Genomic DNA, 576,716 nt, shown 5'->3' with positions numbered 1-576,716 from the left:
TGTAAGATAAGAGTCAGTACAGTTCTTTTATGATGCAGTATGAAATATAATCATTAATTTATTATCCATATATAGGTCATTTTCAAAGTAATGGAAAAGCATTTAGAATTTGTACTTTTTTTAAAAAAAAAATGTATTGGAATGTTTCTTGTTCATGAAGCAGCTCACTTTCGATTTTGAACATTAAACAAAAAAAAAATTTACTTGCATCTGCATTATGCCCCCAATCTAGTCAAACATACACTGTAAATCACTAAAATTGCTTTTTTTTAATTAAATTTTATAGAGGAATAAAGCTGACCCCCGGTGGCTGAGTGGTAGCGCTTCGCGCTCTCGGGGTTCGATCCTCGGACCGGGCAAGATTGACTCAACCTTTCATCCCTTCAGTGGGTCGATAAATGAGTACCAAGCATGATTGGGAACTAAACACTGGCGGTTCCGCGTTCGGCTGACCACCTAACCGGAACATCTGCTCTTGCACCCCAGAGCCCAAGGTCAAGAAAACTGAAATGGGCGCAGTTGGCCTTGACCCTCTATGGGCTGTCGCGTCACTGGGCTTAGTAGTAGTTGGGGAATAAAGCTTAATAAAAGGTGAATAACACAGTGGGAAAAGGTAACAGAAGAAAAGGTTGAAAGTAGAGTTGAATTTTAAATGCATTGCAAAGCGCTGGTATTTGGTCAAACAAACATTGATATCTAACTGAATTTCCTTTAATAAACTTAATATTTAACGAAACACTGGAAAAATGTTAATAAATAAATGCTCCCCGTGTAGTAAATGGTGACTGATGCACGTTAAATCTGTCGAGTCTCAAAGTCCTCCATGTTCCCACAACAAATCAATACCTCTGGGGGTACTGATCCAGGAGTTTCCTTGTCTTCTGGATTGGTTCAAAATTACAAGGCTGCGGAGTTGAACGTAAGTAGTCGTAAACCCATGAAATTGGGTCGGCTGTTCAACGACGGTTATAAAATAAAATAAAATAAATAAATGCCAATAAATAAAGTTACCGTGAACGTGGTTACGAAGTGGACGAGTAAATGAAGAGAAAAAAGAAACCAAAACCCAAAAACAAACTCACAGCAACTCGTACTGATTTTTCGATTAAACAAACTCATACTCCTACTGTATTTTTCATGAACCACTAATTTTCTTTAAATAAATTAATATTTTATACATTAATTACCACCACCCTTTATATCACTATTTTACTATTTTAAATAAAATGAAATATTGGACCAGTGAAATTAAATATTTGTAAATTTCTTCTATTTTTATTCAATTTGTTAAAAAAATTCTTATTAACTTACTGATGTATGTAATTCACCTCGGATAATTTTTGAAATTTATTTTTAAAAAAAATATGAACGTGAAAAACTAGTGGTTATTTTTTTATAACTAAATTGAATGAAAGGTATTGAAATGTCTAGTTCGCGAACGTGAAGAACGTGCTTTTCGAAATTTTATTTTATTTAAAATACACAACAGCAATCATATCTAATGTAATAATATTTACACTTTAAGAAACATGCTTGCAAATGTACACATTTTCAAGCCATGTGAAGCTTTTTACACATTTAATTTAAAAAAAAAAACATAAACATATTTTTTAGAATGTGCTTTTTCTTAAGACAGAAACTGAACTCATGGTTACTGGTTTATTTTAATTTCTTAAACAACGAAACTTAACTACTATTTTTTAAGTCTTACTCTTTTTTTAAAATTATATAAAGTAAGTCACTTAATAAAGCTAAACACGAATATTCTAAAAATAGAAAAATATCATGAATATTCCTTTAAATGTACAAACAGGGATACTTAGCGTTTTATTTTTATGAAAACTAAAGATTCATGGAAAAAAACAGCTTTATTCAAATCATCTCATTTGATATTCCAGTTTTTCTTCAGATATTTCTTCATTGGATTTTAAAAAAAAAAAAAATTTTTTTTTTCTTCCTGAATATAGTTATCTTTATGTTTTCTTTTCCTTTTCAAGAAATATTCCCGTTGATTGATTTTTTCCCGTTATGACTAGAAAAAATTGAACATGTCTATGTTGTAAAGTCGCATAGTAATGATAAATAAACTTAACAATATTTGTGAATGAATTAGGTGGAAAAAGTTCGAATCTTTGATTATTGAATTTAAAGAACTTTTAGAAAGATATTGTCGAACCATATAATGTAAAATTTTTTAATCCACTAATACAAAGTATTTTACAGCTATAGGTTGAAATGCACGAGGAAGACATGAGAGAAATACTTAGTTTTTTTATAAATTTAACATTTTTGCATCGAATAATTGTTAATTATTGTCTCTTTGCATGTATTTAATAATGTTCAAATATCTATTAGATTGTATTACGATAGACAGTGTTGAATTAATAGATAGTATTTTACTACAATAAGTGGAAATGTATATGAAAAACTTGAGAGAAATAAGAAGATTAATTGCAGATTTTGTTAAATTTTAAATTATTATATCAAATACCTTATTTTGTTTTGCTATTTGTTATTTTTTGTTGCTTTTTTTGCTATTTTTGATTATGCTTGCTACCTTATTTTTGCTTCTTGATATGCACTTTGCTATGTTCCAAAATCTAATAAATAGCATAATAATATATGATATGATAATAGATAGTCTAGACATAGCTAGTATTTAATCACGATAAGTTGAAATACATATCTAATTGAAAAATGTGTATGTTAGCTACATTTTTTTATTTTTAACTTTGATATTTTTACATCAAATTGTTCCGCAATATTAATTCTAGATATGTATTTTACAATGTTCCAAATCTAGTTGATAGTATATTAATGGGCATTAGTGTACTAATAGAGAATATACTACCGCGATAATTTGAAAAGCATAGCAAAGGCTTGAGGGTAACACAGTGATTAGCAACGTTTTTTCGTCTAAATTTGAAATGTAATATCAAATTATTGTTTCTTGATATGTATTTAAAAAATTTTCAAACTATTTACTTCATTACTGCACACTGTAAAAATTCCTAATTATGGTAAACATCATAAGTTTCATAGTGCCAGCACTATTATTTTACAGTAAAATTTCATTTTTTCCGAAAATTTTTATTTAACAAAAATCAGATGTACCGTATTTTTATAGTAATATTTACTATAAAATCATTTTATCACTATAATTAAATAAATATAACTGTTAAAATTACGGTATAAAATGTTACTGTAAAAATGAATTGCAAGATATAAATAGATTTTACGGTATAAATAGCTTTTTTGGTAAAATATAGTTTAAGGGTGCTGCTGTCAAGTTACAGTGCGTTTTATCGTAACTTAATCCAAAATTTTTTGCAGTACAGATCTCAGAAAAATTATATTGACTACAGAAATCGCAAGTAAAGATGGTCTCTGAACCAATTTTAAAATTATTCTTAACATTATGTTGTTCATGTTCCAACCCTTTCATTATTTACGTGCGAAATACTAATTAAAACGAGTTAAGTATTAATTACTTTAACGCCTAAAAAAATCAGTTTCTGATAGATTGAGATTTAAAAGTATTGTACCAATAGTGGTAGTCAAAATTTAATAAAATACTGCTCCAATTAACTAGTCCAGAGATATAACTAACGTGTAAACCACGTTAATATTATTTTTTACGAATTTGCTGCTATATTCGCAATTAGTTATGTGAATCAAAAAATGTTATGTGTAAAGATTTGATTAATTTCTATTATTAGTAACAAAAAATTTAAAATTTATTTTATAAAATAATTCTTTTATAAAATATAGTTCTTTGCGTTAAAATTGATATAGATTAAAAACAATATATAAAAATTGCAGATACTAAAATGTATTAAAGCTATAAAAGTGTTTCAATGTCACGTCGGTAGGGGAGAGTGTGATCAATTGTAACATTTTTTACTTAGCTATTTTTAACTAACAAAAAATCCATTATATTATTAGTATTAATTGACAGACGAGTAAAGTAGACTATCCTCTACTAGAAAAAAAATACCTGATTTCAAATATTATTATATTAGTTATTAACAATTTTTGACAGTCGTGCAGTTGTTACAATTGTCCCCACTTACGGGGTCAATTGTAACAGTTCATAAATTCAACTAAAACATAGTTAATTATACATATTATCATAGTTGTGATATATTTTTTTATTGATCGAAATAGTAGTGATATTTTAGGAGTAAAAATAATAATGAGCAGAAACCTAAAGGGTTAAACTTTTAACTTTCAGGGGTTAAAAATTTTAATTTATGCTGTGAAAGGTGACAAATAAAATAATGCACATGCAACATAATATAAATGATATAGAAAACTATTGGTGGTTCCTAAAGAGTTAAGTAATGGTTTGTAAACATAAGATTATTTATTTTCAGCTGTTGCAATCGTCCCTTTACTTATTGTTACAATTGTCCCCAAGACGCCATTTCAGCTTCATTTGTTAAAAACAATGCTAGTTAATTAGCAAAACTAATCTTTTATTTTATTGAAATGTTAATTAAAGTGTCCACTTACGTATTCGGTTACTAATTTTTATTTGTTTTAACAAAATTACTTTGTTACAATATAATATTCTAATACCAAAAAGAGTACTTGCGTGGCGTGAAAATATCTTTTGTGATGTAACTCTTTCAAAAGTACACAAAAATGGCTGCCAGCAGGGGTGTACATGTAGATTTAGTAAATACACCTTGTGCGCCGCCTAGGAACCAAATCTGGAACCCGACACTCGACATTTTTGCTCTGTTACAATCGTACCCTGTTACAATTGACCCCACTCTCCCCTACCCTTTCATCAGTATTACAATTGATAAAAAGGGCAAATGGATGACATAATATCTGTATTTGTCACATTGTCGTATTTAAGTTTTATTAAAAATTTACTGTTCATTATTTGCAAAAATTGCCTTTAATTTATTTCAAATATTTTTATTGTATTAAATATTTATATTATTTACATTCTAGAAAATTTTTGAATATTATATAATAAAAAATTATGGGGTATTCAAAATTATGCACTTTGGTAAATCAAAAAATTAGTCTGAAAACTTATTTTCTTTAAATTACTGATCGTAAAATTACAAGGTTACAGAGTTGAACACTGGTAGTCGTAAACTAAAAATTTACTGGTTGTTCAATAATAGTTATATATATATATATATATATATATATATATATATATATATGAAAATGTTACTCATTGGGAATTTGCATGACTCCTCTATCCAATTGTAAAATTGCAACTTTTAGCAACACACAAAACCATTTTTATTGGAAATAGAATTCATTAATTCAATTCGTTAAGAATGAACTAAATGTTATGCTTAAACTGAATACTTTTACGAACAAAAAAGCAAACAAAACAAAGAGTACTGTTGACAAATTACTCGATATTTCTGTAGTTCTCGTTATTACAACCGAAATTGCTTTCTTCCTATTAAAAACGGAAGCCTGGAATATTTATTGCCTCCGTTATGGCCGCAATTTAAAATTTTACAATTGCCTTCAACGAACAACACTTTGAACTAATTTCTCTCGGATGTCTTAAAAATGTCATAAATATTCCCATTCTTCTTGTTAGATTTTTAAACTTCTATGTATTGTTAAAATCGCTATTTGCAAAATGAAAACATAACGATGCTTTCAGCATTTAAAATGGAAGCGGAATTTTAATTAATTGTTGCGTGGAACAAGTAGTATTCTTCTTACTATGAAGGGGAAAAAAGTTTCGAAAATTTAATTTAGAAAAACTTGAATAATTGTATGCACATGAAAAGCATTGATGTATATTTTGAAAACATTAATTTTGTCTTAAATTAAAAATAACATTGCCTTTATAAATTAAAAATAACACTCAACGTTTGGTAATAAAACAGTTCAAATTTCAAAACATCCAATTTATACATTAAGTTACGTGTAAACTGCATGACAATGTTAGTTTGATACTAATTGTTCAGATTATTAAAAAAAAACTGGTCTTTTAGTATATTTTGAATTTATGAATTTATTGTTTCTAATTTTTTCTTTAAACTAATAATTTCCGAACGATTTGAAGAATAGCATTTCGAATTCATAATTTCTAAACATTTTAACTGGGGTTTCTTAAACTTAATATTTTTAAAGTTTTAATAAATTAATAAATTGTAGTACTTAAAAACTTTTCAATTTTGAAATTTTTGACTACACTACAGTTCTTTTAATATATTTAGTCTATAGCTGAAAACTGATAAATGTTTATATATATATATATATATATATATATATATATATATATATATATATATATATATATATATATATATATATATATATATATATATATATATATATATATATATATAGATAGATAGATAGATATAGATATATATACACTGGTTATCATAAATTAAGGAAAAATCACAAAAATAGCGATAACTCTTTCAAAAGTAAGCCAAACCGTGCAAAATTTGCATATGTTGTCCACTAAGAGTAGCTGAGTAAAATTGCAATATGCAAATTAGTGGCGCTGCACTCGGCTTACGTCATCTGCCTGGAGCATAAAAGTCCAAGTTTGAGAGAAAGCACACAAATTTTACTGTGATTGCGACATTGAAAATCTGAGATAGCCAATTCGTAATAATGACCTCTAGGCATCATTTGCCTGAAGAACTACGATGGAGAGCCATCGGGAGACTAGAGGCAGGGCAGAGTCAATCAGAAGTGGCCAGATGGCTAAATGTGAGTCCATCTGTGGTTCATAGACTTTGGAGGCAATTTCAAACCACAGATTCGGCATCTAGGAGGTTCAGTCAAGGACGGCCAACTGTTACGACCAGTGCCGATGACCGATATTTGACATTAAGTGCACGCAGGAATAGAACCGCTACTCCGACACATCTTAGATCCTCTCTTGCTGCAGCCACCGGAAGGTTGGTGTCAACGTCAACTGTGCGCAGAAGGCTCCACGAAGGTGGTCTGTATGCGAGACGACCAGCCATTTGCGTGCCGCTCACATCACGCCATAGGAGAGACCGTTTGCAGTGGGCCCGACAACATGTCCACTGGACGTCAGATCAATGGAGGCCTGTTCTCTTTACGGATGAGTCCAGGTTTAGTCTAGAAATTGACAGTAGACGTTATTTGATATGGAGAGAACCTGGGACCCGTTATCATCCATCAAACATCCGTGAAAGAGATGCATACGGAAGAGGCAGTGTCTGTGTTTGGGGAGGCATATCCTTAGGAGGGCGCACATACCTCCATGTCTTTCCAAGGGGAACCGTGAATGCTCAGGTTTATCGAGACAACATCCTTGATGCTTATGTGCGCCCATATGGCGGGGCAATTGGTGATTGCTTCCTGTTACAGGACGATAATGCAAGACCACACAGAGCTCGCATTGTTGATGATTATCTTCAACAGGAAACAATTACTCGCATGGAGTGGCCAGCTCGATCCCCGGACTTGAATCCTATCGAGCACGTTTGGGATGCTCTAGGGAGGCGTGTATCTGCCATCAATCCGCCCCCTCAGACCCTTGCCACGCTTGCAACTGCTTTACAAGAGCAATGGCTCTCACTTCCTATTGAACTGATAGACCGCATAATTGAAAGCATCACACATCGCTGTTTGTGCTGTATTGCTTCTAGAGGCAATCATATTCCATATTAAAGGTACTTTTTCTATTGCAAACCGATACTTCCAATTTGTTTATTTTATACATGTGCTAATTTCTATACTACTATTAATGTCTGATAATTTCTTTTTATGTTGTTTAATACCTTACTATGTGTTGTATATTGTGGGTAAGTTTCATAAAATTCCATGTGTAATTTCTTGAGTTATTGCGATTTTTGTGAATTTTCCTTAATTTATGATAACCAGTGTATATATATATATTAAATTTGGATATTTTAGTAAAAGTAATTTGATACACAGGTGGTTATAGCTTGGTTCTGATAGTTATAATGTGAATTATTTGTTCTTTTACTCAAATCAATCTTTCAGCAAAAAATTCATAAATTATTTTTTAAACGTTTAATTTTAATTATTTTTTATGCATTTATCCTTTTAAGTCATGCAATATTTTATAATCATATTTTATGTAAAATTGCTAAATTAAATTAGGAATTTTATAAAGTTTAGTCCTTAATATTAATAATCGAAGAGTCATTTTTTCCTATATTTTGAATATGCATGTTATTAGCATTCTAGTTTTAAAGACAGCAATTTATGGTGACAGTGATAACAGCCTTAGTTTACTGATGTTCCGAGCACTGCCTTATGTTTCTCAGTTTAAGGGATCACCCAGCTCCAAAATGCTAAACTTTTTCATTTAGTGTTACACTTTAAACCTCTCTCAATGAATGAGTGGCAGTAAGCAAATTGTGTGGTCATTAATGGTCGCACCATTAAGAAAGCAGTTTTAGTTCATAAAAGTTACAGATAGCAGATATATACCAAACATCATAAAAGTTTTGTGTTAAAGATAGCAGATTAGCTGGAAAATGTTAAGTGCTGTCATCCAGTGAGAGAGATGAATTGTGAAGTTGTCATATTTGGGATTCAAATCGGAGAACATGGCATTCACTTGAGATGCAATTTTAAATTTTTTTGAAGTGATAAAAGTCTGAAAATCTGCGGTGACCAATTTGTAGACTTTTAAAGTGCATATGTTAAAATCAAGGTTATTATCTCTAAATTCGTAATCTACAGAGCATTGAGTTTGTTTATCAGCTAAAGGTCCCGATTCAGCTTTAAATGACAGTTACTTTATGAATAAAATCAACACAAAACGTTTTCTTATTCTACAAATACCTATTTTTATGTGTTTTAAAAACTAGTCATTATAAGAATTAACACGAGGCATTTCTTAGAAATAAGCAGTTAATGTTTAAAGTATTTCTCAAAATATAAATATAATTTTAAAATACGATTTAAAAGTTACATTCTTTATTACCAAATGTAAATACTATTGTCGTCGAGGTTATCGCTCAAACTTTAAAAGCCATTTCAGTAGTCTCTTTTCTAAATTTTGTTACCAACAATCATAAGATTTGTGTTACAAACATAGGAAATCATAACATGTTTCGAAATGAAAGGCTATATGCTTCGCACGTTTGAAGAATAAATCACCACCACAAAGCAGTTGCCACTAAGTATCAACGTATTTTTGTGGCAAGGCTTTATTTCATATAATTTATCTTCAGAAGTATACTTTTAACTTATACCATTTACTGATCACCATATAAGATAAGTTATCAAAATCTTTGAGGTATTTTATATTTGTTTCAAATACCGTTGGCTTTATGCCAAGAAATATGATGCGATATATGTTTATTTTGAAGATGGTATTTTTGGAAGAAAAATCTAGAATTTTTCTTTAAATAAAAAATACCAGGCTGTCTCGAGAGATGAATAGAAAAGATTTACTTTTTTTGATCTACTTTTTTTTAAGATTATTTCAACAGCGCAGTATTGCTATTATTTTGAAAGTCACCATTGAGCTGTTTTATATCAGATGAAAAGCATACTTCTGAAAATAGAGAAAAAAATTTTAACACATAAAGCTAAAAAGGGAATACCGAGTACCTTAGAAAACTGAAAGGGTATATTTTAGGAGTTGAAATGTTTTTCGCCTATGCTTCCTAGTGAAATCATTTTATTTCAATTGTTAAGCGGATTTAAAACAGTCTTCAATTCTTTCTAAAGGATTTCTTCATCAATGTTGTTATTGTTAGGGCTTTATGAAATCTATAAAGATGCAGGAAACGCCTAATTTGCAATTTTACCAATTACTAAATTTACCTTACTATTTTTCGGTGACATGGCTAAATTTACCACACTGAGGAAAAAGTATGGTAAAAACTAGCAGAATGTGGTTAAGTTTACTGTGTTTAGGGATCTATGAAAACACTAAAATGCTCTGTAATTTTTAACAAAGCACCTTGGCAATGATTTTGATTAAATTATACAGTGTTAAAATATATATAAATAATATTTCTTAAAATGAAATTGTTTTGTTAATCAAACATACACATACATAAATATGAATTCGAAGAAAATTGAAGAGAATAGAAGTTAATTAAATTATTATATATAATTGAAAGATTTATGTAAATCTTATCAAAACATAAATATCTTTCTAATACAACTAAAAACATACATGCACTTCATCACTTGCAACTTTATATGAATAGTTTGTCAAATCATTCCGACTAGAAGATTAAAATTGCTTGGCAGATAATCGACCACAATCAATATTTTTAATCATTCAGTACAGATTGAAATGTACTTTGTTAAATAAGCTATGATCAGTTTCTCAATTAAATTTGACAAGAAGGAACAACATAACACTTTATGTAAACAAATCGCCATATTGTCAATATTTTGAAACAGCATAGTTATCCATATTTAAACCTACAATAATGGTTCAAATGCGTTTTACGTTTAAAACAAACCCTACAATAATTCCAGCCAAGAATTTAGTTAAATGATTTAAATATACAACAATTTTTTGAAAAACTAATGGTGCTCTCAAAAACACAACTTTTTTCACCAACAGCTGTAGATTGGTATAAACTTTATCAATTATCGGCTGTCAGATTTAACTACCCCCTTTGAAGTGTGAAAAAACACTCGACTCGGTATCAATTTGAAATAAAGCAATCATTTACACAATCTTTACAGTTTTTAAGCACCAAATTTGGATAGGTATTAACATCTCAGTTTGTACAGTTTTCTTTTATCAACATTATATAAGTAAAATAAGGTTTAATATCTTACAAACCATACTTTTTGATAATTATAATTCAAATTATGAACTATAAAAAATTTAACTTAAAAACTAATAATTACAAAGTTTACAGAATATATCGTGGCTTAACCAGATGCTCTTCAGATTGAACATTAATGATCACATTTTGGAAGATAATTAGTTTTTTTACATCCATTGCTGGATAATATGGGAAAAATCAAATACATAATTAAAATGATTTGATTGAAAAATTCTCTGATTCATAAGTTAAAACCAGAAACAAATTATTTTAGACCGAGGAAATTATAGAAGTACGTAGCAGTCTTCTTTTTTATTGATCTGAAACAAATTAAGGTTTTAGATTAATTTAACGAAATGATCTTCAAAAAAAATACTAAACTTTAATAAAAATACTTAAAAATATTTAACTTTACTAAAAAAAATTAAAAGTACTTAACTTTATTAAGAATACTTAACCAGATGCTCCGCTGACTAAACATTAATCATCACATTCAGGAAGATAATTAGTTTTTTTACATCCATTGCTGGATATTATGGGAAAAATCAGGTATATAATTAAAATGATTTGCTTGAAAAATTTTCTGTTGCATAAGTTGCATAAGTTAAAACCAGAAACAAATTATTTTAGACCGAGGAAATTATAGAAATACGTAACAGTCTTTTTTTTATTTATCTGAAGCAAATTAAGGTTTCAAATTAATTTAAAGAAATGATCTTTTGAAAAAAATATTTAACTTTTTTAAAATCATTCTCTAAAGTGTTAAGTTTCTTCCGAATTTTATCATAGTTTGAAAAAAAAATTGTTTCTAAGGAGTAATGGAGTAAAAAAAGAAGTTTCTCTTAAATCAGCCATAAATTCTCTGAAAGAATTTGTATCAGATTTAAGTCACATGACAAGAGGTAATTACGTAATTGCTTCAACGCTTCCTGAATAAAATATGCCCGTTATAAAACAAGTGAAACTGAAAGTAAAAACTTCGTATTTCTTTTAACAAATTCATTTTAATGATGTTTTCTTAAACACTTTATGCCTGAAAAATACTTTTTATTTCTTTACCTTTAGGTTTGTATTTTAAATTTTTTTAAGAAAAAGAAAAGTGTGTGCGGTTATAATTAGGTTACAAAGTTTTCATTAGTTTAAAAGCTTTTTTTAATGATTTTTTGAAAATATTTTTAACAAACAATCGATTAACCTGAATTCTCATGTTTGTTTTGTTAATATTTTGAAAGTTATTCAGTTTAATAGGATGGGTTTAATTTTTAAAAATATTGAAATGTGGCTTAAAAATATTGCAATTTTTATGGCTAAACCATAGTGTAGCCAGTTTTAATCCTATTATCGTGATCCATGTTTTTTTTAACTTGATTCCACAATATTAGGATTCAACTTAATCGAAGAAAAAGAGCAACTGCCCGGTGTATTACTATATAGTTTCGAAAGTATACTTCAACTGTGAACCGATTTTTCTGAGATTGTATGGTTTAAGTCACAAATATTATGGTTTAAGGTTGATATTTAATCGGTACCATAATATCGGTACCATATGGCTACGGAAATTTAAAAGATGGAGCATTTTCGGAGGGATTCCATATATAAGAATAATAACCAATATGCATGTATAAGCATACTAACCAAAAAAAGGATACTAATTGTTTTGATAATATTTAATTCTAAGAATGATTTTTTTTAACAATCGCATCATAAATAAAACTCTTAAAATAACAGGTTTCATGTAAAACAGTTGAATTTGCAGACCTTGAGTGGTATCGAGTCTAGTTTTGATTCCGTTTTTGCTGCATACATTTGCAGAATGTGTATAAAATAAGCTAAACTATAGTTTTGAAAAAAGAATTTTCATAAACGTTTAGAAAAGTTATCAGGGATCATAATTCGTTAATCTGGAATTTGGGGATTTTATTTTCAATTAAAAAGTTCGACTAGAATTACCAATACATTGTTTTTATAAGTTTTGCCATTTGCTTTCTACTTGCATTTTACTTATATTATTTTATAAAAATAATAAAAATATCGTATAAATTATGGTTCATTGTTTATATATAAGGATAATTTGAGGCTTAAAATCTTTACTGCTTTAAAGAAATTCAAACTTTCAGATCCGCTGTGATTCTTCCAGAGAACCCTATGGTTTTGCAGAACAGCATTTGGGAACCACTGATTTAAGCCGTAATGCGCGTCAAATTTGAAGCAACTTTAAGGTAAAAAACATTGTAAAATATCCTAGATCAAGGTGAACGACAATCTGAAAAATTTAATATGGTCAAAACTACCAGATTATAGCAAAATTTAACGTGTTTCTGACTATCTATAGGAATAACAAAAAAATCTCGGAATTTTTACGAAAGTGCTTTGGTAATGACTTAAGGTAAATTTAACGATGAAATAATATGTGGTATAATCTGTGGTAAAATTTGGTGAATATAGTAAAATTTTGTTATTTTATCATGATACTTTAGTGCACGGCATAAAAACCACTCATTTTGTTAAATTTACTTTTCAGTTTTGTTTTCTTTTACTAAATGTATGGTAACAAGAACAATAAATAATATTGAAAACCAAAATTTCCAGTAAACCGTTGCCATATGTATATAAAAATTACTAAATAAATGCTCTAAATATCATGTATATATATATATATATATATATATATATATATATATATATATATATATATATATATATATATATATATATATATATATATATATATATATATATATGTATATATATATATATATATATATATATATATATATATATATATATATATATATATATATATATATATATATATATATGTATATATATATATATATATATATATATATATATATATATATATATATATATATATATATATATATATATATATATATATATATATATATGTATATATATATGTATATATATATATATATATATATATATATATATATATATATATATATATATATATATATATATATATATATATATATTTTTTTTTTTTTTTTTTTTTTTTTTATTATTATTTTTTTTTTTTAAACCAGAATTTTGCTCTCCGTGTGCTATCATGTATTCAAGTTTCCAAAAATATGTTTCAACTGAGCGCGCTCTTTGAAAAAATTGAAAAATATTACGGTTCAAAACAATGTACAAACCGACAAATCTGAAGAAGTATGTTGGTTATATTTATAGTTGATGATTGCTATTGTTAAAACACATGTTATTTTTTAAACCATGTTTCACCTTAACATCGATAATTACTAATTTTAAAAAAAAACACATATTTTTTAACTTAGCTAGATTGAGTTCATTTGTTTTTGTAAATTGATTTCCGAAATTAGTAAAAATAAATTGTAATTTTAGATCGAAAATATTCACAAATCACTTGCAATGCATTAGTATACCATACTTAAAATGTTATTTATAGGTAAAGTCGCTTTACCGTTTATGCTTTATTCAATGTTTTCCCTCTAAGCTTCTCTTCTTTGCAGTTTTCTTTATTCTCTGTCTTTAAACACAATGAAATACATGAATTTATCTTGATATTTTATATCTAAGTGCTGAGCCATCACTTTAAAAATTCAACCGTCGCGAAAAATACTTTTTTTTATTATAAATGATACAGATATTTTGGAGTTACTCACAGCTTTCGAAGTGTCCAAGATTTTCACATAAACTCCACAGACACCTCAAGGCACTGCAAGGAAAAGTACTCTCGAAGACGGTCACTCCAGTTGAGTCAGAAAAGGAAGAAAAAAAAAGATGATTTACTGGGGCCGGGAAATTTAATAAAAGCTTGAAGGCTTTTTTGCTCTTACTCCCGAAAGAAAAGAGTTGCGAATACTAAGATTGGATGCGAGCGTGATTTTATTTATCTTTTTATTGATGTTAGAATATTTTTATGGTACTGAGATAAGATGCAGGGTAAGCCAGGAAGTTGAATGAATTTATATTTTATATCAAATTTAAATAGAAGATATGAAGTCGGTAGGGCTTTATATTTGTAACTCTAAAATCAAAAGTTTCATAAAATATAATCCTTTAGTTTGTTTGTTTTCATTGTTTAATAAAAACACCTAAATTGATGCAAGTGATATTTGATATGGCAATAAATATTGTTTAAAACGCAAACTAACTGTCATGTTTCAAAAATATTTAATGCATTTTCGTTTTATTCTGCCGCTTAAAACAGCGTCGATTAATGGTATCTATTAATAGCATATTTAATTTTATTTCAGATTTTCCATACGCCATATTTTAAAGCAAGTTCCTTAGTTAACATTCCCCTCTTTCCCATTCATATCAATCCAAGTTTTTAATTTTTTTAAAATTTAATTTCAAATTTAAAAATCTCCTTCTGTTATCTCTATTCGTTTTTTTTTTTATTTTCCTCAATTTTTAAAGTTAGAGGCAGCCCAGCAAGATATTGTCAAGTAAATTTTAAGTTCAAATAATGCTAACATTTCCTTTTGTTTCCCCGATTGATTATTGCCATCAATCAAATAAAAAGAATCATCGTATATATATATATATATATATATATATATATATATATATATATATATATATATATATATATATATATATATATATATATATATATATATATATATATATATATATATATATATATATATATATATATATATATATATATATATATATATATATATATATATATATATATATATATATATATATATATATATATATATATATATATATATATATAAATAATAATAATAATAATAATAATAATAAATAAATAATTCTTTCATTTTCTGTTTTTACATGTTATTTTTACTTTTTGTGTTCTATTTTATTTGTTGCAATTTTTATAAAATTTTTTTTTGAGTGCTCCTCACACTATTGTATGAATATATTTTGCTTTGGCTTTATTGATACAATATCAGAAAGCACTTTGTTTTGCGGATATAATCGTGTGGGCTGATGAAAAGATTATATCTTTTTTTTTCCGGTTTTTTTACCCGGTTTTTTAAATAAAATTTCATCCTTTTTTTTTTTTTTTTTTTAAATGTTGTTTGTTATTTTTTTACTTATTATTTCCCCCTTTTTCATATGTCTTTAATTTTTCTTTGTTTTATTCTTCATTTTGAACATATATATATATATATATAACCATTTGATATACATGCATTAAAGTGTATTTTTGTCCCTTTACTGTCTTGCAAGTATAATGTTTAATTTTCTATTTGATTTACATATTTCGTAGTATACCAAGAGGTTTTGTTTTTCAATTGGAAATGTGTTATGTGAAAATGCTTCTGATTATCAAAATATGAGTAAAATACTTAAAAAAAATTATTTTATTCAGCCTTCATGATACACTCTACAAAATTTGTTATTTAATCCAAAATACCGGTGTCTTGGAAGCAGTATACTTTTCCAAATCTAGTGCGACGATAATGCGGCGTTAAATTGAATTATGATTCCATTCAAGTTAAACAGTAAGAAAGTATAATAAATTTATTGCGTTAACATAGTTCTCCCTAGCACCATTTTAAGTTTGCAACAAATTTGAACATTGACAATTCAAAATTTTTAATAGCCTAAAACTTATTCGATACAACAGCTTTATTAAACTACGCACCGCGAGAAAAAATTTTACTCCAAAGAATGTACTGCGAAATAGAGTCTTCTACTTTCAAATTAAAAGATGCCAAAATAGAAACTTCAATCAAAGCCTACGCCCCTTCATACAATCTAAGAGGCATCGGTGCAATTAAGGACATCGTGTTTTAAATATCGATCAGGTGCTGTTACTACTCAAAAGGGTCTATTTTCTCCATCCTTGGTCGACCTCATTGTTTTCCCAACAACGAATTGCTGACTCTACATTCTTTTCTAAATCGCAATAGTCTAAGAGAGAATGATTAAAAGAAAGAAAGATAGAAAAAAAAGAGAATCATTTCTCGTCAAAGAAAAGGTCACTGTAATCACTGATTTTTTGCTTCACTTGAAGTAGGAAAACTTCAATGTTTGGGTAAAGACAAAATGAAGACGGAACAAATGACACCACTCTATTTATATGCGCAATGTTGATTGAACTTTTGATTGAGATGCTTTGTTTTATATTGTCACATGGCGTATTTAGTATAAAAAAATTATTCTCTATAGTAATATATTAATTTATTCAACGCCCACTTAGTGAAACAAATTTTTTCAACGATACCTTAAAAATGCTTTTTACAAACATATATTACATATTTATGGTTTTAAAAAATTACATTTGTTGTTTTCCGCATGCTACACTTTTAATCATTCTACTGACCAACAATTTTGGAAAAAAATTTTTTTTTAACAATTTCTTTTTAAACCAGCCCTTCAGAGAAAAAATTAAAGTAGAAAGCAAAATCACTCTTAAACAAATTCTTTTGAAAAAAAATCCAAATTATTGCTACATTGTTTTCATTATAAATAAAAAAAACAATATTAAAACCTTTTATTAAAAAAATTCAAAACGAATAGTTTGAATATCAAATCGAAAAAAATGCCACCTCAAACTCCCTTGTGTGAAATTTTATTCAGAACAACAAGAAAAAAAATCTTTTTTATTGCACAAAAAGGTAGTAATTTTGTCTTAATAAATTGCTGAATCTGCAACTTCTATATCTTAATAACATATAGACCTTGAAATTTTAAATATGTATTGGCGGGTTTTCATCACAAAATAAAATATTAATTCTAATGTGTATTTGATACTTAAAAATCTTTTCTTAAGTACATAAGTTTTTGAAGATATTTTAGAAGATCCCAACGCTCCCCAAGAAGTTTTCAACGCTCATTTGGAGCACTATAGTGCAAACGTTGGAAACCTATGGTCTATATGGTAAATTCTATAACATTATTCTTATACTATATTTCTAGTATATGAATAATAGAATTTATGGTATAGGAGAAATGAGAGAAACATCTCTCGTCATAGAAAAGGCCATTTTAATGAATCTTTTTTTCTTCGCCTGAAGTAGAAAAACTTTTATGTTTAAATAAAGGAAAAATGAAGACGGATCAATGACACAGCTATTTATTTATTATCAGCTATTATTTATTACACTGTTGGAAATTTCGCGGAAAAAATGGTTAATTAAAAATTTATTTTTTTGCTTGACCATGTTCAAGCAAAACAGAGAAATAACTATAAATATGATGGTATTCAATCTGTTAACAGTGAGAGTAACCGTTTATTAACTGCTTCGCTTTTAAAACGGTTAAACAACCAGACTTTTGTTGCACAAACTAAACCAACCTAATGAACCTGTCGGTTTTATGGCTGATAGAATGGAGATTCGACTTCCAGCGTTGACATCACAATATTTCTTCCATTGCCTTCCATACATTAAGAAATTCTATTGCAATCCCCATTTTGTGTCCTGCGCTATCCAATGCATGTTACCTGACGAAAAACCTTGATTCTTGCACTATCCAACCTTGCACTATCTAACCTTGCACTATCCAACCTTGATGTCCAGTTAAATTTCGATTTTACTGTTTTGAAACTATACTAGTTGTAAATGGTTAAAAAATCGTATAGTTTTGTATTAATGGCTTTATAACGATACAAGTTTTAAGCAGTTTCAAAACCGAAAAAGTAAGAAAAAATCTTATTTACCATAAACTTTACGGTTAATTGGATGAACTGACTTCTGTTGGTTATTTTACCATAAATGAAGAGTAAAAATTCTTACAATGTAACGTAGATTAAACTTCTGATTGAGGTGTTTCGGCTACCTGATGAAAAACCTTGATTAAATGTCCAGTTAAATTTCTATTTTACTGTTTTGAAACCATACTAGATTTAAACAGTTTCAAAACAATAAAAGTAAGAAAATTTTTTATTTACCATAAACTTTACTGTTAATTGGAAGAACTGACTTCTGTTGGTCTTCATATCTTCATTAGGAATGAACCACAGACCGTCGCCAATAGCTCGTTAATGTAGCCAATAGTCTATCCAAACTAATAACATATCCTTTCTAAACAATTTCCTTTAATCTAAAAACGTTTATGAATCGATGGGGAAGCAAAAATTGTGTTGCTCTTGTATTAATTTATACCTATAATTTTAGAGATTATATTTAATATTGTAACCTGAACTACGATACGGGATAAATTTACGTCAACATTCCTGCTGAAAATTGCTGCAAGGTGTCAGATTGAGGAATGTTCATTTAGCTAGTAAAGTTATATCATTGTATTGTTTTGTCAAATTTATTTTATTTTATAACCGACGTTGAACAACCGACCCAATTCTTAGTTTACGACTATAAATGTTCAACTCCGTAGCCTTGTAATTTTGAACTTAATACAGAAGACAAGGCAACTCTTGGAGCAAGCATTTGGACTCACTAGTTTTCGTGGAAGACTTTTTGATAGAATTCATCAGCATTTCCATTACATGGAGAGAAAAACCATAAAAATCCCCCACGGTTAGCCCGATGAGAAAGGAATTATAACCCATCATCTCTCTACCACTGAGGATATTTTATGTCAGCAATACGGTCGGTGCGAGCCAGGAGCAGAAATCTTATCAACTTGCCACCATTTGGATTCGAACCTGGATCACCTTATTGGGACTTCGCCCAGATGTTGCATCAAAATTTAGCATACTTTGAACACACTCATAATTCAACACACTCTGAAATTCCAAACTGTGAAGTAGATAATTCTGCACTCGTTATTGTTGTATTTTGCGAACTTTATTCCTTTAGGATTATGCCAGTGATATAGTACGACCCCTTTTAGGTCTTAAATTTTCTTCTTAGGAACCAAATAAATGAAAATTATATGATCCCTTTAAATAAAATTTCGAAAACTAGGATTTGTGCTAAATTCCTGACTTCTTGAAAGTAATAATTTTTCTGGGAAACTATTATTGTGACATACAAAATTGAACATTTTCTAGGATTAGGCAAATTTGAAAAGCCTTTGAAAAGCATTACACTTTGATTAAGTTGAGGCTACTAAGAAAAGGGGATTTCTTCGGATAATACACTCCTCAAAAGTGAAATTGCAACACCAAGAAATAATGCACGTAGCGTCATGCAAATTTCAGGAGCGATAGTAGTCAGATGGATATGCAAATGATTAAATTTGCGCATGCATCTGATCACGTGGTACGCATATTCGGGCTATAAAGGTCAGCAACTGTCCCTCCTCATAAACGGCATCTGAGGTTTTGCGTAGCATTTGCGACTTTCGAAAAAGCGTAGAAAATGCCTCTGAGACGTCGGCGAGCTCAATACCATCAGTTAACGACCGGGGAACGTGACCGTATTATCGAACGCCATGAACTTGGTTTGTCGCTGCGCGCAATAGCAACTCGTGTTGGGCACACCGTGAGTACCATCCAACGTTGTGTCGCACGATGGATTCAGGAAGGTCTACGTGCACGCCGAAGAGGAAGTGGTGCGCATAGGTGCACGTCAGAGCGCACAGACCGGCGTATTCGCCAGTGGACTATTCGAGACCCTTTCTCCACGGCACGTGCCATCCGAAGCCGGTTGCCTTCAGGAGCAGGTGGATCTGTGTCCACCCAAACCATACGCAACAGATTGTATGAAGTACAGTTACGTGCACGGGTACCAGCAACAGGGGTACCGTTGACCTCTTTTCACAGGGCTAGACGCCTGGCGTGGTGTCATCGTCATCGTACCTGGACCATCCAATGGCATCGGGTATTGTTCACGGATGAATCTCGTTTCTGTCCGTGGAGAAATGACGACCGTCGTCGGGTATGGCGGCGACCCGGAGAACGCTACGAACCAGCCCATTATGCCGAGCGTCACAACGGTCCTACACCGGGCATCATGGTTTGGGGTGGCATAATGCTTGATCGCAGAACGCCCCTGGTACACATTCACGGCAGTTTGACAGCGGACCGCTGCGTCACACAAGTTGTGTATCCCGTTGTTCTGCCCTTGTTGCAGGGCGCACCCAACACGGTATTCCAGCAAGACAATGCCAGGCAGCATGTCGCACGGCAAACTCTTAACAGCCTGACTGGATTTGACATCCCTCCCCGGCCGGCAGCCTCTCCAGATCTGAATCCCATAGAACACCTATGGGATCTCATTGGACGTGGCATGAACAGAGGACCAATGGCGCAAACCATCGATGATCTGCGAACAGCAGTGGATGCGGCTTGGTAAAGGTTACCTCAGGCAACCATCAATGGAGTCATTGATAGCATGCCTCGCCGGATTGAGGCCTGTATAGCTGCCCGAGATGGCCACATTAGATATTGAATAAATTGCTTTATAATGATTTTATTAGTCTGTTTTTTTAATCATTTGCATATCCATCTCATTACTATCGCTCCTGAAATTTGCATGACGCTACGTGCATTATTTCTTGGTGTTGCAATTTCACTTTTGAGGAGTGTATATAAATAAAATAATTATATATATTAAATTTAAATTGTAGTTATATAATCTTAAAAAAATATGCATTTGCATTAAATAGCATAAAATTTATATTAATTTGTTATTTATTATCACTGGCCAAAATTTTCATTCCTTAAAAGAAAATCGTTTATTAGTTTGAAGTAGTAATGTATATATATCATGCTTCCGATTTAAAACTAACCAGGTTGCCGATTCTTTGTTTAGCTTATTATATTTTATTATCTTATTCCTTTTTTTAATGAAATATTTATATTGCTGCTAATTCTGTAAAAATATGACATTTTTAACCTTGTTTTTTAATTTAAAACTGCAATAAACTGTATTTTTAACTACCTTTTGCGTTTCGTAAAAAAACTTTGTTCGTTCCTCAAAGTAGACTAAAAAGCTGAAATTTTATGTATATTATAAAAAAATAGTAAACCACTTTCAACAAAATATTCTTTAAAAGCATTTCCTTTAACTTATTCATTAAACAACGAAAACTGAATAAATTTCTCAAGGCCATTTGATTTTTTTGTGCCCAAAATAAATGAAAAATTCGATTCAAGACGGTGAAGTAACCTTATAAATATTTTGAAAAAGATTTAGACAAAAAAATATATATACTTTCCTTTTGAAAACAAAAGTTATGAAAGTTTCATGGCTTCTATTTTTCTATTTTTTTCCAAATAAGCGATCTTTATTCGCAGACGGATTATGCATATACTTTAGGAGCAAAAGGAAAATATAGTTTTTTTTTCAAGGAAAATATTCTTTTAAACTGATTTATTTATAATAATTTTTGCATCAAATTCAGAAATAAAATCGGATTTTTGGTGTGTTATAAACATTCTATTTCAAGATGAAATAGTAGATTTTTAATAAAAGTTTTCAATAATTAGCAGTTGCATGAGCAATACAACTGCACTTCAATTAATAGAAAAATATCCAGAGTTTTTTTTTAAAAGTAATTTAATTATTTTATGTAACCAACGTGACCACCATTTTTTATGCAATGGACTGTAAAAGATTAATAACTTGATCTTGTTTCGCTCCAATAGTTTCCAATATCACCAGATCTTACATTTACCTATTTTAACGTAGCTCGTACATAACAGACAACGCGTATACGTTTTATACATCTTTTGGTCGAGATCTGTTGAATCACAGAGAATTCAATAAGCAAGGAAATAGATAGGTTAAATAGAACAAGTATTTCTTCACCAATAAAAACGTTCATTACATATTCATCATCATAGTTGACCAGACGGCCCAATGTGAGCCAATGCCTTCCCCTGAAGATTTCTCCATGATGACTTCCGATTTATCTTTGATCTCCAATTCTTTTCATATTATAACCATTAAAATTAATGCATACCTATATAAATAAACCTAATAAAATTTTAATACTCATAGAAACAATTCTAATAAAATTACCATATTCTATAATAACAACATCTCTGGTAAAAAAATATAATAATTCTGGCTAAAAAAGCAAATACGGTGTTTGAATCATTTATTTGATAATTTTTTGTTCATATAGTAGCGGTTTACCGAAATTTCAGTTTTTCAAAATTATAATTCTTATTACTAAACATTTAGTAAAAAACCCAAAACTGAAAAGTAACGTTTTTTATTTTATTCCATGCTCTAAGGTAATATTATCTCATGATAAAATAATAAAATTTTATCACATATTATACTGTTCCTAATTTTACCAAAGGTAAATTCTATCATATACAGGTAGTTTTGATCGTACTTTACTTCTTAGAGTAGACAAAAATATGATGCATGTTGACAAAAATAGGCACCTATTGGTTATAGGTACCATGCTGTCAAGTTCGCCAAGCCGTAAGAACACCCCCAGTTTCGTGTTTACACAGTTCATTGGCTTCTAATAATACTTATAGGTACATCAGATAAGACAAAACTATGATTATTAACTATAACTAAAGATTATGAATGTGATTTCATTATTGATAACTGTAATTATCGATTTTTTTTGTCGTATGCCTGTTTAAGAAGTAGAATTTGACTTCTGCAGAGCCACTCACACAACCCGTTTATAGGGCGGGTCACATTCACGCACATAAGGAGAAAGGACATAGAACACACAGAAAGAGAAAGAAACATCCATGTCTTGTCCGGGATTCGAACCCAGGACCTTTTTGATGCAAGGACAGTTCCCTGCCCTCTACACAGGCCGATCGGCATCGATTTTTATTGATAACTATAATTATCCAACATGGTAGTATAATATAGGGTATCAAAGAGATAATATAGTAATTATTACACAGAACAATAATTGAAGTACTCAATGCTAAAAGGGGTTACGTTTACAAATCTGCACTCTAGAGAAAAACCAAAAAAAAACTTTGTCAATTGCTTAAAGATTGTTTTGATAGCTTCCAAATTATTGGATTCTCTTCATTAGGCAATCTATTGTAATCTGTGATTGATACGGGGATTGTCCCAGTGCTTGAATGCTTATTCTAGAATTTGGGGAACTGAGCATTGATTGTCGTAAACTCAGAATTGGGTTCGCTGTTCAACACCGGTTTCAAAATTATAAAATAAAATAAAAGAATTAGTCAGTCTGAACACAATATTTGAAATCGTGGATAGTGAATTTACGATTTTAATTATATCAAAATTTGTGAACAAGGCAGACAGTAAAAGAAAGACGTGAACATTCCAAAAGGTCTATGGCCTCTCATCATTGCTCTATAACTGAATAAGTAAGACAGTGGGAAAGAAACAGATGGTCATTGCCACCTCTTCTGTAAGACTTCAGAGACAGCAAACAAGATTAGGAACATCACTGAATTCGATGAAAGTGCCCTTAATAAAAGAAAAAACACTGGCTTTTGGTCAATGTTATTGAGTCTATCATGAAGAAATGATATTTACTTTAGTAAACAGTTCGTTCTACTTTCTTTTCCGATTTTATACTTACAAGAGAATTTCAATTTTATAATTATAGAAATTTATAATTATGGAAATTTATATAATTATTAATTATAATTATTAGTTATGGAAATTTATATAGAATTTTATAATTATAGAATAATTGAGAGAAAACCATTATATATGTTAATTCATATCGAAAAATTACACTTATTTTTCTATTACATTCTGGCACTTTTTACTTGATATTTAATACTTACTTTTTGACATTTAATACTTACTACTGAAATACTTCTTTTAAAAAAATATTAAAAGGCATTTCGAAATGCACAGTTAATAAGCTATATAAAATATACGAGGAATATACTCAGATTCTTAGGATCGAGCCTATGAGTTAGTGTTCGTTGAATGGAAATTTTATGTAGTTCAAAAATAGTTTTAAGACTTAGTTAATAGTTCAGTTAATTGTTTATAGTTTAGTTAGTTAGTTAATAGTTTAAAACTCTAGAAGATCAAAATATTTTTTAAAAGCTAGTAAGAAATAACAACTTACTCATGAATATATCAGGCATTGTAAGATATATCAATTTCATGCTAGTCTTAAAGGTAAGGAAAACGGTCTCGCCGCACTAGATCTGCACAAAGGGCTCTTAGCGACGATCTGGGAAATATCCTTGATGATGTTCAGGAAGCAACATGCATACATCACATCCCTTTTTACAGGAAAGACGCATTCACGCACAATCCATCAATCCGCAGATCGTAATTTTGACCTGCACTAGAGCGCGACCCATCTCCGATCCTCAATCAATGCCTCCAGATTTGCTGTGGGAACTTTGTGAATCCGACAGATTTAGCATGCACCAGTCCCCATTTTGTACATGGAGAGTTTTTGGCCGAAGGGGATGGAACTCACAATCGAACAAGGCCATACCAGTCAGGCTATACCTGCCCCTTAACTTGTTGACCTAATTTGTTTAAGAATATATTATGGGATTCACTAATTGTAACACCTCTGAACAAATGATTTAATGATCTTAGATGTTAGTAGTTACTGATGGCAGATAAACGCAAATGCGTTTCTTTTTGGAATAATGCTAATATATTTTATGTTCCCTATTTATACGTAATTTAATTGTGATTAATATTTTATGCTAGTTGAAACTTTATCATCTAACATCGTCAATTCATATTTTTTTTCAAAATCTGAATTGAGGTTACTTCCTATTATCAATATCACCTACTTATTACATTAAAAGAGGTAATGTGTATGATTTAGTGATGGGGTTGAAAATATATAGATACTATGCAAGATTGTAGAGGCAACAAGTTAAAAAGGTAGCGATTTATTTATTGTCATATGAGGCTGCTTAAGAGGACTACTCTTTGGTGAAAAACCATTGCAAGCTCAATCAGTTGGGAAAAAAATTAAAAGATATACGGGTAACGATTTTAATATGGGAAAGACGCGGGAAAATATAATGACACATTAAGTCACATTTTTAAACTCTTCAAGACATGACTTTTGGCAGCCTCTCCCCACGATATCCAAGTAAGCAACGAGAGTTTTCGGGTGTTATACTGCATTTTTTTCATAATTCCAATAAACTGTTGAATAACTATCTGAAAATAATAGTAAAAGAGTTTGATGTAAGAAATGTCACACGTTAGAAAACTGTAACCTATCACAATATTGACTCAAGAACCCTGTATTGATTTTATTATTATTAAACTTAAATTTTTTAAAATTATTATTAGATTAGAGCGTGAAAATTTTAATTTTTCATAACTTGAAGAAAAAAAAACTGTTCATAATTATTCGGAACTTTTGAAGCAACTGTACATCGACTATAAATACGTTGTTATTTCATTTATATTTTCTAGTTGTTTCTTTTTTAACTTTTCTTTGTCAACTTCAAGTACGAATATTAAAAAAAAACACATGGGAAATATAAACTACGAAATAAATCTCAAATTCATTCATAGGTATTCATAGATGCATCATTAATAGGATAACATAGTAATTTATACATGCTTTTATTCAAGTTGAACCAACTATATTAAAACCAAGGGATAAATTTGACATCAGCTGATATAGTGTTTTAAAATACATAAAACATTTCTTTCAAAAATATACGAAAAACCATAAGCAATGCATTGCACGTCAAAATATATTTATTAATGCATAGTAAATAGCCGTACAGTTCTCAAATAAATAAATAAATAAACGAAATACCCTAAGTAATTGTAAGTCTAGTGATCGGATTTTCACTCAATTTAAGGGTTCTAGGGGGTGATCACTAATATGTTAATTAACATAGACCAGGCTATATTTTAAGTTGCGAAATCAGACCAAAAAACGTAATTTCTTTGTTTTTGAGACAGATTAGGATTCTTGACCCCAATACATAGGAATTAATCACAAACTGGAAAATATGGTCCCAAATGTTTGAACAGGAAAGCACTCGAGAGGTTAGGACACTTTTATGTTAATTTCACAGTTTTGCGTAGTTCGCCATATTTTGAGAATATTATAAGCAAAATGCAAATTTTTTCACAAAATTATGAGATTCGTTTATCTAACGAAAATTCCATGCCGAAAATAATTTTTAATAATTATTTATTATTTTATAAGGAAAGAACAAATTTTGAATCAAAAGGCATACAATGTTTACAACCTTTTGAAAAATTAATTTTATGTAGCAAAACACAAAATTTGAATAAACTCGGTCGAACAGTTCCTGAGAAATTGAATTTTAAATATCTAACTTTCTTAAAATTTGATATTTCGGCAACTATTCGACCGATTTTGCTCAAATTTTTTATTTTGCCGTATAAAATTACATTATTTGAAATGATGCGAAAGTTGTACACCTTACAATTTAAAATTTTTTTGACTGTCATAAAATTAAAAAAATATTATAAATGATTATTAAAAATTAATATTTACCTGAAATTATCTTTGGAAAAACAAATTTTATAATTGTGTGCAAACATTTTTCTATTCACTTAAAAAGTCCTCGAGAAATAGTGAAATGAGCACAAAGGGGTAAAATTAACCTTAAGTATTTAACTTCTCTGAAACTCACGTTATCGTAATCACCATAAGTGGATCTATGCCACCCTATCAACCTAAGAAGGACAAATAGAACAGTGAGATGAATTGCACTCATGCCCAATGCGAAATTCGATCGCGTGATCTTCATAGTTCGAAGTTAACTTCTTAACCACCATACCGACCAGGCAACTTCAACGTCACTTAATTTTGTTCGTCTGGTCTTCGTTCTATTTTCGTCTTTCTAGTTAATCTCCCACAACACCCTGGGAGGATTTTCGTCATGTATTTGTGTGTATGTGTTTCGTCACAAATCGTGAAGAAATTATTCTTAAAATTAACAAACTATAGTTTAAAGATTGCTGAATCGTCAAAAATGAGAGTTTTATTTCCGAAAGTGAGGACATAAGGGCTATTAAATGCTTAAAAAATACAAATGTTTACTTTGTAATATATGGTGAATCATTAAAAATACAATTTTAATCCAACATAGGCATTTTTATCATTTAAATAATACGGATATTTCGAATAAAAGATCATTTTATTTGTTACATTGTTTAGGAAAACTACATGTGAAAATACTCTACAGTAGCTTGCAAATAAAATTCGACAACAGATTTTGCTTTTCAGAAAACCTTCCCACGTTCTTAAAGTAGATATCTTCACGAACTGTAATGGAAAAAAGGGCTTTATTTCAACATTTTTGCAGTTTTCCACTGAACAGAACGGGATTTAAAATAAATTCTTAGATAAATAGTTTATCTTGGCTTTTCCCCGATGTGCTCTTTAGCTGGAAATTTTGAGAAAATCCTTTCCAAATTTGAAACATAAATCAAAGTGTGAAAATATATTATTTTTTGAACTCGCAGAAGTTAACTCCTGTCTTAGTGTGGTAAAGTGTTTGGGTAATGGCCGAACTTTTAAAATTACTTTCTAAACTATCTTACTTGAATGTATGATTTAAGATCTAAATTCAAATATTTATTTTGATATCATAATTTATTTTGGACCATAAAATACTGCCCGATGAAATAAATTATTTATATTTGAAATAACTATTGAAAAACATTTTAGAGTTATTTAAAAAAAATTGCCTTTTTATAATTATTTTTAAAAATCTCGCTAAGCTTTTTTTTTTAAATTTTAAAGTGTTTTTTGCAAAAATGGACAGACATAAAATATAAAAAACTCAAGGTTTTTTTATCCACACTCTCGGTAATAAAATTCTCACTTTTGACGCGATTCAGCAATCCTCGAGTTATTTTTAATTAATTTTGAGTATCATTTCGTCTCGAAATCACGAGATTTGTAACGAAACGCAAATTCTCAAACGTAAGTCGAAAATGTTATTTCAACCCGAAACCTCATCGCAGAGCATTGTGGGAAATTGATAACTAGAATGAAGACCAGATGAGCAAAAATAAAATGACGAAACAAGCCGATTGGCCTCTATGGTGGTCAAGGAGTTGGCCTCTTACCAGGAAGAACACTGGTTCGAAACTCAATTTCGGGCATTCGTTATTGTGTAATTATCTACAGGGAAATAACCAGAAAAAAATTGTTCTGTAAGTCATGTGATTAGGTTTTTTACTTATTGACAGAAACTCATTTGATGCTAATGGCGTCAAACAAACATCAGAAAAATAATAACTACAAAACAGCAAAAATTTTATTTTAAGATATGTATTTAAGATATGTATATGTTGAATATATGAATATATTTCGTATGTTGAAAAATCCCTAAAATATAGTTGTTTTAAAAATTTATTCTTGGATGACCTTCATGCAAATACTATATGAGAAAGTTGTTCTATTATCTACAAATTTGTTTTTTTTTTTTTTTCACTACTGTAAAAATAAAAGAAATGGAAAATTATTAATATTTATATAAAATACTTTTTCAATTGTACAAAATAATGAAGTTTATAATATGAACTCATAAGAACAAATATGTATTTAAGTCCGATAATAGCCTTCATTAATTTGATAACAGTAAACAGAAATGTTTAAGAGAATTATATTTTTAAAAATTAGATAAAATATAATGAATTCATTAATTGCTATTGGTACAAAAAGAGCCATATTACTACAAAACTAAGGATATCTATTGTTAGTTATTATTATAATTATTACCAAATGTTATTTCGAAATTTTAAAATTATTATCACAGAGCTTGCTAAACTCTTTGATTTATCAATAACATTTTGAGAGTGCCACAAAATAAAATAATTATAATGTAAGTAAAAATTCCACTTCAACATGAATTTTTATCCTCTAAAGAAAGTTTTATTCATATCTATGCTAAATGTAGAACTTGTTATTTTATTAAATGTTTTTTCCTTCATTCGTAAAACGGTACATTTCTGTCAAAATCTTTGACAAACGTCTGTTATTTTCTTAGTTCAGATAGTCGCTTCTTTTTCTTTTTTTTAATCTGCGTTATGGAACCCGAAACCAACTTGGAGTTATAAAAAATGTCAAAATTTCAGGCAAAAATTCCTTTTCAAGAGTGTATTTCTTAGAGAGAAAACTAAAAACCAAATATGGTAAAGCATATTTCAGGAAACTTGTTTTGGAAAAGTTGACTTTGACATTCTCGAGAAAAGGAAATTCTATTTGGAAGATAATTTTTGAATTTATCCGAGAAGAGTAGCATTCGTTGTTATTAAAAAACATAAATTAAACATCTTAATGGAAAACTAAATTAGTTTTTCCTTTATTTCTTCTGATCTATATAGCCAAAAATGTTGATTATCTCTTAGACATTTACAATGAAAATAATGAAGAAATACAGTCTATGAAATTTATACTGTTCAAAATGCATGAAATAAGTTATATAAATGTAAAAAAATAATGCTTAAGAAAATATAGTTGAGCTTAATTTATTTTATACTATGCGTACTGGATTTTTACTTATCATTCTCAGAAATAAAACTCTTACTTTTGACGATTCAGCAGTTCTTGAGCAGTATTTCCTTAATTTTGAGCATCATTTCGTCACAAATATCATGAGATTTGTGACGAAACGCAAACTCTCAAACATATGACAAAAATGTTTCCTCAATTCGAAACTTCATCGTAGTGCATTGTGGGAGATTGTTAACTAGAATGACGAAACTAGAATAAATATTAGACGATCGAAAATAGAATAGGCTGACGGATCTCTGTGGTGGTCAAGGAGTAAGTCTCGTTCCAAAAGAATCCGATTTTCGAATCCCGCTTCAGGCATGTGTGTAAAGTGATTGTTAAGAAAAATACATTAGTTACTACGAGGTTTTTTTTTTTTTTTTTTTTTTTTGGAAAAAATAGAATAACGAAATGTTTATTAATTTTGACGAAATTGTTTTCCTCAAAGAAGTGACGCGGTAGTTATTTCGTCACTTTGACGAAATTTTTGCTCGGATCATATACCAGAAAGCGGTTTTGTCAAAAATGAAGAAAGTTTCGTGTTAATTGAGTATCATTTTTTGCAATTATAAACTCTTTAAAAGATTACTTCAATTTAAAAAACACGTTTTTTGTTTTCATACAATTTAGATATAGTGGATTTGAACTCCGAAAAAATTTAAAGGAAAAAAAATCGAAAGATACATTCTAGCAAAGCATCTTGAATTTATTTAAAGTAAAGCCATCTTTGGTACCAAATTGATTTACTTTACTGATGTTATTGCTGTTTGGGCTCTGTAGTATTGCTTTTAGTATATCTGTATTAATTTATTAAGTGCATAAAAGTGCTTAAGTGCTTATCAGCTCCCGACCACTAATTAATTTTCTGTACGAAATTCCATAATGCATTTATGTTCTATTATCTAAGAAATAAAAGTCTTAAATTTTTCCGCTAAGCTGAGGAGTGCCAAACAGCCCACGATATTTTTGTGCCACTTTACTAGCATAATTGTTACACAATTAAGGAAATAAAAAAAATTGATTTAAATTTTAACAGTGTCCTAAATGTTTACTATATTAGAATGCATTTTTAGTTAAAAAGAAAAGCAATGATTTTCGAAATCCAAGAATCGATCAACGTCAATCCTAGAGGATTATTTAAAAATAATAAACAGAAAAAATCTTCTCTCTATCCAAAAAAATCCAATTTTCGAATGACGCTTCAGGCATGTGTGTAAAGTGATTGTTAGGAAAAATACATTAGTTACTACGATTTTTTTTTCTTTTTTGGAAAAAATAGAATAACGAAATATTTAATTAATTTAACGAAATTTTGTTCCTCGAAGACGTGAGGGTAGTTATTTCGTCACTTTGACGAAATTTTAGCTCCGATCATATACGAGGAAGCGGTTTTGTCAAAAAGGAAGATAGTTTAGTGATATTCAAGGATCCATCTTTTATAGTGTATTAATTATTTTCATTCTTACTTCCGAATATCTAGTAAAGTCGGAAAAGCTTACGAATGAGAAGTTACTGTTATTAATTTGGGGAAATATTGGACAGTTATTAACTTTTTATCAAACAATTCAAATTTCTACTTCCTATTCCCTAATCCCCATAATTGCGTTTCTTTCCTCATTGTTGTTATAAAAATAACTTTTTTCGTTTAGTTTCATTACTACTTAAATACCTTTTACGGGGTGAACAAAAGAAAATAATCAATAAATCAGTACCGAAAGGAATCATGCACTAAGCTGAAAGTTATGTACCAACACAACTAATTAAGCTGAAATAATTCTTTTCTTTCTTTCGTTGCTATTATTATTTGTTGCCCTTCAGGTTGCCTAACGTTATTAGAATAAGCAGAGTAAGATTTTGGTAGTTCATTTCATCAAAATAAAAATTTCATGTATTCAGTATTATTTGGCATAATGCTGTTGTTCCACTCCAATTCATGGTAGTCAAAATTTACCGCAATCAATCGATTTTCTCTGGTACATCTAATCGATTTAACTTACAACAAAACATCGATTTAACTTACATCAAAAAACTAACATATTTTCCAAGTATCTATGTTAATTTGATAGAGTTCTAATGCAGTGTAAATGCGTATAATATGCTCTAACATAATACTATTACGGTATTAGGGTGTTTGGATTATGTTGTAAGGTATTAGGGTATTTAAAACAAGTTAAAAGTGCAGCAATCACTATTACTAAAATTAATTAAACATCATTGGCGATAATAAAAGCTTGGCGATTTACGTTTTTACCAAAACGCTATTTCGCTATTTATACTATTCGCTGTTTATACTATACGCTATTTATACAATTTTGCTATTAGTTTCGTTTTTTTTTAACATAGATTACTTTTTATTTCCTTTATTAACCATAACCAAAACAATTTAAGCAACAATTGCATCAAAAATAGTTTACAGCCTTTTTACTTTTCTCCTAAATGAATTAGTACCATATCTCGATGATGTTTTCTTAGAACATAACTTATTTTTTGCTTTAATTATTACAAAAATTTATTAAGCGCCATTAGTGGCAACAATAGTATGAAAATTTTTTACGCTTCTTCTAAACGAAATAGTAACACTTCTCTATTAATATGCTTTTTTGCACATTCCTTACTTTTTATTTCAATAAGTACCAGTTACCAAAATTAATTCATCATTGGCGTCAATAATAATGCCGCACTTTCTTACTGCTTCATTAGCTTCAAGTATCTAAATTAATTTTTGTTTAACAATCCAACTTATCAGGAAAGGAATTTTTAAATTGATAAACTGATCAGAAATTTTTGTCTCTAAAAGGAGGTGACATGAAAAAGACTCAGGTCAGCCTCTAGCGGTAATGATATTCCGAAATTTAGTTCGAAATTTCACTGAGGATGGATTTGCACGGTATTTTCATCCATGCAAATTATTTTAGTAATGGTATCAAAAATTTCTGTAGCAATAAGGAAAAAATTCTAATACGCTCTTCAAGAAATAATGCATATGTTCTGTGTTGTCAAGTATTCTTTTTCATAGTTACATTCTATTTTATACTATTTTTATATATTGGCATTAATTTTTCTTATAACTTTCCGTCGGATAAATATAAGTCACAAACTTTGAGATAATTGAGAGATTTAATGCGAAAAACAAACTTCGTCACGTATTAATTAAGCATTTGGTAGAAGAATGGTTTAGAATTTTATCTTTGTTAAAAAAATAATTTCTTTGAATAAAAAAATTTTTATAAGTAACGCTTATTACTCATACTGATTGTAAGATTTTTTTCAAACGAAGAATTACACTGTAAAAAATTCCGAATCAAATTTCGGTAAAAAGTACTGGCATGCTTAGAGCAGAATTCGTAAAATCCATTTTACAGTAAAATTCATTTTTCCCACGTAATTTTATACCATAATTTTTACAGTAGTATTTATTAAATTACAGTAATTCAGTAAATTTACAATACCTAAATAATACTGTAAAAATTACAGTATATTAGTTTTTTAGCTTCGTAAAATATTATGGTAAAGAGTATTGGCACCCGGAGTAAGGATACTTTTTACCGTAATTTGATCCGGAATTTTATACGGTGTACCGGGTAGGTATGAAATTTGAAAGAATGGTATAAAATTTCACATACATGTAATAAAAGTTACATACTTCACGAATAGTGTTAAAAACGATTATACATCTCATGCAGTTACGGTTACAATGACAAAATTTTCAAATACTTAAGTAGGATCTCTAACTTTAATCTATAAAATGAAAAATTAAACAGGTAATATTCTAAAAACTTAATATTTTAAGAATGCAAAAACTTAAGGGTTTGAAAGAGATGTAAATAAGAATACTTTAAAAAATTTCGGCGTGTTGGTGAATAAGTTCCATTACGATGATACTGTTACATTATTTTACACCAATAAATTTAACAGAATTAGACATCCTCGGTTTCTACACTGACAGTATAACGATGAAGCATATAGTACTGGTACCTATAATATTAAGGAAACGAGCATTTTAAAAAAATATTAAATTTAAATACATTTTTTTCAAGATGAATGACAAAATTGCGTAGTTGCGATATTAGAGAGGTTTTGCCAATTGTTACGGTTATCTCCAGAACAACCGCTAACGCAATTTGAGCTTCGCAGCGTATGAGCAAAACTTTCATTTCAAATCGAAGTATTGCGAAGAGGTTAAAATATAGGCTAGAGTTTCGGACAAAAGCAATGCAAAAACTCTCAACGAATTTGTGCCATATTATTTTTCAACAATTTCCGAGATTTCGAATGAGTAGAAGTATTTATTTTATATGCAACCGAAATAGTTTATTTTATTTACAACTGCAAAATAAATAAACGAATAAAAAATTAATGCCAAAAATCCTTTTTTCATTTACAGTCTTTGAATAGCGCATAATCACTTTATCAAATAAGTACAATTTATCATGAAATGCTTCAGAATAAAAACCAAACTCTCCAATAACTCCGTTGAATTGAGAAAACTCATTTGAAATCTGTCAAAAACCTCATTACATTTTGTGCATATAATAACATTAATGTGAAAATTTGCTGAAATTCTTTTTTGAAAAGTATTAAATTTAAATATTTTTTTCTTTCAAGATGAATAATTGAATAGTACAATTATGATATAAGAGAGGTTTTGCAAAGAGTTGCCGTTCTCATCAAAGTATTGAGCTTCATAGGGCATGAGCAAAACTTTCCTTAAAAATCAAAGTATTTCTAACGGGTTAAAAATACGGTTCGGGGTACGATTAAGTAAGACAAATGCTATGCAAAATCTCTCTACTATCATGCAACTATTTAACCACATTAACTGAAAGCGTTAAATTTACAATATATAGTATATAAACAATATATTAGTGCAACTATTTTCGAGATTTCGAAACAGTAGAAATATTTTATTTTATGTGAACCCACACTATTTAATTTTATATATAACTACAAAAATATAGATAGTGTCGAAAATCCTTTTTCATTTAGAGTCTTTGAATAGCACGTACTTTATTCAAATAAGTAGCATTTATCTTGAAATGCTTCAGAATAAAAAAAAAAAAGAAAATCTCCAATAACTCCGTTGAAATGATGAAACTCTTCTGGCAAAAATCTCATTACATTTTGGTGTGTTGCAGAGAGGGTTCTTTAAGGCAACTATTTTCCTTAGATATCGGCTACCAGTGAAAATAATGATTGCCGTAATGGAGAGGATATCATCTCATAAAAGAAACAGTAAGCAGAAGTGAAGGACAAGATGCAATTTATTGCCCTCTCATTGATCTGGTGCTGATGGTAAACACAAAGCACCCCCACCTTATGGATTTTCCTTTAAATAAAGAAAAGAAAATATTTTCTTATTTTGTTTGAAGAAAGTAAAACATGAGACAATGATAAAGATAATTAGAAAAAAAAAACGTTAAAATGTTAACTATTTTGCGAATATTTTTTTTCAGATGTTTATGGTGTATTTAACTTTTTTATTCTTTAGTTGTCTATGCTAAAAAAGATTATTTTCTTTTTTTACTTTTTTATTGAATATGTATTTTACTTGTTTATGGAGTTATTTGTTTCAACTACATCATGAAGTAAATATAAAATTTGTTATTGGTATTCTTAAAAAAAATCAATCAAAAAAATAAACATGTTAATTATAATTAAATAAAAGGTAACTGTTGTTTTTAGTGATTACGTTATACAAATACTGCAGGACTATTAATATGGCAAATAATTTGTATATTTATCGTATTTTACGTCAGCAAAAAAAAAATTAAAAAAATATTTATTGTAATAAAGTAATTTTGTTTAGGTTTTAAATTTTTTTTGTTAGAATTATGTTTAATTGAACAAACTATAATATTAGAATTAGAATAGATTTTTGTTAAAATTATAACTAAACTAACTACAGAAATTTGATTTTTTCGACACAGCTTACAGTTTCTAAATCACTAAATTCGTGTAATTTGTTAGTTTTTGATCATTTTTCTGCTGAAAATATTTGTTTACTTGATTTTTAGACAAATTTCTTCCAAGAGTAAAAATTATTTAGCATTTAAAAATCCGTGTAAAAACCAAGGGTCTATAAGTAAAATATTATGTGCGACAAATATAATATTTTTATTCATATTTTGCTGTTTCTTTCTCTTTTTTATTTTTCAAAGGATTGAACATGATTAGAAATACTTGTGCACAATAATCAAAAAGTGCTTTATTTTTATTTTTATTTTAATGATGAATTAATTACAATTTTTCAATAAGATGCAACGTACATGCTGAATTACAATATCTGTTAAATTATTAATAGTACCAAATAAAACAAAATTGCGTAAATTATGGAAAATTGTTAATTTGTAAAATTCTTGATAAACGTAGTAACGTGAAACTTAAGCTGTATCGCTGCAAAAAAGTAACATTTTTCTATGTGATCGATCGAAAAATTCTACTTTTTCATTTACTAACAGCATAGTAGTGGATAATTGTTATTGTAGTTACAAAATAAAATAGTTATGCAGTTAACGTAAAAAAATTATCTAATTTTAAATATTTTAAGGATAATATTTTTAATGGTAACTCGCCTTCTCTCAAACGTTTTAACCTAATCTTAACCTACTCAATGTAAATTTTGTTCCCATGGGTGTAATATTTTTTTCTTTTGTAATTTTGCTTCATTATATTTTTATTGTCTAGTCATAAACAAAATTTTTTAATTTTGTTGGAATTTATATTTATGGTGCTGCCATCTGTTGAGTACAGAACCTTATATATTTGATTGCTCAAAACGGGATTTGACATATGTTTGCCAAAAATATGAGTATGTAAGTTAACATCTAGAAAAAAAAACTTTATGCTTTTGTGTTTTATCAGAGAAAAATATGTAAAAAGGATTTAGTTAATCAAACACTGAATATATTGTTGCATACAAACATATTTATAAACTTCAGTGTAGTTAAAATTATAGTTAAAAATTTGGAGCCCTAAATGCTTTCGCATTCTAAAAATCATCTTGAACTTATGCTTTGGTGGGAATCAAGGAAATATTTTTATTCAAATTCAAAATTTCAATTCCATAAAATGTTGTCATCATTGTCACAAATTTTCCAAAAAATTGTTTGCTTAAATTGAAGATTATGCAGGTTTTCAGGAATAAAGTTTAAAAAAAAATAATAATAAATTTTTGGGGGGACGAAAACAAACATTTAAAATTTTTTTAAAAGTATAAATGCAAAACAAATTCCAATTTCCAAGCTCAATAATGTATAGTTTTTAGAATGTGAAGTCAGAGTAAAAATTATACATGAAATATAATATTCCGGTTTTCGGGAAGTTGCCAATCAAAACTGAGTCTAACTCGGAATCTACATAATAATCTAGCTTAAAGATTTAATGGAAAATTCGAAATATTTAAATATTTAAGAAATATATTCCGGTTTCTGTGTGCAAACCTAAATGATACATTTCAAAACATAGCTTATTTCATTTTTACTATTACTTTATTTACTAAACTTCATATTTTTTAACTATATTTGAATATGAACAAATCTAAAAATTTTGGTTTTTATTTTGCTTAAAAAAATTAAAATTCATCGTTTTTAAGCAAAAGAAAATTTTTTAAGCTAACTTAAGAAATTCAAAAATTCAAATCCAAATCCAGACATTGACAACTCTTTACCGATAATTCGAAATTTTTGAGATATGTTCTATAATTTACATGGTCATTGAATGTTTAATAATAAATAATTGTTTCAATAGAAAATAAATAACAATAAAAAATAAATAATATTTCAATATAATATAAAATAAAGTGAAATTGATTGCTAACATAATGCTGATTCTTGCATACAGATAATAATGTTGATGTTTTTCAAGAAGTAGTTATTCTCGGTTATTTGTTGAAATAATTTGTTTACTTTTGCTTTTATGCAGAGCAAAGCAAAAAGTAAATCTGAAAGTGACCAAAATTAAAAAATCATCTAGATATTTAGATGATTTTTTCATAGAATTTCAAGGTAATTTTGAGTTAAATTCAATGTATCAAAACAGTTTTTAAAGGTTCGATTTAAATGGCTAGCTTGAGATTTCTTTGATATGTGTGAATTTTTTTCCAACTAAATCAATGGTTGTTAGCAAATTTCAAAAATCAATATCTGGCCGCAGACTCTTAAAATTCATTAAAATCCAAAAAATTTATGATGACTCATTATGATACTTTTTCGTTTCAAAGTATTTGTTGCAAAAAGGATTTGAATTTTTTTTCATGCGCTTTCAAATATTAAGGACAAACAGAAAAACTCTAATTTCTGGAAACCAATCTGAATTGAATAAATTGTAACTTGTTGCAGTGGTAGAAGGTCTGTGCACTCCCGAATGCCATGAGTTCGAATTACTCCATCCATCGAATACGGAGAGGCACGAGCCAAGTGGTACCGCGAGCATATGAATTGGACTGTGTCTGATCAACTTTTAGAAGAGAGAAGACCTCCGCACCGATCAATTTAGTAGTCTGGCATAACGAATATAAACTGCGCTGTTGGGAAGGATTCGTTCGACCTTCTAAAAGATCGAATTTTTCGTATATGATAACTCGTGCGTAGGCCTTCTTTCATCTAGAATGTGTTGATCTGATTGGGACAATGATCTGGCAATTCGATGACAAACGTTATATATATATATATATATATATATATATATATATATATATATATATATATATATATATATATATATATATATATATATATATATATATATATAAGTTGGACCCCGATTTAACGAATTCATAGGGACCGGAAATTTTATTCGTAAAATCGGGGTTCAAAAAAATTGTTTTTTGTACATATGTATTATTATAAATTACTAGTTATAAACGACTATCTAAGATAAGAAAGGAATTTCCTGTTTGACTCATAGTCCACGTGACAAACCCCCGGAAAATGACCTTGCAAGTGTAATGTCTTATTGGCTCTGCCCACCTACCCACCACGAATTTTTTTTCCCTGTTGCCGGCTTTTCTTTTGTTTGAGACGAATATGCACTTTTTCTATTTTATTCCTCAGAGGAAAGTTTTTTTTCCCTTTAGAATCTGCCAATTACAAAAAAATGCAATATTTTTCTGATCAAAATTAATGAAAAATATTTTTTCCGGATGCTGAAATAATTCGTTAATTCGGGGTTTTTGACACTGTTTTTGCTGGGGTGGGAAAAAAATTCGTTAAATCGCAGAATTCGTTAAATAGAGGTTCGTTAAAACGGGGCCCGACTATATATATATATATATATATATATATATATATATATATATATATATATATATATATATATATATATATATATATATATATATATATATTGCAGAACATTTTAATAGCAGATTCAAAACGATACCCATTTTAGTCAAATCTGAAAAATACCCGGAAACGCCCAATAGTTGAAAATGCGAATAAGAGGCGAAAATTGAATCCACACATATTTTTGCAATACGAGTTTGTTTACATATTCTCTTGATTTTTGATCACGCGATTTTCCGTCTAGAAATACTTTAAATTTTTTATTTTATTTAAAAAGGTGAACTGCTTGTCGGAAGCTGCTAGTATTTTATAAATAATCCACTCATCATCTAACCTTCAATAGAAAATCTCATCTTGATAACATTCAAATATTCTTCAAAAAAATCCAAAATTTGTTTTAAAAAACGAAGGATTATCTTTAAGAATTAAATAATATATTTTCGAATTGAAAATTATTTAAAACAAACATGGTTTACAAAGACTCTTAACAATAAAACACACACAAAAAAAACATGTGGCCACTAAATAAACTTGCGTCATAAAATATCGCCAGGATATTGGCGCTTTTGTTATTGTATGGCGCAAAGGAAGGACGGCAAATAAAGACTATTAGATTTTTCTTTCTTCCTCACATCTGTTGTTGAGCTATTGAATAGGATGCCATAATCTTAGTCTTCAGCGAATAAATCAATTCCGTTGTTGTATGTATTTGCCCTAACGCCCATTACAATATGTTAATGGCAAAATATAATTATATTCCTTTTCATTGTGCTAACTACCTCTGAGCTTTATCGAAAGATTTTGGAGTTGAAGTATTTCATTTTAGAATCTAATGATGATAACGTTATTGTGAATAATGATTTCATTTTATTTATGTTTTGAGAATATAATAGGAGGATACCTTTTAAATTCTAAATTCCCTTTAATTATTATAATGTGAGGAATTATTTAACCTTATGAAAATGTTATTAATGAATAAGTAATGTGAAATGTTGATTTGCGTAAAAGTCATAAAATGTTTTCTTATTTTTATTTTTTACTTTTAGATGGCGGTTAATTTTTGTTAACACAAAAAAAATATAAACCAATTAATAAATAAAGGAATTTATGAAATTGAAAAATCCCCCCCCCCTAAAAAAATCAATATAGCAAAATGTCATATATCGTTCTAAGCTCGATCAAGCACTCGAACTACAACTCGAAACATTTTTTAATAAAAATTTGCTCTGAGCTCAGTTTTGTTGAAACATGATTGTTACGTTTCAGATTAATTCCCACAAAATATTGCTACAGGTAAAAACTTTGTAGTATCACAATTAATAGAAAATAAGATTTGAGTTCTCTTTAAAGATACTCTTAACTAAAAAGAAATCTCTTTTCTTTAGAAAAAAAAAGTCAGATAAACAAAACATTATATATCGTGCATTGCTCGATTAAAAATTCGAACTGCAGATTGAAACATTTTTAATAAAATTTCTCTGAGCTCAGTTTTGTTAAAATATGCTTGTTACGTTACAAATTAATTCCCTCATTTGTTATAAGTAAAAATTTTATCTCATTACAGCTAACAGAAAATAAGATTTGAGTTCTCTTTAAATACATGCTCTCAACTAAGGAGATTTCTTAAAAAAAAATCAGGGAAACAAAATACCATATATCATGCCTAGCTCGATGAAAAAATTCGAACTAAGGCTCAAAACGTTTCTAATTAAATTTGCTCTAAGCTTAGTTTTGTTAAAATAAGCTTGTTACTTCACAGACTAAATTACACCGAGTCATCAATAAACTTCAATTTCAACCTTATTTACACCTCATAAAGTCAGTCTCATACAAAGCTCAGCAATATTTTAAATAGAAATTTATATTCACACTTCAAATATACATATTTGCTTGAAGTGCAGAAAAATAACCTGTATATCCCAAAAAACACCTCTCTAAGCTTGTTGCTCTGAGGTAGTTTCCAATCCACCTCAAGTGTGAACAAAACAACTTCATGCATTATTAACCTTAGCATGCATTATTAACCAACATTATAAACCTTAGAAGGTTGATTTTTGAAGGTTGTGTTTTGAAGTCAACTTCAAATAAATCTCAAATCTATGTTATCACTTCAAAACAACCTCAAATAAACCTCAAAAACACCTTAAAGTTTTATAAGGAGTGTTATATTATCCAGGAGATATTTGGCGTATGAAATTTGCTGATTATTGATGCGTCCTTCTCCCTCAAATGGTTGATGACCTGTTATTTAGAAAATTTATCTTGCTTCTTTCCTTAATTAATCTTCTATAGTGATTAGTTAGTGTTTTAAAATATTTCTGGTCTCTCTCCCGAAAATAATTATTTTTGATTTAACGATTTCATTTTTTAACTAAGATTTTTAATTCGTTAGAAAAGTTTCTCTTTACGGAGTGCTGTTAAAAGTGTTGAAGAAGAAGTAATTAGGTTTATAAACTCCTCTGAAAAAGTGTTATTAAAAAAGTCTGAAAAAGTCTTATTAGGTCCTTTGAAAAACATTATAATAATTATATTTAATTTTTGAGGAATTTTTTGTGACAAATGAATCTGAACAAATGTGAGTTACAATTTAGGTTCTATACCTATACTGTTAGAATTTTTATTCTGAAATTGTGATAAAGTAACCGGCAGCAGTCTGTTCATCTGATTAACCATGAATTTTATGGTTAGGAACCTTTTTTTTTACCTTTGCGCTTTTGAAACCACATACAACTGTTACGTTTAAAAAAACCGTCAACACAAAACTATAAAGTTTTGTAACCACTTACAACTGGCATAATTTTTAAACGATAAAAATATTACTCAAACGGACCATGCAGCTCTGTGGGTGCTGAGCCATTTATGCGCGAATGATAGCTTCGTAATATCGTAGTTCATGGTCACCAATTGACGTGTGCAGATGACTGAAATCTCTTCATGCATTGAAAGAATGGAAGAAATATTGCAGTATCAAAGCTGGGATTCGAACCACTGTTCAGCTGGTCATGAGTTTGATCTCTTAGACTTTTCAGCTACTGTATGTATCCAGCTCCATGTAACAAAATGACTTCGTAAGGTAGACCTAGTTGCCGTGGATAGAATTCTAGTTGTAAGACCGTATCAGGCGAATACAACCAATTAGTGCTTTTTCTTGCACTTAACAGTTTAAATATAATTTTTTTTTTATGAATATTTGAGTGTTTCGGTTGAATAAGACAAGACAACAATTAAATGAATTGCTATTTGATTATCTCTATTGTGAAATTTTTATCAGTATATCATGTTTAATTTACAAATAACAAAGTAAGTAAAACATTAAAACACACCATCTAATTAAAATTTTCATGTATACAGAAGTTCAATTTAGTGAGTTAAATTTCATTCCCTTAAATTCAAAGGATTAAATATATATAACCGAAGTGGGTTTGTCATCATGGAGGTAGAAAGATAAATACACGGAAACTTTAAAAATGATGCTCAAAGGGAGAAATTAAAATGAAATAAATAGGAAACAGGAATAGATTCTTTCCAGATCATTTTAAAGATCTAGAATGTTTGGGATTAAAGTTTTAGTTGATGTTTGGGATTTAGAGATCTGGAATGTCTTTTAAAATATTTCTTTCCTTTCAAAGATCATTTTATTGATCTTTGAGAAGATATGTCCGGCAAGTACAATTTCAAAAAAAATAAACAAATAAATAAATAAATTTTGTGCACCGCAATTGAATTTGCCAAATTTATTTAATTAGTTTACATTTCCAAAATGTCCTTTAAATATACACCACTCATTATTTAAATTCCTCATTACTTTAAAAGTCTTATAACTGGCACTCCAAAATAAAAAAATAGCAAAAGATCCATTTTATTAAAAATATTTAAAAAAAATCATCATATTATAACTTCATTTTAACCAAATCATGTTCTATGATTTAGGAAATTTTATTATAATTTGTTTAAAAAAATTATGCAAGAAATGATATTTTCAAATAAAGAATAGTTATAATTACTTTGAAGCAAGAAAAATTGTATTACTGATTAATAAAAAAATTTTAAGTGGTGTACCTCATATTTTTTTCTTTTTCTAAGACATTAAATTTCCTTTAAGTTTAATTTTTAGAAAGAGTTTTTTAGAGAAACTTTCAAATAGTCCCCTTACGGAAAATGTTTTAATTTTTTTTTTTGCTTTAATTTTTTATCTGCCTGTTTCTGCATATCAAAAAATAGTCGAAACTTTGTTTGATTGTCAAAAAAAAATTTCAGGAAACGAATTCAAAATTAATGATTTGCTTGATAACAAACAAAATCAAACGGGATGTAAGTGGAAAATAAAATAATTAAAAAAGAATATGGCTATATTATTGTTGTTCGAACTTGAACACTGTTAATAATCGGATTGCAACTTGTATTTACTAAAGATCTACTCAAGCAGTCCCTGAAATACACTAGTGGACAAAATTAAGAGATGGAAGACATTTTCCCAAATATCTCAAAAAATACTGAATATAAATAAATGAAATTTGGTATGGACATAGCTTATTCCATGATAATAAAGTATGCAAAACAAAAATGAAAGTGCCATTCACTGGCAAGACCTATTGCCAATAAATCCAATGTAGTCTGAACTTAAGGATAAAAGATGGCGATAAAAGAGAGACTTGTACAGTGTGTGTTGCCTCTAGTATGGTGTAAGGTCACCCCTGACAGACAGACAGCATGCACAACGAGTATGCATGCTGTTAATAATGGAGCTAAGGAGGACTTGTGGAAGGCCCTCCCATTCTTCCACCAGAGTAATTTTAAACTCCAGAATGGCTCAAGGGGGAGGTTTGCGCATCGCAATAGCTCTCCCAAGAGCATCCCAAGCATGTTCAATAGGATTGAGGTCAGGGGATTTGGCTGGACAATCCATTCGTTGAATATCCTAGCTTTCCAGATACTCATCAACCATGAGAGCCCTATGTGGTCGCGCATTGTCGTCCATAAAAATGAACTCAGGTCCAACAGCGCCCCTGAAAAGACGCACATAGGGCTCTAGGACCTCCTGCCTGTACCTCTGGGCATTCACGGAGCCATTGTCAAACACATGGAGCGGTGTGCGGGTATCTTGGATGTACGAATGAATATGCGAAAATGCTTTCCATCTCTTAATTTTGTCCACCAGTGTATTTAGGATGTCAAAGTAATGTGGCTGTCCCAAAAATATTTTGGGTGTCTGAAAATTGATCGACAATTTGTAAAATCAAGTGATGAAAAGTAAAAAAGGATAAATATGCGTATCAGCAAAATATTTATTTTTTCCTGGTTTCGCATTCAATTACATAATTGGACAACAATTGGCAATGCTACCCGAGAAAAATTGCAAAACTATTGTTTTCAAATTTAAGACCATTTTTGGTAACAGGGTGGTGTAGCTTTAAGACAAAACTAATTAATGCTTGTGCAAATATCTTACTTAGAATTATCTGACGTGCACGCTATAATTATAGTTTTACGGTTTTTCAAATAAAGCAGTGCCATCCGTTGATGAACTTAATAACTTATTTTGCAACTAGGTGGGGGAAAACTGAATTCCTAAGCAGAATGCAATAAACTATATTTTTATGTCCTCTATTCTTCTTTATTCGATTTATCATTAATTGAAATAAAGTTTTCCTCTCAGCATTTTTTTTTTAAATTCAAGCATTTTCCTATTGATGATTATGCAAATCCCCTTCACCGTTTTTTCCGCTTGATGCATTTGCCTGATTGCTTTTATAAATATTAGTTTCGGGTACTAATAAAATGATAGCGAGTTCAATTATTTTGTCCAGATTTGATTCTTTTGCCTTCTCTAGTTTCCAGATTGTTGTTTGATTGATGGCTGATGGTAAAGAAAATAGTAAGGAACTCAATACTCATTCTGACACTTTCATTACCAAAGCAGATAAAAGTGGACAGACTGTTATTCTCAACAAATCTGAATATTATTAGCACGTTGAAAACACTGTTAAAATTTTGCTTTTAAAATTATGGTAAAATAACTGGCAGCTGTCTGTCCATCCGATAAGCCGTTAAGTTTACGGTAAGGAACATTTTTGTCCATCATGGTTTTGAAACCATTTACAAAAAGTATGAGTATAAAACAATGAATACGAAATTATACGGTTTTTCAACCATTTGCAACTAGCATTTTTCAAAAATGTTAAAAAAAAAAAAAAAATTAATAATTATGTAAATAGACATAGGAGCTCGGCTTTTCGTAAGGTAATAGGCATTGGAAAGTGCCGGACGCTGGAAATTCTTCATGTGTTGAAGGTAATGGAGGAAATATTGTGGTGTCAACACTAGGACTCGAACTCAAGTTCTGCCGGTCATGAGATTGACAGATAAGCCCGCTCGGCTATGATATGTACGCTTATGCAAACAACTAAGTAACTTCATTAGGTCGTTCTAGTTGGTGCGTCAAAATTATGGTTGTTTAACAGTATTAGGTGAAAGCAGTTAATAAACAGTTTGTCTCAAATTTAACAGTTTGACTTCATTTGACTGTTTTTATTAAATATGGTAAAATAACCATTCTATAAATTGTTATTTACCCATTTTTTCCGAGAAATTTCTATCCTTTTCTCATTCTACTGCAATCAAGAAAAAAGTTCACAAATCTTGCTTTTAGACCTAGTGTATCGAACATTGATATCTTCTGCTATAAACTTTCTCGCTATCTAATTTCGAACAACATCCATACTTTTGAAAATTCCCATGATTTTGTTTTCCAACTCGCACATCTTGCCTCTTCCAACAAGACTATACTCTTTTTTTATGTTGTTTCTCTTTTCACTTATGTCCCCATTTCTAGTGCTATTGATTGCTTCAGACTACGGTTGCAAGAATTTCACAACTCTTTAATTGAAGTTGAAGATATTTTCTCCGTTTTGAATTCCCGCTCTCAGCAAACTGCTTTTCAATTCTATGGTAATTTCTATAAACAAACTGAGGGATTAGCCATGGGCTACCTCCTCTAGCTCATTCTTTGTGACATTTTCACTCGCTATTTTAAGGAAAAGGTTTTTAAGTTGTTCAAATTCTCATGGTGGAAAGATATGGTGACGATACATTTGTCTCAGTACAGTGATACTGATTTTCAAGAGTTGCTTTCTATTGTCAATTCGGTTGACCCCAACATTCATTTTACTTTAGACACAGAAAATCATTTTACTTTACCATTTTTATACGTCCTTGTAGCTAGACACACTGATCAGTTTTCCACCTCTGTTTATCGTAAATATTTTGCCGTTTCTTTGCTCCTCCATGCTAGTTCGAATCTCCCTAATTGTCAGAAATGTTTGCAAGACATTCTCTGACTTTCATTTTCCATGCACCTAACCTTTGCTCTAACTCTTCTTCTTTAAACTCTGAACTTAACTTCCTCTGCTCTCTTGCTGCTAACCCTGGATTTTATGGCCGTAAGAAGGCCTATTTAAACATACAGTCTTCTCCGCATAGCAAAACCGATTTTCGCATAACAAAACTGGTATTAGATAGATAAATAGTGTATTGGAAAGAAACAATCTCCCGTAATTTTTCCCATTTGCTTAACCGCCAGTGAGTTAAAGATCCGATTAGTTTTGATAATGCATTCAATGATAATGCATTCAATAGCTGGGGCATTTACCACATACCGTGTCATTGCGACCTTAGCTATATCGGGCACACAGAACACTCTTTGAAATGTAGACTTAAGGAACATGATATGTCCGATATCAAGTATTCGAAAAATTTTAAATTAATTCGCATTATTGGAATCTTAGGCATAAATTCAATTTTGACAATGTTAAAACTATTTCTGCCGTAGTAACATCAGCTCATCTTGATACCCAGGAATCTTATTTTTTTCATTTGAATGATGATTCTCTTTTTAACTATATTATTTCCTCCCCACCTCTCCTCAGCGCATGTCTCGGCAACTGTGATTTTTCGTATTCTGTTTTTAATCTTTGTTTGATCTCGGCTTCTGTGGTCTTTCAAATTTTTGTTTCTTACCTTTAATTTTTTTCATTTTTCGCTGATTTCGTTTTTTTCCAAATTATATTTCTTTCGTCGAACTCAGGTCCGTCAAGTCTTGAAAACGGGCGCCAATTTTTGATACGCTTGAAACATGTCGACTGTAATTTTATTTTTGCATATTTTTGAAGCGTATGAAGTTTTCAACCAGATAATATTTTATCGTATAACCTTCTTGGGATTATTCACTTAATTTACACAATTTTTGTTAATAAATAAATTTATACCTGGAGAAAATACTGTTGGAAGGAGAGTCTTATGTCACAGTATTTCGAAGCAATCGAAGTGAGAAAATTTGAGTTACGTTTTTTTTTATTTTTATTTTATAACCGTCGTTGAACAGCCGACCCAATTTCATGGGTTTACGACTACTTACGTTCAACTCCGTAGCCTTGTAATTTTGAACCAATCCAGAAGACAAGGAAACTCCTGGATCAGTACCCCCAGAGGTATTGATTTGTTGTGGGAACATGGAGGACTATGAGACTCGACAGATTTAACGTGCATCAGTCACCATTTACTCCACGGGGAGTCTTCGGCCGGCGAGGATCGAACCTACGACCTCTTGGATATGGGCCCAGCTCCCTACCGACCAGGCTATCCCGGCCCCTGAGTTACCTTTTGAAAAAATTTGGATCCAAAAATAAAAATTAACGTTTGCACAGAGATTACTTGCTTTTACACCATACGTTAAACATTTTCGCTTCCGCTACTCCCATTGTTGGCGCGGTTTGCTTTTGTCTGTAATTGTCAACCATCGATAACAAGTTGGCGAGTATTTGTGGCTGTCTTCTATACTGTTTTTCAACTGCACGAACTAAAGTTCACCATTAAAATTATTTACGTATATTTTTAGCTGTGTAATAAGGTAATTTATATTTCAATTTTCAATTCTCTGTGAAGTGTAATAAATAATTTTACATAGCATAATTTCTCCAGTTCTGTTAAGCCTAATTCGAATTCGTTTTAATATTCTCTCTGCTTTGCGTATATTTGATTTAGAAACTCATTTTATTTTAAAAGTAACTGTTTGTATCTAATTTAGCTTATTTATTATTTTTATTTATTCCGACCTTATATTGTCTCCTAATAATAGCCTTCTTATGTGTATCCTATCTTACTGTAATTATAAATTTTAGGGTTGCTAAATAACAGTATGGTGGCTTATGGCAGCTACTTTATACCAAGTAGTGTAAAATAACATTTTAGGAGATTCACAACATTATTCTTGGGTTTTACAGTAGTAGAAAATCATTTTGGAGTAAAGTAGTTGCCACTATTTTTGGTGTTTAGATGCATGAAAATTTTCACAGCGTATGTATAGAAAACCTACAATTTTTCTTAAAACGTTTGTAAATTAATTTTGTGCTGTTTAAAAAATTTCTTATCAATGCATTTTTTGAGCTCATAAAAATGTGCAAGACTTAAAAATTATTTATTAATTTTCATGTTTTTCATGTAGGTTAAAAATCCTTGAAAATATTCGTGCAAATCTGCAAATTCAATTTTTAAGTTATTATTTCGTTTTTTAAGTCTAACTAATTCTTTTCCGAAATTATGCTTACATTTATATTAAAATTTTACTTCTGGTTCAAGCTCTCGAACTACGACCTTTTTATACATCTTAAAGAAAGGAAAAAATAACAAAAAATTTTTTTTAAATAAATTTTTTTAATTTCTTCAGTTTAATTAACAAGGCTTAATTTATTCCAAGAACGCTGAGAGTTTTATTTCATGCTTTTTTAATGTTTTACTTTGATATCAAGAGAGCATTCAATATTTTTTAAAAAAAAGCTATCTCTATGAAAAAAAAAGAAGTTATGTTAATTTATACAGCTTATAATTTTTTTTGTTTCTAAATTAAGTGGTACTTAGTAAACATATAATTCTCGTTGTTCACCCCAAAAAAAACCATGTTGTTTTTACGATCCATGCCTTTATACTTATTTAAATTCTCAGAAAATAATTTTTAGTTTTTATTCGTCACGTTAACAAGTTCATAAAAAAAAACTATAAATTGAATTACCAACTTTAAAATATGTCTGCATAAAATTAGTCTTATGAGAACACTTACTGCCACAAAAAAACTTCTTTCAGAAAGGTTAACTCTTTAATTCTCTTACCTTTGATATATAGCTCCATGGGAAACATAAATGTCAGATAGATTTAAGATTCGCATCCTTTATTGCACATTTTTTACTGCTTTCGACTTCTAGAGTATTCTTATTTTTATTTTGGGAGAAAATTTATTACGAAGAAAATCAAATAGCACTATATTTTTTCTCAATGCACTCTGAAGAGAAACTTCATGCATGCTTTCTTTGAAAATTCAATTGAAGATGAAAGCAGAATTAGTTTCTTCGGATTGTTTCAAATTGTTATTTGGAATATCCCAATGCACACATTCCTTGAAATCGAAATATATTCCCCGTTAGATTTACTCAACTGTTCCATCTAGGTCGTAATTAGAAAAAAGAGCAGCTCTTAAACGAATTAGAGTTCATAAATATTTAACTTGTCTGACTTGTTTTAAATCCAGTTATTGCAGCTTCAAAGATACCAAATGTTTCTCCTTATGTTTCTTAAAAAAGTACCAGCGAATATAAAAATATATGGAATTCTTAATTTGATGCTCTATTTTGAAAAAAAAATTATTTATAAGAAGTTAAGCAGTATAATTTTTTCATTATAAGAGTTGTAATTATGATTATTTTTGAAAATAAGTACAAGGAAAAACAATTCTGGTAAAATTACATTGCATGCATGCTAAATATACTTCTGATGAAAAAAAGGATAATTCTGGTAATAAAACCAAAATATACGGTATTTAAACTATTCATATGGAAATTCTTTAATTTGTATGGTAATGGTATACAGGAAATTCCGGTTTTGAAAAATCATATCCTATTACCACACATTTATTAAAAATATCAAATTGAAAGGTAAATTTAACAGAATATTAGGCTTTCTTGGCATGCTTCATGATAAAATTACCAATTTATACCATATTTACTTTCAGACAGCATAGTGACAAAGCCATATTTTAATGTTAATTTTACCATGAGTCATTAATGAAGCGTTTCGTTAAAAATTGACGTGTTTTTGGTGCTTCCATAGAACCTGAAATACAATAATTGTTTCCAAATTCTGATAGTTTTGACCATATTTTATCAAAAGAAACATGAAGCATGCAAAAAGAGTGTGTATGTTACTTGTAATGTAGGATACGAGGGCACAGTATACAGTACCCGTACTTTTTAGGAAAACGAATAAAAGATGAAAATTATTATGTACTTTATCTTAAAATCATTGTATGCAATAAAAAATGCACTTTAGCCAAAGTAGGGTAGTATGATTGTTAAATGCTAATCACTCAGTGTGAAACAACACCTTTTGTTTTCACCTTTTTTAAACAATGTTATTGAGTTGGCAACCAAAGAAAAATAGCAATTTTTTGAAATAGTTAATCAAATTAATAAATTAAGTTATCAAATCAAATTGAAAAAAACAAGATCAATTTATTTAGTTATTATAAACAATATTCAATTGGAAAAAATATTTTAGAAAATGGCTATCAGTGTAGGGAATAATGGGCAACTTCTCTTTTTCTAAGCTATAATATAAAATATTAATTTAAGAAAGTGTATATTTTAAAATCTATATGTTTGTATGAAAATAACTGGATAGTATTAATGAAATAATTTAGATTTTAATTATTATGTGCTAAGCGAAATAAAAAATGTAATCAGAGGTACGCGTTTCTATTTCAACTGAACCGTATTTTCGCCCATTCTACGAGTTCGTATAAAGTACCGGTACTTTGAGTGCATCACCGGTGAAATTTATTTTACTGCAAAATACTATACCGTAATTTTCAAGCGCATTATTGTTATCGATAATACAAGCAATAATCAATGTTTATATTTGCTGATAATGATCTTGATAATCTTGTATTTTACAATCGTCGTTATCGATAATATTTGCAACATTGTCCTATACAATATGTGTTGTCTATAACAACCATGACTTTTACCTAAACCAATTACTTACTGGACACGGGGTGTTTGGAGAATACCAAAATAGACTTTTCAATAAAAACCCAAATTGTACCTACTGTGGGGACAATCAGACAATCGAACACTTGATCATGAACTGCCCACACTTCCAGACACTCCGTGGAAACCATTTTGCAGGACAAAATTTGCATCAATGCTTTGCTAAGTTGGTCTGTAGAAACATTGTTAAAAAAATTATAAAGGTAACATTGGAGGATATTCTGAACCACATTTAACTATGCTCGGAGCCTGCGAACACTATTGCTGGTGTCTTGTGTTTCTATCTAATTTCATTTTAAACTTCTCTACGTTTTAACTTGTATTGTTTTTATAAATTTTTAATTTAACAAGTATTGTTTTGATCAACTTTTAACTGATTGTTTTGATTCTTAACTTGTTCTGCCTTTTAACCTCTTTATCGAATTTTAACTTCTATATTTTATCACTGTTTTGCATGTTCCTGTAAAGTTTTAACATTTATTGGTGTTTGGGTGATTTTGTTTTTTTAACCTTTTTACTACTTTATCATTTTAATTGGTTTAAACTTGTTTTATAGAATTGTATTGAACATTATTTTAGATATTCTGATTTTTATATTCACTGTTGATGTAACTTTTAGAGATTTACGTATTTTTAATGTATGATTTGTGTATGTATCAACTCTCGTATGCCCTAAAATAGGGCGGGGCGAGATAAGAATAAACTCATAACAACCATGATATTATCGTTCCCAACATTCAATGTGGATTCCGTACATTCCTCGAATAACATGGATTTGGTTTATCTCGTATAACGTACATATTTATATCGATATATATCGACATTAACGCACACATTTATATCGATAACTTACATATTTGTATCGATATTTATTCGCATTTATTGCATTTGCTTTCGCTTAAAAATACTTTTTAAAATATATCCTAATTACGATGTCTAAATAGAATTGATATTTTCCGATATACCGACTAAATATAAAGCTCTAACTACATTATTGCATTTTCTAATCTAAGTATCATAAAAAAATACACACTTTAAATGAATATACAATTCAGTAGAATTTCCACATTTTTGAAAGAAAAAAAACATGCCTAAAAATTCTAAAAAGTCGTTTCATCCATTTCTAAAAAATCAATTTATAGCCATGTAGAATAAACGATTTTAAAAGTTATTCACGCACTTTGATATCACCTTAATGTTTTAAGCTTTCCAACTTTCCTTCTATACAATATTTCATTCTTTAATGAAAAATGAAAACACCTGTTTTATATCTCCAAAGTAATAATTCTCTGCGGTAGGAGTTGGCTGAATTTACTTCAAATCGTCGGCAGATGTAAGTTCTTCGCTTTAAATAAAATAAAATGGTTTGCCAGAAATACCTTTCAACGCAAATCAATCTTACTTTAAAGCTTAAAACAAAGGAAAAAAGTCAGGAGAAATTCCACCCGTGTGGAAAATTATTTTGTCGTTCTTAGCATTTCTGAAAACTTTTACACGTGTTTCCTTTTTAAACTGCGTCAAATTCCATTTAGGACATTTTATTACATTTATTGTTGATGTATACAACAAGTATGATTTTATTTATTATTTTGCATTTTCTTTTACTACTGTAACGTTTTCAATGTTAATCTTGATGCTGTTTGAAAGCATGAAACTTTGCACCTCTATAATAGTCATAAGAACGAATATTTATTGTCAGTGTAATAATATAATAAAAGTTTAAGATACTCTATAAGCTTTCTTATATAAAAAATTAGTTATGAGTTTTAAATATGTATTAATGTATTCAAAAGTTTAATACATGTATACTTTCTTTCAAATGTTTAGATTTTATGCCATTTCGAACTAGTTTGCCGTGAATAGAAATTTCAGTAATCACCCCCCTTCCTACGTGATTTCTGAATTTTTATCAAAATTGCTGTTACAAAATTATACATTTAGATATCACAAAGTATTTTAATACCGAAAAATCAAAATTGTAGAGATCAATCATTTGAGGAAAGTGAGGTTAAAATGATTAAAAACAGCTTGATTGCTAGAGGAGATTTGAAGATGTTTTTATAAATTTCTTTTACATCCTTACAGTTTCTTAATGCATAGGAGTATAAAACTTTAAAATGTAAGATATATATATATCAATGTATGTATATCATATAATCATCACTGAAGAAAAATTTATAAGTTTCAAAATAATTTTCTCAAAAAAAGAAACTGCAACCAAAATTCATCTTTGTAAAGTCGAGATGTTGTTGCTTTAAACTTAAAAATCCATGGATTTAAATAATGTTTAGTCATAAGCTATGGATGAAACAAATCTGAAAGTTTTTATATAAAATGGATACGTGTGTGTTCACTTTGGTGCTTTATATTCGTAAATTGTTATCAGACAATGCATTTTTAAAAAATTCCGGATAAAATTACGATAAAATGTTCCGGCACTTTGGGTGATAGTAAGTTTAAATAGCCTTGTAATTTTGAACACAATTTAGAAGACAAGGGAGCTCCTGGATCAAGCATTTTGAGAAATATGCCTTTGTGAGGACGTTTAGTTGGAACCAACCCTCATTTGCGTTACATGGAGGAAAAAACTGCGAAAATCTCCCACGGTTAGCCTGATGGCAAGTGGACTCTAACCCATGATCCGTCTACCTAATAGGATATATTTACGTCAGTACTGTGGTCGGTGAAAGCCGAATGCAGAATTCGAACGTCTGGGCTCGCCTCATAGAAAGACGAACGCTCTATCCCCTGATTCATCTCTGCGATCTGTAAAAATTATTTTATTTAATTTTATAACCGTCGTTGAACAGCCGACCCAATTTCATGGGTTTACGACTACTTACGTTCAACTCCGTAGCCTTTTTAATTTTGAACCAATCCAGAAGACAAGGAAACTCCTGGATCAGGAGTATTGATTTGTTGTGGGAACATGGAGGACTTTAAGACTTGACAGATTTAACGTGCATCAGTCACCATTTACTACACGGGGAGTCTTCGGCCGGCGAGGATCGAACCCACGACCTCTTGGATATGGGCCCAGCACCCTACCGACCAGGCTATCCCGGCCCTGTAAAAATTATTGCTCTGTTTGGTGTTTTAATAAAGCCAGAAGCAAGGTAAATTTTACCATATTCTGGTAGTTTTGAACAAATTGTTTTGAAAGTGCGCCAATAGTATTGGTAATAAATTTGGAACATTTTCAACAATCATCATGATTACAGTTAGAAATAAAATTTGGAAAAAGTCATGAATTGAATTGAATGAATTAATATTAAGGCTTAGTATCACTGAGAGCAATTTAGAAAACAAATAAATAAATATATTTATAAATAATATTATAGCAAATAATATTTTATGAATAATACTATTATTGATGTATTGTAAGTTTTTGTGAATATTTAGATTATAGGCAAACCATTGAACGAAACTGAAATATAGGATTTTAGGATAAACTAAATTTAACAATTTGATTTAAGCGCATTCATTATTTTACTACTATGATTCATGATTCTAACTGGTATATTATGATGATAGAAAGGACCTCATAAAAAAACAGAAAATATATTTCATCAGAAGTATGATTTTTTGAAATTTTAAAACAATATTTGACATAACTGTAGCATAGTTATTTGTTGTTTATATGAAAGCTAACTTTATTATTCTAGACTCTACCTTTAACTAAAATAAATTGTAAGTTATAACAGTAGTTGAAAACAATGGTGACTTTTAACTTAACTTTAACATAACATTTTAAGAGAATGCTAATTTTATTAATCCCGTGGTTTATCTTTTACTAAAATAAATTGTATTTTATAACAAAAGTTGAAAACAATGCCAACTTTTAACAAAACTTTAGCATAGTATTTCAGAAGAAAATTAACTAAATCTATTTTGCAGTCTCTCTTTAACTGGGATAGATAGTAAATCACGATAACAACTGAAAACAATGCTAATTTTAAGTTCGAATATATTGTTTTAAGACATGCAATATGCATGATGCCTTCTCCATTGTCAAACCACTTCCTCTAATGAGAATTCGAAACAGAATACTTCAAATTACAATATTACAATCCGTTGTTTACTTAGAAGGTATTGTGAAAATCCATAATGAATCTAGATCTAACTTGAATAATTAAATCCCTTATCGGTAAACATTAAAGAGAAAGAATTCTGATTCCTGTTAACAATAAATTTTAAAATTAATGAATGTTTGTAGATATTTGGACATTTAAATATCATTTATTATATCGAAGCTGTTGCAATCAAGGTCTTAGAAATAAATGAACTGCTTCACTTGTAATAATGATTTGATAAATGCGATTTTTTGAGTTGAAATTGGTCACTATTAATAGAACGCATTTCTGTAAATGTCAAAAATGAAAATCCTTTTAAATTATGTCAGTATTATCATGGTAGATGAAATATACGCCATTGTCCACGATACGTGACTGTTTGTTTTAAGTAATTCATTTTATTTTGTACTTGAAACTTGAAAATAAAAGCGATACTTACTTTGATTCATAGCTGAATGTGTAATTAACAAACGATAGTGATTTTATTTTGAAATGAAATTTATAAAAACCTCAGAACTGAGAAATATAATATTATTATTCTATTATTTTTTCTATTGTTTTCCATTTAACTATTATTATTTCCATAAACGCATATCTGCAAATAAGAACAATTTTAGTCCTTTTTTCCCGGTATGGTATCATTATAAGAGAATTAATAAAAACAATCTAAAGTAATATTAAGAAATATTTAATTAGCTATAGAGTTTGAAGTTGGAATGCGATAAGTACTAGGTAAAAGGGAATGAATATTGTAATCAAAGCATTTTAATAATATTTTTATCTTAAATTTTAAGTGAAGAAAAGATATGAAAAAGGGGGTAATTTGATCGATTAAACTGCTTGATCCTATTTGTTTAAATGAGGACAGTGCATTGAATGCAGTCAACATAATGGCGCAATTTTCTCAATGAAATTTGAAATCACATGATGAATAGATGTGTCTGTACATCTCCTTATGTTATTCGAGATGCTTTAAGATCGCATGATAAATCGAAGCGTTTATTCCGATTCTTGTATTGTTCACGATGTTTAAAGCTCACTTGATAAATAGAAGAAGATATATTCTTCCACTTATTACGTGATCTTAAGACATCTTGAATAATATAAGAATAGATATATGTCTATTCTTATATTATTCGAGGTGCTTTAAGATCACGTAATAAATAGAAGCTCATATACATTTTCTTATATTATTTAAAATGCTTTGGACTAAATTTTAACTGTAAAAGGAGCTGTCCCAGAAAATCTTTTTTAATTTTTTTTATTTTAATGGAGGGCACCTGGGGGTTGTCCCATTGGTCACAGGAATGCCAGAGCTGCTACTGTCTTCTCGTTACCCAGTGGGCACCTGTGACGAAGCCGCGGCTGTGGAGCAGCGTCGCCCACGTCACATAACCACAAACCCGTTTATAGGGCGGGTCACATTCACACAATCACACACAAGGAAGAAAGGACATGGAACACAGAGAGAAAGAAACACTCTTGCCTTGAGCAGGATTCGAACCCGCGACCAGCGGCTCCGCTGTCAGGCACGCTAACCACTCGGCCACCAGGTCGGCAGTCCCAGAAAATCTGAAAAGCAGAATATTATTTTTAAATAAAAATCTATTTTGCTTCATAGTTAAAATGGCTTAATGGCTGACGTGTTCAGAATTTCCGAACACAATTAACGTCATCAGGATGATAATATGAGTTCATTACGCAATACAAATAAATAAATAAATGAATTAATAAAAGTCATAAATAATATCAGTTCTGCCTTAGTCCTGTATTTTCATAGCGCACTTAAATGAATTCTACTCTGTTATATCTGGCCTAGTTACAGATATATATGTGTATCTTCATCTTTTTATCAAAAGAATAATCAAAATAATTAGCTTTATGAATGCAAAACCAAACCAATATAAGCTGAACATGACGGCGGTTCTGCCCTATTTCTGCATTGTTAACATAAATGAATTCTACCCTGATTTTAATCTTTTAGTCTCAGATTTAATTTTCTTCCCCCTATCATCCAGAGAAACATAATAACCCATTCCACTACAATTGTAAAAATTGAAAACAAAGTGAGTTATTCAGCAAATATACTAATCCACAATATTGATGTAAAATGATTCTAAATTCCCGTATCGACCAGAAATTTATACTTGCTAAATAATTTCCATTCTCCACACAAATATTCCCCCTATTGGTGAATCATCTAGAATTCAATAGTTTATCTATATATAATATAATAATTCCCCTATATGTTAAAATAGAATATTTATCCTGGATTGCATATTGTTAATGATAAATATGTGAAAATGACATTCATTTATCAGTTTATATATTTAAATATATCTTTTTTTCTAAAATAAATATTTGAATGAGAAAACCGTCCTATATTTTATCAATACCTTTATATGGTCAACATAATATAAACCATGATCATCTTATTCACAAAGAATTCTGAAAAGACATAGCTCAAAGCGTCTTTATATCCTATTTCTCCTGCCTATAAAAAGAAAAAAAAAAGGAAGACATCATAACGATGGCCCATTCTTACACCGTTATGACTGCCCGACTTCTGAATAGGGCAGAGTTGGATATTGGTGGAAAATTAGATGTGGCCTTTGAACGGCCTACCCCTTTGTCACCTGATAGACATTCCATCACTTCTCCTTTTATTTCACGGGGTGTGGAAAGGGATTATCTCCCCTTCTTGAGCGTCTGCGCACTGGTGAGACCGAAGAAGAAATAGTGGTTGGGTGTGGTGAGGATGCGAGATTGTCACCATGGTTACAGGACGTTGTCTTCCGCTCTCGAGCCTCAGCGGGACACATTTTCTACCACCATCTCTGGATGGAAAGATGATACCCTCCATTCAACCGGTAATTGATTCATTTCGGTACCTTTGAATGTGAAGGACCCCACGTTTCTCTTAAAGATGAAAGTTTCCAGCGAATTCAGACTCCTTGATTTATTGCGACTCTAAAGTCTGACATTCATCAAGTGGTTGGAAGATGTTGAACGTGAAAGAGATGCGGCGTTACTAAATTTTTTTTTTCCATCTCAAATACACCTGCCATGAATTATTCAAGTGTATTTATTGATTTTTTATTGATATTTGTTGAGTTGAAGACAATTGTTGATTCAAAATATCAATTTCGAGCTTGTGTTAGTTAATAATTTCGTTCCATGAATGTACAACTCATACAATTTTTTGCTTGGGCAAATATTGCGGATATTTTAATATATAGCTAACAATGAAAATAAACAGAAACGAAAAACGAATTATCATCAATTTTCAGAATATATTATATTGATATATTAAGAAAAGAGCCGAGCTATGTATATGCCTTAATGTTTCAAAATATAGTATGTGTATGAGGTATTTAAAGTTTAAAATATTACTGGATATTTTTCTAGTTTTTGTTCAAGGAAAATATGGAAAAGTGAAGTTTCATTATATTTTTCAAATATATTAAATTTTGTAAAAATAAATAGTGTTTGAACGAGTTATTCCTAAAATTAAACATAAAATAGAATCAAAGCTGACTAATAGTTTTCTTGAGGAAGTGCTGTTTTTAACCGATGAGCTTGCCGTTTAGTAGGGAAAATATCCAAAGTAACAGAATTATGCACCTGTTGCATTGCTGAGGTTTCTGGTCCAAAAAGATATGCTTGCGGTGACTGAATATGCCTTGGCTGATTATTTTAGGTGAGTTTGATCGATGTATTTTTTTAATTATGCTAATTTAATTTTAAAAAATTTTTAAATTTAAATAATGAAATAATTTTTCTCAGTTAAATATATAAGCATTTAATAAGGCATAAATTAAATTCATTAATGTTTTGTTTATTTTTATTTGTTTGGTTTCAGCAAACTATTTTTTATAGTTACATGCAGTAACATAAAAATTAAAATTTATACGCTATAAAACAATAAGATTAGTAGGAAACAATTTTATCTGAATTTAATTTTTAATTATTCAATGCTGGTAATAAACATAAACTATTTGGTTTAAAGATAAACCTCACCATTGACATATTTCTCTGAAACCAAACTCTGCGCGTGAGAATTTTGAACACATATTTAAAAAAGTGATTTGTCATCTTTATCTCTAAAAATTTAGATGACAAGTTTCGTGACAAGTGATAAAAAATAAATTATTTAAATGTTGCAATAAATACGAGATTCCTTATATAAGTATTTTGCTTTAAGAAAGTACTTTTGTTAAGCCGAGTCTGTATGTTCGCAGTTATTTAGATTTAACTATTAATTTTGTGTTATTATAATAATATGGGAATAGAGTATTATGTCTGAAAACTATTTTATAATTTATTATTCAAATATATATTTATATATATTATAAAATATATTCTTATATATTGAACTGTATAATAATCAGCGTGATTTAACATTTATTTGGCCAGTCCAAGTATAACATGGAACAAAAGTATAGATAGATTAATGGATGTAATGTATAAGACAAAATGTATTAACGAGTTGTCTGAAAGTTAAAATACCGGTGAATGAAATTATCCCCTTAAATTGAAGACTCAAACAATTTTTTTATCGCTTAGCATTTAAGCATTTTTTTATATAATACTTTGTTAGTTATTTGCTATTTAATAATAGTTTGACATTTCAAAAATAGATGGCACCACAAAAATGTTTACTTCAAACTGCTTTAAATGATTTTATTAGTGACTGAAATGTATTTGAAATTCAATGAAGCATTTTTTAATGTCTTAGATATATAAATTTACTTATCTCGTGTTGTTTAGAATAAAACGAAAATGACGGATATGACGCACTTAAAAAACGCTTTTAATTTTAAAAAAATTCGTAAAAACAACCCGAAATTCTTAATAGAATTTTAGGACCTAATTTCTTATATTAGTAAAAAAAGAAAACAATTAAACATCACCGTCTAGCATGTATATTACTAGGCTGAAATCGGTTGATGCCATAAAAACTAATATAGTTAAGAGGAATTACTTAACATTCACTTTATTCATACTTTATTGACTTTTAAAGCATAAATTCTGAGCACTGGTGTTGAACTACGTTGAATCACAATTCAGGCACGTGATTCTAAACTGTGAGAATGGCAATTATTCGAGAAAGATTCGATGTACGTATCTCTGCATTTATCAACAAACAAAAAAAAAAGAATGTTAAAAAAATAAAAGTTTTTCTGTTGGAAAAGTGTGAAGTGGAGATTAACTGCTCATAAATCATAAGTTAATGATAGCCAAATTAGTTTACAGTAAAGTATAGTTTTTCAACTGTTTTTTTTTTGTTAAATACAGAGAGATTCGAAATTTCTTAAACAGTAAATTTTTATAATCAAATATAAAGTATAATAGTTTATGCTAGTACTGTTTAGCTTTCCAAAAGAAAGCATATTTATATGGATTGCAAGTCTGATTGCAAGATTTATCTGTCTGATTGCTAGATCTAGACTGCAAGATTTACATAGATTGCAAGTTTGCTATTAGATAAGTTATTAAATTACAGTCGATGACAGTACAATTCTAATAATTCAAACAGTGATCTTTCTCGTCTAAAGAAGTTTTTGGAGTTGAATTTTTATTTGAAGATAGCATTAAGTTGAATTTTAATAATCTAAATTGTTTGACTTATGTTTCGCACAAGAAAATCTTTTCAAACTTGTAAAGATCATAAGAACTGACAGAACAATTGCAGTAATTTAGAAATGAGACAAATATTATAGCATTGTTTCGAAATATTTTGTTTAAATGTCAAAGCCAAAATAGCTCAAATACGTTAAGATTTTAAGTGCTATTAACTATGTTGTACGATAGCCATTATAAAAAATAATTTTTTTGTTGATTCATATATTTTATTAAAACAAAAAGGTATTGGTATTAGAATCCTATTGATGAGTGGTTTTGTTAACGTTGCATCAGAGCAGGACAAATTGTATATTGGGGATTGATTGGGATTTATCGCTTATGGTTAAAAATTATGGTCAAAACTACCAGAATATGATAAAATCAACCGTGTTTCTGGCTCACTAAAATACTAAAAAAGCTAGGTAATTTTGTCCGATGCTCCTTGGTAATATTTTAGTAAAATTAACAAAAAAATATGGTTTTATAATATGTTATCATACGAATGGAAAAATCGCCAGATGAATGGTGGTTTTATTAACCAGAATTATGATCTTTTTTAACCAAAAATGTCATTTTCATACAGTACGATCATTTTAACAGAATTTTTTTCATCGTGTAAAACGCCAAGTTGTCAGGTTTGCATATGACAGTAAGGATTTGTATTATTCTTGTAATTTAATAAAAGGTATCTAACATGTATTATAAGATAATTTTTTCTAATTAGTTGTTTTCATTGCTAATAATTCATATGTTTTTCAAATTTAGATACTATCAGAAAAATATTTGAAATTAGTTGAAAACTATTTATTACTCCCTTTAGAGTGCCTATAAATCAAATCGATTATACCAGGAAAAATGCATTAATGGTATGCCTTATTGGAAAATTCAGATTAAATGACAGACTTGTAAGCAGACGGGCTAACTGAAATGAACAATGCATGAAAATGCAATTTAACCGTTTCTCGGATTTTCTAAATTCCAGGAGATGAACGCCTCCAATACCGGATGATTAATCTGTTTCAAAGCTAAATGTTACTCCAGTTTAGTTCCGAGTAATCAAATCACTTGAATGTTTCTTTAAATTAAAAAAAGATTATAACGAACTGGTTTATTTCGTATAATGAAACAAATTGTATCACGTTTGGCAGTGTGTAAATGCAATGACAGGAGAATAAAATTTTAGATTTAGGCAAAATTGAGGGACAATTTTAATTTAATCATGAAAGATGGATCGATTTATTAGGTTTAATTTTTTTCACATTTTTTTGACACGATGTTACAACATTGATAAATCCCGTGACATAAACTGTAAACTATCATAAGGAGAGAAATTATTAGTAAAATATATTATAGCAAATCTAAATACTGTAAGTTTTTAAAAATAGAAATTTTTCACTATTATTATTTATAATTAAAATTGTGAAGAGAATAACTACCCTAATATAAGAGAATAATACTATAAAATTGTTAAAGTTGTATTAAAATTAGTACTTTTTTGGCAATAACTTTACAAATTTAGTAATGAAATTAATATTCTTTTAACAGTACATACTTATACACCACAAATGTTGAAAAATAAATTCATAAATATATAAGAAATAAACGTTTTTGATTAAATTAATCCTGAAAAATTATATATTGTAAAATTTGGAGGAAAAGAAGTTTGTTTGAGAAATTATTCCAGTTTATAGGTATTGAGCGATTAATTTAGGAAACCCATGCCATAAGGCTCATATTCAACCAGTTTGAAGACTCGTCGGAACAACAGCAACCATCGTTGTGGTCTTTGAAATTCGTGAACTCATTGGCACAAGGACTCGAGACATGCATGAATTATAGCTCCATAATTGAGCTGATAGACAGAGAAAGCCCTTAAGTTTATGCATATTAAAGAAAGTATTTTAGAACACATATGTTAAAAGTTTAGAATTCTTTCAAATCTAATACATTGTAAAACTAATTAGGATTAATAGAATAGAAGAAAAATGGAATGTGATTAATGAATTATTTTTATCTATGAATCACGGTGATATGTAAAACAAAATATAAGAAATGATTCAGAGACTTCAGTCAGAAAATCATCTTTAATTATTACCCCTGAATGGAGTGAATTAAAAAATAATAAATTACAATTTTTCTCTAATCTGAATATAAGATTAATTAAAATAATGATTACATAATGATAATAAATACTTAATTAAAACGAATCTATCAGAAATCTAAGTTACAGAGCTTCTATTATAACTAGTCAAAAAATTCGAATTGAGCGAACAGACTATAAACTATCAATGGGAATAAAATACATAAGCTAAAATGCATTGAAAATTTTGACTTATTATCTAATGCAATAGTTTTTAAGGAATAAGTAATTAAAACGGAAATGTGAGCAAATATTAGCTCAGATAATTAGTAATTTATTTAATGTAATATATTCATGTCGTATACAGGTTTCCTGATTAATTTCTTCTCTCTTGAGCTCTCTGAAACCCAATATGACCTTATTCATTTTTGTTTTGTTTCTATTAAGATATCAGAAAATAGTTATTCAAGCAATTTTTTATATTAAAATATTTTTTGTGTTCCTCATAAAGCTTTTCATAACACTTTACATAATGGATTTATACAGCAAAAACTTGCACTTAATTAAAAGTTTTAAAAAATATATATTTTGGCTAGCTGAGAAAAATAATTGTCCTGTTTTATTTAACATAATATGAGAATTATGTTCAGTTAGCTCAAGTATTACGAAGAACTATGGAAAGCAATGAGATCTAATTTTAGTTTTGTACCTGTCTAACTATAATCTTAACCTTTTAGTATAATGAATTTTTTTATATCAATTACATTATTGAAATAATAACCAGAGATAGCTTTCAAACATTCACATATTTATAATTAAAGTAAAAAAGCTAAATTTCAGTAAAAGACAGTATTCGATTAGTTAATCAAACATTTGCAGGGAAATATTTTAAATAATAAATTATTGTTTCGAAATATGTGAAAGTAATTAAATTATTTTCATTAATTCAGTTCAAGAATGTAAAGCTTTTAAATAATTAAGCTCTACTCCTTTTTTTTATTTATTTATTTTTGTGACAAGAATGAAGTTATAAGATTTTTTTCCTTACCTTTTCAAGGTAAGATTAAGAGGGGAATATTTTCATTTAAAATTAGCTTCGTAATTTGTTTCTGAAGAACGTAGTGTTGTGTATTTCAAATAGTAATGAGGAAAAAACGAAACTTTTTCTTACTTAGAGATAAAAAAAAATGTTTTATTTTTAATGAAATAATGTATTATATAATTTGTTTTAATGAAATAAAGTATTATATAATTTAACGTTTTTTTCCAAATTGTAAGTAACATATAGTTAATAATATAACATAAATATTATTTTATAATGAAAAATTTTAATAATAATTATCAGATGAAAAAACTAATGTCAATAGTTTTTAAGATTATTTTTATTGCTTTTTTTAAAAAAAAGAAAGATGTGATGCTTATCAACAAAAAAGCCTCGTCTGTAGAAAATATAAGTTTTTAATTTTAATTCGAAGTAGTAAAAGATTAATATTATACAGATTTGTTAGATTATTACTATTCTGCGTGCATTTCAAAATATTTTAAATATTTAATGAGGGAACACTTTTAACACTAACATGCTTGTTTAAAATTAAAATTATTATTTTGCGCTGTTTGAAATTTATAGAAAAAAATAGCTCAATAATAATTTATTTTATTGTTATTTTATTGTAACAAAACAGTTAAACTACCATAAATAGGATGGTATTAAGACTGTTAACTGCGAAAAAAAACTTTTATTAGCTGCTTTTACCTAATACTGTTAAACAATTCGAATTTTATAGCACCAGCTAGAATCATCTAATGAAGCCACTTAGTTCTTTGCGGGTGGGTACTACATAGTCGGGAGACTAATCTGTCAACGACAGAATGGGGGGTTTGAATCTCAGCATTGAACCCCCAATATTTTCTTCATTCTTTTCAACACACGATGACTTTCCTGTGTTTTGCATTCTCCAAGTTATGATCCTGAACTATTAGAAGATGATTCTCTCATTCACGCATAGATGGCAGTACCATACGGCTGCTTAACGTAGAGTAGTGTAGTATTTCCCATCTCTTATGATAGGTGAAGCAACCAGATAAACTAATTAAACCATATCATGATTTATTCATGGTTATAAACCATATCATGGTTTGAACCCAACTCAACCACGACCGAACTCCAATGCCCATTATCTAATGTCCAGTTAAATTTCTTTTTTCATGATTTTAAAACCATGATAGTTGCAAATGGTTAAAAACGGTATAGTTTTGAATTTATGTTTTATTAACTATACTATTTATAAACTGGTGGCTGGGTGGCGCATTTGGTTTGTCGTCGGCTGTTTGAGCCCAAGTCTGTGGGTTCGATTCCCGGTCCAGACACCGGATTTTCGGGATGCAGAAAATCTCAGCAATGTCGTATGATTATGCGGCATGTAAAAGATCCCTGGAGTGCCTTATTGGCTCTTGGCATTTCCAGCAAAATTAAATTCCTAGTGCACTTTTGCATCCAAATAGAGTCTCGGTGCTGCCATCTAGTGTGGCAAAAACTAGACGTCCAAAATAACATGGCCAACGGTATCTCACCCATTGTGGTGGGCCTGAAAGAGTGGATACCACTTCTGGAGAACGCACTAGGTCTGCTCATCGGGAAGACTGATTGTGCAGCTCATTGGAAACAAAATAAAAAAATATTTTGAAGCGGTTTCAAATCCGTTAAGGTAAAAAGTGTTCTTTAGGGAGGACAGATTTCTGCCGTTTATTTTATCGTAATTTTAGAATGGGAATTCTATCAGTGTGAGAAAATTATTTTTAAGGAGGTATTATCCTAACACAGTAAAGAACGTAAAAAAAGAAAAGAAGAAAATGCGTCACTTCTTTCGCGTATTATTATTACACACACGTTATTATTCACGTTTAACCAAGCATTCAAAAATTAAAACATAATGCTCGTAATTATGTATTCAGACACTTCCATAACAAAATTTTCTCTTAAATGTTATGAGTATTAACATACCTATAAAGTGTCGTACCATAAAATATTGACCCTTTTACATGAGACACAAACATGATTTTTATTATTTAAAACAACTTCTAATTCTTTATCTACCCATTTTACTTAGTATATTAAGATATGCCTACAATACTTATAACTTATAAAATTTTCTAAAAATTTTGAAAGTAATAAATAGTAAAAATAAAAGTAATTATAAAGCACCGAAATCATAGCTTGTAAGACATAACTGCATTTAGAATGTAAAGGTCACTTTCTTTATAAATGAGTTGCGATGAGCCAATCATTCGTGAAATGTCCTTTGCTTATAATTAGCCGATTCAAAAGTTATTCACATCAAATACGCCATCTTATCTGTGTTTTGCGAATTCTAATTCCGGCATTTATGGCCTTCTCTTTAAATTTAAATCAAGTTCCTTTTCATACATTTGATTACTTCGGAACTCTGGGACTTCATTAATCTACTTTGATAGGTTGTTTGAAAGACAGGCAGGAATTCTTTGAGCATTTAATTTAAAACGTATTTTATTAAGATTGATAGTGTTACTGGAAATTATAAAATTAGTCTATTGAATATGTTTCCAACGAAATTTAGTTACCGAGATTTTGTTTTACCACCGCCTACAATGTAAAAAAAAAGTATGGTAAAAACTACCAAATGATGATAAAATTTACCGAGTTTTGTGGCTCTATGGGAGTACAAAAAAGCTCTGTGATTTTTACCGAAGCGCTTTGGTAATGATTTTGGCAAAATTAACAATAAAGTATGGCTTTATAGTATGGGATAAAACTAGGTTATTTTATCCCGATACCTTAGGGCATGGCGTAAAAATTATTTATTCGGTTAAATTTATTTTTTAATTCTGCATATTTTACCAAATGTGTGGTGATAAGAACTAGAATTTTGAAAATCAGAATTTCCAAAAAGCAGGAAAAGAACAATGGACGGAAAAAGAAAATTTGCCAAATGTTTGGCTTAAATACCGTGTATTTTAGTTTCGATAACTAGAGTTATTTTTTTAAAATCTGAAATGTCATTGCCATACAGTACGGTAGCTTATATAGAATTTTCTTTTACACTGTATAAACCTATATAAAAACCTTAATTTCATATGAATTTTTTTGTGTGTGTTAATCTGCAAGGCTACTCCGGAAAGTAAGAAATAACATCTCATGTTTATGATAAATAACGATTTATTAAACATTTTGGGTACATTGGATTTTAGTTTAATCCGTTTGAAAAGATATCAGCAAGAAAAACAGAGCTTTTTCCCAGATCTACATGCTTTAAGAGTAGACGCACTAAAGACTAAGTATACTAATTAAGTATACGAGAGTACCAAGTTTAGACGATGACCGTGTGATTATAGGCCGCTGTAGCCTGGAAAGCTATTCTCATATATGATGCCGTGTGATTTAAAGGGAGAATTGCAGGATTAGGGCCCTAGACGTGTTATTCCTAAAACTGTTTTTAACTCCACCAAAGGGAAGTAAATATCATAATATGTTTTCTCAAAGCTAAAGTTTAGAAAACGAGAGAATATACAAAAAAATAATGAAGAGATTTTGCACTTTCACGTACAATCGAGCAAGCTTACATACAATAAAAATATTAAGCGCAGGTATCCCAAAACCAACATCGCATTTATACGGAGTTTGCGCAGAAATTGCGCCCAGGAACGGGCACTTTGAGCATCAAAAAGGGGCCAAAATAGCTCAGAAACAAATTATAGTTGAATTAGAAAGTACCGTGTCTTCATAATTGAAACAGTATTCCTTCATTTTTGTGTAAAATGCATACAGAGGGAAATGTGTGAGAAAGGTGTTCGTTGACTACCAGCTGGACAAGAACCAATATCCTCCTAGCCGTAGCAGGATACTTAAATCACTATAATTGTTCACCTCAGCCCAGAACGAATTGGAAAGCTTTATATAGTGGTAGCAACAATGATGCACCTCTTTTGTATAAAGAATAAAGAGATTTACACATGCAAATTTCCCAAAATTAGGTATATGCTATTGGGTTGAATAGGCTTATATTTTTTTCTCTTTTAGCTGTATTCGAGTTTAAGATCAAGTATTTAAGGGGAAAGGTATTGTTGATAAAAATTTGTCACATTGACATCCCAAGTAAAATTGAACTTTATATTCGACTCAAGTTTACCAAGGGTGAATCAAATCTTTTGATCCTTTTCCTTAACAAGAATATTTCATTTCAATAAGTGTGCTTAGAGCTTTAATTTTCTTTTACAGAATTATTTAAATTTCACAATGCCCAATTTTTCAAAGAATAATTTCAATTTTGAGAATAGGAATGAAACTAATCCATACCTGTGTTTTATGGAGGTAAATGTCATAAAGCCCTTCCCCACAACTTTTTTTTATCCCGATGTGAACTAGCGATGCATTGCATTTAAGATATTTTTATAACCATTGTTGAACAGCCAGTTCATTTTTTTGGGTTTACGACTACTTATATTCAGTTCCGTAGCCTTGTAACTTTGAACCCAATCCAGAAGACAAGGGAACTCCTGGATCAGGTATTGGGAGAATTTTCCTTCATGCAAGACTTTTTGATGGAACTTACCCGCATTTGCGTTACATGGAGAGGAAAATCACGAAAATCTCCCACGGTTATCCCGATGGCGAGGAGACTCTAACCCCTGACTCGTCTAAAACTGAGAATATTTTACGTCATATTGGTTGGTGCGATATCCGGGTGCGGAAATCGTTTCATCCAACCATCTTTGGGATTTGAACCCGGTTCACCTCATTGAAGACAAACGCTCGATCCCCTGAGGCTCCACTTTTACTTTTAGATTGATTTGTGGTCAACGTCTATCAAGTGTAGTTTACGAACACTTTTTCTTTATCCAAGATTTGTAGTTCTTTATGTCTACGCCCGAATTTCTTACGCGTTAAGAGTAATTCAAAAACATTTTTATAGTTTTTTTTAGTACAAATTAAATACAAATTTGGTTTAGTTAACATCAGCCTGCATATTTTAAACTAGATTTTATCCCCACATCAAATGAAAATAAAACATCTACCGTTATGATTTAAAATGAAGTGAATTTTTATTAAGAAAATAAGTTTTATACCCTGAATCAAATTTCCGTAAAAAGATCCAAACGGAGCAAAAAATATGTTATACCTAACAGATCTAATTTTTACAGGAATAACTACTGTAAAATTACTGATTCACTCTAATTAAATAAATATTACTATAACCATTACAGTATAATATCTTACGGCGGAAATGGATTTTACAGTAAAATAAATTTAACGAATGAAGAAATTTTACCAACTTTATACCGTGATTTAATCCGGAATTTTACACAGTGTAATAAAAATAACTAAATTATCGCAACAATTAGGTAATAGTCATTTAATGTATTATTTTGAATGATCTAGATTTGTGATAAATACAAAATTTGGTGTGTATATTAAAATGAATGCGTTTATACATATTATATTATATTATTGTTCTATATATAGAATATAAATATACTATGTAATATATTTTATACATTTCTGAAAAAGACAGCTCTTTTTATCTTTGAATAGCATAACCCTTTTTGTCGTTATGTTACGTACAGCGATTTTATGTGTAGTTTTCATTTGATTCTTGATCGATTATAGGTTTGCTTTCATTTGAGATGAATTGTATTACATTCTTACAAAATTTTGGCATATAAAATGGTTCTTAATCTATTCTCTTTTCAGACATGTAATGCGTATTGAAAAGTCAACAAAAAGTTTAAAACTGAAAAAGAAAATAAATAAATAAAAAAATTAGAACCAGAAAAGAAGCATCGTATAAATATATATCATAAATAACTTTTACAAGTCTTATTAGGTATAATGCTTTACGTATCGCATTTTTATTTGGAACTTGCAAGCTGGTAATGATTGTTTTAACAAAAGAAATATTTATTTGGTAAAAGGAAAACAATAACTGAGTAGATGTTACATAAATATTTATCAAAGAATTGAAGCAATTAGATAATCAGTCATAAGGAGGCTATCTTAAGAAAAGACATTCTAAAAAATTATATCCTAAATGTCGTTTTCAGATAAAATTAAATTTTTAAGTACAGTGTGAAAAATAAAAAAAATGAGCATTCAAAATAAATTTTGATTTAATGATCAAACTTTTGTGTACAGTGTAAAAAATAAAAAACGGAAAAAGTTTCAATATTATGAACGGACCTTCGCATTCTAGGTTTCAATCTTAAAGATTCAAAGGGTGCCTTCCTCAAGTATGCTTATTAATTAGTGCCGTTATTTTAATTTACGAAATCAGACCCAAAAACGAACTTTCTCTAAATAAATATACCTTTTTTTTGACGAATTAGGATTTCTGACAATCAAAATGCGGGAGGTAGCTGGAATTCGGAAAATATGGTCCCAATAGTTTGGTCAGGAGAGCTGTCCAAACTTTGGACCTCTTAATGCTTACTTTACTTTTCTGCGTATTTAGCCATTATCTTGGAAACTTTTTAAGCAAATTGAAAACTTTTTGCATACAATTATAAAATTCGATTATCCAAAGATAATTCCATGCAAAATATAACTTTTAAAAAATATTTATCATTTTTATTATTTTATTTAATGACATCCAACAAATTTTTTAACTGTTAGTAATAAATTTTTACATCAATGTAATGAATGCAATTTTAAATAGAAAAATACAAAATTTGAGTGAAATCTGTCGAATAGTTTCCCAAAAAAATCGGACATTTAGAATTCGATTTTTCAAGCCTTGTGAGTGTCAAAACGTGTTTAATGCAATTTTGTTCTTAATATAGTTTTAACTGGGAATATTTACTCCAATTACACTTAAGGATTTAAAGGCCGCTATGTGTCAGTAAATCATGGAGTTAAAATGAATATTCATAAAATATTACAGAAAATACTGCAATTTGATCTAACTCAATAATTATAATCTTAAAGCAGCAAGCTTTATCAGTTTAAAAATAAAGTTTTCATAAAATTTTTTGAATGGTTTTAACAATTGAACCCATCAAGCTTAATTTGAAAACTTTATTTTAAAAGATTAAAACTATAAAATGCCTCAAGTCTATTTATGAACGGTATCAGAAAATGATTTTAAGTTTGGTAAGTGTATCAATATTGATCCAATTAATGTGGGAGTAAAATTTTTAAAATACTATCTTTCTATATAAACTGATTTAATCCTGTTTTAAAAACTATACTAAATTAACCTTGGTAACAAATTTAAGAAATAAGGTAAAATTAGGCCTAGCAGCATCAAACAATATTGTTTAATAAGCTTCTCGTAAATATTTACAAACATTCGATATAAGATATTGACTTCAATATTTATTTATACTGGTTTTTTCTGTCAAATATACCTATCAAATAGTCTTTTTTATTCAAATTAAAATTTAAAGAGGTAAAAATGCTCTTCTTTCTGAAGACATAATAAGTGTTATAATTTGAAATCGCAATATTTTTGTTCATTTTTATATTTTATGGTGGTTAGCGCGCCTGACTGCGAAGCCAATGGCCGCGGGTTCGAATCCCGCTCTGAGCGTGGATGTTTCTCTCTCTTGTGTTGTCCTATTTTGTGTGTGATGAGTGAATGTGGCCCACCCTATGAACGGGTTTGTGGCAGTGTGGCGTGGGCAGTGTTACTCACCTCCGTGACTTTGGTTCACAGGTGCCCACTGGGTAACGTGAAATGAGTAACAGCTCTGGCATCTTCTAAGGCGAAACGAATAAAGTTCAGTGCCTGCCATTCGAAAAATAAAATCTATTTTGAATACTACATTTGCATACAACTCTTAAACTACTTTTTTAGTTAAATTTAATAGTTGAAAATACTTTTTCTGTAAATTTATTTCTAATTAAATATAAAAATGCAATGATGATGTTCCAGTTTTCCATTGTAGTCGCCACTCTTTTCTGGCTGGATGTTCACATAATAGGATCCAATATTCACACATTAATTTTCATATTTTTTTGGTTGTCATAAGCATAAAATTAATAATCATAAAGAAAATAATGTTAGTAAGAATAATTTGTAAAATAATTTAAATATTCCAAATTTACCTGCATCCTTTATCTTCCTTATTTCACTCTTCTATTATTACGTTTTTGATTTGAATTATTTTCTAAATTAAGAGTTAAATACTAGGAATTGTTTCTTTATTATAATGAAGTTCTATAATATTATCTTACTACGATACATTTTTAGGATAAACTTTTCCTTCATTGGTATTGAAACCTATTAATCGTTTTACAATTATTATTTTTTGTTGTAAATTACATTAAAACGCTATTAAAAATCGTCGTTGAAGTGATATATTCGCTTTAGAACTTAAAGCTACCTGGACTTCAGTTTCTAACGCTTCACCTTCATGTACTGTAAAATATCCGAGATTAAATTACTTTAAAGCATACCGGCACTCAAGATGCCAATTCTTATGAAGCAAAAATATTTGATATACCGTAATTTTTATACAATTATATTTAATGTAAAATCACTGGAACACAGTAATTAAACAAATATTACTGTAAAAGTTACATATAAAATTGTATGGTAAAATGGATTTTACGATGAAGATATTACAGATGTTGCACTCAGAGTGCCTGTACTTTTTACCGCAATTTTATCATGAGTTTGTTACAGTGTGCCCAACGTAATGCATGCACAAATTATATTTAATATATCCGATTGTTCGGAAAGCGAAAATACTACATTATGGTTTGAGCTCCCCAAATTTGCAATATTGATATTGTTTAATTTCAAATATTACTTAAATGATGATTAATAAGCAAAATTATTCATGTTTACTGATAAATCTTAATATAAATAATAAAAAAAGAATCATACGATATCTTTCATACTATTAACATTCGAATTTGACTCGAAATAAACATTTAATTTTATGAAATGAATATTGAACGTAGGAAGGGAAAATATGCAAAAAACCGAATTTTTCGAACGTATATTCTAAGTGAATAATTTTAACTTAAGTGAATAACTAAAACAATTATTGAGAAGTGACAATCAGGGTAAGCGAGCAGCAGCAAACAGGGGGCGTAGCATCCTAAATAGAAAAAAATACGTATCGATCTGCAGATTATATTATCACGAATATATTTTCAATTAATCTTTTTATTTTCAGTTATAAATTTCATTTCTAAATAAAATATAATATGAAAAATAATATGTCATGAGTTAATTATTTTTCTGATAAGGTTTAGTGAAACGTAAAAATTCTCTTGAAATTTTTGATCAGATTTCAGATAGCCATTAAAGCAGAATTTCTAAAAACTCTTTTTATCGTGGAAATTCGCTTGAAATAGAATTCTTTTGAAAACAACATGCACTTTTGATTATTATATTTCTTTATTAGTTATTTAGAAAGAGAAAAACATATTAAATTTTGCAGAAATTCTTCGAATTTAAAAAAGCGACTCAAATATTTGAATCTGTAGAATATGAAATTTTATTTAAAGCCAGTTGTTTATGCTAACATTGTATTTAATTTTATTTCTGTTATGAATAAATTATATGGAAAAAATTCATATTTTTTTAGGAATTTTTTTAATTTTTTTTTTAATTTTACATCAAGCACCACGTTTTTAATAGCTAGACAAAAAAATAAATACAAAAAACAACAACACTCAATTCCAAAAGGAAGGTTTTATCCAGGCTATAAGGAAATGATTTCTTATAATTTTTTTAAATATAATACACAAAATTTTAATATTATAGGTAATAATTTTCAACAACAAGGAAAACTTACAAACTTTTATTGCACACGTCATTAGAAGAAAATAAAAATAAATCTAAGCAAACTTAGAGAGTCAAGCTTTAACACTAACCATACCATAACCGGTCAAATGACCGTTTAAGAACTTTTGCATCGAAAATGAGCTTATCATCTTATTGTTTTAGCACATTTGACTTCATGACTTTTTCTAACAATTATATACAGTTAATATTCTATTATTATTTCTTTTTTATATTTTGCTTATTCCGAATAATACTTGTCGTATACCTATTTTTACCGCAACCGGTCATTCGACCGGGAGAACAATTTATTGCTATATAAAATTGTTGCAGCCGGCCAGGTGGCCGAGCGGTTAGCGTGCCTGACTGCGAAGCCATAGGCTGCGGGTTCGAATCCCGCTCTGGGCATGGATGTTTCTCTTTCTCTCTTTGTGCTGTCCTCTGTTGTGTGTGTGTATGATGCGTAAGTATGGCCCACCGTATAAACGGGTTTGTGACAGTGTGACGTGGGCAATGTTGCCCGCCTCCGTGACTTTGGTTCACAGGTGCCCACTGGGTAACTCGAAATGAGCAACAATTCTGGCATAGTATAGGCAAAAGATTCAACATCAGTGCCTGCCATTGGGAAAAAAAAAAAAAAAAAAGATTGTTGTATCTGAAATGACGATGTCTTGCGTGTTCAACGTATTGCATTCGATGAGTTGCACATTTCTGCAAAGACTGTTGCGTAGTGAGTTCAATCAGAATAACTGTAAACTCAAATATCAAGAAAGGAGCTAACTAAAAACTAACCAAAACTAAAAGTTTTGGTAATTAGCTTGTATTTTATTTGGATAGCTTTACTGCATTTCTAAATAACTGTTAGTTTTTACCCTGAAAAATGACGAAACAAACAAGGCAGCACAAGTTTTTAGAAGAAATAATATTAATTATAAGAATAATTACAATTCTTATATATTCTTATGATTATAAGAATAATGATAAGAATTATAGAAATAATAATAATTAGAAGAAATATGTTTGCGGAAAATGTACAATGGAAACACCCTGTATATGTAAAAAATGCGCTGAGCAATATATTAAAAATTCTTATTCTTTGTGTTTGTAATACATAAAAATTGGCAATATACAATTTTGTTTCATTATAAAAAAGTTTTTTTAAGTTTATTTCCTTCCAAACATCCATATTTCATACATTCAATCAAGAAACATAAGGTCCTGTCATTTCACAAGCTATGGTAGAAATAGGTATAGGTTAAGTGTTGGTATGTTTAGCGTTAATATTAATTAATATTCACATTGGCTATTAAAATTTTAATTTGGCTTTAAGTATCATATTTTTTTTGTTAAGAGCAGAGACTGAGTCATGAATTGCTATACATAGCTTAAATTAGTTGTAAAGATAATTTGCTTAATTCTATAATCACTAACCTGTTCAGTTTTGTATTTAAAAGCAAAATTCAAGCATGTTTTCCAAAGCAAATGCAATTTTTTTGTGTGCCCAGTTTCACTCTTTTCACATAATAGTTCAAAATTTAATAAAGTAATAAATTATTAAAATAAAAATACTTAAGTATTAAAGGGGTGTGAGGAACGAAAATCTTAAGAATCGTAAATATTTTATATTACTTAGAAATTCTACAATTGATTAACTTTTAAATATAGAAAAAAATATGCTTTACCTACATAAAAATCTAGTTGCTCTGAAACTTTGAAGGCTCTTTTCATGACTATTTTTTTATATATTTAACTATTTAACTTTATTTCAAAATCTTTGAAAGATAACTTCAAATTATTAAAATGTATATAATAATAATTTTAGTTTATTTTGTTTTAAAATAATTCATAATGCATTCTTAGCCTTTCTTTTTATGTTTATTTTGAAAATATAATAAAAATTAAAAGCGTACAACTATACTTTTAGAAAATTTAAACTCATTTTTTTCCCTAATATTTAATATATTATAATTTTCGGAGCTGTAAACATATTAACATAAATTAATTTAAAAATTAATAACTTTTGAAGTATAAAACTTTAAAGAGCATCATTGTTAAAATTGTTTTATATTTAATTTTTTAAAAGTTTATGGTTAATTATCTTTATAGTTTACAGTTAATTTTTTTAAAAATAATTTTAAAAATTTAAAAAAATTAATTCTTAATGGTTTTTCTTGAAAAATTAAAATTACATGTTACTTATAAGAATGGAGTTGATATAATATTAGTCAATTTTTCAGGTATTATGTTCACTTGATATAATTTTTTTCTTACTGTGTGTTTTCAGAACTGTTAATTCTGAAAAATTTTGAATTCTGAACGGATGAAAATTCTGAGATTTATTTCATCTTATTATTGATATTAAAAACCGACTTTTGATACTTTTCAGACTTTCACTTGAGATGTATTTATATTGCTGACAACTAGAGAGAGAAACTTATAAAAATCTAATTATCTGCAATAGATCTCTTATCGACACAGATGTATGTCTAAAGATAGAGGACTTTTGGGATCGGGATAAAATTGTCCCTTTAAAATAAAGTGTAAAATTTTTTATTCTGAAATTATGTTAAAATAACCAGCAGTAGTCTGCTCATCCAATTAACTGTAAAGTTTACCGTAAAAAACATTTTTTACCTTTAAAGTGTTGAAGCCGTTCACAACCTGTATGACTATAAGACCACGAGTAAGAAACTATGTAACTAGAATGGTTTCAAACCCGTAAAAATATTTAACAATATATAGGAGGTAGGCTTTGGAGAGTGCAGTAATTTCTTCATGTATTGAAGAGAATGGAGGAAATATTGTGTTGTCAACTCTGGAACTCGAACCCCTGTTTTGCGGTCATAAGACAGTCAAATTAGCCCTCTTGGCAATAATATGTACGCTGTTGCAAGAAACTAAGTAACTGCATTTGATGGGTTAAGTTGGGAAATAAAATTCTGGTTGTTTTACCGTATTATGATCCCACAGTCGACTGATTGTTAAGACACGGTTTCCAAGGCATCACTGGTTGTAGTGAGGGGGTGGCCCCTTTGATCAGCCTGCGATGGGTCCGAGAGAGTGCGGTATTGGTCCTCGTTAAACAACCGCCGTCGAGCTACCAAAGCGTTGGGCCATTCCCTCTGCAGAGGATTAAAGTTGTAATGGCATGTGATCATCCTCAGGAATGCTTCCCAGACCTTTGCCAATTGAGCTTTCAGCAGTTCTAGTACGACGTACAAATATTACAACTACAGTGATAGTATTTGGTAAAAGCAGTAAATACACGGTTTTTCTGACAGTTAAGTTTTTATTACCATCCTATTTATCTTTATTTGAATGTCCAAATATGTCCTTTATTTGATGATGTCCTTTATTTGAATGTCAAAAATGTCCTTTATTTGAATGTCCAAATTTCAAAACCCTCACACAAACTGTTCTAGGGTTGTAATAGAATCGACAAAGCATTCTGTGACAAGAACAGACGAAAATACTGAGTAAACTCAAAAGCAAAATTTAAAAGATTACTTATTACAGAATTTTGTATTTTGTAAGTTCAACAACCCACAAAGTTGAAGCAATACATGCATTTTTTAAAAAATTTCTAATATTTTTCTTGATTCCTTGAAAATTAAATTATATAAGATTGCTTAGTCTTGGTCTTTTGTAATTCTTAAGGAAATCTTTTATTGATCTGCTAAGGGAAAGGAACTTATTTCGCAAATTCGAAAATTAGTTTGGTAGGTAGACACTAATTAGCACTTCTGCTCCGTATTTTAATAATTTACATCTAAATGCACGTTTAGTTTAATAAATCATTAGCCTGAAGAAATTTTATGTGAAACACTCTTAACGGGAGTTAAATTACGAACTAATTAGGAGAAAAGCAAAATGAAAAAGCATGATAAAAATGGAATGATTAAGACATTTTGAGTGCATTCAGTTTAATGAAAAATGGTGTAGTCATCATAACTCTAGTTTTTACTTGAAAAAAATATTAACCATACTTGTAAAATATTTACCATGAATGAAAATTACAAATGTTTAGTTATTTTGTTTTTAAAGTTTGTTATTTAAAAAAATCTTGTAACATGCTCAAAATTTTAAAATGTAACACACAACTTTTAATCATTTCCGTTTAAGCAGTGGCATTACGCTTATGAGAAAAATATTTACTACTTTTGAAATTTTTCTAAATTAAAATTAAAGATAAATGTTATTTTTCCAAGTGTATTGTATCAGCATTAGAAAATTTATGATTTTTCCAGTAAAATTCGCTTACAATCAACATGCAATGGAAATTGTAAAATATAATTTTCTTTCTGTTGTTGTGTTATTTTTGGTATTTTTTAAAATATCTTTTTTAAACAACCAAGCTCATTTTAAACTTTTTTCCAAGCTTATTTTTTACTTTAAATTACTGTACTCTACGGTAATGACATTTCAGGTAAAAGAAAATATATAATTCTGGTAATAAAATCAGAATATACGATGTGTAATATTCATTTGGTAATTTTTCCACTTACATGGTATTGGTTAACCAGAAATTAAAGTTTTCAAAATTTCAATTCTTATTACCACACATTTAGTAAAAAATACAACACAGAGAAGTAAATTTAACCGGTTTTTATGCCACGGACAAAGTTATCGTAATAAATATACCAAATTCTATAGCAACTGGGTACTTGTACTTAAAGAAGAAAAAGATCATGGATGCCCACACATGTGACCTATGACTTCAGAGCTAGCTTATCGTTTATAAGCAAGTTGGGGTGTTAAATTTGAGCTAAGTTTCTCCTCATAAGTCAGAATAAAATCAAACATCAAACAATAAAATCAAAAATCAATTAATTAACATGAAGTTAATAAATATGGAATTTGCTAAAATATAATTCTTTCTCTTTTACTTCGTTTACTTAACTTAGATTTATTATTTGTTTATGCATTTTATTGTAGCCGTGATATATCTTTGTTTTGTGTACCAGGCAACTTCGATACATAATTATTTATGTTCTACATGAATTCGCGCTTGTCTTTGCGTAAAGTAAGAAGCAGATAGTGAAAGAAAGGAAATCTTTGTGAAATAATCTTTGTGTACGAATATAGGAGGTGTCACTTAAGTGAATTGGTACTTGACGTGGTTGGTTTACTTGATATATAATGGAAAGAACAGTTCCTAAAGTAAATAAATGTCACGTTTTAACAACCAATCAGGATTGAGATAACCACACTACGTCACATGCAGATATCTGTTAATCACACATTATCAAACCATGTTTTAGTGTAAAATTTAAAATCATTACCAAAGCGCTTTAGTGAAAACTACCGAGTTTTTTGTCTTTCTCATAGAGCCAAAAAACATGGTAAGATTTACCATATATCGGGTAGTTTTGATTTTACTTGTTTTCGCAAAGAACTTTCTCATCAGAAATTACTTTCTAATGAAATCATTTCTGCTCGTATAAATTGAATCAAATAGAAACCCCTGTAAAAGTAGTTTTGGAAAATAAAAAAATGTAAAATTTTTTTAAATGAATATAAAAGTTAAGCTTTTCAGTTTAAAATCTTAAAAGCGTACCGCAGCATGATGAGTTAGTTCGCTTGATGTCAGATCCTCTCATATCCGCAAAACATAATTTATTCAATGACATAATTACCTTACTAATCACTTTCTGAGAACCTCGATTTTTCAAGATAAATTAGAACTATACAGAAGCACATGTCAGTGCGATTGGAAATAAATTTGAAAAATAAACAAATCTTGGAGTTACTAATCAAACAAATGTAAAAGTTTAATATATATTTTTACCAAAAATACGTACTTTATTATGATTATCTTGATAATTTTTCTTGATTTTTGTAGATCTTCACTTGGATTGAAATTAATTAAAAATGAATTTATTAAATACCAACAATATTTTGTCTATAATATATATAATCTATAATAATATCTATAACCTTTTGATAAAATAAGCAAGAACTGCAAGTCCCATAAAAACAAATGTAAAACAAAAGATTGAAAAAATTAACTAATAAGCAAATGTAATGGTCTTCTTCGTATTCAAACCTAAAATGTCCTACATGATTAGCTTGAGTGTTCGTTATCAGATTATTAAATTTAACTGTCAGATCATCAGAACATTTTTAGTCAGAACATTTAACTGTCAGATCATCAATTACTGTTAAAATTACGGACGATCAAATCTTTTGCTGCGTAAAATTTTCCGCTAAACAAATAGATTTAACAGTAAAAACTACCGGGAATCAGGGTACTAGTATTTTTTACAGTAGTTTGATCCTGAATTTTCTATAGTGTATCATTTTCTGATGGTATCGAATTTTCAAAAACAAAGTAATTTCTACAGCTGCAAATTTATAATTTACATAAAAAAGTAATAACTTTTTAAGCAGCGTGTAAAAGCGAAAAATTATATAGTAACAATAAATAAAGTTACTAACAAACATCTCCTGAAAAAATGTACAAGTTATGTTTTTCGTATTCAAGCTTGAAAAATGACACAGCACCCTGACTTCCTCTATTGTCTATCCAAGATGAAAAAATAATTAAATTCTATCAAAAAAACTTAATTAAATTCTCAAATCGTTTTACTGATTGCATTGAGTCTTAAAAAGGAAATAGAACTCTACGGAAACAAATTTAAAAGTTATTTCAAGCAAATTATTATTTGACAATAAGCAAACTTAAAAGTTAAATGAATAATATCAAGAAACTGAATTAGATTTGTTTACTTAATGATACAAAAAACTTCCTCTGCTTTGGTAATAAAAACTTACATGTTTTTAGCTCTCAAAAATAGAAGGCCATTCTTAAGACTCAACAAACGTGAATGAGAAAAACAAAAGTGATTACAGAAAACGTAAAGTTTCCAATGAAGGGGTTACTATTTTTTCATTCAAACCTATTTTCTATGTTCTCCCGTAACGAGTCTAAAAATTGAGCTCTTCGTACGAAAACTTGAAAAATTCTGACTTATCCTGATAACGACGATCGTTTGATGTCAGATCATATTTTTTCCACAAAAGTGAATTAATTAAATGCCAGCATTATCTTACCTATCACTTCCTGATGACATCTAGACTGCAAGGATAAATGGAACCCAACGGAAATGCTGGGAAGTACATCACTTTGATATATGACGCAATAACCATTAATTCTACTTCGACATGACATTTACGATTTTTGGATTACAACTATAAAAAAAGCCTCATACTTAGATATCTTCATTCGAGTTTTACTTTAAGAAGAGAGAATGGGTTTATTGCTTGTTATATGCGACTCTGATTTAATTACTGGCATTGGTTCCATTCCGTAAGAAAGTTAAATTTATGTTCGGATTTAAACATTCTGTTAACGGGATTATTGTGTAAATAATTTACTCGGGCGTTTGTTTAAGAACCGAAAATACACTACCTTAGTTGCTTAAAAATGAGCAATGTTTGGTTTTGCTATGGGGTACAGAAAATTTAAGTTTATCCTCTACATGATATATTAGTTTGGTTTTAATTACAATATTAGTGTTTTTTATGTATATACAGGGTATTTTACAATTAGAATAGAACTACTTCCAAAATTTAAGACAAAACAGTATGTCCAATAGAGGTTGCAAATTGAAAACAAAGCGAGGAGAAATAAGTTTGCATTTAACTCTAGAGAAGGATCACTTTTGAAGAAATTTGACAGGAGACGTAGAAACCGGTTTGTTTATTGGAAACATTTCAATATTTGCCAGACAATTAAACATGTTTTGATGTTTTTATCAGTTTTGCCTGACTTGAGATAAGGCAAATTAAATTTTTTGTTATATTCCGCTTCAATATCAGTTTGTGGCTCCTGATGCACATAGTTTTTTATTAAACTTTTCAAGGATTCTAAAATTATGTATTAAGGGCAGTTAATATGGAACACCTCTAAATATGAATGAACTCTTAATAGAACTTTTAATATAACGATAAAAAACATTGAATTTTGAACAAGGCAGGCTCTAAAAATATTTTTGCTATAATTGAATAAATAAGAAACTAGACCTGTTATCTTTGCATTTATTATTTAATATTTAATTATTTTTTTAATCTTTTTTCTGTTATCTTTATTACTATTTTATCAAGTATCATTTATTATTATCAAGTATCATTTATTATTAATCAATCCAAGAAAAATTATCACTATTATTTTGTTTCAAACATATTATTTCGTTTTTACTGTTTCTATTATATTGCTTGAAAAAGTTTCAGAAAGAATGTATAACCTGTTAATTCATGAAGATATGCTTCTTTAAGTTTGGTTTCTATTAAAATATTTGCAACTTCCTGTTTAGATTTTATAACCGTGAAGTTGTATATGAAGTCACTGTAATTATTTTTATAGCATCCCCAAAATTTTATCTGTTATGAAACATTTTTTTACCTTATAACAATGAAGTTAAGAGTCCTTTACACTAGCCATCTATATTTTTAGGTTAAGTGTTACTTCACAAACTTTTGAAGATATAGTATTATTAGACATCGCAATATCTTTCAGTAAAGGTTAAAAATTAAGGAGTGGTTTTATTATATCAAGAGAAATAACTTTTGATAATTCTTAGAATTCTATTTGTGGTTTTGAGTACGTCACTTAAAATTATACGTTTCTCAGTTTTTTTTTAGTTTTTTAAGTCTGAATTTGTTATAGTTTAAATTGATAAAATCCGATTTAGATAATGCTAAAAAATTCTTTCAACGTTAATTGCATAAAAATAAAGATATTTAGTAAAATCTTAAGACAGGCAACTGTATTCTAATTAACTACTAATTGATAAATTTTGATTACAGAATTGTATTTGCATAATTGTGTCAGAAAAAAATTTAATACAGATCTGAAATACCACTTGCTTTTTATCTCAAATCGCAATTGTTTTACGGCCTTGTATTTTACATGTATTGAAAGATAGTAACAAATAGAGTAAATATCCACCATCAATTTATTTGTGAGAATTAAATAAAGAGGATTAAAAGCATGTTTAGGATTTTGCCTCCCCGTCTCCACCCTTTCGTAAGTTTAGTTTTGTCGAGAGAAGAAGTGCCTCTTATAATTTAAGTTTTCAAAATGATTTACAAAAACAAGCGAAACATTTATCAATTTCAAGAAATTCTCATATATTTTTATAGAAGTTATAACACAGTAACCTCCTCTTTAAACTTAATTTATACACTCTAGGAAAAAATGGGTAAACGACAATTTATTTAATTGTTATTTTACCATATTCAAACAAAACAATCAAGTAACCATAAATAAGATGATAATCAAGCAGTTAACTGTGAGAAAAATTGTTTATTAACTGTTTTCACCAAATACGGTTAAACAACCAGAATTTTATAGCAACAACTAAGCCCACCTAATGAAGCCAGTTTAGTTTCTTGCAACTGAGGACATATTATAACCGAAAAAGCTAATCTGCCAATCTCATGACCCACTGAACTGGTGTTCGAATTACAGCATTGACAACAATATTTCCTCCATTCCCTTCACATGGAACTGCAGGATTCCGGAATCCTGCAGTTATACCCGTATACCCGTAATATAATATACCCGTAAAATAGCGAGTATTATACCCGTAATATAACATTATACCCGTAAAATAACGAAAAGTTCAGCTCCCATTTTAATTTTATTTTATTTTTACAGTTTTGAAACCATACTAGTTGTAAATTTTTAAGAACTGTACAGTTTTGTATTCATGATTCTATAACAAAACTAGTTGTAAACGGTTTCAAAACCGCAACTGTAAAAAATGCTCTTTATCGTAAACTTTACGGTTAATCGGAAGGAAAGACTGCCGCCTGCTAATTTAACATAATTTTAAAAATGAAAATTTTAGCAGTGTATTCATATTTATATTTATCTAGTTTTGTTCGATCAAATTAATAGCGTTTAATATGTGTTGCCTGGTGATGACAATTAAAAGCATTCAAGATAAGTGATAATGAGAAATAGCTTCTAACCTTTCAACCTTGGAAAGATTAATTATTTCCAAGGGATCCACCTTAATTATAACATAGGGTGTGAAAATAACGGGCTTGATTAATTGCTCTGACTTTATACAATACAAATCATAGTTATAAATAGTTACATTTTAAATGCCGGTACTTTTTGTTTCTGTCATTAACTGAAACAAGAATTGAGAATTTTAAGTTTGATTAGTTACTTTTGAGTTTTGCCATATTTTAATAAAGGTGAAAAATTTACTTGAAAGTTTATATAGTCACAATAGTAATGTCTTGAATTTATGTTGATTGTTAGATAATCTAAACATTAACTAGCTTAGGAAGTAAAAGCTATTCCTGTGAACTAATTATACATTTCCTTTGCTTAAACTTTTTGTTAAATACGGCTTTACTGTGTACTGTTTAATTTTTAATAATATTTTAAAATACTTGGTTCCACATTTTGCTTTTTATCGAGCTTATTTTTGAAATGATTTTCTATCAGAAAATATGAATGACTTAGAGAGATAGAATAAATGAATAACTGAGAGAAAGAAATTTTCTTACACCTACATTGAATTTTAAGTAAATGTACTACTGCAATGTTTTGTTCTAATCTTCGACGTAAAATAACTTTATTCTTAAAATTGGAAACTTCAAGAAATTTTGATTGGGTATATCGTCTTTCTTTCATATCTTTCTTTTACTCTTTCCCCTCCCTCATCCCTCTTTTTCATTTTCCTCGAAGTCATTACAGATTTTTTTGAAAGAATATCTTCTTCATAGTCTTAAAACACCAAAAGAATATGGAAATTTTTTACAAAGGGGATAGAATGAAAATGAAAACGCTTTTTTTCCTTCTCAAAAGTGAAATATACTATTTATATTTTAAAGCATATGCACACATTTCTCATAATTTTCATTGAAACATTTTTCACATTGCACGACAATGAGTGATACAAAATTTTAAATGCAATATCTTTTCAAAACTAGAGGAGAGTGGAGTCAATTGTAACATTTTTTACTTAACTATTTTTAACTAACAAAAAATCCAATATATTATTAGTATTAATTGACAGACGAGTAAAGTAGACTATCCTCTACTAGAAAAAAAATACCTTATTTTAAATGTTATTATATGAGTTATTAACAATTTTTGACAGTCGTGCACTTGTTACAATTGTCCCACCTTACAGGGTCAATTGTAACAGTTCATAAATTCAACTAAAACATAGTTAATTATACATATTATAGTTGTGATATATTTTTTTACTGATCAAAATAGTAGTGATGCTTCAGGAGTAAAAATAATAATGAACAGAGACCTAAAGGGTTAAACTTTTTAATTTTAAATTTTAATTTATGCTGTGAAAGGTGACAAATAAAATAATGCACATGCAACATAATATAAATGATATAGGAAACTATTGGTGGTTCTTAAAGAGTTAAGTCATGGTTTGTAAACATAAGATTATTTATTTTCAGCTGTTACAATCGTCCCTTTACTTATTGTTACAATCGTCCCCAAGACTTCAGCTTCATTTGTTAAAAACAATTCCAGTTAATTAACAAAACTAATATTTTTTTTTGAAATGTTAATTAATGTGTTCACTTACATATTCGGTTATTAATTTTTACTTGTTTAAACAAAATTACTTTGTTACAATATAATATTTTAATACCAAAAACAGTACTTACGTAACGTGAAAATATCTTTTGTGATGTAACACTTTCAAAAGTACACAAAAAGGGTTGCCAGCAGGGGTGTACATGTAGATTTATTAAATACACCTTGTGCGCCGCCTAGGAACCAAATCTGGAACCCGACACTCGAAATTTTTGCTCTGTTACAATCGTACCTTGTCGCAATTGACCCCACTCTCCCCTACTAATACGATTCTTAATATTCGCTCTCGATATTAAATGCAGATTTATTCAATGTAGTAGTTATATTTTATTTCAATTAGATATAGATTAGGAAAAAAATCGAAATTGCAACATATTGACACATGAGCGGTTAGCCTGTCTGACTGCGAAGCCAATGGCTGCGGGTTCGAATCTCGCTCAGGGCATGGATGTTTCTCTCTGTGTGTTGTTCTCTATTGTGGGATGTGTGAATGTGGCCCACCCTGTAAACTGGTATCTGTGGTAGTGTGGAGTGGTTAATGTTGCTTGCCTCCGAGACTTAGGTTCCCAGGTGCCCACTGGGTAGCGTTAAATGAGAAGTACTTCTAGGCAACGGATGTAAAAGTTCAGTGCCTGCCATTAGGAGAAAAAAAAATTATTGACACATAAGAGTTATTTAGCCCCAGAGGTTGTGGGAATTTTAATAACGTCATGTTATAATGATAACATGCTGATATTTCTAAGATACATCTGCAGATATTGATCTAGATAAAAAAAATATTGATATTGTCATGCATGTTCTGAAGATATCGTTATTTCACTATACTTTTAATTTCGCACATGCGATTTTAATTTCACTAATTCATATTATTTTCAAATTTCACTAATTCATATTTAATTTCACTAATTCATATTATTTTCACAATAATAAATTTCTTGTAGCTCAACTAAAATTTATCGATTGTATTCGATTTACAGAATTCAATTATTACACTGGGGAATAAATGTTTGTTGCATTTATACTTATACTTAATCTTGCCTGATTCGAATCTGATATTACGAACTATCTTAGGAAATCTGATATTAGTTTAGTTCCTAAAATTACATTTTTTAAATGATATATTTAGTCTATTTTTTGTTGAAATGTAGAAGTTTTAGAAACGTTATCTACAACTGGGGCTCACGTTAATATGGCCACAAATTTTTAGGTTTAAAATTGCATAAGAAATCATGTGTCGACATTTACGAGCATGGATTCCTTGTGCAGTTTTAATCCTGTTGATGTCCTCCCCTATAAGTTTGTCTCAACATTTACATGACTCTCAGTTATATATAACTTTTAAAATTTCTACATTTCGTAAAACAGATTAAAAATACCATTATAAATTGTAACTTGGTATGAGAAACCAATCGCAGATTTGATATCAGCGATACAAAAGTATCTTAGGCCTTTAAAAAAAAAATCTCATGCAACAAAAATTAAAATAAATAAATAAAAAATGTTTCTTAGTGAAACAATAGTGGTGATATTTCATTTATCATTTTCAAAAGGTTTAATATATATGCTTTTAGATATTGAGTTATCACCATTCTAACAAAATAATGATTTCTTACGTTACGCCCACAATATATATATATATATATATATATATATATATATATATATATATATATATATATATATATATATATATATATATATATATATATATATATATATATATATATATATATATATATATATATATATATATATATATAAAAGTAAATGACAGTGTGTTGATGAAAAATAATTTTAGTTTTGTAATATTAAAGTTAAATATTTTTTTTTCTAAATAAAATATCAATGCTCTAAGCTGAATAATAATGGATGAGAGTTAATAGCTTTATATATCCTTCTAATTCATTTAAAAATATTCATCATAAAGAAACGAAAGTCTTAGAGAGAAAAAAATAACAGAGATTATAACAGAGAGAAAAAAAATAACTGGATTAAAAACAATTCTTTTTTGTATAAGAATACAAAATGTTTTAGTGCTGCCATCTCTTATTCTAAGCAATACTTAATTGCTAGGATAAAGCATTTTTCTTAATCAATTAATGCATTAACATGGTGTTATAATGGACTGGCCAATACTTTAAAATTGTGTTGCTAATGTGCATTGAAATTTCTTGAATTCTGTTTCATTTTAGTGGTGGTCATCGCCGTAGGTTCCATGGTCTGTAAGTACCAACGTTTTTTTTTTCAATATAATATATTTTAATTAAATAAAAAGAAAAAGAATTAACGAATCTTAATTCGTTCCAATCTAAATCTTCTTAATCTAAAAGAATTAAAAGAATCTTAAAGAATCAGCACAATGTGTACTACTTACTTAAATTTCTATTATTTTTGAACATAAGTAAATGATTAAAGTGCTTCACTATCTGTTCATTATAAATGTTGCATAAGTTGCTTATGGAATAGAAAGTAATTTTTTTAGACATTTTGCTCCAATACTTTCATTTGAGTTTGATAAAATAACTAACTAACCGGAAACTTCACTGGAAGTAAATAAATAAACTACTTTAATAATTGTTGCAATAAATAACTTTACCGGACATAAATTACTTTATCAGTCATAATATACTTATTGGCGATTATATTTTACAATTACAGTCACAATACTGATTTAAATTAAAGGTTGTAAAGGCAAGAATAGATTCGATGTGTGTGTCTACTGATCTTAACGATTTGTGTGCCTAAAATTGTTGTTATGAGTGCATCAAAAACTGCATCTACAACACACGAGCGGCAATTAAAATTTCCTTCTCATAAACTTATTGCAAAGTCTCTAACAATTAATTTTCTCTTATAATCTGATAATATTGATTGAATTATAATTGTGTTGCGTATTTGGCTAAATCTATTTAGATACCAAAAGTTTCATAAAAAAATAAAACTACTACATCCGCTATTTAACAAAATTGTGAAAAAAATATTACAATTTATAATCATTTACAATGCCCTAATAAAAAAGTTGACCACTCAGAATTATTTTTGAACATTTAAGAGAAATCGGTTGAAACAAGTAAAGTCAAGTTTTAAATATAAACTTTTTTTAAAATTCAGTTGCTCTAGAACAGGGGTTTCCAACTGGCGGGCAGCATCCAGCCCTCAAAGCCTTTTTTTGTGGCCCGCGAACTTAAATATATTAGTTTTCATAGCGGACAATTTTCGTAAAAAATCTATAAGGGCTTAAAATACTTTTCACGTTTAAAAAAAAATTGAAAAAAGAAAAAAATAATAATTTTTTTGTCATCTGTGAAATGTAACATACCAACGGTGCAAAAAAATTTATTTCTCAGGTTTTGCATCCAAGAAAATATTTATTCAAATACAAAAATAATCGTGTATGTTGCTATTTTATTTCTGTTTTTTTTTACTTTTTTTATTTTGTGAATATAATTTAGCATGTGCGTATCAGAAATTCTCCAATTTAGCTTTTTGAAACCACTCATTTTGAAAGGAAATTATTTACATTTGTAAATTTTCAAGTGCATAAGAGAGGAAATGAATATCATGTTTTATCTAAATTCCTTGAATTAAATATCGCAAGAGCGGAAAAGAAAGAAAATATTAATTTCAGAAGCTCGAGAATTTTTTAGTTGTTGCTATAATTCCTAATAAATCGAAAAAATTTTAATTTATCACAGAATTAAATTTGAAAGTAAAAAAAATCTTGTCACTAAGTTTCAGATTAAAAGAAGATTCAAAAGGATACGTAACAAGCATTATTTGTAATGCTTGTTATTTTTTTTTTTAATATTAAAAAAACTTTCATAAAAATCTGGCAGCAATATTTAATGTTCCTTCAAACATAATAGAGTCCTATGTAAAATTTTGATAAAGTTGTGGCCCGCCATTTGACTGGTGTTTTTAATTGCAGCCCCCGGCCTCATGTAAGTTAGAAACCCCTGCTCTAGAACAATTCATCAGATTTCGCTTAAATTTTTTAGTTTTCCATGCAAAATTAGATATTTTAAAATGATGTAAAAAATTATAGACCTTACAGTTAAGAAAAAAATTTTATTATTAAATAAAGTAATAAAAAATAATAAATATTTATTAACATTTATTATTTTTTAATTGATAAATTAATTTTATAATTGCGTTTTTAAATTATCTTAAAAAAGTTCGTGAGACATGGCGAAATACGTAAAAAGTAAAATTATCATGAAGTGGTTAAAAGTTTGAACTGCTCTCCTGACCATATTATTAGAACCACATTTCTCAGATTGCGGCTACCCCCTATATTTTGGGGGTCAGAAATCTGAATTCGTCGAAAAAAATGTATGTTTATTCAGAGAAAGTACGATTTTGTATTTGACATTAAGACTGAGTCCTTGAACGAAAATCCGATCATTAGAAGAAATGTTATTAAAGGTGGTCCTTTTTTCAGCAATGTACTTTGTCTTGAAATTCTAACCTTCACTTTTGTCAAACTTATAAAAGTAAATTATAAAAATCGCAATTTATTTTACAATTCTATTACCGGAAATATTTCTTAAATATTTATTTACTGAGCGTACTTTTATCTGAAACGTTTGATAAAAACTGCATCACGCACTTAAAACATAATAGTTTCGTGGAAAAAAGTGAAACAATCACATTTATAATTTTACTATAACCCCTAAAGAATATAAAATTATCTGCTACATATGATATGTATCATATAAATTTCTTTTATTTTTTTATTATTATAATCAGTTCGCGATTTTGTTATCTTGTAGAGAAAATGCTCGTGCTAAAAAATTATAAAAACGCTTTAATTAGACAATCTCGATAATATATTTTCGAACAAAGATTTCTGAGATTATTTAAACATCGTAATGTTTTTAATAATTAACAATATAAACCTACATAATTTGAACTCAACTATGCTAATGATTTAGATAATATTATAGAAGTTTTTTACAAACTTGAAACAGCGGTATCGAAGATGGCAATGCAAATAAAAATTGAAACATTTTAGTGTATAATCGTTTGCTTTTTGCAGGTATTTCAGCATATATTTTGATTTTTGCGGAAATTTGTTTATTACTCTGACTATTATATTAAATTTCAAAAAGTTACATGTACAATGATTAAAAGGGGGGTGGGAAAGGATATACTCTGACTAAATTTTGATCTAATGATTAAACTTAAGCATAGTACATTGAAATATAAATTGTTCAATGAGTAAAAGATCTAATTATGTAAATTAAGCTGAGTGTATTAATTTTTAAATTAGTAAATTATAAAATTAGATACAGGAATAGATTCAGAATATCAGCTGTCGACTTAGAGTTATTGCAATAAGTACATTTAGCAAAGTATAATTCCAAGTTATGAATTGCATGGTAAATACATTTGAAGCAAAGTAAATTTAAATGATAAAATTGAAAGATATTCGGTAAATAGAATTCCTGAACATTAAAACTCCAGATAAATTTTCATGTAATGAGAACTGTTTTGAAACATGCATAATTTTTTTCTTTTAAAATTATTTAGGAAAAAAACAAATATATCTCATAAAGGAAATGTCGTCTTTCCTTATTATTCATAATTTAAATCTATCCCTCAAACAATTAAGGTAGTTTGGAACGTAGAAATGCGATTATCTAGTCATTTGTTATACAAAACCATAAGTAGTTTTTTTTTAAATCTTGTTTAAATACATTAAAAAGTACAGTTTGTGAAATAAAAAACAGAGCATCTCAATATTATTAGGTCTAATTATTGTATTTTCTCAAGAACTCTAAAAATTCCTGGATCAAATAACGATAAAACCTATGGGTACTCGGATTGCTAGTAAATTTTACAGTAAAATCCATTTTTCCGTAACTTTTCACAAAACAATAAATCTCATACATACCGCAATTTTATAAACCGCAATTTTTATAGTGATGTTTATTGTAAAATCCCAGAAATTCTTTAATCAAATGAATACTACTGAAAAATTACAGTAAAAATGGATTTTACGATAAAGTGGCTTATCTGATTGCTAAACTCACAATTCCCGTACTTTTTACCGTAATTTAATCGTTGTTTTTTAGAATGTACCAAAATTTCTGCCTTAATGATTCGAAGATCTGAATTTAAGGATGGTAAAATATTTTTGCAATCAACTTTACGGCGCCAGACTAAAAACGTACTTTCTCTTTATAAACATAATATTTTTTTCAAATATTTGGATTCTTGACCATCGAAATAAGAATCGAAAATGTAGTTGCAGAAAATGTGTTCTAAAAAATGTAGTCTTAATAGTTAATGCAGGAGAACGTTCGAGAGTTTGGGCTTTCTAATGTTAATTTTACTTCTTGCGCATTTTCCTATATATTTGTAACTACTTTTAGTAATTAAATCTCACACAATCTGGTTTTTCTCACAAAGATATTAAAATCATTTATCCGAACCATATTTAATACTACATAATATTATTTTTTTACATTCATTTATTATTTTGCATGGTATTTATTTCAATAATAATTAAAAAAAATGCAATATCTGGTGGACTAAAAAATCCTAATTCTGGTGTTAAAACCAAAATATATATATATTTAAACCATTCATTCGGTTTTTTTTTGTTCATATAGTAACGGTTTTCCAGAAACTCTGATTTTCAAAATTATAGTTTTTTTTCTACCAGATATTTAATAAATAATGTAAAACTGAAAAGTAAATTTACCTGAATAAATATATCATGATGAAATTACCAAATTTTAAAACTATTACCAAATTTTATAACATACTTATGAAACCAGATTTTATGGTTCAATAACAAAAATAAATATCAAAGCACTTCGGTAAAAATTACCAAGCCTTTTGGTGTTCCCTGGGAGTCAGAAACAGTGTAAATTTTACCATACTCTGGTAGATTTGAGCATATTTTTTCTTCAGTATATTGTAACCATCATATTTTCAGGACTGTGGCTGTTCTTATATTTTGAAGGTCAAGAATTAAAATCCATTGATAAAAATTGATATATTTACTTAGAGAAAGTACGTAGTTGTGTCTTCTACTTTTGTATCCTTAATTATCGTCTATCCAAATTAATTAGAAATCTTATAAGTCTCTCGTATCATTAAGATTATATTACAGTACGTGAAAATATAATTATAAATATAAAAAGTCATAAAAGTGTTCTCTTTTATATTTTGCGCATTGTTCTCAAAGAAGATAACTGTTATTTTTTATTATATGTTTCTTAATATTGTTTTAAGAAAGATCAAGGTTAGTTTTTTTTATAATGTAGTCCCAACAGTCTATAAGACTTAAAGCAGTATAACTGCTTCGTAAAAAACTTTCTGAACGAAATCTTGAATTATTTACATAACTAAAAAGAAAATAGAAATACTCATGTATACGCATTATATTTATTAATAATGTTTCGTTTTATATGCGGCTTCCCCAAATAAAATAGGAGAAAACACGGAATGTCCATTTTATGTCATTGTTATTGTTACCATAACTTATATGAAAAAATATGTATGCATAGATATATTTTTTCCCTGATTTACTGGAATTTTATGAGATTGATGAAAGTTCTGCACTTGTCAAAGTAAATATATTGTTTTCATAAATATTGTGAATGCATTCTGTAAGTCAGTTTATGCTGCTTTAGTTCAATGCTAAAATATTGGAAAACTTTACATCATTTTTTGATAAAAATTTTTTTTTTAAATAAAGTTAAAAACTTTACAAAAATCAACCCTCTAATTCTTCAGATGATTTGTCGCACAGTGAATATTTTAAAATTCTTATTCAGAGTTACAAGAAAAGTCTCAATTAAAATATAAATAATGATTTTAAAAAACTAAGTTAGTTTTTCAAAAAAAATTAAGTGTTTTCGCTCGTTTAATGTTAATATATTTAAAAAAAGAATAATCGTATCAAAATAAATTCAAAACAAAATTAAAAATTATTTTCCTGAAATCTGAATACACGATAATCTGACTGATGCAGCGTAAAATGAATTTATTACATATTCTGAAGCAGTAGCTTTCCTAATGGAAATTCATTTAAAAAAAACACAAATGTTTAAGTTTTCTTTCTCATTTTAATGTTATTATTTTCACCCCCATCATACTCTAATTAAACAATCTTTCAGCCTGATATTAAACAATTTTGTTTAAAAGTAAACTTCAGTATTATTTTTTACCGCATTTTGTCATTTTTCTAAAAAAGAATTACTTCAGTTAGTAATTAAAAAAAATATTTATTTCGAATCGGTACACTACAAATCATACATTTTACTTTAGGCAAAATCAGTAAAATTAATTAATTATTTTTATGGTAACGAATTTTGGTAAGAAGCATAATTTTCAAATATGTACTACAAATAATTTATTCTGCAATATTTTTTACGAGCAAGTACATTTTTCTCAAATAAATTAGCTTAAACTGAAGTATTTTGCAAACAAAATTACTAACTTTTCCTCAATTACAATTTTTTTAATGATTTTTTTCATACAGTTTTAATAACTAGTTTAGAGTTATTTTCGATATTATCAAAAAGAAATTTTTTACACATGACCTTGGCTTTTCCATTGTTATATATAAATGACATAGTTTAATCACTGAATATTTTGGAGGCTAGGAGTTTAAATAAAAAGTTGATACAAAAATAAATAGTCATTAACAAAATGCTTAAAAATGTTTTTTTCTATTTATTAAATCCACAAGTTGGACTAAGTTACAAATATGTTGTATTTTTTTATTTTTTATTAATGGAATAAACGTAAAGCATTCGCGCAACAGCCCATTATAGGCCAAGAGGGTCATGGAGTCTAAAGTTCCATAAATTTGTGACTAACGGCCTGATTTAGACACCGTGGTTAGCACTGCTCACAGGCCTCTTTTTCTTCACTGATTAGCAGGCTCTCATCAATATGAAGCAAGACGGGCCTCAAGCCGACACTGAGTGTTGAACCTCAGTTCATCACAATAAGAGTTCAGTGCATTAACCACTGAACCATCGAGGCTCTGTTATTAATGTGATTATAAGTGTTCTACGAAACAATATCTTTACTCAAAAACATGAAATTAAATTAAATGTGAAGTCATTTTAATATTTTTTTTTATAAATTTTAAATACTGAGAATTTTAATTTAATTCACTTGTATTCGAAACATATTAATACACTTGCATTTCAAGCAATATTTTACTGCTATATTTAAAAACCTATACACCTCTTCAAATGCCGACCGCGACATCAATCACAATCTTCACCAGAAACATTATGATAAATTTGACTTTCTAAAAACAAAATACTCATATAACTTTTTTTTTCCATTGTCCATATTCAGTAATAAGTCTTTTATCTTTCAATCTATCGAACTAAAACTGAATTAATTTTTTTCTCTGCCAAATCGAAGATTCATTAAGTGCAAAGATATTTCCAGTACGATATTTCCTTGGGCAATGCTCCAAAAGAAAGTGATCGAGATCTGAGAGAGGAGAAGAACCACCCAAGTTAAAAAAGGAAATTTTCGGAAAAAGAAAATTGAAGAATAGCACGAATGCTTTGTTAGATCGATTACTTTATCAAAATTTAGGTGAATAGGTTTTGTAACAATTTTGCAAGGACATAAAAGGCGCAAAGGAAACACATTCGGTCAGTCGCATTTAGTAACAGATAAGTACTAGTCTGGTCAAGGTCTACAACCGTAATGTGTAATTTTAATGCATAAGAAGGGTAGTTTTATGGGTAACGGTAGTTTATACTTAACTAGAATTAAATTCAATTTTAATTAAATTATAATATTTAGTAAATTATAATATTTAGTAAAGTATAATATTTAGTAAATTATAATATTTAGTAAATTAAAATATTTAGTAAATTATAATTTTTAGTTATTTCACCTATTTATGCTAGTATTTACACATATCATGCGTTAATAAGCTATTGCAAATCAGTTTATTACTGTTGAGTCACAATAATATTATCGACTTGTTTAATTGAATTTAACTTTAAGCCTTACTCTTTAAAAAAATTTTAAAAATCTCACTAGGTTCAATAGGTATAATATTCCAATTTTCTACTAGATGTTCAATTTTCAGTAATTTTAAAGTTAGCACGTGTTACAATTAATTTTTTAATGGAGCATTTCTTAATGTAAGCAAATTGTTGTTTTTATTATTAGTAATTAAAGTAACACAATACTAAAAAAGACTGTAACAAATATAAATAATGATATAATCTGATATGTTATTACTAAATTTTAAAGAATATTTATATTAATTAGGATCACATTATTATTAATTACAAATTTATTACTTATTATTAATTATCACAATAATTAAAGTAAACCAATATTGTGATAAACCATTTCAAACTGGTTCTATTCTTTAATTTCACTGCTATAGCACACTTTATTAAGACCTCTTTTTCTTATAAGTATTTCGTCACATTCAAATAAAGGAGTGCTAACTTTGTGCTACAATAAAAATAGAACTAAAACAACATGAAAAAACACAAAAATGTCACATAATAGGGTTTATGGTAGTTCCGGTACTGCAATGAACATATAATTGATTGTTCATTGCAGCACCGGAACGTTACTTTTTAAAAATAACTAGTAAAAGTGCAAGTACTTAGAAGAAAAGTGACGAGTGAAAAGTAAAAAGTTTTGATTTTAAAAAGTAATCAGTAAAAGGTGTAAATAAAATTACAACTACAAAACAAAAAAAGCAACGATTTTAAAGTACATTTCGAGAAAATCAAAAATTTTAAGTAGCCTTATGATTCATTAAAAAATGTAAAAAAAAAGATAATTTTAATTTAAAAAGCATCAAATTTAAATTATACTTAATAACATTTTAAAATGCATGAAAATGCTACAAAATTCATTGAAATACTGAAAGCTAAAATTATTTAGGAATCAAAATTCAGTGCATGCATATAAAAGGAGTTTTATTTATTTTAAAACAACTAAATCTTTAGAAATTTTTGTTTTCATTTTCGAAATTTGTTGTTATAAAGTAATTTGTTGAGCAAATTTGAAAAATATTATATTTTTTGCTTTGAGATAAGTAAAAAAATAAAAAAATACAGGTAATCCTTTGAAATCCATTAAATCAAAAATTCTATCTCGTTCCAATAAAAGTTTTAAAAAAATGATTTTAGAATAATAAATAATGAAGATTTCTTAATTTGCGATATAGATATTCCGCAATGAATCCCTTCAACAAAAATTGAACATTTTTTTTTTGGATGGAAACAGAAATGATCAAGCAAGTCGGATGGTTGTTAGTTGAAATTTGCAGGCTGTTACACTGTGACTCTTTGCAGCCACATTCAAGCCAGATCTAAGAAAAGAAAAATAACTGTTTTCCTTAGAAAAAAGAATATATAAAACATCAAATTTATAAATTAAATAAATGCTTTCAAACATTTCGAAAAATAAAATTTTTTAGGAAAATTTTTTTAAAACAAAATTATAAAAAAGTAACGGTTTTTGTCGACATTCTTGTTACATGTACTTGTAATTTTCCCCCAAAAAATAACTAAAAAACAATTAAAAGTACTAAATTTGAAAGTGACGAAGTACATGCAAAAAGTACGAACTTTTACTTTTACGAAAGAAAAAGCTATGCTAAGTATGGCAATGAATCATATTCTTCAGTAAATTTTGAGTGATGCAAAAAGTGCGGGTGGTTGCTTTTAGCTACGGAGTTCCTGAGGTACAAGGCTCCCACCTCCAATATAATAACTGAGAGTCAAAAAAAGTAAGAGTGGAGATATTAATCTAATAATTTAAAAATTAATTAATTTAAAAGGTTTGGTGAAGATTGCCTAACTGGTATTTCCATCGTATAATCTGTCGAATTTATTAAAAAAAAAGGTTATTTACACGAAGTAAATGGAACAAAAAAGAAAAGTAAAGGCGGCTGTCACGCAATGAAAACTGCATTGTCCACTAGACGGATCATGGGTTAGAGTCCCTTTGCTGTCAGGCTAACCGTGGGGGATTTTCGTGGTCTTCTTCTCCATGTAACGCAAATGCGGGTTATTTACATCAAAAAAGTCCTTAACGAAGGAAAATTTCTCCCAAAACTTGATACAGGAGTTCCCTTGTCTTCTAAGTTGGGTTCAATATTACAAGGCGACGGATTTGAACATTAGTAGTAGCAAACCCAAAAATTAGGTCAGCTGTTCAATGACGGTTATAAGGAAATCATAAAGTTGGACGTGAAATTGCGGAGCCTTAAAATATACACATACATATATCAAAAAGGTGCATATTATGTTTTATTACAAGCATAAATAAAATAGATTCTATTTTAACTAAGTTTGAAAATTAAAATTTAAAATCAAAATGAAAAAGTTATACGATAAATATAACTGTTTGTCGACTGAAATATGCATAGAATCCTTAATCTGACCACGGAATCTACATAATTATCGTAACGCATCATTTGTAAACTGAAAATATGCGTATTTGTTAATAAAAAGTAGGGACTCCGGGTAGGTTATATAGATTCGGTGAGATCTAAATGTTTTATTTCATGTATGATTTTCTTCATGGTTATTTTACATTCTAAACTATGCATTTTTGCAAGTTGAAGTCTATAGTTTGTTTTATTTGGGGCGACTTTTTCTCAGAATGGAGGTATTTGACTTTAAATACAATATGTAATCGAATTTTGAAATTCGAATTTTGGAATTCTGAAATTCTGAATTTTGAAATTCTGAATTTTGAACTATCGAATTTTGAAATTCTGAATTTTCGAATTTTGAAATTCTGAATAAATGAATTCATAAAATAAAGTGATCACTTGAAATGAAACTTTTCTGTCTACAAAATATAGCTCCACGAATTTAATGAAGCACCAAGAAACAAAATCCTGTGCAGTACCATTTATTTAGCAAATATCGTTCCTCAATCACTGAGTCTTTTTTTTTTTTCTTCTTAAATGAATTTTTTGACTCAATAAAATGAAACTGGCAAACCTAAACAAGAAGGAGAATATTTGTCCATAGTAACAATTTAATACGATAATTATAAAATCTGAATTTCTAAAATGGAAATAAATGAATAAATAAATAAAATTAAGTGATAGTTCTACACCCTATTTTCCATGCAACACGCACCCCGGATACTCTATACAAAATTTTATCTTTTATGCTTTCACATCTCTTTGAACATCAGAATTAGAAACAGATCGGAAAAGAACTAATTTTAAGTTCCGTAGGATTCCGCATAGAAGTTTGAAGTAAATTAGATTCTAAATTAATCTGACAATACATCTAAAAATATTAACTGAATTTAATTAATTGTAATTAATGAATTGTAATGAAACTAAATAAATGAAAGAGATTGAATTGAATAGGTAGTTCAATCGTAACATTTAACATCTTATCATTTTAACGAAAGTACAAATAAATTAGTTTTTAAAGTGTTTCATCACACGACACGAAGTTTCTCTAAATACTAAAACACTCATAAGATTCTTTACAGAAAGAAAATGAAAGCTTTCCTGTCTACGAAACTTGGCGCCAAGAGTTTACAAAAAGAAAACCTGAGACACAGAATCCTATGCAGGACAATTTACTTAACAAAAATCGCTCCACAATCATTAACTGGGTCTTTTTAAGAGTTTCGGCAAGGGTTGTGTCCAGTGACTATCAATAGGCGTTGTCGTGCGTGACTTGACCGTTGCCAGGCTTACTCCCCCACTTCTCCCCCTTTTTCTTCTGCACACCGCCGGTACAGGTGCAGTTAGAAGAGACGGCGCCGACAGTTGGAAAAGTTCTTTCGAATTCCTAAGTGCCAGGCTATCTCGAAACTATCCTCTGAATTTCCAATTTGTTCGATTCCTGAACCTGAAAAAGAGGAAAAGGATTGAGGAAAATGGTGAGACGTTGATGGAGTAATTTTATCTGGAGAGATTTTGAAGAAAGAAAAATAATTTGATAAAGCTAAGTTTATTGTTTAGTTTTAAAGAAAACTAATTATGCAAATGAAAGCTTTGGCGAATTTACCGTAACTATACGGTATCTGCATTGCGAAAATGGAATGTCTTCATTGTGCTATTGGATTTGTTGATTAAGTATTTGAATATGCTTAATTTTACAGGTATTCATATGGAAATCATGCGAAAGCAAAGTTCTATAGAAATTCCTTTAAAATGTTTTCATGATAAATTTCTTATGAATTTGCCTATATGGGCGGATGAATCCCTGAAGTGATTTTGTCAATATATCTTTATTGAAAGATAAATAAATGAAGTAGGATATTGTAATTATGAAAAAATGACTTGATTATTCTTCAAGCAAAGATATTTTATAATGGTAAAGATATTCGACATCTTGATTTATGTGTGATTCATCTAGGAATGATTCATTTAGGAATGATTCAACTATAGAAACTATTTTTGAGTACGTTGCATTCGTATTTCGCAAAAATGGCAGAATAGTTTATTATTTCTTTATAGATAATACTTGAATCTATAAGTGAAAAAAATATCAACTTGTTTTAAAAACTGGTTTATGTAATTTTGTGCATTTTAGTGAAGTAACACTTATATATATTTTTTTCCTTTTCATAATTTTTGAACCAAAATTTTAATAAATTTTATTTTTAATCTTTTTCATCTCAAAATTAGCTTTTGAAGCAATTTATTCTATAACCATTTTAAATTATTTATTTCAAGTTAAAAAATATTATTTTCATTCCTGGGTATTATTAAACATATTCTTCGTTGAAAATTAATATTCACGTAAAGTTATTTTTACGCTGTACAAAACATATCAGTTAAGTAAGTTTTTGTTGTAAAACAAAAGCTTTTCTCAAACGAAAAATTATTATCATTAGTTAATATTTTTATGTTTAAGAATAAATTACTGCAATATTAGGCACATAGTCTCGTGCACAAGCGAGATTCTTTGTTGCCGTCTTGCTAATTTGCTACCTCTGATTTAAGTAAGCACTTGACCTCGTACGCTTACGAGCTTCATTGTTGCAATCTTAATCTTGAACAAAATTAAAAATAACGTTTCTAGAAAGCTTAATTAATCATATATTTTAACAAAATCAGATTAGACCCAAATTCTAAAACCAAAAAAGAAACATTTGTGTTAAACTCAACTTTTAAATAACTAAATTAGCGTATCTATAAAAATAACATTCTGACGCGTCGAAATTAAAGAGAACATTTATCTAGTATTCGCCCACAAAATTCTTCGCATCGTTCTTTGAATTTGAGTACATTTTTTCTTCTGTAAAAGCACTTGACTCGTATAACTACGAGCTTCATTGTCGCTTTAATTAAAATTTGCTGTTCTAATTCTTAAAAAAAGCACCTGACCTCGTATTGCTACGAGACTCACTGTTGCTTGAATGTATAAACTTCTGCCAATTAATAACAAAAAACATTAAAAAAGCATTGAAGTTGGAACACGTCTTTTAAAAACGCTCTTGATTTACATAATTACATCATTTTAAATTACAGTGAGCAAGAGGCATATCATAAACAAATATAATAAATTCTGAATTAATTTATAATAATTTTTAAATATATAACTTAAATATGTAATTTAAATACATACTACACCATATGAACTGCTTGTAAAGGAATTCCATTGAACGACACCCAACGTTTTAAATAATACTCTCAAAGTTAAAATGCTTTTAGAATAAATTGTTAATTTTGCTTCGTACAATCTACCTAAAGTGTCAGTTTCGTAACAAAATTAAATAATAAATCAGTTTTTGAAACAATTGCTCACATATTAAAATCACTTAAAGACAACCATAACACGAAATGCAATCAATACTTTAAAAAGTTAGAATTGTTATAAATTGACACCAGCAATGGCAACAAAAGAACGCTTCAAAAGAATTTTTGTGTACTGCATCAGAAAAACATTAAATTTTTCCGGCCTTCTTCTTAAAAGTTGAGATATAATATTGCTATCACCACATCAGCTCTGCTGCTTTCTGCTTCTATTAGAACAGCGTGCTTTTTTCAGCTATTAAAAAATATCTTGTAAGACGGTGCAGAATTATGGGGATATACTAATTGACTTGTAAAATATATTGACTGCTGTACAAAGCAAGATGTCAATGAACGGTTTGGATTCAACTAAAAGAAACGCCATTCCTTACAGGTAAGGACTTAATAATAGATATTTATCAAGTATGTCTATCTGTGTTAAAAAACTTTATCAGATTCTTTATGATTGTTAGAAAGCATTTTCACTATTAGAATCAAAAGAATGAATAGAAAAAAAGTAAACATTGCACAAAATTTTCTAATTAAATATTTTTTGACCAATTGTGTTATAATTTTACCCCACATATTTTTAATATGTTTGATTTTGGCAAATTTGGCATACGTTTGATCTATCATGCAGAATAAGATTTGCTATAATTTACTATAATATTTTACCATAATTATAAGTCTGTACTACAATTTACAACTTGCAATGCATATATTAAATAGCAATACCCATGAGCAGTTAGTTACAAATTTAATTTTTCCCATGTTTTACAAACCCTGTTAATAGAATTTTAAGAGTAGAGCTACGTTTCATTTAAAAAGTTACAAAAAGTGATTAAATTTGATTTATTATTTCTGCGCTTATTTTCTATTTGTTGATTTAATAATCCTTTGCAAAATTACAAGTATAATAACAGAAAGAAAACAAAATTTTACAAAACTTTTATAATTTTTTTTCTTTTCTTCCTATACAGAAGGAAAAAAAGTTATAAAATTAACTTACTGTATGGTAATGACATTTCTCGTAAAAGAACAACAACATAAATCTGGTAATAAAAACTAACACACAGTATTTAAACCATTCATTTGGTAATTTCTCCGCTCGCATTGTAAAGGTTCTACAGAAATTCTTGTTTTCGAGATTATAATTCTTATTACCACACATTTAGCAAATATATACAGAACTGAAAACTAAATTTAACCTGAATAAATTGTTTGTATGCTGAGGTATGGTGATAAAACAACAATATTTTATCACCTGTTACAAAAACCAAATTCCATTGTTTATTCCATCCAAAGAGTCTCGAAAAAAATTTTTTTTTACGTTTTCAGCGTTCTCATAGAGCCAGAAATACGATACATTTTACCATATTCTGGTAGTTTTCAGCATGCTTTTTTTCTCGGTGTACCTTTAGTAGTTTTTGCAGTTATAAATTAAGCAGTTTATAGTCGAAAATAAAATAGAAATTATTATTATACTTCATTTTTTGCAATATCATTTCATTTTTCATTCATTATTTTATGGTAAAATGCATTTCTGACACGATAAACTATTACCCTTTTCAAAACGAATAAATTTTTATTAAGGTTCAATTATTTACCTTTTAAAGCTAAGTCTTAGTAGCTGGCTTTCATAATAAAAATGTAAAGCGTGTTAGAATAATAACTTCTATATTCCTATATTAAAAAAATTATAAAAGTAGCTTGCATGTTTAGATATAAATGCCAGTTAATATTTAAAAAATTAGGATAAATTTTTCTTTGTACAAACCAACAAATCACTTCATTTAACTTAGTTTATGGGATACAGTTATTAATAAAATCTAATCTAAGTAACACGAAAAAAAAATTAAATATTGTAGCAAAACGGTAAATATTAGTCTTTAACGTCAAAAAACACCTTAAAAAATTACAGGCCCCAATACTATTAACAGAGTTTAGTAATTGTTCTTGGGCTAATTGGTGATAGGATTAGTAATATTCGTATTAGTGTGTAGGATTTTGCAATTGATTATTGGTGGACTTTTCTTTAGAACTATTCTCATAATTCTTAGGGACAATCTCCCAAAATAATAAATAACGTTGTTTTGAACCCAAACCCAGCTATTAATAGTATTGCTCTCTTGTAGCATAGAAGCTTCTGTATGTTTTCTATTTTTATCTAATTATTTTTCTTTGTATTTCTCACTCGGAAACCGAAGTACTACCTGTTTCATATATCGTTACAAATATACGAGGGAGCTGAACAATAATTAAATTAAAATTTGCTGCTAAGTTAATATGATACCAATAATTAATAATTAAGTTGAACCACATAGTGAATGATGGTTGAGATTAACCATAGTGAGTTGAACCACATAGTTTCAATGAGTTTTTCTTATACTTTATTACATCATACTATGATTCAGTTTGTACAAAAACGTCTCATCTTATTACGGTTGCAGCGGATTTTAACAATAATGCGAATCAAGTAATCGGTATTATGATACAACTTTAAATCCATTTTTATAACAGAATAGTATATCTAATCTATATTAGGTTGGGTATTTAAATTATAAATATTTATGAAGAAACATACTTAAGCTTATTTAGGCAATTTTTCATTTTATTCTGTTCACCAAAAGGTATAAACACTGCGCCGCAACAGTTCTCTATAATTTGAAATGTTTTTCTTTGCTTGAAAATTATAATTGATAATATTCAATGTAATAAAATTATTCGAATTAATGAGACAATTATTATGCTTAAAAATTACATTATTTCAATGCTATAGTCTATTGTACAAAGAACACTGTCGTTTGTCTTGTAGTTTTTAGTAAACGAAGGTAACTTGTTCCCAATGAAATTATTAGTATGTTAAAGAACTACTAAGTGACCTGGTTCGTAGTGTAGGAACTTTTTGCACCGTTCAAACCATTTCGTAATGTGATATCGTTTTTCTGATTCTTTGGATACTAATATATTTTATTCTAGCCTTTATGTATAGGAGCACACTTTTAAAAATTAAATTTCTATGAATATGCGGCATATCATTTATTCATACGATATTTGTCAAAATTTCAGTATTTGAGACAACAGATTTGAATCCCTAATCCTATATTGATGTAGTAGAATACATATTACTAAAGGAAAGGGAAAAAATATGAAGAAAAAAAAACATAGCGAAAAAGAGAGGTAGTATTTTATAGTTGAAACAAAATGTAGGTGAATTTTATGCAATATTTTATTTAACAGACAAAGCAAAAATATGGGCAGTTCTGAAAATTTATAAAATTTAGCTACATACAACTGACTTGTGCAACAGCATTACTGGCCGCTCTCCTTTGAATCTTTTATTGTGTAGTTTCATGAAAACCTCCCTCCTGTTTGTTATGTTACCTAAAAAGCATACTTAAAATCTAGAGGGTTTACATGAAGGGTTCGATTTTCCTTTTTATTATATGCTCAGCTTATAGCTCACTTTGTTTTAATTCTCCATTGACAATGTTCAATTCCGTAACCTTGTGATTTTGATCCCACTCTGGAAGACAAGGGAACTTTTGGATTAAGTGCTGGAAAAAATTTACCTTCGCGGAGGACTTTTTGATGGAACTAACCTGCGTTTGCGTTACATGGAAAGGAAAACCTCCGAAGGTTAGCTTGGCGGTAAGGGGACTCTAGCCAATGATCCTTCTACCACTGAGGATATTTTAAGTCAGCACAGTTGTTGGTACAAGCGACCAGCTATCACAGAGATTCGAACCCGATTCACTTCGTTTCGAGGCTAGCGCTCTATCCCCTGAGCCACCACGTCTCCTTTGAAACTAATTATTACTTGAAACTAATTACTAATTCTTTTTCCAATAATTTGCTATGACGTAAATTTGTCTTTTTTTTCTTCTTCTTTCTTTTAAAACGCTGATATAAAAAAATACCTAAACTTATAAATCAATCTTAAGATCTAATCACAACTGCATGTCGAAAGCTATTTTGAATTAGAATCTCATAATTATTCAATATCAAAAAAGTGGAATTGTCTCTTTTTAAATTTTCGAATTTTGAAGAAGTCTTTTGGTCTTTACCAAAAATGCTAACCATGTTGCCAACGGGAGAAAAGATATTTCATCAGTTTTATGATTACATACATACAAACGTATTACATAATGCAGAAATTGTTTCTGGGGAACATGATTTTTAATGCTGAAGAACTTGTTGCCTTATTATATTAATTCACTTTGTAATCATTAGTTTAGAATCGGAAAATTACCAACTAGTCATCGCTGACGTGCAATTCTTGAGTAAGCGGTGATCACTCACTGGCATGGAAAAATTCCAAATGAAAATCTTTTTGCTGTCACCAAATATTTTTCGCACCACCAAGCAACAAAATTGTAAGCATTAAATATTAACTAAATCTTGTCACCGAATGGGTGGGGGGGGGGGGGAGAGAAAATCTTCCAATCGAACAGCTGAAAATGGGTTCCGTTCCACACTGATGGTTATTCAATTTCCTTACTTTATTTTATCATCAGAAAGCAGATGTTTTCTTTCATCTCCAAAATCAAATATTCCGACAAACAGTATTATTTTTCTTTATTTTTTCAGTGGAAGAAAAAGAGCATAACTCCGAACGCAGTGCATCCCAGGAAATTGTATTGCAGCACTTCTGTTATGTAATTCATTTTGTTATTTGCTTTGACTTTGTTACGTAATGCGTTTCGTTATTTTCGTTGATTTTATTATTACTATTTTTATTTCATTATAGTACGGAAAATATCAGAACTTTTTTTTTAATTTTCTGGTTATTTGTTGTGATGTAATACTAAACAAATAAAAGGGGATAATGGGAAAACATCTATGTAATATAATTAGAAAATAACATGATTAAACCTCTCTTACCAGAGATCTCGTATACGGTTTAATATATTAAGTTTCAGACTATCTTATGTGTTTGATGGAATTAACTGATGGAATTAAAGATGACTGGAAAAAAGTTTAATTTAACTTTAGCTTAATATTATGTTTAATTAAAATTAAATTTAGTGTTATTTGTTAGAAGAAGCTTATAAAATTAAACTTAAAATAAAGTTTAAGTCTAATAATCAACACTCATAGAAGATTTAAAAGCATCCAAATTTAACAATTTTAAAAAACATTAAGTATATATATTTTCAGTTGCGCTAGGGGACTAATTTTTTGTTGCATTTATGCGGCAAACATTAACGATCATGCCTAATTAGGGTGTGAGGATTTCAAATCCGAAAATATTTTAGCTGCTTAAGCTATAAATTTTTTTAAATTATATATTGAGCTGCGATGGCTTAGGGGATAGAGCATTCGTCTTCCAATGAGGTGAACCGGGTTCGAATCCCAGTCAATACGAATTCCTCATCCGCCTTGCACCGACCACTGTGCTGACGTGGAATATCCTCAGTGGTAGACGGATCATGGATTAGAGTCCCCTTGCCGTCAAGCTAACCGCGGGAGGATCTCGTGGTCATCCTCTCAATGTAACGCAAATGTGGTTTAGCTCCATCAAAGAGTCCTCCACAAAGGCAACTTTCTCCCAATACTCGATCCAGAAGTTCCCTTGTCTTCTGGATTGGGATCAAAACTTCAAGGCTACGGAGTTGAACATTAGTAGTTGTAAACCCATTAAGACCATAACGGCTGTTCAACGACGGTTATAAAACAATAAAATAAAATGGCATTTTAAGCGTTTTTTTTAGAATGTACAAGTTTAAAAACATTATGTATAACAAGGAGTCACGTAAATGTTTCGACAAACTTTTAGGGGACTAGGATCACATTTCAAGATTAAAAATGTCCCGGAAATGTCGTTATATGCCACTTGGGGTAATTTCTTTTTATGAACTATTTCTTTGTGTGCTTCTGAACAACTCATAGTAGAGAATCGCCCCTAGCAGTTTGTATGACCACAATCCCGTACCCCTAAGGATTCCTTGCAATTTTAATATTGATGATCTGCTGTAACTCCCGTAGAAGTTTCTGGCAACATTTACGTCAGCCCTGTTACGCATAACGTCTTTAAACTTGTATATTTAAACAAAAAAAAATGCTAAAAATAGGCTAAAAATGCTTGGAGATAGAAGCTGATTGCAGATTTGAAATTAGAGATAAAAATTATCTATGATCCATTAAGTGTATCTATCTGTCCTCTAAAATTGTTTATTGTCCTGTAAGATATTTTTAAATACATGATCTGGAAAAAAAACAACCATCTTATATGAAAATCAGACAAAGAAATTAACATCTTGACTCTAAATTAGTCATAGTATGCAGTTCAAATACATGAAAAAGATGCGTTGTTTTTGATACGTAGTTTAAAATGTCACAAAATTTTTTACATGGTAAATATACTTAATAGTAACTACCACATACATATTTAAAGTGTTTATATATACTGTTGGAAATTGTGGAACAAATTGAACCATGCTATTGTGTTACAACTTGCTGTTAACTTAATTTGCTATGAAGTCAAACAATATTATATCACTTCGGAAATACAGTTCGGTTTAACGATATATCAAGGTTGATGTAAATTGGCACAGTATTATGGTTCGTGGGACCATTATTGTGGTTTAATGTTGAAACTTTATTCAAAGAAATTATTTTACTTTAAAGTTAAAAACTTTTTTTATATTTTATTACATACTACAAATAACGTAGAAAAAAAATTCTGGTAAAATTACAGTACGTATGGTAATGACATTTTTGGTTTAAAAACATTATAATTATGGCAATATAATCCAAAACATAAGGTATTTAAACTATTCCTTTGGTAATTTTACCGCTCATATGGTAAACGTTTTAGCAAGAATTCTGGTTTTCAAAACCATAATCCTTATTACCATATATCTAGCAAGAAATACAAAATTAAAAAGTAAATTTAACAGAATAAATGATTTGCTTTTTAAATGCTGTAAAGTATCATGATAAAAATACAAAATTTTATTACATTTACCAAATTTTGCCACACATATTAAGTCACTATTTTATTGTTAATTTCAATAAAATCATTACCAAAGCGCTTCCGTAAACGTTGCCCAGATTTTGATGTTCCCATAGAGCCACATTGCAAAAAATCTGGGTCAAATTGCGGTAAAAAATACCTGCACTTTGGATGCATCATTCGTAAAATCGATTTTACCGTAAAGTTCGTTTTTAGCATAAAAAATTAGAACGTAATTTTTACTACAATTTTTATTTAATTGAAATAATTCAGTGATTTCACAGTAATTATCGCTAACATCTCCGATCCATTACGGTAACATCTCCTGATAAAAATGGATTTCACCATAAAAAGTACCGGCATCCAGAGTACTGGTATTCAGGGAGCGCAATTTGATCCAGATTTTTTTTTTATATTGCGGAAAACAGTAAATTTCAACATATTCTGGTAATTTTCAACATATTTTTTTTCCTCATTGGAGATTTTATCTTCTTAAATCTTTTAAAGCCTTGCATCGATCATTAAAAAGATTGATCTTATTTAATTCTCTAAAACTCCCTCCTTCGGAAAAAAAAGAATTCTAATTTTCTGAAAACAAATGTTCTAGTATTCATTCCTCAAAAACAGTGATTCCAATAATTTTACCTGACATTTTTTTTGACAGTGTTGAAAGAAAAAGAACATTCTACACTTTATTGCAGTGATCCAGGTTTTGGATAACGGGTAATCATTTCTAAAGTAGATTCTTGTTACATCGAGAAGGGAATATATATTTCTTTAAAATTAGTATCATTTAACATTCAGTGCAACCATTTTTTTTGTGCTTGGTTCAATGCCAGATTTGTATTGTTGTCGTGGCAACGATTTGCGTAAACAGAACGCACATCAGAGCTTTGTGTCTACCAGCGTTCTTGCAGGAATACGTAATTTCAAAACTATGCAGAGGAATTTCCATATTTACTCTTATTGAATATTTCGAAATTAGTTAATGCTCTGGAGTCTTTCCATTTTTAAGTTGTGGTTTATTTTTAATTTTACTTATAGTTTAGCTATGAAAATTATTTAGCTAAAATAATAATTATCTAACAAACTAAAGTTTTATAGTTTTTACCTTAAAAAGTAATACACTGTAAATATTCTGGATTAAATTATAGTGAAAGTATCGGCATTCCGTTAAAATTAATTTTTCCCGGATCATGTTACAGAACAAAAAATCTGATATTCCGTATTTTTTACAGTAATAATTACTGTAAAATCACTGATTCTCTAAAATTAAATAAATATTATTGTACAAATTACTGTATTATATTTTACGATAAAAACTGATTTCACCGTAAAATGGATTTCATGGATGATGTATTCTAAGTGCCGGTACTTTATATAGTAAATTAATTCGGAATTTTTTACTGTGTAGATAACTGTTATCACTTTAGTGATTGTAGCAGCCTTCTTACTCTGTACTGTTCACTAGGTTGTATCAAGGAATAGTTTTAATTAATTTGCAAATAAATATTTTCAAGTCGATACACATTTAGTAAAAATTCTTTTAGCCAAAATGAAAAACATTTCAATTTCCCGGAATAGGCGTAATGTTTAATTTCTTTTTTTCTTCTTAAAACGTAAATTTTAATTTTTTAAAACTTTCAAATAAAAAAAAAGTAATTTTAGAGATAGGGAATATAAATATAATGTCAAGTAACCGTACGAAAAAGGGGAAAAACACTATATATGAAATGAAACTCTTAGGCCTCCGGATTACTTCTTTAGGAAAAGCTTAATCCATAGAATAATTTAACCTAAAGATCAGGTTGAATTGAAAAATATGCGTATTTGTTATTAAAAATTAAGATTATCATTAGACTTTAGTAGGCTTAAATGTTCATTTTATAAATGCATTTTTTTTTTTTTTTTGCTAATACTTTTAACTAAAAACATTACATTTACTGCATCGAAACTAAATTTCGTTTTAGAATTAGGAGGGTTTTTAAAAAAAAAATTAAGTGTAAGTCTGTGATCAAAAAAAAAAAAAAAAAAAAAAAAAAAAAAAATTCAAATTCACTCTGGGAGTTATTTTTATTTCAATTTGCCTGAAAAAATTTAGTAAATATGTGACTGCAATTAATATATTTTATTATCTTTAAATTTTGAATTTCGAGAAAGTGACTTCATGACCTATTCTAAAAGAAATAGATTTTGTTTTGTTCTGAAAATTATTTAGTTGAAAAATATAAATGATAAGTAATTTATAGTAATTTTATAAAGGTCACGAGAAAATGATTTTGCGAAAAACAGATTTTATATATATATATATATATATATATATATATATATATATATATATATATATATATATATATATATATATATATATATATATATATATATATATATATATATATATATATATATATATATATATATATATATATATATATATATATATATATATATATATATATATATATATATATATATATATATATATATATATATATATATATATATATATATATATATATATATATATATATTAAAATTAATTTTAAATATAATATTAAAAATAATTTTAGTGTAAATATTTCCTCTGCCTTACCTAGATATTAATTCCATGTATCGTTTGTTTTTTGCTGTTATTTCTATTAATGGTTAGAATCATGATTAGAATTAACGATAATAATATTGTTATTCTTACATAAATAGATTAAGTTCAAATAATAAAACTATAAAATAGAAGTGTGTAAAATAGTTTCTCAAACTTTAGACAACCTCTCCTCTGAATCTTTATAATTATTGAATAAATCTTCTGTAAGGCAGTTTCAGTTAAAGAAATTAAACATAAATCAATTTTACTAGAAGAAGTAATAACTAAATGAAATTTTTTGATTCTTTTCGTTACATTTTTTACTTTTGGCTGTCAAAAAAATTCAATGAAAAATTGACCTAATTTAAATATATTAATTTATTAACAATCAAAAATATAGTTAAAATTGTGATTATTATAAAATTATTTTGAATTAAACAAGTTTTCCGACTAACATTTGAAGATGTACCAGAAGAAGATTTGCAAATAAATTTTCCAACTCTTTATTTATTTACTTTTTTAATGAGCTCAAGTTTAAGAATCAATAAAAGCAACTATCCAATACATTATTTATTTATGTATCGATTTTTATGTATCTATTTTTTATTTATGTATCTATTTTTTAGTTATTTATTTATTTTTTCAAAATATTCATATTTTCTTTAAGACACAAAATTTTCTAGTGTTTGAGAAACAAAAAGTTGTTTAAATATATACATATTCAGTATACATTATTTTTTTTAACAAAAAATATTAAGAAACAATATCATTTTAATATATAAATCCAGAATAATATCCAAATTTTAATAATTAGTATTTTAATATTCAAATCGCTACTAACTGTATATGTGACCAGCATTGAAATAATAGTTACAAAATGACAATGTAAGTAAAGTAGATACTCTAAAGAAAAAGACTATTTTTTTTGTCTGTGTATCATGGAATATTAAAACTGTTACCAATTTTAGAAAAATCAAAAATTTAAAGAGTAGAATCTTTACATTTTTTGCTAATAATAGAATATTTAAAACTTTTGCTTTTAGTACATTTTTTATAACTTTTCGTAAGAATTCTTTAAGTTTTTATTTAAGGAAAGAAATTTCCTAAATTTATTGCTGATTCAGATTATTAAAGTGAGACTGTCGAAAAAATAAAATAAAATACTTACGTAGAAGGAATGTGTATAAAACTTAACAGCAATTTCGATAACAATCGTTACATACAATGCACGTTTTCTAAATTGTGGATGAAGTTTTATTTTTCTTAAATGAAGTAAACCAATTTTATAGAAGCTAATGTAAAATAAATAATTTAATTTAGATTTCATTCCTTCAAACTTAAAAGAATAGAACACAAATTCTGCGCTCCTTCAAAAATTATCTAAAAGTTTTGGTGCTGCCATCTATTAATCAGGTTAATAACTGTATTGAAATTGATGCACCGTTTTCCTTTCCTATTTCGGGGATATTATATATTAGTTTTAAGAAATTAATGGAAATTAAAAGTATCTAAGCATTAAAATAAAAATTAAAATGATTTAATTTCAAAAAACTTTACATACGTAATACGTATTTTCACGGTGTTTGACTATAGTTAAAAGTTATTCAAAACTGCGTGATGTTGAATGCGGGGCATTTTACTTTTGAAAATAAACTCTAACTATATAAATATACATAACATACAAATAATCAAAAATGTTTGAATTTGAATAAGTTCTATAGCTGATTCAAATCTGTAATACAATCGTTGATTCCAACCGAAGAAACAAATTGGTTAATATCCATTTTTAAATCAATATAGTTTCTAATAAATGGGTTTCAAAGAAATGAAATCGAATTAACATAGTTACATAATAACGATATATCAGGAATAATTTTTTTTTTTTAAATCAATGGATTTCATGTTTAATTTGAGCTATGATCAATCACTTAGTATCAATCAACAAATTTAAATCAACTAATTGGAATCAACTAATTCGAATAAATTAATTGGATAAATGAGTCGAATATCAATGTTCAACGGTGGTTGTTCCCAAGTCTCATGTTATTGATGTTACTAAAACCTAGGTCAGGATAAAACCAAATCTTTCAGTGACTTATGCAATCATTTTAAAACATCAAAGAATGTGTATCAAAGCTAAACAACCTTAACAGCATAGAGCTTCGCTTCTACAAGGAAGAAACTTCGTCAGTGAAGAAAACACAGAATAAATCTGAAAAACATAGAGCCGTTGAAGAAAATTACAAATAAGTTAAAAAAGGGAAAAAAGAGAAGCGTAATTTGCGATTTATTTGTTACTTGTCCTTGCAGCTTGTTTGCAATTTTCTTTTGCATCTCTGTGTTTCCTTGCTGCTTTCGTATTTCGACACTAAGGAAGATTTTTCGTAACAGAATCAAAAGTATATTGTCTTTGCTTGTGTGATATTATTCATGTTCTTTTCATGTATTTGCACAAAGCACACATAAATAATACAAAATTAGCACTTTCGTTACTTGGATCATATATAATAGAAATGAAATTGCAGTTCTCTACATGTAGAAAACATTTATAAATTCTTACGCATTGAAAAATGAGTTCAGATAAATCAACGAGTAAATTTTTTAATTATAAGAAGAGCTAGGATGTTGCCACCTGATAAAAGTATGTAAAATATTTTAAAAAAAAGTCCTAAAAACCGTAAAATTACCTTACCCTTTATCATATATAATATAAATATATATTATATATGTTAATATGTAATATATATTATATATGTATATATATGTTAATATGAAATATATATTATATATGTATATATATATATTTATAAACTAACATTATATATATATATATGATATATATGTATATATGATATATCGATGTTCTTAAAATCGAGAACGTCTACTGCCCATTAGCAATTTTCCTTATCTTGAAAAACTCTGTTCAACGTCTATTTTTGGAACACATTTAAAATAAGAAGATTCAATGCAAAACTTACCACAATTTATATAAGAAATAAAACTAAATAAAAAATAAATATTTTAAAATAAAAATATTTGAAACTCACAAAAAAATGACTGACAAAAATTAAAAACTACTCAAAAATTTATCATTAATGGCCTTTAAAAGAACCACGACATACATTTATCATCAAAAAATGCGATTATCATCAATATCCTAGTTTTGTTAATAACTAGCAAATGAAAAAGTAGAAGAGCATTTTAATTCAGCATGAGACATTTAAATATTCCAATTAAAGAATAAGTACCAATGTATGAGAAACACTTTAACAAAATCTAATAAGATTCAACGCTAATTTGAAAATAATTTTGACAGTTAAAAATTGTTTTCCATTTTATAACCACTTTTCATAGTTTAATTTTTTTAAGAACATTTTTTCAACGAATAAGGGTTTTTTAGAAAAAGCAAGATATCCCTTTGAGCTTACTCTTGTGCACATATTAATGTGAATAAAAATGATTGAAATTGATGCAGATGGATGAAGGTACTGATATAAAATTAAGGCTTTCTAAAGGAATGAAAAAAATGGAAAATATGTGCCGTTATAAAATTTGAGAGAAATTTATTTTCTCATCAACTTTTTCCTTCACTGAAAGATACATCATTTGAATTTCAAATTCAGAAACTCAACTTAATTTATATTCAGAAAAAAAAAATTGTGGTTTCTACGGTTTACTTTCAAATTATGAATCTTACTTCAACAAAATTCGTGCATTGAACTGAACTTGGACATAGCTTGCATTCAATACATGAATATAAGATGAAACTTTTATTATGTATGGCTTGCAATAGTTAACAGAGCTAAAATTTCGTTTCGCATTTGTTGTTTAGTGGTTTTTTGAAATATTCATGGATTTTTCTCGACTTAAAGAAATGGAATATGTTTAGACGGGACAAATTAAAAATATTAATGATAATTAATGATAATAGAGCTGTATTTTTTTGCTAAATACTGCAATTTAAAAGAGGATTTTTACACATCTGATGTAAAAGAAATGGTTTAAAAAGTTTACTTGAAAGTAAAAGAAAATGTTTGTATGAAATAAACTATAAATGGAAAATAAGAGCACGTTCACAAAATTGAGTACGAGAAATAAAAATATAAAAGCAAAATACAGTATATAATCAACTATTGAATGCCGTGTAAAAATTTTTTATGTTTACCAATATAGAGAACGAAAAATAAATTGTCCTAATTATGATATTTTATGGATTAAGGATCCATTTACAAGAGTTGTTCATATTTTTGAAGTTAGATAAATTAAAAAGCTACGCTTTATAAGAAACCTTTATAAATAGAAATACGAATGCTTGTTCAAACTGTTTTTGTGAAAATGATTTTAATTGATGTGAAAACGATTTGATCACAAACTTTAAATCATTTAATTATTTAGTTACTATATCATGCAAATTCTACATCTGTCGAAACTGCATTTCTTAGAATCGAATTTTATTGCTACAAATTTCTCCGAATTTTTGTAATGGGTATTTACGTTACAAAATTTTAAAAATAATTTCGACTGTTTTAATCAATCTTAGCATAAATTTAAGTCGTGGTCAAAAAGTTCCCTTTTAAAGCTGCAAATGCAAGTTATATGTAAATAAGCATGTCGGCCACGCGAAGGTATAAACGAACTTCTAGGTTTGCCATTAGTGTGGCATTCGTTTATTTCCAAAGTGTATGACAGTACAATAAGAAACTTTAAGAGCCCTCTAGCCTCGCCATCTAGGATTCTAGATTAATTTATTTGTGTTTTCTTGGTATTGTTTTGTACTTAACAAACTTTTGATGATAAAGTATCATGAGATAGCACGATACCTTTTAAAAATGTATTGAAAATAAAAGTGATGTTTTATTAAACTATGAGAAATAGCGCTTGATTACTCTCAGAACTTTAATGAATTTTTCCTCAAAACTTTAAACCAATAAAATGATGTTATCTGTGGTTTTCAGTAATTACTTCAAAACTACATGTTTTTCCAGTATCAAGATTTTTTAAAGTAAAATTTTTTTTCAGTTTAAACTGATGAAAACCGATTTCGATGGCGAAAAGAAACTTTTTTTGAAGTTGATTGCATAAAGACAAAGATACTTGTCAAAATTCTAAAAACAAGCAATTGTATAACTATTTAACTACCTATCAAAAACTATTGATTGCGAATCGTAAATTGTGTTTGGGTGACGGCATTGCATTTCGCATGTATCGAAAAATACTGCTAAATTGTGTAAATGTCCATCATCATTTTATTTGTGCAAATTAAATAAAGATGATTAAAAGCATAATAAGAATTTTTCCGCCTCCGTTTCTACCCCTTTCGAAATTGAGTTCGCTGGAGGGAGGTAAGGCTTCTTAACAATGGCGTCGTTATTGCGAAATCAGTCATCTGATCAGTCATCATAACTGGATCAGTCATCTGAAGCTGGAAAACGAATGATTACCCTCTCTTGCGGTCACCGGGTCTTGTTCCTAATTGATTCCAAGGTCTTCAAACCATAATAGTTGTAAACGGTTTCAAAACCGTAAAGGTAAAAAAAAATTTTTTTTCACTGCAAATTTTACAATTCTTTGGATGAGCAGACTGCTGCCGGTTATTTTACAGTAATTTTAGAATAAAAATTCTACCAGTATATAGAATGGAAATAATATATGATAATGCACATCCTCATATCTCAAATGGCTTAACGCGAAGTTGAACACACTAAAATGGGCTCGTCTTACTGTCTTGTACTCTCATCCATGCTATGTGCACACACGCTCACATTGGTTATTTTATTTTATTTTTTTAACCAGAGGTAAAAAGATTTTACCAAACTAATAGCGTATATATCCAAGCAGGAGAAACAGTGGATTGTTTCACTGAATATGGAAATAAATTCGTGTGAATGGCTTACCAAATCTAAACTTTGCTATCTTTGAAAAGTAGCTTGATAATCACCCCTTGTTAATATTCGTTCATTACTAAAATAAGATCTAGAAGCAAAAGTATTTTTCAATTACTACATGTACTTTGCATTTTTTTTGTATAAATTATCACCAAAACTTATGGTTACTATAATGAAGAAAGCTTTGCTGCTTCCTTCATTAGGCGTACTGATGTATAGTGGAATTATGAATGTTCATTTAGGCCAATATTGAATGAATAAAACAATAACAGTTGAGTTTCCAGGAAATGATGTACAAATCGTTGAATGTAAATTTAGATTTTATTAAGCATAATTTGTAAATTATAAAATGGCCATTTCTTCAAAAAATAAGAAATCCCTTAAAGGGATGAAATAAGAATACTCTCTATTGAGAGATCATAAAGCCAGAACAACATTTCTGACCGTTAGAAAATTAAGACTGGGAGGCCCCCGAAGGGGTCCCAGATCTCCAATTTAGAAATTCAAAGTGAATATATTTATTCTCAACGGACAGAGAAAGAGTATGGGTAGGAGATCCAAAATTTGGCGATTTATCATAATATATCATAGCCAAAAACAAAGCCAACTAGCATATCCACATGGGTTTAAAAGAACACCTTGGCGATCACGAGTCGCCAACAAATTTATGTGAATTATTATAACCATGCAACCGAAACATTTAGCCGTTGGAAAATTAGAATAAAAAGTTATAAATAGATTTTTGTTTTCGATTAGAGGCGACAGTGAATTTATATGTCTGCATAATAATGAAATAAAAAGAAAGTATCCGTTACATTGATCTGGAAGAGAAGAAATAAATATTTTATGTTCGCTTAAAAAGATTAAGTTTTTGATTTATTTTAAAAGTAATTCTATTAATAAAAATAAGCTTAAGTAATGAAGGATATTTTAAAAGATAGAAAATAAATATGTGTATGCCAATTCTGGCATCACATATATCCCCGCTGGACACAGAAAAAAAAATATATATACATATATTTTTTTTTTTTTAAATTGGATCTCCTCCCATGTTACAAAAAATTTTTTATGCATTGAAACATAATATATTCAAGGAACAAAATATGAAATATACACTTATGTATAATTAAATATCAAAGTAAAATTATTATTCAAAAAAAAATTTTAGAACATACAGTTGTAGTTTTAAGATATACTTTTAACACTCAAGTTACTAAATATCATATGTAAATGTTCTGAGCTATACATGAAAAATTTTGCTGAGTATTTAAAATGCTTCATTAGCTGAGCATTGTCATGACCTGGCCAGGATATTTTTAATTTCTCTCAACTCGGAGAGAAGAGCAAACTTACAATATTATTATTTCTACCTTTTCGTACAAGTCCTTTTCTTGAGAAAAATAATTTACTTCAGTTTTGTTTGCCTCCATTATTTCAAACTTATATATTTCAGCATGAAAAAAATCTGAACATTTTATTATGTTCATCTAAATATTTATACTCAGCAGAAAGAATTCTTATCTTTATTTTAAACAATTATTAAATAGCTCATTTAAAAACATTCACTAAAAGTTGCATTAGCTTTTCACAGTAAAAGTATTTAAATCAAAAAGTAGTATTTTGGTGTGTATTACTTGTATTAAATAACCCTTTTCTTATGCACAGGAAAGTATAAATATATTATCGTATTTCATTTTACATTTAAAAAATTTAGGACTGAGTAACATGTCCAATATTGTTAATAAAAATTATTGTTGTTACATTTTTACAACTTCAAATCCATGTAATCTTTACAGTTGTTCTCAATTTGAAAAATTTATTACCATTGAATTAATTATTCATGTTTATTTACATTGTAATAAAAAAATCTTATCTCTACGTCACTTAATGAATTTAATTACCTGGGCCCTAGTAAAGAAAATCCCCATAAATCATTCCGCACCGATGCCTCCATGCAAAACAACAGCGACAATGAGTTAGTTTAATCAATATAGATATCAAAATTTATTTATACTGTACTATAGTACTTGTTAAATGTGAGCATGTGGTTGAAATTCAATTAAATATATAAATACAAGTATTATTTATGAATTCCATATCTTATAAAATATTCATTATTTACCAACTAATCCTAGAATGCTTTGTGTTAGCATCCATTGTGCATAAGGGTTAAAGATTGAAATATAAAAATTTGATGAGTTCTTAGAGTAAACGATTTCTTTCATGTAAATATTTATATTGCTTGAACTTTTAATCAATTATACAGTTCTTCATATTTAAACTGCACAAAATATCTTTACACCAAAATTTTACTGTGATTGCAACCTGTTAAAGTCTGTTTTCATTATCACATACGAAAACTAAAAAAATATATATAACTTGAAATGCAAAAATAGTAAATATATAAATTGAAAATACACTTGAAATAAAAATATATTTATATGAATGGAAAAAAAATGTTTTACTTTATGTTTGTAAACAAAATGTTACTGCCTTTACAGCAGGAGACTCGAAAAATCAGATATCTTTCATTCACAAAATCAAAAAAATTTTCTAAACGATTCTATTCCTTAAATTGTAATGAGATTTATAATTATCATTATTCCTAGAGACATTATCGTTATCATTTAAATGTTCCTTTCTTTTATTCATTAATAATAATCTATCAATATGTATTTTAAAAATCCTACCATGATGATTATCTAACATTTGAATTGAATACGTTACATCAGTATGCTTTTTAATAACCTTGTAAGGACCAGAAAACTTTTTGTTATATTTATCCCTTGATTTAATATACACAATATCATTAGGTATTAAGCATCTGAGTTTTGATTTTTCATTATTACTTTTGTTTTGTTTACATTGGGCGTCTGCAATATTTTCATAAGTTTTATCATATATTTTATTTAAATCTGAAAGAATTTTATCCAAATAATAACCTTTATCTATTTGTTGTACTTGAATATCGGGATTATAAGTATCAAAAATTAATGACAAATTTCGACCGAAATGTATTACATTAGGTGAATATCCAGTTGTGCTATGCTTAGCACCATTATACAAGTTTTTATGAATTCTTGCTGCATTTTTAAAATTTATGCCATCTTTCATTAAAGAATTTATTGTTGATTTTATGCTGGTATTGATTCGTTCACTAACAGAATTAGCGGCAGGATGTGCACAAGTAGTGTGATTCATTTTAATTCCTAATGATTTTGAAAAATATTCAAATATTTCAGATGTAAATTGAGTACCTAAATCTGTTAAGATCATATCAGGTCTGCCATAAGTGTAAATATATGCAAAAAGACAATCAGTGACAGCTTCGGTAGTAATTTTTGTTAATGTAAAAAGTTCTAAATGTTTGCTGAAATGATCAATAAGAGTTAAAATATATTGTTGATTAGAAAAAGGTCCTACTATGTCTAAAGAAACAAATTCAGATGGTCTTTTGGGAATAAAATTATTTTGTAAAGGAGCGTGAGGTATTCTATGATGTTTATTTTCCATACATTTGGGGCAAGATTTCACAAAATTTTCTGTATCTGAATACATACCATACCAAAAATATCTACATTTTAAAAATTGGTAAGTTTTCTTAATTCCAAAATGTGGAAGATGAATTATTGCAAGAACTTTAGATATTAAGGATTTAGGAACAACAATGACAGGAAATTCTCTATCATTTTCCATATGTACATACATTAATAATTTAGTGTCAGAATCAATAAAGTAATGTTGATTCGATTTAGTGAATTGTTTGTTTTCAATATTAATGTAAATTTTCTTGATATTTTTATCCAATTTTTGTTCAATTAAAAATGTATGATTTGAAATTTCCAAAAGGGGGTCTTTGTTTACATTGGTATTATTTATATAATTTTGTTCCTCATCATTTGCATTCTCAATAAAAGGAAATATTTCATCATTCACTTGAAGTAATTGAGGATTACTACATATGTCCTGTTGGGGAGGTTCTTGCTCTAATCTACTAAAATAATCTGCCAAAACATTTTTGACTCCAGAAATGTGCTTAAAAGTAAAAGAATATTCGCTTAGCTGAATTAACCATCTAGTTGTTAAGTCCATGGGAGAAGAAGTTTTCTTATAATGTTTAAGGGGTTTACTATCAGATAAAATAATAAAATGTCTATTATACAGATAATGTTTAAAAGCCAAAACTGATTTTATTATAGCCATTAATTCTATTTTGATAGCAGGGTACTTTCTTTCTGCATTTTTAAGTGTTTTGGAAACATATGACACAGGAGACAGTTTACCATCAAATTCCTGTAAAAGTACACCAGAAATAGCAAAATTTGAACCATCTGTATTTAAAATAAAATCTTTATCCCATTGTGGGAGTCTTATAAATGGTTTATTGAAAAATATCTCTTGTAGAGAATTAAAAACATTCTGATGTTCTTGAGTCCATTTGAATTTAACTTTAGGGGAGGTCAAATCAATTAGCGGTTGAATTTGCTTAGCATAACATGGTATTAAATTTCTATAATATCCACAAACACCAATGAATTTCTTAAGTTGTCTTTTAGTTTTTGGAATAGGAAAAGATGTAATTTTAATGATGTTTGATTCAATTGGTAAAACTTTTTGTTCTGATATTTTAAATCCTAAATAATCAATTTCTTGAAGGTGAAATTTACATTTACTTGGTGATAGAGTTATATTATATTTAGTTAAAACAGAAATGAGAACTTTAAGTTTTTCTACCGTTTCCTCAAAAGAATTACTTGCAATGACTATATCATCTTGATACGCGAAAATTCCCTCTAGTCGAGTTTCCTCAATTATTGAATCCATAAGGGCCTGAAAAGTTGCAGAAGCTGTTTTTAAGCCAAAAACTAATCTTTTATTTTTAAAAGTTCCCCAAGGGGTTGTAAACGCTAGCTTATCTTGGTATTCTTCAGGGAGGTTCAATTGCCAAAAAGCACTAGGAAGATCATATGATGAAAAGAATTTATAATTAGATAAATTTAGAATAATATTTTGAATCTTAGGAAGCGGGTAAGCCGAATGTTTAATAATGCTGGTAATTAATCGTAGGTCTAAAGCTAATCTAAATTTTTGTTTTTGTTTGGGGTCATTAGTATTCTTTTTCTTAACCAAAAGCATTGGGCAAGACCACTGTGTTGCACTTCTTTCGATCAATCCTGCTTCGACCATTTCATGCAATTGCTTAAGTGTCTCTTGTTGAAGAGCTTGAGGCACAGGAAATGGCAAAGTGCGAATAGGATAATCATGAATAAAAGAAATTTCAGGTATTACTTTATCTGTGTGCCCGAGTGTCTTTAAAGATTTTGAAAAGACTTGATAATTTTCTAACAATAAATGTTTTAATTGCTTTTGTTTTGCTTCATCAAGATGACCTAGCTGGAAATCATCTTCTTTCAATTCCCTTTTTCTTAAGTCCACAATATCTTTTGTTGGTACAATTAAATTTAAAAATTCCTGTCTTTTAGTTTGGTCTAGTTCTTGATTATTGGCAATAGAATCATTTAAATTTAATTTTGAATAGTCATAATCTTGGATAGTATCTATAGGATACATTTGGCCGATAGCTTGTCCTTTATTTAAATGCAAAGTCTCTTCAGATTTATTTTTAAGAAAAATATTACAAGCATAGTACTTATTCTTTTTGTTATAGAATCCATGAAAATTTTTAACTTGATCTAAGTTATGTACTGAAGAATAAATTTCAATATTTTTATAGTCTATACTTGGTTCAAAAATTACGTTAGTATTCAAAGGATTCTTAACTATTACTTTAGCATAAATATATTCTTCAGGATTCAACAAAATTTTATGATTTAGTACAGCTTGTCCATTTTGTTTAGTGTCCAAATTTTGTTTGTTTACATTTTGTTTATTTACATTATGAATCTCTCCACAAATATCCGACACAATATCTCCATCAAAATCAATGTCTACATTATCCGTAGTTTGTTTTTGTCCTATTAATGGTACTTTTTCTCCATTAATTGTTATAAAATTGCCCTTAGGTGACAATTGAATGTTATGCATTAGCATAAAATCATATCCCAATATCCCTTCAAAAACTGAATTATCCAAATGTGTAACAAAAAGTGTATGTTTGTATAGTTTGTTGTTAATTTTAAATGAGATTTGAATACAACTTAAAAATGAAACCTTAGAGTTTATAGTACTAATTGAAACTGAACGTGAAATATATTTATATTTAATGTTATGTTTAAGTTTATTAAATGTTTCATTAGAAATTATTGAAAGAGAAGAGCCTGAATCAATCAGAAATGGGACAGAATAATCTTTAAGTTGTACATTAATGAGGGGTAGTTTAGGTATTTCATTGTGTACATTTGCAATAATTTCATTAAGTTCATTAGTTTGAGTAAAACATTCATTTTGCATTTTTATTTTATTAACTGTTTGGGTAAAATTATCTTTCTTTTCATTAATGCTCGACTTATTATTAGCTGATGACACAATATTAGGTGGTAGCTCAAATGCATCAGCCTTATTTGAGCTAAAATTTAGTTTAAATTGGGGTTAAAAGTGGTGGCATTAGGATTTGGATAAGTTTGTTGTCTATTATCATTATTATAATTAGGATTATTAAACGAGTGATCTCGATTATTTTGGTAACTTCTATTTGGATAAAATCTATTGCTTCTAAAGTTCCTTCGAGTTTGAAAATTTCTATTATGTCGATTAATCTGCACATCCGATTGAGAAATATTCAAAAATTCTCTACAAAATTTCATAATGTGACCATGCTTGCCACAGAAAACACAAAAATTCTGCCGAAAGGTATGTTGGTTATTATGATAAGGGGCTTTACGATAATTACTAATATTCGAATAAGTTTTCGATTTAAAATTTCTATTTTTGTTTTCAAATTGTCTCTTATTTCCATCAGATTTATTTTTATTATCATTATTATTTGAAACAATATTGTTTATCTGCTCTTTTAAATTTGAAATTTCCGAATTTAGATTTAAGATCTCATCATTACCTTTAAATTGATTGTTAATAGCCGAGTCTATATTCTGAAGTTGTTGTGCTCTTTCGACAGCATTCTCATAAGTTTTTATATTTTCTTTCAAAATTGTGACCTTAATATCATGAGGAAGAGCTCCCATTAGATGCGTGTACTTTAAAGTATCAATTGCATCTGAATCATTTAAGTTAGGATACACTTTATGGAAAGTTATGTTTATCCTATGAGCAAGGGATCTTATTGTCTCCTGAGGTTTCAACAAAATATTATTCAAAGCAAAAATAGATGAATTATCATCTTGTCTAAAGAAATCCAAAAATTTATGTTTTATTTCAGTTAGTGTTTTCATTTTAACCAATGAAGGTTCTTCAATATAAAATTTTAAAGCATTGCCTGATATTAAAGATCTAAAAGTTGCAATAGCTTGTTCTTCATCTAAAGAATTTATCTTAACATAATCTTCTAATTGAAGAAAGAAAAACTTTGATGTGGTTGGATCACCAGCAAAGGGTTGAATATGAAAGTTTATATTGTTTTTACGTTTAGACATATTTAATAATCAGATAACTTAAAATTATATATAGATATATAATATGAAAAATAGTTATACCAATTAAAATATCAAGTTAAGAAAAAAAAATAATCAATTTTGAAAATGAAAATATAACAGCAATAATAAATTGTAATCATTAAATAAATAGAATATAAGATATTCATATTAAATGAAAATTAATTCCAAAAATTTTTAATGAGAATAAGAAATAATTGCTTTAAAAAAATGATATGCATTGAAAATATTAAGTACTGAATCTGTAAAATAATCAGTTAGAAATTGAAAAGCACTAAATGCAATAATCTAATTGTGTTAATTTAAAAAAAAATTTACTGCAAAAAAAAAGCACTGCAGTTTGTGTAAAAAAATTTTCTCACCGATTTTGATGAAAGAGAGAGAGAAAAAAAAATTCACTGTGGAGAGAGACACACACACAGTTGACCATTTCCGTTAGCTTTTCTTGAGAAACACATTTTCAAGAAATTCTTTTGAAACAGACACATTTGCTGGAATTCTTTTGAAACAGACCCGAACACTTTTGAAGATGTTAGAAACACCGTAGAAATTGATTTCAGACAGTTTTATGAGAAACACAGATGACTCGTTTTTCAAACGCACTGGTATGCTGCTCAGGACCTTCGGAAATTTTTATCAGGATCTTGAAGATTTTGACATCGGCTGGAGTTTCAAACAGGATGCAAATAGGAATGATACATGATGGACGTAAATATTCTTACAGGATACGTTTCCCCGTCATTAGGCACCACTTTTATAATGAAAAAAGCTTTGCTGCTTCCTTCATTAGGCGTACTGATGTATAGTGGAATTATGAATGTTCATTTAGGCCAATATTGAATGAATAAAACAATAACAGTTGAGTTTCCAGGAAATGATGTACAAATCGTTGAATGTAAATTTAGATTTTATTAAGCCTAATTTGTAAATTATAAAATGGCCATTTCTTCAAAAAATAAGAAATCCCTTAAAGGGATGAAATAAGAATACTCTCTATTGAGAGATCATAAAGCCAGAACAACATTTCTGACCGTTAGAAAATTAAGACTGGGAGGCCCCCGAAGGGGTCCCAGCTTCTCCAATTTAGAAATTCAAAGTGAATATATTTATTCTCAACGGACAGAGAAAGAGTATGGGTAGGAGATCCAAAATTTGGCGATTTATCATAATATATCATAGCCAAAAACAAAGCCAACTAGCATATCCACATGGGTTTAAAAGAACACCTTGGCGATCACGAGTCGCCAACAAATTTATGTGAATTATTATAACCATGCAACCGAAACATTTAGCCGTTGGAAAATTAGAATAAAAAGTTATAAATAGATTTTTGTTTTCGATTAGAGGCGACAGTGAATTTATATGTCTGCATAATAATGAAATAAAAAGAAAGTATCCGTTACATTGATCTGGAAGAGAAGAAATAAATATTTTATGTTCGCTTAAAAAGATTAAGTTTTTGATTTATTTTAAAAGTAATTCTATTAATAAAAATAAGCTTAAGTAATGAAGGATATTTTAAAAGATAGAAAATAAATATGTGTATGCCAATTCTGGCATCACAGTTACTATTGACGCCTAACTGGTGTAGTGAAACACCATACATCCGTGATTTCTCCATAATATAGTGATTAGTGATTTCCAAATCGTGTTCCGAGGAACCCTAGGGTTTCGTGGAAGAGTCAAAAATATTCCGAGAGTTAGGTTTCTGCTAGTTTAAAAAATTACGCAAGTTAGTTTAATCTAACCATTAACAATTGAAACCTTTAATTATTGTAAGATCCAATCAATCCTTTGTTTATTTTATATTTCAGTTGCCCTCTTAAAATTATGCAAAATAAAATGCTATTGAAAAAGAAATACATAGTTTTCTTCATAAATATAATTTTTCTAATAATGATGTATTTCATAAATTATGAAAATATCATGCTTTTTAAAAACTTCAGTATTTTTTCTGATCATACTGCTCAAATGAAAATAAAATGACCAAATTTGTTATAGAGAACTGTATTTCCTTAATTAAACTTTTCAACGCTTGCAACAGTTCGTTTTAGTTTTGCGTGTGTTTCTGATTGCTACATTGACTTTCAGCTACAAGCATACATTACACCAAACGCAAATTTGTAACTTAACTGGATGCAGCTCCGTGACTTCGATTTTAATAGTCGGACAAAAAAACTGATTTCAGATTATTCCCGTTTTTAAAAGTATTTTATTGGTAAATACGTTTGCAACTGTCTTTTTTTACTTTATCTAGACATTTGGGGTCCACCCGAAAGAAGATTCATCATTTAGAGATTCTTCGCCGAAAAAAATTGGGAAACACTGCCATACACAACTCTTGGATTTAAGTGTTCCATTGTACGAAGAATGCTCCTTTATTTACACTAGTTGGTATAAAGTAGCCACCGCTAAAGATGTACTGTAATATATATAATTACAGTAAGATACGATGCGCATAAGAGTCAGTAAAGTTATTTTTACGATACATTATAGAATTAGAATAATTTATTTGGGATGTATTTATACAATACTTCTGAAAATAAAATTCACACTGGGCAGAGATAATATTATGAATTCGAACTAGGCTTAACAAAGCCGAAGCGGATATAAATGAAATAATATAAAATTATTTAATACAATTAAAAGAATTATGCAAATCATCTCTTATGAACATAATTATTTTTATTATGCAACTAAAAATATGAATGCTTTATTAAAACAGCTTAATTACTTTTTTTAAGAAATGTTCAGAATCGTGAGAATCAAAGTCAAATTTTTGTCTTCTCCACTGGATTGTAAACAAAAAATATAAATCGTCTGACTGTTTCCAAACATACACCAACGTTTACAAAAATAATTCATGAATGGAGTATATGCATTTGAGCTTGGCGTAAGCTCCATCAATTGTTGGAATTAAGATTTAAATATACAATTTAAAGTGTGCATGAACTTTCGATTTGGAGTTGATTTGAAATAACAGACAATTTTGTAGAGTTTTATAGAACCAAATTTGGATAGATACTGCTCTACAGTATTTACCATGAAGTAAAGTCATAGCCAAATGAAGTAATTAAACTATGAATGATGTATTTTAGTCTACATAATAAAAATACAGATACCTGCTCGTTTTTTTATGCTAAAATCACTTAAAACATGCTGAAAATGGCATTTTTGTCAATGCTTTCTTTGTCTTCCCTGTGTAATACTACTCATTTGAAAAAAATATGCACAACATTCATTTTATTACTTACATCATTGAAGAAAAAATCCTTTTACAAAGATCTTACAATGACGTAGTATACAATTTTGCTATTTAAAGTAATTCAAGAAGCGACTAAGTTTTCAATCGATGACATCATTCCAAGATTCCGCTAGCAATCAATAGCCACAACAATAAACCAAATTCGCGGGACGACGAAACCAATAAATCAATGTCTTGAACAGTGAAGTCGGCTTTTCCATTGGCGTCTCCCTTCCGTTATTTTGTCACCGAAACATGGGGGTGTACTATCTTATTATCTGTCTGCTGCGTTTGGTGTCTCAAAGGGCCACGAAATAGAGATGTTGGCTGTCAGTCGGATATGATATGACAAATATCGTCATTTATATGACGATACCAGTGTAAAGAATGTTTCAAATGTCTCAATGTAATCTTATGCAGGCTGGTATGCAGAAGTATAAGAAATATGAATTAATTTTTGCTTCTGTTTAAATTTATTTTTAGATACATTTTTCAAATTTATTTTTAAAAATGATTTTGCAAAAATACTCTTTAATGTATTTTTAATTAAGAAAATTTTGCCTATTTTGTTAGTTATAACATTTTATTTTTATCACTGGCGTTGAACAGTCAAATTCTGAATTTACGACTAGTAATGTTCAACTTCGTAGACTTGTCATTTTGAGCCCAACTCAGAAATCAACTGAACTGCTGGATCAAACATTGCGAGAAACTAGCATTCACAGAGCATGTTTGATGGAACTGACCCGAATTTGCGTTATATGGAGAGAAAAAATCATGAAAACTTCTTATCGTTAGCCCGTCAGCAGTCGGATGATCCATATGAGTAATACTAATATGCCACTAAGTAAAATATACCACTGAGAATATTTTACGTCGTCACTGTAGTCGGAGCGAGCCAGGAGCAGAATTCGTTCCAAACAGCTGCCTTCGAGCCTAGGTTACCTTATTGGGAGACAAAAACTCTATCTCCTGAGTCTCAGTGGTTCAAGTTATATATTTGACAAGTTCCTGAAACACGAATTTCAATTTTCCAGATAATGGCTTCTATTGTTTGGCTAAAGAGCTTCCCCGTGTAGCCTATACAAAGAAAATATTTAAACTTATTCTTAGACATTTTTAAAATTGTTTTTAAGGCGATTAACTTTGTTAAAATATTTTTAATGGACTGTAGACGGGGAAAAATTTGTCATTTTTACAAGTTATTGCATTTGGCACCATGACAAATTCCTCAAGCAGATAATGTTAATTTTGCTGACAGTTGCTTCAATTGTTTGACTCAAGAACTTGCCCATGTATCCCGAGAAACACTTTTGATTACTGTAATTGTAGCTTTATTGATTTCAACTGTAAAGTAAACAACTTACAAGCGAAATTGTAGCTCTTTTCAAAACATTTGAATCTTGATGCGTTCCATTGCACAGGACGTCTACTTATTTATTTTCTTAACTTTCAAATGGCTGCAGCTATATTATAAAACTGGAATGCATATATCATTAATCTAGGTATAGTAAAATGGTGCCCTTCTAGTTGATATCGATAACTGCAAAACCTTACGATAAACTAGAAAATTATCGTTTCTATCTTAGAAACGATACAAAAATGAGGAAAAGTGAAGAATGAAACAGTTTAGTAAAATTGATCTAGTACACATAGACAACTTGTGGAGATTAATTCTAAGAAATGAAAGCTTAAAGAACTCATTTATTTCTTCGTAATTTTCTAATATGTGACTTGATGAAATGGTTTTAATAAGAAAGAAATATTTAGCGCAAGGTAGTTTCACTTTCGATATTCAAACATCTTACATAGCAAATCGAGGTGTCTTATGTTAATTAGTTGTTTTTTCTTTCTAGATCGTTTCTCCGCGTCTCTATATTGGATAGCACAAACAAACATATGCGATTTTCAAACATCTTTTTTTTATCATTTATCTTTACAAAAGAACATTCTTAGAATTAATCTTCACATTTGTACGAAGGCTATGATGCTTAAAAAAATTTCACTCACTTTTTTGCCCTTGTTAAAAATCATTTTTGTAACAGAAACGCTTACTCCGTAGTTTTCAACCTCCTAACCTAGTGACCCAGGTTCGCATCCTTGCGTAGGCTGGTTGATTCGAATTTTGCTCCCAGGTCAAACCAACCGCACTCATAACATTAAATATACTCAGTGATAAACGGATCCCTTTGTCGTCAGTCTGACTGTAGAAGGTTTTCGTGGTTTTTTCCCCTATGTAGCTAAAAATTAGTATTTGTTTCCTTATAAAGTCTTCCATACTAATTTCTCCCAGTGCTTGATCAAGAACGTCCCTTGTCTTCTGAGTTGGGTTCAAAATTTCAGGTTACTGAGTTTAGCATAAAAAGTCTTAAACGCAGAATAAGGCTAGCCGTTCAACTCTGGTTATAAAATAAAATAAAAAAAATAGGTGGTGCTGTTAATAAAGGGTCTCATTTTATCGCGCCCAGATACTTTACTATTACTAGACACCACACTTATAACTATAATTTTCACCAAGGTTCGTACCTTCATGAAACTATTTCTGATGTTCTGACCATTGGTTCTTCTCAATTGTGATTTACCAGACTCCGATTCCAATGAGCAAACTATTTCTGTTTTCCTTTTGATAAGGACTCTAAAAATATAATTAAGAACGATAAGGATGTAAGGAATATTTGCATAAAAGAATTGCAGTTCATTTCTGTTCTATAGAGTCAAATTTTATTTTTAAGAAAATGAATTGAATGTTCAAATTTTTCTAACCGATTAGAAAACAATCAAAATGGAAAACCTTTCGTAAAATATTTGGCAAATATCAGGTTTTTATTTCAAAGCAATAATTTAGTCTGAATCCAAACTAAAACTAAAAACAAGGTTTGTTCAAAGAATTTTAAAGTGACTCTCTTGTAACAGATTTTCTTTACACACCACATTAAAGCAATGCATCCATCCCCCCCCCCCTCAGAAATCCAACAATATTTACCGGAGAAAACAAATTGAATAAAGAAAAAAAATATCACTAAATCGGAATCAAATTGAGATTCTAGTTCTCCCCCTCTCGCATGTATCAGAAAAGGCAAGCGTAAAAGCAAAGTTGTCTTCATTATTCACAGTTGATCATGCCCATGCTCCATTACACGAGTTTCCCTCCATTCGCTTCGGGTCGGTTGCCATAGTAACGGGAAAAGACGGATGGCATTCTGGATTCATTCCAAAATCCTTGCTTTGGAATTCCAATGCAATATTGCCCTTTCTTCTTCTGCTGATGAGGACTTTTATGAGTGGAAAAATAGTTGTGTTTTACTTCTCAATATTTTCTATTATTTTCTCTCACAACTGATTTGGGGGGGGGGTGAGGGGGAAAGAAAGGAGTCCAACAATAAAAGCTCCGTGATTTAAATTCTGAAGTTGAAGGTATATTTGCCAGTTTACACTGGAAATTACTTTGATTTCCCTTCAAAAGAGTTCTTTTTCTTCTTTCTTTAGAAAATGCCATATGGAATTGATGAGTTTTGAATATGATTCTATTCAGAATTTTAGGTGTGGCCTTACGATATAAAATAAAATGAAATTCTATTGTCGATACACAAATATAGCATACTAAGAGCAAATTTTTCGATATCAATAACAACGCAATTAAAAAGTGAACTTATTACGTGATTTATTATTATATTTCCTTGCAAAACTTATTATTTAGCAACCAAAAGTTTTAGAATTAAAACGATTCGTAATTCATAGATGTTTTGAACTTTTGATACGAAATTTCAAATCATTTTACAGCGAACTCTTACATATAAGTTACATTACATTATTTCTGTCTTACCTGGATTAAAAAATTTAGCTAAAAGGAAACTTTGCATTCTAAAATTGATGCAAGTTTGTTAACATATTCGGTATGGCATGCAATGCCTATGGTAAGTTTTAAATCTGCACACAGCTCAATGAATTACGAAAATGAACACAGCTCAAACTACATGTTTAAGAACATGGACATACCTTAAAATGATTGTTTAAGAAAATAGGCATAGCTGTTTGAGAAAATGGACATATAATTCAATTTCGTTTTTCAAGCTTATTTGAAATAGTTTGCTTCTAAAGAATAAGCTAATGAATTAAAATAAATTCGTAATGTAATATCGTCCATTTACATAAATCGCTTGGTACGTTTTATTAAAATTAGTTTTTTTTAAAAACTTTAAATGTCAATAATTGTTTTATAAGGTTTTTCACGGGAGTTATAAATTTATAATAGTGGTAGGAAATTTATGTTGTAGAAATTTAGAATTTTCAAACTCACTTTATCGTTTAAAGTTCTGAACACTAAAACATCGCCTGTAAAGTTACATCTGTAATATACCTACTCTTAATGATTATGCTTAGTGCTTAAGGAAGTAAGGAAAAATAAGCATGCATTTCCCCATTTAGTTGTCAAATTTGGATTGAAAATTGAAAAAGCGTATTTTTTGCTTCGTCCAGACATAAGCACTCATCGACGAATTGCCTCATCATTGTTGCAAGTAAATTTTAATGTTATTTTTTATCACGAATTGAAAATTCTACCGCTTTCCGACCTAAGCAAACTCACAGACACAATAAAAAAATAACGTCACTAATAATTCTACATTTCTTTCGAACATGATGTACTCTAAGATTTTCATTTTCGATTTATTTTAATATTATTAGAACAGAATTAGTTTCTACTTCTTAAGCAATTTTTTAAATTTCTATTTTATTGTAGTGTTTTTACATCCAATTGAGAACTTTCTATTTCTTATTAAAGCATGTTCTTAATAAATATGCTAAACTAAGCAGCAAAGGAAGATTTTTTTATTATTATAATTACTATTATTTTCAAATTTCTTTCCTAATCCTAACTCAGTTTTTATTTATCTTTTAACATTTGCGACAAAATTTTGAAACCCTATTATCATCATTCCCCATCACACAATAATTTTCTCTGAAATCGTGCTGTAGTAGAAATGTTAGTTTCGATTTAATATAATTTAACTGTGCTTGACCGCTAAAACTACATTGCGACCTTCTTCATAAACCTAAAATATTACCTAGAAGTTAGTACTAAAGCTCATAAAATATTACTAGTTTTAGTTTTACTAAAATTTATTGCAATAAACGATAGAAAATGAAATTTTCTCAATTCTTCTTCAATTATTCCATATTTATTGAATACTGAAAACGAACAACGCTTAATACATTCTCTTTTTCTATTTTCAAAATAAATTAATACATATATTAAGTTTTAAGATCTTAATTCCCGCATAAAGAGACATTTATGATAGGCTTTAGGGAGTGATTAATTAGTACTAATCTTGCTTTTAAATAAATATTGATAATAAAATTGTGAAAGACATTATTCAGTATTGATGCAATTCTATAAGTGCATTATATCATCGTTAATGTGTATTTTATTTTCAATTTTTTCAGAAAGGGTTTTATTGCTTTTTCTTTCAGTAAATGACAAAAAAAAATTTGATGATATCTTTTCTCATTTTTAATGTATTTTCCTTATATATTTTTTAATATAATTTTTTATTAAACTTTTTGTATAATTATATATTTGTACGCACCAACAATTTTGTTTGCTCTCACCCCCTAAATTAAAAGTACCTCAGTCTAAATAAAAACTTAACAAGGAGAACAAAAATTACAGTACTATATGCTATATGGCAATAACATTTCTGGTAAAAAAAAAAGAAAAAAAGCAATAACTCAGGTAAATAAAAACAAACTATACGATATTTAAACCATTCATTTGGTAATATTTTCGTTCATATAATATCGGTTTAAAGGGAATTCTGATTTTAAAAATGATAGTTAGAACTGCCACACATTTAGAGAAAATATAAAACTGAAAAGTAAATTTAACCGAATGAATGATTTTTGTACCATGCATGTATCAGACATCATGATATAATTACCAAATTTTTCCACATTTACCAAATTGTATCACATATTGTAAAACTGTATTTAATTATTAATTTCACTAAATGCTTTAAGAACTGCGGTAAGGTTTTTGACGATTTTTGACGTTCCCGTAGAACCAAAATTTTTTGACATTCTACCATATTCTGGTAGATTTGACAAATGCCGTGGTGGTTCAGGGAATAGAGCATTCGTCTTCCAATGAAGTGACCGGTTTCGAATTCCAGCGATGGCTGGTCGAAACGAATTCTGCACATGGCTCGCACCGACCACAGTGATGACGTGGAATATCCTCAGTGGAAGACAGATCATGGGTTAGAGTCCCCTTACCGTCCTTTTAGCCATGGGAGATTTTCGTAGTTTTATCTTCGTGTAATGCAAATATGGGTTAGTTCCATCAGAACTTCCTCCACGAAAGCAAATTTCTCCCAACACTTGATCCAAAAGTTCCCTTGTTTTACCCAAAAACTACCCAAAAGTTCGGTCAGCTGTTGAATAATGCTTATAAAATAAAATAGGAATAGTTTTTTATCAATGAAAATTAAAAATTAGCAAAACATTTTTTAATAAGTTGTAGAATTTTAAATGTGAAGTCTTGCTTGCTTAAATTAATTTTCAGTCGTTCAAATTAATAGCTATAAAAAAAAAAAAATAAAAAAAAAAAACATTTTTCCCCTTCTTTTTCTATTTTTATTTGTGTTGCTTTAATTGTATTAACGCTCAACGCATAATTTAAAAACGATGTATACGTCAATTACACTTAGAGAATTCATGAGTTTTTTTCCTTAGTGAATTGTTAAGACGTTACTATAGCTGCACAGACAGCCTATTTATTTTCAACTGACTATACTGACTTATCTTTTTACAAAATATAATTTAAAAACTTGTTTGTTTAAATTTCTGGTTAATTATTCCTTTTATCAATAAATATATTTGATATGATTCAGATAATGAACTTAGTTGCAATTTTATGCATCATATTTCTGCTATTATAAATCATATTTTGCTTTACAATAAATGTATTGTTAAAACAGTTTTTTGTTGTAAATTTTACTTCTTTTTAAGAGATTTAACTCAGTAAATGTAAATAGCATTACTCCTTACTAATTAAAATTTGCATTTAATTAGGAAGTTATGTGGGAAAAACTTATTTTTACACCTCTAATACAGAGAATGAAAATTTATTTTCACTAAACTTTAAACAATGAATGGAAATAGACTAAATATTGTAATAATTTTTTCTCACATCAACTTTAAGGATAAAAGGAGATGGTTTTTATAGTTTGCTTAACTTTATAACAAACGTATAATTAATGCATTATTATTCTTTTCATTGTTGTAGAGTTTACTTATTTCGAAGAAATTAACTGTAAATATATTTGTTTCATATTAAATAAAGTTTCTTTGAAAATTTTATTTGAAGGAGAAAAACAACTCTTTTAATTACTTTAATGCAACGACTAAAAACTTTTTGTAGCATACGCTGCTCAAAAATAAGAATTAAATATTCTCCTTCTATACTGCAAAAGATTCTTGATCAAATTAAACACGTCGGCACTCAAGGTGCCAGTTCTTTTTACCGTAAATTTCCCTTTTTCCAGAACATGCTACAGAACAAAAAATTTGATATACCGTAATTTTTGTAATAATAATAATAGTTACTATAAATTACTGAATCACGCCAATTAAATAAATATTAATATAAAAATTACGTAATTTTACGTAACATGCCTTAACTTTTATAATAATATGAATAATTACTATAAATTACTAAATCACTCCAATTAAATAAATTGTAATGTAAAATTTACGGTAAAATACTTTGTGTTAAAAAATGGATTTTACGTATCCCCCTAAGTGCTGATACTTTATACCGTCGTAATTTGATCCGGAATTTTTTACAATATATGTTCATTATTTCAAATACTTCGAGATTAACCGGCAACAGATTTTATGCGTTGGGTTTGATTTTTCAATAAATGCATTATTAAGATACTTCTATTTTTGCACAGTTAAGATATATATAAGCAATTTAATTGTTCAAATTTCTATGTTATATTACTTTATAAAATAAAACTTTATTTTTGCCCGTTTTAATAAAATTAAAAAAACACAATTTTTACTCTCTTAATGCAATTAATGAAAACAATTTTTTTCAAGAAACTTTAATTCGTGCACCGAAATAAGAATGAAAATTTTTCCTTTTATGTTCTATGTTTCAAATACCTCGAGAATAAATAGGAAACGGAATTTTGCACGCTGTGGTAGATTTTTTTAATGCATTATTAAGCTATTGCTATTTTTGCATAGTTATCGTCTATATAAAAGACTGAATTGCTCAAATGCCTATGTCATCTCATTAAATAAAACTTAATCTTTTTCGGTTTAATAAAATGAGAAAAACACTAATTTTTACTACCCTAATGAAATAAAGGGAAATTATTTTTTTTCAGGAAGATTAAATTCATGCACACAAATAAAATTAGTTTTATTTATGTTGTATATTTTAAATACCTCGGGAATAATTGGAAACGGATTTTGCTCGCAGTAATAAACTTTTTAATAAGGGCATTATTAAGCTATTGTTATTTTTGCATAGTTAATGTATAGATACGAGATTCAACTGTTCAAATGTCTATGTCTTCTCATTAAATAAAACTTTATCTGGGTCCGTTTAATAAAATGAGTGCACAGTTTGCGTGTGTTAAGAGATTCAACTATGCAAATATCTATGTCGTGTTATCTAAGAAAATAAAATTTTATCTTTGACTATTAATATTAAATTATAAAGAACTATTATTGCACCTCTAACGCAATAAATGAAAACTTTTTTTCTACAAACTTTAATTAGGGCTCTGAAATAAAACTTAAAAAGTCTCTGTTGATGTTCTTTGCTTCAATAACCTCGACTATAATAGGAGACGGTTTCTTAAATCACATGAGAAAAACTAAGTGAGAGAAATAATACTATGTGTCCCATAGGGTGTGTAATACAATGTTGAATAAGGGAATATCAGAGTTTGCTCTATTTCAAAGATGACGTCACACGATACCCGGGCTATGACGTCAATGACTCAGATCGATCAGAATCCTTAACCTGGCCTATGGCGGATTTTTCATTTCTCTCACAGCAACCGGTCCATTTTCTAAAATTTAAACAAGCCTCATAAATACTAAAAACACAATGCATGGAATAAAAATTCCATTTTAGAACTTTCCCTTTGCTATTTATAACAAGTAAGGTTTTCACACTTGAGAAATATCCTACATTAATGAAGCATTAAACTGAAATAACCTCTGCAAAATGCTAACATGAATAAGTTTATCGAAAACTTTCTGCTGCATAGAAAGTGTGCTAATGAAGTAAACTAGATTATACAAATTAAGTTAGTCAAAAAGCTAATTTTGACTTAAAATATTAAAAAGACGCATCATTCTCTGAAAAAATACATTTGATTAAATGTTTTAAAAATTAACTTGCGAAAAAAAGAAGCGCATAAATTTAAAAGCTTCATCATCTTTAAATTAATGAACTGCATAATTTTAGAAACTCTGAAGCATATTAATCATTGAAATTGTTCAAATTTGCTTCAAACTTTTTATGGTACTAAATAAACTATATTATCGCATAACGTAAACTTGATTACACGATACAATGTTTCAACTTTAACGAAAAAATAGTTCAATTTACTATGTTATCGCACAATGGTTTAAGGTACGATATTATGGTTAACGTTATATCGATTTTTCGATGAGGGTCCAATCAAAAAAATAAATATTTAATGTCTTATAGCCTTGAAAAAACGCAACAAAAAAATCCAATTGTATCTATTCATATTAAATAATTTGCCCACTCTTAGAAACTCTGAAGCCTGTTAAACCTTAAAATGATTCCAATTCAAACTTCGTATAGTGCTATGTTGAACCATATAAGCATATTACTTTAACATTTCTATTTATAATTAGACCATTGTAGCGTAGTTTATGATAATGCTATTTATTCATGAAAGAAATTTAAATAAACATTAATGTTATATTATCTTTTTTCAAAAACAAAAGATATCACCACAATATGAAAATGAACATAAAAGCTTATGATTGATGTTTAAGAGAAGATTTCAAGGCAAGGCATCGTTTCATCCATTAAATTATGCCACTTTTCGTACCTTTAAATGAATCTTCGTCATTCTAAGTTTTATGTTTTTCCTACCATTTTATGAATGTTATTCAAATAGAATAATAGTAGCTTGAAATGTTTCTTTTAATCCTTTTAATGGACGTCTTCATCTCAAAATATGATCCACCTCCATATTTTCTGTAGTTATGAACTGAAAATTTTGGAAAATGTTTGTTAACTGTGCTCTCGTTGCTGAATTTTTCAGCGCAGTTAAAGTGTCATAAATTTTTCGGCTTGCAAATTATGAATAACTTATTTTAGCGCCATTTGAGTTAATGCTAATGCATAGTTACAAAGTTTGGAGCGCGTTTAAGTATAACATTTCAGAATTTTTATTGGCTCAAATTTCAAAATTCTACTCAAGTTATCTGAAGGGACAGTTATTTCAAATTATTTGAGCTAATGTGTGCATTCATGTGTCTAACTAAAGGGTCCAATTCGAAAGGACTCAAAAGATTAAGTATTAGGTTCCTAATAAAGTACCCCAGGTTTGAGCTCTCGGGATGTCTGGTTTGCATACTTCTTCCAACTCGCACTGACCATAAGATTGACAAAAAATCAAATTATAGATGGGTAGAGTCTCCTTGGCGAACAGTTGGGATTTTCCATTTGACACAAACGCAGTTTAATTTCTTTCTGAGAATGCAAGTTTTCCGAGTTTCCCTTAATCTAAAAGTTTAAGTTTATTTAATTTTATAACCATTGTTGAAGAACCAACTAATGTTCATGTTTAGGGCGATTAATGCTCTACTCCATAACCTTGCAATTTTGAACCCAATCCCGAAAACGTGCGAATTTTGGGATTAATTTGGACAAACTAGTCTTCGGGGAGGACTTTCCCACATTTACGTTGCATGAAGAGAAAAACCACGAAAATTTATCACGGCTAGCCTATCGGTAAGGGGATTCTAACCCATTATCTACATATCACTAAGGATATTTTACATCATCACAGTAGTCGGTGCGAACTGGAAGCAGAATTTTAATCCATAAGCAATCACTGGGATTCGGGTGCCTCGATCGGAGGTGAGCTCTCTACCCCCTGATCTATCTGGGCTCCCACTAGTCTCTCTGTTTTCGGAGCTTATTTCAAAATTTTAAAGCTCCGGATTTTAACTATAATGTGTCCTAGAGCAGCGATGGCTCAGGGGATAGAGCGTTCGCCTTCCAATGAGGTGAACCGGGGTTCTATCCTGGCGATGGCTGGTCGATACGAATTCCGCATCCGGCTTGCACTGACCACAGTGCTGACGTGAAATATCCTCAGTGATGGAAGGATTATGGGTTAGAGTCCCTTTGCGGTCAGGCTAACTGTGGGAGGTTCTCGTGGTCTTCCACTCCATTCAACGCAAATGCGGGTTAGTTCCATCAAAAAGTCCTCCACGAAGGCAAATTTCTCCCAATACTTGATAAAGGAGTTCCCTTGTCTTCTGGAGTGGGTTCAAAATTTCAAGACTACGGAGTTGAACATTAGTTGTCGCAAACCCGAAAATTGAGTCAGCTGTTCAACGATGGTTATAAAATAAAATATAATGTATCCTCAATTACGGTAAGAATCAGCAATTCAATACCAATGATAAAATTATACAAAATGTAAGGGTTATGAGACATCTTACATTCCAAGTATCAAATCGTTTGGCCATAATACCCTTATCTAACAATTAAAATCATACTTCCCGACCATATTACCGCTTTAGTCTCACGCTGAAATATCAATTTACTGTAATACATTAAGACCTATAATTAAGAGCCTGTTCCTTTAAACATAATTCCGGGAATACGCAGTGAATTAAACTCGATACACACTAATCCCTCATTGATACATATTCGCATTAACTATCCTCATTTTAGCCACCGTCCATTTCCGTTGGAAATCATTTCACCGGCCTCCAGAGCTATAAATAGAATCAACGGACCCTGGTCTAGAGAGGTCGTGATTGATGCTAAGAAGCGGGATGGTGCTAGGGGCGGGATCGTTTCATCCACAGACTGAGGCATCATCCAGCGTCTTCCTTTTACCGAATCTTCTCTCCAGCTGAATTTTATGTCTGCCTTCTTTTTAGACGAGGGATGAATGATATTGGCGATGACATGACATGAAAAGACTACCATATATTTTATGTCTGGGATAGAGGGTAATTCGTGAGTTGTTTATTTTGTTGTTTCGAATATCGGGAATTAGATGAAATACAAATTGAATAGGGTAGACTAGAAGAACAGGAGGATTCGTGTTAACATGGTTTTTGAACACAAAAATGCAAGGCTTGTTAATGGATTTTTTTGAAAAATTTTTGAAATTCGTATCATGAATGTTATGTTGTTGTTGTTAGATGAATTTCAAATAATTCTTCCCCTTTTAGGAAATGAGCATTGCGTATGCTTTGATGTTGATTAATTAACGGACATTTATTTTTATCTTTTTAATTATTTAAGAAGACATTTCATATTTCAATTCAATTCAGTTTTATAAAGCAATGCATGCGTTGATTGAAAAAGGAATAATAATTAGATTATATCAGGCATTGCAGAAATTTAAAAGAGTTAAGGGGGAAAAAATTGCAATTATACACTCAAGACCATTTTAATAAGTTCTGAAATGATAGTTATGCTGTATGGTTATAAACGCTGATATTAAATAGAAAATAAGTGCTTTGAAAATTTATAGAATTGAAATTTCGTCTTAAAATGTCAATTTTAAATTTTAAATAGTGCACCTTTAATTTCAAATAGTGCATCTTTATTAATAGTAGTTTTATTGCAATTTTTTATTTCATTCTCGTTTTCAAATAGTTTGGCATATGGCATATGGTATGGTATATGGTATAAAGAAGAGTCTCGTAATTCATAAACCAGGCGGATGACTATTCCCGAATACAAAGTCAACCAATTAAATGCAGGCAAAAAAAAAAGAAGAAAAAAAGGGAAAATTAATGATAATTTTAATTTTCTAAAAAATAATTATAATTTTTAAAAGAATTCTAAATTTTATTTATAAAAGATGAAAAATATTTTTTTATAAAGTAATTACAAATCGTTAATTATCTATCTATATATATATATATTTGGAAAAGTAACTAAGTTAAAAAAAGAGCGAGGGCACTCCTTTAAAAAGAACATTAGTTAATTATCAGTTGTATTTGATGCAGTTGAGCCGTTACCTAGCTCGATTTTAAAAAATCAGGTAAAAACATTTTTAAACTTTATTGAGCATCCTTCTAACACTGAAGTCTTTATGTAAAGTTGTTAATAAAGAGCATAAAACAATTTGCAAGCAAAGAATTTTTTTTAATTCTTCAAACGCTTAAAAAATTCATTTGAATAATGAAAGAATTTTCATAAGAATAAATATTTGTAATAACAATGACTAAAGAGAATTTTTTAAGCTGAAATTTTATTCGAAAAATATTTTTATAGTTATTTGTAACGAAAAATTCCGAAAATATTTAGGTTATGAAATGAGTTTTCTAATGTAATATTTAATTTACGCGGTCAACGGCTGTGTTCCAAAGAAAAATATTTAATTACTGAGTTCTATTTCTTAATGTGAAGGGTACTCCTTATGAATCACTATGGCGTTAGTTGCTCGATTTCTGACCAATAATGGATATTTTTTCAGATATGCTTGCTTTTGTTTACATTGAAGCATTTTCCACTAAAAACATCATACTCCAATTAATTTTTAATAATGTTTGCCAATCTCCAGAAATGACAACCTATTTGAAAAATTATAATAATCATTATAAAACAGAAAGAAGCTGAAATGAATGCTTTTACGCTTCCTACCAAAATTCAAAATTGTTTAAGAAGTTAGTCTTCAGATGGCGCTGATGACTAAAACTTATAGAACATTCCTTTCTTTAGCGTATAAGATTATTTTAACTAAAATATTTGCATGGCGTCTGTTAATTTTACCCTGAGATATCATCACGTAGTTTCTGCGAATAATTGTTATTTTGAAAACAATATTTTGAAGTTAATTCCAGTTAGCAGTGCCGTCTGTTGATAATCCTTGAACCATTTTTGTAACTTTATAAGAGTAAACACTGGTTTCCTGAAAGCAGCAAGTCATGTGCTTCTATCTTCTCCGGTTCGATATGTTCCGTTCAATGGATTTAAGATAGTAACAAAAAATTTAAAATATGCATTGTTTTATTATAAAAAATACAATTATATAAAAATGTGACCGATTTCTGTTTAGAAAATACTGTTTAGACTATAAGTATACTGTTTAAAAAATTAAAGTATACTTTATCAATTCCATTATATTTAAATGACTTGTTTTAATTACTTTCTATTAGATGCACAAAGCAATTTAAATTTAACTAATCATTATAAAATTACCAAATGTTTTGACGGGGAAAAATAGATAATTTAAAAACAATTTTGTGTTTAAAAAATGTGAAAGTTATCGATTAGTAGTTTCCATAAATAAAAACAGTCCAAATAAATAAAACATAATTTTGAACTGTAAGTAATGAATAAAATCAACTAACTTTGAATAATAACATAAAAAGTATTCCTTAGAGATTTAATATTTATGTTCTTTTATTTAAAAATAAACTGAATAATACTTTTAAAATTTGTAAGAATTATCTTATTTTTGAGTAATAAAATAGCAGACATAAAGATAAAGAAAAATATTTACCCCTAAAAAAATGCTGAATTAAAACTCGTCAGCAAATATTTTTTAAATATAAGCCGCAGACGATAAGAACAACAATGTATTCAACTCATCTAATAAAAGAGGCTATCAAACGATACTTTATTGCTCAATAAAATGACAATTTTATGACACAATACGAGTTAATGCTTTCCTTCTTGTGGATAATTTATCGACTCTGATTATACGTGTAAGGAGAGAATAAAAATATTAGTTTAAAAGCGTGTACGTCACAATATTTATTCTATGCGCATATTGTAGTACAACAAACATGATTTTTATAAAGTTATTATAACTACTTTACTTTAATAGTTTAATATAATGCAGTATTTCTTAGTTTTTCATGTGACTTATAATAATTGTCAGGTACAACAGAATGCTGTCACAGCAGCTGCAGACGTGGTTGAAATCAATCTCTTCACAAATCATTAATAGAATATTGTCTTAACTCATTTCTTAAAAATGATATATTTTATTAAATGCTAGTAAACTATTAAACTATTGAGAATAAAAATCATATATATATATATATATATATATATATATATATATATATATATATATATATATATATATATATATATATATATATATATATATATATATATATATATATATATATATATATATATATATATATATATATATATATATATATATATATATATATATATATATATATATATATATATTAAATACATATGATGTAAGTCTTTTCCCTTTTTTCATTGTCTTGTTATTCTGTACTTTTTTCCATGCTTTCTTTACTTTTGAACTTATTTTATGAGTTCTATTTACTTGCAGCTTATGCACAGTAAATAAACTTTTTGATTTTTTTGGTGTTCCTATTAAGCCAGAAACACGATAAATGTTACCATATTCTGGTAGTTTGGGCCATTTTCTTTTTCAACTATATTGTTAGAGACATTTAGATTGGATATACCATGTCAGGTTCTAAACTAATGTATCTCTATTTTAATGATTAATTTAAGTTTGACAAACAACAATGGCAAAATTATGATGATAAACATGTACATACACCTATAAAATATGCATAATTGGGGTAGTACTTTGTAATTTTATATATTTACAAAAACAAGCGCTTTAATTATAAACCCACTGTGTGTGCTCATTTTTTTTGTTGCTAATTTTATTTCTTACTCGGGTGTTCACAACTGGATCGGATTTGTCGTCTGCTAATTGGTTACTCATATGTAGAAATAGAGAGTTAGAGACCAGTGCCAGAGCGGCAAACTGTAAAAAGTTATCGTTTGCTTTTGGTAGAAAAAAGAAAGGCAGAATAATGGAATTGACAAACTCAATTTATATTATTGTTGAGAATCAAATTTTGCGATGATACTTACTACTTAGATTTACTTACTATTTCGATTTGTATAAGCATTGGTTTCTGTACTTATATTAAGGTATTTGGTCCAGAAGAATAAGTTTTCATTCAGATCACGTTCCATAATTTTCTAATAGAACAGCATAACGATAGAACTCAACACAGCGAAAGTAAGTGGATTAATAATTATTTCTACTTAAGGATATTTGTGTGCAATATACCACGTGATCTAAAAATGTGTTAAATTATTGTTTTTGTATAATTCTTCTGAGTATTCTATAAACAGGAATAGACGGGGGAAAAAAACATTTTAAAATTATATGCTTCTTTCTTAAAAACATGTTTAGAACAAAAATCACATTAATTTTTTCTTTTTACTGTACGCATTTAGTTGCTAAAACGTATATTTAACTCAATCTCTTAATAGATAAAAATATGTTAAGTCCCACTTACTTATAGCTTTAAAAAACTTCTCACACAACAATTATCACACTATCTCTCAAACTTAACAGATACTAAAAATATTTTAATAATCACTTTTTTCATTTGTTCTTAAATTTTCTTTTCTTCCCTCAGTGTAGTAATTTAATCACGTTATTTGCTAATTTTACTCAAGTGTTTGCTTCACAATTCTATTCAGCAATCAATCGATATATGAGGTGAAAAATAACAAATTTTTGCGAACATATTTTCAATATCTCCATTACTTCAAATATTTCTTTTTCCTAAATGCATGGGTGCACATAGGTGTAAGCGTTAAAAATCGCCAAAAGCTATTTCAGTGATATATGACTATCGTATTCAGCAAAGAAGGCTTATAGCTCGCAGGAAAAGATCTGTCAAATAAAATTCATAACTATGTTGCAAACTAAATATTTTTTTTTACTTTAAGTCTCTTTGACTAAATGTATTATTTACAATTTTCAAAAAATAATATTGAAAAATTGTTGTTTATTTCAATGTGTATTTGAATTTTAAGATTGAATGTTTATTTCTGATTCTGATACTTGAAATTTAAATTAAAACCAAAACGGTAACTTTATTCCTTTTTTAACGAATAATAAATGTTTGAATTTTTAACTTTTAAAATGCCACACTAAAATAAATATTTTTAAAACTATGCCTAAAAAACAATAAATAAATTATGAGCTTCACCAAACGAATTTTTGTTTCTTTCTATCAAAAGTATTTTTTCTTATGAATATATTGTTTATCTATTAATTGTTGAAAAAAAGATTTGAGACGTAAAACGTTAAAAATATGAAAAATTAGACAAAAATCAACATCCAATCAGTTATGAGCTATATTCTAATATTAAATTAAAGTACTAAAACAATTAACTTTCTGCTTAATTTTTCTTATTTTTTTTCCTTGCTTTTTCTTTTATATTTTCTAAAAAAAAGTTTAAGTAGATTTAGGAGAATTTCTTGTCATTCTTTTGAATAAAAAAAATGAAGAAAATATCATTTATCATTATAAAAATAAATATCTTATCTTCCTTATTTTATAAGAAATATTTAAACAAAAAACCTTAAAACAAAGTTTATTTATCACCACGCATACGCGTAAACTATAATTAAAAGGTAGATTACAGAAAAGAAGTGTCGATTGTAAAAAAATACAAAGAAGCCAGGGGAACTAACCTGAGTGTCTGCTCAGGTGATTTTAGTGTTTATTTCATAGACTGTAGTCACAAGGAGGCTTATTTTGGACGAGTTAGGTAGATCAGAAGTTAATTGAACCCTGATTTTTCGTCGAATGAAACGGAGTACAATTTTATGAAGGCCAGGAAAAATGGTTGGATGGACTATGACGAGCTACCCTAACAAGAAATCGAATTTGTGTTGTCTGTTTCGTTATCATGCATGTGGATTATGCTACGCCTAAAAGTAGTTTTTATGAACACAATGAAATGAAAAGTCCATCAGTTTTCTTCTTTCTTAACCTTATGTGTAATACATTAAAAAATATATAATACTGTTTTCTAAGTCAATGTCATTGTTAAAATAATATAGTCCAGATATTGCTCTAAAAATGGGAAAAAAATAGAACAAATGATAAGAAAACATCATCAAAAGTTAAACTTATAACGTAGAAGTTAATTTAACTCCAAATAATAATGCTCCAAACTATCAACGTAGGAAAACAGAATGTCATATTTCAAAATTACTAATTTTTTTAGCCATTTAATATTATTTTTATGATTTATGAACCATTTAATACATACTATTTTTATGAATTATGAGCTACTTAATACTATATTTATGAATTATGAGCCATTTCATTTTTCAAACACATCGCAATTATTTTTCAGTTATGATCTTTGTTTTCAGTCATATCCAAACTCCCTGTAGGTCAAAAGTTTAATTTTCCAGCAAAATAAATAATTCTAATAATCTCTATTTAGGAAAATCAACAGTAGATCAGTTTTGTGAAAATAAATTACATAAATTATTTGCTGCATTGGGAAGCCAAAGATGTGGTAAAAGCAAAAAAGTTGTTGAAAAATTTGGCACTTTAAAGACTTAGTAATGAATTTTTATGGCATACAAATAATTAAATAAAAGGTCACAGTTAAAAAAAAATTAATCTTAGAATAGTTGCATTGCGAAAACATTCATATCGTAAAATCAAAAAATTTTAAAAAAAAAATTTCCACTTTAAGAACTTAGCAATGAGTTCTTAGGGCATAAGAATCATGATTGAAAAAAAAATATATTTAACCCTGGAATAATTTCTACCTGAATTGAATTTACAACCAACGAAACTTATTCTTATGAATAAGGCTTAACGTATTTACGAAAAAATATTATAAAAGCTTTTTTTTAATATATATTTACCCATAAAATATATTAAAAATTATATTTATTAATATCTATGGCATGATGGCGTTATTATCCGCAAATATTAAATGTATATTGCTTTAGAAATTTCACTATTATTAAAAGAAAGCAATCTGCAAAGAAACACCCTAATAGTTTAAATGATGAATGAATAGATTCAATTATTAATGTTCCACTCCATCTAAGTGCGACGATAAAATATCATTGATCAATATCAAAACTATTTATATGAATTATGAGCCATTACATTTTATTTAAACGCTTCTCAATTATTTATAGGCTAGGCTGTCGTCGTTTTCAGTCACATGAATTTTGATCAATTCAAAACTTTCATTTCCGAGCAAAGTTATTCCGATAACCTCCTTTCCGGAAATTCAACAGTTGAAAAACTTTTGTCAAAATGAATTATCTATTCCATTGCAAAGCCAATGATGTCTTAGAAGCAAAAAAGTAATCAGAATTTATGGCAGTCGCATAATTTAAATTTGGCACTATGTGAAATGCACTTTTCTCTTAGTTTTCTTCAGCGCAAAATATATTGGAAAAGCTCCATTTAGTTCTCGCGCTCTCCGACAGGGCTAGCCGAAGGAAAACCACAGACGAAAACATTCCTCATTTCTGATTATTACAGCGAAGAGCGAAAACTTCTTCGAGGAAGATGAAGTTAATCGAGTGAGAAAATAGTGGAACATTTTTATCGTTTGGAGAAAGAGAAAAGAAAACGATCTTTTCTCCGCTTTATCGGCGATTACCGTTAATCGGAGCACAATTCTTTCTTTGGCGCGAAACACGTGACAAGTTTGCGACCTCTGGTGGTGAAAATCCGTTAAGAATTTTTGCTGTGGGAAGTGATGCCATGCCCAGTCACATGACCGTGAGAATGATAGAGCGAAAAGGAGCTTTCCAGGCTTTTGTGAGTTCGGAAGATCATTAAGAAACTTTACTTTTCGTTTTTATTTTCCAGTTTCGAGTTTGATGATGATTCAATTGTGGCCGACACGCTTGACAAAATTGTCTTTTTCCATCGTTTTCAATTTGTCACTTTAGTCAGTTTTGCTATCAATATAACAAATTGAATTTTATTCTTCGAAACTTGCAAGCATTTTGTAATAAAAAAATGTACAAAATATTTCGAAAAATCATTTCAGGTTCGAAGTTTTTTAATTTGCTTACTTTGAATTTTTAAATTAGAAAAAACATGTTTTGGGGAAATTTAAATTATAAGTACGCACAAAATAAATTAAGTATAATTATTATCAAGAAATTTCAGTTTGATTTTATTGATTTTGGAATATTTTCCTATACATTCTGGTTATAAGTTATGCGTTAAATCTGCATAAATTGTCGGATCAGATTAATGCATCAAAAAATTAACACAATTGTATAATGCTTCAATAATGTAGAAAAAAAAAATTTAAAAAAAATTAAATTTGAAGTTTTGTGCTACGAAAAATTATTTTAAGCTGCAAATTTTTAGTTACTTTGCTTCTTAATAAAGTTTTTTAAATTAAAAATGATAGCTACTCTAAGCTGAAGAAATCTTTTTTTTATGCTAAAAGTAAACATACAATAGATGTTCTAACTTTAGAGAGAAATTTGGAGATAAGTAAGTGAACGTACATTTTAAAATAAAATTTAGTCTAGATATAAAAATAATTTTTTTCTCGAATACTTAAAATTTAAAGATTAAATACGATAAACATGCGTTATACTTAATTGTTTTCTTAAAAAGATCATTTTAACAAAAATTTCATTAATTTCAAAACAATTCAAATTAAAAATATTTTATAGTATTTTTGTTTGAGTTATGTTACTCAGTAAAAATTAACTACAAAAGCATTAATTTACAAGTTTTGGTTTGTCAAAGAAAAATGTTGAACAATCGAATTATAAAGAAAAAACATCAAAATAAATTTTAAATATTGCACTTAAAAAAATAATTTGAAAGAATTTAGAACGATATAAGAGAAAATTTAATTATTTTATTCATCAGGAAAAACAAAATTATATAAAAACAAAATTTGCAATTCACAATGCTAAACAAGAAAAATAGTTCCGCCATTTGGAATTTAAGGCGAAAATCTTAATTTTATTTCCTGCAATTCAGACAGCAAAATTTCACAGTTGTCAAAATTTTTGAAATTTCTGAATGTATCACATCAAATTTCAGTGACAGAATGCAACAAATGAATCATAAAATGAGTTAATTTAAAGCCAATTACAGTATCTTCACGAACTTTCACCAAGTTAGGACTGGAATTGAAAACGATGAGTAGAACTGCAAAATCAAGACGGATACCCCGGCGGAGTTAATTCCCCGACGGGGAGTGCGCCGAAAGAGGGGATTTTCTCCAAATAGTTAATATTTGGATTATTAGAAATGGCGACTGTAGGATTTTGGTCCCAGATGGGGACTTCAACCAATGAAACTCAACTGCCACCAGAGTTTCTGCAAGATTACAACTACCAGTAAGTTTCCTAAAAATTATTTTACTGAAATTAAAATAAATATTTTGTTAACTAGAACTCAGTGAAAAATATGAGCTACATATAAAATGTGAGTTTAGATACGTAACTTGTTTTCACAAGTTTAAATTAATTTGTAGCACAATGTTGTTTTATTATTGTTTTATTAAATACTGCTCTTGAAATGTAACGATAAAGATATAAGTTCATTTGATTATGATATAATGATATAAGTTCATTTGAAATATTTAAAGTAAGCTGAAGTACGTAAAATTACTTGAAATAATAATGCGCTTTTTAATGTGTGTTTTTTATTTTTTTTTATGTTGATTTGTCGTTAAAATTTATAGTAAATATTTTGATAAAACCATTTCTTAATTTTCAATTTCTGAACTTATACTTTTTTGAAGAACAAAAAAATTTTAGTAAAAAAAAAAAATGAAATTACTGAAGTAAAGTGCGTCAAAAAAGTAAACATTTCAAACAGACATTTTAAAAGATCGATTTAAATTATTTTTGGTCGGGTACAAACAATGGGGTTACTTTTTCTTTATACTTTGAATTACAAAAATAACTCATTAAAGTATTTTGAAATGAATCGGATACAAACAAAAACAAGATATTTGAAAATTGATTTAGAATACGTTAATACGTTTTCATTTAAAAAAAAATAAGAAAAAAGAGCCGTAAAGCATTTTACAGGAGGATTCGAATGTAATAGATAAAAAAATTGTCTATCTTTAATTTTGTCATTAATGCAAATTTTTAGGAAAAGTGAAATTTTGGCAGAATTATTTAAAATAAAAATAAAATAAATAAAAAAAAACAACTATGCAAAAGTAATGGAGAAATTTATTTCCCACGCATTACAAGAATTTAATTTATTACATTAAAAAACGCAAAAAATATTTTGACAACTTTCTGAGATAATTGTGCTAGTAATTTTTCTAGGCTTAGAATTAACACTATTGTAGTAAAAACAATTAAAAATAATATTTATCCTAAGTTATTTATTTTAATTATAGAAATAATTTGACACTGACGGTTTGGATTTTTAGTGAGTTTGTTTTTATCTCGTCCTTCTGTCTTCCTTGTAAATATTTCGAATTAATTTAAAAATGTTATTTCTTGAATTATGTAAAAATGATATCGTTAAGAATAATTTAGTTCAAATTTCTTTTATCATGAAACTTTAAAGCTGTAGCTTTTTCCGAAAGGAGAGGTTTCAGAATATATTCTACTAAAAAACTTTTAACTAAACTACTTTTTTAAAGCAAATCAAATAAATTTTTCATAGAACTTAAAGTATATAAATTTGTTGTTTTTTCACTTCCCCGCACTTAATTGTAGAAATACATTGAATCACAATGTAGATATCTAGAACCATAATAATAATATGTTGCAACATAATAAGTAAATAATAAGTAAACATAATAAGTAAACAACAAGTGTTAAATCGAATAATTGATCCATTAAATTCAGACCAATGTATCGTGCACGGAGAAAAAAAATCTGGTAAAATTACCGTATTGTACCCCAATGATATTTCTGGTTAAAAAAAATCAGAATTTTGGTAATAAAACCAAAATTTATGGTATTTAGGCCATTAATATGAGCTACATATATTCTTTGTTTTTGACGAAACCGTTTCCTAGTATATGTTCCGAAGTGACGAAATAACTATCGTCACTTCGTCGAGGAAACGAATTTCGTCAAACTTAAAGAAATATTTAGTCATTCCATTTTTTTTCAAAATATTAAAAAAAAACTTATAGTACCTAATGTATCTAACGTCTTTAATAATCACTTTAAAGTGGTCACCATATAGACGGCACTACGCAACAAGGACAGATAGATAAATCCATGCCAGGAGAGGGACATGAACTCCGGATCTTTCTGGAACAATGCCAATTTCGTGAAGACCAAACAAACAGGTCAGCGCAATTCGCCTGTTTCTTTTTGATTGCCTAGTCTTTAATCTAGTTTCGTCATTCTAGTTAATTTCCCACAATGTAATACGAAGAGGTTTCGAATTAAGAAAACATTTTCGCCATGAATTTGAGAGTTCGCGTTTCGTCACAAATCACGTGATTTCGTGACGAAATGATTCGCAAAGTTAACGAAATACTGTCAAAGGATTACTGGATCGTCCAAAATGAGAGTTTTATTTCTAAGAGAGAGTGAATTAACAATTTAATCTTTTTTTAAAACTTAGATACTGATAAAAAATTAAATTTTAGGTACTAATCCTTTTCACATTATGGGCGAGAGCAAATATTTACTTAATTATAATAAGGCAAGGAGGCATGAAGGTTTAAATAAAATAATAGTTTGCTGATAGCTTTTCATAATTTGGTGTAGCACACAGTTTCTTAACTGAAAAAAATTAATTGTTAGAAGAGTAGCGGTAAATATTAATAAATTTATCTTTATTACAACTCAAATATTCCAAATAAAGTCATCAAACACTAAGCGTTATATCTAATTAGATTTGAAATATAGTTATTAGGTTAATAGATCAAAAAAGTTATTGAGAATTTAAGTTTTTAATAAAAATAAGTAGCACACGAAGAAAAAAGTTTGGTGAAATTACAGTACTATATGGTAACGACATTTCTGATAAATAAAGCAATTATTTTGGCAACAAAAGCCAAAATATAAAGTATATATATAGCATTCATTTGATAATTTTCCTTTCATATGTAAATAGCTCACCGGGAATGATTGTTCTCAAACTTATAGTTCTTATTAACACACATTTAGTAACAAATACAAAACTGAAAAGTAAGTAAATTAAGCCATGCTCTAAGGCGCTATGATAAAATTATCAAATTTTCCCAAATTTTATCAAACACCATATTTCATTATTAATTTTACCAAATCATTACCAGAGCGATTCGGTAAAAATTACCGAGCTCTTAGGTGTTCTTACAGCGCCAGAAACACGGTAAATTTAATCGTATTCTAATAGTAGTTTTAACCATATTTCTTTTCTTAATGTACGAGTTTGTTTAAAATAAATGATTTTTTAGCTTCAAGTTTGATACTAAAAAATGAAATGATATCAGGTATTCTTTTTTCAAAAAAAGAGTAAATTAAAAGGTTTGCAATGCCATAATTCTTTGGTGTTTCTCAGAAGCATGGATTTTAACAAGAACTTTACTACTTTAAAAAAATAAAAGTTGATAAATTGATTGTTATAAGGTAAAAGTAATTTGGTTACTAATTTAAAATATGAATAACAATGGAAGGGTCAGTTTTACCTCTCTGGCAATGACAGCGTTAAAATGTATGTGAAAAAAAATTTTCATTTGCATTTAAGCTTATTATTTAATTAAACACATCATTTAAAACTAACAATTAAGAGCTCAAAACTTATTTGCATAAATAAAAGCTGAAGGCAGTTTAAAAAAATTCAAAAGCGTGCGAATAAAAATGAATGAAATAAAAATCAAGGAATAGCTAAACTTTGTTTTCATAATCACTTAAGACTACCGAGAAAAAAAACCTGAAGTTAATGGATTGGCCAACAAGAATCTTATTAACGTTTAGAACCTGAAAATTGCGGGGAATCCAAATTGCCGTCTTTAGCGAACATTCCTTGAAAAGAAATCCTGGAGAAAATTTCAACACTTCTTGAAACCTGGGAAGTTCACAGTAGCTAACCTTTCACTTTATTTGGTTTTTATGGGTCTCCATCAGACTGGAATGGAAGAAATTTTTTAAGGCGATGAAATTAAGATTTTATTGCTTCATTTCTTTTATTATACTTTCGCAAGTTCCATTCAAGCAGAATGCAAAAAGTTTTCTTTTTCCAAAAGCATAATTTGAAGGAGTTAGTTTGATGGTATGATTTGTTCATATTAAAGTGACTCACTCAGTAAAAATGTATATTTGTTAAACTGCAGATAAATGAATTTATCGGAAGCTTTATTTTTTTTACAATGAATATATAGTTCTCATTCTTCAGAGTTTCGTTTGACTAATTTCTGATTTTGATGAAACTTGCGTAATCTAGCTATATGACCTTACGACAGCTAGTTTTATTAAACACCCTAAAGGAACTTTGTTCAATGTTTGATCCGCAATATCGATACATTAAGCTACAATATCGCACAAGTTTGTTTTAACTTTAACAAAGGTGTTAAATTTTATATTTTTGTTCAGATCAAAGCGACTGACAAATTAAAACATATATTTGTTAAACTGCAGATAAATGAATTTATCGGAAGCTTTATTTTTTTACAGTGAATATATAGTTCTCATTCTTCAGAGTTTCGTTTGACGAATTTCTGATTTTGATGAAACCTGCGTAATCTCTAAATATATGACCTTATGACAGCGAGTTTTATTAAACACCCTAAAGGAACTTTGTTCAACGTTTGATCCGCAATATCGATACATTAAGCTACAATATCGCACAAGTTTGTTTTAACTTTAACAAAGGTGTTAAATTTTATATTTTTGTTCAGATCAAAGCGACTGACAAATTAAAACATATATTTGTTAAACTGCAGATAAATGAATTTATCGGAAGCTTTATTTTTTTACAGTGAATATATAGTTCTCATTCTTCAGAGTTTCGTTTGACGAATTTCTGATTTTGATGAAACCTGCGTAATCTAGCTATATGACCTTACGACAGCTAGTTTTATTAAACACCCTAAAGGAACTTTGTTCAACGTTTGATCCGCAATGACGATACATTAAGCTACAATATCGCACAAGTTTGTTTTAACTTTAACAAAGGTGTTAAATTTTATATTTTTGTTCAGATCAAAGCGACTGACAAATTAAAACATATATTTGTTAAATCGGAAGCTTTATTTTTTTACAGTGAATATATAGTTCTCATTCTTCAGAGTTTCGTTTGACGAATTTCTGATTTTGATGAAACCTGCGTAATCTAGCTATATGACCTTACGACAGCTAGTTTTATTAAACACCCTAAAGGAACTTTGTTCAACGTTTGATCCGCAATATCGATACATTAAGCTACAATATCGCACAAGTTTGTTTTAACTTTAACAAAGGTGTTAAATTTTATATTTTTGTTCAGATCAAAGCGACTGACAAATTAAAACATATATTTGTTAAACTGCAGATAAATGAATTTATCGGAAGCTTTATTTTTTTACAGTGAATATATAGTTCTCATTCTTCAGAGTTTCGTTTGACTAATTTCTGATTTTGATGAAACTTGCGTAATCTAGCTATATGACCTTACGACAGCTAGTTTTATTAAACACCCTAAAGGAACTTTGTTCAACGTTTGATCCGCAATATCGATACATTAAGCTACAATATCGCACAAGTTTGTTTTAACTTTAACAAAGGTGTTAAATTTTATATTTTTGTTCAGATCAAAGCGACTGACAAATTAAAACATATATTTGTTAAACTGCAGATAAATGAATTTATCGGAAGCTTTATTTTTTTACAGTGAATATATAGTTCTCATTCTTCAGAGTTTCGTTTGACTAATTTCTGATTTTGATGAAACTTGCGTAATCTAGCTATATGACCTTACGACAGCTAGTTTTATTAAACACCCTAAAGGAACTTTGTTCAACGTTTGATCCGCAATATCGATACATTAAGCTACACTATCGCACAAGTTTGTTTTAACTTTAACAAAGGTGTTAAATTTTATATTTTTGTTCAGATCAAAGCAACTGACAAATTAAAACATATATTTGTTAAACTGCAGATAAATGAATTTATCGGAAGCTTTATTTTTTTACAGTGAATATATAGTTCTCATTCTTCAGAGTTTCGTTTGACGAATTTCTGATTTTGATGAAACCTGCGTAATCTCTAAATATATGACCTTATGACAGCGAGTTTTATTAAACACCCTAAAGGAACTTTGTTCAACGTTTGATCCGCAATATCGATACATTAAGCTACAATATCGCACAAGTTTGTTTTAACTTTAACAAAGGTGTTAAATTTTATATTTTTGTTCAGATCAAAGCGACTGACAAATTAAAACATATATTTGTTAAACTGCAGATAAATGAATTTATCGGAAGCTTTATTTTTTTACAGTGAATATATAGTTCTCATTCTTCAGAGTTTCGTTTGACGAATTTCTGATTTTGATGAAACCTGCGTAATCTCTAAATATATGACCTTATGACAGCGAGTTTTATTAAACACCCTAAAGGAACTTTGTTCAACGTTTGATCCGCAATATCGATACATTAAGCTACAATATCGCACAAGTTTGTTTTAACTTTAACAAAGGTGTTAAATTTTATATTTTTGTTCAGATCAAAGCGACTGACAAATTAAAACATATATTTGTTAAACTGCAGATAAATGAATTTATCGGAAGCTTTATTTTTTTACAGTGAATATATAGTTCTCATTCTTCAGAGTTTCGTTTGACGAATTTCTGATTTTGATGAAACCTGCGTAATCTCTAAATATATGACCTTATGACAGCGAGTTTTATTAAACACCCTAAAGGAACTTTGTTCAACGTTTGATCCGCAATATCGATACATTAAGCTACAATATCGCACAAGTTTGTTTTAACTTTAACAAAGGTGTTAAATTTTATATTTTTGTTCAGATCAAAGCGACTGACAAATTAAAACATATATTTGTTAAACTGCAGATAAATGAATTTATCGGAAGCTTTATTTTTTTACAGTGAATATATAGTTCTCATTCTTCAGAGTTTCGTTTGACGAATTTCTGATTTTGATGAAACCTGCGTAATCTCTAAATATATGACCTTATGACAGCGAGTTTTATTAAACACCCTAAAGGAACTTTGTTCAACGTTTGATCCGCAATATCGATACATTAAGCTACAATATCGCACAAGTTTGTTTTAACTTTAACAAAGGTGTTAAATTTTATATTTTTGTTCAGATCAAAGCGACTGACAAATTAAAACATATATTTGTTAAACTGCAGATAAATGAATTTATCGGAAGCTTTATTTTTTTACAGTGAATATATAGTTCTCATTCTTCAGAGTTTCGTTTGACGAATTTCTGATTTTGATGAAACCTGCGTAATCTCTAAATATATGACCTTATGACAGCGAGTTTTATTAAACACCCTAAAGGAACTTTGTTCAACGTTTGATCCGCAATATCGATACATTAAGCTACAATATCGCACAAGTTTGTTTTAACTTTAACAAAGGTGTTAAATTTTATATTTTTGTTCAGATCAAAGCGACTGACAAATTAAAACATATATTTGTTAAACTGCAGATAAATGAATTTATCGGAAGCTTTATTTTTTTACAGTGAATATATAGTTCTCATTCTTCAGAGTTTCGTTTGACGAATTTCTGATTTTGATGAAACCTGCGTAATCTCTAAATATATGACCTTATGACAGCGAGTTTTATTAAACACCCTAAAGGAACTTTGTTCAACGTTTGATCCGCAATATCGATACATTAAGCTACAATATCGCACAAGTTTGTTTTAACTTTAACAAAAGTGTTAAATTTTATATTTTTGTTCAGATCAAAGCGACTGACAAATTAAAACATATATTTGTTAAACTGCAGATAAATGAATTTATCGGAAGCTTTATTTTTTTACAGTGAATATATAGTTCTCATTCTTCAGAGTTTCGTTTGACGAATTTCTGATTTTGATGAAACCTGCGTAATCTCTAAATATATGACCTTATGACAGCGAGTTTTATTAAACACCCTAAAGGAACTTTGTTCAACGTTTGATCCGCAATATCGATACATTAAGCTACAATATCGCACAAGTTTGTTTTAACTTTAACAAAGGTGTTAAATTTTATATTTTTGTTCAGATCAAAGCGACTGACAAATTAAAACATATATTTGTTAAACTGCAGATAAATGAATTTATCGGAAGCTTTATTTTTTTACAGTGAATATATAGTTCTCATTCTTCAGAGTTTCGTTTGACGAATTTCTGATTTTGATGAAACCTGCGTAATCTCTAAATATATGACCTTATGACAGCGAGTTTTATTAAACACCCTAAAGGAACTTTGTTCAACGTTTGATCCGCAATATCGATACATTAAGCTACAATATCGCACAAGTTTGTTTTAACTTTAACAAAGGTGTTAAATTTTATATTTTTGTTCAGATCAAAGTGACTGACAAATTAAAACATGTATTTGTTAAACTGCAGATAAATGAATTTATCGGAAGCTTTATTTTTTTAAAGTGAATATATAGTTCTCATTCTTCAGAGTTTCGTTTGACGAATTTCTGATTTTGATGAAACCAGCGTAATCTCTAAATATATGACCTTATGACAGCGAGTTTTATTAAACACCCTAAAGGAACTTTGTTCAACGTTTGATCCGCAATATCGATACATTAAGCTACAATATCGCACAAGTTTGTTTTAACTTTAACAAGGTGTTAAATTTTATAACTGGCGTTGAACAGCTGACCCGATTTTGAGTTCACAACTATCAGTAATAAACTCTGTTGTTCAATTTTTGAACCTAACCTGGCAGACAAGGGATAAACCAGCTTTCGTGGAGGACTTTTTGATGAAACTAACTCTCATTTGCGATTCATGGAGGGGAAAACGACGAAAACTATTAGTTGACTGAACGGTAAAGGGATTCTAACCCTTAATCCATCTTTCACTGAAGATATTTTACGTCAGTACTGTGGTCTGTGCCAGCAGGGAGTAGAATTCGCATCAAGTAGCTATTGGTGGGATTCGAACCTGGAACACCTCATCGGGAGGGGAAAGCTTTATTCCTTGATCCACGGAGGCTCAAGGTATCAAAGAGAGCAAAGTAAAATTTAAGCGTTTGTATTGTGCAATTAAATTCTGGAAAGGTTAATTTGCAAATATATTTTGTTTCAACTTGACAGGCTATTAAGATTGCAGACAATGTAGACCATATTTTAGTTCAACGTATTTCTATAATGTCATTTCTATAATGCATTTCTATAATGTTTCTTAAGGCTTGTTGGGTCACAATATTAATTGTTAATTTGTTGCAACTTTGAAAGACACCAAAATGAAAGAGATAGTGCAATATAAGATAGTGCAGTTCAAAATGGTTTAAATTTTAGTGCAATTTAAACAATCTTAAACTTCATTACTCGCTATTGTGGTCCAATTTGAATTGAAACGTGGATTAGTTACAAATCTTATTAAGATTGAAGAGAATTCTCGAGATATTAGGATTCAAGTCACAAATATTATGGTTAAAAATTGAATCAATTTTGGAGAGAGTACTGAGGTGGGAGCTCTTTTTCCTGAAATTTTGATTTCGCTCCCTCTGCTTTACAAATATTGATCACTTGATCATCTTTCGTCATCATGATATAACAGTTTCATTCAAAAGTGAAATATATTCTTTTAAATAATTAAGTACCTGTTGAACTGTAACAGAAAAATTAGTTCCACGATGAACCATGATACAGATACCCCTTGAACCATACTTTTGTGCAACTTACAAGGGAAACTAGGGAAGTGTGACTCGCCAATTTTGAAATAAACTAGTGGGATGTATGCCTTATGAGGAATAATTTTAGGGGGCAACATTCGTTTCTGCCCATAGAGGGTCCTATGAGAGATAAAAAATAATTAAGTATGTAGAAAAATCGGTATTTCATTACTTCAATGCAGACTATTAGTTATTGTAATTATCTTATACTCCAATTAATTTTATGGTACTTTAACGTACTATATAATGCATATTTATTTTCAAAATTGATTTCGAAAATTTTATATATCTGTAGTTTTTCAGAAAAAAAATAAAAAAATTTGGCATTTTTAAAAAAAAAAATTTGGCATCAAATTTTTAAAAAATTTTTTTTTCAAAAAATTTTACAATATTAAAACTAATAAACAGTAATAAATTTCATTTGTATGAGAGTCGAAATATAATACGCATTTTCCCAAACTGATGGAATTTTTTCATATTTAATGTGTATCCAAAAAAGTGATTATAAAAAAAAAAATTTTTTTTCATATTGTTAGATCTTGCAAAAAAATACTGAAAAAATTTATGTGATTGCATAAAATTAAATTGCATTTATAAAAATGTTTTCAAATTTGCTTAGCGGGAAATTTGAACTTAAAAAAATATTTCAGTTTTCAATGATTTTCTTTTTTTCTTGAAAGGTCAACCGTACTATATGAACAAAATTTATAAGTATTTGTCGCTTTAATAGACACATTTTTTTTCTTAATTTTTTTTATTGCGCAACTGGTAAAAAAATGAAGAAAAAATAAGTTTCAAAAAAATTTAAATTTTTTGCCAAAAAATTAACATATTATTAAAAAAAATTGTCCTGTGAATTGTTCAATATTTTGTCAAAACATTGCTATTTTTGAAATATTATTCATACAATTATCTTTATACCTGATATCCTAGCTAATGCCAACTTTTAAAGTTAAATATTTCAAAAATTAGCTAGGATATCAGATATAAAAATAATAAAGATAGCAATGTTTTGACAAAATATTGAACAATTCACAGGACATAGATATCAACGGATTTTCCACTTAAAGTGACATATCACTTCAAATTTTGTGTATTGATCTTTTATGAAAAAAATCGAATTGAAATATTAAACATTTTTTAAGTTCAAATTTCCCGCCAAACAAATTTGAAAACATTTTTATAAATGCAATTTAATTTTATGCAATCACATAAATTATTTCAGATTTTTTTGCAAGATCTAACAATATGAAAAAAAAATTTTTTTTTTGCAAATCACATTTTTGGATGTTACATAAGCTATACTCACAAAAAATTCCATCAGTTTGGGAAAATGCGTATTATATTTCGACTCTCATATAAGTGAAATTTATTACTGTTTACTAGTTTTAATAGTGGAAAATTTTTTGAAAAAAAAAAAAAAAATTTTAAAATTTGATGCCAAATTTTTTTTTTTAAAAATGCCAATTTTTTTAATTTTTTTTCTGAAAAACTACAGATATATAAAATTTTCGAAATCAATTTTGACAATACATATGCATTATATAGTACGTGAAAGTACCACAAAATTAATTGGAGTATGAGATAATTACAATAACTAATAGTCTGCATTGAAGTAATGAAATACCGATTTTTCTACATACTTAATTATTTTTTATCTCTCACAGGACCCTCTATGGGCCGAAACGAATGTTGCCCCCTAAAATTATTCCTCATAAGGCATACATCCCACTAGTTTATTTCAAAATTGGCGAGTCACACTTCCCTAGTTTCCCTTGTTAGCCACAACTTTTACTGGGTATTAAATTTAACCATGTTTTATTCAATTTTGCCCACCGAGTTGAATAATTAGATTACAAATGAATTTGCTCGAGAATTTGGTTCAATTTTGAACCTTATTAAAATTACAGATAATTTGTATCAAATTATGGTTCAACATGCTACAAAAATGTTAACAGTGAGCAAAGCATCACCACACTTGCAGAAAATTTCAAAATACTATGAATTTTTAAGTGTTATTTCGTATTTGAGCTATAACTGCGAAAATGATGGAAATTGTGACTACAACTTTTTTCAACTGGACGACGAGTAAATGATTATGATGACTGGATGACGAGTTATGATCCGATGAGTAAAATCGAAAACACTACTCTTTAAACTTAGATCAACATCATTTCAGTTTTGAATTCGAAATCTATTTTATTCCTAAATACCACATTTCCATTCTACTTGAACCGAAAACATTGTTAAAAATGTCGAAACTGACGTTTTCATTTATAATTACAAACGAGCACGATAGCTTTAAATTTTCCAAGCATCGAGCTACAGTACCATTGCCAAAGCTTTGTCTAAAAGGCTTCGAAACTAACAAACCCGCTGACATTCGACAGGTTTCCTACTATCATTTTAGTCATCTTCTGAGTATTTTTTTTTCTTTAATGGTTTATGTACTTGCTCTCGACAGCAGTGTTTAAGAGGAATTTTTGGATTACAGCCAGTGCTTTAGAGTAATTTGTCTTTGAAAAGACTATTAACGACGCTTCACTGCTCTGACTAAAGTGATTACAGTTATAAAACTGTGACGAAATAATTTGCAGGTTAATACCAAAAAAAAAAAAAAAAGAACAGTTGCATGTCAGCATAAAAAGCTTGTTTGTTTAGGGGTTTTTTTGTGGACAGTCATATCTGCATTGATTGATTGGTTCTAAATTACAGAATTAAAGCTACAACGGGTAAGATAAAGCTGGAAATAATCCATCGAACATAGAATTCAATGTAAGGTCTTATCTCATTTGTTTTAATTAATTCGATGGGGATTGATTATATGATAGAGTTATATGATAACTTGTTTATGAAGACACATTTTCAATTAGAGTTCATCACATTACATGCTATAAAGTTACTGAGTTTAAAAATTTACTTGTAAAATGCTGTCGTATAGAATAGTTTTCGTTTAAATATACTATTTTCAAAATTATTTTATGTACTTTTAATACTTCCGATTTAAAAAGTATAAATTTTGCGAAAACACATCTATGAACAAATATCAAATATAAGATACAATAAAATAGTCCTTATTCCGCAGTCTGAAATAAAAAATATTAATGGTATTAAAAAAAATCATGTTATTCAAAATGCTATTTAAAAGACTTGTTTTGCATTATTTAACTGTTATCTAAAAAGAAAGCACTAACTGTGCTTAATTTTTTAAATCAAAGAACTAAATTTTCTTATAAGTATAACTATCAATATGTATTTTGTATATGTGTCTTCAGTTATGAGGTAGCTATTCTTAGATAAAATGTGCTTTAAGCTGTTAATTCTTTTTGAATATTTCTTATGTTCAATTAATATCTCTATGATCATTAAAAATGTTAAACAGTAAAAAAAACTCCTTACTGAAAGCTATGAAATTATATGATAAGTGCACTTCATCTTCTATAAAATTGCTTCGTTATAATAACTTCGACATCGAAATTAAAATTTCATAACTTTACAAATTTACATAAATAATATAATTTTTTAAGTTAAGGGTATTACCGAGTGTTCATTTTTTTCCCTATAAGAAAATAAAGCTTAGTAAAAAACGTATTTACATAAAAAGAGCATTTAACACTTTCTCCTTGTGAAAAAAACATTTTAAATTCATACAAACAAATACCCGACGTTTTGTAAATGACACTGGTTTTAAAAAGCTGTTCGCGAACATGTCATGGTCAAAGTACTAAATTTTTCAATAAAACTAATGAAACTTGAAAAAACAAACAACAACACTGGTTTGAAAAATTGCAATTTAAGGTGTTCTAATATCGTGTCGCATATATTTACTCACCTTGCAAAATGAGAGTTACAGTATATACTTTTAGTATCTTTTCGAATTTTTTTTTTCTTTTCTTAATTTTTGTGCGCATGTCGAAAGATTGATATATCACAAAAAAGCAATATTCAAGTATCACTAAGACTATATTTAAGGTTCATTGTCACGATTTATTGCAAATTGCATGTCTTATGATATAATATTGGAAATACGGTAATAATCATCACTAACGATATTATCGTGATAAATATCGAATGTGATAATTCATGAGTATTATCGTTAATGATAATTATCGAATGCTATAACATCACAAAAATTACAATCTTGTACGATAAATCTTGTACGATACTGATAGATACATAGTACAAGATAATACCAAGACTAATAACGATGATATAACGAGTAGTATCGGTAACTTCAGTGATATAATATGATGTTATCTTGAAAGTTTATATTATTAATATTGATATTATCTTGAATGATAAATTTCCTTTTGCGATGAAAAAAAAAGTTAAATGAGATAATATCACGTTACATTGTGAAATATATATGTTTTTCATGTATAATATTAAAATTCCAAAAATCAACCAACAGTATTGAACGCTAAAATGAAGGGGAAAAAACTAATTTGACAGAATAAAATAACATTTACTCAGAGCAAATTTTTGAAAGGAAAAAAAATTTATACTTTTTTATATCTCTCTATGAATAAAATTTATCATAACTGCATCTTTTTGAAATATTTGTTTTTCAAAGTTGCTATTGTCTCAACAGTAATGTCTAACATTTCATTTACTCTTATCAAAATGTTAACCAGATAGTCTTGTTTTTCTGTTAAATATGTAAAAGAAAATATCATTAAAAACCCTGAGCTTAGCATGTGTCAGTATTCTGCTTCAAAAAGGTAACGAATTTCTTACTTCCTGTCAAATAGCAAAATTTATCACGGCAAGCCATGACAGTTGTACTCGGTTCTGAAATACGTTGTGCATTTATCAAGAAGCATATGACGTGAAATTCGAAACACCCAGGACTGCTAAGCTGCAGAAATATCTAATGGATCTAAAAAATATTTTCATATCTTCTTTATCTTCTTGTAAAAGATTTCTCCCTCAAAGAAATATATCGTTCAAAGGATATTTCTTTAAACAAAAATATTTTTTTTACTTTTAAAAAGTAAAATACAATTAATGCTGAAATTTATATTTTGATTAAAACTTTTTAATTACATTTATTTACCTAAATTACAAAGATGAAAAAGAATAATATTACTCTATTTTAAACCAAACGATTTTAATTAAATACTTCTTTTTAATATGCAATAGGAGTAACATTTCATTTGAGTATTTTAGTACCCATCTTCTTTTCTTCATATAGGGGAGAGTAGGATAAAGACCGGTTAGTTTGATTAGACTTTTTTGTTTTTATTTCCAATGAGCTCCACAAGTGCGCGCACGTGAGCAGACCTAGTGCATTCTCCAGAAGTGGCATCCACTCTTTCAGGACCACCACATGGGTGAGATACCGTTGGCCATGTTAATTTGGACGTCTAGTTTCTACCACACTAGATGGCAGCACCGAGACTCTTATTTGGATGCTAAAGTGCACTAGGAATTTAATTTTGCCGGAAATGCCAAGAGCCAATAAGGCACCTCGGGGATCTTTTACGAAAATCCGGTGTCTGAGCCGGGGATCGAACCCGCAGACTTGAGCTCAGAAGGCTGACGACAAACCAACTGTGCCACCCAGCCACAGTTTGCTTAGATTAGTTTGCTTAGACTAGTTATCTCGATAGTGTCGAAATTCGTTCTGTTTCCCAGCGGGCAAAACACTGCACATTACTCTGCGTATACAAATACACGAAATTTTCTTACAATGTAGCGATAATTATTGAATACGATTGTGTGTGTAGCTGAATTTTATTTGGGAAACGCCTGAGGATTTCATCCTATGTTCGTTGACGTTTCCCAAACCCCGAATATTGCTATGCAGTCCTATATGGTTTGGTTTGGAAACTCAGCTTGCTTCTCTCGCTATTACGTTAAACTCATTTGAAATGTGTTAGAGCGTAACATCTGTAGAATTTAAATCACTTATTAAAATTTTTAAAACAAGTTCCTTCCTAAGAAATTAAAATTTTTAGTCAATATCAAATTATTATTTTTTTTTTTAAATTTATAACCGTTGTTGAGCAGCTGACCCGATTTTGAGTTTACGACTGCCTGTACTCCGTAGCCTAGTAGCTTTGAGCCCAATTCAGAAGACAAGGGAACACCTGGATCAAGTATTGGGAGAAATTTCTTTTTGAGGAAACTAACCAACATTTGTGCTACATTGAGAGGAAAATCATGAAAAAATTCAATGGTTAGCCTGACAACAAGAGGACTCTAACCCATGATCCGTCTACCATAAAGGTATTTTTCGTCAACACTGTGGTCGGTGCGAGCCGGGTGCCGAATTCGAAGCGACCAGCCACCGTTGGGATTAAAACCCGGGGCGTAAAAAATGCACCCATAAATATTTCCGCATTTAGTATTGGTTTCTTTAAATCAACACAGCCTAACTTTCAATTTTAATTTGCTAAAAAAACATATAAATTGCGACTATATGCAAATTTGGCATTTCAATTATCTGCTGTGTCCTTCTAATTTTAAATATTTAAAATTGTTTCAATGTTTTGATATTAAATAATGAAATGAATGATACATAAGCCACTGAAGGGTCCTGCTCGTTGGTTTCAGGGGAGTTATTCTGCTGCTTTTGGCCTATTTCTTGCAGTATGTCGCCCTGAGACTTCACACTTTATGCTTCGATGTTTGGTCTCCTTTGCTCAACGCCTCGATTGAGATGCTCAAAATCATGCCTGACTCGTGGCCTTGTGCCAACGAGTCTGCTGTGAATTGCTTGGTCTACCGTGAGTTTTCAAATGCTTACCACGAAAGTTTTTTTTCTATTAATTCCTTTTTCTTAGTTTACTCTTTGAATTCCTTCGTTATTAAACAAAGATTGTTTGCGAAACTCTCTTGGCAAAGCTTTTGGTGACAAGATTAGAAGTAATTTTCTTAAAAATTATGGTGCATAGTAGCCTCTTTTGTTCCTTTACTAAAATCGGAGTTAAAAAGGAAAAATTAATGTTTTTTTTAAGTCAAACAAAAGAGAAGATAAAGAATCAATTAAAAAAAATAATTTAGGCACGAAAAGTTAAAATATTTCTGAAATCAATCTGCATTAAATTGCTAATAACAAATATTTCTTATTTTAAATATTTTTGATTTAAAACTAATTGCTGCAAAACTGTATAGATTGCATGATAAGTATACATTCGCATCACTTATTGCCTTCAAAATTTAAATCAAAAACTTATAATTTAATAATGCCAAACAATGACTTAATCATCCATTAATTATCTTGCTACAAGTGACGAAATTCTTATAAAAATTCTGCTACGGAAGAAGCGAAAAATAAATTGTTATTATTTCATTTTATTCTTGAACACAATTAAAATGTAAAAAAAATATGTTTCGGGCCTGGAATTTTTATTTCAGCCTGCTCCATATAAGTTTGGTGCCCAATACGTTAACTATTCTTTAAAAGAGTAAGCAATTTTTTTTATCTAAGAACAACACTTCCTAATTGAAATTAGCGCTTGCAGTCTTAGAATTGAGCAAATTAAAGACTCTTTAAAAAACCCTTAATTCTGAAAGAAATTTCCTTTTTTTGGTTCTTTTCTTTTCTTTCCTTAAAAAGTAGGGCAAGTCTTCTTCAAGACAAGTACCAAGGAAAATAACCAAGAAAAAAATTATCTTAAAGCAAGAAAGGAAAAAAGAGAAAAGGTGCAAAGAAACTACCCTTCTTAATTTCCGCAGAAATTTCTTTTTTGATAGGGTCCTTCCCTTAGGGTAATATGGTGTGATTAGAGTCATTAAGAAATGGAGCGTTTTAGATAAGTGTTACCCTTCCAAAAATAAAAAAAGCAAACGTTATTGCGCCTTGCTTGGATGCGGTTCTGTATTTCGAAGATAAATCAAGAAAATTGCTAAATGATTCTGGAAGCAGGCGTGTTATCGTCTGATTTCAATTAAGAAAGAAATGTTCTTTATAACCACATTTTATAATTGAATTTATTCGATGGTTCAGCAGCGCAACATTGTTAGGATAAAAGTGTATTAAAGATAAATTTGAAATGGGGAAGATTTATTTGAATTCGTGATTTAAGAATTAGAGGATTGAGTCCTTCTGAAAAGAAACAATATATTTTAAGACATAAAACTCTGAATTTTTCCCGCTGTTGGTAGAATATTTATGATATAGATACTATGTTTACGATGTAAGTAAATTTTAGTATGTTTCAGATAAGTGTTTAGATAGTTTACAAATAAAAGAATTTAGATGTTTGTTACCCTTCTAAAATGCAAAAGCAAACGATTTTGAGCTTTGCCTGAATGCAATTTAGTTATCTAAAGAGAGGATAAAAAAATTTCTTAATGATTCTGGAAGCAGGCATGTTATCGCCTGATTTCAATTAACTAGGCAGAAAATAAAGCAAAATTGTTTCCATGTAGATGAAAATTATTAAAAACGATAAATAAATCTCATTTTTAGCATACTTTTGTAAGTCCAAGCACATCATCCAATGATAGCTAAACACCTAGCCTTGTTTTTAAGAGCTATATATTTTAACAACCATAGTACGAATGCCATGTAATTTTGAACGCTGTCAAATGACGTAAATAATACCTGAGCTGATACCTTTCCCTCCAAATTTTCATACCACTACAAATAAAAAGACTTCCAGTCACGACGGATTTAGCATGCACCTTGCTGCGTATACATGCCGATTGTTTAGTCGGCTTCTAGAATCGAACTCCTGACTCCCAGTTCTCCACAATCAGTGCGAGCAACGCTTTTACATAGTGCGCCACAGGAGCCACCATAAGACCAAATAGTGCATATGTTACAGTATTTTTTTAACAATAAAAAATGAGATCACAGACGTTCCCCTTTCTTTAAACAGCGGCTTCTAGCCATATTGACACTTTGAAAATTTCCTTTCGATGCATTATCATTGACTTTGACTTCAGATGGACAAAAATTAACATAAAAGCCATGAACAACTGTTAAAAGCTAACGACAGTTATAAAAAGATTATTTTATTAGTTGTTTTTCCACATGATGTCAGAGACTTAATATAATAGCCTTATAAAGCATCGTTAGCATACTCCACCTTCAGAGAAGTTGTTGTTGTTGCTAATCTCGGAATCGTCTAGCAGCGCTAGACGACTCTCATGAATCCGAACACCTCCAAAAAGTCCATAAAAAGACTGGAGTCTCGCGGGACATCATCTTTTGCAAACTCCAAACAAGTCAGAATATGCGCAGGGGAGGCCATGTCTGTCGAGCACCAATCACATTCAGGATAAGTTTTTTGGACCCGGTTGAAAGTAAGGGATGTAGTGTGGCCACTCACGAAGCGTGAGAAGGCAGATTGATGGGCTTTCGGTCTAAGATTGAAAGATTCTCCCGGTTTTTCTGCAAAATACCAAGAGTGGTTGGGAGGAGTTCTTATGGTCTTGTTTAATTTCATTTTTGCCAGGGGAGAAATTTCACTAAAGATAAGCTTCCCACAATGATCAGTGTCTTCTTCGGCAGCGGACTTGGCCAAGAAGTCAGCCCTCTCATTCCCACCCACCCCAACATGTGAGGGAATCCACGGACAGTGATTTTGTGAGAAGAAGTGGTTTTGTGAAAAGACATGAACGTTTCACATGGTCATTTGGTTGTCAGTTCTTCCCAATGTAGTTCTGTGCCTTGACTATGGAGTGTTGAAGTCATTCAGACAGAGAGATTATGAGAAATTTTGTTTTCTTATGATTAATGTTAGATTCTTTTCAATAATTATTTATTTTGCGTGGTATGCAAAGTTAAAATAGTTTTGAAACTAATAGTTAAAGTAGTATTACAATATACTTAAAAAAAACTTCGTATTTTTTTTAATTTATATTTTTGATAAATTATTACATTTATTCATCGTTGTATTTAAAGAGATAATAATTAAACAATATGCCCGTTTGTTCCGATTTTAGGTACAATCCGTTTTAAATATTTATATAATTTTACTTACTTAAGACCTGAGATTCAAGTATGTGTATCTGAAATTTTTAGCCCATTGGCAGTATAATTCATATTATCTTAATCTTATTATTACTTATGGAAGTAAAATGGAAATTCGGAACTGTATGATATTTCTGCTATATCCCTTTATACTTCAGTTGTGCAGAAGTTAATGTGATGGTGAGAAAAGAACTCATGATCTGTTGGTCTGTACAGCAATGCTTACAGGCCAACAGATTAGCAGGTTTGTACAACAAATGAGTAATGCTCGTTTTGCAACTGAAGAGGATCCCTGTAGTACAAAAACTGTGTTACAGGGATTCTTTTTAGTTGTGAACAGGGATTTATTGTGTTACAGAGATCCTCTGTACAGTAGTGCTTACAGGCCAACAGATTATCAGGTTTGTACAATAGATGAATAATGTTCATTTTACAACTAAAGAGGATCCCTGTAGCACGAAAACTGTGTTGCTTTTTGAAACATCGCAACCAGTTAAAGTATAGTATAGCTAACATTGCTTTCCGTTTGACGGCAAGTTGGAATCGGGTTCACGTTTAGGGTAATAGTTACAGTATACGTAAACATATATATTTATAATTATTTCGAAATCACCAGAAGAAAAATCACAAATTGTTTATCTTAAAATATGTTTGTAAGTAAAATTTCATTAACATCGGTGAATGGCTTTTTCAAAGTAACCATGTAAGTTTTTTCGCTGTAAAAATGGAAGAAATATAAACAAAGGACATTTAATGCACAATCTATTTGAAATCATAACTTATAAGGAAATTCCATCTGAGCATATCGATATTAAAAATTTCTACAATTATTTTTAAGTGTGCTTAGTTTGAACTGGTATTTCAGAAGATGAATATTAATGAAATTAAAAATAATTATGATAATAATTAGTTTTTTTACCAAGTTTCACGTGGCTTGCTTGTGTTAAATAGTCTTGGAAGAGAAAATACATGCAAATTTTTGATCACTTTCCGATTTTACCCTGATTACATTTCCTCTTCCATTTTTTTTCTTTTTACTGTTATTTTTATTTTTTTTAAAATTTCAGCATAAAAAGTGTATTAAGAAAAATTATAAAATAATTATTTTAGTACTATTCAATAATAAATAAAATTATATTTTTTAATTATTTATTAAACGTAGTATAAGCTTTAATAGACATTCCTTTTTCCTTTTCAGTTTTTTTGTCTGTTTTCTTACACTCATGTATAGTGCTCCCCAAAAAATGGACCACTCTGAATAAATTTTGATCTAGTGATTGGACCTTCACGTCAATCATTAGATTGACGTGATAGATTTGATAATCGTTAGATTTGGGTGACCTCAAATTTGTTAATTAATTAGTGAAAACGATATTTTAATTTACGAAATCAGACAGAAGAACTTGCATTCTCTGCATAAACGTACCTTTTTTTCCGACAAGTTTGGATTTGTGGTCCGCAAAACATAGGAGGTAGCTGCAAGCTGAGAACATGGTCCTAATAGTTTGACCAAAAGAGCTATCAAGAGCTTGGACCCCTTAATGTTAATTTTGCTTTTGTGAATTTCACCATTTCTCAGGAGCGTTTTAAGCGAATTGAAACTTTTTGCAGGTAGTCATAAAATACGTTTATTCAAAGATATTCCGATTCAAAAAAATAACTCAGTATTTTTTATTATTTTATTTAAAAATAGTCAATAAATTTTTGAAGAGTAAGGCTTAAAACTTTTTACATCAATTTAAGAATGTAATTTTACATGGCAAGGTGTAAAATTTGATCAAATTGGTTAAATATTTCTAGAGAAATAGAATTTTAAAGAAAGTCGTAGATTTAATCCTCTCAAACCATTAAGATTGAGTCCTAGAACGTGAAGATCTGATCAAAATTTATATAAGGTGGTTCATTTATTTTATTTGTGCATTGTCCATCCCTTTCATACACTTTGTAAACTAATATTATTCACCAAGAAAGATTATAATATTAGAAATATATTCATTTACCATCGATTGAAAATTTTAGTTTGTTAACTAAAAAAACAAATAAATAAAACTCACAAATTGCGATAATTTTCCCAACCTCTGACCAACAGTGTGTTGAATATTTCAAATCAAGTGTGTCCCATTTGTTATTATTTTGTTTTCTTAAGATGAAGATGTAGGTCAAAAACTTGTTTTATAAAGTCTTCACAAAGGTGGAAGGCTAAAAATACTCTCAACACATGCTCTTGACTTTGCGAAGCCTTCCTCAACACATTAAGAGCTTCAGTTATTAACAAACTAATAATAACTCTTTGTTGTCTAAAGTTAATGGTCTAAAAAACAATTCAGTATAGTTGAGTACATTGTTCTCTTGAGTGTAAAAACTATGGATAGCAATGCCAACCATGAATATTTGGCACACAACCAGTCCACATACCTATAAAATATATTAGCTGGTAAATTGCGTTTTTATGTCTTAAAAAATGTTTCCACGCTAAGCTACTTCTTTTTGAGCGTATCTTCCAACTCAGTGTTACGCTAAGTCTGTGTTTAGATTTTGATTCAGTTTCAAAACAATTTGTTTGGCTTTTACGGCGGAATTATTTCAAGAAGTTCTTTTTTTCCCATCAATCCTGCTAAACGTTTTACGTGAGATCTTGAAGTTTGAACGAGTGATTGCTTTTACTATTCTTTTAAACGTATTCATTATATTTCGAGTACTTGTTTACTACTACTAAGACAAATTTCTTTAATGACATTTGTAAACATTTAATGTAGACATAATAAATATTATTTGCCAAAAATTCTGAGAAATCGAATTTTTAAATATACGACTTTTTTAAAATTCGATTTCTCATTAACTATTAAAACGATTTCGCACAAATTTTGTATTTTGCCATTTAAAATTAAATACCGTCATTCGGGGATACTTTGTGCAGGATTTCGCAGTTTTTGAACTTTGACAAGCAAAAAAACTATGTTAATTCAAACTTTAGTAAAATTTATGGATATTATATTCATAACTGGACTCAGACGAGTGAATTTGATCAATATTGGCATTATTTGTATGTAATATTTACGAATAATAAGTCAAAACATACCCTGCACAAAGTAGCCCCCAAATGGGGCTACTTTGTGCAGCGATAGGAATTCAGTTTAATAATCATGTTTTTAGTAAAATATTGATATAAAATTGTTAAAAAAGTTAATTGTTGACATTTTTAAAGACAAAAACATCAAGATATGTAAAGATATTAGTTTGAAAATGATTTTCAACGTTAAAAAACCATTTTTTTTGAAGAATTTTTTCTTAAAAATAATGTTTATTTCAATACATTTGAGTTTAAACAAAAGGAAACCATATACATTTTTAAACATTGAAATGGATGAAATTTTAAAAATAATAATTATTACATATTTATCATCATTTATAATATTGTTAAATTTGAACATAACATCCTTGAATGAACATGACAGAACTTGCTCTTCAGTTTCTGTCAAAATCACCTGATGTCCTATAAAATATATTTTTATGCGTTAAATCGTTTGATTAATTCATTAGAAAAGTCTTTGTAGAAGAAAAATAATAGTTTACCAGGAAGCTTCACGTGTTTATTGTGAATTTTATTAGAGATAGTATTTCTGTGGATTTTATACTTCCGAGGAGCTTCTGCAATCGACATACCACCAGCAACTGCTTGCAAACATTGTTGCAGCTTTTCTAAAGTGTAATCACGGTAGTTTCTCGTTCCAGGTATTTTTTTATAACGTCTGACCATTTTTCTGTCGAAAAAAAAAACGAATGAAACTTTGCACAAAGTAGCCCCAAAGTGCCTTTTTTTTCATTTTCCGTTTATTTGTTATTAATTTTCAAATTTTTTTAACGCTAACATGATATAATTGTTTATTAATATATAAATAAAAAATTTTGCACTTACGACAATTGTTTTATCAACGTCTTTGCATTTCACAGATAAAGTTTTCACGCACACTTTTCGACATCCGACGTCCTCGGAAAGTTGTTGACATTGGATGAACGAAACACACTCTGAGATTGTTTTAAAATTCGAAAAAATGTTTGTAGTAATAGAAGAGACTTCTATCTTCAAATTCCACGCATTTTTAACGGGAAATAAACATAATACTGAATAGCAGCACTTGAAAAATGCCAAATTCGAATTTGCAAAAAGAAGCCCCCGCTGCACAAAGTAGCCCCGAATGACGGTACTTTAAAGTGTTGTAAAAAATTTTATAACTTACAATTAAATAAAATAATACGAAATTAATGAGCATTTACTGAAATTTAATTTTTGTAAGGAATTATCTTTGGGTGAACGATTTTTATAATTGTATGCAGAAATATTTCAATTTGCTAAAACAAATCTCGAGACATAGCGAAGTATGCAAAAAGTAAAATTAATATTAAGGGATCCAAGCTTTGGACGGCTTTCCTGACCAAACTATGGGGACCATATTTCCCACAATGCGGTCATCCCTAAATTTTGGGGGATAAAAGTGCGAATCCGTAGAAAGAAAAAAAAGTATGTTTATTCAGAGGAAGTACGTTTTTCTGTCTGATTTCGCAATTAAAAATCTCGTATGCGCTAATTAATTAGAATATTCGAAGTCACCCTCTCGAACCATTAAGATTGAGTCCTAGAACGTGATGATCCGATGATTTTATCAAAAGTTATTCAAGGTGGTCCATTTCTTTTGTGCACTGAACTATAAAGAATTCTGTTTACTTACGCTTGTATTTCAACTTCCCACGTCCAACATTCATTTCTTTAAATTAAATGTTTATTTTGCGTCAAATTTGATTGATAAACAGTATAAAAGATCTCGCATGATTCTATTAAGATCTATTAGCTAACTTAAATAATTTTGCCTAGTAATCCTTTTTTCTGAAAAGCCAAAGTTTTAAAATTAAAGGTATATTTGGCGAATTCATAACCGTAATTTAATATTTTCGTTTAACAAACAGACTGATATTTTCAATATAGTTTATGCATGAAGCTGATCGTTAAGCTCTAAATCATTTAACGAATATCTTTAATAGTAATATGTAATATGATATTATTGTAAATTACATCAAAAATTAATAATTGTAAGACGGTTAACACCGATTCAAATTAGTATATCTCAAAATGTAGCGTAATAAAGTAACATCATAGAATTAAGATATGATAAAGAGACAACACATTTATTTTTAAACTCTGTTGCTGGCCCACACGGTTAGCGGAGCTAAACCAAGTCCATGAATCCAGAGACTCTGAGCAAGTCTGTAACAAAAAGTGGATCTGAAAAGAGGTCCACTTTAGAGATATTTAGGCATTGAAGTATATGTTCAGGAGTAGCTTGTTGGTCGTTACACTTAGTGCAAACAGGAAAACTCTTGAACCATTACTGAACAACATAGTTCTTAGGTGACAGCTTCGAAATCTTGATATAACCGTCTGATCCCGCCTACTGCACTGAAGGGTCAGGCTGCCACCTGGGCGGTTGCACTGATACCAATGATGAACAGGAGGGGCCACAGGATCTTTTAAACCCTAAATTTAGTAAACAATCAAATTCAAAATTGTTATAATATTCGAGTGAAATAACAAAAATAAATATTACAGGAAAATAGCTCAAAATTAGGGATACAAAACCTTTAAACCCTTTAAAATTAGGGATACAAACCTTTTTAGGATTAAACCATTAGGGTTATAATCTTTCAAACATCTTAAAATTAGGCATACCTTTTACAGGAGAACAATATCTTTATGACGTTTATTAATTTTATGCTGATGCAGGGACCACGCTGAGCATTCACCACTTCGCCAAAAGGGTGCATTTTGCAAATAAAATTGTGTTTTGGCGAAAGTATTTATTGGTGAGTGATTTTTTTTTATTGGAAGCAAATTAAAATTACGTCAAAATGAATTTTTCCAAACAAATGAGTATTTTTTATTCCATTACGGTAATTTTCGGTAGATTCATCACATAATCAATCAGAATTGGGTTCAAATAATATAAGCCTGAGACAAACAGTATACATAAAAGAATATATTAATTATTAAAATATATTATTATAGAATAAGTTAAAGAATATATATATATATATATATATATATATATATATATATATATATATATATATATATATATATATATATATATATATATATATATATATATATATATATATATATATATATATATATATATAGAATATATATATATATATATATATATATATATATATATATATATATATATATATATATATATATATATATATATATATATATATATATATATATATATATATATATATATATATATATACAGTTAGTCAATAAAGTCTGCGTACAGACTGGTTATTAAATTAAAAGAAGCACTTTAAACATCGAAGAAACATTTTAATCAGTATGATTATTTTTCCTGTAATAGCTACAATTGTAAGCCACAATAAAGAGCAAAAATTAAAGTGCAATATTTTAAAAACTTTTTCAAAAATAAATTTTTACGAAAAAAACACAGCAATACACTCCAATAAAGTCTGCGTACACTTAAGAAAAAAATGAAAAATAAAAGTTTTTATCGTTATTTTAATTTTTTGCTGCGTACCCTTTATTTTTCAAAACAGTTTGAAGAGGTCTAGGCATTGACTGGACTAGTTTCTGTGCATCATCTGACGCAAATTTTACCCATTCTTCCTGCAATTTGCATATTAACTCATTTCGGGAAGTAATATTGCGTTTTCGATTTTGTTTGTCCAATTTTGACCACAAATGTACAATCAGGTTAAGGTCTGGTGACAGTGGAGGAGTTGGTAATTGTCGCGGAGTGTGATAGAGAAGATATTCCTTCACAATTTTAGCAGTATGTTTAGGGTCGTTGTCTTGTTGGAAAATAAAGGTATTGGAAATGTTTAAATTTCGAGCACTTTCTGGTAGATTTTTCTTCAAAATATCCAAATAAACATACCTGTCCATGACTTTATCAATAATATGCAAATTTCCAACTCCATTGGAAGACATACACCCCATTCCATCACTCCAGCAGCTCTATGTTTAACAGTTGGATTTAAATTTCTCAGGTTCAGTTCTGTTCCTGGTTTTCTCAATACAATAGGGTGGCCATTGATTTTAAATATTGTAAATTTACTTTCATATGACGAAATTGCACGGTTCCAATAATCTGCCGAGGAGTTCAAATAAGTTTTTGCAAAAGCAATTCTTTTCATTCGATTCGTCTTAGAAATGTATGGCTTAGACCTAGATTTGCGTCCGTGATAATTTGCCTTTCGCAGTACTTTTCTTACAGTTTCAGGGGGAATTTCCTTATTGCTTGTTAAAAAAATATCTTTTGTTGTACTTACAGGATTTTGTTTAATTATAGTTAAGGATTTTGTTTAATTCGCAAAAGAATTTTTCTTTCTTCTCTCTGAGTGAGCTTCTTAGGTCTTCCACATCTTGGTTTTACAGCAAGATTTCCAGTATCAAGGTAGTTCTGAATAACTCTTTGCACACTAGAATGAGGACTCCCAACCATTTCACCAATATAACGAAGAGTTTTACCTTCATCTCTCAATTTTATAATTAACTGTCTTGTAGCTAAAGGAATTTCCTTATTAAGTGACATTTTCGTCAAAGAAAATAGCACTAACAACTTCCCATTAACTCGAAAGCCTCGTAACCCTCCCATTAACTTGAAAGTGCATTCTCAAGTTTGAAGTTTAAAATTAAGATAAGAAATTCACCACCCCTTCTGGCTTGTACGCAAACTTTATTGGCCTTGATTTTTGTCCAATTATCTTTCAAAAATTAGTGTGCATAAATTATTGGGCATGAAAATATTTCTGTCAAATAATTTTAAAGTTACTAACTGACGTTAAGGATTTAAAATAATAAAATTTCAAAAAACCATTTTTTTCGCCCTTTAAATTCGAGTTTTATATTACTTTCGTTAATGTACGCAGACTTTTGTGACTAACTGTATATATATATATATATATATATATATATATATATATATATATATATATATATATATATATATATATATATATATATATATATATATATATATATATATATTTGCTGTTTCATGTTGTTTTATCTTGCATTTGTGCATTGTTTTGAGGTATCTCTATCATTGAGGAGAAAAATCACGAGAAGAAAACAAAGATGACTCCCGTTCGGTGATTTCTTACATGGAATAACATCTACGGATTAATTTATTGGAACATTGTATGAAAGATTGCTTTTATAAATGAGATAAAATTTTGAAAATGGGTAATCGATCATAATGGTAATAATTTCGTATCTTAAATATTTAGTAATATTTCCATCGGTATAGAATAAATTTTTATTGATACATTAACGAAATCTATAGTGTAAATTATTACTTTGCTTTTGTAGTGTTCAATATGTAACTTTGCATTAAATTTTATTTCAATTTCATTTAAATGAAAGCTTGTTTTTACTTATAAAATGTGTGTTTAGAATAATCTATTCATTTTAAATATCAAATTAAGCTTAATTAGAGGCTATTTGTTTAACGAATTTAGGCTTATTTTCTTTAAAAAAAGAGCTTTAGATTAATCAGCTATTATAATCATCAAGAAGCCATTTTTTGAAGAATTGCTTATATTTAATTAAAAGATAATTTAATGGAATGCATTCATTTTCTGAAACAAATAAAATTATTTCTCTGCACGTTCTCATTAGATAGCAGCAGTCTTGTTTTAAATTATATCATGGTTTGAAAACGGGCATAAATTTCCTTGGGAAATGAAGCTGCATGGAATTTGGATCAATACAAAACCTTTTAACGTCCGTGTTTGCGAAACAGTGCCGGGGCTTAATGAAAACAATAGACACTTGTAATGAGAAGAGAGGGGCGGAATTCGAGAGAAGTACTCTGTTTCTTCCATTCTCTGTGTTTGACGTCTAATAAGAGAGCGAGTACTGAGTACTTTGTTAGGATTTTATTAATGACGATATGTATTTGGATTTGAATTTCAGGAAAAGATTAAATGAGTAACAAATTCCCAGTGAATAATTTATTAGTAAATGTTGCATTTTTTTTAGTTCAAAATAAAATTAACAAGTTGAATGCCACGCTAATTTTTCATGTCTTGCCCGTCAGGCCACACGGTGAATAACTACAAACTAAATTTGCAAATATTAGACAGATTTTGCTAGTTTTTTAAAAGATTATATATGTCAAAAGTAATGAATTATATAAGCCTGCGAATTGTTTAGAAATAATGGTGGATAAAAATCTACTAAATTGAATTTATTAGAACCAAGAATCACAATTAATAAACTACCACTTGAAATTATTTATTCGCTGTTCGGTGCAAGTTGGCATATCTGTGTGTATAAATAAAACTATTTTTGTGTGTTTTATATTGCATTAATTTCTTCAAGCCATTTTAGTAACGATAATAATATAAAAAAATTACAAATTTACTCCAATTATGTGTTTCTAATAATCTTGGCTTCGCCGGTCACCAGTGACCCCCGTGGCGCTACGAGGAAACTCAGTGCCGGTCACCGGTGACCCCCATGGCATTCAACGTGTTAATAGAGATCAATTTGAAACAATTTGTCTCAGGGTTGAAAATTCGTATATTCTTTTAATACATTTTCCTCAGGTAAATCTTCAATTCAATGAAGGTGCATTATATTATGCACTCCAAACTATAAATAAAATTACGGTTTACTTAGGATGCTAAAGGGAAAAACAAGATTTTTATGAAAAATATTCCTTTGAGGTGACAATTACTTCTTTCAATAAAGTTGGCTGAATCAAATCTGGCTAATAGCTAATTGATGTTTAATATTGCGTAGCGCCATCTATGAGAAACATTATTAATAACTGTGAAAGAAATAACGTTTTTGTTAGTATTATTATGCGTTTATAAATTTTTAGCTCATCATGTACTTAAATGCAATAGGCGCTTTTAGGTTGAAGTACCTCTCTTACTTGTATGTAACTAAATACGCACGGATGGTTGATAATAAGGAAAAAGATTTACATTGATACGATTTAAAGTAGAACATTGAAATGGAAAAACACGAATATGGCTGACTTCGATGTAGAAAAAAATTATTGGGACGGATTTGGCCTGCTTTGCCATCACCTCCTAGAACTGGAAACCAAACACGTCAGGAATGACTCATATTGGGTAGTTCATTCGACCACTACCTCCTAGAACTGATGATTCGACTCGCCGGTTGCGAGGTATAAAGTTTATAGTTAATTTTGTTATTCCAGCTCACTTCAGTTTAGATTATTATTATTATTTAAATTATTTTAAGAAGCATTGCAAACAAAATTCTGCAATAATATATTTAACGCTATCAAACTGAACTTTCATTTGTTGTTATAACTGCTCTAGCATACGAATCATTTAGACTGAACCTTGAATGGTAGATCTACAGTTCCAACTTAAATTAATGCTGGAAAATATGCAGAAATATTAAAGAAAAAAAATAAAGAAAAGCTTTTGCTTATTATTCATGTAGAAATAAAAGTGATTATAGAAACTAAAAAAGTTCTTCTAATGATTGATTACTTATATGCAATATAAATTATATTATAAACACAATACCTATTTCAAACAATATACATTTATTTTAGCTATTTTAAATTAAACTTAAAAATTTTCGAGAAGCCAGTTAAATACATATGTATGTATTGCTTAGATTGTTAATGTTAGATTGTCCAGCTTTTAGAGGTGATGACTTTGCGCTGTAGTGCCAAGAAGAAAAAAAGATATATTTAAGAAGAATATATATTAATTTCTGGGAATACCAGAAGAGATACACATTTTGAATTGTGTGTCACAAGAGCAATAAAGCATCAGTCACTACAAAATGTCCATCCAAGTGCAATTAATGTGCTCGTTAATGACAAAAGTGGATTTTTAAACTCATATTCGGTGAACTATATCTTTCCGGCTTGTATCGATTATTTAAGATCAACTTTCGATTAGAACGTGTTAAAGTCAGTAGTGAAGATAAATCAGTGTGGGGCTATTGAGGAACAGCTGAATATTCCTAACCAACCTCCTTTGACCATGCAGGAACATTTCCAGTAAATTGGTTAAATATGTTAAGTTCGTATACCATATAAATTCGCCGAAGAAAACAAACATGACCAAATCACTACATGCAACCTATACCTTTAACTGTACAATATTAAATCGCTCATTTTGAAAAGCTGATATGGATAAAGCTGATGATACTGATCTGAACACTTCAATCGAATCAAACACAAAACATTTACAAAAGGCGCTATTCCGTAGGATATGCTGAACTACCCAGCGCAGAACAAACCTAGGAAATCATGTAAAATAATACATTGACAAACATATTTGTATAGCATTGCAGCATTTAATTGCCATTTATTTTGATCTCAGAAACCCTGTGCAAAAAGAAATTGTAAATTTGGATAGAGTAAGGATATTTTACGCTTGTTTTCATTTATCTGGCATCTAAAATATAAAAACTGGAAAGATTTAATAATAATAAAGGTCATAACATATTTTATTAATAATCGAACTTGATAAAACATGCTTGTCCAAATTCACTGTGAAAATATATAAATTTCACATAACTCTAATTCGATAATGATTTATTTTTCTTAAAGAAAGTCGCTTTTAAGTTTTTATCATTCTCTGATTAATTCCGACTCTAATAATTTTTATCATTTTCTGATTAATTCTGATTCTAATTTTTATCATTTTCTGTTTAATTTCGATTCTAACTTTTATCATTTTCTGATTAAATCTGATTCTAATTTTTATCATTTTCTGATTCCTTTTCTTCAGCAGAATTAATTATAATAGATCATATTCCCCTTATACAAATTTTTTTTAACTGTAAACTGCTCTAAAAAATTATTCATTTTTCTAATTATTATTTCTAAAAAAAATTATTATAACTTATATTTCTAAAAAAAAATTATTTTATTAAAATTTGCTTTTTTTTTCGTTAAAATATGTAATTTTTTATTTAAAAATAAAATTTAGCAGTATATACTCAATTTCCAAACTAATTTGAATATAATTTTTAATTTTGATTTGAATTTTTAGGCAGTTAAGTATTTTTTTTTATTCAAATCAAGATCTAAGTAAATTTGATATATAAATTTCGAATTTTGAGGGTATAATGGTTTTCTAGCAACAGTAAAAATTGAAAAAGAGAGAGCGAGTCAAAAAAGGTTGAAAACCATTGCTCTAGTAAATGATCAATATATATTCACTATGCTTCATCCCTCTCATTGAATTTTACATGAAACTTCATTCTATACAATGTCGCCTTTGAACATCCCCATAATCCTCGGCTACTACAGCTTCACTTATTTTCTCTCTCATTCATTTCACTTAAATTTTATTTCTTTGGGAGTCATGCCTTTTTGTGTTTTTAATCTATTTTTTAATTCAATAAAGTTGGTACTTTGACGCGGAGCGTCGTATTAGAGCACAAGAAAAATATCCGTCTTTCTTTCATTTCAATTATGAAGGGTTGAATCTATTCATTTCAATTATTTCCTTTTCTTATTTTCAAGTATGGTTTCAATTTCTGTTTTCTCATGATTATTCATTTAGGGATATAGTGCAATTTTTTTAAGGCTAAGAGTTAATATTTCTGCAAGAATACACTCTTAGAATTTTTATTCCAAAATTATGGTTAAATATCCAGCAGTAGTCTGGTTTGTCTATCCAATTAACCGTGAAGGTTACGGTAAAGAACATCTCTTACCTTTGCGATTTTGTAACCATTTACAACTAGTATGTTTAAAAAGACATGAATACAAAACTATACGGTTTTATAACTATTTACAACTAGCATGGTTTCAAAACCGTAAAAAAAATTATTTAGCTGGGCATTCCAGATAGTTTAGTAGCTTTATGGTGCTGCCATCTATGGGTGAATGAAAGTATCGTATTCTAATAGCCCTGGGTCACAAATTGGAGACAACAAGACACAGGAAACTCGTCATATGTTGAACAAAATGGACGAAATATTGTAATGTCAAAGCTGGAACTCGAACCCCTTTTATGTCTGTCATGAAATTGAGAGATCCGCCTTCTCGACTATATTATGAACAATATAGTTGAGAACTGCAAGGAACTAAGTGGCTTTATTAGGTGGGCCTATTTTATGCCAACAAATTCTGGAAGCAGTTAATAAAAGGTTTTTCTCACTTTTAACACTTTGAATATCATCTTATTTACGGTTATTCGCCTGTTTTGGTTTAGTATGGTAACATAACAATTAAATAAAATGTTATTTATCCATTTTTTCCGAGAAATTTTAAACAGTGCAGGTTAAGAATTGTATTTTATTTTAGGTTTCGATCCTTTCATAGTCTTCTAACTGTCAAATTATTTTCTTTTTTATAATATAATACAATATAAGAATAAAGAAAAATAATTTAAAATATAAATGCGTCGTTCGGAAGAAAAAAAAATATTTTTGATTTTACAAACACTTGACTGCTTTCATGTCTCAATACCTTCTTTATTTTCTTTGAAAAAACTTTTGAAAGGGTTCAACGTTTGTAAATACATTCAATTTCAAACTTCATAGAAACGAATTCTTTTCAAAATACAAATTCTAAAAACGCCAGTATCAATAGAACCTCACTATGAGTCAAAGGTAACCGACTCAATATATATTTTAACTTTTCGAATATTTTTTTCAGACACTCCGGTGTTCTAAAAAAAGAAGCTCCGGAAGATAGTTTTTGTCATTTCCGACTTGTGGCGTTATTGATCCCAGACTTCCCAAAAAACAAGAAGAAAAAAGTCAGTCTTCGTGCAGAAAATTTTCCGAACTTTCCGTTTGGGGGAGGAGGAGAAAAAAATAAATAAAACAAAAAAAAGTATACGTCAAAGATGATAAAGTGACATCTTTCGTGTCAAAACTGTCTTTCAGGCTTTTTATCTAGGTGCGTGAAAGCCCAAACTTTACAGGTTGACGTATACAAAAGGAAGTCTGTAGTCACACTCCGGATATAGGATATGCCTGAGGACCGCGCTAGACGATCCCTCAAAGATTGAGCTTTACCTTGTCGATTTTTGCTAACCCTTCCTTCTTTTTCTTTCTTTTTTTTTATAAAATAATAAAATGATATGCATGTAAAAAAAGGTTTAATGAGGTCACTGCGCAGTTCAATTTTGATGACTAATCAATTTTTGGATTAAATTGTTTTTCTGCGCTACTTTAAATGTATAATAAATATTTTAAATTTTGAAGGTAGCGTGAGTACTAAAAAAGTAGGGGAAAGTGGGGTCAATTGTAACATTTTTTACTTAACTATTTTTAACTAATAAAAAATCCAATGTATTATTAGTATTAATTGACAGACGAGTAAAGTAGACTATCCTCTACTAGAAAAAATATAAATACCTTATTTTAAATGTTATTATATTAGTTATTAAAAATTTTTGACAGTCGTGCACTTGTTACAATTGTCCCCACTTACGGGGTCAATTGTAACAGTTCATAAATTCAACTAAAACGTAGTTAATTATACATATTATCATAGTTGTGATATATTTTTTTATTGATCAAAATAGTAGTGATATTTTAGGAGTAAAAAATAATAAGGAGCAGAGACCTAAGGGGTTAAACTTTTAATTTTAAGGGGTTAAAAATTTTAATTTATGCTGTGAAAGGTGACAAATAAAATAATGCACATGCAACATAATATAAATGATATAGGAAACTATTGGTGGTTCTTAAAGAGTTAAGTAATGGTTTGTAAACATAAGATTATTTATTTTCAGCTGTTACAATCGTCCCTTTACTTATTGTTACAATCGTCCCCAAGACTTCAGCTTCATTTGTTAAAAACAATTCTAGTTAATTAACAAAACTAATATTTTTTCTTGAAATGTTCATTAAGGTGTCCATTTACATATTCGGTTAATAATTTTTATTTGCTAAAGCAAAATTACTTTGTTACAATATAATATTATAATACAAAAAAGTACTTACATAGAGTGAAAATATCTTTTGTGATGTAACTCTTTCGAAAGTACATAAAAATGGTTGCCAGCAGGGGTGTACATGGAGATTTATTAAATACACCTAGGAACTAAATTTAGAACCCGACACTCGAAATTTTTGCTCAGTTACAATTTTACCCTGTTACAATTGACCTCACTTTCCCTTACTTTAAAAATAAAAGAAAAAGTTTAAAAAATATTTTTTTTTAAATGCAGAGTGTCAGATTAGACAGTTTAACATGACATGGCATGTATGACATGACATGACATGTTGCTGGTTTGAATGAGAACAGCCAGAATCAATCTTGGAAATGTTGAAGTAGTTCTTATCGAAGTTGAGTTATAGTTTTGTATCATTCTAGACTGAATATCATTATTATATCATTTTATATCATTCTGGACTTACACAAATATTAATAGATATTAGTGACGTGGTATTTATACTTTTCTTATGCAAATAAAATTCACATCCTCACATTTTCTTAGCTAAAAAAATCAATATCGTTACACTCTTTGTGCACTGAGAACAAAAATATGGTTAAAATTACTTAAATATGGTAAAATATACTGTGTTTATGAGGTTACTTTGTGGGGTCATTTCCATTGCTTCGCTTTGGTAATGATTTTAGTAAAATTAGTCACAAAATATGGTTTTACAATATCAGATGAAATTTGGTAATTTTGTTAAAATTTAGTAATTTACTGATATACGGTTATTTATGTGGTAAAATTAACTTATCAGTTCTATATATTTTACTAAATATGCGGTAATAAGAAGTTTCAAATTTTGAAAAACAGAATTAACCCTTATCACTTGAACAGAACAATTACCAAATGAATGGCTTTAATACCGTATATTTTGGTTTTATTAACCAGAATTAAGAGAATTAAGGTTTTTGTCTTACCAGGAAAGCCAGTACACTACTATACATGTACACTATACTACTTATACCACTTTACACGTACTATATACCGTACAATACGGTATATAGTATGCGTTTGATATAGTATGAAACATATATATATATATATATATATATATATATATATATATATATATATATATATATATATATATATATATATATATATATATATATATATATATATATATATATATATATATATGTTTCATTTATAATAGACGTTGATTGATGACATGAAACACTGAGTACAAATTTAGTGGAGACACTATGCATTTATTATTATGCGAAATAGATATCGACTAATCGAAAAATAATAAAATTAAAAATTTAAAAGATACTCATTTGATGATTTCCAAATAGCCATGAAAAATGGGTCTTCTTGCCAGAATGAAACCGAAATGGTACTGACAGAAGCATATATACCGCTAGTGCTTGCAAGATCTGCTGCTTCCTGCCTAGTAGTGGCATTTTTGTTCCTTTTAACTACTGGCAATACACATCATTCCTCTTGAGGTGTGATACTCTTGCAACAACCATCGGCATGCTATCGCTTAGTATTTCCACCTTCAGCGATTTTTTTAATCGCGAGATGACACCTTATGGCACTCCCATTAATGCGGTCACAGTTGTGAAATATTGACCTGGTTGCAGTCATCCAACTGCTCGTCCACGATCGTAAGAATTCAAATGTCATCTTGCTAACATTTTGCGCTTAATTATTGAAAACACTGCACTTAATTTTTCTGAAGTAAGTTCAATTACTTGTGGTGCTATTTTGGCCAAATACCTAACATTATGTATTTTCGAATGAATAAAGAGATTGTGTAGTTTGCCCTTTATACAAATAACGGGCACTGCTTTAACACGCCCTCTACACTTGATTTTATTGTAATTGGTTGGGTAAGATAAAAAATTTTAATATCGTGCTTAAAAAGTATTTTATTTCCCTTATCTTCTTCCTAATTAAATAGCCTATGTTATTGTTATTTACAGCTTTTTGCAATGTTGAAAAGGAATTTTTGTTCTCTAAAGTTATATTTAGGCTATAATTTTTATTTCAATTCATTCATTGTTTCCATTATTACGTGATGATACTGTCACTCAAAATATATGTTTATTTCATGTCTATTTAAATTATTTGTGTAATAAAAGTTTATTTATTGTAATTTTACAAAGCTCTTTGTGTAGTTTAATAATCATTTTCAGATTAACGCTGCAGTTTTTTTCACGTGGTGTTTTTACGCAAATACTATATTTCTTTTTATTGTAATCATATTATCCAAGGCATTATTATTTATGCATGCTGTTTTAATTCAAACATCCTCTTTGGATTTGAAAATCATTTTTAGACAGGTGTATTTTTAGCAACTATTTAATTTAAATAAATACTCCGACCTAATTCATGTATCATTTAAAAAAGCTGCAAGAAATATAACCCTATCTTTTAAATATCATGATTCCAACAATAATTTTAAAAAGCTGGCGGTTCATTTTTTTCTTTTTCCTTTCATCTTTTGATCCAAGGCGACTCTTAATGGTCTACAGCCATGTGTTGAAGATGTGCTAATCTTGCTGGAGAGACGGTGGCTTGAAAGAGTTAAAGACGGCATCTAAAAGTGGTCACGACCTGACGAAGTTTATAAATAGTGAGGGTGATGAAAGAAACACCGTTTGGCAGCTTTCATCCCCCATATTTATTGAAAATAGAATGCATGCGAACCGTTCTCAGCTGTTCGTTTACATCAATATAAACACAGTGTGATTCACATATTTCATTTAACGCAAGAAATAGAAAGAAAAAAGGTCTGTGCCTTGTTGGTTTACTCTGTAGAGTTATTTAATATTTTGAAGAAGGTTAAGTAAGTGCTACATGCTACTGCTCTTACATTTGAGCATAGAACTCCAGACTAAAAGTTTGGTTTGTCTGCCGCCATGGAAACAAGAGTAACACTAATTCTAATGATGGAAAATTGAAGAAATGACTTGACTTCTTCAATCTAAATCAATTTTGAAACGGTTAAACTCGATTCGAAATGATTTATCTTCGTAGTCAGATTTGTGGAGTTGGTCGTTGAAATGTTTGACTCCCCCTCTGGAATTTTATGAGACCTCGAATGCGACTTCAACTTTGACTTAAGCTCAATTAAAGTTTATGCAGTGTTTTCAGGAAATATCATTAATATTTGTAATGATAAATATTAATCTTAATTTATACATGCACGATTAGAATTAAAAATGTTTTATTTAAAAAGTCATATTTCATTTTAAAGCATATGAGCAATTCTACAAATAAAAGCCAATTAGGCCACCAAAATTTTTTTTATTTTTTTGGCCGCCTAATTGGCGTTTATTTGTAGATTTGCTCATATTTAAAGAAATAAATTATACAAATATTGAAAATATTGAAATAAATTTCTTTTACGTATCTTTTTAATTAACTCAACGAGCTAGATAAATTTTGTTTTAAAATTTATATAATATGTTTTTATGTTCAGTTAGAAAGCTTTATATAGTAACAGTCGCAATGACACATCATTACATTTTAATTTCCAATTTCTAGTACACAAAGGTTTGCAATTTGGAAAACATGGTCTGAATAGCTTAATCAGGAGATCAGCAACTTTGATTTCAACCTTTGCTTATTTCCCTGAAATTTTAAAGAACATTAAAAGCAAATGAAATGTATGTCATGATGTCATTGCGGCAGTCCCGTCATAAGTTCCTAAACATTTGAAATAAATGTTGATTTTATTACAATATTGAAAAATTAAAATGTATTTATTAATAAAAATTAAAAAATGAAACTTTTCCTATGAAAATAATTAAATAATAAATTAAAAAATGAAATCTTTTACGGATCGATATTTGTTTAAGACATTGAAAGCGCTGCATAGGTCTACATTTAAATTGATAAAATCTATGAAAGCTATCTAAATCTTTAAACAGATATTTTTTCAGGGTATAAAGTAAATCTTATTTTAATTTAATTTTGCATTTAAACTAATATTATTCACAATCACAAAGCTTTTTGTAATTAAAAATATTCAAAACAACTACGGAAATATCTTTTCAAAATCCCATTTAAAGTGAATGAAAGCGAAAAAATAAATTTTAAAAGCTGATTGTATTTTGCATAAAAATAAGCCTTAATTAGGTTTTAAAACGCAATTTTTTGTTTAAAAATGTTCACGAAATAAGAAAAAATACTAGCGAAGAAAAACAAGAAGGCTCAGCTGCCAATACTTTTTACCAACCATGATTGATCGAATAGATGTTTAAGAAAGAAAAAAAAACTTTAAACGGCGCATTTCTGCAAACTAAAAAATTATTTTTCAAGTCCCAAAAGAATTCGTATTATTTTTACATGACATAGAGAAATAGCTTTGATTTTAAGCTTAGAAAAAAAAATTGCATCTTGTCTATAGTTTTAAAAACAATTATAACAACAGTTTTTGAAAATATTATATTATAGAGTTTTCAAGTTAAGAGAAGTTTTGCATTTTAAAGTTATATAATTTAATCTTTTGCTTGGCTAATATAAGCGAGAAAATTTTTTTTCATATTAGAGAATAGGGTGTATGATTATTAATTTATTTAAAGTTTATGCATTGCTATAATATTATGTATATTTGTTCATTTTTAAGTGTCCTTACTTGTCTATATAGCTTTGCTGGACACAGCTTTTTGGCTGTGTTCCCAGGCGAACGACATGATGGAGGTTTGAGTTGGTAACACCTCCTCAAGACTTTCACAATACACAAAAAAAAAATGGATATTCAGTACATTTTGAAAAAAGTATGATCAAAACTACCAGAATATGGTAAAATTTACAATATCTCTGTCTCTATGGGAACACCAAAAAGCTCGGTAACTTTTCTACTGAAGCGCTTTGGTAAAACTTGTAGTATAGATAGTTTTATATAATGGGATAAAATTTTGTAAAACTTAGTAATTTTATCACGATGCCTTAGAGCATGGCATGAAAACCAGTTACTTAGTTAAATTTACTTTTTAATTTTGCTAAATTTAATTTTAAGTTTATTAAATGTGTGGTAACAAGAATAATAATTTTTAAAAATTAGAATTACTGGTAATCCATTACCATATGAAAGGAAAATTTATCTAATAAGGGGTTTAACTACTGTAAATTTTGGTTTTATTAACCAAAATTTGTTTGCTTTGTTTCGCCTGAAATGTCATTAACATACAATGTGATGATTTTCACAGAAATATTTTTTTCTAAAGTTCGCCTTGCTGTATACACAAATTGAATTTTTAATCAAACTTATAGGGGCGAGATTATGACCTCACAATTTTTAATTGAATATAAGTTGTGAAAAAGTAGTAGTAATACTTTATTTACGTCTCAGTAAGAGAATTACAATGGCGATTGGTTACAAAGTTGAGAAATAAGTTATTGTAAAATTTATAAAACAGTTATTTCTATGCATTAACTGTTATTTAATATCAGTACTCAAAATGATTATAAAAAGCATATGCAACAATTTTACATGATATTTTCCCTTTTTATCGCTGTGATTTCTTTCTATTTCAATTTTGGATTTTTTTCCATTTTCTAGTTTGGAATTTCCAGTTAAATTTTATAAATGTTTCAAATTTATGCATTTTTAACTTAGGTCCAATGCGCTTTTTGGATAATCCTTTTATACTGATGCAAAATGTATTGAGTTTGATAAATTTTTTTGCAAATACTGAAAATCATACATAAGCATTTTAATTTGGACTTTGAAACCCATCTTTGTTCACAGTTATATTTTATGCACCTTAATTACATAATTTTAGTTTTATTACTGTTATTAATAATTATTTTTATATTACTTTGATACTTATTACTTTTATTAATAACATATAATGCATTGATATTATCTTTAGCATTGTTTATCTTTATCATTTATTTTGTTAAAAGGTATTTTTTATCAATCTAAGGCATATACATCCTTTTTTTCGAAGTCACACAGAAATGAATAATAAATCTGGATAATTAAAGTATTAAGAAGTATAAAATGTGAGGTAATTTCTTTTTTTTGAAGATCCCTTACAATAATCTTTAATGGCATGTCCTTTTCCTTTTAATAAAATTAAAATTAACGAGCCCATAAATTTACTCATGCAATGCTTTTCTCTTATAGAACATTAGTTCTCAGTAAAAAAAAATTGGGGAAAAGAAAGCTTTTATACTACATCCTGTCTTACTGTTAAAAGTAAAAATTCGAGGTAAAACTTAGTTTAAACATTTCTAAAAAATCTAAAATTACTTAGTTAAAACTCAAGCTAACTGAAACATAAATTTCAAACTAGTTATTAATGTCTTGTTTCTTTAGTTTTTATTGTCATTAATATACACAGCATATTTGTGAGAATTTAACCAAAATTTCTGTCCTCTTTTTATCGTTCTCAGGTTAACACCGCAAATCAGGAACGCAAATAAGCCAATAAACAAATTTTGCACTCAGAAGAATGAGTATGTAATACTAAAGTTTACTATATTATTTTTCTGCGAAAGATGTTGAATGTTTTTTTGGAAGCAACTACCTGAAGGTCGCGTGTCTCTAAATTTAGAATGAAGTTGTCAGTCAAAACACTTTCCGCCGTCCTCCCGAATATGATTGAGTGGAAATTTTAGAAAGTTAACGAAAAGGGAAGGTTACGGAGTTGAAGATTGTTGTGTCCATGGACTTAACACTTATTCGTTTTTGTTTTGTTCTTTCTTTCTTCTTAATTAAGCTTCATGCATAATAATTATTTTATATTTCTGCTCTAAATAATCATAGCGCTCTTTCAACACGTCATTTCTGTTGCTTGCCTTTTCAATACTATTTTGTGACCAAATTGCAGTAAAAGTTACACTAGATTTAAAGTTCTAAAAAAATTTTTAATTATTACTTAGTTATAATACTTATAAATTTTCTATGTTATAACAATTCAAAAATGATAGATAAATTTCCCATTGATTTACCCTTTGACGCAGATGGGGCAGTCTCTAATTTCTTCTGACTCTTAATTTCAAGATAAAATATATTTTGGTGTTTTTTAATTATGTTAGAAAAAATCAGTTAGATTATCGGAATTATATTTGTACTAAAACATAAAATCTATAAAAAAAAAAAGTAGCTTGAATTTTTTTTTTCATTCATATTCAAAGATTTATCAATAATTGATTTTCTAAATGAAAAGAATTTCAGTTATGAATAGCTATTTCTCTTAGATTTAAATAACTGCAAATAAGTGCAAAATTGAAAAAATTAAGGTTTAGAAGTGAGCCGTGTTTGGGAGATTCTATCTTTAATGCAGAAAAAAGCTTCGGTGTTTCATGCTGTATTTCATATTCACAAATTATAAAGAAGCCAAATAAATTATTTTCCACTTATTTTGACCAACATTAATAATAAATAATGAAAAAAGTATGAAAATTATGATTAATAGAAATTCTACGCCAAAAAGCTAAATGTATAGAAATTCATGATGAAGTTGTCAATGAATACTTATGATGTCAATGAATTATTTCTTGTCGCTCTAAATAACTAAGAAAATATAAATTGTTTTAAGCATTTTAAGTAAAACTAACTATGTTATTCAGTGAAATAAATTTTTAGAGATTAAACAATATATACTGTGTGCATATTTAAAATCATGATTTCGAAAAATATAAATTTTCTATTAGGTGTATCAAAATTATGTTGAATGAGGTTCAATCATGGTATCTATGGTTTATGTACAGGTAGAAAATAAATTTAAAAAAAATTAGAAACTAGTGAACCCAGTTTTAGATTTTCTTTTGTATTTATTACTTAGATTGTACTTAGAGTACTTATTGGATTGTTCAGAAGGTTTTCCCAACAGAGGACTTAATTATATTTTTTTTACAGTCAACTTCATACTTAAACCGCATAATCACTACATTTTTTGATTGCCGATATAGCAAGGTTTGCATGTGAGAAGGTTCGATTGATTCCACTAGGTAATTTTTGTTTGGCGTCCTTTCAAATATAGAAATTTAAAACGGCATATTTTATATCTTTTTGGTATCGAAAAGGTAAATTTTTTGTTCAAGTAGAAAAAAAAAATTATCCGATACATTGGCAGAACGTCAGTGCCGAAAATATTTTTGTGAAATTTTGATTCAATGACATTTTAATTAAGTTGCACGATGTTTCACCACGCCAGTTTAAGCTAATGGAGACACAATAAAGGCTTTAATTAATGCAACCGACATATGATAGTGAGATCGCTGAGAACTTATCGAATTCAACCTTCAATTCAACTTTACTTGAATTAATGAGGTGAAAAATAACCAGACTAAGTTTTTTGCCAGCAAAGAACAAAACTTTCATGCTCGTGGAATCATTCTATTACCAGTTAGATGACAAAAGGTATTGGACCAGAATGGACAACATATGTTTTTAATTTTTAATCGTAAAATTTTTAATCACAATAAGAAAAGTGCCTTTTATTTTTATGCAAAAAAATAAAATAAAAAATACTTTCCGAACAACCTTAGTAGTTGAAGAATCTTATCCTACATACTATGTAGCAATAATTTCAGTTGCAAATTTTCATCGCTGCAATCATTCTTTTAATTTTTGTTCTTTATCTTCTTAAACTAGTCAAACAATTACTCTAGGTTTTTAGATTTTAATACAAAATAAGTTGATTAGATAAAAACTTTTCTCTAATATACGATAATTTAAGAAATTTGCACTAAATATTTAAAATTTCTCAATAATGAAATTTACTATTTTTATAAGTAAATTTATGTGGTTAACAAAACAAAAATAACAGAAAAAATTATAATGTAATCAATGCACACTTATAAAATTCAGACCTTAAAATATAATACCGTGCAAATTATTTAAAAGCTTGATGAAGTGTCAAACTGAGCAGTCTAGTTAAATCAATATAGTAATCAAGTTTAGAAGCAATCGAAATTGTTCAAATTTTTATTGAATTAGGGTTGAAGTAAACTGTACATAGTTCAACACGATACAAATTTTTTTACAGTTTAAATTTTACTATTCCAAATTTATAGCAAATCAGTCGTGGGAGCTCCAAAAAATAAGGAAAGCTACAGTTTGCTGTAAGATAACCGACTGGGTAAAAATCGATAATTTCGAGGAAAAATTCGATTTTTTTTTATTAAACTTATTTCAACTTTAGTCCAGTATCCTTCCAAAATTCATTAAAATTTTTATCTCTGTCTCTTAGAAATGTTCGTAGTTACAGTTCTTTTTTATAGTATGCAGACGAATAAACTCACGAAACCGAAACTTTTTTCTTGAGCATCTGAACCCTTATTTATCTAAATAAATTACATTTTTGGGGAAAATGAAATTCATTTTCAGAAATAAGTTTTTGAATTATAAATTTTTTGTTGCCAGAAATTTTTGACATTTCGGAATTTTCCAGCGTTTTAAATGCTTTTTCTGAAGAACGGTGATTTTGAGAAAAATTCTTAACGCTAACACACATTACAAAAAAAGTCTGTTATAGAATGCGTTGAAATTTTAGATGTAGATTTTGTTTAATATTAGAGATATTTCAAACTAAAATCTATGGTTTTAAGTTTGAATTTCTTATTTTCAAGAAGCTTTAAGAGAGTATATTTAGAAATTTTCTTTAAAAATTCGCTATTAAACAATGTATTTAGTTCTATTTCATTGTTTTCTTAGTTTAATTTTTTTAAGATTTTAGTTCAAAACGCAGGTAATCACATAATAGTAGAGGAAAAATGAGTGCTAAGCCGCAATTTTAGAGCAGATGACCTCTCTTACTATAGTGCTATGGGAGAAGTGCTTCCCCCAACTTCGAATCCCTGACCCCTCGTCTATAGAATGAGCGTTACACCCACTTCCTCATGAAGTATGAGAGTTCAACCCCACTGATAATAACATAGAAGAGTAGCATAGTTTGAACTAAGCAAATGCTTCTTAAAAATTGTGGGTATTTATTTCTTCACAACTATGAGTATATTTTTGCACTACAAAATTTTTTTGTAAAGCTGTTAGCGTGGCATGAAAAGTTTGAAGTTTTTAAGCTCAAATTCACCCCTATTTTAAAAATTATTTTATAAATTTCTAAACTTTACTCTAAATTTATAATTTTAGGACTCCTGGTTACCAGACATAAAATTAAAATTTTAATTGAGCCTTTTTTAAAAGAGAAAATTGTGTTGAAACTATTCAGATACCTGTAATGTAATCTACTTCTCTATTTGTATACTTTATATAATGAAACAAATATTGTAATATTATATGGATAAGATGCTTTGAATACATACGTGACGAAGATACGTTTGCGTGCAGTAAATAAATTTATTTCTATTTTAATTAAACTGAAGTCAATTTTTCAGAAAACTTTTTTATTAGTTAGTGTATTATTAAAGTTGCAGAATTTTCTTCCTAATGACAGCAAAAAAATGTGAGAACAATTTCTCGCTTCAGTTTAGCTATCTTCATTACACCAAAAATGTTCAAGAAAAAGAAGCCTCCAAGGAAAAGAACAATCTATCCGAGTAAAATTTTATTCCTTTCGATTAAGGAAACAGATCGTAGTACGCCAATAGCGAATCGTAAAAATTCAGGAGGGACTAGATCTCGAGAACTCACTAGACCGAAGAAAAAAAAGGAAAAAAAAAAAGACTTTCAGAGAGCTGACGATAAATAAGTTGTTTTAAAGAAGAGAGAAATACCTACGCATTTTCTTGTTCTTCGAAGAAGAAATGTTTTTTTTATTTTTTTATTTACAGAATGTTAAGAAATTTCGCGCTATTCAAAGATATGATATGGTTTTTGTCAAAGAATAATTTACTACCTTCCATAATTTTCAGTTTCTTGTAAAAGCAAATCAATTTTGATGATTTTCCTAAATTTCCTTTTGGAGTTTAAGGAAAGAACTTTTTCATTTAATAATTTCAGTTAACTACCTTTATCAGTATAGTTTTCGTTCTTATCCCCAACAAAGAAATTTTCATTTTTTTTTCAATTTATTTTCCTTTATTATTTTTATTTTTCCTTCAGTTTTCTTTTTATTAATTTATGTATATGTGTTTAATATGTTGCAAATGGAAGGCATCTATTAAATAAATAAGGTACTTTTTGTTAATTTTCATAACTATTTTTTTTTTTTTTTGAATTTTCTATGCAATAAAAAAGCACTTTCATATTTACAAAAAAAAAGCAAATAATGAATAATTGAAATTAAGAGAAAAACAAGTATTAATTTGACACTCGAATGTTGAATTAAAATAATAATAATAAATTATTTTATTATTTAAACACACAATTCTTAATTTTTTTGAACAGAATTTTATTAAGTCAATAAAAGCAGCTCTGAGTTTTCAGTGATTGATGTAATTAAAAACTTATTTTTGGCATGAGTGATACAGATTCGAATCCCGATTGGCTCATGTGTTGTTCCCTTCTGCACTATTTACACTGCCAACACATGATAGATTCAGTTGTTGACGCATCGTTATGGGGGTTGGAGTACAATTCCGTCAGATAGTTGGTTTTTCTCTTCATGAAACTTAAATGAGAAATAGTATCAATTGAAAATCCATTCGCGAAAGCGAGTTTGTTTTGATAATTAAATCAGAACCACGGTAGCTCAGGAAATAGAACATTCGTCTCTCAATTTGGTTAACCCTAATCCGAATCCCCAGCGGTGTGTAACCCAATCCGAATCCAGTTCGAATCCCAGCTGTGGCGTTTAACCGTGTGAGGTTTTGGTGTTTTTTTTTGTTTTGTTTTTTCATGCCAGGTAGAGCAAATTCGGGTTAGTCACATCAAAATATTCGCCACTAAGACTATAGTTTGCTCAAATGCTTGATCAGAGAATTTCCTCGTCATTTAGATTGGGTTTGAAATTAAAGGGCTATAGAACGTTCATGGTCGCAAACACAGAATGAGGTTGGATGTTCAAAGCATTTTAAGCGATATAAAATAAAATACTTGAATCAGATATTTATAGGAAATTGAGAACTTTATAAACAATGTCCAGCTACATTTGTACAAAATGGTTGTGTATTTCGTTAGAAGGAAAGAGTGTATATGCGCCAACAAAACCATTTTCTTTATTTTTAATCCAAAAAGATACAAAGAACACAGAATAATATAACATAAGATAATAAAACGAAAAACAGAAAACGGAAGTCCCTATGAGCACCCTTGATCTCCAATATCTTTATATTTCTGTTGGTCCGCGAATAGCCCTACATCGGAGCAGGTAATTCATTTTCATTACTCCAAAATCATTGTGAACAAATGGTTCAGTTGTTTTGCTTATGGAGCATTCACACTGCATAATACGATTCGCATATGTAATCGCTCTCCAATGCAACTGACGCATTAACGAGTCGATCCTCGCACACGTAATTTCTAAACATTCTTTAGCGCGTCTACAGCAATCGGGTGCAATGTGAATTGTCCATATACAGGAAAGTTGGGTTGCGAGGCAACGTGTTCCGTTAACGGGCGGAAGGCCGCAATTGCATCGCATCTTGGTTTATCAGGTCTAACTAAAAGGCTTCCTTTTGATTCGCTACAAGTCCTTTCCCCTTCTTTGTGTTGCTGGCTTCCTTTTCATCCTTCTATTGTCTATTCCTCTTTCATTGTATTCCTAGCACTTCATAAAGGAATGCTAATTCTTCTCAATCCACGTAGCTGTATTTTTTCGTACACGGTGCATTTTGTAGTTTTAATAAATATTATGTTATATGGCATTGTAAATCATTCCTTCCACATTTAAAAATTAAAGGCCACTTATGCGTAATTTATATATTCTAGGCATTTAAAAACATATAACAGAATATTAAATCAGCTTTATAAGTTATCTAAATAAGCAATGAACGGTTGAAATACTGCACTTTGCAAAATTCTAAAAACAAATTTCTTCTCTTGCATATTTTAAAAACGTCGTCTATTTTTCCCGATTTAGCAATTCCCTTTAATTAAATTTTCAACTGCGTGAGATTAAAAAGTCATATTGCAAAGTACCCACCCCATACCCCCGACATAAAGGCTATCCCTTTTTTAAAAGCACTTGCTACTGATGGGATTTATATATTTCCGGAATCAATTGCTCGTTATTAGATATAAACAATCCGGGGCAAGTCATTAAATATTTATCGGACTTTATAGCATAAAGCAATGCTTACTATGATTAAATGCCTACAATCTTTGTGTGTATTCTGTGTCTGGAACTCACCCTCTTACTATCCTAATCGGGCACTGGATATGACGTCAATGTTACCATGGCAACCGAGAGCGTCGGGATTTCCTACCTAAGAAGGCAACAGCGGTATAGAGAGATCAGTGGTTCGGAACTTAATTTTGCTGCCCTGTCACGACGTCATGCATATTTAATGACGATATTTTTTCGAACTTACTTCACTTCGATGCAAAAGGGTATGCATTTTAATTCAGTCGTCTGCACCTTCTTGGACCTGTTCTTTTTCGAGAGATCAAATTTAATGGCAGCATCTAGATGGGAGGGTTGGAAGTTTTTAGTGGTTGTTAAAAACGGAGACAACCCGCTCATGCATGGTTATGAATGCAAATTTTTCGTAGCATCTCTGATGAAATATTTATTTAAAATAATTTACAATGCGTCTGTATTTAATGTTTTGCGGGAGAGATGGCTTTGTTGAATGAGTATGCTTACAAAGAGTAATAACTTAAAAAACATACATTTAAATTTAAATTAAATAGAGCAATGGAAAAAAGGCGTCGTTATGGTAACATTTAAATTCAATTAATAAAGAATATAACAAAATTTCAGTGAAATTAAAATTTGAAATTAGATAAAATATTACCAATGAAAAAACAGTGGGCAGATGACGGTTCTTGGCTATTGAAAAAAAAAACGCCACGCGAAAAGACAATGAGTATTCAACATTAAGTAGTATTTTCCTCATTGTTAAGACCCTGATGGGATAATTTTCCGTTTTGGTCAACAGAATCGGACCCTTTTCTTCAGTATTTTTAATGTTTAAAGAGTTCATGGCAACAAGGTCATAACCACCTGTTGCATCAATCATTTTCAAAGACGGACGTAGGATCATAAAGGAGATACAGTCGTTTCTAATGATGGGCTCAACACTTTGGCTTCATCTCAAATTTTTATTGAATGCATAAAAAAGTTTACTCCGATTAGGATGCTTGGGATTTGACTTAGTAGCAGAGATTATAAGTGTAATTAAAACTCCTCTAGCCAATGGAATATGCTTTTATTCGTTTAAAGCAGCTTTTGTAGCATCAGGAAAAAGCCGCGCACCATTGTGTGCTCTTATCCTGTTGTTAAATGAGGGGATTTTTAAAGAGAATCTGCAAGATTTATGGATATATATATATATATATATATATATATATATATATATATATATATATATATATATATATATATATATATATATATATACGGGCGCCCGACCGCCCGTCCTCGGGGGAAACAATTTCTTCGCGGACAACAAATTTCTCGAATCCAGGGTCCTCGCGGACGGCCATTTTCCCGTTAATGTTCGTGATAGATTTTCAATTTTTGTTATCTTACAAGAGTCTAGCTCCTCACTTCTAAAATGACCCTCTAATCTCGAAATACAGCAACATACTGCTCATGGTGGAATTGATGTTTTCTCTGTCTGGGAGTACTGCAGCGGTTGAAAGGGGCTTTTCAGCAATGAACTTACAAAAAAAAAAAAAAAAAAAAAAAAAAAAAACGCGTTACTTACTGGTCTTAAACAAAAAGCGTTAATCGCATTTATGAACATCTACCTAAATGGAAAACCTCTTACAGATTTCTGTGCAGAAACCTCTGTAAATCATTGCCTTGATTGTGGAACTGGCAAACTTCATATTTGATCCATTTAAAAAACGCAGTACCATCGGATAAATTGACATGATAATTGACAGATAACTTAACCTTTGTTATTTAAACTATTTCGTCAAAGAAATAAATTGTTTCATAATAGAAATACTAGGTTTTACTATTAGTAACCTAGTATTTCTTTTATTACTGTATATGAAGGCAACTTCGAAATCTTAATTATAAAAACTTATTTTCTATTGCCGATTCCAATTCGCCTGAAAAAAGTAACTCTATTCAAGCTGTAGGTTTATGTATTTTGCTTCGCTAATGGCTCTGTAACCGATAAGAATTGTTTTTGTTGTTGTTCATTTACGTTGCACTGGAGCTGCACAATGGGCTATTGGCGACGGTCCGGGAAACATCCCTCAGGATGATCCGAAGACATGCCATCACAATTTTGATCCTCTCGATAAGAATTAAATAGGGTATAAACATTTAAAATAGCAAATTTCAAGATTGATTAGATTAAGCAGTTAAAAATGGACACTCTGAAAGATTTCATGCGTCAATTTTTTTTTCTTTTAAAAATTGGAAATATTTTTTAGTTTTATTTATTTTAATTTTAAATCTGATCCATTATTATTTTACCATTATACTGTTACCATTATTTTAAACATTTCTACCCTTTCTAATTTTCACAGTTGCAGAGCCATCTGTGAAGTAAAATACATACCTACAAGTCTAATAGGGTTACTTTTTTCTTGAGAATACGAATCGACAATGAAAAAAAAGGGTTCATTTCCAAATTGTCCCCTCCCCAATCCATATATACACCCTGTATATATATATATATATATATATATATATATATATATATATATATATATATATATATATATATATATATATATATATATATATATATATATACGCACAGAGAGAGAGATTAAAAAAGTTTTATAACCCAAGACAGTTAAGAATAGTCATAAGACGGCCAATGAAAGAAAGTATTTTTATATAATAAGCTAAATAAAGCTGAGTTTCAAACGCTTTATGTTCCGTACATAAATCACGCTTAACGCACCACGTTATCGTCAAAATTCAATTTTTCATTTCATTGAAGAAGAAAAAAAAATCTAAAATGTGGCTTCAGAATCTATCACTGTTAGTAAATGGGATTTGGAAATCAAACGTGAGATTCCTTCAAAAATGTTTTGGCAAAGCGTCAACAAGACGTGAGGTGAACTTTATGTTAAAAAGGTGATTTCTTCCTAAAAGTTACTCATTTTCAATGTGCTCACGAAGGCAGATTTATTTTTATCCGAGAAATACGAGAAATGAGCCAAATCGTAGTTGTGACTACACAATTTCTTATGTCAAGTTCAATTTTTAAACTTACTTATTTTGGCTTTTTCAAATTCATTACTTGGATATATGCAAAACTAAACTATATTAACCTATAAATGAATTGAGAAATATTTATTTAAACAAATTTTTAGTGCTTAAGATTTGTCTATTTGGCATTTTAACATATTTTAACATAATTGTTCATTTAGCATGTAATTTATTTATTACACACACTGCAAAATTGTTTGACCCATGAATTAGAAATATCAAGAGGTTATTATTTTTAGGAATTGTTTAAAGTGTCTAAATTGAAGATAACAAGAGAAATTTACAACTCTCCCCAAATTTATTGCTTACTTTAAATTAAATATAAATATTTTTTGTGGTTGACAAGAATAAATTCCGTTATGCATTTCGTTATTTATTACATTGCCAGCAATTTATCACACAGGGAAATCTGGAATGTTGGGCGTCTTTGTAAGTTGAACGCTTGTCTAAGTTGATCTTTACCATCAAGAAGCGAATTTATCCGATAGTCATTTAAGAAAAAAAATTAGGTATTTAATATATAAAAGAAAGATTAACCTGACCATATCTTCATCGTGTTTGTTTACCTGAATAAATCTAGCAGTCTAACTGAATGCTATTCTAAATATTTCATAAGTGTACCATAAAAGTATTTTTTTTTTTTACTAAAATTTTCTAAGCTGTTATACTACTTTTTAGAATCTAACCTGAGCCATTTTGTAAGTTGACTGATTGGAGTAACTATTCACAATAAACATTTTGTAACGTAACAGTGTGACAACTGAGCTGAAAGCATCATTTTCTCGCCACTGAGCTAAAAGCATCAATTCCTCGAGAGGTAATGCTAAAATGTTGTTGCTTGAGAGACACACGAGAAGTGATGTTCTTTTTTTGTGTAGTTGAAAAAAGAGAGTTCTTTTCTGAGAAGAGATATTTTTTTTGGGTAATATTTTGTGATTTTTCGTGTGAATGTTTAAATAAATTGTTTGGTACAACTCACGTCTTATTTCTGGATGTTGTGACACAACAATTTGTGCAAAATAGAGCCAGAAAGGGAATACAAAATTAATTTTAAAATTTCGAAATGAATATAATTTGCATCCATCTTCTTATGCAGTGATAGAGGGATATTTAAGATTTATTTATTAACTGTCTTGTATAACTAACAAAATATTCTCACATGTCTATTTGACTCAATATGTTTAATATTTAATTTATGTAACAAATTATAATTATTTTCTCAAAGAATCCTATTTAAGATCATGGAGTATTAGCGAGTTATGTAGAAAACTTTAAATACAATTCCCTATTTTTTGATCGAAAATGTATAAGGAGTACGTTAACATAACATGTTATTAAATATGAAAAGAAAAACTGGCTCCATTCCTCAATATGTTGATCACTAAAGTCAAGGGGTCAGCTTAGACAGGGTTCTCTACTAAAAATTACTTTGCTAGTGTGTATAATGAATAGTTATTATTTGTTCTAAGAAGTATTTGGGTTGTTTTTCATCTTAAACGAATGTTTTATAGTAAAAAAGAGAGCCGTAATCATAAAGAGTAAAAGAGACTTGTACTAAAATGAGAAAATAAGAATACAATGTTTAGGAGTGTGTTAAAAAAATTCAGAAAAGTTAAAACAAAATCAGTTATTATTTTAAAACAAGTAAATTTTTTACTATATATCGAGTAATTTTCGAATTCTATCAGTAACTTTTTTTCTCTTAATATTAAAAATCCTAAGAACCACAGCAGCTGTTTTGGGTGGTCAGCTTAATGTTATATTTAGTTTCATTGGGCAAAACTATAAGACGTATGAAATTGAAATTAGGAAAGAGTGTAAAAATGTGCAGGGAATATAATTGGGTGAAAAATTTATTAATCAATGCTTAGTTCAAAAATTATTAACTGCTAAATTTAATGTAAAAATTCTCTGCGGGGTTGCGCAACTAAAGATTTGAAATTTAACGTGTTGAAAAAGCCATATTTATTTGCGAAAAACCCTTTTTTTAATTCAAACTTGTTTGAAAATTACTGCAATTTAAATTTTTTTCGAGGTGTTGTTATCTGAAATTGTTATCTTGTAAGTCGTGGTTGAATATGATTAAGCGCAACGTACTCCATTCTATACTCGATAATTTTTTATTGCAACATTCGCTAATGAAACTAGTAAACTAATACAAATTTAAGTATTAAAAACTTTTCCATGCATTGGTTTAGGTTAGTATTTGTATTGGGCATAGTTTTTATTTGAATATTGGATTTTTCTGATAACAAAAAGAAATTGGTTTCATCAGATTTTTTTTCTTTTTGGTACTAATTAGTTTACTAATACAATTGGGTACGTTCCCTTATAAACAGTATTTAAATTCAGAAAAGTTTTCAAATAAATTGAAATCTTAGAAAGGGGAGTTTTTATTCATGATGGAAATGAAATGCTGCCACCTATTAGCAAGTTAGATAAGTAATTCTGCATCTAAAAGTAAAATATCACTAAAATTTTTAATACAAACTTAAGGAATGCTTTATATCGTCTTAAATTTTTAAATGTTCTTTTTTAACTATTCTAGAAATTATAATAATTAATCGCAGAATTTAAAAACTACAGTATTCTGATAACTTTCCTTAAAGTTTGTAGTTTCTTCAATAGATGGCAGCACTACAGTTTCATTTCTTGGACTCGGACTCAATTCAATATTACGTAATTGTGAACAAAATTGTCATGTGTTGCATGTTTTGAAAAAACCTTAAGAACGGAAATCAAATTTTCAAGAAGTCGGCAACTGCACTTTATAATCAATTGTACTTTCGGAATAAAAGCACTAATTGTAAATTATTCCATAATAAATCGTAGTAATAAATCCCCGATCCGTAATAAATCCAAGGTGGCTTCCGAGTGCACGTGCTTTTTTAATATATTTATACTTATGTTATTCGCAATAACTTTAGTTATAACTAATGATTTCAATGGTTTTAATTTAAATAAAATCAATAATATCAATTTTTGATCGAGTTTAGCAATTAAAAATGGCTGTGCCTAAAATTACAATCATTATGTAACAGTTATTTTCATTTTTTTAGTTTATTTTATATTATTATTTATTATGGCATTTAATATTATTTTTTTAATATTTGCTGTAGTAGTTACAGAACTTCGAAATAAGAGTCACGAGAATTCAGCGATGGAATTTTCAAAATTAAATAATTTATTAATATATTCCTTTATTTTATTTATTTATTTTTTAAAGTTGACATTTCAATGTTACTTACTTCCTATCATAGTGCGTATTTATTAATACTTTATTTATTTTTTAAAATCTATCGTCATTTTCAGAAAAAAATAATTAAAATAAACATAGCAATATCGTATAAAATGTTTCAGAAAGTAATAAAAACGAAGTTTTCCAGCTGTTTCATTGTAAAAATCAAGGAAAGTGTAGAAACTGGATGATTAACGAACTGTTCAATCTATTGATAAATGTTGGTACGAATTTTAATATCTTCGATATTCGATCGAGTTGATGATATTAAACTTTTCGCTAAAAACCTATGGTCAAACCGTACCATTAGACTGATTAGAAGTGATCATGTTGAATCGATAAGTCTTTATATCTATATATATATATATATATATATATATATATATATATATATATATATATATATATATATATATATATATATATATAACATCATGAAGAAAAAAATACGGTATTTAAACCATTCATTGGCATATTTTTCTGTTCGTATGGTGGCGATTTATCGGAAATTTAAAATTATAGTTCTTATTACCGAACATTTAGTAAAAGTTCAAAACCGAAAAGTAAACTTTACCAAGTAAATGATTTTTCAGCCAAGCTCTAAAATATAGTGATAAAATTGCCAAAATTTACCACAGTTGCTACGAAAAAGTGGATAATAAGACCATATTTTACTGTTAATTGTACCAAAATCCTCACCAAAGCGCTTCGGTAAAAATTGACGTTCTTTATGGTGTGCCCATGAGCTAGAAACACAGTAGTTGTATCATATTCTTTCGCAGTTTAGACCCATACTTATTTTTATCAGTGTATTTAGAAAAATAGACATTCCCTCGACATTCTTGAAGTTGTTGGGAAATATGATCCCCATAAAGAACAAAAAGAAACCTTTGATTCAACATTTTATTCTCGTTAAAGCCAATTAACGAGAATACATGTAAAAAAATCGGTTTAACAAAGAACCGTAATACTGGTACCTAGAGCCATACTGTGTTAAAATGTTACTGCAAACCGTGAATCAAGTTTAACCGTACCATCATGTAATAAAGTTTAATAGATAGGATGATATGTCTCAATTGTCATATTAGGGTAGCAGCAATTTCGAATAATATTTTGGTTCAGAACATTTCTAAATCTTTAAATAGTGTAATATTGCTGAAATTTCTATTCGATAATTTCTGTCTAATTTTGATACTTGGTATTAGAAATATCGAGTAACAATACTAGGGAGAAAAATGGGGTAGAATTTTTAACAGTATGCATTGTTAGAACACTTTCTAAAATAACCCGCAGCAGTCAGTTCATCCAACTAACCGTAAAGTATATTGTACATTTTTACCATTAAGGTTTTGAAACCATTTACAATGGAATGGTTAAGAAAGCTTGAATTCAAAACTATACGGTTTCTTAACCATTTACAACTAGCATACATTCAAAACCATTAAAAAAATTTTTTTAACTGGACGTTGGAGATAGGTTTTTCGTTGGGTAATGGGCATTGGAATTTGGTTGTTTTTGAGGTGTGCTTCATCAAATGAGCAGCGAAATATTGTTTATTTTTATCTTGTTGTTTCACCTATTGTAAGAGATGGGAAACACTGGACTTTTTTCTGTCAAGCATCTTTATGGTGCTGCCATCTATGCGCAAGTAAAAATATCTTATTCTAATAGTCCAAGGTCACAAATTGAGGAGTGCAGGTCACTAAAAATTCTTCATTTGTTGAAGGGAATGGAGAAAATGTTGTGTCAACGCTGAGACTCGGACTCCCGTTTAGTCGGTCGTGAGATTGACAGATTAGCCCTCTCTGCTATAATATGTACCCAGCTGCAATGAACTAAGTAGCTTCATCAGGTGGGCTTAGTTGGTGGGATAAAATTCTGCTACTTTGACAGTTTTAGGCGTAAAAAACGGTTTATATGTATATATTGTTAATATTTTTATAGTTAAAAACCGGTTTATATGTAAATATTTTAATAAATTATGTTTATGAAATACAGCATGGAAAACCTGTCGTTTTCTCTTTTAAAGATAATATCTTCAGAACACAGTTCGTTTCCAAACAACATTTCTTTTCAAATTTGCAATAATTTAGATCTAGAAAAACATTTATTTATCATGAAACATGAATTCTGAAACAGCGGAAATAAATATAGTCTCTCCATTTAATATGCTAACTTAACTTATTCATTTAAACCAGAAGAAAAATTATTTCACCATTAGATACTAATATATCATTCCTGTCTGAAAATTATACAAAATTATCGATAGGTGACCTGAAATATTCAATCGCCATTGTATTAAATTTTCAAGATCCAAATAGATTCTCCGTTTAAAATGCAATAAATTTCGCAATGGTGACAAATGGTTTTCTAATTCCCGTTCGTAATACTCAGAGGAGTGGTAATTAAATTCCTCGCTCGAAGAGTTCCATAGATTTTGTGTCATCCTTCCTTGACAGTTGTACTTACAGAACCTGATCGACGTTCGACTAGTGGGATGATATTAAACGCCGGAACCATTAAATAATCTAGTCATGGAAAGAAAGGATATTAAATGAAAAGTGGCTGTTAATGTTGCATAATTGGGTTTTAGGAGATTTTGTTCCAGATAAATGTTAAAGAAATGTTTCTTTATGGATTCGGTTACTTGCCAATAATCATTACATAATTTAGGTGATATTATGATGTCACAAAATTCTGCAATTGGCAATTTTGATGAATTATATTGATAATTTTGTTTACATCTTATTCTTCTAGATAATCATTTTATTATTAGCCATTCCAGCTCCAGATGAAAACTAATGCGCAACAAATTACTTAATTGAGATTTAACAACCCTATTGGCATAGTAAATTATTTTTTTATTTTTTCATTATGCAGGAAAAAAATTATTGATTGAATGTCTACTGCATAATTTTCTTTGTAGCTTAAAGTATATAATAGCTAACTCATTTTTAGGTTATGTTTTATTTTGTATTTGTAACTTTGCCACAGCTATATATGCACTCATGGACAAAAAAAAAATTAGCGTACCAAGAAGGAATCGTCAAAATGAAACGAAATTTTACATGCGTAAGGACTTTTTTGATGTAAGTAAATGATTAGAAAGTGAAAGATTATCGTTTTTCTTTGATTTTCTAATCATTTATTTACATCAAAGTAGTCATTACGTATGTAAAATTTCGTTTCCTTTTGACGACTCCTTCTTGATCCGCTAATTTTTTTGTCCATGAGTGTATGTGTTAAAGAAAAGTTTCTTCATTGATTCGGTTATTCGTCAATAATTATTACATAATTTAAGCGGCATTATGTAGTGATAAGATTTTGTAGTTGACAATTTTGATGAATTAAATTGATAATTTTGTTTGTTGTTTGTGTAGACGTCTTATTCTTCAAAAATTATTTTATTATTAATCATTCCATCTCAAGATGAAAATTAATGCACAACTCTTAATTACTTAATTGGGATTCAACAACCCTATTGACATTGTTAATCATTTCTTATTGTTTCATTGTGCCTGAAAAAAGCTTACTGAATGAATGCCAATTGCATAAATTTCTTTGTAACTTGTATTGTGTAATAGTTTTTTAACTTTTTGATCAGCTTTATTTAGTATTTGTAACCTTGCCACAGCTCATTATCAATTAATATAATAGTTAATTCATTTTTAGGCCATATTTGATTTAGCATTTGTAACTTTGCCACTGCTATATGAGTTAAAGAAAAGTTTCTTCATTGATTCGGTTATTTGTCAATAATTATTACATAATTTAAGCGGCATTATGTTGTGATAAGATTTTGTAGTTGACAATTTTGCTGAATTATATTGATAATTTTTTGTTGTTGATAGTGATGACGTTTACTCTTCAAGATTCATTTTATTCATTCCATCTCGAGATGAAAATTAATGCACAACACTTAATTACTTCATTGAGATTTCACAAAAACTATTGACATAGTAAATTATTTTTTAATCATTTCATTATGCATGCATGAAAAAATTACTGATTGAATGTCAATTGCATGTTTTTCTTTGTAACTTGAATTGTGTGATAGTTACTTAACTTTTACATAATTTTTATTTAGTATTTGTAACCTTTCCACAGCTCATTATTAATTAACCCTTTATTTAACAAATTATTAAAAATTTATTGAAATATTATTAAAAACGGGAGAAGCTTTTTTGTCTCATTAAATTATGTCTAATTTGCAATTTGTCAAATAATTTTTTTAATATTCCACATTATTTTCTTAATTTTTCATAAAATTTTTAATTTGAAACTTACACCACATTATAAAATTTTAATTAAAGCTAAAAACTTATTACTTTGTTTCATAACTAGTTGCAAATGTTAATGAATCAATAAAAAATATAAAAGATTTAATAGCGAAACTGATTGAGATAGAAAACCGAGAATTGAGAAGGGAAATTAAAGAATTATAAAATGGCATTCTCGAACCAAATATCAACAACTAAATAGTTTTACAGGTGATGCTCAAATTTAAATAATCGTGTGTTTGTGAACTAGTAACGTTAAACGTCATATTAAACGAACAGACAACTTCCGATAGGATATTTTGTTCCATTTCAGTGCTACATGGAAATAATATTAGTGGGACTTTTAAAAGTCCCGTCGGTACCTAAAGGATTAAACGCTATATGATAATTAAAGTTGTAAATAATATAAATCTTGATTTTATCATTCATTTTGTTAAGTTCAGATTGGTTTTGTCATGTTTTCTGTCAAATTTGAGGCCTTCCTAATAAGCGAAAATCTATTCAGAAACAATGTTATATGGAATTAATATTAGTGGGATGCTATATGGAAATAATAGAAGAATACTATATATTTCAATGCTATATGGAAATAATATTAGTGGGACTTAAAAGTCCCGTCGGAACTTAAAGGGCTAAACGTGATATTAAAGTTGTAAATAATATAAGTCTTGATTTTATCATTCATTTTGTGAAGTTCAGATTGGTTTTGTCATGTTTTCTGTCAAATTTGAGGCCTTCCTAATAGAGGAAATCTATTCAGAAGCTTAAATGTTTTCCTACCTTGTAGCATTTTAAATTATAATTTTAGTTGATTATTTTCATGAAATGTTTTTTTTTTTTCAAAAGAAAAATCTCTGCATAACAGTTTTGTTTTTTATCAGTTTCATTTTTTTAAAGGAAAAAAAATAATTCTACTCATTTGTTTGACAATAAATTTTAAAACAAACATAAAAGAGTAGTTTTTATCTGTGGACTGAAATTTATAAAATTTTCTTTTATTAATCAACCTAATTATAACAGTAAAGTTATGCATTTGAATTGGAATCGTACTAACCTTTTTACTCCAGCTATGCTATAAAAAGTACAATTTAGAAAGATGCGTTTATTGCTCTTTATAACAAAAAGAAATTATTGCTTTCCGCAAGTAAAAATTTCAATATTCCTTCGAGTTTTTCAAGATAAACACAAAATTTTATATGTTCCTTTATACTAATCAGGTGCTGAAACCTAGATATTTGCTTTTTATCCCTTTTTTATTTTCAGCTGGCATCAAATAAAAATTAACGCAGAAATGTTAATATATTATTTTAATCAAGCTAATAAAACGCGATATCCAAATCCTCTTCCATTAATTTCAAAAATAATTCGGTAGATATTTAGATTTTTATACTGTTAACGGTATATATTGCGTTTATTCTAATTAACATAGGCTGATTTTGCAGGAAAGGCAGCTCATTATGTAGTTCTTTTGAAGGCGAATGATGCAACGTGTCGAAATTAATTATAATAACTAAGTTACCTTGCCGTTCCCATAATCCTATTCCTGAATATTATTACGTTACAGACCATATACCTTTACACCAATAATCTGATTTGATGATAACACAGTCACATTCTAAATCTTCAAGCAATTGCACACAAACACTGTTTCAAGGTGATAGAAACTAAATTAACAGTCTCGAGAAGGGCTAAAAAAGTATGAACTTTATAGCTAATATTAAATTGTCATTTTCAGCTTTAACTCTTTAATTGAAACTGATTTCAACGTGGTGTAATACTTCTTACTAAATTTTAGGTAATATAGTAAAACATTTTTTTGTAATAAATAAACTAAATTCTTGCAACGAACCCGTATTTACCTGTAACAACTATATACATACATTTATAATAAAGCATTTGTGCACTTTTTAACCTAACAAAGCAAACCTGAAATACCAAAATATTATTCATATGAATATCAAAATCAAAATTATTCATACTTTCTAATTATATTTACTTTACGTTATTTTGTATCTTTTTTTAAAATCTTTTATTTATGTAAGTAATATGTTTTGTTAGTTTTGTTGTAACCATTATTTTATCACCCTTTATAGATTTATTTTGATCTAACAATCATTTTTTTAAATTTATTTCTTCCAGCTAAAAATATATTTTAAAACGGAAAAAAGAAAGTAGAACTGGAAAAAGAAATTGTTTTATGAGAAGTATCCTTAAAAAAAAATAATAATAATAAATAAAATGATGTAATATTTTGATGCAGTATACATCTTTGAAGCTATCTTGCATTCCTGCCAAGGAGTAATTCTACTTATTTCTATTTTTTGGGAAATGGAGGAAAAATAGCTGGGAGAAAACATACCATCAAGAATGATTTATTGAAAGTGTTAACCATTAGTTATATGCGTTTTTTTCAGTGGCTTGGTGTCTGCTCCAGCTTTATAAGAAATTTGATCAAAACGCAAGGGCTGGCGACAGTTATGAATTGACATTTTATGGAAATAGGTTTATCAAATGCAGTTTGAAAAGAGAACCGTAGATAACAGTCAAATAGATTTCTGAATTCAAAACTTTAATCCTTGCAATGTCAATACAGTTTAGCCATTGAGATTCGAAACTATCGTTATATCTATTTAGGGATAGACTAAATAATAGAGAGAGATTTATAAACTACATATTATTGTGGTTTTGTTTTTAAACTATTTAGAATATTTATGAACTATTCAAAAATGATTCGTCGTTTTTTATTTGTTCTTTACAGTAAAAGCAGAAATATAGTGAGATTGCTACAGGGAGAAACAAAAAACACAAATCACTTAATATAACTAACCCGAATATCTAAAACAAAACATCATAATATCTGTATAATTCGATTTGCATCATACAGCATCGAATCACAATACAATGCAGCCTCGTACATAATATTCATAAAATTTCAATAAAGCAAAACAATGACGTGATACTATTGGTTTTGCATCATATAACATAGAAACAATATACGCAGCAATATAAATAATATTCATAAAATTTCAATTACGCCAAGCAATAACGGGATATTATTTGTTTGCGTAATACAACATCGACTTATTATACACAGCAATATATATAATCTTTTAATAAAATTTAAATAATTCGAATAAATGACGCAATGTTATTAGTTTACATCATATCGCTATGTAAATAATTTGCATAACATATCAATTATCTAAATTAATAACGTGGCGTTATTTTTTTAACATCGTGTCAATATATGCAGCAATGGTTGATTTACAAAGTGTACCAAATTAAAAAGTTTTAAATTAAATAATTGGGTTAAAAATTTATTAATTGTTAAACAAATAACAAACAATATGAGTCGTCGTACAATTCATAAAACGAAAGATATTTAAAAGAATAAAATACATTTCCAAAATGCAATTCATAAAACTAAAAATGTTTACTTCTTTGAAAATTATTATAAAAAATTATGATGGTATTTTTAAATATAACTGGTTTCTGAAACATGGCTTAATGCGGTCTCTTAAAAAATACTTTAACATTTATTGTTTTTGAAATGTAAATGGAATTTAAAGGAAAGTAAATTTCTATAGTTTATTAATTTACTACAACTATTACAATAAATATACTTTGATTATTTTGTTGTAAATTATATGTAAGTGAAAATTTAATGTTATGTGATAGTCTAAGTGCTATTCTTTGTAGCTGAATATATTTAATACAGTTTGACCTGCTGTACGATTTTTGTGCAAATACTGCATATTTCACTTTTTACTTCATAATTAGGTCTAAATTCTAAAAATTTTAAAACAACTTTGGTTGTCATTATGACTGCATTACATATTTTTTCTTGCTTTTTTTAAAACAATTATGGCATTTGTTAATAATTCTGCAGGTTCCATTTTTCGACTTTTTTGCAAAACTTCAGATTTTTTCAAAACTGCAGATTTTACTGATATTTTATTTTTACCTTTCTAATGAACCTGAACGATTCTGATTTTTTTTTTAAATTCTTATATTATAAAAAAGTATTTTTCTAAAAAACTTTAAGCCAAGTAATGAAACGTGTATACTTAGTGGTAATATCAAGTTTGTATGCATTGTCAATTTAAAAAAAATGCTTTTTAAATTTTATTTTTTTTTTAATTTTTTAAACTGCATCAAAATTTTCACATTTCATTTCACGCAATAGAAAACCTAACAAAGTGACCCCTTTGAATTAATATCATTTGTTCCAATCAATTAAAGGGATTATTTTATTAATTTTATTATTTTATCAAAAAAGGGATTGTTTTATTATAAATAAGGCACATTTAGCAAACTTAAGCAAGATAAATCTACGAGTTTTAATTTTAAAATTTCATACATTGTAACCTTATCCATAAATACCAAAAGACTTCTTAATTATCTTTTAATCAGAAGCCTAAGTCCATGTCAATAGTCTAGCTACATTTTCTACTGTTCTCATAGACTTAATATTAGAAGAACAAAAAATCATACCAATTTTCTCCCTTAAACAAGCCATCAACATTTACAAACACTTCGGCTACAACACAATAGGGATGCAATACCAGAAAACTTTAATCTATGTCAATAGTCTAGCAAAATTTCTCATTTTTTATAGACATAACATCAGAGGAAAAAGAAATAATACCCTATTTTCTCCCTTAAACAAGATATCAAAATTTACGAACACTTCAGTTTCAACACATAAAGTTCAGTATCAACAAATAAAGAATAAAAAAAATTCAAGGACGTTCTTTTTATCTCTTTAGCCGATAAAAAATCGAACCAAAACTTAAAGTTAAATAATCCAGCGTTCGGTGTGACATTCAATAAAATTCAACAGAATAAAGGGGCTCAATTTAAAAACGAGATGCATGCTTTTCGAACCTTTTTTTGCTCTGGGCACTAACCCAACTATCTTGAAACGTTCGTAAAATAAAAGAAAGAGTAGCAAAGACTATTGAAATTTATGTGCGAAGCGTAAAGTAGAGAACTGGTTCCAAAAAGTTATCGATCTATTCGTTAAAAGTCATATAAGTAAGAGAAGATAAAATGAAAGTTTCCAAATGGAAGCCAAGTAGGACAGTCAGACGGGCATCCTTTTATATGCGGCTGCATTGGCGTTTTGACAAGACGCGGTGACCTCCTAAAAACCTCTTTTTCGAAAAATTAAATGGCACTAAATACTGGTGCAATAAAAATCCGTAGTTCTTTAACGATTCAACAAGGAGCAAAACGTGTTTTTCATTTCTTATCAATTTTTGAGAGAGAGGAAGAGGAAAGTTAGGTACTGGAGAAAAGAATTTCAGCAGTTAAAGATGTCTCAAGAATTTAAAAGACACCAAAGCGTCAAAAGAAAAAGAAATCGATTAATCTACAAGTTGTTAAGTACCCTACACTTAGTAAGTGGAAAAATGTTGCAGGACCTCGGTGATGACGCGTGTCTGATTTTGGCGGAAGGGATGAAACTTAACTATTGCTATGCAGACAAATGAGATATTGTTTCAATTTTTTTCTCACAAATTGAATAAGATCAAATCCCAGCTAATATATCTAGAAATTTTGAAATTATTAGAGTTTTGTGAATAAAACCTTCAACTTTTGACTTCTATCACTTTACGCTTCTGACACTGCTACACTGTAAAAAGTTCCGAATTAAATTACTGTGAAAAGTAACCAAACTCAGAGTGCCGGTACTTTTTACTGTAAAATCAATATTTACTGGAACATATGTTACGGAATGCAAATATGAAATACAGTAATTTTATAAGTAATAATTACCGTAAAATCACTGAATCACTCTAATTAAATAAATATTACTGTAAAAAGTACGGTATAATATTTTACTGAAAAAATGGATTTATGGACGATAATAAGGATGATGCACCTAAAATTCCCGGACTTTATACCATAATTTGATCAGGAATTTTTTTACAGTGTACATAGAAAAGTTAAATAAAGTGTGTAATAAAAAAAGCTAAATTGTGATTGAAAATAAGTCAATGGGAAAATAATAACGTTATAAGTTTTTTTTGTTTATCAAAAGCACTTTTTTTGACTTATGCATTTTTTTTAAAATCTGACATTGCTATCTAGAAAACTGAGGTACTGATTTATATTTACTTTTTTAACACACAATCGAAAGAGACTAAAATCAATATTTCAGAAATTATAAGATCTTTATGCAATATTTAGCTTCAATCACATTTACACCCCTCTCCTCACCTCGAATGAAGCCTTGTAACTTTTAACCACTTATTAAGAAAAGGGTACTTAAAAGTTTGTATCTGTGTTAAACTTCTTTTAAGGAATGCTTGGTTTAAATCTTTAATTTCAATGAAATGTATGTTTAGTTAGCAATAAACGTTTTACGAAATGAATTTCGGAAATGAGGTTCGAGCTTTAAAATTTAATTACGTATGTTGAGTTGAGTCAGGACAAAGACAGTTTAAAAACTCCCATTTTAAATTAAGAAAGCTTCTTTTAAGAAGTGCTTGGTTTGAATCTTAATTTCAATGGAGTGTATGTTTAGTAAGCTAAAATTGGTAATGAGGATAATTTCGGAAATGAGGAGATTTGCGTCTGATATTTCAGGCACGTTTGTTAGGTTGAGTGCGAGAAAGAGAGTTAAAAAAAACACCCATTAAAAATTTTAATTTTTTTTAAATTCTTTTTCTTTTAAGACTCAATATAAATTAAAAAACTTATTTTGAGATAAGCAAACTTAAGTTTTAGTTCCTTTTCAAAATAAGTCGAAAGATCTCTGATTTTTGTAAATTTAAAAATACGACTCTTTGTTAAGTTCCATTATTTAGAAACGATGCAGCTAATTTTGATCAAGTTTTGTATTTGGTGATTAAACTGTACATAAGATTAAAATCATATAAGAATTTCTTTAAAAAAATTTAGGAAATTTTGGTCACTCTTGCATTAAAAAATAAATATAAATAATTGTATTTCTTTTTACAAGAACTAACTTTTTACCAAACAAGTATTTTAAATATGACAAAAAAAAATTCAAATTAAATTAAATTAATTCAATAAAATAGTAGCAGAGACTAGTTTTAATTAGAAAATACTGTGGCTTTTCTTATTGAGCTATAGGGATTGCAATATCCGATTTATTTCAAGGGTCAGAAATCCAAGTTCATCGATTTCAGTTTAAGTACGCTTAGCCTATGTCCTATTTCGTAATTTGAATATGGTCTGCTCACTGAGAAAAGAGTATGGTCGTAACTACTTAAATAAGGTAATATTTACGGTGTATCTGGCTCTGTGGGAACACCAAAAGCCTCGGTAATTTTAACCGAAGTTCTTTGGTAAAATTAACAATAAAATATTGTTTTATAATATGTGATAAAATTTAGTAAACGTGGCAAAATTTGGTAATTTTATCATGAATCCTTAGAGTAATAACAATTTTTTCGGTTAAATTTACTTTTCAGATTTTTTTTTTCTGTTTCAATACGAATTATTTTTTCGAAAAACCGAATTTCCGGTAACCCGTTACCAAATGAAAAGAAGAATTATCAAATGAATAGTTAAAATACCGTTTACTTTGGTTTTATTAACCAGAATTATGTAATTTTCTTTACCAAAAATGTTATTAATATTTAATACCGTAATTTCAACAGAATTTTTTTCCTCCATGAGCTAATTAATTAAATTATTTAAGGTTTTCTCTCTTATCATTAAGATTGATTCCTGATGGTACATAAAAATCCGAAGATTAGTTCAAAAGTTTTTAAGGTGATCATTTTTTTTATTTTGGCATTGTGTTAAGCACTGTATTAGGTTAAATGTGTAAAAATGGAGTAAATAATCTCCGTACAATGCCAATTATCATTAAGTGCTAATTATCATTTTTCATGATATGGCTGGATTTTTTCATATAGGGGAGAGTTGGATAAAACGGGATAGTCGGACAAAACGGGATACGTCGCCTAGGGACCAGACTATTGCAGCTATCTAGTGGACAACGACAGAAACGTGTTATTCGACCGTGATTATATCATTCTCGGTGCGTCCCGTCTCGAGATCACTATTTGACAAAAAGTTTTGGTCTCAGAACTTTTTTATTCTATTTTCTGGCCATTTTCTACATTTACGTACGTTGTTTTTTACATTGTACGGCCTATATATATGAGAATAAAATTCCGGTGAGTATTAAATTTAATTAACCATTTAATTACCAATATTTTTATGTGCAGTCTATCTTATTTTCTTTTCACATTTAGGCAGCAGCCATGTTTGTTTCAAAAAGTATCGGAGTCGGACAAAACGGGACACTTATGAGTTGGATAAAACGGGATAGAGATTTTTATGTCCCATTTTATCCACCTATTTATTTGTTGGATTATTACCTTTTAAAATAGCCATATGTTAATGTAGGCCTAGGCTTTTTGAACAGCTTACTTATATTAGCTATACATATTTTTGAAAAATTTAGTCTCCTTTTATAGTAATGCAAAATTTGTTTATTAGCGTTCATTATTAAGCATTTTATTTTCGACTCTAGGATTTCACATCTTTCTTTAGAACTAATTGTAATGTATTTCTCTGATGAAGACTTGAGCTTTTTTATATATAAACTTCTTGATTTTCTGGATTGCTCAATTCAATCTACATTCAATTCTAAAAAGAATTCTTCTCTTTGTTTACTGAAGAATTTAAATACTTGATTATTAAAGAGTCTTTCAGGGATCTTACGACATCAATTGAGTGAAATAGAAATAAAAGTGAATTAGAAATGGAAGAAAACGAAAGGATTATTAAACTACAAAAAAAAGAACTAAGAGAATTGAAGAAAAGGCTGCTAAGAAATCTCTATTAAAAGCACAAGGCACATCTCGACAACGGAAAATGCGGAAATAAGCCTTCATGTTTGAAAACTTATAGTCTTTAAAAACAAATGTAGCATATTTTTTGTGTCCTTACTCATAAAACAACAACCTATATAAAAGTGTTAGAACAGTAAAATCCCATGAATATAATTTATGGAAATTTTGCTTTGCAGTTCTCTGTCAGTTAATTATGCTTTTCACTTAGTTTTATGCAAAAAATTAAACATTGTAAACCCTATCCCGTTTTATCCAACCCAGGTATGCTAAAACGGGATATGTAAGAGTTTGGAAATTAATATTTTTTTCTATTTCACAGTCATTAAAATTAGTTTAAAATATGTTTTTTGTGTGCTTCAATAAATGCTATAGCTACAAAAAAAGTAATGTATGGTTTGCCTTAACAGATATTCCATAGTAAATAAAAACAATAATGGTATCCCGTTTTGTCCAACTCTCCCCTACCACGCAATATCCTCCTTCATGAAATTGGATGATTGCAGGTTTATTGGCATAAACCAGAGACTTTAAAAAATAAAAAATGAAAATTTCCTGCCGTGTGAACTTGTATAACTTGACTGCCAATTCTAATTGCCACATCAGGCGATTACATGACAGGACGATGTTTCAACTTAATGCAAAATATTGCTCAACAATAAAATTTTTATTTTTATTTTTTCACGTGAAATTTCCTTTTTAATTTCTCTGAACTATTCGCTGCATATTTATTGACGCTATTTTCTTTTGAACGAATAGAGCCAATTTTAAATCTTGCCTGCATTTTAGAGGAAATTAATTAGAAAATAAAAACACGTCAATTTCGAAGAAAAATACACGAGGTACAATAAAATAGCATAAATGCATTCATTAACCACTCCAGGACATCTTTCTATTTGCATATTCCAAAAAGTACGCACTACAAAACATTCTATAAATAAATTTCATTAACTAATCATGCAGAAATGTTCTATTTTTATGTGTTAAACTGAAAAACATTTTCCATTTGATGATTGAACATACAACTCTCATCTACGCATGAATATGTAATACTATTTCTAAAAAGCATGTTTACTTTGAAGAACTTGTCAGAAGTTGATATAACGTTAGTGGTAGGTGGAACAGCGCTGTGGTAAATAAATGACCTCTATATCGAAATGAATCTCAATATTTAATTCCTAATACCACGCCCCTACAAGTTCTTTGATGGAGGAAAACATAATTTGAATAACAATTATCTGGCATCTATTCAGTGCACGTTTACATTAGCTCGAAGGGAATTCCGTGTTTCTATTTATAGAACTGAATGCAATCGATTAATTATAATAACTTAAAGTTTATAATTATTAATGAGGTATGGAATTTCATTTTGTTATTTGTAAAATAATAATCAAGTCATTTTCAGTTAAATATTTAGTTTGAATCAAATAAGTAGCACACATAATGGAGTATTAATATATGGAGTTATGGTATTGGCAAATGGACAGAGAACAACTTTAAACTTAGAGTTTATGCTGATTTTGAATATGAAATCGTTACTCATTGAGTAGTTTTCAAGGCAAGTTCTTATTGAATCATTATTTTTGTTGGTTTTTAGTTCGTGGGTTTGTCCAATTAGGTACTTTCAAGTCGAGAAAAGTGAGGTGATTATGCCTCACTAAATTTCATAATGCATTCTAAAACATTTATTTGGGTCAAGTAACGGGTATTTTGAAACAAAGGAGAAGTTTTTTTTCGAAATTTATTTTCTATAAATGGTCGATTGCAACTCGAGAGAAGTAAAATGATCACGTCATTTAAATCAGATTTAATTGGATACCTGCTGTAATTGACGTCACGCTTGTGTGTCGAACCTGATTGGACTGACCTAACTCTTCTTATTAGTTCTTATTGAATCATTATTTTTGTTGGTTTTTAGTTCGTGGGTTTGTCCAATTGGGTACTTTCAAGTCGAGAAGAAGTGAAGTGATTATGCCTGACTAAATTTGATAATACATTCTAGAACATTTATTTGGGTCAAGTAACGGGTATTTTAAAACAAAGGAGAAGTTTTTCTTCAAAATTTATTTTCTATGAATGGTCGATTGCAACTCGAGAGAAGTAAAATGATCACGTCATTTAAATCAGATTTAATTGGATACCTGCTGTAATTGACGTCACGCTTGTGTGTCGAACCTGATTGGACTGACCTAACTCTTCTTATTAGTTCTTATTGAATCATTATTTTTGTTGGTTTTTAGTTCGTGGGTTTGTCCAATTGGGTACTTTCAAGTCGAGAAGAAGTGAGGTGATTATGCCTAACTAAATTTCATAATGCATTCTAAAACATTTATTTTGGTCAAGTAACGGGTATTTTGAAACAAAGGAGAAGTTTTTTTTCGAAATTTATTTTCTATAAATGGTCGATTGCAACTCGAGAGAAGTAAAATGATCACGTCATTTAAATCAGATTTAATTGGATACCTGCTGTAATTGACGTCACGGTTGTGTGTCGATCCTGATTGGACTGACCTAACTCTTCTTATTAGTTCTTAGTGGATCATTATTTTTGTTGGTTTTTAGTTCGTGGGTTTGTCCAATTGGGTACTTTCAAGTCGAGAAGAAGTGAGGTGATTATGCCTAACTAAATTTCATAATGCATTCTAAAACATTTATTTTGGTCAAGTAACGGGTATTTTGAAACAGAGAAGTTTTTTTTCGAAATTTATTTTCTATAAATGGTCGATTGCAACTCGAGAGTAGTAAAATGATCACGTCATTTAAATCAGATTTAATTGGATACCTGTTGTAATTGACGTCACACTTGTGTGTTGAACCTGATTAGACTGACCTAACTCTTCTTATTAGTTCTTATTGAATCATTATTTTTGTTGGTTTTTAGTTCGTGGGTTTGTCCAATTGGGTACTTTCAAGTCGAGAAGAAGTGAAGTGATTATGCCTAACTAAATTTGATAATACATTCTAGAACATTTATTTGGGTCAAGTAACGGGTACTTTAAAAAAAAGAAGTTTTTTTTCAAAATTTATTTTCTATGAATGGTCGATTGCAACTCGAGAGAAGTAAAATGATCACGTCATTTAAATCAGATTTAATTGGATACCTGCTGTAATTGACGTCACGCTTGTGCGTCGAACCTGATTGGACTGACCTAACTCTTCATATTAGTTCTTATTGAATCATTATTTTTGTTGGTTTTTAGTTCGTGCGTTTGTCCAATTGGGTACTTTCAAGTCGAGTAGAAGTGAAGTGATTATGCCTAACTAAATTTGATAATACATTCTCGAACATTTATTTGGGTCAAGTAACGGGTATTTTAAAACAAAGGAGAAGTTTTTTTTTCAAAATTTATTATCTATAAACGGTAATAGTGGGAGTGTAGTGCCTCTAATGCAACCCGAGAGAAGTAAAGTGATCACAGATTTAATTGGATACCTGTAATTGACATCACGCTTGTGTGTCGAACCTGATTAGATTGAGCTGACTCGACAATGCCATGACTTACCTACGATGATGCCACTTGCAGATATCCAATTGTTAAGACACTTTATTTAAAAGTAACAAGCAGTGTTTTAGCTACATAATTTAAAAAGTATTTCTAAGAAATTAAGAATGACATATAATTAAAGTTATGATGTCCTTTTTCTTATAAGAAATACTTTCATACGCTTTACTCCAAGAAAAAAAATAGCGAATTTTTGGCCTTTTATTTGGTTTTAAAATGTCATTATTTGGATTTGAACAAAATATTTTTATGCCTTATGGTGGACAACATAAAAACCTCCACTTTAATCTACGATTGCTTGGAACTGTGGGGAAATAAACAGTTTTACTGACAATTACATATATTATGAAGAATATAATATTTCTCTATACACTGTAAATAAATTCCGGAACAAATTACGCCAAACTTTTATAGTAAATAATACCGGCATCCTGAGTGTCCCGATATTTTTGAGCAACGTAACCGGCAAATGCATAAACTTCTTTTTCTTGTTGGTACTTTTTTATTAACCAGCAAATCACAAGGTATGATTTAGTTTTCCACATGAATATCCAGATCTCTTTCGTCGTCAACATAAAATTAACAGTTTCAAAATTATTATTTGCATGCAAAATATTTTTCAAACGCATTTAAGTTTTTGATTTTAATTTCATATGAAAGGTATCAAATGCTTAAAACTAAATGTATATTTTTATCTAACAAAATACTAAAAGATGTTACTTTTTGCGTGACATTTTTTAATAAGCATATTTAAATCGACATCTTAACTTACCAACCATTTTATAATTATTAAAGAAAAAATAAAATAGAACTTCAAGACTGTGCTTAACTGTGTAACAATAGTAATTCATTGAACGTGTATTCAGCCAAAAATATTTCGAATCATTCAACTGATACTTAGTAATTTATTTGCAACAATACATTAATCGTCAACTAACGAAAAAAGATTGCAGCAATCAAGGCGTTTGACTATAGCGACGCAGTTTAGTTAGGGGACAAAGGTCCATATTGTATTTTAATCAAATCGTTCAAAATGTGTTGTTGTAAATAATACTTTATTTCCTCTCCTCATTACCTATCTCGACAGTGTTTAACATATTCCATTAAAGTAATTGATTATAACTTTGTTGGTAGAAATCTAAACAATGTTTAAGCCATGTTTTTAACAAAATTAAATATACTGGACGTGATATTTTTACGTAGCACTTCAATTATTTTAGTTTTTAAATATATTTAGTTTGTACACTGTTAAAAATTTTCTAAAAAAAATGGCTAAATAAATATTTATTTAATTGTTATTTTACCATATTCAAACAAAACAGTCAAACCATGAATGAGATGGTATTCAAACAGTTAACTGTGAGAAAAGCTGTTTATTAACTGCTGCATCTAAAAGGGTTAAACAACCAGAATTTTGTCGTACAAAACTACATAATGAAGTCAATTAGTTTCTTGCAGATGGGTATATATTATAGGTTACATGGGTATAAATTATAAGATGATCAATATGTCAGTCTCATGACTGACAGAACAGTCTCATGACTGACAGTTTGAGCCTCAGCGTTGACACTAGAATATTCCCTCAATTACCTTCAGCTTACAAAGAGTTTCCAGTGCCTTGCAATCCCTAATTTGTGATCATGAGCTATTAGAATATGATACACTCATTTACCCATAGATGACAGCACCATAAAGCTGATGAGCTATCTCCAATGTCCAGTTAAATTTCTATTTTACGATTTTGAAAGTATGCTAGATGTAAACGGTAAAAAACACACAGTGTTGTATTTATAGATTTTTAACCATACTAGTTGTAAACGGTTTCCAAACCGTAAAGGTGAAAAATGTTCTTTAGCGTAAACTTTAAGGATAAGTTGATAGACAGACTGTTGCCTGTTATTTTATAATAATTTCAGAATCAAAATTCAACCAGTGAAAATTTAAATAAAAGAATCACATTTTAAAAGATAATTGCTTGAAGATGATCTTATTTTAATTATTTTAATGTTCTTACTCCAATATATAGTTTAAAGGATGTGTACTTGTCTTAAATCTTTAATTTAATTTTTTTTCTCAGATATTGAATTGTTTTGTTTGAGTTGTGAGATTCTGATTATATGAAAATGCCAATAACTTATATACATATATTTAAAAAAACAAAACAAATTTTATTATGCCAGATAAATCCGCTCCAATTTAAATTGCTTCGAAGCAATTGTTCTTCAATATAAATTTATGATTCAAATTTTCAATAAATTAAATACCGAATAATTTCTATTACTTTTAGTGCCTTTATATTATCTCTCTCTAAAGTGAACTAAAAATTAATTTATTAAATAACTAACTAAGCTATAAAGTCTCCTTAATTGCTTAAACAAAATTAAATCCTATAAAACTCACTTTAGTCTCTTTAAGTTTATAAAAAATCGTCATCTTTACTTTCTAAAAAATTTTTTTTAACAAAAACTAATGAAATAAATTTCAATAATGGCTACAATAGAGTCTCCGATGAGCTTTAAATCTTTCCTTAACCTATTAAACTCCCATTTAACTCATTATTTAATTCTCAAACTGAAAGCTAACTTCATTTTACTACGTTGAATGAAGCCATTATATCCCAAAATGTCAAAATGTAACATCTTTTTATTCTTTCTTCTCTATCTAGTACAAGAAAATTCCGTACTGAGTAAGACACATTGAAAAAGAAATTGAGCTAAAATAGAGAGCCCCAAGTTCAACAGCGCGTTTCCAAACAGTGCCCGCGAGACCATTTTATGGTCTCTTGTATTTCAAATAGGGTAGATATCCACATTCTGTTTAATACAAGCGGGGAAGGAATTTTCGAAAATATTTTCCCTGACTACATTTTAGCGATCTTTTTGCTCCAGATTTCTGCTACGTTGCATTTGGCTAGAATATTAACCAAGTAGGAGAAAATGCAGAAGATTGCTAAATTTCTCGAGTTAAATCAACCAATAAAGAAAGGAATGTGGCTTTGTTCAGGCTACTGATTTTTCATAGATTGTATATTTTTCGGTGAGGCACATTTGAAATTCAATGACAACCTACATAAAAGAAGCTCCAAAAGTATTGAACACTAAATGAATTCATTTAATTGGTTTTGATAAAAAAATAATTTAATAATATAAATTATAAATTTGAAGATGCGTTTCATTTTGATTTATCTTGTGTGGTGTATTTAAAGAATGACTATTCATAAAAAGTAAATACAGGTAGAAAATATGAAAAAATACTTTCTAATTAAAACATTAACTTTCGCATTACTATTACAAAATAAGTAAAATCCATTTTAATATTTTTTTCTAAATAAAAAGTCGATACATGAAACAATCGGATGAATAGTTCATGAGAAATCAAATTTTAAATATATGATTCTTTTTAAAATTGGAATTTGCATTTTATCCATTGAAATGACATACATACAAGATCTTGACATACAAGTTTGCAATTCAAAATTATTATTGCTATCAAATAAAACAATAAGTAATAAATAAGATTTACAAATAATTTTTGCATGGGATTATCTTTGGATAAAGTTTTTGATTTGGTTTCATACGATTTTCTTAAAAAGTTCTCGATATATAGCGAAGTACGCATTAATATTTTTAGCAAAATTAATATTTCAAAATTTGAGAAAAATTTGTTTAAAACTGCGAACAATATGAGAAATTAAAGTAGTTCCTTCATACCGCACATGCGCGGGAGAAATTAAAATTTCATTTTACGTAATTTCGTAGTGAATCGTATTTAGTAACTCATAAAAAAAAGTCTTATTTGAATATCTAAAAATTAAAAAATTTTTGATTAATTTTCTAAGTAGTTTTCGTAATTTTTAAAAGAAAGCTCAAAATGATAAGGGGATTTCCAAAATTTTTTTTTGTTCCATTTAACGAGATTTTTAAAAGTGATACCGATATTGTTGGTGATCATCATCATGAAATTATCTTTTTCTTTCGTATGTTTTCTTTCCTTATTCAATCATATTTCGGTGTGTATGAACGTTTATTTTAGAGTATTATCATTTGTTATTAAGTTTTGTCTTATGATATAAAATAATATTTGTAAAAAAAACCTTATCATTTAGAGTTTCTTTTAAAAAGTACAAAACTACTTAGAAAATTGCTAGAACTTTTTAAATGCTTAAGATATTCAAATCGAAATTTTTTCATTGTATGCCAAATGCGATTCACTACAAAATTATGAAAAATAGTTTTTGATTTCTTTCCGATCATGCACAGTATAAAAGGACTATTTTAATTACTTATGTCTTTCGCAGTTATAAGCAAATTTTTGTCAAATTTTGAAACAATAATTTTGTTTTTATTTTAAATAGCTCCAGAAATTATGTCTATTTTTATGTCTATTTTTAAAGTAAACGTAAAAACGCAAAAAACGTAAGCGAAAAAAAATTTAGTTTTTTGTTAAAAAGTCCATATCTTCATAAATATTTAAGCTAGAGTTAGGAAATTTGTGCAATTATTGCTAATAATAGACAAAATAATTGTCACAAGTTGCAAATTTTTTGCTACATTTTTTGTTATAGGATGTTAAAAAATACTATTTTCCGCCTATAATTTATTGTCGGTCCCTCGAACCTCTAAAAGCTTTAAACTACATTGGTAAGTATGAGAAATCGCATAACCTAAACACTTCGAAATTTATAAATTGATTTTTTAAGTATTTGAGAAATATGAAAAAAATGCATTAATATAGAAGTGTTTCCATTATTTTGTCCACTCCCTGTATATCGTATTTCACCATCAATTCTTTTTGTGTCGTAAATATTATAATTTTTTTAAGTTTAAATAAATATGGTTATCATATATTATTTAATTTCTTTAACAGTGTAATTATTCTAAAAACTATTCATCGCGTTAGCCTTCGTTATTAGTGCATACTCTTCCTGTAAACGGACCGTTGGCCCTAGTTATTAGTGCACACTCTTCCTGTAAACGGACAGTTGGCCTTAGTTATTAGTGCATACTCTTCCTGTTAACGGACCGTTGGCCTTAGTTATTAGTGCACACTCTTCCTGTAAACGGACAGTTGGCCTTAGTTATTAGTGCATACTCTTCCTGTAAACGGACCGTTAGCCTTAGTTATTAATGCATACTCTTCCTGTAAACGGACCGTTAGCCTTAGTTATTAGTGCATACTCTTCCTGTAAACGGACCGTTAGCCTTAGTTATTAGTGCATACTCTTCCTGTAAACGGACAGTTGGCCATCGTTATTAGTGCATACTCTACCGGTAAAAGGACCATTTTCCTTCGTTATGAATGTATACTCTTCCGGTAAATGGACCGTTAGTCTTCGTTATTAGTGTATACTCTTACTGTAAATATTCCTGTAAACTGACAACTCTCGTAAACGGATAATTGTTTCTGTCAAAAAAGTGCCCCGAGAGTGATTGTGGTTTCATTGGATAAATCTTAAAGTTTTGTGTCGGGGTAGTTCAAGAAATAGATTAATTGCTTTTAATTTCCTTCAAACTCTGACTCTTTAAATCTTTCACCTTTTTATTTAACAAAATATCACCAATAGCGTGAAATATTTTCACTGTTTCTGTCTTGTGTTAAACTTGGGTTAATTTGAATCAAAGTATTGTGATTTTCAGAGTTTGCTAGATTTGTTTTAAAAATAAACAATCATTTCGAGTAATCGGAGAAATATAATTTCCTTGCGTAGTTTGGTAACACTGCAATTTTCCTTGACACAATAACTTCCTTGTCTCAATTCTTTCTGCACTGAATATGCTTAGTAATGACACAGAAGTCTGAATATTACAATATTTAGATTCGACAAAAAAACACTCTTAGGTGTTTAGGAAAAATTTCTCTTCAGGCAAGTCAAATGTTTAGCTCTTATAAAAAAAAAGTCTGTTATTGACGAAAAATATCTAACAATTTCCGATTACCCAGAAATGGATTGGAGTTTAATGCGATTTTTCTTATGCAATTGGCTAAATATCCTAATCTTGGCTAAATCTTGGGGTAAATATTCCCCAAACTGCTCAGAGGTTTCCCTATGAATTGAATGTGTTTTAATGGCTCGGTCGATTTAAGATCAATGGAAAAAGTTTACTTACAAGTTGAACAAGGCTTCCATATTTAGTATTTGGAGACTGATGCGGACATTTTATCAAAATTTGACTGCTAATTCCAAATTGGAAAGTATTTCTTTCTTACAAACTTGTTGTTGCAAAACCAGGTACTTAACAAAAATGTATGATAACGGGATTCCAATTTGACCTACTGATTAAATTATCTCCTATTCTAACTGTTCTCAAAGCAAAAATGTCACACAGCTAAGAGAGGATGCTAAATGAAGGCAAAGACAGCATTGATAAAACACGTAATGAAATATTTCCTTTCTACCTACAGGTGATGTTTCTTTACTTTTCGAACAAATTCCGTACCACAATATTCATAGTATGTACAAAAGGTAGGTTTGCTTTGTAGGTAATTTTTATCGTATAACAAACTCATCTGTTGCGAATTTTCCTCACAAGCATCACTATTTTACGACTAAATCAGCCTTTAGAATGAAAATTTCTGAACACGAACTCGGGAAACTGAGACTTGTGAACCGAAAGGGAAAGGTGTGAAAAAAGTTGTACGTCCCGTGAATGATAATTGCGATGCGATCTTCCCATTTTCAAGGACCGCGATCGGACTGCACTGCAGACTCTTTCTTTGTGTCCCGGGAACGAAATCGATCGATCTTTTCTGATCCGCATCCAGGACGATCCCCACCTTCCCTCTTCACTTCTTTTATGCAAACTCAGCCGATTCCTCAATGACTCTTGTCTGTGCCGTCCTTTACGAACGCTGTTTTGTGGAGAAACTGGAGCTGATAATGCAATTCTATCGTTGTCTTCGTTCGAACTCTGTGCCTTTTTATTTCATTAGTGGTCCCTTTTCTTGCTTTAAATGGCCTCCGCTTTTATTTTATTGGCTCGTTTTTCTTTTTGATTTTCTTCTGCGCACTCCCTTTTATTAGATTTGCTTAGACTTCGATTGTATTATTTATTCATCTCATTAAAGTTTTGACTTTGATTATAATAAGTATGCATTTCCTGGAAGAGGAATTAACGTACTTAGAAGTCATTAAAAACTCGATACGTTAGTAAGAGATAAAAGAAACTACTAAAACTGTCAATAACTGTTGAAGATTACCCATTCGTATCTTAACACCTATAATTATTGTTTTTGTCAGTTGAAAAATTAAGAAGATAGAATTGGCAGTTTTATATTTGAAGCCTTGCTTTAAAAGAATAAATGTCTTTATAAATCACCAATACAGTTCTTTCAGTGAATTTTTTTAACACCATTATGATGTTACTAAAATTATTTCCTTTTCTATTCAGTGAACAAAAAAAATAAACGGACCAAACGGAATAACTTTTGATCTAGTGATCACTTTATGGTTCAAAGGGGTGATCTCAAATATGCTAGTGCAGAGGCCGGGATAGCCTGGTTGGTAGGGCACTGGGCTCATGTCCAAGAGTTAGTGGGTTCAATCCCCGCTGGCCGAAGACTCTCCGTGTGGTAAATGTTGACTGGTGCACGTTAAATCTGTCGAGTCACAAAATCCTCCATGTTCCCATAACAAATCAATACCTCTGCTGGTACTGATCCAGGAGTTTCCTTGTCTTCTGGATTCCTTGTCTAAGGAATTGAACATTCGTAGTCATAAATCCAAAATTGGGTCAGCTGTTCAACGACAGTTATAAAATAAAATAAAATTAATTAGCGTGGAGTCTTGATGGCTCAGGGGTTAGAGCGTTCGCCTTCCAATCAGGTGAACCGGGTTCGAATCCCAGAGATGCCATACCGCATCCGGCTTGCGCTGACCGCAGTGATGACGTAAAATATCCTCCGTAGTAGACGGATCATGGTCTAGAGTCCCTTTGCCGTCAGGTTAACCGTGGGAGGTTTTCACTAGTTTTTATTTCTATGTAACACAAGTGCGTGTAACAACAAAGGTCCACAAAGGCAAATTTCTCAAAATACTTGATCCAGGAATTCTCTTGTCTACTGGATTAGGTTGAAGATTACGAGGCTACAAAGTTGAACATTAGTAGACGTAAACCCAAGGAATTGGGTCGGCTGGTCAACGACGGTTATAAAATTAATTAATGTAGACGATATTTTAAGTTACGAAATTAGGTACAAACATGTATTTTCTTTTAATAAACACACCTTGTTTTCGACGGGCTTGGATTGCTGACCTTCAGAATATAGGGGGTAACCAAAATCTGGGAAATATAGTCCCTATGGTTTTATCAGGAAAGTGGCCCAAAGTTTTGATTCCTTAATATTAACTTTATTTCTTGCCTATTTCATCATAGATAGAAAACATTTTTAGCAAATTAAAAAATTTCTGTGCACAGCTATAAAATTCATTTATTCAAAAATAATTCCATGCAAAATGTAACTTTTAGTAAATATTCATAAATTTTTATTGCTTTACTTAATAATACTATTTTCCAAATTGTGACTAAACTCTATATTTTTGAAGACAAGAAACATAATATGGCCAAAAAACGGGGAAAGTACGTTTCTGATTTCATAACATGAAATATCGTCTGCACTAATTAATTAGCATAATTGTGGTTACCTCCTCGAACGATTAAAATTAAGTCCTAGAACGTTAAGATACAATCATTAAATCAAACATTATTCAGGGTGGTCCGTTTTGCGCACTGTACACATATTTAATTGAAAATAATCTAGAGAATCATTAAATAAGCAAAAATAATGAAAAATGCTAAAGGAAATAGTGGATTCACCATGACTAAGATCTTAAATACAAATATAAAGACTGGAATAATAAAATGCAAAATAAGGCCACCCCAAAAGAACGAATTTTTTTAATAAACTATTGGGTTGGTGTTTGTGCATCTGGAAACACCACTTTCAACACTGAATGAAGTAAATTTAATTTTATACTTAATGACAGGAAATTTTCTGAAAAGAAACTTGCCATCAGATAATAATTCAAATTTTTTTTTTATTCTCTCAGGTTTATAAACAGAGAAAAAAAAATTCCGATAAAATTACCGTACTGTATAGTAATAACATTTCGGGCTGAAAATATACAAAATTCTAGTCATAAAACCAAAATACCATTCATTTAGTAACGATTTATCGATAATCATGGTTTTCAAAATTACAGCCCTTATAACCAAACATTTAGTAAAACGAAAAAGTAAAAAGTAAGTTTAACCGATTTTATACCAAGCTCTAAGAAATTATGAAAAAATTACCAAATTTTGTCACATTTACAAAATCTTATTACATTATTATATTATATTATATTATATTATATTATATTATATTATATTATATTATATTATATTATATTATATTATATTATATTATATTATATTATATTATATTATATTATATTATATTATATTATATTATATTATATTATATTATATTATATTATATTATATTATATTATATTATATTATATTATATTATATTATATTATAATATATTATATTATATTATATGCTAGTTGTTAATTTAACCAAAATTTAAAATTACCGAGTCTTTTGGTGTTCCCATGGAGCTAGATAAGCGGTAAATTTATTCATCCTCTGGTAATTTTGACCATAATTTTTTTCTCTGAAAATATTATATTAATAACAAATATTTAATAACAAATATTTGAAACTAATGTTGTCTGGTATAAAAAACTTTTAAAAATCATGAGTTTTCTTTATTATTGTAAAAGAAAAATAACATAATAATTATCTTTCAATAGTTAAAAAATAAAGTGTTAATTATAATAAAAACACTTGACTTCAGTTTATTTTTCCCTACATTTAACTTTAAATAATGCTGAAAAAATTTCTTCATGATGCTGTTTCTTCTTCAATATTTTTTAAACTATGTATCAGAAAAACTATCTTTTTTCTTTTTATTTACATTCAAAAGTAGAAAGTCAATCAAAGTGTAGCATGTAAAATCTTGATTTCGTAAACATTTTAAAAACTTTCAAGTATTAAAGCAAAATAAAGGTGAAGAATAAAAAATAAGATTTTTACTTAAAATAAACAAAAACTTCAATATCAAGGCATAATATTTTCATAAATTAAAAAAAAATTAAAATATCGATATTTTATTTTTTAAAAATACCTCATGGAAGTTTTGTAAAAAGTTTTGTGTACTTTTCGTTTAGCGTATCAGCTTAAAAAAATTCAATGCAATGAATGTGGTTTTAAAATTATTTAAAAATTTATTCTTAAAAACAAATCTTTGCAAATGAAGCATGTATTTGCTTACTACTAAATGCTTTTTTACTTCTGCTCTAATTGAAAAGGAATTTCCTAAATTTTTAAAAGCAGAATAAATTTCATATCATAAAAAACACGCCCGCAATAATTTACGATCAACAAAATGATAGTGTCCATTTAGTCATTGTTGCTCATTGGCCGCTTTTATTTCTCAGACTAGTTGGTGCGGTCAACGGGAAAAAATTCTTGTCCTTTACAAAACTATTTTAAATTTATGCTTAAACTAGTTTAAATATATTTTAACAAACAACTAGACGTTTTAAAAAAATCAGCTATTTCAATGGCATGAGAATTAGGTAAAAAAGTTTTTTTTTTAAAGTAAAGCATTATAAAGAGAACAAAAAACTAATTCTATAGGAAAGCCAATTTTCACGATCATTTATATATTTACCTGTTTGCATGTATTTGCTGTACACTTATATTTTACTTACTATCTTTACTTATCTTTTACTATTTTTACTTTGCTTTACACTTACTATAAATTAAATTATTTTCTCTGTAAAGAATGAATGCTAAAATTTAAAGAAACTTTCTTGGTTTTGCCCGAAACTGTTTCCTAATAAATGCTCCACGTGAACATTTAATGAAAGTGACAAAATAACTATTGTCCCTTTTCGAGGTAAGAAATTTCGTCAAAATTAAAAAGGAAATATTTCATACATAATTATTTTTTCAAAAACGAAAAAGAAACACTTGTCTCATGGTATTTAACGGTTGGCATTGTTAATCACATTATAGGTGAATCAACGTTGCCTCGACAGCATAAGGAGGGCAGTTAGAACAGAGAAATCAATCACATCCATATCCGAGCTATTTTAACGAAGAGAGAAAATTTCTTTAAGAAATAGTATGATAATTAGCGAAGCAGGTAAAAAAATAAATAGATATGGCTTATAAAAAAGAACAAAAAACCTGATTGACCTGAAGAAAATTAACTTATAAATCACTCCGTCAGCCTGTATTTACACTTAAAATTAATTTTCAATTTAAAATAAAGTACTTGATATTCAAACAATAAATTTCAAAAGTATTGAAATTTAATATGCTGTCTATAAAAAATTTCCAAAACCATAATAAAAGCAAAATATATTTTAAACTACTTCAAACATATTTTGATTGAGTACTACTTGTTCAAAAAAATATGAATTCCTGGAAAGTGAAAACTGTTTGCATTAAGATCTTCGAACAAATTTTACCTTAAATGAACTCTATATAAGTAAAGCACATAGGAAACATTCAAGTTTAGAAATTGACTTAACTGTTCAAGAGAAAACATATCCTTCGAAACTCAGCACTCTTTTCAGTGCATAAAAATGAGAAAATAAGAGTACTTTGAAAGTGAAAACTGTTTGTATTTAGATTTTCCAATAAATTTGACCTTAAATAAATTTCATAGAAGCATAACAAAAATATTCAAACTTGGAAATCGACTTAAATCTTAGCGTAGTAGCCCAAAAACATTTCTCAGCATAAAAATGTGAAAATTACCTATTTTTAAGAAGAGAGAAAAAAAAATTTGAAAAATGGTAGGATAACTAGCTAAAAAAGTGTTAAAAAATAAGAAAAAGAGAACAAAAACTAATTCTTTCTTCGGCAATTTATAAAATTTTCCGCCTGTATATATTTGTTTTACACTTAACTTTAAGTTTCAGTTCAAAATCAATTCTTGAAAGTTGAACAATGCATTTCATATGATACTAAAAATAAAACCACTATACAAAAACTGAGAAAAATATTAAAACTGAATAGGCTGTAAAAAAATCTCTCAAACCCTTTAAGCAAACTATATTTTAAACTAGATCAAATATATTTTGTTTGAGTACCATTCATCCCGTAAAATATGAATCCCTGGAAAGTGAAAATTGTTTATATTAAGTTTACCAAGCAAATTTGACCTTAAATGAACCCCATAAAAGCAAAGCACAAAGGAAATATTCAAATTTAAAAATTGACTTAACTTTTCAAAGGAAAACATATCCTTCGAAACCCGGGATTTTTTTCTGAACATAAAGATGAGAAAATTAGCTATTTTTACGAAGAGAGAAAATTTCTTTGAAAAATGGTATGATAACAAGCTAAAAAAGTAAAGCGTAAAAAAAAGAGAACAAAAACTTAATTCTCTGGGAAAATGGATTTTTTCCCAAAATAGCTCTTTTGGGAAGAAAAGCAACGAAAGAAAGGCAAATAGATGGAAACGAACTTGGGGGGAAAATTTAATCTAAAAACTCGACTGCCGTGATTACGTGTGATTTGCATGTTTCTGGAAAAAAATTGTACTTCAAGTTCCTTTGGATATTTAAAAGTGGATTTAATGGAGAAATAGTATCAAGCTTCAAAAATGACTAATGCTAGAGGATATTAAAGAGGACTTAGTAATGGACGCTTTGGTCTTAGAAAAATTCTAAAAATGAATTCAAGAACTTTATTTGAAAGAAGAACTTCTTTATTATTAAAAGTAATTACTTAATTTAACAATATCAAAGATTTTCCGATATACTTCTACAAAATTTAGAAGGATAAATGTTTGCCATTAGAAATATTATAGTTGTGGGAGTTATTCTTATCAATTCTTATAAACCCACTGCATGAAGAAGCAATGAAAAAAGTATGCAAATTTTTTATTTTTATATTTCATTTGCGCACACAGTATGTAAAAATGTTTAAATTTTCACCTTTAACAATATTTAAAATACTGCTTTTTTAAATAGTGTATAGATCTCATAAAAGTAACAGTCTTTCATAAATATTTGCCAGATTCACTTATTATAAAATTTGTAGCTTGTTTCATTAATTGATTAAATTAATTGAAGGTAATTAATTTATCGCTATATGGAATTACAATTGTTTTAATTACTATATAACTGAACTTTTATCATGTTCTTTTTTTCCTTAAGACATCATATGAATGAAATAAAATAATATATTTAATTTATTCTAAAATTCCAATTTTTGCTTTTACAAAAAATTACCACGTAAATATAAACTAATAAGAACGCAACTAAATATAAAGTAAAGATAATATAGTATCATTCATTATAAATACACAATTTTGTTTTAAATTTTAGCGCTACAATCTCGCCTCGACGACGTTTCTTTCCTTCTTTATTTATTCTTTTCAGTATTTATTTATTTATTGTATTTTTTGCTTATTGTAATGTTAAATTCTGCTATTGTAATTGTTATAGAATCAAGTCATGAAATAAAAATTTTATGCCGTATCAAGTCATAAAATAAAAATTTTACGTCTTGATATTGAAGTTTTTGTTTATTTTGAAAAAGAATCTCATATTTTATTTTTCACCTTCATTTTGCTTTAATGTTTGAAAGTTTTTTTAAATGTTTATGAAATCAAGATTTCACATGTTACACTTTGACTGAATTTCTATTTTTCAATGTAAACAGAAGGAAAAAAATTTTTTTTTCAGATACATAGTTTAAAAATATTGAAGGAGAAACAACATCATAAAGAAAACAAATTTTCAGCATTATTTGTAGTTAAATGAAGGGAAAAATAAACTGAAGTTAATTGTTTTTATTGTGATTAACACTCTAATTTTTTACTATTGAAAGATAATTTTATATTACTTTTATTTTACAATGATAAAAGAAACTCATGATTTTTAAGAGTTTTTTTTACCGGACACAATTAGTTTCAAATATTTCTTATTAAATATTTGTTATTAATATAATATTCTCTGAGAAAAATGTGTGGTCAAAATTACCAGAAAATGAATAAATTTTTCGCGTTTCTAGCTTGCCTCGGTAATTTTGATTTTGGTTAAATTAACCATATAATATAATGTAACATAAGTAACAATCACAATATATTATATTATATTGTATTGTATTATATTATACTAGGAGGCTTCGCCCCCTGCTCGCTGACGCTCACCAACCCCCGGAACTGCTTTCACAGTTCATTTCGGATTGCTTCGCAATCCAATGCTCGCTTTGCTCGCTCATTGGATACGTTCTTAACGTCTAGTTTTTGTATACTTTTTTGAATACTGAAGTTCCGAAAACTTTCACTGTAGAAAATTCTAAACCTGTACATTTCAATATTAATTTGAAATTGCGAACAGTTCACATATTTTTCTTAATCACACTATTCTAAATTTCAGTTGTTGAGAAAAGTAACTGTCGTAAGTTTTGTTTTAAAGTCTTTCCCACCAGAGAGCTAAAGCCATGTGTTGTAAAACAATATGAAATAGTAGTCTGCCACTGAACGCCGGATGTAAAGCATCGGCTTTGATGAAGATAATTTTGTATTTTTAATTCTCTGAAGGGTGCCACCTTAATAATATAGAATTTGTAAAATAAATGTATATATTTTTGATTGTTGATGAAGCCCATTATTTTGTGTTTTCATCAGTGTTCAGATGCAGAACAACTATAAGTTTTTTATTTTATCACAAAAAAATGAAATGTGTAAAAAACAAAGAAAAGAGTAAGAAAATGAGTATAATCATTATAATATAGTATTTGTCAGTTAAAATAAAACTTTTTGCTTAAGTCTTTGCTAACAATTCAAATTTCTCCGAGGCAATTTTAAAGTATAAATTAAGGTAGGATTGTTAAGTTGAAACACAATATTTTTAGTTTTGATGTCAACAATACAATTCAATTTTTCACAAAAACGATTGTTTCCATTATTAAATTCAGTGTCAACAATTCAAATTTCTGAGGCAACTCTTAACCTGTAAATATTAATTTTTTTATGTACGCGTTTCTAAATGTCAGTATTCAACCACAAAACAACTTAAAGTCCTCAAATTTAGCATGAAGTTGTAAAATGTAATGAAAGAGGGTCATAGCAATAATGAAAGTAGCAGTAAAGTTTGTACTGTAAAATTAAAACAATATTTTTAATCAATGAGCCAAGTTCTTCAAGAAGCAGTTGTAGAAGTAGGTTGTTTTATTTAAAACTTTTTATAGAATTTCTTTAAGAACGCAATTGTTAATTTGGGCATTTGGCGATACAACACTTTTAGAATTGAAGGATTTGTTACGTCAAGCGCTCAGGTATCATAATTTTGATCTAGTTGTGCTTCTATGTCATTTTGATTTATGTTGCTAAGTTAACTTTCAAAATATTCTATGGCTGGCAACAGCATTTTTATTTTTTAAGTTGTTTATTTTTATTTCTTTTAGAATTCGCGATCGCAACGAACAATAGGGGGCGTTGTTGTATGAGACGCTTACCTGCGATTTCCATATGAACCGTCATTCAGTTACTCTGGAGACGTCGTTAATGTAGCGTGTAGCATAGACAGGGACAGTGATGACGTATTTCAGGACGTCAAACGACGCGTCCTTCCAATCTCCGTTCCAAACATTCTGTTGAACGATCCATTTAAATGGCATTTCCTATGTTAATTTAAGACGGCAAGATTTTTAGTTGTTTATTGACATAAATAAAATTATTTAGCGCTTTTAAGAGACTTATTCCTAATTTATGTAGTTTTCTTTATACGGGGTATCAGTAGGTTTTACGAGTTAAGTGCATTAAATGCTATAAAAAAAGTTTCAAAATGGTCAAGTTATCTTTAATTTTGATGTATAAAAATTTAAGCGTCAATATTTTTAACTCTTGTTTCATGTTTATAATAATGTCTTATTTTATTTAGAATTTGTTACATATTCTTTATCTACATCTAATTTTTTTCTTTAGTTATGGATAGGCATGCATTGTTTTTAAAAACGTTTTGTAATTTTTAATCTATAATTAGATTGTATTTATCAATACTAATGTCTGTTTATTTAATTAAGTCTGATGATTAAATTTGTAGTTATTGTAAACTTTGTTTGCTTAAGATTTTCTGATTATTGCTGCTAATTCTCATTAGCTTTAGTTTTTAACTACTAAATAGGAATAAATTATGTTACTAACTTATTGTTAAATGTGCACAGAGTTTTAGTTTAAACTGAGATTTATTTTGACTTGAGATTTTTTCTTGTTATATTTGTCAACATCATCATTAAATAGTTTTTAACAATAATTTTATGCATTAATTTTTTGAGAAAATTAAGATACCTTATTATTAGATAATTAATATTAGATTATTCTTAACGTTACTAGTGTAGTGCTAAGTTAATGTGTAGTGTTATGATAGTGCAGTGTAGTGTTATGTTAAAAGGGTCAATACTATGTTTAGTTTCCAGAATTTTAATATATAGAATAGCTAAATTATTTTAAAATTTTTTTTTAATTTTCATTTTAAAATGCGAGAGGAACAATTTTTGTAGGTGTTATATATGAATTTATCTTAAAATCTCAGATTCCTATTTTATTCGATAAGAAAGTGCAACATGAATTTTTTAGAATTCTTTAAAACATACTTATCCCATACAGAAACTTTTATTTAACATTCATATTTATTAATCTATGTATTCACATAGGTGTTTAAATTTTACTTTTATAATAATATTAATTTCGCATGCATTTCAAATAAATATAATTCAAATTTTTAAGAAATTTTTTAATTTAGAAACTTAACTCTTTAATGCATGTATACATATTTAGTTATACAGCTTTTATATTTGGCAAATGTTACTGTTATCACTTTTTAGAGAATAAAATTTGCATTTAACAGTCTAAATCAAAATTTTTTAAATTACCTTCATAGTAATATTTTATTTGTTACAGTGAACGTAATATTTATTTCATAATTTGGTTGTAAATATGTTTTAAGATCTGTCAACGTCTGTGTTAAGATCTTGTTTACATAATATTTTTTTTTTTACTTCCTATCATTTTAGCTCAAATTTATTGGTAAATTTACTATTTTAAAAACGTGTATCTTAAATGCTTTATAATTTTCACTAACTTATCTGACTTTATTCATGCTCCTTACATAACTTTTTAATTTGTTTTTAAATTTTCATTATTATTTACAATTAATAAGTTGTCTCAATATTATAAAAAAAAAAATTATTTAATATAATATACATATTTTAAGAAAAATTAAACATAAATTAGAAATAACATTTTTCAAATAATAAGATTCACAAATTTCCGATTTCCAGATTATAACTACAATTTATATGGTAAATATTAAATACTAATTCTAATACAAAAAGTTTTCATAATCATTTACAATTAATAAGCTACTCCAATTAATATCATAAAAAGAGATTAACGTAATATTAATATATGCAACACTTTTTCTTGCCCTTTCAGTGGTTAAATTCGACTCTATATTAATAAATTCAAAGATTTAGTTGACCCACTTTTAACTACATGAGAAACGCCATATTGTTTGCTCCGTTCGAAACTTTGTTTGGAACGGGGAGAGCTAGTGACGTCGTTGATGACGTAGGACTAACCCTGTCTATTGCAACGTTCCTTCTTTAATGTGGCTTATTAAATTTAAAAAAGAAAAATGCTTGATCTTCTTTCTTGTACAACCGAAAACAAAATGGTATCTCTTTTTATTAGAGAAGGAATATCCAAAACACATCGGAAAAATATTTGTACATTAACAGAAAAAAATATGTATATTCTTATAAGAGTTAAAACCTAATGCCCGAGAAATAGTATTACTAAATTTAATGATATAACATGAAAGGCCCATTTAAACTTTACATTCTATAGTTTTAAGAATCATATTAGTTCAAAAATTAAAATGAACAAAAAGTATACATAAGCCTCATAATTTTATGAAATTTAATTTTGTAAACAACGTTTTTTGACAACAATTTTTATCAAAAAATTTCAAGTTTCAATAAAAATCATTATTTAGAAACTAAGAAACGTAAAATAAAGAATGCTGACGAAACAAAAACAAAAAATAATTCTTTTTTGTCGCCATTTTTAGTGCTACGAATATTCGTCTTTGGGATTTGCCAAAAACAAAACAAGATGCAATTTTATTTTTTCAGGAGGGAAATATTTTACCGAAAAAACGAAAATGTACCAATTCCCACAACATAAAACTTTATCTTGGCAAACGTACGTTTTGGAAATGTTATTTCATTTGGAATCTTATTCATCAGAGTTCATATGGCGATATGATTGTTTTGAATCTATGCTAAACTCTATATCGGCTCATTTTCCACCGAAATCCAATTAACTATTTTGATTTTAAATAAAGTGTTTTATTTTATGAACTGTCGCAAAAATTTTAAGTGTAGATTGGCGGCACTTAAAAACCGCCAAATCTGTAGCGGCGGTGGCGTTAATACGTCGTAAGTACCGAATTTTTATTCCATACTTTTCTGAATCATATTATTTCAAACATTGGAATATACAAGAAGTATACATAAACACATAATGTTATACCATTTAATTTTTCAAAAGTATTTTGAGAACAATTTTTATCAAAAAATTATAAACTAAAAAACGGAAAATAAAGAATTCTTAGGATAAAAAAAACGATTTTAAGAATTATTAACATTGAAATAAAAACTTTCATACTGTTTCTTTTTTTATTATTCTTATAGTTCTTAATCAGACGTAAAAAACCATTCTGTAGAGAACCATCATCAAATGAAAAAAAAATATTTACAAGCAAATTTTTTATTGTAAAAATCATTGCACTTACCTGATTTATGATTCCCGGAGAATTCCAAAATGATAAGTTCCTTGTTTTAAAACTTTATTCTCAAATAATAGATACATAGTTTATACCTTCATTACTTTTAGATAACATACTACACAGATTTTATAATTGATATGAATTTGAATATGTAGCTAAAAACAGAATAGCTGAATTCTAGTTGAACTTATTCTTTCAAAATTAAAAAAAAAAATCCAAGAAAACGATTTAAATTAATTAAGAATCAGCACAAATGGCACTATTTCAAGTAACTTGGATAATTTTTTATTGTTGTTTTCCGAATTATATGGATACAGAAATATATACTAATATAGAAATATATAACGAAGAAGAATATGCTATAACTATTACAATTCTGTATGTTCTGAATTCATATTTATTCACTGGAATGACGAAGGCAATGTTGACTTCACTTTAATTCGTAATGAATTGAAGACAGAAGAAATGCATTTTACCTTAATACACACATCTGTAACAGTATCCGAAATCGGAAGTCATCAGTTGCAAGTTTGTTGATAATAGAAATTAAAAATAATTGAGGAATTTTTCTTCAAATGTTTGGCGTGTTCTGTTCCTGAAAGATTTACTAATATTCTGGAGATTTTTTTCAAGTTCTTCGGCCTTTTCCTTGGGGAAATTTTGTTTCTTATTTGCTGCTAAAAAATGGCGTCTGATTCAGTCAATGACTTTGATGGAACTAAATGAAAACGTGATAAATTAATGTCCGATATTTACAGGCTCCCGCTAGACGGCGTACTCGAGCGTTGCGATCGCGAATTCGTTATTTTTTTTAGCGAAATGTTTTTTAACCTAACAGAATTCTTTGCCGACTGTTTTCTCTATGAATGAAGAAAATAAAGTAAATATTTAACTGTTGTGAAAAGAATCTTATTAGTTGTACAAAATACTTCAGTCAAAATTTGGGAGCCGCGTAAGAGAATTATATATATTAGATCAGAAACACATCATTAAAAGGCAGAATGCTTTGTTGTTTTCAAAACAAAGCAAACGTTGCCACCGGCGGAAAAGAAATACAGCCAAAATTTGGGAGCCACGTAAGAGAATTATATATAATAGATTATATTATATTATATTATACTATATTATATTATATTATATTATATTATATTATATTATATTATATTATATTATATTATATTATATTATATTATATTATATTATATTGTATTGTATTGTATTGTATTATATTATATTATATTATATTATATTATATTATATTATATTATATTATATTATATTATATTATATTATATTATATTATATTATATTATATTATATCATATCATATATTATATTATATTATATTATATTATATTATATTATATTATATTATATTATATTATATTATATTATATTATATTATATTATATTGTTAATTCATCCAAAATCCCTAACATATGACCAGACTGATTTTCTTCGATAATAAACCAGCGTCTTGTGTATATCAAAACGGTACTAAAAGTCTCAAACGTCTGTGTCATTTCAGTTTTGCAACGTCGATGGAACATACTGAAATAACTTTCAAGTTACAGTGAGAAAACCGACCGTTAAAGATAATTGTATACGGGCTAGTTTCGGTTAAATAAAAAAAAACAGCTCTGTTAAAGTCGAATGGTAGTTTTAGGAATCCAAACGTATTTACTGAAGACGTAAATCATTCCATATTAGTCGGTAAATTGTTTCACTAAGCAACAATAAGCAGGTTTAAAAAAGCCAAATTCTGAAATATTCTAAAAAGGAACTTTTTAATTATTTGATAATGTGCATTTATTTTTAAAATTTTTGATTATTTGTGTCAGTTTGTAGGGAAAAAATGACATATTTTTTGTCTATTTCCATTTGATACTAGCATGCACTGCAAAGAAAAATCCAGACGAAATTACGATATAAAGACCAGCTTTTTGGGTGCATCATCCGTAAAATCCATTTTTGCGTAAAATATTATACCGTAATGTTTACAATAATATTTATTTAGTTACAGTTATCTGGTGTTTTACTGTAATTATAATTTTAAAAATTACGATATATCAGCATTTTTTGTTCCGTAAGTTGTTCCAGTAAAATTGGATTTTACGGTAAAAAGTCCCAGTGTCCTGAGTGCCAGTACATAATACCATAATTTGATCCGGAATTTTTCGAAAAGTATGTTGGATTAAAAACCCCAACATATTTGATTTTAAAGAAAAATATTGGCAAGTATTTGTTTTTTAAGATCAATTTCATATAGATAACACTTTACTCGAAATGTCTAAAAGCAAAAAAGGAATTAAAATCAAGAATACAATTTTTGATCCCAAATTCTTTGTATTCATTACTCTACTAAATATCTATGTAATTTTGAAAAGTCTGCGTATGCAGTCCTGTTTTCTTTCTCTTACTTCCGTTGTACGTAATCAAGGTAGCAGTTTACTAATTATGTTATTTTATTATTTGTTTGGTTTAGTTGAAAAGTTACACAGAGAAAAAAAATTCAAATAAAATACCGTGCTTGCGTGGTAAGAACTTTTACAGTAAAAAAGAAAACCATAAATCTGGTGATAAAATCAAAATATAAAGTATTTAAGCAATTTAGTAACTTTTCCGATCATAGGGTAAAGTTTCACCAGAAATTCTGGTATACAAAAATTATAATTCTTATTACCACACATTTTATAAATTTCAAACTTGAAAAGTAAATTAAACTGAATAAATGGAAGATATCATGATAAAATTACAAAATCTTATCTTATTTCTTTTCAAACAGTATAGTAATAAAACTATATTTTATTGTTAATTTTACCAAAAGTTTATACCAAGGAGTATAGGTAAAAATTACCGTGCTTTTTCCTATAGAACCAGAAACACGACAAATTTTATCATATTCTGGAAGTTTTGACCACACATTTTTTTCTTACTATATATATTTATATGGTGTTCCAGAATAGAAACCTCTTCTGCAAAAATAGAAAGCACAAATTTTTAATAACATGAAGTAAAACGAAATCAGCTCAATTAAAGTTTTTTAAAGACGTAAAGCTTTTTTAAGGTAATAAGCAAGCATCAAGAGCATCATCATGCTTTAACATCATTATAGCTTTGCAAATAAGGATTGCACCACCAATAATCGCCAGTTTGATACGATAAACAAGCATCATCCCAGACGTCTGGAAAATTCCTTTCCTTTTCGATTTCTATTTTATTTCATTCATTTCACTTAAAGATCAAGTTTTAATTTCATTTGAAGGCAGTGAAGCAATATTATCGTAATTTACATTAGGATATTGTTCAGTGCTGCGTTTTTTATGAAAATGTTATGAAAATATTTATGCAATAACATGTTTCGATATATTGTGCTTTTGTAATTCCGCAAACTTGTAAAGTACATGGAGGAAAAAAAATCTGGTAAAATTAACGTACCGTACGGTAATGACATTTCTAGAAAAAAAAAACATGATTCTGGTAATAAAAACCGTAATATACTGTGTCATATGGTAATTTTTACATTCATATGGTAACGGTTTACCGTAAATTCAGGTATTCAAAATAATAAGTTTTATTATCATACATTTAGTAAAAAAAAATACTAATCTGAAATGTAAATTTAACCGAAAAATGGATTTTACGCCATGCTCTAAGGTACTATAATAAAATTACCACAATTACCAAATTTTATTAGATATTATATGATTATACTTTATTGTTAGTTTTTATTACCAAAGTGCTCCGGTAAAAAAAATTACCGAGTTTTTTGAGGTTTTCATGTAGCCAGAAACTCGGTAAATTTCACCAAAGTTTTGACCATACTTTTTTTCTACCTGGTAACACAACTAAGATACAATTTAAATCTTACATTTAAAAAAAAAGTTTTGTTTCTTATGATTTAGAGTCAAGCCTTATAATTTCTAGTTTACCCACCTTTTTTTTTCTCTTACCTTTCATTTCAGTAATTTGGTTTAGTTCTAGACCAATTTTCTTTTCATTGTTCCACTTCTTCCTGTGATATCCTCACGTTGCATCTCGATTAATTTAATGATAGTTCTGTTTTCTCTCAATTACACGTTTTGGTACAGATGATAGTACTTGTTCAAAGTATCGATGCAGCTTTATGCTCTGCACTTTTTTTATTTGTGTTTATTAAGTTTTATTCTATATTAATTGTTTCATCATAACTGTAACAATTACGTCCTGGACTAGATAGGATAAGTTATAAGTTACAATTACAGAAAAAAAAAATCAGTTTTTATGCAAAATCAGAAATACAGATATCTAAGAGCTTGTTTTATATTTTAATTAACATTGAAATTTATTTTTGTGATAAATTATATCTATGATGTTTCGATAACTATCAAAAAGTGATTTGCACGAATAAATTGAAACAGTTGTGACGAAATGTGCGCCTACCGGACTGTGTAGGGGCCAGGGAACTGGCCTGCATAAGAAAGTTTCTGGGTTCGAAGCCGGACAAGGCATGGATGTTCTTTCATTCTCTGTACTATCTGTCCTCACTGTGGGAGCAACGTTGACCCACCTTATACGGTGACCCTGGAAGAGTGGTCAAGAAATCTGCCCTAATACGCATGAATTGAAGAAATGTCTACCTAGGTGGACAATGGGAATAAATTTTTTTAAAAAATAACAAAATGTGCTTTTCACACGTTAATCAATAATTTTAAATAAATCTTGCTTAAATGAATTAATGCGTTTTTTTTGGATTTTATACTAAAGAGTCTCTTTGTGTATATTTTAACACTTTATATACACATTTTAAACCCCTTTCATGGTGCGTACTCCATTATATACCATATTATTATCACTGTCATTTAATGTTGTCATAGTGTTAAGTTGTCACCGAGCTTAGCATCCTGTTAGATATTCAGAGTGAACCACTCGAGCTGGTTGTAATAATTTTGAATGTTATTATGTCTTCCCATAACTTGAGTGATTCATGCATGTTTAAATTCATTACAAATGCTTGTCTGGATAAACCCATGTATTGTTCTATATTATTGACATATGTAAGTGCATGCCTAGTATTTAATTAATTTGAATTACATTTAAATCTTAATTCAGCCTATATGCATTAAATTATAATTAGTAAAATGTTGCGTTTAAGAATAAGTTTCATAAGTGTGATGTTGTTAATTAAACTCAGATACAGATTATTGCTTCGTAACCACTATTTTTAATATATAAACATGATTAGTATCCTTTTTAAAAATAAAAACGAACGCGAAAGTGTTTACATTAGAAGGTAAAAAGTATTAGGAAGTCATCAAAGTCAAAAGTATTAGGAAGTCAAAAAAAGAACGTCATCAAAATATGACTTGCTCTGGAGGAAGGAGGGATTAAAAACAACGAAACCAGTTTTACCCTAGACATTTAAGGATATTTCTGACAGTAATTTTTCATTTCTTCTCAATTTTCTCCGATAATCAAACTGGTTTTGATATTTTTCATTTCACTATTTTCAATAGTATTTCGTTATGTTTTGATAAGTATTTTTTTTCCTCGCACCTGTAATAATTTGAAACCCTTAGTGTATATGCTTTTTATTTTATTCTTTGCAATTTCCGGCGAAGCGTTTTCTGTCCGGTAACACTTCCAAAAATATTATGAACCACTACAAATTTAACACGATTTGCTTCTAAACATCCACCGTTGTTAAACAACTATTATTCTTCACTTAACATAGAGCTTAAGTATAACTCTTTAAGTAGAATACACGATCTACGGTCGTAGTTATTAATGTACAGCTTGACTAATGATGATATGTATGAAGTATAGTGATTGCAAAATTCCTTATACATATTCGACCAGCATGAGCTCTTTAATGAGCACATGCTTAATTAAAGTGAACTAATCCAGACATAGATTAACAATATTGTATAGTGATTGTATAGTGATTGCAAAATTCCTTATACATATTCGACCAGCATGAGCTCTTTAGTATGCACATGCTTAATTAAAATGAACTAATTCAGACATAGATTAACAATATTGTATAGTGATTGTATAGTGGTTGCAAAATTCCTTATACATATTCGACCAGCATGAGCTCTTTAGTATGCACATGCTTAATTAAAATGAACTAATCCAGACATAGATTAACAATATTGTATAGAGATTGATATTATTTATAGTTTATTATTGATTGATATTGTTTATTATTGATTGACGAAATTGTTTTGTGCATGAATTACGTATCTAACACGATAAAAACTTAAATTTATTGAAAAGAATTAAGAATTAACTTATTTTTAATGGGTTATCGATGAAGACTAATATCATTTTTTTTTCAAAATGGTATTAATGATATTTGAAATGTAATGGAATATTTTAAACTTGAAATATAATGAGATTTAATTTTTTTGAAGGACATTTCGAAAATAGTTCACTTTATAATTCAATAGAAATATTTTTTTCCTTTATTAGGTTACTTAAAAGCGTTAAAATATTTTTAAAAATATTGAAATAATTCGTTTAAAATATTGCAATAGTTGCCTTAAAATTTTTGAATTGTTTTTTTTTTAAATAATTTTTTGATATATATATTTATTTGAAATAAATATTTTGATTTTTACAATACTTAGTTTGAAATATTGGAATGATTCTTTTATTTGAATGAATTGCTTGAAAATGCTCCTTATTGAAATATTTTTTTTCAAAAAATACATATTATTTAATAATTAAGTTATTGTAACAAAACATATTTATTAAATCATCATGTATTAAAGCAAGATTCATAGAAAACTTCGTATCTATAGTTGTCGGAATGAAATTTATCCTAGAAAATCTTCACTGATGGTCAATGAATTAAGAGAAAAATATATGATAAGGTAAACAGAAATTAAGAAAAGAAAAAAATAAATAGTGATTTAAAATCATGTAACCATTTAAAGATATTTCTATTAAAATAGGGCGAATTATATTGCCCGTTTTATCGTTGAATAAACAGCGATTCGTTTAATGAGTAGCTTCGAATTTCCTAGAAATGCTGCAATTTAAAATTTTAAGAAACTAAAATGATAGGCTTTGCCAAAGTGAAAATTTTTATAAAATCTGAAATTTAAAACCATTTAATTAGATTTAGAGTTAGACTTCGCCATTTTAAAATGAAAATATTTCCTATATAGTAGCATTTTAGGAATTGCTTTTTAAGGAAATACATAAAAGGAAAATATGAATTACTTTAAAAGAATTTTATGCATGCATTGCTTAAAAAATATTTTAATTAAGTTTGAATATTTTTTATCGTCGAAACAATTATATTAAGTTTCATTTTTAATTTTCCATTGATTTTAAATTTTAATATTTTAGTGTAGAACTTTAGTTTAAAAATTTATAATTTAATTTCTAATAAAAGGAAAGTGCTGGATAAAATTAACACGATTTTATTCCATTCAATATACTCTCATGTAGGTGCATATCAATTTCATTTTGCATTGATAGCATGCTTTTGCTATTCAGTCGCTGAACTATAACTTACAAACCAATCGATTTATTTCCAAATTTTTGATGTAATACTTCAGTAATTTATTTTGGTAAATGGTTTTAATTAAAATATACTTTCACAAAATTGTTCAATTGTTTCAAAGAAATCTGAATGTGTATTTAAGATTTTAAAAAATACATTAACGATTTATTCATATAAGTAAATTCATCAATTCAGCCCGATAAATTTCGAGACATTTTAAATTAAAAATAGGACATTTGAAACAGAAATGAAGGTAAAATATTTTCATCAAACATTAGTCTTAAATTATTCAACCAAGTCTTGAGGCCCATGCCAATACTTCAAATTATAACAGAACAAGAATAAATAAATAAAAACGAAAAATCAGATATTTATCATTCATATTCCTATCTTTGGGCTAAATATTCGCTTTTATAAGATCACACGCATTCGTAATGCTGAGAAAAATCGAAAATGAAGTCAAAACACGAAGAAATAAACCTTTTCCTGATAATAAAAAAGAGAAAAAAAGTTATTCGAAGTAGTCGATACTAATAAAAGAACTTCCGTGAACGATATTATCGAATGAAGGAGATTGAAAGGAGAAAAGCGAAGTAGTGACGTCAGCCGGAGCGCCCCCTGTTCCCACAGAACGGACCGTAAAGTAGAGATCGGGGGGCGGCGTCATTTGCAAACTGGGAGTCCGATCTGTAAAGGGATCGCGCTCCTTCGTCCGCCAAGACGGACCGCCACGACGGAAACAACAACAAAACTTGTCGCGTTGCTCGTTCCTTCCACGCGTGTACTTCCGCGCGCTGGCGGAGGTTCCGAGACAAAATTTCGCGGATACAGTTCGCCGAGAAATGGGGTGTGACCCCCGTGCTGAAGCCGCGGAATGTAGAGACCGGCTCAAAGGCGACCACCCCTCGCAGGAGGTCGTCCGGCAGCAGCAACAAGGAACGCAGCGTCCCCACATCGGGGAACGGAAGCGTTCTTGTACTTCCTACTTCCGATGGTGGTTCTCATATTATTTCTTTTCTTCCTGATTCCAGGTCGCTTCCGAAACTGGGCAGCGAGGACCTGGGCGGACCAGATGGAATTGCCAATCGTCAACAACAGCAGCAACAACAGACGACCACAGGCTCGCCCTCCCCTGGCAACTTCGAACCCATTCCTCATGATCACGACTTCTGTGAACGAGTCGTCATCAACGTCTCTGGATTGAGGTTCGAGACCCAGCTGCGGACGCTCAACCAGTTCCCCGATAGCTTGCTTGGCGATCCAACGAGGAGGATACGTTACTTCGACCCCTTGCGCAACGAATACTTCTTCGACCGCAACCGACCAAGCTTCGACGCTATTCTCTACTATTATCAAAGTGGAGGACGGCTTCGGAGACCAGTCAACGTCCCTCTGGATGTATTTGCAGAGGAGATCAAGTTCTATGAACTTGGTGAAGTGACGTTCAATAAGTTCCGCGAGGATGAAGGTTTCATCAAGGAAGATGAGAAACCTCTGCCGAAGCAGGAGCTACAGAAAAAGATGTGGCTCCTCTTCGAGTATCCAGAAAGTTCCCAAGCTGCACGTGTGATCGCTATTATATCCGTTGTAGTTATTTTACTGTCCATATTTATCTTCTGCCTGGAGACGCTGCCCGAGTTCAAGCACTACAAACTTTTCAATACGACCAATAACATGACTCGAGTCGTCGAAGACGAAGTACCCAAAACGACAGATGCCTTCTTTATCATCGAGACGGCTTGTATTGTATGGTTCACCTTTGAATTGCTGGTACGATTCCTAGCGTGTCCCAACAAAATAGCATTTTTCAAAGATGTGATGAACAGTATAGACTTGGTCGCTATCATTCCTTATTTCATAACTTTGGCGACAGTTGTGGCCGAGGCTAAAGCTCAAGAACTGCCCATAATCTCCGTGAACGAGAGGGCTAGTAATAATCAGGCAATGTCGCTTGCCATCCTTCGAGTTATCCGTCTTGTACGGGTGTTCAGAATTTTCAAGCTGTCCAGACACTCGAAGGGCCTGCAGATTCTCGGTCGGACTCTGAAGGCCAGTATGCGAGAGCTGGGCTTGCTCATCTTTTTCCTTTTCATAGGAGTGATTCTGTTCTCGAGTGCCGTATATTATGCGGAAGCGGATTCAGAACGTTCTTACTTCAAAAGCATTCCAGACGCCTTTTGGTGGGCAGTGGTCACAATGACCACAGTAGGATACGGTGATATGCGTCCAGTGGGCGTCTGGGGCAAAATAGTAGGCTCCCTCTGTGCCATTGCTGGTGTCCTCACAATTGCGCTCCCCGTGCCAGTTATAGTCTCCAATTTCAATTACTTCTACCATCGCGAGACGGACCAAGAGGAGATGCAGTCACAGAACTTCAATCATGTTACTAGTTGTCCCTATTTACCTGGCACGGTAGGGACGAAACTTAAGCGTGACTCGCTTAGTGAATCGACGTCAGACATTATGGAACTGGAAGAAGGAGGTGGTGACAACGCTGTCACTCCTGGTACGCCTTCTTCAGGATTTAAACGATCTAATCCCGGCCACACAAATAACAATCATACCTCGTCCGTCTCTGTGGCCGTGGAAACAGATGTATGATTATAAATTCATTCCGTCTACATAATGCTACGTATTTCTGTTCCAATTTGGATTTCATTTGCAAAACGTATCCTTTTTTTTCTCTTCTGTGAGAACATGATAATGTTATTTTATTTCGCAGCTTTACCTGGAGAGTAAGGTAAGTCCTACTTTTCTTAAATTATTTTCCAAATATTTATTTATTGTTAACATACTATCAAAATGTCTTATATCACTTTTGAATCTGTACACATATTTAGCAAAAAATGTGGGTATTGCTAAAATGCCTAATGCTGTTGTTCATATTTCTTAACGAACTATTTTAAGGTATATGCAATAATATGGCTGAGTTTCATAAATGTGAATTTAAAGTTTTAAATGCTTCATGATAGTATAAACAGACGAAGTGTTACTTTAAAAACGAGAAAATAGTACTGCCATACCGGAATCAAGATTAAAATATTGTAATGTAGCTTAACTAAAGCTATGTTTATAATAATAAAATACAATATTTTTAAAAGGAGTATCCCAATTTGGCTCTGAAAGAACTAAAAATGTTTATTTAATTTAGAGAAAAAAAAATTCCGTGAGCATAAATTGAAAAATCCCCCTCCTATTTCTAAAATAAATTTAACTATTATCCAAAGAAGTGCTAAAGTGAAAAAAAATTTATAATAGAGTGATTTTTCGGATTTTTTTTAAAAAAAATATTTCAATTCATATTCCATTTCATACAACGGTTATATTACGATGCTACAGTAATGCTTAATTTCTACTAATTTATAGTGTTACGAATAACGCTATTGAAAACTTTATTTAGTTGACTTATAATTTCATTAGATTGAAACCTTCAAAGATATTTAATAAATTTAATACTATAAAATAAACATAATTTATATATAATAAAATAAACACTATTTATGAGTATTTATTATGAAACAATAGTTATATATAAATACAGATAAAAATAATGCTTAATTCTTCCGAAGTACTGTAATGAGTTTTTAAATGCCATTTATTTTATTAATAATTTTGTTCCTAGAAAAGTTCTAAAAAAACTTTTTTTAATGTCATAAACAGCTTTTTATATTATGTATTTTTATTAAGTCTTTATTGTATAATTGCAATGAAAGGTACTTTGCATATTTATTTACTAAGAAATGTATTCCTAGTTAAAATACATAATGCTGTAGTCCATATTTTTTAATGAACTTACTTTAAGGTATGTGAAATAATATGACACAGAATTTTACAAATGTAATCTTAGAGTGTAAAATGCTTCATAATAGTAAAGAAAGACTAAGTGCTATTCTGAAAAATGTAAAAATAATACTGCCATACAGGAGTCAATAATGAAACATTGTAATGTAGTTTAACTAAGGTTAAGTTTAAGGTTAAGGCTAAGGTTAAGGTTAATAACAAAATACATTTTTAAAAGGTATAACAAAATACAACATTTTCAAAATTTGGCTTTAAAAGAACTACGAATTTTCATTTCATTCAGAGAAAATATTTTCCTGTGAGCATAAATTTAAACATTTCCCCTATTTCTAAAATAAATTTTACCTATTATCCATAAAAGGGCTGAATTTAAAAAAAAAATTATAAAAGTGTTTTGTCATATTTTTAAAAAAATAATAATCTTTCAATTCACATTCCATTTAATGTAACGGTTATATTAAGAAGCTAGCAGTAATGCCTAATTTCTACAAATTTATAGAGTTACGAATAACGCTAGTGAAGACCTTATTTAGTTAACTTATAATTTCATTTGATTGAAAACTTTAAAGATATTTAATAAAATAAACATATTTTATAAGTATTTATCATGAAGCAATAGTGATATTTAAATACTGATAATAATAATGCTTAATTGTTGCAAAGTACTGTAATGAGTTTTTAAATTTCATTTATTTGATTAAAAATTTTGTTCTAAAAAAGTTTTAAAACTTTTTTGGAATTTCATATATAGCTTTTTATATGCTGTATTTTTATGAAGTATTTATTGTATAATTACAATAAAAGGGAACAAAGGAATCAATTGGTGGTAATATTTCATTCGCACACAATCATCATTTTAACAAAGTGCTTAATTATTTTTTGGAGATTAATGCGAAGAAGTAATTATAAGTACTTCCATAAAAAAATCTATGTAAATTGGTTTCATATATAGTGAACCATACGTAATCATATCTTATAAATTGTAATAACTAGGAGAGAATAATAATTCATTGTTTTTTCTATATTAGAATATATGATTATATTAGAATATATGACGAATTACAGTGAGACAAAAAAATAATAATAACTTTCGGTGCGCTCAATCGCTCGAAGCGCCTGTAATTACTCAATTAGCGCTATCTTATATTAATTAACAAAATCAAAAATAAAATCCTTATATTTTTTTGGAATGTACTCTTTTTAATTATATCTTTGAAATTATTGTACTTATGTAGGAAATCCTTTATCCCAAAAAGTAATTTCCCCTAAAAAATATTTTTTACATGGCTTATTCACTTTTATTATTCGATTTTGTAAACATGGAAAGCTTATTGCAAGATAAACACATTTTTGCAACTTCACTTGTATTACATCTTCTTTTAAATCCAACAAAACATCCAAATTTTTAGTAAAATAAGTCAAATAGTTCGAGAAACATTAAGAGGGAAAAAATATTATTTTCTAAATTTCCAAACTTTTTAACCAATTTTCATCTAATATCGGAACTAATAATTAAATCACTATTTATTAAATCATTATTTAAAAAGATTTAAAAATTTATGTTCTTCTCAAAACAAAAGTTTTTCCATAATTATCAAATTAAATTATGAAAAAATAATAAACTCAAATTACATAAAAAATACACATTATATTAAAATATATAAATTATATATTAAGTTTCATATAATAAACATAATATAAAAATAACAAATTCATGAATACGCATGCACGAAAATAATGAATGCGCTTTTTTGAATGTAATTACCCTTGAGTAAGGGAGTCTTATAAATAGACGGCATATTTTTTTTTAATTTGAATAATTAGATTTAAAAATATGACGAAAACGCTGAAGTTAAAAATAACAAGATTAAGACCAAAGTTTGTACGGTAAAAGTTTGTACAGATTTTCAAAGGATGCTTCTCATACTTTGAGGGTTAAAAACTGAATCTAATCTTTTTTAAAAAAAAGCATGCTTATTTAAGATTAATTCATTAATAATATGTAAGATTTAAAAAAATTACAGAATTTTAAACAATTAAACTCTATAAAAGCACCGATTCTTCAATATAAACTAATTATGCAATACCGAAAGTTTATCCAAACTCAAGTACTTGGTATAGTTTAAATATATAGTATATTTTTTGTTAAATATTCATTTTAAATAAATATGCATCATAGATACAGAAAAATACTTATGAATGCATTTTTTCATATATTTAGTGCTAATATTTATTTCAGATGTATTTATTCTATGAAATGCGGATAAAATAAAATAAAATTATATCTCCCGAAGCATTTGCGTCTAAAATAACAATTGCTTGTGAAGCTGTTTATATTTATGGGAAGTGCTTCTCCCATAAAATTAGTTTGTTGAAAAGATCAATAATTAATCAATAAAGTCTAATTTATTGCGGCAGTTTATATAACAGAACGAAATTTGATTAGTTCGTGAAGGAATTGTGTAACCTAAATACATTTTAAATGAAAAATCAAAACAAATGTTATTATTCCGGTATTTTTTTTTCATTGAAATAATCAATATAAAGAAATGTATATATATATATATATATATATATATATATATATATATATATATATATATATATATATATATATATATATATATATATATATATATATATATATATATATATATATATATATATATATATATAATTAAACAAAATAAAAACGAAATACTATGTATAAGCATTAAAGTGAATTAGAAAAATAGTAAAATAATATTAAGAACAGTTATTGTTTAATAAGAATGGATCAATTTATTTCTATTTTTAAAGATTTTAAAAAAGGTTTTATATGATGTTATTTTAATGATGACACTGGTTTGAATATCTATGTATATTTAATAAAACATTTCTATTTCTATTAATTTTTGATATAGTGTTTAGTTTCTTAGAATAGTCTTCTATATTATGAAATTATATAATTGTATTATTATATTATCAAATAATATTAACCGCGAACTACTTAGAATCAGTATTTATTTTAAATTTTGAGACTGAGAATATCAAGAGACAAATGAGTGTTTTTGTAACCCCAATGTTAGGGGATAGTTAAACGCGACGATTACGTTTTGTAAAAGAGTTATTTAAAGTTATGATATTACATACCTTCATTCCCAACGATAAATTCGATAAAGGAAGTATTCGAAAGAGTCTCAAATATCTTAAAATGATCTCTTAAACAAATTGCTCTTGAATGCTCTATTAAAGAAAAAACGTTTGCTTGAAAATACTGTCGTACCCGCCTTTCTTCGATAACGAATTTTAAGGGACCAGAAAATTCTGCTTCTTTTGTTTTAGTAATAAATACGTGAAAACTAATTTTCATATTTTACAAATTTAAACTGTTGTTTTTGTACATTTTTGCGCAAAAGCTGTTCTGAATTGCATTCTTTTTATTAAATTGCGTTTAAATTGAAATGTTTTAATGTGAGAAAAAATAAAACTATTTTGAATATTAAGGTGTTTCAGAATCTTTTCGGGAATTTTAATTTTCGTTTTTTACTTCAAATACAGGCATTTTTTGGCAACGGGTTATACTTAATCATAAAATTTAAAGCTCTTCAAACTTTAAAACAAACTAAATATTTTTTATATCTGAAAAAAAAAATCAAATGCACTCTATAACAAAAAAATCAACGCACCAACAAGGAGTTGTCCGATTAAAACGAAAATTGGTGGAGAGGAAGACAATGTACAGAATAGTAAATTATTAAAATTTCAGAACAATTGAATAATTTATTGCAGAGTTACAGTAACAAGTTCAATAAGGTGTTGACCCGCCTCTCGCCTGTGGATACAAGCTACCACACGGCGTGGCATAGACCGATAAAGCTCCCGAGTGGTCTCTTGCGGTATTTCCTGCCAAATTAGATCCAATTGTTGAACGATGTCATCAACATTCCGTGCCAGATGCAATCGCCTTTCCATCATATCCCAGACATGCTCGATGGGAGAGAGATCTGGTGATCTGGCAGGAAAAGGAACAGTTTGACAAGCTTACAGACAGTTCATAGCAACACGTGCCGTATGTGGTCTGGCATTGTCCTGCTGAAAAACCAGCCCAGGGCGCTGCAAAAGGAACGGTAGCAAAACAGGTCTTAGGATGTCGTCGACTTACCGCTGTGCAGTAAGTTTACCTCTAATGGCGATCAAAGGGATCCGGTTGTCAAAGGAAATGGCACTTCAGACCATAATGCCTTGTTGAGGGCCGGTGTGGCGTGCAATAGTGAATGCAGGATCCCCCTCTGCTCTGTGCGTCTCCAAAGACGTATTCGAAGATCGTCAGGACTCAGTTGGAAGCGGGATTCGTCGCTAAAGACTATACGTCCCCAGTCGGCATCATTCCAGCCTGATCGAGCGTCGATTTTGCGCGTCTTAGTGCGTTCTTGGTGCGTCAATTTTTTTGTTATAGAGTGTAGTATTAAAATAATAGTTTATTATAAATTGAAAGTAATTTTATCTATTAATGCTTTTTTAACTTTTGAACCGCGTGACAAATTGTATTTGTAGGCAACCCACTAAAAAAACTCATTACAACAATGAAATTGAACTTTTAAATATTTAATAATTATTAAACAAGTTAAAAGCGTTTAATATACCAATTTATGCTTCATTTAATAAAATTAAAATTTTATAATAATTCAATTTTATTCAAAACTTTTTAGAATGCTTTAAACTATTAACGTACAAATATGACAACTACGAGATTTGTAGATAGTATTTAATGACAAATTTTAGTAATTATCTCTAGGTCAAAAGTTTCCATTGTTCTCTTACATTACAGCTTCAAACGTCAGTTACACGTGTGAAATTAGGTGGCCTGCTAAATCACAGGCGGCGCTATGTTGAAAGATATCGGATACAGATACAGTGAAAAATGATAAGAAAAGAGTATGATTTATATTTTAAAAGAACTCGCGTTATTTAACCTAAAGTAGTTTATCGGTTATGTAGAATCATTGATCTATGGCTAACTAACCAACGATAATTACAATTGTTAGCCAATCGATAATACCTATCGCAAATTCTTATACTCAAAATTGATTTCCTGCTTCATGTTCTTATTAAGATTTGTTCTTTTTATTCAACATAAAATTTACATATTTGCTGAAAGTTTATTTAGAAAATAAAGTAATTCTTAAGTTAGAATTTTTAGCTAAGAAAAAATTTTTACATTAAAAGTGACAGAAAATAATTATTTTATTTCTCTTTCCCCCTTTTTTTGTTCGTCCTTAAATAAGAAATTATGTAAAAATATGGATAATTTATCAAATCCTTGTTAACTGAAAAATCTTTTCGTCATTTTTCCTCCTAATCTTTTTTTAAAGTACAAACGCATATATGCCTTTATATCCAAAAACAAAATGCCAGTTATTTTATTTAAATATATCATAAAAGAAGTTCTTTTATAAAAGTATAGTTTGACAATTGATATATTGGAAATTGCATTTTTAAACCTACAGTTTTTACTCTGCAAAACAGTTTTTTGACCCAAAACATATTGTATATTTTTAAATAGGATGCAAATAATAATTTATCTTATTATGAGGAATTTAAAAGTGGAGAAAAAATAAGTTTATTTGGAAGAATAAACTTGTAATATTTTCATAAATAAATAAAACTTCCTTCTCTTCCTAATGTCTTGTTTACTTATTATGCCTAAATAAATCTTGTAAAATTATAAGCACATATTTCTTAAATTTTAAAACTTAATTGTTAGAAATTATTTTTAAGGAAATGACAAAAGTTTTAATTACGTAATATCTTTGATTAATGATTGTTATCTTAAAGGAAATGCTTTATTTAAATTAAGGAAGTAGAGTTATTTAAAGACAAAGTTGTGTATTGCTAATTTTCCAGAGATAATTAGAATTGCTAGCAAATCAAGGGACATATTTCCAAGATTTCTTCACGCAAAATCACTCTTGCGGTGTGAATCCTAGTTAGTGTTGACATGAAACTTTAATTTAGTTGAAAATGTGTCTTTTTAATTAAAGTTTATTTGGAAAGTCTTTAAATTTAAGTTTGTTAATTTAAATTAATGTTTATTGCTTGTAAATTTGTTAATTATAATCCAAATTACTTATTTATTTTTGGATTAAACACGCATTATTTTATTAGGTTTTGATTAAATATGGTATTCATACCATTGTAGCTTGTCCTATACTTAGCAATTTTAAGTTCAAATATTCATTTACTCACCTGAAAAATATCTACAATAACTTTTCTTCTTGCATCTTAAAACAAATAGTGGAAGGTGTTTATTAACAGTTATTAGAAACTTGTTGGAAAAACGCTTTGATTTTTTATGCATGGCTTCGTGGTTATTCATTGGAATTCAGAATATATTATAAAAATTATTACTTTTTATAACTTTGTAACTATTATCTTTCTCCAAAAGTAACAATTACATTTTTTAAACTATCTCTAATTGCTAATTTATGTTTGCAACTTTAAATTTAATCAGTTTATATTACCTAAAGAGCACTTTTAAGTTTTTGAACGTTTACTTATCTGAAAAACTTATTTAGCCCTCGGCAGTTGTTACTAATTTATTAATTTCATAAAATAATTATTTGATTGCATTTCAAAGCAAGGAAAATATAATCAAAATCGTAATATGTTATCGAAAATTAGATTGATTCAGCTTATTTTCATAAAATCTAATTATAATTTTTAAAATAAATTATGTATTCGAAGCTTATATGGATACCCCTTAAAATTTCAACCCATCCCAATTTAGTTTAGCATCAGTTAATTTTATTAAAAAGAAGTATAATTTCAATAAAAACATACAGTAATTAATCTACGTTTTCGTAAAAAAAGCTTAAAAATGAAAGGACAATAAGGAAAAACATGGAATTTGGATTTCAAATGAAAGCTTGCAGATGCTAATTTCTAAACCCTTTTTAAGCAAAGAACATGCAAAAGTCTTGGATGCCGTATACATATTTGATATAAAAATTGCTTTAAGAGTTAGAACATGTTGAAGATTTTCTTTTGTTCCTGTCATCGTTTTTTCTTGTGTGAGTTATTTAAAGTAGTCATATGAGTTATTTATTGCAGTTATGTAAGAATAGTAAAGTTTTTACAAAGTAAAAATTACATAATATTTCATACTGGATATGTTATTTTTTTAATTTTAATTGCAAAGCACATGATACTTATTTTGTTTAAATTTCTAATTCAGATTAATATTTTGTTACGAAAAATTATCTAAAGCTGTACATTTTAAACAAAATTGGCCTAAAATTTAAATTATTTTCATTCCAATACTTTTCTTGATTACTGTTTGTTTCGATTTAATTATCAATCACAAAATTTGCAGAAAATAATGGTTACAATTATTGCAAAAAGTTTTATTTTTATTTCTTTTGATTTCCTGAAAAAAAACAGTTCAACCAGATTCTTCAACAAAGTAAACTGTTCAGTCATTGTTTAGTCAGGAAAGAGAAAAATGACATTCTAAATCCACTTATAAATTGTTTCAAATCATTAGACACGTTTTTCTAATTGAAACATATTAGTCTAAAGCGGAGCATAATATTTTTTCTTTACTGCTAATCGAGCTCGTTCAGTTAAGCAACTATGTTATTCGCTGTCCATGGCCACACATATAATTTGGACAGAGACAAAATCGAAAAAGCACACGCACTAAACGTTAATTGATCGTAGCAGCTTAACATAGTGTCTTTTGCCACTTACTTACGTCTCGTCATACCCCAACCAGCAGACCTTTTCAATTGAACATGATCCATAATGACATCTTGTCCGATGGGAAGGCGGAAGCTGGCGTATCGAACAACGCTAATGGCATTTCAACGTCCTCTCCCCTTCCTTTTTCTTTTTGACACACACTGATGTCACAATTTAGTGATAGATCTAGGTATAATTTCATCTATGGGGCATGAGTTTTTCGTACAAATAAATTTGAACTTTGATGCGTGACACTGGCGTTAATGTCTTTTTCATTGAAGTCATCATTTTGTATTTTTTTTGAAAACTGTTCTTCTCCAAACATAAGGGGAAATAGATTGTTGAAAATAAGATATATTTTGGAGTCACAGTTGGATTTTATTGTTACATTTTATTTATAAGACAATGCTTTTAAATAGCTTATAGTTGCGTCAGAGAGATATTTTGTTGTGTAGTGAATTTCTCGACAGTAGAAAAGTAATGTTTAACTAATAAAAAAGCAATATTCGACTAATAAAAGAAACAATATTCGATAAATGACGATGCAATATTTGATTAATAAAAAAACAATATTCGACTGACAAAAAACAGTATTAAAATAATAATAAAGTATTCTAATAATAATAAGTTGCCGAATAATATTACTAAAAAAACAATATTCAACTACTAAAAAAAATATTCGACCAATAAGAAAACAAAATTTGGTTAATAAAAGAACTATCTTAGATTAATAAAAAAAATATTGTTCGAATTATTAAAAAAGAAGCAATATTATTTCATATTTACGAATTTCTTACCCTTGATTTTCAAACATGCACGGTTTGCTGAAATGTATGTGCCAATTTCAAATCCTTCTCATTTTGCATTCATGTTTTATATTTTAGTATTTTTCACTAAACAAAAACTATAACAGATTCCTTAAATGTTAATTAACAATGAAATAAGAAGTTTCAAAGGTGATTTGTCTTGTTTCAAAGCAAGTTACACGTGTTACTATTTCAATATAAGAATGCTGTAAAAGAAATTACTCTTTCATTCTAAAATTACAGTGACATGACCGGCAGAAGTCTCCCATCCAATTAACCGTAAAGTTTACGGTAAAGTGGAATGGAATAGGATTTAATTAGTCTATCTGGTTGATTTACTTATCGTAACAGATGTAAAATACTTGACTTTGTTGTGCTAAACAGCTTTATGGTAGTGTTGCCATCCATGCGTGAATGAGAGTTTAGTATTCTAATTGTCCTGGGTCACAAATCGGGGAGTGTGGGACACTGTAAACTCTTCGTGTGCTGATGGCATTAGTGGAAACATTGCGGGGTCAACGCTGGGACTCAAACCCACTTTCTGTCGTTCATGAGATCTATAGATTTGCCATAACGGCTATTATACGTGCCCCACTTTTCGGAACTAAGTGACTTCATTATGTGAGCCTTGTCGGTGCGATAAAACTATGGTTGTTTAACCGTATTAGGGGAAAGTCACGGTTTTTCTCACAGTTAACAGTTTGAATACCATTTTATTTATAGTTATTTGACTGTTTTGCTTGAGTAGTAGAAATTTCTCGGAAAAAGGGCAAAATAACAATGACATAAATAATTTATGCCATTGTTATTTTGCCCTTTTTTCCGAGAAATTTCTAGCAGTGTAGTCGAATTCATGAAACGAAGAATTACTTTTGAACAGTACTTTTAAAAAAATTAAATGACATTTGAATTATCTATGGAATTGTCATTTTATAAAACTATAATATTGAACTAAAGGAATAGAAATATAATCATTCGATAAACCTTCACTTTGGTAAAAACTAGTTTTTTTACTGATTCAAATATCATGCATTAGATAACGCGTCATTTTTTTCAAAATTTCTTTTTTTGTTTTCTAAAATGTATCATCATTTTTTAAAAGTTCCCAAGACTATGTAATAATGTAATATAAAAATCTTAGTATTTTGATTTTCTAATCTATTACAGATAACTAAATGCTGTATAATGTAAGAAGACGTCTGTTTCTCATTCTTTTGAGAAATTTAATTAAATCTTCGAGAAATTTAATTAAATATTAAGCATTTAATATCAGAAACAAATGCAGTCAATAATTTTTTAATGATGTCAATTATGAAATTTTCGAATTCGTAAAATCATTTTACATAGATGTTTAAAACATTTTATAATATCTGTAATATATTTTTATCCTAAATCTAGCAAACTTAGATAAATTAGAGAGCTATTTTTCAGCTTTAAAATAAACAAAGATGCTACAAACATTAATTAAACACTCTTTAGAATAGGAATCAAACTTATTAATACCATCATGGTTTGTCAAAAAAATTGGATATAATAGTAACTCAATACTTCATAATTATTTCGACAAAAAAATCTAGTTGAGGTTATTAGAACAAAATTAATCTGATCTCAAAAGCTTGTTAAATAAAATATAATTAAACACCACTTGACGAACAAAATTCTTCTATCCTAATTTCAAAACAACTGTAAAAACATTAAAAAGAAAAGATTTTAACCTAGTTTTGAAATATGAGTAATCTAATTATAAAATGTATTTATCGTAGCTACTTTTGAAGCTTTTCTATTTTTTATGCTCAAAATGAAGGGGAAATCTTAAGAAAATGGCATTACTTAAGCTTATTTCAAGATTTAAACATTTTATTTTCTTCTTCAAGTTTTTTTCTTTTAAATGTTAAACCGCTTCTATAATTTATTTTAAAGAATATGTTTTTTTTAATATTTGCTTTGAAGAATCTTTTAAATAATTTTTAAGTCACCGATAATAATTTTGTACTAAAATTTAAGTTATATTTCCAACAAATTAATTAATGAATTTGATTTTGTTACGATAATATTACGTCAATTTTGTCTATTTTTGAATAAATAGCCGTACTCAAAATATTTTTCAACAAATATCATTTTATTCGAAATAAATAATAGTGGTTACTATCCTCTTTTCATCACGATATCGATAAAATATAATTCGTAAACATCTGGAAAAAAAACAATCAAGGATCTCCTCATTTTATGAATATTAAAAATTACACAACTGCTGCCAGCCAGGTTGTGCATTTCACCTTGAAAACAATGCCAACTTCTTTAATTCTAACTGGGATTCGGAAGTAAAATATGTAACGATCATTTTTTTTTTTTTTTTTTTTTTGAAATTTGAAATTAAATTACTTTTGAATAGTGGAAAACCTGCGATTAAAACTCTTGTCCTGTTTTAAGAATATTACTGTAGTGGAACTGGATTTAAATTATATTAGTCGGGTATATTGCTCAAGCATAACATATTATAATTAAAGCACTGAAATAATTAATACAATAACCTTTAGTTTCTTTCAATAAGGTATAAAAGTATCTTTATAATAATATTTTCCCAGTAATACATCGGAAAAAATTTATGTACGAAGCAGTCAGCAGATAACACAAGAGTTTTTCTGTAAATTTAATTAGAATTTTCTTTTTACTATTTTGGAGATATTTAGTATGTATATATATATTCTTCTTAAATCTTTATTAAGCATTCTTATTTTTTCAGAGCTCAGAGAAAATATTACAATTTTTCAAATTATTAATTGTTGATCTTCATTATTTTTCTCTTTTTTATGACAAAATATTTTCTCATCTCAATGTCATATAGACTACTCAATTTTGTGTCAATGAATATAGTAAAATGAAAATTCAAAAAGTGTTATGAATCATTTATTTCTGCTTTATAAAATATATTGAGCCATGTAATTATTTCTGCTTTACGAAATATACTAAGTCATGTAATTCTTAAAAGTACTTATTCACAAATGATACGCTTAAGAAGTGAAGTACTATACATTGTGTTTCCTTAGAAGGATAATTTTTACCCAATAAACTGCAATAGAAGAGAATTTTTTTTAAATATTTACTAATTTGCTTTCTCTTTTATTTTTCGGAAGTGGAGGTGTAAGGAAGAGTGATTTTACAAAATGTACTATGCCCGAAATAATGGGGGGCTGCTCTAATTTGAATCAGCTAATTACATTCGTTTAATAATCTCTCCTGTATATAATTATCATTTTTTAAGGCTATTCAATTTTACAAATTAACATGATAATTTGCAATGGAAACTTACTAAAATTTGAAAATTTGTTTTATGTTAATTAAGAACAGCTATTAATTTAAATATTTTGTTAGAAATATTTATACTTATTTTATATATTTATATTTATTTCAGCGAATTACTTTTTTAACATACTCCTATGCAGAGATTTTTTTTTCGAAAAGGCTGTTCAATTTTACAAAGCAGCAAGTCAGTTTGCATTAGAAACTTATTAACATTCGAAAAAATATATTTTGTTGATTAGAAAGATAACTATTTAATTTAAGTTTAAACAATATGTCATAACTGAATTTGTCATTTACTGAATATTTTGGTTTTATTAACTGGATTATGTTTTTTACTGAAATATATCACCATTCAATAAATTCTGTTCAATAAATTCAGAAAAAATTCTGATAAAATTACCATACAATACAGTAATTTTTCTCCCTGGATAAATAAATTGTAACTTAACTTGAAGGAGTAATCGTGTCTGCCAATATGCAAAATTCTATTTTTAGAAAACCTTATTTCAAGTTTGCAAATGCCTATTTACTGCAAAATATATTGTATTTCTGTCATTTTCCGATTTTAAACTTAAACTTTAAGAAAATACTACTGAACATATATTGGCTTGGAACATAACAACATAAATATGCTTCTGCACTTGGTCGAATTTCACTATAAAAAATTTCTTGTCAAATTGCGTTAAAAGTACTGACACCCTGAGTGCAACATCTATAAAATTCATTTTTACAGTTAAAAATTTCTACAGTAATATTTATTTATTTTCAGTGGTTGAGTAAGTTTACAGTAAATATTATTTTTTAAATTACGGTAGATCAAATTTTTAGTCAAGTAAAATTTTAAAGTAAAAATGGATATAACGGTTAAAAGTGTCGACACGAAACAGTCGACATCTTCAAATTACACTGTGAAGAATTCCTATCAAATTACGATAAAAGTACTGTCACCCTGAGTGCAGCATACATGAAATCTGTTTTAACAGTAAAATTTTATACAGTATTATTTATTTAATTTCAGTGATTAAGTGATTTTACTGTAAATATTTCTGTAAAATTGATTTAATTAATAAGTAAAAAGGAATTTAAACGTTGAAAGTACCGACACTCAGATTACCAGTACATTTTACCGTAATTTGTCCAAGAATTATGTACAATGTAAGCGAAAATGAAAACAAAATGGTTTTAATAAAATTCAAAAAAGTGAAATAATACATTTCTTTCTCAAACTAATAAATTATTTTCCCTTATTTATTATATTTTAATGCCAAGCTGCATATTTATTAAAACTAAATATATACTTTAAACTTCTCTCGTAATAGAAACTGCACTGTAAAAACTGTGATTTAATATAACTTCGAATTTGGGGGTGAATAATCTAAAACATTGTGTGAAGGAAAACTTTATTTTCAGTTAACAACAAATAAAACTTTCACATACATTTTAAAGGGAGAAGTTAAAGAATAAACACCAACAATGGAGTAAACAACAACAATTTGTCGTAAACCAAGCTCGCGTGCATTCACTCCATTCGTGAATTATTGTTGCGTTCAAAACTGCCAATTTTGGCATATTTCGGATCGATAATTTGAAGTGCATATAGTTTGGCATTCTTTGGCAGTTGTTTTTTGCAACAAATTTTTCGAAAGCTTGAATTTGTTATTGGCTTTTACGCCGCGATACATCAACAGAAAAAGTTCGCCATTATAAACTGTATGTCTGTTTTTATTTATGTAATAAAAATATTATTTTAATTTTTAAATATCTGTAAATTACCTTTAATATAGAATTTCCATTAGTTTTTGCTTTATTAAGACTTGTTCAAATTCATCGTAATGTTCTCTATGTGCAGAGGGTATTTTTGATTATAAAACGAATTTTATTTTATGAATCAGTATATATATGCTCAATAAATTAATGACTCTCACTTTATATTTTATCATAAAAATAAATTGAATAACTCTTGTTTACATCGCAGCTTACTGTAGTTATAAATTTTAGAGTTACTTTAGTTAAGGAAAAACCCGTTTATAGAACCTCTGATGTTGAGTTATTAACGGTTGTTTTCTCCTTTATACGCAGGAACCACACCTAACCTTGGGGGACTAGGTTTGCGTTGGGGAACGCATGGTCAATGAAAGTTAGATTTCTTCATCTTTGTATATTCTTCGGTTTAGTAACCTCAAAATTTGTGGCAAAGCATTGTTATAAGATATAATTTAGGTAAAAGTGAATTTTATTTACGATAATTATGTTTTTCTTATGAGAACATAATGGTCTTTAGACATTTCACTTAACGTAATTATACTTTCAAGTATCAACAATGAAATGAGTTTGGAGTATAGGAGTTAAAGCTGGATTTTTTCCAGTCCAATAACCGGTTTTTTGTATTTTAGTAAAAAAATTACAATTAAAAAAATTTAAAAAAAACAAGTCTTTTTAAGTTTGTGCTTTTAGTTAAGAAAGTCAGTTTTGTTTTTAGGAAATTGCCCGTGACTATATATTTTGCTATTTTTCTGTCAATAATAGTATATTTTTATGAAAATAAATTAATGTAAGGAAAAACAATTCTGGTAAAACTACTGTACTGTATAGTAATGGGATTTCTGATAAAGGAAAACCATAATTCTTTTAATTAAAACCGAAATAGACGGTATTTAAACCATTCATTCGGTAATATTTACTTTCATAAGATAAAAGTTTACTGAAAATTTCGGTTTTCAAAATTATAGTTCTTATTACCACACATTTAGTAAAAATATACAAAACTGTAAAGTAAGTTTAATAGAATATACGATTTTCATGTCATGCTCTAAGGTCAAATTTTGTTATAATTGTCAATTTGTACCGCATTCACTAAATTAAAATTTACTTAATTAATTAACTAAATACCACATTCACTAAATTAATTAGAAAGCATTATTTTTGTAGTTTTGCCAAAATCATTACCATATCATTAAGGTAAACATTGCAGAGTTTTTCGGTGTTTACATTGAGCCAAAAAATGCTTAAATTTCATCTTATTCTGATAGCTTTGACCCTGTTTTATATCTCAGATTGATCACCATTATTAGTTTTAACTTTATTCTTTTATTAGTCTATTATTAGTCTATTTTACTGATAAAAGAAATATCCGCATTAAAATTATTATAGATATAACTATTGAACTTTCGATGGAAAAATGGTTTCACTAGCACAACAAATTTCTATTAAAGAAAAAAATAGCACACCTAAGAATCATTATTTCGATTTCTTACGCAAATAATAAGATCGATATTGGGAATGAATTGCTTGCTTTCTTTTCAAAGTTAGAGAAAAAATGGAGGATAAGAGAAAGAAAATCAGCGGCTCTTTATCAAAGTGATGTGGATCGAACTCACATTGATTGTTAGTATAAATAAAATAAAAAAATATCCCATCCAATGCTTTAACACAAGCAATGAAATACGTCCGCAAGTTCATTGGCGAAAGCTAAGAGAATTATTATGGTTATTAAAGACTAGAATGTTTTACAGCAAGAAAAAATAAAAGAAACTTATTAACAAGTTTATATTATAGGTTACATTTTCAAAATTGAAATCGATGTAATCACTTTGATTGATTGCATGTTCAGCTTTTGTTAATCTTTTTAAACTGAAAATATTCTAAAAGTTTTTCTAAGCGTAAAATTTAAAACAATATGCAAGTTTATGAAACATTCATTAGTAATGATCGTTTAAAGAAAACTTCAAAGAACTTGCTTCTTTATTCAAATATTAGGAAACTACACTAAGAAAAAACTTCATTTAAAATTACCATAGTAATGGTAAGGACACTTTAGGTAAAGAAACATAATTCTAGCTCTAAATTCAAAATTTGCGGTATTCAAACCATCTATTTGGGGATTTTTCTATTCGCATGATAACGGTTACCGGAAACACTGGTTTTCAAAATTACTGATAACCACACTTTTAGTAAAAATACATAATTGAGAAGAAAATATTTAGCCGTATATTTTGGTTTATGTCATGCTCTAATATATTATAATAAATTTACCAAATTTTATGAAGCAGCACAGTAATAAAACCATATTCTGTTGTTAATTTTACAAAAAAACATTACGGGGATTCCTTGAAGCCAGAAATATGGTAAATTTGATCATATTCTGGTAGTTTTGACCTTTCTTGCTTAGTGAAGAATTCTTCTACACCAAGCGTGCTGAATAAAATTTTTTAACTTAGGAAATTATATTTAAAAATTATATCTGTTTCAAATTATAATATGAAATATGTGTTAAACATTAAACAAAATATTTAAAAAAGTTGTACATTTTTTTTCTCCAAATAAATCGTTGAAATAAAATTGGAAACGTATGAAACATCATAAATTTGATTTATGTATTTTTATAGATAAGTATTTTTATCAAAAAAATAATACCATGTGTTACAATATGTATTTTTAGTTAGCTAATTTTAACCAAGTCTCTTTAGTTAATCTCTACTTAGTTTACTTCAGTTATTTTAGTTAGTCTCTAAAAGCTTTATTATAATAACCAAAGATATATTAAATGAAAAATTGTTTACTTTATACTGAAAAATAAACCTTATTTAAACCTGGTGATTTAGCTTTTGGCATTTTTCAATTTGTTCTTTCTTTTCCCATTTTTTCCCTCTAGCAGCTTTTTTTATAATTCAAAGCTCCGTTTTTAAGAAAGGAATTAAATAAACCAACAAACTGCTGTCAAGAGATTCAGTGGTATTTCTATTTTCCCTCGGAAATAAAATATTTCTACAAGAGGAAGTTTTTAATTCTTTAAATTATAAGTAATTTCGAAACAAAGTGACTTGAGAAATGGTAATACTATCTGAAAAGGGATTTTACTTTTTTTGAGATGCATGAGTTTAAATTTTTATAACTTATTTATTTATGATGTTATTTTTTTACTGTAAACTAAGAAATAGAAATTTAATTTTTTTTTCACTTTGTGTCAGCAAAGCGATTCGTTTAATCTAGCATTAGTTTAATGTTTTTAAAATATAAAAGCACTAAAAAAACAAACATTAGATTTAATCTATAAACATATACTAATCAATCATACTATAAGAAATCAAAATTTTTTGTTGAAATAAATATAAACATTAAATTAGAAAAATAATCATAAGATCAGATACAAATAAAATATAAAAGTTGCATTAAAATATGTGGATTGTAATATGTTAGAATCTGTTGCATAGATACAATAAATATTTAATTTACATTAGATTATTGAAAAAAATATTAGATTATGGACAAATATTAAATGAAATAAGTGCATAGTTGCCCAACTGGAAGGATTTATAAGTTTTCCATTTTTTTTTCTCATCAACCATCTAGCTTACCTATTGCTACTGTTTTCGCTTCATACTCTCCATGTCTTGTGACAGCTAATATCCTAGTTAAGAGTTACAAAATAATTTTTTTATTAAGAACCATTATTGACTATTCACCATTTTTAATTGTTGAAATCTGTCCTAGACAAAACTATTTCTAATACATATGTTGCATTAACCATGCACATTACTATCCAGGAAATGATTCTTAATGATCTTGAAGAAATATAAGTGTAAGGACTATTAGACAATAACACTTAACCTTAAAAAACAATATTGTGCAATTTAATACTGTATGAAACTCGCAGGTATTATTATTATTATTATTATTATTATATATATATATATATATATATATATATATATATATATATATATATATATATATATATATATATATATATATATATATATATATATATATATATATATATATATATATATATATATATATATAATACATTAGACTCTTGATTGACCGGAATGGGATTATCCATTATACGGGTTACCCAAAAAATAATGTTGAGAAATCTACAAAATAAACTTCGTCAAAAAGTAAATTCAGAACTGAAATAAACTTCTATCAATTTATTCTTTACAAAACCGTGAGATGAAGTACATGTTTTCTTTTTAGCAGTAGAAATTGTGAATCTAAACAACATTAAACGTCATATTCTTTTTCTTTTAAAGGAATTTAACTTAAAATTTTATTTAACAATAGGTTTATATTCTTTATTATTTTCTAAATTCGCATAAAATGGATTATATGGGATATTCTCTTTTCTGGGACGAAGCATTTCTCGAACATCCCAGTTAACCCAAAGTCTATTAAAATTTAAATGTGTATTAAAATAATAATGTATATTAAGTATAAATGTATATTAAATATAAATGAATATAAATCTATATTAAATGTATATTGAAATTAAAATGATATTAGTTGTTTGAAATCTTTATTTAGAATAATTCATAATAACTATAGAAAATGGACCTGCAACTTTGAACCACAAAAATCCTTACAAATATAAACTGCAGAATGAAACTTTTTCCATTTTAAGAAAACATTTTTCTGTCGTACTAAAAAGAAGCGCTATCAGCTTATTTTCTGCAAAATAATTCCCGAAATTCTCCTAATTTATGCTGATGTAGTAAAAATTTATTATTTAATAAATACATTGCGCATTAAAAGTGCTAGATATATGTAAAAAAAGTTTTAAAAAAAACATTGTTTAGCTATTTTATTAAAAGTAGTAACGCAATTTAAAATTAAAAGAATTCAAAATGTTCCCTCTTTCAAATCGATAAAACTAACATCATGTTTAATGAATGCTCAACCTCTTTAAAACGTGTTAATGCCAAGAGATAAAACATTCCAAAGATTGAGCAGCAAACTAATAGAATTAACTTAGCTTCGATCCTTTATTTCAAATTTTGGGTTCATCAATAAAGAAGCTCGGAAATCTAAGCATTTAAGTGGATGCTCTAGAAATAGCTGCCTTTATTCAATTATGAATCCCTTTTCCCAAAATGAAGCTATAAACAAAGGGGAAACTATGCCACGAAACTTGAGTAAATTGCAAAGGCTGCACTATAAAGGCCCTCGTCAAAACAATGCTTTTTGGGAAGAATAGAAACTCTGCTTATCGAAATATAATGTGCTTGTTTGCAAAATTATGTATTATTATTGTTATTAGTTTTTAGTTTTCTTTACGCGACTATTTTTAGAGTTTCTGTATAGTGACAGAACTTCTATAAAAATAAGAATTTAAATTGCATGTTTAAGTTGAAAGTTTAAAGATTTTTTTTTATGAAAGATGGTAATGATTTTGGTAAAATTAAAAATAAAATACCGTTTTACAATAAGTGATAAAATTTAGAGAAAGTGGTAAAATTTACTAATTTTATCATGATACCTCAGAGCAGGGCATAAAAAACATATATTCGATTAAATTTGTTTTTAAGTCTCATATTTTTTATTATATGGGTGGTAATAAGAACTATAATTTTGAAAACCAAAACCTTCTGCAAACTGTTACCATATGAACGGAAAAATTATTAATTGAATGATTTAAAAACAGTATATTCTGGTTTTATTTACCGGTTTTATACTCTTTAATTTTATTTATTATTTTATTATTATATTATTTTATTATTATATTATGTTTTTTTTACCAAAAATGTCATTTCTGGTAAAAATGTCATTTCCATACTATCGGTAATTTTACCAGAACTTTTTTCTCCGTGTTTGCTTGGGGGCTGAAATCTTAAATTAATTTCCACCAAAAAAAGTTAACCTCTGTTTTTTACCACCTAAAAATGAAAATATTACGAGAAAATAATATCATTGTCTTTATATCATTTGTATGCATCATCATGGTAGAAAATCAAATATATGTTAGTCTGAAAGTTTTAATGATGCGGAATGCTCTAACTTTTAACATTTTAAATTTTCAATGTCTGTTGAGGGACATGTGGAGTTAAAATTCCGTTAATACTGATATTGAATTTCATTTTTAATGACCTACTCACTGAAATTCTTGAAAACTATTTGTTGAATACATTTGTTTCTAATCTTATTAAAATAGCTTAGCTTTTCGATGCAAATTAGACATTGCACAAATTTTGTAATTATATTTAGAGCATTTAGTAATCATCTCTCTTAATACAAGTATATTAATAAATATTAGTTCATATATTTCTCAAAAGTTAAGTCAAATAAATACTCAAATAAAAGCGAAACTACTATTGAGTTCTGACAAGTCACTATAAAAGAAGGAGGGAAGAAAAACATCAAGACCTCTAACATTTCAGGAAGACAAAAAGAAATTTTTTAAAAGTTATTAGACACTCTTCCAAGTTTCTATCGAGAATAAAGCAGGTTTTGATGCTTTATTTTATCCTATCTTCTTCAGAAAATAATTTTATTCTTTTTTGATTTTATTTGACAAAATTTTTTTTGAAATTTACTTTTTTTCTGATTGCAAACTTTCAGACGATTTAGCTGCTCATCAAAAACAGCTCATCGAAATAAAAGCTTTCATAGTTAATTCGGAAATAATATAGCAAAACTTTTTTTTAATTGCAACCAATTTTTTTAATAATAATAATGATGATGTAATTTTTCAATAAGTTTATTCTTGTATTTATTTTTTGGAATACTTTCATATTGATTGAAAAAATTCCACCACCCGTGATTTAAATAGTGAACAAATATCTCTCAGAAAATTTATCGCTTGCTTTTTTCTCGATATCTAGTGGAAAAATCACTAAAATGACCATTTCTTCCGGCCATTAGAAACCGTTATAGGATATCAGCTCCTACAAATACACTAAACTGTTACCGCAGAGCCATCTAACTTGGTTTTATTTTCAAGAATTTTTTCGGTGTAGTGTATTCATTCTTGAAAGCACCATATCTTATCACTAAAAAATGAAAGTTTCGATTTCAAATGAAATTATTATAAAAATCTGTGACGTTTAAAGTTGTTGCAAGTGCTTGAAAACTCTGATATTATTTTTAAATTACTTTAGGCTGTTCTTTTTAAAGTGCTTAGATATTTTTCAAAATAATTGAAACAGTCATATTAATTACAGTTAAGATTTGATTATTACATTCAGTTGTTTTTGTTTTTCTTTCATAAATTCTTTTTGTACACTGAGAATCGGGTGAAATTATAGTACTGTATGGTAATGACATTTTAGGTAAGGGAAGTCAAAATTCTGGTTAATAAAGCAAAATATATGGTATTTAAATTTATCATTTGGAAATTTCGTTCAGCAACGGTTTACAGAAAATTATGGTCCTATTCCACAAGTTCTCATTACCACACGTTTAGTAAAGAATACAAAACTTTAAAGTAAATATAAACGAATAAATGATTTTACTCCATGCTAACGTGTTATGGTAGTATTCCCAATTTGTATCACATATTATAAAACCATAATTTATTGATCATTTTACCAAACTCATTACCAAAGCGCTTAGATAAAAATTACCGAATTTTTTGGTTTTCCCACAGAGCCAGAAGAAATTCTATTTTGTTCAGGTAGTTTTGACCATACTTTTTTTCTCAGTGTAAAGAACGTTCAAATAAAGAAGTTATTCCAATTTTGTTGTAAAGTCAACAACTGTGTGAAACCACTATTTAAGTCAAAAAATTTTAAGAAATTTACTACTTTCTCCCATCATGAACTCTACTGTTGCTCAATAAAAGCATTCCATATCTGAATTCGCAAACAGATGAAAGAAGCTGTATCATTAAAATTTTAAATCTTTTTCCTTCCTTTTGAAAAAAAAATGCATACTTTCTTTTTTGATCTGTGCTATTGTCTTATAAGAATGAAAGATTTGTTCACAAATTTTTAACTGTATAATTTAAAAACTAACAAAAAGTTGAAAAAATTAAAATATTATATTTTGATATAACCGAAAATACTATACTGTGGTAAAAATAAATCTTAATATCATTTTAAGAAATTTATTCAAATTTAATTTATTTTCTGGATTTTTTAGCCTTTATTTTTAAAAATATTTTTCAAAAGGGTCGAATTATAAAATTGCTTTTCTTTTTAATTATATTTTAAAATGCTGCTTATTAAAATTAAACACAAAATTTTGAATTTTCGCATGATAAATATAAGTAAAATGCCTAAATTTAATCTTATGGATTTATCTTCTTTTTTTTTTAGTTTAGTGATTCAAGCTGAAAAAAATTCTCTTCTCATTTGTAAAAAAAGCATTTAATTCTTTAGAAATACATAACTTCATTAGGTAGAAATACGAAAAAAACAGTTACATATATATATATATATATATATATATATATATATATATATATATATATATATATATATATATATATATATATATATATATATATATATATATATATATATATATATATATATATATATATATATATATATATATATATATATATATATATATATATATATATATATATATATATATATATATATATATATATATATATATATATATGTGTGTGTGTGTATATATATGTGTGTGTGTGTATATATATGTGTGTGTGTGTATATATATGTGTGTGTGTGTATATATATATGTGTGTGTGTATATATGTGTGTGTGTATATATGTATGTGTGTATATATATATGTGTGTGTGTATATATATATGTGTGTGTATATATATATATGTGTGTGTATATATATATATGTATATATATATATATATATATATATATATATATATATATATATATATATATATATATATATATATATATATATATATATATATATATATATATATATATATATATATATATATATATAAAGCACTTAACTTAATATCGTAGGTTATTTATAAACACTTTTTTTGTATTAAACAATTTGCAATAAAAGTAGTTTGAAACTATTTCCTTATGAATTAAAATTGCGTCAATTTAGGAACTTGAGTATTTATATCCACCAACAAGGGCAGTATAAGAGTTAGCAATATAAATTATTCTATTGTAGAAATTAATTAAAATTTTATTTCTATCCAAAATTTCTTCATTTGTCTTTCCAAAAATTATCACTCGTGTACACTCAGGACAAAAGCTCTAATTTTTGACAGTTCAGTTATACCTTATTTTTGACAAGCATTTGGTTAATAATCATAGTATTTCTTCAAAACGTGGGCTTTTAAGGGTTTGGCAGAAGTGTTTCCTTATGTCAGTGTTATATCAATGCATATTGGAGTTCACTATGAGTTTTAAGATAATTTCAAAACTATTTGCTCTATATGGCAGGAGGGTACAGGGCTTGGAGCAGTTAGTTGCCAATCAAGTCTCTAGAGTTCTATTCATGCTGTTCCATAATTTGATTGCCTATGTTTATACTTTGACTATACATTCCCTCGAAAAAAACTTTATAGGCAAATTCATCAAGAAGACATTTTCGGGAAATTCGAGTATTCTTTTTTCGTGTAACAGTTTGCTCCTACAGTCACATTATCCTATTTTTTGAGATTTTCTGTGTGGTTTGCAAAACTTTCAGAGTTTTCCAAAACATTTCGTTAATATGGAATGCTAAATGTTTATTTGTTATTTATTTATATAGCACACTGCCATATTTATTAAAAATGTGTTACTCAAAATTATTTGCAAGATAACAACAACTTGATTTAGTAAGCGTGTTTAGCACTTTGCATGACAATTTTATTAATTGAATATGTTGAAATTTCGAAATCGAATATTAAAATTACGATTCAAATGTTTATTCCAGGAACATATTGTTTTTGTCATTTCTTTTTTAAATATAAGCGTTCTAAATAATTAATGGAAACAGTTATTTTTTCATGCTAAATTAGTAAAACTTAGAGACAATGGTAATAAAAATCAACCTTTTTTCAAGTAGGGTCTTAATATTTATTGAGAAATGGATTAGATACCGAAACTAATTTAAATGTAGAATCTGTTTTTAAATCTTTGTTAAGTAATGACAGATAATCATTGTTATTATTTTCCGTCCATTTCATTTATATTCAAGGCGAATTTTAGATTCATTCGGCAAATAAATCTTTGATAAAAATCCTACAATCCTAAAAAAAGGGGCCATTTAAAATTTTTATGAGGCTTTTAAGCTCTTACTTAATCTTCTTTATTTGATTCCAGCTCAACGTTTCGTTTATTTTTGTAAAAAGATACTTTTTGATGAATATACGGTAAAAAAAATGGCAAATGTCAGAAAAGAGAAATCCTTATCTTTTTTGCACTAAAAAGATAAAAGGTTGCAGAAGGCATTGCAATTGCTCTTTCTAAGAGGATTGATTTCAAATAGTCGCTTTTTACAGTAGAATTTTGTTTTCATCTTCAGTTGCTTATATATTTTGAAAAATTAATGCAGAGTTTTACAGAGAAAGATAAATATAAGTGTTTAGAGACCATAGCATGAAGATCAAATCTGGCTATTTTAAAAAAATTATCTAAAAACGTATAGCACTTTAGTTAAACATTTTTTTCACATTATGTAGAAACTCTGGAAAAATTAATAGTGTTTCCTTTAAAACAAACAACACTAAGCAAAAACGAATAAAAAGTACCAGAATATGGTGTAATTTACCACATTTCTGGCTCAATGGAAAAACCAAAAAACTCGGTAAATTTACCGGAGCAGTTTAGTAATGATTTTAGTAAAATTGACAATAGAATATAATTTTATAATATGATACCTTATAGAGTAGAATTAAAACCATTTATTCAGAAAAAGTAACTTATCAGTTGGATATTTTTTACTAAATGTGTGGTAATAGAAACTATAATTTTAAAAACCGAAATTTCCGATAAACCGTTTCCATATGGACAGAAAAATTACTAAATTAATGGTTTAAATACCGTACATTTTAGTTTTTAATACCAGAATTTTGTTTGCTTACCAGAAATATCATTATCGTACAGTATAGTAATTTTACCAGAATTTTTCCCCGTCTTCCGAATAGGCTATAATTTTACCTAATTTTTCTTATTTTACAAACTTTTAAAAATGTGGTCTTCCAACTAAAACAAAAAATGTCAAAATATATTGCAAAAGCCCCTCGTAAAGAAATAATAATTCCAAAAAATTTTATTACAAAAAATATTAAAATTGAAGCAATATTTGATATTTTCCTATTTGTGAGTTTCGTAAAAAAATAATGTTTTAAAATTGCAAATACCGATAACACTATCTTACAGATCACACAAAACAGTATTAATAGTTTATAAATAAAAATTATCCGTTTTCATACTCGTGTACATTAGCATGCAAAATAATCATTACCAAAAGTTAAGGAACAAACAAACATTTTCAATTAACTCAAGAACTAGTGAATCAAATCCAACCAAAATGCATCAATACATGATAAAAATCATAATAGCGAAAAGATATCAGCTCTAATTAAAACTATTTCGTTCATGGTTTTAAACTATTTCGTTGTTATTCTCAGTAATTCATGAAGTGTCTTTCATGGACCTGAAATGAGTTTTGAACGTAGTTAAATTGTAAATTGAAAATTGAAGTGTGTACTCTTTTATAAATTATAAACCACTTTGAAGCATATTATCGATAAAATTCAAGATCAAGAACTAGTGAATCAAATCCAACCAAAATGCATCAATACATGATAAAAATAATAATAGCAAAAAGATATCAGCTCTAATTCGAACTATTTTGTTCATGGTTTTAGGCTATTTCGCTGTTATTCATGAAGTGTCTTTCATGGGCCTGAAATGGGTATTGAACGTAGTTAAATTATAAATTGAAAATTGAAGTGTGCACACTTTTATTAATTATTAACCACTTTAAAGCATGTTATCCATAAAATTTGCTTCAGCCTTAACAGAGTGCCTTGCTGAACTATATTATGGAATAAATTATTCCTTCTCACATTGTAAAATATTACGAATCAAATAACGATAAAAATACAGATACTTTGGGTACATCATCCGTAAAACTCATTTTATCGTAAAATTATCTTTACCGCAAATTTTGCTGCAATATTTACATAATTTAGAGTGATTTAGTGATTTTAAGGCAATTAATAATGTAAAAATTAAGGCGGATCAGATTTTTTCGTAACTTGCTCTGTTAAAAAATGGATTTTACGGTAAAAAGTACCAGTACCCTGAATGCCGGTACTTTTTACCATAATTCAATCCAAAATTTCTTACAATGTGATCTTTCTTACAATTGAACTACGATACTATGGTTAAATTTAAACAGAAACTTGGTTTTAAGGTTGCACGAATTTAAGCTATAATAGGATTAAAATGCCAATATTTAGGTCAGACATTGAAAGATTTTTTTAATAATAAAAGTCTGTAAAGTTTGAAATCGAAACAATCTAATTCATCAACCTTAAAATTACAGTCATAAATAAATATTTGGTTATATACAAAACTATAATCAGCAGTCCAAGCGTCTTTTAAAGATCTTAAATTTCTAAAAATATAAACTGCTGTTTGTAGAAAATGCAACACCATGAAGGAATCATCAGAATCAAATGAAATTCGCAGCAAATGTCAATTATAGGATATTATGCAAATTAATAAAGTTTCAGAGCCATCGCGCGTGCGTGGCGCGCGCAGCGCCCTCTGAATTGATGCTGAAAGCGTATAAATAAAGTGCTGTAGCGGGACGTTGAAAATAGTCTATGATTATTTGTTAGTGGCAAACGTTTAGTGAGACCTGAGTATGCCTCCACGACGGAAGAATAAGAAATTCAAGCAACTTACGGAGTTTGAACGAGGGAGGATAATCGGCCTTCGAGAAGGAGGATTTTCCTATCGCGCAATAGCAGCTCGTATGCAGCGGAACAGTTCCACAGTGATGCGAGTTTGGAAGCAGTGGACCGACGAGCACCGAACAACTCGAAAAACAGGCACTGGACGACAGAAGGTGACGTCAGAGCGCGATGATCGACACCTGCTCCGCATGGCGGTGAATGATCGCACAGCTTCCTCCAGGCAGCTGGCAGCACATTGGTCTACTGCTACAGGTGTACAATTGTCGGCTTCGTCAATTCGTCGTCGTCTGCTGCGCCGTGGATTGCGTGCAAGGGTGCCATTATACAGGATTCCCCTCACGGCGGATCATCGACGGCTGCGTCGGCAGTGGGCTCTTGAGCACAGAGACTGGCGAGCTGATTGGCACCAAGTTGTCTTTTCAGATGAATCACGCTTCAATTTGTGGACCCATGATGGCCGTGTTCGTGTTAGACGTTATGCCGGTCAACGCTGCCTTCCTGAGTGTATTATTGAACGGCATAGTGGTCGAACACCCGGAGTTATGGTCTGGGGTGCGATTTCGTATCATGGACGATCCAATTTGATACGAATTGAGGGTAATCTCAATAGCAACAGATACGTCCGTGAAGTGCTACAGCCCGAAGTCGTTCCTTTCCTTCAAGGCATCCCTGGAGCTATCTTTCAGCAGGATAATGCACGCCCACATGTTGCGCGGACTGTTAGAGACTTCTGTTCAGCACAACGCATGCAACTTCTTCCTTGGCCTGCTTATTCGCCGGATATGTCGCCTATTGAGCACGTGTGGGATATGGTTGGTCGGCGTCTCACTCGTGATCCGCGTCCTGCAGTTTCCAAAGACGAACTTTGGTTGCGCATACAAGCGATATGGAATTCTCTTCCTCAAGCAGATATTCAACATCTGTTTGACTCCATGCCACGTCGTATAGCAGCACTTATTGCAGCGCGTGGTGGCTGCACCAAATACTGATTTCGGACGCTTAATTTGTTTCTTTTGTTTTGAAAATTTCATCATTTATTTGTATCAGTACAAGTCGTTTCTGCATTAAATTTCATTTGATTCTGATAATTCTTTCATGGTGTTGCATTTTCTACAAACAGCAGTTTATCATTTTCTGAATGATAAAATTCTCTTTTATAAATGCAATTATTAATTTAAACATAATTTCCTGGTCTCCATTTTTGTTAAAAAAGAAAAAAAAGTTTGTTTTGTGATGGCGAAGCTGATTTGTTTCTGAAAGTTATTTCATTAAACTTCAAAGAAATTTCAGAAAGAATTGACGCGTGGGTTAGAATATTAATATTTTAATCGGCTTTTAGAAAGGTGAATGTTTCAACAAAAAAAAATACTAGAAGAAAGTATGAGATATTAATTTAATAAATTAAGAGGTTAAATTCTTTGTAAAAGATAAAAGAACGTGTCAAAGGTGTTGAAGTTTCCCAGTTAAAGTTTAAATACAGCAATTATATTTAATTTTAAATTATGAATAATACTTTTATGTATTTTAGATTCTTTAAACAATCAAAGGAAGCTCTTTATGAGAAAATAAATTTGAAAATCGATCTGAAAAATCGTAGAAGCTTAACTGTTGAGAACTGTTTGGGAGAGTTAAATGTTCATAATTGTAATTTTGAATTTAATAAAAATTATTTTGAGGTACTTTTGAGGTACTTTTTCTCAAGTACTTTAGATAATTAAAAACTACCGTTCGAAAAGTAAATTTAAGCAATTAAGATAAGTTTTTTAAAAGAAAATATATTAAAAATTGACATTATAAATCGTAGAAACCTGAAATTAGAGATGAATTTAGTTTTAAAAATATGTTGTTCAAGCAATTTCGTTCTGCTCAGTTTTTTTTCCTTTAATTATTGTAAGTTAGAGGGTGTAACATTGCACTGATAGCGATACTTTCGCATTTTGAAATGGCCTTTGGGTGTTATTATTTTAATTTCTAATATTTTTATTGAACTACAAGCAATTCATATTTTCCAAAATTAAAATTTAATTTTCATACTCACCAAATTTAAATTCTTTTGATTACCCTCCTATGATATCAGGATTTCAAAGTTCTTAAATATTATTTAATATTAAGAATACTAAAAGAAAATAAATTTTTTTAAAATTCTAAATAGATAAAACTTCTTTGGAAAAAGAACGCGCTAAAAAGCAGAAGAAATTTCAAAAAAAGTAGCAATAAAGAAAACGAAGGAAATAAAAATAAAAATATGACCACCAAAGCCGACGTTCTGAGGGAGTTAATTTAGGCATTTGCTTCTCCCTCAATAAGAAATGGTTTTGTTTTATGGCTACAGGGGCCAGTACCCCCTGAAGACGTCGGCTTCGGTGGTCATATTTTTATTTTTATTTCCTTCGTTTCCTTTAATATTAAGAACTTATTTATAAATATTTTACATTTTATTAATAGTTTACAAATGTAATGCAATTAATTGTATAAATTTAAGCATAAAAAACATATACGTTATATTTTAAAGACGTCTAACCCAGTAAAATACAAAATAAAAACAAAAATATACGCCTTTAAAAAAATAGATAAAATAAATATTAAGCTTTACTCATTCAAATAAAATATAGAAAGTACTACATGTTGAGAAAAATGTATGATCAAAACTGCAAGAACACAGTATAATTTACTTAATTTATGGATCTATGTGAACTCCAAAAAGCATGGTAATTTTTATCGAAGCTTTTTTTAAATAACTTTTGCTAAAATTCGATGTAAAATATGGTTTAATTACCATGCTATTTGGTAGTAAATGCATGCGGAAAAATTTGTTAATTTTAAAATGATACCTTAGAACACGGTATAAAAATCATTTATTCGTTATTTATGAAACTTATTTCTCATTAAATATTTAATTTACTTTACAGTTTTATATGCTAACCTTGGCAATTTTATCATGATAGAGCAAAACATAAAAACAATTTATTCTGTTAAATTTATTTTTCAGTATTGTATTTTTAGCTATGTAAATGTGAACTATAATTTTGAAAACAGAAATTTCATGTAACCCTTATGAATGCAGAAATTACCGACGAGTGATTTAAATAACGTTTATTTTGGTTTCATTACCAGAATTAAGGTTTTTTACATAACAAATGTCATTACAATCAATACAAAAACAGTAATCTTACCAGAATTTGTTCTCCAGGCCGGAACTTTTCAGTTGAGTTTTAACACAACTAAATAACATTTCAGGAAGTAAAAAATATATTTACGGTTTGATGTAATGAGAAATTGACAATATTCGACGGTTAAAAATAATTGGAAAGTTGCAAGAACAGTTTTTGGAAATTTTGCAAATTTTTTGAACAGTTTTTGCAAATTTTTATAAGTCTAGGTAATCCAGCGTTATAGTACGATTTTAAATATTAAAAAATTAGACAGCAGCCATTTTTTTATTTTCACAAAACTGGCTTTTCTAATTATTGTTGTTGTTTTGTTTGCCATTTTTAAAATAAGCGTAGACAGCGCTGGTTTCAGATAGGTTGAACTTAACTTAACAGTCATGAGTAACAATTGCAAACTCACAGCAGTTATGAAAAAAAAGCATATTATTGGCAAAAAAAGTATTCGCTTCATTTAAAATTACGACAGAGCCTTCGAAAAATAACATTAAGGTGTCAAAACTTTGGACCACTCTCCTGACCAAAGTATGAGGGCAGTATTTCCCTGATTGCGACTACCCTCCTTATTTTGAGAGCCAGAAATCTCGACCCATCAACAACAAAAAAAAAGGTTTATTTATTCAGAGAAAGTACGTTTTTTGTCTGATTTCGTAATTTAATATACCATCTGCTTTAAATAATTAGCATATTTGAAGTCACCTCCTGAAACCATTAAGGTTTCCTTCTAGAACCTAAAGATCCGATCATCAAATCAAAAATTTTGCAGAGTGGTCCGGTTTTCTTTTTCTTTTTTTTTGTGCATTGTACGTGTAATGCTTTTTTCTGTTGTGTTTCATTAAGTTGATGAATGGTTAAATTTTTTTATATATATGAAGCGTTTTTGATACTTTTTTATGCGTTTTTCTCATCTAAACATACCAAAGCATACAAAGTATGCATCTTTTTAACCATTTGATCTGTAAGTAAAAGTGCTCACTTATTTCACACAATAAAATATATTTTTAAATTATTTTGAGTGCGAATCATAAGCTTCAGAAGCATTTTTTAAGGACTTCAAAATAATTATAAATTAAATTTTTTATTAAAGAAATGTATGAAGGTATTATGTATTTATATCCAAAGAGCTAAATTATTTTTATTAAAAGCAGTAAGAATATTCAAAATTCCAATATAATACACTAATAGTATTCAGCACAGTTGCTTAGGCACTGAGCTGCCATTGTAGTTTCGAGATTCAACCACCGGTGACGGCTCACCCAGCTTCAGATCGATGGCAACCACTTTGTCTGAGATTTAAAGTGACTGATGTGCATTGTTAACCACACTACTCCCATGATAACGTTGGTCCGAGCTTGTGAAGCCTCTCAAATTTCCTTGACCTCCTGACCAACAACGGAATCATGCTTTCTAGTATTCAATATATTCAACAAATTTAGTTTCATTATGACGCTTAAAAGTTGTGACAAATATTTTAATAAATTCGAATTAGTTCTCGGAGTGTGATTTATCCATGCGAAAAACAATGATGTAACACATGCGAAAAATAACGCATTATACTAACATTATAACTACATAAACAAAGCAACCATTTTCGAACATTTAACTTATAAAGTAACAGAAAACGAATTAAATTAATGGCTCATTAGCGTTTAAGTAACAAGCTTTTCCATTACCAGATTAATTTGCAAAAGTTCAATACACTTTCCCAAATGGGAAGAAAACGTACATTTATTCAAACTAAACATCCATTCGCAATGAGACAGAAAGAGCAAATTGATTAAACACATTTCTGAAAATGCATCTTAAGTCATCAAAATAATTCATTTACTATTTTTCTTAAAACACATGCTCCATTTCTTCTCAGACTGTGTTCATCGTTTGCTCAATCTCAAGGCGCCATTTTGTTATAGTTATTGCCAAAACGAACTATGTTAGAGAAAAGACTCAAAGATAATAAATAAGGAAGTCAAAGTAAGAAAAGAAAGATACAGTTGGTAGACAAAGCCACGTAAAGGGCTTTCTTTGGGCCCAGAAGGAGTTGGCTTTTTTTTATTTTTGCCCTAAGCAGCCAAAGCCTTTCTGAAGACTTCCTTCCGCCTAATAAATGACATCCAGTTAAAGTTTGCTTCCGAAGTACGCGTAAGAAATTGCTTTTATGGGTTTCTTGTAAATGATGTTTCTTTTTCTAGAATCGGGATTTTTAGGGGGAAATAGAAAAATGCTCATTGGGATTAAAAGAGTGTCGTAAAGTGATGGATATTAATATGTTAATTAAGCGTTAAAGAATATTCACTTCTGTTTTGTTAAAGGTTAAATGCTAAAGATAATGAAAAACCGCTTTGAGTGTTACGACTTAATTTTTGAAAATATTTTCTATTGTATTTCCTGCATGTCAATAGTTTAATCTTTTAATGAGTGTTTCGGAGAATATTTTTATTGAAAAGAAGTTGCGATTTCCGCTCATTTCCTTCTTTCCACAATTTTTTCTCTCGAAGATTTCCTGAAATTCAAGTCCGCGTTAAATCCTGTTGAAATAATATGAATTAATTAATTTAATACACAATATTTCCTTTTTAAAAACCCATTAAGTTGTTTTCATTTTAAACTAAAAAATTAAGGAAATCCACTTGCAGTTAAAATATACTTTTTTAGATAATTTCATAACGCCATTAGTATATTGTATTAATTATCTGGTTCCAGTTAAATTCTTAAACTCAAAATCAAACTAAATCCTTATTCTTAAATTTATATTTCGTTACAACTTTGCATTAATAAAATGTACTTAAATGATACTATTGTTCAGTATTTTATTTCCTAAATAAATTAAGCATAAAAATATAACAAATCAGGCTTCAAAATTCATTATTGATTCCCTATTACTTAACTATATTTTTAAGCTGTATAAATCTAGCGAAAGTATTTGTAATTACATTTTCTTGTATGAAAGGTTATAAGTTCGTTTATAAGTTAGTATTTTAAATCATTTTATAAGTTAAACGTTCAATGTGATAGCATATATCGCATGAAAAAACTTCATTTAACTATTAACTTACAAAATAGTTGGTTAGAAATGAAAACGGAATAATTCATTTAAATTTCATCGAAAAAGTTTTGATTCGTTAAAATGAAATTTGTCTAGTTTGAAAACCACAGCTGTTCTGTTACACATTCTTTAAAATAAAACAAAAATGTATCATATGAGTTTTTATTACTATTCATGTGTTTTATTAATTATCTTCGAAGTTTAAATATAACAAATCTGATATGCAATTTAAATCAATGTGAACACATAAAATAATAATAAACTACAATGATACACTGCACTACTTCCGTATTAGTACAGACTTTTCATTCTATTCTGAAACAGTTATATGCAACAGGCAAAAATCACTTAATTCTAATGATTAATAACATAAAGTATAAATATATAATGTCTGATTTATAATATAAAATATTTAAATAAAAGTTTATACTACATTCAAATTAAGTATCAAATTTATAATTCAAATTAAAACATTTAATGCATCAAATTTATAGTAAAAAGTATTCAAATTAAAAATTACATTAGATTCATATGAAGTTTATATGAAATTATGGGGAATATGAAATTATAGGTTATATGAAACTATAGGGAAAATTATTCAAACTAAGTCTTACATTTTACTTAAGTAATAAGTATCAAATTAAAATACGAACTATTAAAATTGAAACTGAAATTTATATTCAAATTGAAATTTATATTGAAATTCAAATTGAAATTTATATAGCATTCAAACAAAATATCAAATTTATGACAAAAATTATTCTAATTAAAACATACGTTCCTCCCAAGTAAATAATCAAATTTATAGTGAAAATTATTTAATTTAAAACTTAAGTTCTTATCAAGTAAAAAATATTAATTTCACGGTGCAAAGAAATCAATTTCACAGTGCCATTGCATTCAAATAAAGAGTAAAAATTTGCAATGTAAAGTGTTCTATTAATAAATCAATCCAAGCGAAATATTTGTGCTATTATTTATTTTCTAAATTCCTATTACATTTAAAGCTAATCCGATTATGTATTTCAAAAATATTCACAGAAAAACCTCAATTAGAAATATATGCCATTTAAGATTAACTTAATTATTGCACTTAACTTTAAAAGCAAATTTTTAATTAATTAGTTATGAATAAAAATGATATTTTTAAAATAAAAAAATGTCCTTACATAAATAAAATTTTATCGTTTCAAAGAACTATCCCCTGCCTTTAAAATCTTAAGTGTAATGGAATTTCGTGATCAATTTTAACAAACTTTAACTAATGTTATATGTTTAAAGACTAAAAGGTTGAAAAACTCATTAATTACAACAATTTTCGACTGCTTCAGCGAGAGTTGAAGGAAATAAACTATTTAAAGCCTTTCTGTAAAGCGTTAAAACACTATACTTCTAAACGAGGAGACAGGTTCTTTAGAAAAATCCAATAATTTTGTGGCTGAAAAAGAAAATTGACTGCCACGCCAACGTACTCGATATATCGGAAAAGCATCAAGAAGCTTATCTTCCCTTAGGGAAAAAGAAAGGGAAAAAATGAAGAAGTTCTGAATTCTCTTTCAATTCTAAATCTGGATTTAGAGCTTTTGGCGACTTGTGTTTTTACTGACGGAAGGTTTCGTTGACTTTTTATTTTTCAGTTTAAGGGATTCACGCTTTTCTGTAAATTTAACGGCGTTTACTTTGGAGTTTGAATCATAAAGTATAAAATACTGTCTGCTGCGTTTTGATATTTTTCTTTCACTCTCTTCTCCTTCCCTCCCTCCAAACAGAAATATACCATAAATATGATCTTAAGGTAAAATGTATGCTGAAAAATATTTTATTTCCATAAAAGTTTTTTAACAAAAATCTATGACGTATGGGAAAAGTCTTAACACATTCATATTTCACGCCATATGAAATTTATGCAATTTTGATTTACAAATAAAAGAATCTCCTCATCCACAAATATCTGCATTTTCTGATCTTCTTCAAAATAGAATAATAAGCTCGCCTAGACGTAAACTAAATTGGTTGTATTTTTTGCCACCTAATCAAAAGCATTGGCGTTATTTTACTATAGCACTGTCTGGATAAATGTCTTCATATGAAACGTATAACTTTCTTAAGAAATTTGAATAATGGGACTAACAACCAGAATAATAACTTTTTTCTAAGAGAAAAACTTTTGTATTTTAAGAACAGCTAGTTAGGCTCAATGCAAATTTGACTTACAAATGAGTATAAACTTTGGAAGGCTATGCATAAATAATTATTTCCTCTATTACTGCAATGAGAAAACTTTATAAACTTTAAATTACTACTTCCACACTCATTTGTCGAACGTTTACTTGAGTATCGTATCTATATATACTATTGCTAGAAAAAGGCAAGCTCCGTCACCAATAATTAGTATAGTATGTGCCACCATAGCATTATTTATGCTTAAAGTTTCTATAGCCATTTTAGAAAGGATGAAAAATAAATTTCAATAACTACTTCATAACTAAGTTTTTTATTTCTATAGAAATACAAAATCGTTCTGAATAAAAGATTTAATGTATAAAAAACTATTCAACACAACTTAAACTATCACTTAAACAACCTAATAAAGTAAATCTAAATAAATGCACGAAGTATAACTAATTTTTTAACACCACTTAAATAATTAAGACAACCTTAAAAAATGAATAATAACTATTGTATTTCGATAGATGAAGAAATACCCCAGTTTACGGTTCCTCATAAGAAAAATATGCGTAGAGATTGTTAAAAATAAGTACTTTTTCCAATATATTACTTTAAACTTTAGCATAAATTTGATTTAAATCTCTTTTATAAAGAAATATATAAAAATGATTAAATTTAATTTAAATAAAAATCAGTTTTTAAAGCAGTATGAAAGGAAATATCATTCAATAAATAACAAATATATATTTATAAATAAAATATTTGTAAATAAAAACTATATTAATAGATCATCAAAAATCTTGATCACTATAGTATGCAAATTTGTTAATTTTTTTAATTAAATATTTACTTATGTTTTTGACATTTTCAAGCAAAGAGATTGAAATTTTGTCTATGCGAAATGAAACTTAAATGGTGTAAAATTTCAAGTTAGAAACAATCTCTTTCTTTGCTTTTAAAGTTATTTCATTTAACTTTAAAAAAAGCAATGTTTAAGCAAATTCCCATCATTAAAAAAATAATTTAGTTATCATAAAGTTAATAATTCATAATTTATGTTTACGAAGCATATCACTGAAACTTTATTCTCAGCAAATGTTTCCCTTCTATAAATTTCTCTCTTTTAAGAATTGTAAACGATGTTATTATTATTTCGCAATTCGTATACATATCGTTGCAAAAGCTTTAAAACAAAACACATTAACTTATCGAAATTACTATGTTATCATAATTTATAATAAAATTAATCTATTTTTATTATGAAATCGGAAACGATATTTAAAAATATGATTGTCAATTTTTAAACAAAAAATTTTTCTTCCTTTTTTTAAAAAAAAACAAAATATTCTTTCGGTTATTATTTCGTACCAGGTGCGCGAAAAATAAACAATTATAAAAATCAATTATGGAAAACACTTTACTGCACTCTGTCTATGAAGCAAGAAATTGATTTTCCCCAAGTCAATTTGTCCACTCTTGACGCTGCTAACTGGAAGAACTTAACAATGGTATTTTAAAAATAACTATCAATAAGAAATTCCAAAAAGATGAAAATAAACGCAGCAACATCATACAATCCGAAAATAAAATTACAATTTATATTGTTTGTGCAAATATTTCCAGTGAAATCATCTGGAATGCAGTCAGTATTTTACGATTTTTTCAGTCATACTGTTAGAAATTTCTCAGAAAAAAAGGTTAAATAACAATTTGTTTCACTGTTACTTTACCCTAGTCAAACAAGCAGTCAAATAAGCATAGTATGCTATTCAAACTGTTAACTTTTTTCTAATAATATGGTTAAACAATTTTTTCTGCACCCAATGCCGTTAAATAACCAGAATTTCATCGCACCGACTAATCCCACCTAATGAATACACTTAGTTTCTTGCAGACGGGCCGAAAGGGCTAATGACCGAGAAGCCGAAACAATTAATAAGCTATATCTGAGAGAATTAATAGGCTATTGCCGAGAGGGCTAATCTGTCAATCTCATGGCCGACAGAAGGGAGGAGGTTCGAGTCCCAGCTTCGACAACACAGTACTTCCTCCAGCCCATCCAATTACATGAAGACAGTGTCTCACACACTCCGATTTGTGAACCTGGGCTCTTGGAATGCAATACTCTTATTCACGCATAGTTGACAGTCCTATAAAGCTCCTAAGCTATCTCTAATGTCCAGTTAAATTTCCTTTTTACGGTTTCGAAGCAATGTTATTTGTAAATGGTTACAATACCATATACTTTTGTATTGATGGTTTTTTAACCAAACTGATTGTAAACGGCTTCCAACCCGTAAAGGTGAAAAATGTTCTTTACTGTAATCTTTACAGTTAATAGGATGGGTAGACTGTTGCCGGTTATTTCACCATAATTTTAGAAAGAAAATTTTAACAGCGCAGTTGTGATATTTTCTGAAAGAAATTTGTAACTGTTTTTGAAACTGTAAGAGAATAAATATCCAGATTTTAGATACAGTGAACCATACTTATTTCAAATCATTTTGTCTTTATTTTTTCTTAAAATCGTCGTAATTTTTGGGTGAGCGGTCACCTAGTATTTTGCATATGCATGTATATACAGAATTTTTTAAAATAGGCTAATGATTTGCAAAATTCTATTATAGGAAAACGGTTGAAGTTTTAGAAAAATCTGCAGAGTATTCATATTAATGGGTATGAATTAAACAACGCAGATTTTTTCATATTTGTTCTAAAACATTTTTAGCAGGTGGGGTTGCAAGTCTCTTCAAGCTCTTTTACATTACTTTTGATTACTTTTGCTGATTTCTTCCACCGATTATAACAAGTGATTGCGCCTTATAATGGACATTTAAAAAATGTAATAGTTTTATTTCTCTTCATAAAATTGAAACATTTTAATTTTAAATAATGAACATTCCAATTATTATTTATTTATTTTTTGGATTGCAGATTTTACTACTTGAAACTTCATCTGACGGAAAATTATTGAACTAAATCAAAAACTTTGGGAGCAAAATTTATAACACATCACATAAATTTCTTTTAAGAATGTTCTTTAACCTTCGCCATTTTCTTCAAATCTAAGAACACTCTGTATCATCATTAAGAAAATCCGCTGAAACTTAAAAGCAGTCGATAGATATCATGTACCCTAAAAATATGCTTTTATATGTCAAAAAAATTGTCATTTATGTGTTAAATTTACGAAGGATTTTTAAATCATTAATTTGTGTCTTAAAATACGAGTTCTGTACCTATTTCTTCTCTACATTTTACTCTCTTAGGAATTCCAAACACGGCAGATAATTTATGGCTTCCTATTTTGTATCGACATAATCGCATCAACTTAAAGACAATGCGACGCTTAAGAACGCCAATAAACATTTATCGCTCGAAAAACGAAAGGACAAATTTGTTTCACGAGGTACTTAACATCTTTAACATCCCTGTTTGGACTTTTAATCGATAACGGATTCTGGAGTGTTTATTAGCAGTAAATTTATCTCTGTATTTGTAACAGATTAGCAAATAAAGTTCTTCCTGCATGCTCTTATATTATAGTGAGTTTTGCCTTTTGTAGAATGCATGTAATCCTGTGCAACTTTTGAAAATATTGCATGACGTTTTAACATTGTTATGCATAATTTTTTTTAAAGATTTATGAACGGGGACATTTATTTTTGAAAAATTTCTTACATTCAATGAATATGCTAAAAAACTAACTTAAATTTTGGTATTTTTAGCATTTCTAAATCTTTTAATGTTATCTTGGCAATTTAGATACGCATAACCACAAGTTTGAAACTTATAAATTTTTACGGTTAATATACGGGTTTTTTTTGTTAATATGCATACTGACTGTCTATGCATATTATACCAATTAAGTGCAGAAACTAGCTAATCTCCAAGGAGAAAAGAATTCTGATAAAATTACCGCACTATATGGAAATGAATATTCTGGTATCAAAACCAAAATATGCAGTATTTAGACCATAAATTTGGAGATTTTTCTGTTCATATGGTAACAGTTTACCGGAAATTCTGGTTTGAAATTATAGCTCTCATTACTACATATTTAATAAATAATACATAAATGGAAGGAATAAAAGATTTTTATACCATGCTCTAAAGTATCAATCTAAAGTAATCTAAAGTAAAACTTTTCATCTAAAGTAATTTGTTTAATCTTACCAAAATCATTACTAAAGTGCTTCGGTAAAAGTTACCAAGCTTTTTGGTGTACCCATAGATCTAGAAACACGTTAAATTTCCCCATATTCTGGTAGTTTGGACCATACTTTTTGTCTCTGCGTATTCTGTGTGCGATAAAAATTTTTAGCATTAACTGTCACATTTAATCCGTTGAATATAAGGCTAAAAACAATTTTACTTTAGGATGAAAACGATATGATTTAAAGATTTAGAATTAAAGTTGAAAAATTATCAACAAAAAGAAAAAGAATAATTTAATTTAATTACATTTTAAGGCTTTACGGTTAACTTATGTTAGTATGCAATTGATTAAATACATAAATTCTGTAATCTATTGCAATATTTTCATCCGACAATATTTAAAAGATAAATCTTTTTACGTGATAAAATGTAGAGAGGCACTTTAAATATCAGCCAATTTGAAGAAAAATCAATATTAGTTCTGATTACTTTGAGAATGGAAACTTCAAGATTTCAAAATGAATTTATGTTTAATATTCATGACCTAAAAAAATTAGTTTGCCAAACGATAACTCGTTTGAGTTTAATCAAAATAAATGTCGAACATCAAAAAAAATCTAACTACTTGTGAAAGTAATCTAAACTGGTAATATATTTGCATAAAATAATCTATTTGGAATGCTTAACAGGAAATTTCTTAAAAATGAAATGTATTCTCTTATTTGAACTATTATTACTTTTAACTTTTTCAGGCTGATATATAAGGTTGTCGGAATAAATATTGTTTGATATTAGTAGCAAAATTTCTTAAAGACGACGTTCATTAAAAATGTTTCTACAGTTTGTATTGCTCTCTAGCGAGTTTTTGAAAAATTATCTAACTTTGGATTTCACTCAAAATTTGAAAAACACTAAGCAAGGCAACTGATATATGTAGTTCTGAAACTATTACTATAAAAAAAAACTTAAGTATATTTTCATTTTCAATGATTTTTAAATTAAGAAAACTTTCAGAAATTAAGCGAACAAATTATAATTACTATAATTTTGTGAAAAATAATTTAATACGCATTTTTAGTGAGCATTCTTTGATCATGTATATTTTGTTAAAACAACGTAACATAACACATTTTGCAAACAAATCATAAATAGTACATGGCTGTTTTTAAAACATTCTAACTCAATACATTTTCGAACGTATACCATTTTGATAGTCTCACTGATTACATCGTAAATACATACAACTTGAGGAAGCATGTTAAACATGCGCATTCAGTGAAGTACTATAATAACACATATTTTACGTACATAATATAAAAAATACATATCTTGTATAAAAACATGCAAAATATGTATTTCAAATCATAAATACATAAAATATATGTATTGGATATATCATAAACACATACATTTTAAGAAAATATTTTAAATACGTATCTCTTACAAAAATATTTTAAAAACATACATTTTGTGAAAATATTCTAAAAGCATCTATTTTCAAGCGTCCAAGAAACATATTTCAAAAATAAATGCTTTCCTTTTGCTAACATATTTTAAATAATCATAATTCACGAAAATATTATAAATAGACACATTTTTTAAACGTATTATAAATTGAACACATCATTAATACATACATAATATCAAAGCATCTTAATGTACTCATTAAGTAAAAATATCATCAATGTTTACATTTTACAAAGATATATTAAAAACGCATATTTTTTGAATGCATTATAAATAATTTTGCAAATGAAATTTAAACACAAACAGTTTGTAAAAATATACAAACTACACAAATTTCCTAATACATCATAAAATATAAACAGGACAACGCGCCAATTTAACAGATCATAAACATACATTTTGAGAATACATTATAAGCGCAACTATATTACGCACAGACATCTGAATAAAACGCATTTTACGGTGTTCAATTTTAGGGAATCCTAAATACATACATTTTATGCACACGTCATCGATAAATATATTTCAGAAATACATCCTAAATAAATGCATTTTGTGAAGGCATCATAAATGTTTATTTTTATGATACATTAATAAGTTAACAAAACAAACCGATTTGTTACAAAAATATAGGGCACTTAAGCATAAATAAAGCTTATTATTTTCATTAATTTTACATTTTTTTCTTTATTGCATTAAATTAAATTGTATCGATACATTCACACTATCTTTTAAGATCTATATTTCATTAATTAAAATGGTAACTATAATTAACAGATCTTGTCTTGCTTATATAAACCATGTTAGATGTGTCTAACGTAATTTTATATTAGCCATATTTTTATAAAACTAAAATAAACTTTTTACAGAAAAAGTTTTAGAAACTATTGAATTTGCACAACGACTGTCATATAGAATAAATTTTCATATTATATATTACATAATTATCATATATATGACATTGTACATGACATTATATTTCATAATGCATTACACATGCCTTTTATGAATAAATTTTAAATTTATACATATTGTGAAAGCATTGTAACTACATAGAGCTTTTAAACACATCATTAATTGACACAATTTTAACACTTCATAAAGGTATACGTTTTCTGAATAAATTAAAAATACCTACAATTTATATACATATTCTAAAAAAATACATTTTACAAACGCATTCTAAACAAATATATTCGCATTCTGTAAACACATCATAAATGCAGATAATTTACAATCATATCATAAATATTATTTTGTGAACACGGTAAAAATTAAATACAAGTCGTGAATACATCTTAAACAATTACAGTTTGAGAACATATCATAATTACATGATTTTAATACATAAGACACATAAATAAACGACACAAATTAAAACAGTATTAATTAAATATAAATACAATATAACGTACATAAAATATCCATTCCATGAAAAAAAAATTAAAAAATTCAATTAATTCACAAAATTTATTTAAAATGAACTCATTCGTATTTTCCTTTCTTATATCGATAGTTCATGAACTGAAATGCAATATAACGTTTTTATATGACTAAACAATTTCATAAATTATTTCTGTAATCGTAGGAAACTTATTTGTAAATAAGATTATTTTATTTATATCTATAGCTCAGATTATTTTATTTATATCTATAGCTCAGAAATTAAAACGACTTTATAGATAGATAATGTTAACAAAAACAATGTTATTTGAATTAAAATGCAATCTAATGTTCTAATATAAAGAAACTATTTTTATAAAATAATAATAAAATAACTTTATTTTATCATCATCTTAAATTTATTAGTAAAGAATTCAATCATATTATCATTTTTATTACTATAGTTTGTAAATTAAAACAACACTAAAAATAACTTTGCATAATTTTTAGATTAACCCACAATCATACTAAAAGAAACTTTCTTAAACATTTTCCTTGATAAAAACTTTCAGCAAATGTTAAATTTACACACTTACTGGCAAAGTAAAACAGTTAAGAGCGTATTATCATTTTTTCCATTTTTATTCCGTCGCCAAAAGAAGAAATTCTCAGAATGTACTATTCTTCTAAACTATACATACTGGAATATATCCAAAACTTTCGTCTCTGGAATATTAAAAAGAATTCCTCTTTAAAGATCAAAACATCGCTTTTAACCTGCAAGAAAATTATCCTTCCTTATCAGGTTGAGCATTGAAAAGCCGCTTTCTTATTTTAATAATATCATTCAACACGAATATAAAAGCAGTTGTTATCGAATCCCAAAGAACGAAAATCAGAATGTTTTGCTGCGCAGATGGTGTTTAACGACTTTTTTTCTAAGGAAGAATTCTAAAAATAAAAAAAACACGACAAATTAACCGTGTTGTGAAGCAAGAAAAAAATAAAAACCTTTTGAAAAGTAATTTCACGCATCCAACTTATAGGATTTATAACAAGTGCTCGTTATTAAAAGCTCGTGATTATTAAAGTGTAGATTTTTTGTCCTTGCAGCTGCTACCGAATTAACTTCTTTCAAAACTAATTGCTTGTTGAAAATTCATTTACCCATTTAAGCAATGTATTCATTAAAGTGGAATTACAAATACTAATGAAAGCATATTAATTAAGACTAAAATGTATTTATAAAACGAGGTAAAATAGTTTAGAATGTATTCAAAAACTCAAAATTTCTTCTAAAATAAGCTTGAAATTTTTATATTTAAAATATTTTTGTTACAATTAAAATTATTTATACACATTAAAGACACCTTACATTTTAAGAAATTTTGAAATATGTTGAATTTTAACTTATCAATTAGGATGAATCTATTTTTTTTCTTTAGCTGCAACAGTAACTTGGTGTTTAGTTGCCCCATATTATCGTCTTTCATCGTGCTATACAACTTGAATAAAATAATGGTTCAGTTAAACACTTCATCAAGGTTTCAAAAAGATCGCACCATATTATGGTTCAGGCTATTCCGATATTAAGGTTCAAAAGTTAAATTGAAAAATTGATTGCGTGAGGCGAATTTATTTCAATTAATTATTAGAAATGTTACCGGCTACAAATTCAAATCACGTAATTTTTTTATTAAATAAAGATTAGCTTCTCACTCTGCTAACTTTGTTGGCAAATTGCATGATTAGTACAATTATTTTATGCTCAAAATATGTTGAGTACATGTATGAGATTATTAAGTATCCATAAATATTTCTTCTATCTCTATTTATAGTGCTTCATATCCCGCCATCTATCCTAGATTTACCTTATATTGAAATGAAACTGAACTGTTAAAATGTTGCACATCCAAAGAAACAACAACTTACCCCAAAAGTTTAAAAACTTTAATTATGGAGAAAGGAGTATTTGAAGTTAGGGAGCCAATAATGTTAAGATGATGGAATATCAGGTGAGGTTGGAGGGTGTATGATATAGTGGGCCAAGTTGAAGAATACCGACAAATTGAAGATTGCGATGAAAACAGAAGGGTGATGAAAATAATACTTGAACTGGATCAGAATTAATAAAAAGCTTTTATTTTATATATTTGCAGAGCTTGAGGTACCAAATATAAATATAATCCATAAGAATTTCAGTTGAATCAATTTTGCATAATAATATTAATAAGGACAGGCCATGGGAGATAAATCCCCCACAACCTGCCTAATCAAAAGCCAAATTAAAAAGTAAAGTAATTTGTTCCCAACGGACACAGAAGCATGGGTAGGAGATCCAAAATTGGCGATTTAATAAATTATAACATAGCCAAAACAAAGCCAACCAGCATATCAATATTGGGCTTAAAATAATACCTTGACGATCACGTGGCGCCAACAAATTTAGGAGAATTATTACAACCATGCAACTGAAACATTTTTGCGGTTAGAAATTAGAATAAAAGTTATAAATAGATTTTTATTTTGAATTAGTAATGAAATAAAAAGTATCCGTTGCATTGATCTATAAGCAAAGAATAAATATTTTGTGTTCATTTTAAAAGATTAAGTCTTTGATTTATTTTAAATGTAATTCTATTAATAAAAATCAGCGAAAGTGCTGAAAGATATTTTAAAAGGATAGAAAATAAATATGTAATGCCAATTGTGGCATCACATTAATATTTTTTAATATTTTATTTTAAGTTATTGTGAGTGCTGACAAGATCCTTTACAAGTACTATTATTGGCACACACTCTATTGCTTTTAAATCGAAGTCCTTGTTTTTGATTTTTCTTATTTTTCGTTTACTTACTTCAAATTTTGAGTGCATCAAGTTTACAAACTTCAGTGTAGCTCTTCCGAAATATACTAATTTACATAGACTAATTATACCAATTTGCTAACATTACTTGAACTTGTTAATAATTTTTCTGCACCTTTCTTAGATATTGCCAACGTATAAGCATATAGTATTTGACCAAAATATTGTTTGTCAATTTCACTAAGTTGCCTAAAAAATTATTAAAAAATTGTATTTAATGTTAAAAAATATGATTGTATTAGGTATATTAGACTGTTTAAAACTGTCGTTTTAAAATCGTATAAAAAAAATTTTTGGTGAAGCTTTTCCAACTACTTAGTTTATAAACTTCATCAACAAATATAGTTTATTCATGAAGTAATTTTTTTCTAAAAAGTGTTTTGCAAACTAATTGAATGAGTTATTATGCAATAGGATAATGTTATTAGACTATATTTTTAAGGAATAATATTCTTTTTTATAATTACTTACCTATCAAAAATGCCTGTTGACGAAGAAATTTTAAAAAAGTTTTATCTTGCCAAACTCAAACAAATTTAGATGTAAGAATAGTGTGCGAATTATGTTTTTGAAATGAATTGGGTTTATAATATACAATTGTAGCCTGATTTAACGAACCTCTTAACTTGTTTTAAGATTTAAGGAATTTTCATTTTTCCCCAATTAAAATTAAGTCAATGAACTATTTTGTTTGCCGAAACTTATTTTAATATTAAAGGTTAGAAAAATATTAAAAAAAGCTTGTAGGATTTTTCAAATGATTACAGTATCCATCTTGTTCGGAACAGAAGGAAGTTAGATTTCAACAATTTTGTCACAAGTAATGACGACTTGCTTAGCTGTGCAATTGAAGTTTATGGAATTGTTGGTTTATCTGAACAATTCTGAGGCAGAGATCAATAGTAGAAGTCTATTTGAAACTGCTATTCTTCTGATGTTTTCCAAGTTTTTGAAACAGTGAAAACATACCTAATTTTAAATAGTACTTACTCTTTCCCTAAAATCAAAAAAGAACATTTTCCGTCAGGAATTGAGAAAATTTGTTTTGGTCCATAATGTTACGTATTACCCAGATTTGATTTCTTTAAAGTGGAGTTCAATTAAGTAATAGTACAACTTATAAAATAAAGCCATGTCGCAGCAGTCAGTTTGTTTGCTTACACTGTTAAAAATTTCGGATCAAATTACAGGATAAAGTACTAGCACTTTGGGTGCATCATTCGTAAAATCCATTCTACAGTAAAATCCATGTTACCGTAAAATCCATTTTAACCGTAAAATATTATACCGCAATTTTTACTGTAGTATTTACTTAAATAGACTGATTCAGTGACTTTTCGGTAATTATTATTATAGAAATTATGATAAATCAGATTGTTTATTCCGTAACATGCTACGGTGAAAAAGGATTTTCCAGTAAAAAGTACGGGCACTCTGGGTGCTGGTGTTTTTCACTGTAAATTGATCCTGAATTTCTTACAGAGTAGGACAATTATGTTCTTGAAACTATGAAGGTTAAGTCTCTACAATTTCGAGACCAACGGTGCAGTGATGGTAAGGTGATCAATACTGCGAACTTGTCTCCTTTACTACACACTTCCCAGGCATTGGTACCCATGATACCCATTGGTCTAAAATTGTATTTGTAATTGGCAAACTCCGCTTTTATACAACGACAGTGCGACATTGTGCCGCTCTCAACTAATGAATTAAATCACTTAATTCTTGATTTTAATATTAATGAAACAGATGAAAGTTTTAATTATAATATGTATGTAATTTTGAACACGAATTCACACATTATAAAAGTACACAAACAGTTACAGTAAATTTTCCTTAGAACTCATATTTCTTAAAATTTTATCACGTAAAATCATTCGTAGAATTAGATAATTTTGAAAAATTTTATATATTATTTTTTAAAAAAATTTGAAATTATTTCAATACATATTAAATAAACTTTAAATAAATTTCAAATTAAATACTGATGTACCAATCATAAGACAAAGAGTCATTTTTAAGGACATTTTTATCTTTTATCATTAGTCATATATTATGTAATTAGACATCCAATTGCCTTGTTCTATTAAATGGTTTAAAACAGAACAGAAGATGCAATAATTATCTTAATGAATAGTATTAATTCATTATCCACTTGAGGTATGATTAAAACTTTTCAGTAGATTGCAAATAAAAACATGCTAACTCATTCATTAGATTGAACGTCATTTAAAATGTGTCATTTTTTATCTTTGCGGTATCCCATACATTTTTATACCATGTTAAATGCCCAAATTCCTGATTTAATTGGTTTTAATATTACGAAAAAATACGTAAAAGAAAAGAGAGGAGAATTGTTGTCTTATTCAATGGTATTTATTCATTAAATTGTTTAAAATGTTTTCGTAAATTTGAAATTGATACCTGTTTATTAAATCGTTAGGTTTCAAAGCATTAAAATGTTTCATTTTATTTTTTGATGGTATTTCTGTTTCTCATTTTAGATTAAATCTTTAATTTCTTTCTTTTTAATTAGCGGCTTTAATAAACACAAAGCAAGTAAAATATGCAATAAATGTCACTATGTTTAGTACTTATTCGTTAACATTTTTCTTAGCCTTTTGATTAAAAAAAAAATACTTTGCTCAAATTTAATTAAAGTAGATATCGTGAAGATCTTTTACTTAATGTTAAGTTACTCGTTAATTTACTAAAGTATTTTGCGTTTCACTAAATATCGTGCTATACATGTCAAGATTTTAATTACGCGAGTTTATTGTGTTATAGCAATAAGAGGAGTGAATTAAAACTATGTAATTAAAATAACTTATTTTCCTCTCGAAAAAAATAAAGTAAAATTTTTTCCACAAAAAGTATGTGCAACTTTTTATACATTGTTTTTTTATTTATTTTAGTCGATTTTTTAGGAAATAAAACTTTTGAAACTGAACTCACTCATTATATTGCGTTGGAGTTACATTAAACCTCTAAGCCTGTTTCATTGGTTGAACAAATTGAATACTTATTTCACAAATTAAGGAAAATATTGACTAAGGTACAATCTACACAGAAGAGCCATTACATTATGACCACCCTCCATCGATAACAATGGGCTCGTTCAGGTTTTCATGGTTTCTCGCCCAGGAACAATGTTTTCATGGGGCACATTAGGACCCATAATCCTCATAGAACAATCCCTGACGTATGTAAGCTACTTGAACATAGTTGCAGACCAGGTTCACCCATTCATGGCAACAGTTTTTCCTGCGGGGGATGGTGTTTACCAACAGGATAATGCACCATGTCATAAGGGTCGAATCGTCATGGATTGGTTCGAGGACATTCCAGTGACTTTCAAGTCATGTCTTGACCCCCAAATTCATCTGATCTCAATCCAATAGAGCCTACTGGGCCTGTGGTCCTACTTGGAAAACCAAATTCGTGCTGCCACGCTACCCCCTAGCAATGTGAGGGAATTGCAGGACCAGTTGGTTAGTGCTTGGTACCAGATACCTCAGACCTCAGACTACCTATCACCTTGTGAAATCAATGCCACGGCGGGTACTAGCAGTTTTGAGGCCTAAAAGTGGTCCTACATGTTATTAGCAGGGTGATCATAATGTAATGGCTCTTCGGTGTATATATAATTAGTTTAAGGCTTGTTTTAATAATTTTTTTATGATATCAGTGAATAGAACTAATGAATATTAGATTTTTTGGGCAATATAATTAAGACTGTAGTTTATGACTGGTGTTTAATTGCAATCCATAAAAATCTTCGTAGATCTAGATAAACCATGAAAATTGAAAATAGTCTCTATAAAACAATTTCAGTTCAGTTTCCTGGTTAGTAATAAACCAACATTTGATGATTTTAAGACAAAAATAGTCTGTACATCAAACAGGCTTATCTAAATGTATGATAGCGCAAGAATATTTTCACGAAAGTTATTCATTAATAGAACGTAAATATTCCATTTATTTATGTACACATAGCGTATGTATAGACACTATGGAATGTTTATTCTACGTATATCATACTCATGGAATACGTAAAGTAAGTATTTCCCAATATACTGTGATGATATTATCCATACATAGAGCATGTATGGATAATATTATCACATGTTATCCTGGTTCTCATGTAATCCACTCATGTTATACCTGGGCATATACGGAAATAGTAATATTTTTTTTAAATCAACAATGAATGAGCCCATGTTTCCAGTTATTCAATATGCGATCCCGGAAACATTGAGAGAAGTTAACTAAAAATCGGTACTTTGTCCTCCTAATTTGAAGTTGAGAGAACAAATGATGATCTTAGTTTCAAACCCAACATGGAAAATTTCATTAATTTTCCAGGGAGACGAAAATATTTATGCTACGTAGACAAAAACCACCATATAATTTTCTTTTTTTTTTTTCAAACTCCTTGTAAAATACTGGAAGTGCCGATTTATAAGTTTTGACATGTCAGGATAAGAGTGAATTTGATTGTAACCGTCTGTATACAGGATTTCTCATTGCCGGAATTTAATTTGTTGTAACATCTCAGCGTATTTATCCAGAGGGCGCTTTCAAAATAACTAATTTCTATCGACGCATAACACGTTGGATTTTGGCAGTAAGAAACGCGTAAAAAAGGAATAAGAGCAATCATATATAGGAATTTAACTTAATTGATATTTTAATGTCTTGATGGGGTGAATGAAAACCATAACTGGAAAAGGAGATTTAACTTTGAACTGTACCAGATTTATAAGCAACCTGATTATTAGATACATAAAAATAAATAGAATGAATTAGATGACCAGCATGATTCGAATGAGTGATGACAATATGCTTTTTAGACTCATTGGAACAAGAATACGGGGAAGACAGCTGCTGATATGGGCTGATTCGGTGGAATTTGATTTTCTTGGCAATTACTGAAAAGAATTAGAGATCAAAGATCCATCGAAAAGTCGTTATGGAGCAATCTTCAGAGGAATGCATTGGCCCCCATTGGGCTATCTGGCCAACTATGATGATAATGATGATATTTTAACGTTGTAAAGAATATAGTTTTAATAATTAATTATAGTTTTTATAGTAATTATAATATAAAAGTACTGAAGCATAAACTATTTTTTAATACATATTGCCTTTACATATATGAATCTCTTTTACAAACATATCCTTTCTTTGAGAAATATTTCAATTTAAAAATATTCACAAACTTAAAATTTAAAATTCTTTAACTAATTTCAGTTGATTACATTTCAATCAATGAAACAGTTATTCATTAATTTTGATCCTATGACGTAAAATTTCCATTAAACATATTCCTCATACTTTTTTTCATTATTCTGTTTTAATTTAGATTAAAATAAGAGAAAAATAATATATTTAGTATTTCAATAATTTTTGGCCTTGGCATACATCATCGGGTACCAGTGTCCTTTTTTGCATTAAAGGTAAACATGGCTCACTTCCAATCATTAATTTTTTTTAAATTTGCACTTAATTGCCGTTATTTAAGAGAGAAGCAACAATTCCTCATTGAAACTTCTGTAATTTACTTAACCAATTATTAATAAATTTTTTGAAATGAATGAAAAGAAAATTTGAAACTACTTATATTTTATTTTATATTTTAGGGCAAATATAAATCCCAGAATCCAGCAGAATGTCTTAGTATCTATTAAACTGTTTTTAATTATTAAAAACATTTTTTTTTACTTGTAATTAGAACGTCAGAAAAAATATATAAATATAACATTGGTGTTCCATCTGCGCTAAAGGGTTAATCAGTTACAGAATAAATAAGGAAATTTTGGGCTTCCGTAGATTAACAAGGAGGAAATAAAATTTTCCTTCTGTCTGCCGGAGACCTCTTAAGTCTTTCTTTTTTATTTCTATTTCTATTTTAACATTATAAATGTATATATGTTACGTCGAAAATCTCGCTGTAACAAATATCTTATCTGCTATTTTAAATTGTCGTTAAATCAGACATTTCTTATGTTGGAAAAAGGATCGTACTATTATCCTAAAAAAATTTTGGAAACTTCCTAAACTTGACCTAGTTTTCTAGCATAATAATAAAATTGAAAATAAAATAAAATAATAAACTCCACCCCAGCTGACAGCAGTGACTTTATACCATTCGTCTATTGATTCCAATCCTTTCCTAGCCTATCGTGACCAGCAACAATTCATTTTAGACGGATAACTAAACTGAAAAAAAAGAAAGAATAAACAGTCGGCATTGTTTTGTGATGTAATAGTAAATGAAGAGGGGCGGTTTCGATAACTAAAGGGAAGCTCTCCTGTTTTGCTGCCATGGAGACGAACCGCAGTGCAGGATGCTGCCGATCTCTCCTTTGCAGTCTGCACCCCTTAAAGTCTTCAGATCAATGATATCCCCTAACGATGCACGTGATTTTTCTCTCTCTTTGGATCACGAGGGAACGTCTGTGGAATCCAAACAAGCCACCCTTTCCCACTTCGGAGGGAAAATAGAAAAGTTCTTGGTCAAAGCACAGATGTTCGGGGAGGAAAGCTCTTGGATTCTAAAGGTGGCAAGAATTGGTATAAAGGGAATAGAAAGGTGTTTAGAGATACCCCCGGATTTGTTGCATAATGTGTTAAATACTGATTTATATGTTAGCAACTTATATAATTCTGCTTTTAAAAATGCTTTCCATACTTTTTTTTTCCTTTTGATCTAAACAGATTTAGCTTTAACATTTTCCATCAAATAGTTCTTCAATTTCGTCATTAATCGTAACTACGACATTTATATTCAATTAAAACACATAATTAGTTCTTCAATTTTTCAAACTTATAATCTATTAAAGTTGATTATTTGTAACACAATAAGTCCCTTGAAGGATATAAATTATCTTTCTTAAGTTTTGTATAAAATGATTATTTTTTTCTCGCTGAAATATCAATTAGCGACAACTAATCTAAATACATTCTGCCCTTATTTCTGACAAGGATTCTAAGACTATGGATTAAATTCGGTGATTAATATGATATTTTCCAAAATTGTGTAAAGTTTCTTTAGACTGTAACGCTGAATACTCATGCAAGAAAATTATTCTATTTTTGTGTCTTCTTAGACACGACTCTGATCACGGTAAGGAAAGAATGGCAAATTTTACTTGAAAATTGATTAATTGATAAAAGGTTAACCCTATCTAGCGAAAGAAAATTACTGCATTTTTCTTTTTAAAAAATTATATTTTAACTTTAAATAGTACAAAATTATTTTTTTTAATTTAACAAATTGTAATTTTTTTTTAAATTTAGAAAAATTATCTTATAATTACTAATAGTTTACCTTTCTTTATAATATCAGTTAAGCCTGTAGAAAATTGAGAAAAAACTGAAATGAATTTCACATTTTTTTTTCTTACCATTAATTTCTACAAGGAGGTAATTCAAAGAAATTTTTTCATGCTCTTCATCATTTTCGAAATCCAAAAGCTAACCACTCATTTCTCCCATGTGGTGCTATAAGATATTCGAGAAGTTGATAGCCACATTAATGTAACTAGACATTTCTTTTATAGCTGCAATTAACACCATTTGAAAGTTAAAAGAGTGAGCCCAGTTTTAGGTGGATACTATGTTTGAATGTAACATTAAATAATTAATCGATAGTTAAACCACACACTAATTCCTCTATATTGCTATTCTGTTTATTTTAAAAATTCTCTATCATAATCTACTCTCTATCTATGAAAAAAGAATTAATAATAAGAAAATTTAAATACATAATAAAAATTTTAAAGAATTTTAATTTGAAAATAACTTGAAGTTTTTATGGTAGAAGCAATCAGCATTGGTTTGTTTTTCAATTGCATTGCAAATTTTTATTCCAATATCGTTACACAGAAACACATTTCAAATAATGCATAGTTTGTTTCACTTCTTTAAAGAGAAAAAAAGGAAAGAAAAGAAATGTATATTAAATTATTTTATTTATTTATTTGACTTAAGAAAGAGCGTTCTTTTTGTGTATTTAATATTCGTAGAAGTCATAACTTTTCAATGAAAGCATTAAAAACAAACAGGAAAATGTTATTTGAGAAACGCAGAAATAATTCAATTGAATTAGAATAAAATAATAATTTAATTTAAAGAATAATTCCACAGATCTTTACCTTTCAAAATAGTGAAAAAAAATATTTTCTCTATATTTTCAATAGTTTTAAGGTTTCTTTTGCTTTGATTCAAAAAATTTCAAAAAAATTATTTACAAAGCACTTCAGTAATTACGTTATGTTTGTTGCCAAGGAGAGAATTGCGATTTCTTTTAAGAAAATTTTATTTAATTTGATAACTCAAAATAATTGAATTTACTTCCACTTGTCACAGTAAATATAACAATCTCAAACTTTCTTATTTTGGCATTATGCTAAATGTGCTTAAATTTTAGCTACTGAGTACCTCCTTGTTATTTTTAAATGAACACTGCATGTAAATTAAAAGACTTAAAGTATAACGCATTTAATTGCGTGTATCTAAATCTCCTTTTTCTCTTACGTAGTCTACTACAAAAAATAAATAAAAAAAGCTCCCTAATAAGTTTATGAACACATTTATTGTATAAAAATATGCAATACTGTTTGCGTTTTGAAAAAAATTAAAAGATGAATCAAATTTTTCTTCTTAAATAAATATTTAAGATTATGATAGCCTGTGTACAGCGCGTAAGGTTGGTAGTTGAACTATATCGTGACTTGTTTATTCGCTCAGGGAATTTCGAATCTATTCTTGGAGTACATTATTGCTATTATTAATAGCAGTAGTAGTAATAGTAGTAGTAGTAATCATCATTAAAAAATACCCTAAAAGTATCATTGACTTTCTTTCAATGGGTTAATAAAAAACATGAAAACGCGTTTTGCATCATGGGTAAAATATGTCTTTAACCTTTAACCTTTTGCTTAAGACTGGTACAATAAGTGGACCAGAATGGCTTCTTAAACGCCGTAAGCAAAAGTTTAGTAAATAAAATTTTATTAAAGCATCTGTCTTTATTATCTTCAATACATGAAATTTTGCATTCTATAAAATAATGTTTGTTTTTGTTTTGTAAATAATTAAAAGATAAATCAAATTTTTAGAAAAATCTAAAATTTAAGATTGTAATAACTGGTATGCAGCGTGTAAAGTTGTTAGTGCAAATACAGGTTGATTTATTCTCTCAAGGACTTTTGAACCTATTCCTGGAGTATATTATTAATATTATTATTATTATTAGTAGTAGTAGTAGTAATCATCATTAATTAATATGGTGAAAATATATAGACTTTCTTTCAATGGGTTAATAAAAGACATTTTAAAAAACTTTTGCATCATGGGTAAAATATATATTTAACCTTAGATGAATAAAACATTGAAGCATATACCAGTATTACCTTCAATCTATGATATTCGGCATTCTATAAAATAATTAAAATTGACCTGTAAAGTTCAAAATAATTTATGTTTCACACATATCCGGTATATTCTAAGAATTAACGATGAGAATGAATAATAATGGAGGAATTAATAATGAAACGCTATAGTGTAAACGATTAATATTACACACATTGTTTTGTCATTCCATGCCTAATTAAAAAATGCATTCTATGCGTTTGTTTCACATCTGCAATCACTCCTACAGTACTTGCTAGAAATCTTAACAGTGGAAGTAGTTGCTGTTGTTATTGTTGTCGTAGGTCATTAAGGCAATGGGCTCCATCTGTGGCCAGGAATTTGACTTATGCCACACCCATACGTCACACACCCATTTATAGGGTGAACCCATTTATACATCAATTCATTCATGCACAGATCGTAATTTTTTGATTTCGCTTAACAAACGTTTGGTTGCTGGATTATGGCTTAGACATACGTAGATATATTTTGGATAAATTCATGCTAAAATTTATTTTAGTTGAATACATATGTACCTGCGTTATATGCAAATACGTGCAAAATGTGTCATTCAACAACACAGTATGCTATCAGTATTGCATAATGAAATGACGCACACTTTATTCAATGGTATTTGCTTATAAATTTTGATAACTTTTAAAATCATATACATGGAAAAAAGACCAAAAGTATGTGTACTTAAATTTCATTTCGAAATTAAATTTCAAAATTATGTATATTTTAAAAATTATGCCAAGTTGCAATCACGATTACAATTAATTGATAATTATAATCGATGTTGATCAACTCTGTTTGATAATTACAAATATAGTAGTAATAGCAAAAGCACTATATGGACTTACAAATGAAAGCTGTTGGGACGGTTGTGAAGTCTGAATAAGGAAGCTAGTATCCATAATGGGAAAGCACGCAGTAGTACAACTTTTAGTATCAGAAATTGATTGTCCGTTTCTTTACTCATATAAAGTGCTGCACTAATATCAAGTTGTAGCACTTTGATTACCTTTTTTTTATCAACGAAAGCAACGTTTCCATCTTTAGTATGATTTTGCATTCAATAATTTTTGCTTATCATTTTGATAAGGGAAGCTTTAAAAACCATATTTGTCGCTGAGATGAGTAGTATTATTCGACCACAACGAGTTAGCAGCAAGGAGAAAACTTAGTATTAAACAATAGGGCCACATTATGTACCCCCTAATAAGCCTATAATTATTTCCACTGGTAGGGTACACAAGTACCCGGTAGTATAATACGTGGTCCAACATAAATATTACTGGTCAATATTAAGGCAAGATATCGGGCTATGTGTTGAAACAGAATACTGACTTCGAATTTCCTCATTTTAAAGCTAATAACCGCACTATAATACATACATATTAAACTTGATTGCCATATTGTGTACCTCCTATTAAGCCTACAATTATATCCTAAGGTAGGGTGCACTAGTATCCGGTAATATAAAACGTGGTCCAATATAAATATTATGGGTAAATATTAAGGTACGATATCGGGTCATGTGCTGAAATAGACTGAGTTATTTCGTCTTTTTTTTAAGAAAAAAAAAGTTCCGACAGCAGAAGTTTGCTAATTTTATGCGTGCTTTTCTTTCGACTTGAACTTTTCCTTTGTTGCGATTGTTAGGGTACCTGAAGAGCTATATGAATGAAAAAAAAGAGGTGAAAATGATATAAAGAAGAGTAAGTAATCTAGTTCACTTAGCACCAACGCTTTGTTTCGGTTTCGGTTCAACTTTTTCTTCCTAAATCGCTGAAATAAATTCTGCTAATATTGCATGACTTACGCGTCACATACGCTAACGGGAGATAGGTGAAAAAATGTTTAGCTTGATGTTGTAAAATAATGTAACAATAGGGCAGGCACAACTAAACAAAAAGTACTATCTTAACATCAAATAAATAGATCTGATCTCGGAGCCATCAAGATGAATAGTTACTTTCTTTGACCAAAGCTTTTCAATGGGTTAAGATAAGAATGATGCACGATTTTGAAATAAATTAACAATACTGATAAGTGCCTTTGTGCCAAATCAGGTATCATTCGTTCGAGTATATGTCGCGGAGGGAAACTGGTTCTGAAACATAAGAAGCTGTTAAAAATCGGTTAATTTTCAAAATTATGGCTGATGCCAAGCTTAACTAGCATATAATAAATTCAATAAGATAAATCAAAGCAATAGCTCTTGTGAGTGTTCTTAGCTTTTTCGCCAAGGAAAATAAAAACATTCGCCGCAAATTGAGTGCCTTAAACTTGTACCAAATCTACAATATTAAACCATACGTACTATCTTGCTGAAAATGAAAAAATAGCTTAAGTTTAAAGATATCAAATAGTTTGAGTCTAAAACGAGAAAGCAGTCTAAATATTTAAAAAATAATATTAAACTTTTTAGAAAAAATCCCGTATTTTGGCGAAATATTTCCTACTAAGTAAGAAGTAAATTATTAAAATCTACGAACTATTCTCATTGTTTGCATATTTATTATAAACGCGTTGAGTTGAGCTTATTAGCTTAGCAAGCATTTTTATGCTGATATTTTCGGCAATTTTCATAAATAACATGGGCACTGGTTGAAGATGAATAAAACTTAAACTTGGAGTCATGTATAAATATTACGAACTTATATCCATTACGAAAGTGTTTTATAAAAATAATATAGTATTACTCGTATATAACTAGTACATTGTTTGAATATCATTTGAATATCTGAAAAGTGTCATTTCGTACGGCGACAAAGCTTTCCAAGAACAGAATTAATTTTCAGTTTTAACATTCCTCTCGTCAAAAACAATAACAAGTAAATCGAGATGTCCTCTTAATTATTCTAAAAATTTTAAACTACTAATCTGAAGTCATTGAAATTGTAGGATATTCTATACTATACGTTTAAATTACCTAAGTTACATTTCGAAGTAACATTTAGTTAATGCGGTAGCATCATCTAATTAATAATGAAAGAAGAGAACGTAGCGAAAGAAAGTGCGAGATTATTGAAATACTATCTTTCCGACACTCATGGTGAAAAGGATGCGCAGGATGAAAAAGGATGCCCAAGATGAATGGGATCATCGCCTGGAGATTGGAGCGTGACTTCATCAATAGCGATGGGAAGTGAGATCCTGTTGCTTCCTCCCACGTCATTAACAACCCGAAAGTGATTTTGAAAGAGGAAAAAAAAGACATGATATGCACATTCTAGACGAGATATGGAATGGAGGATTGGCTCATAATGCATTCTTTCTCCCATATAGAAATTCTATAAGTCTCGCTGATTGAAATGAAAGTTAAAGTTTACGTTTTCGGGAACATTAATTTTTTAAGGAGACATTTAAGTAATTAAGCAGAGGGTTCTTATTTTTAAATGTGTAAAATTGCATTAAAAAATAATGCTATGCATAGCAAGAGTGAAAATTCCTAAATGCAGACATCACGAAAGAGGTGTAAAAATGTACTTTTAATAATGCATATTTTATTCTGAGTTTATAATAATGAATGTTCAATTTCGTGGTCTTGTAATTTTGAACCCAACACAGAAGACAAGGGCACTCTGGAATCGCGCATTAAGACTGACTAGATAGCCTTCATGAAGGACTTTTTAATTGAACCAACCCTCATTTGCGTTACATAGAAAGGCAAACCATGAAATCCTTCCATGCTCAGCCTTATGGCAAGGGACTTTAAGGAAATGATCCGTCTACCACTGAGGATATTTTACGTCAGCTCTAGTGCTATTGTCAGGACGAGCCGGGAGCAGAATTCTAATAAGCGAGCCACCTCTGTGATTCGAACCTGGATCACCTCATTGGGAGACGAACGCTATATCCCTCGAGCCACCACTGTTCTAATAGTTGAATATTTCAATTTTATAACCATCGTTGAACAGCCGATCCAATTGTTTGGGTTTACGATGATTAATTTATCAAAAAAATAAGAAAGGAAAAATGAGAAAGTTAACGCTCGAATTATTTTTTAACCTACGAGTTTGATTTGTTTCGAAAACGACTAAAAACAATTTTTAACACATTTATAAAACACTGTTTAGTGTCTTTTCTTTCATCACACAAATTAAAATTTTGCCGCTGCTTTTTTTTAATTAATTTCATTAAAATTCTAAATTACAAATCTTTTTCTTTCACTTTTCATGGGGCATGGGGATACGTATCTTTATAAATTTTAGAACGAGTTGTTGCATATCAAGAAGTAGCTAAAAATATCGACAAAATCCAACATGAAAAATGATGCATGAAAATGCTTATCTTAAATCCGGTATTAATTTAAGACTATATACTACGACTTATACTAAGAAATATACTAGGATTATAAAGAATACTGCCCTTTTCAGTGGAATCAAATACTCAAGTTCCTAAATTGACGCAATTTTAATTCATAAAGAAATATTTTCAAACTACTTTTACTACAAATACACTTCTCTATTTAATGCAGCAGAAATGTTCATAAATAACCTACCGGATATTGAAATGTTTAAGCTTATAATGCTTTTAAAAGCTTGAAGAAATTATTTTTTAAATACTAAAGATAATGCCAAGAGTTTGTCATTGGAAATAAAATTAATATATATATATATATATATATATATATATATATATATATATATATATATATATATATATATATATATATATATATATATATATATATATATATATATATATATATATATATATATATATATATATATATATATATATATATATATATATATATATATATAAATTAAATCTCCTTAATTTCTCAACAGACTTTGTTGGGAAGAAATAAATTGTTTGAAAGGGAAACTAAGGATATTATCTGACATTTTCAAAATTTATGACATTATGGTTTAGAAGTGACAAATGACTAAATTCCAATACCCATTAATCTTTTATGATACTTTAAAGGATAACGCGAGGAAAACTCTGGATGAACTATGAGGAACTAGATCCCGAAATATAAAACCATGCTCTTCAAAGACTTGGATCGATGGAATCATTGTTTTATATTAGCTCATTTTTAGCCAAGCATATAATTTTTTAAATTTTTTAATTATTTTTAATAAAATATGCTTCTTAATACATTCACTAAGATATGAAAAACATTTTTGTCGATGAAAAATAATATTTCATACAAGCAATAAATTGATGCGCATGAGTATATGCACCATTGTCCAAATCAATGGACAAATCATTTACTTAAATACTAGTTTTTTTATTAAATTTCTTTCATTTTTATTTTATTTACAGAACTTGTAAATTTAATCCATCATAAAAACATGCGATTAATCTAAAATGGAATAATCATGTATTTTAAAAAAGTCGTATTTGTCAATAATCGTTTCAGGTTAAGGAACTAGCGTAGTTTCGAAATTTCTCAGCTGAAAGTCTTTACCACAATTGAGTTGCTGATATTTGATAAAAGTTCTCAAACCGTTGAAAAAAGCAGAAAAATAAAATTAGCGAATTATAAAAGTCACAGTGTTAATAAAAAATATTTATTGAAATGTTGCATTTACGGACCTTTGGTCTAAAATGGGTTAATATGTTGATAAATAAGCGTAAAAATCGATTTTTTTTTTTTTTTTTTATGAAATCTATAATTTAACTGGTAAAGAACATTATTTTTTATTTCATTTTCTAACCAGCGTTGAACAGACGACCTGATTCTGATTTTAAAAATATCAATGCTTAACTTCGTAGCCATGTAATTTTAAACTCAACCCAGAAGACAAGGAAACGCCTGGATCAAGCATTAGGACAAACTTTCGTGGTGGTCTTTATGATGAAACTAACCCACATTTGCAATAAATGGTCAAAAAGTCCGGTCAGAAAAATCTATCAATGGTCAGGTCACAAAAAATCACGGATAGCCCGGAGGCCAGTAGATTTTAATGTTTCGTCCACATGATCTTGTCTACCACTGGGGATATTTTACGTCATCACTGAGATTAATGCAAGCCGGGAGCTGAATTCGTATAAACCAGCCATCGACAGCTGGGATACTATCCTGGTTCAGCTTATTGAGAGGCGAACGCTCTATCCCCTGAGCCACCGTGACTCTAAAGAGCATTATTTCATTTTATAACTGTCATTGAGAATACCTGATCCAAATTTTTGAGAAGAAATATTATTGTGATATTTCAAAAATTTAGAAAAATACAACTATATAAGCAAACAATGGTACTTTCAAAAAAATCAATAAGACACTTCTGACAATAACTATTTGAACTTGTAGGAATAATGAAACAAAATCTATTCATTGGATTAACCGGTGTATTTCAACAGAGGATTGAACCCCAGTCCTTCACATTGACAGTTTAGTACCTTAGCAACTGGAGTTATTATATCGGAATCTAAATGGGCATAGTATGTGCGCTGATTGAACTCGCAATGAAATATTTGTTTGCAACTATTATTTAGAGACGACTATTTTAAAAATGTATGCAAATATCATTTATTAAACTTCTAGGATCCTTCTTAAATTTCACTAACAACTTTTTGGAAAAACTAGTTCAAGATTGAACCATAATATTGCTCAAATTTACGACGTACTTCGCAAATTATTATATTTTTCCATGTTTTAGTTCTGTCATATTACCCCCTTAATCAAGAGATCGAAAGCAAATCATCTGTAATGTAAACTTTATACCTTGATATAATAGTAGTATATTTTCTCAATATTTTGGTGGTAAATCTGCCTCCTCTATTGTCCGATATTATTGTGGATTTCACTTATATTGTTAAAAAATTGTCAAAGCATTTATGCATCTATAATAAAAAGGCAGATTACTTTTCTTCAATTATTGGTGCAGTTTTTGTAGAATATGAAATTCCTTTTCATTATTCAGAAGGAAAATCATTTAGATATAAAATAAATAATTACTGTATTATATATTATTCGTCTTCTTCTTCAGTGGGTCCTGTCCTTTTTCAAAAGTTTCCTTTTTTTTTTTCAGAATACCCATGCCTTTTTCAAGAGAGTTAGTCCATTTAGGGCGAGGGTATTGTATATATTTCTCAATTAAATTACTTTATTATATATATATATATATATATATATATATATATATATATATATATATATATATATATATATATATATATATATATATATATATATATATATATATATATATATATATATATATATATATATATATATATATATATATATATATATATATATATATATATATATATATATATATATATATATTTAAAAAATATTATTTTTAGACATATTTTTAGCAGACTTGCTTTTCACTTTGGAAATTAATCAAATAAAAAAATGCCATCAGTCGATATTTGTCCCCTTTTAATTCGTGATGTTACGTAATTAATAACAGTATTTTTAGTTTTTAAATTAATTTATTAGCATAAATGAAAAGCTTGGAGTATTAGAAATGATGATTATTTAATTTAAAAGATTAAAAATAAAACTTGTATTAAGTAAGAGAATCTGAAAGTAAAATAATTAAAAGGAATAGGTACATTAGTGATAGATTAAAAATCGACTTTGCTTTAAGAGATGAATTAAAATGAAATTAAGTTAAGTAGGTTGGGAATATTATAACACAACGACACACATTATCACGCAATTGTTTTTCATTTCAGTTCAATATTAACAAGATTGTACAAGGGAAAAGATAAAATGCATTTTGCAATTTACCTCCAAGGAATAAAATTAAGTATGTCGGGAGCATTATTCAAAAATGACACACGTTATCGTGAAATTATTTTCTTCACCAGTTCAGAGGCATTTCCTACAGTGTATGCGGGGAAGGATAAAATATATTTCACACTTTAGCTTTCAAGAACAAAAAATATTTTCCAATCAGGAATTAAAATAAATATTTCAATAATATTATTCCAACACGATACATATGATCAGGAAAGTATTTTCTCTGTGCCAGTTCAGAAAAATTACCTACAGCGTATATAGGAAAGTGCAAAGTACATCTTACACATTAACTTTTACACTGTTACATATGTTTCGGTAAAAATGGTAAAATAACACTTTATTTAATAGTTATTTTACCATATTCTACAAAACAGTCAAATAACTATTAAAAAGATGATAATCAAACTGTTAAGTGTGAGAAAAAACGTTGATTGTTTTTGCCTAATGTGGTTAAACAACCAAAAATTCTATCTGCACCAAAGCCAACCTTGTGAATCTATTTAGTTCCGTGGAGCTAGGTACATATTGTAGCCGAGAGGACTAATAAATTGCTCAATACTATAGATCTCCAATGTTTGTTTAAAAAAATTTTTTTATGTTTTCAGAAATCTATGCTAGTTGTAAATAATAACAAAACCATATAGTTTTGTATTCATGGTTTTTTAACTGTAACAGTTGAAAACGGTTTCAAACTGCATAGTTTCGTATACGCGATTTTTTAACCATGTTAGTTGTAAATGGTTTCAAAACCGTAAAGGTAAAGAATTGTTCCTAGCCGTAAACTTTATGGTTAATTGGATAGACACACTGCTACCGATTATTTTGACGTAAAATAAAATGAAAATTCTACTAGTTTAAAAACTAAAAACATTTGCCTCCCAGGAATTAAATTAAATATTTTAGAAATAATTTTGGTAATATTATTCCAACACCACCCGCATTATTGTGAAAGTATTTTATACTTGTGAAATGCAATACAAAGTCATAAAATATTCGCACTTTTGGCTCTTTTTAATACACTATGCTAACAAAACTATTTGGATTCTTTCCAGTTCAGAATAAAGGCATTCTTTTAACATAGCAATTATTATAATGTAGTCTATATTTATAGCTAAATTCCACTTTATAATTAATTTTATAGCTATTACAAACTCCAGTGGCGAACAATTAATTACTTGAATATGCACTTTCTTGTCATTGAAGAAACTTTGTTTCAGAAACAATAATTTTATTTGAATTTATCATCTCAAAAGCATTCGATTTAATCTAATTAAATGAGAAATCTTTTGTGTATTTAAAAAAAATTTAATCCCCTTTTTCGAATATATTAAAAATTAAAGAAATTAATTCGTGAAAAATTGTATGGAAGGTAAAAATTTATCATGTTCAGAATAAAATCTTTTTTTTCTAGTATAAAGTTCTTCATTTTTCAATAACTGTTTCGTTTTAAAAATAAATTTAATCAAACTTTTATGAATAATTTAGCATTTTAAATAAATAATTCTTGGAAAAATGTACGGTAACGAGTTAAACTTATTACGTTTGGAATAAAAACTTCCTTATTTTAGAAATAAAATGCTGCGATTTCTCAGTTGGTTTCTGATAACTTTACTTCAGTAGAAACAGTGTTTTTAAGAGAATAAAACAGCCCCTTTAATAAACTAAATGTATATTTGAACAAAAACAAATCGAAATATTATTTAATAAAAGAATGATGTTATCGGAACTAAGCAATTTTGAAACAAAACTTTCTCGTTAATTAAATTATAGTTATGCTCATAGTTTAGTATAAAGCACTGAGGCAAACGAAATACATGCTTTCTACTAAAATATTCTTATTAATTACATGAAATATTAATATTTTATAAAATAATCAAAATAAAGTACCTACGAAGTAATCAAAATAAAGTAATGCGATTTCCATACTTAATAATCAGTCCAAAGTTTCATAACATTCCTATTAAATTTAGAATAATCACTTGTAGGTCTAATTCTTACCTAAACCTGGAACCATTTACCAACTTAACTACTTATATAAAATCATTAACAATATTATTAAAGGATATTTTTCTTGGATTATCACTGATAATCAACCTATTATGGAATCTATTAAACAAAATAAAATTAGTTCTATTGTGACTTTTGATTTCCAAGATCTCATTAATAACATCCCCCTTTCTATACTAAATTATACTCTTTTGAGTTATTACTATGGATATAACAATATAATTAGTTGCGATTTTGATTATTGGGAAATTTTAAATAATTTTTGTCTTTGTAAGAATTATCTTTAGGTGAAAAACATACTTTTGTTGAAATTGAGGGAATACCACTAGGATCTAACTATTCATCACTCTTAGCTAACTTCAAAAACTGTTATGAAAAAAATTATACTCTTAATTTTAAGTATGTATTTAGATTTGTTGATGATTTAATTATCTTTAATTTTCAAAATTATACAATTTTGTTAAATAATATTTACCTGGAGATAAAAATCTTACTTCGTAGTCATCACTATAATATTAATTTTATATTTTTTAGATTTTAGTAGCAAAAAAAAAAGAAAATATCTGCATTATTGATTTATTAAAAAATTATTTTAAATTGAATATACGAGGATTGTTTTTTAATAAGGGCCGTTCTTTCGTGTACGCTAATGGGTGACGCATGCGTCGCAACGGGTGCTTGTGTCGTGTCCCGGCATCCCTTGGGAAAAACTGTGTTCTGATACAACTGTGTAGGTAAACTGTACTGTCAGTACTGCCTATTTGTAACGTTCAAATTTAACAAATCGTTCGCTATGCGCGAGATAGGGTCAGGGATGCGTTTTTAGTCGGCAAAAGACATGTCTTCTGCATACGTTCACTGGAAGATTTTTGAGGTAGCAAAAATCCCTGCCATGCTGCCAGGGAATTTAGCTACTCTATAACAATAACTCTCTCCGCAACTCAAATACCAGCTTCATTGGACTCTCGGTTAGGAAGTTTTGGACCACCCCTCCCTAAAGCATGAACCTTGCCCTGAGTAATTTTTATCTTTTCCGATACTTCAAACATCATTTTGGTGGCAATCACTGCAACAATCGAAAAAAGGCTGTGACATCTCGGTTGACGGAGCAGGCGGCAAATATATATGAAGAGAGTATTCTAAATCTAGTTGTAAGGTATGATATGAGTTTTAAAAAAATTGGCAACTGTGCTGAAAAAAAAGAGAAACGTATGTAGAATCTGAAAAGAAATTTCCCTCTTGAAAATTTTCTTTCTTTTGTTTTTATTTTTAAGCGGCACTTACTTAAAAACAACTCTTGTAAATAAATTAATTACACGGAAATCTAATGCTTCTAAAAACATTTGTTAAAATGCTATTTTTAATCAAATGAATGGGATTAAAATAATTCGTAGTAATGTTTATCTATCAAAAAAACAAATAGATGAGCTGCTCCAAAATTTAATTTGAAAAAATGGTTATCCAACTAATATAATTAAATTCTATATAAGCCGTTAATTATGTGTCATAATTAAATTTATATTTTTACCATGTACAAATCCAATTAAAAACTCCTAATATTCGATAATTTTTTTTAAATGTGCAACTCAGCCTTATTATAAAAATTTTATACTTAAAATTCAACCTTAATAATTTTAAACTTTGAATTATCTAGTATAATATTATTACTTGCGCACATCCAGATTCGGGCCAATTCAAGGTAACTAACAAATCAAACGCGCTTCTGTACTTCAGTAAGGAAGCCTCAGTAGTTGAAACGATCCGTCCTCTATTTACGCTTCGATTTTCATATTTTGTAATCCGGCATATTTGTTACGAAAACATTTAAAGTCCTTTTTGAAAAATGCCTGTAAGTGTAAGTACATTTGAATTCGTTACTACTCGCTTTTTATATTACACTCGGTAATTTCTTGAATTTTTATTTTCTGTTTTTGCTTGATTGTTTTGTTTTGAATTTTTTAGTCTTATTTTAAATTTTTTGCTTCATAAGTTCTATTTTCATTTCAATTGTTTTGGTGCACCTTATACTATTGTTTTGATACGTTTTGCTTTAGCTATATTGATACAATATTAGAAATCACTATTTTGTGCCGATATAATCGTGCGAGCAGATGACGAGATTATATCTTTTCCTTATTTTATTTTATTTTCCTTTTTTGTTTAAATTTGAAGGAAAAAAAAATTAAATTTTTGAATACTTCTTAGAAACATTTTTTAATAATTTACTTCTCCTTTAAAAATTCTTTACATCTCTTCCAGGAAGGATTCTTAAAACAATTAAATAATAATTTCTTTGGTTTAGCTCTTCAATGAAATAATCAATTAAAATTAATAACAAAAATTATTTCAAAAAAGATTGGCAATAATAAGTCATAGTCTTAATTTTGTATCAAATATCTATTTTTACTCATTTCTAATTTAAACTAAAATTTTAAAGCAGCTTGTGTTCCTTACAATTTATAACACAATTTCTTTAAAAATAAAACTTCTTTTGAAAACTTTTGAAATGAAACTTCTAAAATTAAAGCAATTTAAATAATTAGTTAACCGAAATCTTTTTCATTTTAAAAAATATTTCTTAAATTTGAATGCTCATGTAGACAGTTTAAATAACTCGAACTAAATCATTTTCTATGCAAATTAGTCTGTTTAATAGTCTGTCTAGTTAGTCTGTCTAGTTCTCTATAATTATACGTTTTACCCCATTATTAATTTACATTAAAATTCAGAAAATGTATAGATATGTTGATATTTTAACAACTCTAAATATATTTTGAAAAAAACCACTGTTTTATAAAATAAATCTTTTTTTTTCCTTTTAAGAAAATCTAACACAAATAATTTATTAACTAACACAAATCAAACAATTTCTTAACCCAATTTTTGTTCATTCAAGAAGCATTTTTATATTTAAATACGTCAGAAGGCAATTTAAATTACATAAACTGGTTTGTTTCTAATACAAATAAGGTTGTAGGAAATATTATTCAATCCTCTGAAAAAATAACAATAAAGCGTAGGCAGAGTTTCACATGAATTATACATTATTACTCCCTATTAATATAAACCAAAAGATTCTGAGACCGTATGGAATCGGTAGTGTTTTAAGAACACTCCGTATATTACGTAAGAAACCCTATATTTTATGCAACAAATATTTTTTTATTTTATTTTCAGCAAACAACATCAATTAAATTTTAAGTGCTGATTACCCAGTTTGGCGGTAAAGTGCCTAAATTAAATTTCACCTTATTATCATGAATAACTGAATGCATTACGAAAGCAAAAACAAGATGGAATCGAAGCATCGTATCTTGTGGTACAAATGATGCTCAATAAAAATACAAAGGGAATACTTTTCTGGTCGAGTACTTGGCACAGACATGACACCAGCAGCTGTGGCTTCAATTACACGGAGAAAGCAATCAAAACTAAACAATGAATGTCATTGTTTATCGACGAGTTTCTTGACCGATTTCAAGAGATTTAGCTCGTTCAAGATAATGAAAGAGAATTTTTCTCAAGTGCTCTGTTAACAAGAAGTTTTACGACGATAGAGGTATACTTAAGAGATTTAAGTAAAGGGGGTTCGTAAGAGAGAAAAGATTGTTAGTATAGCTTTATAAAGTCCATTCAACTATAAAGTGACCTTAAATATGTTTAGAATCATTTAATTTTACGTATTCATTTAGAACTGTAGCCATTGTGTTATGTTTTTAAAATTCGTGTCTAAATTTGAAAGAAAGAAATGAACTGTGAAATATGGAGTAAGAAGGATTGCTTAATAGAGAAAGTTTCTTTTTGTTGAAAAAAAAACGATGAAACTGATGAGTTATATAAAACAAACTTAAATGCACAGACAGATGTGCGATAATTTCGCTCATTAAAAATAATTAGATTGTTCCTTGTTAGATTGTTCCTTGTTAGATTGTAGCCTTAAATTATTGGAAAGATGAATAGATTATTTACTACCTTAATGTGCTTAACTTTCACTAAGTTTACAAATCTTGTAATTTTACACATTGAGTTAGGGACAATAGCCATTGTTGTATGCTTTTATTATTCATTTCCAAATTTGAAAAAAAAATAGTTATTACTACGAAATAAGAAAAAATATATAATGTGCAAATTCTTCGTTAAAGCTGATTAAACTAATGAACTAATTAAAATATACCTTAAGTTTACAGAAACATTTGCAATAATTTCTTTAGTCACTGTATTTTAAATTGCAATGAATTGATAAAACAAAAAAATAAAAAAATGTCAATGAAGTTATTTTCACAGTTGTTTCCATGCTTACGGGTATTGATTGTTGTATGAAATTATTGTGCAGATCATTTAGATTGTTTAATATTAGATAGTCATATTACACTATTGTGTGTTAGATTGTTGTATTAAATTATGTAGATAATTAGATTGTAAAATTAGAATTCATTTGAATATATATCCATATTTGATTACATATCCATATTGTGTTATCTATATTAGATATAGTATATTAGATATATTAGGTTTTGTACATAATTGATTATAAATATATTTTAGCAATTATGAGATTCTATAATTAAATTTTATGCACTTTGAATAACACACAAATGCGTAAACCGGTCGCGTTTAATTTTGATATTTTAACAATATAACCTTAGAATATTTAGATTTTGAAATAATTGACAAATAAATTTTTACCCAAGAAAAAAAATTAAAAATACTAACTATGTTAATCGATAATTTCAAATGAATACCATTAAATAACAAGCATGATTTTTTCCTGACATATTCTAAAAAGGAAAAATAAGAGTAAAATAATTTTTGGCTAACCTAATCATTAAAAAATTGACTAAGTTCTTTAACGATTAAAAGCATAAAAATTATTATACAATAAGGCTTATTCCTAAACCATGTTTTCTATGATAATGAGAAGGACTTTTTTACTTAAATTGCAATCACATTACTGGAAGTAAAGCAAGAAACTAGAGAATAAGATTCAATAATTTCTTTTAGTTAAAATAACAAATAATTTCTGTCGTTAAAAATGGAATTCGATTTCAAAATATTTCATTGATGGTTTTTCTTCACTTTCTTTTACTGTGTTTTATGCAACTTAGAAAGACGGCAATAATGACATATTATTTAGGAAATATAAACCTTTATTAAATGAAAATTCGAAATTATTCGGTAGTCCTGTAGAGTCGCTTTCTAATTATGTTATATAACCATTTATGGTTTAATTTAGGAACAAAACAACTTCAACATTTTGAGAATTGATTTTTAATGATCTCTTTCAAATGCAAGTGTAAAATAAAAGTAAATATGCAAAATTTTACTTCAAAAACTGGAGAGAGAATCGATTTCTATGAAAAATTCTGTACCATTAATAAAAAGTTCAGTGGCAGAAATCTTTCGATTTTATTTTAGTATTTTAATCTTACAGCAATACAACATCGATTCATTTTACCAAATTGCTGAATTCCCGAGATCTCCTAGGATAAAGTTTTTAACTAATAACCTTTCAGTATTTAGCGACAAACAGTCAACAACAACCTTAAGGAGTTTCTGTTTTGGCAGCATATTAGAACGCCAAAAGGAAGAATACAAAGACGCGAATAGTTTAAATGAATGTTAAAGATTTGAGAATTTCACGCATAAGAATGAACAACATATAATTTTTCTGGCGTAATTTCTTAAATTTACTACAATTTCATCAACAACAAAAAAGTTTGCCTTTAACTAAAAACAGCGCTTATTCTTCCTACAGAATAGTGAAAACTAACCGGTGCAATTTTTTTTATCTTAACTCTAAAAATGATAGCAACTTATTTTATATTAAAAATGTTGTAGTGAAACAACAAAAATGTTCCTTTACAGTACTTGGTGTAAAATAGTTTTCCACCATTTTTGTTGTTCAGTATCGATAAAATTTATGAAATCAATAAGATATGATACACTTAAAAATCAATTAACTTATTTTTACAATACAATTTAAAGTAATAGCAGTTAAATTAGGATGCACCACACTAATTCTCAAAATAAAATTAGCTTGTAAATCAAACCTACGCATAGCATAGAGAAAATATTAAGCTGAATCGGAATTAGGCTTAACAGAGTAGAAGCGGTTAGAAATTATAAGTTATAGAACGATTTAATACAGTACACAGATGTTTAAATATTCAAATATAATTATCCTTATAACTGAAAATATACATTTTAACTGAGAATTTCTGTCACAGTAGATAAATAGCTGCATCGAAGACAACTACTCACGTCAGTTTGTACTCGATATCGATTGTAAACAGTGTTCTGACCATATCTTAAGAGCACCAACATTAGTGTCTTCGGAAACACAAATAATTCACAAATGGTGTAAACGCGCTTGAATTTAATGTAAGTAATGTCAATAACTTGTGTTAGATTTAAATTCCCCCTTTAAAATGTGCACTGTAAAAAATTTAAGAAAAAACTTTCGACAACTATAAGTACTGGAACTTTTTACCGATAAAATCCATTTTCACCGGAACATGTTACGGAACAAAAAATTTGATATACCATGGTTTTGATAGTAATAATTACCGTTAAATTGTTCAATTAAGATAGATATATGCCGTACTGAGTTTAAGTAACTTTACAAACACTAAAAAAAAATTTCTTTAGTATGAAGCAGAGCAAAGAAAATAAAATGTTTTTCTAAATAATAGTTTTAAAAAAAGCTTCTTACTCTTAGTAGACAAGCATGGTCAAACCTACCAGAATATGATCATATTTACCGTGTTTTTGACTCCATGGATTATACAGTTGTTTATATTTTGAAAAATTAATGCAGAATTTTATAGAAAAAGCTAAAACTAAATGGACAGAGAATATAGCATGAAAAGTACTTATATCTGGGTATTTTACAAAAGCTCGTTTAAAAATATATAGCAACTTTGCTACACAACTTAATTCATATTATGTAGAAACTTTAACAAAAGCAGAAGTGTTTCTTATAGAAAATTTGCAAAACAAACAATAAATCGATTTACGATTGATTTATTTTCATTTATCTCTAAAACAAACTACAGAGGAAAAAAAGTATGGTCAAAACTACCAGAATATGGTATAATAAATCGTGTTTCTGGCTTTATAGTAAAACCAAGAAGCTCGTTAATTGATGCTGATCGTTAATTGATGAACTGAAGGGATTTGATGCTGATCTTGATAAACTTAATAAAATATGATTTTATAATGCGTGATAAATTTTGGCAAATGCTATAAAATTTAGTAATTTCATTATGATACCTTAAAGCATAAGATGAAAAAATATTTTTTTGTGGTTAAATTCACTTTTTAGTGTTACAGTTTAAACTAAATCTGTGGTAATATGAATTATAATATTGAAAACTAAAATTTTTGGCAAACGACAGCCAAATTAATGGTTTAAATAACTGTATATTTTTATTAACCAGAATTGGGAGTCTTTTTGTACCAGAAATGTCATCATTCAGTACGTTAATTTTGCAAGGAGTTTTTCCTCTGTGTATCATTACTTCTATTAATGAATTTAAAAAATGATCCTTAGCCTAAACTTAATGTTTATGAGCCATCCTTTACTCAAATTACCTAATTAAGTCTCAAATATATTACAATTTTGGCTAAAGAGAAAACTTCCGCCCAATTAATGTCTCATAATTTTAAAATGCATACGTTTTCTCTTCACGCATAAACAACTTCTTCAAATATCTTTCTTTATTTCAAGAAAACAGCGTAACAGAAACAGGCGCAAAATATATATTTCCGCCAACTAAATTGAAAACAATTACGAGAGGTGAGAAACCGTTTCGTGAATGTAACGTCAGTTAAAAATGAAATGGAATCAGCGAATTCAGCTTAGTATTCCCGACTTGGTTGTTTTTCGTGCAAATTCGTTGCATGGCAGTGAACAAAAATCATTTTTCATGGTTAATTTGTGAACTCATTAACTTTGATATCCAAGCGAGAACGTTGCATAAAACGAAAATAGTGCAGACATTTTAGAAGAGACAATGCATCATGTGTGACGTTATGATGCTGAATGATATTCATTATTTTAAACGCGAAAAAAAATTTATTACTTTCTTCCATTTCCGTTCAACTTTTATTCAGGAAGAATTTTACGTTGTTGTTTCTAAAAATAAAGCCTTAATAATATATTTTAATCTTAAAAAAACACATTTTTTCCTCTTTCAAAAAAATGGTGATGTATTTCCTTAATTAAGCAGAAGAGCTTGTTAAATACACAAAAAATACATTTTAAATAAATTAATCTGTATAACAAGAAGGGTGTTTGGGTAATATTTTGATGAGGTACAATAATGTTTATACATGCCATTCGAAAAATATTAAAATACTTATTTAAAAAATCGTTTTCATTCTCATAGATTTTTCGAAAAAAAAGTTATTATCCAGATAAGATTAAACTTTTGTATGTTGTTTATAATTCTATAATATAATGTCTTATTAGATAAAACAGTTTGTTAAATATATTAAATTACGTTTTAAATACATTAAATTTTATAATTCGAAGAATGTCTGTGTTATAATCTCCATAATGCTTTTAAATGTTTAGAACAGCAATTTTTAAAAATATCAAAATAAAAAAAAATTTCAAGCTGATATATCTTTATTTAAAACAAATGTTCATTAAGGTATTTCTCTAGTTTAAAACCTATAAATTCTTCAATCTTGCTTTTTGGCCATTTCAATAATATATGCACGTACTTAAGATTATTTAATTCTCAAGAAATCTTCATATTCTTTTTTCATCTCCATGATGCATTTATGCTAAAATTAAATTCCGTGAAATTAAATTGTATATAATTTTGCTCATGAAAAGATTTTGTAATTTTTATTTTTTAATTTAATTTGAAAAATACCAACACTCTCTTAAAACCTCTGATAGCTCAACCTAAATAAATGTGAAGTGATGAAGCGATGCATTGGAAGACTCGCTCATCGGGCATATGATTAATGGTAGTATCGATTGATCGATCGATATTACCAATCGATACCAATATCGATGAGTACCGATATTGATTTATCATATATAAATACGGAACACAATCTTAATACGAATACACATATTATAACTTTTTAATACTGTTTTATAACCGACGTTGAACAGCTGATCCAATTCTGAGCTTACGATCAATAATGATCAACTCCGTAGAATCAATCCAGAAGACAAGGGAACTTCTAAATCAAGAATTGGGACAAACTAGCTGTCCAGAAGGACTTTTTGATGGATCCAATCTGCAGTTACGTTACGTGGAGAGAAAAAAACCTGGAAAATATCCTACGATTATCCCGGCAACAAAGGTATTCACACTCGAAATCAGTCTAGAGTTGGGAATATTTTATATCATCACGATGGGCAATATGAGCCTGAAACAGCATTCATATCGACCAGCCAACGCTGCGATTCGAATCTGGGAAACGCATAGGGATGTAAGCACTCTATTCCCTAAGCCACCAAGCCTCACATATCTTAACTTATCCGATCCAAATGTCCCTGTACCTTACATTAGTCACAATAACTCTTTCAAAGACATAGAGGGATGTCATTACCTTCTAAGTAATATCTGTCCAAAACGTTAAACTGTTATTACCATAATGGTAGGTTTTTCGAGCTATGGAAGATAAATTGCAGGATTCTGTTCGTGGGAAAGTAAGCCAGAGGCGTTCTACCTTCTTCTCAATATCCGAAATATCTACCACTATGACAGTTGAGTTTCGATGGTCTGAGTAGGCTTCGTATTAGACGACCGTACACTCTTCTATATCTTTAACCCCTTCCATCTCGCTCCCGTGAAAATAACGGGGTGAGGTTTCGCCCTCTATTTATTGCTCCCGTGATATTGACGGGTTGGAATGTTCAGTTGTAACGTGCCAATAAGAATAAGACTAATTCATTTCTTTTGACCGGAGAACATTTTATTTCTCATCTTACTCCTCAGATGGCAGTACCAGGATATTTTTAAGGTAATTGTAGATAGTTAGTTTTTTTTAAACTAGATGCCCGCACTAATCAAATGCATAATACAAATACAAAAGGCAAAAAAATAGGCACTTTTATGACCGTTTTCTTCAAAATTAACTGATCGTTAAGGGGCTAAAAGTGGCCACTTTGACTAGTTTAAATATAGATATAAGGTTTTGGAAACATATTTTTGTCTTTTTAAGGGTGAAGTTGGTTCTAATTTCATTTTAACAGGCAACAACATACGAAAATTTAAAGCTCATCTTGTCATCATTTTCTGGAATGTGAAGATTTTTTTCTTATGGATTGACTGGCCAGTTTTCCAAGATTTATTCTTATGAGTACGTTTTCTGGAACGCACTGGGTGAACAATTGTAATTCACAACTCCTTTTAGACAACCATTCAGCCGGAGAACTGCATTGTTGAGCGATTGGGAACAAAAGCAATAGGAATACCTAAACTGCCTTATTCCTAACAAAAGTACACAGGTTAGGGACTAGATAGGGTCTAGCTCTTCAATAGTAATTTTTTTTTTCGATTCTGCAACGCCTATTTCCTACCTTCCGATTTCGACGGATATTACGCAAAATCATTCAGGAGCGTTATAACTGTTGAATAATTATTTTAGTTATATGGTATCAACAAATTTCCCTACCAAATTGCATTTAAATCTATCTACTCCATGTAGAGTTTTGGACGAAGTATTCTATAAGAATTCTCTTAATTTTGAACGCCAGTGTTTTGTCGGTAATTATAATCTAACTTATGTTACATTTTTCTAATTAATGTCGTTTTCTATACAAGAACGAGAAGCTTGTTGCTTGGATTCTATAAAATCATTGACTTTATTTTCTTAAAAACAGAAAGAATTTTATGTTTATCATAATCTTGTGTTAAATTAATTATTTAATTTCACAAATGCTTGCGTGCAATGTTAAGTTGGCATTGTATATAATTAATTTACAATTGAAACTAACGCTTATATTAAACTCTTATACAATAATTAAAAAAAATCACAACCCAGTTAATCTCAAACTTTAAATCCCCTAAAAATATATCAAAAATGTCTTAAGTAAATTGATTATAAACTGTATTAATAATATTCAAATGTTTATGATGGTGTAAAATGTTTTTATAATGATTTATAACGTGTAAATGTTTTTATTAAGCCTCAGCTAGCCTGGAGCTGATACTAGATTCGCAAATTATTTCTAAATCATACAATAAACAATCACCAGCGAATCAATCTCAAGCGGAAAAAGTTAATTATTAAGATATCCAGCTCTTATTACCTCCCAACACAATACCCAATCATCAGGAAAAAAATAATAATCCCAACAAGCACTATCCATTTATCGCCTCCCCCATCGTCTCGTAAAATAGCTGCTGACTCCGGAACAAAGGAATCCATAAACATCTCAGCATCCTCTGAGCTTGGCATTTATGGGTCCTAAACGGACGCACTTTCTCGACTCGAAATACCTGCGATAGAGCCCCAAAACACTAAGAAAAGGGTAAAACTGCCACTGCAGAAGCTCGTTGACTTCGATGTGACGTCATTAATAGTTTTTACGGCTTACTGGAAGTTGTAGAGGGAACTGTTCTTCATCCACAGTGATCATCAGGAAAGTGTGGTTAAAGGGGTTCATGAAAGTCACTAGTTGGAATTCTTTATTGGACGATGGAATTTACTTAATAGACCGGCTGTGGTTGATAAGTTGTGAAATAGATGGTGTTGGTGTTGAAGGGATGGGGGGGGGGAGATGTAAACGGTGAGAAAAAATAGAAAAACTGACGTCCAGATTTTGGTAGTTTGAAAAATCAGAGAACTTTATTGTTCTAGTCATTCGGTCAGATGGTATTTCGTTGTGTGATTGAATACTTTTTAGGTGGGTAATTCAGCAGACTTTTGCATTAAAGAAGTGTGAAAATATATTTTACGTTAATATTTGATAAAAAGAAATGAAGTTTAAGCTGCCTTAGCTTTTTTATGGGATATTTTATTTCGTAATTATTTGATTTTACAAAGTAATTTAAATTTTGAGATTTTTTTGTGAACTTTCAATATTTAAAATATCATAAAAATGTAGTAACGAAGTTAGTACCTAAATTCTCTCAAAATTTGAATTTTTCCCTATATTTGCAACAAAATGTTGCCAACCACGAGAATGACACATATGAACAATAGACAGCTAAGGAATGTTAAAAATGGAGCGCTACATTTTCAGTAAGGAACAAGACATTTTTATAAAAGAACAGTATTTTGAGGATTTTTGAGTCCCTTAATGGTTGTGTAGACACTTTGGGAGTAGATAAATACCTCGCAATTTTTAATTAAAAACTTATGCTTTCATCAAAATTACTTCTAGACAAAATTTTGAGTTTTTGGCCAAAAATTTGAAGTAATATTATTTTTTAAAAAATAAACACCATTGAAATAACGGCGAAAAAATATTTTTTTTATGATTTAAGGAGAATGTTTTTACAATATATTTCATTTTCAAAGAATATTCTTTTCCAAATATTATGGAGTAACTGTTCGGAAGAATCGGATTTCGAAGAATATTCGAGAAGAATTTATTCAAAATTTAGCATTCCATATGAATGAACGTTAGAAGATTAAAATAATAAACACATTATTTGTATTTAAATTTTTTATCTCTTATGCCTAAATGACTAATTGGTTAGCTATTTTTGAGCAAAAAATTAAAAATAATTTAGCTTGGTTACAAAGATCGATACTTTATAAACATTTAATATTGTACAGGTTCCCACATCTATACATTATTTATAAATATATTTTTAATCACCTTTAGAATATATTTTTAAATTCTTGCCAAATAACAAGACAATAAGAAGAGAAATAAAGACAAGACAAAATCCTTATTTCTACTGTCAATGCATAAACTTTAAAACTAATTTACTTGCTGTAACTTCAGAATGCATGAGTTTCTCAACTAATACCTTCATCAGCAAAGCTCTTTTATTTATTATTAAAACATAATGAGAGTATGCGGTGTGTAAAGATGTCCTTTTTCAAGTTGTTTTTTATGTCAAAACTTCATTTTTCTCTCTTGTTATTGAGAGAGAAATTTGTGCACTGAGAAGACATTTCAATTCAATTCAAAATATTCGGTCATTTAATCATTTTTTTTCAAATTCTTCTATTGTTCACTGTAAGTAATACATGTAGTTTTATCTCTTTACTTATATCGTTGTTTATTTTCAATCGTTCAAAAATGTGAAAATTTTGCATAATTTAGCGAAAAATTATACTCATTAATATAATTGGTGCTTTAAAATGAAACCTTTTCCTTATTGACTTAAAAAAAAGCTTTTTTTTCATGCTTTTTCTATTGAAATTTAAGGGAAATAATGAAATTTCGAAAAAAAATTCAATTTTTGTAAATGATATCTTATTGATCTCGTACATTTCCAAGATTCCAACCATTTCAAGTCGGAAAATATTAATTTTCCCTGCTATATACAATTTCCTCAAATGATAACTCAAGAAAAACTGAATTTGTAGCAATGAAGTCCACAGATAAAAATTGGAAGGAAATAAAGTAAAGTAAAATCTAAAAGGAATTGATTCGTTAAATAAAAAAATAAATTCATTCGCAAATTTTGTTTCACCCTTTAACTCCTTGAATTTAATGAATAATAGCTTTTTATAAACTTTTGATATTAAAAGCTATAAACTATCATTGTAAATTTTATATAAAGCCCTTTCCAATCTTATATTTCAAGTTTTATTTTATTTTTCGTTTTTTATAAGTAAGTAAGTTTTTGCTAAATTATATTGTAAGAATAGCACAATGATTTGGAATTCAGTAAGAATTTTTCGAAAACTCTCAAAACATGTAGCTGCTATGTAGTTTAATTAATACAAGTAAGATATTATCAGTCTGAAAGTCTGTTTGCTCAAAGTTTATATAAATATAAAAACAAACTTTTATCCGAATATTTATTTCAAAATACTAATCGTACAATTATCGTAGTATCCTGTATTGTAGCTTTCATTCTGATATGATGACGATACTCTCTTAATACTTTGATACTTTCTTGATTAAAAACAAATTAATGATTGATACTTTCTTGATTGATTTATAAATAATTGATTACCTTTGATTGATATGGAAGTTATCACTTTGCTCTCTCTTGTAATGTACCTAATAAAACAACATCTATGTTCTACGAGAGATACAGTTATAGTTTGGCAAAATTGTTTTTTAATATATAAACTTTTTTTATTTCATGAACCATAAATAAGAGATAAAAATTCATTTGATATTAATCTGTCACAAAACAAATTCTGCATTATACAGGAAGACCCAAGATTAAAATGATAAGTGTTAACAAACAAGCATGAAATGACAAAATTTACCTTAAATTAAGTGAACAATGGCTTCGGGAGCAACTTAATAAAAATTTAAAGACTTTCAAAAAAGCATGAATCATTCATTTTAAAGACTAGCCTCCCAAGCAGTAGCAATTTTCATGCAAACATTTAAAAAAACACCTTTTTTGTATCTTATGTTGAACGCCGTTAGAACTTTTATGTGAAACGTAAATTATTTTAACAGTTTCTTCCCGTCGATGACAAATTGGGCTTTAGAAAAGACATTAAACGGTTTTTTTTTAAAAGGAAGTTATTCTAAGACTTTGAATTCTTTTTTTACTAAAATAATGGCCCTGGATACTAAATCTAAGAAACTTTAATGGGCTATAATTTCCTAGGATCTCCCAAAGATCTAAGACTATTAACAATCCTTTACTATAATAGCTTCCACTGAGGGAGAATTTAAAAGAGAGACCTTTCTCCGCAGACAAAGAGGGTTTTTTTTATTTCAGACAATGTAACTGTATTAAGGACAGATCAACTCAAGGTATGAGACTTTAAATTAACAAGGAACTATACAATGCTTAAATATTTAAAAATCAAAAGCATATTTATGTCATTATTTGTGCTGGATATTATTTAATAGCCACCCTTATTGTACTATTTTGGAAATCTTTTTGAAATAAAGTGCACCCATAGCAGATCTCAAATTAAAACTTAAGAGAGTAAAAAAAAATTCAAAATTTGATGAATCATAAATAAGGAAGGCGAAATTAAAAATATCAAAATAATGGTGGGAAAAAGGAAATGAAAAGAATTAGGTTTTTAAAAAAGAATTTAAATTTCTTCCAGTAATCAAACTGGTTTTTATGTTTTTAATAATGAAACATATAGTTAAAAGAAAAGGAAAAGTAGAGTTTCGCCTTTTGAATCAGAATTTTTGTTTTGTATGTATATTTTCTTGCTTTTTTCATCATTTTGTATTATTTTAGATCAAAATAAATGAAAACTATTTTATTTAGTATTTTGATTACAAAACATAGCATGAAACATTATGGTATTTTTCTGCGTTAAAGATAAACTCTTTTGAACATAGTTTACTTCCAAACAATAATTTTTCATTCTGAACTTATTAAGAACTAAGATAATTAATTATTTCTCAATAAAATTTCTTCAATTTACGAAATCAATGATTAATAAATTTTTAAATATGACTGGAAAAAAATCTCAATCTCCTTTTTTTGGATATCATATTCGAGTACAAATATAATTCTGAAAATCTAACAGATTTTTTTAGTAAGCATTAGACTATTTTTTGACCAAATTTACTTTTGTAATCAAAGCGTGAGAAGAAAAATATACAAAAGGGTCACCGGTGTACCGACTGCATCAAAGTGATCTCCAAAGAATGAAAGAATGGGAAAATATATGTATTTCAAGTTTTATTTCTCTATCTCAAAAAAAATATTGTTTACGATGTTAAAAAAATAAATCAAAACAAATAAACTCAAAGCCAGCATGTAAACAAATAAATTTTCCCAACTTAACAACAAATTACTTGATGTACGCAAAGAAAAATCCTGAACATGTCTAGCATCTGTCAGATGAATTTGAAGTGAAAATTTATGCTCCATTTCGGAGAGCGATAAGAATTTGGCGGTGCGATTTCAAATAAATTTTCAAGAACAGAACATTTTTATAGCAGTAAAATAATGAAAAGTGATGATAAGAATTGTATATGCCTATCTGTTACTCAAAAAAGCAATTGATGAATTTATGTGAAAATATATAAATTAGGAATGTAGTTAACTGAATTTTGCTTAGATTTTAGCTAAAATAACAAATTTAATAAATTTCAAGGCAATATATTTTTTTTCGTTCTGCATAAAATCGTATTCATATTAATGCAGCAGAACCTTTCATGATATAAAGTAATTAAGTGCATTAAAAATAATTTTAGAATGTTTCTTATTAAATCTCTTGGAAGTTTGAAAATTAAAAGTTGATATTCTTCCGTTAACTAGTAATAACGTATAGCTTCAAAAAATATGCTTTTCAAAGTTTTCTGGGAGCACGCCGTAAACAGAGAGGGGGTGTACTTTTTTTTTCTTATGAAACTTAGAGTATATCATTTTATATCTGTAAAAATTACTGTAAATTATTTTACGGATGATGCACCCAAAGCGTCGGTACTTTATACTGCAATTTGTTCAATTCTTCTTTCTTTCTTTTTTTTTACATTGTACTGTTATTTTACCAGAATTTTTTTCTCAGTGTACCTTATGATCACTTCAGACATTTATTACAGCTATTATATTCCAATATAAAGTATTCAAATCCTACTGAGAATATTAGTATAGCTTTTCAACAGAAAAACCCAAAGATTTCTTAAACACAAGAAGGAGTCACTTTGACTCAGTCAACTCAAATATATATTCGTAAATGGTTAAGTTTCATTACATTATTTCTTCACTAAATTCAATAATTAACGGTAGATAACTAAACCAATTTGTGCTATTAAATAAAACAAACTCTGTGACTAATTATTTATTGAATAAACTGCGTAATAAAAACGTTTATTTTTACTTATGTCCACCAAATTAGCATAAATAAACAAAAATACTTTTAATATTTCATTAAAATATATAATATTAAAATATATAATATTAAAATATGTATTATAAGTTGAAAAAATTTAATGTTTGTAATCTTTGAAGATTCTGAAGTGTTACTGTAAGTTCTCAACTAGGAAAACGAAAAAAGCGAGCAGTCTTTTGGATGAATGTCTAGTTATAAAAAGTTAAAGTAAAAAAATAATTTTGCAACTTAATACCAAATGGAATATCAAGCCATAAATATGGTTCTGCGAAAGTAATTTTTAATTTTAGTAAGTTGTATTTTTTTTAATACAAGACCAATTCAGCTATTCCAATTTATCTTCATTGCAGGATTTTTCTACATTATTTTTATAAATACCAAAAATTGCATTAAAATAAGTAAAAAGTTATAACAATAAAATGATATAAAAAACAATATACACTTTAAAAGATTAAGGAATTTGAAATAATAATTTTTTTCTGAAGTAAACTCTACATCTACGTATAAGTTTGATTACGTGACGCCAAAAACTTACACAATTTTCTAGCTAAGTTAGCAATACTTCAGTCATGCGTAAATACGTTGGTTGCTTTTTATTTAATATTATTGCTATTTAAAAAAATGTATTAATACACACATGAGAGATGCATACTTACTACATTTGTGGGCATTTTTTTTCTAGAGAAAGTAAAATTTAAATTTTTTCATGTATAATTACATGTTATATACAGTACAATACATGTTACATACAATAATTTACATGTATAATTATTTATTTTTCGGTCAATTATTGTTAATATTTTAGGATATAAGATATATTCAAAGTCAAATAGATAGGATAAAATATATAATCTCAATACTAGATAGTTTAAAAATTTACAGATAAATTAGATTAAATTGATTAAAAAAGAGTTAAAAGCTGTAATTAATATATTTTTAAATTAATGTGATTGTTGTAAGTGTCCCATGGCAAATACTCACAGTCAGTCCTATTTGAATGCCCAAATATTTTCACCACAAAAATATCATTTTTTATCCAAAAATTAATTACAATTGTTAAACGCAAATAAAAATGTAAAAAAAAGTAAATTAATAAAAAATTAATCTAAAACTTCATTTTAATTTCCTCTATATTTCATATTATTAATAAAATTTTTAAAGTCTTCTACACAGCTTTAAATTTCCTTAATGATATTTAACAGAAAAATTTTCAATTTAAAGTTGCATTAAAAGTTCATAATTAATGGTTGAAGTGTCGCACCTAAATTCATTTTCCCTGCCATCTGAACTCATTTCATTTTAAACTTGCCACGCTTCTTCAAATTTCCATTTGCAATATTTTTCCTTTTCTTTTGCATTTAAAAAAAAAGGTTATTCGGATCCCATTTTTTTCTCCTTTTTTTCAATTCCCACCAAATCTCTGAATCTATCGAATGCACTTTTCATTTCTTTCATAAGAGCCGTTTTGAAATTTCTTCCTCGGCTCCACAGAAGTTTCCCTAAATGAAACCAGAAATTTTTTTCTTGTGATAAATATAATATAAAAAAGAGAGAACCAAAGCACAATCGCTTACTTCTTTTAGTTTTTTATTTCAATTTTCTCACGCCAAAGAATTGTTTTGATCCTTTTTGAAGAGGCACGATCCAGTAATTGAAAAAGAATCGAATTTTCTGAGCCTAACTTTGTTGAGCAGCTCCCATTCTCCTTTGGATATCAAAAAAGCCATAAAAAAAAGTAAAAATCACAACAACGTGGAAACTTAGGAGTATTGTATTAGCCTCAAGATATAATTTTATCCACTTAGAATTACTTTTGAAAGCTGATCGGAGTTGTTGAATCAGAAAAACTTTAAACTTTTGAAATATACTTTAACATTCCATTTTGGTTTGTTATACATATACACAAATTATACATATTTTGTTCTTTCCAAGAGTAATATATGCATATATATATATATATATATATATATATATATATATATATATATATATATATATATATATATATATATATATATATATATATATATATATATATATATATATATATATATATATATATATATATATATATATATATACATATATATATATCCCTGTCGTCGGGCTAACCATGTGAGATTTTCGTAGTTTTCCTCTCTATTTAATGCAAATGCTGGTTAGTTCCATCAAAATGTTTATCTTTTTTAATAAATCTTACTGAAATTAACTGCAAAGATACAGTAAGCACAGTACAATGAAGTATGCAGTATAAAACAGTATGCAACAGAAAAAACTTGGGTAATTTTTAATAGTTTAAATCTCTTGAATTTGCTCATGAAACTTGTTTTCGTTATGCTCATTTTTATGTCTTTTAAAATCTGCCTCATTCTCATTATTTCTCTATTTATTTCACGCTCGCCTTAGCTTTCCTTCGAGCTTAAGTTCTAGCAAAAATTAAATGTCTATTAAAAGTATATAAAAATATTTACCAAATACGAATGCTTGAATGGAATTTCGACTTGCCTACTAAAAATTGTAAAATGCTTTTTATATGGACAGTTTCTGAGAAATTCATCTAGTAATGCTCTACCTAAAAAATGAAACTGTTCCTTGCAATCCTCTTGTAAAGTATAATTGAAGACTTTTCAAATTTAAAAAAAAAACTCGCTTTAAGCATTAAATTTGTTTAATAATGTAAAAAAAAAATTTAAATACTTATACATAAAGAGTAAATTTTTATTGATTGTAATAAAATTCAACTTTTTTCCTCCCAAAATATTTGTTAAAAGATTCAGAAGAAACATTTTACCTTGTCTTTAATGCAGATTTTATCATAAAAACCTTGTGATATTCTATCGGAATAATTGATTATTATTCAAATTACTGCCGACATAAAATAATCGTCAAAAAAATATTTTGCAGCTGATAGTCTTAAATAAATTTTAGAATGAAAAAAAATGCATCAAATATCTAAATACGATGCTTTGAATCGAGAAGTTTGAAAAATTCCTACTCTCCTAATACGTAACGTTTAAGTTCACGCTGTTAATTTTCTTTCAAAGAAAGAAAAACACATTTGGTAATAAGTTTAAAGTAATTATTTCCTTTAAAAAGGGGAGATTATTATTATTGTTGTTACTTCAGTGAATTAATACATTTTTAAAATAATAGGGAAACGCTCTGAATAACAAAATATGTGTTATACGACAGAAAGATCCTCTCTTCAATCTGTAATTGTTAACGTTGTACTAGAGCTACACTAATCGGCTAATGGCGGTGATCTGGGACTTATCATTAACAATAATCCAAAGCCAATAATGACACATTACATTTAAAGCTGTTCTGAAACGATTGTAATTTAAAAAAACTGAGGAATGATATTTTGTCAGAATCACTTGAAAAGATTTAAAACGATCGGAAAACTGCTAAAATTTGGAATAAAAAGCTTTTTTTTATTCAAGAAGCACGGAAATATATGGAAACTAAACGTCAAAATTATTCATTTAGAAAATTATTAAAATGAAAGAAAAGAAAATTTAATCTTCTTTTTAAGTTTAAATCTTTACGAAGGAGTTTTGGAACGTCTCCTAGTTGCAAGATTTCAAAAAACATCCGCTTACTTGCAGTTATGGGGGGCGGACTTACAGACCACGTCAACCGTCATCTATGAAAAGGTATCCCATCATGGAATCGAGTTAACACGTCTTATATACTAGTGAATTGTAATTGTAATTTTGTAGTGGTAGATACCCTACAGTACTCCCCCACCAGAATTATATCTGTGATAGAATTCGATGAACGGATACCACTAGTTGATTCATTGCTGTTTTTGTGAGAAGCCGGGAGAGCTGTATTTAGATCACCGTATTTTTTGAGTGCTGAATGTCAGAGGTGTATTAACTTCCCGGTCGCAGTCGCTCCTGTGTTGCCGTTAGCAGTCGAGTGCATGTAAGCAGATGTTGTGAGTGATCGAGACGAGACTGAGTAGCAACAGCGTGAGGAGGTGAATAATGTCGCAGTCACAAGTAGCAAGTCAACTGTTCAATGTGGATCATTCATCGAAGTAGGCGTTTCCGGATCGAAGTGGGCGTTACTGTCAAGATAGGCGTGTTCATATCGAAGTGCGCGTTGCTGACAAGGTAGGCGTGTTCACATCCCTTCCGAAGGTCACCAATATGGGGGGCGGAGTTACAGACCATGTCAACCGTCATCTATGAAAAGGTACCCCATCATAGAATCGAGTTAGCACGTCTTATATACTAGTGAATTGTAATTGTAATTTTGTAGTGGTAGATACACTACAGCAGTCATAAGCGATGTTTTAAATAAACCATGCGCTGTTAAAAATTCCGGTACAGGCACCCTGAGTGTAACATATGTAAAATCTGTTTTTACCGTAAAATTTAAAACAAACGTTTTGCAGTAATATTTATTTAATTTCATTAATTCATTGATTTCACAGTAAATATTCTTACAGAAAAATTGCTGTTTTTTTGTTCCACATTTAGCGTAAAAAGTACCTGCTCAGCGGGTGCCAGTACTTTTCAGCGTAATTTGATCCTCTTACATATCGTAATTTGAGGCTCTTACATATGTCATATTTTTTCTTATCTTGACACATGTCAATATAATTCAGTTGAGGCACCGGCAAATATGACTTAAATATTACTTCACTTTCTTCAATGCCACAAAATGATATCATCTTTTTAAACAAGATATCACGACATAAATGTAAACGTCATGCCTTTATCACATAAGCAGTTAACCGGATATCTCAAGGTCACAATCGAGCATAAATGTGCGTGACGCAATCGCTTACAATATTACTATCCGGCGTCACGATACCCGGATAATAGAAGAGTTCGATACAGGCGCCCTATTGTGCTTTAAGACCTCTTGTTGCATGTCCAAGTACCCCCAAAAGTAGCGTTTATTCTTGATTAAAAACGGAGATGAAAAAGCTTTGATAGAAAATGAGAATTAAGATGTTTGGTGAAATTGATACAAAAAACAGGTAATAAGACGCAGCGTCGCCAATTTGTCATCATGCTTTTAAGATACATTAATATACAAGGAGAGATGTATTAAGAGATTAGTATCTGCGACACACTTTTTAACTTTTTTAAGAATGCATGTAAGGCTTTGAATATTTTATACTGATGTACTGCACTAAAGATGTATTAAAAGCTCACAGAATTTAGAAGTTTAGTTTTTAAAAAAGTTTAAAAATAAAAAATAATTTAGAAAATGTGCATTTTCAATTTTTGGGGAAACTTAAAACATGATGCTTCAATATTTAATTTACTTTTTTTAATATAAAAATCTCTGTAATTTGTCATTTTTGAGCGATAGCGCAATTTTTCTGCAATATTGCATAAAACAGATGAAAAAACGTTAAACTTAAATGAACATTTATGAATCATAATTTTTTATCAGACAGTAATTTAAATTACGAAATCGGACACAAAAACGTACTTTCTTTGAAAAAACCAAATTTTTCCGACGATTTACTCTTAAATATTAATTTTAAATAGTCGCCGTCAGAAAAATCTTGTCCCGATAGTTTGGTCGAAAATTGGTGTCCTTTAGTATTAATTTTACGTTTTGCGTATTTGATCTCATCTTTTCTCGAAGACTTTTGAAACGGCATTCTCGTTGAAAAAAGGTATGTTTTTTCACGGAAAGTACGCTTTTGTATCCTATTTCGTAACTTAAAATTTCTTTTGCACAGATTAATTAGTATATTTGAGGTCTGATACATGAACCATTCTAAGTTTGAGTCCTAGAATGTGAAAATTCAAGAGTGTGAAATCCTAACATTAGATCGAAAGTTATTCACGGTATTTTCCTTTCACGTGCTGCATTCTTTAATGTCCTGTACTTCCAAAACTTTTTATTCAATGCAGGAAACAGTACAAAAATTGAAAATTAAAGTCAGTCTCTTATAAACCAGAGCTATGTTCCAAGTATTTTCTCTGTACTTAAAATAAATGCGTCTCTTAAAGAAATTCCTTTCATTGCTTTTTACCCAGATTTCGCAAATTGCCCTAAATATCATCAAGGTCGAAACAACCGAGCTTCCCCGCTCTGGCCGTCCTGGTGGCGACGTGGAAAACCACGTGACAAAGTCCGGGGACGCCCGGACATAAGGTCGATGATAATCCGGCTAAGATGCTCCTAACTGACAGTTAATGATTCATGTGAAGGTAAATCTTAGGGATGCGTTTCAACAACTTTGAAAACTTGCTCATGCATTTAGCTATCTATAACCCATGTAATCTTACTTCACGATATGGTATCAAGCAAACTATTATCAACAGAAGGAAAATAACTAAATATTAAATAGAATTATGCTTATCAGTTTGGATGACATTATAAATTATGACTCTACTAATTCAAAAGTTTTTAAAGAGCGGAAAATTATTTCTAAGAAATTGATTGTATAAATTATAATATACTTTCAACAACATTCTAGTAGTTTTCAACTTCTGAAACATAAAGTTCTGTATTAAAATAATATTAATAAAAACTGATTCAAAATAGAAATATTAAAATACTTATAGTTAATATTTAAATCGTAAAAACATTCATATTTATGAGTTTGTAAAATAATTAGAGTATTATAATTAGCAATCATAAATCACCATTAATTTATTTAATTATTATAGCAAATTTAAAATAATTAAAATTAAACCGTTGAGCATCGAAACTTTCATACTTCCTCTACAAAGAAAAATTAATAATATTTACCATATTATAAGACATATTTATAAATTTGAATGAATTATAATTATGTAAAGAAAATAATGGAAATGAAATTAAGTTAATGAATTACAATTAAATAATAAGTTAAAAAGTTATTCAATGTGTAGCATAAAACAAATTTGAAACATTTACAAGGAATCGTCGAGCATTAAAACTTTCATACTATCTCTTCATAAAAGTACTAATAATTTTTTATTGAACTAATATTTGTTTATTCAATTAATTTTTCTATTGAATAATTTAAATTAACAAAATTTCAAAAGATAATAAAACGTAAAGAGCTTTACTCATCCATTTTTATGCATTTATTTTCCTGTAGCGAAAAACTTAACGCGTTTAAAATTTATATTAAAGGTGCAAAATTTACATATTTTAAATCAGGAAATATATAACTTTTAAAATTAAATAACAATAAAATTTTAATTATTTTTTAATCATAAATTGAAACAAAAATTAATTTTTAAAAAAGAGGCAAAATTTACATATTTTCCTGTAAAAATAACTAAAAGCTTAAACTTTCTATATAGTTTACAAATAGTTCTTGTAAAATAACTTCTAACAAAAAAATTATTCAGCCGTATAAGGCAAGCCCATCAGATCATTTAGACTACTATATTTATGCTTAAAAATCTGATCAGTAGATAAAAAGTTATCCAATATTCTATAAATAGATATTTTTAGTATTTTAACTTCAGAAAAAACAATATATTTTTTACTTAGGATTTGATTCATAAAATGGTTAAAAATGCATTTGACTAAAATCAAACTTTAAAACAAACGATATTGCAAAGTTATGTGTATCAATTATATTTTTTGATAGGTACGCCAAGTCTAGGGGAAAGCATGAAAAATTATTAAGTATAATAATTTTTAGATAAAGAAATTTTATATGCAATCGAAATTTTATATGAATCGAGAAAAAAAAATATTCGCTCACTCTCTCTTAATAGAAGTAAATATTCTTTTGAAAGTGCATTTCTCCTTTAAGTAACTAGGCTTGCGGAGTAACAGTTTTACAGGGGTTCGTTTCCAGTTCGTAATGTAAATTAATCAAGGAAAGACAGTAAATAAATAATCGAAATTAATTAATGGATAATAGAAACATAGTAAAATTAAACTTTTTTCATGACTATAAATTAAAAAGCTTTGTTATTTCAATCTCGCAGATGTAATATATACATACTAATTCGCATTCAGCGATTCCTGCGACTGGCTTTATATAGATCTCAATTCTAATATTGTTTCTGCATACATATTCCGTTGTTTAGAAATTTCGGGCTATTTTAAATGAACAAATTTCATTTATTCTTATTTTAATACAATTAGTTTTATAAATTATTGTCTTAATATAATGTAAAACTTAGGTGTATAATGATCCTTTTAGGAAGATAATTTGCCAGATTATTCAAAACTATAAATTTGATTCAGATTTTTGAGACCATTTTTTAAAAAATTTAGAAAGCTTTTCTAATTGAATAATTAATTTTAGTATTATTGTAATAAAATGAATAAAAGCTTGATGAAAAATAAAATAACTTAAAAATGAGCCCCAAATAAAATTTCTTAAGAAACCTGATGGCGAATTGCCATCATAAAAACTAAATTATTCTGCTTTTAATGTTCTAAAATTGAGTTTTAAACAATACCTACATACAGCCGCCTAATTTATAAACCTTTTACGTACTAAATTTGGCTAAATTTATTTATAAAGCTGCAATGTTGAATAGCCTTTAACAGCAAAAAGAATCTATTGCCTCAATCTGATTGATTTTTATCAAAATACAAAGGACTTGACCTTCAAAGTGATCTTCTAGATTAGCATTAGTGCCAACATCAACGGGGCAATTTAACAAATGGCAGCTGCCCCCTGATGGCGCTCTCTGGATAACATCCCTCGCCAAAAGAAAAGAAAGTTGCATCATGCAGAATAATAAGAAGGCCCTTACAAATTGTGTCTTGACCAACTTTGGGGCAAAAATGGGTCAAAGAGAAGAAAAGTTTTCGTAATCGATACCAAGAGTCAAGGATACAACATCTAAAGTTTCCTTCTTCATAAGAGTTAAGGTAGCAACTTTTCGGTCTTCCGCGTGTTTCCATTAAGCTTGTTAGTGTTAATGCACCTGGGACGATAGTTTACCGAAATAAATACAGAGAATAAGACACGATGCAGATTTGATATCGATAGAGATATTTACCTAAACTGTCAGAATTGGACGAAGAAGAATTTCCTAAGGAAAGTTTTTTTTTCCTGATGATAATGATTGGAAAGATATAAAGGACTGAATCTTGTTTCTTGCAATTTATCTCTAATATAATCTTCTTATGTACAATATATCTTTTTGACTTTGTAAAAGGAAAAATTTTATGTTTTTATTTAAATTTATTCTATAATTTTGTTTACTGCAATTATTCGAAAGATATTTAACTGTAAAAAAGGTAAGAAATCAATGAAAATTAATTATTTTAAACTATCAAAACTGGACACGGGATAGTTTTTGGAAAAAAAAATTTGTTTTCATCTTAATGATTAGAAAATAACAGCATTTTATACTTTCTTGCAATATATTACTAATATCATCTTTTGCAACTTAGTTTTCAACTACTAGTTATAAAAGGAAACATCAATTTTCCTTTTCAAATTCCTTCTGAAAACTAGTTTATCTATATTGCAATTAATGTGACTATAGTTAACAGTAATAAATGTAAGAAACAAAACACGCTGAAAATTTGATATACGTTTGAAACTGACAGAATTGGGCAAGGAAGAATTTCTTGCGAAACTTTTCGTTTCTTTTTGATCCGAAAGAATGGAACGATATCAAGAACTGTGTCTCCTACTTTCTTGAAGCATATTTCTATTATCATCTTCTTTTTTGCAGCAAATTTTCTTAACTACTGTTTATAAAAAAATTGTCTTTATTGAAATTTACTCTAAAATCCTATTTATCTTTATTGTAATTATTTGAACTTTAATTAACTGTAATAAATATAAGAAATATTATCCAATGCTGATTTGATATATTTTAAGATGTTTGCTTAAACTGAGAGAATTGGAGGAAAAAGAATTTCCTATTAGACATTTCTTTTTTCTAGATCGAAATAATGCAAAAATATAAAAGATAGAACCTCTACTTTCTTGAAATAATCTAATATCCTCTTTTTTCAACTTATATTTATAACTACTTTTGTTGTTTCGATCAGAATAATTAGAAAAAGAATGTATTTTCCACTTTCTCGAAATATATCTCTAATATTATCCTTTTTGAAACATATTTTTTAGTACTGTTTATAAAAAAAATTTCTTTACTGAAATTTATTCCAACATCTTAATTATCTTTATTGAAATTATTTTAATCAAAGTTAATAGAAATAAATGTATGAAATATTATACGATCCGATTTGATAGATTTAAAGATATTGACTTAAACTTAGAAAATTGACGAAAAAGAATTTCCTATCAGGCATTTTCTTTTTCTAAATCGGAATGATGGAAAAATATAAGAGACAAAATCTTCTACTTCCTTGTAATAATCTAATATACTCGTATTCTTTGCAACATATTTTTATGACTACTATTAATTAGAGGAAACATAGTTTGTCTTTATTGAAACCTATTCCATTACCTTGTTTATCTTTATTGAAATATTCAACTATAAGAAATACGCAAAAAGACGATGTTGATTTAAGTAAAAATATTTACTTAAATTAACAGAACTGGGTGAGGTGGAATTTTCGGTTTCTAGTTCAGAATGATTAGAAAGAATGAAGAACTGTTAAAGACCATCATGTTTCGTGTAATATGTTTTTTCAACTACAATTTGTAAAAATAAACATTATTTATCGTTATTAAATAATTATTCTGAAATAATGCTATTCTTTATTGAAATTATTGGAATGATAGTTTACTTTAATAAATATAAGAAAAAAAACACGATGTTGATTTTGTAGATATATGATAGAGAAATTTATTGAAACTGAAAGAATTAGGCGGGTAAAACTACTTAGAAAAAATTTACTTTTCTCATTATTGGAATAATCGGAAATATGCTCCTTTGATTACTTATTACGATAATTCTTATTGAATTTATTTTATTTTCACGCAAATTAGTTTTACGTAAACCATAACAAATAAATGAATACTAAAATTCAGTAAAGTCAAACCAAGCATTATTTATGAAAAAAATTGGGCATAAAAGCTTACAAGCTTAGTCTCTAATCAGGCGATAATAAATTTTAGTTGTTTTGCATCACGATTGCGTCAAATAAATCAAATTCCAAATCAGAATTTCTATCAGTTATGTTATTAAGAGGAAACATATTACTTGAACGCATTTTTACAACCAGGTTACAAAATTGGCCTCAAAATTTACAATAAAAATTGACGATATTCGTTAAATACAAAATTTTAATCAATTCGTTTTCTGAAGAAACGGAAAAATTCCGCCAATTGAGCTGACTAAATTTTTCCATATATTTTTTACAAGTTTTCATTTATTGGCACATCTTTTCCCATTTTCCCTTCAAGTTTTCTTCTTTTCGCGAAAAAGCTTTTAAATAAGAAATAAATAAGTCTCATAAATAAATAATATTTAATAACATATCATTTCTGAGAAAAGCTTTCAAAAGATTACGGATTAGAATCAAAAATTTCAGAGATTACTTATTTACGGATAAGGAGATTTAATACTTTTAGCACAGAAGATAATAAGCTAATAATCTTTAACTCTCGCATCGAGGGCATATTTCTTTTCAATCATCCTATCATTCTCACCCTTAAAGGTAAATTATATTTGAATGTTACTGTTAGTCATATTTTTATGAAGTTTTTTATTTTTATTCATTTTATTTTATTAATTTTTAAGAAAGTTATTAGTTGCATTTATTGCAAATATTAGAAATTGTAAGTGGGAAGGTACATTTGTTTTGCTTTTTTAGAATTATTTAATTAAAAAGATTAAAATGAATTATCAAAATGATTTTGGGCAGATTTTAAGGAGTGAAGATAAAAGAATTCCATACACACATAAGATAATGATCAGGGACACGTAATGTTTAGATAGAATGTTCCAGAGGGGCTACTCTAAACGTGAAATCAATTTCAACGTTTATACCTATTCTATTCAATTTCTGAATAAAGTGTTTTGTTAAATGGCTACTATTTAGAATGTTATTTAAAAAAGTAAGAACTAAATAAACTTACATAGTAATTAATTAAAAGTAAAATTTTAATATATATATATATATATATATATATATATATATATATATATATATATATATATATATATATATATATATATATATATATATATATATATATATATATATATATATATATATATATATATATATATATATATATATATATATATATATATATATATATATATATATATATATATATATTGTTTGGTATTGTTTCGTGGTATTGTTTTCAAATTTACTTTTACCGCATCAAAAATATATCTAACTTAGGATAAAAATTTTAAAGCTATATTAGCTTAAATAAATTCTGTAACATTTAAGTCTCATCAATTATTGTCATTTTTTTTATCCACCACCTCCGACGTCTTGACAATTTTCGTCTGAATTGGAGGGGAGATAAATCGTTATTTTACATTATTTCTCATGCAGTATCCTTCTACCCTGTCTGGCATATAAGGGTAAAAAATACGTGTTTGATATTATAATTTTTGATCCCTGGTATCTAAATATATAAAACCCCTATCGTATCAAAATTAATGGTATTGTATTCTTTCTTCCACCGATTGCCTACTATGTAGCATAACTTATTTTCTACTTTTAAGAAGCTTCATTTTAAACCAATTTTATAATATTTAATGCTTTCTCTATTGTAAAGTAGTAAAAGTACTCGAAGTGAAATCACTAGTGAAATGCTTAATTTTATCAAAGAACTGAATTCTTTCACATTTTTGATATATGACATATTTAAACTCATAAAAATGTCTACAAAATACAAAAATAGTTTATTTTTATGCATGTTTTTCTTTCGTGAAAAACCTATGCTACAGTTGCGATCAGTGTTATCCAGGAAATTTTTTTTAGAGTTTCGATTATTCTATTAATTTTTGAGGGGTGAATTTCAAAAGCAAAATTACATTAGTGAATTACTATTTTACAATGCAAATTATATTAAAATTAGCATATAAATTATATTATAATTCACATATAAAATAAACAAAGTATGTACACTAGAATTATGGCCTGAACATTTAATTAATAAACATTATTCCTCATTATTTTGCATTTCTTTTTTAACTGTTTCTCTATTAATTAGACTAAGGTTTCTAAAACAGACAAAATTCCTTCAAAATAAATAGAACTTAAATTTTTTATGCATTTTTTCATTTCTTGCATTTAACTTCATGTTCGAAATTCTTGCCATTATGGACGCCTTCATTGGTGGCATGAAAAAGATTACCTTCACAAAACTATCTGGAAAGATCACCCAACTATTTCAAAGCTAACGATTGAGATTTTATTCCATTTGGAGATGCAAAATCTCTTTCAAAAGCAGCTGTAGTTACTAGCAGTGTATGAGCAATAGGAATTTATTTCCTAAATTCAGAATGTACAAACGATGTATTTGTCACTCGCTCTACACTCATTGAATGATTATATGAGGGATTATATTTAATTCAACATCAAGGGGAAAAATAAAATTTTTAAAAAGTATTTTCATTTTTGAGAAGTAAAATTTTGAGTCCTGCTCACGAAATATGAACCATGATGCGTGTTGGCAAACTCTTGTTGCGACTTTATTCCTAGCTAGAATTATTAAGTTCGACCTCTGATTTTGATTCTTGCAAAAAAAAAATTTTGAAAATGGCAAGGGAAAATTTTGACCTACTTCTAAAAGGGTAGGGAACAGTAAAAATTGCTCGAAGTGAATAATTCTAATTCTAAGTATAGAATCTTTGCAATTTAACACTTTGACGTAGATGGGATACCGATGTTTCTTTTGTATATTTTTTCGTGTCTCTCCAATTATAAGCAAAACTATATTTTGGTATTTTTTTAATTCTTAAAAACAGTCTAATAATTGCTAAAAAAAATATTTTTAGAGTATTGGAATCATATTTGTGCTAAAATCCAAAAAGGTAGTTTTTTTTCCTTCATATTCAACCAATTATCAATAATTTATTTTGTAAATATAAATGACTATGTTTAGGTTTAAATAAGTGCAAATTTGAAAAATTATAGTTTGGAAGTGAGCCGTGATTGGAAGACTTTACCTTTAAAGCAAAAAAAGTCGCCAGTGTTTCAGGCTATATTTCATAATCATAAAATGTTAAAATGCTAACTATATTTCTCACTTATTTTGATCTTAATTAATACAAAATAATGAAAAACAGAGTGAAAGGTATGTTTAATAAAAATTCTGCGTCAAAGGGTTAAGAACTTAAGTTTCCTGCCTAAACATGAGTCAGACCTCGAAAGATCTTGAAATTTAAGAGACTTTGGTCGGTGCATAGTTTATAATGCATAGATGTCTGTTATGAGTAAAATAAAGACATATATTAAAATTAAAACTAGTTAAAGCATTGGTTGTAATGAGAAAATTTAGGTGAAAAAAAAAACTTTACGACGACTGAGCCCTAAGATATTCAATAATATTTATCAAATATTACACATTAACTAGCTATTACCAAAGGCAACATTTTGCAGCTATTAAGAGACAATATTTAAAAAAAAATTTCATTTTTTTCGCCCCACCTTAATTTCAGCCTCACTGTCTGAAAATTCGAACACCACCCCAAAGGACACAGTCCTCTATGTCCGTAGTAAAGAAACAATTCGAGCCACACACTTGTTGAGTTCTATTGAATGATTGATAAGAGTTGGTCATTCGTGTCTGAAAGTTTCAATGTTAATTCAGATGAGACAGCGTGAACAACAAAGCAGCAGGTTGCACCACGAGGGGATCGCCAGACCCGTTGCCATGGTAGTGACGACGCAAGCAAAATGGCGCGTGCGTAGTTTGGTTTGTTTTGATGATGGCGGACGAGAGTCCTTGTGGAATCGATTGAATGAAGAAAAAAAAGAGGTGAAGGTCGCTTAAGAGGATAAGCTGATCGACTGACCCCGGAATTATCATCACTTAATCTCTTATTCGAACTAAACCATAGACTTGTTAAAAATTTTAAATGTAACTCGAATTTTGATCTCTGAAAGACGAAAACAACATTGTATCTAAAAGTAATTATCGGTTTTAGTTCTATTAGAAAATTAGAGTAGCTAAATTTTTTGAGTAAGGATAAATTTTAAATAACACGTAAGTTCCAAAAGAGGATAGGGTATACTTTGTTCTACGTAGAATGAGGCAAAATCAACTTAAATAAAGCACAAATAAAGAGACAGAAATGGACTTACTATAGTTTCACTAAGGAAGCTATTTGTCTATGGAACACAAACTAACGTCCATTGTGTTTTATTCACGTTGTTTGTGTTTTATAAAACTTTCGTTAGATACAATTTAAAATTTTTTGAATTGTTAAATATTTAGATTAAAAGTACATTATAAAACTTTAAAAAAAAATAATAAATGAAGTACGGTGCTCAAAATAAAGTAAAAAAACGGATCACCCTGAATAATTTTTGATCTAATGATCGGATCTTCACTCAACCTTAAAGGTTTGAAGGGGTGACCGCAAATATGTTAATTTATTAGTGCGGATGAAATTTTAAATTACGAAATCAGACACAAACACGTACTTTTTCTGAATAAACATACCTTTTCTGCCCCCCAAAATAATAAAGAGTAGCCGCAATCTGGACAGTATGGTCCCCAGAGTTTGAACAGGATCCAAAGTTTGAACCCCTTAATGTTAATTTTAAGTTTTACGTATTTCGCCATATCTCTAGAATTTTTTAAGTGTGTAGAAAAATGTTTGCACACAATTATAAAATTCGTTTATTCAAAGATAATTTCATACAAAATATAACTTTTAGTAAATATTTATTATTTTATTTAATAATAGTCGAAAAAGTTTTGAATTGCTAGATATAAAATTCTTTACATCATTTTAAAGGATGTAATTTTCATGACGAAATACAAAATTTGAACGAAATAGATTGAATAATTCTTAAGAAATTGAATTTTAAAAATACTGCTTCTTTAAAGTTCAATTTCTCAGGAACTATTCAATCGATTGCGTTCATATTTTGCCGATTAAAATTACATTCTTTAAAATTACAACATTAAATGCAAAGGCATAGTGAAATGCCTCAAACAAATGCATATTTTAGAATTTTGAAAGAATAAATGCAGAGCATTGTGACATCGAGATACGCATAAGAATTTTGATACACTTGTTAAGTACAAGAAAGTAAATGTAGATTAGTAACTGGAAAACATAAGTAGATTATTTTGACAGCTGTCGAAAGTGTAAGGCTCTCAAGGAGGCTGGATAGCAAGAATTTTGAAAGAAAATATTAAATAAATAAAAAATAAGAGTCAGCTACAAAACGTCTGCAATGAGGAAAAAGTTTATAAAGTTTCTCTTGCGATAGGTATATTCAAGAGACATAAGTGAATAGATTGAGAAGTGGCAGAGAAGTTATAGCTAGAAGGTGGTAACATTTAATAATCATTAGAACGAGATCGTAATTCAAGAAGGGCCTGGCGATGCGCAGGGCAAGTGATGTCTGAGGCTTGATGATAAGGATTATGGCTGGTTCCAAAAAAGGTATTGGTGTGCCAACAGTTGATGCAATATTTTTCGCCGGAGTGACATTCATTTGTGTGATGGTCGCCTCCGCAGTTAGAGCAAGTGGCGAATTCTTGAGTGCGAGAGTGGGTGGAATGATCAAGACCTTGACACCATGAGCAGCGTCGAAGTAGAATTCTTTTTTTGACAATGCATCTGTTCAGGCCTATGTAGATGTGTTTTGTCCTCAGGAGTTGTTGAGCAAGTTTATGCGATACATTGACAATGAGATGTTTCTTGTCAACATGTTTTTTGTGAGGTATTGACTTTGTGTAGGTGATGGTATTATTGTCAAATGATGATTCACTGAAATGCTGGAGGATGTTGGATATACTGTTGCCATCAAAGAGAGCTGGTGCATTCAGAATTATAAGTGAGGTAAGGCGTTGTTCTTTGTCGTGGAATTCGAGCTTATTTTTGATGCTAATTGTTAATTTAGTCTTTGCCTCATGATCGTGAAGCTTAATTTCGACAAAATTCTTTGTCTTGAAAACCTTCTTCACAATTGGTAGCGTTGTAGAATCATTTATGATTTTGATGATGTCATCACCAGATCTGTCGTCTTCATAGAGATAGGTATATAAGAAACGTCAGTAAACCTAGTGATGTATTGGTTCATGTGTCAAATTGACGTGTGTTGGTAGAGATAGGTATATAAGAAACGTCCGTAAACCTAGTGATGTATTGGTTCATGTGTCAAATTGACGTGTGTTCGTAGAGATAGGTATTTAAGAAATGTCCGTAAACCTAGTGTTAAAATCCCCACACCCGAATTATGCAAGGTTAAGTATTTGTATAAATGCTACAAAAAATTCGTTTCCCAGAGTAATTTCCTGATTCCAAGTACTCTTTTGTACTGCTTATATTGATCTTACTCTTTACATTTAAAGCTGTTTAAAATTTACAATACATAGTTATTCCAAGGATTTTTACTATTTAGCTAGCTTAAGTGTCATCGAACTTTTGTCATATAGCTAATTTTTTTTCAAAACTGATCGATGGATGTAATTAGAACACTTAGAAAAATATTTTTTTACCCCAATAGCAATACTTCTATACCCCATACAGAGCAGAGTTTCTTTGACGAAAATTTAATTTATGCATTCGCAGACAATCTGAAAATGATTGCGATTTTGTTGTTGAGAAGAAAAAAAAATTATTAATATTACAGAGTCATAAAAAGAAGTGCAATATTAACAACAACAAATAGTCATGGATATTTATTATATTCGTAAAAATAAAGGTATGAAGATACATCAGCAAATTCTAAAAGAAGAAAAAAGATGATTTAGCTAGAAGTTTTATCCCTGGCATTTTTCGCTCACCGGAATACAAAATCGGAAACAAAACTGATAGCTAGTCATACATTCCAAGTATTTGACAATCAGAAAAACGAGCAACGAAAAAAAAGACATTAAAATACAGAGAAAATCATCCATAAAGGATAAACGTACCGATCAACCACATCTGTTTTCTGATGCTATAAATAGAAGAATCGGTCCCGTGAGAATCAAATCGTATCCATTTCAGAACTCAAAAATGTGTCAAAATGGTCCAAAATGAATTCTTTTTCTCGTGTTTTAGCTGCAAAATAATAATGGCGAAGAGTTTCTTCGATGATTTATTTATAAACCACACATGGACTTTACAGACAGGAAAAGTTAGGCTACTAAAATTTGAACAGTTGTGTATTTCATACACGTTTTAAATATTTCTACACCTTTTTTGCATTTTTACGGACAAAATAATACGTATATATTTCAAGAAAACTTATATAGAGAACACGGATGGTGTTGAAAATAAGGAGTTATTCGTATTCTTAAGTAGTTTCACTGACAGCAGATATGTTACAGCTTGAGAGGACGCTTTATTACGGGAGAAACTTTTTATAGCAAATTCTCCTTCACCTCTGTTATTAATTTAAAAAAAAGAAAATTGTGAGTTCAGGTAAAAAATATTTCCCACAGGGGAAAAAAAATTTCAAAATAGGGTAAACCAACCAGTGAAGGAACACTACCCAGTGAAAGAACATTTCATATATATTGATTAAAAATAAGAATTTGAAAGTTTTTCTTTCGATTGATTGGTAACAATAGCTTACTGCCAAACAATAGGAAGTCATCTAGCAATGTTTTGGATTACCTGATCAAATAGTCTTCTCTGGAAAAAATTTTGAATTTGTTATTATCTCTGAAACACATTGTTTCTTTGAAGAAATTATAAGATGAGTGTTTGCTTTTATATGTTTGAAGTGGTATTAATTGCATGTAATAGTTTTATTTCTCTCACTGTGAAAAAGAGAATTCAAAATATAGTTATTGAAGTTACGTTTTATTTTTTTTTTAAAGCATCATAGCATAATAAAGTACTGAGATAAGGGGGTGTTTATTCACTGGATCACCAAACGATGAAAAACCAGTGAAGGAACAAGTGTTACTTTACTTGATTTTTTTCTAAGTCAATGAAAATAAAAGATAAACTTTAATTTCCTTGTACCTTTAGTGATGTTCCGCATCAAAAGTATGTTAAAAATACGAAAAACTACTACTAACCAGTGAGGGAACAGGCATGTTTCTTTACTGGCCATAGATTTCCCAGTAAATGAACAGTATGTATTAATATGTTGACACTTTAATTTTCAATTCATGATTACAAAAAAAAAGTTAACATTTTCCAAGTATTTATATGTTATAATTTCAAGAATAGGCTTGTTTTTAAATATTTGTATGGCTTATAAATTCAAAAAGAGCATTAAAAAATAACCAAAATTTAGTGTTCCTTTACTGGGTGTTCATTCACTGGTAAAAGCTGTTCCTTCACTGGGTCTTCTTACTACTTGTTATTTGAACCTCCAAAACTTTAAAACTATATTATGTAAGTTCTCGACAATTTTTTTTTTATATAATTTGCAATTAGTAATAAATATGTTGACATTGTCATTTAACTAAAATTACGAATTTTGAAATTAATAAGATTTTTTAAAAGGCAAGCGAAGCTTAAGTGTTCCTTCACTGGTTAGTTTACCCTATAATGCAAACTAATTATTTGAAGAGAATTTCTCCCTTGCGTAATCCTGAGTTATTTCCTCATAATTTATTTTCCTTTTGATATTTGAAAAATTCTTTGCAGTATTTGAAACTTTATGGTTTGGCCGAACTCACTTTTCTTTCTTTTAAATTAGTAAAGGAAGTGAAAGAGAATTTGCGACGAAAAGTTTCTCCAGTGGTATGGCGTCCTCTTAAGCACAAAAGCCGTTAATATGAATATTACCGAGCTCATCTGAAGATTAACTAGTGTAGTGAGTCTAAATACGGAATCATGAGCTCTCCATAATTTACCTACGTAATATTAACGATTTCCGTGTAGTTTAACCCTTTAACGATCGGTAAATTTGCAAGAACACGGTCATAAAAGTGCCTATTTTGCCAAATACACGTATTTGATTAGTGCTGACTTTTAGTTTAAAATAAAATAACTATCTACAATTACCTTAAAATTATCCTGGTACTGCCATCTGGTGTGTAAAATGGGAAATAAAATGTTTTCCGGGCAAAAGTAATTAATTAGTTTTATTCTTGTTGACGCGTTACAAGTGAACACTCCAGCCCAGAAATTTCACGGGAGCGAGAAATAGAGGGCGAAACCTCACCCAGTCATTTTCACGGGAGTGAGGAGGAAGGGGTTAAGTTCAAAAGTTTGTTTTCTCATCAAACAATCAACTGATTAGTTGATTGATTGATTACATTGACTTGATTCTTTAGATATTGAAAAATAAATAAAAAATATGTTAATAATATTTTAAACCGTTTGACTCTTCGCATTATAGTTTTTAAACGGATTGATGATTGACTCTATCAACTAACGTGTTGATTACAGTAGCTTGAGGTTTTAGCTAGCGTAAATAAGTAACATTATGTTAATTTAAGCGTTCAGAAACCTTACTGTTGTTCCAGAGAAGATCTTATTTTCACTTTAATGAGTGCAAGGTAAGTAATGTGCAGTTTACCTAGGTAGTTTGAAAGTTACCTAGGTAATCTGAGAGAATAAGCAATTTTTTGATCCTTAGTTAATCTCATCATTAACTAGATAATCCATAGAATAACTGGACTTCACCACTTTAGCGGGAATAGATACAATATCTATGACAAATTTTACTGGAATAAGCTATATTCTTTAAAAATTGGTTCAACGTTGAAGCATAACATCAGTACCTTGAACTAAAATACGATTCAAATTTGCTACAACCTTTAATACAATGTTCCCGTTAAAATTTAACCACAGTATAAAGGATTTAAGTTTAGGAGGATAATAATATAGTTCAGCTTAGATCTCTATTAATTTTTAAAAAAATTTAGTCGATTCATGAGATTAAAACGATTGTAAGATAAAATTAGATCATAGTAAGGTAAGTTTTAAGATGCAGTACCCTTATACTAGTAGCAAAACTAGACCATGAGCATTCAAGCTTACATTTTGTTACATTAAGATTCGGAGCTCGATAATTTATTTATTTACCTCTTTAATAGCAAGTGTATTATTGCGCGTAAGACCTGATTAGTAAAATTTTCATATTATTAAAATAAGTCTCCAAATAATAAAAGAAATTGTGGTTCAACTACGGCAACGAAACCTTCGATAAAATTATATTTCATGAAAAATTTTTAATCAAATTAAACGAGATGGAAAGCCTAAGAGTGTGAAAAACGTTGTTTTAATAATATGTTAAAGTGTTTGTGAAATTTTATTCTAATCGTTATGACGATGTGAATGATACAATTCTTAGGAATATGTTTCATCTTGTATTTGTTCTTTTTTTTTTTTCAAAAAAGAAATCTTCCGTTACTGGAGTCTTTTTTTTCTTTCTTTTTTTCAAAAACAAGATAGTTTAGTCTTCCACAATATGAATATTTTTTGAATTTAAAGACAAATCACAGTGCCCTATGTAAGAGAGGAAAAAATATCCTCTTGGCTATAAACATGAACAGGGTGTTCCAAAATTTCACCAACAAATTCGAAGGCGGGATAAAAAGCATCAAGATGAAAACTTAACATAGAATATAAAGTCGAAAACTACTTTGAGATGATGAAAAGCCCGAAAACTCCATGCAGGTTTAGACAAACTACAAAATTGCTGACTACTAAGAGATTTATTTAATTATTATATGAATTATTAGAAGTGACGTTCATAGACATCATTCCAGTCTACAACGATGCGAAAACGATTCCCTGACACTCTCGAAAATGTCAGGGGTGTTTAAGGTAATCTCATAGAAAAATATCAAACGGATTAAAAACCGGCGAACGCTTTAAAGCCAATTAAACACAAGCGCCTAATTTAGGCAGGACAAACCTTAATTTACCACTACCTTTCGTCTGCTCTATATTTATGCGAATTTCACCCTCCAAATGTGGTTTGCGGTTATTCTATGATAAGTTTTTATTCACTTGATGCTATTTACCATTCCACTGAATTTGTCGATCGAATTTTGGAGCATTCGCTATGTACTACCACTTTTTTCATTAGTGCAATAGTTGTAGTGAGGCATTAATGTTCTAAGGAAACTGTTTTTAAATCAGATAGTTGCATTTTGAAAAAATATAAAACGTATATTATTTGATAATTGTTCAGTGTTTTTACTTTGAAAATGGTTTATAGGATGTATTTATTTTACGTCATTGATTGGTGCATTTATTTTACTTTAAAAATGATGTGTTGTATTTTTCTTAACTGATGTCACAGATTTCAGAAAAGAAGCCAATTCTGGTTTCACATCTGAGAACAAATCTTTCCTGAATATACAACTGATCAAAGTGATGACTTCTTTTTCCTTATCATTAAACCAGTGACCTATGTGCCAATGGACTCTCTGACAATTCTTGGCTCCACTGTGTACAGAAAGACATTCAAGCAGATGCTTTTTATCACAAATATCCATTCATCTCACATGTTTAATTTCATTAACTTATTTTTTCTACAGACGCGAAAAAAACAACGCCGGAATACAAAGCGAAATGGCTTCTATTGTTACTACTGAGTAGTTATGATCCATGTCCTAACATTTCATATAGCATTTGCGTTTGCTTTTCGTTAGTCAACAACCAAACAAAGCTTACCAGAGTTCCAAAAGAATAGTTAAAATCAAATAGCACATGAAATTAACATAGTTTGAATCGGAAAATTCTATTATAATGAAAAATTCCATTAAACGAACGTGCAAAGCAAGTACTTCGCAATCGTTTCATCGATTGATGTTCGTAAAAATATTGCTATAAACGAAAACCAAACGCAAATGTCGTCATCCTTTCATGACGTGCTTTTGTACATAGGACCTTAAAACCTCAAGAGTGTCTTCAAGTGAGTGATTCGTACAGAGCTGTATATCTCCACAAAACTGTGACGTCGAACTTAACTAGCACAAATCAACCAATTCCAAAAATGAATCACAAATGGATGCAGTGAATTTATTTCACTTCAAGATTCCAGTGAAACTAGTCGAAGAAGCAAGAACTGAAACAAAGTAAACTCATTTTGCCTGGAAAAGGCAAATTAAGGAGCTATTTAAATAGACTATTTAAATATAAATATATATATATACTTTACCAATTGAGAGATCACCTAAAATTTCTTCTTCAAACTAAGCTAAGTCCTGTATTTTGAAAACAATAGCTGCGTTTCAACACTTGGCTGATTAATACTTTACCACCCTTTTTAATCATCCACTTCACAAAAGCAATATTTCCTTCAAATCTTTTTATACATCTTTAACGATGTCTAATCTAATATCTTTTACAACATTTTCTAATTTTTAAAAACTTTATTAAAAATCCGGTTATGGTTCAAGACAGAGGCTAAAATAAGGTAGACTTTATTTTCATGAAATATTAACCCATTAATGTCTTGTGTTCCTTTTTTAGGGTTAATACTAAAAAGTGTATAAGCTCACGAGAACTTGTTGACATGAAATGTTTTTCCAAGACTTACGATTCAAGACAAAAACTAAAACTTTACAGAATTAGTAGATTCCTTACATTAGTATTATTTATTATACAATATCAACCCTTTTTATACGCCGCTTTTTAGGAACAGTAAGAAAAATGCATCATGGGTCCACAAGATTTTTTTTTTGATAGAAATTACTATCAAGCAAAAATTTCTTTCAATTTTTATTATTAAGTACATATCAAGAGTTGGGTTAATAATAAATTTATATTATTATTGTTATTTTCTAGCTTTTCGCACAGGGTATTTTTTATAATTTTTCATTGGCGATTTTACATTGACATTTAATATTAAGATAAAAAATGTTGCTTTAAAAAATATAAGAGCTGAGCATTAATGTATCAATTATTAAAAAAAAATTGTCTGCTTTACTGTGATAGTGTTATACCATAGACAAATTCAGCTCGCTTGTTTAAAATGAATTATTTAACAATAATAAAACTAATTTTAAGAGAGTTATTATATAATTTACTACGAAACCTTAATGTAACTATAACCGGATGATGTGCTTAATGCTTTAACGTTAGACCTAAATGTCATAATTAAAAAAGGCATTTTAGGGGATCTCTTTAAAACGAACTTATTGTCTTTTATGCTCATACAAAATATTATATTAACACATAAAAAACAATGCGTTCGCTTTAACTTACGAAAGGCGTAGAAATAAAGTAAAAAAATAATAATGATACGCCACCTGTTGTCACACTGTGATTGTTATCAATTTATGACATAAATTTACAGAAATTCTATGTTAAATTTCCTTTCAAAGGTTTAAAATTATTCCACAGTATGGCAACGGGAATCTGAAACTTGCCCGTGCATTTTGTCATGGGCAAGTTTTCACAAGTGCTCTTATTCTAGTTCTAATCTCGTTAAAGCAGGAGAGTGGTTGAATGGTTGCTAATGGAAGTATGTTAAACTATAAGATGGTTGGCTATGGATAGACTTCAAGAGACCTAGTGCCTAAGGAATGCTAGATAATGTAGAGTACTGCCGATGACGGTTTAGACTAAACCTAATTCATATACTACAACCATAATCATTTCAAGAGATAAAATAAAAATCATCAAAGCTGTAGTTGAATTTATAAAGAGCAGGGCTTGAAAGATTAAAAACCTTTTATTGCTTAGAAAAATTTCTAGAATTCGCTAGATCTATTTAGCTATAATAGAATCGCCTGTAAAACAGCAAAATTTCTATTTACACAGTTTTAATCAAAATTAGGAGATAGAACTAGAACTTTTCTTCGCAAGTTCCATTCGCCAACTCGCTAAATCCATACTTTTTTAGAGACGCACATTGTTACTCTAAATATCCAGCTCAAAATTTTAGAGTCGTTTTTAAGTGAATACTTATTGAAGAGATTTCAAGCCCTGGTCGCATTATCAAATATAATAGTAACGTTCAGTAGCATTAGCTCTAAACTTAAAAACGGATCATTAATCTTATACATAAGTAGAAGATAGATTGCTAAATATTAGAAATTTCGGTGTAGCTTAATTGATCATTCGCCAGAATAGGGTTCACTGTTCCCCTTCCTCGAACAGTCTTGGCTCAGTTGAACCTGCCATCTTACTATAAACGCTAACTGCTTATTAAAAAAAAAAAAAATTAAATTAAATGATCGAAACAAAGAAAAATAGGTTAGGTTTTAAAGAAAAAACGAAAACAAAACCAAATAGCTCATATGTATAATGTCGGGTCTTGGTCATCATACCAGTAGCATCTAGGAGAGTCAGTTTTCAAGAGTGTTGTTACTCAAAGCTTTCCGTCTCCAAAATTAGTTTAAATAGAATCAGTTACGCGTCCAAATAAAAAGTAGCTCCATCCAAGGAAATAAGCTAGCAGGTTTCAGACCATTTTTTTCTGAAGACTTAACTTCTGCCTCTGTCAGTGCTATTCTATTTTAACGAAAAATCCTGGAAATTGAAATGGGAACAACTGCTAACGGAGCTGCTGAAAAAAAGGAGCGAAATGAGATACTGTTCTTCCAGAAATAGTTTAGTTGAAAAATACAAGTATTAACATTTTAGAAATTCTTAGGAAAAAATATTTGTATTTCTTAAAATCATTTATTCCTAAAAGATCATAAAAGAAATAATAATTGTATTTGCAAATAACAGCCTTTATTTACAAGAAGTTTGTTTGCTATCAAATATAATTGAATCTTATCATTTCTATAAAGATAAATATATAAACGAAAACCTTATAGGAAACAAAATTACTTAGTTCAATATGAAAACATCTTTACTATATATCCTACTAATTTCTTGATATCTGTGATATTTATAGAGCTGAATGGGAGCTTGGAAGAAAATGCATCTTTGATAGATAATTTAATCTGCTTTTTACTAATTAGATTTAAAATTATTAACTTGATGCACATAATTTAGGCTCCAAATAGCATAAACTTGTAATTTAGCGAATTTCAAAATGAATATACTTGCATTTTTCAAACCTTTCATGTATCGAAGTAATTGCACATAGAAAGAATTAAAGATTAGATGCAACAAAAGTAAAGTATGATATTAGAAGGAAGTCTTTAAAAAAAAAGTAACTATAGAGGTTTGTTCTTTATATAAGAATAAGATTGCTTTTCAGGAGATATCAAAAGCCTTCATAAACTATATAACTAAAATTAATTACCTAGAAATATGAGTATAGTTTAGAACTATTAAAATAAATTATATGAATAAGTAATGCTGCAAGTTCCGTCCGATACGAAAAAATAGTAAATAAATTATTAAAAGTTTTATTACTAATAATAATATTGTTAACCTAAAGGTATTTAAAATTTATATATTTTTAATTTCATTAACTCAAAAATAAAAGTTAAAATAATCAGGTAGGATTTAGTTAGAATCGACAGGAAAGTTCCTGATGAATTATAAAAATAAAACCTTTTATTCACCTTTCAAAATAAGATAATGTATGGAGAATTCTATGGGTAACAGGCTGACATTTGAAAGCAACTGAATAGGCATTTATGAAATTGGGATTAAACTATATCACATTTTCCAAAAAATATAAATCATATCGATTAACAATATACCGTTAACTGAAACTAAATATCCGTGTACAAGCCAGTCTAACAGCTAATATTAGAAAAATTATAAAGACTGCCTAAATATCTAAACCTAAATATCCTGAATTGAACATAAATATCTATTTAAATTTCTTTCTTAAAGATTTATTATTTTAGCTATATACAGAAAAATAACTAAACCTGCTTGAATGGCTTTATATTATAATGGCTATAGTATATTTTCATATACTTTGTTATTTTTTAAATATTAGTAACAAGAGCTTCATTTCTGTTCAGCTGTAGATCTAAAATTCAGTTAGTTTCATGAAATTAGCCCTAATACTTAATTTCATCAGACGATATACCATCAACTGATTTTATTTTGGGGACACATTTTAATCCCAAATTCATGAATAAAAAATGTCATCCAATTACTCATAAAACTGCCCGGTAAAATACTACTATTCAAATTTAAACTTATGTTTTTTTCTGACTTTAACCCAAACACGGTTGGAATACCTGTAAAAGTTTTAAAGAAGACGAGTAAGGTGAAAGCTCCAAAATGATCAACGAAGCAGGTTGAACCGACCGTCCTGGTGCTAATTGTTTTGCCACTTGCTTTTGTATAAGAAAGTTTTGCCACCCTTTACAACTTTGTAAAAGAGCATAAACTTGTTTGATTTCTGAGGTTGCATATACAATTAATTTGTTTTCTTTGCAAAATGTGATATACTTATGCAAACATATCCCAGAGTATAAAAGAATATTCTTTGTGCATTCTGCAGTTGATTCCCCTTTGTCTCAGGTTAGGGTAACTGTTTACCCAGCCGTTGCCGCACCAAACCACTCTCCAGGATTGTAGAAGCGCGCTCAATAAAGTTATGTTTCATTTTATCTTGTCTCAATTTCTTCCTCTTTTCTCCACACTATCAATTTAAGTGATAAATCATTAGAATCTTTTTTTTTATGTTTATATATAGTCCTTTTTTCCCACAATTACATTAACTGGTACCAATTCTAACTGGTGTAATTTGAAACAAGCATCTTTGCCTCCAAAAAATTCACATAATGTAACATTCACTAAAATCTTCTTAAATTCAGTACCTTTTCCCAAAATCGTTGCCAACAAAATCAGACAAACATCTTTTCTTACAAGAAAGGTATCTAAAAGGTATCCATTCCTTTTTCTTTCCCTTTAGGTACCATAAATCCATCCAAAGCTATTTGTAACTGGGAAAGAGAAAAAACTGGTACTGAAAAACCATTTTATTTCTACCTTGCTTTTGCAAGAAATAAATGTTCATGATTACCAAGATATCATACAAGTTATTTTCCGACTTCAGAAACAGTCTAGTACATATACGTTGTTAGTTTTAATGAGTCTTGGCAGCCTGGGTTCTAATTTCTCCAGAAAGCTAACTAGATATGAAAAGGTTTTTCAATCAGCTTTTTCTCATTTTCGGAGCATAAATTTTGTCCATTGTACAATTTACTTTTTTTTAACGGCAAGCACTCAACTCTTGTTCTTTTCCTCGAAAGGTACCGCAAGTATTATTCATTTAACATTATCCGGAAGGTACTTGTGAACCTGTTACAGAAGCGAACAGCATTACCCTCACCACACTGCTAGAGATACTCGCTCATAGGGTAGGCCACATTCACACATCACACAGAGAAATATCCATGCCTTGAGCGAATCTGCAACCACTCGATTCGAATCTGCAACCACTAGTTTTAAAGTCAGGCACAATGACTACTAGGGTATCTGGAAGGCCCATTGTACAATTTAATATGTCTCATTTTTTCATTAATTTTTATGAAATATAATATTTTTACAAAAAAAAAATAGTTTTCAGTTACAAATCTTCAGTTATAATAAATGAGCAAAGAATTTATTTGATGATGAGTATAATACTATTGAAGTATACTATTGAAAAAAAAAAAGAGTTTTCAAAATATTTGCTGCATTCCTAGGGAGTATTTGACCCAGTTATTTTTTTTATCCACTAAAATTAAGTTGCAGTTTATGCATTGGGGTTATACACCCCCTCATATTTGGTCATTGAAAAAATGATTGAAGAATAGACTAAAATTTTGTAATATTAAAAAAAAAAGAAGAAAAAAATTATTTTACAGAAAGATTTGACTAGCTAAAATAGTTACTTTTTAAAATGCATGCCCTAATAATAAAAATAGGTCGTTCTTCATATAAATGTTCATTCATATGTCATGAACAATATTTGCAGTCATCTGAAAGGCTATTTTACGACTATGTAGGCTGGGCTAGGTTTTATGCTCTGACCCAAGCCTCTGTGAAAAACAATTTTATTTTAACTAAACAAACATAAAACAACTTATTGAGACAATTTTTTTCATTGCATACTTACTATTACTATTTTTCTTTCTAACTTTAATGATTGCTTTTTTAACAAAGAAAGTGTAGCTAAAAATTTGCTAAGTTAAAATTCTTGTCATCTTATACATTGTTTACAATATCTACAGTAATACTCCCTGAGCAGGCAATGCAACAACAGATAATATTCCAAAAGCATAATATTTATTTTAATTCATCAAAAATTTCTACTAAATGCTTTGATTGACTAACATAAAAATAATTTTAAAAAAATTCGGGTTTTACGATACACAACTTAAATTTGTTAAAACAAATTTTAACTTTTTCAAAGCAATAATAAAATTATAGGTTAAGTTATCCCCTGGAATTTTTATCTTGAATATGTCACAACTATTCTACTTAATAGTGAGAGAAAAATAGCAATGGCTTTAAAAAGTTGCTTTAAATTATACATGTTTTTTACTAAAAACAGCTTAAAGCTAACTTTTGTACTTAAGACACATTTCATATTGGGTCCTTTCTATTAATAATTTGTAATCTAAAAAAATATATCGTGATGGTGGTTATTTTATTAAAAAAATATTAATATTTTAAAGAGAGGAATCATAAAAGCAATTGCAATCGATACCCTAGATTTAAATTTTTAAAAAACCTGATGGTTAAACTAAATTAATGTTACAACATAAAACTGCGATATTGTGAATCACCTAAAATGCGAAAATAAAAATATTTGATACATCTTGACATAATAATTTGATACTTTAGCCTACAGTGCATTATTTAGTGGCAAAATTAAAAAAGAATAATATGTTTCGATCAATGAAAAATTTTTCCAAATATTAAAATAATGATAACAAAAATTAACTACCAAGATTTTACAACAGTAAATAAACTTCTTTCAGATAATTTGCATTTGGTTTAATGTTTTATACTAAAAAATATATATTTTTATAATCATTTTCACTCAGTACATTAGGAATTAAGTGAAAGCATTTCAGGTTTGAAAAGTACCAATTGGTCATTTCTGCAGAATTTCAAACACTCCATAATTCGTTTTTAAATTTGTTTCAAATATATTTTTTATATACTTTTTTGTAACATTTCTTTATTTTAATTTAGAACTTTTGAGATTTTTAATATGAGTGTAAGAGAGAAAAAAACTCACCTACATTTATATATTGAACATGCAAGATATTAAAACTTAAGATAGAAAAATATTTATGTACTCTAACGTGTTTTAAAAAATATGAGATAGAAATTCAGCAAACAAATAAAGTAATAATGTGTATAATTGTTTAATTTTCAAAAAATATTATACAAGTGAATTACTAGTTTTAATAGTTTCAAATTTTTAATAACCTTAAGAAAATTAAGTTTTCTTAACCACAAAAAAAATCAAAGTTAAAGTGAAACAGTTCAACATATATTTGTAAACAACATATATCAAATTGTAAACCTTAGGATACTAATCTTTAAATTTTTACATCTTTACTTTCATTATACTTTTATAATGGATAAAATATTTTGTCTACTTAAATGTCTTAAGTTTTTAACTTAAGTTTTATTTAATTAACACAACAAATCCCACATTTTTTTCTGACATTAATCCACATTCAAAACAGCATTTTTCAGAGGTTTAACTTTCAGAAATTGAAAACCAGCAATAAGTTTGTGCTGCTCACAAGAATCACCTGGTAAGACTATTACTTGCATACTATTTCCAAAGACTTTATCAGAATCCAGATCTAAAATTCAAATGATGAAAAAAAAATCAAAAAAATTTTAATCATTAACAACATGCATAACAATTAGATTTGCAATGCAACATTAATAAACTATGCAAAAATAATAACTTTTTAAAATAAATTGATATAGAATATACATAAAATGTTAAGATTGCTATGAAGAGTTTGAGCCATTAATAACAATATCTTTTAGACAAAAATTAGGAACAAAGGCATGAATCTAATTTTAAGCTAACCGTTTTAGATACAGTACATTTTATTGGAGAAATCTATTTTTTTTAAAGCATTAATAGTTTAGTCACTCAATAGATTACAAATTTGAATCACATAATATTATTTCAGTTTTCAATGTAATAGTTTCTCAATTTCTAAATTTTTGCACAAAATATGGATTTTTTGGCACAAGATAATACAGATCTCTTGCACAAGGTAATATGAATCTTCTGCACAAAATATTATACATATATATATATAATTTGAAGGTTCTAATGAAATATCTAATAATATAGGACACGTTGAAAGAGGTAAAAATACTTATAAGATAGTTTTAAAGTTTGATAAATGAAATGCTTTTATAGGTTTGCAGTTAATCAGGAACTTATTGTCAAAATAGAAAAAATAGTTTAAAAATACATTAACTAAAACATAAATTAAGGCATATTTTGTTATGTTCTAATAGTGTTATATTTTGTTATGTTAACTAATAGTGATTATTTAAATATTGAATTGCAAGCTGAAAAAAAATTCTAAAATATTTTATTCTGTATTTTTGAACTTATTCAGAATTTATGAGCAATTAATTTAAACAGCACTTAACCCTTTATCTAAAAAATATAATAAATTTCAAATCAAAGTAACTAGAAAATGAGATCACACTTTTAAATAATATAATGTAACTGGTGCAAAATTAGTAAATAAAATGTCCAGCATATTTTGATGGTTACGCCACTCAAGTGGCTAAAAAATAAGCAGAAATTTTACTTTGAGACAATGGAATAAATTAAAATTTTTAAAAAAAACTTTATTATAGAACTAGTGTATACAGTAAAATTCAATAAACAGTAAAAATATTTTTTCCAAAACAATGTACAACAAAACTATTGTACTGCTTTTCTTCCATGAAATTTTTCTTCTTGAAGGGTGTACAGCCAAAGTTGAACCAACATTACAAGCAATTTAGTTTTTTCTTTATATGTTTACAAACAAAAATAAAAGTATTCATGTTCAAAACACATGAATTTTTGCCAAAATATCACTTTAAAAAAAAAGAAAGAAAGAAAGAAAGATTCAAAACTCACCAAAAAAAAATTTGCCAGAAAATTGTTCGTAAGGAAAAAACTATAAAATAAAATAATCCTATGTAAAGAATGTTATCTTTAATATATAGCTTAAATTTGAAATCAACCTATAAAAATTTGCTCAAAATTTGAGAACAATTGACCAGAAATGGTGAAGTTCTACAGTGGATTAAAAGGGAAATTAACAAAATGTCAGTACTTTGGTAATTTTCCAGCTCATAAACTTTTGGGTTGATTATGTTAAGGTATTGTTTAAACATCTTATTACAAAATTATTTTTCTTACATTCTAATTAGGCCTAATAACTAAGAGTTAATATAATGTAAAAAGAAGATTAAGTTCACATTAAACAAACTAAATAATACTTACTAAGGCTGGAAGTATCCAATACGCTTTCAGCTAAAGAGCCATCAAAAACATTCTTCTTTATTCTCTTTCTTTTTGTATGTGGACTAGAGTACTGATCAGTTTTTGAACTACTTGTTCTACTACACGGTCCAAAATCAAGTGTCTCCAAAAAATTATTTGATGAAGGCAACTTAAGAGGAGCTTTGAATAAATCTTTGGTAGGAAATGCTGCTTTATGAGAGAGACGTGAAAGGTTTTTCTTTTTATCAATGGGAAAATTTTTGTGATCAGAATAATTTCCATTCTTAATTTGTGATACATTCTCAGAAAAATCAAAATAAATATTACTTTTCTGTTTTGTTGGGTTCCACAAACTGATGACTGAATTTTCCTTTGACTCACTGATATTTATGTTTGATTTATATTTCGAATGGCAGCTTTTCTCTGCCTTAATACTTTCAATTTCTTGATCAAGGTTTGTTATTTCACTTAAAATAGAATTACATTTTTTTAAAGCTGCTAAACTATTGCTAAAACCATGATGAAAATCACTAGAATCTTTAGCTTTATGATTTGATAAGGAGATATCAAGTTTTTCATTGTGAATTGAAAGATTATTGTCTTTACTATTTTGACTAGAAGCATCAGAATCTGAAAACACTAATGATGAATGTCCAAACTTTTTTTTGCAAATCAAGTTTTTTCTTTCATGATTAGGTAAAGAGCATGAGTTATCATCAATTAGCAAAATATTTTCTTTTTTACAGTTTTGGAAACTTTTTACAGAAGGTGTATGTGAAATAGAGTTTTGATAATAATCTGTATTATCATAGGTGGAACAAGCTTTGTGCATCGAAGGATGAAACATTTTTAAATTTGGTGAAACATTTACTTGGCCTTCACCGAAAATGTTTTTATTTTGCTTGCTTGAAAATTTTTCAGTTTGCTTACTCAGTTCTCCAGTCCGAATAGGTTTAATAAAATCATTATGATCTGGTGCATTTAATAAAAATTTTCTTTTCAAACTGGAATGTCCACATTCCTTTGAACTAATAATTGATCGAACAGAACCACCAATGACCTGTAATTATTAATAAATAATAAACATTAATTAATGGAATGAAATCAAGAAAATATAATAATAAATAAAATCAGCAGAATCAGTCTTTAGTCAAATTGGCACTGTTTTTTTTTTTTTTTTTTTTTAATGCAGCATTGTGAAACATTGTTTACATAATATAATAATTGATTGTTAAGACTGGATTAACTATCAAAAAGGAATTTTTTTACAACAATTATAGAAACAATAATGGTGTTACAAGAAATCGTTTGTAATTTAACAATATAGTGTTAAAAGAAATCTTTTGATTTTTCTAATAACATATAATTCAAAACATTTGTAAAATTATTAAAAAGAAAAAGTTTAGCTAGCATCTAGACAGCAAAAACAACTTCATACAAAAATTTGGAACTATCTTTTTTTGCTATAAAACATGAAAAAACGATCAGACTAATATTTGTTTGGTTAGTTTTTGTAACTCACGTTGCATTAGAGCTACTGGCTAATAAGCCTTTAGTGGCAGCTGGGAATTCCTTCTTAATGATGATTTAAAGAAGAAGTCGGCACATGCGTACATCAATCATAGTTTAGAACAGATAGCAAATGAAGATTTAATGTAATCAACATGTTCAAAATATACATTTTTAATCTATTTAAATTTTCGTTTCAAAAGATACATAAGGCTTACAATCTTTTTCAATCAGTCGTTGAAAATTTGACTCTTTTTAAGTTTATTTTCAAGTGAACACACATTAATAAAATCTTCTTTGATTTTGATCCCATATATTATTCAACAAAAATTACTGTAGCATCCAGCACATAATTTTTTACATATATTTTTAAATTTTAATTAATTATTTTAAATAGCACTTGTGCACACATATCAATATACAAAAAATATTGCATAATTATAAAATATTCAGTCAATTTCCAAATTCTTTAGTATCATTTTGTTGAAATTACACCAATAGTTATTAGCTATAAGTATTTAATGATAGAAAAAGTTTATGAGAATCCTACAAAATATTTACAACATTTGTATGTAATGATAATGCAACCATCTTAAATTATTTTGCCTTTTTTTCTTTGGATGAAGAGATATTTTATTGAATGTCAATTGTAACTTTATTTGACATTCCTTAAAAGCAATATGATTAAAAAATATATATAATTTTGTCAATGAAAAATATTAAAAAAGAAAACAACAATAACTAAATTAAAAACAACTTAAACCACCAAACCTTATTTATTGATTAAATTAGAGGAAAAGCTTAATTTGGTAACAAGAAAGCTAGAAAAAAATCAGATATAATTTGCAAAAGAGAAACTTACACTCTTTTTAGCAGGCAACTTGTCAAGTTTGAGTTTAACAACACTGCCCCTATAAAAAAAAAGTGTTTTATTACATTTCTCAAATTATGAGACAGTCAGTCTTAAAAAAAAATTATAACATAATAATTTAAAATTAAGGTAAAATTAAAAACTTTAAAAGTTATTTTATTAAATAAAGTACTATCACAACAGCCAGTTGTTAGCCAAGTGGGTAATGGAGATTAAAGCTCTACAATTTCATAATTAATGGCATAATGGTGACAAAGAAAAAGGCATTACACACTGAGTACTTTTAGTTTCAAAATGTAACTTTGAATATATAATTATTTTTTCTATTTAATAACAACTAGGACTTGAAATACTGAAAAAAGTTATCACACTAAAAGCTTAAGATATTTTACCACAAAGATTTAAAAAAAACACTTCTTCAAAAGTTTTAATACTCAATGGCAATTCATCATTTATTATTAGTGGTTACAGCTTCAACTAATAACATCTCTAATCTTTTCATTTCATCATCAAAGCTAAAATGACCATCTACTTTATTTCTGTGTTTTAGTCTAATATATAAAATAAAAATACTAGTGCAAATTTGTTAAGATGTTTAAAAAATAAAAGGTAATATTTTTAAGATGCTTAAAACTTAATACAGTTATTTATTTTCAAGTATTACAAACATGAGGATTTTTTTAGCCCAAAAAAGCTCTTAAGTAAGAAAAGAATGTAATATAATTTAGTAATAGGCATGTGTTGAAACGATGAACATATATTGAATTTACTGAATTGCTCACTAGAAGGTTAATTTTATGCATTGCCTTTTCATGTACATGATATACCAAGGCCCGGCCTGCTAATTGCGCATCAAATATTTTTCAAACTCTTATTAGATAAATTATAGTTAACTCAAAATTTGAAAGAAAAAAACAAATTCAATCATAATTTAAGGAATTGAAAAGAAACAAAATGACCCCATACTTATCGGTCACAGATGGAAATAGTTGCTCATGTTGCAGAGAATCACTTTCAGATAAATTATCTAAAAAAATATTGACTTCATATTTCAGAAATGGTGATAAGAACAATAGATAATCAAAATTAAAGTATATATAGTCTTTTTATAAAAACATAAAAAAAACATAGAAATTAGTGTAAAGACAAGCTCTTTTTTCAATTCATATTTCTTCAATTTAATACAAGAACAATAGTTTAAATGTGTTAAAAACTCAGCAGTTTAAATTCTTAAAACTTTAGTTATTTGTGGACAAGTTTAAGATTTTAATATTATCTGTAATCGTTTCTAATAACAATATTTTTCAGATACACTATATAAATCTTAAAAAAATATTATTAAACCACCAAGTGTTGAGCCCCGTTTTAAAATTGAACACAGAAATTTCTCAGCTACTGCTCTGTACTGAAATTTCTTAGCTGCCTTTGTGTAACATAAGGGAAACGGATTTTTCGATGCAGGAAAGCTTGCAACTTGAAGTTTGTAAAAAGTCAGAACTAACGGTCAGAGTCTTGTTAATAAACTCCATTGTTCTAGGTAACAAATATTTCCACATAAAAAAAGGAAAACTACATGCATGCATCTACATTGAAATTGGAAAAACATTGACACTCACAGCCACTAAACTCAATTCGGTGTACCTTAAAAACTGATTTTAAAAAAAAATCCATTAGAATTTTTTAGATTTGAATCTGCATAGAAAATTAGAGGATGTACAACCATGTGATATTGACACACACACACACACACACAAAAAGACTAAATGAAGAATGACTCCACATACCTGACATGTAACTTGAAAAAAAATTTTTTTTTGCAAGTTTGATCCCAGAGGCCATCATTTAAATTTGCTTAAAATTTTTTAAAGCATTAAAGATATTTTTACACCCAAGTAGGGAAATCATAAAATCCAACACATCTTTCTTTTTTTTGATAAGCAGTTTCATAATTGATTTTTTATGCCTAGTTATAAGCGTTTTCTTTTCTAAAAATAATTCTTTATTGAATAAACTATTTTTATACACTATCTCTTTATCACCTAGCACATTTGGATATTTTGCTTCTGATTTAAGTAATTTTAATATTTTAGAGCAAGTGTAACTTTTTGTTTTGGAACTTTTTTGTTGCTTTTTCGCAGTTATTTTAAAATAAAAGCATGAACTATATTTTTTTTAAATCATAATTTCAAATTGATAAACGAAAGGTCACAATGAATAGTCGTGAAAAGAGAAACCGAGCTATTATTAGCTATTTAGAATTTTTTTATAGTTTTCATTAATATAAAAAAAAAACTATTTGGAAATCAATTGCTGTTTACACTCAACAGATGGCAGCACTAGCAAATTGTAAAATTTCAGTGTGAAAAAAATGCAATCTATGATCATACCTTTTTCTTAAGGGAGGAATGGAAATTAGAAGAATTCTTTATGTTTTTAGCGGTGATATCAAATTTTCAACAACAGAGAGACTTAAATGGTCAAGCATTAATGTAAATAGTCAGTAAAAGGTATCTAGCATTAACCTAAATGTTTGAATTATATTCTGAAAAATGCCTTTCTAGTTGCTGAAAACAGTGTAATAAAATACAAAATGAAACAATTGTGGGTTTTTTTTCCACATCACAATTTAAGAAGAGCAAATTTTAAAAAAACTAAAAATCCAAAAAAAATCTGTTTTTTGACTTATTATTTTCTAGATTTTTGAACCTTGCAACATGACATGAGTTTTATACGAAGGAAATAAAAGTACAGTTTTGGAAGAAATTGGACTTTAACTTCATTAATTTTTTTTAAAAAAATGATATCTAAAAACATAAGTCAATAAAAATAAATGTATTTTACGTCTAAAAATACAAGCATCATTCTATAAATGACATAAATTTAAGCCAGCTATTCGATTAATCTAAAAAATATTTAAAAATGTAGCAATTAATATATTTATAAAATTATTATGAATACTTACCATTTCCATTTAAAAATACTTGCAATAAGTATTTACTTGCAGCCACAAGTTCTGGGTTACCATTTTGAAAACAACTTTTAAGGAAGTTATGAAAATTTTCAAATTGAAGAACATATGATTTACAGCTACCTATAAAATACCATTAAAACGCTATAAGATCTCTTAAATTGACATAATTTTAAATTGATTAATTTTAAGCAAGAAGCAACATATATTTTTAATCGAAGTTAACTCTAATAAGAAACTATATAAAACACAAGCTGTATTAAACATAAAGATTCCAGCTTAAAATCCAAACTTTTCTCGCAAAAACAAGAATTAATTTTCACGTGGGTTCAATATCAGCCGATTTTTTGAACTTCTTTAAAATACGTTGAATTAAAAAGTTATAATTACAATAATTGAAAGAAAAATTATTATTTTCTAAGAAAATTTTGAAATTCTTAGAAGCTAAAAGAAAATCTGTTTTATTATTACAAATAAATTTAAACCTAAGACTTGGGTCAATAAATATATTCTTAAAAATTTTTAAGTATAACTTGGAATTAAAATGTGTTAAACAAATAACATTAAAAATAAATTCTTTTTTTTATCGTATAAACCAATTAAAATTTTTTCATTATAAAGTTCAATATAATAATGATTCATATAATAATTTCAAGATCTAAAAAATTGGCGCCTTTATTAGTCTTTATTAAATTAAGTTATTCAGCATAAATATCTTCAATTAAATCAAAATTATTAGAATCAAAAATAATTTTATGATAATTAAATTTGCTTCAATCAATTTCATACTTTGATTGGATTTCATATTTTCATACCTGGATTAGCTGCCATGCGCAATCTTGTTTGGAAATTAATATTTAAATTATTATTTCATGATCTGGATTTTATTGATATTTTAATGGAGTTTCTGGTCCTGTTCCCGTAATGGTTAGTTTTATATATTTTTAAATATTTTTTATATTTTATTATGTATTGATTAATTTTTTCTTTTCAGGTTTATTTTATATTAATATGGATTATACAGAAACTATTAGGGAAGATTAGATTAACTTATGTAACATAAAAATTTTTGAAAATTATCTATTTAACAAACAAATGTTGTTTTTACAAACAAATTTAATGTATCTCAATGGGAAATTGTTATTCAAGTGCATCTGCTAATATTTTCTTACATTTTTATGAACAAAAATTTTTACAACATAATTTTTTAATTGGGATTAGACTTATTGATGATTTAATTATTTTTGATTGTAATAATTTTGAATAATTAAAGATATTTATCCTAAAGAACTTTATTTAAAAAGACTAATTCAGATGTTAAAGGTGCCAATTTCTTAGATATTGATCTTGAAAAGTTTTAATTAGATTATATGATAAAAGAAGAGAATATAAGTTTAATATTATTAGTTTAATTCATTTTAATTCGAACTAATTCAGCCAATATTGAAACAAGCTAGGAGGGGATAACAAATTTACATCTGTTCCTATACATTATTTACATCTGTCCCTATACAGAAGGGAACAGAGTATAAAATGCAATAATCTATTTAAGTGTTAATTTCTTTTTAAAAAAATTTATAAAAAGTTTCTATCTAAAAATAAATTGTTATAGAAAAAAGTAATTTAAAAATAATTAAACATTGATGTATAATAGAAGTCCATCTTAAATAAACAACATTCAGACCAAATTAACAAAACTAGAAAATAAATTTTAAAAATTTAATATGAAGACAAATTTGTCCAATCAGTTTATAATAATTTTGTAAAATTTATAAATTAAGTCAATAAGAAAAAAATTCAAAGTTCTCTAAAAATTTTCAAAAATATCTTTGCAGTAATAAATACTAACCAGTAATAAATTTTTTTAAAAAATTCTAGGCATTCTAAAAACAAATTGTCCACTTATCTTTAAAATAATACTTAGAGCAGATAGAAAATATGTTTGCAAAGCAAAGTTTATGAAAAACCATTTTTTCATACAAGATATACAACAATATAATGATTTTTTAAATATTTCATGATTGTTATTTTTAAAATAATAATTAGGGGAAAAACATATCTCTTGTCAATTAAAAAATTTTCTATTTTGCCATAAGGAGGTGCTAGTAAGCTAACTGTAAAAATTTTAAATAAATAATCAAACAATGGAAAAAAAATAATATTTCAAAAAATTTAAATTTCAATAAATCAAAAAATTTAAATTTCAATAAATCAAAAACTTTTATTACATACTATGCGCATCTATACAATAAGCAAGTGTTAAGATAACTCGAATTTTCAGCTCATCATTAAGAATTCCAGATAAAAGCAATTTTATCATTAAAGTTAGTACACCAAGCTTACCCAAAATGGCAGCATTTTTATCTGAAACAGAAAAATTGTAATTTAATAGCAATAATTCAACAATTTTCTGACTACAGTCATAAAAAACTAGGAAAATAAAATTAGAGAAACTATTTTCTCTAAAAAAAAAAATCAAGTTTAACAGTAGAAATTGTTATTAGACAAAAATTACAATAATTCTTCCGAAAATTTATTTTTTGAAAGAAATGAAGAAGGCTCAACGTAATAAAATAAAAGGAAATAAGCCAGAATGACAAAATTTACATCTTCAAGACTTTCTAACACTACATCCACAATATGTAATAGAATATTTTTCAAAATAATAATTTATTTCATATTGTGCAAAAGTAAATATCATTGAGTCATCCAATGAGCATGCCTAATTTTTTTTATTTGTTTATTTATTTACTTGTTTATTACACTGAAGAGCCAAAAAAACTGGTATACCTGCCTAATATCGCGTAGGGCGCCCGCGAGCACGCAGAAGTGCCGCAACACGACGTGGCATGGATTCGACCAATGTGTGAAGTAGTGCTGGAGATAATTGACACCATGAATCCTGCAGGGCTGTCCATAAACCAGTGGGAGTAAGAGGGGGTGGGGATATCTTCTGAACATCACGTTTCAAGGCATCCCAAATATGTATGCGATGTCGTAGATTTGATGTTTTACCGGAATTCCGATACTCACTGTATACTCGTGAAATGGTCGTACAAGAAAATCCAAATTTCATTGCTATCTCGGAGATGCTATGTCCCATTTGCCGTGCGCCGACTATAACACCACGTTCAAACTCACTTAAAACTGTATAACCTGGCATTGTAGCAGCAGTAACCGATCTAAGAACTGTGCTAGACACTCGTTGTCTTATATATGCGTTGCCGATCGCAGTGCTGTACTTTGATTGGCTCCATACCCCTTTATTTGCATACTCATTCCTGTACCAGTTTTTTTGGCTCTTCAGTGTATATTTCTCTACTTATTGAAGGAAATCAAATTTTTATAATTATGAGCAATTTTTTTTTCAATTTAAAAAAAAATAAATAATATGTATTTATAATCTTAAAATAAATTGTAAGTACAATGCACCAAAAAAAACGGACAATTCAGAATAACTTTTGATGTAATGATTGGATCTTTACGTTCTAAGATTCAATCTTTATGATTCGAGGGTTTGATCTCAATTATACTACTTAATTAGTGAAGATGATATTTTAAATTACGAAATCAGACACAAAAATGCACTTTCTCTGAATAAACATACCGTTTTTTGGATACATCAGGGATGAGAGTAGTCAGAAAGTAAAAAAGAGGAAATCCAAAAAAAATTATATATATAAACAAAAATTTGACAAAAAAAGTGCGATTTTTAAACTTGTAAACCATGTGAATATAAATCCCGATATGAGACTTTTAAATCACGTAAATATGAAACTCTACATCGAATTTAAAAAATGCGAAAATACAAATCATGATTTTTTAATTTTTTGATCACGATGCATAATTTTTAAATTGCGCGATATTACAACCACAAAAACGAATCACGATATTGGATTTTAAGTTCACGTGAATACGAATTGCTACATAGGGCTTCAAAAGCTCGAAAACACAAATCGCGATATTGATTTTTTAAATCTCGTAAGTAAGAATCGCACTGTACAATATTTAAATCGCCTGACTAAGAATCGCAACGTTCAACTTTTAAATCAGGTAAATACGAAAATCAAGATTTGATAATAAAATCGCGATTTTAAAAATGCATAAATACAAAACACGATATTGGATTTTAAAATGTCGTAAATAAGAATCATAATATACGATATTTAAATAGCGTAAATAAGAATCGCAATGTGCAACTTTTAAATCGGGTAAATACGAAAATCGATGATTGATATTAAAATCACGTGAATAAAAATCGAGATCTGAATTACGAAAATACGAGCTATCCAGCCGACGGATAAAAAATACGGAAAATCTTATTTTCTGTGCGTGAAATCGGAGAAAATAGCTAAAATAAGTAAAAATGCGGAAGGGTTAGCAGCTAGGGCGTAGATTGAATTTTCTGTTTATCTTTGAAAATCGTAAATAAATATAATTATTTTACTTCAATGATTGAATTTTAAAAAAAAAACGGGATATTTATTAAAAAAAACGAAACTTTTAGAGAATCGGAGTTTTTGATAAAAAGGCTGAAATTCGAGAGACAAAAAAAATCTCATCCCTGTATAAAGGTCAACCAGTTTTATCCCAAGGAAATGATTTTTAAAGAAACTTCAGAGGGAGGAAAAGGGACTTCAATAATTTCCCTCCGCGGAAAATTAAATTCCTCATAAAACATTTTAACTTGTGCAAAAAAAAAAAATTTCAGCGGAAATTAGCGGAAAAAATGGAAAAATCTGAAAAAAAGCGGAAATCCGCGAATCCGCGGAAGAATCTCATCCCTGGGATAGATTTCAATTTCCAAATCAAAAAATCGAATCCAACAAAATCGGTTGTATAGTTCCTGAGAAATATAATTTCAAAATTTTAAGTTCCTGAGAAATATTTTTTAAAAATAAACAATTTCTCAGGAACTATTTAACTGATTTTTGTCTGCATTTTGCAATGTAAAATTACTTCCTTTAAAATGATACACAAAATCGTATGCCTTATCATTCAAAAATTTTTCACTGATATTAAATAAAATAATAAAACATAATAAATATTAAGTAAAATTTTTTTTTTGTATGGAATTATATCGTTAAATAAACGAATTTTATAATTGAATGCAAAAATTTTTCAATTTGCTAAACCCACTGGCAGTACTACATGTAAAGAGTCTTATTTTAACCTGTAGTCTTCTCCGTCTAACAAGACCGGTTTTCCATGTTAACAGAAAGGGGAGAAAGGGGGTCTTTAGGGGAGAAACCTTCGCCCATTTTCTAACCCGCCAGTGGGTTAAGTTCTTGATATATGGCGTAAAGTAAAATTAACGTCATGAGGTCCAAACATTGGATTGCTTTCCTGATCAAACTATGAGAACTATATTTCCCAGATTGCGACTACCCTCCTATATTTTGGGGGTCAGAAATCCAAATCCATATTAAAAAGGTATATTTATTCCAAGAAAGTGTGTTTTTGTGCCTGATTTTGAAACTTAAAAATTATCGGCACTAATTAATTAGCATATTTTAGCTCACCCTTTCAGCAATTACTATTGAGCCCTAGAAATTGAAGATCTAATCATTAGATCAAAAGTTACTCAGGGTTGTTCTTTCTTTGAAATTTACATAAATTTAAAAAAGAAGTAATAAGTTTAACTGCATTGAAATAGCATGCTGAAATTTTTGTTAAACATATTCTAATAATAAAAAAAATTTCAGCACTACGTATCTAAGTTGGAATCTTTTACAGGAAAAAAATTATAAACAATAAAAATGGTAAAACCTTCATAATAGTTTTAATTGTATATAATTTAAATTGAATTATAAAAAGGTTTTATATATATAAAGTGTTTAACTTTAAAATAATTTCTACAATTATGTATTCGTTCAGTTTCATTAATCTTTTAATCTGAATCATAATACTGACAATGTAAACAAAATTACTAATTATATATTACTAATTAAATATTACTAACACTTACAAGAATTTTGCAGGAAAAAAAAGAACAAATAGAAATTGTGTGGAAAAACTTAAATAATTAATTTTTAATAAATATCTATAATAAAGAAATAAATATCTATAATAAAGATGAGAAAAAAATAATTACCATTTTCACTTGCAACAGCTGTAATGACACCAATCAAATTAATCAAGGATTGTAATGTACATTTCGAAACAACACTGTGAAATTCTGTTACATCTGAAACAGCTAAATCATAATACTTTTGAAGAGAACGTTTTAATACCAATAAGCCATCAGAATCAGCAAACTTCTGTTGACTCTTAACTACAAATGTAATGATTAGAATATTAATAAAGGATTACAAATAAGAATCACCCTTTTAAAATAATTAATAAATAACGTTACCATTGTTGGCCACACACAGAGATAAAAACGATGATAATGATCCAGAGAGAGCAGTATCAGAAGATAATTCAAACAACTTCAATAATCGTGGGAAAAGTACAGAACAAGTTTCTTGGTTTGGTTCTAATGGGTATGGTATAAAACATTTCAGTTTGAATTAATTAGCAATATAATACAAGAACTCAATATTAAAATTCAAAAAAATAATGAAAACTCATAATTTCTACAATTAAAATTATACAAAGAAAACAAAAATCTATCAATTACTAAAAATATATTTGTTAAATATATATAAAATACTTTTTAACTTTTTTCCTGAAAGTATATTACACTTAATTGTATATTAATTCAGACATGCTTTTTTTTAAATTTATTTTTCTTTCTTTAAATCGCACCATATTGAACTAAGGGTAAAATTTTCAATTTATTGAACTAAGGGTAAAATTGGAACAAGCCTCCATTTCGAGGCTTGATGAATTTGACCAAATAAGATTATTTTATACATGGAAATATTTGATTGGGAATTATAGCATGGCTCTAGCCATAATCTAAAAATCATCAATAGATTCATACTGGGAAATCAAAAGTAGGTTACTTGATTTGTGGAAAAATTCAGTAAACTTCAACTCTTTTGAATAAATGTATGGAATGTTTTGCAGAGTTGCTTAAGTAAGATACCCTCTATGACAAAAAAAAACAAACATAATCATGCTATAAAAGCTTGGTTACATGACATAAGCACTGGTCAATGTAGTCTATACCAATATATCTTCAAGAATGTATTACAACAAACGAAATAATTAATGTATTTGTCGACATAGACAAAAGTATAATGTGAATAAAAGCATAATTATTTTTAAAAAATTAGGATTTTTTTTAGATTTGATCCAATTAATTATACAGCATAGTAAGCAGAATAATATACATGCAGGGTATTTGCTACAGTTTATATTTTCAAGTTCAAGACTTTCCATGACTAATTCCAATAATTTTTAATGACAACAAAGTTAGTATTTTCTCCAACAAAAACACAACAATAAATTTAAAAAAGCATTATAATAACATTAATTGAAATGGTAGGTATAACCAAAACTGTTATACTCTGCATCTTCATATTTATAAAACAGATTTATTTAAAAAACAGAGTAAAGAAAGAGTTAAATAAAATAGAAAAGCAATAAAATAGCTGAATAAAAAACATAAGTAATTTTTTTTTCTTTTTTCTTCAGAATTATATTCTAAAGATACTTTTCTTGTTCATCAGAAAGGAAAGAAATACTCATGAATTTTCTGTTCTCATTTTGGAACCTCTATAAAAAGATATCCTACTAACATTAAAATTTTAAACAAAAATAGTTAAAAATTTATTTTATTTATTTCATTTCAATTTTTCATTTCTGAAAAAAAATTATCCTACCATAGAATTAAATTTATAATTAACACTATAACAGGTAAAAAAATATAGATATATATTTAAAAAAATATACCATTCTGCGGATTATTTACAGCAAAGCACAAAACAGAATTTGCACTTATTAGTATATCAACAGGCGAGTCACTTAACACTGGATTGCTAAAATTATTACATATGTAGAAAGAGGCACTTTGTCTACAAAAAAGAGAATTAATAATTAAATTTTAAAACAATACTAAAAAACCCCATTGCTAGGAAGTACTTAGTGTTTAACATAATCTTATTTAATATAGTTGACTTTATTATCAATCATTAGTATATTATCAATCATAAGTATATTATCAGACTAAACATTGCAATTTATATTAATACATTAAAATACTATAAATGATTACTTTGACGTTTCAAAATTATTACTTTGAAGCTTTAATTTAATAAAATATTAATAAACAACCTTGAAATTTTTTATTTGATGGCAAAAAGAAAACTTAATTTTCTCCAAATTAACTCCAAAGTTTCAAAACATAATGAATTATATCACTTAGAATAGATTAGAAATAATAACATATTTAAGCACCATAGCTATGCAAAATTATACTTAATATTTTTATTTTGAGTATATGATTAATGGATTTTGTAAGATCTACATCAATTAGTTCACAATAAGTTACATTTAACAAGAAAAAACTTTTAAAAAAATTGCACCCTTTAGTTACATTCATTTGTATAATTGAAATCTCAACTATTATTAAGAGGCTAGATTTTCTCCTTTTAAACAATTTGTTTTGTTTTTTTTCCTTTTTCATCACAAAGTATAGGATGAGTACTTACCCCACAAGAAAAGAGTCAATGTTTTCAAATATTTTATTTAAAATGTAGCTTTTTTTAAAATATAAACATGGGTGCTATTATCTCACCGAACCCAACTCAGTAGATGCACACGCACGAATTTCATCAAACGTGTAAAATTATTGGCTCTTTCATATGCTATGAACTGACAGTATGCCAAAATCTGAATGAATTATGTAAATATTGAATAGAACAATGTGAAAAGTAAGCTTTCACATAATATGGGGCAAAAATGGAGATGGTAAAGAAAAAAATCTCATTTTTGAAAAGGGAAAATTAAGCACTTTTTAAAAACAACCAATGAAAAAAGCAGCTTTAAGGGCTTTTAAAAAATTAAAAATAAGCACTTTTTAAAAATGTTACGCACCATGTTTAAAAATAATTTAATAGGTCGCAGCAAATAAGAGTAAATTAATTGTGATTGTTTTTTAAAAAATTGGTCAACTACTTTTTAACTACACATTTCAAAATCTCCAAATATTTGAATATTTTAAAAACTTTTTAACTGTATGCTTAAAATACATTTAATGAAGTAATTTCAAAATATGTGTGTTTTAAAAACAACAATAGTTTTCTTTTAGCTCACTAACTAAATATACAGAATAAGAAAAAATAAATAATATAACAGATTTTACCATGACCATTACTCACAAACTAAAATTACTTTTAAAATGTTATTATATATGATGACATATGTGAGAAGCTATTAATTAATTGCAATAAGCATTATTGCAATAATTTAAAGAATTTTCCGGAATGTATGAATTGAATAGTTTTATCTGGTTTCTGAAGAAAAAAGCTGTTTATAAAATTATTATTTACAACATTTTACTTAAATTAAGCTTTGAATAATAGGAAAGTTATAAAAATAGTACTTTCAGGCTATTTTGTTTGTGCTTTTCGTTGTCTTCGTTTTTTCTGTTTGATATTAATGAAACTTTCAGTATAAAAATTCATGGTTTAATAGTTTAAAAATAAGTTTGTAAGATATCATAGCTAAAATTATTAGTTTAAAAAAAGATAAACTCACTTCTCATTTGTGCCACAGTCTTGCAATCCCTTTTGTTTAAGATATTTAACCTGATAGTGACTTTATTTCCGACAAATAAAAAAAAAGCATGTTTTATCAGTAAAATATACTAACATGTCGGTAAGTAACAATACCTCAGCAAAACTCTGTAAACAAATGCATGCATCTCCATTTTATTTTTAGGCCTTTAATTTCAATTATACTAATGTAGAAAATTAACATTTAACCCATTTATGCCAACAATAAGGTCATTTAAATCATTAATGTTGGTGACACTTAAAATGACTCATGAAATAATTTTAATACAATATTTTGTGTATAATTTATGACGATTATTATTTAGACTCCTTATGAAAAGAAAATTAAAACTGAATATAATCAAACTATTTATTGTATTAATCTATAACTTACTCAAATAATTTAATAACATCTTGAAGAAATCCAATTTCTAACATTAAACTTTGTGCCAGACCTAGCAAAATATAATGTATTTAAGAGTAAACTGCATTAGAATTTTTAAAAAAAGCATGTTTATATTCTGGAAACTAGAAGACAATAAAATAAGAAATAAATAAATTTAACTGTGGTACTTAATGTAAATAAAAAAAATTTATAAATTTCTTTTAATAATCAATTATTATACAATGTTGAGAAAAATAATCCTTAAGAAATCTAAACTTTAATAAAGAAAGCATACCAAATTTCAGCTACGTGAAATTTTTTTTCTTCATAAAAGCATTTATACAAATAAAAATATTATTTGTTTTAAATTTCAAAGAAGTTCTTATAATGGCTTGACTAAACAAGAACATGATACATTATCTAAAACACATAATATTTCCTGTTTTTTATTTAATTTATAAAACACTTACACTGATGGAAAAAGCTATTATCAACAGCTCACTGACTTTGAACGTGGTCATGTAATAGGGCAGCAAGAAAATGGAATTCCTTTCCCTGATATTGCAAAAAGACTGAGGAAAAATTTACCCATTATGTTGGCAGCAGTGGTCAATGGAAGGTACAGCTTCAAGAAGACCAGGTTCTGGACGGCCATGCAGCACTAGTTAGAGGGAAGACCTCTGTGCACGGTGCATGGTTGTAGCACAACGTACTGCACCTAAATCAAAAATTTGAGCTGCAGTAACTGTAATGACACAATGAACTGGTACAAAACGGCTACTTCAAGTACAGCAGGATACCCTATAACTTGTGTTCCACTCACTCCAAACCACTGCCGTTTACAACATGAGTAGTGTTGAGTGAGAACTCACTGAAGGACAGAGTGGACATCTATTGTGTTTTCTGATGAAAATCAGTTCTTGGTACCAGTGATAGCCATATATTGGTTAGAAAGAGGCCAGGTGAGTGCCTGCTAACAACCTGTCTCCAGCCCAGATACCCTGAACCTACACCTCGAGTTATGGTCTGGGGAGCATTTTCCTGTCACAACAGGAGCACTCTCGTAGTTATTCCACGCACCTTGACTGCAAATTTGTACCACAACCTAGTGTTTAAACCTTTTAATTACCATTCAGGAGCAGCATTCAAGAAGCTATTTCCTAACAGAATAACGCTTGTCCTCATACTGCTGTTGCAACCCAACAGGCTCTATAAAATGTTGACATGTTAACTTGATCTGCTAGATCCCCAGATCTTATACCAATCCAGCATGCATGGAACATCATTGGATGACAACTTCAGCGATATCCACAACTATCCCTGTATTGACTGACCAAGTGCAACAGGCATGGAACTCACAAAATTACATATGGCATTTGTATGACACAACATTTATATGATTTGAATGGCATCTGTATGCCAGTTTGCATGCTTGGATTCAAAATTCTGGTGATTACACCGGTTATTAATGTACCAGTACTTCACATTTGAAATGGTTTCTTGAAACTTCAATCAATTAAATATGTTAGTCAGAAAAACGCATTGCCAAAATTTCATTACTCTACAATAATTTTTTCTTGGTGTCAAGATTTTTTTTTTCCATCAGTGTATTTATATTTATAAAAACAATTGTTAATATAAGAATCACAAAAAATGCTTTTTTTTTAATAATTATCAACATGGGTTTTAAAAAAAGAGATAAGAAAATGACTATCAATAGAAAAAAAATTGCTTCAAATTTAAAAAGAAAAAATTAAAAGGACACTTACTGTTTTGGAAAAGGATAGAAGATGTAAGCAAAAGTGAATTTTTCAGTATTACAGGAGGAAAAGAAGGTCTTTGAATTATTGCTTGAAGAATTAGAAAATAATCTTTTTTCGTCAAATGCATTTGACTATGAACTAAAAAATAAGAAATGAGTCAGCTAGTTGTAAGTTATCAGCACAAGAATCAAAAGAACTATGTTGCGCTTAGCACTATATTATAATGTCAATGTAAATATATAGGAATAATTTAGCTTTAACATACATAGAAGCATATGAAGATATTTAAAAAAATAACACTTAAATGCATAAACAAGCTTACTTATATTATTAGTTACATATTCGAATAATAATATGATGAAAAGCATTTAAATAACACTCAATTTAAATTAAAATTACATCTTATAATGAATCACAAAAATACATTTAAAAGGCAATCAATTCAAGTTTTATAAAACTTTTTATTTACACTTACTTTTTATTATAAAAGTTCAAATTCATCATTTATTTTTCTGATTCTCATATTTATATTTTATACGATTTCATTTCATTCCACTGATAAAATTAAATAATAATGTAATAAATTCATGAAAACAGCCTAAAAATAGATAAATAACTTGAGGAATTTTTCCATTTGCCACTTTTAATACTCTTAAAGTGATATGTTGCTTTGCATAACTTTAAAAAAAATTACATTTAGTGCTATTTCTTGTAACAAAAACATTTTATGAAAACTAGCATTTCATGAAACAATGATTCTTCATTACATACTTAAAATATATTTTTATGAATCCCAAAAAGTAATCAAAATTACATTATTTTACAATTCAGAGCTTTATATTAAATAAATTGCAATATTTTTGCACTTTTTAATTGAAAAACTAAAATAGTTCTAAGGAAAAGATGCAAAAAATATTGTTTTAAATATTTTAAACAACTTTTCTTAGTCATTGTTTAGAAATAAGTGTCATAAGTATTCTTCACCAAACTTTTAAGAAAGGTATATATTTTAATTAATCAATAAATACCATTTTCATCAATGATAAAAGCCAATGTTTTCAACAAGTGTTCTAACAGGGTTGTACTATCTGTGGTAGAAACAAGTTCAATAAGAAAATCAAGTCCACCTTCTTCTCGAAAAGCATCTTTTCCACAATCTACCATTAAAAAAATAAATTAATATATAATGAATCAGAATTATTTGACTGGAAAATAAGTCACAATTATAGGCTTGTGAAATCTTAGATTAAATTAATATTTACTGCTCTTAAAATTTTGCTAAATATAATTCTTTTAAAAAAAAAAAAAAAAAAAAAAATACTATATTACTTCCTTTTTAAAATATGCATATTTCTTGGATTTTATTCAATGTAATGTTAATTATTTGTAAATTTAATAAGTTTAAATATAACTTCTGTCAGCTATTTTTTGTTCCATAATTTTAATTATAAGTACAAAGAATTTGAGTAAAGTAAGTTTTGTAATTTTTATAAAAAAACAGCAACTGTTCAGCAAAATAAAAGTAAAAAAATATTTTTCTAACTCTGCAAAATACACATTATGAAATTTTCAAAAGTATTTATCGAGCAAGATAGCAATCTAAGTTCAAAAGTTTCATAAAAACTTTTAAATTTAATGAATCAGTTGTAAATATTAAATGCAGAGCAATCTAGCATTCTTAACATATAATAAGAACAAAAATATTACTAAGAATACTATTATTTTCTATCTCAAAAAAAAAAAAAAAAAAAAGACTGCTACTAAAGTGTCCCAAATAATAAACCATCTTATAATAACACTTATTAAAAAACTTGTAATAATCATTTTATGTCATAAGTTCATAGCATTCATTGATACTATCCATTAGTTATCAGACATAATGGTATATTTTTTATTCTATTTCTACATTAATTATAAAAAATAAAAACATTTTAACCATAAGAAATAAAAAGTATTACCTCAATCTTGAATTTTCATCATTAATAAGAAATAAAAACATAACATTAAATGAAGCACATGGTAAAACCTATTTTTTAGGCATTAGACAAAAATCCCCACAGTGTAAAATGCCTTTATTTATTCATTTGAAAATATTGATAAAAATTCAGTCATTAGTAAATTAATTCTATCTCTGTCATTCAACTAAAAACCATAAGCATTTTAACAGCCTATAAATAACTAAAACGAGTAAAGATGCATTAAAAAAATTTCTTGCAAATTACATAAAAAATTAAAACTGTTAAATTCTTGATATTTGAAGCTTCCTTCACATCATAAATTATATGATTTAAATAAAATACCATTGCTAATTTCTCACGTTGTGTTCATAATTTTGTAAAACTACTGATAAAATAATGTCAATAATTTATGAGAAAAAAAATTAGCAGAGGGATATGAAATTTTATATAAGATATTATAATATAGCAATTATATAGAGCACTAAAGCAAAAAGATAATTAAATAGCATTTACCTTCATTAACACAGATATCAATAATAGTTTTTAATGTTTCTAAGATTATAGGAATATTAGTTGAATCTTCATGACATTTAATGCATGACATCAGATTCTGGAAGTCCATAACTAAGTCTAAAAACACAAAAAGTTATTTTTCAAACACATATTTATTTTTAACACAAATTCAGCATAGTTAATATCTTTTAAAATAGAAGTATTATTCTTATTTAAATAGAGTTAAAATCAAATATGGTACAGGGTCTACCACATATATACATTGAGATGAAAATTTGTATAAAATAAAGTTTCAACCAAATATTAACACTGTCTCAATCAGGAAAGTCATAAGTTGACATAACCTTTGAAAATGATAAATCAAAATTTCATGAGCATTCTTTTCATTAAAATAAATTTGTATATTTATGGAGTTTTACAATTTATTTAATAATAGTAAAAGTGACATAAAAATAAGGAAGTTGAGATAAGTAACAAGTTCATATAAGATTTGAAAAGAAAAAAAAATTAACAGCTTACAATTTCTTTTTAAATTGTGATTTTCTGAACTAAATTACAGACGATAATAAATTAAAACATTCATGAATAGTTCATGAACAGTTTTGAGAAAACCTTTTTCTTTGTTACAAAAATTAATTCAGGAAAAAATGAAATAATCAAAATAATCAGAGGTATAAAAAATTTTTTTTTAAATTTATGATGTATTTTGTAAAAATACAAAATTTGTATCAAGAATTTAAAATGAAGAAAAAAACACCATAGATTTAAATATGATAAAACATATATATTAAGAAAAGAGCTGGTTAACATTCTTTAAAGTCAAGTTTAAACTTTCTTATCTGTTATAATAAATTATAAATTCAAAATAACAAAAGAATAATATATTCAAGGAAATGAACACCAAACAATTACAAAAGTTCCCTTCCTTTAATTAATGAACAACTATTAATTCAGTTGAAATATTAGAAACTAAAATTAAAATAATCATACATACTATTATATTTTTCTAGATCCATTTATTTGAATATCTTCATACTGCCAACTATTTATGAAGCTGAAAGAGAACTTAAATTTAAAGGAATATTCAATAACTTTAGTTTCAAATATGTTATGAAAATTATAGGAACAATAAAAATCCTTTTAGGTATTTTTAGTTCCATCATGTCTAGTTTAATTCATTTCAATATATTATTAAATAATATATTTCATTTTATTTCAATAGCAAATATTACTACTTCTGTGCATAAAATAAGAAATTTTAGAGATTTTTTTTTTTCAAGAGCAATTTGCAGGATTTGTTTATCATATGGATTCCTCTGTCTAACAATATCAAAACAATACTAAAACAAACATCAGAAATAATAAAGGAAGACCAAAATCAAAGCCACTCCTCAATAATGGAAAAATGACAGAGCATTAATAATTGAGAAAGAATTTTATTAACAAGTATTCTATCACTCGTTTTTCAAAATAAATGAAAATGAAAATTTATGGAGATTTGATTAAACATTAAAGGAATTTTCATTTTTCGTGTACAGGTTATGAAGTTCACTGCCTTTTTATAAGAACCAATGTTTTGTGATTTACATTTAGAAATATACTGTATATAAACTTATTTTCAAAACATTTACTTTAAATTTCTGTTCACAAAAAAATTTACTTTACACTAAGAAGATAATAATTAAATTTTTAATTTCAACTACAGATTTTGCTTCCATAAAATAATTAACTCAATGAACCATAATAAACTTTAATATCCTTTCAATTATGCCTCATTCCTTTTATTGCTTCGTTTTGAATGAGTGAACATATAAAATTAAATTTATTGTGTCAAATATGGCTTTGTTGCAAAATCTGAAATAGCACATATATACTCGAAATCACAAAATCAGGCAATGATAAAACCGTGTCTGATCCCAAAACAAAAAGGAGAATATAAAGGAAGTAACAAAAAAAAGGAAGAAAGGTCATCAGGGAAAGAATTATTGAACCTATGTTTAATATAAGACAAACTCAAAGATATATTTGTATTGAATAAGAGAGATTGTGATAGTAACGTTAGCATTATTAACTTTTAAAATAACAAAACAACTAAAATAAATGAGTTTGACAAAGGTTATAAAAATTTTAAAACTTAGAAACAAGTATAACTTTTATGATCAGGTCACATTAATAAATCATTTCAAGATGATAAAATAGTGAACATTAATGGTTAAAATAATATAATTTTTTACAAAAAATGCAAGCTTTCTTTTGTAATTTACTTCTCTAAAACCAACCAATTTGCAAAGTCAAAATTTAAAAAAAGTTTTCTTCTCACTAGTTAAAATTTTTAAAGAAAAGTAACTACCGTATATTCCGGCGCATAACGCGCCCCGGCGTATAACGCGCACCCGTAATTTCTAATTACTTTTTTTAAATTTTAAAATATACTCTTCGTATAACGCGCACGAAAATTTGGATTGTACATGTGCAATATCTCGTCTTTCAAGATCGTAAATAAAAAGTATCTTTTGCAAAAATAAAAGAACTGAATTTGACATGTATGTGAGGGTTGAATTGAAGGAGCAATAATGTGATTCTGGATGGACAAAAATGGTGTTAAATTGTGGGTAAAAAACATCTGGCAAATCCGTCCTGGTTGCGCTAGAAAACCACAAAGCCTTTTAGAGTGGAACATGTTTAGGTCCCACCTTACAGATAATACAAAAAATTTTTTTAATTATAATACAAAAAAAATTTAATAATTGTAATTGATAGTGGAAGACGAATATAATGAACTATTTATGTAATAACGAAAATCAATGAAGTATATAGGTAAAGGTATGTTATTTCTTTAAAATAAAAGTATTTTTCTATATTTAAATTTTTTTAATCCATAATTTTTTATATTCGGCGTATACCGCGCACCCGTAGATTCCAATGTTATTTTTTGTATTAAAAGTGCGCGTTATATGCCAAAATATACGGTATACAGCCACGTTGCTTGTTCAATGTTTAATTGCACTGTAATCTTTCACAGTATTGCCCAAACAACCAAAATTCTTATACTTGCTGCGCATAGATATTTATATTTTTTCAACATCATTAATATTGGGTTAACTTACTTGTTTTTTTTTGTTTTTGTTTTTTTCTAAGTTACATGCACAAAATTAATAATTGAGAAATCATGCATGCAAAAAGATCCATTGACATGCAGAGCCAAGCTAAATATTGAGCCAAAGAACTAATTCAACTATTTTGTTTAGTAATTTTTTTACTTTCGCATTTTTCGTTCTATTTAATTTTTTTGGAACATCCATTTAGTTCAGTGTTTAAATAATAAATATAATAAAAAAGTAGTAAAAAATAACAAAGCAGAAGTCTACTTTTTTAGAGACTTTTCACTTGCTCTTGGCTTATCAAAAAGTACATTTTGTTACGTTATTATGTTTTATTTAAGGCTTGAAAAACATCATCAACATTAAAAAGGAGTTCGTCAACTCAGAAAATTTCAAATAGGAATTCCTCAATGTAAAAAATATCATAAAGGAATTTGTCAACTCCAAAAACATCAAAAAGAAATGTTTTCTAAAAGGATCAGTTGTTCCAGAGGGGTGTAATTAAGTAGAAATTTTATTGATCACAAAAAAAAAATCACTCACCGGGGTTAGCTTGTTAAAAGCAAGCTATGCTCTAACACAGTGTTTCCCAAAGTGTGGAAGTGTACCCCCAGGGGTACAGGAACAGTTCAGCTGGGATATGTATTCTTACGCAAAATATCTTGCAACAAACGAAAATTTCAAAAACTTTTATTTAAAAACAAAGCTAGTCATGAAAATTTACGATTACATATTTTTCTATTGGCCATTTTTTGCAGAGTTAACTAAATAACTAAAATAAAAAATCATAATAATAAAAATAAGCATATTTTTAAAAAAAAACATTCATTTCTTCACTAGTGGTACCCAGCATTACGAAAAATTTAGAAAAAGTACACAAAAGTCATAAGTTTGGGAAACACTGCTCAGCTCTAACAGATTAGCACTGTACCAACCAAGTATTTGAAATTTTTTCATTAAGTTTTGGTTTTTATAAAATCAGAGCTTGTTAAAAGCGAGTTCAAATGTAAATGATTCAGGGTTTTTTTAAAATATTTTATGTGAAAGTTTTTTTTTTTATTTCCCTCTATCTTGTAATCTGTTGCTTTACTACTTAAGCTCACTGAAATTACACAGAATAACACAGCGCCAAGTAGGAAAGTTCTGACAAATTTTGAATACTTCATAATGTGAAGAAAATGACAAGTGTTGTGCAAATGACAAGTGTTCTATGGAACTGCAAAGTGGTGAATTCAAGTATTCCCCACTTTGCCTTTATGTATAAAAAACCTTGCCCTTTAAAATCAGAATTATAGTTTTATTCGGACAGATTTTAATTATTGAAACACAATTTTAGCAATAATAATGAAAAAAAATCTAACAATAAGCAGAAGGATCACAGTCAATATTGATTTTTAAACTTATTACCTCATCAAAGATGAAGAACTACATTCTCCTATTTTTTTTCTCAAAATAAAAACTCAACATCTTGCTTATTCCATCAAATGAGTAGTCAAAATAACTGTAAATATTTTACAATAATTTATTAATATTGATCATAAATTTTTATTTACAATTTATAAGTAATTGAAAGTATAAAAATAATTGAGCAATGTGTAATAATATTTTTAATTCATGATGAACAATATATAAACACCCATTGATTTCGCATAATAGAATATTTTAACTATTTCTAATTGTATTAGTGAAATAAAATACGGTTACGTAAGAAGGCGCGTAAAAACTTTAAGAATAAATCTTAAATACTTTCTTTAAATTTAAGAAAGTTAAGTTATAAAAAAATAACTATATATTAAAAAATTATTATCATTTACTTCGTAAAAAATTAAAATCGTCTGCAATTTTTGTTAAAGTTGCTGTGACAAGTAATTTACTGACTTAGTTTATTTAATCATATTTATCTTAGAGACATTTAAATTAGAGTTCAAAATAAATCTGATTTTAGAAATTCGAGAGCAAACGAAAAGTTTATTTTACTCTAAACCTATTTCGTAAGCCAGAATCTCTTCTCAGGACATAATTTTCAATTTCGAATTTAGCGTTTATTTGTTTTCATATGGGCGAGAACGTTAACAGCTGTTTACTTCTGTAGTACAGAACCTCTACTATTGTTCTAACAAAATTATTCAAAAATTGATATAGTAGAGGACGCTGTACTACTTTTTCATGCATTGAATTTTTTCTGCATTGAAAATTAGTTCAATTGAAGAAACAAATATTTTAATATGCATAAAAGAATATAACCTATCTTAGCACATTCATGTTTCCTTGCAATAAATAAATTTTCTTCAAAAATGACGATTGAAATGGGTTGCTGTTGTTGTTGTTGTTACTTTACGTCGCACTAGAGCTGCACAATGGGCTATTGGCGACGGTCTGGGAAACATCCCGGAGGATGATCCGAAGACATGCCATCACAATTTTGATCCTCTGCGGAAGGGATGGCACCCCCGCTTCGGTAGCCCGACGACCTGCGCGCGAAGTCGAGCACTTTACGGTAGCACAGTTTAACGAGGACCAATACCGCACACCCTCGGTCTCTACGCAGACTGATCCAAGTGGGTTGCGAGTGGCGTGGAGCAGAACTCTCTACCTATGGCAACACTTCACATGCTTTCCCCATTAGCGGGTGAAGAGTCATAGAGGAAATAAGTATGTTAGTTTCTCTCTTGATTTTCTGGAATCTTTTAAGTTAGAAAACTATATGGAACTGAAAATTGCATTAAAGATAGTTCTAAAGAAAAGCATCGTGAAAATTTTAAAAAATATTTTTATTAAATGTAAAGAAAAAATATTAAGAAAAGGAAAAATATCGTAGTACATTCCTAAGCAACTGAAAAGAGGAGGAGAGGGAAGGGAGAAGGGCCAAATCTTAGAAGAAGTTGTAAAAAAATCACAAATAAAACTAAACCAAATTGCATTAAATTGAAGACAAGAAAGAGAAACATTTATAAGTACTCTACCGCAAAATAAGAGTTATTTTAAAAATAAGTTTAGGGGTGGTGTTTTCAGTATAAATGTAAACAATGACAATCTCGAGCTCAATACCAGCTTCAGTTCCGGTTAGAAAGTTTGCAACTGCTTAATACAGCTTATTCTGCGAGGCGATATTTTCAAACGGAAAATTTTTTTTTCAATAAACGAAGTAAATTAGACAATTTCTAAGCTCAAATCTGCCGTATTTCATAAGATGAAATTATGATGAATTATAATAAGATCATTATGAAATTCTGGTGAGTTTGAAGTGAAAATTTGTTTAGTTACTTATAGATAGATTGTAAAAAACGGTGACATGGTTGCTAGATTTTGAATAACTCACTTTTTTGGCAGTCCTGATTTGGCCTCTTTCCATTTGTTTATTATTGTTTTTTCTTGTTGCAAGCTGTGCACCATTTTACGCTAGTGTTAGCAATATTAGCCTTGAAAACACAAGTACTGTTTGCATTGTAAACACAAGTAATAAGTAATCAAATACCACAAACTAAGGCAAACAACGTTAAAGAGCACAAAAATATATTATAAAAGCAGACAGCTGTTTCAGATGCTCAAAGGGCAACCTTCATCAGTGCAACAGTTCACCGCAAATAATTTTTTATCATTTTTAATCTTTCTCCTTCTGCATTTGATCCAAGAATCGACAAATATATTCTTAATGCAATGTGAACGTTAGGAAAAGTATTCACAAGTTTATCTTTAATTTGAGCCTTCAGCATCGATATCAACTGCAATGTCGGCAGTATGTCGGTATTGCAGATAAAGTTCGATAAACAAATTTGTAATTTAAAATCCTTTTTAATAAAAATGTTAAAAAAAAATATGCAAAAAATTTTTAGCATATATTTTGAAAAGAGGGGAGGAGTGGGGGAAGGAGGGGAGGGCCCGAAAACGACTATGCCTAGGGCCTATGAAAGGTATAATCCGGCTCTGCCGAGAGTTCACTATAAACCATGTTCACTATAGCGGAGTTTAACTGTATATATATATATATATATATATATATATATATATATATATCCAGATATATACTCCAGAAAAAGTAAAGTGATTATGCCAAACCATTTGATTTAAATCAGATTTAACTGGTAGGCAACGTCACGCGTGTATGTCGAATCAGATTGGCTTCTGAATCGAAAAAGGTCATGATTTACTTACGATGTCGTCACTTCCGTAATTTTTCTTCACTGTGTATTCTTATCGTTTTTAGAAAACTGTTTTCTGAAAAATTTATTAAATTACTACAGAAGAAGAAACGCATGGTAGTTTTTTCTCATTGGTTAGCTCTAAACTAATTGCATTTTATTCAACTTTCGTCATATATTTAAAGTAATTATTAAGCAAAAATAGCTTTCTATTATTTAATATTATCTAAAAAATTTTGAAACATCACGCTAAATGGAATATTTATTATCTCGAAAGTGAGCGCGAATATTTTTAATAGTTGTCATAGGAAAATTATTTGTCACCGGTTGAATAGTTTCTGAGTTACAAAATTTCAAAAAAGCCGCATTTTTAAAATTCTGTTTTTTCAAGAATTAGTCTACCAATTTCGCTCAAACTTTGTATTTTGTAATTTAAAATTACATACTTTAAAATGACGTAAAAGTTTTTACATCTAACAATTAAAAAAATTTTCGAGCTTTGTTAAGTAAAATGGTGAACAATAGCGAAAACCTATTTTAAAATAATCATTTTCGCGCTTAATTAGCTTTAGATGAATTAAATTCATAATTATTTGCAAAAATGTTTTGATTATCATGAAAAATTCTCGAAATCTGTCCAAATTCGTAAATAGTGAAATCATCATTAAGGGTCCCAATCACTTCATAAATTGTTGTGTTTAGTCTTTTCGCTTCTTTGATTCTTACAAAATTTTCCCTCTGATAGCTAAGACTTCGATCTCACTCTTGCTGAGAGGAAAAATCCTTCTTCATACCAGGCTAAACAGCAACCTCTTCATCAGGTAAGCGCCAAAAGAAAATAGCTATATCATGCCAATAGAATATTGAAGCGGGGACAATGGGATACCTACTAACGCACATGAAAGCAATTTCCCTTATCTTGACAGCTGAAGTTTTGGTGAGACATACAATGAACCACTTTCGATCACTCTCCTAACATTTTGATAGTTCAAAATCCAACTACATCGAATGAAAGGTTTATTTCACGAGAAAGTGCAATTTTGCGTTTGATTCTGCAACTTAATTAACAGTAAACCCTAATTAATTAGCATAGTTGTGCTCTCCCCTTCAAACCATTATGATCGGCACTTAGTTTGTAAAAATCTGATCATTATAGCAAAAGTTATTCAGTGTTATATCTTTTTTCTTCTTTTGGCAGGCAAATACTTTTAGGAAAATGAAAGGAATTATTAAGCTCATATAAAAGAATTCGCACAAAACAGTTGAGCGCTAATGATTAGCGTATCAGCTCGATATATTTTTCTTGTAGAAGTTCTTATTTATTATGATTTATTAAATTATGTTTTTCATCTTTTTCTTTATTTTTCTTTATTAAAACAAATTTTTATAGTGTAAATTTCTTTGAAGAAAAAATTGTGGAAATTCTCTGTTTCAAGGTTTTTTCGTGGTTTTAAGGAAAATTCTTGGAAATTCTACAAAGTAAAATTTTGTGCCTGAATTATCTGTTACTCCTTTTGTATCACTCTATGACATGTTTGTACTAATTTTTTAACAAGTCAGTTTTAATTTTTGTAAAAAAAAATTATTTTTATGATGTCATTTTTATCAAATTTTTATGCTAGTTTGTTGAACTTAAAGAAATTAGTTCAATGACCTCATAAATAAATAATGTACTTACTTTTTCTTTGATAATAATGTTTATTGAGTATTCAATTGTCTTTTAGTTTTTAAATGAAAGTGTTAAAACCTTTTTGAAGGCTTAAAATCTCTGTATTATAGTTCTAGTTAGCATTATCAATTTTGACAAGAATTTATATGATTTTATGTAAAATATTCTTATCTGGTTTAAATTAAAACAAATAAAAGTTTGTAGACAAGCATATTTTCTTGTGAAAATTAAAATGAATAGAAAATTTTACAAATTCTTTGTAGTGTAATACTTTTATACTAGACATTTGATGTAGACTTTTAAATATATATTCAAATTCCTTTATATGGGGGAGATTTCGATGTCCTGAAAATCTCTTGTTATTTTACATGAATAATAAATGACTGCATTGTTCTTAATAAACTTTAGATGAAATCTATACATTTTCATCGTAACTATCTATTTCATAGTGATTTTTATCATTTTGTATTAATATTAAATGACTGCATTGAATTTATTGAACTTTAAATGAAGTCTATAAATTTTCATCGTGGTCATCTGTTCCAAACTGGTTTTTATTATTTTGCATGAATAATAACTGACTGGTTTTATTTATTGAACTTTAGATGAAATCTATAAATTTTTTATCGTGGTCACCTGTCATACTGCGGTTTTTCTTGTAATATAAATTAATGAGGTACTATCACTCGATCAAAAGGATATACGAAAACAACAAATACGATATAGTTCGATTCATATGCTTATCTCATTCAACTCAGTGCCAAACAATTTCATTTTATTATTTTTAAGAGCAATTCCAAACATCGAATGTGCAGCACTTTTAAGCGTTAATTTGGTTTCCTTGAATTTTTGAGAAGAATATAATATATACCTGAACAGCCTTTGCGGGTTGCAGGTTCATTTTTCAGTGATAATACTCGCTTGTCGTATTTAAGTGGCATGGAGACGAAAGAAAACATTCAACACCCTTTAAAATTTAGATTTAAGGAACACGATAGATATGCTCGTTAACCAGATTTCGGAACATCATCGATTGCTGCAAATTGTTAGATTCTTGAGCATAAATTTAATTTTGACAGTAACAAAATTATTTCCTCGCCAGTCACATCAACTCATCTTGATACCCTGGAATCTTATTTTATTCACATGCATTCTGGTTCCCTTGTTCTCTCTACTTCTCATTAGAAATGCATTTTATGCAATGCATCTCTCGTGGAAAGATATTTTACCCTGATTTGTCCCTCTCGGCCACTGTGGTTTTTCCAGTTTTGTTTCTCATCTTTATTTTTTCCCTTTTCGTAGGAAACTTTACGTTTTATATTTCAAATGTTTTTGTTTTTTCTCATTCACGTCTGACAAATCTTCAAGATGGGTGCCTATTTTTGAGCGCTTGAAACATACCGACTTTTATTTCAATTTGTATATTTTTTGGAGCGAGTGAAGTTTTTAATCTAGTGAAACATTCCGTGGTTAGTCGGATGGCTCTAGAAAAAAAACTAGGATTTATCTACCACCAGAAATGGGAGTAGTTTATGTTAATACTGGAATCATTGAACACGGAAAGCAGAATATAAATCGACAGCCCGCAGAATATAAATCGATAACCCGCAGAATAGATTCAAACTATGAATCAACGTGTAAGTATTGATACAATTCAACTGATGATTTCCTTAATTATTAGTTATTGAAACCTTATTATATATATATTATTCTAGTTTTCTAACTCGTCTAAACACAAATAATTTCACCTTTTCTGTAAATATTTAAAAATATTTTTTTAAATAATAGTTTGAAACTAAAATTTCTAGTTTTTAAAACACTTATTTCATGTTAGGTATATTTAAAAAAAAAAAGAAACTAGAAGTTTTTATTTTAATCGGTAATTTCAGTGAAATAAAAGTCCCTTTTTTTCTTTTTGTACCCTTTAATAAGGAAGTCGTAGAAAGTGAAGTCTTAATAAATAATAACCACAACTGATAAATGCATTTTTTATTTTCTTATTTATATCTATCAGTGAAAGCATAAAACTAATCGAGATAAGATTAAATTTTGAAAGGGAAAAATCAGTTCTTTGACCGTAACAGTTTCTCTACAATACACACAATAATGGAATGATGAATGGTTGATAGAGTCGCACTTTTATTTTTGATAAGTTGTGAAAAAAAATTACTTTTTTCTTTGAAACATGGATTTGCTACTAATAATATCCAGTTTTGTATTCGGCGTCATATTTATCTTCATTGGCATTGGATTTATGCATAATCCAATAGGTATGTTTTAGTTATTTATCAAGTAGGACACGAAAGAAAAACGTAATTTAATATCAAATGAATATAACTGAAGTACAACTTCTTTTAGGTTTTGAATAAATTAATAGAACATTTCATGTAATCAAATTTGTTAATTACTCCTTTTCATAACTTAATATTTAATTTTTACTCATTAATCTTCTATACAATTAGCATTGCTTCACCCAAATTTTGTTTTTATTTAATTACATTTAACTATACTTAAAAACCGGATTTGAGTTTCAATTTTCCAAAACTTTACCTGGAACGAAAATATTCCTCGTAAAATTTTTGTTAAAAGAGATAGTTCTTTTCTTCATGTTTGTTTTTCTCATGCTTGGCGATGGTATGAAAAATGAGACGGCATGCTTTAGAGAGAGTGACAACGACAGCTCTTTCAAGTGTCCTGAATTTAGGAAATTAATTTCTATTATTCCAACACAGCTATTAACTTGTAAATTTGGAACTCAAAAATAGGATGAAATCTGAAAAAATTAGTTTGCTATATATATATATATATATATATATATATACAGGGTGTCTCAGTTAAGCGTTTCAGAACTTCTAAGAGGGGTAGGGGGCATCCTGACGACTCGGAATCATATAGCAATCTGGGGACGGAAATGCTTTCCTAAGGCGGTGACGTACACATAAGCACCATAAAGAAAAGAGACCGTAAGTGAAAAATCGCTATAATAATACAATGAAAAAATTATATGGCCTCCACGGTCACCCGACCTATCATGTCTTGATTTATGGAGTCATATGAAAACACTGGTTTATGACACCCCTGTTGATAATGCTGGTTGCAAGAATCGCAGTAGCTGCCTGCGAGATATGCCTGGAATATTGCAGAATGTTCGAATGTCCATGCGCCGGAGATGTTAGGTGTACATTGTAGTCGGTGGCAGAAACATCGAACACTTACTTTGGCCCATGTACCATATAATTTTATCCATGTATTATTATAGCGATTTTTCACTTACGGGCTCTTTTCTTTATGGTGTTTCTGTGTACGTCACCGCTTCAGGAAAGCATTTACGACTCCACATTGCCATATGATTTCGAGTCGTCAGGATGCCCCTACCCCTCTTAAATATATATATATATATATATATATATATATATATATATATATATATATATATATATATATATATATATATATATATATATATATATATATATATATATATATATATATATATATATATATACGGTGCTGAATAGCCGACCCAATTCTTAGAAGTTTGCAACTGTCATTGCTAACCCCGTAGCTTTGTAGTTTTGCAATTTTGAGTTTAACCTAGAAGATATGGGAATTCCTGGATCAAGTATTGGGGCAAACTAGCCTTCGTGGAAACTATTTGGTGGAACTAACCAGCATTTGCGTTATCCGGAGAGGAGAACCACGAAAATCTCCCGCAGTTCGCCCGGTGGCAAGGAGATTCTAACTTTTGTTAAGTATACACTGAGGACATTTTACGTCAGCAACTGTGGTCAGTGAGAGTCTAAACCAGGATTTGTATCAATCAGACACCGCTGTGATTCAAACCTAGGTTATACCATTGGGAATCGAACTCTCTATTCTCTGACTTAACCGCGACTTAAGAGGATGAGCATTTGGTTACGCTATCCAGATTTGTCTTGTGAAGCACTCCTTTTTCCCTGCCATCAATGAAAGCATCAATTGTAACATGAATTTTGAACAAGCGCAAAATTGTGGAAACAGATAAAAAAAAATGCATAGAAATTTAATACCATATATTTTATTAATGTAATTTATTTAGAAACCTTGTTCTTGTTGAAAAGAATTTCAGTTGAAAAAAATTTCAAATTTTTCATAAATGATGTTTGTGGTTAAGTATTCTATCATTAATTTTAGAATGCTTACTTCATATGATAGATATTTTAATTTGTAAACTGTAATTCATTATGAAATAAGAAAATTTACAAACATAATATCTGGCTTGAAATTTACTCCTCCATTTTAAATTTCTCTCTTCAGAAACTAGCATTAAAGTCAAATTATTCTGTAATTTTTTTTAATTTTTGATAACAGCGCGAATAACATAAGAAATGAAATTACAAATCAACAAAACAAAAACAGGTTCAAAAGCTGAAGTTTTTGACAATAGTGTAAATTTTATTGAGAATTAGCTGTAAACATATTTTGTTTATTATTCATTTCAACAGCGTCCTACCTGGTAGCCGGAATTTTTCCTTTGCTCTTTTACTTTGGACAAGTTTTTATTCCCCGAGGTAAACATTTTTCTCTAACTCTTACTTATTCTAACTCTTTATTTGAAGCATAATGTAAAACTTTAAAAAGTTATAAAAAAATAATGAACTTTTAAAAAACTACTAAGTTTAAAATAGGCTTAAAAATTTTATGCAAATTTTCAAAATAACTGTTGATATTCGGATTTATTTTATGAAATGCTCGATATGGTGGTTTGGTTCTCATTGGCTATGCGAAAACACTATTGGCTATGAGCTATGATGTGCGCAAACAAATATCAAAATGCCTAAAAACGCTTGGAAGTGTCGAGACATCGATGCTATTAATGGCAGTTTTGAGCTCAACGCTTATTAGTTTTATGGTTATGTATAGTCGGCGTAAAAAAAGATATCACTCTGAATAACTTTTGCTCCTAATGATCGGATTTTCACGAACTGAGTGTCAATCTTAATGGTTCCTGGGGATGACCTCAAATATGCTAATTAATTAGTACTAACTATGAATTAAGTTGCGAAATCAGACACCAAACCTTTCTCTGAATAAACATAGATTTTTTTTTTTTACATATTTGGAATCCGGAAAATTGGGTCGTCAGTAGTAGGCGCCTCACTAGAGGGGACGGAAGTGACGTCACAGTCAACCGGAGCTTGTTTCTGCCCCAACCGGAAGTTGCTTATTTCTGCCCGCCCATAAACCGGAAGTTGCTTATTTCTGCCCTCCTATAAACCGGAAGTGACTTATTTCTGCCCTCCTATAAACCGGAAGTTGCTTATTTCTGCCCGCTTGCTTATTTCTGCCCGCCTGAAAATCGAAACTTCGTCTGCAACGTCATGGGGAGCTTATTTCTTTTTTTTCTTAAGCCTAACATATTTTTAGTTTCGGTTTCTGTTTTTAATTTAGTTTGGTTTTTTTAAATATTATTTAATTTATTAGTTTTTTGAGGGTGGCAACACTTATTATTTTTAATATTAGTTTTTAAGGATGGCAACACTTGTAAACTTTGTTATTTGGGGGAGATATTGTATATTATGAAGTTATGACGTCATCTTTTATGACATAGTGAATAAATGATATCATACTTTTACTCTAGTGGCGCCATCTATGTGGGAATAAAATAACTTTAAATCTATTTTATTATTTAATTCTGTTTTTAATATTATTTATTAAATATAATTAAGGCTGAGGATCGAACTCACGCCATCAAAAAGCCTTCGTGGGTCAGTAGTTGGATATCATAACCACTGACCCACGAATGCTTGGTTAGATATGTGTTAATAAGTTAAACCTTTGTATAGTGAACACGTGTATAAATAAAAACTGTTTGATATCGATATAATCCTACAGTTTCATCGATATTCACTTAACCTTTGACAGTTATTAAATATTTATTTCTGCACCTCTTAATGTTATTATAACTTTCTCTGGATGGCAACGGTACTGACCATACACCTGTTTTGTGTGACGTGTTTTGTGTGATAACACAACTACTGATTACAGAGCGAGTCATTCTGATAAGGTATAACAAGTTGGATCTTGGTCTATGACGTATGTGTTGAATTCAGTTCCTTTCACTTGCGCTGGTAAGTAGTTAAGCATGTGACAGCTTAACATTTTTCTGATTGGCTGTTAAAGTTATACTTTCTTGGTTTGGCAACTAGAAGGATAGAGTGACTAAATTTCCTCCCCTTCTTATATTAGTATTTCACTTGTTCTTCTGTTGTGTCTCGATTAAGTTTTTAAACTGTTTGATTCACCGGGTCGTTATGGACGGATATTTAAAGAGAAAACATGTTGAAACTGAAGTAAGTACTATTGATTTCTTCGTAATTTACTATGCTTTTAAATTTATTGTTAATAGAATTGTTTTATTGTAACTTCTAGCATTAATTCTTTTTTAAGCAGAGCATGTGGCAAAACTTAGTTAACTTTAAAAATTCTTTAATATTATTTGAATCGAAAGGTATAATTAAGTTAAATTTAAAGCATAATTACATTCTGTTAATAGTTGTTACTTATTTTAAACGTTATTGTTGTTCTTGGTGACTCAAAAAAGTGTTTCTTTTTATTTTATTAGGATGAACCAAAGAGGAAAGGTTTGTTCCAGGAGGGAAACTTTCCAGAGTATTGCTATCCAATAGGTGAGGACTTATTCGTTTTGGCCAGCACGTATAACAAGAAATCAGCCATTCATATACGAAGGTTTAACAGATATGGAGACTCATACTATCCTTCAGGATATGGTATAACTCTACAGCCTGAACAGTATAATACTTGCTTCTGTCATGGTCCACCGACATGTATCTTCGGCATTGCAGACATCAACATGGCTTTGGAAGAGATCCCTCCAGCTAATCCCCGTGAAAAATTTTATGTGCTGATGAATGACGAGGGAAAGTATCTACTAGTGGACGAATATACCTGCAGAAGTGGCCGCGTATACAAGCACGAGACGGAAATCAGTTTCAAACAGTGGAGAGAACTACAGAAGTGTCGAGATAGTGTGACATTCGGCTATATTAATTTAAAATACAGGTCCGTGGACTTTTTGAACATTTTTCAAGAATCCACCCATCAACAGTGTCCAGTGGTGCCAAAGAATTCAGACATCAACGAAGCGGGTCCTGTTATGAAAGATTGCCTGAAAATTGTGTTGTATAAACATATTGGACTGAAGAAAGGTCTGAAGCCAGTAGACAGATCTGCTGACTTTCTAGACCAGGTTGTGTGCAGTGTTCACGATTTCAATGAGTCTTGTTTGGACTTACATGTGGAGAATATTGCTCTGGATTTTAATAATGAACTAAGTGAACGAAGGTTGTTTAGACAACCACTTAAAGACTTTTTGTGTGAAGGTTTTTTAAAAGAAATCAAATTAGATAATTTATTAATTGCTGCTAAAAATGATTTTTGCAAATAAAATAACTTAAGTTTTAAAATATTTTGTTGTTATTTTTATATTTTGTAAAAATTACTGTGAACTTTTGTTTTCAGAGGAAACGAGATTTCTTTTTTTCAGCAGGCATGAATTTTCTTTTTCAAAATAATACTTTTTTCAGGTTCTTAAAATAGAAGAAGAAAAAATTATTGCTGCAATACAATAAGGAAAACTATTTTATATTTAAATAGGTATTATTATTTAATTTTATTGAAATTATTGTATACCGTTATTTTTTAAGAATGTTTATGAGAGTTAATTTTAACTGTTAGAAATAAAACTGTTATTAGAGAAAAAATATTTTTGAAATAGGTTATGGATCATTTACTTTCATCAGTTTATACGAAACCTGAACATCCAGGAAGTTTTGGAGGTGTAAATGCTATTTATAATTCTGTGAAAGGTAAAGTGAAGAAAAGTGACGTTAAGAAATGGTTAGAGACTAAAGATTCTTATACTTTGCATAAACCTGTGAGGCATAAATTTAAACGTAATAGAGTGATTGTTGGAGGTATAGATGAACAATTTCAAATTGATTTAGTTGACATGCAATCTTTAGCGAAATTTAATAATGGCTTCAAATATTTGTTAACTTGTATAGATTGTTTCTCAAAGTATGCGTGGGCTATTCCTATTAAAGACAAATCAGCCAAAAATGTATTGCCAGCTTTAAAAACTATTTTTAGAGAAAGAAAACCTGAGAAACTGCAATCAGATAAAGGAACAGAATTTACTAATAAACTTATACAGCAGTATCTTAAAAATTTAGGAGTTCATTTCTTTACAACAAATAATGAAACTAAATCAAGTATTGTTGAGAGGTTTAACCGTACTTTAAAAATGAAGATGTGGAAATACTTTACAGAATATAATACGAAAAAATATATTGACGTCATTTCTAAATTAATCCATAGTTATAATCATACCAAACACAGAAGTATAAAAATGGAACCAGCCTCAGTGAATATCGATAATCAAAAAGAAGTCTGGAATAATTTATATAGTGATAAGGTGAATATTGATAACCCTGTTTTTCAAGTAGGTGACACTGTTCGCATTAGTAAATCAAAACTTACATTTGAGAAAGGATATGAAAATAATTGGACTCGAGAATTATTTGTCATAGATAAAATAGTTCATCGAAATCCTGTAGTGTATAAATTGAAAGATTTAATGAATGAATCAATCGAAGGTACCTTTTATGCAGAAGAATTACAAAAAGTAGTCAACTCGGGCTATTATCCCGTAGAAAAAGTTATCAAAAAGAGAAAGAAAGGAGGAAGCACGGAATATTTTGTTAAATTTCTAGGTTATCCTGAAAAGTTTAATGCCTGGGTGAGTGATATTCAAAAAGTATAAATAGTGAAACTTAACCTATGAAGACTCATTCTCAAAAATGTCTTTCTATGTGACGTTACCCTCTGATAGCTCCATGCAGTTTTTTCCTAACAACAAAATTTCCCATTTTAAGACGCAGTTACCGATACCAGTTAATCTAAAAGCGGAATGGGAAGTAGGCCTATCTGAAATCATCTATCCGCATTCTTGGCTGAACGTAAATGAAAGTAACAATTATTTTCATTACAAGATAAGTAACGGTAATATCATATCGACTGTTAAGCAAACAATTGATGTGGGCTGTTATGAATCAATGTTCGATATTGTATCAGCTATACAACTTGCTTTACCTAAAAATCCTAGTCGATTTACAATAAATTACAATAAAGCTACGAAACGAGTTAAAATTAACGCCGTTCAAGGTTGCAGCCTTCATTTAGAAAAGTTAGGTGAATTGTTAGGATTTCAACGTGATGCAATCATTACGGGTAACCAGAAAAGCGAATTTGTGGCTGACGCGTGGTCTAATTTTTCCGTTTTTTACGTCTACTCAGATTTAATTTCACCACAAATTGTCGGAGATACGCAAGCTCCTTTACTGCGGATCGTCCGAATAAAAGGATATGATGGTGAAACAATTAGCCAGTACTATGATAGACCTCAATACTTACCTTTAACGAGACACTCCTTTCAAACTATCCATGTGGAGCTCAGATTGAATTCAGGTGATTTCGTACCTTTTGAAAGTGGTAAAGTGATTATAGTTTTACATTTCCGCATGAGACAAATACTATAAATAGTACGATGCGTTTTTTGAATCATTCATTTGAAGAGAAGACGTCAAGATGAGTGTACCGTACGTTTGTTGTGCTGAAAAATTCGAAGATCATTATGCGAGTCAAATTGGCTCGGGTTTGCCCTATTATAAAGGTGTTAATTTCCAAAAGGGCTATGGACTTGGTGGTATATTTCGTCGATTATTTAGAGCAGCACTACCCTTTTTAGTAAGAGGTGGTAAAACTATTGGAAAAGAAGTTTTAAAAACAGGAACTCGAGTAGCATCTGATGTATTATCTGGAGAAAACTTTGAGGAAGCCGTCAAAACAAGAACTAAAGAAAGTGGAAAAAATCTAGCACGAAAAGCTATTGATAAAGTGCAGTCTATGGTCGGGAAAGGAAACTATAAAAGGAAGCGTAAGAAGCAAAAACGATTCATTTCATCTAAAGCACGCAAAGTGAGTGGACGTGATATTTTTGATCCATAAAATGGCATTTTTGTTGAAAGATTCTCCTGAGTGCGTAAAATCGGAATTGGAACTTTTTACTTTACCTGGAACTCAAACAGTTATTCAAGATGGTCAATGGATACAATTTCATCCTCTTTCTAACGTTTTTGATAATGCTCCCGTAGAGTTTCATGTCTCTGGAAGTGTAGAAGATTACATAGATCTCAGTCAAACACAATTGTATGTGAAAGCGAAAATAGTAAAAACGAACAATACAGCTATCACTAAAGATGATGTTATAGGACCTGTGAATTTATTTCTACATTCATTATTTTCTCAAGTAGATGTGTCTTTAAACGATCGTACAGTTTCCAATTCAAGTAATACCTATCCCTATAGGGCCTATATTGAAACTCTCCTAAACCATGGATATGATAGCAAAACATCTCAATTAACTGCTGAGTTATTTTATAAAGATTCTGAGGATGGTTTAAATAAAAGAACTGCTTTTTTCAAAGAAAGCGCAACAGTGGACATGATTGGCTGCATTCATTCAGATTTATTTCATCAAGAACGTCTTTTACTCAATTTAGTGGATTTGAAAATAAAACTAATAAGAAGCAAACCAGAATTTTGTCTACAAGGATCTGAAGGATTTAAAGTAGTATTGGATCATGTCTCTTTATTCATTCGAAAAGTTCGTGTGAACCCTGGAGTGCTTCTTGGTCATGCTAAAGCACTCGAGAAAACAAGTGCAAAATACCCCATTAATCGAGTCCTATGCAAAGTGTATTCAATTCCTAAAGGGAGCATGTCTTTTATTCAAGATAATATATTTTCGGGTCAAATGCCTAAAAAGGTTATTATTGGTTGTGTAGATAATGAAGCTTTTCATGGAACATTGACAAAATCTCCTTTTGATTTTAAACATTTTGATTTAAATTTTATTGGAGTGTATGTGGATGGACAACCTGTCCCCCATAATCCATTGGAACTCAACTTTTCACAAAATCAATACATTCGTGCCTATCAAACTTTATTTGATGGAACGGAACGAATGGGTCAAGATAGAGGAATATTTATTTCCAGAGAAGACTACAGGAACGGAAATACATTATTTGGATTTAATCTCTCCCCAGATCTATGTTCAGGAGAACATTTAAATCTGATTAAGCATAGCAATTTGAGATTAGAACTGAAATTTGCCAAATCACTGGAAAAAACAGTATGCGTTATCGTTTTTGCCGAATTTGAAAATTTGATTGAAATTAACAAGTCAAGAAATATTTTATTCGACTTCGGAAATTGAAGAATGGATGGATTGCAACTATTCTACATTTTATCGCAAGATAAGATAACAACACCTTACTTTCAAGGCGTATATTCAAGAGATACGCTTCCGAGTCTCCGAGAAAACACATGTGCTATCACGAATTCAGATGACTCATCACAGCCTGGAACTCACTGGCTAGCGTTATTTGTGAATGATCAAAGACAGTTAGAGTTTTATGACTCATATGGGAAACCTCCCGGATTTTACAACGTGAATACCGCTTCCTACACGGACGTACTATGGAATTCCAAAGTGTTTCAATCACCTACATCCAATGTATGTGGACAATATTGTATTTACTTTTTACTCAAACGCTGTCAAGGCTATTCTATGTATCATATTTCAAATCAATTATATGTAAATGATTTTCAGATGTATCAATTTGTAAAGAAAAAATATGGTGTAAGATTTGTGTTTAGAAAATAAAAAAGGAATGAAACTAAATCTAGTGTCTCTCATGTCATTATTATAAAATTTTACATTTAAATATTGTTATGTAGGCAATAGTGTAACATTTTTAATTCTTTTTAACAAAATTTTCAGAAAATATTTTTATTATTGAGGAAAACTTTCTATCTTTTATGAAAATATTTGTTTTTTGCAAAAAATTTTCTCTTTTAAGATAATATTTTTTTGTTTTTGTAAAAATATTTCAAACGTTTTAACAAAATTTTTCTATCTTTTAAGAAAACATTATGTTTTTACACAAAAATTTTTTATTTTAAGAAAATATTTTTACTTTTTGTTAAAAATTTGCTAGTTTCGTAAAAATATTTCAAACTTTTTAACAAAACTTTCTAATATTTCAGAAAATATTTTTATCTTTCTATCTTTTAAGAAAATATTTATGTTTTTGCAAAAAGGAAATTTCCAGTTTTTCAGAAAATTCTATCCCTCTTTCTAAAACTTTTTGTATTAATTAATAAAGGGTGAAATTTTTCCTTGATAATATAAACTTTTTCACCTGTGAAAAAAATAAAGACAAAATACATTTTAATAAAATAAATAAAATTTTATTCAAAGTTTCACCCAAGCACTTCTGCGGGCATACATCATAGGTTTCTTAACAATTTTATTTTTACTATACAATTTTTTATTTACATCTAAATGTGATGGTAATTGAATATCATTTAATGTTTTTAAAAATACATTTCTCCCCACTGGAGCTGATTTTCTATTTCGCAAAAAGTCATTGATAAGATTTACTATATTACTTCCAGGAACAGTTTTATCTTCATGAATAATTTCACCTTTAGCGTTCCAAAGGAGAGATTCATTATTTTTTAAGAATTGATACATATCTTTAGCTTTTTCTTGAAATCGAACTGGAACAGCAGTTAGAATTTTTCCCTCCAAGTCTTCAGTTTCTTTTTTGATATTTGAAGAGATCTCTTCTGCAGACTCTACTAGAGGATTGTCTATGTTCGTAATTTCCTCGTGATCGGTTTGAGGTTCTGGTTTTTTCGGTCTCGAAATTGAAAAGTGCGTATACTTCTGCAATATTTGTAAATACAGAGTTGCTTTCTCGTCATCTGCTAAGTCCTTTTTCTGTAGAATATTCTTCATTTGTTGATCCAATTGTGATAAGTGTTCCGCTACTTGTACTCTATCCTCCGGAACCAACACAAATTTCTTACTGTACTCCATGAATTAAAGAAGTAATCACAGAAATAGCTGCAGGTAATAAAAATGATAAAAATCCTTCTCCTTTCTGTACAAGAATTTTTTTCTTCTTATACAATGGCAATTTCTTCTTAGAAAGTTTTCTTAAACTTTCTTTATGAGGAGCTAGTTTATTTTTCTGAGATTTCGTGAGTGGTATATTACCACACAATACATTCAATACACACTCACACAAAGTTTTTATTTCAGTTTTTGAACACTTTTTTAAAAGAGACTTGCAATGTTTAGTTTTAGAGATCAATTTCATGAGCTCTAATGTTCGCTCATTACATACGGACATCTTACTTTCAAATGATTTGAATTTCGAGTGTCTGTCCTATTTATAGGTGTTGATAAAAGTTGAAAACCTTCAAAAACAATGGTTAAAGTTGTCATCTAATTTCCTTGAAATTCACAGTTGAAATGAAGTTATCGAGGTTGGTACACATAATAAGTATCTCCAGGAAACATACCAGTACGCATGCGTAAAGATTCTTCCGTATCACACTTTAAATCAATGAGTAAATAACCATAAGGTTTTGATGTGGCATCAGCATAACATTCTTGAAAAAAAGTAACTTTACGAGGGTACAATTGACGTCCTAAATGTGTAATTTGCGATTGATCTCTTCGATTCTTAAATAATACAAGATAATGAGCATTTAAGGATATTTCTCTCATTTCCTTTCCTTTATGAAAAATGTTTTGAACCACAAAAATAATGCTAAGAGATTTATGATGGGAAAATTTTGTAAATAATTTCGTCAATTGAGGATCATTTCCCAATTCACTCATGAGATCATCAATCACAATTAATGCATCTGAATATTGATTCAAATCGGAGGGAAGTCCTTCTTGAAAAACAACATTAGGCATCTCATCATATAATTTTTGATAAACGCCATAACACCATACCACATGTTTTGGAAAAGGATGTATCATTTGGTTTTCAATAACATTTTTTATGAAATAACTTTTACCACTACCTGTTGGACCTGCGAGGACAGCTGTAAAGGGATGTTTGAACTTCAAAAGATCCATGATGAATGAAAAACTTTACTCTCGCCACCTCTATTTATCGTTATCTCTTATCACCACATGATGAGTTCAATCCTCAGCATTAATTATATTTAAATTAAATGATAAAATAGATTTAAAGTTATTTTATCTCTAACATTCCCACACAGATGGCGCCACTAGAGTTAAAATATGATATCATTTATGTGTTATGTAATAAGAGATGACGTCATAACTTCATAATATACAATATCTCCCCCAAATAACAAAGTTTACAAGTGTTGCCATCCTTAAAAACTAATATTAAAAATAATAAGTGTTGCCACCCTCAAAAAACTAATAAATTAAATAATATTTAAAAAAACCAAACTAAATTAAAAACAGAAACCGAAACTAAAAATATGTTAGGCTTAAGAAAAAAAAGAAATAAGCTCCCCATGACGTTGCAGACGAAGTTTCGATTTTCAGGCGGGCAGAAATAAGCAAGCGGGCAGAAATAAGCAACTTCCGGTTTATAGGAGGGCAGAAATAAGTCACTTCCGGTTTATAGGAGGGCAGAAATAAGCAACTTCCGGTTTATGGGCGGGCAGAAATAAGCAACTTCCGGTTGGGGCAGAAACAAGCTCCGGTTGACTGTGACGTCACTTCCGTCCCCTCTAGTGAGGCGCCTACTACTGTCGTCAATTGGGTTGCAACAAAGATTGGCGATAGTCCAGAAAACAGCCAACAAAAGTAGCCGACACAAATGAATATTTTAAGATGACCCATAGACTAATTCAAAAGAGGAATATTTAATTTTACTCGGTTGCTAAGCAACTAAGCTCTGATTATAAAAAAAATTGAAATAATGTTTTGTGATTGCTCGGAGATGTTTAATTAATAGTTAATGGAAAATATCTTGAAGTTTTTAGTCAATAGACAATTTTTAAGCTGATTTCTGTCCAAAAAGCAAAGATTTTTTTTCTTTTAATCTCCTTTAAAGAGTAAATTTGAATCGATTTATAAATTATTTATGATTTTCTAAGCTTTTAGAATTTAAATTCATCAAGTTTTTAGCTGACATTATTTAGATTTTTTATGTTGCTCTTACTATTTATACGAGGATTTCATACCAAAATCGAATTTACATAGCTTATTATAACTACATACAAAATTTTAGAGATAATAATTTTTACAGCTTTAATCGAGTCTTCTAGGCAAAGAAAGTTTGAAGAAACAAAAAAAAGTTCTTGAAAAATAAAATTTAGTTTGTATAGTAATTCTAATGCACAATCACAAGCTTTTCTATAATTTACGATATTTCTTTTTTCTATAATCAAGGAATTGCTGAGTGTTAAGTGGCATTTTAAAAACATTGAAACATGTTATGTTTAAGAATAAGATATTGTAATAATATTATGTTTATTTTAACGAGTGTAAAATCCTTATCAAAATAATAATCAAGACCCAAAAGTAAAATAGTATAATTGATGATAAAAAACTCAACTTTCTTCAAAAAATATGAAGAGGGAAGTAAAAGTCAACATGTTTCGAGCTTTCAAATATAACCTCCCATTCTCAAGACTTGTCAGGTGTGAATGACTTGTGACTTTAATTATTGGAAACTCAAAGCATGTCTATTTTTTATTATCATCTATTATTTTTCAAATCAATGAAGTTTTTATATTTCCGATTCAGTTTCTTGGGATTATCCATTAAGTAACACAGAACATTAAATTATTTCATTCCATATTAAAATAAGTTTTACGTAAGATATAGGCATAGGTTCTTAGATTCACTACTTTCTACTACACTTGCTACTTTCTACTACATATATTTCACTACTTTCTAAAGAAATCAAATGCAGCTCACTTTTTTTTTCTTTTTTTTTTTGCTGCTAGCCTTAACATTGTTTCAGGACATAGAATTCTAGTCAACAATTTTAGTACGTTCATACAATTCATGAAATTCTAGCTTTCAAGTGTTTATTGTGAACATCAGGGTCACCAACAGAGACATAATTGTCTTGCCTGTTTGTGAGTCATAATATTTACATCAATAAAAATTTTTTGATTCGAGTAGATGATGGTTTTTTCTCTTCTTTAAATCAAAATTGTAGTTGATAATTCTTGTTGAACCTAAAGAATTTAACATAAGCTCATTGTCTCGAACGTTTCGCTAAAAGCTTATAGTACCTTGTCAAAATAATAATAATCATTGTAATTTAATGAATTTGCCTCATGAAAAGAAAAACAAACGTTTACGTCGTATTAAAAAAAGTAGGAAAGTGTTTTTACGATCTCACAATAAAAAAATCTTTTTAAATAAGTAATTTTATTTTTCTGCAAAAATATTACAAAACAGTCGAAAAATTCATACTGTTTTGTGTAAAATACGCACTTTAATTAATTTGTTGTATGGAAAATTAAGAACGCATTTTCAAGTTTATGATTAGCATAATTTTTTGTTTATTGAGCCCATTAAAATGTATATCAATGTTGCAAACAATTATACAAAAGAGAACTAATTGCTGTAAAGTAATTAGGCTGAAGAAACAATAAATTTGAATTCGTGAGCACGGTGAAATGTTTGGAAGCAGGTATTGATTCAGTCCTAAAATGGAAAACACGTATAAAATACGCAATAACCAAATTAAGTTTCATTTTGAGGCTTTTTCATTATTTAAAATTTAAAGTAAGCAATACATTTTTTCTAACCTTATATAACGTGTGTATACCTTTTTACATAGAACTGAGATGGCAAAGTCAATGAGCTGATATTGGGAAGGATGAGAGTTCTATTCCCAATACGAATTCCGCACTCGACTGGAGCAAACCACATTGGTGACGTAAAACGACCTCAGTGGTAGACGGTTCATGGGTTAGAGTCCTCATGCCGTTAGGCTAACAGTGGGAGGGTTTTATAGTTTTATCTTCATGTAAAGCAAAAGTTTAATAAATTACTATTCCACGAAGGCAAATTTCTGCCAATACTTGAAGCAGGAGTTCCCTTGTCTTCTGGACAGGATTCAAAATTACAAGACTACGGAACCGAACATTGAACGACTACATAAACTCAGAGTTGGATCTGCTATTCAACGCCGATAATAAAATGAAATTTAAAAAAAACTGTTGGAGTCCTTTATCTACTTTTAAACTTCCTACATTTATTATTATTCATCAGTTTCGGGTGGAGACTACATAATTCACTCAAAACAAATGTATTAAATAATTTTTAAGTAAAAATGAGTAAATTTTCCCATTTACTATAATTATAGCATCAATGCTACAAATTATGGCCAGTTTAGGATTGCGTAATTTTTAGAAATCATGGCATAATTTATTTGCATTTTAATACATTAAAGAAAAATTTCAGTATTTGAAACTTTATGTTTTACTCTTTGTTTACGTTAACATAATTTCTCCTATATTTGAATTTCAAATCATTTATTTAGGTAAAACAGAATTTGTGACGAAGCGTTTCAGCAGCGATGTAGCATTGTCTTTGATTCAAAACTAATCAATCAAACACTAATTTAAACAATTTTTTAAGCATGTATTTGTTTTTGCTTTGGCTGAAATGTTTTAAACTAGAATAGCATTAAAAGAGAAAAATAACAAATATTAACTTTAACAACATGAACAATTATTGACAAAAACAATAATTAATATAAATCCGTACAGCATACAATGTTACAAACGTGAAACAGTTCGGAAGAAATGTCGGTCATGAATAATTTATCTGAAAAGATAATAAGAAGGAGGATGAGAATATTTTTTTCTTCATAAAATTCAATAAATTATCATTCAATAAAAATTGTTAAAAAAATTTACAATGATGGTAAAAGGATTGAATTTTATGTTGGCTGAAATGTTTTGCACTGAAATAGCATTAAAAGAGAAAAATAATAAATATTAACTTTAACAACATGAACAATTATTGACAAAAACAATAATTAATATAAATCCGTACAGCATACAATGTTACAAACGTGAAACAGTTCTTAAATGTCGGTCATGAATAACAACTTAAGATCTGAAAAGATAATAAGAAGGAGGATGAGAATATTTTTTTCTTCATAAAATTCAATAAATTATCATTCAATAAAAATTGTTAAAAAAATTTACAATGATGGTAAAAGGATTGAATTTTATGTTGACTGAAATGTTTTACACCAAAATAGCATTAAAAGAGGAAAATAATAAATATTAACTTTAACAACATAAACAATTATTGACAAAAACAATAGTTAATATAAATCCGTATAGCATACAATGTTACAAACGTGAAACAGTTCGGAAGAAATGTCGATTATAAATAACAACTTAAGATCTGAAAAGATAATAAGAAGGAGGATGAGAATATTTTTTTCTTCATAAAATTCAATAAATTATCATTCAATGAAAATTGTTTAAAAAATTTACAATGATGGTAAAAGGATTGAATTTTATGCTACTAGAAAGGAAAAATCTTAAACACGTGACTAAAAACACAAAGCTTCAATTTTATCCTTATTCTTTATTACCACTTTCGATAAAAAATTGAAATCCGCTGTGCGTGTGTTTAGTGAATCACTTGGAAAATAAAATATTAAGATGAAAATGTATGTTTACATTTTTCTCGGTGTGTCATTTTATGTAATTGCAAATATGACGTCATCCGGAAACCAGTTTGAATTTATTTTTAGTGTCCTTGACGAAGAATTGTTAGAGAATGTCTGGCAGAGAACAGTTTGAATTCGGAAAGGAATGGTGTTAGAATTACTAAAATGTTGTTTGTTGATTTTTGTTACGATGACTATAAAATATGGTGTGACTCTGTTAGATGAATGAAAATGAAGAGGTTATAAGTATTTTTCTGGTGAGATCATCATAACTGTTTTTAGAGGAATACACCATAGATTTAGTAAGAGTTTCACCATCATGTTGGAAATAATAGAAAATATCATCATAAGTATAATAAACACATTGCGTATTAATTTAGGTAATGATTCCTTTTGAGTATATTTTTTTCAATCTGTAATTCTTTAAAGTTAAGAGTCTTAACTACGATTAAAAGGTTCTAAATGTAGGTTTTATAACATTAAAAATTATAGAAGTAGTTTTATTTACTATTTTTTTTAAAGAAAATAATGTATGCATTTCATACATTAAAAAAATAAGGCAGTTCTTCTGAATTAAAATAAGTAGGGATCAGATCTTTTTTTTTCGGAAATTTTGGGAAATAATTATTTAGTAGTTTTTTATAATACTCATTAACATTAACTTCATTGAGAATTAAGAAAAAAAGAAAAGTAAAGAAAGAAAGAAAACACTTTCAGTCCTACCAAGAAAAAAAATAATGTAAGCCTCATTTCTGATCACTCAGAAGTAATTTCGTTAAAGTACCTTTAAATGTACGTATATTACAAAATATAGTAAAAAATATTGCAAAGGATTGTAAATAATAAAAAAAATGCCTTAAAGTGCATGCTGGATTTATTTTACCTTATTTTTTATAAAAATAAGGTCAAATAGTTGCAAATTTTTAAGTAGTTATAATTATTTTTTTTTTTTTATTCAGCTGAATATTCATTGAAGATTCCCTTGTTTTACTTTATTCTTGACAATATATCCAAAAAAATATACAGATACCCATTAAAGAACACCCTACATTATTATGAAGGAAGAAACTATGCAATTCAAAACAAAAATATCTCTTTTAATGATTTTAGAATATTGATAAAACTATAAAAGATAAACAATATTTGCATATTTTATATTTTTAGATGTAAATTGGGTATCCTACATTCGAACAAGGTTATGGATACGTTCATATCTACGAAAATACAAAAAGAAAATTGTTTATCCTGTAAAGAAAGAAGATGTCACGCCGTATGATGTTGGACTCGTACCTTATCCCTTTGAATATGAAATGGAGAATCCTCAAACTAAAAACTTTGAGGTAAGACTTTGTATTTCTATCTTTAATCCTTTAAAATGGCTCCATTATTAGACAATTTGTAGTTTATCAAAGTGTTATTATGATGGCTGGTGTAATTTTATTTCACCATTTCAACATTCCGTTGGGTGTAACGTAAGGATGGTTAATTGAGTATAATCAACAGGAAGATCGTAAAATTTGAATGGAATATTGGAAATTTCCAATGTATCTATCGGTTATCATACGAGACGAAATGCTACTTTTATTATTGAGAATGTGATTTACTTCAGTCGTAATTATAAAATTCATAAAATGTTTTGGCGTTTGATTAATTCTTAGTGATTTTAATATATTAATATCAGGCAAAAATAAAATCGCCATGTTTTGAGGGTTATTTGCAGTTTTTTTCATGTTTTCATTTAAATTTTAAAGATATTTTCAAATTGAACATTAAATAACGCAAATCAAATTATAAGTAAAGCAACTGCATTATCTACTATAAAGATTAGCGAGTTTTTTTAAGCTTAGACGTAATAATAAATTTGATGTAGTAGCCCGGAAGTCTTACTACGAATATTAACCGTTAGCACCACCTGTGCTTAGCTTTATACGGCTAGCCATCTATATGTACATTATTTATTTACATCAGCTGAAATTTGACACTAAGTCAAACTGTTTTTCCAATGAACAATGTAAAAAATTTCAGATTAAATTACGGTAAAAAGTACCAGCACTCAGGGTGCTGGTAGAATTTACCTTAAATTTTACGAAACGAAAAATCTAGGACGGAACAAAAATTTTTACAATAACATTTACTGTAAAATTACTGAATCACTGCAACTGAATAATTATTACTGTAAATATTACGGTATAAAATTTTCCGATGAAGATATGTTTTCTGGTAAAAGGGATTTTGCAGAATGAATCACCCTAGGTACCGGTACTTTCTACCGTAATTTACAAAATTTTCAAAACTAAGTGTTGATTAATTTCTCTATAAAAATCCGCTCTAACCGCCATTTTTTTTATGATTTGGAGACAACTTTTCTATTAACGTGAATGGGTTAATGATTAAACGCTTATTATCGCCGATGATGCGGTAAAATAACATATTATGAATTAAAAAATTGCGCACATCATGTAAGAGTTGCTCATAGTTCAAACTAACCAAAAGAAGTTCCTTCGTAGTGGTTTATTCTATTATTAGAGATTTGTTTGCCAATATTTCCAATCTCATTTTAAATGAAATTGAACTTTTAAAACAAAATTTTTAGTGATAATAAGAGAGTTGCTTAAAAATAAACAAGTGCCTGTATAATGCAAAATTGCGTGCATTTGCGACCCGACAGACTTAACGAGCACCAGTCACCATTTACTACAAGAAGAGTCTACGGTCGGTGGGGATCGAAGTCATGATCTCCCCGAAACGGGCCCAACGCCATACTAACCAGGTTTTCTCGGCTTAATATTACATGAAATATTTATAATCATTTGCATTATTATAAGAGGATGGATAGTTGGGTAATGATTTTTATCTATTAAAAAGTTGAGAATATTGAAGAAGAGTTAAGTAGGTAAATATGGTTTTCGAAACTTCGTAGAGCGAGCATTTTATGCAGTTATGAGCCTCGTCATAAGGAACAGAAATCGACTGAAAATTAGTGCTCGTGGACGCACAACCATAAATTCGAAAATAAATCTTAGATCTTCTCACTAGATTCACTTATCTCATTGAAAAAAAAAGCAACATTTTTATTATTTTAAGGGAAAATTCCTGATTTTGTTAAATATTACGTCAAGATATCACTATGTTTTCTTCACATTTTGTTTTAATGTCAGCATTTATTATTCAAGACATTAAAGTTAAATAAGTAGTTTTTATAGTATGGATAAAAATAGAGTTATTGCACTTGAAGGTTAATGGCCAAGTTTTAAATATAAAAAGGCATCCATGAGCACAGTAAGTTTGAGGAAAACTTATCTAAATAACGATATAAAATATCGGGTAACCTGGTTTCGATCATTGTAATTTGCACTTTTTTAAAATCAAGAAATTACTAAGACGAAATCTAAATTTTCTTTAAGAAGTCTCTTAAACTTATTTTGAAGAGAAATATTTTTCTAGCTCTTACATTACGAATTGATAATATAAATTCCGAAAAAAGTATTTACGCCCTCTGTTTGAAACATTTGTTAGATTCCTGCTTTATAATTGATCCTTGGTTTAATACTATTTCGAATGAAGAACTTGACATGGCATTGCTATGAATGTATATTGTTCCGTTCAGTTTTCAGTTTCTGAAAAATAGGTAGCCTAGCATTGTGTTATCAAACAATTTCATCAATGTAGATAAGATAAACGATTGTTTATTGTCTCAAACGAAGGAGTGAATGTGTTTTTTCTTTTCTTTTTTTTCATGTTTTCCATTTTATTCTTCTTTGCGGTTAAAAATAATTCTATTTCAAAAAGAGTTTTTAGTTTTTTTTAAGAGGAAATTTTTTATTATTGCGCATTCATTTTTAAAAAATTGCGCAAAAATGATCTCCATAAATTTTATGTGAACTATTAATATTTAAAGAATAGTTTTTCAGAATTTTAAGACAATGTAATATTTTTTCACTTCAGTTTCAATACTAATTCAGAATCATATAACAGCCAATTTAAGACTTTGAACTAGATTAAAAACTAAATTTAGTTAATATACATTAATTCTTATTTGTTGTTTTATTTTACTCCTCAATGACAAAATATTGATTAATAAAGCTGTGCTGATGATTATAGACAGAATATTTAAAACTATTGTACTACGGAAACGCAGTTACGCCTTTGTTATTGCTCATTATTTTTATTATCAATCTGAAACAAAAGTAAAGCTATAATTTATCTTTTTTTTTTTCAAGAAATGATCAATATTTATAAGCGTTTTATGAATTATTCAAGCATTTTGTTTTATATTAATAATAATTGTTCTTATTTAATTTTATTAATTCGCAGATAAATTGTTGTTTGTAATCTTTTTATATTACTATGCATTAAGATTCTTAATTTTTTGTATTGTATTGACATTTTTAAGTTTGTTTTTAAAATTAATCGCAACAAATTAGACTTTTCCAATTCAGAAAAATATTGCGGTAAGAATAAAAACAAAAATAGAATAATCCATTGGAATAAAGAAAGTATTATTTATTATTTCTATTTCTTAAATATAAAATTATATCATAATGCTGAGAATTTAAAGTAGTGATAGTAGCTGGGAAAGCATATCCTAGATAAAAAAGCAAACGACTTGTGTTACACTTCAATATGACTCACAATAAAGAAAGCGTTATTTGGTAATTGATTAAACTAAGCTAAAAAAAATATATCAATCGCTATTGTGCCCGTAATCGCTTTATTAGCTATTTATAAAATCGCTAATAATACCAATCAAGAAGTCACTATTATTATCAGTTCTAAAAGAACGAAAATAATTCTAAATTCAATGTGATATTTACTGTTCCACTAGAGCTACAATCACTCATAGTCTACGCATAGTGTGAGAAAAATTATGGTCAGAGCTGCCAAAATATGGTACATATAATATACCGTGATTCTGCTTCTGTGGAAACACCAAAAAAGCTCGGTAGTTTTTACCGAAGCACTTTAGTAATGAGTTTCGTAAAATTAAGTATAAAGTATGGTTTCAGAAAATGTGATAAAATTTGGTAACTGTGATAAAGTTTAGAAATTTTATCACGACACTTTAGGGCAGGGCATAAAAAGCTTTTATTCAGTTAAATTTACTCTGTATTTTTTCCTAAACCAGTGGTAATAAGAACTATAATTTTAAATACCATAATTGCAGGTATACCGTTACCATATGACCGGAAAAATTACCAAATGAAGTATTTAAATACCGTATACTTTGGTTTTACTAACCAGAACTATGTTGTTGTTTTTTCACCAGAAATGTCATTACCATACAGTAAGGAGATTTTATCAGATTTTTTTCTTCCGTGCATTTTTGCAAATAATCATAAACTACGATTATGAGTAGTTACTTTGGTAGTAATCATACTTTGCAGTTTAAAATTACCAACAATCAATTTTACGTGTGAAAGATATTGCTTTTATTGTTGAATGGTAATTGAATTTCGTTTATTAATTATTTGAATTTCATCTCTTCAGAATTCTGATGGTATTCACTTCTCTGGCTTCAATTTCGAAAAAGATTTCTTAGACGTGTGCATTAATAGAATTGAAAATGATTTAGCGGTTGTTTGGATTATTCTTTACCTATCGAATGGAGAAAAATACAAGTTACATGATCTTGCTGATACAAGGAGGCCATATATTGCTAAAGAACATGGATTCTATTCATCTGGTCTGCAAATTAAATGTTTAGCTCCTTTACGAAAATGGCGAATTTCATTCAATGGCTTACTCCAGTGAGTAATTAGGATTTTTTTCACATGTTCTCTTAAGATTTTCTTTCACTTGTTTTATCTTTTTGTTTAATTAAATGTACAGTGCCCAAAAGGAAAAACGAACCCTTTTGAAGAACTTTTGATCTCTGATTTGAACCGATTTTCACGTTCTATGATTCATCCTTAAAGGTTCGAAGGGGTGACCTCAAATATGCCAAATCTTCCTAGGAGAAAAGTATGTTTTTTCAAAGAACGTGCATTTTTGTGTCTGATTTCGTAACTTAAAATATCGTCTGCATTAATTAATTAACATATTTGAGACCACCCCCCATAAACCATTAATATTGAGATCCGAACAATAGATCAAAAGTTATTCAGGGTGGTCCATTAATTTTTTCACGCTAGTTCCTAATGAAAATTTTACTTAATTTTAAACCTTTCTTTTTTCACTATCGATAAATAATTTTCTATCTTATACGCATGTAAAGTCTACACAATTTTGCACAACAAATATGAATATTTCATTTTATAACAGCCGTTGAGCAGCCAACCCAATTTTGAGTTTACGGCTACTAATGTTCAACTCCGTAGTCTTGTAATTTTGAATCGGGAGAAATTCGCCTTCGCGGGGACTTTTTGATGGAACTAACCCGCACTTGCGTTACATGGAGATTAAAACCACAAAATGCTCCCACGGTTAGCTTGACGGCAAGAGGACTCTAACCCATGATCCGTGTACAATTAAGGATATTTTACGTCTGGATTGTGGTTCGTACGAGCCGGGTGAGGAATTCAATCGACCAGGGATTCAATCCCAGGTAACATCATTGGGAGGCGAGCTCGCCATTCCCTGAACCACAACGGCTCAGTATGAATTTTAAGAAAATGCTACGTTAAAAAGTATTGTGTATGTAACGAATCAAGCTGTTCGCAAGCCAGTGCCTTCATTTTGCAATGCCCCGGTTCAAATGAAAAAATCTTAAGTATTTTCTAATCAGCCTTGAAGTTCTTATGACAAATGGAATGACCACACCTAAAATTAGTTTAATTAGAAAATCTATAATTAATTAGTTCAAACAAAAAGAATAGATTAAACTTAAATTTTATTCAAGTCTAGGACAGAAGACAAAGCTCATTGTAATAGGCCTAAGTTAATTCAAGATTAAGATTGGGTAATTCGTGACATATTTCCTAATCAGCCTGAAGCATGTTGGCTGATTGTACTAAGCTTTTAAACGTCAGACTGCATAGAAAATATTGTAGATTTTTCCAATTAACTTGATGTATTGCAAAATGATGGTGACGTTTACAAAAAGTTCCAAGTTCAATAATGTGTATAAACCCTCCTTCTCATAGATTAATTAGAAAAAATATATATCATTATTCAAGTAGCCTGATTAATTTTAATCATTGAGTTCAGCGCAGTGAATGCAATGCTTATTTCAGTGACTCACTTCAAAAGAATTAAAGATTTTTAAAAAAGAGTTCAAGTAAAAAGAATAGATTAAAATTAATCTATTCTGCATTCTAATCACTGGCAGAGGACAAGTTTCATGGTAATAAGCCCAAATTAATTCAAGATGATTGAGAAATTTGTCGCACATTCTCTAATTAGCCTAGAGGCATGCTGGTTGATTTTACTGAGTTTTAAAATATCAGACGGCATAGATAATATTGTAGACTTTTCCAATTATCGTGACGTATTGCAAAATGATGATGACATTCACAGTGGAATTTTTCAATTAGCTTTAACAAATATTACGTATTGTAATAGTTTTATGTTACATTCATGGGGGGGGGGATATAAGATGAAGCTGTCAAAATTTATTTTTACTCTAAGACACATGTGTGGTAAGTTATTTTATAAAAACTTTTTTAAAAAATTCGTTATTTTTGCTTATTATATTTTATTTACTTCATAGAAAATGTGTTTCGGAGAACAGTTCAGATGAAACGGAATTGGTACACGTTAAATTCTCCTTTTTGTAAGTATCATTCGTATTATTATTACGCATAAGTTTATAACTGTGATCATTATTCTAATTATTATTATAATTGTTATTGTATTGGGTGAACAAACTAGTTCAGTCCGTTTTTAAAAAATGGCTCTGCTGTTATGAGTGTTATATAGTGACAGCTGGTTTCAGTGGTTTTAGGGAGGTTAAACATCTGTCAATAATATTCAGTTTATATAGCTTTGAGTTTCATTCAAAAACCTTGTTTTTTACTTTGTTGAATATGTCAAATTTTGCGGTAATGAAACACCATTTGCGGGAGGTTTTATGTTTCTGCTTTAATTGGAAGAAAAGTGCAGCTGAAGAGCATCGAATGCTTGTAGAAGTTTATGTTGACAATGCTCCAACTGATAAATCATGAAGGGAATGGTTTCGAAGTTTCAGGAATGGTTAATGGTGAGTAAAGAATGGTAAATGGTAACTGATAAATGGTGAATAGTTTTGTATACTATGAGCTGCTACAAACAGGTGATTCCATTACGGGCGACTGGTATAGGCTACAATTGATTCATTTGAGCCGTGCAATACGAGAAAAAAGGACGGAATACGAGCAAAGACATGACAAAGTTATTCTTCTGCATAATAACGGTCAGCCTGGTGTCTCAAAAGTAGAAAAAAACTATTTGGAAATGCTCAAGTGGGATATTTTGCCGCACCTGCTGTATTCTCTGGACATTGCTCCTTCTGATTACTGGTTGATCCGATGGATGTAGCATGATTTTGCAGGTCACCAGTTCACTTCTTTCGCAGAAATTGAAAATTGGCTCCTAACTTGGATCGCCTCAAAAGGCGAGACATTTTTTCGAGATGGAATTCGAAAATTGCCTGAGAGGTGGGAAAAAGCAGTAGCCAGCGATAGACAATACTTTGATTATTCTGTTCATTCATTTTGTTCTGAAATAAATGCATTTTTGACCACAAAAAAACGGACCGAACTAATTTGTACTCCCAATAGTTATTATTACAGCTAATTTTGTGTTAATTTATATAAATCACAAATCATATTATAGTGTTTAAAAGGAAAATGAAAGCATTGCCTGGACTATAACTGGCTTTGTATCATTTGAAGGTTAACACAACCAAACTTAAATTTTTTTTGTGAGGTTCTTGTTAAAAATTAATATATATTTTTCGACAGGTGGCATTCAATGACTGTCATTCAAGAACATAATCTAGATTTCAATCTAACAAACATGGCTAAAGCAATCGCAAATGAAGGAAACCAACTCTCTCCAGATGATTTTAAAAAGTAATATTCATTATAATTCCTTTATAATTTCCCAATATTTTTTTCATTAGGGTTTTTAGTAACTCAAAAAGTATGAGTACATTTTATTTTTTAACTCTAATGCTTTAAATAATTTATATTTAAAAAATACCCATAGATTTTACGAACAGCAAAATCATTATGAACAATGGGGTGGACTCATGGGCTCTATTCATATAGAAGGAAAAGAAGATCAAGAATTATATATGTGGTCATGCAGAACAAGAATGCAAGGTTAGACTTTTTATTTAGTATAGCAATAATGATATATATGTTTTAATTTTAAAACTGTGTATATGTTTGTAAAGCATTTCCCTCGAAACAAAAAATATTTTTTATAAAAAGTTTTAAAACTATTAGGGCAATTCTAAAGTAATACAGGGTTATTCATAATTCCCTCCGTGGTTTCGAAGCGTCATAGTAAAAAAACGAAGACGAATATGGCAAAAAACAACATTATTCCGAAAGTTTTCAAGTTTTAATTTAAGCAGTTGCCGGTAGATGGCAGTAACATGTACCACTAAAGCCAGTTGTAGTAAAGAAAAATGGCGTTTGCAGGCGGAGGGAATTATGAATTACCCTGTATAACTGTAACTAAGCAGATCGCAGTACATCAAATTTCACAGGTTTTAATTTAGGAAAATATAAAGAAAGTTTTCTTTAAAGAAGAAAAATAATAAAAATATTAAAAAAAAGCATTTGTTTAAAAAATCGCACGAGAACTTGATATAATTTTAAAGAAAAAAAATTCGAAGTATATTTTTGAAATCATTTATTAATATCTCGTTTTCTGGTATTTTATAAAAAAAAATTAAGATTATCGTTCATTTGCTGAGTCTTCTTATAGATTGAAAACTGGCCTTTTTAAAAATAAAAAAAAAATACTATGACCACTAGTATTTATTTAGCTTGAATATTTTTACGAAAATTTGCAAAATTAAAATCAATTATTTCTTTAAACTTCTTTGATAATTAAGAAAGAAAAAAAAATCAATTATGTTTAATTTCCATGCATTTATATAAGCCTTAGTTAGCAAATATTTACGTGATGTGAAACAGATGTCATGACTTCATTATATATCTTCGTCGTATTTTAAAACTATGCTTTTAAAATTTTGATCTTCTCTTATATATACTTGCTTAATTTGCATAATTTGTAAGATTGCAAATAATAAATATGGTCACAATACCAAGCACGTAATTCCTGTAATTGGTCTATTTTAAATCTGAAATGGACATATTCATAATGCATTCGAAAACTATTTCCATTATTTAAAATTCATTAACATTTCAAGAATGTTAAAAATAAACTCATTTGAAGTGGGTTTTTTTTGTAAGTGTGTATAAAGAACAATTAAATAAGTTTTAACTAAATAAGTTTCTTTTCTTCAGATTCCTTGCTTTCATGTGACCGATTTTCAATCACAAGAATGTTTATGTACTTTCAAGTAAGTTAAATTCTTCTGTCAAAAAGAATTTTTTAACAAATTAATTTATTGCTGATTGTTTTGCCAGCTATGATTTTGACATTGTATTGAAATACGTGATAATGAGCTGATGACTCTAAACATTAAAAGGATTATCCACTTAATTTTCATACTTAACGCAGCAATTTTAAATAATTTTGAGTTCTTTTTTAATCATTTTAATTGTATTATGCATTTTTTTTAGGATGGGTTTCCGATAAAAATTGAGAACTTGTCGATTCAACATTTTTTTAAAAAGTATGTTATTTATATTTTTCAATTTTAATATACAATCCAGGTTCATAGGTTTTAAGCAATAGTTTAAGCATTTTTAAATCATACTAACTTCTGTGAATATAATTGTTAGTACAAGACAAAACTACTTCTTATATTATATTCTTATATTATATATATACTAGTGGGCTGCGCCCCCTGCTCGCTAACGCTCGCCAACCCCCGAAAATCGCTACGCAATCTTATATGGTTTGCATCGCAAACCAAGCTCGCTTCGCTCGCTGCTAACTTAGGTACATTGCAAATATACAAAATTCTAAGAATTCAAAACAATCATTCAAATCCATATAACAAAATTTTTTTAAAAAAAAAAATTACATATTTTTAGTAAATACTAAGTCATGAAAATAAATTTGAATTCAAATAAATGACATGTAATTCGTTAAACCTATTAGAAATGTGCTATAGTATAAAATCTTAAAGCGTAACAGCACGACTGAGACTCATTTTTCAATGAATAACTAATAACAATAATAAAGCAAATAAATTAGTGATATAAATCAAAAATTGTCAAATAAATTCGTAATATATAAATTCGTGAAAAAAAGCGCTTTCGACAAAATACTAAAATAGAGATCTTTCAACAAAGACAACTCACTTCTGCCTAGCTTAAGGATATTTCAGCTTCCGTTTTTAAAAGCGCTATATGTTGGGCCATCTCAACTAGATTTGGCATGTGACATTTTTAGTGGCAATCATTGGTTGATTTTCTAACGTTGCTATACGGAGAGCTGTAATGAAGTTTTTCTTGTAGCGTGTAAGAGAAATATATATATAGATGATAGGAAAATTCTCATATAGGTATATTAGCATTGAACAGCAAAACACACATATTTAAATATTAATAGTATGTGGACGAAAGATAGTCAACCACTCTTAAAATGTTTTTTTAAAAAAATTAAATCTTGTTAATGATATTTTTTATTTTATAAATATTTTTATAATCATCGATCAATAAACGTTTTAGCAAACTGTTTCTTTTTAACACTTTTAAATCTCTTTAAAATTGCATGCAAGGTTTTGAATTTTTTTTTCCTTTACTGTTGTACGAAAAGTTCCCGAACTTTCTATAAGTAATTTAAGAAATTGATGTTTCAAATTTATGATGTAATTGAAAATATTTATCGAAAGGTAATGTTCAATAAATATATCTTTATTTTTCCTTTTCTAAAGTCGATAATCTCTATTGTTTAAAATAAATTGCAAATTTTATTTGCTTCACTCTTTTAAAATAATTATAAGTAAGAAGAAAAAGAAAGAAAAAACTTAAGAAAAACTTCTTGAAGCTAAATTAAATTAAAATAACGGATATACAGTAGGCCCTTTTTATGACAAATTGGAATTTAATGAGATTCTAGGCTTAATAAAGAAAATATAGTCTTTTGTTTGTCAATATGTTATAAATGCATTAAAGTATATATTTTTAGGAAGCAACTTTTACTTTTTCATTTTAAACGTTTAAGGCTATGCTCAAATGCTCAAATCATGAATAATCTGGTTTAATGCTTTCTCTTATAAAAGTTATCTAATGCATTATTTAAAGTAAAATAGAATCGAAAAAATGTATATATATATATATATATATATATATATATATATATATATATATATATATATATATATATATATATATATATATATATATATAATTATTATTATTATTAAAAATATCCCGCATTTGCTTACAGGGAATTCGTTATAAAATTTATATCGGATGATTTGTTTCTATGATAAAATAAATACTAAGTTAGTTAGAAAGATTTGTTTAATTCTAAAAAAAAATTTAATAGTATCAGGAACATTGAAAAAAAAGTTTTTTTGCGGGTAAATATGAACGTGTGTAACAAAAAAAAAAAAAGATTATCAAAAATATCTTGTGTGAAGTAAGATTATCAATATCAATAAAGATTATCAAAAATGTCTTGCGTCTCATAACTCATAAAATTGAATGGAAGTCAGGTGATTAGTTTCCAATTGGACAACAATAAAAAAATAAAGTTATGTTCAGCTAACAAATAAATAAATAAAGTTTGAAAATTTTGTAAGTGGCATAGCTAAACAAGTTTTTAGACACAACTAAAGCACGCAGAAACATAGCAGCAAATCCCATATGACCTCCATTTTCGTAATTCGGATAGTACACTCCTGCCATCTATATCTCATGAGTTAAAGTATAAAATGAATTGGGTTCGGTAACTCTGCAAACATATTCCACTTTCAAAATTCGTCCCTAGTTTAAACTAACTTAGTCTAAATTTCCTCTCAAAAGTATTTCTCAAAATTAAGTTAGTCAAGACAGACTTCAAATGAATCGATTGCTCGTTTGCATACATGGGAACGTTACTTTTTAAAAGTAATGAGTGTAAGTGCAAGTACTTTAAGCAAAAGTGACGAGTAAAAAGTTAAAAACGTAGATCTTTAAAATTAACCAGTTAAAAGTACAAGAACAAAACAAAAACAACAAAAAAAACGATATTGAAGTACATCAAGAGGAAACCATAAATTCTAAGTAACCATAAACTTTATAGAAAAAACGTAAAACAAATGTATAATTTTAATTTGAGAAGAAATAAATTTTAGTTATAAAGAAAAAAACTTTAAAATACATTAAAATATCAAAAAATTCATTGAAATAGTGAACGTTTAAAATATTTAGGAACCAAAATTCAGTGTTTGCATATAAAAGGAGTTTATTAGTTTCAAAACAACCATATCTTTAGAAATCATGTTTTTACTTTTGGACTTGTAGTAATAATTTAATTTTTTGAACAAATTCGATAAATACTATATTTTTTTGTTTAAAGAAATAAATAGTAAAATAAAAAATATAGGTATATACAGGTTACTGCTTGAAATCCATGAAATTAAAAACTGTATTTTGTTTCCATAAAAGTTAAAATAAAATAATTTTAGAATTTTAATTTGTGATATAAATATTCCGTATTGAATCTATTCAACAAAAATTGAGCCTTTTGTTTCGGTTAGAAAGAAAATTATGAAGCAGGTGGGATGGATGTTAGTTATTAGAAATTTGCACGCTGTGACCTTTGACCTTTTTGAACCCCCTTTTAAGTTCGATGTAAAAAAAGAGAAGGAAAAAAAAACGCTTTTCTTAGAGAGAAGGAAAATATAATACATTAAATTTGTAAATTTATAAAGAAATGGTTTCAAACATTTCAAAGCGAAATTTTTTAGGAAAATTTTTAAAAAAATTTGAAAAAAGTGACAATTTTTTACAACATTTTCGTTACAAATTCTTTTACTTTTTCCTTAAAAAAGTAACGAAAAAACAAGTAAAGTACTAACTTTAAAAATAAACAAGGTACACGTAAAACTACTTACTTTCGTTACAAGTAACACAGGTAAAAGTATCTCCATGTATGCTTGTTTTGGAGCCACTTTATTTATTCAGAGTCCCCTAATTTTCCTTTGGTTGCTGTAACCTCTCAAAAGTTCAAATTTGAGGAAATAATTTAAACACATCAGGTTACACATTATTAGCTTCAAGAAAACACTTGAAAAAAATTGAAAAGGGAAATATTTAGGATATTTATTTCTTCTCAAATTATTGCCTATTTAAAAAAAAGTTCATAAGCATACAAACCTGCATATGTATATGCATACCTACCAACTTTCATTTCACTCTTTCTGAGAAAAGATTTACCAAGTGGTAGTAAAAAAATTACCAAAAAATTAACTCAAAAATATATATTGACAAAGATGAAATTCGTTATAGTAAAGATTATTATGCTTTTATATATCTGTTGTAATTATTGATATGTAGTGATAATCAAACTCATTTATAATTATTATTATAAATAAAGAAGTTTAATGGAATAACATGAGCTTCGCTATTACTTTAAATATGAAAATGAAATCTTCCCGGGAAACCACAAAGTTGGCAACTATGTATATGTAGAAATGAATAAATAGTTTTAAAAAGTTTGGACATGGTTCTCTGTTTTAGTTAAAGACTCATATATGTTTCTTAATGAATATATTTTTTTAAACAAAATTTTTTTTTAAATCATCTGTTTTTTCTAGTTATACGAATGGATACACTATAAATGACCTCGGAGGAGCCAATGAAATTCAAGACTGTACTTTTGAAGATAATATGGTTAATTCGGATCCTTCAAAAATTGCATATTCTTTCAAAATAAGTAAAAAAGTATTGATTATATAAATGCCTATATTTTAATTTTAACTGCAAAATTTCAGTTACCATCATTATTAGTTAAAGTATTGTTTATGCAAATGATGGACTTGAGTCAATATAATGATAAGTCACATTTTCAGATTGTTGCGGAGATTACTATTTCGTGTTTTTTGTGTAAAATACCGCAACTTCTATGTGTATGTTTCTATGTGTATTGTTATGTAATGAAAGTTCCAGAAACTGCTGAAGTGCTTATCTGGAAACAATGTTATGAAGCAATTTGATGTAAAAATATCACCTAGAAGTCTGGTTCTTCCAGTTTATAGAAGAGCCTTGCTGCGGACGGGATCATAAGGCAAGGAGTACTTGGGACGATCTAGGTCTGTAATAGGCTGTAGCTTTGAAAGAGGAAGATTTTTTTTTGTTAATTTACGTCGCACTAGAGCTGCACAATGGGCTTTGAAAGAGAAAGAAAAAGTTGGGTTAGTCACAATATTGTCTCAAGTCCTTCAAATAAATTATTAATAGTCATTAGTGTTAAATTCTCAAATTAATTTTTCTCTCCTTTCTAGGAGTAATTGCCAATATCTCACTTTTGTTTCTCCTCTTAGTTCCTCGTCGTAGTTTTACGAGGAGAATTTTTTAAACTGCCTTGCTCTCTTAATAAACCTAAAGCACATCTATGTTTTATAAAGAAGTAAAAATATTAATGTTTAAAAAATATCAAACAAATTTGCGTGGTTTTTGTTTCGGATCTTAGAAAGTTAAAAAATGATCATGTTAATGAATTAAAAAATGGTATTGTTTGAAATTTTTCTCAAAAAATTAATCATTTTATACTCATAATTTTCTTTGAACATTTCATTTATTTTAAAAAGTTGCACCAAACAAAATTTTTGTTTTGCTGCGCTTTACTTAAAAAAATTGCATTTAAAAGCTTAAATCAAATTACACAAAGGGTGTTCTGAAACGATCACAATTATTATATATTTTCGAAAATATTTTCATAAAGTTATAAAGAATACGAATCGGGGTAGCAAATTGATATTTAAGCGAGAAAAACAAAGGCGCAATCAAATTCTATTATATATTTGAAAAAGAAGAATAGAATGAAGAAGAAAAAAACAGTTTAATTATCTGATAAAACTGAGTCGGCATTTCATCAACCTCTCTCTGTTTCCACCAGAAATCGATGATGTTTTTAATTCTGACTGATTTAGGACCAATTTTTAGATCCCTTAAACTTCTCATTTTTCAATTTAAATGAAATTCGTAACACAGGCTGCTAGACCTGTTTTATTGCATTTATATTCATATACATATTTTGAACTAAAATACATTAAAGGTGTGAAAAATAAGTATATTGTTTGGACTTTCGCACAAAAACGTACTTAAAATGAAATATAAGGTAATAGAAATGTTTTAAAAAACAGGTGACATGTTTACTTTTCGTACACAGTGTTTCTATTTTTAGTACAAAGAGTGTCTTTTAATGTATCATGCACCTTTAGTATTATAAATAGTATTGCTTAGAACATCATGTATCTTTATTTAGCACAAATAATATCAAATATAGGCTTTGATAGCCCACTGGTTAAGGAATCGGACTGTGGTTCAATCCTCGGCTTAGCTAAGATCTATCAAGAACAAGCGATATATGTGCTCGTAAAATCTGTGGAATCGAAAGTCCTGCAGATTGCCTCTGAGCAGTAGTATGCTTACAAAGATCTGGAAAAAATTTCCTTCCCTGTCAGATCTATATCTAAACTAAAGAAGTGACCATCCGAATGAGTAGTCCTGCCATCTATCCGTGAGATTCTGAGCTAAGACGTCCTTTCACCCTTGTTGTACTTTCTTTTCAAAAGAAAAGCGCTAATGGCTAGTAAGCTTGAATTGTATAAGTGTCATTAGAAGCAACAAACAATACATCTTGTGCAATTCTTAGTACTAAGTACAGCTATGCTAAGTACTAGCTATGACAGGCACACCTTGTGAATTCTTATATCAAATAATATTTATATACATCATACATCCTTACAAATACATGCAGTGTTACTTAATTCATCGTGCATATTTATATAATACAATTAGCTTTACTTTATACACCATACATCTCTCTGGTACAAACAGTTTTACTTAATTCATCATAAAATCCTTATTTAGTAAAAATATTATTTGTACGTGAAACATTTTTCTAGTATGTTATATAGTATTACTTAGTGCATAATGCATTTTTAATTTTTGTACAAATAGTATACAAAGTATAAACCATCCAAATTTACTAATTGGATCATTTATTATCGATCTCCTTGAAATAACCGAATGACGCCAAATTTTTAAAAATAGGTAAACGAAATGTAATGGAAATATAGATCAGAGTTTAAAAACATGGTAAACAAACCTTTGACAGTATCATTAAGGCTTCTGTATTCATGATGCATACCAAATGATACTTTTAATAAAGGAAAGATGAAAGTGAATAGTTATCTGCCTTTTATTTTCAAATCAAACACTAACTCGAATGTACCTCAGTAGCATAAACTCCATATTATTATTTTTTTTTAGGTCGATCGAACAAGTATGTAAATAAAAATGTAACTTTGGATTTTGGAACGGATAAGGAAGTATTTTATATTGGATCTGATTTGGAAGTTAAAGTGATTATAAGACAGTTCGAAATATTTTTAGATGCCGAAACAAAAGGAATTGGTGTTATGTATCGGACAGAAAAGTAAGTAGTTTTATAGTAAGTTATCTTTTTACATCCTAACAATTTGAACAATATTGTATTAACTAAATTATTTTGAATGACTCACCTCCGATAAGTACTCAGCCTAAAAACCATTACTATTTTTTATCCATAATTTTTTTAAAAAATAAGCACATTATTAAGAATATTCGAATAAGGGAATGTGCAAGGTTTTTTTTTTCAATTCCCACCTTTTAGAATGACCCACCTCAGGCATAGAAAGGCAGATTTGTTGGCCACTCTCTCAGAGGCACCATATTAGATGTACCAACGTTGCTCCCACAGTAAGGACAGATAGCACAGAGAATTAAAGAACATCCATGCCTTGCCCGGAATTCGAACTCAGAACCTTTCTGATGCAAAGGCAGTTCCCTAGCCCCTACACAGACCGGTCGGCGGAAGACTTTTTCACCTAATTACATAATTCGTCTTGATTCGACAAATTGATCGGCTGAATCTCAAATAACGTGAAGTCCCGAAATGAAGATAACTTCCACGAACATACTGTTTATTTATGGTTAGTGGCCATATATTTTACGAGAAATATTTTTTGTAGACCTATATTAAGATCATGAGTGTTTTAATTGGCATGAATGAATATTTTCACATTGACGATTGGAACACGTATAGCCAATCAATGACTATAATCTGGCCAGGTCCCGATTAAGGGGAACACAGGTCAAGGACTTGAACTTTGTTTAATGCCTCCTATAGAAGTGTAAGGTTTTTAATTTTCACATTCGAAACGAGCTTCAGTCTCAATCAAAAAAAAAAAAAAAAAGCCACAGATTTTTTAAAAACTCCTAAATATTAGCAAAAAATTAAAATATTACTAAAATTACTAAAAATTATAATAACAACAATAATAATAATAATATATATTATGTTACTGTTAAAGTATGAAATCCGTTATTTTATAGAATACCTAGTTATTCTATGAAATAACTGATCGTGTCCGTTAAAGTGTAAAACTCTCTTGTATTTTATGGTTTAACTAGTCATTTCATAGAATAACGATCTGAAGCCCGTTAAAGTGTAAAATAATCTATAACTTAATGTTCAAAGAGAAAGAGAAAAGTCTAAAAAATGTTTAGAAATTCAAGCAAGAAAGATTAAATTAAGGTCGAATAAATCTCATTCTGAAGCCTCTATGGGGTTTACCGTCCGTATCCCAGTGCCTGAAGTTGACAGAGGAAAAGGTGACGCCAAATCTATTTTAGCTATCATCATAAAAATAACCGAAGAAGGATTTTTCCAATTGGGCACAAGAAACGGCCGCATAAAACAATTATATTCCCTATCCCAGTTCAGTGTCTGCGAACAAAAATTAATTAAAATCGAAGAAGTACCGGATGTAGAAATATCGCTCCGGTCGGTTGCTACAGCTCAAAGTTTAGGTACTGGTCAGGGATTTAAAAAATGTGGATTAAAAGTGTCAGGAAAGTGTTAAAAAATGTGTCAGGGATTAAAAACCCAGTGTGTCAACAAAAAATGTTTTTGTTTTAGAAATAATGCTCTTTGTAATTCCAAGTGTCATTTTAGTAATCCTTGTTGTAACAAATGATTTTATGGTACGTTTCCATAAATACCATTTATACGCTGCATGAATTAGATAAATTGCTTCTTTTACATTTTATCCCTGACCCCATTTTACCCCAATTTTAATTGTCTATCATTAGTTTGTTTATAGAATACCTAGCTATTTTATTTTAGATAAATTGCTTATTTTACACTTCAACTGCCTCTCATTAGTTAATTTATAGAATACCTAGTTATTTCATGGAATAACTAGTTAAAGTGTCAAATTAGTAGCATATTACACACTTTAACGGACACGATCAGTTATTTCATGGAATAACTAGGTATTCTATGAAATAACTGCATTATATACTTTAACGGTAACATATATATATATATATATATATATATATATATATATATATATATATATATATATACATAATGTTAGTTTTTAATATTACTATTGTGAAAATCCAAACATTTTATCACCCTAATTCTTATAAACAGATAATATAAAAACAAAAACAAGAAACTAAATTTTATGAAAGTCTCACCTTTAGAACTTTTATATCATGTTTTTCCTCTCGTTTTTCCCCTTATATTTCTTAAACTGCCATAAGATTTTTTTTTAGATTATAATAACATTAAAGTTAAAAAATATGTCAAAGTAGCAATAGTTTTTATAAGTGAAAGTATTAATATTTTGTTTTTTTAGGCCTAATGAAAGTATGAAACGAGATCTAATATACCCTCCATTACTTCTAAAGGACAGTGGTATGTTAATATGAGATTTTTTACATTCCCTTTTTTATATTCATTTTCCTTGTATTCCTTTTCTGATATTCCATTATTATTGTAATATGTATTTGTACAGTAATTTATTTCTTAACACTCTCCTTTCTACTTTCATTTACTTGCTATATCAATAATCATTTTCATTTAAGTATACATAACGAAAAGAAGCGTTTATAACAAGCTTTTCGAATAAGCAAAACACTGGTAAAATAAACCAAAAATCTTTAAGAAATGACATGCTTTAAACACCTTAACGAAGAAGAATGGTGGATGTCATAACGGAAAATACACAACTCGATGGATTAAATTTAATCATGCTAACCTCTACAGGCCAAATTTATCGCCACAAAGAATTTATTGTCAATCAAAATTTTGACCATTTTCTGACTGAGCACTGTTTTAAAATCTGCACTGAACTTCTGCTTTTGAGAACAAACTTCCCATGGAATCAAAGTACCAGACACAAAACTAATAAATAAAAATAATTATAATAAATTAAAAAGCTCAAGAACTAAATCTTTCTAGTAGTCTAAAAAGATAATAATTTTACTTCGGTCAGAAGTTTATACTAAAGAAACTTTTGCCTCAACCTAAATTTCTGCTCACATTTTTTCAAAAAAATGGCGCCCAAGGTTTTTGGTTAAGGTCAGATAAAGATAAAAAAAATAACTAATTTCTGCTAGTTCTAAAAATAACTAATTTCTGCTTTATATATATATATATATATATATATATATATATATATATATATATATATATATATATATATATATATATATATATATATATATATATATATATATATATATATATATATAAATATATACTAATGATTACGGTGATGACATTAAGAATTATTGAAAGAAGGTTACACATTAAATGGCCGAAGAAGATATTAAAAAAAATATCGGCAAGAAGCCTTATAATTTAAAACAATTAATTTTAAAGTATAGTGAAGAAACAAAGCAAGCGCTGCCAGATCTGGCGGAACATATCTTTTTGGAAAACAGTAAATACCTAAGTTAATAAAGTTCATTACTCACCCATGTTACAACAAAATAAAGGACGCAAAAAAATATGATCACTGATGAAAAATATGATGATTTTCCTTTTTATCTTTTCTGCCATTTAATGTGTAACCATCTTTCAATAATTCTTAATACCCTCACCATAATAATAAATATTCGTTTCTTTTAACGTTTTATGGAGCCTTTTTTTTTAAATGTTATATTAAAATAGATTTGGAATTGAAATAGATTTATAAAAAGAAATTCATTTACATGAAATTAATTTCATTTTTAAGACCTTTTTTTTTGCCGAAAAGGTGGGTTGAATTTCAAAAATGTATTTACTTAAATTTAGCCCTAAATTTAAAATACTGTGCTTAAAAATAACCAAATTTATAAATTCTGAATTTATAACTACAAATTAACACGATGAGAAATAATTAAGTGAACAAATCCATAACACACCCAGTAGTAGCTACCCAGTGTTCCTCGCCTTTCATAACCCCTCCCTAACCTTTATTGTTACTTTCCCTTAAATAACAAAAGCCCTTTTTTTAAATTTCTATTCATTCATTTATTTGTTTGCTTAGTTATTGTATTTTCCGAAGTTATTAGTAAAATGCCTCACAAATCATAAGTGGGAAAGAATCATCAGTGGCTTCCCACCGAAATTTAAAATCTAATGAATTTCATAGGAAGTATACATTCCACGACCATATAAAAGAATAAATAACTTTTAGATACATATTGGTTTATTATATTTATTTATTTTTTAAAAAAAAATGTAGGCAAAATATGCCGGGATGTGTCAGTTATACCGTTGACAAATGAAATGGCTAAGAGCTCTCTAATAACTGGAGGAAAAGGATGTTCGCTTTCACTACTTACAAGTCTGTCAAGAAAGGATCCCTTGGTAAACATTTTACAGTTCGTTTACTAATATTATTTTGCTTAAAGGAAGATAGGGTATACTTTGATAAATAATCAAATTTATTTATACAAGTATTATAAATAAATTGTAAATTAAATAAAGCTAAACAACTATAAAGCACAAATAAGGGAGAGAAAAACCGGCATGTTATAGTTATGGTCTTATAAACAAAAACCATCTTCAGTGTCGATACGCAGAATTACAGAAGCTGACAGAACAGACAGAATGGTGCTGTACGACTTTTTCTTGTTGCAACTTGTTTGTTTCGTGTTTTCTTCTGCCATTCGGTATTTTGACACTGAGGAAGGTTCTTGCTCATAGTAAACCATAACTAGAGTATGTCAATTTACTCACGCTGTTTAGCTTCATTTATTTAATTGATTAAGATATAAATAAAAAAATTTATGAAAATTAATTCAGGAAATAAAATTTATAATTGTTTTCTTTGCACTGCAATTATTCACGAAAATAAACATATTTTATTAAAATTATAAGAATTGACTATTTGTTAATGCAAAGCTCTTAAAAAATTTGAAATTGCAAAAATTAAATAAAAAAATACTTGGTATAAGTTTTTTTTAAAACATTTTTTTGAAAATTGTCAAGTAATTAAAAGCAAAAGATAAAGTTTCTCAGTTGCACATAACTTTAATAGAGCAGGGTTTCTAAAATAAGAAAATTGAATAATATTTTCTTACAATCGGAAACTTGTTTCTCTCTTTCTTTAATAAAATATTTTGGAATACAAATTTCTGCTCATCAAATTCAATGCTTGACAAGTTCATAAAAATAAGAGTACATTTTTTTAAAAAAAGATGATCGAATCCTCAAATTAAAAATCTTTTACTAATCAAGGAAATATATTTTGCTTTTTTTTCCTTCTCGAATACGAATAAACATTTTTCATTCAAAAGCAACTTTTTTACAATGATAAAATCAACGAAACATCAGCATTGCGACCATATATGGCAGTACTTTTACTTTCGTTACTTGTACCGCCGGTACAAGTAAAAAGTACGTACTTTTACTTGTACTTCGTTACTTTTTAAATTTGGTACTTTTACTTGTACTTTCGTTACTTTTTTAGGGAAAAAGTACAAGTATTTGTAACGGAAATGTTGAATGAAATCGTTACTTTTTTCTAAAACTCGTTAAGCGTTCGAAAAAAAATCCAATCGATATCCAATCGTAAAAAAATTATATATGAAATATAATACTGCAGTACCTTCTAGTGCTCCCGTGGAGCGCTTATTCAGCGTGGCTAAGCACGTTCTGAGAAATTCTCGTAGCAGACTCAGTGACACCACTTTCGAAATGCAAATATTTTGCAAAATGAATAAAAATATTAATTAGCAAGTTATTTTCATTCATTTTCAAGTTTTATGCATATCTAATACATTTTAAATAAAAAATGTTGGATTTTGTTATTACGTTTTTCAATTTTCTTTTTGAACTCACTAATAATACATTTTTGTCTTAATACATTTTTTACAAAATACATTTTTACCTAGTACATTTTTTTACTAAAATTATGTTTATGCCTGACCTTGTCAAGGAACGCCCAGTCAAATCTCTAAGAACTTCAGAACTATATTGAAAACTATTATAATTACTATTTTAACTCTTGAAAACTCTAAGGTATTAATTTAGCCGCTGATACTAAAATTCGTTTAGAAATTTTAATTATGCCGTTAGGCAGAAATGTTCGGAAAATGATTTTCTCGCATGACTTCAGCATTAGCCATTGCTGAAAATAAAAATGTAGACTGTTCTGTTTCAACTTATACTGCACATTCAATTATTTTTTACTAGCTCAAAGATCACAAAGATATCTGAAACCCCGTGTTTGCTTTGTTTATGTTTGTGCTTTCAAAACGCGTTTCTATAGAGTAAAACAATTTTAAATCAAAGGTAATTTAAATAAATAAAAATAATAAACTAAAAATTAAAATCAATAGATAAAATTTCTTTTTCGTGCAAATCCATAAAAAGTTTGATATTAATATTATGTTTATTTTAAAATTATATTATACGATTATATTATAAAATTATATCATAATATTCTTCCGAATTTAAAAATAAATTAATGTCCATAACTTTCAAAATTAAAAATAATTAAATAAATAGCAACAATTTTGCAAAAACATTAAAGAACATAAGAATATTATTCAATGAAATTTTAGGTTACTTTGAATTTTCGCTTTCCTTGAAATGTACTTTTAAATCGTTACTTTTTTTGTTTAGTACTTGTACTTTTACTTGTACTTTTTACTCGTTACTTTTTAAAATAAGAACTTTTTACTTTTTACTCGTTACTTTTTTTAAAAATACTTGTACTTTTACTCGTTACTTTTTAAAAGTAACGTTGCCATATATGATTGCGACACAGTATTATTTACTTTAGTACTTGTACTTTTAATCGTTACTTTTTAAAAGGAACGTTCCCATTTATGCTTGCTAATAATTAAAATCTTGAATTTCTTTAAACTGAAAATAAGATTTTAATATAATTTGACTGAATTAATGAAATTTTACTAAAAACTAGCTCGGAAAAGGGACTGATGGTCTGCTGTGTAACAACTTAGTTTTATTTGTTTTTGTTATTAATGGAAAAAAGCTATTTGACGCAGACTTTTCCTAATAGCTCACCAATATCAAGACTGTTTTTTAAAAGAATTCAGTACTTTTTAAAGCAACAATGCTCAATACCTAAATGTAATGTATTTTTTTTGAAGAACTCTGATATATAATGAATTGTCTATGGTGTATTTTGACATAGAATTTTAGTATATCATGCAAGTTAAATTTTTCAAATTTTATTTGATACAGAAATAAAAAATCGAACTTTTTAACTTTTTGTTTTCACAAAAAAATAGACGTTTTTGGTAAGAGTTCCAGTCGGTTTAAATTCTTACACGTAAAAAATTCGTGTCTAAAAAGCTTTACTCATTTAATTATGACCGATTTCTTAAAAATGTAACAAAAAATATAAAAATTAATTTAATAGTTTTGAGTGAAGAGCTCCTTTTAGTATACATTTACGGAGAGAAATAATGCGAGCAAATAATTAAAAACATATTACTTACCTAAATACAATCATTATCTGAAAAAGGTATATTGAAGTTTGAAAAAAATGAAGTATTAAAATTTAATTATTTAATTAAAAGTTACATTTAATTTAATTCTTACACCAAGAAAAATAAAAGAAAGTTCCTTAAATTCAAGCAAAGTTATAATTTAAAATTCTATGCCACTTTTTAATGTAAAGAATTATTTGGGCTTTAGAATGGACACATTTATACATTTAAAAAATCATTAAACCTTTTTTAAAAAATTCACCTATAGGAGATTTTTTTATCTAGATAAAAATTATTGAAATCAACAAATAATTCTCACTTTTTCTTAATTTTTATGAGTTTGGGTAACGGATATGAGCCCTTTTAGAATACATTTTTAAGTAATAAATATATAAATTGGATCCCAAATTAGATAAATTACATTTATAATAATAATTAAAAAAAATTATGAATATATTCTATATATTAGATCCAAAACACTTTTTCATTTTTAAAAAACAGTGGCTTAACTTCAGTTTGAAATTGTCCGCCAAATTTCATAGTCATAAGAGTCATAAAATATGACTAAGTAAAAGTCATAATAATTATAAATAAATAATAAATAGTATAAATAAGTCATTAAATATGACTAAAAATGGGGAATTAATAATCTAACAAGTCATGCAACAAATTCGCAACTGTTATGAAAATAATATATTATTCACTAAAAATCGTTATTTTATTTGACGTCAGTGCCTTTAAAAAGAGTATCAAAGAAGTTGAAATAAAATAAAATATTAGTTCATGCAATCAAAGAAGAAATTTTAAAATGTAAAAAAAAAATAAGAAATTTTAAAATTATATGAGTGTTTTTTTTTTCTTTTTTTACTGTCAAAAGTTATCTTTGATTAATCATTACGCTTATTTATAATTTCGAATTACTTAAATTTGATTATTTTAGTAAACGCTATATATTTTCTTTTTTTCAGTTCGAAGTTCCGAGAGGATTTGTAATAACAACTGCAGCGTTTGACAAACATATCAAAGCTAATCCTTCTGCAAATTTTGCAATTCAACGTGTTGTCAAAGTATCTAGGTAAATTACATTATTAGAACCGCAGTTTTATAAAACTATGGTCCAAGCTAAGGCTACATTTGATTGTAATCATGTCTGTATACGAGCTTGCTTATTATCTAAATTTAATCTGTTGTAACATCTCAACTTTAGTTATCCTAAAGACGATAGCAAAACAAATTAATCGTTACAGAACATATTAAATTTTGACATCAAGAACCGTCTTCCAGTTGCCCTGGCAACAAAAGAAGAGCAAAAAAAATCCTATTTAGAAATTGAACTAACTTGATATTTTAATGTTGTGAAAAACGTTGTTTTTACTTATTTTTAGAAACAAAATATGTATTTCAAACTTTCTAAACACAAGATAACATTATTGCAAACTTCAAAGAATTCTTTGATGGTTATTTTTATCCATAAAATCATCATCATTGGTCAATTGATAAAAAAAAAAAGTTTTTGAGTATTGTAGTAAATTTTTTACTATGTGCATTGAGAAATAAGTAAGAATTGACCAACATACACTTCAGTTTTTACTGTCCAATGTATATTGTTCAAGAAAGAATTGTTTGCATTCTGTTTTGTAATTATTAAAATTAAGTTGGTTGGGCATTTCAAACGGAATTACTCTTGTATATTGCGCATGTGTTTCAAAAATATCTCAAATATCAGCTTTCAATCTATTTTCGCAACATATTCCCTAAACATTCACTTTGAATAAGTTGCTGAAATAAAAATAAATAAATAAATAGTAAAAATGAATTAATAAATAAACAATGAAAATAAATAAATGATGTATAATTTAAGACGATAGTTGTGTGAAAATGCGGTACTTTTTCTTTATTTTTTTTAAAAAAAAACTCACTAATTTTCTTAATAACCTTTTCTTTTTTTTAATTTAGCAACAAAATTTCTGGAGATCTTAAGGAAGAATGTGATAGGTAATTTGCAACCAATTCATGTATTTTAATGAATGCAGCTTCAAAGATTAACCAATATTCATGTCTTTTTCTTACACAGATGCACCAAAGAGTTTCAAAAAACAAAACTAGACGAAAATCTGAAGATTGAAATAAAGGAAATGTTATCTCGAGTATACGATACATCTGTTTCCTCATTAAGATTTTCAATTCGCTCATCAGCATGTGGTAATACAGTCACGAAATTTTCCTTTTCTGTAATATATAGAAATGTCTGCATTTATATTTTTTTCTTCCTTCAAATGATTATTGAAAAAAAAACAGCTTTCAAACTTTGAACAACATATTGCTGCTGAGTAAATTATTCCAAATGTATAATGCTCCCCATTTATGGAATGCTCTTCAGAAATTTATGATCTAAGCCAAACCTTTTAAAACTATTTCGAACTTTCCTCCAATTTTTACTGTGGGAGAAAATTTTTATTACACATCCACTTTGACCACCATAAGTAGTTTAAAATTTAATGTATAGAAAAAGTGAATTCACGCAAACCTAGAGTTAGCCATGAAGCTTCAATTGCTGAAAAAAAAATTTAAATTATCAAAGTGTTTGTTCTATGTTAGTCTGAACTCATTTTTTCTATACTTTAAATATTAAATTACTTATGGAGATGAAAGAGAATTTGTGATGAAAAATTTCTCCCGCGGTATGTCATCCTTTTAATACTGTAACAATAAATGGAAAGCTGTAAATCATTAAAAAATTTATGTGTTAGATCCAATATAAATTTCTGAAGCACATTCCATTAATGGCATACATACATATTTGGAGGAATTTAACATATTTTTAAACATTTTTATGCATGGGAAACTGCCTTTTTGAAAATTTCTTTTCCTAAAAAGAGAATACAATGAATAAGAAACTCCCTAAAATAAATTTTTGAACGAAACTTATTTCCTTTTTTTATACCTTATATTTCTTGTTTTCGCATTACAAACTGATTCTAAAACTAAACACATTACTTAAGTTGTTCTAGTAATGTTCTTTTTTTCTTCTATTTCATATAGTGATACTCTAAAGGTCTAATACTCTTAGTCTAATACATTAAACTAAGCAATAATTTTTTTTTTAATATTAAGGTTGAGAAAAACATGTTTTCCAGTTTGTTTATTGTAGATTTTAAATAAAAGTAAGTTTAGAAAAGGGGGAAATAATATAACACATATATTATATCATAAATTCATACAAAACATTTAAGCTAATTCTAAAAAATTACCTGGCCTTAAGCATTAATTTTACTTTAAAGATGAAGACAGTGAAGATTATTCCGCAGCTGGGCAAATGCTAACTGTTTTGGGTGTGAGAGGTTTGGAGAATGTAAGTACTTTATTGTATTTATTTATTTACTTACTTACTTATTTATTTTATTTAATGAAAAGAACAATGTATGAGAGTGTATCAACAAAATATGCTTGAGTCGGAATTTAATTCCTGACTCAAGCATAAAAGAAAGGCAAGAAAGAACTATTATTTAAATTGTGAATAAACACTTTTTTTTTGCGTGATTTACTTCGGTTATATCTTGGATATTTAACTGATTAAATAAATTTTTTTAATTCGTTTATTTTTCAGTTTTGAATTAAATAATAACAAAATTCCATTAATATTATTTAAAAATTTTGTTTTAAATATTCTAAAAAGGGATGAAGTTTAAGAAAATTTCGCTCACTATTACGGGAAAATGGCGATTGTTATTCGTATGAAAGTTCTGTTAGGTTCTAAATTTTCTTAACAATATAATTTTATAGTGTTTATTAATGTTTTGGTTCGTTTGATAATTTTATGTTGTTTCTCTGTTTAATGCAGCGGTTCTATTTAATAATTTGAACAAATGAATCTATATATATATATACTTTTTTTTTTGCATTCATATTTTATAGATATACAAATCAATAGTTGAATGCTGGTCATCGAAATTTGGATATGAGGCTGTTCAATATACAAGGTAAAAGTTTTTTTTTGTTATTATTTTTACATAAAGTTATTTTTCAACATTTCTGAAACAAAGACTTGTTCATGTGATTACTAACTACCGTGATTAAATACGTAGGATAATTTTCATTCTAAAATAATTCCTAAATGCTCTATAATTCTAAAAAAGGAAAATAAATTTGAATGCTGTATTATAAATTCTTACAATTTTTTATAACCAATATCCTGATAAATTTTCAAAGTAAAGAAGTAATAATAATTCAATCCATTATGAAAGTTTCTTTTGTTAGATTGCATATAAGGTCTATATGCTTAAATACGAAGTACCCTAAAAACAACAATGTTCTGAAACTTGAAATCCTAATTCAAGAATCTTCCGTCAAAGCAATATAATAAACCAGGAGCCTATCCCGATTCATTTAAAATCTTTTTAACGGATAATATCCAGTTGTAATTTCATCTCTTTTTTTTCAAGTACCCCAATGCGCTCTAAAGACGTAATATCGCAGTATAAAGGTGTAATACGCCACAAAAGGTGACGTATATTTCCACTAGTCAAATCACTACTTAGGATTTCGCCTTTGATAGTCATACAACCTCATCCATAGTACTAATTAGAATATTTTTTTAATCAACAGCAAGAAAATGCGTAATATCCGAAATATATGCTACTAAAGGCAGCATATATTTCCGATATCGAAGTCACTATACTTAGGATTTCCTCTCTGATAGTCATACTCCTTATCCACAGAATTTTGAGCATCTTCTTAATTTACAGCAAGAAAAAGCGAAAGAAACCTATTCTTATTAAACTTAGATGAGTTGTAAAGTAACCGTCGCATTTGATTTTTCGAGTGACCCTAATTGCATTCCGACGATTTTAAGTCATTAAATGCCGCAACGTTTCCTCCAGATGTTCCAGAGTTGGGCGTTGATACCAGCCATCAATAATATCTGTAACAGATAATATATAATTACTAAAATGAGAACCAGTAGTCTCATCTAGGACAATTCTCCGGTTAAATTTTTAACTCTCCAGCCAATCTTAATGTGGTTGGAATTTTGATTGACGATAAACTAAATTTTGTAAAAGAAGGACGATAAGTATTGCTTTCATTAGTCAAGAAATGATCGAAACTTTTACTGTCATCAGGCGAGGAGTATTCTAGCTTGTCGAAAGGGAATCGAAAAACCAATAGCAAGATTTCATCGCTACAGACACAAAAGGCAGGCAAATAAAAAAGAGGTAAAAATGCAATCTCGCATTTAAAGACTGAATGTCTTTAAATACAATAAAATGCCCTAGATTAGATTACTAAGGTTACAGATGAGTCCTAAAATTCCATATTTTTCCTATGAATATGTCCATTAAATTGCCAAATTTGACGTAATTGTGAAAACTTATCTGGAATATCGTCGTATTCGGACACACTGACGTTATTCTAATGTACCTTCAAATTTCAAAAGTACTTTATAATTTCGATCTTTATTATAACTTGCGTGCTATTTTTATTATGTCATGAATTTAACTGACTTTTTAACCCTCAATTTCAAGGCAAAGTGGGAAACTCATTCGATCGCCGATGGCAGTGGTTGTACAAGAAATGATCCCGTCAGAAATCTCGGGAGTATTGTTCACAGTAGATCCAGTAACTGGCAATCCGTCTCGACCTCATATTACAGCAAACTATGGATTAGGAGAGGTAAAACATATGTTTCTGAATTCCTCCACCCACTGATAGCACTGGGGAAGCTTGTTGCATTAATATAAATACTTGAACTTGCATAATTCGAGTGTGAACTTGCCTAATTCCAATTCTGAAACATAAACGGGTTACGTAAATGTGGTGACCAATATCTAGGGCACATCATCAGGTTTAAACTGGCATAAGAATCCATGTCCGGAAACGTCATCGTGCGCAACTACAGTCACTTTTCCCTGTTTCCTTGTGCCGAAGCACAGGACGAAACTGTTTATTACAATTATTTTTTAAAAATAATTTTTTATAATTTTTATTTGAAAAAAACCTACCAGTGCAAGATTATATTTCCTGGCACGGTTTCCGATACAATTTTAATCCTAATGATCTGCCCTAACTCACCTAGAAGTTTGTCGCAACGTTAACGTGACTACCTGTTTCACATAAAGTTTTTAAAATTGTACTTTTCGATAGAAAATAGACTAAAAATGTCATCAAAAAATCTTTAGCTTGCAGAGAGAAACGGATTTCAGTTTTGAAATCAGTGATACGAAAGTGTCTGAGATCTGTTTAAAAAAATCTCATGCAACAGAAAACAAAAAAAAAGGTTTCCCCAGTGCTATTTATAACACTGTACAACATAAAAAAAGTTCTTTAAATTTAAATACATGTATTTCTTTTTTTGTATATCTTTGACTGAATATAACGAATGCCCAAATAACAATTAGGTAACAATTTTCGTGACAAAAGCTTTATCTATCTTTCCGAAGTTCAATGTCTCTAGATGCATTAGCTTGCGATACATCCTTGAGTCACTAAGCTTCTAATGAATAGAAACTTGGCTGCTTTTCTTCCAAAGAATTGCATGTTTTGGTCCATTTCAGTTTTAATATATAAAAGAACAGAAAAACATTCAAATTTGTTGTACAAAGTAAATTTTTTAATCAGGAATTTCCATGATAAATAAACTTATTTACGTCAGATATTTTTAAAAAATTATAATTATTTTAATTCTAATTTTAACAGACAGTTGTGTCATCATTGGCTGAACCTGATACAATTGTATTGAAAAGAATAAATGACTCTTTAGAAGTGGAAACGAAAACAATTGGAGCTAAGCAAACTCAAGTGCATATGACAGGTATTTGAATTTACGTCAAAATGTCTTAAATAACTTTTTATAATATTTATTTTTTTTCATCCCCATTGACGAACACCCTATTCAAGTAGTGGATATGATATAAAAATGCCCATCAATTCAAGAGACAAGAAAACTTTTGGGTTAAGCATCGAGACCGATCAACACCTCGTTGAGAAAGCCCTCACATGAATCAAATTAGTGTTCTGGCATAGCGAACATAAACTGATAACATTATTGAAGGAAAATAAGAAAGATATCACAACGTCTGAACTACTAAACTGAGCGGTGAGGGAAAATAAAAAATGTGTTGTTTATCTGTTTATCTCTGCTAAAGACAGCATTAATATTCCTTTCTTTTAAATGAAAAGGGTTTTTCATATAAATTATGTGTATTAAAAATCTATTTAAAAAGTTTAGTTAGTAATTTTTAGTTTTTAAAACTGAAAACTCTTTCATATTTTAAATTGGAATACGTGAATTATTTTAGGAAAATATATTAATTTATTTTAAATTTTTCGATGTCTAATATATATTTTTTAAATAAAAATTAATAACTTAAATTTTATTTTAAATTTTATTTCGAAGACTAATTAAAAAAATTTTAGAATTTTTCTCCTGAAAAATGCTTATGTCATTTTTTTAATTATCTTTTAAAATATAAAGATTTTTAAACATTTCTAAAAATAATTTGACATTTTTCAATTGAAAAAACCTTATTTCTATATGGAAAAAAAAAAGAATAGGAAGGTAATTTTTAATTAGCTTGAATTATAGAAATACAAAGAAATTTTTTAATATTTCAAAAAATAAATTTTTATTCATTCATTATTCGGCAAGAATATTAGTTTTAAGAGAAATTCCGTTTCTTAATAATTATTGCTTAAAAAACATTCCTATTTACCAAACAGATAAAAATTGACACTAATTATTGAAATAATAAAATTTGAAACAGTTTAATAAATAATATTTATTAAACTTTTTATCTAAGTTTAATATATATTTCTTCAAGTATATACTTTAAATAAATAAAAACTCATCATATTAAAGAAATGAAAACTCTCAAAAGCAAATATAAAACCTACACCCTATTAAATACAAGGTTGATTTGTTAGCGATTCGGCTACCCATTCAGGGATAGTACTAAATAATACCCTATTAAATACAACGTGGATACGTTAGCGATTCGGTAACTCCTTCATAGATAGTATTAAATACAAGTGGGATAGATATAGTATGAAAAACAAATAATATTCAAAACAGCTAAACAAATAGTATTAAATACAACCCTACTAAATACAATGTGAATATTTTAGCAATTCAGCAACCCATTCCGGGCTAGTATATGCCTCGAATTTTACAGACACCTACTTTTTATAGGCTACATCAACTTTAATTTTGTCGCAATTTTTTTTTCGCAATCGAGTTCGTTTATTGAAAATACAAATAAAAAGAAGAGAAGAAAATTATTGCAGTTTCAAATTTAAAATGGTATCTTTAAAATAAAATTGTTTTATTTGTTGATAAGAAAACCTCTTCTTCGTCAGATGAATACGGTACAGAACAAAAAGAATTTGAAAATGAAATTGAAGCAGCATGTTTAAGTGATGAATGGGCCATAATGATAGGAAAGGCAGGAATTTTGGTAAGTTTTATCAAAAATATTCATGAATTTTGTATGAACTTTATGAGTATAGTGTAGCTATTAACAAATATTCTGTATAAAATTTTTGTAACAATAAAATATGAATCGTTACTTTTAATGCTTGAGATGCTAACCTCTTGGATCCATTACCCTCTTTTGTATTATGTCTTATATAGTTTTATATATTTTATGTTACCTGTATATCGTTCTCTTTCACTATCACATAATTATTTTTTTATCACCACTTCATTTGCTTTTAATATTATTTCGTGCCGTTTTATTTTGATTTCATTTTCTTACATCATCATCTCACGCCATTGTTTCTCAGCATATCACTACAAATAACAATAAAACAATAAAGTTTTTCGGCAATTTGATAGAATTACACCAGTGTTTCCAAAACTTATGACTCTTGAGTACCCTTTATAAATTTTTCGTAGCGCTGTATACCACTAATAAAAGAATGAATTTAATGTTTACTATAAAAAATTTGCAGAAAAGTTAAAAATCACAACTGGCAGTTGACACCACTAATTATTAACTGTTAATTGTAAAAATAGGCATTATAAAAATATGTAATGTAAATTTTCATGGCTAGCTTTATTTAAAAAAAAATTTTTTTTGAAATTTTCGTTTGCTGCAAGATATTTTACAAAAGAACGCGTACCCCGTTAAACTGTTCCCGTACCCCTGGGGGTACGCGTACCACACTTTGGGAAACACTGAATTACACCATTGTCTTAGTTTATTTAATTTTATCATAGTTTTACTTAATCGTTGCTCATTGAATCATTCATTATGGTTTTATTTTGTCATTGTTTTCTTTTATGATTTATTATTTTATTGTTTCATCTCCTCATCATTGTAATTCGTTGTAGTTTTTTTTTCATTAGAGTTATATTTATTGATTTATTTATTCGAAACAATATCTCTATTAAAATATACTCTGCTCCCATAAGTAGTTGGATACGGGGGGCGTCTGCTCCAAGGATTCAGGGGGATCCGAGATATTCCACCTCCTCAACTATACGAGAAGGGTTTTTTTGCTGATATTTTTTTTTTTTTTTTTTGTGCAGAAGAGACTCATCAAATGCAATATATACTATAACAGAATACTATATAACAGAACAGAGTACTATAACAGAGTGGTTTTCAAGTACTCACGCCCTATCAGGACTCCTCAAGATTTATCAATTATAAGAGAAGGTGTTATCAGATTTTGAAATTTTGTTTTGAAGAAAAAGTTCCTTTTTATGCTTTGAGGGACTTGTTTTAGAAAGTATTGTTTTTTAAAAAAAAGATAGAGCATATAAATATTATTTTTTCCTCGGAAAGAAAATTTTCTAAAAGTAATTACTTTTAAAAAGTCTGCATAAAAAAATTTTTTTTTCACAGACAGAAAAAGTAAAAATTTTCAATTTTTTTTTCCTTGAACAAAAATTTCCTAAGAGTATTGATTTTTTTTTAAAAAATTCTTAAAACGAAATTTTTTTTTCTAGATATAACCCTTAGGAAAATTTGCCATAGGTTTGCCATAAAAAATGCCATAGGATATTCTTATGGGGTTTTGCCATACGTATATGGCATAAGTGTATGGCAAAATTTACCATAGTCAAAACCCCATAGGAATATCCCATGGCATTTTTTATATGGCAAATTTTTGCCATACGTATATGACAAAATTTTGCCATTGGCTAAACCCCATAGGAATATCCAATGGCATTTTCTATGGCAAATTGTTGCCATACATGTATGGCATAATTTTGCCATACGTATATGGCAAAATTTTACCACAGACAAAACCCCATAGGAATATCCTATGGCATTTTTTGATATGGCCAATTTTTGCCATAAAACTGAGATGTGCTACAGTTTATGACGAAATATTTTTCCATAGGCTATGGTACACCTTCGCCATACAGCATATGGCAACATTTCTCGCTGATATTTTACCATACATCAAAAAATTATTCCATGCCCAGTTTAAATAAGTGCATTATACTTAAGATAAAAAAGTTTACTTCAAAGCTTTATCTAAATAGAAAAATTCCTTAGAGATTTAATTAAGATGTAAACACAAAATTATCATCTATGAGAAAAAGCACTTCAATGTTTTGTTTTTGTCGAAAAAGTAATTATAACATGCCAAAATGTGTTTTATTTATCATGCAAAACAAATTTATTCAGTTATATATGTAAAAAGCATAAAAAAGATTTTAGAAAATAAAAATATATTTAAATATACAATTTTTTTTTTATTATTTAATTTTTTAAAATTTCAGAGCACTTTAATTATTTATGAGAAATTTCAATTATTTTATTTGACATATTTAGAATTTCTTTCTCATTATCACAAATATAATGAACCATATAAAAGTACCAGAGCAGCATAGACATATTTTTATCTTTTTAAAATCCCCCGGATTGGTAAGTTATGCCTTCTTTTTTTATTTTGTGGCATTACGGCGCTTTATGGCAAGTCATATTCTTTTGTCTTGCAGCAGTGTTCCTACGTTTCCTAAAATATACCCTTCTCTTTTCAATGAACAAGACTGTTGTATCAGATTTTGAAATTGATAGTCAATTATTACGGAATTTGAAATAAAATGAGGCTTTTATAATTTATTTGGTTGGATAGAATTAGCAGATGCGAAACTGAAACCAGCTCTTCAGCTGGTTTCAGTTGATTATGAATGTAATGTATTTTTTAACATACAATGATATATTTTTTATTAGGTTGAGAACTGCTTTTGTTCACCTCAAGATATAGAATGGGCTTGCTACAAAAATAAGCTATATCTTCTTCAGGTACATTTTTTGTCTTAACTATGGAAAAACATTCCAAGTTTTTCTCGCCAATTATGCTGTATTGCAGTATTACTAGTATAAGCTAGACACAGATTTTACAGTTTTTGAACTAAATGTTTTCTTTTTTTTAATCTTTTTATAAAATTGATTTTTAGATTATCTGTTTTCATAACTAAATATACTAAATGAGAATACATAACTAAAAACATATTAATATATTAAATTATAACTATTTTATTTGTGCTTTTATGCATACGTTATCGGTAATGTATGAAACACCAGCATTCCATAGAATACCAAGGTTTTGTAGGTTATACCTAAACATTTTATAGAACTACAAATACTTAATCAGCAAATGATTAAAAAAAAGTCATTATTAAGGCTAAATGTTATTTTGAAGAAATAAAAAATTACTATCTATAAGGAGGCCTATTTTGCATGTAATCGGCCATGCATAAAATGCCACCATTGTATAAAATGCATGCCTGGTGTGCTTCATCATTTGTCGGTTTGCCATTTATCGGAAGAACTAAATATTTTTATTCACCAATGAGTTAGTGATATATTTAAATAAGTATGTTTCTTTTTATTTGCATTTGTTGCATTCAGACTCCGAAAAATCGATGCATCTATCAATGCTAATGTACTTTTTGATTATTTTAGTAACTTTATTGTATATAGTAAAATATACACCCAAGAGCCATTACATTATGACCACCCTGGTAATAACTTGTAGGACCCCTTTAGCCCTCAAAACTGCTAGCACCCGCCTTGGCATTGATTCCACAAGATGCTGATAGGTAGTCTGAGGTATCTGGTACCAAGCGCTCACCAACTGGTCCTGCAATTCCCTCACATTGCGAGGGGGTAGCGTGGCAGCACGAATTTGGTTTTCCAAGTAGAACCACAAATGCTCTATTGGATTAAGGTCAGGTGAGTTTGGGGGCCAAGACATGACTTGAAAGTCACTGGAATGTTCCTCGAACCAATCCATGACGATTCTATCCTTATGACATGGTGCATTATCCTGTTGGTAAGCACCATCCCCCGCAGGAAAAACTGTTGCCATGAATGGGTGAACCTGGTCTGCAACTATGTTCAAGTAGCTTACAAACGTCAGGGATTGTTCTATGAGGATTATGGGTCCTAATGTGCCCCATGAAAATATTGTTCCTGGGCGAGAAACCATGAAAACCTGGGCGAGCTCATTGTTATGGATGTAGGGTGGTCATAATGCAATGGCTCTTCGGCTTATATATTCTCTTTATATAACATATTTATATATTAACAACGTACTTATGTTTTCCCTTTGATTAATTTTTATTTTAATTTTCCTTAAAAATCGAATTGCAACTTTTTTACTAGGCTAGGCCTATTACAACTTTGCATACTGAAACGGAATTTGAAATGACACATGACCAAGATACTCCAATGAAGTCATGTAGTGACTACTGGACGAGAGCTAACGTCGGGTACGTTCCTTAATTCATTTTATAACTCTTCAACTTGTGCAAAAAGTCCTGCGCTGTTAGAATATTAATTCCAAATTACGGTAAAATAACCAGCAGCAGTCTGTCCAACCAATTAACTGTAAAGTGTTCTTAAGTCTTCTTCTGTAAAGTGTTCTAAGGTAAAGAACATTCTTTACCTTTACGGTTTTGAAACCGTTTACAGTTAGTGTGGTTAAGGAAACATCAATACAAAACTACATAGTTTCTTAACCATTAACAACTAGCATGGTTTCAAAACCGTAAAATTTTTTTAACAGGACATTAGATGTAGGCATTTCGTTTGGTAATGAGCAATGATCAAATGAGCGGTGGAGTATGGTTTAATTAGTTAATCTGGTTGCTTCACCTATCGTAATATATGGGAAAAAACTATACTTTTTGTGTTAAGCAAATTTATGGAGTTACCATCTATGCTTGAATGAGAGTATCGTATTCTAATAGTCCAGGGTCTCAAATTAAAAAGGGCAGGACACTGGAATCATTCATGTATTGAAGGGAATGCAGCAAATATTGATGTGTCAACGCTGTCCGTCATGAAATTGGCAGAGTAGCCATCTGGACTATAATATGTACCCAGTTGCAAGAAACTAAGTGACTTCGTTAGGTGAGCCTCGTTGGTGCGATATAATTCTAGTTGTTTACCAATATTGAGAGAAAACTGTTAATAAATAGTTAACAGTTTTAAATTCCATCTAATTTATGGTTACTTGACTGTTTTGCTAGAATATGGTAAAATAACAATTAAATTAGTTGTTCTTTAACCATTTTTTTCGAGAAATTTCTAACTGTGCGTACAAACAAAATCTTCCATTATTTCGTTATGTTGCACTTTCGTCACGTCAATTAATACTTATTTATTGTAGATTATATTATAGTAGAAATTTTTATTAATGTAGGAAATCTCGAATATTTTTTCAAAATTAAATGAAAATTATTATTAGAAAAAATAATAATTTCCAAAACGTGCTTTTATACTTCAGTGTAAAAAAATTAAACATTTAAAAAAAGGAAATGAAATAAAAGTCAGAGAATATTTCAAACATGCATTATTATTTGCGAACGAATTAAAAATTATTTGCTTGAAATAGATTTTTATGAATATGCTTGAAATACACTTGAAATACATCATTATATAGGTTTAAACATAGGTTGTTGAATGAAAAAAAAGATGCGCCAACATTTAATTCTATCGAAATTTTATCATGCACTTTGGGAGCGAAATTCGTAACAACCAGCCATCGTTTGGGTTTAAACCTGGGTCACCTTATTGAGAGAGATCTATCTCCTGATCCCACCATAAAATCTATTTAAAATTTTAAACTTTGTCAAAAAATTTTAATGCATTATTATTTCTTTCAGAGAAGTTTACTTGGGAGCAATGTCGCCTTTGGGTATTTCAACAGTGACTGCTAATAACGACATTTATAGTTTGGTGAGATTTTGTTGCAGTTATTTTGTGTTGTAATTATTTTATGTTGTAATTATTTTGTGATATAGGAATTCCAGGTTTCGCAACAAAATTAAAAATAATACAGTTTTAAGTTGAGTCTTAAAAAGAAAAAACAGTAAATATCATTTCATTTCTTTAATCCGCTATATAATTAGAATCAATTTAAAAATTGTGCACCTAAATTATATGCTGACCTGTGTTGTTTATGTAGGGAAAAGAAGTAAAAAGTAATATTTTTCGAAATAATATTTTAGACATCAGTAGCAGTGTATAGATATCACAAGTTTCTAAATATTGACTTACTATTAGAACGAAGTGTAATTTCATATTTTTTTAAACAATCTTCGTTCAATATTTCTCTAAAATAGACTTTCTTACATAATTTCAACCATGAAAAATCTTTTGTTCCAATTTGTAACAATTTAAATTTTTGTTTTGATTTAGAGAAATCGGTTCATCAGAGAGCTGTCCCCCGAGAAAGATTTTTGCCCATATTTGTTTCATATTCTTCCAGTCACTCACAGACAAGTAGCATTAAATATCATTAATGTAAGTATACGAAACCTAAATTACTACGATTAATTCCAAAATACGAGGTTATACTGAAACGTGTTAAACTATCATAGAACAATAGATTCGAAAATCTTATTACATTAATACTTTCAGCAAGCAAGGTATACTTACATTGGGTACCTGGACATATGGACATTCTTGGAAATGAGCTGGCTGACGAAGCAGCACGGGTTGGCTCTAGTGCGATTTTCTGGGACCCTGAACCATCCTTGGGTATCTCTCTCACATCATTCAGGGCATCTATATTCAAGCTCTATGGCAAAATTGCCCATGAGCAATGGCACAACTCGGATGGTCAGAGACAAGCCAACGAGCTGAATCGTGTCAGCCCCAGTGTACATCAAAAAGAGCTCCTTAAGCTAAACAGGAACAGTTTGAGGAAGATCATTGGTCTTCTCACTGAACACTGCACTCTCAGGAGACACCTATACATTATGGGTATTGAATCTGATTCTCTTTGTCGAGGTTATCATCTTGAAGAGGAGACTTCCCGACATATACTTTGATTGTGAGGTCCATTCTGCTCAAATATTTAAGCATTTGGGGCAGTATTGCATTATGGCTTGGGAACTGCAAGACGTTGTCTGTTTGTTGAACTTCATTTCAGCTATAAAGCTTTCTTGTTAATCATAATTTAGGCTTTGGATACAATAGACCTCAGATCGACGTGCCCTTTGGGCAGATCTTTCGAGCTGCCCAACCTCTAAGTCTAAGTCTAATACTTTCAGCAAAAAAACGTTTGAAATTTTATTAATAACTTTAATGTTACATGCAGCATTATATTATCAGCAACATTTTGTAAAACATTATAAAATTCTTATTATATTTTAAAATATGTTAGTATTTGTAAGAATAGTTAGTGGATTATATTTTAAAGAAATAAATAAATAAATAATATATTATAAGAATTCGATGTTTCCTACATTTTTTGAAGTCTCAAATCATATTTTTAGTTAAAAATAACAGCATAAGAAATATGTTCATGTCCTGGGCCACATACTACATAATCAACCATGATATCTGCAACCTAAATCCGTTGTAACGATGAACCATATCCTAGTGAAACGTAAACCCTTTTGTGTTAGACAATATTGTAGTCCTCTTTGAAAGGAAATATATTTTAATTTAGTACCCTATAAACCATTATTTCACGTCTGGAAAATGGGCACCTATTTTTGAGCACTTGAAAAATGTCAACTGTTATTTTCGATTTGTATGTTTTTGAAGCGAACTAAATTTTGAATCAGGTAATATCTTACCGCTTCAGTTTCTTAGCATTATTTATTTAATTCATACAAACCACATTGTCATGCAAATTCTTTTGAAACCTTATTGAGGTTGCAGAAAATTTACATAATAACATGATTTAGCGTTGAACAGTAAAAGCTTTAAACTCTTACTCAGAGTCGACTAAAAGAATTTTACTTAGACCCTCAAAAATTTTTACAAATTAACATTACAAGTCAACTCTGAGTCGACATGTAATGTTAATTTCTGAAAATTTCTGACGATCCAAGTGAAATTCTTTTATAACTTCCTGTTTTTAATTAAATAATTTTTCATTTTTAATTATTTTTTGCTGCATACATGTACTAACTCGAAACACTACGTTGATTTTCAGGTTTTATTTCGGGCCAATGACAAAGAGATCAGCAATTTTCAGAAATCATTCGAAGTAGCTTTGTTTGGAAGACTAATAGGAACTGAGGAAATGCATAAAGCTGGAATAAAGAAACACGGATACATGACACGTATACAGCGTTTAATTGGACTTCCCTATATATTTGTGGTATGTCCTTTTGAATTCACTGTGAGAAATTTTTAAACATGCTTAATTATATTATCTTTTAAACTTGCTGCAACCTTCATAAAAGGCTAAGTTAAACCATATTATCTTACCTGATAACACGATTTTAGGGATCAAATTGAAAGGAAACAGAAACCTACATAATATATTATTAAGCTGAACTACGTTTTCGCACTTCGTGACCTTGATTACAATATACTTTGCTGAAATTTGATCAGTAACATGACTTAATGTTGTTGTTATCGTTTGACAAGTGCAGAAAAGTACAAGTTAAATGGGACCAAAGGCACAGCCCTGGACACATCTCCGACTTTTTCGGAATAAATGGTGTCATGGCAGTAGTTGAGGTCGATGTTGAAGAGGGTCGAGGCAACAGAGACACAGCTGAAGAGATGCCTTGGATCCAACTGAGCACATGGGCAGTGCTTGCAATCTGGGTAGGTTCTATGGCCGTCGGGCATGATCTTCATACCTCTCGTGTGCCTCGTCCGCAATCTGCTGATGGTAGTGGTGATTTCACGGTCAAGATTAAGCTCCGGAAGGCACCATTTCTTCCGAAGTCAGCCGCAGAGCTGATGTTTTGTGACAGCATTTACATCGAAGCAAGTGGTTTGCATGGGAGGGGGATTAATATTTCTAGCCTCCTTAGCGAGGGAGTCCGCTTGTTCATTCCTCTCAATGTTGACATGAGCGGGGACCCATTGGATGGTGCAGGTTTTCCCCCTGGCGACAATGGTAGACAGAAGCGCGTTGATGTCTTGGACGAGTCTCGTTTTACCCCTTTAATGGCCTCCAGGGCAGATTTTCAGTCAGAGAAAATGATGATGCCTGTGAGAGGTAAAGGTCAAGAGCGGATTTAATGGTGATCAGTTCGCTAGTGAAGTTGTGGGCGACTTTGCCGGCTGCTACCCTATGTTGGATCTGGGAGGAGAGGGAAGATGCCAGTACCTCCTCTGTTGCATTCTGAGTTGGAAGAGCCGTCAGTGTAAGCGGTGACAAGGTCAGGTTTAGAAAGCTTGGCAATAGTTTCCATGCCCTTTCTCTTAACGATTTCTTGTGGGGTTTTTTTCGGACACGGTTCCAGCAGGTCTAAATTGATCTTAACGGTAGACGGAGGTTTTACAGCTAAAAATGGTTCCTCAATAATGGCAAGGCATGAGTGGTTCAGGCTGATGTTCTTTCTGATATATTTGTCGTATTGGAGCTTGGAAGATCTCTTCAACCTTTCCATGTTGGTCCAGGCCCGAAAAGTAACAACATGACTTAATATAACACTTTATTAAGGTTGTAGCAAATTTGTCCCGTGTTATAGTAAAATGATCAACGGGGATCAACATACTACCTTATTAAGTTGAAATATGTTATCACACCTTTTCAACTTGATTACACGATACTTCGATAAAATTTGATTAGGAAAAGGACTTGCTATAACATATTATTAAGGTTGCTGCAGCCAGACATGTGAAATCACTTTTATAATGTTTTCTCGTCATAAGCGCCATCTGTTAATGATATTTGTAACTAATTATGTAGCTTTGCGAGAATACATATATTTGTGAGAATTCCTAAGCAGAACACAGCAAACTGAACATTTCAATCGTGTTTCTTTTTTTTTAATTCGCAATTTTTAAATCTTCATTCATTTTTAAGACACTCCATTGTGTTAACAGTCAAAAAAAAATTATTTATTTAATTTTCAGATTTTATGTATTTATTTATTTATTTTTCTTTCTGTACTAGTAACGTCCTCCGCCCTAATAAATTCAAGCAACTTTCTCTTGAATAAAAACCTTCTATTCAATTATTCACGCTTGAATACAACCTACTCTCTTTAGTTCGACCTCCCATTATTACGACCAATAGATTTCAACTATTATCTTTTCCGATAGACGTAATTTTATTTTAGTGCCAATTAGAAAGCCAACACTAAACCGTTTGTTCCAATATAGTGGCCTGAAATTTAATTCTACTTTTTTTAATCCCATAAAAATCACTTTGAAAATAGATATCAACTTTTTTTCCGTTTTCAAACGAAACGATTACATTAAACAAAAGATTCATTCAATACAGCAAAAGCTTCAAATAAATTATGTGTGCCAATATTTCTTTTTATGTTACTGCACATTAGATGTATAACACCTTGAATATCCTTTGAATGCTAGAAGCATGATTCTATCCCAAATTCTTGTCCTAGATCAGTGTTTCCCAAACTTTTGACTTTAGTGTACCCTTTCTAAATTTTTCGTAACACTGCGTACCACTAATATAATAATGAATGTATTTTTTAAAAATACGTTTATTTTTCCTTTTTGCTACTAAGTTTTGTTAATAAGTTTATTTGCATCAGTGAGAAGGATGATATTGTTTTTGCTATGATAAAAAAATTGCACAAAAGTTAAAAATTACAATTGGCTGTTGACACCACTAATTATTAACTCTTAACTCAGCAAAAAATAGCGAATGCAAAAATACGTAATGGTAAATTTTTATGACTAGCTTTTTTTCCTAAATAAAATTTTTTGAAATTTTCATTTGTTGTAAGATATTTCACATAAGAACGCGTACCTCCGCTAAACTGTTCCCGTACCCTTGGTGGTACGCGTACCACACTTTGGGAAACACTGTCCTAGATGGTCGAATCTTTTTCTTTTTCTTAAAAATTTTCAGAAAATATATATTGTAATTTTGTGAATTCACATTTGACCTCACATGATAACATTCGTTTTCATCGGACAAAAGGGGTCGTTATATCCAGTGTCGACTTTATTATAGCAACTCTTATTTTTTATTTTTCAGTTTGCATATTTAGTTCCAAAATGGGCTGAACAGTACGGGAAAAAACTTCGTAATTATCAACTACCCTTAGAAAGTTTCACATCTGTAGAAAAGACTTGGAATGCAATTATGGGTCAGATGAAATTTATTAATGAGGTAAAGATTTTTAAAAATAATTCGTTATATTTATATTCCTTCTAAATAATGTATCAAAATTTTATTCTCAGGTTACTAATGTGCACGGAATGGCAACTTTCCTGTCATCATTTTACAATTTATGGGTTCTGAACATTTTGTCAAGAAAGAAAAAAGGTAAGACAAACTCTTTCATAAAATGTTTTAAATTATTGCGAAATTATACAGAAATAAAATATATATTTTTAAAAAAATTGTTTCATAACATGAGATATATATCAAGCGTAGGTAAAATTTTTAGAACAAAATGGAACATTTAGAATAAAGTAGAACATTTAGAATAGACTAATTTAGAATAGACAACATGAATGAAGCACAAATGAAAGTACATAAGTTGACATACATAGTTTCAGTTCTATGAACAAAAACCTACTTCAGTATCTAAACACCAGTTGTCATGACGTCAATTTCGTCTGAATAAGGCATGTGTCGTATTGAAATAATATTTCGGCGTGTTTATTCACTTCATTCCCTTTGACTTAGATATTTAATTTATCATTTGGTGATCATTTATTGACTGAGTGACACTGAGGAAGTTTCTTGTGCATAGAACTGAAACTACTGTATGGTCATTTATGTACCTATGCTTTATACAAATTTTTTGCTTTAGTGTACATAGAAAAAAGTATACCCTATCCTTTGTTCGATTTTGAAGGGAGTTTGTCCTACGTTAACCTTACAGCTAACCATGCAGCTGCGATTTGTAGGGAAATTACCGCGCCTGCGCTGTGATGTTCAAATAGAGTTAACATTAGAATTAGGTTAGCGTTAACATTAGAATTGAAACCGTAACGCTTTGCAAAATCTCTCTATTGCTACAGGGATCATTTGTCGGAAAGTAAATTTCGCCTAACTAAGGTATGTGTCGAATTGAAGTAATATTCCAACAAGTTTATTCATTTAATTTCCTTTCATTTAGATACTCAATTTTTGATTGTTCAGTAATGTATAGGTGCGTGTTATAACACGCACCTACATTGTATTTAAATGATACCTACGATTATATATTTTTACATGTTTATTAAATTATTCAGCAGAGTACTTTTAATAAAAATTCGTCACCCGTCGTAATCCAAGCTTTCCATTTTTGATCGATAAGTGTCTTTCAAATTCAAAACTTAATCTTCCACAAAGAGAAAATATATTACCATACAACATCATTGCAACATGCTAGTTTTCAAGGTTGATGGCAACTTTTAAAAATTCATTAAAACTAAACTCAGCGGCGCGACAGCCCATGAGGGCCAAGGCCTACTGTTCCCATCTCAGTTTTCTTGACCTTGGGCTCTGGGGTGCAGGAGCAGATGTTCCGGTCAGGTGGTCAGCCGAAAGTGGAACCCCCAGGGTTTAGTTCCCAAGCATGCCTGGAATAAAAATTCATTGAGTGAAGAAAAAAAACGTTTTTAAATTTTGTATATAACTCTCTCTTCTACTTTAAATTAATAAAAAATTCGCTATCTTACAATTTGTCAGTGATTTTTTTTGATAAATTTACACTGACAAAAGATTTTATTCTGTTATTTGCTTACTTATCACGGTATTTAACGACTAGATTAAACCTAATAACAGAGTATGTTTGCTCAAAAAAAATTTTTTTTACTCCTTTTATGCTATTAATTAAGACTTTCTTATTGAACTGAGGAGCTTAGTAAAAGTATTTGGGAGCGAATTGAACAGACGGTAAGTAGATTTCTTCCTTTTTTTTCCCTCCTATCTAAAAGATAAGCATGAGTTGTAGAAAATATATCTAGTTTTTAAGGGGACAAAATTCTATCACCATTTCTAATCGGGAATTCAATAAAATAAAAAAATATGTTAGTTTTCATAATTCATAGTCCTTATAATATTCATAAATTCATTAAAGAAACAACCTCGTGTACAATCTTCCACACAAACTATGGTATGGTTAAAAAAACACGGATTTCAGATTTCAATATAGAATTTTATACTTTCACGTAGTATCACGTATAAGTTTACTTATGTACTTATGTTCTAAGTCAACATTGTAGATAACCAAGATTGTATTATAAAGAACATACGCATGTGAATGTGTGGGAAGCTACGTAAAAGTGAACTCTCTATTTTAAGTAACGAATAACTTATGCAGTAACTCACTGATCTGAACATTTGATCAACTAAAATAATCAACAACATCGTAATTCAAAACTTAGCCGATAGATGGCTCTGTAAGTTATTTCGTGTAATTCGTGTGGCAATATTTCTACAAAAACCATTTTAATCAGCCTTTACTTTGTATCCAATATGTTTTAAATAGCTCTTGTTATTACATTTTTAAAAGTACTTAAGAGTAATTATACTGATTTACATTCAGATTGGGATAATGAAGTTTATAGTGACTTTTCAACCCTTTTATCAGCCTGTACAAATGTAGAAAGTGCAGATGTTCCTGAAAATCTACAAGTAAGAATATTGTGTTGAAATTATAAATAATAATTTGATTTCTCATTTTTTTAAAATTATTATTTAGAAACTTTAAGATAGTTACTATTAATTAAATTCTTAATCTAATTCCAGGAATTAGCTCGAATTATAGCAAAGCAACATGGATCCACATTTTCATCATTATCACCAAACGTAAAATATTTATTTCTCTTGTTTGATTTCCTATACACTAGATAAAAACCATTAAATGATTTACATTTAATTATATTTATCTTTAGATGGCTTATAACGTACTTGAAAACGACACAAGCCTTGCTGGCGTGCTATTCAAAGAATTTTTACGAAAACATGGTCACAGATGTATTAAAGAGGTAAAAAGGGCTTTAATAAATTAATCTAGTCATTTTTTTTCCTCCTTTTGTTATACACAGGTGTGTTACGTAAACAAAGACATTGATGTATATTTTTTGAATCCTTGTCAAAAATTATAAAAATTTGGTTCGTGAATTAGTATTTAAGTAATAAAGATACGAAACACTATCGAAATCTGTCTACTCACTAGTGAAGAAGTCAAGTTGATAATTATCAAAACCTGTTTGATTGCTTGCGGAAACTCAGAGGTAATGGCCTTTCCATCCCTTCTGTTTAATATTCTTTCTGTCTTGTCCCGCAGCGGACTGATCGTTAAGACACGGTTCCCAGCAGATAACCAAAACATCACTGGTTGTGGTCAGTGTACGGGTGGTTAACCACTTGGATCAGTCTGCGTAAGGACCGAGGGTGGGCGGTATTGGTCCTTGTTAAACTGTTCTACCGTAAAGTGCTCGGCTTCGCTTGCAAGTCGTCTGGCTACCGAGGCGGGGGTGCCATCCCCTCTGCGGAGGATCAAAATTGTGATGGCATGTCTTCGGATCATCCTTAGGGATGCTTCCCAGACCGTCGCCAATAGCCCATTGTGCAGCTCTAGTGCGACGTAAAGGAACTACAACAACTTTCTGTCTTCTATATAAAGGCAGTTCTTAACGGAATACTCTGTATTTGTCATTTCATATTTTTTTAAATGCATATTGCTGTAAAGTCTTCAAGGAATAATTTTTTTAAATACCTATTAACCAACGTTGTTTGTTATAATTTTTTTTTATTAAAAGCCAAATCAGATACCCTAAAGTTGTTGAGAGATTTAAGTATTTTATGAAATTTGTACCATAAATCATACTATGCCACGCTGAATAATAAATTCATTTTTTACGTAATGAGCTATTCAATTTGAAAAAATTTATTTTGAAATATTTAGTTAGCTAAGTAATAGAAAGTTTCATGCAATATAGAGACATAAATATTGAAGGAAAATAAGTTCAAAGTTTGTATTTTAATTTATTATATTAAATGCAAAAATTTAAAACATATTATATAAATTGATCTAAAAAAATTTTGTTTTCAGTTTGATATTTATTCTGAGTCTTGGGGTATGAATCCAGAAAACTTAATGCCAATTCTTCAGGTACGTTTATTGAGTTTTAAATATTTTGGAAACTTATTAAGAAATGTATTCGTAAAAATAGTAAGCTCATATATCTTATTACAAACATATATGCTTAAATTTGACAATTAATTGTGATCATATCGAAGAACGGAATTGGTCAATTTTTTTTTAAGAATATAGAAATATTTGTAGGAAAAAAATTAAAATTAAACAAACGTTTATTTTAATTTTAGGAAAAATTAAGAATTTCCCGGGTAAAAAAGTAATTGAAACTTTCCTTTCCGCCGTTTTTTTGTTCCAAAATATTAATGTAACTTCATAGAATTTCATTAATTACCACTTCTTCTATTCCAAAAAAGTTAGCTACTTGATTAGTAGGAAAGCTTTCGATTAATAAAGATCTATCTGTAGTTATAGTAGAATTTTTTTTCATGCCACCTGGAGAATGACCTTCCGTCACACAGGCATCTGAAGGTAGGATTTGTTGACCACTCTTTCAGGGGCACCATATTAAGTGGGACAACGTTGTACAGAAGAACATATAGTACAGAGAAGGAAAGATTATCCATGCTTGCCCGGGATTCGAACGCAAACCTTTCTGATGCAAAGCCAATTCTCTTACCCCTACACAGGCTGGTCGGCTAGTTACAGTACATAAAAGATCATATTGTAACAGTATTGGGACAATTCCATAATAAATTGTGAATTTTTTGATCAGTGGCAGTGAGGATAAGAGCTCTCTAAAAAATTAAATTACAAAAATAAAATAAAAATTATAATTGTAATTTTACATTAAATGATTCTCTTCATTTATGTGTTAAAATGTATTATAATTTTGAAAACAATCATCTTAGACTTATTAGGTTTTAGCAAAGTTTATCAGAATAATTTCACAAAAAAATTCTATTGTTTATGAAGTCATTTCTATAATTTTTAAAATTTTGATGATGATTTTTATTCACTCCTGTACATAGTTCCTAACACTAGTTATTCTGACTGTACTATACGACTTACTACGAAACCCAACGTTTGTGTAAAATTAAGTGGATTATTTTTATTTCAATGCGGAAGTTATTCTCAATTCCGAAATATACTTATTTATTTGTTTCTTATGTTAGTATTAATTATTTTTCTTTCTGAAAAAAGTTGCAATGCTTTTCCAATGAGTTTGAAAATTAGAAAAACTTTTCCGCGTGCATAATTTATGTTTGCAATATTCTAGATAATTTTCTTTCAGTACTTAGCAATTTCACCCTTTTCAAAAGAAATTATTTTACTGACTTTTTTAAGGATAAGAAACTCTTTTGTTTATCTTAAAATTTAATGTTGGTATTCTTGTAGATTCATGATTCATTTATAGCACATAACAAATGATATATTTCCTTACGCCAACAGAGCATGGTGATTTCTCCAAATATTTTGAATCCTCAACACAAAGAAGAAATGACGGTTGAAACAGCTATTTCAAAAGTTAAAGCACCGGTTTCCGGCATATATAGGTAAATATGCACCATAAATACGTACAGTTTTGAAAAGTTACAGATGCTATTAAATTAAAATTGTAAGTTATTGTAAGCATCTTGTAGAGAGATTTCGCACTGTCACGTATGAATCATTGCGCATGAATCTTACGTAATCTTATATCACAACCTACGCAGTAGTTTGTGATAACTGAACAGTACGATCTCATTGCATACGTCAGCGTACGAAATATTACGGTAAGAAAATCCTCTAGCATGTCGAGTTATCAGAAAACTTGAGAATAGGTTTGATATCTTTTATTACAAACCCTGCGCTATCAAAAGTATAAATCTTGAGGATTTTCAGACAAAAAATTCAGATCTTCAAATAAAAACTTCTATCATGAACTAGTTTTATGTGATTTATTGCTTTTTCCAAATCTTGTGCAGCCAACTTTTCAAATAATCAAGTGTAAATAAATATTGTTTTATTTGGGGGAGGGCGAAAAATCCAGATCGTTAACTAAAAGATTCTATCAGTCACCAGTTTTCTGTGATTCAATCTGAAAACTAGTAACATGAACATTTACATTATGAAAATGCTTATAGCAATTAATAATAAAGAACTTTTATTCAATAGAATTACCACTCTTGTAAAATAAAATAAAAATAAACACTTGTAGAGTATCGAAGAGAATTTAGAAAGTGAAATTCCTCATAATAGAACAAATTTTTAACATTCTATGTATTATAGAGAAGTTAAGGAAATTTAGAAAGGACATACGTCCTTTTTTAGTCATTTTTAAAACTGCTTGCAATAGCATCAATAACAATGCTTTTATTATAAAAACTATGAAAGAATTTGAAATAAATGGAAAGTAATTTAGATTGTTCTGATTTACATTTTAAATGAAACTAAATTTAGAATTAAAATACAATATAATCCAACGGAGACAGTTGAAATTAACAACAGTTTTAACCAAAGGATACTTTAGCAAGTCTTTTTTTTTTTCAGCCTAATGTTAGAAAAAGTAATGAGATAATTTAAAAATTATTACTCGGAGGAACATCTTAAACAAAATAATACAATTGTTGGTATTTTTTGATGATGATTCATCATTACGCAAACACGTAAAACACTGGAACAGGTTTTTTTTTCCGGTGGTATAAGCGAGAAAAAAATGGCACGTGGCTGAGAAGAGAACATGTAGAACTATATCACCCATAGTCAGATAAATAATCCATTTAATAGCAGAGAGCAAAATTGACAGATGACGTCATTAGGAGAGATTAAGATCGCACCACGAAGGAAACCTTTGATGCTTTACCAATTAATACTCGAAGAATAATTAAACCAAATTTGAGATGGTAGGTTGGCTTAGATAGAAATCTACTGGTACTGCTGAAAAAAAAACAGGGAAACGCTTGCAGGTGAAATAATTGTTGGGAAAAAACTTTCCGAGAAGGCCAAGACTCACCCTGAGCTATCGAGCCAGTGAAGAAAAAAATCTTGATTTAAATTATATTTTCCCACTTAATAAGGTTTATTCCTTGTAAAGTAAAATTTAGTTTAATTAGAAATTATAAATTAATTGAAAATAAGCTTTAGTTTGTTTTACTCAATAGACAGCGCGGGGACTTCATTTTGAAAAGTTAATTAAACCAAACATAAATTGCTTCAAACTGGTTCTAACAGACCCACATCTAAACAAACTACGGTTTGAAAGGTACTTGTTTTTCGCACATACACATACTAACAGAACTCGTTACGTATCAAAACCCCAATTCTGGCTACGGATATCAACAAAATTTGAGGCAAATATTTACACGGGAACCTTAATAACCTTTTCCCCCATCATTAGTATAGACACCCGAAAATTTTAGATTTACTAAAATCTTAACAAAATTCGCGAATCTACCATGCATAGTACATTCTCAAAAAAGTCGGTTCACCGTTGACCGATTTTAACCATCATACTGTGCGAAGTTTTTGAAACATCAATAAAATTCAAAATTGAACCATGATTCTGTTCACTTTGAACCATGTGTAATAAAGTTTGAGAAATACAATAATATGGTTCTCCTTGGCACAATATTAAGGTTGTAGGAAGTTTAAAGGTTATTATGGTTCAGTATTGTGTTACGGTAAGGTATTACGGTTGCAAAATTTCTATCATTATGAAATAGTTGGAAATATACTGGCGGCTCTCTTTCTGTGAGCAAATTTAAATGAAAAAAGTAGTTATAAACTTTTTTCTTCTTTTTTTTCCAGAAAAATTCTTAAATTTGTGCTTCCATGGTGTCGTAACGCTGTACGGAGGAGAGAGAAAACAAAAGTGAGTAATTAGGATAATTAAATTAATAAAATTATAGAATTAAATTATAGAAAAGTTGCTTTAAAAATGTTCTCTAAATCGAACTTATCCTTAATAATAGGTCTCTTAGCACATTATCTAGTCGAAAATATAACATAAAAATACCAAACGGCAATGCAACATCATTTGCAAAGAATAGGATTTTATAATTCATTTTACACGTCTTAATAGGAGTTTTTTTTCTTGTAATAAATATGTATTTTTTGGTACAAATATATTTTATCCAGAAATGCATATCTCAATATATTTTTTTGACTAAAATATTTATTACGATGAAATCAACCGAATGACTTTTCATTTTATCATAGCACTGAATAAAAATTATTATTTATAAGTATTTCCATATTCCTTCATTACCTATCAGTAATTGCTCTTGTGATCCACTTCCACCAGCCATGATGATGTGTATTTTTAGAATCTTTGTAAAAATGAAGCAAAAAAAATCATATTTTAGTCACAAACTTATATTTAAGGGCGAGGAACAAAAACATTTTTGAAATATGTATCACTATGGCATAAGGTATATTAAGACATCAAAACAAGTTTTATTGCCACGTGAAGCGTAAAGCTGTTTCTTACTATTGCCGTTCTTTTTCTGTATCCTCTTTGAACCAGTTATTATTATTTTTTTTAATGTTTTTTAATCTCGCCTTCTTTGATAATATTATTGATAATATTGACTGTGACTCTTAATATCGATATGTTTCGATTTCATTTTAAAAAAATATTTTAAAAATATATATTTAAGACTGCTGCTACAGAACATTCTAACTTCAAGAAACAAATAATAAATGTCAATCCCTTTCTTCCTATCTGTATCAATAGCCTTAATTGAACACTAGAATTTAATTACGAGCAACTTAAGACTGTTGTTGGACACTAAACTATTGTCAGCATTTATATTTTTAAATTATAAAATTGAAAAATCACTTTACAATCCGGGTAAAATTTTAAATTCTTGTTTTCGTTTTTTTAAACTTATTAAAAATTCTACATACCTTGAGTTCTCGAATGCAACATTCCTAATTGCAGCTTTCAAGTTCCAATAAATTAGTCTTCTAGAACAGGGGTTTCCAACTGGTGGCCTGCGAGGCCTTTTTTTTGTGTCCCGCGAACTAAACTATATTAGTTTTCATTTTTTTTGCTGACATTATTCGTAAAAAATCTATATGAATTTAAAATACTTTTCTCGTTAACAAAAATCTAATTTCTTCGTTTATGTGAAATTTAACATGCCAACGGTGCAAATAAAGTTATTTCTCAGGTTTCCAAGAAAATATTTATTCAAATACAAAAATAATCATGACCTCTTTTAATCAAATCTCTTTTCAATTTAATTTTTTTTTGTATTCTGTGAATATAATTTAGCATGTGCGTATCAGAAATTTTCTCAAAGAAATTCTCCGATTTAACTTTTTCAAACCACTCATTTTGGACGAAAATATTTACGCACACACATTTGTAAATTTTAAATTTAAAAAAAAATATCTATTCACTTTTGGTTGCAGCAGGCAAATCTCAATTTTCTCATTGAACATTTTGTGTGCTACTATGCAAGTTTCAATACCAACCTTTTTAAAGTTTTATATCTTAACTATTAGATATCTGTTGCACATTAATTGTTTAATACATAGGTGCGCATTAAAGTTATTGTATCCCGAAATTTTTTTTATTTAATATTTTTAAAAATATTATTAATAACAATTAAATATTTTTAAAAATCTACTTATTTTAATTTGTAATTCAATACGTTTGTTTTGTACAACTTGGTAAAAGTCTGACGGTAATATTTAATGTCCCTTCAAACATAAAAGAGTCCTACATAAAATTTTGACAAAGTTGCGGCTGGCCATATGATTTGTGTTTTTAATTGTGGCCCCCGCCTCATGTAAGGTGGAAACCCCTGTTATAGAAGTTACAACACCCCAGTTTTTAAGTCTCTATGGACAAGTATAATACGTGGGAGACCTACAGCGTGAAGGCGATTTCGGACAGTTTGTGTCGATACTGTGGCGCCAGTAGCCGATCGAAGCTTTTGAAAAAGAAGAAGGGCATTCATATTTCGGTGTTTCCAAGATAGCTTTATAGGGCGTTGTTGCACGTCTAGACTTTTGCACTGATAGACGAAGGATCTAGCTACTACCCATGTTGTTGTGCTAATTGAACAGAGTTTTTTTCCAACTAAAAAAGCAACAAATATCCATCTTCTTCTAAAAAATATCATCAAAACCATCATGTAACTCCTCAAGGCATCTCTGGTGAGTCTTTTCCGGGCCCTGGGAGCCCAATTTTTAATGTTTTGATATTTTAAAATTGACGTTCCATTGATTCAGGCTTAATGTATCGCCATTTTAGCATGTATTCCTATGCAAAAAATTTCTATCGCTAACTTTCAGCATTTATAATTTTTTTTTAATGTGTCTAAACTTAATCACGCTTGTTCATTTCAATGCTAAAAGCGATTCTCTTAATGCCATTATACTTTTTTTTAATTTTAGACGATCGTAATAATATTTTTCAGCAACTTTAAATTTTATAGTCATTTCTGGGTATAGGCCATCGCTATGTTAAACATTTTTATTTTGTACTCTGACTTTGAGTGACTTTAATTTAGACATAATTGTTACTGTGTGTTCTAACTTTTTTATATGTTATGCCCCAACTCATGCTCAATGTACAAATACATGTTTCAAAATTTTTAACCCAATACTCGATTTATTATCGATTTTCTAATAAACATCTTTTTTCACAATTTCGGCGTTCTTTTTCAATGCATAATTTAGCCATTTTTATGTAAACAAACCTAAGTAATGATTACAGTAACAGTTAAGCTATTACAATCACGCTACGCCCAGCTTTCAATAATTATTATTCATTTCAATTAACCAATTGTTAAATTTATTAGCTTTTCTTCCTATGGGTAAAATCGATCTTCTCAGAGTCAGAGTATAAACATATTTTTAAGTATTTTTAAGCATTTCATTCTATATATCTTTCTCTTGTTTATTTATATGCATTTATCATTAAAAGCTTGTCTTATTTATTAAAATCTTTTACTTGTGTACTGTTGTGTCTTACTTATTAACACGATTATCAACAATAAATAAAAACATCTCCTGGTTGCTTTAACAAATAGACAATCTTAGGTTATTGAACATCAACCATCTGTGGACCACATCGTACCAAGCCATCATCTTAGAGTATTCACAACTATCATCTAATGGTTTGCTTATTATTTTTCTATTGTATACTTACATAGCGTTGGCCACCCAGAGTTAAAAGTATAATATTTAAATTACTTTATTATGTTCATAATGTTTTTAGTACTACTTTTGTCGCCATTTTAAAATTTTCTCTAGTAACCATCATCAGTTTCTTAACTTGCTATTCCAAGCCTTATTGCTTTTTCCATATGTCTGTATTAATCAATATATAGTAACAGACTGTGGTACTTGTTTTATCGCCATTCTTCACCTCTTTTTTAATAAGCTGTCTTGTTAATATTTCTCTGAAAATAATCACTTTACATAATATGCTTGTTTATACTCAATGGCAATCTTATAAAGATGGTCATTTCTTATTTAACCAGTACTAATATTTATTCTTGTTTATTTTTTCTTTTATAACCATACAATTCTTAACCATCGTCAGTCCCCCCATTTTCTTTACCAATAGATTTTAATAGAACCATGATTTTATAAGGGATTTTACTCTTTCATTGGTTTCAACATTTATTCAACTCATTTTTATATCTTAAACTTAATGTAAACCGGTACTAGTTTTCTCGCCAAAAACAGTACAACATTTTTTTAATTATTGCTATTTTTAGGAATAAATAAAAACCCTCACTGACATAACTTCACCCCCAAACCCCCCACCCGGTACTAGTTTTCTCGCCAAAATAGAACAACATTTTTTTAATTATTGCTATTTTAAGGAATAAACTAAAAACCCTCACGGATATAACTTCACCCTCCCACCCCCCACTCCCCCCCCCCCAAAAAAAGAAAAAAACTCTACCGATCAAAATCTGTAAATCTAACTGTCAAAATCTTTAACTTAATGTAATCCGGTACTTGTTTTCTCGTCAAAAATAGAACAACATATTTTTTTTAATTATTGCTATTTTAGGGAATAAACCAAAAACCCTCATGGATATAACTTCACCCTCAAACCCCCCCCACTCCCCCCCCCAAAAAAATCTACTGATCAAATCCTGTAAATCTAACCAACAAAACCTTTAACTTAATGTAAACCGGTACTAGTTTTCTCGCCAAAAATAGAACAACATATTTTTTAATTATTGCTATTTTAAGGAATAAACCAAAAACCCTCATGGTTATTACTTCACCCTCAAACCCCCACCCCCCCACCTCACCCCCCCTCCCCACCCCAAAAAAAATCTACTGATCAAATTCTGTAAATCTAACCATCAAAATCTTTAACTTAATGTAAACCGGTACTAGTTTTCTCGCCAAAAATAGAACAACATATTTTGTAATTATTGCTATTTTAAGGAATAAACCAAAATCTCCCACGGATATAACTTCACCCTCACACCCCCACCCCCCACTTAACCCCCCACTCCCCCCCCCCCCAAAAAAAAATACTTCTTATCAAAATATCTATCATAATGCAAATCGCCACTTGTCTTCTTGCCAAAAATAGATCAACTCACTTTTTTAATTTTGCCACTCTTAAGAATTAACCAAAACCCCCACCGATATAACTTCACCCTCATTCCCCCCACCCCCACTTAACCCCCCACTCCCCCCCCCAAAAAAAAAACAAAAAAAAAAAAAAACAAACTAACACTTTTTCACACCCCCAAACCCAAAACACCTCCTGGTACTTCTTTTATCGCCATTAAATTACTTTCTTGATTATATCAAAATAACCATCAAAAAACTCAATTCATTCTCCTTCAATATTCTACAACTTCTTTAAATAATTTCTTCTTTTCTAATACTGACGATGGTTACACTCAAATCAATGGGACGTCATATTGTGGTCACAACTAAATATTCAACCTTTAACAAACATCCTAATTTCCAATTCACTTCCAACAAACTCAACGTAATACACATGGTTTCTTTCACGGGACCCGGAGTGGACTCACCACAGCCTCTCTTTAGTAAATAAATTACTTAAACTTCTGGCACTTCTTTATTGCCATTAAACTCATCTTTCCTCAATCAACTAAATCATGGACAACACACCAGAATTCGATATAAACTCTACACCAGCAAAATCTACACGCTCACATACTACGTCACAAATGTCACAAAGAAAATCCCATCTCGATAAGGAGAGCACTCAACAATCGACATCTACTACAACGAAAAACGCATCAAAAATACCAAGTTTATCTAGACTAATTAACCAACTTCAAAACCATCAAACTGGAAACAATCCAACAGGAGCGATCATGAAACTTTTCCAACAACAATCTCAAAACCTCGACTCAACAGATGAATCACCACCTGAGCCAGAACAAGAGCATTGTTCCATACCTCCATCATCGAACCAAGCATTTATTGACAACATCATTTTATTGGAAACACTCATAGAACGGAAAACTCAAACTAAATATGACCTTCCATTTGAAACTCGTAATGAATGCAAAAACGCCTTGAACAACCTAAGGACATTGATGAATACTACATGCCCTCAGACAACACACGATCTTCCTAACATAGCATCGACAACGACTAACCTTATTCCTAGAGATAATGTTCCATCATCTAATGTCACGACAGATCCAAATCAAATATCGTCCTTATTAATCTCGATAGTGGAAAAATTATCAAATATAGACAAAAGGTTGCAGAAAATCGAACACGACAGTCATCAACATCCAAACGCAGAAATTCCAGATATAGTAACCATAATAGAAGACAAATTACAAACCATTGATAACAGACTAAAAACTTTGGAAACAATGAATATATCCACGAATAACAATCCGAAATCACCAACCCCACTAATCATTGAAGAGACACCAGAAATAACCACAGACTCAATGCTAGAAGAACTACAGAAAAATCAACCTAAACTCAAAGTCAAGCGTGTATACAAAAACAAAAACTACCTTGAACTTAAATTCCATAACGTACAAAATAGAGAACAAGCTTACTCAAGCCTCCAGACCTCAGGTTTTCCAGTCAAAAGTAAAGAGCAAAGACAATACTCGTTGATTCTGTTGAATGCACCTCAATCTTTCACTAACGAAGAGATCCTATTGATAATCAAAGACTCAACAAACTTCGATGAAACTTCTGACAATCTAACATATGTAAAAGATATTCAGCACAGACAGAACGCAAACAAAAGACACATAGTTCTCAAAGCTAGCAGACTACTATCATTAAATCTGCTCAAACAACACACCATCTTCATTGGAGTGTTCAAATGTATAATAAAAAAAAGGCTTATTCTCTTAAGATGTCGCAAATGTCAACGTTTAGAACATCATCAGGATGACTGCCCCAACGAAGAAATGTGCGAGAAATGTGGCTATGTGGGCCACTCTATCCAACAATGTCAAGAACATTTCGATTACTGCATCAATTGTCATGAAAGCAACGACAAGCACAACCTAAACATAGATTGCAACCACAAAGCTTCCAGTGCCACTTGCCCTACCTACCTCCAAAAACTACAACAACTTCGGAAAGAAAATTCTAGTCTCCCATCGACGACAATCCACAGATGTCGCAACTGCCAAAATTTTGGACATCATGAAAGCAACTGCAACGATACCAAATACTGTGAGAAATGCGGTCATGAAGGTCACTCTATACATCAATGCACGCGAGATACAGAATTCTGCATAAACTGCTTCTTCAGCAACAAAAATCATCACCAGAACTTCAACTGTAACCATAAAGCCTCCAGCTCAGCATGCCCCACTTACATCCACGAAGTTCAACAGCATCGGAAATACAAATCTAGTAATTATCTGTATTAGTTTGTCAACAACAAAAACTTTCTCTCTTTTTAGACTTTAAAGTTTAATTAACTGCAATCTCCTTAAAAATTCTTTTCTTTTACCTTTCTTGATATTTTAAGTCCATTTTCTAAGTTCATATTTATATTTAATCCTCTGGAAGAGATGAAATCCTTTCCTTCTAACATTCTTTTCTTTAAAAGTTCATATTTTCAGAAGTACAATCTTATCTCCTGTTCTTTCAAGCAAATTATGTTTTTAGCTTTACTTTCATTTTCTTTTTCTTTTTTCTTTTTTCTTTATTATTCTAACTCTATTTTTTCCTTTTCCAATTTCTCCCTTGAGCCTTAATATTTTACATCTCCTTATAACTTCTCACATATTTTCATAACTCAAAATGCTATTCCCATTCTATTATACTTTTCTTTTCTCTCATCATAAGTCAATAATATTTTTTTCACTTTTTTTCAAAATATGTTTCAGTACTGTTTTTTTTTTTTTTTTTTTTTTTTTTTTATAATGTTTATATTATTTGTGAATTCCTTTTTAAATTTAGTTAATGGATAATCCATACGTTAATGAAATTAAACAATTCACAATCTCTACCGATCTTTATAAACTTAATATATTACAAATAAATCTTCAAAGGAGCAAAGCCGCCATTTTTTTATTGCAAAAAACTGTTGTTGATCATGACATTGACATAATCTGTTTTCAGGAACCATACAAACCAAAAGGCTCCATAATTGGATATCCAAGTTCCTGGAAATTATTTTCATCAGTAAACGGAAAATCTGGCATTTTTATACCCAATAAATCAATAAGCCCTCTACAGATAGATTCTCTTCAGGATTCAGTTTCGATTTCAATAAACTCTTCAAATAATTCCCCCTTGATTCTAATCTCATTTTATAATTCTCCAACAGATACAGACTTGAATCTAATGAAAGATCTAATTTACTACAGTAATAAAAACTTCTACAATTATCCAACAATAATTTGTGGAGACTTCAATTCGCATCACAGTTTTTGGGGTTATTCCAACAACAACGCAAGAGGAGATGTATTATTAGATTTTATTATATCCAACAACTTGAAAATTTTAAATTCACAACCAGCATTACCGACTTTCGTAACAACTTTATGCTCATCTTTTCCAGATCTTACTCTTACTAATAACCTAGATATTTTAACTTTTTCTAATTGGAATGTACTGGATATAGAAAGTAATTCAGACCACAAATATATCTTATTACAAATTAATAACAAGTATACGTTCTCCTCTTTCACAAGGTTTAAAACTAAGTTTGGAAATCATAATAAATTTAAAAAACATTTCTTGAACTTCATTCCAGATCTAAACATTGAGCTAAACAACGTACAAAATCCTATGGATCTTAACATTTTCACAAATAATCTCATAAGTAAAATTTTCTTAAGCTGCAAAAACTCCTACAAACTTAAACTTTTCAATCGTCCTACAAACACTTCTTGGTGGACAGCACAGCTTTCAATCCACAAAAAAGAATTACAAGCAATTAAAAGACGTTTTCAGAGATCAAATATTGATGAAGAAATAAAAAAATACAAAACTATTTACAAGCAAAAAAGAGCACAATACAAAAAACTAATTATCAAAGCAAAGTACGACAGTTGGCAATATCTCTGTGAAAGTACTAAAAACCCCCATGGAGCTCATTATAAATCTTCCTTTAAAACTAACTCCTATCCGACCATCTTAACTCAGATTTATGACACGAACTGTCCAATAGAAGAGGCCAAGAATGTTCTTCAAAATCTTTTTCCGGATGACAATGTCATCCAACAAAATAAATACAACTATCAAAATAAAAGTCCAGATCCTCCCTTCAACCACAACGAACTTCAACGTCTACTTAATACACTAAACAACAAAAAAGCACCAGGCATAGATGGCATTGATTATATAATAGTAAAAAACTTATTCATATTTTTCGGTCCACTCATCCTAAATTTTTTCAACAAATGCCTCACCCTAGAAGTCTTCCCTGACCATTTCAAAAAAGGGCAAGTTATACTTTTTCTTAAAAAAGGCAAAAATCCCAATGTCTTGACCTCTTATCGTCCTATAACTTTACTCCCTTGCTTTTGCAAATTCTTAGAGAAATTAATCATTAAGAGACTAACTTTTCATTTAGAGAAACTCAACGCACTGTCTGATTTACAATACGGTTTTAGATTTGGTAAATCAGTCAATATTGCACTAGAAAATTTCAAAGATAACCTAACTCATCTAAAAAATAATCACAAACACGTCGCCGCAATCTCGTTTGACATCAAAGGGGCGTTTGACAATATCCAGTACGATCTAATTAATAGAGAATTATCAATGTACCAAATCCCATCCAATCTTTGTTTTATAATAGAGAGCATCAATATGAACAGGCAAGCCATCTTAGCAACAAATCAGGGATATGTAACAAAAACAATTAAAAAAGGCTGTCCCCAAGGGTCTTGCATAGGACCGACTGCGTGGAATTTAGTAATTAATAACCTTTTGAAAATTCAGTTTGAAGATTCCATAATACAAGCCTTTGCAGACGACTTGATAATTCTTTCATATGTCAACTCTAGAAGGCAATTAGAACAAGTATCGAATCTAACTCTAAATCGTATTCACAATTGGCTCACCAACAATTCTTTAACTCTTTCAATTGATAAAACAGCCTATATACATTTTTACAACACCAAAAGGGGAGCAATCTTCAAAATTAACAACGAAAAAATTAAGCAAACAAATCATTTTAGGTACCTTGGAGTTGTAATCGATAAGAAATTAAATTGGGGTCCTCATGTCAATATCCTCAAAGAAAAAGCAAACTCTCTTCTCAAATCTCTTTACAAAATCAATAATAAATCTTGGGGAATAAATCAAAAAGCAAGAAAACTCATTTATAACACAGTAATAGTCCCTTCTCTGGCACACGGTTGCAATATTTGGGCAAAAAACATCTCACCTCGTATATCTAGAACATTAATTTCGATTCAACGCAAATTCCTTTTGAATATTACCAGAGCTTACCACTCTACCCCCACCGCAGCTCTTCATGTTTTAACAAATATTCCCCCTCTTCCAGACCAGATTATGCTCTTGTCATGCTCAACAACATTAACTCAAATAAAAAAAAATGCAATCTTCAATCATATAAGTTATAATCATCAGGACTATGAAAATAAATTAAAAAGGCCAATTTATCACCCATCTTATTATATTAAAAACAAAATCTCTTTAACTGAACAAGGTAACTACGATTTTAGAAAAGAAACTAACTACTTCACTGACGGTTCCAAAACTAAAACAGGCACTGCATTCGCATTTCTTAACAAAGCTCATTCAAAAACTTTCACCTTGGATATTAACAATTCTATTTTCCAAGCCGAACAATTGGCAATATTAGAATGTGTAAAACACATCAAAAATAACTTAAACTTTAATAGACAAATAAAATACATAATCTGGTCAGATTCTAAAGCCTCAATAACATCAATTAAAGACGCAGGATCAACCAACCTCATAACCAAAGACATTCAACATGCACTAATGGACACCGCCATTCAAATCTCTTGGATTAAAGCGCATAACAATAGAGAAGGTAATGAGAGAGCGGATGAATTGGCCAAAAAAGCAACAGAAAACATTAAAAATTACTCCTTTCCTCTCCCTGTTTCACACCTAAAACAATCTCTTAAAAAATCTTTATCAAGTAATTGGCAAAACCAATGGAATAATTCCGATAGAGGACGACGTCTGTTTAGCATCATCAATAATGTCAACTTCTTCAAATCAATTCCAATTAAACAAGTCATCTGGTTCCTAACAGGTCACGGTCCCTTCCCTTCTTTTTTTCATTACCTGCAAATCTCGGATACAAACCTTTGCACCTGTGGTCATCCAGGTACACCAGAGCATTATTTATCAACTTGTCTTTACACAATATCTTGGCATACACGCCTTCCAAACATTAATAATTTATATATTTGGCAAAAAAACTTTCTTACAAATAAAACATTAAAATCTAAATTAATTAACGTAATGAACTTTCTAGCAGAAAATGACTCCTTATTAAAATTTTAATCAAATCGGACTTTTTAAGTAATCTTGATAGTGTTTATAACCTCTTAAACTTTTTTGATATAGTATTCAACCTCAGTTTCTGTATACAAAAAAGCAAAGAAAAAGAGAAGGGGGGGGATCTTTTTCAAAATTGTTTATTTAGTTAAGGCAATAACAAATAGTTTATGGCCTTTAAGTTTTTTTTTTCCTTTTATACTTCTGTTATTATTTTTGTTATTATGTGTTATTAACTTGCACCATATTTAATCTTTGTATTTTTTAAAATATTGTGACTTTGTACTGATCTAAATTCTTAATAAATTCTTGCTGAATGGGCTCGTTCCTAGGCTGGAGTGGAGCCGGACCAGTAGCCAAGCTTTGGGCTATATGGTAAAGGGTCCATAATGACCTAGGTACATGTCCAAAGCTTGGAGAAAAGAAAAAAAAAAGTCTCTATGGACAACGTGTCCACGTCTGGAAGAAAAGAAAAAAAAAAGTCTCTATGGACACGAAATAATATATTTTTTACTGAATCTCTCAGATTTTACCCATGTAATATCAAGCTCATCTATTGGGGATTTTCACCAACGATTTTAAACGTGCACCAATTTCTTTTAAATTCAATAAAATTTTAGCGTATTTTAATTATGATTTAAACTTGTTTGCTTTCTCATAGTCGATGGTAATTAAAACACTGGATTGGTTAAGGAAGACAGTCAGTCAACTTGCTGAAATGATGGTTCAAGAGGAAATGCTGCCATCAAAAGATCTTCTTTATTTCCTCACTTTAGGAGAAGTTGATGAATTGATCCGCTACAGAAAATCTGGTCTAGTTTCCAAGTATGAGCATATTCTTGCAAATAAGTCTGTTAAGGCTCCGTCTTAATATGAAATTATGTGTTTTTTTGCGAATAGTATGCTATTTTTATAACTGCTGTGAATTTGCAGCTGTTACTTATGACTGTTAGGTCTGTTAGTTTAGCCTATCTGAGGCTAGCGCTATCTGCGCTTATTTTGAAAAGGGTTCAAAACATCAATCTGGAGAAAAGCCACAGTTTTGTGAAAACAAAATTCGATTGTGGTCTAATTTTTTAATATTTAAAAACTTATTACAAGGTTGCATTACCTGGGCTCATAAAAACTTGCAGAAACAGAAAATTCTGGAGAGATTTTGATAATTTTCATCTGGGTGGAAAAATGTCGCCAAATTGGCGATTTTTAAAAAGCTTAATAACTTTAAAAATATTTAAGTTATTTGTCTGTTCAAAAACACAGATAATTCTTCACGGCAAGATTATATATATAGTTCAAAATCATCTCAATAAAGTGTAAGGCACATAAACTATGGCTTTTTTTTATTTTCCTTGGCGATAGAGAGCTTCGAAAAACAGCGTTAAATTAATATAATGTCGGGCAAATTTGTTAAAATCTAATTAAGAAGTTGAGTAATTATTCTGTCCAAGTTAAACTGTAGAAATGTGTAATCAAGTGTAAGGAGAATAAAGTGCCTGGTAATGAGTTCAACTTAAACTCAACCCTTTGAAGATTTAAGATTAAGTCCTAGAACATGATGATCCGATCATTAGAACAAAAGTTATTCAGGGTGGTCCGTTTTTTGTTTTACATACCATACACCTGTCTTAAAGTATTATGGAAGGATTGAAAGACAAATTTCCAAAGCCATGCCCAGTAACTTTAGAACAAGCGCACGTAAAACATTATTGTGAAAGCTTCTATTATGAATAATAACTAGTTATTATTCATTCTACCCTAATCATTACAGTACTTAACATAATATCTGAAAATGTAATTGGTCCGATTTAAACAAGTGGTTGCGCATCGTTGCAAATTGCATTTAGACTGAAAAATATGTAAAATTCTAATATACAAAGTATAATACTTTAATGATTTAAGGATTCGAAGAAAACGCTTTTATCTACTAATAGTTCGAAAAAACTAAAATGAAACAAAATGTTCTCAAAACAATAAGATAATTAAAATTAGAAAATTATTAACTAAATAAAAAATAATCCCTGCTTTTTATAATTTGCTTTAATAAAATACTAAATATTTTTATTTCTTAGAGCTATTCGAAGAAAAAAACTTCATCCAAAATTAGATAATTTGACCTTTCCTGAGATCATAACCGGTATACCAAAGCCAGTAAGTATTATTACTTTTATTTCAAACGCTAAAAATTAACAAATATGACGGTTTGTTTCTTTATTAAACTAAAGTGACCAAAAAGATACAAAAATTTATTTTTAAATGTTCTTTTTTTATTTAGGTAGAAGTTAAGGAAGACATGGAAGGCTTGTCAAAATCTTCATTTACAATTACAGGTGCATAAATTTTTGTTTTATTTTGTTGTATAATTTGTGCAGAGAAAAAGCTATACAAAGATTGTAATCAGATTTACCTCAAAAAATGAAAAAAAAGTTTTATGGTAGCTAGCAAATAATGACCGGATTTTAAATATGACCAGATTTTTAATATTTTGGTCGTAGAAACTATTGCATATATTACAGTAAGTGATGCACGGAGTTAGAGAAAATTACAAGTGTTGATAACTTACAAATGTTCGAAGTTTGGATTTTTGTTGCACAACAAACACCTAATATGTAAAAAGTTCATTCCATAAATTTTTCTGCTTTTTTTTAAAAATTCCTAATAATGTGCACATGTGTTCTGATTCTGTGTGTACGGCATCAAATGTTCGAAGTTTGGCTTTTTTGTTGCACAGCAAACACCTAATATGTGAAAAGTTCATTCCACAAATTTTTCTGCTTTTTTTTAAAAAAAAAATCCTAATAATGTACACATGTGTTCCGATTCTGTGTGTACGGCATCAGTTATCCGTGAACATTGCCCGGACTTGCAGGTAGATTGGGATGGTAGAAGCCTTGCTTATATGAAATAGAGACCGAACTGCATGCATCTCATTGTTTTGATAACAATTTTAAAAACATTGCTTCAAAGTTTTCTTACTTAGCAGCGCCATCTGTTACCGAGAAATGTAACTAGTTTTGTTACTCGGTAGGAAAAAAAATCTTCTTGTTTCCGAAACAAAACGCAGCAAACTGTTTCTCTCCTTTTTAGTTTAATACATTTTTCAAATCATAGGTCATATTCATCATATATTGTATCATATATTGTAGGCACACCTGTATGCCAAGGAAAGGTGCGAGGCACTGCCCGAGTTATAAAATCTTTTTCTGCAGTTTCTCAAATACAGGTATGACTTTTTATCTGCCATCTCAATAATCAAAATAAAATGGGACTATTGTTGATAAAATTAATTTATTACAGAATGGTGACATACTTATCACATATTCAACAGACATAGGTTGGACTCCCTATTTTCCTCTTCTGTCTGGAGTTGTCACAGTGCTCGGAGGATTAATATCACATGGTAATACAAAACATTTAGTTTACATTTTACGCTCATTATTTGTAATATACTGCAATACACTTTTTTTACAGCACCTGACTGTTTTAGCTAATGATTTTTTGCGTCACAGTGTTGCTACTAGAGGGTTAACAAGAAAATATTTTCCTATACATGCATAGATGTACGTACAGTGTCCGGATTTTCACGAACTAAAATTCAATGTTATAATTTCGGGGTCTAACCTTAAATATGCAAATTAATTAATCCAGATGGTATTTTAAGTTACAAAAACATGCATTCTCTGAATAAACATTAATTTTTTTGACGAATTAAATTTGTGATACTGAAAAATAGGGAAGGAGTAACAGCAATCAGAAAAATACGATCTCGATAGTTATATGTCATGAGAACGGTCAAAAAATTTTCAATTCCCTTAAAAATTTCGCGAGATATAAAGAAATATGCAAAAAGTGAACTTAACATTAAGGGGTTCCAGTTTAGGTGCTCTCCTGCCTAAACTATGCAGTCCATATTTTTTAAATTGCGAAAATCCCTCATATTTTGAAGGTCGCAAATCCAAATTCGTCAGAAAGAAAAGGTATTTAGAGCCGAAAGGTGTTCTGTTTATTATTTTGTAAGTTAAAATAAGGTCTACCCTAATTAAATAATTAAGGGCTACCCTAAAATATGCTAAGTACAGTTTTAGTTCATTTATTTATTTAATTTCCGCTAGAATTTATAGCGTGGTTGGCTAATTGCATCATTAAATTTGTAATTATTATGATTCAAAATTTTGTCTTAGTCTAGCTACAAGTTTACCCGCTGCTCTGGCACATTCCCGTTGCCAAGTATTTAAAAACATGCTTTAGTAGGGCTGCTAGTTTCTTCTTATTTCTTCATTCTAAGTACAAATTACTCTAGTATCACTGACTCCCTAACTTATTCGTTGTTGCTCTTCACCGTGAAGTCGAATTCTTGGCTATAGATGGCGCCACTGGAAAACAAGAAAAATCGCACCCCCTCTGCCTTAATGGCATACGTCAACAACAACATCTACATTATTAAGTTAATAATTTTAGCTTTAATAATATACTTTTCGGCTTTTTATAAATTTTTGCGCTAAAAACGCAATCGAGACATGCTTCTATTTTTTATCTTTTTCTAAAAGATAATGAGTCAATTATCATTCAATTTATCATTTATCACTACCTATCATTAATCAATTTATCATTACCTATACAATTTTTTTTTAGATATCTTTTCAGTTATAAACTATCCCTTTGTTTTTGCACTTAGTATATAATTATTATTTGTATTATTATTTTTTGCTCGCAAAAATTTTTGAAATTAGAAAATCATTATAAAAATTATTTTTTCCTATTTCAAAGTAAAATGCATACATGTAATATACTTTCTAAACAAGAAATATCTCTTTATTCTTAATTTTCCTTTCTGAAAAAAAATAATAGGTGCAGTAATCGCTAGAGAGTATGGTCTACCATGTATAGTTGGAGCACAAAATGCTTTGTCAGTATTTAAATCAGGTATCTAATTTCAGTACTTTTTCCCAAAACCTATTCAAATTATAAAATCAATATAAATACTTTCATGTTCTTTGATAATTTGTTTAGAAAGAATATTTTCATTTTCTTTAAGGGGACATTGTTCTTTTGGATGGCACGAAGGGAACCATCACAAAATTGGAGATTTTGGAGAACTCCTGATACTGTTAATATTTAACCCTGAACTGTGAAGTTAATGTAAACATTTGTCTTCAACAAAATCATTACAATATTGTAAAGTTACATTAAAAATATTTATTTTTCAAAGTAAGAGAATTCATGTTTCGCACGCTTTTTATTTTTTAACCTTAAACACAGAATTCATGTCAACATGTGCATACAGAACGTGATACACTCATAGTTAAATAAAATACTTTTTGAATAACAAATAAATTTATATTTACTTTCTAAATTTAAATGAAATTGGATTAAAGTAAAATTTCGTTCATATTTTAATTTGATATTGTTCTTGTGCAGTGTTCGAAACATATATGGCAGCGTTACTTTTAAAAAGTAACGAGTAAAAGTACAAGTATTTTTAAAAAAAGTAACGAGTAAAAAGTAAAAAGTTCTTATTTTAAAAAGTAACGAGTAAAAAGTACAAGTAAAAGTACAAGTACTAAATAAAAAAAAGTAACGATTTAAAAGTACATTTCTAGGAAATCGAAAATTCAAAGTAACCTAAAATTTTATTGAATAATATTCTTATGTTCTTTAATGTTTTTGCAAAATTGTTGTTATTTCTTTAATTATTTTAAATTTGGAAATTTCCGAGCATTAATTTATTTTTACATTCGGAAGAATATTATAATATAATTTTATAATATAATCGTATAATACAATTTTAAAATCAAATACAATTTTAATATCTAACTTTTTATGGATTTGCACGAAAAAGAAAATTTATCTATTGATTTTAAATTTTAGTTTAATATTTTTATTTATTTAAATTACCATTCATTTAAAATTGTTTTGCTCTATAGAAACGCGCTTTAAAAGCACAAACATAAACAAAGCAAACACGCTGTTTCAGATAGCATTGTGATCTTTGAGCTAGTAAAAAATAATTTAATGTGCAGTATAAGTTGAAACAGAACAGTCTACAGTTTTCTTTGTAACAATGGCTAATGCTGAAGTCATGCGGGAAAATCATTTTCCGAACATTTCTGCTTAACGAAATAATTAAAATTTGTAAACGAATTTTCGTATTAGCGGCTAAATTAATACCTTCGAGTTTTCAAGAGTTAAAATAGTAATTATAATAGTTTTCAATAGCACAAATAGTTCTGAAAATGTTAGAGATTTGACTGGGCATTGTTTGACAAGGTCGGGCATAAACATAATTTTAGTAAAAAATGTACTAGGTAAAAATGTATTTAGCAAAAAATGTATTAAGACAAAAATGTATTATTAGTGAGTTCAAAAAGAAAATTGAAAAACGTAATAACAAAATTCAACATTTTTTATTTAAAATATATTAAATAAATGCATAAAACTCGAAAATGAATGAAAATAACTTGCTAATTAATATTTTTGTTCATTTTGCAAAATAATTGCATTTCGAAAGTGATGTCACTGAGTCTGCTGCGGGAATTTCTCAGAACGTGCTTAGGCACGCTGAATAAGCGCTCCACGGGAGGTCAAGGTTTTTAAACACGAAGTTAGCTGTGAATGCATATATATTGCACATTAATTTTATAAATTACAAAAAACATAAGCATTTTTTTTAATTTAATTGTTTTTTTTTCGAAAGCTTACCGAGTTTTAGAAAAAAGTAACGATTTCAGTCGACATTTCCGTTACAAATACTTGTACTTTTTCCCTAAAAGAGTAACGAAAGTACAAGTAAAAGTACTAAATTTAAAAAGTAACGAAGTACAAGTAAAAGTACGTACTTTTTACTTGTACCGGCGGTACAAGTAACGAAAGTAAAAGTACTGCCATATATGGTTCGAAACATACTTGCATTGTAATAATAAAATGCTTCAAGCAAATGGATCAACAAAAAATATTCTTCAATCCTACGAAGCTAATGACAAATATTTAATTTACACCTAAAACTTTTTTATGTTATAAAAACTACAAATCCAACTACTTATAACTTTAACGTATATTGTGAAATAATTATAAAGAAAATTGCAAATACACGCATTATATGAGGGTCCCGCAGTGGACTGATCGTTAAGACACGGTTCCCAGCAGATCACCGAAGTCAAGCATCACTGGCTGCGGTCAGTGTACGGGTGGGTGATCACTTGGATCAGCTTGCGTGAGAACCGAGGGTGTGCGGTATTGGTCCTCGTTAAACTGTTCTACCGTAAAGTGCTCGACTTCGCGTGCAAGTCGTCGGGCTACCGAAGCGGGGGTGCCATCCCCTCCGCAGAGGATCAAAATTGTGATGGCATGTCTTCGGATCATCCTCAGGGATGTTTCCCAGAACGTCGCCAATAGCCCATTGTGCAGCTCTAGTGCGGCGTAAATGAGCAACAACAACAACATTATATGAAGGATCAGGCCTGTCCTCTCACTGAAATTCCACCTATAAGGTGAGGTATATAATAAATCAATGTGTCAAAGGGGGAAATATATTGTTATGAATGGATTGAAATGCGAACTTTAACTAATTTCCATCTCCAAACATTTGGCGAATGAAACAGGTTTCAAATTATAGTTCTCTTTAGCAATCCTTAAACATTATACCACCACGATTACTCAATATATGATCAGGCCTTTCCTCTCACGGAAATTCCATCCAGCAGGAGATTGAAGTTTAGCATCAATAAACCTGAAGTATTTTCCTCCTTTTTATTCCTTTTTTTTTTTCTAAAATAAGAATAACAAGGAAGAAAAATGCTTCAAAATACTAGAAAGTTTACCTTAAGTTTTAAATTTACATTTGAATCTTTTTTATGCACTAAAAATTACAAATAACACTATTTACAACTTTATCAGATAGTTTTAAATTATTAAAGAACAGAACAGGTGCACGCGATATATGAGTTTGGAGTTTAACGTTAACAAGCCTAAAGTATGTTCTAACTCTTTATTTTCTGGAGAGAAAAAAAGTATAAAAAAAAGGAAAATACTAAAAAGTTTACGAGAAAACTTTAATTTAAATCTGAAACTTTTTTATTTACTAAAAATTACAAATAGAACTACTTCCATCTTTAGCAGATAGCTTTAAATTATTTAAAAAGATAACAGAATCATGCATTATATAAGTTTGAAGTTTAGCATTAACAAGCCTAAATATTATCGTCCTTTTCATTATTTCCTTTAAAAAATAAATATAGGGAAAAAATACTTCAAAATATTAAGAAAATCCTAAAAAGTTTACAACGAAACTTTAATTTACATCTAGAACATTTTTTATGCTTGTTACAACTCAAAATAATAATAATAATGGATAGAATAGTATTGCAAATTGAATATTTTATTTACATAATAGACGGAATGTGTGATTGATTGATGGTAGTATTTGGATGTTAAATATTCAGTCATTGATTGGAAAAAAACACTAATAATTATTTAATTTTGTCCTATGATACAAAAATAATGTTTGTAGAAAATCCCTTTTCATTTTGAGTTTCTTTTAAAGAATAAGAAAATTGCTTCAAACTTTTTAAATCTTTAAGATATACAAATTGGACATTTTCTATTTATTGCCAAATGCTATTCATGACAAAATCATGCAGAAGAAAAAAAAACATTTTTTCTGAGCATGCACGGTGTAAAAGGACTACTTTAATTATTTATATATATTCGCGATACTTTTTTATTTTCAAAGCAAATTTTTCGTAATTAATTTTAAATCACTCTAAAAAATTTGTTTAATTTTATTGAATATTTTGAAAATTATAGCAAAAAAAACGTAAAACAAAAAAATTTAGTTTTTTGCAAAACTGTTCATATTTCCAAAAATATATGGTCTAGGTTTACGAAATTTTGTGAAATTGTTGCAACAAATAACAAAAATAATTGTTACAATTTATAAATTTATCTATGCCTTTTTTGGCATAGGGTGTTCAAAAACCTCATTTTCCGTTAAAAAATTATTGTCGAGAAATTGCATGATCTATACACTTCTGAAGTCATGAAATGATTTTTAAGTATATCGTTTTCTTGAGAGATGAAAAAAATTTTGACAAGAATCATATGTTAACATTATTATAGATCAAGTAATTGTTTGATGGGAATTTTAAAGACCTATGAAAATTTTAAAGGTATATTTTATCACTTCACTAGAAATTCTACCATTATGAATTTTTTTTCCCGATTCATGGCCATCCTGCTAATCAATTTTCTGAGACTGTTTTCAACATATGAGTCAGCTCTTGAAAAATGGGATCATAAAGCAGATCTAAATTTTAAGCTTAGATAACCATTTGGCTTAAACTTAATTTGCAGTAAAATTAATAATTTTGTCTAGCACAACAGATCTTTTCAATAAATATCTTAGTAGGGTAAACTAACCAATGAAGGAACACTTAAGCTTCGCTTGCCTTTTAAAAAATCGTATTAATTTCAAAAATCGTAATTTTAGTTAAATGACAGTGTCAACATATTTGTTACTAATTGCAAATTATGTAAAAAAATTGTAGAGAACTTGCATAATATTGTTTTAAAGTTCTGGAGGCTCAAATAACAAGTAGTAAGAAGACCAAGTGATGGAACAGCTCTTACCAGTGAATGAACATCCAGTAAAGGAACACTTAATTTTGGTTATTTTTTAATGCTCTTTATGAATTTATAAGCCATACAAATATTTAAAAACAAGCCTATTCTTGAAATTATAACATATAAATACTTGGAAAATGCTACCTTTTTTTTTTGTAATCATGAATAGAAAATTAAAGTGTCAACATATTAACACATACTGTTCATTCACTGTGAAATCTATGCCCAGTAAAGGAACATGCCTGTTCCCTCACTGGTTAGAAGTTGTTTTAACATACTTTTGATGCGGAACATCACTAAAGGTACAAGAAAATTAAAGTTTATTTTCATTAACTTAGAAAAAAATCCAGTAAAGGAACATTTGTTCCTTCACTGGATTTTCATCGTTTGGTGATCCAGTGAATAAACACCCCCTTATCTCAGTATTTTATTATGCTATGATGCTTAAAAAAGTAAAATGCAACTTCAATAACTATATTTTAATTTCTCTTTTTCACAGTGAGAAAAATAAAACTATTACATGCAATTAATTCCACTTCAAACTTATAAATACAAGCACTCACCTTACAATTTTTTCAAAGAAACAAGGTGTTGCAGAGATAATAACAAATTCAAAAATTTTTCCAGAGAAGTCTATTTGACCAGGTAATTCAAAACATTGCTAGATGACTTCCTATTGTTTGGCAGTAAGCTATTGTTACCAATCAATCTAAAGAAAAACTTTCAAATTCTTATTTTTAATCAATATATATGAAATGTTCCTTTACTGGGTAGTGTTCCTTCACTGGTTGGTTTACCCTATTTTTTCAACCAAAGGGGCAAATTTAGTTATACATGATGACAACTGAGTCAACATATAACAAAAAAAAAGGTATTTTCTTAATAGAGTCTAGATTTTTGGTTTGATTTGCATTTTCTAAATATTTTTTACTTTATATTACACCCGGCTTTGAAAAACCGACCCGAATCTTAGCTTACGACTGTCAATGCCTTGTAATTTTGTAGTTAACTCAGAAGACAATGTTATCTGACAGACAATGCAATGGAGTTTTATCTTAAAAATATACCCCGTGATAACATATTTATTACCTCTATTACTAAGGTATTTAAGATAAATATCTGCATAAAATAATTATTAAAATTAGGTAAAAATAATTTGGAAAATAATTTTACAACCTTACAGTTGAAACAGCTTTATAATTAGTTTCGAGCACCAGAGCGTAAAAATCATATTTATCATAATTATTTTGGCATCCAACGGTAACACAAATATAAGTGAAGCACAAAGTAATTTCGATTTCAATTCAAGGCTGGAAATCTCACTACAAAAATTATCAAAAAAGTGAGCCATCTCTTAGCAATATTCAGAAATACAAAAAAAATCGCGGGATTTAAAGAGACGCGTAAGTAACGACGAATTCAATTTTTATGATGCAATTTTTCTCTTCGCATGGCATGCAACGTCGATCATACTTTCACAAAAACGTCGAGCGTATGAGAGGCAGCGCCGACAGAAGAGGGATTTAAAAAAAGAGTTAAAAATCTAGCAATAAGATCTCCGTTTTGTCATACTTATTTTTTAAAAAACAATTTCGAATAAAATATTTTTTTTTTAATTTCCTGTAGAAAAAAAATAAAATATCTAAAATGTACACGCTTCGAATTCCATGCAATCATGTTTACTTGGCTTTGAGATAATCGTTAGTAGCAGCTTTAAATAAAACTGTGAGGGAAAAAAAAAAGGAAAACTAATCTTGAAAAGCATTCTAATTAACTTAGAAGCATAATTTTTTGTGCCATTTAAAAAATATTAATGGCATTTCTGTACTCGCATGAAAGGATGAATTCCTGGGAATAATATACTATTTTCATGACTGATGCGTATTTTCAAGAACTGTTCATGGTCTAAAGTTATGAAAGCATCAAGCTCAGCCTACCTTTAGCGTGCTCACTCTATGTTTATTTTGAAAATGGCATAAAACGTAAGTATGGAGAAATGACACAGTTTTCAGCCACAAAGAAAATGAATAGCGCTTATGGTCTAATTTTTTAATATTTAAAAACTTTCTTCGTTACTACATTACCTGGGCTCATAAAAATTTGCATCAAAATTGGAATAAAGCATTGGTTTTGACGATTTTCATCTAGGTGGGAAAATATTAACAAACAAGCGATTTTTTTTTTTAAATTAATAACTTTTAAAATATTGTACTTATTTGTCCATTCTAAAGCCCAGATTATTCTTCACATTAAAATAGTTTAAAATAACGACTTTGTTTCAGGAAAAAGGCCCTTCAACGTGGCTTTTTTTATTTTCCTTGGCGAAAGAGCTTCGAAAAACATGTTAAAGGATGCATTAGTTTAAAGACCAATTAAAATATGTTACGTGATTATCAATTATTCATGCACTTAATCTTTTTATGTGTGTGGCATACTATTGTATTTATTCACTCATTCTTAGATGGTGTCAACTTGTCTGGTGGTAGTGAAATATGTTTCATTCACTTGTGTTTGTTTCATTCTGCTTCAATTGTATAACTTTGAAAGAGTGCCACCTCTGTGTGATTCATTCATGAAAGAAATGCTCTCTGTCGGAAAATCATATATATTTGTTCTATGGGTGGTATATAGATAAGGAGTCAGTAAATGTTATCAACTCAAAGGGGGGTAGTTTTTGCACACAAGCACAGAATACCTGTACACCTCTGTTATTCCTATTGTTTGACAGGTGGCTTCAGAAGTAATAATATTTCTGTTAAAAAATGCATTCGTTCATAGTATAATCACTGACTAATTCTCCCAATTTTCATCTGATCATTAAAATGCATTGTATTTAAAACAATTAATTTTCTACTGAAATGCTTATTATTAAGTTTGGGGAAAAGATGAAAGAGGCAATGATAAGATGAAAGAAGAAATCCAACATCACGTAAATTATGGAAAAGAAAAAACTCAATTTTTGTACCAAAAAAAAAGAGAAGAAGAAGAAAGGAAAATGTCTTAAAAAATTTATGTTTCTCCATACATTTTTTGTCATGCATATAGATGGTCATATTGGTTTGATTAAGAATTGCAACATTTGACATAGTTGCACTTTTTCATTCATTTATTTTCGAATCTTATAACACAGGAGAAATATTAATTGCTTGACACTTTCTTACCAAACACTTTTTTTTTCTATTTTACACTTTCTTACAGCAGGTAGAAAAATTTTGAAATTTCAAAAAAATCCACTTAGTAAAAGGTTATAAATATTAATCTATATCAGAAACATCTTATGTACTAAAAACTGCAAATAGAACTACGTACAACTTTAGCACATAGTTTTAAATTATTAAGGAAAATAACAAATGCATGCATAATATGAGTTTGGAATTTAACATTGATAAGACTGAATTATTATTTTTCTGAAAAAAATAAAAACCAATGAAATACTTCAAAATATTGGAAAGTATATGACACAGCTTTAATTTACACCTTAAATTTTTTTATGCTCCAAAAAATTCAAATAGAACTTATTCCGTTCCATTTTCTTCTTTTAGAAAAGAAAAAAATAAATAAAAATAATATGTAGATTTCATACTCTATATTTTTTTAAAAAAAATTGAGTTAAGTATATTAATCAATTTCCCCTCAGAGATTTATTTCTTATTGTTTTCTCAACGCAATTAATTTAAGTCAATGAACCGGTTTTCATAAATAGTAATTTGCACGATAATTAAATTATATACAAGTGCTAAAACTTTTCTATGAAAACGTTAATATGATTTATATATCAAAAAACTTAGTAAAGACATCGAAAAACGCACTTTCCAAAGTTAGATAAATGAAAAAAGAAAAAAAAAAGAACTTTGTGTGAAAATTCTAAAAAATATTAAAAAATTGGTAAAAAATATTACAACTTTATACAACTATTTAAAATTTCGAGCATCTGCAAAATACCCACAGCTCATTCAATCTTATGATTTTCCATTATAATAAGTTTGAAAGAATGTTGTACTTTGTACCAATTTTTGAAGTGTATATTTCTACATAAAATATAATTTACTCAAAAATTTAGAAATTTTTTGAAAAATACTTTACACGATCTTATTTTAACTGATTCAGCGCTCCGCCCTTTTTTAGAAATGGAACTACAAGCATTTTATTGCTAAAGAAACTCCTTCGTCAAGTTTACGGAAGAGTGAATTTTCATATACATATATGATCGCATTATAATATGTGGTTGGGTGTACTTCTTTCATAGCCCTGCACGTAATAATAATGTAAATATGTGAACAAGTATTGTCAAGTACATGAGAAAAAAAAAGTTTTAAGTAGAAAAGGTTAAATGTACAGCTCAGTAAAGGCCAGCACGTTATTGTACACCAGGAACATGTTAATAAATGGCAAAAAAGATTTACGAATTTCACAAAATATATATAAATTACCCTTCTTTCAATGTTAAAAAAAGTTCCATCTTTACAACAACAAAAAATAATAATAGTTAATGTTGAAAATAGTGCGGTAAAATTTTCTACGTTTTTTCCTTTTTTACTACAGGAGGAAGTAAAAGTCATTACTTTCTATGTAAAAAATTAAATACTTTACACTTAAAATTATTTTACTTTCATGACATTCTTAAATTATTGGCTAAAAAAGAAAATTAGAGACATATTTGGATTATGCATCACTTAAAATGACCTGTGTTTTTCCTTTCAAAAAAGTGATTGACTCGGTTTATCAATCTTATTATTTTTTGCTGACGAAATATTTAAAATATTTCTCCAAAAATCTGGGGTATATAAAAAAGTGTTTTGTTTTAAAACGAGATATAGACAATACCGCTTTGCCCTGGATTGATTCTACTAAAAAATTTCGCCAAGAAGGCCAAGAGGTACAGAAGGTTTTCCAAAGTGCATCTGAGCACGCCCACTTTGGGCTAGTTAGGTTTACTATGCTCGTCACCTTGTGTGGTCTCTGCTATAGGTAACTGCGTGGTACCACTACTCCTTTCTTTAAAATAGTAGAATTGTATTGGTTCAAAAACTAGATAAATCAGTCAAAGTCTTATTTCATGAATTATTTTCAAACATTCAGGTGGTAGTTGTATGGAGTAAAGCTGTCATTCCGTTTCTAAGCTGCAAGTCAGGTTTTTAAAAGTTCAGCTTTGTTGTGACTTTTTACTTGAAGAACCATTTGAAAAGTTAATATTTTTTTCTTTGTGGATGAATAATATTTGATTCTAAAAACCACACTGCCGATCGAGGGCTTGTTACCCAAGGATAAAAATGGATTACGATTTGTTCAAAAACGAGATCACATCTAAGGAAATAATATGGCTCTTGCTAGCCTTGGATAACAAAATTCTCTTTTATAGTGGCCAAAACGAGGAATCAATGAAGAGGCTCTGTTGCCATTCTCACGAGAAATTTTTTTTAAATAAAAATGATTCTAAACTGCTCAACAGACGTGTCATTCCAGAAAAAAATTTTGGTTTCCTGAGTGAACTATTCCGAAGAATGAATTTGTTAACGAATTTCGAACCATCCGTAAGGCCTTTGGCATCTAAATTGTTGGAGTTGACAGAAAACAAACATTATACTGAAATGCTGTTGTTCTGCGCCTCTCTTTTAATTGATTTTCATTTTGATCATAGTTGTTCGAAATACATGTCACTAGCATTGAAATTTTATTTGAAAGCTTACCAGTTTAGCGAGTTTGGTTATTACGAAGAGTGCAGCACTATTGCGACAGATTTGTTGAGTTACCTAAGATATATTTCCGCTTCTCCATACCATTATCAACGTGAATTGTTTATAGGCTATATTGAAGAGTTTTTGAAGTTTTGTGATTTGCACTGTAGCCCTTTTAGATTAGGGAAAGATGTACTTTGCCCAATCTTAGACGAAGCTTTCGATCTATCGCACAAGCATAATTTTGGTTTTTTACCTTTCGGAGATATTGGGAGCAGCTACTACAAGAAGAAATATAATCAGCGTTCACTAATAGAAAATTGTGAACAATATATGATTCTAACAAGAAATGGTTTTGAAGATCGATATTTTGGAGAGGCTATCAAAGAGTATAAATATGCCCTCATTAGAACTGATATGTAAGTATCATTTATATCTCTGTTTTTACGTATACGTATATCAAATTGGCTATAATGGGAAAAATTTGATAAGCAGTAGTAAATGAAAATTGTTTCCTGATACTTTTGGAAATTTTAAAGGTTTTTTTTTTATCACTTAGTTTTTAGGAATTCCATCATTTTTAAAATTTTTCCCGTTCAGATGCATAAAATTCTAAACATAACACAGACATAAACTTTAAGACATAAACTTTGATAGCCATTTAGCTTAAATTTAATTTCGAGTAAAATTTATAATTCTGGCTAACATGAAATATTCCAAATGTTTTCAATAAATATCTTTAAAAAAAAAAAGGAAATTTAAACCGAAAGGGCCAATTTTAGTTATTCATTACGGTAACTAAGACAATACATAGCTGCCAACTGTTCAGAATTTTTCGGATTTGTTCCTAATTTTTATATCAAATCTAAAAATCTGATATTTTTATAAAAAAAAATCTGAATTTTCCTAAAATTTCAGTATTTTTGCTTTGAAATCAAACCCTAGTTCTGATCGCCACAGCTTCCTGTGATTATTGTGCAGTAGTAATTTTCAGTAGCTTTTTATTAGAAAATACTATTCCAATAGCTGTTGCTGATCATTTCACTAAATTGAATCTTAAACAACTATTATTATTTTTGAAAAAATGTATTGCAGTATTTATACACATGCATCAGAAATATTTGCTTATGTCTTAGATTATTATTTACCTGTCTTTTATAATTTGTAGAGGAATAATTATGTATTAAAAAGTAATGGTTGTTTTTAAACTATTATACCGGTATTTCTAATTATAAAATATTAATATTATAAATTTCCCTCAAAGGATAGTGTTTATAGTTTCGTTTTAATAATTTACTTAAGATATTTTAATGTTTGTCAATTAATGTTAATATTTAATAGTTAAATTTTTGTCTTACTCTCGTAATTGGTGCGTAATTTTGTCGCATATAGTGTTCCTAATTTTTGATTCCTAAGGTTGGCAGCTATGACAATATAGCCCGAAAAAAGGCAATTTTTTTAAAAAAAAAATCGTGTCCAGATCAGTGGTTACCAACTGTCTACCCGCGAAGCCTTTTTTGTAGCCAGCAAACTAAAATATATTAGTTGTAATTTTCTTGCGGACAATTTTTGTAAAAACTCTAGGGGTTTAAAATACTTTTCCTTCGTTAAAAAAAACCAAATTTCTTCGTTTCTGTCAAATTTAACATACCAATGAAGCAAAAAAAATTTTTTCTCAGGCTTTGCAACCAAGAAAATATTTATACAAATATGAAAATAATCGTGTATGTTGCTCTTTTTTTATTCCGCTTCCTTTGTATTCTGTGATTATAATGAAACATGCGCGTATCAGAAATTTTTTCAAAGAAATTCTCAGCTTTAACTTTTTGAAAACATTCATTTTGGACGCAATTATTTACATTTGTAAATTTCGAGGCAAGAATTTTTTAATATATGCTATTGAATATTCGTGAAAATCCACTTCTTATTTTAATTTGCAATTCAATACTTTTGTTTTGTACAACTTGATAAAAATCTGACAGTGATTTTTAATGTTCCTTCAAACATAAGAGTCCTATATAAAATTTTAATAAAGTTTCGGCTCGCCATTTGACTGGTGTTTTCAATTGCGGCCCCGGCCTCATGTAAATTGGAAACCTCTGGTCTAGAGACCACTATCCTTGCCACCTTCATTTTTGATCAGCGTTCTCTTAATATTTTTCCCTTTAACATCATGTATCTTATTCTTTAACTAAAACAAATCAAAACCTTTGGGGGTACTGATCCAGGAGTTTCCTTGTCTTCTAGATTGGGTCCAAAATTACAAGGCTACGGAATTGAACATTAGTAATCGTAAACCCATGAAATTGGGTCGGCTGTTCAATGACGGTTATAAAATAAAATAAAATCAATGTCCTGTAGAGCCGTGGTGGCTCAGGGGATAGAGCGTTTGGTTCCCAATGAAGTGAACTGAGTTCCAATCTCGGCGATGGCTGGTTGATTCGATATATATATATATATATATATATATATATATATATATATATATATATATATATATATATATATATATATATATACACTGCTGGACAATTGCTAAGGACGGATCACAAATTGCAATGTAGCATAACATTAAGCGAGACATGAGACCTAGTAGGATAAAGTATAGTTGCCACACTGTTCAGACATTAGAATAAAGAACATTCATTGTTCTGGAAAGTACAAAAGCTATGAAACATCTGAAAGAAAAAAAATGTTCATTTGATGCTGCGTACGGAATAATGGAACAATGCATTTAAATGTCAGCAGGCAACTTGAAGAAAGGTGGCAGTACGGAATATGTTCACCGTGGAGTGTGATGCAACATTCTACAGGTCGTACCATACTTCGCACAACATTATCCAGCAGCTGTTGAGGCAATTTATCCCATTCCTCTGTCAGTGAACGGATGAGGGTGTTCTTGTTTGTCGGAGAATAGTTTCAACCAGCAAATTGCCTCCCCAAAGCATCTCAAACATTTTCAATGTGGTTTAGATCTAGAGAACGTGATGGCCATACGAGGCGTTGAATACCCTCACTGTCTAAACAATTCTGAACAGCGAGTGTTCGATGACATGTTGCGTTGTCGCCCATAAAAACAAATTTATCACCGACAGCACCACGGAAAAGACGAACATGAGGAAGTAGAACTTCCTCAAAGTATCGTCGCAACCACATGTAGGTGCGTGCGGCCATTGATCATGATGCTGGCCCACACCATGACCCTGCATGTCGGATATCGGTCCCTTTCCTGAATATTTTCTGGACGATAACCAGTACCACTCTCGCGCCAGATCAGTTGGCGTCTACAATCCGATGACAGACTGAACCTACTCTCATCTGAGAAGAGTACGCATGCCCAGTCCTGTTCAGTCCAATTGTGATGCTCACGACACCATTGCAAACGTGCAGTACGGTGCTGTCTGGTCAATGGGACGCACACAACAGGTCTGCGGGTGTATAGTCCTCCTCCCCTCAAACGTCTGGCAGCAGTTTTTCGGGAGATCTGCTTTCCTGTGGTAGCAAGAAACTGATTTGCCACCTGCTGAGCTGTGGTGCGCCTGTTCCTTTTTACTGATAGGACGATGTATCTGTCTTCAGCAGGCGTCTTACTTCTAACACGACCTCCCCCTTGCCGCTTACTACACATTCCAGTAGTTTTAAAAGATTTCCACAGCCGTTAGACAACACCGTCAGCGATGTCGAACTCGCTGGCAACTTCTCTTATTTTTCGCCCTTCTTCGATCTTTCCAATAATTCGGCCACGCTTAAAATCATCTAAGTAATATCGGGAAGACATGCCGAAAATTTCAAGTTCGTCAACTAAATCTTTCCTGTAAAAATTTGACTTGAAACAACAACTCTCCACAACGCGTCAAAACCTTTAAAGCTCTTATCAGCGCTATCACGTGATGAACAAACGTGGACAAAAAAATTTACATACGCATACCCCTTCTTACTATATCCCGCACTTATTCTAATTTTCCACATTTTGCTTCCCTTCATTTTGTGGTTGCTATGGATGATAGTGTTATCCGTCCTTAGCAATTGTCCAGCAGTGTATATATATATATATATATATATATATTTAAAGGAAAGAGTTGTAGGACCTGAACTTGTTGAGGGGGAGGGGTCATCATAGGAAGCAAGATAAGCCTTTTTGTACATGAATAGTCTTCTTTTTTCTAAATGGAGGTGACTCATGGGTGTGAATGCAAAGATGCATACGTTTTCCTGAGAAATAATGACCATATTTATTCGTTGTTCAATATGTGTGGTCGTTTCTCCTCCACTCTCCTAGGTTGTTTTAAGTAATTGTTATTGTTGAATTGCATTTTTACAGGGGTGAAGACGTGTGGAACTAGATTTTTCTTAGATTACACTTGAGAATACTATGCATTTTTACACAAAATGGACCACAAAGTGAAGCAGTCATTAAGGTTAAAAAAAAATCGGAAATTTTAAATAAAATTGATGCTGGCAAATTAAAGAAGACTGTAGTAGCTATAAAACACGGAGTTACTAAAAACACAATATCGAAGATTATTAAAAATGAGCATAAAATTGAAGTGGTTAGGAATATAAAAAAATTTCAACCAAGCACAAAACGAATGCGAGTGGCGAAAAATAAAGAAATCGAAGAGGCTTTGTTCCGATGGATTAAAGAGGCATGAGATCAAAATCTCATTCTTTTTAGCTCCATTTTCGGCACGTTATTTTGCGGATGCTTTAAATAATTTTAGGTGTACTTCGGGATGGCTGCAAAAATATATTTGAAGAAATTTGTAAGAAAGTGAACGTTATTTCTACAATGAAATTTCGCATTTTCCATATTGAGACCTAACTAAATGACGTCACTAAGTAGCGATAGCATGAAAACCAACCCATTAGAATTTGCAAACTGTAGAGAAAAAAAGAAGAAAAAAACACGGTGCTTGGTCTGCTTGGTTCAATTTTCGACATTTCTTAAAAATTTCTCAAGAGATACTAAGAAAGATTTCTGGTATTTAGTTCCTGCAATTTTTCTTGCTTAGCAGTAAAATTCAAAGATTTCAGACTTGTAAGGGACCGACAGAAGATTACGAAGGGAAACAAATGTTTTTGAACACCCTAAGCTAGAAAATCAAACAATAAGCTTGTAACTTGTATCGTTCACTTTGGTTGCTATTTGCAACAACTGTATAACATTTCGGAAAGGTAGCTCATATTTATCCATAGGCGCTGTTTGTCTAACGTTTTTTTTTTGTTTTTTTTCTATAAATTAAAGAAAAGCAATTTTAGCGCAAATTAAAATTAATATCAAAATTATTGTTTTTAAAAATTTGAAAAAATTTGCTACAAAATGCACAAGGTTTATCTTAAATAGTTTGTTTATTCTGCGCATGCACAAAAAAAGTTTAATAAATAATTTTTCATAATTTTGTAGTGAATCGTATTTGGTAAGTGATAAAAAAAAAAATTTATTAGTTATCTTAAAAATAAAAAAAAATTCAAGAAATTTTCTAAGTAGTCTTTGTACTTACAAAAGAAAGTTCAAAACGATAAGGGAATTTCAACAAATTTTATTATAGGCCATTTTAAGGAAGTCTATTTTCCGAAACTACAAAATAAAATTTGCGGAAAACGCCTATTCATTTTTTTCGAATACAAAAACTAAACTGAAACTTGCTTGCAACTTTTGAAATTTTCAGGATATTAAAATCAGATTTTTTTTCATTAGATGCGAAATACAAATCACTGCAAAATTACATAAAAAAAAATTTTTAATATTTCCACTCATGCGTAGTATAAAAAAACAACTTTGAATGCTCATAGTTTCCGCATTTTTTAACGAATGTTTTCAAATTTTAAAACATTAATTTTGCAATTATTTTTTAAATTGCTCCAAATTTTTTTTTAATTTTATTGAATATTTTAAAATTATAGCAAACAAAAACAAAACAAGAAATTTAGTATTTTATAAAAATGTATTTTTCTCCCTAAATATTTAAGCTAGGTTTACGTAAAGTTATACGGGTATTGCAATAGCAACCAAGGTACAAAATACAGGCGTATCGCTTGATTTTTCGGCACATATTGTTCAAAAATACTTATTTTCTTTCAAAATTAATTAATTGTCGGTTCCTCAAACCTCTGAGAGTTTTAAATCTTATTGCTAAGAATGAAAAATTGCATGAACTAAATAGCTCTAAAGTTACAAAATAATCCAACTATTTTTTGTGAAATTAAAAACTGAAAGTGTCTCTTCCATTTTTGTAGAGTTGTGTATAGAGAATTGAAGTTAAGGAAATTGACCTAGGGACTCTGCAAACATTGCGTTGCAATGGGAGTTGGAGTTTCGTGATTCAATTACTTTTACAGTCAAGGGGGGAAAGGAGATATGAAATTGGAAAATACAGATATATTCTGTTATCCTTCTACGAAGAATAACAGAGGTCAAGAATTTTGAACACAAAGATTCCTAAAGAGTGTTCTACTCAAAAATGTACAATGTGTATGTGTACTAGAAACATTCCACAAAAATAAGACATAAATTTCGTTTTGTGCTAAGTTACATTTTCGGTTATAATTTCGCGTCATAAAATCAGATTACAGTTGTGAAAGTTAAAATTGAACAAAGCCAGGTAAGTAGTGTAAAATTTTTTACGGAACCATGGGAGGAGGTTTGTGATTCGATTATTTTTACTAGAAAGGGGAGAGAAAATTTGCTGATGTAATATCTATATGCCGGCCAGATCGCCGAGAGGTCAGCGTGCCTGATTGTGAAGTCAATTGTTGTGGGTTCGAATCCCGCTCAGGGCATGGATGTTTCTCTCTGTGTGTTGATCTCTATTGTGTGATCTGTGAAAGTGGCCCATCCTATAAACGAGTATTTATGGCAGTGTGGCGTGGGTAATGTTGCTCGCCTCCGTGACTTAGGTTCGCAGGTGTCCTCTGGGTAACGATAAATGAGCAACACTTCCGGCCTCTTCCGAGGTGAAGAACGAAAGCTTAGTGCTTGTCGTGAAAAAAAAGAAAAAATATTTATATGACTTCTGGGGATGCAAAATAAATCTATCATAACCTATCTATTTGTCTAAAGTATGCTTGCTTTCATAATATTTGTGCAATTCCTTAGTACAACTTCTTCCTCCATTGTCCCGTAGTGGACTGATCGTAAAAACACTGTTTCAAGTAGAATATCCGAAGTCAAGCATCACTGGCTGCGGTCAGTAAGCGGTTGGGGGACCACTTTCATAAGTCTGCGTAGGGCCCGATGGTGGGAGGTATCTGTCCTCGTTAAACTGTTCGACCATAAAGTGCTCGATTTCCCGCTCAGTCAGAGGGCTACCAAAGCAGAGGAGCTATCCCCTCTGCACAGGATCAAAATTGCGATGGCCTGTCTTCCTCAGTGGTGTTTCTCAGACCATCGTCAATAGCCCATTGTTTCAACCCTACTGCGAGGTAAGTGAAATAGCAATCCACCTACCCTCCTCTATCATTACTTATCTATTTGCTAAAAATATTTCAACAGCTCTTTGGCGATAAAAAATATATCTGTAATTACTAATGTTTTTAGAGAGCATGCAGGAACCCTCTCACGCTAATCAAGTTTGATTAGTAAACTGTTTATTTTATTTATATTTTATTTTTGACTTATATAATTTTTATTTTTCAGTAATAGCGTATTTGGATTCCAAGACATCGTTGTGCAAGAGTTCAATACCGTGATGCATCGGTCTGTCCAAGTCTTACTTCTGTACATTAAATGCATCTACTACGGTGGATACGGTGGATCAAAAATAGGTATGGAAACATTGCAGCTTGTGTGGGCAACAACACCAGATCCTTTCTTATCAAAGAGTCAATTCTTGTCCTTCTTTAAAGAATTGCAGGCTGATGTTCAGCCTGAATTGCACAGAGCCTGGGATTGGTATCAGAAGAATGTACTGACTGACAATGATTCTGGTGAAAGTTCACCTCGATCTCTAAAACACATTTCAAGGTGTGCCATCCGCCGGAGATTAACAGAATGCTCACATGTACCAAATTGTGTTAAATCTTTTGAAATACCTGTAACTCTAAAGAATTATCTGCGCTTGATCTAATAAAGTAAATTAATTTACATCTTAAAATTTTTTTCATGATTTTTTTTTTGGTCTTATCAATTTTGAAATTCTTTTTTTAAATCCATAACTGAATTAGATCCCTTAGAAAATGGTAAATGTCGATATTTCCAACAGTCTCTCTATGACTCATCATTCGAATAAGTTTGAAATAAATCAGTTGAGTGATTTTAAAAAAATGATAATAGGGAAAATCCTTAGAAATATTTTTGGCCCAGTACAGGAAAGAGGCTGATGGCGAATCAGATACAACTTTGAATTATATGGACTCTATGGACAACCACAGATAGTGCAGGTCATCCAAAGCAATAGATTAAGATGGCTTGGCCATATCTGGAGAGGTCCAGAAAACAATGCAGTACGAATCACCACCTTTAAAAATCCTTCTGGATCTCGGGCCCCAGGAAGACCTCCAACTAGATGGCTATATGACACTACTAAAGATTTCAAAGTAATAAATATTAGCAACTGGAAAAAATTCGCCATGGATAGGAGGCGTTGGAGGCTACGTGTGGTTGAGGTAGTCAAGACATGAAAGCAGCTGTCATGCTGAAGAAGAAGAAGAAGAAGTTATTTTTAATAGAGACCTGATAATAAAATAATGGTTGTCACCTGGCCGCAGGGTGACTTAACATAACAAGTGCTGATGAAGGAATAGATTGAAGGTAGCCATTTTTTCAAGGAGCGTCAAATAATTATTAATCTTTTAAAATATTTTGAAAAATATTTTATTTAACGCCAGTATTTTGAATTTTTTTTTCCGTCGCTTTAGAAATGAACCTTGTAATGTTAACCGTACTTCCAATAAAATGCCTTATTATATTAAAATTTATTTATTTAAATGCCTTATTATATTAATATTTAATCGCTTAAAACTACAAATTTTTAAAAAACTGACCAGTAGCAAAACTTCTTATTTTCCCTCGATAACTGCCGGGGGAGCCGTGGTGGCTCAGGGGATAGAGCATTCTCCTTCCAATGAGAATGAACCGGGTTCGTTCGCATTGGAGCTGGTCGAACGAATCCCGCACCCGGCTCGCACAGAATACAGTGCCGACTTAAAAATATTCTCAGTGGTTGACGGATCATGGGCTAGAGCCCCTTGCCGTCAGGCTAAACGTGGGTGGTTTTCTACGCCATGCAACGCAAATGCGGGTTAGTTCCATCGAAAAGTCCTCGGACAAATTTCCACCAATACTTGATTCAGGAGTTCCCTTGTCTTCTGGATTGGGTTCAAAATTACAAGGCTACGGAGTTGAACATTAGTAGTCGTAAGCCCGAAATTGGGTAAGCTGTTCAACGACTGTTATAAAATAAAATAAAACTGCCAGGGTGAAATATAACAAAACAAAATGCGTTCAGCGCAAATCCTTTAATTCCTAAAGCGGGTCATCACTGTCCGACTTCCTGTAGTAGTGAATTGCTTCATATCTTTCGCATGTTGAAAAAGTTACTATATACAGTGCGAAAAATACAAAATGTACCGCTCTTAATAACTTTTAATCTAATGATCGGATTTCACGTTCTAGGACTCAATTTTAATAGTTCGAGTGGTTGACCTCAAATAATGTAATTAATTAGTGAAGACAAATATATTAGTTGATTAGTGAAGACAAGTATGGTAATTATTTAGTAAGTTATGAAATCAGACACAAAAACGTACTTTCCCTGAATTTACATGACTTTTTTGGGACGGATTCGGAGTTTTGACCCCCAAAATGTAGGGGGGAGTCGCAATCTAGGAAATATGATCCGAATAGTTTGTTCAGGAGAGCGATCCAAACTTTGGAGCCCTTAATGTTAATTTTACTTTTTTGTGTATTTCTCCGAATCTCGAGAAATTTTTAAGCCATTTAAAAAAAACTTGATCGCAATTATAAAGTTCATTTATCTAAAGACAATTCCGCGCATGAAAAACTTTTATTGTATATTTACTATTTTTTATTATTTAATTTAATAATTGTCGAAAAAGTTCTGAATTGTAAGGTTGTAACAAGCGTAACTTCAACCAAAGCTGTTTAAGGCACCCGATGAACTCTTCAGTTCACGGGAAGACACCATCAGAATAGGACTTTTAGTCCCCCCACCCCCGTCTTTTAATTGCTCTTTTAAGTGTCTCACTTACGTTAATTTTTTTATTTAAATTTAAATTAAATACTTTTGTCCAAATAAATTTGTCCCTTAAATGCACATTTCTTATTTTGAGCCTCTTAAAACTTACACCAAAGTGGGCATAAGGTGTAAAATTTTTTACTTCATTGTAAAAAATATAATTTTCCATAGCAAAATACAAAATGTGACTATAATCGATGGAATAGTTTCTGTCAAATCAAATTTCATAAAAATCGTATTTTAAAAACTTGAATATTCAGGATCTATTCTACCTTTTTTCACTCACGTCTTGTATTTTGGCATGTAAAATTATATTATTTAAATTGATATAAAGAATTGTATACCTTACAATTCAAAATATTTTTGTCAATTATTAAATAAAATAATAAAAAATGATAAATATTTATTCGAAGTTATTTTTGGAATGAGTAAAGGAATTTTACAACTGTGTGCAGAAATTTTTCAATTTGCTTAATTCCTCGAGATATGGCGAAATATGCAAAAAGTAAAATTAATATTAATGGTTTCAAACTTTGGACCACTCTCCTGATCAAACTATTGGAACCATATTTTTCAAAACTGAATCAGTCAAGGAAAAGGTATGTTTATTCAGAGAAAATATATATTTTTTTTGTCTGATTTCGTAACTTAAAATATTTCCTGCGCTAATTAGTCATATTTGATGTCACCCCATCGAACCATTAAGATTGAGTCCTAGAACGTGAAGATCCGATTATTAGATCAAGCGTTACTCAGAGTGGTCCATTTTTTATTTTGCACCCTGTACATGGCTGCATTTTTCTAGGCACGGAATTTATTCTCATGTTCACGAGTCAGAAAAGGAAAATAAGATATATTATCTTTCTAATAACAAAACGTATTTAAAAACGCTTCAGTCCTTCAAGTTTGAGACAAGACGATCAGAAACAAAGTGACGAAGACGGTAGGACTGCCTGGTGGTCAAGAAGTTGGCATCGTACTAGGAAGATCCCTGGATCGAATCCCACGTTGGGTATGTGCCTAATTTATGTCTCTGTTCTTTTCGTGTTGTTAGGGCCACATTGATCTACCTATGTAGTGCCCATGATAAATTAATTATTTAAAAAGTTAGATACTTTAGGCACTACGAGCTCTCTGTTTTTTTAGTAAAAAATGGATTTACGAAATATTTCTTTAATTTTGATAGAATTTGTCTTCTCGAATAAGTGACAATAGTCATTTCGTGGGCCATGGTGGCTCAGGGGATAGAGCGTTCGTCTGCCAATGAGGTGAACCAGGTTCGAATCTTAGAGATGGCTCGTTGATACGATTTCCGCACCCAGCTTGTCCCGATCACAGTGCTGACTTAAAATATTCTCAGTGGATCATGGGTTAGAGTCCCCTTGTCGTCAGACTAACCGCGGGAGGTTTTCCTCTCCACGCAAATGTGGGTTAGTTCCATCAAAACGTCCTCCACGAAGGTAAATTTCTTCCAATACTGAATCCAGAAGTTCCATTGTCTTCTGGATTGAATTCAAAATTAGAGGCAACGCAGTTGAGCATTAGTAATCGTAAACCCAAAATTGGGTCGTCTGTTCAACGACGATTATAAAATTATAACATAAAATAAAATAACGATTTCGTCACTTTGACGAAAAATTCGCTCAAAGCATTCACCGCCAAAAACAAAAATAACGTTTCGTGATATCCATTTTTTACAGTGTACCGATCTCTATCCCCGCAAAATGTTCTGCCCAAGCACTACTCGCAACTACAACTGTGGCGCTAGGGAAGATTTTTTGCAAGAATTCAAAATTTGCTACCGAGTTTTGCTAATCAACAAAAGAATTTTGGAAATTACTCAATTTTTTTATTAATCTAATTTGATCCTTATTCAAACGCTTTTTATGTTTAAAAAATTATTTTAGCTCTCTCAATATCCGTTTCATCAGCTTTCTCAAGTTTAAAACTAATATCTCAACAATATCTCAGTTCTATTTTAAACTAAGCTTTAATATATCCCCCCCCCTCTAAAAAAGGGCATTCGGAGAAATTTTTGACCCGGTGAAGCACCTCTATGGCATTTATTAAAATCCAGGAAAAATACAATAGTTGCTGCAGAAACAAAAATTTTGCAAAGAATATTGATTCAGTCTCATGTCAAGGGACCCTTATAAATTGGTTGGAATAAGTATTGTAGAATACTATACAGGTTATTAAGCCAAAACATAAACCTATTTCATCACTTAAACAAGTATTATTTTAGTAAAGTTCTAACTAAGTTAGTTTTATTTTAAGTTAAGAAAAATTTACTTCACTAGAAATTTCAATAGAGTTTGTTAAAAGGTTAAATTTTAAAAAGGTGAATTTACAGTAAAGAATTTAAAGCAATAAATTTGCAGTAAGACATTTATAACAATGAATTTGCGGTAAGACATTTTAAAAGTAATTTAAATTGGCAGTAAGACCTTTAAAGTTATGAATTTGCCGTAAGATATTTATAGCAAGATAGCATTTTAATAGTTCGAAGTACCTTATCATTTATTCAAAAAATTATAAAAATTACTTTTTCTTAAGTTGCAATAATTATACCTTATAGTGAGTATTTTTTATAGTTTGATCTGAAAGTATGCATACTCATCATAAATTAATCTTAATATTTCCTTTGCAACCGAAGCTCGCGTAATAAACAATAGTATTTTTAAATCAAAGTAATTTAGTTTTTGTTTTCAGTTTAATTAATTATAAGCTACCGATTTCTGGAGCGTATATAAATTTTTTTAAGGATTGAAATTCAAGATTTATTAAAGAAACATAAAAATTTCAAGGAAATTACGAATATTAAGACTGTTCATTATATAACAGATCGTCCCACAGTGGACTGATCGTTAAGACACGGTTCGCAGCAGATCACCGAAGTCAAGCATCACTGGCTACAATCATACAATCAGTGAGCGGGTGGGTGACCACTAGGATCAGTCTGCGTAGGGACCGAGGGTGTGCGGTATGGGTCCTCGTTAAACTGTTCTATCGTAAAGTGCTCGACTTCGCGTGCAGGTAATCGGGCTACCGAAGCGGGGTGCCATCCCCTCTGCAGAAGATCAAAATTGTGATGGCATGTCCTCGGATCATCCTCAGGGGTGTTTCCCAGACCGTCGCCAATAGCCCATCGTGCAGCTCTAGTGCGACGTAAATTAACTATAACTACAACAATATAACAGATCAAACAAAAATTTCAATAGTTATAAATTGAAAGATGAGCAAAAATAAAACATGGGAGTTACAGACATGTGATTTTTCCTCTAATTCACGGTATTCAGCGAATCTCAAGACCTCTGATTCTCGGAATTCCGTGAATCAGTAATTTATTTTCCAACAAAATTTTCTCGGAGTTCCGCTAATTTAAATTTCATTACTTTTGCAAGATCTCGTTAACGAGATATTTATTCCGCCTTTACCTGGACCCTCTTTTTTTTTCTTCCAAAGTTCTCATTCAAACGCGATAATCAATTTTTTTTACAACATAAAAAACGCAAAAGCGTTAAATTGATAATCGAAAATATAGATTTCAAACTGGCAAATATTTAAAAAAAATTTGCAAAAAAAATGTTTTTTTTTTTTTTTTTTTCCTTTTGAATCATGGAGTATTTTAAGATTTGCTTTTACTAAATGTTTTAATAGTAAATTAAAGGTTAGATAGAGAAATGGCCATGTTCCAAAATCCTTATCAAGTTCTAATAAGAATACCATTTTTTTAGAAAAAAAAATTTCGGCTTAAGCTGGCTGTCACTGACAAATATATTTTTCGCAGAACTTAAATGTTGAAGTGTTATGTATAAGTACCAAATATGCTAATATAGGTATAAAATATTATAACGATATATTTGATGATTAAAACGGACCCAATACTAAGCAGTTTAAATACCGATACTTCAGAAAGAAGTGTTTTAAGACCCCTCGAAAGGGATATGTACCGAAGAAAATTATTTGAAAGCGGTAAATTTTGACTTATGGTTTTGCCGCGAGTAATAACACCATGCCAAGTGACGCTAAATGCATTTTATCTTTATTCTAATGGGATGAACTACAAAAAACAAGTTTTACTTACTTCAATAAAGTAAAGCCACTGTAAAGGGAAACAAATAATGTTAAATTTTAAAAGAATGAAATTATTTCAGCTATATTAATTGAAAAACTTAGTGGACGAAGCAGGTAAGTGACATTTTCAGAATGAAAAAAAAAGTTGTATTTGAACTATTTTATCACTAATTTAGTAGAAGGCGTGACGAATAATTCTTCGCTTTATTGTTCCTAATTTGAAATAAAAACCAAATTAAATCAAAAATAAAATTGTATTGCCTAATTTGGAATAAAAATCATGTTGCATACTAAAAATTTATATGATTAGTTACGTTTAGATTTAAAAGAATGCAAAAGTTGTGATATAATAAATCCCCCAAAATATCACTAACCTGGTTCTTCCATCAAGTTCTTTAATTGTGTTGGTATATGCTTTACAGTTATGAGCATGATTTCGAAGTGTTTCACTACTCTGAGTTATTGATTCTTTACTTATTTTTCATTCATTCCGTCCGAAGAACGGGTATTCAGCTACTATATAAATAATTTAAAAAGAAGCTGCACTTCGAGATGGAAAAAAATTCAGATAATTTCTTCTCTCAGAAATAACATGACTGATCATTGTTTCTAACTACTTACTTTCTAATTACCTACCAAAATAAGTGAACAGTAAACAACCTGAATAACTTTTGATTTAATGATCGGTCTTTTCCGTACTAAGAGTCAATTTTATTTTTTCAAGTGGGAAACCTTAAATATTCTAATTAGCAAGAGCAGATTATAATTTAAGTTGCAAAATTAAATACAATTTTATTTATTACGGCAATTGCAACTTATTTATAGCATTTTCTATCACCATTGAATGATTTTTGAATGAATGAATTTGTGAAATTTAACTTATCTTTATTACATTAATACTCATTACAAAAATATAAAAAAGTGAAAACGTTGAAACATTAACATTGAAAATTATAATGAGGTGGTTTTGTGGCATTCTTCAAAGCATTATCTAAAATGAAAGAACAAAAAATTATAATTAAAACAAGAATTACTTATTATATTCAAACACTCTTCATTACAATTACAGTTAAATATTTAAAAATGAAATTCTCTCTATAAAATTTGGTATAATTGAAAATGTTTCTGTTAAAAGAAAAAATCATTTAATAAAAACTTACTTCAGTTATTTAGCCGAATGCTTCACAGCTGGCATAAGTAATATGAAGAAAATTATCTTCCGACTTGTATCTTTCATATACTTCAGCTAAAGTTAAGCCTAAAGCAACCAATTCGTTATCAATTATAAAATAGAGGCCTTCATAGTGTGGTAGTTTTATTCTACACCTGTGAAAAAAGTTTCATGAATCAATAATTTCATGCCATAATAATGAAGTATGTTACAAACTTGTCGCTGATATTATGATCATTTCATTAAGTTCAGTAATATAAACAAGCCCCTCCCCCACAACCAACATATATTTTATTTTAAAACCGTCGTTGAACAGCCGACCCAAATTTTGAGTTTACGACTACTAATGTTCAACTAGGTTGCCTTGTTATTTTGAACCCAATCCAGATGACAAGGAAACTCCTGGATCAAATATTGAGAGAAATTTGCTTTCGTGGAGGATTTTTTGATGGAACTAACCCGCATTTGCGTTACATGGACAGAAAAACCTCCCACGGTTAACCTGTGAGGATATTTTACGTTAGCACTGTGGTCGGTGAGATCCGGGTACGGAATTCGTATCGATCGGCCATCACTGGGATCCGAACTCGGTTCACCTCATTAGGAGGCGGGTGCTCTATCTCCTGAGCCACCACGACTCGACCAAGATATATTATTTAAAATATATATATTTTTTTAATAAAATAAAAATAATAGATTATTGCATCGTTTTTCGAGAAAAAAAAAACGGTATTTTGCTATAGACCTGTATATTCCTCTAATACTTATCAAACAATGAAGTTAAAAATGTTTTCCGGATAACCGGGATAAAAACAGGATTTATGGATTAAAAAAGAAAAAAAACACTATCGAAATCAAACTTATCACTACAGGTAATGCTACAGAAAGAGGGAAAGAAACAGTAGAGTTATTTGAATTCTAGAAGAAAGCATTGGGGATTTCAGGCTTTTGCAAAATTTTGTTGATAGAAGGCTTTTTTTTACCACACATTCCTTGTTAGGGATTCGAGGGACTTTAATTGCGTTTATTCATACTCCTCGCCAATGATTCTGTTGTAAATAACAGTTGTGCATTTTTTTTAGCTTCATATTCCCATGATATGTATAACAAAATAAATATGTGTATATTTTACTAAACAGGCGGGTTTACACTTCACTCACCTAACCAGTGATTGAAGTTGACTTATAGTCGTGACTTCAGATACTATCCATTTAGGTCTATCTAGCACAGGGAGGTTCCAAGCAGTTCCGGATTTCTCAAATATTACCTGTAAAAATTTAAAACTATAAATGAAATATTAAAAAAAAGTAAAAACAACTTAGTTAAATTACTTTTTACGCATTTCTAAAGACAGGTTTGAAAACAATTTTTGTAAAATTAGGCTCTAGGAACTAATCGGTTCCCCACCCAATTAAGAAGTATTGCTTATATTTCTGTATAATATTGAGTAATAATCAATATTTTTGTATGTTTCTATTGTTTTATCATCTAATTAAATAATGCAAAAAGAATAAATAAAAAAAAAGAATAGTTTAACTGAAAAAAATGGAAATTTTAAAAAACATGTTTTTCAGCTCTTCTCAAAATGTGTCGGGTAGCCCCGCCCAGTTACAAAAATTATGTTTTTTGACTGTTTTTTCAGGTGTAAATGAAAATGACCAATGTATTGACAATAGATAAACCTCGTTTATCATTTTTATCACAAAATTATTTTATTCATTGCATATTTATATACTTCTAGTGAATTCTATTATTTAATAACAATCATTTAATAACAACAATATTTGTTGTTAAAAATGCATATAACATTCAAATTTGAAGCAATAAAATAATGGTTACATGTAGTTTTCATCCTCGCATCGTGTTTGACACCCCCCTTCCAATCGCTGAAAGGGAGTGGCTGGGTAGGGCAAAGGGGTTAGTGTATGTTTGCAGTCATTGTCATGCCAAGGACTAGATACAAATTTCGCCAATGTGGGGAATCGCAACTTGGCAGCTCATAACGTAAAAATATACCCCTATTCTCCTGAAAAAGTTGACTGCGCGTGCTCGAGAAATCGTGCGCTAAAAACATTAATTGCAGAAAATGCTTGGTAATAATCTTTCCTTAATACCATGCAAAAAATTTATTACTAGCAGTTGATAATGACTCCCGAAATGGGAGCGTCGGTTGGAAGTGAAGCAATTTGTTTAATACAAAATCTTTTTTTCTGCTTTATATGTTCATTATTAAATGCAATAATTCTAAGAAATTGAAAAGAAATATTCTCAATCGACATAGCAGCACCCAATAGGTCTTTAAATTAAATTATATCATTTTTTTTCATGAATAGTACTTATTGCATTAAATTTAATATATATCTGAGCAACTCGATATTAATAATTTGTAAAATTTATTCTCTTTTAATTCTGATTTATTCTCTTTAGAGGAACATCGTACTTAAAAAATTCTAAAACTAAGGAATCTTATTTTTAAATTTTTTTTCTAGAAATCATAAGAAAACTTCATAAGAAATTTTTTAGGACATCAAAACTTGGTCAGTTTTTCCCAAAGAATGTTATTTTCTGTAACTAAAACATAGCATATAAACTTAATGAAGGTTTGGTTTCATATTCATTTTAAAGTTGGAGAAATTTATTTAATTGTCATTGATTTAAATCATTTGAAGCATTCAGTCAATTAAAATTATTTTTACATCAGATATTTAATAGATAGTTAACTTCACTTTTTTGATATATTTTACAGAGATATGGGACTTATTTTAAGTATTTAAACAAATATTAAAATTATTTAAAAGAATTTAAATAATTATTTAAATTTTTTTGAATAGTTAAGATCACTTTAATATTATAATTTTTAGCAAGTGGTTCAGTGGTATATTGATCGAATTCTATATATTAGCAATCAACCTTGTATTACGGACTAAATTCTTCTTTTTTTACAGTCATATGAGAATTATTTTAAATATTTAAGCAAATATTAAAACAATTTAAAACAAATGTGAGCAGTTATTAAATTATTATTATTTTCTTTCTCTTCTTTTTTTGAATAGTTAAGATTTCTTCAATATTATAATTTTTAACAAGGGTTTCAGCGGTAAAATTTTTAAATTATTTTATTAGAAAATCTGAAATTAAATGAAATATAATTGCTTGATTTAAATCAAATTGATTGAATTCTATATATACAGGGTGTTTATAAATTCCCGGACCCATTTTGCTGCTTAATAACTCATAAAATAATGAAGATATAAACAAACTTATGGCATTTATTGATGGAATAACTCATATATTTTCCTTTTCAGGTTTGAATATCTTTACTTTTGTAAATATCGTCTGCGCGTGTGGTTAATTTCAGATAATTTCATTTTCCTGTCTAAATATCTGTACTTTCCTAAATATCGTCTGCTTATTAATTTCATTTTTTGGCAACTATTGCAATGTTATGTTTACTTTCTATGTGATGTTTTATTCGAGCGGATATTAAGGAGAATGCTTGCCGCTAACTGGCGACATGCTTGCCGCTATCGACATGCTTGCCGCTAACTGGCGTGAAATTGACTATCGACTTGATATTCTCCGTGCGACGAAGGGGGCACACGTGGAAGTTCATTGACAGGGGTCATGAAACTTTTTGAGTCTATCTAACCATTTATGTTATTAATTTTAATCTATCTTTATTATTTTATGAGTTATTAGACATCAAAATGGGTCCGGGACTTTATAAACACCCTGTATATTAACAATCAAGCTTGTATTACAGAGTAAGACTAAAACATACTAAAAAAAAATGTTTTTTTTTTTAAAGAGACCTGTCTAATATGGCTTTACCTAAGCTAATTCTTACTCATACCTTAATCTTAACTTCATTTTTATCAGCTCTAATTCATTATCCAAATACTTATTATACATCCTTATTTATACTATATATTAATATTACATATTAATAAAGGCTTCTTCACTTGTCATGATTTTTTGATCTAAGAATATTTTATTTCGAATTTCAATTAGGAAAAAACTTTGTGAGTTGGAATTTTTAATATTTCAAAACTTTGTAAAACACTCGTATATTTAAAAGTGCGTGATAAAAGCGCATGATGTTCATGGGTCAAGTATTAATTTTACTTCATGCTGTATTATTTTAGATTAATTCTTATTCACTGACTTATATTTTGATTGTGAGAATCAAGATATGTCGTAATATTTTAATAAATTCTTAATAAACTTCGTAATTTCTTAATAAAATTAGTAGGTGCAACTTTCATAATTTCACTTCATGAGTAGTACAATTTTCTTAGTTTAGAAATAGGAAGATTGGTGAAATAAATGTGTAAATAGATTTTTATTTTTTTAAACAGCTTTTTAAATAGTTTTTTTAGAGTATATTAATAAATAGTATTTTTTAGATGTCAAAATTGACTGATTAGGGGATTAATTATAAAAAAAAACTTGTCAAAATGACGAAATAATAGTTATTTTTATTTATTGCTAAAAATCCATTCGTTTATAGTTAAGAAAAAAGGATTAACTGATTATAAAACAAGATTAAAAATTTAGAATATGATATAGAATTGTTCGATATTTTTTTAAACTATTATTTATTTTAACCGAACTTTAATTTTAACTGAAATAACTTCAATATTTTCATTCTTCAAAGTATCTGTAAAATACACTTTACAAAATTTATAAAATAGTATTATTACTTAATTGAGATTTCAATGTTTTAATTCTTTCTTATTTTCCTTGAGCAATTTTCATAAATATGCTTCATATTATTAAGTGAAAGTTTTGTTTAAATATTTCAACAAAAAAAAGTAAATAGAAGTAAAATTTTCATTATTTCTCTCAAATTTATGAAAAATTGCTAACTGTCAACCATCAACTTCGAGATAAACTTTGTAAAAATAATTAAATATTAATTATAACTATTTTCTTTCTATCAATGCATTTCATTTATACATTTTTCAGTGCTAATAGCTTTGGATAATTTCAACCAAATAAGAATAAATTTTATAATGCAATCCATTTAAGAGGCCATTGCATTTAAAAATCTTTCATTCTTAGGTATTTCAATTTTATAAACTTTTCATACGTTTAGTCCCACTTCAACTCCGTATCCTTGTTATTTTGAACCCAATCCAGAAGACAAGGGAACTCCTGAACCAAGAGTTGGGAGAAATGTGTCTTCGTCGAGGACTTTTTGATGGAACTAATCCGTATTTGTGTTACATGGAGAGGAAAACCACGAAAACATATCATGGTTAGGCTGACGGCAAGGGGACACTAACCCTTGATCCGCCTACCGCTTTTGAAACCAGTTCATCTAATTTGAAAGCGAACGCTCTTTTCCTGAGCCATCATGGCTCTTATCATAAGATTGAAATATTCAGTTTAGTGAAGTTCAATTTAATTTTCATTAGTTTGCAGTTCAGTTAAGTTTGCAACCATGTTAGTGAGAAAGTTTTTATTGTGGTTTCTAAAATGTTATGCAGACGACTTCGTTCTCCTATTTCTTTGTGAGAAAGTAATAAAAGATTTTTTTAATTCTTTTTTGGGGTAAATTTTACCATTTTTTTTAAAAGCTTTTTTTACATACTATTGTATAAAAGTACTTAATGAGCATTTTTCTGATTTTAGGTTTAAGCATTAAAACAAGGTTTAAAAGTGTTACTTTTCTAAAAACTTACTAAAACAAGTCACGCAATCATAACTATTATATGATGCTAACTTAATTTGAAAAATATTTGCAATTTTAACTATGTTACTATAACCCTTAGATCAAGAGGTATTCACTGCACAGTTTTTGATATCCCATGTATAGAAAACTCAAAGTCTAATTTGATTAAAAGTTTAAATATTTAACCACAATTTTTTTAAAAATTTATTAACTTAATTTAGCTGTGTTTCGATATAAATGAAGATAATAGTTTTTAAAAATATTAAGATATATATATTCATATTTTAAAAATATTGATATAAAATATTAATTAATATTAGAAGAGGTAATCATGTAATCAAATAAATGTTTGAATAAAATTTACTAGAAAAATCGCTAACAGGAAGAGTAAAATAAGATTTAAAAAAAAATTTTTTTACTTATAAATGTACCATGTAATTAAAATCCCCAAACAAGTAATAATTTTAAAAAATAAATTATATTTTAAAATAAAGAATTTCTTTTAAGAAAAATTTAAATATAGAAAATAATGTTTTTAAATAGAAATAAGGTTTTTAAAAAACAATTAAATATTTTTAAAACAAAGAATGTTTTTTGAAAATAAATAATATTCAACAAAATAAGAATTTTCTTATAAATAATAATAAAAATTTGATTTTCTTTAAATAATAAAGCAATATTTAAAAAATAATAATAATAATTCCCTTCAACCAGTAATAAAAATAAATAATGATTTTAAAAAATCAATTTAGATTTTTGAAATTAAGAGTTTCCTTAAACTTATAAATAATGTTATTGAAAATAAAAATTCCTTCAATAAGAATGCTTATATTTTTAAAAACAAGAAATTCCTATTAAATTTCTTTTAAAAAACAAACTTTTATTTTAAAAAATATAATTTTTAAAAACAAAATTTAAAGAAGCATGTCTCTAACTTCTTGATTGTTGAAAACATAATACTGTTAGTTCCCCTTTCAGTTTCAAACAAAGTAAGTACATGATCTTGTAATCTTTTTCCCCCCCCAAGAAATTGCTGAAAAGGTTACAAGCGCACCAACTAAATGTGAGGAAAAGCGTCGTGCTCTTCCTCGTTATATATTTTATTCTATAAGTTTCATCGGCAATAAACATTTGGTGTAAAAGCGGCGATAATCGCGCCAAGCTAGTTTACGGGCTAAGCAGTAGAATCATATGAGGCTTTGAGTCGAAGGGGAGGGAAAATGAAAACCTGGACCCGAGGATGAAACAACTACGACACCAAAATAATAATCTTTGCAACCGTACATTTATCGACGAAATAATATTGAGCGGTGATACCCGACATTCATGTGAGCGGGGCTACCCGAAACCCAATTTTTTTGAAAATTTGTAATTGCTCGAACAATTTTTCACATATAGACTTCTTTTTTGTGCAAATAAAACTTAAGACTACATACTTTAATACTGTATGTATAGAAAAAAATATTTTTTTAGTATTAAAATGAAGTTTAATCGAAACATTCAGCCAATTTTTCTTAATTTCATGACTACTGTATTCAACATATTTTCAAAACTATTGCTTACCATGTTACCAGCTGCATAAATACTTGAAACTTTGAAAATAATCTTTTTTTAATCTAACAATTAATGTCCGGTGGCCCATTGACTTAAAAAAATATTCTATACATATGAAATTGACAGTGGGCGGGGGTACCCGACTCACCCCTATACCTTTTGGGAAGGGGTGCGTAAGAGAAAAACTATTTGAATAATTTAGCTCTTTGCAAACAACTGCCATAATTTTGAAATGCACCATGTCAATAGCTTGCTTTTAAAATGGAGGCATTTTCAATTGACGAATGAATTCCTGAATTTTCTAATGAGCCTGATACTTTTCAGGATAATTACAGTAAGCCATATATCTTTATTGAAGTGATACTTCTTATGCGACTTCCAACAAGGTTGCGTTAAACGTTTAACGTTACATTTTTATTGGCCGGGAAATCACGTGGTAGGATCCAGTTTTCCCTCATTCATTTCCATATTGTTTTGGTTCTCACTAGCATAAAAATAATAAAAGTATTGTTTTCCATAAATATTTTTTTAGTTTGTTTTGATACACATATAATTTAATAGGGTAGTATTTTTTATTTTCAAATTTAGTGGATAACAATTGTAAAAAATGAGTGAAAACAATCCCACGGACAATGCGATGGATTTAAGGTTATATCAAGGTACGTCTCTTGTGAATATCAATTGATTGTTAGGTTTTCTCTTCTGAAATTACATTATGACGCATTCACATACATTATTAATACATTTTCCAGGGCGGGACGATGTGGCAACCACAAGCACCTCCACAGGTTCAAGAGGTCCACGAGGGAAAAATGCACAATATTACAGTGATTACAGAGCACGGAAGCGAGCGGAGCAGGAAAAAGAGTCGTTGAATAGAGCTAGTGATCCTTCTACGACTGCTGATTCCTCTACAATTAACGTCGGAGGCCTCTACAATAACCTCTACAATTAACGTTTAACCTCTTCAGCGCGGAGGGACTCCACGCACTATTTTTTTTGAAAAGTCCAGTATTAAACTGAACATTCTTCAGCTTTTTCTAATGAGAAGTATTTGTTCCGTTTAGTTTGTAATGACATTCTTCAGAACTATTGTAGTGAGCCTATACCTATCTTAAGGGTGATTTATTATTCAATATCCAATTAGCATTACTTATTCAAAATGATTCGCAGGTATTCCGGTTTAGGGAATACCTATTATATATAATCTTATTTAAGCCAAGTGAATAAATTACTTAAAACAAATTTTACTTTATTGAGTAATTCTTCGGATAATTCTGAATCTGACTACAGGTACATGTGCTGATTGTAGGGAGCAAGGAAATATTCTGTTGATTAGAAAATATTGGTGACTTTTCTAAAACGTCTGATGTATTATAAAATCCGTAAATCAATTAAATCATAGATTCCCATCATTACGGGTCACGACCCAATCTTGACTTGCATTCTTTCTTTCTTTCATGGTGAATCTTCAAAGCTTATTCGGAAGTAAACATTACATGCAAATCATTGAAGATTATTTTATCATTTTACATCTTGAATGTTTTTTGTTCTCCTCTTCAGAGGTTTTTTCAAATCATATGCGATTGACTGTAAATTACTCCAAAACAATGTATAAGTCAGTGAATAAAACACCTTGTGATGCAATCTGTCGTCTAAAAATTGGATCCCTGACTTATTTTTAATTACAGTAGATCTTTGTTTATTATAAAAATTGACATACCCTTGATATCTAAAATCATATCTCATCAGCCAACAAACATTTTTTTTAGATCTAATTTTTCTAATTAATAAATAAAAGCATTTTTTTGGGATGTCTTATCCCTTCATTGAAATCTTCTCAATGCGTGAGTCAGAACCTAACTAAAATTGATGAGCGCAAAGGAGCAATATCTGTAAGAAAGGTCCTCAAACGGTGTAAAAAAATTTAATGAGAGCCCAACATCATTAAAAGTACTAGAATTAATCTGAGCTGTTCATATTAAGAAAATAGATGAAAAGAATCCAGCAAAGAAGATTTAACTTTTGTGTCAAAAACCTTCGGAGAAAAGGAAGTCCATGGTGGTTCAATTCTGTGGAATCAAATTTAAAGTGATTTTAGTAAAATCTAACAATCTTTGCCAAAAAATTGCTTTTTGTTTATAGTAGAATTTTTTAGCAAAAGGATTTCTCCAAGTGTGAAACAGAACACTGCGAAATACACACTGTGAAACAGAAGCATGTATACTCATCATTAATCAGTTAATAAATATAATTTTTACATATTGCTCTTACTATTGTTCACGAATTTTCTTTTTAAAGTTAAACCTCTATTTTAATCATTAACTTATTTCTTTTTTATTTATAAAATACCAATTTTATTTTATTTTACGTATTAACAAATATTAAATAAATAATTTTAATTATAAATAGATTATTAGTTCACAAATCAAATCTGAACTTTTTTTGGAGTCATGATTTCAAGTAATTTATTTTCCGTTGCACAGAGTTTTTCAAAACAATCATTTACCGAATGACGCCCTATTGCATAAAAAAGGCTTTGGAATTCGTTGTATAGTCTTTAATTATTTTATTATAAATTTACATGCAATAGAAATTATCCCTGAAATACGAACAAAAAATTTTCTATGAAATCTAATGGAGGTTAAAAAGGTATGGAATTTCGAACTCATGTACTAAATAAAAAACGGAACATCTCAATATCTTTTCCTATTATTATCTTAAGATTCAAACCTTAATCATTCAAGGATTTAATCTTAAAAAATATGATCATGAATTTGTGAAGATGATATTTTAAGCCATAAAATTTAACTCAAAAAACGTGCTTTCTCTGAACAAGAATGCCTTATTAGACAGATTTGAATTTTAAAGCATAAAATACGAATCTGAAAATTATGGTACTGATAGTGATATGGTGAAAATTTGAGCCCATTCAGATTAATTTATCTTAAGGCTTATATAGTCTTATCTCCTACTTCAGAAAAATGAAAAACTTTTCACGTAAAATCATTAAACTTCTTTTCTAAATATAATTTCTCACAAAAAAGACAACTTTTAAATATTTGTTATTTTCTTTCGTTAAATAGTAGTCGAAAATTTTATAGAGCGCAAAGTTTGAAAATTTTTAGTTGATTCTAAATACTGATATACAAAATTATAACGAAATTGGACGAATAGTTCATGAATAATCATGACTCAAAATAAACGCATTTTTATTTACTTATATATTTTATTTTTTCTTTTCAGGAAGAGCTATTGAACAAATTTCGCATAATATTTTGAATTTTTTATTTATTCTTAAATTGTTTTAAATGAAATGAAAATGTAAGTGCCGTTTAAATCGAACATTTTTCCGACCATCATTAATTTAAATAATACGAAATAATGATCAATTAAAAAAAAATGCATGGAAATGCCTATGGAAGTCAATTTTTCTAATTATGTGCAAAAAATATTTTAATTCACCTTTAAATAATTTAAGAACTATGGCGATACAAGAAAAAAATTATAACATTATTAAAAAGCTCAAATTTACGACTGCTGTCTAGGGTAAACTTGTGGTCATATTTTCCAACCTGTGACTATCTTTTACATTTTGACGATCACGAATCTGAATTAGTCGTTACGTCACAGATTCAGTTCAGTTGGACGTCCAATGACGTCCACAGATGCATTTTTATGTTGTTTTATACTTCTGGACAATTGAGGGTTAAAACAATTTGAAAATATTGTAGCAACACTTACCGGTATGGAGTTTGGAAATTTTTTCAAAACTCTATCTGCCTCTTCTTTTCTTTTCACTGAAAAATAAAAGCAGAAATTTGAGTGATTTATTAATCAAATGCATGTTTGTGTTGAGATTTAATTTCATAACAAAATAGAATTTGTGGATTAAAAAAGTATGTAACTAAGTAATAGTTAAGGCTGTTTTTCGAAGGCTGCGTTGTTGCGAATAATTTGCTGTTTTTATAACTGCTGTGAGTTTGCAACTATTACTGATGACTGTTAGGTCAAGTTTAGCCTATCTAAAGCCAGCGCTGTCTACGCTTTATTTTGAAATGGCGCAAAACGTCAAACGCTGGAAAAAAAAGCAGCAGTTTTGTGAAAATGAAAAACATTTGTGGTCTGATTCTTTAAAATTTAAAATCTTACTCCAAATGCTGTCATTCTTGGGCTTATAAAAAATTTGCAAAAACTGGGAATAAGGCAGTGATTTTGATAATTTTCATCTAGGTGGGAAAATGTCACCGAATTGGTGATTTTTTTTTAAAAAAAATTGACAATTTTTAAAACTTTTAAGAATTTTTTCTGTTCTAAGGCCCAGATAATTCTCCACGGCAAGATTATATAGATAGTAGTTAGTTTAAAATCATCGTATATTATGAGCAACAGTTGAAATTGCTTCAAGTGCAAGGCATTTCAACTGTTGCTTTTTTATTTTCTTTACCAACAGAACGTCGCAAAACTGCGCTAAATCTCAATAACATTCAGTAATTAAAAAAAAAAAACCTAAAGTTCTAGACTGCAGCAACATTATCCTAAATCGATACATGAATTTTATTTTATAACCAGCATTGAACGGCAGCATAGTTTTGAACCCAACTAAAAAGATAATTGAAGCTCCTGGATCAAGCAATTAACTGGCCTTTGTGGAGGACTTTTTTATAGAACTAACACGCAATTGTCTTACGTGGAGAGGAAAACTACGAAAATCATCCACGGTTCGCCCGGCGGATTGGAGATTATAACACGTGATCAGTCTACCACAGAGAATATTTTGCGTCAACAATGTGGTGTGGTCGGTGTGAGCGGAGGCAGAAATTATAACAAGATATTATTTGAGCTTGGATCACCTTATTAGGAGGTGAATACTGAATGGAGGTGCGCTATCTCCTGAGCCCCGGCTACTCAGATATTTAAATTGCACTAAGTGCGAAAATCTTGATATTTTAAACATATTTTTTATAGATTTTAAAGCACTAAATTCAAATATGATATTTATCGTGTCCGCCTACTTTACATAATTGTTTTTTTTTCTCACATTTTTTCAATTAATTCGATAAACAGTAAATGCTCAGTCAGAGTGTTGTGTCATAAATTTTCGATATAATTTTGCTTTTAAAGAGTTGAAATTATTATTTAATGAGATGAAATTATTAATGAAATTGTTATATTAATTATTATTTTTTAAAATTTTATTTTGATTTTAAAGAAATATGATTATTATGACTAATATTCTGGTAATGAATTTATAAATATATGCATCATTTAGCAATATATAACCGTGAACTAATCAGTATCTATCAGGCAAAAGAAAAATTTTTATCACTATTAAAATTTTATTTTAGGACATTTAAAAGATAATTTAATCGATCTAATTGTTTTCTGTTTAATATAGCGTATTATAAAATATGAAATTAATTTATGGTTAAAAGCAAAAATAGACTGATAAACAATAGTACAATAAAATTATAAACAAGTTTTTTTTGTATAAAACAAACTAATTAAAAATATTTTAGTGTAACTGTGTATTTATATAGAGTAAGCACAGTGTTACTTGCTTACGCGCATTAGTAATTAAAATAAAATGAATCTTGAAATTCTCTCAATTTCCTTCAGTTTGAAACAGTAGAAAAAATAAAATATTTACTTAAATACGATTGCTTTGGTTTGCTTTTATAGGGGAAAATATTGATCAGAATTTTCATTATTTGTTTTTAATTATATTTACTAATTACAAAGTAAAATAAGTGCAATGTACAATTTTAAGTTTCTTAATTTTCAATGACAAAAAAAAAGCGTTAAAAATTAGAAAAACAAGCATGCATAGTATCCACTTGATCACTTATTAAATAAGATTTTTTTTTTATTGTTCTATAAAGTATTTCAAATTACAATATAAACTAACTAGATTTTTTAAACTTTATGATTTAAATTTTAATAATAAATCTAAAACAAATAAATTCGCAAGGAAAACAATTGATTGAAATATAACGGCGAGTTATGTTTCCTAAATTAGGGTCGATTTCGCTTATCTGAGACAAAACTACATAATTAAATTTTTATCTGTTTATTAAGGAAGAAAAAAATTACGCAAATCCTTACATTATTTATTTATCCTTATACAGCTGAGCACCATTTTTACATTTCTCACTAATCATATTTCTTATCGTGATATTTCTTTGTACTTGACAAACTTTTGATGATGTATTATTTATTACACAGCACAATACATTTCAAAAACGGGAGAAACTAAAGGGGTTACTTAATTATATTAGGAGAAGTAGCGCTTGATAATTTGTGGAGCTTCTACGAATTCTTCTTGACAACTTTAAACCAATAAAATGATGCGATTTGTGGTGTCAAGTAAATGATTTAAAACTAAACGTTTCTCGGTTTTTAGATTTTTTAAAATCTAATCTTATCGCAGTTAAAATTAAAAGTGATTTTCTCCATAACGCTAAAAATTTCCTTTAGCGTTAATTACGTAAAAATCAAGATACTTTTTAAAAATTTAAAAACTATTCAATGTTTTTTTTTTTTCATTGTTGATTGCAGAATTGTATAGGAATTATTTTGTGAGAAAAAAATTGATAGAAAATCTGAAATACCGCAATCTCATTTTGTGACTGGATGGCGACCTTATTTTTTAGACGTATCGAAAGTTACTACAAAATAGAGTAAATATCCATCATTAGTTTATTTGTGAAAATTAAATAAAAAAGGATTAGAAGCATGCTTCTCTCCGTCTTCACCCCTCTGACAGCTGAGCTCTGTCGGGAGAGACAGGTTTATAAACATTTGGTCTGGATTCTTCTATAAGACTCCATAACGGAATTCCCCCCATCATCTCGCTCCGTGTAAAAGGTTAAACAGCCCCATTCTTAGTTTTCACGTCTCTGATGCCTACTTTTGGATATGTATTTAAAAATCGAACAATGTTTTAAAAACGATGTTTCTTTTAAAAACGATGTTTTAAATTTTTGCTTTCACCATTCCGTTTTGCTTACCTTACGATAGGTTTACGTTTTTTCAAATCATGTAACAATTATTTTCTATACTTGCTCTTATTTTTCAACAATTATTTTACGGTTTTGAATATCGTATAAATAAAACTGCAAATCAGTTTTATTGTTCAAATGATACTCAGCCGGATAATTATGCTTCTTTAGATAAAAATATTTTGGTAAGTTAAGTTGCTAGACAATTTTAGCTAGGAGGAGGTCACTATAGTTTTAACTATACGACACTAAAATATGATTTTAATAAGACTTTTAAGAACGCGTAAAACAATGTTCGAAACACATGAATTAGTTCGTATAAAGAGTTACTGCACATACACGATTTTTCGAAATTCTTATCAGTGACCAAACTAAAAATAGAAAACTGACAACAATTCTGAAATCCTGCATATCGCTTAAGGCCCTGCCTTATTTTTTTTTCTTTTACAAATGCTACGTGGGGACCACCCTCATGTGCTAGTTACCAATTTTATAGCTGATAAGAGTTTCAAGAACGTGTTACATGTTAACTAAATAAATGACAGATGATATTTCATTCCATTCATCATATGAAGGCAAGACAGGAGAAACAGAATTTCGTTACTTGCTATCAATATCATTGCTATCAATAATTTTGAACTTCATTCTGCATTTGTAGTTCGACAGCTGTAAATCATAACTCAAGTTATCTTGCTCTTTATGAATGTCTTGTAATTTCCACCCTTTCAATGCTGGATTTTACTTAGGTATTGCACTTAAAGCTGCAATGTTTATATGCAGACTTATTATCTAATCAATTGAGAACACCTGGGCTGCGAACATAAATGCTTGCTTTTCTGTAGGTCTCAAAACTCTTAAAATAGTTCCATCACTATGAATTTATTTGTTTGATACCTGCATTCCTCTGAGCTAAATCCACAATTTATTTTAATTATTAATTAACTAAATCAAGTGTTCTTTTTTCGTGTATATGGTAAACACTTTTCTTTAATTTCGCATAAGAAACTAAATTATTTACATTTTGCTTAAAACGAGCGTTGTGCTGAGCATTAGTGCAAGATGGTAAACTACTTATACCATAAATGTTTTTAAAAGCAGGAATGTAATTTACATCTATTTCAATGACTGTCGCAACAATAAATAGATAAAAATGCGTATAAATGTAGGCTTTATATGCTCTCTTATTGCTATTGCTTTATATGCTTTCAAAGTATGTTATCATACTTGTTTAACACTTGATAATTTAACATTTGCTAGTTTTCCTAAGTTGATGATGTTAAAGTAACCATAGCACTTTAACGTCTTCAAAGATATGAAGCATTTAAACTTACTAAGATTTATATTTTATATAAATCGTAAAAATGAATGATAAAAATAATTCAACTTTCAATCCCTTTTTGTTTTCTACGAAGGAATAAAAAAAGTTACCAGAGCTCTGATACATTTATTGAACAAAAAGCGTCAGATACTAACTGAATTGAAGATGATGGTTATCAATTAAATGTATAAGTTTAAAGTCAATGCGGGGCATACCGAGGAAAATAAACTCACTTACCATCTTATTACTTTTTGTCTGTGTATCACGTTAGCTAAATTATTTTTAAATAATTAGTATCCACCAGTAATTGTAGAAAATATCAGCTTTTTTTAATCATTTTTTCATCTTTATTTTTTTTAAAATATCAATATGAAATTTTAAAAAACTAGTTTATCTGTTTTATTATGTGTAAAAACTTATAAATCTAGCAGGAAAAAAAAAATTTTTTTAATGGTTTATTTTTAGGTAATTACCATTTTTAGGTAAAATAAAAGCAATTTTTTTTATGTACCGTCATTCGGGGCTACTTTGTGCAAATTCGAATTTGGCACTTTTCAAGTGCTGCTATTCAGTATTATGCAAATTTCACGTTAAAAATGTGTGGAATTTGAAGATAGAAGTCTCTTCTATTACTACAAAAAAAATTTCGAATTTTAAAACAATCTTAGAGTCTGTTTCGTTCATCCATTGTCAACAACTTTCCGAGGGCGTCGGATGTCGAAAAGTGTGCGTGGAAACTTTAGCTGTGAAATGCAAAGACGTTGATAAAACAATTGTCGTAAGCGCAAAATTTTTTATTTATATATTAATAAACAATTATATCATGTTAGCGTTAAAAAAATTTGAAAATGAATAACAAATAAACGGAAAATTTAAAAAAATCCACTTTGGGGCTACTATGTGCAAAGTTTCATTCGTTTTTTTTTTCGACAGAAAAATGGTCAGACGATATAAAAAAATACCTGGAACGGGAAACTACCGTGATTACACTTTAGAAAAGCTGCAAAAATGTTTGCAAGCAGTTGCTGGTGGTATGTCGATTGCAGAAGCTTCTCGGAAGTACAAAATCCACAGAAATACTATCTCTAATAAAATTCACAAGAAACACGTGAAACTTCCTGGTAAACTATTATTTTTCTTCTACAAAGATTTTTCTAATGAATTAATCAAACGATTTAACACATAAAAATATATTTTATAGGACATCAGGTGATTTTGACAGAAACTGAAGAGCAAGTTCTGTCATGTTCAAATTTAACAATATTATAAATGTTAATGAATCTGTAATAATTATTAGTATTAAAATTTCATCCATTTCAATGTTTAAAAATGTATATGGTTTCTTTTTGTTTAAACTCAAATGTTTTGAAATAAACATTCTTTTTAAGAAAAAATTCCTCAAAACGTTGAAAATTATTTTCAAACTAATGTTGTTTAACGCTGAAAATTATTTTCAAACTAATATCTTTACATATCTTGATGTTTTTGTCTTTAAAAATGTCAACAATTAACTTTTTTAACAATTTTATATCTATATTTTACTAAAAACATGATTATTAAACTGAATTCCTATCGCTGCACAAAGTAGCCCCATTTGGGGGCTACTTTGTGCAAGGTATGTTTTGACTTATTATTCGTAAATATTACATACAAATAATGCCAATATTGATCAAATTCACTCGTCTGAGTCCAGTTATGAATATAATATCTATAAATTTTACTAAAGTTTGAATTAACATAGTTTTTTTACAGGTCAAAGTTCAAAAACTGCGAAATCCTGCACAAAGTAGCCCCGAATGACGGTACGCTATAACCTATTAAAAAAAATTCTGTCACCCCCGCCCACCCCCCCTCCAAAAAAATCTATTGCAGATCAAATTTAGAAAGCTATCAACTATATTTTGAACTAATATCTTATGAGAAATTGCATATACTACTGACTGAGTTAGGTAAGCAATGAAGTTAAAAAAGTAAATTTTTAGAAACTTCTGCTCTAGTCTTCGTAAAAAAATTTATGTGTGCTATAATTTCAAACACTCATGAAAAATTGTAGACTATTATTTTGAAAACAACAAGATATATCGTGTTTTAAAAAGGGTGTAAAATGTGCATTTAAAGACTTAAACCACTGTTATCACCTTGCACAAAAACTACTATAAACTGTGAATCGAGTACATACAAAAGTAAAATATTATTAGAGAGTACAGGAGGCTTCTAAATAATAAACTTAATTTCGAAAATTTTGTCAGGCAGCGTATCACTTTAGAAAACGTCAGAATGAAAAAAAAAAACAATAAAATCTTAAGAGCATAAAAAACTGAATATAATATTATCAGTTACAATTCAAAATGCATATATTATTTCAACATATTATCCTTGTATTAAACGAAGTTTTGCCTTTCCCTCAGACATTAATTTAAATCAAAATTGAACTCTTCTATTTAAATAATTACCAATATTTAAATAATTTTTAATCTAAAGCCTTTATAAACCAAGTAAAAGACTTGAAAAAGAAAACAAAGATAAAAAGAATTAATCGAAATTCATATAATTGTTTTTTAAAAACCTAATCAAATATTACAATAAACAATTTTCATAAAGCTTCAAAAAAATATTTTTATAATCTAAGAAGATTGAATCACCAGAAAAGAATATTACGCACTTCTCATAAAATTAACAATTTTAGAAAATCGGTAGCAGTAAAAAATTGCATAATATTCTTTTAAAAAAATTAAAGTATTTAACGTAAATTTTATTCCTGTTGAGCTTTTTTTAGGATTAAATTTTGATCCCCTCAGTTTTTCAGGTTGTTCCTGAAATGTATGAACCCTTTTTCGAGGTGATGTATGCGAATAATCCGATTCCAAAAGTTTTGATTAAAATGCATAGCCTGCTTATTATACATGAATATGCATATATGAAAATGGAGATATACTGCTATTTATCTATTTAAAGTGTACGATGAAAAAGATTAGTATGCACATGCACAAACCAATTTAGTGAAAAATGCCATGTAAAAATTTGCAGGTTTTATATTTTTTAACAAGGAAAATTATTTTTTTTAGTTATGTAACTCCCAAAAATGTTTTTCTGGCAAATATAGATAACAAAATATGATATAAAAGAAAATATTTAATCTACATACCGAGATTGTGAGTATCATTATCTGCTGCTTCATAATTAAATCGTTTTTTAGTATTAGTTACAGCATGGCGGTGACTGCTTAGCATTTTTAACAAATATAAATCAAATATTATACCAAGAAACAAATACGTGCCTGTGCTGTGAATAAAGCTAAACTATAAAGGTATATCACTGTAATACTGGCAACCCTTAAGGTTGAAGATTGAGACCCAACCAAGAAAGGACCCCCTGTAGCTCCTGGACTAGCTGCAGCCAATACAAAATGACCTTAAGAATTATCAGGAAAGCCTTTGAACGTATCAATAAGGTGAATTTAGCTATTTTCAGTAAGTTCTATTGAGTTCCAGATATTCTATTCTATTTCGAAAATTTCTATTTGAGTGAATAGTTTCTTACTGCTTCAATAGTTTCTACAGTGTTTCCATAAGAAGACAAAAACTCAATTTTTTTTTCCATAAAAAGTTTACATAATTATAATGACGAAAACTGTTTTTTGAAGGTTCTGTTGGCATACTAAAGAACGATTTTTTTAATGCAAATAAGGGGCCATCCAAATATTACGAATAAATGACTTTTTGTTATAAAGGAACCATTTAGTCAAACATTTGTAAGAATGTTCTTTGTGAAGAAGGGACCATTCATATGATTCAGAACAAAAGTTTTGGCCCTTTTAGACTCCCTTTTTCAGCAAAAATAGGCATGGGGTGGGGTTTGTGATTTGTTTACCCTCCCTTTACTACTTTTACTTTTTGTTTCAACAAAATTTTAATAAATAGTTTGTTTTGTAAAATTTTGAAATTCATTGAAGTAATTTTCTTTTCATTTTTTCTTTCTGAAAATTTAACTTTTATTCCAAATTTTCCAAATTTTTTTTTTTTTTTTGCTAATTTATTTCTTCTTTAACAAAAATGAAAACAAACAAAATTTAATGTTTTACTTAGGCAATGCTCAAACAGCTCTCTCCATACTAATTCCGTAAATGGCACATAACTCCAACATGAGAAGAAAAAAAAAACTGTTTTGTGAAAACAATAGGCAATTGCAATCAAATTTTTTAACACTAAAATATTATTCCGCTACTGCAGTAAAATTTAATAAAATTGAATTATTCACTTTCATAATTTTTATCTAAGGAGAAAAGTTTCTCCAAATTGGCGATTTTTCTTTTTAAAAAAAGTTTGTGTTTTTTTAAAGTGAAACATTTGAAATATTTAACTTATTTGATATATTTAACTTATTAACATATTTAACTTATTTAAATTATACCCTACTTAAGCTCAGATAATAATTAAAGGCAAATAGTACAGATAATCAAGAGTGCTACTCTTCAGTTCTGGGGACTGATGTTAGTCTGGAAAAAAAATCTGTAGTTAGCCTCATTTCCTCAATTAGTACTTTTCCACTTGTTTTTTTAATTTAAAATGTCCTTTTTTCCTTTATAAGTTAGCAAGTATTTTCCGTTATAAATAAAATGAATTTTAATGAAAATATCGTAATTTTTCATAATTACTGCAAAATTATTAATTAATGATGTCACACCGAAATTAAAAAATCGGATTAATGCTTCTAAGTGTTCAAAGACATAAAAGCCGGGATAGCCTGGTCGGTAGGCTGCTGGGCCCACGTCCGAGAGTTCGAACCCCGACGGTCGAAGACTCCTCGTGTAGTAAATGGTGTCGCTGCACGTTAAATCTATCTCGTCCCAAAGTCCTCCATGTTATGTTCCCATAACAAATCGATACCTCTGGGGGTATTGGATTAGAGATCGATCGTTCTCTGATTCAGGTCAAAATTACGATCTGTGGATGAATGGGTCCGCCCTATAAAACGGGCTGTGACGTGTGTGTGCCTGAAAACGAATTCTTGGTCATAGGATGGCGCCACTAAAAAACAAGAAACGCACACTCTGCCTTAAATTTGCTCGGTTTCACCAAGCAGGTTTGCCCGTGTGGCAAGTGACATTAGAAACAACAACAAAAACATAAAAGTTATGCATATATGTGGATCTATAAATAAAGCTTTCTTGCTTACACAAAATTTGTACTGTTGTGTCTAAATTTGCTTTAGTTTTCATTTTACTCTTATGTCTTAGAATTTTGATCGAAGTTAAATTAAGATTTTTTTTTTTAAAAAGAAAATAAAACTTAAGAGTTAAGACAAAAAATAACAGTAAAACAAAAAAATAAGTAGAGATATGAATAGCTTCATGAAAAAAATTAGTGGTTTATAATTCAGTGACTTGAGTAAAAAGATGTACAGAGTTAGTTATTTTTATGTTGATTGCTGTAAAATAATTAAATGAAAAAAATTAGAAATAATTGAAGCATCGATTTTATATATCGCTCATTTCGTGAAACAATGACGTAACTGATAATTACTCTATTTAGATTGATTTTGCAGATACGTCATTGTCCCCATTAGAAGAAATAATAATAGGCATATTAGGGGGTACACAATGTGGTCCTACAGGCTACAATGTAAGTATATATCACTCATTTGGTGAAGCAGTGGCGTAACTTATAATTACTCTATTTAGGTTAATTTTGCAGATACGTCATTGTCCCCATTAGAAGAAATAATAATAGGCTTATTAGGGGGTACACAATGTGGTCCTACAGGCTACAATGTAAGTATATATCACTCATTTGGTGAAGCAGTGGCGTAACTTATAATTACTCTATTTAGGTTAATTTTGCAGATACGTCATTGTCCCCATTAGAAGAAATAATAATAGGCTTATTAGGGGGTACACAATGTGGTCCTACAGGCTACAATGTAAGTATATATCACTCATATGGTGAAGCAGTGGCGTAACTGATAATTACTCTATTTAGGTTAATTTTGCAGATACGTCATTGTCCCCATTAGAAGAAATAATAATAGGCTTATTAGGGGGTACACAATGTGGTCCTACAGGCTACAATGTAAGTATATATCACTCATTTGGTGAAGCAGTGGGGTGAAGTAACTGATAATTACTCTATTTAGGTTAATTTTGCAGATACGTCATTGTCCCCATTAGAAGAAATAATAATAGGCTTATTAGGGGGTACACAATGTGGTCCTACAGGCTACAATGTAAGTATATATCACTCATTTGGTGAAGCAGTGGCGTAACTGATAATTACTCTATTTAGGTTAATTTTGCAGATACGTCATTGTCCCCATTAGAAGAAATAATAATAGGCTTATTAGGGGGTACACAATGTGGTCCTACAGGCTACAATGTAAGTATATATCACTCATTTGGTGAAGCAGTGGCGTAACTGATAATTACTCTATTTAGGTTAATTTTTTAGTTGCGTCATTGTTTCACCAAATGAGCGATATGTGCCATTATCATGGAAAGTTAGATTTTCGAATCAATAAGCAATAAATTTCTAAAAACTCAGATAAACAAGGTTAGATCGTATTAGTTGATTAAAAAATAAATACATTTATGAAATTTTTTAAGAGTGGAACTCATGATATATTTAATTTAAAATTATAGCTTTGTCTCAAATGTAAAAAATCCGAACTGTAACTTTTTTTTCTCCATTTTCTCTTGCGTAACAGCTTTAAAAATCATCAAAAGTAGCTTTTAGGGAAGGAAATTTCACTTGTTAGCGAACTAACTCTTATTTTTACAACTTTTGTGAATTCACAACAACAGCTTATTACTCTCTTTGGAAGAGTGGTTTCCCCTACTCAAAAAAGAGTGAAGTTTTTTTAACTATACACCTATATTTGAGCGAAATTCTTGCTTTCGTTCACTCGAACTTGAGTGGTATTTATTTAAGCAAAACTTGAGTGTTTTTCGCTCGAACTTGAGTGATTTATTTATTATTCTAAATAAAAATTTTATGTTCAGCGATGTAAATTAGTTATATTCTCGCTTCTATTTTAAGCTTAATTTTTTTCTGATGAATATGTCTATTGATATTTTGAATAGAGAAGAATTAGAAAAAACATTTAGTTAACAGCGACATTTCTGAAAAAAAAACGCTGTTTTACTTTTTAGTAAGTATATAGTATACTCAGTTCTTATTTTTGAAATAATATTATTTTTAAAATATTATAATTTAGAACATGTTCTATACACTTTCCATTTAAACTAGCAGTTTTTAGCGATTTTATATAAAATTCTGGTCATTATTTTTTCAATAGAAATTTGTTAAAATTGAAAGTAAAAAATGTGGATAGTTATGGAATAATTAAAAAGTCTGATTCCATGCTAGAGTCTTTGCCAAAGCATGAGGTGATGTATTACATCTGTAAAGAGTTTCAGAATTTTTTCTGATCTCATATTAAAGTTTTTACATTTTACTTTAATATAATAAATTTATATCCCCGTTTCAGTTTTTTTTTATGTATAATTTTGGTACAAAACATTTGTGGATAATTAATTTCATATCATTCCATACTTCTTTTATGAAAGATATTTACGAAATAACTTATTACTCATACAGTATGTAATTGATGTAATTTAAATTGCTTTCTATTAATAAAGTTAACTGTCTTTAATTGATGAAAGCTCAAATTTGCAAGATCCATTCGATCAAATATGTATCTTCATCATCTATACATTTTATTAAAAATATGCCATTAAAAGAAAAAGTGGAAAATATTATACTTGAAAAATTAAATAGTATTTTGACTTTTTCTGTTTTTATCCTGTTTTTAGCTTTTATTTAATTGGAATTCGTAATTAATACTATTTTCGTATTTCATAAAGTATATATCATATAATAAAAACGATTTTTCTATTGTTGCTAGCATAAAATTTCTTGCCATTTTTCTTCAAGTTCAATTTTTCGGGGCAAAATTTAAAATGCAGAACTAATATTTAATTAAAAGTACAATGCAAATTAAAGTATTTTAAAATACAACTAAATTTGAATTTCACAATAGTTATAGAGCAATAGTAAAAAAATGGGAGCATTATTAAAAATAATATTTATAACATGATAGAATTCAATTTGAATACGCAAGTGTGTGTGTGTACGTTTTATTATTTACTCCTTTCACTTATAACATTATTCTCATATATAAAGCAGACTACTATTTATTTATCTATTTCTGTTTAACTCGCATGCATACATACATACACACATACATAATTTCTCTTTAAACATAATTTTATATTTAAAGTATAATAATACGTAAGTATAACAAACATTTAAAGTATAATAATAATATAAGTTTAAAATTTATAAATTTAAAGTATAATAGTTAGAAAATTAAAAATTTGTGTAAAAAATATGGCCCAGTACATAAGTCATAAGTTCTGGTTTCTTTCAGGAAATTTAAAATTTTATCACAAACCTTTTTTTTTTTTTTTTTTTTAAACTTTTGGTATTCTTCAGAATTAAAAACTACTGAATAATATTTCTACGCTTTATAATTTTCTTAATAGACAGTTATGTTGTAGTTAGCAATTTTCGTTTTGTTTTCCATGCTACTATACTCTTCCTTTATATGGAAAACAGATTTTTAAAAAAACTGCAGCTTCCAATTAATAAGCATGAAGGTAATAAATATTTATTTTTAAGAGGTCGCCACTTTTACCGTCAAAAACATTAGAAAATGATATAACAGGCCGTCATAGCCTTGCACGAACAAAACAAAAAATTCGGATGAAATTACCGTGATATAGGGTAATAACATTTCTGACAAAAAACAACAACATATTTTTAGTTAATAGAATTAAAATATAAAGCATTTAAACTATTCATTTGGCAATTTTTCCGTTTCTATGGTAACGATTTAACAGAAATTCTGGTTTTCGAAATTCTACTTCTTATTATGATACACATTAAAGTATAAAGAAAAATTTGCCAAATTTTATCACATTTGCATGAACTATATGTACATATATATATCAAAGTCATTACCGTAGCGCTTCGGTGAAACACAGTAAATTTAATTTCACCATATTCTGGCAGTTTTAACGCTTAGCTGTTACCCTAGCTTTTGTCCAAAGCTTAAAAAACGAAATGTAAGCACCTTATGTAATATAAAAAAATAATTGAAAAATAAACAATACCAAAACTTTAAAACGGAAACAATTTATTAATTTATTACAAAATACAATGATTTTTTACCAAATTCAGATATTATTGATATTTATTAAATATGTACAGCATAAAAATTGTAGTTGAATTTAAATGAAATGTTAAGGTAAGATGTATACTTCAATTTCACTTTGATCAATTGATATCTTTTCCTTTATATTCTACGAAACTCCGGATTTTGTAATGTTTCTGATTTTCATCAATTAATTTTTGCAATGCCTTACTGTTTATGAGAGGAACTTTATCTACTTGTCTCCAATTATCTTCTTCAAAGGATCTAATAGAAGAACATAATATTTAATTCTTAATTTTAAATGAAAAATAGCTATAATAATGTAGTGAAAGTATGTTAACCCATTCGTATCAGTTTCCCGTTTAGGACGGCTTTACTTAAAGGACATCAAAAGCTCTTAGAAATGATATTCTAGTATAAACTTAAAAAAATTTAAGTATCCCATTTTTTAAATTTTATTCACTGCTTATCCCTTATGAGTTTAAAGAGATAATTAATCCATCATTATTTTATTTATTCGTTTTTTATTTTATTTTCATGTCATACTTGAAAGTTGTTTTCCATAATATCAACAACAAAAAAGTCTTAATATTGTTCATTTATTTTTGAAATTCACAAAATAGTTTTCTAAATTAAAATATTTAAAAAAAAAATTTGCTTTTAAAAAAAATCATACATATGTTTAGATTTCGACTGTCTTCCCACATTTTTCAATGCGTTTTCAAATTGTGAAGATTTATCTATTTTTTCAAATAAAACTAAACATTCAAAGAAAAAAACTTTTCTTAGTATATATATATATATATATATATATATATATATATATATATATATATATATATATATATATATATATATATATATATATATATATATATATATATATATATATATATATATATATATATATATATATATATATATATATATATATATATATATATATATATATATATATATATATATATATATATATATATATATATATATATATATATAAAGTTTTCGAATTATACTAACAGCATAAGATGCTCTGTTTCGTCTATTAATTCCTTTACGATTATCTCACTGTCTTTTCCTTTATATTCCAAGAAACTGCGAATTATTTTTTTTCCATCATTGTTTGTGATTGATCCCTTTCGGCCATGTGAAGTGTTACGATGCAGCAGGCGAGGAATTCTATGTTGAAATGCCTGTTCTCCTTGGTATACTGTTGTCCATTCATTTTGTAAATCATTGTTGGTGGTTGTTAGTGCATCAAGAGCAGAAACTCGATCTCGATTATTCCAATTGGCCTCTTTTGATGAGCTTAAAAGAAAAAAAAGAAGTTGATAGTTTAAAAAAAATGACTGAAAATCTAGTAATAGACGTTGGATATTTCGAGAAATGTAATTCATTAGCAACTATTATGGTAAGGAGATAACTAATGTTCAAGCAAATGACTCTATTTCAAAATGAGAGCAAATAATTTAGCTTTCCATTTTAATTTTTAACAAATGTCTTAAATTTAAGACATTTTATAGCAATTTGTGTGCAAAATGAAGGAAAAACTTTAAATCTATTGAAGTTGGTAAGATTTTTTTTTATATAAGAAAAAGCAGCATGAATAAAATTATAATGTATCACACGAATTAAATGTTTGGCACACCACAATAAAAGGAACTTAGATTCGAAAAAAGAACATCGAAAGCAAAAGTGTTGATGGAAAATTTAAAATCATGCTTTTTTTATTTCTATCAGAAATGTTTTTTTTTTTTTTTTTTTTTGTTAGCAAATATTACCAGCTGTTAAATAGTGCTGAAAATCCATGAAGATATATAAACACATTTTATATTCTATGTTATTAAATAGCTACTTGAAAAAATAATTTTAAAATTTTGTCCTTTTATATGATTTAGAACAAATATCACGCGAAATGTTTTAAAAAGTACTCATCGCTAATCAATATAAAAATTCATTTTTATGCTAAAAAAACGCACAAATGATAAATTTTATCATTTTTTTCGACTGTGGATTTATATATTTTTAGAAATAATAAGGAGTTCGATATTACTTCTTCTTGCAATTTTCATGTTATGTTATAATATGTTATATATACAAATAAATTATTGTTTTTTGTTTACTATGTGACCAAAATTATCCAGACACCCTTCTTTCTAAATCATGTTAGTGTAATTTTTTTTCCTTCCTTTTTATAGTTTTGCCTGGCTTAGTTAGTTCCTGTAGTTAGAAAGGTGGTTGGACACTTAGATGTATAATGACTTTTTGCGGCTTTCCGAACTCAACTCTATAGATATCGGAGAAAGCCTATTTCTCTACCATCAGGATAATTACACCATCCGCCATCAAGACTTGCAAAGCCATGCTGCGTCGAAATGAATGTTCAGAAACTGGACTGACCTTCACTCAACGCAGTGAGTCGCGAATACTTTTTCGACAAATTATAACGTGGACTACGTAATCAGTCGAATTGACCATTCTAACTTCCAGCATTTTTAGTTGTGGCAGACATCTGAAAGTCAACTCCTATGGTTTACTGCTATTACTATTGTTTACTGCTATTAATAAATGTTACTGTTAAAGCTATGTAATAAGAAGAAAAAATGAAAAACCTGCAAATTAAATTAAATATAATAAGAAAATGCATAAATTCAACTTACCAGATTTTATTCATCCTTTCTTTTTGATCTCTTATAGATAGTTCTTCGTATACTCTAATACACTCGTGGAAATTAATTACTGAATAGTCTATATTAGACTCCACCGTGCATTCAACTTCAGTCTGTAGTACTTTAGAGTTCGAAGTAGAATTTTTATGAGAATAACACAAACAAGATTCCTCCACGGTGTCAAGCCACTTTTTAATGTAGTCATCTGTTTTAAGTTTGTCTGTATAGTTTAAGACAGCTTCTTCTGAGAAACTGGGGGTAGAAAAAAATTTCATGTTATATGAACAAAATATAAAATAATTTTATAAATATTATATGTAAGTAATCTTTAATTGTCCCACGCACTAAAGCAGTCGACGCCGTGTTGGGTGACTAACCCACTATATCTGTTTACGGCAAGCAAAAGCACTTTAAATTTATAGCCCTTGTTTTGAAATTTTTTTGTCCTATCCATAACTAAGTGGATATTAAGAGGCATTATTACTTCTCTATCTATTAGGTATAAACTTATTTGCAATATTAAATTTAACTTTGAGTAGAAGGTTAACAGTTTTAAAAGTGGGTTGCTCTCTAAAAGAATTTCATTGGTTTAATTAATTACGTTTTACCTTAGCTTTAAATATAAATCACTTTATGTTTTAAATATAATTCTGCGTTATAGAGATTCTTTCAGCTACTGTTAACGTATCATATCTTTAATCTAATATTTCGGAAGGATGGGTGCTGATGTCATAGTATAAGTTATCGGTAAATTGGAAAGTTTATGGCGATTGAACTGGGATTAAATTATTCTTTGTGTTTAAAAAAAATTTCATATTTTTCTAGTTTTTTTTTTATATTTTCTTTTTTTCAGGTCAAAATGTAGAGCCGAGAAGGAACGCAAACATGGCTTACAGCTGTTGTTCATCAAGTAACTGCTCCAAGTCACTATTTAGAATTTTTCTGTTCCTTTTGATGTAAAATCTTTTGTTATGTGTTGAATTTAAAGAAATATAGTTTGTAAATTAAATTTTCTAAACAATAAAAGCTACAAAAGTATTAGTATAGATTAAGAAAAATATATATATCTACGTACTAATTGATATGCTCTGTATTATTTTCCTGTTCATTCACGACTTTTTCAGCATTTTCGTTTTCATATTCGACGAAGCGTTGATTAGTACAACACTCTCCATGGTTTGTCATTGTTAATTCCTCCGCGTCGTCTGAAGTCCTATTCTGCTGGACAGGTACTTCATCCACGTGTTTCCAATCAGTTTCAATTAAAGACCTGTATAAATATAGAGAAAAAATATTAATAAAACTGCGAGTCGTGGTGGCTCAATGAATAGAGCGTTCGCCTCCCAATAAATTGTCTCAGATTCAAATCCCACCAATTGTTGGTGGATACGAATGGTAGACAAGGGATCTTGGGCAGACCAAAAAAAAAAATATACAAAAGGATTATGGGTCAGAATCCCCTTTTCATCGGGCTAACCGAGGGAATTTTTTTTTGTTGTTGTTGTTGTTTTCTTCTCCATGTAACGCAAGTGCAGGTAAGTTCCATCAAATAGTCTAAATGCTTGCCTGAGTTGAGTTCAAAAATTACAAGGTTATAGAGCTGAACATTGATAGTTGTTGATTCAGAATTGGATTGGCTGTTCAACGTCGGTTATAAAATAAAATAACAGAACTGCTACTAACAATTTGATGTAAACAGAAATCCTAGATGGGTTTCTTTGTTTATCTTAATATAAGGTACCAACACTATTTTCATATTCATTCGTTTAATACATCTAGATTATACAATGGTACATTTTGGGATATCTACTCTTTATTTAGATGTCTCTTTAAGTAGCCCATGCAAAAAGTTCCGTAAACCCATCGAACTTTATTTTAATCTAAATACTTATGTGTTATAGAGTGTCTGGGGGAGGGGAAGGGTGATGTTAATTGAATATTTAAGAAATATATATTAAAACGTACAGGAAAAATACAGATTTTCATTTATTTATTTTTTTCAGTTCCCCCGAAATCTCCCGTTTAGGACATGTTCAGATTAGCAGTAAAAATATTCTTTTTTCCTTCCTTTTAATCAAATTCATTGGCTGCAAAATTAGTGGTAAGTGAAAAACCTAAGGAAGAGTGTCTTCTGTAAGGGATAGGTGAATGGAGCATAACAGGGGTCATATTCGGAATTAGAGGGTCATCAGAAAAAATGTTGTCAGGGCTTGAAAAAAAAATTCGCAACGCAATAAAATACGTATACACGAGTTCCGCGACCCTGATAGATCTTACTCCTTCTCACCCACTCTCCTCTTGAATACGAAAGTTTGACTCATGTTATTTGATACTGATCTTCCACAATTATGCTAAATTCAATGCAGCTCAGACAAAAATTTAAGTAATTATGGAAAAGTACTCCTTATAGAGAACTCTTAAGAGATCTACATTGGAAGTGTTTTATTACTGGAAACTATTTATATTAACTTTTGAAAGTAACAGGCAAAATAACATAGGTAAATTATAAGTTTTAACTATTAAATTTCGTGTTAATTACATTATATAAATATATTGCACTTCGAGAATTGACTGCATAAGCTTAATTTAAATTTCTTAAAGATAAATAAATTAATGAATAATAGTTTGGTCTTATTAGAATAAACATACCTTTAAACATTAAAATTGAGTTCCAAATTAATCAATGATTTATCTAATCAATTCCGTTTAATTGCGATTAATGCATTTTTTTAACAAAAAAAACGAGGGTAAAACTTAGGATAAATGCATAAGAGATAAATATACGTACCAAAAAGAATTTCCTGCTCGTTCAGGATCTCGTTCTGAAATCTCGTAATAAGTGTGTAATGATACATCACTTTTCTTGTATGTTCTTCGGTAACTTAACTTTTCATAAATGTTGTTTATTTTTCTCCTGGTAATTTAAAATAAAGTTTAAAAAAGCATTAAATATAACAACAATTTAAAATAAATGAGAATTCAAAAAAAATTATTAATGAGGGTGGATTTGAAATTCGAGGCATTTTGGATATCCGTCAATCGAATATTTTTAATCTTCGAGCTTAATAGCCTGTTGTCTTAGATGTTGGTGATTTTTAAAAATACATACGGTTATGTGTTATTATGCATAATAAATATCATAAGATTTTATAAAATGCTTTATTTTAAATAAATTTTTAATAACGAGCAATCCTTAAAAATTGACTATCCAAACAACAAAGTCAGTTTTTTTTTCCCCCTACCAATTTTCAATACGTAAAGCAACTTGAAGACACTTACTTATTTTAAAAGATGCATTTTATAAGAATTCTATGAGATATCTTGGATGTTTTTTTTTTTAATTTTTAAATAATTTTTTGGTACACATAAATTGTTTTGTGGTTTTCGATAGAAATGTTTGTTACCCTCATGTCCGTTACCAAAGCTAATGACTTTTTAGAATTTCTAAGTAGATGATAACTCGACTTTTTAATATACTGATTTTATGCCTCAGCCTGTGGGAAAAGTCATTTTAAAAAACACGGGATGAAAGATTACTTAAAAGATTTGGATGAAAGATTAAATCGAAGGTGTTAAAATTTTCAAAAAGTGAGAATTTCTTATGTCAACTGGTTTGTTACCAAGTTTTTAAAGTTAATCATTGAGGCTTTATTGTCAAATATAAAGAAAGTCAGTTAGCCCTATCTGAACTATAATACCTTAAATCTAAAACTTTTACACCTAGCCCCGGTCTGTTCCCTGTAGACGTATTTTGTTTAGTTTAAAGATGACTTAGTTAAAGATGAATGATACAATCTTAGCAAGTCAAAATTTTAATTCAATATTGACGATGGCTACCGAAACATTTGCAAGGCAAATACAAGATATATATCAATGTAAATCCACAACAATGATTAATTTTAAGTTGTTTTTTTTTAAATGATTTCAGTTTTAAAAATAACTAAAATTTGAAGATCAGCCAGCCCATGCCTCAAATTTGAAATTCAATCAACTGATCAACAGCATAGCCAGTCAAACTGTAGTCGAAGATGTATTTGGATATCCATTGACCGAAAAATAAACTATAGCGTATAATTCTGCTCTATTTTGCAATTATTAACCCTGTATTACAAATACAAAAGCACAAATTTAAGTCAGTCATTTGCTTAAAAAGTACCGAACGAAAGGAAAACTTTTATGCAAATCTTCTCATTAGTCGAGTTATGTATTTAAAAACTTTTAAATAAGTAATTTCAGGGGTTTACACCCCTGAAATTACTTATTTAAAAGTTTTTACTTATTTAAAAGTTAAGGGGTCAGAGAAGGCTTAACCCCTCAACAGGCATAAAAATATTTAATAACGTGAATGTTCATCAGCTGACATTAAGAATAAAAAAAAAACATCGATAGGGTTTTATTTTGATCCACATAACTTAATTAATGTAAACTGGTGATGATTTGAAAGAGAGGAATGGTTGAATGTCGAGACGACTAAACTGATAAAAAGAGAAAATATAAGTGGCCATACTTTCAGTTCTGACGTAGGATTTCTTCGATTTTCTTTTATATCAAGTATTTAAAAATATGTAGTATTGTAAAATATAGCTATTTTAAAATATAGTGAAGGGATATTCGAAAGAATTCTGGAAGATAGAAAAATTCATTCCTTAAAACTGACAATAAAGGGAGGATGATTCCTCACTTATTACATTTATTCCATTAAAAGTTTGTGCAAGTGGTATATTCTACTTGATTTTAAAATTAACTGAGAGAGAGAAATCGGTAAGTGCTGTGGGAAGAGATAACCGTTTTGAAGTGAATTAATTTTCAAACATTAAAAAAACTCGAGAAAATTTGTTTACTGAAAGCTGAAACTTATGAAATGTGAATGAGAAATATTATAAAAATTATAATTACATATTATATTATTATTTCTGTGCCCTCAATTGAACAAATATAACTATGTCTATTTAAATAAAAGATTTTTTGAAACTTATTCATCAATATCAATAATAAGGCCCAATACTGCTGAAAACAATTCTTAAAAAAATGTGGTTGCGTTTTGATGTTTGACTGTTGTTCTTTTTTTCTTTTCAAAATTGAACTATAGTTTTTGTTATATAGTTTATTTTTTTATTATATAAGTTAGTTTTTTTTTTTTTAAATTATCTTGCAATCAAATTATGTTCTTTCCTTGCAAAGCATATGTCAGTTGAGTCGAAATTAAAAACTAATTATGATTTATTAATATTATATGGAAAGTTTGTCATAATAATCAAATTCGGTATTATACCTAGAAAGAAAATAATCGAGAAAAAATTAAAATATGTCAAAATTCACAGTTCTTCGACTTTTAATTATTGTAAAATAAGTTATAAACTAACATAAAAGCAATTGCATAAAAAGAAAAAATTGTTTCAGACAGAACAGAACAAAAAAAATCAGATTTTTGCTATAAAAAAAAGGTTGTTTTTTGAAAAAACCGTCTGGTAAATGTAAATGAATTTATATTCAAGCATAGTTTTAAAGCGTGGTGGACTAGTAACCGCATATAGAAAACAGAAAAGTTAATTATTAAGAGCTTATGTGTGCTTAGTTTCTTAGCAGCATATAAATGATCTATAGAAATATCAGATCTGAAATATCTCTGAAAAAACCAGTTTTTATAATTTAGAGCTAATTAATAAATTAAATTGGTGCTCTATTCCTAATTAATAAATAAAGTTGAAAAGATTAATGAAAATAATCGTTTACATTAATTGAGATTCTTATCGTTGGAACAAAATGTGACATAACATAAAGTAAGTTCAAAAAAATGCTAAGGAGAAGGAGAAAAAAATTAATCTCCGCAAGTGTATGATTGGTTACATTTTCATTAATTTACAATTTGGTAAAAGAAAAAGAAGAAAAAATATATTTTTGTTCCACAGAAGTATAAAGAAGACAAATTTATAAGAAGTAGTTTTTTTTTTTTTTTTAATATTCATTCGATTTCATTTTAAAATATATATATAGAAAGGCATTTGAAAGAAAAGAATATTGAAGTGCAAAATAATTTTTAATTCTTGATAACAATAATTTTTACATTTCTTGAATATAATTTACAAATAAATGGAGAGAAACATTTATTCTTCTAACATTCTATGCACTCAATGTTTCGAGTCATACTTTTTGCTTAAGGAATTCCGCTTTAAAAAATAATGCATAAATGAGATATTTGTTGATTATATTTGAAGTCAATTGAAATAAATAAAATATTTAGCACCTGTACATCTTTATTTATTGCTAAACTTCCAAAATTAGTTACTAACGTACGTTTTTGAAATCGAATTTCGTTATGCGGCCCCATGGTTTGCGGTAAATTAAACTTTAATGTTATTATATTTGTACTTTTCTGTATTTTATAAAAGCAGCAGTGCGATTTCGTGCTAAATTATATTTTTAAAGCAAACTATAAATAGTATGAGGAATAAATCATTAAAAAGCAAGAAAAGAAACCTAGGTTGAAATATAAAAAAACCTCTTAATATGCGAATAATATTTTTTTTTTCCTTATAGAAACACAAAAATAACATTTTAGAACAAGTTCAAAATATTATCCAACTCTGCGCAGAATTAATAAAAAACAGGACCAAATCGGCATAACCAACGTTGAAAAAATAATAATAAAATTAAATTCTTAATAATAATTATTGATTAATTAATAATTGCAAGCAGTTCTCAAAACTTTTATATTTTTATTAAGTTTCCAAGATTATCTTAATAATTATTTTCTGTATAATAATACCAGAGAGCCTCAGAATTTTATTCATATAAATTTATTAAAATATTCAGAATCCATTTTTTTTTTCAAATTAAAAAAAACTGAGTTTTCAAAAATTTTTCAGCAATAAAAGAATTTAAAATTCATTTAATTATGAATGACAGATATCATTGCTAACCGAAATCTTAATCTTAATCAGTCTTTAACAAAAAAATACTTAGAAAATTCTTTAAAATAAAAACCTGAGTTGTTAGTAATTACTGAGTTGTTAGTAATTACTCAGTTATTAGAGAATTTAAATTTCCTTTACTTATGAATGATAGATATCAATCCTAACCGAAACCTTAATCAGTCTTAAACGAAAATACTTAGAGTGCATTTCTTTCAAATTAAAACCAGATTATTTCATTATTGCCTGATTATTCAATGTTAATTTCATTAACTTACCTTTCCATAGACAATCGATTCCCCATTTTTGCTTTGTTGAAATACTAATAAAGAAATGTACTTCAGTCGACAGTTGTACAGAGCCGTAGATGGAACACGTACTACTAATAAGAGGGAAAATTTGTTAGAACTGGACTGGTTGTTACTATCTCTATTGTGAAGAAAATGGGGACCTTCCTGAATCTTATCTGAGTGGGCGTAACGGAGGATATGGATTACCTATAGAGCACGGTACTATGGATGAAAATTGACTATATTGTATTGTTCAAATTCAAAGGCTAAAACCTGTTTACCATTCAAACTACTAGTTATGATTGAAGATGAACTTCTTCTAAGAATCCGTTCTTACTCTAAATCCGAAAACTCTTCGACTGATGGGGCTTGCTTTGTGATATTTGCTCTTAACATAAAACAATTCAAGAAAGGGAAAGAAATATTTAATATGTTAATCGGTAAAAGAGGTTCCTGGAAAAAAAAGGACCTTAGGAAAAAGAGTAAAGAGAGTCTCTGCAAAGAAGAGAATAGTAAGAAGGTTCCCCTGTAAAAACAAAACAGTATCCCCAAAGAAAAATGAGGCACATTTTTTTTTCTTTCTTTTCAGGGGAGGGGATATTTTTTAAAATTTCTCAATAAATTATTTTTTTAAGGAAGGATTTTATTGTTTAATATAAATTTTAACATAACTTATATTATTATCATTATTAATATTATTAATATAATATATTAATATTATTAATATAAATTAATATTGATTTATCTTAACATTAAATGTATGCATTAACTATATTAAAAATTGTATTATTTGGATAAAAATTAGCCGCATTTTAGTTATATTTGCATTTTTATGTGTAACAAATGATTAAGTAATCAAATTACGGACTAATCAATACTGATCATTTGGAACAAGTGTGAAAAAAATTTTAAAAAAGGTGGCAATTTAAGTAGATTTATTTTAATATTTTGAATAATAAACTTTAAAAACCAATTATGAGCTGTATGTATTAAACAATAAACTTCTGATATAGGAGATTACCTTTGAAACAGTATTGTTTATATATTTTGAATTTTGTTGTTACATAAATTCAAACGTGAGAGACTTTCGTATTAATTTTAAAAAAAAAGTGTCTTTCAGTCTATTATGGACTGTAATTTTTAGTTAAAATTAGTTTAATTTTGATTTTACTTTCTTTTTTAAGCAGCAAAATATTAAATAATTCATTGTATGACTTGTACTCCATCATGGTGCTAGTTTAAACAAATGTATTAATTAAAAACAAAAGATACTTTTAAAATTAGCTTATCATTTTAATTGAAGATAAAAGCACAACATTTCATTTAAAAAAATATTATAAGTAATTAATTAATTAATCTTGTAATTAATAAATTAATTAATCTTGTATTTAAAATAATGAGTGGTAAGTTTTTCTGACAAATTGGACCTCCCAATTTTAGCAACTCTCCCCTTACATAATAGAACATAAATACCATACAAAAGCATTCATGGGCATTGATGTTTCCATATTGGGTGGTACGAATCAATGCTTCTTTGCAGGTGAAAACGGGTTGTGCTCTGTCCATCCTAGGATTTTCCAACCTGAAGGTGGGGTAGAGGGTCATAACAATAGATATGATCCATCAATGTGTCAAAGGGGAAAATATATTGTTATGAATAGATCTTTGAAGTGGGGGGACTCTATAATTTTAACAAATGTCCATCGCCAAACATTTGGCGATGGGCATTTGTAACATCTCTTCAGCAACCCCTAAAGATTGTATCACCGCGTGTTGTCAATATAGAATTTTTAGCAATCAAGATGGAGATAGTTTTTCATAGTTCAAAATTTGATAAAAGAATCCTTGAACATGAAAAGTACCTCTATTATTTTCATGCGGAATTGAAGAGCAAGACAGCTTGGTCTTGTATCAGAAAAGAAAACGGGTGTAGAGCAAGACTTTTCACCCGAAATGATCAATACGAGGGCGTCCTTAATACACATATGCACCCTCCGGACACATCAAGGATAAAAAAATTATCTTTTGTCAACGAGTTAAAAAAAAGAGTGAAAGAAAATCCAGTTCAACCTCTACAACAACTTTATATTGTTTGTTCTATATCAGGCCTGAAAGCGAGACGGAACTGTTGAATTGCAATATGTGATTATCAATTTAATATTTCATGCCCAGAAAATGAGCTCTATGTTTGCTTAATCTTATATATGTGAACAAGAGTTTTCAACTTTGAACCTTAGAAAGAATCATTTCAGAAGTGGACTAACAGAAAAGCATTTAGCCTTGTTCCGTAAAATAGGCACATCTCGCTTCGAACCTTAATATAAGGAACTTTTAAAAATGAAATCGCAATTTCATTCATCTCATTAAATATTTAAATTAAAACTTGTATATCGCTTTTTTTTAAAAAATTTTGAAAGTTTTATTTTTCCCACCAAAAATTTTTTTTTCTCGATTTTTGGCCCTCGACCAAAAAAGTTTGCCCATCCCTGCTCTAGAGCTTAGATTTGCCCGTTGTAAATGATGAAATAATTTTTTTAAAAGGAAGCTATAATATGTATTGCTATGGTTACAGTTATTATTTTTCACCTCATTTTGCCAAATATGCAATAAATAAATTAAACAAATAAAAATTAAGTTTTGGATAGTAATCATATTAAAATAAAATTCGTATTACCAAACGCAAATGATAATCAGAATTGGCATCAAGGAGAACGACATGAAGAAATATTTCATAGAAGGCCAAGGCCCACCCAATGATGACGATGAAACGCAAAAGATGGATTTTGTTTTTAAAACAAAAATATATACTATGAAATTTCAAATAATAATTAACTATAACAATGAAATTATGAATAAAAATGACTAAGTTGATTGAAACATAATGCACTTAGGGATCAGGAAAACTGAATAACGACAATTTTTTTAATTCGAAAATTTTAACATTTTAAACCTTTCGAAACATTTATAGTAATTGCAAAATAACTAGGAAAAATAATTACTTTAAATGATAAACACGGTAATGTATATGTTGCGTGTTACAAAAGGAGTTTAGAAAATTATTAAAGCTACTACAGTGAAACTATCGTAAACTGATCAGAAGTGGAACTACAATTTGATGATTTTATAAGAGAAGTCATCTTATAAAAATGATAATAAATTGTTTTTACCAGTTTTGCACTTGATCATCAAAATCTTAGATAGGTGATTAACTTATAGAGATGGTCAACTTAACAGGTTTCACTGTGCAAGTAAAGTAAGCACAGCAACTAAGGCGAGCTGCGAGAAAAGAAAATATTTACGAGCATTTAGTGCAAATCTATCTTTTTATCATTGTTTTTTTTAAACTTTACAACAGATGTTACGGCTACTATAAATGAAAAAAAAATTAGTTAAAAATATTTGTTGCTTCGTAGACGCTTTAAAATACTGTTTCATACGTGGTCCAAATCAAAATATTCATTTGTTCACTAAATTACTATCAAAACTATTCTCAATCGAGTTTGAAACAATTATTGATGCTGTTACAAAGAAAAGCAAAGTCATATTTCTCATCTGCGAGCTGAATGCTTGTACTTTGTATTGTTTCGAACTTCAGAGCAGAAATGATTAAATAAATTATTTTGCTTATCAAAAAAAGATTTTTTGCCTTTTATTTTTAAATACACACAGATGTAGGCCCATGAAGTTGAACTTTTCTGAATTTCTTGTTGGAGATTGGGTCCTAGTTAGGTCTTATTTTTAATTTCCTCGAAACGCGAGATAATTTTTATTAAAAAAAACTTAGCTAGTGAGAACATTTTTATGTGCGAGTAATTAAGGTTCTTGAGGTTGGGGAACGAAGCGAGCTGAGGTCGAAACCTCTTGGTATTCTTATGCAGCTCAAAGACCGCACCAACATTAAAATATCGAAGACAGTTCGGACTGATTTTTACACATAAAAAAGCTAGAAAGAAACGAGCTAGTCAATGTTATTATAATTTTAGTGTTTTCTGGCAAACGGCGCTGTTTTACAGAAATATAGCCAAGTAAATTAGTGCAGTAAATAAATTTATATATATATATATATATATATATATATATATATATATATATATATATATATATATATATATATATATATATATATATATATATATATATATATATATATATATATATATATATATATATATATATATATATATATATATGATTTATTTTTGGGCTAGAAAATGTTCGAATCCGCAACTTTTGGAGCTCCCATTCGCTACTTTTTAATCTTAAGTTCTGGCAACACTGTGTTAAAGGATGCATTAGTTTAAAGACCAATTAAAATATGTTACTGTGATTATCAATTATTCATGCACTTTATCTTTTTATGTGTGTGGCATACTATTGTATTTATTCATTGATTCCTAGATGGTGTCAACTTGTCTGGTGGTACTGAAATATATGCTCCATTCACTTGTGTTTGTTTCTTTCTGCTTCAATTGTATAAATTTGAAAGAGTGCCACCCCTGTGTGATTCATTCATGAAAGTAATGCTCTCTGTCAGAGAATCACATATATTTGTTCTATGGGTTGTATATAGATAAGGAGTCAGTAAATGTTATCAACTCAAAGGGGGGCAGTTTTTGCACACAAGCACAGAATACCTGTAACCTCTGTTATTCTTATTGTTTGACAGGTGGCTTTAGAAGTAATAATATTTCTGTTAAAAAATGCATTCGTTCATAGTATAATCACTGATTAATTCTCCCAATTTTCATCTGATCATTGAAATGCATTGTATTTAAAACATTTAATTTTCTATTGAAATGCTTATTATTAAGTTTGGGGAAAAGATGAAAGAGGCAATGATAAGATGAAAGAAGAAATCCAACATCACGTAAATTATGGAAAAGAAAAAACTCAATTTCTGTACAAAAAAAAAGAAAAGAAGAAGAAAGGAAAGTGTCTTAAAGATTTATGTTTCTCCATACATTTTTTGTCATGCATATAGATGGTCATATTGGTTTGATTAAGAATTGCAACATTTGACAAAGTTGCACTATTTCACTCATTTAGTTTCAAATCTTATAACACAAATCTTATAACACGAACAGGAAAAGAGGTAGACCCAGGCTGAGATGGCTGGATTTAGTTGAGACTGATTTCCTTACTCTAAAGGAGAAAAACTGGCGAACAAGTGTCAGAAGTAGAGAGAAGTGGATTCGAATTCAAAGGAAGGCACTGGCCCACCCTGGGCTGTCTAGACAGATATGATGATGATGATAACACAGGAGAACTATTAATTGCTTTACACTTTCTTACCAAACACTTTTTTTTCTATTTTACACTTTCTTACAGCAGGAAGAAACATTTTAAAAATTCAAAAAAATCCACTTAGTAAAAGGTTAGAAATATTAATCTGTATCGGAAATATCTTATGTACTAGAAATTACAAATAGAACTACGTACAACTTTAACACATAGTTTTAAATTATTAAAGAAGATAACAAATGCATGCATAATATGAGTTTGGAATTAAACATTGATAAGACTGAATTATTATTATTTTGAAAAAAATAAAAACTAATGAAATACTTCAAAATATTGGAAAGTATATGACACAGCTTTAATTCACATCTTAAATTTTTTTATGCACCAAAAAGTTCAAATAGAACTTATTCCGTTCCATTTTCTTCTTTTTTTTTAAAAAAAAGAAATGAAAAAAGTAATAATGTGTAGATTTTATACTCTATATTTTTTAAAAAAAATTTAGTTAAGTAAATTAGTCAATTTCCCCTCTGAGATTTATTTCTCATTGTTTTCTCAACGCAATTAATTAAAGTCAATAAAACCGGTTTTCACATAATAATAAATAGTAATTTGCACGATAATTAAATTATATAGAAGCACTAAAACTTTTCCATGAAAACGTTAATATGATGTATATATCAAGAAACTTAGTGAAGACATCGAAAAACGACGCACTTTCAACAGCTAGATAAATAAAAAAGAAAAGAAAAAAGAAAGAACTTAATGTGAAAATTCCAAAAAATATTACGAAATTGGTAAAAAAATATTGCAACTATTTAAAATTTCGAGCATCTGCAAAATACCCACAGCTCATTCAATTTTGTGATTTACCATTATACTAAGTTGGAAAGAATGTTGTACTTTGGACCAATTTTTGAAGTGTATATTTCTGCATAAAATATAATCTACATAAATTTTTTGAAAAATACTTTACGCGATCCTATTTCAACTGATTCAGCGCACCGCCGTTTTTTAGAAATAGAACTACAAGCGTTTTACACTTCTAAAAAAACTCCTTCGTCAAGTTTACGGAAGAGTGAATTTTCATATAGATATATGATCGCATTATAATATGTGGTTGGGTGTACTTCTTTCATAGCCCTGCATATAATAATAATGAAAATATGTTAACAAGTATTGTCAAGTACATGAGAAAAAAAAAGTTTTAAGTTGAAAAGGTCAAATGTAAAATGTCAGTAAAAGCCAGCAGGTTATTGTACACCAGGAACAAGTCAATAAATGGTAAAAAAGATTTAAGAATTTTACGAAATATATGTAAATTATCCTTCTTTCAATGTTAAAAAAAGTTTCATCTTTACAACAACAAAAATATTAATAATTAATGTTGAAAATAGTGAGGTAAAATTTTCTACGTTTTTTTCTTTTTTTACTACAGTAGGAAGTAAAAGTCATTACTTTCTATGTAAAAAATTAAATACTTTACACTTAAAATTATTTTACTTTCATGACATTCTTAAATTATAGGCTAAAAAGGAAAATTAGAGACATATTTGGATTATACATTATTTAAAATGACCTGTGTTTTTCATTTCAAAAAGTGATTGACTCGGTTTATCACTCTTATTATTTTTTGTTGAAGAAGCATTTCTAGTCTTTTTAATTAATGATCACTATTTCAAATATTTCTCCAAAAATCTAGGGTACATAGAAAAGTTTTTTGTTTTAAATACCGCATTGACTTGAACTGATTCCACTAAAAAATTTCGCCAAGAGGTACAGAAGGTTTTCCAAAGTGCATCAGGCCAGGGCCGCCTCGAAAGAAGGAGAAGTTACAGTTGAATAGAAGGCCTCGGTACTGAAAATGATCTTCAGCTCTGACGTCATGCATCACGATCCATGTTTTAGCTGTTTTGTGTTGCATGCTGTGTTGATTACATGACAAAATTGTTTTTTTTTTTCCTTCATGTTTTTTTTTTTTTTCAGAAAATAATGAATGCACTACTAGTTATTATTTTAATTGTCCGTGTTTTGTTCTTATTCTTTGTTATATGATTGCATTAAAGAAATATTAGCTTTTGGAATTTTAAGCATTTTCATTAAAATTCTACGCAATTTCTTCTAAGGCTTATTTAAAATTTGTTATTTTACGAGTGGTGGTGAAAAAACAAATTATATTTTGTTTTAGTTGGTTAAAGCATCTAACAACACTGTTAGGCTTAAAAACTTCCCTTTGAATGATTTCTTCTGTTTGGCTATTTTAGTGAAACACATTTCAAAATGTAATTTTTATTCATTTATTTATTTTTTTGTATAATATAAATTGTACAAAATTGTCAAAAATGCAATGCTATTGGTAAATAGTTTTTAAGGTTTTGGTAGGAGAATTCAATGTATTTTTTATACAATTAGGGGAGAAAAAAATATTTTTAAATATTGTAGTTACCCATGAAATTGGTTACATAATACTAGTACCTAATAATTTTGCTCATTTTATTAATAGTACAATACTTAAAATATGTTTCTAATACTTTTCTTTTGTTATTCTATATATTTGTTTTTAACCATGACTGGTTTAAGTTTTCTTTTGAATAGTTTCTTTCGTTTTGCTAGTTAAACAAAAATTATTGCAAGATAGTATTTATAAGAACAAATGATTCACCGCCAGTTATTTTAATTTTTCATATCTTGTCTGTATTTTTATTTATTTATTTTTTTGTATGATTGCATTAAGAAAACAATTTTCGCTTTTAGTAACAATGTTAACATTTCCCCTCTACATTTCTATAATTTAGATTAATGTGACAATCTCTTGTATTTATATCTTGATACATAATGTAGATGAAAAAATAATTATATTAATGTTATTCATGAAAAAGTATTGTTAGTATGACGAATGAATATAAAAGGGGGTGCAACCGTCAAACAAACTGACCCCCCCCCCCATTTTTTTTAAATATTCTGTTATTACGTTTTTTTTGTTATTACATATACTTTCATTTATTAATTTTTTTCAAGATTCAGGTATAGGACAAAATAATAGGAACACCTGTGAAAAAATGAAAATATTTTATTAATAAGGAGTTGGGCCACTTTGGCCTGAATGACAGCTTGCATTCGACATGAGATTGACAAATAAAGGTCTTGAACAAAGTTCATTGGAATTTGCAGCCATTCCTCTTGCAGGGCTGTCTCGAGTTCAGAGAGTGTGCGTGGAGGAGGAAACAGAGCACGGACTTTTTTCTCCAAAAAACCCCACAAAGGCTCAATGATATTGAGATTAGGGGACTGAGGACACCACGTTAGATGGTCCACTTCATAATTACGCTCATTTAACCATGTTTGAACATAGTGAGACGTGTGAACAGGGGCGTTGTCATCTTGGAACACAGGACGTTCTCCCGGAAAGAGAGTATGAAGCATAGAGTGAAGATGATCTGCAAGAATGCTTCGGTAATGGTCCCCTTTGACCACTTTTTAAGACAACGAGAGGCCCCAATACACGGGCAGATATAGCGCCCCACACCATCACTGAACCACCTCCATGTTTCTCGGTTGGAACCAGGCAGTCAACATGAAATGCTTCTGCCGGCGTTCGTCGCACGAACACACGTCAAGTGGTTTGGAATAGTGCAAAAGAGGATTCATCAGATCAGATGACTTGTTCCCATTGCAGTTGTGTCCATTTTAGGTGGTCTTTGCACCACTGTAGCTCTTCAAAGCATTCCGCGCCGAAACTAACGGTTTTGGAATAGCCACTCTGCCATGAATGTTAGCAGCATGCAACTCCCGTTGAATAATTTTCATGGATACAGGGTTCTGAAGGTGGGTATTCATCTCGAATGTTATCACCGGCAGTGTAGTCTTGCTTTTGCGAGCGACTATCCTCTTCAACACCCGTGTATCACGGTCTGACAACTTCGACTTCCTGCCACTGTTGTGCCTCGCCGAAGACACCTTACCCAACTTTGTGTATGCCGACAGAGTCCTTGATTCAGTGGTCCTTGAAACACCTACAAGGTTCGCTGTTCTGAACACGGACGCTCCAGCCAGGCGAGCTCCGATTATCATGCCTCTTTTAAGGTCAGAGAGGTCGGACATAATCTCGTTTTGCTAGAAATAGATTTTTCTCTTGCAAATCTCACACTGCCAAATGCTAGACAGATACCTTGTCTTTCATCACCACTAGGTGTCACATTCTTGCGGCGGGCACGTGTCGCATTGGACGGTCGAGAACGACTCCATTCTTTCACAGATGTTCCTATTATTTTGTCCTATACCTGTACATTTCTTCACTGTTAACAAGATATTTTAAAAAAATTACAAATTTACGTGATCCGAAATGTGGAGGAATAGAGAAAATTCTTATGAATCCCTCAAATACATCGATTTAGATATTGAGGCCACACCGTTTTATCCAGCTGTAGCGGAGGCAATCAAAATTGGCCTAACTCTTCAAGCTACTACGTGTACTATTGAACGTACTTTTAGTACAATGCGACGCATGAAAACATGGAATCGGTACTACAATGTCTCACGACAGATTAAGTAGTTTGCGCTTGCTCAGTGTGCATAAGAAAAGAATCAAAGATGACTCAGAATTCATTGAAAATGTTATAAAAAGATTTGGACAGCTAACAAGACGATTACAATTCTTGTTTGATTAAACAATTTTTAATTGTTATGAATCAATAATTGCTTAACTATTTGCTTTTGAATAAAAATATTTTTAATAAAATTTTTTCATACTCTTTAATTGTTTAAATAAAGCCAGGGGGGTGCAAGTGCACCCCCTTGCACCCCGCTGCCGGCGCCCTTGCCTGCAAAGTTTATATAACTCATTTAAATTCACCTACACATTTGACGAAATATGTCTGCCTTTTTTCCTATATTAATTTAAAAAACAATTTTTTTTTTGAAGTTTTAATTTCGTTATATGCATTTTTTTTTATCCTCTTAAATTCATTCTTTAGTATCTTATAAAATATGAATCTTATGCCTTTCAAACACTATTTTAATAGCCCTGTTTTGTTAAATGTTCAACACGAAATATTTTTACAATATAAGAATTAATTCTTATTAATTTTTTTTTATGTGACTAGTCTCCTACCTGAAAGTATTCCAATTATTTGGTTCAAAACTTCTTACTAGTAAATATCAATAGATTGAATAAAGATTTAGTTGAATCATAAAAAGTGTAGTTCGTTGTTCAACTTATGTGGATTTAAAATATAATTTGTTAAGCAACATCATAGCTAAATCATATTTTTATTTTGTTGAATTTGAAAAAAGGTAATTTGGAGAAGAAATATTTACCATCTGTAATTAAAATGTTTTAACGGAACTCATAACATTTATTAAATTGACTAGTTATCTCTCTATACATTCAGAATCAACTTTTCTTATGGATGATAATTTCATTTGCACTAAATTTTATGAGGTTAAAGTTTGGTAATTGAAGATGCAAAAGAAGCTGGAATACATGTATAAAATAAATTAGGTTCAATTATAATAAATTAAATTCTAATTAATATCACGTAATTTAGGCAGAAGAGAAATTTTTAAAAATTACTTAAAATTCTTTTTAAGTCAACTTGAATAATAACTTGTAATAAATATGCAGATAGATGAAAAAGTTATTTTTCTGCACCACTTCACATAATAATAACTAAATTAATATTCTTTTGAAATTATTACTAAGTAAATACAATGTTTTCGTTAAAACGAAGATTCCCTTTCTAGCAGAGCTTGAAATTTTATGAATAAAGCTGTCTCTTTCTGACAACATTCAAACTACTAAAGAGAAAGTGAAGAAACGTATCTGGATCGTAATGCGTGACGTGACAGTGCCTCTGAACTGTAACTCCTCCTTCTTTCGAGGCGGTCCTGATCAGGCACGCCCACTTTGGGCTAGTTAGGTTTACTATGCTCGTCACCTTGTGTGGTTTCTGCTAAAGGTAACTGCGTAGTACCCTTTCTTTAAAATAGTAGAATTGTATCAGTTAAAATACTAGATAAATCAATCAAGCTCTTATTCCATGAATCATTTTCAAACATTCAGGTGGTAGTTGTATGGAGTAAAGCAGTCATTCCGTTTCTAAGCTACAAGTCAGATTTATAAAAGTTCAGCTTTGTTGTGACTTTTTACTTAAAGAACCATCTGAAAAGTTAATGTTTTTTTTTTTTTTCTTTTTGGATAAATAATATTTGAGTCTAAAAACCTCATTCCCGATCGAGGGCTTGTTACCCAAGGATAAAAATGGATAACGATTTGTTCAAAAACGAAATTACATCTAATGAAATAGTATGGCTCTTGCTTGCCTTGGATAACAAAATTCTCTTGTATAGTGGCCAAAACGAGGAATTAATGAAGAGGCTCTGTTGCCATTCTCACGAGAAAGAATTCTTAAATAAAAATGATTCTAAACTGCTCAACAGACGCGTCATTCCAGAAAAAAATTTTGGTTTCTTGAGTGAACTATTCCAAAGAATGAATTTGTTAACGAATTTCGAACCATCCGTAGGGCCCTTGGCATCCAAATTGTTGGAGTTGACAGAAAACAAACATTATACTGAAATGCTGTTGTTCTGCGCCTCTCTTTTAATTGATTTTCATTTTGATCATCTTTGTTCGAAATACATGTCACTAGCATTGAAATTTTATTTGAAAGCTTACCAGTTTAGCGAGTTTGGTTATTACGAAGAGAGCAGCACTATTGCAACAGATTTGTTGAGTTATCTAAGATATATTTCCTCTTCCCCATACCATTATCAACGTGAATTGTTTATAGGCTACATTGAAGAGTTTTTGAAGTTCTGTGACCTGCACTGTAGCCCTTTTAGATTTGGGAAAGATGTACTTCGCCCTATTTTAGGCGAAGTTTTTGATCTATTGCACAAGCATAATTTTGGTTTTTTACCTCTCGGAGATATTGGGAGCAGCTACTACAAGAAGAAATATAATCAGCGTTCACTATTAGAAAATTGTGAACAATATATGATTCTAACAAGAAATGGTTTCGAAGATCGATATTTTGGAGAGGCTACCAAAGAGTATAAATGCGCCCTCATTGGAGCTGATATGTAAGTATCATTTATATCACTGTTTTAACGAATGCGTATATCAAGTTGGCTATAATGGGAAAAATTTAATAACCAGTAGTAATTGAAAACTGTTTCCTGAAACTGTTGGAAACTTTAAAGGTTTTTTTTTATCACTTAGTTTTTAGGAATTCTAGAATTTTTGAAATTCCCGTTCATGGCATGTTCGTTCAGATGTATAAAATTCTAAATACAACACAGATATAAATTTTTAGCTTTGATAGCCATTTAGCTTAAATTTAATTTCGAGTAAAATTTATAATTCTGGCGTAAATGAAGTATTCCAACTATTTTCAATAAATATCTTTTAAAAAAAATTAAAACCCAAAGGTCCAATTTTAGTTATTCATTACGGCAACTAAGACAATGTAGCCCGAAAAAAGGATAATTTAAAAATAAAAAAAAATCGTGTACAGATCAGTAGTTACCAACTGTCGCCCCCGCGGGCTGTATCCAGCTGCGAAACTTTTTTTGTAACCCGTAAACTTAAATATATTAGTTATCATTTTTTTGCGAACAATTTTTGCAAAAACTCTATATAGGTGTAAAATACTTTTCTTTCGTTAAGGAAAAAAAAAAAAAAAAAACCTAATTTCTTCGTTTCTGTCAAATTTAACATACCAATGAAGCAACAAAAATTTATTTCTCAGGTTTTGCAACCAAGAAAATATTTATACAAATACGAAAATAATCGTGTATGTTGCTCTTTTTTTTTTATTTCGCTTCTTTTGTATTCTGTGCTGTCTTATAGGTCTCGCCTAAAAGTTTCTCCCCTACCTGAATGATTGATGGAGTGGGCGGAGGAACTCTATTGAAAAACCGCACCTGTTTCCGTAAATCATTGCTCGCCAAATCTTTATGATGCCAACGACGATAAAGTGTCTCAAATGGAAAACTGATTTACCTCGGTTTTGAGAGATATAGTGGATTAATTCTTCCTTTAGTGGGAGAGTGAAACTTACGGAATTTTTCGGATGCACAAGAAATTTTTAGGGATTTAAGTTAAAACATTACACGACATTTCCGAGTGTTTTCGTCATCGGTACCGTTCAAATGACGAGGGGGGGGGATACCGATGCTAACTTTTTGAAGATTATCTATACATATCACTTCTTCGTATATTTTTTATACTTAAATTTAAAGGGCATACTGCATTGCATTATCCGATTGAAAATGCTGGGAATAATCAAACTGTAGCATTTGCTTTTTCATTTTTTTTTTGAAACCTCGAAATGATAGTAAAAAAAAGAATCAGTATACCACAATGATAGTTATTTATGGAATTCAAGTGAAGATGCTGCCTTTCATAAAAGGTGCTTTATGAGTAGTAACATGATATTACCATAAAAGATGCTTTATGATTAAAATTTTCTTACTGTGGTAGAGTTTCTTATGGTTTCTTACTTACAGAGGTAGCATATTAATAATCTTTTGACGTAGATTGGAGACTGGTGTCCGTTTTAAAAAAAAAAAATTCTGATGCTCTAGTTATAAGCAAAAATATATTTAGGTAATTTTTAATTATAAAAAACACTCGAATAGTTACTAAAAATTCGTTCAGATTATCAGGAAATAACTTGCGTATTTTTTTTAAAAGCGTTATTCGAAAGTTTTTTTTTTTTATAAAATTGTATCAATAATTCTTACTAAAAAGTATATCAATAATTAATTTTGTAATTTCAATAATGAATAATTGTTTTTCTTAATTTAAATCTAAATAAGTGCACATTTGAAGATTGTTTGGAAGTGTCATGTTTAGAAAATTTTAACGCAGGAAAAACAATGGTGTTTCATGTTGTATTTCGTAATCAAAAATTATTAAAATGCTGAATACAATATTTTCACTTATTTTGACTTAAATTAGTCTAAAATAATGAGAAATATATAAAAGGTCCAGTTAAAAAATTAACGATTTAAAATAATGTAGTGAAATAAGTGAAAGAGTAATGAATCAGTACAGGAATAAAAAGTATTAAAAATTAACAAAACAAAAAAAATTTCCTTTATGAGCACCTGTTATATTGGGTATGGGTTGATAGGGAGTTGAATTTCCAGTTTTCTTTGTAAAAGAGGGGAGAGATAACACCACTATCTTTATCACTTTTTAAGGTTGGCTCCAAGCAAACGAAATGGCTCAGTTTGAGTATGTCGAATTAATTCGATGTGGTAAATTAGTTTTATTTAATGAATTTTTATTTAGAATAAGGATGAAACACAGAACGAAAATCTATTATAAGTGTATTTCAGATGATTGCAAAGCTTTCTTAATTCTAGAAAATGATCATATAATACGTCATAAAGCTCACCATACCCATGCGCCTGATAAGGCGCATGGGTATGCTGAGCTTTACAACTGTACTGGTTTATCAAAAGTTGTATAGTATATAATTATTTTAAAAAAAATATCGATTTCAAACAATGTTAGCATCTTTGGTTTTTCATTTGCTATTACATTTTGCTAATGTTCTTTTGTATCGCCATTTTGTTTTGTTTGATGCTCGTCCAGATACCTTATCCTCTTTTAATAGTTCTGATTGTTCCACGCAGTTAAACTTTGTCTGCAGTAATTACTTCCTTATAAATACCAGTTTTTTTGGATTCATTAAATTAAAAAGTTCTTTCAGATGTTCTGCATACCCGCCCGTGAATATTCCCCGATAGGCCATTATTTTTTAATCGTTTAATAAAAGTCGTCAAGTCAAATTTACCAAATATTCTAAACTTAAAGGGGAAAAAAAATATTGATCCTATGTGAAATGGAATTAATAGTAGTTTACATATTCTTCAGATTACTGATTATACAAGTCAATCAAATAAAAATTCAAAAATTGAAACAAATTACAGTTTGTGCATACATTTAAGACTATTTTTAATGCTTACGAACCATTACGAATATTTTGTGCATTAGAATTATCTCTAAATATCTCTCAATAGATAAAAATTAAATTTAAAAAAAAAATCAGAAATTACTAATTTTTGAGGTCTTTTAAACCCTGATGGACACTTTGTCAGTGATCATTTGATTATAGTCTATCAAAATAAATTTAATGTGACTTTTAAATATTCTTAGAGATAGGAATGATTTACTGTGGATTATTGATAGACGCTCTACTTCCATATGTTTGTGCGAGTAATTATTCAACAGAGAATACAACTACTGAGTAACAATAATGCATACTGCCCTACAATGATGGGCGAGACACTTTCAGATTTTGATATTTTTATTAATTTCTCAAGAAATACTAAGATTATTTTATAATTTTAGAGATACTTAGGTCATTCGTAGGGTTTAGTTTAGCAATAAAAATTTAGTCGTCCAAGGGCCACCTTGGTATTCAATTAATTGTCATTAAATTTAATATGGTAGACAAATTTAAAAAAAATTGAACTTTACAATTGTATATTTTTTTATAGTGCACATGAAAAATTAACAAAATAATATTAATAGAATTAGTAGTATAATATCAATAGAATTATCACTCAAGTAACGCAAACTCAGTTCTTAAAGACCTTTCACAAAAAAATTAGTTCTGAAATTAAGGGTTTCCTTGTCTTCTGAGTTGGCTTCCATGATAAAATAGCAATCACATTGTATATTTTTTCCCTAATCTACATGATGATTAGTTTGGAGTGGAGACGTGATTTTCATTACTTTTTAAAGAATGCATTAAATTCTTAATCACCTGTTTAATATATAATAAATATATAAAAATGTTAAATGGTTGAAAAATATATATGGTTGTTAAATATATAAAAACATTTCTAAAATTATTCCGCGCATGCATAGAGTGAGAAAAACTACTTTAAAAGCTCATATCTTGAGAAATAGCAATTTACTTAAAAATAGCAATTTCAATAGTAATTGAAAATAGTTCCGAAAATTTCGTTGATGATCTGCGGAGTTATAGCCCAAAAAGATGCAAGAAAAAAATTACTATTTCATTAAAATTTTAAGTATGGAGGGGTTTGCAAACAATAACCAAAGTTATCAATGCAAATTAAAATCTTTCATTTCATCTATCCATCAATCATCTTTTTTTAATCTTTCATTCAAATTAATTGCTTTATTTTTTGGTATAAGGTGTTCAAAAATACTTGTTTTCGTTTGTAATTCATTGCTGTTCTTTAAAAGTTCTTAACATTTTTTTAAGTATGAGAAATTTCATCACCTAAACACGACTAAAGTATTTCTTGAGAAATAATTCTAATTGGATTTAAACTACTTTCTTTTAATTCTGCTATTCAAACTTTTTTTAATGTCTCCTAACTCATAAATTATTGGTCCAGTTTTTATTGGATTTTTCCATGATTCAATGTTATTTTGTGACATCTAATAAAAACTAAAAGTTTAACTTTACTTTTAAAAGAATTTTAAAAATATAGTTTACAGGCGTTGTTTATTGGGATATTCTATGTGCAAAAAAAGTTTTCTGAACATTTTTTTTTCTTTTTGTATAAAATATATTTTCTCTTAAATGTAAGAAAATTTTTGGATTGAGCAAATTGATTTACATTCCTTCATTTCGTATGACAAAAACCAACTAACTATATTTAATTTATTTCAGTAAAAGGTGATTTTTCTGAAAGCTAATAAATTGTCGAAAAATTTATTTGCGAAAAAGAACAGCTAAGTTTTAAAAAGAAAGGCTTCAGGATCAAGAGTTTTGAAAAAGTAAGAAAAAAACTTTGGATTTGGGAAAAAAAGAGAGTTAATTATAAAACCGCATTTAACAATGTTGTGCTTAATAATAATGAATAAAATTGACGTGAAAATATTTTGTTAATACCATTAAAGACTATTGAATGATTTCTCAGTTCTGTACTGAACATGAATTTAATTTAGTTCTTTAGTTCGCAAGTCTGTATCACGGCTTGAATATCAATACATAGAAATAGTTTCAATCATTATCCCATAAAATCTTGAGAAAAATAATTATTTTTTCTAATTATGTTTTTACGGTGCAGTTACTATATTATGTTAAATTCTTACATGTGTTGCATTTTCGAACCTCACTCATACAGACGATAAATTTTATGGTTTAAAATTATTAATCATAATAATAACATTATGATCAATTTCATTAAATTTAATTGACGTAATAATTGCACTCAATGAAAAATTAGATTTGAACTACAATTAAAAAAATTCTTAAAGATTTCAAATATTTATTTAATGCTATTGTTAATAACGACTTCCAATGTTTAGAAAAAAATGTTCTGATAATTGAAATTTTATTTAATTTTATAGTTTATTTAAAATTGCAGAAACACTACATAAATCTATTTCAATTCGCTAGACAAGATGAAATGGCGGTAAGTGAAGGTACAGCTCTTTCGCTCCTTTCATTCTTAGAAAATTTTCCCTCTGATAGCTAAGACTTTTCCCTCTCATGACTAAGACTTCCATCTCACTATTGCGGAGAGGAAAAATCCTTCTTCATACCAGGAAAAATAGTAACCTTGTTATAAGAAAGGCGCCAAGAGTAAATAGCTATATCATGCAGAGTGAGTATTAAGCCAAGTCCGTTCTAGGGGGGCATTTTAGCGCACCTGAAAGCAATTATCCTTATCTTGACAGCTGAAGTTTGGGCGAGGTCTACAATGAACCGTATTCTGTGATTATGATGAAGCATGCGCGCATCAGAAATTTTTTCAAAGAAATTCTCAGCTTTAACTTTTTGAAAGCATTCATTTTGGACGCAATTATTTACATTTGTAAATTTCGAGGCCAGAATTTTTTAATATATGCAATTAAATATTTTCAAAAATCCAGTTCTTATTTTAATTTGCAATTCAATACTTTTGTTTTGTACAACTTGATAAAAATCTGACAGTGATATTTAATGTTCCTTCAAACATAAAAGAGTCCTATATAAAATTTTGATTAAGTATCGGCTCGCCACTTGACTGGTTTCGGCTGGCCACTTGACTCATGTAAATTGGAAACCTCTGGTCTAGAGACCACTATCCTCGCCACCTTCATTTTTTCGTGAAATTTTTGATCAGCATTCTCTTAATATTTTTCCCTTTAACATCATGTATCTTATTCTTTAACTAAAACAAATCAAAATCTCTAGGGGTACTGATCCTGGAGTTTCTTTGTCTTCTGGATTGGGCTCAAAATTACGAGGCTGCGGAGTTGAACATTAGTAATCGTAAACCCATGAAATTGGGTCTGCTGTTCAATAAGGGTTATAAAATCAAATCAAATCAATGTCTTGTAGAGCGGTGGTGGCTCAGGGGATAGAGCATTTGCTTCCCAATGAAGTGAACTGGGTTCAAATCTCGGCGATGGCTGGTTGATTCGTATTCCGAACCCGGCTCGAACCGACCACAGTGCTGACGTAAAATATCCTCAGTGGTGGGCGGATCATGGGTTAGAGTTCCTTTGCCGTTAGGCTAACTGTGAGAGGTTTTCTCCGATTTCTTCTCCATGTATCGCAAATGCAGGTTAGTTCCATCAAAAAGTCCACCCCGAGGGCAAATTTCTTCCAATACTCAATTCAGGAGTTCTCTTGTGTTCATTGGGTTCAAAATTACAAGGTTACGGAGTTGAACATTGGTAGTCGTAAACTGATAATTCGGTGGGCTTCTCAACGACGGTTCTAAAAAGTGTTATAAGGTCAATGGCGAGATCGTAGAGCGTTGGACTCGTGGTCGTGAGAACGGGAGTTTGAATCCAGACGGCCGGACAATTATTTTTATTAAGTGGTAACAAAAAGTCATTATTATTAAATTCTATTAAATGGTTGCTGGTGTGCGTTAAATCTGTCGGGGTCACAAAATCCTCCAAGTTCCCATAACAAATTAGTACCTTTGTTGGTACTGATCTAGGAATTCGCTTGTCTTCTGGATTGGGTTCAATTTTACAAGGCTACGGAGGTAGACGTGAACTCAAAATTGGGCCGGCTGTTCAACGATGTTTATAAAATAAAATTAAATCAATGCCTTGTAATTTGTAAACCAACCCAGAATACAAGGTTACTCTTGGATCCGGAATTGGCAGAAACTTGCCTTTCTGGAGTATCTGGTGGAGCAAACTAGAATTTGTGTTACATTGTGAAGAAAAAAATGAAAACATCCCATACGGCAAAGGGACCCATGGTCTGTCTACCACTTAATGTATTTTACGTCAGTACTGAGATAGATGAGAGACGGGAGCAGTATTCATATCTACCAGTCACTGGGATTCAAATCTGGGTCACCTCATTACAAGGCAAATGCTCTTCTCATTGAGCCACCACGTCTTGTTAACAAACATTTGATAATGTGTAATAATTCGAATATTAAATATATGAAAAAGATTATTTGCAGATTATTATTTGCTATATTAAATTACAAGCAAATACAAGCAATACAAGCAAATTATTTGCTATATTAAATTAGCAGATGTATACGTTGATAATTCTTAGAAATTCAATAAATTTTTCATCAAAATTTAAAGCATTATAAATACACAGTTTGTGGTCTTGAATAAGCATTTGTAACATATTTCATATCGTAAATCGTATTAAAAAATTTTTGAAGATTTAATTTTATTAAACTTTGAACTAATAATAATCGTTTTGGAAAATAATAAAAACTCTCGTTGCACAAAAACCGATATTTAACAAAGATCTAAAAGCAGACAACTATATAAGAAAGAGAGGGGGTGGTGTGGACATCTTAAATAACTTCTTTATTTATTTATGAGTTAAATTCACTCTGAAGGATATAGTAGATGGGTAACAGTGATGTACAGTGGGCATGAAAAAATAAATAAATAAAATAAACGGACCACCCTAGATAACTTCTGATTTCATGATGTTGAACTGAGTGCTCTAAAGTTTAGTTCCCTTAAATTTAATTTTTGCGTATTTTGCCATAATGTTAAAGCGAACTGAAAAATATTTGCACACAAACATGAAATTCATTTATCCAAAGATAATTCCACGAAAAATGTAACTTTTCGTAAATTTATAGTAATTTTTCATTACTTTATTTAATAATAGTTAAAAAAAATTTAAGTGTAAGGTATAAAATCATTTTAAAGAAATTAATTCTAAATGGAAAATAAAATATAAGACCGTGTCCCAATCAGAATATGAGATATAAAGCTTGAATTATTATTGAGATATAAATTTTCTATCGCTATTTTTGCCAAAAAAATAGTAAAAATAAAAACTTATCAAAAAATCAAATTACAGATGTTGAGTTTTAAACCTATAGTATTAACAAAACTTTCAAGTAACTGAGTAATATGTTTATAATATAAGATTTATTAGAAATGGTAAGATACAAAAGTAAATACATAAAACATCTGAGAATGTTTAAAATTCAACATGACATATTTAAAAATACAATTCATTTTTTTTTAACTATGATGTTGTGTACATTTTCGACATGTTGATTATATAAGTCACAGTTTCTAGTCTTCCATCGACAGTTCCCACAAGACAAAAAATCATGTTTTTTTACGTGTCCTTGACAAGATAACTTCGTGGGATAGATTCCATAGCAGATGCTGCACTGATACTTCCATACGATCATCTTATTTGGATGATGATTACGGATATCATCAACATATCTGACATTTTTACAGTAATCACAATTCAACGGTGATACTTGCTGATTTTCGAGTATAAAAAACCGTTTTTCTACGTACTCGTTCACACTTTTTGCAGCATAACTATGCTCGTTTGCTATGTACGACATGACTTATTTCTCAGTATTTTAAACAGCTAATTAATCAGTTTATTTCTCAGTATTATAATCAACGACTACATTTACTGTTGACTGTTGATAATGATGTAGGGGGGATCTCTGCTACTCGCTTTTATCCCCCTTGCTGTATCTTTTGTGAGTTGAGTTGTTGGTGGTGAAGATGATGACGATGAGAGGGTGAGAGTGCACGTTGTTCTTGAAGAAGCGAAAACAAATTTACAGTAGAGATCAAAATTAAATATTTTTCCAAAACACTTTTGGAGAGGTTGATTTGATAAAATTTAAATCTAACATTTGGTGGTTCCAACAGTTTTGGAGAAACACGTTCATCAAAACAATATTCCTAGTAAATAAAAAACTCTTTTTCCCAGGAGCTCAGAGAGGCTTAAACCAAAAACTTAAAAATATGTAACTGCATTTAATTGGGGATTTGAAAACTGGAGACTAGAAACGCTTAGTTGAAATTAAAAAATCCACTAAGATTTTGAGAAGATTATCATATTGGTCATAACTAAGAAGACGGTGAAGGGAGAGTGGGAAAACGGGCTGTGCTCTGTCCATCCTAGGATTTTCCAACCTGAAGGTGGGGTAGAGGATCATAACAATAGATATGATCCATCAATGTGTCAAAGGGAAAAATGTATTGTTATGAATAGATCTTTGAAGTGGGGACTCTTAAATTTTAACAAATGTCCATCGCCAAACATTTGGCGATGGACATTTGTAACATCTCTTCAGCAACCCCTAAAGATTGTACCACCACGTGTTGTCAATAGAGAATTTTTAGCAATCAAGATGGAGATATGTGATTATCAATTGTTAGATAATCGTTTTTCATTTATCATAAACATACCAATCTAATCAATATGTGGGATTTTTAACAAAATTTATTTAGAAGTTATTTTATGCTCGCAGTCAATGTTCATTTTTTTACGAAAGTGCGCGTTTAGTAAAAAATACAAAATCTAAAAAAAGTTCATTTACAAAATAATTGTTTAGTAGAAATTTTCAATTTCCTGATATTCCAGATTTTAAGCTAAGCAAAACTGTTGTGATTTTTCCTAACTTTTTGCATTTTTCTTTGATATTTATGAATTTTGTGCTCGTTTAGATGACCACTATAATCTACCAAAGTAAACAAGGATTTTAAATATAATTGTTTTGGAATCGAAGAACAGAAGAATAAAGATTTTCAATTCAACGTCTTTTTATTTCAATTAATAATGAAAATTTAATCGTTTAATTAAAAATTTTATACGTTCAAATTTTTAAGATGATGCATTCAAGTTCATGTATTTATTTATTATTTTCAACCAATCTAGCAACAAACTCACCACAGAAATTTTATCAAGGAATTCTTAAATGGCGAATTAGGAAATCATTTAATAAATTACTATTTGTTTTCTTTTTCATTTCTCTGTTTTTTTCATTAAGATAATTAAAAAATAACTTTAAAATTACTTAAAGATTAAAAATCCTTACTAGATCAAAAATCTCAAACAAATATGATTGTTATAATGAAAAATTATTGACTAACTTATGCTATTTATGCTTTCAATGTTCAAATATATTAATATATACATTGATATTAAGGTATTAGGAATTGTTCAGCACTCCATTATTTAAAATGCACTAGAAAGTTTTAAGACTTTACGATCCAAATACAATAATTTTGAAATGAAAAATATTATATGTATACTAGGAGGCTTCGCCCCCTGCTCGCTGGCACTCACCAACCCCCGAAACTGCTTTCGCGGTTTATTTCGGATTGCTTCGCAATCTGATGCTCGCCTTGCTCGCTCATTGGATACGTTCTTAACGTCTAGTTTTTGTATACTTTTTTGAATACTGAAGTTCCGAAAACTTTTCATTGTTGAAAATTCTAAACCTGTACATTTCAATATTAATTTGAAATTGCAAACAGTTCACATATTTTTCTTAATCACACTATTCTAAATTTCAGTTGTTGAGAAAAGTAACTGTTGTAAGTTTTGTTTTAAAGTCTTTCCCACCAGAGGGCTAAAGCCATGTGTTGTAAAACAATATGAAATAGTAGTCTGCCACTGAACACCGGGTGTAAAGCATCGGCTTTGATGAAGATAATTTTGTATTTTTAATTCTCTGAAGGGCGCCACCGTAATAATATGGAATTTGTAAAATAAATGTATATATTTTTGATTGTTGATGAAGCCCATCATATTGTGTTTTCATAAGTGTTCAGAAGCAGAACAACTATAAGTTTTTTTTATTTTATCACAAAAATATAAAATGTATAAAAAACGAAGAAAAGAGTAAGAAAATGAGTATAGTCATAGAAAAAGTTAAAATTATAATATAGTATTTGTCAGTTAAAATAAAACTTTTTGTTTAAGTCATTGCTAACAATTCAAATTTCTCCGCGGCAATTCTAAAGTATAAATTAATGTAGTATTGTTAAGTTGAAACACAATATTTTTAGTTTTGATGTCAACAATACAATTCAATTTTTCACAAAAACGATTGTTTCCATTGTTAAGTTCAATGTCAACAATTCAAATTTTTCTGAGGCAACTCTTAACCTTTTAAAATTTTTTTTTTTTATGAACACATTTCTACATCAAATTTAGCATGAAGTTGTAAAATGTAATGAAAGAGGGTCATAGCAATAATGAAAGTAGAAGTAAAGTTAGAACTGTAAAATTAAAACAATATTTTTAATCAATGAGCCAAGTTCTTCAAGAAGCAGTTGTAGAAGTAGGCTGTTTATTTAAAAAATTTTATAGAATTTCTTTAAGAACACAATTGTTAATTTGGGCATTTGGCGATACAACACTTTCAGAATTGAAGGATTTGTTACGTCAAGCGCTCAGGTATCATAATTTTGATCTAGTTGCTCTTCTATGTCATTTTGATTTATGTTGCTAAGTTAACTTTCAAAAAATTCCATGGCTGGCGACAGCATTTTTATTTTTTAAGTTTTTTACTTTTATTTCTTTTAGAATTCGTTATTTTTTTAGCGAAGTGTTTTTTAACCTAACAGAATTCTTTGCCGACTGTTTTCTCTATGAATGAAGAAAATAAAGTAAATATTTAACTGTTGTGAAAAGAATCTTATTTAAAAATTTGGGAGCCACGTAAGAGAATTATATATATTAGATCAGAAACACATCATTAAAAGGCAGAATGCTTTGGTGTTTTCAAAACAAAGTAAACGTTGCCACCGGCGGAAAAGAAATGCAGTCAAAATTTAGGAGCCACGTAAGAGAATTATATATATAATATATATATATATATATATATATATATATATATATATATATATATATATATATATATATATATATATATATATATATAGTTGAGCGTTTGCCACTTTTAAAAATAGTATGGCGTATGTATACTATTTCAAAAAAAAAAAAAAATGACGCGATCTTCATTTTTTTTTTTTTTGACGTACTACGGGGACTGAATTGCTTGAAACTTTTTGAATTTTTAAAATCAGATCAAATTTTTTTTTTATTCATTTTTAGCGTACCGAGCATAAAAGAACTACTTGAAATACTCATATTTTGCGCAGTTTTTTGCAATTTTTTTTTTAAATTTTAAATCAATACTGTTGTAATTAATTTTGAATTGTAACAGAAAGTTTGTTTAATTCCATAGAATATTTTTAAAGTTATAGCAAAAGACCATAAAACAAAAAATTATCTTTTTTTTTAATGAAAAGAAAACCTTCATAGCCCCATTAATATTTACGCTAGGTTTACGAAATGTTATACTGTTACTAAAAAGAACAACTTAAGTAATTGGTACAAGTTCCAAGCTTATTGCTTGATTTTCTGGCATAGGATGTTAAAAAACTTGTTATTTTTCATTACTTATTATAGGTTTCCAAAATCTCTGAAAGCTATAAACTTTATTGCTTAGTGTTAAAAATCGAGTGAAATAAACAACTCTAAAGTTACAAAATAATCCTTTAGGAAATTCTTGCGAATAGTATGCATATATATATATATATATATATATATATATATATATATATATATATATATATATATATATATATATATATATATATATATATATATATATATATATATATATATATATATATATATATATATATATATATATATATATATATATATATATATATATATATATATATATATATATATATATATATATAAATATATACAAGAAAACACTAGGAAAGTTAAGCGTGTTAAAAATTATCTATTAAAATTTTTTTCTTTGATAATTTAAATAATTTTTCTATGTGCTAATCCATATCGTGCAAATCCGCGGCTAAAATTATTTGCAAAGCAGGCAATTTATGTTTATCTTTTCTATTTTATATTTTTTCTTAAATAAACATCTATCTTCTAAAACTATTTATGATCAATTTTTAAAATTATCCAGTATAATATTACCTTGCGCACATCCATTTCGGGCCCATCCTTGGTAACTAACAAATCAAAACTCAGAATAACAAATCACTTCAGCAGTGCAGTAAGAACGACACTTTAAAACCCTTTTGTTACACTCAATTTGCGCTTTTGTTTTCATCTTTTGTTTTCATATTTTGTAATCTGGCAATCTTTCTGCGAAAACATTTTTAAATCATTCTTGAAAAATAACCGTCCATGTAAGTTGTTATGATTTTGCTACTCGCTTTATAGTCCCCCCCCTTTTTAATGTTTTTTCTTTTTATTTTATTTTTTCTTTTTATTTTATTTTATTATCTGTTTTTACATGTTATATTTACTTTCTATGGTCTATTTTTATGTAGTTATTTTATAAAAAAAATTTTTTGAGTGCTCCTCACACTATTGTATTAATATATTTTGCTTTGGCTTTATTGATACAATATCAGAAAGCACTCTGTTTTGCGGATATAATCGTGTGGGCTGAAGAAAAGATTATATCTTCTTTTTCCGGTTTTTTAATTAGCAATGTTGTTTGTTAAATTAATGTTGTAATGTTCCGGTTTTTTAATTAACAATGTTGTTTGTGTCAATTAATGTTGTTTGTTATTTTTTTACTTATTATTTCCCACCCCCTTTTTTTCATATTTCTATAATTTTTCTTTGTTTTATTCTTCATTTTGAACTTATATATATATATATATATATATATATATATATATATACCTTATTTACGTGGTATTAGAGCTGCACAATGGGCTATTGACGACGGTCTGGGAAAACCCTTGAGGATGATCCAAAGACATGACATCGCAATTTTGATCCTCTGTATAGGGGATGGCTCCCGTGCTATGCTAGCCCGGCGACCTGCGCTTGAAGTCGAGCACTTTACGGAAGAAGAGTTTAACGAGGACCGATACCAAGCACCCTCGATCCTTACGCAAGCTGATCAAAATGGTGACCCACTCGCTTACTGACCGCAGCAAATGCTGTTTGACTTCAATTCTCTAGTAACCGTGTCTTTACGATCAATCCACTGCTTGAGTGTGTGTATATATATATGTATATATATATATATTCGCATAACTGAAATTATAGAAGGCAATTTCAATCTGTTCAAAAAGGTATAACTGGATTATGCGCTTTTTCGCCATTTCTTAAACTTCTTTTACGTTGAATAATTCCTACTAAACCATTCTTTTTTTTTCTAATTTTTTTTTCTTTTTCTCGAAATTTTCATTTTGGACGCGAGTACTAACACTTGACTTCATGTCAAAAGCTACAAAAACTGAAACATTTTAATAAAACTCTAATTTGATGCTGTTAAAAGTTAATGTTTTTATCGAAAAACATAAGTGGTTCAAAGGAAATTTAAAAAATTTCTAATTTTTAAAGATATGATAGAAAGCTATATTTATAAATTTTTAACAAATAAAATTAAATCTTAACTAAATGTGCTTAAAAGAATAACTAGAATTTTTAAAACAAAATCTTTTTTTTAATCGATTTTCTGGAAGAAACAAAGCTAAAATGATTGAGGAAGATGTATAGGAGTTTTTAAACGAAGCGATAGTGTAATGAACCTTCAAATAATTAACAAAAAAATTACTGTATTATTTGAATTTCTTTAAAAACTATAGTTATGTTGATTTCGTAAAAATGTAAGACGAATTGCATGTTGTTTACATACTTTAACGAAGATAAAACATAATTAATAAGATTAATAATTAAAAAATATTAGTTCAATCAACATAAAATTATTATGTTAAAAATATTTGTTCCAATCTCAATTGGAACAATAATTTACTAGACTTTTAATATTACTTAATTTTTTAAATTACTCGACTTCATACAATATGACTTGGTTTAAATTTGACAGTAAAATATTGTGTTTTAAAAACATTATCAGTGTACAGAATTACATAGAAAAAATATATAATTGTAATTAATTAGTAAACATGATTGTGGTAGAATATTTCATTATAAAACAATATTGATGTAATTTTAATTTTCAGGAAAGATAAATTACCGCCTTAAAAAAAGAGAGATTGTTTACTTTTTATGTTAAGAATTCATTTGAACAACATTAATAATTAATCATATTAGAAATGTATGAAGAAAATTTTTAATTGTCAAAATAATTTTTACATTGTAGCTCCAAATTTAAAAAAAAAAAAAAAAAAAAAAACACACACACATTAAGAAATATTTTTTATGTATAGATATTTTGACTGGTACTTGTTTTTATTCGGCATCGCCATTTCTTTCACATGTTCTTAGCTGCAACATTTTTGTAACTACAAATCATTGAAGACGACTATTTTACGCGTCATTCATAAAAAGGCGACAACATTTTCATCCATCTAGATTTGGCTTTATTTCGCTATTCTGGCGCACACGCTTAAAATTTTTTGCGGCAGTCGATCTTGAAATGATAAGAGTGTGAGCAGGTGTGTGAGGCAGGGGGGCCTCACACACCTGCAGATAATTATGGGGTTAAACTCAGGTAGGAACTTCCGAGGAAGGATAGTGATGTAGCCGGGAAAACTCCGATTGAGGCGCGCAGTGTTTGTCTCTGATGTTCAAACTTTTTTCATTCAAAGAGGAGGTGGATAGCAGATTCTGGATGTTGACAATGGTTGCACAAAGGGGAGTCTACGAGCCCTATTTTTGCATATATTTCGTTAAGTTGGATTGTGTTGCTTCGGAGACGCGAGATTAAAATATCGTATTTTCGGTTTGGGAGTTGATTGAGGGAAGTTTTATTAACAGGGTGATCAAAGGGGAAACGCTTGTGGTATTTTGAGTTAGTCCGAAGGTTACTGAGTTCGCGGTTTGAGTCTACAACTGCTGAATCTGACAAGTCTTCAGGTGAGATAAAAGGGATGGCTCGAGGGGCATTGGTGGCGTGTTTGACCAGTTTATCAGCGGTTTCATTGGGGGGGGGGGGATGCCAACGTGTACTGGTGTCCAGGCGATCGTAATTGTTTTCACTTTTGCACTTGCTGAAACTATCTTATTTTGTAAGAGGTGGATGCTGTGAGGGGATTTATGTGTAGCCGAGATGAGGGCAGTGATTGCGGACTTACTGTCCGATAAAATAACGTAATCTAGACACTCGGTAGTGAATTTTGTGATTGCTAACGAAATGGCTAAAACTTCTCCGGTGAAAACTGAGTTAATAGGATGGATTTGAGAGATATAAGACATGTTGTTCCTTGAGTTAATAGCCGCAATACCTGTGTTCGTACTGGATTTCGAGGCATCGGTAGCCAGGATGACAAAATCTTTCCAAAGGGTGTGGAGGGTTTCCTGATAGAGAGGGAGGATTTCGTTGGGATTTTTCGTAGTTTGAAATGGAAGATCGTGTACATAAAGACAGAGGTTCGGGAGATCTGTGAGGAAAACTGGAATGTGGAAGGGGATGATATTGAATTTACTTATGCCTTTTTGGTTGAAGATGAAACTTGAGGAAAAGGTGAGGTTTCTTTTTAAGTCTAGTAAAATGGAATTTATACAGAAGGCGATTTATTGGGGAGTGAGAAGCAAGGGAACAGTGACGGAGGTAGAATTTTTTAGCTGCCAGAACAAGTCTGTGCGATATTGAGGTAGTGCCGGCTTCTTTGTGGAGGATATGAATTGGAGTACATCGTGGGAGGCCCGTTGCCGCGCGGAGGCTAGAGTTGTAGATTGTTTCAATGACTCGAAGATGTGATTTTGGAGCAGAGAAGAGGATTGGGCTGCCATACTCTAAGATACTTCTGATCGTGGCATTTACAATCTGAATGAGGTGGCAGGTTCGAGACCCCCCCCCTAAGTGCTAGAGATGCAGCGGAGTGCATTAATTTTTTTTAAACATTTCTTTTTTAGGTATTGAAAATGATAGAGGAAAGAAATGTTTGCAGTGCAATGGATGCCGAGAATTTTGATGGAATTAACTTGGGGAATTCGTTCATTAAAAATTGTTAACTGAATCGTAGGTGAGAGACGTTTGTTAGAGAAATTAATAGTTGCACTTTTTGAAGGTGAAATAGCCATTTTCCACTCTCTGCACCAAGTTTGAATGGTGATGAGGGCATCTTGAAGTTTAGCAATAACCCTGTCAAAAGATTTTGCAGCATAATTAATGTAGATGTCATCAGCGAACACAAGAATTTGAATTCCAGTGGGAAGGTGTTTGTGAATATCTTTAAGGTGAAACATAAAAAGAAGGGGGGAGAGGACACTGCCCTGCGGGAGGCCCTGGGGTTGCTGGAAAACTTTAGACCGGGTGTTGCGTCAAGAGATGTAGAAGGTTCTATTGGAGAGAAAGTTTTGTATGAAAAACGCTGTTTTTCTAAATATGCCGGCCGAGAGAAGTTTGGTGAGGAGACCATCAATCCATACGTTGTCGTATGCCGAGACTGGATCGAGTGCAACACAAACGATAAATTTTCTCCGTTCACGTGCTTCTCGTATGTCATGGTAGAGTATTGAGTGAGTTGTATTACAGTCACGAAAAAGGGAGGAAGCCAGTGTGGGAGGGGGGGGGAGATATTTTGTTGAAGGCTAAAATTAAGGAGCCTTTGTAGAAGCATACGTTCGTAGACCTTGGCGAAAGTAGAAATGAGAGCAATAGGTCTGTAGCTGAGAATTTCTGACGGGTTTTTTCCTGGTTTTAAGATCGGAACGATTTTTGCTTGGGTCCATGAACTTAGGGGTTGGGCTGTATCTTGAACGACATTAAAGAAGTTAAGGAGCTTAGTTGGATAACGGGAGTGAATAAATTTAATGAGAATAGCCGGAATGCGGTCTGGCCCGGGTGCCGTGTTCTTTGTTCGATGAATAGCTGCTTCCAGTTCGGTAGACGAGAAGGGGGTATCCAAGTGGTTGTAGCCTGTGCCCCAGAATGGGAAAGGGATTGGACAGGGGCTTTGAGCATGAAAGAGGTGCTCCCCAAAAAGGTTCGCTTGATCGAGTGGGCAAGTGATAACTGTCACTTGGTGGGTTAAGATCAAGTTTTCGGAAGGAGCAGAAGAATTTCGAGTTGAGATACTTTTTAAGATACTAAAAATGTTTTTTGAGGACCCTAAAATCCACTTGTTTTTTAGCCTTACGCAAAAATTTGCGCTTTTGAAATAGCAAAATTGCGCATTTTTGATCCCACCACGGTGTTGTGGGATGCGAGGAAATTTTGTAAATCGGGTATTATCTTTGACTACGTAATTGCAAATATCTTCTATGTTCCTTGCGTTGAAATTATTATTTGACAGAGCTTGAGCGATTTCATTTTGTGCGTTTTGCAAATGGAGGTACGGGCGTGGTATGCAAGGGTTGTTTAAGGAGAATTTAACTTTGGTTATAATTGGAAAATGGTCACTATCAAAAGGGTCTGGGAAGACAGAGAAAGAAGATTTCTGGAAAAGTTCAGGGGAAACTAGGGTAAGATCTAATAATGACTGTTGATGATGTGGGCCGCCAAAATGGGTGGGAGTATTTGTATTCAAGATAGCAATATTATTTGAAAGGATCCATTCGAGAAAGATATCAGCAGTTTGGGAGCACGAGACAGAGCCGAGGGCACGAGAGCAGCACGAGACAGACTCGAACCCGCTACCTTGACACTTCGTAAAATGCTTGGCGGAAATACCGCCAGCCGGGGAGATCCAAAGCATTGTTTATTTATTGTTACTTATACAGATGCAGGCTAGTGTGCTCATTATAAAAACGCATTATAAGCCTTTGTTAAATTGAAGATTAGATCAGATAAATTAGAGAAGAACATCAGAGGGATAAATCCAGATTCAGGGTGGGACTCCAACTCGCGTTTGGTGGATCAATAAACTCACGAAGTGTGGTTTGGTGTTTATTTACTCTCATAGATATGCGAACTTGTACAATATAGGGAACGAATTTTAAGCCTTGTTTTGTTCCAGAATGTATATCAGAAATATGCAACAACACAGTGATGCAATTCAGGTTTACGGTGGAGCACGAACCCACCACCCCCAAGCATCAGAAAAATTGGAAGATGGATGCAAACCCTTGGTCTTTGTGACTTCAAATTGTTGTTCAAGTACGATAAAATAGCCACGAAGCTATTTACACCTCTAAAAAAAAATAGTCATGAGTGTGGATTAAGGGAGGAAAAGTCGCCTGTTTGTCAAGAGTGAAATAACTGAAGATAGATCAGCATTTCATAATATATAGAATACAGCACCTTATATTCTAAATTGGAGAATCACCCGTAAGGACGATTCTTCAAAAATTCAGCGCTTTTAAATCATAAATTTCTGAAAAACTAAATATGCTTTAAAAAGCTAAGAAAATTTATATTTAACCCTTAGATTGTTGTTGTCAATTTACGTCGTGTTAGAGCTGGCTGCACAATGGGCATTGGCGATGGTCTGGGAAACATCCCTGAGGATGATCCAGAGACATACCATCACAATTGTGATCCTTTGTCTTTGTAGAAGGGATGGCTCCCCTCCTTCGGTAACACAACGACCAGTGCGCGAAGTCGAGCACCTCACGGGAGAATAGTTTAACGAGGACTGATACCGCACACCCTCGTTGGTCACCCACCAGCGCTCTGACCACAACTATATATATATATATATATATATATATATATATATATATATATATATATATATATATATATATATATATATATATATATATATATATATATATATATATATATATATATATATATATATATATATATATATATATATATATATATATATATATATAAATCTCTTGCCAAAGTTTTAGTGGTTAAATTCCTCCTAGACCGCTCGACCGATTTTGATGAAATTTTATATGTATATTCAGTAGGTCTGAGAATAGGTTTATAACTAATTTTTTTTTCATTTTTTGGACAGATTTGACGTATATTTTAAATATATCTTTATTTAATCATATTCCAATCCAAACTAGACATAGAAACATGATAAATCAAAAACAATAGTCACTCACGTTGCAACAAGTCATATTAAACTCTAATACTTATGCTCGCCCTTAAAAGAAGAACATCAAATATATTTGCAAGTATGTGAATAAAGGCATGGGCAGTATTTCGATATGGCAGTATTTCGAGTTGGAAAATACTAATGTGACTGCTCTTCCAGTGAATAACAACGATATCGCTGTACCAAATTGGCCGGTTCATTACCTCCAATGAAGCTACTATGGCTCTATGGCCACAGTGTTGAAACAGTGTGAAATTATCATCTGGGATGAATGCACCATGGCACACAAACATTCGCTTGAGGCGTTGAACAGGACATTGAAAGATATAATAAACAATGACAAATTATTTGGCGGCAGTTCAGGTGATTTCAGACAAACACTTCTCGTCATTCCGCGTTCAACGTACGCTGATGAGATCAATGCTTGTTTGAAATCATCACCACTGTGGAGTAATGTTGAAAATGTTCAACTAAAAGTAAATATGCTCGTCCAAATGCTTCAAGATCCATCTGCTGAAACATTCTCAAACTAATTGTTAGATATCGGTGATGAAAAAGTTACTAAGGATGAGACTGGATGCATAAAATTACCGGACGATTTCTGCACAATCATTGATTTACAAGATGCTCTCATAAACCTAATATTTCCCGATGTACACACACACCGATGTTCACTGGCAGAGAGGTCGATTTTAGCAGCAAAAAATGTGGACGTCAATGAATTGAATCTGAAGATCAACAGTTATTGCCAGGTAACTTTGTGCCATCCTATTGAAGCTGCAAATTTTCTAACAGAGTTTTTAAACTCATTGGATTTACCAGGCATACCACCGCATAATTTAGTACTCAAATTTGGATCTCCTGTTATTTTGCTTCTTAATTTGAACCCACCATGGCTGTGCAACGCCACGTGATTAGTCGTTAAAGAATTAATGAACAGCGTTATCGAAGTCATTATTTTAAATGACAAATTCCGGGTTGAAAGTATATTACTTCCACGAATCCCTGTTATACCCACACATGTGCCAAATCCACTAAAACGCAATCAGATCCCCATTAGATTGGCATTTGCATTGACAAGGCCAAACAATGTCTGTTTGCTTTTTAGATTTGAGCACACCATGTTTTTCACACAGTTTTCCCATGTTTTTCATACGTGGCATGCTCTCGAGTGGGCAAACCATCCAGTTTATTTGTGTTAGCTAAAGAGGGAATGACACTAAGAGATAAATATTGTTGACTAATATTTTCAGAATTCGTTGTATATATAATTTATAAAAAAAAGTTACAATAAATTTAAAAAAAACTATTATTTGGTGTGTTGTTTCACATTCCGTCAGCGCTCCATGCCTCTTATGCCCCATGCCACAGCACTCCATGCCTCTCACTCATATATCACACTTACAATAAATAAGATATATTTTCATGCTCTAGAAATAATTCATATGGCGAAACAACGTTTGCCGGGTCAGCTAGTGTGTGTGTGTGTATATATATATATATATATATATTCAAAAGAAGGAGTTGTAGGACCTGAACTTGTTGAGGGGGAGGGGTCATCATAGGAAGCAAGATAAGGCTTTTTGTACATGAATAGCTTCTTTTTTCTAAATGGAGATGACTCATGGGTGTGAATGCAAAGATGCATACGTTTTCCTGAGAAATAATGACCATATTTATTCGTTGTTCAATATGTGTGGTCGTTTCTCCTCCGCTCTCCTAGGTTGTTCTAAGTTATTGTTATTGCTGAATTGCATTTTTACAGGGGTGAAGGCGTGTGGAGATAGATTTTTCTTAGATTACACTTGAGAATACTGTGCATTTTTATATAAAATGGACCACAACGTAAAGCAGTCATTAAGGTTAAAAAGAAAATCGGAATTTTTAAATGAAATTGATGCTGGCAAATCAAAGAAGACTGTAGTAGCTATAAAATACGGAGTTACTCAAAACACAATATCGAAGATTATTAAAAATAAGCGTAAAATTGAAGCGGCTAGGAGTATAAAAAAATTTCAACCAAGCAGAAAACGATTGCGAGTGGCGAAAAATAAAGAAATCGAAGAGGGTTTGTTCCGATGGATTTAAGAGGCGTGAGATCAAAATCTCATTCTTTTTAGCTCCATTTTCTGCACGTTATTTTGCGAATGCTTTAAATGATTTTAGGTGTTCTTCGGGATGGCTGAAAAAATATATTTGAAGTAATTTGTAAAGAAGTGAACGTTTCTACAATGAAATTTCGTATTTTTCATATTGAGATCTAACTAAATGACGTCACTAAGTAGCGATTGCATGGTTCAATTTTCGACATTTTTTAAAAATTTCTCAAAAGATACTAAGCAAGATTTCTGGTATTTAGTTCCTGCAATTTTTCTTGCTTAGCAGTAAAATTCAAAGCTTTCAGACTTTTAAGGGACCGACAGAAGATTATGAAGGGAAACAAATGTTTTTGAGCACCCTAATCCAGAAAATCAAACAATAAGCTTGCAACTTGTATCGTTCACTTTGGTTGTTATTTTCAATAACTTGGTTGTTATTTGCAGTAACTCATATTTATCTATGAGCGTTGTTTGTCTAACCTTTTTTTTTCCTTCTATAATTGTAAAAATATTGAATAAAACTAAAGAAAGCAATTTTAGCGCAAATTAAAATTAATATCGAAATTATTGTTTTAAAATTTGAAAAAATTCGTTAGAAACTGCACAAGGTTTATCTTAAATAGTTTATTTATTTTGCGCATGCACGAAAAAAGTTTAACAAATAATTTTTCATAATTTTGTAGTGAATCGTATTTGGTAACTGATAAAAAAAAAGTCTCAATTAGTTATCTTAAAAATTAAAAAAAATTCAAGACATTTTCTAAGTAGTCTTTGTACTTTTAAAAGAAAGTTCAAAACGATAAGGGAATTTTAACAAATTTTTTATAGGCCATTTTAAGGACGTCTATTTTCCGAAACTACAAAATAAAATTTGCGGAAAACTCCTATTCATTTTTTTCAAAATACAAAAATTATTTAAAACTAAACTAAAACTTGCTTGCAACTTTTGAAATTTTGAAGATATTAAAATCAGATTTGTTTCAGTAGTTGCGAAATAGAAATCACTGCAAAATTACATAAAAAAAACTTTTTAATATTTCCAGGCATGCGTAGTATAAAAAAACTACTTTAAATGCTCATAGTTTTCGCAGTTTTTAACGAATGTTTTCAAATTTTAAAACATTAATTTTGTAATTATTTTTTAAATTGCTCCAAATTCTTTTTTAATTTTATTGAATATTTTAAAATTATAGCAAAAAAAACAAAATAAAAAATTTAGTTTCTTTATAAAAATGTATTTTTCTCCCTAAATATTTAAGCTAAGTTTACTTAAGGTTATGCGGGTATTGCAATAGCAACCAAAGTACAAATTACAGGCGTATCGCTTGATTTTCCGGCACATGGTGTTCAAAAATACTTATTTTCTTTCATAATTAATTAATTGTCGGTTCCTCAAACCTCTGAAAGTTTTAAATCTTATTGTTAAGAATGAAAAATTGCATGAACTAAATAGCTCTAAAGTTACAAAATAATCCAACTATTTTTTGTGAAATTAAAAACTGAAAGTGTCTCTTCCATTTTTGTAGAGTTGTGTATAGAGAATTGAAGTTAAGGAAATTGACCTAGGGACTCTGCAAACATTGCGTTGCAATGGGAGTTGGAGTTTCGTGATTCAACTACTTTTACAGTCAAGGGGGGAAAGGAGATATGAAATTGGAAAATACAGATATATTCTGTTATCCTTCTACGAAGAATAACAGAGGTCAAGAATTTTGAACACAAAGATTCCTAAAGAGTGTTCTACTCAAAAATGTACAATGTGTATGTGTACTAGAAACATTCCACAAAAATAAGACATACATTATGTTTTGTGCTAAGTTACACTTTTGGTTATAATTTCGCGTCATAAAATTAGATTACTGTTGTGAAAGTTAAAATTGAAGCAAATCCAAGTAGGTAGTGTAAAATTTTTTATGGAACCATGGGAGGAGGTTTGTGATTCGATTATTTTTACTAGAAAGGGGAGAGGAAATTTGCTGAAAATATGCTGATGTAATATTTATATGCCGGCCTGGTGGCAGAGGGGTCAACGTGCCTGACTGTGAAGTCAATGGTTGTGGATTCGAGTCTCGCTCAGCAGGGCAAGGATGTTTCTCTCTGTGTGTTGATCTCGATTGTGTGATGTGCGAATGTGACCCACCCTATAAACAGGTGTGGCAGTGTTGCAGGGGTAATGTTGCTCGTCTCCGTGACTCAGGTTCACAGGTGTCCTCTGGGTAACGATAAATGAGCAACACTTCCGGCATCTTCCGAGGTGATTCAGTGCCTGTCGTAAAAAAGAGAAAAAATATTTATATGACTACTGGAATGATAACTCTACTGGCAAAATAATTCTATCATTACCTATTTATCTGCCCAGTGTTTGCCTAAAGTATGCTTTCATTAAAGTGCAATTCTTTAGTACAACTTCTTCCTAAATTGTCCCGTAGATCGTAAAGACACTGTTTCGAGTAGAAAACCCGAAGTCAAGTATCACTGGCTGCCGTCAGTAAGCGGTTGGGTGACCACTTTGATAAGTCTGCGTAGGGCCCGATGGTTGGCGGTATCGGTCCTCGTTAAATTGTTCGACCATAAAGTGCTCGATTTCCCGCGTAGTCAGCGGGCTACCAAAGCAGAGGAGCTATCCCCTCTGCAGGGGACCAAAATTGCGATGAAATGTCTTCTGATCATCCTCTGGGTTGTTTCTCAGACCATCATCAATAGCCTATTGTGCAACTCTAGTGCACACCTCTATCATTACTTTTCTATTTACTAAAAATATTTGAACAGCTCTTTGGCAATTCAAAATATATCTGTAATTACTAATGTTTATAAAGAGCACGCAGGAGCACTTTCACGCTAGCCAAGTTTGTTTAGTAAACTGTTTTTTTTTTTTATTATTATTATTATTAACTCATATAATTTTTATTTTTCAGTAATAGCGTGTTTGGATTCCAAGACATCGTTGTGCAAGAGTTCAATACCGTGATGCATCGGTCTGTTCAAGTCTTATTTCTGTACATTAAATGCATCTACTACGGTGGATACGGTGGATCAAAAATAGGTATGGAAACATTGCAACGTTTGTGGGCAACAACACCAGATCCTTTCTTATCAAAGAGTCAATTCTTGTCCTGCTTTAAGGAATTGCAGGCTGATGTCCAGCCTGAATTGCACAGAGCCTGGGATTGGTATCAGAAGAATGTACTGACTGACAATGATTCTGGTGAGAGTTCACCTCGATCTCTAAAACACATTTCAAGGTGTGCCATCCGCCGAAGATTAACAGAATGCTCACATGTACCAAATTGTGTTAAATCTTTTGAAATACCTGTAACCCTAAAGAATTATCTGCGCTTGATCTAATAAAGTAAATTAATTTACATCTTGAAATTTTTTATGATTTTGCTTTGGTCTTATTAATTTTGAAATTCTTTTTTTAAATCCATAACTGAATTAGAACCCTTAGAAAATGGTAAATGTCGATATTTCCAACAGTCTCTCTATTACTCATCATTCGAATAAGTTTGAAATAAATCAGTTGAGTGATTTTAAAGAAATAATAATAAGGAAAATCCTTAGATATATTTTTGGCCCAGTACAGGAAAGAGGTTGTTGGCGAATCAGATACAACTTTGATATATATAGACTCTATGGACAACCACAGGTAGTGCAGGTTATCCGAAGCAATAGATTAAGATGGCTTGGCCATATCTGGAGAGGTCCAGAAAACAATGCAGTACGAATCGCCACCTTTAAAAATCCTTCTGGATCTCGGGCCAGAGGAAGACCTCCAACTAGATGGCTTAATTACACTGCTAACGATCTCAAAGTAATAAAGATTAACAACTGGAAAAAAAGTCGGC

The 576,716-nt window shown here is 28.9% G+C and overlaps 8 protein-coding genes across 20 annotated transcripts; 5 read left to right on the top strand and 3 right to left on the bottom strand.

Annotated features, from left to right (window-relative positions):
* The first annotated feature begins 101,526 nt into the window (after positions 1 to 101,526).
* On the top strand, positions 101,527 to 353,083 carry LOC107445685 (potassium voltage-gated channel protein Shaker). Of its 3 annotated transcripts, none has more exons than XR_015434608.1 (3): positions 101,527 to 101,672; positions 246,700 to 248,336; positions 352,437 to 353,083. XR_015434608.1 is itself a non-coding variant. In XM_087165762.1 (2 exons), exons 1-2 carry the CDS (start codon positions 148,860 to 148,862, stop codon positions 248,267 to 248,269), a joined length of 1,659 nt encoding a protein of 552 aa, XP_087021888.1. In that variant the 5' UTR covers positions 148,586 to 148,859; the 3' UTR covers positions 248,270 to 248,341. The 3 variants fall into 3 exon arrangements, 1 of the variants encoding a protein (XP_087021888.1); XR_015434607.1 differs by lacking the exon at positions 101,527 to 101,672 and adding an exon at positions 148,586 to 148,948; XM_087165762.1 differs by lacking the exons at positions 101,527 to 101,672; positions 352,437 to 353,083 and adding an exon at positions 148,586 to 148,948 and having other exon boundaries at positions 246,700 to 248,341.
* A 7,267-nt stretch (positions 353,084 to 360,350) lies between these two features.
* LOC107445686 (uncharacterized) lies at positions 360,351 to 387,334 on the bottom strand. 6 transcript variants are annotated; one of them, XM_016060154.5, is made up of 16 exons: positions 387,034 to 387,334; positions 386,627 to 386,720; positions 383,113 to 383,172; positions 382,119 to 382,235; positions 380,676 to 380,804; positions 379,654 to 379,785; positions 377,894 to 377,954; positions 375,677 to 375,798; positions 374,190 to 374,312; positions 373,929 to 374,108; positions 370,067 to 370,198; positions 367,829 to 367,957; positions 365,833 to 365,893; positions 364,858 to 364,906; positions 362,487 to 363,546; positions 360,351 to 360,819 (listed from the first exon to the last, which is right to left on the bottom strand). In XM_016060154.5, exons 3-16 carry the CDS (start codon positions 383,132 to 383,134, stop codon positions 360,677 to 360,679), a joined length of 2,460 nt encoding a protein of 819 aa, XP_015915640.3. In that variant the 5' UTR covers positions 383,135 to 383,172; positions 386,627 to 386,720; positions 387,034 to 387,334; the 3' UTR covers positions 360,351 to 360,676. The 6 variants fall into 6 exon arrangements, with proteins under 6 accessions (XP_015915640.3, XP_015915642.3, XP_015915639.3 ...); XM_016060156.5 differs by having other exon boundaries at positions 387,204 to 387,332; XM_016060153.5 differs by having other exon boundaries at positions 387,197 to 387,326.
* Positions 387,335 to 393,038: 5,704 nt separating this feature from the next.
* On the top strand, positions 393,039 to 478,209 carry LOC107445683 (uncharacterized). 5 transcript variants are annotated; one of them, XM_087165759.1, is made up of 41 exons: positions 393,039 to 393,297; positions 395,512 to 395,577; positions 410,815 to 410,990; positions 415,138 to 415,397; positions 417,299 to 417,361; positions 418,530 to 418,640; positions 418,777 to 418,892; positions 420,051 to 420,106; positions 420,330 to 420,382; positions 424,463 to 424,581; positions 427,143 to 427,308; positions 429,563 to 429,621; positions 431,438 to 431,562; positions 435,626 to 435,732; positions 436,614 to 436,652; positions 436,732 to 436,859; positions 437,939 to 438,009; positions 438,573 to 438,637; positions 440,180 to 440,327; positions 441,351 to 441,465; positions 443,010 to 443,107; positions 445,844 to 445,915; positions 447,281 to 447,387; positions 448,786 to 448,858; positions 449,321 to 449,425; positions 451,071 to 451,238; positions 454,053 to 454,187; positions 454,259 to 454,343; positions 456,559 to 456,647; positions 456,762 to 456,821; positions 456,908 to 457,000; positions 458,071 to 458,130; positions 459,508 to 459,611; positions 461,845 to 461,908; positions 473,666 to 473,829; positions 475,074 to 475,152; positions 475,277 to 475,331; positions 476,148 to 476,224; positions 476,299 to 476,401; positions 477,850 to 477,924; positions 478,037 to 478,209. In XM_087165759.1, the coding sequence occupies exons 1-41, from the start codon at positions 393,213 to 393,215 to the stop codon at positions 478,102 to 478,104; spliced, it is 4,062 nt and encodes a 1,353-aa protein (XP_087021885.1). In that variant the 5' UTR covers positions 393,039 to 393,212; the 3' UTR covers positions 478,105 to 478,209. The 5 variants fall into 5 exon arrangements, 3 of the variants coding, with proteins under 3 accessions (XP_087021885.1, XP_087021886.1, XP_087021887.1); XR_015434605.1 differs by lacking the exon at positions 473,666 to 473,829 and having other exon boundaries at positions 393,099 to 393,297; XM_087165760.1 differs by lacking the exon at positions 395,512 to 395,577 and having other exon boundaries at positions 393,110 to 393,297.
* LOC147808003 (uncharacterized) lies at positions 397,178 to 398,474 on the top strand. Its single transcript, XM_087166536.1, has 2 exons — positions 397,178 to 397,359; positions 397,632 to 398,474. The coding sequence occupies exons 1-2, from the start codon at positions 397,321 to 397,323 to the stop codon at positions 398,472 to 398,474; spliced, it is 882 nt and encodes a 293-aa protein (XP_087022662.1). The 5' UTR covers positions 397,178 to 397,320.
* A 9,348-nt stretch (positions 478,210 to 487,557) lies between the features above and the next one.
* On the top strand, positions 487,558 to 496,387 carry LOC107445666 (uncharacterized). The gene is made up of 2 exons (XM_087165758.1): positions 487,558 to 488,713; positions 495,931 to 496,387. The coding sequence occupies exons 1-2, from the start codon at positions 487,890 to 487,892 to the stop codon at positions 496,358 to 496,360; spliced, it is 1,254 nt and encodes a 417-aa protein (XP_087021884.1). The 5' UTR covers positions 487,558 to 487,889; the 3' UTR covers positions 496,361 to 496,387.
* Positions 496,388 to 503,431: 7,044 nt separating this feature from the next.
* On the bottom strand, positions 503,432 to 522,649 carry LOC107445675 (uncharacterized). Its single transcript, XM_016060130.5, has 5 exons — positions 522,434 to 522,649; positions 514,714 to 514,769; positions 504,899 to 505,005; positions 503,728 to 503,893; positions 503,432 to 503,558 (listed from the first exon to the last, which is right to left on the bottom strand). The coding sequence occupies exons 1-4, from the start codon at positions 522,516 to 522,518 to the stop codon at positions 503,737 to 503,739; spliced, it is 405 nt and encodes a 134-aa protein (XP_015915616.3). The 5' UTR covers positions 522,519 to 522,649; the 3' UTR covers positions 503,432 to 503,558; positions 503,728 to 503,736.
* A 5,814-nt stretch (positions 522,650 to 528,463) lies between these two features.
* LOC107445279 (uncharacterized) lies at positions 528,464 to 538,751 on the bottom strand. Of its 2 annotated transcripts, XM_087165756.1 has the most exons (6): positions 538,357 to 538,748; positions 533,956 to 534,081; positions 532,243 to 532,437; positions 531,159 to 531,419; positions 529,519 to 529,806; positions 528,464 to 528,762 (listed from the first exon to the last, which is right to left on the bottom strand). In XM_087165756.1, the coding sequence occupies exons 1-6, from the start codon at positions 538,380 to 538,382 to the stop codon at positions 528,621 to 528,623; spliced, it is 1,038 nt and encodes a 345-aa protein (XP_087021882.1). In that variant the 5' UTR covers positions 538,383 to 538,748; the 3' UTR covers positions 528,464 to 528,620. The 2 variants fall into 2 exon arrangements, with proteins under 2 accessions (XP_087021882.1, XP_087021883.1); XM_087165757.1 differs by lacking the exon at positions 533,956 to 534,081 and having other exon boundaries at positions 538,357 to 538,751.
* A 10,747-nt stretch (positions 538,752 to 549,498) lies between these two features.
* On the top strand, positions 549,499 to 576,233 carry LOC147808002 (uncharacterized). The gene is made up of 2 exons (XM_087165753.1): positions 549,499 to 550,689; positions 575,787 to 576,233. The coding sequence occupies exons 1-2, from the start codon at positions 549,866 to 549,868 to the stop codon at positions 576,214 to 576,216; spliced, it is 1,254 nt and encodes a 417-aa protein (XP_087021879.1). The 5' UTR covers positions 549,499 to 549,865; the 3' UTR covers positions 576,217 to 576,233.
* The last annotated feature ends 483 nt before the right edge of the window (positions 576,234 to 576,716 follow it).

Source organism: Parasteatoda tepidariorum, chromosome 6, assembly GCF_982258835.1.
Source record: "Parasteatoda tepidariorum strain Cologne lab strain chromosome 6, Ptep-v5.0, whole genome shotgun sequence".
Lineage (NCBI taxonomy): Eukaryota > Metazoa > Arthropoda > Arachnida > Araneae > Theridiidae > Parasteatoda > Parasteatoda tepidariorum.
The sequence above is the reverse complement of the archived record's forward strand: the minus strand, read 5'-3'. Positions and strand labels throughout refer to the sequence as shown.

What these genes read in the sequence shown, in the direction of transcription:
- LOC107445685 (XM_087165762.1), top strand. Translation starts at nt 148,860, where the DNA reads ATGGCGACTGTAGGATTTTGGTCCCAGATGGGGACTTCAACCAATGAA. An exon ending in CTGCAAGATTACAACTACCA is followed by an intron (nt 148,949 to 246,699) that starts GTAAGTTTCCTA and finishes TCCTGATTCCAG; the next exon opens with GTCGCTTCCGAAACTGGGCA.
- LOC107445686 (XM_016060154.5), bottom strand. Translation starts at nt 383,134, where the DNA reads ATGGATCTAGAAAAATATAATA. An exon ending in AGCTGTTGCAAGTGAAAATG is followed by an intron (nt 370,199 to 373,928) that starts GTAATTATTTTT and finishes TTTCTGTTTCAG; the next exon opens with ATAAAAATGCTGCCATTTTG. An exon ending in TTATTGTATAGATGCGCATA is followed by an intron (nt 367,958 to 370,066) that starts GTATGTAATAAA and finishes GGTATTTTATAG; the next exon opens with GTAGCTGTAAATCATATGTT.
- LOC107445683 (XM_087165759.1), top strand. Translation starts at nt 393,213, where the DNA reads ATGGATTTGCTACTAATAATATCCAGTTTTGTATTCGGCGTCATATTT. An exon ending in TTTCATCATTATCACCAAAC is followed by an intron (nt 456,822 to 456,907) that starts GTAAAATATTTA and finishes ATTTATCTTTAG; the next exon opens with ATGGCTTATAACGTACTTGA. An exon ending in AAATCTGGTCTAGTTTCCAA is followed by an intron (nt 473,830 to 475,073) that starts GTATGAGCATAT and finishes TTTATTTCTTAG; the next exon opens with AGCTATTCGAAGAAAAAAAC.
- LOC147808003 (XM_087166536.1), top strand. Translation starts at nt 397,321, where the DNA reads ATGGACGGATATTTAAAGAGAAAACATGTTGAAACTGAA. An exon ending in GAAAACATGTTGAAACTGAA is followed by an intron (nt 397,360 to 397,631) that starts GTAAGTACTATT and finishes TTATTTTATTAG; the next exon opens with GATGAACCAAAGAGGAAAGG.
- LOC107445666 (XM_087165758.1), top strand. Translation starts at nt 487,890, where the DNA reads ATGGATTACGATTTGTTCAAAAACGAGATCACATCTAAGGAAATAATA. An exon ending in GCCCTCATTAGAACTGATAT is followed by an intron (nt 488,714 to 495,930) that starts GTAAGTATCATT and finishes TTTATTTTTCAG; the next exon opens with TAATAGCGTATTTGGATTCC.
- LOC107445675 (XM_016060130.5), bottom strand. Translation starts at nt 522,518, where the DNA reads ATGCTAAGCAGTCACCGCCATGCTGTAACTAATACTAAAAAACGATTT. An exon ending in TAATGATACTCACAATCTCG is followed by an intron (nt 514,770 to 522,433) that starts GTATGTAGATTA and finishes TTTATTTTTCAG; the next exon opens with TGAAAAGAAAAGAAGAGGCA. An exon ending in CAACTTCAATCACTGGTTAG is followed by an intron (nt 503,894 to 504,898) that starts GTGAGTGAAGTG and finishes CTTTTTTCACAG; the next exon opens with GTGTAGAATAAAACTACCAC.
- LOC107445279 (XM_087165756.1), bottom strand. Translation starts at nt 538,382, where the DNA reads ATGGGGAATCGATTGTCTATGGAAAG. An exon ending in AATCGATTGTCTATGGAAAG is followed by an intron (nt 534,082 to 538,356) that starts GTAAGTTAATGA and finishes TTAAATTACCAG; the next exon opens with GAGAAAAATAAACAACATTT. An exon ending in GAAAGGATGAATAAAATCTG is followed by an intron (nt 529,807 to 531,158) that starts GTAAGTTGAATT and finishes TTTTCTTTTAAG; the next exon opens with CTCATCAAAAGAGGCCAATT.
- LOC147808002 (XM_087165753.1), top strand. Translation starts at nt 549,866, where the DNA reads ATGGATAACGATTTGTTCAAAAACGAAATTACATCTAATGAAATAGTA. An exon ending in GCCCTCATTGGAGCTGATAT is followed by an intron (nt 550,690 to 575,786) that starts GTAAGTATCATT and finishes TTTATTTTTCAG; the next exon opens with TAATAGCGTGTTTGGATTCC.